The sequence below is a fragment of the Thermobia domestica genome, chromosome 1 (genome assembly GCF_964235325.1).
Source record: "Thermobia domestica chromosome 1, izTheDome1.hap1.1, whole genome shotgun sequence".
NCBI classification, from domain to species: Eukaryota; Metazoa; Arthropoda; class Insecta; order Zygentoma; family Lepismatidae; genus Thermobia; species Thermobia domestica.
In genome coordinates this window covers 23,463,314-24,006,151 of record NC_137454.1, presented here as the reverse complement: position 1 = coordinate 24,006,151, position 542,838 = coordinate 23,463,314, and the positions used below count along the sequence as shown (strand labels likewise).

At 36.1% G+C, this 542,838-nt stretch overlaps 4 protein-coding genes across 7 annotated transcripts; 3 read left to right on the top strand and 1 right to left on the bottom strand.

The window, feature by feature from the left end:
* The first annotated feature begins 2,814 nt into the window (after window positions 1-2,814).
* Window positions 2,815-58,582, top strand: Usp14 (ubiquitin specific protease 14). Its single transcript, XM_081755331.1, has 12 exons — window positions 2,815-2,987; window positions 9,861-10,039; window positions 12,046-12,153; window positions 14,670-14,784; window positions 18,842-19,014; window positions 27,971-28,062; window positions 37,414-37,570; window positions 42,672-42,737; window positions 47,370-47,552; window positions 51,069-51,186; window positions 55,104-55,286; window positions 57,708-58,582. The coding sequence occupies exons 1-12, from the start codon at window positions 2,972-2,974 to the stop codon at window positions 57,806-57,808; spliced, it is 1,491 nt and encodes a 496-aa protein (XP_081611457.1). The 5' UTR covers window positions 2,815-2,971; the 3' UTR covers window positions 57,809-58,582.
* A 969-nt stretch (window positions 58,583-59,551) lies between these two features.
* LOC145665973 (acid sphingomyelinase-like phosphodiesterase 3b) lies at window positions 59,552-122,296 on the bottom strand. The gene is made up of 9 exons (XM_081733081.1): window positions 122,232-122,296; window positions 118,661-118,778; window positions 114,206-114,274; window positions 108,398-108,557; window positions 97,564-97,826; window positions 82,141-82,304; window positions 68,961-69,147; window positions 61,628-61,755; window positions 59,552-60,250 (listed from the first exon to the last, which is right to left on the bottom strand). The coding sequence occupies exons 2-9, from the start codon at window positions 118,755-118,757 to the stop codon at window positions 59,855-59,857; spliced, it is 1,464 nt and encodes a 487-aa protein (XP_081589207.1). The 5' UTR covers window positions 118,758-118,778; window positions 122,232-122,296; the 3' UTR covers window positions 59,552-59,854.
* Window positions 122,297-137,401: 15,105 nt separating this feature from the next.
* On the top strand, window positions 137,402-502,066 carry Rab23 (RAS oncogene family member Rab23). 4 transcript variants are annotated; one of them, XM_081755290.1, is made up of 7 exons: window positions 137,402-137,708; window positions 293,753-293,904; window positions 369,141-369,262; window positions 435,599-435,761; window positions 451,794-451,873; window positions 493,923-494,098; window positions 499,977-502,066. In XM_081755290.1, the coding sequence occupies exons 2-7, from the start codon at window positions 293,872-293,874 to the stop codon at window positions 500,105-500,107; spliced, it is 705 nt and encodes a 234-aa protein (XP_081611416.1). In that variant the 5' UTR covers window positions 137,402-137,708; window positions 293,753-293,871; the 3' UTR covers window positions 500,108-502,066. The 4 variants fall into 4 exon arrangements, with proteins under 4 accessions (XP_081611416.1, XP_081611436.1, XP_081611426.1 ...); XM_081755310.1 differs by lacking the exon at window positions 137,402-137,708 and adding an exon at window positions 198,439-198,462; XM_081755300.1 differs by lacking the exon at window positions 137,402-137,708 and adding an exon at window positions 273,680-273,996.
* Window positions 477,322-478,288, top strand: LOC145683743 (10 kDa heat shock protein, mitochondrial). The gene has a single exon (XM_081755277.1). It carries the CDS (start codon window positions 477,494-477,496, stop codon window positions 477,839-477,841), a length of 348 nt encoding a protein of 115 aa, XP_081611403.1. The 5' UTR covers window positions 477,322-477,493; the 3' UTR covers window positions 477,842-478,288.
* Window positions 502,067-542,838: the final 40,772 nt, after the last annotated feature.

The window sequence follows — 542,838 nt, the reverse complement described above, 5'->3', positions numbered from 1 at the left end:
CATTAAGTATAGGCATGGGCGGCGATTAGGGGGGGCAAGAGGGGGCAGTTGCCCCCACTTTTTTGAAGTAACTACTTAACTCTTAAATTATATCATCTGTTTTTCCGTGATAGGCTAGAATTTTCATTATTCGATTTTTAAAAAGTACCAAAAAAGCTTTTTACTTGTTTTGTTTTTCTCAAGCCTGGAGGCATTGTAGAACATGTTACATATGCTTTCACGCCTTTCTGCGTCGAGACGTAGTGTGATGACGTCATCACTAAAAAAATATGACTTTTTTTATTACTTTTTGGAGGGTTTACTTTTGCACTTAGAAGATTGAAATTTTGCACACACATTCAGTGCACCCCTTAATATTTTCCAGATTATTTTCAGATTTCTGCGATAAAACAGTGGGGTCCAGATGGGCAAAAAGGTAAAAAAAGGATATATTTTTAACTAATCCCTTTTTTCGCGATTTTCCCTCCTCAGATACATGATGGAGACATGTGAATAGTACCGTTTGGAAGGCTGTTCTCTTCTAGAAAGGATGATGTACGAACTATGATCCTAGTATAAATAGGGATGTCTCAGGGAATTTTTACCTGAGATCCTTTTTTATACGGGAATCTGGATTATTGTAGAAATATTATTTTTGCCGGGCTTACTTTTGCACCTAGGAGATTTAAATTTTGCACACACATTTAGTACACCCGTTAGTATTTTTCAGATCTCTGCGTTAAAACAGGGGAGTACAGAGGGGCAAAAAAGTACAAAGAATATTTTTTAAACAAATAATCCATTTTTTCATGATTTTCCCACCTCAGGTACATAATGGAAACACGGAGTAGTACCGTTTGAAAGTATGTTCTGTTCTGAAGGGAATGAGGTACGAACAATGATCATAGTATAAGTAGGAATGTCTCAGGAAAATTTTATATTACATACGGGTCATCTGGGGCATTGTGGGAATGTTTTTAGCTCATTGGTAAACATTTTCCTGCACTTAGTTTTCAAGATAGAAGCTTGAATTTTTTATACACATTTAGTACACCTCTTCGTATTTTTCAGTTGATTTTGAGACCTGTGCCTTAACAAAGGGGGTCCAGAGGGAATCAAAGTATGAAAAAATCAGAAAAAAATCCAGATTTCCCTCAAAATTTCCCGCCTTAGCGACATGATACGAAAACGTAAATGGAACCGTTTGAAAGGTTGTTCTATTCTGAAGAGAATGAGGTACTAACCATGATCCTAGGATAGATGCTGTAGCTGATTGACTGAAATTCAATAATTTACCTTTAAAAAGCCATAATTTAAAATGGTTAATGTATATAGTTGCAATTGGAAATGTAAGGTTTTTGCATATTACTGGTTCATAGAAAAAACGGTACCATATAATATTTGTCGTTGCGTAAGATTGTATTGGTTATTTGTCTTCCCGTGGAGTTAAGACAGCTACAGGAATTGCGTTTTAATTGCAATTCAAAGGAATTAATATTACAATTGCGTCGTAGCATATGCTTGTAGTATTTACTGTCTTTCATTTTCTAAGAGTAATAACATATATTTAATAACATATATTTAGTGGAATTAAAAATGTAAGTTGTTCGTTAATCCCCAGTTTCAATACAACTTCTACAAAACAAGACTCATTATTTATAAGTATGATTAATAATATCTTTTCTATTTATTTGTTTCACAAATATGTTATTAAATAATCTGATTCACACAACTTTCCAGACAGAATTTTAAGATGTTCATGAGCAAGGAATCATGAGCAATTAAGTAAATTACTCTTGTCAATTTACTTAATTAAATATGAAACACGATATACGGTATTTTAACTGAAAAATATAGTATCCTATTAGTTATACAACCTTTCGTCAAACAAAGTGTTAGAAAGAACCAGGAACACTAACATTGATATACACATATTCAGATCATATCTTGCCCCCCCACTTTTACCGTCCAATCGCCGCCACTGAGTATAGAATTAATATATTTCTCATGCTGATAAGAAAAACAAATAAAGCTACTGTAGTAGTATATTTCACTATCATTTCCTTGCAAGAACAGTATGAAAAACCTAGGAGAAATCAATTGCCCCAAGGTGACCAGACGTCCCGTTTTAGCCGGGACAGTCCCTTTTTTCCAACCGTTGTCCCGTCTTTTCTGATTCTCGAACGGGACGCCTAAATGTCCCGTTTTTAAGTAAAAATGACCTAGGTGTCCCGTAAAATATAAATCGTCAATGCAAATTCTACTCTCTTCCGTACCAACACTCGTTGCCAAGCTTCAGCCGTGTCTACAACTTCTGAATTTTCAAATGGGAATTGAGTGTTTGTAGCTCAAGTGAGAATTCTGAGTGTTCAACTAGTTAAAAGAATTGTTGGGTAAAATTTGCAATCGGGAACTATTATTTGTTGTTTGGTATACGTAAAGTTTGAAACGATGTGCTATCACTCTTACTTGTGAATTTTGCAAATTGAGAACACTGATGAGTCCCAAAATGCAATCTGGAAGTCAGATATCCCCCCTCCCCGTAGCTGATTTGTATGCGTCCCGTTTTCGCAAGTGAAAATTCTGGTCACCTTGAATTACCCGAAAAACAAAAAAAAATCCTTTTCGCCTTCTTTTTTCATATCCTATTTTCTAGCTTGTTTACCAGTCCTAATCGTTCTAATATTTATACTTTGATCCCCTTCTGTAGCAAGCATAGGTCGACTATCGCAAATTGAAATGCTAATTTTGCGTTGTTAGAAGAAACCGTTGCAGAATGAAGCCAACGATACACATTGCAATTATGGCTGAATTGGTAGTACCGTGGTAGTACCATGTTAATTCAGGAACGTCTCGCACATAGAAGGTGAAGGTGTGAAGAAAGAGTGCGTGTTGCGTGGAATAGTTGTTTTCTTGTGTATTTGTGCGGAAAATAAGCTGTTTCTTAAGTTCTAAGTTTTTTCATTTTTGGAAAAGGTGCACGTAGTTAGGAATGCCAACATATAAAGGTATTAATTCATTTAGTAAGCTAAATTTTCGTTGTAGGTGTGTTTTGTTTACAAATTTGAAATCACTAGGTACCGGTTGTCAATTTTAACAAGTCATTTCGGGATATGTTTATGTTCGCATTGAAATAAATGAATTTTTAAAAAAATATAGTTGACGACTATACTCCTTTTATACACTTTTAGTATTTTATGTTGTAAAAATCTTATACTACGGAAATTTATAGCCCCAAGTAATTCGAGGAAATTCGCGTAGGGTTTGCTTTCTCCAGTTGTGAACTCAGCTGCCCCTTCTTCCGGAATACACAAACAAATTTTAAAAGTATGTAGCGGAAGATTATCTAGTACATCATACCAAATATTACATTAATAGCCCTATGTTTAGCAGAAGGGCTCTTTTCTCTAAAAAATGTTACAATTTTGGTAATTTCTGTTCACAGTCGGTTAGTTTAGGGTATGGTTGGTTAGTATAAGTTAGGTTACGTTCGGATAGTTTAGTTTATGTTATATTGGTGTAGGAGTCCCGCATAATTTTCCAAAGAATGATAGAATTTCGCTTATTTCTACTAATATTACGTTATATTAGGTTAGTTCAGGTTAGCTTACCTTAGTTTATGTTAGGTTAGGTTAGATTACGTTATGTTACGTCTAAGTACTTGCATCACTTGTTCCTTCTGTAAATTTTGTGTTTTTTACGTGCTTCTGGACCCCTTGTACTAAACATACCGCCATTAATATAGTGTCATCAGTGCTGTACATAGAAACGACAGTATTACTCGAGCAGACGATTCTACCTAATTTGCACACATTTATTTTATTTTAAAGTTTATTTTTGTAGAACATACACTAAATGAGTAGCTATTGCTAAACCACGAACCAATTTGTGCTAGGTGGCCACTAAAAAGCATGAATGTATATAACCGATTAAGGGCAGGAGCAGAGCGAGGGGTGCGTCCGTAGAGAGCAGACGCGTCAGCGACAAGGGCATACGCATAAACGAGGATAGTGGAAAAATACATAAAATATCCGCAATAATTTTCACCTTCAAAAATACTACATAATCGTAATAATTTTTACCTTTAAAATGGCTTCACTGGTTTCGCGGGTACAAGTGGCCTGCTGCGAGGAGAAATTCGTCTGTTTTGAATTTTTACTTTTCCACACTTCGCACAGTTGATTTTAGGTTTCAACATACCATGACGCTACTAAAGTTTTATAATATGACGCTCTTTATCACACAACTCTTTGTAATCAAATCGTATGTTTGCATTATATCCATCGCTAACGTCCATTGCTAACACGAACAGAACATTCCCACCGTTTATTTCCACTTTCGCATTCTTGTATCCGCCTTCCGCTTCCGTAGTTACAGTTAGAATACTTTCATACCATTTAAAATGTATTTCAATTTGGTATCTAATGACAGAAATTACTTAAATCACGTGATTTTTTAAATAAAAATCGTTGATTTAAATCGAATTCCGAAATAAATTAATTTAAAGGGAAAATAAGTAAAATCCCGTTTCTGTTCTGTTATTTCGATTATGGAAGTTAATAATCACAATACAATGAGACTCAAATGTACAGTATAGTATGAAAACAAGTGTCATACAGAGGATGATTAGGGAAAATCCCGTTTTGAACAGGTAACGGAGCAATCCTACTTTCTTCTAACATTGGGTTTGGGTTTTAAAATCGTTAACTATTCCAACGGGGAAATCACCATCGACATTTAAGACGATTTTTTTTTTTGCCTGTTTTTTTGTTCCCAGATAATAGGGCGTATTTAGAGGGGTCTTATCCTTTTTTTTTTTTTTTTTTTTTGGTATAACTTTAGGCGAAATTTATGTATTTCATGCCGCAAGCTAGTTCTGAGAAAAGTGTCATTTTGATAAATTTTTTCCTTAATACTTAATCTTTTAAATGATATCACCTATTTTTAGGTGATAGGGTAGAATCTTCATAATTCAATTAAAAAAGTACCAATAAGGCTTTTTAGTTCGTTTTCTTCAAAACCGGAGGCATTTTAGAGCATGTTACATATGCTTTCACGCCTTTCTGTGTTGAGGCATAGTGTGTGATGACATCATAAATTTAAAAAGAGATATTTTTTGTTATGCGTATTATTATTATTTTTTGGCGGGTTACGTTTTGCATTCAGAAGACTGAAATTTTGCACACTCGTTCAGTGCACCCCTTAATAATTTTCAGATGTTTTCAGATTTCTGCGTGGAAACAGCGGGCTCCAAAGGGACAAAAATGTTTTTAAAAAGGATATTTTTAACAAAAGATAGCTTTTTTCGTGATTTTCCGCCTCAGATGGAGACATATGAATGGTACCGTTTGGAAGGCTGTTCTATTCTGAAGAAAATTATGTACGTACTATGCTCTTAGGATAAATAGGGATGTATCAGGAAACTGTTACCTGAGATCCTGTTTTATACGGGAATCTGGGGTATTTGGGGTATATTATTTTTCGCTGGCTTACTTTTGCACCTACAAGATTGAAATTTTGCACATTTACTCAGTGCACCCCTCAGCATTTTTCATATCTCTATGTAATTCTGTATAATGGTTTCACTTGTGCAACTGATTAATTATCTTTTTTTCTTCTGAAATGACTCTTGACAATTATATTAACAAGTATGTAAAAATTAATACAACGTATTTTTTTATCAGGAGTCCTTCGTGAGGGAGTCGGCCGACGTATCGCATTTGTGGCCAATTAGTCCCGGTTCCGAGTTCAAATGAAGGACAATATCACTCGAATGTAAGCTGAGAAGCGGTTTGGATTCCACTTTGGGCTTATGTGACCCCTTCTAGCATAACCCAGTTGTTGCATAATAATACCAAGGCGAAAAAAACTTGTTTCTGTCCATATGTGATATAAGTACGTAGAGCAAATTATTTAAACCAAAAACCGGGTTTAAACAAAAAAAAAAAAAAAAAAAAAAACGGTTTTTTGTTTTTTTCAATAAAAATCATGATTTTTGCCAACCCTCATTCTAGGATAAATAGGGATTTCTGAGGAAATTGTTATATTACATCCGGGTCATCTGGGGCATTGTGGGAATGGTCTTAGCTCATTGTTAAATAGTTTCCTCACCCTTACTACTCAAGATAGAAGCTTGAAATTTTGTACACCCATTTAGTACTCCCCTTAGTATTTCCCAGTGGATTTTGAGATCTGTGCGTTAACACAGGGGAATCCAGATGGGATCAAAATTTAAAAAAAAAAAAGTTAAAAAATGCCGTTTACTCTCAAAATTTCCCGCTTCAGGGATATGATAGGGAAATGTGAATGTTACCGTTTCAAAAGCTGTTCTGTTCTAAAGAGAGTGATGCATGTACCATGATTCTAGGATAAATAGGGATGATGCTGTAGCTGCTTGACTGAAAGTCTATAATTTACCTTTAAAAAGAGCCATAGTTTTAAAATGTTAAGAAACATTCTTTAGGATTGATATAGGTTAACGATTGGGGATAATTCAAAATTCAACCCCAATACTTTCACTTAAATGGCATAATTAGCATTTAATACTAATTCCTAATGCTTTTTCTTCAGTTCGCGACTTGTATTATACGAGGAGAAAGATTTGATTTAAATCAAAAAGATTGATTTAAATAAAAAAAAATCAACAAATATGATTTTTTTCCACCCTGGAAACTACTTATATTCACTCTCTACTTCTTTTACGAAAAGTGTTTCACATCGTATTTAACCCATACATTTTGTTTTTGGTAGAACCGTCTGCTCGAGTGAACTCAAAACGATAATATGTACTTGTAATGACGCGCACTAGGTACCATGGTGGTTAGTGAATGTGTATGCCTACCGTAGATCCAATTTTGATTGTTTATGTATTGTTCCTGGGTTTTCTGTAAATTCTGTCCCTCTCCCCCCCTTCCAAGTCCATTAATTCCTTTGGCTTATATTTAGTATGTCCCTCAGTCTTGCACATATAAGATGTCCAGTGTTGCTTACGTCACAAAATATAATTTAGCGTGCAAAAGGGATTAGAAAACCCACAGAGCCCTTTCTTTTCTATCTTTATCACAATTTAGACAAAACAAGGTACTTGGTCCTGGAGCCATGAAACTATTGGAGGGGATACTAAATGCCATCTATTCGTTTCACAATCAAGAACTTTTCATTAATCGCCTGTCTACATAATCGCGGGAGCTGAAACGTATTACTATTACTTGTGGATGAATTCTGCGGCTTAAGTTTAGAGTTACCTTTCCAGTTCCAAACGTACAAAAGGAGGACTTAAATCATTAAAAATTGTTAGCGTAGCTTAGGTTGGGTTCGGTTAGATTAGTTTTGGTTAGGTTTCGTTCGGTTCGGCTTTACAATAGCTCAATACTTAATTCATACAGTATTGCCGAGCGAGCGATAGCGAGTGAAGGCGGTTTAGAAGCCCCGTACGGCACGTTGTTTTTTTTTTTTTTATCCTTATTACAACTCAATTTAGGGGGGGGACCAGTGTTCTAGAACCCTGCCTGTCACTTACCTTCAGAATTTCGGCTTGTACAGTTGCGCTACTTCTGTCATTGAATTTCTTACGCCCAGTCAACACACACTTCCCTACAATAATTACTCGAATCCACCACTGTTGCTGAGGACAACTTCAATTCGTGCATTATAAATGCCTGTTTATCTCTTTTTAAAGATACCACGAAACTACGAACAACAACACTTTCTCCATTGACCTTTCGAAAAATGTACCCTTCGTTGCCGCCTTTTCCCACATACATTTCTCACCCCGTACTCTTGCATTACATCGTAAATGATAAGTTCCTCCACGTTTTTTTTAATTCTCACTTCTTTCCGCACTGTGGACGTTGTGTTCGTAACTTCAGTGCTCAGTGGGACTCAGAACTTTAATGGATTTTTTCATTATTTTTGTATGTTTCTATAACTCTAGCCGAAGTGTTGCATCCATTGCATTATTCGTTTTTTTTTTTTTTTTTTGTTTTTTTTTTTTTTTTTTTTACGACTATCATGCTGCTCAAAACTCTCCGCATCCTGCAAATAGTACCAATTTCTACATATCTTTTCTCATATTAAACATAACTTTCCTGCCAAACACACACACCTAAAGATCACATGAGAACTCGTGGAGGGGTAACTCTAAACTTAAGCCAGTTCTGCTTTTGGTAGGAGGGCAGTTTTTTCTTTCCTAAAAAAATGAGGTGGCTAGAAATATTGTTACATAACAAATACCTGATTCTGTATTATGATCTTTATACCAGAATGTATGGTGTGGCTACTAAAAAATGTGTTCTTTATCTAAGACAATAGTGTGCTTTTATTGTGGGAAAACGGTGGACAGTTGGAGTCAGGGTTGGCAAAATCCATGGTTTTTATTGAAAAAACCAAAAAACCTGTTTTTTTTTTTTTTTTTTTTTTTGTTTAAACCAGGTTTTTTTGGTTTAAATCATCTGCTCTATGTATTTACATCACATATGGACAGGAATAAGTTTGTTTCACCTTGGTGTTAGTATGCAGCAGCCGGATTATGCTGGAAAGGTCACATAAGCTTAAGGCGGAATCCAAATCGTTTCTCGACTTACATCCGAAACAAATTGCCCTCCATTTGAACTCGGAACCGGGAATAATTGGTCACAAATGCGATACGTCTGCCGACTCACTCACAAAGAACTCATGATACGTTGTACTGATCTTTACATACTTTTTAATATAATTCTCAAGTGTCATTTCAAAAGGACAAAAAGATAATCAGTTGCACAAATGAAATCATTATACAGAATTACATATGAACAATTTCAAAATACTGCAGAGTACGGAAGAACTAATTAAGTCCAAGTAAGTTCACCATGACTTTTATTAGTCCAAGTTAAAGAAATACAAAGACTTAATTTGCATATCAGTAAGAAAAGTGAATAAAGATAAGAATTGAGTCCACTTTTGCTCTGACCCATTTATACATAAATAGATACCAAAGATACTTCTGGTTTCAGTAAATGCCTCTCGTGGGGTTTGTATGACTCCCCCCCCCTAAAAAAAGTACAGTATTTCGATGTATTTTATCAATAGTAAACATTATTAAAAGAAAACAATATTTAAAATTTTTCTTTGGTTGCAATAATAGCAAACTATAAAAAAATCACAAAAGAAATATTCATAAACTTATATAAAAAAGTTACTTTTGTAGTATGATCTCTTTGAGTAATGAATGGGGAATTTAGGTCTGAATATAATACGAATAATATGCGGGAGTGACATGTGATAATCCACAAATGTGTGTTCATCAAGATGTTTTTGGGTTTAAACTTTTTTTTTTTTTTTTTTTTTTTTTTTTTTTTTAATCAGTTGGTTTAAACCAGCCAACCCTGGTTGGGATAGTGGTGTTTGGGGGAGGGCTTGAGAATTCGGGCCGAACACAGTATGTTAGCCTCCGGGGCCAGCTATTGGTAGTCCGGCCCTGATCACATTATTGTATTTATCCTTATTAGGTGTAACAATGCTGTTTTTAGTAATGATAATATTTATGGCATATTGACATCATAATAATAATATTTATGGCATATTGACAGGTGCATTGAAAGCAAAATACGAATTCATGGAGGTCAAGTCATACTAACGATTGAAATTTTAATGTGATTGTATCGATAATATATTTTGCTTGTTTTGATCCGAATCGTGAAGGCATAGAATAATAATTCTTGAGTTTTATGTTTGAATTTCTTGTCATGAACTAAATACAGTATGTTGGAAACTTTATTTATATGTAAAGGCCTATTAGTTCTATTAACTTGCTTAATTATTTTATTATTCTCTTTATATCGCCACGTAAAGTACGTTATTATTATTTTTAACATTCATTTCTTTTTTTTCAAATGCGCTTCCAGTTAAAGTAAAATGGGGGAAGGAGAACTATCCCGATGTGGAAGTGAACACGGATGAAGACCCAATTGTCTTCAAGGCTCAACTGTTTGCTCTCACAGGAGTTCAACCAGAGAGACAAAAAGTCATGCTCAAAGGTACTACGTTACGAGATGATGATTGGAGTAATATGAAACTCAAAAATGTAAGTATGTTTTATTAGTTAGAGTATTGATTATATTATTATTATTATTTTAATACTACTAGTAGTAGAACATGTTAATCCTAAAACATGTGGACACTATCACATTCAACGCAAATCTACCATACACCATCCGACAATGAAGTAAAAGACTGATTTTATTTTAACGAAACAATGAAACCAGTATGTGCATTCGAAAAAGTAATCTCTCCTCTACACTCAGGCAACACGGCATTGTCGCACGCGAGCCATGACGGGAAATACATCACATTACCAGCAGTCACTGAGATACCCTCATCACGGTAATAGGGAGCGAACAACAAATTCTGTGCTAAACTAGATAAAGTGCCACAGAGACTCTTGATTTGATGCGGAGAGTGTATGGAGATATGTGTATATGTCTCGTGCACAGCGTTTTAGATGATATGAACGTTTTAAACGTGTTGTGGAATCGATCGAAGATGAACCTCGGCCTCGTCGTCCAATGTATGTTCGTAACAAAGAACTAATTGTCAAAGAAGATTGTTGCGTGAGTGTGAGAATGTTGGTAGATGAACTTAGTGTTAACAAGAAGACAATTCGTAAGATCTTAATGGAAGATTTGGGGAAGAAGATCGCATCGTGGTTTGTGCCACAGCCATTTTCTGAGAAACAAAAACAAGAGTGCGTTGCTTACGCCCTGGCAACGGCCGGTAAGAATACTACTTTCCATTGTTGCGGAGGACTAATGGTGATGTTATCGTTATGATCCAACTACGAAACGTCAGAGTGGCGAATGGAAGTCCCCAGGATCTCCACATGGCAAGAGACTTCGCCTTCAGAAGTAAAGTGAAGACAATGCTCCTGTGTTTCTGTGACAGTAAGGATATAATTTGTCAGGAATTTGTACTACAAGGTCACACAGTGAATGCTCAGTTTCATTTTAAGTGTTTTGGAGCGTTTCATGAAAAGCATTCGTCGTGCTCGGCCTGAATACTCAGCTCCACGTAGTTGGTTCCTTATCCATGACAGTGCACCCGCTCACCAGGCACTGCTTGTTCAGGATATTTGTCCAGAAAACACCCCCTATTCTCCAGATATATCCCCCTGCGATATTTTCTGTTCTAAACTGAAGTTACCATTAAAAGGGCGACTTTTTGACAATGTTACAGATCCAAGCAGCTGTGACAACAGCAAACTGAATTGCAGAGGTCGTTGTAGTTCTTGCGTGATCGTGCCACTCGCTATATTGACACAGGAGGGATGTACTTTAAATAATAAATACGTATTATTACATTATCTTTGTTTGGCCACAATAAAATGAGTCCCATTACTTAATTGTCGGATAGTGTATTTGTGTTCACAGTGATAGCTACATGTCGAACGTATGGAATACGTAATACCTCAAAGTAATCACCTAGTAATGACCTTGTCAGTCTTTTCTCCAATATTTCAAGTGGAACAGTTGACCACTTGTCTTCAGTTCGTAAGTTCTTTTTTTCACAACACAATTTTCACATTGTCTTTTGTGCCTCAGCAATGATAATTTATGAGTGTTGCGTTAAAATTTTATCGATACAAATGATATCCTATCTTTCCCAGTAGTTTTAATTTTTTTATCTATATAAACAATATGTGTGTAACCCTAACGTGAGTGAAATCGGCAGTTCTAGTGACCTATAATTGAATTATTAGGAGTTTTACACATTATTTATAGTTTCTTGAATATGTGATATATATATATATAGCAAGAATTTAGTGTAATAATTTGTTTAATAATGTAATATACAACAGTTTCAAATCTAAGACTAATCATTACATCTAGAAAATTCACTTAAACGTAATAAGTTCCAGCTCTTCTTTCCGTTTTCATAACTCTCGACTTTCATCATCAGTAACTTACTGTTATCATCAGCATGCATTAGCTTATAAGATCGTTAGTTAAGCTAAAGATTTCGATCATTTTGAATTACCAAAACAGCCAAAGAGAGAGTGTAATACATAAATATGTCTTGTTCCTTTTCTTCTAGGGTGTGACCATATTAATGATGGGTAGCAAAGAAGAAGATGTTCCGAAGGAACCTGTAGAGAAAACTCTGTTTGTTGAAGATATGAATGAGACGGAGTTAGCATCTGCTGTAAGTATTGCGGTATTTATGAGAAAAATGTAACTTAGACTAAAAATAAGCACTAACCTTGTAACCAGGAAGATTATTTTTTCTTGTATGATTTCAACCCTCTGTGGAGCCTTCCTAAGTAACTCCTCTTTGCTGCTGTTCCTTTTCTTAATTATTCATTCACGTGGAGGACATTCTTTAAACTCAGAAAATGAAATGAAATCTTTCAGCTTCGTGTGTCCCCGAATGGCGTAGTCGCTAACGGTCTCGCTAGTGGTGCGAGCGGTCCCGGGTTCGATTCCCGGTGGAGACACTCGGTCGAAAAAGTATAACAGCCTTTTTAGGCCAGCCATGTTGAGTGAGGTTTTTCCTGTGTTTTCCTCATTCACACCAGGCAAATGCCGGCATGGTCCCAAGCCGCTTCCTTCCTTCCCCAATCCTTTCTTCACTCCTCGAATAGCGTGTTCGCCGAGGGACGTCATCCCTCATATACGTAAGGGACTAAATGGCTATAGATGCCGAGAGGCCAGAAATCTAATTCCTAATCCTTCTAAGTTCCACGATTATGCCCTGTAGGCTAAGGGAGACGAATCAGAACTCAGAATATGCCGAAAACTTTTTATTTATTTATTTTGCGTGATCCTCACATATCTTCATCTATAGATATCTATCTATTCTTGACATTTCAATTTTAGCCACTCATCTGGTATTAACTGAAGAACTTGCTTCCAATAAATTCAAACGAATTGACTTTGTAAACTTCAAAATTCTTAGTGTTGAAAAATTTACACTAAACGTCGAAGTGAATGAAATCTGTAAGTTTTACGTTCCACGGTATGCCGGCTAGGCTAAAGGAGGCGGTGATGATGAAAAATGAATGAAATGGTGGAATGAAGAGAGTGGGAGGAAAGGGAAGAAGCCCGAGAAACCCTCCCACACGGTGTTTGTCCGTTATAAAATTCACTTGGCGCGAGTTGGGATCGAACTAGGACCCTATGCACCCCTATGAACGCTCTACCACTGAGCTACCGCGAGTAATCGTCGAGTTTTCGCTGTCAGTTGTGAGCATTACCAAGACTTAAATAAGGAAAGGTACTTCGTAGTGCTTGTTTAAGTGTTCACTCAGGAAAACTGATTCAATTAAAATCAAATTATTAAAAAACTGTGTACTCATGCGTTCATAGACATTATCTGCATGGTTACCAGGTACCGTGCAAATTTCATGTCCAAAATAATTGTCGCATATCTAGAACTGTCTTGTAAGAATATAATTTGAAAAAGATGTTGCACGACACTTTTAATACCGATGCTATGTGTATAATCGTGAAATGTATATTTATGGTAAATTTCATAGAAAAAGAATTATAAATACGAAAATTAGAATGAGTAAAACAAAATCGTGCTGAATGGAGAAGAAAGTTTTATTTTCATTTTATTGTTCTTATTTACTTCTCTTTTGACATGAAATTTGCCACATACATGTCTTTGCCGATTATACACATACTAACATTATAAGAAATACCGGGCGAATTCATTATCAAATTATATTCCTAGAACAACATATTTATAGACATGCGACAATAATTTTGAACATGAGTGTACCTGATAAACCCCTGACGAAGTAAAATAATTTAGTTGTTAATAGTACAAAAAAATCAGTAACATTATTTTTACTTCTCTGCTTTTGAGCATGCAAAACGTTCTGAATATACTTTTTTCTTTTATGACTAAACTCCCTAGCAGGAAGAACTTGAAGAACTTAAAGCGACCATGTGAACTTGGTTATACCAGTCTTATTTTTTGAGAACTTAGTGATAAAATTAATGCTAATCCCCTATTCTGTACGTACTCTCAATCTCTACATGATTTTGTGAGTGAAGAAGGGGAAGATTAGATAGGTAATAGAAGAGCAACGTATGTCAAAAGAAGTTGAAAAAGCTTTTTTTTCTCTCAGATTTCATGTTTGATGCTTGCCGACTTAAATTTTAGAACTTTTTGGTAGTATTAAAAAAAAATGCATTTTAGAAACCAAAGTTATCAAAAGAAGCTGATCTTGGAAACAGAAGCTATAAATATAGAAACTGCCATCTTGAGAAAATATTTTCCGTAAGGCAATGAAAATTTTTCTCAGTACTTTTTTTTTAAATATATAAAGAATATATAAAAAGTACACAGAAAGACAGTGGGTGGGTGTTGTGGTGGGTCCTTATATATATATATATATGTTAGCAAACAAAGATTTCCTAACCCTAGAAGCTAAAATATACACTAGAAATTCAAGAAATTCAGTATGGAAAATGTGGAGAAGTCAGGGAAAATGAAAAATCCCTAGTAACCCTGTAGTGTTTATTTATATTAGGAGTGTTGTGGTGTAATTTTTGTTTATTAAAAATGGATATTTGAACTTATATATTTCCTATAAAAATTTACCTTTTATACCTTGTGACTATCTGTAGCATAACGCTAGTTTTTTAATTTGGAACATTATTATTATTATTATTTTGGGATTGATTGTAACTTTGTTTCTTTCTCTTAAGCTTGATTTGCCGGCTGGTTTAGTAAATTTGGGAAATACGTGTTACATGAATGCTACGGTTCAGTGCCTCAGGACGGTTCCGGAACTCAGAGATGCACTAAGGAAATACGATGGAGGTAAGTGTTATATAATCCAGACATTTTCTTTTGTATATAAAGCTGAGCACTTAATCAGAACAAAGGCATGCAAAATAAATGGATAACTAGAAAATAGTGGGAGATAAAATCTTGGTCTTTCGCTAAAGCTTTCATCAAATAGGGAGGGAAAGATGCAGGAAATAAAATGGATCTTTAATTCAACTTCTTATGGTTATGGACGTACTGTAATCTCTAAAGGAGACGGGTGATTAACGAAAGTGAATAATTATGGAAGAATTTGTGAAATGAGGATGTGGGAGGAAACGGGAGAAGCTTTGGACACGATGATGTACTCCCATGCGCAAAAAAAAATTGCGCGTATACTGTAACTCAAGATTTTTCGCATTTATTCCATTTTCCTTACATTTATGGGTAAAATTCAGTTATTAGTATGTGGAGATAATAGAATGCAATCTATCTAAGGAGATATTTCCAAAATATATAATAAAAATATAAGCAAAAAACAAAATTATGCTCGATTTTGTGTATACTGGCAACGATGATTTCCAGGGATTTTTTCAGTAGCAGATCACAATTGCGGAGGGAATTCAGTAGGGGAATCGAGAAGTTGGATCAAGGAATGGATAGTGGATTAATATGTTGCATTTATTGGTTAAAACCTAGTGTGTAGATTGCCTGCCAAATATAAATTAGCTTCTGTAACTAAGATGTCGTACGAAAATATAGAATTAAACAGAAAAACTCTTATCTTAAGGTTCGAAGCGATACGCACCATGGTTATGAAGATTATTTCTTTAAAAAAAAAGAGCGAACACAACGTAGCCTCCGTGGTTAGGTGGATAGAGTGGCGGAGTCGTAGATATTTTATGATTTTGACACCACATCGAATCCCATCCCTTTTTTTTTTTTTTTTTTTTTTTTTTTTTTTTTTTTTACAAAACATTATAATTTTCATGTTAATAAGAACCGAAGCAATATAATAAGGACAACTTACTGATATTTTGCTGTAATGACGTATTTATCCAGGATTTAGAGAACTATTGTTAATAGCTATTGTTTTCTGTTCATGTTGTTGTATAATTTCTCTCATCCTGTTTTCTTGGGGAAAAAAACAATTTTGTCTCCAACGAAGTGTGAAGGATATATACGGACAGAAAAAGACATCTTAGTACCAAACGTGATTTATCGTGATGAAGTGGACTAGTTTGCCATTAATAAAAAGAAAAAAAATTGAAGTTGGCTTTTCTTTAGGTTTTAGCTAAAAAGAAAAAGATTTTTTTTCTTTATAAGACTATACTTTATGAGGCAAGGTGTGTGATCATACAAACAAATTTAGCTAGGGAGTGAAAGATAATTGTTTATGCAAACATTTTACAGGTTTAGGTGAGTGAAACACCAATACACCATGGTCTCGCTTATCCGACCATCCTTTGTTCCACATACCATATGATCCGATATATCATTGCAAATAGCACCAATCGGCAACAAGATCTGCAAGTTGTGGTCTTAATATATTTTTCATGCTGTCTAGTCTATCGCCTAGCGCGCCCGTCTACACCTTGACTCATACGTCTATCATTCAGTGCAGACACGTATCCAGGTTTTCTATTCGGAGGGGGCCCAACACGAATCCTCGTAAGCACGTAATTCTAATGTTTTAAATATCAATAATAATAATAATAATAATAATAATAATAATAATAATAATAATAATAATAATAATAATAATAGTAATAATGCAACAGTTCTGTACCTCTCTTAAACTTTTTCCTACTTTTCATTTATAAACCGGTTTATTTTGGAAACTGCATTATAGCACAAACAAAATGAAACATATTTTCGAGAGAAATGTAACTAAAGAAAACTGTCTGCTACGTATATCACATAACAAAAATAGCAAGAAGACATGGAGTGTATCGTTCTAATATATTAAAGTTAAAAACAGAACTGAAACGAAATGTTAATCCTATTTAAAACTGTTCTTTAACTGTTCTTTAGCATACGCGCCTTTGGCGTGGGAGACCCGGGTTCGAGCTCATGTGGTTCGGATTCCACGTTAATCACCAGGTCCACGTCTCATGTATCCTCGCTGCTGCAGGGGACGTTAAACTCAAAACCAACTGAACTCAAGCTCGATTTTAACTATTTATTATTAAAATCTTCCTGATTTTTAAATTCTAAAAATTTCGCGACACATCGGTTCAGAACTACTACACTAGAAACTCACATGGTCTAGATTCGAATCAGACACCTTTCGCACCAGAGGTGACCACTCCAGCTTGGAGCCATCGTGTTCCCGGGAAGAGGTAACTAAAGTCCTGTTCAGTTGAATTTGATGGAACCGGTGATTGCTTCGGTTGAACGAGAATTTGGTTAACCCGGAATAAAGATTTTATGATAGACAGTACTGTATATTTGATACATTTGCAGTGAGAAAAGACGTTGTTGGCAACATGTGATGCGTTCAAAATTGAGAATTTACTGAACTAAACCCGTAGAACTAAAACATTGAAGTTTAATTCAGCTTGTAAAAGAAAGTCGATACTTTCTTTTGTTTCAGAATAGATAAACGTTTATTTAGCGATTTGTGTAATAAGAATTCGGTTCAACGAAACTGTAAAAATGAAATATTTCAGTTGAACGTCTCACGAGTATACCTTTTAGGCTAAGCGAGATTATGATTAAGTAAATGATGATGAAAGAATTGGTGGAATGATAATATGGGAGGAAACAGGAGTAACCCCGAGAAAACCCACAGACACAATGTTGTCTATCACAAACTTACATGGCCGGGGTCGAACCAGGGACCCCACACATCAGGCGTAATCCAGGATGTCTACCAGTCAAAGAATTTGCAGGGTGATAAATTACAGGTAAATGAATTCGTTCGTTTGTAGAATATTGTATAAGCATATAAACAATGATGAAAACTTGCAGTTCACTCCAAGAAAAAAAGGATGACTGAGTCAGGGAAAATTATAATTTTGTCAGGGAATTTGATTATGTCTGCTTGGTAGACACCGCGGTAATCGCTCCACTACTGAGTCACCGTGCCACCTCGAAACGAGTCTGTAGTTTAGTTAAAGAACGAAAAGAACGTTTAGGTGGGGGCTGTTCATTGGAGTGTAGGAGTTTGGGTCTCTTGAACCAAAGATCCGCGTTTCATAGTCTCAGTGCATTAAAATAAAATAAAATAAATAGAAACAATTCGTACTTCAAACAAAGAGCACTAGTGAGTACATAATAATGCAAAACTATTCTTCATTTTTGTAATGGATACAGCGAGGGTCCGAAACTTTTAGTGAAACAAATCAGTAATAAGGAACTTGTCCAAGTACATGGAAACATTAGAGATAAAGAATATTGGATTGAAGAGTAATATTAGAACACAAAGTTTAGTACAGTGCTACCTTGACATAGTGTTATTTATCTTGTCCTTCAAGGAAGAAAGAAAGAAAGAAAGGAAAAAAAAAAAAAACAGAAAGAAGGTCTTGTAATAAAACACATTACTTGCTGTATTGACCCTTTATTGCACGAATTAATTTTGGTCGTGTTGAAAATTATCTTTCTCCTTTTCTTTTTTTATATTTTTATTTCTGGGGTGTCAAGTTACAGGATAGATGTCATGGTTGTATTACACTAGTGAAAACAGAGTTTAGTGTCAATATCAGCAGAAACCATGTGTATAACTTGAGTGTTGCGTCGTGATATTTGAAACAAGCTGCAAGTAAATATTACGTTGATTTTAATGAGCATGTTACTGCTTTGCGATTATTAAATATGGAATAATTCATTCAGTCTTTATTTATTTTATTTTATTTTTTTCTGGTATGTAGGAAAAAGATACCTGCATCACTTAAAGGAAAAAAAGAAAGAAAAAAAGCAATAGCTTTGTGAGATTGTCGGCTTCTGAATTAGGATAAATTAATTACAAAACATTATACACTGAATATAAGGCCACACCCATCTTTGTTTATCCTGTTTCAAATATCACGATGCACCACTCAGTTAAACGAACTTTTGACTTTTAATAGAAAATAGTGCGTTGAAATGCATTACTTCGATTTATTTTCAGGTGTAACAATGGCAGGAGCAGTTGTTCCATCTCAATCTATCACGGCAGCTCTGAGAGATTTGTATGAATCCATGGACAAGGGGACGACCATTCCACCTATTATTCTATTACAGGTCTTGCACATGGCATTTCCACGTTTTGCGGAAAAGAGCGACCATGGTTTTATGCAGCAGGTGATAATCCAAGAGTAGTTACACGTAAATACAGGCTGTTAGCTGTTGTAATGCAAAAAGAAACTTTCTTCTGGTCTTTTTCTTTTTCGCGTAGGATGTGTTCATGTGACGATAATACTGAATTTCTCATACGATGTCCGATAAAACGTCAAGTGCTTATAAAGTATAAACAGCTGAAGTTAGAAACATGAAACAAAATATGAGATAGGGAAATGTCGTAGGGTACATTAAACTGTTTTTCCCACAGGGATCTCTACCATGGGGCACTGGGGGGTCACTCGAAAGATGTATTATTTGATACAACATGAAAAGAAAACCTTTGTATTCTTAATTATTTTCGTGTGAAATGTCCTCTATTCAGATGTGAGCTTAATACAAGATAGTATAGGTGAAAGACTGCAAAATCAAAGCAGTCATCGTTACAAAATTTAGACAACATTACACACAGGTATTCAGTGTAGAAGTTGAATTTTGCAAAGTGAAATAATAATTCAATGCGTGGTATTAACTAAATAACTAACTCTATGGCCTATAGAATCCGGAGGTTCAACGCTGCTTTCACAAAAGCTCCCCATTGATTTCTGTCCTTAGCCAACTGGACCCAGTGTTTACTTGTTATTCCTATTTCTGCGAGATCCATCTTAGTATTGTCCTCCCATTTGCGCCTAAGTCTTCCTAATGGACGTTTTCCAATTGGATTTGCAATCAAAACTTTCAAAGCGTTCCTAATTTCTTCCATTCTGCCTACATAGCTGCCCACCTGAGCCTCCTAGACTTGATGACCCAACACTGTTCGGTAAACGGTGTAAGTTACGCAGTTTCTCGTTAGGAAGTTTCCTCCATTTTATACTCCTGTGCCTCTTGATGTGAAACATCCTTCTGTTCCCCATATAGACGTAGGCTGAAAGGTGTAACTAGCTTAGTTATTTTGTCCTGATCTACTGTTTGGACAACAAACTGTCTTTAAATTTTAAAACTTTATCGAGATTGCAAGTTCGGAAACACGACGGTGTGGCTCTCGGAAGAAGGTGAATATAATCGGATGTATACTGTACAATTAGATAAGTTGTAGCAGTATTAAAATGTTCAACGTGACCTGGAAATTATTGCAATTAATGATATGTCACTAATACATATTTTATTTCGAGAGTTGCAAACCATATTATGTCAGCTCTGCAATTATTAGCATTTACTCGCACATTGGGCATTTGACAAAACTTCATACATGCACAGTGAAATAACTACTTCCATTAATTGTTGCAGTAGTAACTCAATATACCATCAATATCTTAAAAGCATTTATAGTACATATCGAAGAATATACACGTGCATCTATGTTTGTAAGTCAAATTCCAGTTCCATTTTACTAACAAAATTGCAGGCTAGATGCTCTATTATGATCAATAAACTAAATATCATAAGATCACGTTATCTTCAGGACTCATTTTGTGCAATAAATATTATGAACTTACTTGGTTTAATGACATCAAAAGAAAAATACATCCGATCTGTTTTGTACAGCTAATGTCAAGTTTAGGATTCCGAGATAAATATATTTTACAGATTCATCATTTTCATGAAAATTCTTAAACCAAAATATTAAACAGGATTAATTTGAGAATAATTTGTCGTTATCTTTTTTTAACGACGACTACACAATGCACATCACGCTACATTTTGTTTCAATCTTGGTTACAAAACTTTCAAAGGTAATTTATATCTGCTAGAAAGTCCATTGTGCAGTATCCTAGGTGCAGATAAAGATAATCATATCCTATTACCAGAGACATTAATAAAAATGGAATATGAATTTCACTCCACATAATATAAGTTAATTAACAAATAATAAATGAAAATAAACAAGTACAGATTGAGATAATGTCGGCAAATAACAAATAATAAAATAAACATAAATCAGTCGACATTTGAAAGTTGAAATAAAAATGCACATTACAAAAATATTCTGAAACATTATGCTGTAAACGGATCGGTTGAAACGGTTCGTTACACTCTTGGGTCCGAATATTCGTCTCAGGACTTAGATTTCTGGGTTTTCAGCATTTATATTTAGATTTCTGGGCTTTCGGCATTTATAGCCATTTAGCCCGTCACGCATGAGGGTTGACGCCCCTCGGCGAGCATACTGTCCGGGGAAAGGGAAGGAAGGAAGCGGCCGGGGATCTGTAAGTTAGGTACCATCCCGACATTTCCTGGTGTGAATAAAGAAAAGCCAGGAAAACCTCGTTCAGGATGGCTGTCCTAAAAAGCTTTTTTTTTCTTTTTTTTTTCACTTTTTCGATCGAGTATCCCCACCGCAAATCGTGCCCGGGACCGCTCACACCGAAGGCGAGAGCGTTATCGACTACGTTACACGGGGCCACTCAGGATTTTATTCTCAAGTACTTTCAGTCTGCGTTCTTCCCTCAGAGTAAGAGACCATGTTTCACAACCATATAGCACAACAGACATGATTATAGTTCCATACAGCACAACAGGTATGATTATAGTTTTATATATTTTAAAATTCAAATCGCATGGTATTACGTACAGTAAGTGGAAAGTGTATGAATGCATATATTGAAGTGAAATATGAGTGAAGAAGAGGAAGATAATAGTATTCACATGGACGGCACGTAAATACCTGTACTAACCATTTACCTCATACATGAGACCATATGTACTCCGTTGAAATCGGAATATTTGCTCTAAATTAAGCATATTTTGTCCTTTCTCTCAGTTGCTCATTGTGTTTAAGGAAACAAATCATGAAGTTTGGAAGTAGCACTTTGACTTCGAAACATTACTTATAAAACTAACGAGAAATACACAAAGAAACGAATGTACTTATTAAAGTTCAAAAGTATCTTACTTTGCCCAAGTGTTAACTTCAATCACTGGATCTCCCCAGTCTTCGTGAACGGTGCCCTCATAGTAACAACTGTTATCAAGAAATGTTGGTTGTTTGATCATAATCTTTGTATTGTATGTATGTATCGGATACTACACCTTTCTATTTAAAACTATCGAGTGACCCACCAAGTGCCCTATATTAGGGGACAATATGGGAGAAACAACTCGCTCCATTCAGTGTACCTGATGACATTTCCCTATCTCACTTTTTGTTTAATCTTTTTATTTTCAGCCGTTTATAATTTATAAGCACTGAACGTTTTATCTGACTGCAATAATTCACGTTAAAATGGCGGCCATTTCAGAAACGATACCTCAAAACAAAAGGAAGTTTTTCCTAGAAAAGTTATTTCTTTCTTCATGATATTTTGAATGACACATTAAATAATATACCTTTTCATTTAAAATTTTTAACTGCACTCCCCCCTCCTCTTCCTCCAGCCTTCTCAATATGTAAATCTAGGGTTTTTAAAAGAAAATATGATTTATTTATTTATTTATTTATCTGATCTTATCTAGATTCCTCAAGTGGTAACCGAAGCTTGTAGTGCTAACCTCCAAACAACGGAACCGAATTATTCAATATAATGTGACCCAATGTTGTATCTGGAGCCCCCTCGTGGCTAAGCGGTTAGCGTACGCGCCTTTGGTGTGGGAGACCCGAGGTCGATTCCCGGCGGGAGCTCATGTGGTTCGGATTCTACGTCAATCAGTAGGTTTACGTCTCATATAGCCTCGCTGCTGAATGGGACCCTAAACTAAAATCAACTCAACTCAACGAATGTTGTGTCTGGTAATCTCACATAAAATCGTAGCTGAACAGGTCAAATTCCAACCCAAAGCTAAATCTGATTTAGCTGGCAACGTGGCTATTTCGGATCGGAAGTTACAAATATAGCCGTTATAAATATTATCACCTTTAAACCTTTATTGGGCAGTGTTGCTCTCAAGCAATATCGCACTCTATTGCGTTATCTCCACGAATTATAACTTCAGTGATCATTTGATTGGCATTATTGCTTTCATACAATATTCATATACATGATTCGTGCGTCGCTTCTTTAGATACTTCTAATCTTCGTCAACAGGGGACAGTCAAATTTAGTGTTGTAGATGCTTTATCTCCTACGTTCCGCGAAAGTTCTTTTTTATTTTTTTGTTTGTGGTTTCTTGCTCTGTAGGAAAATATTTCAACGAAACTGTTGGTAATTACTGAGAGTATTCTTATAATATTTTACCATAATAGGGTACTGATGCTCAGTAGCTACACATAAGACCTATTTTATGGCAATGTTGCTTTGAAATAAACACCCAGTATTTTGTAACCAGCGTACAAAAATACTTTAAAAATTACGAAATTATGATCAGGAAGACATGTTTCAACCATAAAAGCATACTAAATATTTTAATGCTAATGTTATCCATGCTTGCCAGTTAAAGGGTTAAACCTTGTTTCTTACCTTAGTAAATTTAATGCGAAGTCGGGATAAGCATTATTCGCCTCTGGGATAAGATTGTGTGGTGCAGCGCGTAAACACTACTATCATGGTTTCGGAAACGACTGGTGTACGCAAAATCATGAAACTCTTCTTATTTAGGACAAATTGTGAGATTAACAGAAGAAAAATATTGTATACTTTAATAGTATTACCAAATATACGAAGACTCGTTGAAATTTGAATTGGTGATTATCATAGCGTGAACACTATTTGCTGTGTCACACAGTGATTGACAAATATTGGTCCGTGGTTTAATTGGATATTTTTATTACCGTTCACTTCAACAAAAGTACCACCAATTATAACACCATAATACGTGCATTTATGAAACAATTCTGTTATCGTAGGATGCATAATATTTGGACGTTAAACTCAAATTTCCATTTCAGTTCCGTTGTTCAAACAATCTAGAATTATGTTTCTATACAGTATATACAGGGTGTTTCAAAACCACCGACAACGTTTGGGAGGTACTTCTTGACACCAAGATACGTTAAAAAGTATAGACCAACCTAGGGGCACAAATGTTTTGTTTTGATGTTATAGGCTGCCGAAAACATGAAAAATATGAACTTTAAAGGTCCATAACTTCAAAACTTTGGGGCGTACCGTAGTCGGATCAAGACTTCACTGAGGAACTAATATGTGCGCTATCCAAAAATACATGTTTCAGAATCCTAAGGGACTCACGCAACAATTTTTATAGAGGGAGCTTGCCTACGGGTATATAATTTGAAGTATTCACCAACTACCTCTATAAAAGTTGTTGCGGAAATATCGCAGAATTCTGAAACATGGATATTTAGGTAGGGCACATACTAGTTCCTAAGATAAGTCTTGACTCGACTATGGTAGGTCCCATAGTTTTGGAGCTATGGACCTTTAAAGTTCATTTTTACATGTTCTCGGCAGTCTGTAACTCCGAAAGGAAGCATTTGTGCACCCAGGTTCGTCTATACTTTTTGTGTTATCTTGGTGTTAGGAATCACCTCCCAAACGTTGTCGGTGTTGTTTTGAAATGTAACGTTAGTTTAATTTTCGTTACCTTCCTTGATTCAAATATACTTAGAGTACTTAATAAAGTCCACAATATTATAAATGAATTGCACCACAGTTATGCACTTTTAGATTATATATATATATTTTTTTCACATATACCTTATTTGTCACCTTAAAATAACATACATCCAAGTATAACAATATGATTCTTCGTTCTATATTTTACTACATTACCATAGCCACCAAATAAATAAATTGTCATAGTAACGACAAGAAAAATCTCAATATAATACAAAATATTTAAATTATTTCTTTATGTAATTTCTTCTTCTTCTTCTTCTTGATAGCTTGTTCCTTTTAAATAGCTCCTTTTGCCCGTAAATAGAAATGATACTTAAAAGTACATAAGAAATATACATTATCGTTGTATAATGGCTTCCGAACTACGGGACTCCTTTAAATTGATCACAATTAAAAGAAGAATCCTGGATCGTTAGACATTTCATATAAAAGTTGCTTTACTTTTTGAATAGCCTTCGTATATATAAAAATTACAATTCATAAAATATAATTTTCATTTTATCTCAATATCATTTTTATATTTATTCAATAATCAATTCTATTTTAATTCTATAAAATTACAGACGATAAGGAGATATTCAAAATGTGGTACGTTTGTTGGTTATTTTTAGGTCCTAATTAGATTCTTTAACTCAATGCCCTTTATACATATTAACAATAAAATTGGTATAAGCTGAAATATAACATAACCTATTTCATTTATTCGGGCATAGCTAGCATAAATTTGATTAAATGTAATTGCATAGACTTCAGAAGAAGTACGAATTACAAAGAAATTATAACTTAAATATATTCTAATAGATTCATATATAGATTGAAAATTATGCTGAATTATGCATTCCTCGTAATCAGTTCCGCAAATCGAGGTATGGATTTTCTAAACCAAATACATCCAATTCTGACAAATTAATATAACTGTATAGAATTCAAACAAAGTAGGAATTACAAACGAAATCATAATATTCAAAGCGGAAAAAAAAAAAAAAAAAAAAACTAATTGAATATATTTTGTCGGACGCCATAACTTTACCAAAAGATTCGATTAGGTTACATTGAATAGCACAATCTTGAGCACAGTCCTGTATGTTATTTACCTCATCAGATCTTCGGTTCCTATTTTGAAAATTTCTGCCAGCTATGTAATTACTACGAAATTTAGAAGTACGTGGAAAATTAGATCGATTGTTTACATTGTTCCTAAAATGGTACGATTATTATTTCTGTTTTTTCTAAAATTAGGTTCGGCCGTATTGCCATTACGAAAAAAATCTAACATTACCTCTCATATCTTCTCTAACATTGATATTTCGAACAGGAACATAGCTTGATTTTTGTTATTATTACGTTGCAGTCTAGTCTGACTTCCATAATTTTGAACTATCATTATTAAGTGATTAAAATTAATATATTGTGAAGAGATCAATATTTGCTGCAACCTAAACGGTAATAATATTCTTATTGATGCGATAATACGTGATTCCTTCTGATATGGATTGATTTGCTTTAAGTCATTATATGCAGAGATTAGAAAATCTGTAAGGCTTTTGTCTACTTTAGGATCAAAACGTCGATTTCTAATTTAAGCATCCCGGTCTGCTAACATAAAATCATTTTCGAAATTTGCCAGCAGCGCATTTTTAAAATCTGAATAACTACGCAGACTAACTCTTATCGCTTTATACCATACCGAACAAGGTGGTAACAATATATGTGGCAATGTTTTAAGGAAATTAGCCTTATCTATTAGATCACATTCTTCTTTTTTTTTTTTTTTTTTTTTTTTTTTTTTTTTTTTTTTTTTTTATATATATAAAGTACTCGCTGGGATGTCCTCAGTTCTACCGCTGACTTTAGTCAAGGATCTGATTTCACTAAATTTTACGCGATTACCTTTAGTACTAAAATACCTTGGATGTATTGGCTTTACGTGCGTATGATTCCTTCGTCGTGGTCTTGTTTCCTCATCTTCAGAGATGGTGTCGTCCCTTTCAGAATAACCTTCCCATGGATTGCTGTTTTCTCCACAAGCTCTTCATCCAGTTCCCCTAGGTTCCTCATACACCACGTTGATTGCAGGATCAGGATTACACTTTGCAGGACTGATTTTCTCTTTAATGGTCGGTACCTCTTTTTGCAATCTCCGAATTGATTTGTATGTTCGTTGACTTGCATTTCTACTCAACGGTACCTCTCATCACTGCAAAGCTATGGATAACTTGCTCGATCCTATTGTCGGTTATTTCCAGTTTGGTATTTATCTCTTGCGTTATTTGCTCCAATTTAGAATCCATCTGCTATCCTATTTGTAATTTCGCTTGTTCCAATCTAGAGTCCTTCTGTTGTCCTATTTGTTGAGTCACTTGTTCTAATGTGGAATCCATCTGCTGTGTCATGGAATCCATCAGTTGTGTCGTGGAATTCATCTGCTATCCGAGCTGTTGTAAAAGATCAACCACATTCGTTGAAGTTTCTATTGCTGGGATATTGACATCTCCAACTTCTATATTGGTACTCATTTTAGTTCTTCCATAAATCTTTCTTTTATTACGCAGTAAAAAGTACTCCATGTTGTTGAGATTATTTACTAAACTTCTGACTAATCTCAAGGTCCCACGGTTTCGGCACCATCTATAAAATATGTAACGTTAGTTTAATTTTCGTTACCTTCCTTGATTCAAATATATTTGGAGTACTTATAAAGTCCACGATATTATAAATGAATTGCACCACAGTTATGCACTTTTAGATTATACATACATATATATATATATATATATATATATATATATATATATATATATATATATATATATATATATTCACATATACCTTATTTGTCATATGGTTCTTTGTTCTATATTTTTCTCCATTACCATAGCCACCAAATAAATAAGTTCTCATAGCAACGACAAGAAAAATCTCAATATAATACAAAATATTTAAATTATTTCTTTATGTAATTTTTTCTTCTTCTTCTTCTTGATAGCTTGTGCCTTTTAAATAGCTCCTTTTGCCCGTAAATAAAAATGATACTTAAAAATACATAATAAATATACATTATCGTTGTTAAAAGACTCTGTATATATATATATATATACGAAAATATTTTTTTTTGTGTTGGGTAAAGTTTTGCATTATGGCGAATATTTTAACGTAACTGAAAGTAAGGATAATTAAGTGGATATTTGAGTGGATTGGATTTGGTAAGTGGTCTATTTGTATTTCACAAAGAACATCCCTCATTATCATTGTTACAACGAATTTTCTTGTTAAAGTCATGCAAAATAAACAGTAATAACCTAGGTACACGAATGTTCATTTCGTGGTTTATTATTATTATTATTATTATTATTATTATTATTATTATTATTATTATTATTATCGTTATTATTATTATTATTATTATTATTATTATTATTATTATTATTATTATTATTAATTTTTCTTTTTTCTTTTTTTTTCTGTAGGATGCTAATGAATGTTGGACGGAATTAGTAAGAATGCTTCAGCAGAAATTACCGTCGATAAAAATTGATGAAGAGCAAACTTCTAGGTTCAAGTAAGTATTGTAAAGAATACAATCTGTGCTCGGTATTGTAAAGAATACAACCATTGCTATCTAAAACCTATGCAATAAGTTAAGATTTTTTTAAAAGTAATATTTGCTTTCAGATTATACGAATGAGCTCCTGCATTTTATATTAAGTGTTTAATATGCTGCTTGGTAGAAAAGATTTAATATCGTTTTATTATTATTATTATTATTATTATTATTATTATTATTATTATTATTATTATTATTATTATTATTATTATTATTATTATTACAGTGGAGTCCCGCTAATTCGAACTAATTGGGATTGAATCCTGTTCGGGTTAGCCGGAATAACAGTAAAATTGCAGTTTGAAGCGGGGGAACGGGTTTATTATGTTATGATACATAGCGTATGGTATTTCAAAATATGTTTTCTGACTACAGTATATGTAGGACAGACTACAGTATATGCAACAGCGTACTGCTAAACCTGCCGATATAATGTTTATTAGACGATGGCGATACTACGTGTCGTCCAATAGACTCTCTTCACTGCCACAAAATGCAATAACTGAGTTCATGTCTTGTAACAAGCAATACTAGTACGGTACTATGGTAGATATTAGTACTGTACATTACTAGTATTGTACGTTGAGTTTTATATTACAGTATAGTACTTACTCTACTACATTAATTCAGTCTTGTTAAACTTATAAGTTTCAATATTGTACAGTACGGCGGCGGCGAATTGCCGTGCAGGGTAGAAAGACATTGCAAGCAATGAAGCTTTTCATATATGCGCGTCGGTCGCCGCAAATTTTCGCAGCGAGGAAAAACAGCCGCCTCTCCCTGCTAGAAAGCGGCGCGGCAGATTGCCGCCTATAGCCAAGCGAGACATTGCAAGTAATGGATCTCTTTACTTATAGGCGGCTATTTGCCGCTTGGGTGTTGGAGGAGGGAGCAAGTGTTACCAGGAAAGAGTAGAGAGTGGTTGCGATAATTTGTATGTGTGTGTGCTTTACGTATATATATGCGTGTATGTTTTTATGTTCTAGCCTAGGACACCTCGAGTGCTTTTAACCAAACTTGTTACATACAATATGTGGGAAAAAATGACATGTAAAAATAATCGAAAGCGACCGATACTACCGAAGTGTCGAATCCAAAGATCGTTGATAAACAAGAGTCCAAATCAATACAAATTATTTTTTTTTCTATGTAATAGAAGATTGGGATAAATGTGCGGGCAACGCTGGGCAAACGAGCTTCTAATTTTATAAATTTCTGGTACCCCAAAATTGAAATATGTACTATCAAATATTTCAACAATATTACATATTTTACAGTCTTTTGCTATATATTTATGTACTATGTTGCTATATATATATATATAGTTACATAAAAATTCGTAATCCGGATTTTAGTAATAATACAGTAATGTACCTTAGCAAAGCAAGAGAGAATTCATTATGTGACATTTTGTATATTTTATAACTATCTTAACACTTCTATGGTTGTAATTTCTTGAATAGTCCTTTGAATTCAGGGACTAGAGCAGTGCTTTAAAGAGACTTGAGTCAATAGTTGGAACGCTTAAAACAAACGAATAAACTTGAAATACTATAATAATAATAATAAAATAATACCAACAGACCAGCCTTGGGTTCAGAGGTTGAGTGTTGACTTGGGATTCTGGGTTAGATCTCAACCACCGACTATCCCGAAAGGACTTTATCCTGGTTTTCCCAGTCACAACAGGTAAATATCGGGATGGTATTTGAAATATCCAGAACCATGCCGCTATTTTGCTCAAGTCTATCAATTGTAAAAACAGTATAGAAAAATCTCTTTCAAGGTACCACTTCTCTAAATATATATATATATAAAATAAAAAATGAACCCATATGTTTCTCTTACTGTTTATTTATTTATTTTTTTTTAAATTTATTTATTTCTCTCTGTCTTAACAAGGCGAGTAGAAGACACTTTTTGCATTTGGCCATTGTTACCACCACAACACGATAAGAGTTACAAGGTTTTGTTTCTTCAGTTGCACAGCAACCCCGCTCGCATATTTTTCATTCGCGGCAAAAAGCCGCGTTAATATGAAAGGGTACACTTCTCACGCGGCAAACTGCTGCGAGCGGCGACGATAAATCGCCGCCTCAATGTGAAAGGCGTAAGATACGTACAAGGTGTGTCAAAAAAGTCATGACTTTATTATTATTATTATTATTATTATTATTATTATTATTATTATTATTATTATTATTATTATTATTATTATTATTATTATTATTATTATTATTATTGCTTTTAGCTCTCCTCTGTTTTGAGATCACGTCATGGCTGATACTTTCGAACTATGTTGGGCGATCAACATCTGCACAAAACTCGACAAAAACGATAAAGGGTCATCCACATGCGAAAAGATATCGCCGCTACCTGGCTGCTGTATCACGACAATTCGTCCAGCCACCCTACAGTCCCGTCCTCGCTCTAGCCGTCTTCATTATATTCCCCAAGATCAAGAAAGACCTCAAAGGGCACCATTTTGACAGGGTTGAAACTATCCAAGCGTCTGTGACAACAGCTTTAAAGGAGATTCTCGTTGAGTTCCCGGGTTAGAGGGGGATGGGGGGCTACCAGGTATGGGTGAGTTGGTGGAAAAAATGTGTAGATGCTTATGGACAACATTTATTAACCTTTTGTACAGATCTTGTTAATATTTTTTTTTTAAATCTATTTCAAGATTTTTTGGGACACATTCTGTATTTATGCATTACGGTACTGCTTATTTTTAATCATAGGTTATTTCTTCTTAGATTCTAATACCTAAACGATATTTCACAAAGTTTCATCTTTCCAATGCAAATTCATAAGTTAATAATTTCATTGAGATTAAGAACGCAGAAGTACTTCTAATTAAAATTGCATAACACAATAGAGCATATCGAAGATCTTACAAGAGTCACCTTAAGGATCTGTTAAATGAAATAGTTGCATATTATTACAATGACCCTCTGCCATCATTCTCAGTGCGATGTGGAAAAACTGATGTGAATTATAAGCTGAAGTATCTTCATTCTTGCAGAAACAAGATTAACTTGTAGAAAGGAAGAACTTCCTGAGCTGTAAACGTTTAATTCTTTGAAGCCTTAAATCAACGGAAAAATTAATCTCTAGTGCACTTAACACTAAAAATGAATAAACGTACATAGTTCCCAATGACACTTTTAGATAGACTGTTCACTAAAATCGAACACGTAGAACAAGTGTGCTGGTAACTATTTGTTTTCTTTCACTGAATTAATACCTCAGTTTTAGTATTAGCGTACACTAGTTTTTAATTACGTTCCATTGATAGGTAATTTTTTTTGGGGGGGGGGAAGCACGGTGGCTCAGTGGAGAACGCTTATCTTTGGTGCGTGAGGTCCCGGGTTCAATTCCCAGCCAAGTAAGTTTGTGGTGGACATCATAATGTCTATGGATTTTCTCGGGGTACTCCCGTTTCCTCCCATATTCTCATTCCACCGATTCTTCAGTCATCGTTCACTTGCCTTAATTATCCGTCTCCCTTAATCTAAAGAGCGTAATTGTGGGACGTTAAACTGGAAGATTTGATCTCATTTTAAAGAATTTAATATTACAACACTTTACGAAGTTAGTTTAACATTAATATATAATTATACATCAGTTCATCTCTATATAAGCATAATAGAGCCTTTGTATTGCAAGTGTGCCCTCGGAAAATATGTGAAACATACTTCGGCCCGATTGACAATTTAAGATTCAGTCGTTTGATCTTGGGGAGTGAAGATCATAGGCTACCTAGGATGGCTAACAAGACAGCACACAACAAAGCCCGTAAAATAATTCAGTGTGGCAACCTTGTCCGCATCCAACTACTGAAAGTTCTCGGTCAAAGCAACTTGTCCCTCCTCTTTCGAGGGAAGTACGGGAAAACACACATTGACAGCAGCGCCAGCAGGGCCATACTTGAAATAGAAAGGTATTTAGGGTCACACTTGAAATAGAAAGGTATCTAGGGGCACACTTGAAATAGAAAGGTATCTAGGGGCATACTTGAAATAGAAAGGTATCTAGGGCACACTTGAAATAGAAATAGCCCAGTCAATGAAGGTCGAAAAACATCAAAGTTCGGAAAAAATTTGGGTAAAGCTGATTTTCTCTCAAGTGATAGACCACTATGAGAGGAACATTTTCCCAAAAGTCCCCGCCCCTCCCCCTAGAGCTTCTCCCCCCACGCCCCCTCAAAGTTAAAAAATGGGCGTTTTAGAAAAAGGGCCATATCTTCAAAACTAATGGACATATTGGCATGCTTCTTTTTTTCTCGTAATCTGTGAAATATGCTCTACAATTTTGTATTCCTTAAAGTTTTTCATAAACCTAATGGTTTCTTGGCAATTTTAACCTAAAGAGTAAAAAAATGAAAAAATCGCCAGCGCCATTTTGTTTTTCCTCTTATATTTCCTTAGTGACTTGTGATATGGAAAAATGTTTCAAATAAATCTTAAAGAGCATAAAATTATCTTTCCAACGCTGTATATATTGTGGGGGTTACTCTTAAAATTAGCCATGTAGCGAGGTAAGTTTGAAGACGAGCGGGCTCAAATTTTCGCCTCAAATATCATGGAGGGATAAAATGCATAACACTAAGGAAATGTGTTAAAACAGAAGTGGAGGTGAAGCGAACTCCGTTGGGAACATTTAATCCTGAAACTATTCGTATTCTTTCGTATGCCAAAAAAGTCACCGTAGTGGGGTCTCAAATATTTTTGTGGAAGATTTTAATGACTTGAAAGTTACCAGAGAAATTGAATGTCGAACGGTACACCCCATATTTCCAATGAATGTTTTGTGGATTGCAGGCGCAGATAATGCAGCCTGGGTGGAATGGATTCATGACCTCCGTAATGAGTAGAAGAGAAGATTGAGGATACATATATATTAGGAATTCCCTTTATAAACATGGATCCTAGCAATCCATCAACAATTTTCTCTGCTCTCAGTTATGCTGCAGAACAATGTCAGAAGCAATGCCGTGCCTGTATTGTTACGTTCGATCAACCATTGTTTTTAAGGCGGCTGAAATTGTAGAGTCAGCAAATCCCAACAGTGAAGTGTCAAAAATTATTCTGAGGCTAGGAGTATTCCATCTATTAATGTCTTTTATGGGTGCTATTGGAAAGATAATGGATGGGAGTGGTTTGGAAGACCTATGGGCTACAGTTTTCGGTAAACTGTGAACCACATTTGAATGGTCACGCATACGCAAGAGCCGTCCGAGCATATAGCCTTACTGCTTGTGCGATTGTTAAAGTGATGAAGAGCAGTTTTCCTGAAATAAATGTCTCTCTTGCATATTTGGAAAATATTTCTAAAGATCTTCTTGAAAAGAGTTTTAATGAACAAGATGTTCTAGAAGAACCAGCTGTTAAAGAAGCTTTGAGCAAATTTAACGATTTCTTGCAGGAAATTAGAACTTTAAGCAGAACAATTAAGCTGTGGGTTAATCTCCTTAGATGCATTGACCTTATAATGCTGTTTATCTTTGCAGAAAGATCAGGAAACTGGGATTTACATCTGAATACAACAATTCAAATGCTCCCATATTTTCATGCTGCCGGACATCTCCCCTATGCTAAATCCGCCCACTTGTATGCACAAGAGATGTGCAAACTTAAATCAAAACTCACAAATCAAGAACTAGTTCTTTTTAAGGAGAAAGGATTCTTCACTATTAGGCGGAAAGGCAAGTGCTGGTCAGGAACGTGGTCTGATATGTGCATAGAACAAGATTTGATGAGACCCATGAAATCTGTTGGAGGACTGACACATGGCCGTGGCATTACTGACAATACTCTTTCAAAATGGGTACTTGGAACACCATTCTTTCTCAAAATCCATGAGGCTGTAGAAGATTTTTTCGGAACAGCAATGCTGTTTAGCGAACAGCACGTGTAACTACTAGAATCCAGAAAGAAGAAAGACTTGCCAGACTTACAGAAGTTTACAGCTTGGTTACAAGAACACAATCCTTTTAAAAAGTTGTCTGGTGAATTGGTCTCTTTGGCCACTGGGTTTGTTTGTGATGATTCAATAAACTGTGATCAAGCATACGATGTCGGTTTTTCTACCATGAACAAAATTAAAGGTAAAAATTTCCAAGAACTCAAACTGCACAGAAAAGGTGAAGACACAGGCAGCACAGAAGTCAGCAAGAGTAAGATCAAAAGAGATCAATATCAATTCTCAACAGCTTTTTAATCGGATATTATGTGCCTGTGATAGCGCCAGCAAATTAAAGACATATTTCGAATATGAATTGGCAGTACGCCCAGCAGCTCTGTTTGACGAAGTTTCTCTTCGAAAAGGTACAAAATCATCCTTGATGAAAGTTTTTGAAGAAGGAATCATCGAAGAACTAGATGTAAAGAATGCAACATATATTGTAGACGGAGGGTTTCTTCTTCACCATCTGCCATGGCCATAAAATTGTATCTTTGGAGCTGTCTTAGAGAACTATTGTACACATGTTCTTAATAAATATGGTCAAAAATCTATCGCTGTTTTTGATGGTTACCCTAGTGAGCCTACCACGAAAAATGAAGAATAAAACAGGAGAGCGGCGAAAAAATCTTCACAAGACATAATTTTTTGTCAAAACAGTCTTGCCACGGGAAAAGACAAGTTCTTACGTAATAGAAACAATAAGAAGAGATTATCGTTGGCTCTGGGGTCTGAACTCGTGAAACGGGGATTGACTGTAATTACAGCAGACGAAGACGCAGATGTTGACATTGTAATGACGGCCATTCAACAGTTGAAAACTGCTTCAAAAGTTATTGTTGTAGGATCTGATACTGACCGGGTAGTCTTACTTACTGCTTTGTGTCCTGAGAAAGAAAGTGCTTCTGTTTACTTCTGTACAGAGAAAGGTGGCGCGACTCCGAACACACGGTACTTCAGGATCGAAACATTGATTGAAAAGTTTGGAGATTGCCGGCAACTATTTTTGTTCTGTCATGCGTTTACAGGATGTGACACGACATCGTGTTTTTATGGTATGGGCAAATTAAAAGTAATAGATATGCTCAAATCACCGGAATTTCAAAACTGGGCCAGAGTGTTTTTGGATATTTCAAAATCTAAAGGAGAAATATTATCTACAGGTGAAAAATTAGTTTTGGCTTTGTATGATTTGGGAAAATACTCAAATTTGAATGAAGCCCGATACCACAGATTTTTGTCTTTCACAAAGAAAAGTTCACTAAGATCTAACTTCGACCTGGCTAAACTACCTCCAACTTCTGAAGCGTGTAATGAACATTCGCTCAGAGTAGTTTTGCAAGTACAGAAATGGTTAGGAAATAAACTTCCTGACGCAGAATGGGGTTGGAGGATAAAATTAATTAAAGAAAACGGACGCTCCAAAAAGACATTGAAAAATATTCCCACATCCAAGCCATTTGCACCAGACGAGCTTCTGTACATAATATCATGTTCGTGTAAGCAAGGATGTAGGCAATACTGTAAATGTAAAATAACTAAAATAGATTGCTCTGCCATGTGAGCACTGTATGGTCTGTCTTGCCTAAATTCACATTTCTATTCCGAGGAAGAACTTGTAGAATCATCATCCGAAAATTAAATAGTATAGTGTATAGCTACGGAAGATTAAGTTGAAAATACTATAGTAAGCATAGGGGACATGTTCAAAATTAAGATGTAAACATAATAAAAAATGTTATAGATATAATTTCATACGCTAATTGACTGAGGAGATCCAAGGCAAAAAATAGGGAAAGGAAGAGCAAACAAAATATTTCAAATTTTTATAGTTTATTTGTTTATCTAGAAATTATTAGATTTATAAAAAAATTGAAAATAAAATAAAATAATTTTATCACTTTTTAAGAATAAAACAGAATGTGAAAATTATCAGTGTGTTGAATAGTTTTGGAAATAATATCTTTTATCAGAAACGCTTATTTTTAAATTTGGAATGGTAATGGGGATAGAGTAAGGGTTAAAGCTTCACAGGGGAGGCAGGACTAAACAAAAATGCTTTTCTAACAATGCAGTGGTTTATTATTTGAAAAAAAAAAAAAAAGCTTTGTTATTATTATCTTTTTTTCTTTCGAAATGAAACATAGTGACTTGATATTTGAGGCGAAATTTTGAGCCCGCTCGTCTTCAAACTTACCTCGCTACATGGCCAATTTTAAGAGTAACCCCCACAATATATACACCGTTGGAAAGATAATTTTATGCTCTTTAAGATTTATTTGAAACATTTTTCCATATCACAAGTCACTAAGGAAATATAAGAGGAAAAACAAAATGGCGCTGGCGATTTTTTTCATTTTTTACTCTTTAGGTTAAAGTTGCCAAGAAACCATTAGGTTTATGAAAAACTTTAAGGAATACAAAATTGTAGAGCATATTTCACAGATTACGAGAAAAAAAGAAGCATGCAAATATGTCCATTAGTTTTGAAGATATGGCCCTTTTTCTAAAACGCACATTTTTTAACTTTGAGGGGGCGTGGGGGGAGAAGCTCCAGGGGGAGGGGCGGGGACTTTTGGGAAAATGTTCCTCTCATAGTGGTCTATCACTTGAGAGAAAATCAGCTTTACCCAAATTTTTTCCTTGCAAAAACCTTTATTGACTGGGCTAAAAGCTATCTAGGGGCACACTTGAAATAGAAAGGTATCTAGGGGCACACTTGAAATAGAAATGTATCCAGGGGCGCACTTGAAATAGAAAGGTATCCAGGGGCACATTTGAAATAGAAAGATATCTAGGGGCACACTTGAAATAGAAAGGTATCTAGGGTACACTTGAAATAGAAAGGTATCTAGGACACACTTGAAATAGAAAGGTATCTAGGGCACACTTGAAATATAAAGGTATCTAGGACACACTTGAAATAGAAAGGTATCTAGGGGCACACTTGAAATAGAAAGGTATCTAGGGGCACACTTGAAATAGAAAGGTATCTAGGGGCACACTTGAAATAGGTATCTAGGGGCACACTTGAAGTGGAAAGGTATCTAGGGGCACACTTGAAATACAAAGGTATCTAGGGCACACTTGAAATAGAAAGGTATCTAGGGCACACTTGAAATAGAAAGGTATCTAGGGGCACACTTGAAATAGAAAGGTATCTAGGGGTCACACTTGAAATAGAAAGGTATCTAGGGCACACTTGAAATAGAAAGGTATCTAGGGCACACTTGAAATAGAAAGGTATCTAGGGGCATACTTGAAATAGAAAGGCTCTATTATTAAGTACGTTCTGTAATGACAATGGTACTTATTTCTGCATTATTTTTGTTTACTTTGCAGTTCTTTCATTGACCAATATTTTGGCGGAACTTTTAATGTTGAATTAAAATGCACGGAAGCAGAAGATGAAGCGCCTACTTATAGCACAGAAAACTTTTTGCAGCTTAGTTGTTTTATATCACAAGATGTTAGGTACATGCAATCAGGATTAAGATCTGTAAGTAACAGTTCTTATGTCGTTTTGAAATTGTGTTGAATTTGTCTTGCCTTAGCGGCATATTGAGCCATTAAATAAAAGTAACATATCAATTTTAACTTCGAAGGTATGCAATCAGTTAATATCAACCATCGAGTATTATATTAGAAGACCAGGGACGTGATGGTAAAACACTTGAATATACAGTAGACTCTTGATTATTCGGCCTAATTCCAAAACAGAAAGAAAGTTTACGTTTTTTTAACTCTATTTGTAACGCCTTCATAAAAACGGATTTTGTCAGGGAAGAGCAGTCCTGTATCAATGATATTTTCAAAAAACTAATAATTCTTTATGCTTACCTTTCCACGTTTGCATAATTATTTATCAACGAATAGTAAAACAATTCTAAATCATTTATTTGAGAGTTAAGCCTACTATCTGCGTTTTACGTTAGTGTTTTGTTTCTTTTTAAATTGTATTGTAAGATTTGGTAAACTGACGGTACACGGATTTTCCCCCTCACCTTTTATATATATATCCTTTTTAGGATCTTGGGTTTTTGGGGTATTTTTTAGACTTTCCGTCAAGCAGCTACTGCATCGTCGCTATTTATCCTAGGATCATGGTTCATACCTCATTCTCTTCAGAATGGAGCTGGCTTTCAAATGCGTGCATACCACTTATATGCCCATACCATATACCAGGAGAGGAAAAAGGTGATGTCAAAGGGAAAACTTAGGGGGGAAAAATTTTTTTTCATATTTTGGGCCCCTCTGGAACGGCCCTGTTTGAACGTAGAGATCTCAAAAAAAATCTAATAAATACTACTCGGTAGACTGAATGTGTGTAGCAAATTTCAAGTTTCTATCTTGAATAGTAAGGGCGGGAGAAATTTTATCAAGAATCTCCACAATGCCCCAAATTACCGCAAAAGACCCTGATCTCAGGTAAAAAATTTCCTGAGACATCTCTATTTACCGTAGGATTATAATCCGCCAATCATTCTCTTCAGAATAGAACTGCCTTTCAGGCGGCAGCATTCGCATGTCTCCATCGTGTATCTAAGGCGGCAAAATCTCGAAGAAAGGGATTTTTTGGTAAAAATACCCCTTTTTTAAAACTTTTTACCCCTCTGGACCTCTCCCCCCCTGTTTTAACGCAGAAATCATGAAAAATGTCTGTTAAATACTACTCGGTGGACTGAATGTTTGTGCACAATTTCAATCTTCTAGGTGCAAAAGTAAGCCCACCCCCCAAAAAATATACCGACAATGTCTCATATTCCCGTATACAGAAGGATATTTTGTAAAAATTCCCTGAGACATCCCTAATTACCCTAGGATCATGGTTTGCACATCATTCTCTTCAGAATAGAACTGCCTTTCAGACGGTACCATTTACGTGTTTCTATCATGTATCTGAGGCGTAAAAATAGTGAAAAACTGATTTTTTGGTAAAAGAAATATCCCTTTTTTTTAACCTTTTTCCCCTTGGACTCATCTTCTGCTAACGCAGAAATCTGAAAAAATCTGGTAAATACTACTCGGTGGATTGAATGTTTGTGCAAAATTTTAATCTTCTACGTGCAAAAATAAGCCCGCCAATAAATAATGAACATAGGCTTAATAAAAGAAAACATATTGTTTAAAGTTATGACGCCATCACCTCCTATGTCTCGACGCATGAAGGTGTGAAACCATACGTAACGTCTTCTACAATGCCTCTGGACTTTAAAAAAAAAAATAAATAAATAAAAAAAAAAAATAAACGGACGAAAAAGCTCAAATAGGAGAGTTATAACGCAATGTACCATAAAACACCCGTATGGTACAAATTGTACCATAAGATCCCAAACGGGATGAATATATATATATATATATATAAAAGATGTGTATACAGTTTGCACACAAGATTACAATTAAGTAAATTTCTAAAAGTTCTTTTCTCTAAGTTAAATGCAAGTTCTTTCCTCCTGCTTGTTGCAGCTCTGAGATAGGTAAGGATACCTCTTGCCCGTTGTAGGTCAGAAGTAGGGTTAGTATTTCTGCCCGTTGCAGCTCAGAGGTTTGAGGTTTCTGGGTACGAATTACCCTTCATGTTGCAGATATGTCTAAAGAAACCCTTTACTCGTTGTAGCCCAGAAGTAGGGCTAGTATCTTTCCCCGTTGCAACTTGGAGGTTTTGGGGTTTACTGGGTAAGAATAACCCTACCCGGTGCAGATGTGTCTAAAGAAACCCCTTACCCGTTGTAGCCCAGAGGTAGGGCTAGTATCTCTGCCTGTGCAGCTCGGAGGTTTGTTGGGTAACAATTACCCTGCACATAGGAGATAGGTCTAAAGAAACCTCTTGCCCGTTGCAGCTCAGAGGTAGGATTGGTGTCTCTACCCGTTGCAACACTGTGATACGTGAAAATACTTCTTGTCCGTTGTAGCTGAAGAGATGGGTAGGATATGACTAGTTAACAACTGATGTTGTTGATCATTTTTAAAAAATAAAGGTTACTTTCTAAGAGGATTTGGATAGTGATAGTTAGCTTTCAATATTACTTACCGTAAACTTATTGCACCCTAAATCAAATTCATCCATACACTCTTATATAACCTGAACTCTTTATTCTTATCTGTAATCTTCTTATTCTTATCGTCATCTTCTTAACAAAATTCACCTTCTGAATCTTTCCAATTCGTATAATTATGTCATTTCTATCTTAGTTCTTACGATATATATTCTATCTTTATCTTGTTTATCATAACAACCACAGACTATCTAATATTAACCTTAGGCTACATCAGCAAGTGCATTCTTTTGAGACACTTCCTGCTAGCCTGCCAACAGATGTCTACTACGTCGAGATTCCGTTTATATAGCCAGTCTTTGAAGGCGGCACCTGTGGACGGGTTGAAGGAGTCCTTTTCACGTTCCATCGATGTGAGAGCGTCCGTCGGCTTCATGCTGGTGCTTGTGCCGAAGCATGTAGGTTTATTTACTAATACATGTTACTTCCAATATGAGAGGATATTGCAGTACCGGTATATGGATATACAGTGTACTTCATTTTATGTTTCCAGCAGTTAAGTTAAACATTATAAAATGTATCTTAATATTTTTATTCATGGGACTTCCCTTTTGTGTAGTATTTTTTTAAAGTACAATATAGTACATACCAAACATTTATAATCTACTGACCTGCACCAAGAGGTAAGAAAATATTAATAATAGTGGGTTTAGGTACAAAAAATGTGTTGTTAATAGTACAAATGGAACAAGAACTGACTTCGTCCGCTACATTAGGCCATATAATCAGGAGTCTGCTATATTATAAAGTGGTAGTATCTACATGGGTCTGTGAAGAGATGTTTTGATAGTTAATAAACATAATTTTTTTTATATACTTTTTAAAATATACTTTTGAGATCTAGGAGGGTTTGTTGGTTAAAATATCATGATTTACGTTTTATTTAATATCAGTTACGGACTAATAAGTACGTAGTTCTGTGCATTCATTGATGTTAGTATTTGGAGCGTCCGAGAATGAGAGCAGGAATTGCTCTCGAAATCATTCACTGTAAATACAGGGCAAGTTAAAATGATATACCCGATTTTAGACATTTATTCTGTGAAATGTAATAAAATATGTTATTGTGAGACATGCGCTTCGAAAGGTTAACGTTCAGTGCAGTGTTTCTCATATAGCCTCGCTGCTAAAAGGGACGTTAAACTCAATCACTCAATCAATGCAGTGTTTCCACTTTCTGCCGCTGATCGAACCGTTAAGGAAAATGGCGTTGACTAGAGAACAGAGGTCTTTCTGTGTGCTTGATTATCATGTATAGAAGTTTGTGATTATTGTGTAAGGGCCTTTCCGTACCATGGAGAGACCCGATTATTGTCTAACGGCCTCTCCGTATCATGGAGAGACCCGATTATTGTGTAACGGCCTTTCCGTACCATGGAGAGACCCGATTATTATGTAACGGACTTTCCGTACCATGGAGAGACCCGATTATTGTGTAACGGCCTTTCCGTACCATGGAGAGACCCGATTATTATGTAACGGCCTTTCCGTACCATGGAGAGACCCGATTATTATGTAACGGCCTCTCCGTACCATGGAGAGACCCGATTATTGTGTAACGGCCTTTCCGTACCATGGAGAGACTCACCTACGGGGAAGGCTATTCGTAAATGGTATGAATATTTCAGAGATTTTGGCCGCCCATATGACAGTAGCCATTACTGGTGTTGACAGCAACATGTTACAACAGGTTTGGCAGGAGATAGCCTATCAGCGTTTTGTGTGCCGTGTTACGCAAGGTGATCACACGCTTGTGATACGTTTGAAGACAACTTTGACAGTTTATCTTTCGTAGCACGTCTCACAATAACATATGTTCATTAGATTTCACCGAATAAATTTCTGAAATCGGGTCCATCATTTTGGACATGAGTGTACATTGACACTGTATGGTTAGTCTTATCGCTTAGTTAAGAGGCCTCATGCCGGCAAAATTAAAATACCGCTAATATTACAGTAATTATGAGATATCTTCAAACAGATAAAAGATAATTGAAATGTGGAACAAGAGCGCCCTAGACAATATTATTTTGCGTGAGGTACCGTTATCACAAGTCACCTAGTGGCTTTCCGTTTTCAGCTGTTTAGAAACGCGAAAATAAATGCCGATTTTCAAAATGGCTCGAAATCGAAAGCAGATAAGTGAGTCATGATAACGGTATCTCATGTAAAATGATGTTGCCTAGGTTGCTCTTGTTCCACATTTCGATTATTTTTTATCTATTTGAAGATATCACATGATTACTGTAAAATTAGCGGTATTTTAATTTCGCCGGGATGAGGCCTCTTAAGAAAAATGTCCCAGGCAGTTTCTGTATAAGTCAACAAGTAATTTCCAATTAGGGTTTGTTCACACGAAAATATCTAGATGCTACCACTGAAGGAGTAATAAACATTTGACTGATAATGATTGTTTAGTAAATGCGGGAAGTATAAAGTTGAGAAGAGCTGAGGAAGTAGTTTAGAGTTTATTTATGATTTAGCTTGTTCGTGGGGACCTTATTCTTTATTGTCTTAATAAATCTTTGTTTTATTATATTTCAGAAAATGCAAGAACAAATTACAAAACATTCGCCTACGTTGGACCGAGATGCTGTTTATACTAAAACGGTTAGTATTATTTCAAGTAAGACATTATATACGTGCAGATACGCTCGACCTCCTCTCAAATTCAAATTAATCAATCTTCACAGCGCATCAAGCATTGTATTTATGAATACTTGTAATTATTAGGGTCAAAAAAAGAAAAAAAAAATGTGAAGTTAAAAATGAAAAAGCATAGTAAGGAAAGTGAAAATAAGGGAAGGTAAAATGTTTGTTTCAGTATGCTTAATGTCTTCATGGTGAGTCTTCTTTCCTTAGCAGTCCGCTAGTGTTTCCACTCAAATTCTTGGATAGTGGTCTCAATTTACAAAGATCTGTTTCAGTGATCCAGGGATGAGTGACTCCCCACCAAAACTTTCTTTCTGCTAGCTTTTAAATGGAATTAAAATTCTGTGTTCCCATATTTATTGCTGACTTTCGGTCAGGTTTCCATTTTACACATTCTGAGACAGGACATCATTTCATGACATCTGAACCATAGATTTTACATAAGAGCTATGTAAGATGTTATAGTAAGAAAAGAGAAGTCATTTCAGTATTATAGATTTCCTTGTTTTTTGTAATTAAGGAGGATGGATATGTTTAAAGCCATGCGATGAAGAAATCAATGTCTTTCTAGTGCTCCTAAGTGGTTTGTGATCCTACATCCTATCCGTAAACGTTTTCACAAGCATATATTATTTTCTTGTCTGGTGTAATTTTGTTCGGTTGCTTAACACACATTTGCCGAGTAGATAGAGAATGGTACACTTATAGTTTGCCTCGAAAATGATCTCCGAAATAAAATAAGATGATCCGAAAACGTCTCACAGTTAATGCACCGAGGCTAAAGAAGACTGTGATGATAGTGAACGAAATGATGGAGTGAAGAAAATTGGAGGAAACTGGAAAAACCTCTCGAGAAAACCGCGTACACAGTGTTTGTTCACCACAAAGTCTATTTGGCGAGAGCTGAGATGGAACCAGACCCCCCACGCACCAAAGTACCCCTCTGCCACTAAACTTCTGCAAATCTGGGTTTTTGTTTAGTAGCTGCGGCTTTCAAAAAATTGATTTCACCTGATTTTTAATGAAAACCTATCTTTCTGATACTATTGCATGATCGATGTTGGTTCAACGGCAGATCTGGTAAAACGCCATAGTAAGAAAGAGCAGAGTCACTCGCAATGTCACACAATTTTGTTGATGTATAAATTTTGTAGTATGTCCATCAGTTTCAAATATTTGTCATAAATTAGGTTTCTGAATATGTTTTTCATTTAAATTATAAAACATACTTACCATAGTGAACCAACGAGCAAGCCCCGCTATTCGCCGCTTTCCGTAAGATGATGTAAGTGAAGGATTTCGGGTCACATGTCTTAGATGAGTAACCAGTGGGAAAAACTAGATGGTGTTGGTAGCGGCTTTCACTAGCGTTGTGAGGACAACTGGGTTCTCAAGGAAACCAACACTTGGCAAGTCAAATTCTGCGACAAGACTCACTTAATCACAGAATCTCTAATCTTCCTGCAATTAAACTATAGGGCTATACACTGTTGACTATGGGCTTCGCAAAATATTATGGGCTATTAACAGGACTTTTTTGTCGTACGTTTCCCTTAATTTTGATTCTGAAAGTCTTTCTAGATTTCTCACAGTGTGTAGTATTTTCTTCCGTAATATGAAGATCGTAAGAATTCCGAATTTTAACGCTTAAAAGGCGTTAAACATCATATTATTCTGTGGATACATATAAAAGCTAAGACTATATATGAAGGGTAAGGGGTAAAACAAGGAATGTCCATGTGTGTGCTTTAACGGGTGATTTGTCCTATCTGTTGGTGACTCTTGGTACTATTTGACTATATATGCCATACATGATTAGACGTAGAAATGTCCATGTAAAAGGGGCAAAAGATTTGGCTAACCCTGTTCATTTTATACGCGGTTTCAATATTAAAACTCCGTTTTCTCGAAAATCAAGTTTTGGGACATTTCTTCTTTTTTTCCCCCTTACCCTTTATATACATATACACAGCATGTACACTCAGTGACAAAAGTTCTTTCTGTTTGATGAAATTAACTTCGAAAATAACTACAGAAGGAAAGGACAATTTGAGTGCAGTTGTCAGTAAATTAAAAAGAACGTAATTTTCTGTACATTTCAGCCTTGAAACTCGGTGAACACTGTGTACGTTCCACCGTTATTCCCAAAATAAATTTTACCAAATGGAAAGAAAAGTTTTGTCGCTGACTGTACCATTTATATTAAAATGTTTGCGAAACTTTAAAACTAACAGATAAAAAAAAAAAAATATATTGAAATTTTGTACGATGCATATATTGATAGGGGTACATCGTTTTATATATTCCGTAATACCACCAGATTAATACTGTTGCCAAAGTTGAATTTTTTGAAACACGCTACGTCAAATTATTACATAAGTCAGGTCTGCATAGGAAACATAAACGTACAATACCGTACTTAGGATTCACTGTTGCAGACTAAGGACGTTATAATATCATAAACATCCAAATTTTTGGAGATTTCTACAGCAGTAATAACGGAAATGAGTAATAACGTATTTCGAATGAAAGAAACAAATTTATAAGAAATTGAAAATTCGACTTTATTTCGAAAAAGTGCGTTGATAAGTATTACATCTACACGTACCAGTAAATGGTTTTGGAAAGATATAAAGGTGACAAATGCCGTTTGCAGCAATTTTATATCTCGGACCGTTCCGAGTTATGAAAAACATAATTAGAGATTATTGCTGAACTTAAATTGACGTATTTGTGGACATTTTTGTATAATAAATATTGCTTTCTCTTGTTTCTGTAACATTACAGCAACACTTTTTGAAAATTGTTATTACAACAAATTATCGCAATTAAATGATCTTAAGCATTTGTTACAAACTTTGCGAATGTCTATCATAACTCCAGAACAGTTTGAGATACCAAATTGGTGTAAATGGCATTTCGATTTTCACGCCTATTGGATATCATCTACTTGATAACACTGTATATAGTCTTTAAGTTTGAAGCATGATTCATTCACTAATTTTGTAAGTTTATAGAATCTATGAAAGTCGTGCTGCTGTATCAGGGTGTCTATCGGTCACGAAAGTCACGAAATCAGAAAACGGTCATGAAAGTCACGAAAAAGTCATGAAATTTAGCTTTTGGGTCACGATTTTTTTTAACTGTGCAAATGTAAGTACAGATTGGAAAATTTTGTTCTATAAAACATCAAAATTCAACACCAAAAATGTCTATGGTCGGTTTTAGACGCCACCAAATCGCAAGCAAAGTACGTTGGTATCGCATGGAAGAAAATTCGGTCTAATTCGCACCCAAATTCGCTCTTGAAAATGTTAGGAAATTTTATGATTTGGTAAAGAAAAGGTCACGAAAAAGTCACGAAATTTCATTGTGGAATTTTAGTAGACACCCTGCGTATGAACCTTTCTCCTATTACTTTGTACTAATGTGTAAAGGAAAAGACACCGCGCCTGTAGTTGGTTCATAATGACTTCACGTCTTTACTCAACTGTTGCCATATCTAGTCAACAAACACATAGGCACAATATTCTCCAGTTATCTGTTTGGGGTAATTCAGTGATGAGTTGTTAACTGATTGGGATAATTCAATGGTTTACGCTCAGTTGTTAACTGATTGGGATAATTGAATGGTTTGCGCTCAGTTGTTAACTGATTGGGGTACGTCATTGATGTGCGCTTAGATATTAACTGATCGTGGTAGTTCAGTATTATGTGCAAAATTTGAAACACAGCATTAACTCCACGTATTTCTAAGTCAGCGCATGTAAACAAGTGGGTGAGACCAGGTCGGGAGTAACAGCCTGGACTTCAATTATTTTATTAGATTCCGTAAATTTTTGGAGAGTATGAATTTTCGCATCAGCTCCTTTCACTATCGATATCTCCTTATCATCTTCGATACTTTCCAAATATTAGCAGTGATCGAAATTCTGATTTGATTTGATTTTTAATTAGCGTCCCTTTCAGCAGCGAGGCTATATGAGGCGCGCACCTACAGCTTAACGTGCAATCCGAACCATATGAGTTCCCACCGGAATTGAACCTGGATTTTTCACGCCAAAGGTGCGTAGGCTAATACTTAGCCATGAAAAAGCTTTGATCGAAATTTTAAATGAAGAGCTGACACGTATTAAGGTACGTTGTATGATTTCATTGTTACTGCCATAAAGTATGCTCAAATGAAATGCGTGTACACATCACTTCTACACTGCTTAAAACAGCAAGACGTAATTATGATCTTGGGGGAGTCGAATTCATTCCTTTTGTTGATAGAATGCGTATGTTCCCTTATTGAAAGTCTCAGATTCAAAGCATGCAACTTCTACTTTTACATAGATGTAAGTAGTGAACTATATGTAGTGTAAGTTAATGGTCAATATTTAAAATTAAATACATTCATATATATCGGTATCAGGTGGTAAAAAATTGTGTATCATCGGTATTAATTGTATCTTGGTGAGTTCATTGAAATAATAGTGTGCAAAAGTAAATAAATACTAATAAAAAGTAATTGTAATATTTGTGCATGTTTACTGATGTCATCATGTATTTTAAGTTCATTTTATTCTTTCTTTCTTCTTTTTTCAGTGTAAAATAAACCGATTGCCGGCCTATTTGACAGTTCAGTTTGTGAGATTTTATTTTAAAGAACGGGAATCGATTAATGCTAAAATTTTGAAAGACGTGAAATTCCCTCTAGATTTTGATGCATTCGAACTTTGTAGCCCAGAACTACAACAAAAACTAACGCCAATGCGATCAAGATTTAAGGTAAGGATTTTCCTTTTATTATTTTTATTATATATTATTATTATTACTAACAACAGCATTTCCTACTCTTCCACCACCACCACCGCGTTTATGTATAATCTATAATCCGCGTCACCCGAATTGGCGTGTGGCATCAGCCAATAAGCTCGCAGTGTCCTGTTACTAATCCTTCAGGGGAGAATCTAATCATTCATAATTGTCCACAAATACGAACAAAATCAATTCTGAATGATTAGATTCCTCCCTGAAGGTTTAGTAACAGGACACAGCGAACTTATTGGCTGATGCCACACGCCAATTCGGTGACGCGGGCTATTGTGTGTTTCACTTAATATGCAGTATTTCTTTCAGCTTAGTATCACTGGAGCAGCTTGTGGTCGACATTTTTTATGTTGGAAACTTAAATCTATTGAATTATAACACACCACGCCCTTTTTTAACTACTATAGAGATTCTGTACAATTTAGGGGCTGTGAAATGATAATTTCATTTTAAAGTTTTTTAATCCAACCAGGGCCCGGTCCCGTGGTCATCGGTTAACAGGGAGTCTACTGTATTATTATTATGTTCATTTAACAACTATTTAAATGTAAATGGGACTTTACTTCACGTTTTCAATGACCGAACCAGATGAAACATGGTCTCTAAAGGCTATAATTTAAGTTAATTGCAGCTGGAAAATTCATGGATCAAAAAGAAATGGAGTGTAGAGGGCTGAAACAGAAGTAGAACAGGAGTGTTTAACACAATTTACCTTTGCATGTCTTTTTTTGGTACATCATGAGTATTGTACAGTGTTCAGTATAGCTGCCATTGATTATTATGTAAAGCTGAAGACAGTCTCCAGTCTCGAATACTACGATGAAAAGTTTCGGGAGTGACCTGATACTAAGATAAGCTACACTTTAGCAGTTCTCAGTATTTACCATGACCTTAAAGTGGCTCCACAGATATAAATGAGTGGGTGTCAACTTAGAAGCCTTGTATCCCGATATATTAAAAAATGATTTCGACCCATTCTCTCGACTTAGGTGATTACTCTTGCTCCTATTCGTTTTCTTAAATGTTCATCCACGGGGAAGACGAGGAGGAAAAGAACATTCTTAAAACACCAAAACTACGATAGCAAGTTTAGATGATATTTACACATATTTTGTGGAATTTAAACAGGGTGCCCACCTAATCGTGAACACCATGAATAAGCCGTGAGTTTTGTTAACAAACTTGAAAATCTAGATAATTTTCAAATTAATAAAGAAAAATTTATAAATTTATCATCAAAAAGTCGTTTTGAGTCGCAGAACTCTGCTTTGGAACTATTTGAAACGTAAAAGGGAAAAAGGGGCGGGACATGCCTTGGGTTCCCCACCCACCCACACACGCATTGGTTTTACACCGAGCAGGTTTTAATGTCATTGTGCGGTCAGTAAACTTTCCGACCGTGAAGTTGAAACACTTTGGACCATGGAAAAGACGTAATTCGATTATTCTGTTAAAACATTTGACTTCACTTTATTTAATATCTTCTGTTTCTTTAACCTTGTAGACTTGGAAGACGTTGTCGTTTTGAGATAAGTTTTTGTTACTCTGTATTGTAATCTGTACGTAATAAAATAAAACAGTATATCGTAGCAATATTTATGTCACACTGAATGATCTATGTGGCACATTAAACTGTTTAATTGTCGAATATTAAAACAGAAGGAATTTTGGAGCTTTTTTAGAAAGAACGGACAACCATAAGGAAATTAATATTTTCAAATTTTACAGAATGAAAATGGCAAATAAGAGTGAATTTTCACATATTGTTCCCATTACCTCTGGAGTTTATTTTTCAGTCTCTATACCAGTCTTTTTATAGTCTTTTAATAATAATAATAAATATTTGATATTACGTAAACTTATGCAGCATTTTCATTTTTGTATACAACGAAACCTTTACTTTCGAATTGCAGAATTGATGGCATTGACACATCATAGAGTAAGCAGAATTCCAGCGAATAAAGAAAGTTTAATTGGGTAAAAGAAAAGAAAACATGCTTGCGGACTCAAATGTTCTAAAACAAATAAAAAAAAGTCGCCGATCATCCGGGCATTCCATGTGAAATCATCGTCTCAATATAATGGTTGCTCGACCATCAGGATTTTCTTTTTTCTTTTTTTCACCTAAGGTTACTTTACTAATGATGTGCCGAAAGATTATCATAATTTTTCATCTGCCGCCATCTTGAATTTAGATAATATTTTTCTTCACTGGTGCGCTTGAAAATTAGGCTTACAGTGGTATAGAAAAGAGGCTTCTGCGCGTCTACTACAAAAGGTAGAAAGTTGCTGTTTGTACTACCGTAAAGCAGAGATATTGGTCTTTCATAAAACATATATAAAGTCAGGGTAATGTTTTGGTAAAAGAAATTTTCAAGATCTTGAATGTAGCCATCTGAAATCCAAAATTAGCCAATATCGAAAGCTTGCAAAATCAACAGTATTTGAAACCACAGAATGGGTTATTCTGCACAAGAACTGTGACTGGAAGGGTTTTCAGAAACTGTGAAATAGATATACCTGGAGTTCAGAGCTCTCTATTTCCAATTTTTGGCTCCGAAAATTTAAAAAAATTCAAATTTCTCAAAAGAAGAGCAGGAAGAAATTTGAATTTTTAGCCCTAAATACTTCTTCCTAGTTCTGAATAGAAATTGTGTCATTTTGTAGTTTACAATGATAAACGATTTACAGTCTTTTAGAATCCTTATATATAGGGTGAATATTTTAAAACTTAAGACTGCAAATTATCTGGAGAGAGAAATTAACTGCAAATTATTATTATTTATTGATAATAGATGACGCTGTAATCAGAGAAAACTAATTTCACTAAAAATTTCTTCAATCGGGAGGTTCCACGTTTCCTTCCTGAATAAATCTGCGATACAGTATGTCTTTTATATTAAACGTAAAGTGACATGAAAGATGGCTCTGCATTCGGCATGAATTGATAATTCAAATATGGCAGATAATTCCTTTGGTTTATATACTTTTGATTTTAGAGGCTTTCGAAATTGGAAATTTTGCAGTTTTGATGGCTGCATTCGAGATCTTGAAAATTCCTTGTACAGAAATATTATCCTGCCTTTATATGTGCTTTATGAAAGACCAATATCTCTGCTTTACCGTAGTACAAATCGTAACTTTTTATCTTCCGTAGTAACTGTGTAGCAGGCCAATTTCTACACCACTGCAGCCCGTATTTTCACACGCATCAGTGAAGAAAAATATTATCTAAATCCAAGATGGCGGCAGATGAAAAATTCTGATACTCTTTCTCATATGTCATTAGTAAAGTAATTTTTGGTGAAAGTATCTGATGGTCGAGCAAACCCTTCCTTGATGATTTGACTTGGAATGATCTTTTTCTCACTGCGAAATCAGTTGGATCTATATTTCTATAAATATGAATTCCAGACACTGATATATATATATATATATATATATATATATATATATTCATATTCTTTCTTGTAGGAATATGAAGATAAGAAAGTAGAGGAAGCACAAAAAGAGAAAATAGTTGAGAAATCAGAAAAAGGTGATGGAGACGAGAAACCAAAGACTAAGTCGGTGCCATATTGGTTTGAAGATGGTGAGTTTTATCTTTTCTTTTCTTTCTTCCTTTTAATTATGTTCTCAATAAGAAACGTACTATATTCTTCCATTGTAAGATAAAAAGTAAATTTTACTACTTCCACTGAGTACAAGTTAACAAATAAGATGAGAATCATGCGCTGCTTCGACACTACGATGGCTTCATTAAACAGTACTTCCTTCCCTCCGACTGGCTGGCCAAAGGAAGTGAGAACAGTCAAGGAAATCAGTATTATAGCCTGGAATGTAACTCAGGTTCTTTACCTCATAAATAGCATTTTTAACCATTCAAATTGTTACTTTCCGCATCTTCCCGCGATCCCGCAGTGTATATTTAAACTTTACGCTGCCTCCCCCAGTCAGGGGTAAAAGTGGAGGTCCCATGTTCACTTTGTCCTTACGCAAGTTTATGGTGTAACTGAACTGCCACAACCAGGTAGTATGTTGGATATACCCAGGGGTAAAAGTGGATCTGAAAAGGTAGGGGGACGCTTGACGTCACGTCGTCCTCCGTGCCTATCTTTGCCCATTGTATTTTTTTTATAAAGTAGGGAGGCGCCACAGATATTTTCGTGGGGGGAGGGGACGACGTTCCCCCTCACTTATACCCCTGTCCCCAGTCCATTTCAATTTTAAAAAGTGTACAAAATCATGCTAGTAGAAACTGAAAACACAAGAAATGACCAAATATCGTGATGTTCGCATACGTCAAATGCACTATGGTTCATATCACATCGTCGCATGAAAACCAGAGGAACGTAACTCCATTTTCGTAGGTTTACAGGCGAGAGGACAAAAATATTATTAGAAAGATGTGGTATTAATAAGATGGTAATTGAGCTGCATTACAACAGACGATTGACAAGGAGAACAGATGGCGTTACGTCCCATTTACACCAAGTGAGGCTTTCAAAATTATGTCCAAACATGAAGAAAACGAAAAACGCATTTTTGGAGTTACATTTCTCTGGTTCTCATGCAACGACATGACGTATCAACTTATCACAACCGCTTGAGTTATTATAAAAGGCATGCACTATATGTTTCGGCTCGTATTTTTTAATCTTACTCCTAGCCTTGATTCTCTTGAGGATCCGCGGTGGCTCAGTGGTTGAGCGTTCACCTCTGGTGCTTGGGGTCCCAGGTTCGATCCCAGCTCGCACCGTGTGGACTTTTGTGGTGGACAAACATCGTGCTCGTGGGTTTTCTCGGGGCTCTCCCGTTTCCTCCCACTTTCTTCATTCCATCATTTCACTCATTTCTCATAATCACCGTCTCCTTTAGCCTAACCGGCATAACTGTGGAACGTAAAACTCAAAGATTTCATTTTCTTTTCTTGAGGGTTAAAAGTGATTGTATTTTTCAGAAATGGTCAAGACTGTTTTATGAAGAGATACATACATTAGTTAGAGATGGACCAATTAGCAATTCGTTTTGCAGTTGTTACTCTTAATAAACATGGCCTACATGAAGTTATAATAAGTTATGATTAACGAGATAATCTTGTGTGTCTATAGCCAGAGAGCTCGGAGATATGATAAATATCTATGGAGAAGTGACACTCTTTGTTCTAAATAAGGGTGGTGATTAAGTATCGTCTTAAGTAATAATACTTTTGACAAAGTGGGGTACTTTTCAAATGTCTAGGGTCAACATTAACAAACCAAAATTATATTCACGAGGAAATCAAATGTCGACTGAAAGCAGGGAATCGCGGTATTATTCGATCCAAACACTTCCGTCTCCGCGAAACCTGTCGAAGAATTTGAAGCTTAAAATGTATATAAAACGATAATTATGTTGCTCTATGGTTGCGAAAAATGGTCGCTTGAGGGAAGAACGCAGACTGAAAGTGTTTGAAACTAAAATCCTGAGGCGAATATTCCGATTCAAGAGGGACAGGAATGGGGACTTCATAATGAGGAACTGCGTAATTTATACCGTTTACCTGAGATTATCTAAGATGCTCAGGTGAGCAGATCATGTAACCGAACGGGAATAGGAAAATTTTCAACACTTTAATTGGAAACTTAATCGGAAGAAGACCATTAGGAAGACCTGAGTCCAGATATGGATCTCGCGGAAATAGGAACAGGAAGTAGATACTGGATCCATTTGGCTAAGGACAGAAGTTAATAATCCGGGGCGTTATAACAAGACCGTAACTTGAGATACTCTTTGCCTTTCGTGTACATCAAATATTCGAATTATTCTTTTATTTATTTACCGGGTTAATAAGGGGAAGTTAAGATAGATTTTATTATTATTATTATTATTATTATTATTATTATTATTATTATTATTATTATTATTATTATTATTATTATTATTATTACAGGCTTTCCAATGCTCGTATATTTTAACGAAACCTCCTATATTTTTGTGGCATTACTACTTCCACTTATGAAAATAACATAAGGAAATAAGGTGTGGGTGTTTGGAGGGCTTTTCGTCTCCGAAGTAGGGTGGTTGAATGGAGACTCTTCTGTGTTTCATCCTTTCCTACTTATTGTCTAAAGATAATTACACCAAACAATATACAGTTAGCGCAAAAAGTATTCATACACCTACAAAATGGAACAAAAAATAAACTAGTTTCGTCAATGGAGTAGTGATTGTAAAGAATTATAAATAATTTATTTAGGCGTATCAATACTTTTGCACTAATTGTACGCAAATAATTGTAGAATATGTTACACGTGGTTAAATCTTCCTTAAAAATGTCAGCTGTAGAATGTTTATATTTTTAGATTTAATGTACATTTCATTTAGATGTACACTGATTTTCTGATGCAATCCTTTTTACACTTTCCTTATGGTCGTTGCTTAGTACTGGTGAGTTACATACGAAAACTTACTAAGAAACTCGTATAAACATTTTGCGACGAGATAATTACCCATTTAGTTATATTTAGAATAGAACGTATGTTCATATAACAATTGATGTAATTTCTATGTATTTTTTTTATTTATTTATTTCTACCTATTGGATAATTGAAGTGTTCCTTTTTCACAACTTCACGAAACCTCCTATATTTTTTCGTCGTGATTTCCTATACCTTTTTTCATTAGCATTGGAAAGCCTCCTATTATTATTATTATTATTATTATTATTATTATTATTATTATTATTATTATTATTATTATTATTATTATTATTATTATTATTATTATTATTATTATTATAATAATAGTAGAGTAATACAGAAATACATGTAAATAATTGGATCCTTTTCTGCGCAGCAAATCAAAATAATGGTGAATAATTGTCGTGTTGGAGTTGTCAGGTCAATAATTATCAGAAGCACGGTTAGTACGGATTAATATTATTATTATGACTTTTTTTTTTTTAATTCTGTAGTGTTATCCTTCGATTTGTCTGGGTTTTCCTAATATGTGGTTATATGCATTTCTTCCGTTTTGCGTTATACGCAAGAAATACGATCTGATAGCCATACGTAAACTCAAACTTTTTATATGGTATTCTGTAAATAATAGTAATAACAGAAAACTATACGGAACTCTGCCTGTATATCCTGTGTGACGTAATGGTTAACACTGTTGGATTTTGGTTAATCGATTTATAGTAAATATGTAAAGTGATAAGTGTTCGTGCAGTCATGAGACAACGGAGATAGCTAACTGATTGAGTTGATTCAACTTATAGATTGGAGCCGCTGTATTAACTACATGCTACGCCACTAGTAAGCTGTTCGGTTTTAGTAGACTGTAGATCCGTATAATTTTCTTTTATCCCTTGTTTTATGTCAAGCGTTTGAAAAGGAATTTCGTTATTGCGGCTGTGATTAATTTTTGATAATTCCAGTGTAAGTTGACAGTCTGTATCCGTAAGTGGATTAATAAACTTTGCTTCTGTATCGTCTATTGATTGTTCATACATGTTTTCTTTTTCAGATCTAGGGTCTAACAATTCAGGTTATTATACGCTCCAGGCGGTGTTGACGCATCGTGGTCGTTCTAGCTCGAGTGGACATTATGTTGCATGGGTGCGACAGAAGGGTGATGCATGGATCAAATGTGATGATGATAAAGTATCACCCGTCCCCTCGGAAGACATTCTTAAATTATCGGGTGGAGGTATGTATATATTTATTGTTCGAAATTTTTAAAACGCTTTCACTTACAAAGTGGTTGTAATTTATTTGAATAATCATGTCCATGAAAAGAACACTCTTCTAGCTCTTTCGTAGCAAAATGATTACAAGTCTAGGGATCTAGACTGAGATGCAATGTATCTGTACAACCGGTAATGACATTCACTTCGCGGTAGGTGGCGCTATCGCTTGTGAAAGACACCACTATACTTTGGAAACAATCTATAGCATCGAAATTAAGATGTGGATATGCGACAACGAAATTGTCATTAACAACTGATTCTTTTTTTTTTTTTTTTTTCATAATCGTCGTCGTATTTTTAAATATCTATAGAAAAAAAGATATTAGTTATTCTACGGTGTAATATTCTTTAGCGTAATTTGTGGTAGGAGATTGTTCTTGTTTTTGTGTCTTGTATGTGAATAAATTTAAGCAAGGTTGTACAGTCTCATTCAGAGAAAATCTTGGAAACCACCCACCTCTCCTTTAAAAGTCATTTTCTCGCTGCAATAAATAAGAAATTGTAATACTTCGGCAGGAATAAATTGGTCGAAGATTATCTAAATTGTTTTAATTTAACTCCGTCTAAGAATACAGGGCTTTAGAAAAAGAGATAGGTAACCATTTTAAAACAAAAGTGCATATGCGAGGTCTAGTCATAAAGTTTTAATTATCATCTTGAAAAAATGAAGATGCAACCATGAAATGATTGATGTTGTTAGTCCACCTTCAATGATACATTTTCCCAACGATAAATGAATTGGCGGAGATCTTGAATGTAGAAGCATGCATTTCGGCTGTTCAGGAAACGTTCCACCTCGTCATCGTTTCGGAAATGCCTGCCACGCAATAATTTCTTCATCTGCGGAAAGATGAAAAAGTCATTGGGTGCCATGTCTAGAGAATGCGGAGGGTGAGACAAAATTTTATAGCCCAAAGAAGCAACGTATGAAACAAGTGTACTGTGCAGAATGAGCTGAGGTGTTATTGTGGAGCAAAAGGACTCCTTTGTACAGTCTGCAGCAAAAAACCTGCAACATGAGAATGTAAGTTTATTGTGAAACTACGTCTAACAGCGCAGGGAATCAACATAACGTCTAAGTGGCACGAATCACGCCAGGAAAAACCTCGGCGTCCTCCCTTGTACACTTATTTTGGAGCAAAAGACATCGTCGTTTCTCAATAAATTTACATGCTCATGTTGCAGGTTTTTTGCTGCGGACTGTACAGCTTTTCTCGACGCTTCGTCTTGATAGTCTCCTTAACCTCGTCAGATTTCGGTGGTATGCTTCTGTTATGGTTTGCCCCTTATAAGCATAATCTGTTAGCTCCACACTATGACACTCTCAGAAAGCTGTCCGCTTCGCTTTTCCCGACATTGGTTGGTCTTCTCCTTTTTCGGCGGTGGTGTATGTTTTCAGTGTTTGCTTTGCTCCTTTGTCTCGAGGTCATAGTGGTACACCAAGCACTCTTCTATGGTGATTAGGCGTTTAAAGAAGTTATCTGGATTGGCCTGACACAACTGCAACATTTCCGTTGCTTCTCGACTCGGCGGGCTTTTTGAATGGATGTGAGCAGTCGCGGAATCCAGCGGGCCTCAATCTTTGTCATGTGCAAAGTGTTGAAAACTGATCTGTAACTGATTTTCACTTTTTCTATCATCGCCTCGATTGTGATACGTTGATCTGTGAGCTCAATGGCCTCCACTTCTTTTTACAATTCCCGGTTCTTCACACAGAGATGGTCTAGCACTTCGTTTTTCGTCACATAGATTTGTCTGACGACACTGGAAGCGTCTGCGCCATCTAACCGCTTTATCATATGATGGTGCATTATTGCCATACACTTCACCAATTCAGTATGAACTGTTGCAGTGTTCTTTCATTTCAAATGCTGAAAACGAATAACCACACGATGCTCCACTTTATCAGTGGGCTGCGCCATTTTACTTTGGCTGCGCAAGCGGCGTGCGACGGTACTGTGGGGCGGGATTCCCATGTGTACCGGACTACAGACATATACCTGAAAGAAACAAGAAATTTGTTAAGTAACTATTTTTTCCAGGTGATAATTAAAACTTTGGCTACCCCTCATATTATATATGTTGTAATTTTCATAGCTTATTGTAAATATTTACTATATATTATTTATGTAAACCAACTGATTACGCCATTGGTTATTAGAATTCTACTATCAAGGTTCTCTTTTAAAATGCATCCACCATATACTTACTTTCTGTATGTCGGCCACATTTCTAAGTTAGCCGGATTTCTGTGGTGCCATCAGAGACCACAGATTTTACAGCACAAATGAATTTTATGATAGTTACAAATGTATGCTGTAGAATTAAATACAAGATAGATAAATTACTCATCAGCCTCATCTTGTGTGTGTGTGTTTCAGGCGACTGGCATTGTGCGTATGTTCTCTTGTACGGGCCTAGAATATTAGAAGTACCATTGGATGATAGCGCAGCGACAGAAACTGAAAGTGGTTCTTCGTAAGAACTAATTAGAAGAAATGTGGATAAATTATGTATGTTCTGTTGGTGTGGATGATCTCGACAGTCAGCGAATTTCCACTAATAGATTTGGTAATCAAAGAATTTTTCTAAGTCTGATTGTAATAGATCCTCTCTTTGTCTTTTTTTTATTATTATTATTATTTCGACACGCAGAATGTGCTTCACGGAACAGACTTTGAGGGGAACTAAGGTGATAAAAAAAAGAAAAAAGAATACGTAGCAATATAATGTAATAGTTTTTCTTTCATGTATTATAAAGCTTACAACTGTTAATGAAACAGAAACGGCATTTTTTAAAGTGATTGTTATGACTTTTTTCTTCCTAACTTGTTTATTATGTACGTAAGGTTCTTTGATATAGTGTTATCATATTTATTGTTGCGCTATTTCGATGTAAAAAAAAAAAAAAAATGTGATTGGATATTAACTTTTCTTTGACGAGGAAGAAAAAAGAATTGTTTAAAAGCAGTTGTTTATAAATACCGCTGTGGTCAATGTTTCTCTCATGTTTCTCTTCTCATTGTAACCCTTCTTTCTTTCCTTACCAAACATTTTTTGAAGCTACTGACTAAATTAACGGCTGAAAGAAATATATGTGGTGTCTTTTTTTTCTTTTCTTGTAAAGTGACCCAGATGGACTACCAGTAATGAAATTGATTAATTGTAAGGACTGTTCTAGATAATTTCTTTTTACAAGTTCATATTTGTTAAATACTCCAAATTTTGTTACTAAACATTTTTTGTGGCAATTCTGTTTTGTTGTTTTATTTTATGTACTACCTTGTTAAAAATACTGCTCCAGTAGGTGAATGATTATAAATTATTCATTGCAGTTTTGGAAAATTCAAGTATGCTAATAAAACTCCAACTGACCAAAGCAATATATATATTTTAATAGTATATGTATCTTTGTTACAGTTTCGGCCATGTAACATAGCCTTCCTCAGACACATTATGAAAAAAATTTATACCTCAGACACATTATGAGAGAAATTTATTCCTCAGACACATTATGAGTGAAATTAATTCCTCAGACACATTATGAAAGAAATTTGTACCTCAGACACATTATGAAAGAAATTTATACCTCAGACACATTATGAAATTTATTCCTCAGACACATTATAAAATTTCTTCCTCATTATAAAATAAGGAATAAATTTTTCTCATAATGTGCCTGAGGAATTAAATTTCTTCCATAATGTGTCTGAGGAAGGCTATGTTACATGGCCGAAATTGTAGCATAGATATATATACTATTAATATATATACATATTGCTTTGGTCAGGTGGAGTTTTATTAGCAATGAATGATTAGTGTACATGGTTGCATATTCGAGTCCTGAAACAGGTAAAAAGGAATTGGTTTGGGATATCATTTGCGAAGACCGAAAAGAAGCATAAGTTAAGCGGCCCACAGAAACGCTACCATTTCTAACATGGTCCGTCTAATGATATTCCGGACATTCAGTGACGTACTGTGTAAGCGATCCGGAAAAATGAGTTCCAAAAATGCTGCCAGCAGTTATCTTAAAATGAGAGCAGACGGTGCTTATGTAGTTCAGATCCCACGCTAAGCTATAGGTTCAAGTTTCATGTAGCCTTGGTGCTGACATGGACGCTAAACGCCAATCCATCAAGCCCTACCAGTAATTAAATACTAACATGGGTACTCTGGAGCACAACATTTAGATAATGCATGATAAAATACTGCCATATGACGAACTGCAGTTTCTTTAATTTGTGTGACATCCAACGAAATAAACAACAGTTCAAGTTTATTAAATAAAAATAGTATATAATACAAACCTTGAATGCATATTGCAGAATTTGCAATACAGGTTATTATTTGTGAAGTTAACATATGTGAATTCATTATACAGTAGTGCTGCACTACAAAGAGCAAGTGCGTTCAAATTGTACATTAAGTTTATATTCAACAGTTTCAAGAACATAGTACATAAAACGATTATCACAGCCACAAGAAATAGATAAACTTATGATTGCTTTTAATTACATTTTATCTCCTACCTAAGTATAAAAGTCCATGTAACACATGCATATAACATATGTATTATAATGTTGATTCGTGAAGTCAGAGATCTGTTTGATGATATACACTCAAAAAATTTGATGTACTCCAAGTGTTTTGCTGCACACAAGTGAAAAGTTTGGCATGTTCTTGTGCATGCAGCCGCTGAGTCGTTCACATTCCCCACTAAACTGGCTGCGTAGTATCGTTCAAACATCCTGGGATCGTTTTGTAGTCTGAACTGCATCAGCTCCAAATGAGAGGGAGAGATTTGTGGTAAAGCGTAAAAATACCTGAAAGTATATTCCTTTTGCCACACGGGCTCTTCATCATCAGAAGCACTTGTATTGAACATTGAAAGATTCAGGTAGTATTGTTCGTAATCAATGATCTGAAATAGATCAAAATAAATAAGTAGATAGTTCAGAATCTTTTGTCGTCGCGAATTCTGCTGGGGAGTGTACAAATATATAAAAACGATAATCATGCCTGTTGGGCTGTATGGTCGCGGAACATAGCCACTTACTCTAAGGGAAGAGCGCAGACGGGAAGTATTTGAGAATAAAATCCTAAGACGAATATTCGGACCCCAAGAAGAAGGGGAATGATCGAAACTTCATAACAAGAAACTACAAAAAATTCTGGGCCGCGCCCACTTCATTCTATATCAGTGTTCGAACTCGAAGAAAAGCAGAGGTGGTGTGTTTTATTACGATTTTGAATCAACATATCGGCTATCTAAATGCTGAAATACAGTGAGAGTATGTTGCCTAAAATATTGCATTTCTATTTACATAATAACTGAAAACCACAGGCTAGCTTCTCTTTACTTACGGGGAGAGGCATGGAAAGACTGATTCTTCGCCAACAACTTTCTGGGGGGAAAGAAAACAATAAAATATCCCTTTAAATTATGCTGTATTAGAGAATTATATACAAAAATGCTCAAAACCCGACTTTTTGTCTTCATTTCCTGCAGGAAAGCTCCTGGACTCCGCTCGACTGAGAGGTATTCCAAACCCCGGAAGATCCGTTCTCTACAGCAGACACTTACTAAACCCTCCCATGCTCAAAACACGACATTTATACGCATTAAAGCAAGAAGACACACACATACATACAATATGGCACATCAAAATATAAACTAGCTAAAACTTCTTTGAAATCACTTCATTTTAAAACCAAAAGGTAGGAAAAAGATAACATAAATGCGGGTGTTGTCAACTTAGAAATTATTTCTACAATCTTTTTTACGTAAAAAGCTATTCGTCAACTAGTGTATAAAAATGGATTTATTAAAGGTATTTAGCATCTACTTTCCAGTGACGGTATGTCCTGAACCACTGAAAAACCAGAGAGGCTGTATTTCGTACCACTGCACACCGTATCACTTCGACCAATGTGGGTATAGTTGCGTCTCATAGTCTTGCTGAAAATAAATGCTAAACTTCCAACAATTTTTCCTCTCGTATTTCAAATCATGCTATTTAGTACTGTAAACTCTTAAGCCAAACTAATAGCGTTACAGCCCATAAAGAGCTGTAGAAGAAAAATAGTAAGCTAGATTCTGTCGGAAAACACTTATTTCTATTGAAATTTCTTTTAGGAGATTCAAAACATTTTGGAATATTCTGCTTCTGAAAGTTCTTCGTATATGATTATTGTCTCTGGTCTTCGACGAGATCCAATTGAATCGGAAGTAAGATCTGTTTCTAACACTTAGGTTAACTTGAAACTATACATATAAATGAACCATTGGTAACATTACCTGCAAAGAATCCCTTGTGAAGGCAAATCTTCTAATGGCTGGGTTTGTTGGTATACTTTTATTTGGAATTTCCTTAAATCTTGGTGATAAAGAAGGTGCAAGTAGAATCCAGGAGATTGGATTGTTAGCTAGTGAAAATGAAAGAGAAACCAAAGCTACAATCAGGAAGAAATCACAGAAATGGAATTACTTGAACGACGAAAGAACTTAACATTAATGCTAGGTTATTAATAAAGCTTTCTCATTTATTTGCTTACACAGTAATAAATGACTTCCCAAGAAAATCTTATTCCTTGAATTGTGTTCTTTCTAACTTCTGAAGTTAATTCTTTGAGGAGTGGACAAAATAGTCCAGTAAAGATAGGATTGAGAAAGGAACAAATTAGTAACAAGCTGAAAATTGGTATGGAAGTAGGGGGATGTGTCAGGAATAACATACTAAAAGTCCCCTGAAATCCCACTGTAGCTTTTCCCGCAATTTTGAAAAATGTCCGCCATCTTTAGACGACGACAAGGAATTTATGGAAATCGTCACCCTTTATGTTTATTCCTCTAGCCACCGTTCTAATTATCACAAAGCCATGAATCCTATATGGTTGGAAAGCTTGAAAGACAGAAAATCTAAGTAAATAACATATATCCCCATCGTGCTAAATTTCTAGAAGAAGAGGAAGAAGAAAACAGCTTTTTTATTTAAAAAAGATATATTTTCAGAAATCATGAGAAGTTTGCAACACTGACAGTTATTGCACACCAACAGATGTCCTTGATATTTATCTCAATCATAGCCAACAATGACACAAATCGGTGCAATACAAGCCGAGAAAAAAAATATAACTTATGTTACTTTCTGACCTCTTTGTACTAAAGTGCATAAGGTGACATACATTTTCACGGTTCTAGTCACCTTCTTTCATCACATAGGACCAAGAGTTATATATCATTGGAAATCTTAAGAAACGTAAGGTAAATTCGAACGAGGTAACACTTATACTAATCAAGCCCAATTTGTGGAAGAAGCGCAAAACTCAAAATTTCGGGACAAAAAGTGATTTTCGGAATAAATTCTTTAAAACTTGCAACACTGACAATTATCGTATGTTAACAAAACTCAGTTACCGTTTTCACTATCATCATTATTAATTTACTCTTAAAATGGCCAACGTTTTTCCCAATGGAGTAAGCTTTTATGATACATAGTTTTACCAGTGGTGCCCACCCCCCCTTATGTCCATGACGCACCCCCCCCAATTGTCTATCCGTAGGTGTTCTTCCATGAAAAAATCTTCTTTTCGATTAATTTTACCCCCCCCCCATCAAACATATTTATATATATTTTTAACCCCCCCTAATATTTCAATGACGCAGTTTGCGTCATAGCCCCCCCTTGTGGGCACCCCTGGTTTTACATCACTTAAATATAGCACAAAAATCATTTATTGATAGCATTAGAAAGTAGCAGAAATTGGTAGTCTCCTATTCATAGGAAAATCGTAATTCACACACTAAAAATAACTCTCAACTACAATAGTCATTTGAATGTAATTTTTTTAAAAATGTCTTGTTTATAACTAGAATGCAATTTTCCTCCTTGTATTCTTCAAACCAACTTAATATTTACATTACGCGTTAGTATGCACTTTAAGAACATTCGAACTTATTTTATTAGAAATCCATGAGGTTATCATTATCTCGTTCATCTCTATGGTCTTCATTTGGTTTTGCATTCATGCATCCAATTCCTCGACACTGAAATAAATTAGAGCACACAATTCCTGCTTTCCGACAACCGTACATACTTTCACAGCCCTTTTTACAGTTACAGGATATTACACGGAGCGGGTTCCTTGGTCATTCTTGCTGGTACGAGGATACCTCCTAATGTTGTCCATTCATATTCAGTCGCTCGGATATCATTGAGCAATACCTGGGCTCAAAAAACGTACACTGTCAAAGAATGAATGGAATATACCACTTTTAACGTACACACGCAAAGGTAATGGTCTTTCGGATTTAATCATTGAAGATATAAGATACCTTCGTGTTCTGAATATCCAAATTGAAATCCACCTTCTGTACGATGTAACATGGATGATTCTCAAGTGGTTGAAGACACCAACTTGCCCAAATTGGAATGGATTTATGCAGCTGGTGACAAGCAACAACCATAAGTACTAAGCATATTAAGTAGTAATTCAACCTTTCATCAATCTTCCGCCATAAGCATAGATGCTGTATACTCGGCGCTTATGTTTGCCAGCAAAGAATGTGCAGAAAAGAAGCAAAAAAGCGTGCTTAGTCACGTTGGATCAACCTTTGTACTCTAAAGCATGTGACATTGTAGCAGCATGTAGAAATTCTGGTGAATTACCGTCAGTGATTGTTAGACTTGGTTTTTTTTTTTTTTTTTTTTTTTTTTTTTTTTTTTTTTTTACTCTATAATGTCATTTATGGAAACAGTTGCATATATAATGAAAGGTAGTGGCATTGAAGAACTTTGGTCTTGTGTGTATGCTAGTAACTCCATGCCACAGATAAAGCCATGCCATTCTTATTGTTCGTGCTTTGCGAGCTATTTTTTTTTTTTTTTTTTAACAGAGTTAGCAATTGCAATATATACTGTTTATTTAATGAATCAGATGCCACTGAGGAGTTTGAGCGTCAATTGCGAGATGTTTGTATTCCTCTGATGACTGAAGAAGATATCGATACTGATGTAGTGGTTCAACATTCAAACATAGTCAATCAAGATTGTAAATGACCTGAAGTTATTCATTGATGCTGCTGCAGAAACAAGCCGTATCTCTAAGTTATTCGCTCTGTACTTTCAGCTTGTAGAAATTATGCGTCTTTTAGTTCGAAAGAACTGGAGACTTGAATCTCCATCTTCACTGCATGTGAGAAATGTTACCATACTTCTATGCAGCTGAGCATCTTTTGTATGCCAAGTACGCACATCTGTACTTACAAGAAATGTTGCGGTTGGAGGATGAAATGGATCTTCATGAGTTCCAGCTATTTACAGGAGACGGTTACTTCACTATTCGTAGAAAAGATATATTTTGGAGTGGTACATGGTCTGATATGACGATTGAGCAGGTTTTAGCGAGAGCAATGAAGAGCAGTGGTGGACTGACCCATGGGAGAGGCATGACTGAAAAGATGATATCTAGGTGTGTGTCAAGTATGTCAGCAGCGTGCCACTTACGAGAATGTCTTGAAAAATTATGAAACAAAGATAGGCAAGAACTTCACACTGGTCGGCATGTGGACTTGTACTAAAGTAGACAATCGCGTGATATATTACATCTAAAGAAATCCTTGCTTTGGTTTTGCCAGCATTCTCCATTCCCTTCATATCCGGAGCTCGCGCCCCTAAGCACTGGCATGGTAGGTAATGAAATGGTCAACTGATAAATCTAAGGAAATCGGATTGGCTGCTATGGAAGGAATGTTTGGACGGACCTTTGGAAATGTGAAACTTAAACAAAAAAAAATGCGTATCCGTGATGAGCCACTGGCTGTAAACACCATACTTCAACTGAATCATATGAGTAGAAGTCCGAAAAAGAACTCCAGCAGTGTTTTGCTTACGAGCTTGCACCCTATTCACTTTCTCTTTTCACAGAAATGTCCATGAGAAAAACGAAAATGTCCGCTTTGTACGACATGTTTGAATATCGGATAAATTTTAAAACTCAATTTGAAAACACTGTGTACGTTATAGATGGAGGCTGGCTTCTACATCATGTTGTTTGGCCACAATATGGAACATACCTTGACGTTCACAACTCGTATGTGTCCTATGTACTCACAAACTCAGGAATGAAAGCAACAATTATTTTTTATGGGTATTGCACTGAAAACTCTACAAAAGCCGCAGAGTGGGAGCAACGTGAGTCAAAGGCTCAATCAGCTTTAGTGTTATTCACAAATGAAACCACATTATTAACAAAAAAAGATAAATTCTTAGGTAATTACAAAAATAAAGATTGTTTCGCCCGTGAGTTGATGATTCATTTGACAAGCTGGAATTCAAACCCAGCAAGCAAGAAGTGATGCTGACGCACTTATAGCTAAAACTGCTGTAGCCAAGTCTTTAAATCCTTCTAAGCACGTCGTGATAATGTTGACATGATGTTGACAAGAGGATGTTGATATTTTAATCATTTTGCTTGAACAAGGTAATAATCAGTACGACATCACATTTCGAAAGCTTGAACGTCTACAAGACGTGAGTAAGGAATTTAGTACTAAGAAGTTGTAAGATACACAGGCAAATATACTAACTGGTTTGCTCAGCTACCATGCTTTAACTAGATGCGACACATCATGTGGATTGTATCAACAGGGAAAGAAAAATCCCTTCTGATTACTTCAAAAACGGGAAGATTTATGCCGATCACTTGAAGTTTTGAACCATGATAATGATAGTGTACAATCTATGAAGCTGGCACATTATTTCTAGTGACACACTACGATTCTACAGCAATAGTAACCTTACTGGATGAATTCCAGTATCATTCATACATCCTTGCAGTAAGTCGCTCCCCATTCAGAACGAAATACAATTGGCAAAATTGCCACCCACCAGTGATGCTGCGAAACACCATATCATCAGGTTCAATTTTATCGTGGAAATGATTTGCGAGCGACTGAATATGGATGGACAACATTAGAAGGTATCCTCGTACCAGCAAGAATGACCAAGGAACCCGCTCCGTGTAATATCCTGTAACTGTAAAAAGGGCTGTGAAAGCATATATGGTTGTCGAAAAGCAGGAATTGTGTGCTCTAATTTATTTCAGTGTCGAGGAATTGGATGCATGAATGCAAAACCAAATGATGAAGACCATAGAGATGAACGAGATAATGATAACCTCATGGATTTCTAATAAAATAAGTTCGAATGTTCTTAAAGTGCATACTAACGTGTAATGTAAATATTAAGTTGATTTGAAGAATACAAGGAGGAAAATTGCATTCTAGTTATAAACAAGACATTTTTAAAAAAATTACATTCAAATGACTATTGTAGTTGAGAGTTATTTTTAGTGTGTGAATTACGATTTTCCTATGAATAGGAGACTACCAATTTCTGCTACTTTCTAATGCTGTCAATAAATGATTTTTGTGCTATATTTAAGTGATGTAAAACTATGTATCATAAAAGCTTACTCCATTGGGAAAAACGTTGGCCATTTTAAGAGTAAATTAATAATGATGATAGTGAAAACGGTAATTGAGTTTTGTTAACATACGATAATTGTCAGTGTTGCAAGTTTTAAAGAATTTATTCCGAAAATCACTTTTTGTCCCGAAATTTTGAGTTTTGCGCTTCTTCCACAAATTGGGCTTGATTAGTATAAGTGTTACCTCGTTCGAATTTACGTTTCTTAAGATTTCCAATGATATATAACTCTTGGTCCTATGTGATGAAAGAAGGTGACTAGAACCGTGAAAATGTATGTCACCTTATGCACTTTTGTACAAAGAGGTCAGAAAGTAACATAAGTTATATTTTTTTTCTCGGCTTGTATTGCACCGATTTGTGTCATTGTTGGCTATGATTGAGATAAATATCAAGGACATCTGTTGGTGTTGTTTCGTTGGTGTGCAATAACTGTCAGTGTTGCAAACTTCTCATGATTTCTGAAAATATATCTTTTTTAAATAAAAAAGCTGTTTTCTTCTTCCTCTTCTTCTAGAAATTTAGCACGATGGGGATATATGTTATTTACTTAGATTTTCTGTCTTTCAAGCTTTCCAACCATATATGATTCATGGCTTTGTGATAATTAGAACGGTGGCTAGAGGAATAAACATAAAGGGTGACGATTTCCATAAATTCCTTGTCGTCGTCTAAAGATGGCGGACATTTTTCAAAATTGCGGGAAAAGCTACAGTGGGATTTCAGGGGACTTTTAGTATGTTATTCCTGACACATTCCCCTACTTCCATACCAATTTTCAGCTTGTTACTAATTTGTTCCTTTCTTGGCAGAAAAATGGGCTATCTTTACTGGACTAAAAGAACGAATTAAAAGATTAATGTCAGTATATATTTACTTACATTTTGCCCTTTGTACAGCCGTGACATATATTGATTTGGCTGCTTGGGCTACTACTGACGTACGTTATTATTATTATTATTATTATTATTATTATTATTATTATTATTATTATTATTATTATTATTATTATTATTATTATTATTATTATTGGACCTTTTTCCCACTTTATTATACAATCTTCAAAATAAGTTTTAAAAAAAATTACACCATCTTTTTATCAAGTAGATAAATATCATTTTCTCTTCACTAGCAAGACTTATATTATCTTATTAGTATTACGGAAAAACGATCGTACATTTCTACCTTTATTTGTTGCACGAAGTATCACTATATTTCGCATTGGATAGATGGTAACCCTACTCACCAGAGCAAATGGAAGCTGTCCGAGTAATAATGAACGCTGAAATAGGCGATTAGGAAAGAAGAAGCCTCAGTCTGTGAGAGCTACGCAAACTACTGTAACACACAAAATTTTCGTTGCGCTAACGCATATCGTTACGGAACGAGGCTCGTGATGTAAAAAACAATTCACAGAGGCCCCCAAATCCCCTGTCATTACTCGTCTAATTTCCTTTTACTCTTCACACACCCAAGAAACCGATTTCTCTAGAGGCAACTGTTTTTACCTGGCGGCCCGTTCGTACGCTGTGGGCGGAGGTGGAGCGAAGGGGAATGCTCTGATACGATTCTTACTGTAGTAGCTAGAGAGTGATTTCTGCTGCGTTGTCATATTGAAGACTCTTAAGTTCGCGAGACAGGCTGCGTGCAAAGAATTCAGTGGATCTTTCTAAATACATTCTCAGAAACTTTTATCATTGAAAGAAGATACTGAAGTATAAAATTATTAATATAATTTAGTTCGTATTATAACTTTATTTTGTAATATTCTAGGGCTGCTGTCGGTAGGGCCGGTAGTCCACAAAATACGCCACTGTCTAGCAGACGTATTATTAGGATATCATTAGTAGGGTATTACTATTATTAGGATATTATGCCATTATTGGGATATTATATTATTATTAGGATATTATGCTGAGTTTGAGGATAATTGCAAGATAAAAGTCAGTAAATTTCGTGCCAATATAAAGTCAAACAAAAAGTGCTATAAAAATTCAAAAGATGGGGTCAAATTTGATCCCGCATGGTTTTGCTGAGATGGTGTCATTTGAACGTGTGCCATATAACCAGTAGAACTCTTTATAATCTGAAAAATGTAACAAATTGATTATAATGTAACTCTATTACAAAAACAATACTTACCCTGATCGTAGATAACACGAAAGACATCCTCATGGTGATGGCCTCCGAACTGACCCATGATAACTGAATGATGTTTCCGAATAATTTCCAAATAACGCTCATTGTGCGCCGGGTGAAAGAGAAAATGTCCAGGTGCTTTGTAGTATTTGTCATAAATTCCAGGGGGAACATGGAACATGATGATTGCCTACAATAACGTAAAATAAGTTTCAGAGTTAATACATAATCAGAAAATTCGTAGGAAATGATATTAACCCTTTGGGGATCCTATGGTACAATTTTGTACCATACGCGTTTTTCATGGTACATTGCGTTATTTCTCTTCTATTTGAGCTTTTTCGTCCGTTTTTTTTTTCCCAAGTCCAGAGGCCTTGTAGAAGACATTACGTATGGTTTCAGACCTTCCCGCGTCCAGACATAGGAGGTGATGACGTCATAAGAAAAATTTATTTTCTCATTTTCTAAGCCTATGTTCAATATTTTTTGGCGGGCTTATTTTTCCACGTAGAAGATTGAAATTTTGCACAAACATTCAGTCCACCGAGTAGTATTTACCAGATTTTTTGTTTCGATGTCAGTGCTAAAACAGGGGGAGAACCAGAGGGGCAAAGGGATATTTTTACCCCCAAAATCCCGTTTCTCGTCATTTTCCCGCCTCACATACATGATGAGAACACGTGAGTCATACCGTCTGAAAGGCAGTTCCATTCTGAAGAGAATGGCGGTCGAATCATTGTCCTAGGGTAATTAGGGACGTCTCAGGGATTTTTTGAATAATATACTTCTATATAGGGAAAAATGGGACATGGTGGGCATTTTTTTTTTTTTTTTTTTTTTTTTTTTTTTGACGGGCTTACTTTTGGACCTAGAAGATTGAAATTGTGCACAAACATTCAGCCGACCTAGTAGTATTTATCATATTTTTTCTAGTGATGAGCAAATGCAAGACCAAGACCAAGACCGGAGTGGTCTTGGTCTTGGTCTTGGTCTTGCATATCCAGTCTTGGTCTTGGTCTTGCACTGGAACCCTTGGTCTTGGTCTTGGTCTTGGTCTTGCACACCCGGTCTTGGTCTTGCTTGCAAGAGTCTTGCAAGTTTTGCATTTAAGAAAACTTATGCTTTTCATAGGTAAATATTACTTTGGATATAAAGGATAATAAACTCTACAATGCGCCAATAGTAACGGAAATACAATGTATGTTTCTAAATGTAATATAGTTTTACCTTCGTGTAAGTATGATGATAGTATACAACATAGGTGATGTCCTTTATTTTTTTTAAATGTACCCACGCTTCAATACTTATAAGATGAATCACAACGCTTCGGAATCTGTTTATATTTTTTAACAGATCCAACACTCCACTGGTTCCCAAACTGGTGAGGCTACCCCTGAGACGCAAGAAAGAAAATCAAGATGACATAGATTATTCAAAAACCATGAATTGTAAAATCATTTTTACAGTCTAAAGGCGTCAGATTTTGCTTTTCAACCACGATTAGCTAATCTTTGTATTAAACGAACGAGACTTTATTTTATTGACTCAACTATGTACTCTATGAGGCAGAAACATTGACATTACGCAAAAGCGGTGAAAAAATTGCAGGCTCTCGAAGCATGGGCACGTAGAAAAAAGGACAATATTAGCTGTGTTGAACGGAAAACGAATGAGGTGTTAGAAATATTAGCAGTAGGGGGAAAAGAAGAATTTTAGATATTGTTAAGAGGAGAAAGACGAACTGTTTGGGATATTGGCTGAGGAGGAACTGTATTATGAGGGACGTGCTAGATAGTATTGTGGAAGAAAAGAGAGGGAGAGAGCAAAGGAGACTAGTTGAAGGAAGATATTAAAACAGAAAATTGCTACGTCAAGACGAAGAGACTAGCTGAGGACCAACATACGTCGAAGCTTCTCAGTTGCAGTAAGTAACCTGCCAGTAATAGCAGAATAGCTATGATGATGATGATGATGATGATGATATATTCAGACCAAACCAAAAAAAGACAGAGAGAAAATTAAAATAATAATGATTATAATCAAACCTCTTAATATTTTAGAATAATTTGAATGAAAACTGAAAACGACTCAACTGTCTATGTCTTTGATGTAAACTCAATTTAGATAAATACTTTTAATCTGTATTAGAAACACAAAATAATGGCATCAAACTCCAAGTTATTTGAAGTCTTACTTGTGAATATGGATTACTAGCATCAATCACCCACTTCGGGGGTTAATATACTTCTTGGGGGGAGGGGGGTACATATACACCAGGTTGTAACATCAAAGTGAAACTCTAAAAAACTTTCCAGTCCCGAACCTCATACGTTTTAAAAATTTGATTGAGATCGGTTGAGTGGTTCAAGAGTTATTAAGTCACAAACTTAGTCACTTTTGTTTGTATTTATATTGATTTTTGTCAATCTCCCTCTCCTCCTCCTCTCCTACGTAGTTCCGTGAAAGTGAACTGACAAATAACATTCTAGGCATGAACCTCATCTATGTTAAAATTTTGATCGAGATTAGTAGTTTGGTTCAAGAGTTATTAAGATTTATTTATTATTTTGTAACTCCCCCTTCTCCCTACCCTAAGTTTTACTGTCAAGGTGATATGATTAAAACACTCCCAGGCCCAAACGTCATCTATGTTGAAAATTTGATCGAGATCGGTCGGGGGGGTTCAAGAGATTAGGAGTCACAAATATAGTCACTTTCAATTTTATAATACAGATTTATTGTTGTAATATAATGTTATATCACTCAATTCTCGATGTGCCGTATACCTAAGGAGCAGGCCGGTAGCCAGCCCAAAATGTAGGGGGAACCGGCTGAAGTTAGGGGGGCCCGAGCCAACCATATTATTATTCATTTGCAAGCCTACCGTGAAATTTTAGGGGGGCCGGCCCCCTAGACCCACCTGGATAGGGGCCTGCTAAGGAGGCTAAAGTTATATTCATAAAAAAAAAATATATTCAACTTATAAGCATCCGCTCATGAAATCAAACTTGCGGTCACATGCACGAAGTTTTTGTCAATGTCGTGAAAACGTTATTTCGATATTAATTTTTTGAGCACGGCTTAAAAAGCTAGGGAGACGGTGATTATGAGAAATGACTGAAATGGTGGTGGAATGAAGAAATTAGGAGGAAACGAAAAAAGCCGAGAAAATCCATGCACATGGTGTTTGTCCACCAAAAAGCTCACATGGCGCAAGATAATACCTGTGTGGCTTGAAAATGAGCAATATCTACAGAAAATGCGAACAACCAATTCAGAAAATTACATACTGTAGCTATATGCCACAGGGGCAGATTGACTCACACGGATTGCATGAACTACTGGGAACACATTCACTTCAGTAGCATTTTTACTGAAACCAAGAAATCCATCCACTTCTTTTTTACATTCTATAAAATCATTCAAGTAGTGCCGGTACTTTTGCAAGACTCTTGCGCAAGAGTCTTGGTCTTGGTATTGGTCTTGCAGGTATGGTCTTGGTCTTGGTCTTGGTCTTGCACCCCTTGGTCTTGGTCTTGCATCGGGTATCTTGGTCTTGGTCTTGGTCTTGGTCTTGCATGCAAGACTCTTGCAAAAACTGCAAGACCAAGACTCTTGCGCTCATCACTAATTTTTTCAGATCTCTGCATTAAAACAGGGGGGTCCAGAGGGGGGAAAAACTGAAAAAAGGGATTTTTAGACCAAAAAATCCCATTTTTCAGGATTTTCCCGCCTCACATACATGATGGAGACACGTGAGTCATACCATCTGAAAGGCAGTTCCATTCTGAAGAGAATGACGGTCGAATTATTATTCTAGGGTAATTAATGACGTCTCAGTGATTTTTTCAAAATATACTTCTGTATACGGGTAACATGGGGAAATTTCTGATTTTTTTTTTCTGGCGGGCTTATTTTTGCACCTAGAAGATTGAAATTGTGCACAAACATTCAATCCACCAAGTAGTATTTAACAGATTTTCTTTCAGATTTCTGCGTTAAAACAGGGGGGGTCCAGAGGGGCTAAAAGTTGAAAAAAGGGAAATTTAGACCAAAAAATCCCTTTTTTCTGCAATTTCCCGCCTTAGATACATGATGGAGACTTGTGAATGGTACCGCCTGAAAGGCAGTTCTATTCAGAAGAGAATATGGGCGACACATGACTCTAGGGTAATTAGGGATGTCTCAGGATTTTTTTTCCCTGAGATTATAGTGTTTTGTGGTAATTTGAGGCATGGTGGGAAATTTTGATAAAATTTCTCCCTCCCTTACTATTCAAGATAGAAACTTGAAATCTGGCACACTCATTCAGTATACCAAGTACTATTTCTCAGATTTTTTTTAGATGGCTATGTTGACACAGGGGCGGTCCAGGGGGGGGCAAAGTTCGAGAAAAAAATTCCCTCCGAAACTTTCACTTTGACTTTTTTTCCCGCTTCTGGTATGAGCATGCAAGTGGTACCATTTGAAAGCCAGCTCTATTCTGAAGAGAATGAGGTATGAACCATGATCCTAGGATAAATAGTGTCGGTACAGTAGCTGCTTGACTGAAAGTCTAAAAAATAGCCCAAAAAGCCAGGATCCGGAAAGGGTTAAAGACGAAATTTTAGGCAGTTCGTATCTCATATCCACTAAAATATTACATAAAATGAAAGTACTATAAGTTAAAAAAAATAGCGTAAAATGAAATTAAGGGTACGTATAATAATTTAAAACTTTTTAAAAAAAGTACTGCAGCCAGTATATACAGATAGTCCCCAAGTTGCGAAAATTCGGCATACATAAATTTATACTTACATAAAAAAATCTAATATAAGGAAAATTTACTAACGATACTTGCATCTGTAGTAAGTAGTACTCTTCTTCTTTCTCCGTCTTTCCCCATTCATGCGAGGTCGAAGTTTCTGATGAGCCTTTTCCATAGAGCCATGTCCCCGTGTTCTTCTCCTGTTAGCCTTTTTCTTTGCAGCCATTCCTAACCATGTTAATCCATTTTTTTCTTGGTCTCCCTCTTCTTCTCTTCCCATTCAGCTATACTGTCATCTAACCACATAGTCGTTGATTCTTCTCAATGGCCATACCACTGCAGTCTTCTTTCTTGGATCTTCTTAAATATTTCCACAAACTTGGTTGTTTCTCTTACTCTCTCATTTCTCATTTTGACTGTTCTTATTATCCCACACATCCAGCGTACTATTCTCATTTCGGTAAAAATTCAAGCTTTCTTCATTTGTTCCGTAAATCATCGCTTGCCTAACCATTATCTTGTAAATGATACCTTTATTCTTTTCTATAATTCTGAGATCAAACAGAACGCTACATAACTTATACTTTCTATCTTCACTCTATGTACTATTCTCACTTCCAAATCATCAGTACTAGCAATAGATAAGCCTAAATATTTAAAAAAAAATCACTTTATTCAATATTTCTTCTTGCAGCCTTACTTCTCCTTTCCTTCTACGTTAAACTTGAGATACCCAGTTTTCTTTCTAGAAAATTTGAGGTCTGTATCTTCCAAAGACTTTCTCCAATTCTCAACTTTTTTCCTGTAGATATTACATCGTGCAATATCATCGGCAAACATCATACACTTGAGTTGCAACATTTATGATAATGTTGAAGAGGTACTGCTGAGGCCTGGTGTAATTCAAACCTAGCAGGGGTTTAGCATCCTACACTACTTCTTGCTTGGGTCGTAGCTTTTGTATGTATCTTGAAATAACCTTACGAATTTCTCTGGCACTCTTTTCTTCCTCAGATAACTCCATACTTCCTCACATGCTACTTTGTCATAGGTGTTTTCCATATCAATTAAGATCATATGCAATCCTTCTTGTTTTTCTTGATGCTTTTCTATACTTTATCTTAGTGTCTAAGTCCGTTGCACTCTTTCCTGGCATAAATCCAAATTCTTCTTCTATTGATATATCTTCCTGTAATTGCCCTTCTCCAATTTATCGTCAAATCTTCATTGTGTGAGACGTTAGTTTGATTTATCTATAGTTTCCACAGTCCTGTACGTCTCCCTTCTTAAAAATTTATAGAATAGCACAATTCCTTTGGGATTTTTTTTTAACTGTTCATAGATTTTCTGCATCAGATCCCATATGATATCTATACCTTTTGTCTCAGAACTGTCTCCATGCTTACTGGTATGCCATCTGGGACTATCACAGTTGTCCTCTTCGTTTTTTCTTTTAATGCTTTTTCTAATTTTTCGGCTTATTCTTGATGTTATTCCAAGATTTTGAGTTTCATCGCCGAAAATTTACCTCGGATTTTCATCATTTAAATACTTTTCGCTATAATAACGGGCACATCTCTCTTTCACTCTGTCTTCATTGGTAAGCACCAATCCTTGGTCATATTTATCACCAGTCAAAAAGGCGATAATAACATTAACGTTGGAAACATTGATAATTGGGAGTGATGGCGTTTCAACCCTTACAAGAAAGAAGGGTAAGAGTAAGTACCCGGCTATTTGAGGCGATCGCAAAGCGTATTTATTACTCATGCGTATGCTTGGAATACGCTGACCTGACCATGTATTTAAATGTAGATGGCTAATCACAAATGCGAAAGCAATAAAAACGCGGAGAAAACGTCGGCTCGAGCGTATTTGGTGCATTTCGGAACAATAGACCGCCTGCTGTTTAAAAGATTTCAAAAGGAAGGAAAAAAAGGAAAGACGTGTTGCCAGGCAAAGGGATTGTAGCAAGAAACAGCTGCTTAGAAAGTGGTTTGTGCAGAGTATTGGAACTCTGCTATTACACACCTGGACCTGGCAAAAAGACCTGGAAACCCTGACTGGCTCACAGTATAATTTACAAATCCGGTGAAAGTAAAATTACTGAATAGCCACTTTGGCCGCGTTCGCTACAGGGGGTAACGCTTTCTCAAATAGCCCAAATCTAAAGCGAAAAATTCCATCACTTCTTTGAGATAGTTTTTGATGCTCTATCAAGTGGAGACTCAACATTGAAAAAAATCCCAAATAACAGATAAACACATACACAGAATTAGAGAATTCAGTAATGGACTTTTTAAGTTCGTCGGAAAGGTGAATGCTTTCATCATTATCTTCATCATCATTTTTCGTACAAAAGAAATATTTTTTGTACTGGTGCTTCTTTGTGTCGAGTGCTTTCTGTGCAAAAGACCCCAGGCTCGATTCCTGGTGATGATATCTTCCCCACGAACCCTTCAGTAGTGGTTTGAATTTCATTGTAAATAGTAGATCTTGCCTTCCTTCTTCTTCTGCGTTTGGTACTTGCCTTAGCGAAGGTCGCTCTCCCAGCAATTATAGACGGTGTTTTCAAAAGAAACAGATGATGAATTGAGATGAATCTTTAAAGATGCTTATAAGATGCGAAATAACGTAGATTTTTGTAAATAAAGATAATAGGCATTAAGAACAGGTGGAGATAGGTGAAAATCAACGAATCTATATTAAAGGGCCCAAAACCGTGATATTTATGAAGAATAGAGAGAAATGGCTGGCGATATTGTTGGTAGAGAGGACAAGAGAAAATGAGATGATTGATGGAGCATGTATCGAGACCACAGTTACAAAGGGGAATAGTGCGTTTTCGGAGCAGATATAAGCGTTGGGGAGTATACAGAATGTGAAGTCTGTTACGGAGTAGAAAATGGAGGTGAGAGGGAGAGAAAGTATGTTGAATGAACCAAGATGGAGAACGGAGAGAACAAGGATGGTGCCAGTACCAACGTGCCTTTGTACGTGCGGCATTATAAGCAGTCCAGCGTTGATAATGAAGTGTAATAAGTCGTGGAAAAAGGTCAATAGGCGAAACTGAAAGATCTATGGGAGTGCCGTGCAGGGCGCCGAAACGGGCTGCGGCATCAGCTATAGAATTCCCAAGGATGTCGACATGACCTTTGGACCAAATTGAGCAAGCAGTATAGCTGAGGAAAGTCTGACGGTACAGAAGAAGAAGAGGATTTCGAAGTCCAGGGGGAAGATTGAAGAGATTGGAGGAGAGATTTAGAATCAGTGGCGATACAGATAGATGTATACTGATGCTGAAGAGAATGAAGAAGAGTCGCATGAACATAATGGGGCAGTTCAAAGCTGAAACATTGCTGAAGAGAGGAATCGTAAAAGGCTGATCCCAAATGCAAGCCCTGGCCAGAACCGTCGCAGTACAAATGCACAGTGTGCTGAAGGAGAGGAGGAATGGATGAGGAGAAACAATGTTGATAAGGTACGGGAGGAAAGAGGTGGGCTGGAGGGTATTGGGGGAAAATGATAGAAAAAGATCGGGAAAAAACTGGATAGTCATGCAAGTAGCAAGGGAGTGTATACGTGCGCTGGATGTGTAACAGATGTTGTGCAAGATCTAGGTAGCTGGTGTATTTGAAAGGGAGAGATTCGAGATATGGAGAACGTTTGCGGCCTGTATGAAGGTGTCGGAGCAGAGTGAGTTTAGGGAGGAGAGCGGATCGGGTAAATTGGAAACGTTGAAGACAGAATTTGTCAGAGAGGTGTTTCAACTGAATTGCTAACGGTGGAACTCGGGTCTCGGTATAAAGCGCTGTAGCAGCAGTAGTGGAAGGAAGGCTAAGAGTACGGCAGAGAGTAGTATATTGAAGGGATTGGAATTTTTGAAAGATTCGAAAAGGAAATGGAGATAGAAAAAAACACCATACGTTAAAATAGGTAAGTAAACCTGTTTATATAACTGGAGAACACGGAAATTTGTAGACCAAGTACAAGTGGAAATAGAACGAATTAAACGTAAGAAGGATGATGTTTTTTGATGTAGAAGATGATAATGGGGGGGTCCAACGTAAAGTAGAGTCTAAGACAATTCCGAAATATTTAACAGAAGGACGGCGAGGAAGAGTAATACCGGTAAAAGTAAGGGAGGGTAGGGTCGGAGAGCGTTTGCGAGTAAAGACTAGAAAGGAAGTTTTGTTCCAGTTTATTCTTAAGCCTCGATTCCCGGTGGGGGCACTCGGTCGAGAAAGTGTAAAACGCTTTTTCAGGCCAGCCACCCTGAATGAGGTTTTCCTGGGTTTTCCTCATTCACACCAGGCAAATGCCGGGGCGGTACCTAACTTATAGGTCCCAGGCCGCTTCCTTCCTTCCCTAATCCTTTCTTCCTTCCCTTTCCCCGGATTGTGTGCTCGCCGAGGGACGTCATCCCTCAAGACGTGAAGGGCTAAATGGCCTTAGATGCCGAAAGCCCAGAAAATCTAATTCCTAAATCCTAAATCCTATTCTTAAGCCATGTTTGGAACACCAGGTGGAGAAAGTGGTGAGAGCTGAGATGAGTTGGGGTATAGCTAGTTGAGGGGAGGGAGAAGTAATATAGAAGGCTAAATCATCACAATATGAAAGAACCTGTACAATGTTACTGGTTTGGCGAAGAATCGGGACCAGAAAGAGATTGAACAAAATAGGAGATAATACAGAACCTTGAGGAAGACCTTGGGAAGTGGTGCGACCTTTAGAGAGTTGGGAACCGAGGAGAAGATACAAGGTACGTTGGACCAGAAGGTTGTAAATGATACGGAGATATTTCGAAGGGATGCCTTGTTGCCAAAGTATATCTATGAGATCATAAAGGGGAACAGAATCATAAGCCTGAGAAAGGTCAATGAATACGGCAAAAACAAACTGGGTACAGGAAAAAGCAAGCCAAATATCAGAGATAAAAACAGACAGACAGTTAGAAACACCGGAACCAAGTCGACAACCGGTAAAATAAAAGGTGGGGTTCACAGAACCACTGGAGGCGTTGTTTCAGGAGATGTTCGAAGACCTTTAAAAGTCATGAGGAGAGGGCAATAGGGCGGTAATGTTCAGCGATACCTGGTTGTTTTGTGGGTTTGAGGATGGGAATAATAACATAATCTTTCCACGGAGGGGAAATTTGTGTTAAATACAGTGTTAAATAAGGTGAGTAGGAAGTTCTGGTACAGTGGAGGAAGATGTTGTAGGTGTCGGTAATGTATGCCGTCTTTGCCAGATGAAGAGTTGGGTAGACGGGATAAGATGGGATAAAGTTCAAACATAGTGAAAGGAAGATGGGTAGGAGTAGATGATTCTGGAGAATATAGAGGAGAGAGCCAGAGAGGAGGGAAAAGACACGTGGATGGTTGTAACTGGGAATGGAATTGATGGAGCCAGGGAGAGGAAATAGATTCACCTGAGGGAGGATGACACGTCTTGTTACGAAGGGACCGGAAAAATTTCCAAATGGAGGATAAAGAGGAACCATAACGTAGGTTGGAACAAAATTGTCGCCTGGTATTACGACAGGTTTGTTGAAGAATACGGGTCGTAGTGGCTTGGGTTTGTTGATATACCAGGAAATTGGAATAGGAGCGAGTGGCGAGGTATGTTTTAAGGGCTTGACGCCGTCAGAAAATCCATTGCTGACATTCCCTAGTCCACCATTTAGGATAAGGAGAATGGACAATAGAGGAACGAATGGAGGGAGAGGGATCAGAGTGGGATTGTGATACTGCTTGTGAAAGGCGAGAACAGAAAGCAGTGTGAAAATGGAGAGGATCACTAGACGAGGGAGGGGGAGAGAAATGATCAAAGCAGGAAGAAAAAAGGGACTAATCGAGGTTAGTAGAATATGGGCGACCTGTAGGGAAGGAAGATGGAAAGGGAGAAGTAGAGTTATGTAAAATGATGGGGAAGTGATCACTGCCGTGGGGGTCGGAAGAAACAGTCCATGTAAGGTGGCTAGAGTAAGCAGGAGAACAAAAGGTGAGATCAGGAGCGGTAGGAAGTTGGCGGGGACGGGGAAGACGTGTAGGAGTGCCAGTATTCAGAAGAGTACAGGGTAAGGTGGGAAGTAGGCGATACAGGGCAGAGCCAGCGGGGTTGGAAAAAGGAGCCCCCCAGAACGGGTGGTTACAATTTACGTCACCGCCTACAATCCAGGGAGGGGAAAGAAAATTAAAAAGATAGAGCCAGAGATGATCAGGAAGGTGAACGAGAGGCGGAATATAAAGGTTAACCAGGGTGAGAGAGTGAACGGTGATCATTTGACATTGAACTTCTGGGTATTGGTGGGAGGAGGGTGTAGAACGTAAGGTAAAGAATTATGGATGACGAGAGAGAGTCCCCCTCGACTCGACCATCTGGGCGAACGTCATGAAGCCAATGATAGGAAGGGGTGTTAAAACGGTAGGAATCTGTAAGCCAGGTTTCTTGGAGTAAGAGAAAAGACGGATGGAATAGAGATATGAGGTGATGTAAGGCATACATTTTACTGCGAGAACTCCTCATGTTCCATTGTAAGAGATTAGAAAAGCATGAACCAGATGATGTTATAGTGAATGTGATTGTAATAGCTTGAGTATGGTGATCCAAGATTTGTAGTCGGGAGGAGAAAATTTATGTTGCGATTTTTCTAAAATAGAAAGGATAGAAGAAACAGCGGAGGAAAAAGAAGATATAGGATCTGCCGCATTTGACGGTTTCTGAAAAGCTGTGACAGTGCTGGGAAGGGGAGAAAATGCTAAAGGGGATCGGTCAGTTGGAAGAGGTGGGAGACGGGCAGAGAAAGAAGGCGAAGAGTGAGGACTGAGAGAGCGCTTTTTTCTAACACCGGAAGGAGAGGAAGGAGAATGAGAAGTGGAAGGCCGAGAAGTAACAGCTGAATATGAAAAGGAAGCGGAGGTAGGGATAGAGGACGGAGTAAAGCTAGAATTGGCAAGAGAGGACGAAGTAGAATGGGGAAGTGGATCTCCCTTTAAGGAGCGCTGTGCAGGGGTCGTGGTTAAATAGCGTCGTTTGGCATCGGTACAGGATAGATGTTCTGTAGCCCTCAGAGTATTAATTTGAATTTGTATGAGGCGTTCAGGACACTGAGGGAAGGTAGGCACGTGGTCGCCAGCACAATGCTTGCATTTGGGAGGTGCAGAGCAGGAGGAAGAGGAGTGGCCAGGTAGCCGCACGTAACACAAGATTGTTTACCACGGCAGGCCTGCTTAAAATCGCCGTAAAATAGGCAGTTAGTATATTGCTTTAGTCTCGGAATATATGTTTCAACGGGAAGGTGAAAATAGAAAAGGTTGCAATGGGAGGGGAGAGTGTTGGCATCGAAAGTAACTACGATTGTTCCGGTGGGGATGGAAGAGGATGTAGAATCCGTAACAGAAGGGTGAGAATGGGAGGTTGGAGGTAAAGAAGAGTCAGATATGGGGGGAACTGAGGAAGCATCAGACGAAGAACGTTTACGAAACATGCGGCGAACATGTAAGATTGGAGCGCTACTGCGTAACGCAGTGATGAGTTCATCGTGCGTTAAGAACGGATCAATTCCTCGTAATATACCCTGACAAGAAACGGCGTAATTCGGAATGTAAGCACGCCAATTATGTGCCACCAATAAAGGATGTTGAAGGAAATCGTTGGCTGCTTTGCCAGTACGAAAAAAGACCTTTATACCCTGAGGGCCAAGAGTGCGAATATCAGTTACATCTGTTATTATTATTATTGTATAAGAGTCAACCTAGTTTCATAGGATGCTGTTTGCTCAAAGCAGACGTGGAGGACACGTGGACAACATAAGCTCCTAGATGGTGAGTTTTATAGCTGTTATTGTTAGTATGTGCATAGGGCACATTTGATACATGAGAATTGGAAGAATTAGTAGACGATGAAGTATCCATATTAGTGGATTGAAGCACGTGTCCGTCTGAGGAGGCTGCTATAATTGGCAGCGACGAAAGAGAAAAAATAAAAAAAATAAAAAAACTTGCATTAATGCACAACACACGTAGTAAATAAAAGGTGAAGAACACTTCACAAGTCACGTACACTATAACTCGAGAACAACGTCAATAGATATCACTCGAAATCTGCTGTAGTCCTATGACAGGTGTACACTTATTCGAAGCGAAATCAAAACTCCTAGATCTTGCCTCATACAGCTTTGAGACTGAAAATGGTCATTGACCCGATGAACCAACCAGGGCCGTGCTACGGAAAATCAGCGCCCGGGGCGAGAGTATACGACGACGCTCCCATACGTATATTCCAAGCAATTTTTCCTATCTTTATTCCTTTTTTCTCCCGAATTTTTTGCCCCGCTCGACCCCCCCCCCCCACGGCACGGCCCTGGAACCAACCAATCTTCATTATATTATAGTTCAGTAGTAAGCATAATAATAGAATGGATCGTTTTCTTACCTTTTGCCCACTGTTCTTGCAATCTGTAAGAACCGAATCCAGCCAAGACCATTGTCCTGCTGGGTCTTCCAGAGTAGATGCTATGTGATCATTCAAAAAGAAATTAGTGTTCAGTGATATAACTTGCAGCTCTAAATGAGGAACATTCAGTGCGTAAAATCCACCTAAAAGTAGTAATAATAATGGCTTTATTGAGTTCGTCATATAAGATCTAACTAATCATATCATAAATTTTGAGACAATGTTCGTTTCAATGGCAGAGTTGCGATGTTGAGTTACCAACTGCAGCTGTGGGTGGTGCTGGGTGAATGAAATAACAAACAAAGCTATGCAATGTAATGTAAAAATACATTAACGCCCACAACTATATAATGTAATGATAATTAAAAAACGTAATGATAATTAATGAAAAATGAAATAAAATCTTTAGGTTTAACGTCCCACGGTTATGTCGGTTAGGTTAAAGGAGACGGTGATAATGAGAAATGAGTGAAATGGTGGAATGAAGAAAGTGGGGAGGAAACGGGAGAACCTCGAGAAAACCCACGAGCACGGTGTTTGTCCACCACAAAGTCCACACGGCGCGAGCTGGGATCGAACCAGGGACCCCAAGCACCGGAGGTGAACGTTCTACCACTGAGCAACCGCGGATAATTAATGATATGCTATGTAATAATAATTAAATAAAACAACTTAGACCCCTACATATAACGTTAAGACTAGTAGCGCCAAGTGTAGCGATAATGCGAACTAGATTTTCAACTGCAACGAGAGGGAATGACCAGTTCCACTTTTAGACTGATTATCAAACCGGCTTAATCGAAATTCTGAATTTATACTAAGTAAACGAATTGTATATTGTGTTAAAGAAAAGTTATTGTGTTTCATACACGAATATTATTTAAAGTTTAGTGAGATACGGTTGTATTCTGACTTTATGGTTATTGAGCAAAGAATATTTGGAAGTCTGCCATAACAGGTTAACTGTGATATGTTGGAAGTTACCTATTATCTGATAAGCTGGATTTTGTAACTTATTTGCTATTCAATTTCGACATTCATGTATTCTGTCCAATATTGAGTGTAATATTGTATAATTATCTTTGTGAATTAAATCCACCCTTTGCTCTCTCTCCCTCTCTCATAACCACACACACACACACACACACATACACATAGACAGAAAACAAAAGAAAATAAACAGGAATAGCAAGAGCAAGTTGAATTTAAAACTCTACATGTCAGCATATAATTTGGTCAATAAGAGTGCAATTGAGCCATGTATAGGATGAAACTCTTGGGATCGGCTAAAATGCGCCTAGGGCAGATAGTCCACGAAATTCGTCGAAATCTTTTTAAGCATCAATCACGTAGCGACATGAGGCTGTCGATTATGCGATATCTGAAATGAAATCATTAGTTTAACCACGTTTATGCCGGTTAGGCTAAACGAGAATGTGATAATGAGAAATGAATGAAATGGTGGAATGAAGAAAGTGGGAGGAAACGGGAGAACCACGAGAAAACTCACGAGCATAGTATTTGTCCAAGACAAGGTCCACACGGCGCGAGCTGGGATCGAACCAGGGACCCCAAGCACCGGAGGTGAACGCTCTACCACTCAGCCACCGCGCCCCCTATACGACATTTCTTTATTCCTTAATTAAAATGGAAGCGCCGCAAAAATACAAGCGTCTCCTACAGCATTAATCTTAAAAAAAAAAAAAAAAATGCCCCAGACGAATCACGAATAAGAAAATTTTCACGATAGGCCAATATTTCAATCGCGAAAACAAATACAATGTATACATGAAAAAGTTTCGAGCATTCAGCGTCTAGCATCCTACCTCAACTACAATTTAATGGGATTGTATTAGATTTGAATTTAACATCCCGTTCAGCAGCGAGGTTGTATGAGATGTGGATCTATAGCTTAACCTATGATTCTAACCACATGAGCTCCCGCCGGGAATCGAACCCTGGTTTCCATGCCAAATAGTTTAGTGTTCAGTTCAAAATCTTTTGTCTTCGCTAATTCTGACGGAGAATTTCAAGCTTAAAATATATAAAATGATAAACTGTATGCCTGTTGAACTGTATGGATGCGAAAAGTTGTCACTTACTTTAAGGAAAAGTCACAGACTGAAAGTATTTGAAAATCAAATCCTAAGGCGAATATTCAGGTTTGAGACGGAATGGAATGGGGAATGGAGGAAACTACTTCATAAGGAGGAACTCCATAATTTATACTGTTTACCTAACATTGTTAGAGACATCAAAATCTGGGAGGCTTAGGTGGGCAGGTCATGTAGCCAGAAAGGAAGAAAGTAGAAACGATTTCAAAATTTTAACTGAAAACTCATTCGGGAAAAAAGTATTAGGAAGATCTAGGCTCAAATGGGAGTACAATATTAAGAAGAATCTAGCAGAAATAAGAATACAAAGTAGTAACTGGATCCAGTTAGCTAAGGACAGAAATCAGTGGAGAGCTTTTGTGAAAGCAGTATTTAATCTGCAGGTTCCATAGGCCATAGAGTTAATTAGTTGCAGAGCCGTAGCTAGAGATTTCTGCGCCCGGGGCGAAGTAGAATTCAGCGCCCCTACACGCACTTTAGCAATCATTATATATATATATATATATATATATATATATATGTAAAAGAAAAGCAGCTTTTGTTGTTACGCTGAATTTTTATTAATCTTCTTGGAAAGACCATTGCAACAACCAAAAACGATCATTATGTATCCTTTTCCAAATAAGAGCTGTTTTCGAGAGTCTTATTTTGGACCTTTTGTTAAACTTGACAAAACTACCTTTGGTTGTATACAAATTCGCTAGGAGGAAAGTTACTACTATTTACAACATTTCATACTATTGATAAGAAATGAAATTTTAATACATTAAAAACTATGTGCTTTTAAATTGTTCCAAATGGGTGACAGTATTAATTTCCAGTAATAATTGTAAACTTTTTAATTTTATTCTGTATGTGACCACATCAATAGTATGTTAATTTCGATCTCTTAACGGTAAAAAATATTTTGTGAAATGTAATCGAAATTCAGAAGGATCCTTCTTTGTGAATTTCTAAATATTGATCGATGGAGGTGAAGAATATGTTCAATGTTTGTACTTAAAATCCAAAATATACTTTGGCTACTACATATGTCTGAAATTATAGTAATTACTTAATTTCTTAATGAATGAAAGTTCCGAATTTAAGGTACTTATTATTAATTAACATATTAAAAATACACTAACACGTACCAAATTTCACAAAATTAAATCCCCACGTTAAGCGGGTTTGCATATCCAGGCTCCTAACTATGAAAACATTTGCGCTCACTCCAACCTCAATCATTTCACGAATTCAACCTGTTTTACGTATGTTATTAGGACATAATATCGATTGTGATTTATTCTAAAAACACTTTTATACATTGCAGGAGCTGTAACGTCCAAATATTTACTGAGAACTCATAGTCGTATGGGAATAAACAAAAGCGAGTATGGAACAGTAAACTGCTTTCACAAGAGGCAAAAGAAGATGTGCAAAGGCATACAAAACGGTCGAGTGGTTTGGGTCGATACACTATCAATCACATCCGGTAGCAAGTTGTTTCTTTTTTAAGTGTCTTCCTATTTTTATCCGGAGGCTGAAAATATTTCTTTGAGTAACTCATTGAAAACTTCTTTTGTTTCAAATTCGATTAGAACGGAACATTATTGCAAATCTTAAATCCATAGCTAAAAACAAAAAATAAAAAAAAAAAAAACATGAAATATACTCACTACTACATTATCCTCTGACTTGTAACGAAAAACTATTTATAAACAGTGGTGACTTCAGACAATTATCCTCGGGGGGAATTTCAATATGCGGGTGGAGGGCAAACATTGGTAGTCCACATTGAGCACGATCGAATATATGGTCCTGAAAGCGGACATTTCTTAGCTCGAGAGGGGTCTCAAATTCTCCCTTAAATCACGTCCTGAAAGCATCATTGCTTAAAAGCTTTTCGTAGCAAATATAATATTACACTTGTTTCTCGTTCTACATTTAGAATTGGTAAGATCATAACTTATAGAGGATTATAATAAAAGCATAAAAATTACAATACCAATCATGTATAAATTATCCTGTAAGTTACCAACTTTGGGTCAGATTAAAACTCAAATATTTGTTTTCGGATTGCACTTAGAAGTAAGTCCTCTCTATATAATCCTGATTGGAAAGCCATGTATAACTCTAATTAATTAATCAATATTTATACAAATATTTTTTTTTATTTTACTATTTTTACTATTCAATATTATATACACTTCATTTCCAAAATCAAAATCTCGAAAATGTATATTGTACGATTGCAGATTCGCAAATAAATGATTACTTATCATATATATTGGTCTCTATTCGAAATTCTATTTAAGCGAATCCGACAAGAACACAGACAGAAACATCGAGAACAGGTGAAAAAAAGGTGCTGTACCCGGCGAAGACTCGAACTTAGATCGAATGGTGCTTTATAAGCCGAACGCCTTAGACCACTCGGCTATGGTAACAACTAGTAATTGTGGCAAAGGCTTCGAGTAGTAGTTCTTATTACAAAATAACATTTTCTATTGCTTAAAATTTAAACCTAATTTACTTTGATATAATATATCTATTAATTTGTTTCATGAACACGTTTTCGTTACTTTGATGAATGATGTATGTTGTTGATATAGATTCTATTACACGTTGTTTCGTAAATATTATAGAAAGTATCAGGGTTATTTATGGTCTTTCATGGAAATTGACTGGCGCATGCGCAGTACACAGACAGTTCAATCAGAAGGCGAGGAAGGAAATGCTAACACACTGTTAGAATGTTTCATCGCTGTAAAGTATAAAGAACAGCTAAAATGTATTTTACGCTTGTCATTGCGTAAAGAATCACCAGGTTAATGTTTGTCCAAGTTCTCACTAATCAGCTGGACTCATGAAAAATAATTAATATTGTCATTACTGCACAATATGAAGAATAAAGAACGTAAATTACACCACATTCTTCTCGAATTCGAACCTAGCTAAGGAAGGGACAATAAACAAAATGTGATTTATTCATTTGAATTGAGATAATTCAATGCAACTAGAAATTACACAATCAAAAGGAAAAACATCGTTAAAAAGACAATAATACCTTTATCCGAGATGTGAAATAAAGTTATTAATTAACTGAAATGAAAGTCATATTGGGCATGATATAGAGTAAGAAAGAAAAGTAAATGTATTCTTAGAAACGTTCAAAGTAAATTCACAAATACTTTTTGAAGATATACTACTTTTCCTTAACGTTTTAACGAACTAATAAGTAAACAAGAAAAGGAAAAGAATGAAGAACGAAAGTATTGCTCTTGAAAAAATATAATAAATAAATGAAACTTAAATAAATGTTTACACAAAAAATAACACACTAGTACTTCGTGTAATCACCTCCAGAGTCAATAACTTCTTGAAGTCTGGAGGGGATACTAGATACAAGTCTCGAGCAATACGACTGTGTCACGAAAATGTTGCCACAGTTCCATAACATGATTTTGAAGAAACGTTTGGTCTCTGTCTTCACGTCTCTCTTCCCATTCTTGAACCATGTAGGTCCAGAGATGTTGAATTGGGTTCAAATCTGGGGATAGAGGGGGCCACTCAATACAAATTAACTCTGGATGTTTACTTAGCCACTCTCGTGTTTGCCGGGAAGTGTGAACAGCACTGTTGTCATGCATAAATATATATTCTTCCTGTTCGGGGAAGTTTCTTTCTTCCTGTTCATTCTCTCAGGCACCGCAAGCAAATCTCCAGGACCAGCAGCCGTCATGTATCCCCAAAAGTGTGCTGATATTGGTCCTGAACAAGAAGGTCTGATAATATTTTGTTCAGCATATCTGGTTCCGCGGGGTCTATACAATATAACTCTGCCTTGTTGGTTAGACTTGAAAACCTTCTCGTCGGTCCAGATGACTAAGTCCCAATATGACTGAGGTTGGGTTATGTTATTCTGTGCCCATTCCATTCGTCTGGCCTTGTGATTTTCAGTCAGGAGAGTCTTCCTAGCGGGTCTTGAACAGTGTAAACCAGCCCTCAATAATTTTCTTCTTATTGTTTCGTGAGAACAATTATATTCTTTGGCTTTGTCCAAGAGGATTGACGTGTGGCGTAGAGGTCTGTTGATTACTTCTGTAACTAAAGCTTGATCTTGAGCTGCAGTTGTCACTTTTGGCTTTCCACTTCTTGACCGAGACCTGAACCATTCACCACCTTCTTCATGTCGCTGAACCCATTTCTTGACCGTTTTCTTGTCACATCCCAGATCTCTAGCAATCTGAGGCACAGTTTGTCCCATTTTTGTTCGGCCTATGATTTCTCCTTTCAGAGCAACAGACAGTTCTCCACAACCTTTAGAGCGAGGCATTTTCAGAACCTGTTAGAAATTTGCGTTCTGGCGTGTATGACAAATGTCGGTAAAGTGCATCTTTCTGTTTCTACTGCGCATGCACCAGTCAGGTTTCATGAAAGATCATAAATAATCCTGACAATTGTTGTAATATTTCTGAACGAATACGTAATAGAACCTATATTAACAACATCATTCGTCAAAGTAAAGAATACCGTAAACATAAAACAATTTCAACAGACTATTACATCAGGCCAAAATAGGCTTAAACTTCAGAGAATACAAATTAAATTTCATACTGTAACAAAAGATTGAACACAAAACACGCTTACTATATTTTCAACTTGTTACATTAGCCGAGTGGAGTAAGGGATTCTGAGGCACCATTAAAGAGTAGTTCGAATCCCACCACAGTACAATTTGGTTTTACCTCTTCTTGACGTTTCTGTTTGTGATCCTACCGGATTTTATTAAATATAATTTCGTAATACGCTAAAATATACGTAATATTTGAAATTCTTAACCTCCCATTTTTACATTTTCAAGCTCAGTTGAGAAGAAGGAGGGAAAATGAAAGTACAAAGATTTACAATAATTACTTAACATTTACTGTCATTGTAATTGTGGATATTTTATTTATGAAAATGTATAATGAACTAAAAATATATTTAGTAGGTCACATGTCTCCATTTTTCGATTCTAACTTGAAAGTTACAGTTTAGGCGGTGACATATCAAAGACCCAGGGGGTTGAGGGGGTTGTAACCCCTCCCATTGAAACTTTTATATTCTATTGAAATATAATGTTCCAGTTTATAATCTTGGAAAAGCAACAATCACTGTGTGTGGAGGACGATTTATTTATACTACGATTTATCACTTCCAAATGTGTAGAAGATGTGACTGGATATTGTGCATAATCATTCAAGAAATATAACACAACGAAGGGACTTCGTAAACCCTTCACGCCACCCCAGGAGGAGGAAGTGCGTCCCGCCGTCCCTCGGTTGGGAACTACTGCTTGCGAGGGAAACATTCTAACAGTGTGTTAGCGTTTCCTTCCTCGCCTTCTAATTGAACTGTCTGTGTACTGCGCATGCGCCAGTCAATTTCCATGAAAGATCATAAATAACCCTGATACTTTCTATAATATTTACGAAACAACGTGTAATAGAATCTATATCAACAACATACATCATTCATCAAAGTAACGAAAACGTGTTCATGAAACAAATTAATAGATATATTATATCAAAGTAAATTAGGTTTAAATTTTAAGCAATAGAAAATGTTATTTTGTAATAAGAACTACTACTCGAAGCCTTTGCCACAATCACTAGTTGTTACCATAGCCGAGTGGTCTAAGGCGTTCGGCTTATAAAGCACCATTCAATCTAAGTTCGAGTCTCCGCCGGGTACAGCACCTTTTTTTCACCTGTTCTCGATGTTTCTGTCTGTGTTCTTGTCGGATTCGCTTAAATAGAATTTCGAATAGAGACCAATATATATGATAAGTAATCATTTACTTGCGAATCTGCAATCGTACAATATACATTTTCGAGATTTTGATTTTGGAAATGAAGTGTATAGAATATTGAATAGTAAAAATAGTAAAATAAAAAAAATATTTGTATAAATATTGATTAATTAATTAGAGTTATACATGGCTTTCCAATCAGGATTATATAGAGAGGACTTACTTCTAAGTGCAATCCGAAAACAAATATTTGAGTTTTAATCTGACTCAAAGTTGGTAACTTACAGGATAATTTATACATGATTGGTATTGTAATTTTTATGCTTTTATTATAATCCTCTATAAGTTATGATCTTACCAATTCTAAATGTAGAATGAGAAACAAGTGTAATATTATATTTGCTACGAAAAGCTTTTAAGCAATGATGCTTTCAGGACGTGATTTAAGGGAGAATTTGAGACCCCTCTCGAGCTAAGAAATGTCCGCCTTCAGGACCATATATTCGATCGTGCTCAATGTGGACTACCAATGTTTGCCCTCCACCCGCATATTGAAATTCCCCCCGAGGATAATTGTCTGAAGTCACCACTGTTTATAAATAGTTTTTCGTTACAAGTCAGAGGATAATGTAGTAGTGAGTATATTTCATGTTTTTTTTTTATTTTTTGTTTTTAGCTATGGATTTAAGATTTGCAGTAATGTTCCGTTCTAATCGAATTTGAAACAAAAGAAGTTTTCAATGAGTTACTCAAAGAAATATTTTCAGCCTCCGGATAAAAATAGGAAGACACTTAAAAAAGAAACAACTTGCTACCGGGTTTGAACACACAAACATGTGATTGATAGTGTATCGACCCAAACCACTCGACCGTTTTGTATGCCTTTGCACATCTTCTTTTGCCTCTTGTGAAAGCAGTTTACTGTTCCATACTCGCTTTTGTTTATTCCCATACGACTATGAGTTCTCAGTAAATATTTGGACGTTACAGCTGCTGCAATGTATAAAAGTGTTTTTAGAATAAATCACAATCGATATTATGTCCTAATAACATACGTAAAACAAGTTGAATTCGTGAAATGATTGAGGTTGGAGTGAGCGTAAATGTTTTCATAGTTGGGAGCCTGGATACGCAAACCCGCTTAACGTGGGGATTTAATTTTGTGAAATTTGGTACATATATGAAGAATGTGTGTACTTATGTTTTGTATGTATGTAGATAGATAAAAACATCACACAACTAGACACGCATACACAAAATAATATGGTGCCGATATAAAAAGTTGATGAAAAATGACCTCAATAAATTCCTCCAAATTGGAAGCATTTGATATGTCAATGGAATTTTAAAATAAATCATTGGTAGTGATTAGTGTGTGTAAAAAAGTCGAACTTCGTCGGGCTAAGTTCTGATCCCTTAAGCCCTTATTCTACAACTGCTTGAAGTTCGAAAATGTTATTGTTTCCCTCGTTTACTTTTATTTTTAATAGCTTGAATTTATTAGCAGCTTGAATATGTCTCTTCACTCTTCTCACTTTCATACCGTCATTCTCAACGTCGCACAGTGGGGCCAAACCAGGCAATTCTTAGCAAAAACTCGAAGAATGAAGTAAAAGATTGACTTGATATAATTTGCTATAATGAAACCTTAATAGTGTACACATAAGATAGTGTGCAGGAAAAGAAGGGATAGCTATTTACAATGAATTCATGGGACGTGTAAATTTGGTTATCACCGAAGCAGGAAAGGTGCTGCTTAGTGACAGAAGATAGGAAATTGACTTTGAATGTGACTATTCCTACATTGCGTGTAGATATTCCGTGACTGGTAAACATGGTGACACGACCGACATGTATGTATCGTTTTGTATATTTAGAATGTTGAGGTAATGTGTAATCAATAATCATATTTGGAATGATGTTAATATCAGTATCATATCCCTATGGTAATCCCCTACTTAATATCATATTTGGAAAATGCTGTGGTACTGAAAGCATATAAACTGTAGTCAAACGATAGAATGGCATTTTAGTAGAAAATATGGCATAATAATGTTATGTCTGTGATTTTTTAATATATCGTAGCGGAAACATTGTTCTTACTGTATACAAAGTGAAAACCTGCACATATTTGCACTTTTGGAAAATATAGCGCATGAAAATGTTTGAGGAAAACCGCATTTTGGATGCAATGCTGCTTTTTAATTGAGATGGGATGAATGTGAGAGCAAGTGTTAGATTATTAGACGTGTGATCCCCATGCACGCAGTGACAAAGTTGAATATAGATCGATTCTGGGAATTTTGCCGCCAAACCTACTTGGTGCTTCGCCCCCTAGGACCCATCTTGTTACCAACATCAAATCATACTTCTCTGGCATTCGCCAACAGAACTAAACTCTAGTCAAACATGTGTGATTAATGGTGGCGATATTTTGAAACGTCAATGTTTGCCAAACAATCTATGGACCATAAGGTAGAACCATATTTAAAATGGAGTTGATCAATTCAGTATTGCGTTTTTTTGTGATGCGATGCGTGCACAGAAGTGACATTGGAATCAACTGTAATGAGCCTCCGCTCGCTCCAGCTCAGAGTGTTCTAATCAAGCCCTGAAATCAGCCCACATAATACACGATGCAATATATGAAACAAGCTGAACAGGTTACTGATGCTTGTAAATCATAATATGTTTAATACATCTGATTTGTCGATACATAATATGTTTATATATTTATCGAGAACTTGTGATGAGATAATTTTTATGTATTGAAGCGTCCTTGCATCTTCATTGTCATAACGAATGCTCCACAACTTGGAAATAATTTTGAGAAGCAAGAACTTTTCTTCAATTTTATTACTCTTCAGTTGTAAAAAGAATAAGTACACTTTTTCCTTTCATGCGTAAGAATGTAAGTCAATCGTAAGTTGCCAAATCAAAGCATATTGCCCACGCGTTTGTTTATGCCAATCATATAATCTGCTATATTATTTAGGCGCGAATATAAGGAATATTTCCTTTTATGATGTAACACTCTATGTTTTTGATAAAATAATGTCGAAATAACGTTATTGTAGCCACTGCACACACCAAACTAATTGGTTTTCTTTCAATTTTCTGCTTCATATTGCCAATTCTTATTTTTGCCAAGAATTCAGTCCCTTGGCTCCACTGTGCGTCGTGATTAATCGGATTGGATAGGGGGGAAAAAATGAAATGAAATCTTTGATTTTTACGTCCCACGGTTATGCTGGTTAGGCTAAAGGAGACGGTGATGATGAGTAACGAATGAAATGGTGGAATGAAGAAAGCGGGAGGAAACGAGAGAACCCCGAGAAAACACACGCAAGCAGTGTTTATCCACCACAAAGTTCACTTGGCGGGGCTGGGATCGAATCCGGGACCCCAAGTACCAGAGGTGAACGCTCTACCACTGAGCCCCCAGGGGTAGAAAAACGTTTTGAACTAAGCAAACTCATCACTGTCAAAACGCCGAACACGACTTTGCTCGTTTCTGAGTTTGAAAATGCCCCTGCGTACACTATAAGTCATTACTCGGCACCTTGTATACCACATGTCATTAAGAAATCATCTATAACTCTTTAAGTAATAAGTAAAAACTTGTTGTGACTTATTTAAACTTTTGGATTGCGAGCGAAGCGAGCAAGAAAATGTTTAAGAAATCTACGTATTTCATTGATAACCGACAGCAATATTGATCTAATAGGGCGCCAATACTTTCTGGGGGCGACTCGTCTTTTATTCATGTCCAACACACTTTTTCTTTCTCCTTGCTCGTTCGGCGCCCCCTTGTTGTCAGCACCCGGGGCGGGCGCCCCGCTGGCCCCCACTTAGCTACGGCTCTGTTAGTTAGTCCATCAACAGAAATCCGAAGCTTAGGGTCCTTGAAGTAAGCTACGAAAATATGTTATAAGCTTATCATAATATCTTTCGCTTAGGACAGTCACCCTAAGTGGAATGAAATGAAATGGAGGGGCTACAAGTAAGATCGTTTGGTTATTTCATTGTTAGGTTTGTATTGTCCGGGATGAAGGAGTTGGAAGTCAGTCAAAGAGTTACCTCAAAGGATGAGTCAAGAAATTCTGCAGCTTCCGTTGAGATCGAAAATGCGAAGTTTCAAAAGTTACATTTTCTGTTCCAAACAGTAGGCCCAAAGACGGATCCAGGATTCTCTGAGTGGGTGCACCAATTACTACCAATACATTTGAATTAAATTTGAGTTTTTAAATGCCTTTAGGCTTTATGATGTAAATGAAGAATTCCTTTGAAAATGCTAAGTGTCTGCTCTAGATGAATTCTTTTCCTTCAACCTTCAGAAAATTTGCTTAAACTGTTGATTTTGCAAAACTCACTCTTAGCTTCTCACTTTAGGTAGTGTATATTTACAACGAAGAAGGGGGGTACACGTGCACCTTTGCACACACACCCCTAAATCCCGCCCGGAGTAGCCCTGTAGATGCTGTGTGAAGGATAAAATGTGTCGGAGTATAACTGATATTCATTTCTGTGCAGTGCGTGTCCTTACTTTGATCTAAGCCTAAGGTTAGAATTGATACCATGACACAAACTCACATCAGCAATTCCGGGCGGGAACTCCGGCAATTCCTTGCTCATGAACATCTTAAAATTCTATCTGGAAAATTGTGGGATCAGATTATTTAATAATAAATTTGCAAAACAAATAAATAGGAAGGATAATATTAATCATAGCAATGAATAATGATGTTTGCTTTGCAAGTTACACTGAAACTAGGGATTAATGAACAACTTAATTTTTAATTCCACACATGCCATTAACATGTGGTTCGGATTCCACGTTACTCAGTAGGTCCACGTCTCATATAGCCTCGCTGCTGAACGGGACGCTAAACTAAAATCACCTCAACTCACATCAGCAAAATAAAACGAACATGAAATTTGAACGCAGTTGGGCAAGGACAGAAGTCAAACGAGAGCTTTTGTGAATGTGGCATTGAATGTCCGGGTTCCAGAGGCCATAGAGTTAGTTAATATTTAAAGTTTCTGCTTTCGGAAGTTGAGACAAAAATCACAATTCTTTCTTTCGTTATAATGTTCGTACGTAAACACAAAGGATTACCATTTTAAGTTCCATATGTACAGTGGCGGCAGTTGGACGTTAAAAGTAAGGGGGGGGGGGCAAGACATGATCTGAATATTTGTATTTAAATGTTAGTTTTCCTGGTTGTTCCTAACATTTTGTTTGACGAAAGATTGTATAACTAATAGGATACTATCTTTTTCAGTTAAAATACAGTATATCGTATTTCATATTTTGACATATATTTGACATATATTTCATAAATTAACAAGAGCACCGCAAGTAGATACTAGCCCTTTGTATTCTTAACGAAAGTCTAAGAAGAAATTTGATTCCTTCCTCATGAACATCTTAAAATTCTATCTGGAAAATTGTGGGATCAGATTATTTAATAATAAATTTGCAAAACAAATAAATATTAATCATAGCAATGAATAATGATGTTTGCTTTGCAAGTTACACTGAAACTAGGGATTAATGAACAACTTAATTTTTAATTCCACACATGCCATTAAATATATGTTATTACTCTTAGAAAATGAAAGACAGTAAATACTACAAGCATATGCTACAACATTTAAAGAAATATTTGCTTTTGGAACATTCCGAAACATGTTCGTTGTTATTAGGTGCAGTTTTCACTTTATTTTAACGCATCAACATACAACAATACTTAGAATCACTCCACACTCCAGTTATATACAAAATAATCCTAAAACCTAGAACTATATTGAATTCACTAAATTTAATTGTATATACACTCGGACACCCCTAAACACAACACTTCGCTCGTATATTACATTGCAAAACAATGGAAAAAGTAGAAGTTGTTTCTTATTACTCTCTTTTTAATTAATATGCCTTACTTTAGAAAGAAGAAAACATATTTTAGGAACTGTCAATTTTTGTGCCATTAAAGAATAACTTGTGAAATACTTCTTTTTCTGCGAAATGTTCTCTCAATTAGATCCAAACCGGTTGACTAACATATCGAGTCCTTGTAAGAAGAAGGGAAAATATGCTGGAATTGTTGTGCTCCAATAGGTTAATTTCTGTAGCAATTAAAACGCAATTCCTGCAGTTTCCTTTACCCCACGGATAGACAACCAATACGTACTCAAGCAACGGCAAATATTATATGGCATTATTTTTTTCTATTAACCAGTAATACATACAAAAACTTTACATTTCCAAATGAAACTATATACATTAATGGGTTACTTCAAAAAAGTGGGGGGAGCAACTGCCCCCCTTTGCCCCCCCTAATCGCCGCCCATGCATATGTAGCACATGTCCTTGGAATTAATCGGAAACAAATTATTCCGGCAGTACGTTATGCTTGACCTGTCAAAATTTATACTGCATTTTGGAGGGGGAGAGGGACATGACACAAAGAGAACTTTATGTGTTATGGAGCATAGGCTTCGGATATGCCTGACAAACCAGGAAGAGTAAAAAATAAAATAAAATAAAATAAAATAAAATAAAATAAAGGATCCTGTACATACTGAATCCAAACATATGGGAAATATTTCGAGGAAAGTCGCGTACTTCACTAGGTCGAGAATTGCCATAGTTAAAGAATAATTCAACATGAAAAGGTCGCTGTTAACTAGCAGCCTTGACATTGGACTTTATGGTTTAGAGACTTGGACATTACATAAGTTAAAGAAGAAATATTTAGAGAGCTTCGAAGCTTCGAAATGTGGTGTTGTAGGAAGATGGAGAAGATAAAATGGACAGAGAAAATAACAAATACGAAGATGTTTTAAAATGGATAGGAGAAAAGAGGAAGCTTCTAGCCAGCATTCTTCGTAGAAAGGCCAATTGGATTGGACACATCTTCCGAAGAAATTGTCTTCTTCATATCGCCATAGAAGGGAAAATGGAAGGAAAGCAAGGAATAGGAAAAAGAACACATGTAATCGATTATTTGAAAAATAGAAGAAAATATTGGTTTGAGGAAGCTGAAAATCGGGAACCATGGAAGAAACATTTCCAGGCCTAAACTGAAAATTAAGAAGAAAAAAAATAATTAGTCCCAGGACCTGCCAAAGGCAAAATACTTAATAATAATAATAATAATAATAATAATAATAATAATAATAATAATAATAATAATAATAATAATAATAATAATAATAATAATAATAATAATAATAATAAAAATAATAATAATAAACGTAAAACATACGGATAAACATTTGTACTATTAAGTTATTTTGGAAAGTCATATTTTTTTTTATTTAATACTTTTGACCAAAGACTAATCTTAAAACGTAGGCCTCTAATACTTAGATCATGGTGATTGGTTCGAAAAATTGTCTTCTGGACCCAAATCAAGTACAACTGTGTTGCTCTGCTATGGAGGAAAGCTAGCATGCAGTTAAGAATGTAATACTTTGAATTATTGAAATAAAAACTCAATTTACCTGAAGGAAACTTGGAAATGGTTTCCGTCCGTAATTGGAACCAAAATTTCATGACTTGGACAAGAGCTCTGTAAGAGCCGTCGGTGTCGTTAATAGTATGCTTTCCTGCAGGATAGAAGTCCCCTCGGCCAAGGGAGACGAATACAGGAACTTCATCGGGATGGAAAACGCTCACAAATAGGTCTCTCATTTTGCGGATGATTTTAAACGTTTTCCTGTTGCTCATTCCTGGTTGATTGTCATTATCAGAAGGTGCAGTTCCTCTGCAAACAGAGTAATTGCGTTATATATAGTATCAACAATAGTCAGACATTAAGGTTAGTGTAAAGGGACAAGTTTTGTGGATAGATGTCACTACACTCTTCGTATCTCTCTCATGTATTTTTTACCTTTCACGAAAATTTACGATTTCTCCTACAAATTTCAACCGAGAGACTTCGAACTTTTAGAGAAGGAACTTCATAACCTATTAAAGGGAACCATCCGTGCCGATTTTTTATTTAGGATTTTCTTCATTGTTGAAACAGTTCCATTGTTAAAGGTTTGGATATCTATTTCAACAATCATGCTATTTCAACAATGAAGAATCGGCATGGATTATTACCTTCGATAGATTATGAAGTTCCTTCTCTAAAACTTTGAAGTCTGAAGGTTGAAATTTGTAAGAGAAATCGTGAATTTTCATGAATGGTAAAAAATACACGGGAGAGATACGAAGACTGTAGTGCCATCTATCGGCAAAACTTGTCCCTTTACACCAACCTTAAATCAACTTAATTACAGTAGTATTTAAAACTGTGATGGATTATTAGCTGAACATTTCTTAAGGCTATTTAACAAATGTGAATATTTGTTAATGAAAAGGTGCCACAACGCGTTGTCTGATAATACATCGCAGAAATGAGTAATTTGGTTTTAAAATAATTAAAATTTCAAAGCTAGGAATTGCACTAGCTTATGCTTATCACGTAGCTAATGTATATCCTTTTTTGTCGCATATGCAGATTTCCTTGTCACTGACAAAATTGCAGAAGGGACCACATTTTGGAAGATGGCGACTTTCCAGCAGCATTCTTTTTTTTTTTTTTTTTTTTAAGTGTAGTTTCATTTCCATCTGGAGATGGGTCGACCACAGAAGATATCGCGTTCTCTTGGGCCATGAGTATTTATTTATTTATAATTTACATTGGTAGATAGGTTAATGTGTTGAAGTGTTGAAAAGGCTTCTTGTCTCTACAGTAATAGTTCAGAGCGCTGAAGTGCTGAAAACGGCAAGAGCTGGTGAGCAGATCTGGCGCGGCTTTCAGCTTTGGTAAATAGGTGCGTATCGTGTGTATTATGTCGGCCAGGTTTAAATCCTTCTGAAGTTGAAGTTCTTTAATAGTTTGGATGCAGGGGCGGCTTTAGGATTTTAATTTTTGGGTAGGCTCGCTCCCTCGCTTGTGGATACATATACACATTTTATTGATTAATGATAGTAGGAAATTACTTTTATAGTAGTGATTAATGCTATTTGTTAAATAATTATCTACCATTAAGTTAATATATATATTATATATATATTTACTCTTTATTGTATCTTTTAGCTTTATATATTTTTTTTTTCAAAATTTTGGGGTACACTATAAAAAATGAGGTGTTGAAACAACACAAAATGACTACCACTTTAGCGTGTTACTTGTGTGTTAATTCAGCACCAAGTTTTTTTTTTTTGTCGTCTACCCGGTTAAAGGGTTGCGCCCTTTCTTCGGGGAAGTGTTGTATTAGGAATGTTGAGGCTACAGAAATTGTGGTTGGTCTAAGGGGTTTTTCCTTTATTCATTCATTATTTTAAGTAATTAACATATATACAATAGAGATTAGTTGAAACAGGTGACACAAAAATCTAATAATAATAACAAAGGTAATATGTGCATGGAGGCTATTAGAAATATGAAACAAGAAAATAACAAACTGTCAGTGCATGAAGGCTAAGTGCATGAATATAATAACAAATAAGAAAAATAGTAACAGAAATTACAACTCAACAAAATAATATTTAGAAATGATGATGAAAATGAGGATGAATTGTACTGGACGCCACAACACTAGGTTCTATTAGTGAACGGATGCTGTTATCTTCTGTTCCTGGGGCTATTCAGGAACTGATGGAGACAGAGGAGGCCCATGTTAGTTGGTTATTACTGTGCATATGATGGATAGATGGAAGATGACAAATGGCGTGGATGATATATAGCAAAGACTTCTGGGTCTCGATTGACAGGATCCATTTGCAAGTGATACAGTGTAAGATAGTGTTGGAGCGGAGTGTCGACGTATCGTGGCGGCAGCACCAAGCACATCGCCTTCCGAGCATATCAGAAATAACTAGTTACTACCTGAGAGAAGTTGCATTGGTATTTATCGTTTAATATGAGCAAAGCTTTGCGAAATATATTTGGCACTTATGCCAAACAACGAATAATGTTGTATGTTTTCTGTAGTCGGTCACAATAATATTGCTGTAAAGCTGTGAATCCTCTGACAACCGTTACACAGGCAACAGTTCTGCCATCTTATGTTCATATATGCTAAGACACAAGAATAACAGATAAAGAAAACAGATGGAAGCACAGCTATCTGTGTAACTGTTGTCAGGTGATTCACAGGTTTACAACAATATTATTGTGACCGATTACAGAAAACATAGAATATTATTAGTTACTTGCCATAAATGCGAAATTCGTTTCGCAAAGCTTTGCTAATACCAAACAATAAAAAAACAATGCAAATACTTAATTCAGTAACGAGGTATTTCTGATATGCTCTAAGGCGATGGGTTTGGTGTTGAAATCATTCTTTCCTGGTATAGAGGAGCCTAACCTCTCTTGTGTCAGTTAGTGTGCTAGCTAAGACCAAGTGTTGCAATACGCATTTGTGAGCTAAAGTACACATACAGCACTTAGAGGGTGGACGGAAGTTTTCACTTTCGAAGGGCAAACTTGCTTTTTGAACCTCATCATCTTTTCCTTCATTTTCATCTTCCTTTGGGCTTCGGCCCCAGGCTATTCCATAGTGATGGCGGACTCTGGCAATGCTAACGGACAATCGGTTCTCGGTCGACATACAGGACTACCAGTTTCTCTTCCGACAAATATCGGCACTTCGCGTGCCCAAGCTGCACCCACTGGTACTACTAGTCGCACTCGACATTTTTCATGGGGTAGTCAACCTGTAGCGAGTACGTCTAAAGAAAGACATCCATCCACTTACTCAACCCGATCTGCAAAGAGATTTCGCGGTGGATCTCAATCTTCTAACGTCCAACCAATGGACATTGGATCGATACCTTCAGAATCATCCTCTGTAATTCCAGAACCTGTTTACAATTTTCTCCTCACCGATTTTGACACGAAATACACCCATCCTAAGATGATCTTTCTCCAAATCATTAAATACGTTCCTCGCGCTAATGTTGAACAAATAGTCCAGACTAGAAACGGATACATTATAAAATCAAAAGATCCTAATTTCGGAATCTATTTACGTAATAAAGCATCTTACGAAATCTTTGGGAAAAACGCAAAACTAACAAAAAAAAAGTCAGATTCTAGGCCGAAACAACCAGCACCTCCTAAGAAATCGCCAATGTTATATATCGTTATTCGTGGTGTTCTCCCAGAGTTCACGGACGACGAAGTGCGCGAAGAGCTTGTTCAAGAGGGCATCAACATTGACAAATGCATACACATAAAAAACAATAACGGACCGACATATATGGTTCGCGTTTTATCACAAAACCAACAGGCTATTGATTACCTTCTGGCGCATGGTGCCCCTATTTATAAGAAAATCCATAGAGTTGAGCCTTCTAAAACTCCTGGGCCAGTACCTCTTAGGTGCGAGAGATGTCAATCCTACAACTCTCACTTTACCAACAACTGTCCTAATCAACCGCGATGCGGATATTGTGGCAACCAACATTAAACTAGGTTGTGTCAAAATCAACAACAACCTCCCAAGTGTTCCACTTGCGGAGAGGCGCACCCCACTTACAGCTACCGTTGCAAGGCTAAGCCCTCAGCAGAACCTACTCGCCCAGAGTTTACTGCACCTATTCGAAGTAGCGATAAAACAACACCTCCAGCCCAATCTATCCTACATTCGCTCAGTATCGAAGATTTTCTTCGTTATCTCACCATAGTGCTCCAGAACGTGATACCATTTCAACGCGATCATATACTTCGCACCATTACTGCCACTGCAAAGTCGTTCTTTAACATCAATATGCATGGTACATATTCAAGACAATATGCTCATTTTCAAATCGCGCCTCTTGAAACTATTGTTTAAATCTATGTCGTTATTGCTTGTAGTCATGAATTTCTTACTTATTAATATACGATCTTTCCAGCAACACAAACTCCTCTTAGAGCATCTTTTACTCGAGGAACAAATTGATATTTTTGCTCTTAATGAAACTTCGCTCAAACCTGATATCACAGCACGCCTAACAGGTTATATCCTTCACCGACATGACTACAGAGAACCTGCTGCCAGAGCTCAAGGTGGAGTTGCAATTGGTTTCTCACCAAAATTACCATTCAGACAATATCACTTACAGGCTTGTATGAATCATCCAGAACATCTTCTTTTCTCAGTTTTCTTTCCCTCCATCGTCATAAACGTTGCTACAATTTATATTCGGCCGAGACATCCAATCCCATTCGATTTTTTCAATTATATTGCCCAAAACTTTCGAAATGTCGTCATTATGGCTGATATCAATATCCATAGTCGAAGCGACCGGGAAAAACAACATTTTATGAACTACGTAACTCAACAGTTACATTTGCATATCCATGAATTACCTAGTCATACCCGGCCAAGTAGTCAAACAACACCTGATGTTGTAATTACATCACTTAATCTAGTCGGTGACTGTACAATACAGGTTCTTGACACAATCGGTAGTGATCACTGCCCAGTAAAACTAACACTCAACAAGGGGCATCTTTGTCACACTACTCCAGTGTTTCGGACTGTTAAACGTTATGATAAAGCTGATTGGAATACATATAGAACAACCATTGAAAAAGACATCAGACCTCTCACAGCACCAACTACCGAACCTGAATTGTATCACAATATTTCACGGCTTACAGATACCTTAACTACAAATGCTCAAATATCTATTCGTGAGGAAAAAATCTACCCACACAGACCAAAGTTACCGCCTCAATATCTGGCCATTGTAAAACGTGCAAGGCAGCACATTCGAGAGTATCATCGTACTGGAAATGAGGTACATCTTCATTGTCACAGACAATGGCAATGGGCAGTTAAAAACTATCTCATTGCATATACACGAAGGCACTGGATAAGTGCGTGCAATAAACTGAGAGACGAGGCTCATCCTACCCGCTACTGGAAGAAATTTCATCAATTAACGGGAAAAAACACTGTTACAACATATCCACTCCATATCAATAATATTCCACTTCTTTCAGATGCAGATAAAGTGAATGCTTTCGCAGACCAACTGCAAACAGTGTTCACTCCAACCGAGGCTCCATGCCAGAGCGAACGCATTGATATTTCAAGAATACATTCTTTACAACCTTCTAAATCACATCAAACAGACATTAATCATCCTCTTACCAGACCAATAACTGCTCTCGAAATACATTCCGCTCTCCGACGAAAACGTAACACAGCACCAGGAATTGATAGTGTCTCGTACAGGATGCTGAAAGAATCTACACCTATTTTTATTTCTTTGCTAGTATCTATTTATAATTTCATACTCAACACTGGTTATTATCCAGTACATTGGAAAGTCTGGTGTGCATGTTTCATAAACCAAACAAGCCTATTCATGATGTTTCTTCCTACAGGCCCATTCATTAACTTCTGTCTTCAGTAAATTATTTGAAAAGATTCTCGTCAACAGACTACATGTTTATCTTAAAAAACACGATATGTTACCAATACATCAAGCAGGTTTCAGACCTACCTTTTCTATTAACGACCAATTGCTACGCCTAACTACTGTCCTTACTAATCAGTACAATAAAGCTCTTCCATCATGTCTAGTCCTTATGGTTTTAGAAAAAGCTTTTGATAAGGTATGGCACTATGGCTTGCTGCGCAAACTACAGTCACTCCAACTACCCACTTGTTACATCCGTCTCATTTACTCTTTTCTAAGTAATCGAATAGCGTATGTTTCAATAGGAAGTGCCCTCTCTAGACCTGTTTTTCCTCATACAGGCGTACCTCAGGGCTCCGCACTTAGTCCATTATTATATATCTTATATGCCTCAGATATGCCTAGACCACCGCCTAATGTCTATATTTTCCAATATGCTGACGACACAGCATTTTTATCACTTGGGAAAACTATGCTTCAGATCAGCAGAAGCTTACAATTGACACTCGACAATTTTCTTATCTGGTGCAGGAAGTGGAAATTAACTGTAAATTCGGAGAAAACACAAGCCCTTGTTTTCCTTGCACCTAAACGTAGAACTAAAGTACGTCGAAATCCTACTAATCTTTGTGTATCCGTTGACGGACATTTTCTTCGACCAACGGCCTATGCGACATATCTTGGTGTGGTATTCGATACCAAACTCACCTGGAAACCTCACTTTAAAAAACTGGCGCAAAAAGCATCAACTCGATTAAATCTTCTACGCCGCCTTACGGGCACGACCTGGGGACTAAGTGCGGATGTCTTACTAAAGACATACAAAATTTTTCTTCGACCTCTTCTCACATTTGGTCACATTGCCTGGTGTCATGCTTCACCTAAACTCTACGAGAAGTTAGCAATTATGGAACGCCATGTTATTCGCCTGGCATATCGTATTCGACTACCATATCCAAATTACATGACCTACGAACATATAGACTTTCCAACTATTTTCGAGCATCTTGCTACACTCCGGACAAGATACATTCAATCCCGCGTTACAAATGCTCATCCGCTCTATCTTGATACGTTAAGAGTTGATGCCCGTACAGATGCTCCATTTCGATATCAGCACTCACCGTTCAACATCCTCACCACACTTTATGTTCAGACAACAAATTTGGACGCTGCAGAGAGAGCAATATTTGGTATTTACATCGTCAGAGATCATCTACCTCATATTTTTCCATCTTAGCACATGTTCTTCACTCATCACTAACATTGGGCTATCATTACGTCTTACATCAGTCTCGAGTCGCCCCGAGACAGAAGATCTAACCAACATGTGTCTCAACTAATGTTCCCAATGTGATTGTGACGTCAATGCACTTCATATCATTATCATACTTGTTTAAATACGATATATCCAATTACGTTTATTCTTTAATTATATATATATATTTGTATATTTGCACCATTAATATGATACCTTGCACTGTATTATATATTGTTCTTTTCTCCAGACTAATTTTACGTGTTTTTTCAATTTCTTGTTGTTTTTGCACTGCACTTAGACCACCTATTGTATATGTATTAGCACCACAACATGTTTTGAAAACCTCTGCCAACGAGAGGGCGTAACCCTCTAATGGCTGGGGTTAGTTTGTTTTAATATGAAACCAAATATGATGGAATAAACAGAATAGATGATTAAAGAAATTTCACAAACTTAATCCCTTACCTTAAAAAAAAATGGTGTTGAATTGGCACACAAGTAACACGCTAAAGTGGTAGTCATTTTGTGTTGATTCAACACCTCATTTTTTGCTGTGTAGGCTCGTGCCTACCCGGTCTACCCGCTAAAGCCGCCACTGTTTTGGATGATGTTTTCAGAGGATGATTTTTCATCAGGAGACGTCTTCGGTGTTGAAGCTGCGATAGTGCGTGATATTGTGGGCTCAGGTCTTGAAGTGAATGGCAGTGGGTTTTGAATAGGTGCTGAATGTGAGATTGTGCTTGCTGGTGTTGTTTTCCTTTTTGCTTGTAGAATTTGTTGTATTCGTGGACATCCGGAATAATTAGCACAATGAGCGCCTTTACAATTGACACAACTTCTTTTCGCATTGGTACGTCCATTGAGAGCCGGCGCACTTAACGTACCGAGGCAGACCTTGGCAAATTGCAAACATTGTGCGTTTTAAATATAGGAAGTGTTCATTCGCTGTTTCAGTGCAAAGTGTATTACGAAGACAGTGCTAAAGAGAACCGACTATCAGATCACCGAAGCATTTTGCAGTTTATTTCTTTAATGAATGTTAAAGAATTTACTTTCATGCCATTGCCAGCAATATCGCATTTGCTGAGGAATCGCATGAGCACGATAATCAACGGAACACGACTATCATCTTGATATCCGCCAAGTGACGAAAGGGGAGGCATATCCAAGGGCGCCCATGTTGTGGTTTCCAAGGGGGGCAAGTATAAGCGACATTTCAAATATAGTTTCAAATTTTGCGGTAACTATTCGAAAAATTCTACTGGGTTTTCGATCTTCCGAAGTACAATTTCCTCTAGAGGGCAAGCGCCCCACCTTGCCCCTCCCCCTGATGGGCACCCTTGGGCATATCCAATTTTTATACTGCTACAAGTAAAATTTGAGTAGGTTTCGATTCTTGTTTTATATCCTTCATAATCTCATGTGAAATACTTTCTGAAATACAGTTTTAAAAGAGTTACTTGTAATAGCTCTATAAATAAAATATTTTTCTATTTGAATGATCTCGCTCTGTATGAGTAACGGATCAAAATGTGTTTGTTGTGTAAACGCAGCTAAAACATCTAGCAGTGATTTAGTCAGTGTATTTTGATTCACACTTTGCGCACAAATGAACGGTTTGTAAATGATGGTGAACTTCACTATTCTGTGTTCCATCTTACTTCTAAAGAACTATAAACACAGCCAAGCACGGCGATTTGTTGCTGAGTTAGTGATGCTTATACTGTTGCACAAAGTAGTTCATCACTAGAAGTATAATTTTACTATAAAACAAATATAATAATAAAACTAACACACTATGATGGGAGACAATACCTAACAAGATATGAATTACCAAGTAATAAGTATTGTTCCTTCTTACTTCTGAACGGAACTAAAACTGTTTATATCCTTCCGCCATATCAGAATGCAAACTGTACGTTCCGTTTTTTCTATGATCACACAATGATTGGCTAAAGTTATTTGGATATGTTACGTAACTGTTTGATAAGGTAGATGACTAATTCTTTTACAAGATGAGAAACCACTCCATTGGCATTACGGTGTCCAAACTTTTCTCAATGATAACCTTCCGAACAGATGGATTGGTTCATCAAATGACCTCGCTATAGTCATACATTATTGTTTCGTTTGTTGATTTTTTTTTCAGAGTATGTCGAAGAGAGTGTACACGTCTTCACTACCCCAAAATATGGCTTATCTGCAATAATGTATCACTGAAGCTCTCAATACGATCATATTGAAAATACTTCGGAGAATGTGGTTCGAGCTTTATAGTCGAATCAATATTTGGCGGGTACCACATCGGCAACGTTCTGTGGGTTGATTTCAGGCCTGAATTGGCCCAGGTAGTTAGGCGGCAATCGTCGCCTAGTCAGGGGCCACATAAAAATTTTAATAAACAGATTAGATCAGGAGGAAGAAAACATGTGCGACAACTAAAGCCTGTGACAAACATCTTGGCATTTCAGCTAAACGAATAAAACGCAACGCGACGTTGCCGAGTAGTAAAGGGGTATGGTTATGGCTAAGCCGATGAAGTACAGCTCAATCAGGTGACAGGGGACAGACGTGGATGTGTACAAAATAAACGTGGCATTACCGCTGGCCTCTCATTTGCTAGCAGCATTTAAAGGGAACTTGCAGCGCCGCCTTCAAATGCCAAGATGTTTGTCACGTCGTTTAGTATTTTTGTGAACAGTCATAGCGGCAATCTGCATACATCAAGCTCTTTGAGCGTTTCATTAAATCCTGTTACGACCCACGTCCCGTATAAAGTAAGAAGGGACCATGCCAATTTCAGAGTCATGTCGGTGCAAGCAAAAACAATAGTGAAACCCACACACTTCTTATCGCGGAATATAAAAGGGAGCTGAAAGTATAGTGCTCTGACAATACAATTGTTGAGAGTTTAGTTTCTTGGCCCAGGAAAAATAATTTGAAACCCAAGAGAAAGAGATTTGATAGGTGAGATCACTTTTGTGATTTATGATATCACAGTGATTTAATAGATTTTCATTTTGATTATGACAAGGCAATAGATGATGGGCCTATTGCGGCTAGTTCCACCGAACTGTCTAGAATGCTGAAATTATAATATTGTGTTATTCTCATGAATATTGTTACATAATATGTACCCAGATTTTATATTACGATCTTTATGGCATAATGTGTGGGGTGGCTACTAAAGAATAGTGTGCTTTATCCAAGATAATGTGCTTTCATTGTAGGCAAACAGGGCATTTGGGGTACTGGTGGTTAGGGGGATTGAGAATTCGAGATCAAAACAATATGCCACCCGCCAGGGCCAATTGGTAGCCAGTCCGAGCCTGGTTGATTTGTTTTCATCACAGGAGATTTTGCACTTCTTTCAATACCACACGTACAAATCATTATTCTTTTTGAATCGTAAGTTAAATACTAACCCCTAGGCAGGGCCGGCGCTAGAATTTTTGCCGCCCTGTGCGGAAATTTCACACGCTGTCCCTTTATTATTTTCTTTCTCAAAATTTCCGGCCCTGTATTCTTTTCTTTTTCAAATTTTGCCGCCCATCAGACTTGCCGCCCTGGGCGATGGCACGGCTCGAACCCCCCCCCCTCGCGCCGGCCTTGCCCCTAGGGTCCAAACTAAAAGTTATGGTGAAAGTTTGTTGCATACTTACCCTGACCACAGAATGAATGCTGGAAGTCCATCAACTTTCTTGATGTGTTCCAACGCAGAAACCACCAACTCAATGGGAGAATCACATTGATAATTTCCATATTTTCCCATCGGTTGAGGCTTTGAAGCGAGCTGACCTATATCTTTTAGGGGTCTGCAATCTACAGATAGGTAAAAATTATCGAGTTAGTAAGTTTTATACATCACTACCAGGTTTTTGTTCCGTATTTCAAGTATTCGAGCTTTTATGCACACAACTGATTTCGTAATGGTCTACTTAACAAAAATGAAATTAAAACTTTCCTTCAAAAATGTAATTTTTCCCCTTATCTTTGAGAAAGAAAAATTTCGTTATTGATATTTTCTTCTTTTCATGCACGAGATTTTTTTAAAAATTCTTAATTTCAAGAAAATACTTTCGGTGCATACGTAAACATGGTCGCCCGCAGCGGAAGGCAAAGGGGCCCATTGGCACCTGGATTTTCGAAGGCAGTTCATTTTCTGGAAATCAAATCATGCTAAATTTCTCTCACATATTACAGTACCTAATGTAAATTTTATTTACGGGGTATGATTGAAAAGTTTTAATACTGGACTTGTAATTTAAAAATGGCAGTACTTACAGGCTATTGCGATAGGTCTCCTTCAAAGTAGTCCCCTGCTGCCTAAACACACTGATTTCATGGGTGTTTCCACTTCTAAAAGCATTCCTGAAAAGTAACTTTCCGAACGATGTGAACTACTCTCTTCGTATTTGCCTGGATGTCTTCAATTGAGTCAAATCTCTTTTCTTTTAGTGACAATTTTAATTTAGAAAATAGGTAGAAATCGACGATCTTATTATTACCCTATTTAATAATTTTGGGTTCGTTTCAGCCTGATTAAGCAAGTCTTGGGACGTTTTGTTCCAGTTTTTCATCCATTGTTCGCAATTAATAATGCGCCACGACACACACACACCTCGTATGTCAAATACTATAGTAATATAATAGTTTATTAATTGTAGCTAATAGGTATATGTGCGTCAATACACGTTGTTGTATTCGATGTATTATGTGGACGCGTGGATAAAAATGTATGTGTGTAGTATTCGAGACTGTGGTTGTGTTTTAATCTTTTGCTCTCCATGAAATCGGTCCCTTGTTCTCCCTTGAACAAAAATTCTGCGGGCGTCCCTGCATGTACTAGGAAGGTGTTTCTCAAATTTAAGAATGTATTTAATTGTGTTGTTGATTGATTAAGATGTTTGAGATTTTGTTCGCATTGTCCATCGTTCGAAGTCGGTAAGGGCTTTGCTTTTATGACCCTTTAGCAGTCATAGGTATGAGAATAGTTGTTGATTATGTCTTTTCTCTTGACATGGCTTTGAAGTATAGTAATCAACGTTTCATACCTGTGCACTGATGTTGTTTCTAACAAAAATTCGAATTCCTCTTAAAAATGTGTTTACTTAATTATTCAATGTTTTGTACAATATTGTAACGTTATCCCTGTAGGTAGAGCTTTGGTAGAGAAAATTATAGTCCTGAATCGTCTTCCACTACTGGTTTTATTATAAAAAATCTTGTATAAACTGTATTCTACAAGAATAGTATAACAATGTAATTTCTCTAATACGAGGTGGCGAAAGGTGACTCAAGGCCCGAGTAGCCTAAGGCAGGATCTTCGCATAGCTCTGCATCAAGCTAGGTGGAGTGGATTAGGAATCTCCAATCCTCCGAATCAAGCAGAGATGAGGTTGGAAAAGTTACAGAACTCTGAAGCAAGTCAAGTGGCTGAGGTTAGGAATCCCGACAGAGCTCCGAAGCAAGCTAGGTGGAGTGGATTAGGAATCCCCAATGCTCCGAAGCAAGCAGAGAAGAGGTTTGAAAAGCTACAGAACTCTGAACCAAGTTAAATGGATGAGGTTAGGAATCCCGACAGAGCTCCGAAGCAAGCTAGGTGGAGTGGATTAGGAATCCCCAATGCTCCGAAGCAAGCAGAGAAGAGGTTTGAAAAGCTACAGAACTCTGAAGCAAGTTAAGTGGTTGAGGTTAGGAATCCCGACAGAGCTCCGAAGCAAGCTAGGTGGAGTGGATTAGGAATCCTTAATGCTCCGAAGCAGGCAGAGAGAAGGTTTGAAAAGCTACAGAACTCTGAAGCAAGTTAAGTGGTTGAGGTTAGGAATCCCGACAGAGCTTCGAAGCAAGCTAGGTGGAGTGGATTAGGAATCCCCAATGCTCCGAAACAAGCAGAGAGGAGGTTTGAAAAGCTACAGAACTCTGAAGCAAGTTAAGTGGCTGAAGTTGGGAATTCCGACAGAGCTTCGAAGCAAGCTAGGTGGAGTGGATTAGGAATCCCCAATGCTCCGAAGCAAGCAGAGAGGAGGTTTGAAAAGCTACAGAACTCTGAAGCAAGTTAAGTTGCTGAGGTTGGAAATTCCGACAGAGCTTCGAAGCAAGCTAGGTGAAGTAGATTAGGAATCCCCAATGCTCCGAAGCAAGCAGAGAGGAGGTTTGAAAAGCTACAGAACTCTGAAGCAAGTTAAGTTGCTGAGGTTGGAAATTCCGACAGAGCTTCGAAGCAAGCTAGATGGAGTGGATTAGGAATCCCCAATGCTCCGAAGCAAGCAGAGAGGAGGTTTGAAAAGCTACAGAACTCCGAAGCAAGTTAAGTGGCTGAAGTTGGGAATTCCGACAGAGCTTCGAAGCAAGCTAGGTGGAGTAGATTAAGAATCCCCAATGCTCCGAAGCAAGCAGAGAAGAGGTTTGAAAAGCTACAGAACTCCGAAGCAAGTTAAATGTTTGAGGTTAGGAATCCCGACAGAGCTCCGAAGCAAGCTAGGTGGAGTAGATTAAGAATCCCCAATGCTCCGAAGCAAGCAGAGAAGAGGTTTGAAAATCTACAGAACCCTGAAGCAAATTAAGTGGTTGAGGTTAGGAATCCCAACAGAGCTCCGAAGCAAGATAAGCAGGAGGAAAAGAAAACCCTAGAGCTCCGAAGCAAACTAGAGGCTTTGGGTTGGGTATCTCCTAGAGCTCCGAGCAAGCTAAAGGGAAGATTGACCAATCGCAGACTGGTAGCTGTCCATGGTATCCTCTTGGTTATATCGGGGTTCCAGGTGAGGCGGTCGCTCTGCTGTTACCTCATCGTCATGTGATTGGTGGTGTTGCTACAGTCTCCATCGTCTGCAATCGTAGTATTCCATAATAAAGTGCAGGTGTTTGTTGTTTATAAAGAGGAGTACATGTAGAACGTTTGCAAACACGAGTACGTGCTACTTCACATGTTTTATCATTGAATAATAAAGTAAACACGCAATACCAGACACAATTTGGTGCCATTAGTGCATGCAAAGATATGCTAATGACAGTCATTCTCCAGTTCTGAGTTTTTTTTTCCTATTGTGCTCTAAACAACTATTGTATTTTATCGACTTGTGTAATGAATTATATATAATTGATTACCTGTAAACTAAAGCGTAATTCCATATTTATTTATCATTCATTAACTCTAGTGAATCATTGGAACAATAGGTATTCCAAGAAAGACTCTTTTAGTATTTCTCTTTAAATAAATCCAGCACTTGAGAATGTCTATATATTGTTTCTATTCTATTCACAAAAATTCTGGAACCATCTTTGAAATATTGGAGATAATCCTATAGCAGATAATGTAAATAAAATAAAATGAAATACAAAATCAAAAGCTTTCGTTAAATCTATGTACATTACATTAATTATGATCTTGATGATATAACTTTTGGATATTCTTTGGCTATGTGGAGAAAATTATGATTCTAGGTATTATTATTATTATTATTATTATTATTATTATTATTATTAATAATTTCTATTGTTCTTTATTTTAACTAATCATCTTTTAAAAAGCACCAAGAACTAAGAGAATATTCTAGATATTGAAACTTAACTTTTTGACCTTTTATAGCCTATACAGTACATGTAAAGATTGTTCTTTCAATTTTAAGAGTAGATTACGCTAGTACGCGAGGGACATTCAGAGAGTAATGCCTCCAAGCCCACTACTTGGCCAATAGTATTACAAACATTCTGAACTTTTTATTATTAATGCACTGATGTTTAAGCTATAGAGTGTCACTTGTTTTCTTTCCTATCTCTTCTCGTTATAGAGTAACGGAGCAATCGATGACATCCAGTGGTAACGTCTGGTTGAAACAACGGGCTGTCAATTTCTGACTGCGGAAGGTTTTGCGCCCGTCACCGTATGACAGTTTACGGGATGCCTGTGTTGACGTCAGCACTATCAGTCGATGGAGTACCGCCACACGTCCTCTCCTCCGCCAAAATATTCAAAGTTGTCCCATCTGCTGGCAAAGTGTTGTTGACTCTCTTCTGGGACTGAGATGGTGTCGTGCATAAACTGCATACTCAGTTTATTGTCTGAAACGGTCAGACAATAAACTCAAATCGCTGGTTGTGTAACATGGAGCTGCCCTTAATAAGATTACCCCCTCTGTTACCGGCAAGGAATGCATAACATTCCCCACATTTAAATTCAGTTCAGTAAAATACGGATAGTTGAATCCATCTAGAAATAATGGGAAATAATTGAATATGCAAATGTTTACTAACAAAATAAAGGCAATCTGGAATAAAGGAAAATCTAAGTTTCAAAAATATCCTTTATAAAAATATCCAAACTTGATAATAACAATTCTGACAATATCTGAATTGACTGAAATCAATATCTAAATAGAATCGAATATATATATATATATATATATATATATATATATATATATATATATATATATATATATATATATATATATATATATATATATATATTAGCCCCATAAATGACTCGACAACGATAGAATACATTCAATTAATCTTGTTATCATTTGACCGAAAATTTAAGCTCGCCTCACATTTCAATTTCAACCTCATATATAAGGAACCTTAATCTCTTTGATATAATAAATATAGTAATTCTTAACTCATCAGATATTACACAACAATTTTGACTACAACTTCTAGGCATTCAATAATTATATAAGACATATAGAAACCTTAAACTGTTTTTCTTGACCGGTTGTATACTAGTTAGCAACTAACGCCTTTTCCAACTTCAAAATCACGATCGCAATAGTTTCCAAACTCGCCACCAATGGCGCTACACGCTTTAACAACTCTAGCGGCTAAGATTTATACTAATACAAGATCACTAATGAGAATATATTCTACCAAATTGAAGCATAATTACAAAAAATAAATATTTCAGAACAGTTTACACCCTAAAGCGACTGCGGGCCAGATTGCAACGCACTCGCAAAGATAAGCAGGTAATTTTGCACCAATGGTCATCCGCACACAAGCCACAAAACTAAGGAAGAAATGTAGTGCCTGAGGTTCACGGACATTCTGCCTCATTCTGCTTATAGTCCGGATCTTGCGTCCTGCGACTTTTCACTCTTCCTCAAACTTAAGGATCACCTTAAGAGCCGACGTTACAGTTGTGACGTGGAAGTGAAAGCAGCAGTTCGGGAATGGTGTCTCCAGCAGCCACCACAATTATTCGTCGACGACATGAAAAATCTTGTTTCGTGTTGGCGCAAGTGTGTTGTCCGTAATGGGGATTATGTTGGAAAATGATGCCACCATTTGTAGCTGACAGTGCAAGCTTTCTACTGACATCTGTATCGGTGCTGTCTGTCAAATACAAATAAAGGCATTATCACCTTGGAGGCATTACTTTCCGAATCACCCTCGTGATTGCCATTTTTTTTTTCACGCAGTTACGCTTAGGAAAGTTATAGAGATATAGTAATCATAAAATCTACTCTTACTGTCATTAACATTGCCATAGGTGTCGTACATCTCGTGAAGATGAACGTCTGTTATGTGCCAAAAGTAATCTATAAAAGAAAAAAATATATTAGATACATTAAAAAAAATCAAAAGACTACTTGATTAGGCATCTAGAATATATTTGCAGGCAGCAAGTTTGCGAATTAGCTTCCTTGCTGCAAAATGATGTTAATCACATCACAACGACAAAAACACAGAATTACTGACATTGCCAAAGACACTGTTTTGACGTAAGATTTCTTTTTGCGCGTGCAATAAAACAAAAGGCCCAATCAATTTAATTGAATGTCGCAATTATACCGCAAACATTATTAATGTAAGGACAATGTAACTTAGAAGGGCCCACGCATATACAGTATAGGTGCAGTCTTATACAACGCACCTGACAAAATGAGCTATAATATAAAATATACCTCACAGATACTAACGTAATTTACACAAAACTGATTGGATAATGTCGCGTTCAGGGGTAAAAGTGAGGGGGGAACGCGGGAGGACGTCATCCCCCTACTTCCAAAAAATATCAATGGCATCCCTCCACTTTCTAAAAAATTACAATGGGCAAATACAGGCACGGGGGACATCGTGATGTCGTGTGTTTCCCTACCCTTTCAAATCCGTCTCTGGTTACGTTTATTGGAATCTGGATGTTGAGCATTTTGTATTAGGTCAGATTAGGTTAGGTTAAAACTGACATTTTATTTGTTGTGAATCTCTTGTCTCTATATTTGTTTTATAAATGTCTCCGACTCATTTGCTCTGTTCTTATATTGTTTACAGCTAAACAAATACAGTGGTGCTATTCAACCGGTTCGCACCTGTTTGCTAGAACTGGTTGTTAAAAATATTTCGAGTTCGCAGAACCGTTTGTTAAATCCAGACATAAATACAAACATGCATATATACGATGACTTAACCAAAAGTGAGAGAAAGAAGCCAAACAAATTTGTGAAAACATCTCTGAATTTTCCCCCTCCCCTCTTGCATTGTTGTAAAAATAAGCAACTTTGACTTGTCAACGGGTAGAAAGAAATTTGAATGAGTGGACGCCAAGAAATTTATCTGATGCGACCGATAAAGTTTTCCAGTCATGTAGCTTCGAATCAAGCCATAGACACTTTTCGACTAATGGATCCTGGAAAATAATTAAACAAGCAATAGTTTCCTAGACTTTTTTCTCGAACATGGTATAGGGCTGCAATTCCTCAAAATGGTATTTCAGAGTTTAGGGCAAAAGGAATCAGTCACTATGATTTAGTTTGGAACGTGTTCCCAGAAACTGTCTTTGGTCCTAGCTTAATCTCCGAAACATCGGATGTCCCCAAGCCTGTATCTAATAATGAACTTACTGATTTCACTTCAGAGAAAAATAAACTCCAACTCCGACAGATTCCCCAACACAGAATCCAATACATGATAAACATCAGGAATCACTCCAAACTCCCGAAAGTAACATCTCATCCCAAAAGAACGTGACTAAAATTTTGTAACACCAAAAATTGAGGGTCCAAAGGTTTTCAGAAAATCAGTTATCAGGAAAGCAGTTGTTCTGAGACGGAAATTGTTTATAGAATTTGAGGGAACTTACAAATTTCGAAGAAAATTGGGAAGATGGGATTAAATATACCTGGACCATTCAGACAACTTGAAAATGATTATTATCGACAGAAGTCGTGTGTTAGCCAAAATCAGCCTATTAGAAAGAAGCATCATCAGAAAGACCATTTTGGAAGGGATTGTAGGAAATTTTATTATCAACAAAAAGCAAAAGATCCTGGATTTAATGCTTGGAATACAAATTTTGGTTTCATGAAAACTGTGAGCCATGGAAGTATATGTCAGTAGCTGAGCTCTATCAGGAGTGTGAAGACGGTTGTGCATTGTTGGACGATTAATAATTAAAAAAAAAAAAGAAAGATTACATCTGTGTTATGTGAATCCGCAGAGTAAGCCTATTGTTTTAGTACTTACTGTGCATATTTTTGTTTTTAAGTTAATGATTTATTGTGTATTATTATTTGATGCACACTTGTTTACTGAGTTTCTAATTTTGTTTTTCTAGTATTGGTTTCAAAACCTACCCTGGAAATCCTTTGACTTGTAAGTGGTGATATTATGTTCAGATGCTTACAATATCGCCGTTTTGCCTATTGTAATAAAAGCATTAATAAACTGTAGTTGGTTTCTCATATTGAAAATTCAGCTGGTGGTCATTTTACTGTAAGGTTCCAGGTAGTTTATGTAGAATTTATTATTTCTTCGTGTTGAAGGTGAATGAATTATTTTCAATATTCCGAATTGGTGGCAATATATCTAACTATCTACTTATCCATCTACTCTCTCTCTCTCTCTCTGTCAAAAGACATGGATGTGGTTGAAGATGTCAAAACAGTGAGATCTATGGGTGATTGTAACAGCAGTGATAATGAAATGGGTTCGGAAATAACGACGATGTGGAAGTGGTTTCCGTTTCAGTTTTACAACCATTACAACCTGCTTCATCCGGATCTGTCCGGATCCCAAAGAGAAAAACAGTTCCGGACGACCAGTAGAAAGAGAGAGAGTTCCTTTTAAAATATTTTTTTTTTTTTTTTTAGAAATACAAGTTACTCATTAGAATGTAATAGGTAAAATGTATTAGTGCAACACAACAAAAAGATCAGTTAGTCGGTAGTATAGTGGAATTATAATGAGGGGACACAATAGTCTAGTCCACGTGGTCCGGGGTTCAATTCCCGGCCGGTGCTTCCCCAATTTCCGGCGTCCACAAGCGTCGTGAGGCAAACTGGGGAGACACGCGAATAAAAGACGTGACGGGCACTAAGTCTAGAAAGCTCCCGATACGCTGGTTAGCGATAGGGCGCGTTCGTCGCTAGGCTGGACGCAGTTCCACCAATCGCTAACAGATGGCGTGGAGCGGCTGAGGCCCACAAATCGGGCCGTTATGCCAAGTTTTTTTTTTTTTTTTTTTTTTTTTTTTTTTTTTTTTTTGAATAGTGGGATCATAATGCATTGCCTGTCACTTGGAGACCAATACCCAAATGATCATGACATTTCATTCAGATATGACACAGGTTACTGCCACTTCTGGCTGTTCACAATGCAACAATGAAAAAACTTTTTTCGCAAAAGTAGGTGTTCTTTATGTATTTCAACCCCCTGAATTCGAAAATCACACTCAAAACATTCTATCACCCACTGTTTTAGCACAAATCGTATACTTTGCCAATATTGATAACACATATTGAAGTATTACATATATATAAATATAGGGTGTTAATGAACTATACCGACAAACTGTAAGAGGTGATTCCTCACATTAAAATAAGAGAAAAAGTTCATATGGACCTTTGGCGAAAAGTACATAGTTTCAGAGCTAGTGCTGCCCAAAATCTCGAAAAAGCTAAATTTCAACAGGCCCTATTTCGAATTCCAGAAACTGTGGATGGTGATTCTTATCAGCGTAAAGAAAGCCACGCATACACAATCCAAATGTGCATATTTCGTAAATTTTCAATAGGTGTACGGGGTATTTCCTAAAGGGTGTAATTCTCAGATATGCTCTCAATAGAGTTTACAGATATATCCTGATTTCAAGAAGGCCAACAAAATATTAAAATATGCACACAGTGAACAGATGCATGGAGAGAATGTGGTACAACACATGCATTAAGCTCATTCGTTCCGTGCTTTCTTAGTAGTTATGACGTGGCCCCTGCTTTTCCTCTTATGCGGCATTTCCGGATGCTCACGTTGAAGCATCCAGACGTAGTCATCCATCCGAACATCTCAAGTGCCGTTCCATGTCCCTGATATCTTGATGAAATCCTTCACCCTGTTCCTTACTTACAGCACCCAGATTTAAAGGGAAAAATTCAAGATGCGAATGTAACAAAGGTAACTTCAAATTCATTGAGTATCCCAGCATTTTTTAATTTCGTCAGCATATTCTCGACTATGTCGATAAAATCTGGGCTACGATTGTTTCCTGGGAAGTTTTGAACCACACACTTAAAGGCAGTCCAGGCTTCTCGCTCCATGGCATTCATTGCATGAAGGAAACCTTCATCTAGCGTTAGTTTGCGAATATCAGGAACAATAAACACACCTTCTTTCAACTTAGCATCTGATAGGTTGGGGAACTTATTACATACATATTTGAAGCAGTTGCCACACTTAGGTAATGCCTTTACAAACTGCTTCATTATGCCTAATTTGATATGCAGAGGTTTTTCCCCGTTGCACAACACATTGTACCTTGAGTACATTGTATCAGTATATAAGATTTGTAATAATAAATGTACAATATTACAATAAAGTAACTCTCAACCAAGACTACTAAAAGTTATCAGGGTAATAAGTGTTGTTTGTTTGTTTTCGTTAAGCAATTAGCACGAACATACAATAATACAATGTTAATTTAGTACACTTACCTAGCTTTTGCATCTTTGTTTGACAGTATATCTCGCAGGAGAATAATATTGCCAGCAGCAACATTAAGCAAATCCCGGTTTCCTTATGACAATCCATAGCTACATATATAGCTTAAGGCTGGAACAGAAAAAAATAAATAAATAAAATTCAATCTAATCTAGTACAATTTCGCCTCTATGAAGAAGACGAATTACTAGTGCAAAATGAATGATTAAAATAGTTAATCGTAAAGTAACAAATAAGGTGCGAGAAAGTGGATTCAGACAAGTGGCGTAGCACACTTTTGCAGGCCCCCCCGGCAAAGTATGGAGAAGGGGCCCTAGTTCTAAAGCCTATAGAAGTAAGGTTTAGGTTCTACTTCTTTAAATCTTTATTTATTGCAAGACTTCGGGGCCCCCTATACCTCGGGGCCCCCCCGCACTGCGGGGGTTGCGAGGGCAGCTGCGGAAACTAGATTCGTACACAAAAACTTGAGGTCCGGAGGGAGCGTTTTAATGGTCATCTAATTGTTTATATATATATATATATATATATATATATATATATATATATATATATATATATATATATATATATATATATATATATATATTGAAAAATTATCTTTGGTACTTTTTTTACTCTGTTTCTGTTAATTTTATTATCTTTACTGTTCACCCAGAAAAGAGAGGTGTCCCTGTTCAATATCATTTACGGTTGTGTTAGTAGTTAGTTGATTAGTTCTGGGTATAATAGAAGTCTTCTTTATACGATTTCATTAGGTTTTGACAGATTCTTTAAGAAATATGTTATAATACCGTAACCGTATCGTACTATAAAAGTGGTCCTATTCCAAGTTAAATTGCCGGAACCAGTGGCGTGATCATGTCTCTTGGAGGTAAAATAGTAGGGTGAGGAACTACTTGTACTAACAAGGAACGGACATGAACGTGTCATCCGGACATCCGAATCAAACCCAGTCCATTCGATAAACATAACAAAGATATGTTTGTGCACAAAAAATTAGGAGCCATGGAGCTCAAGAGCTCAGCTAACAATGCTTTATCTTCAGCTACATCTTCCAGCTAAATAATGCATCCAGATCCGGTAAAAGTGTATAGTCATTATGAGACATTACCAGCCGCAGCAGAGCTGATAAAACTGATTTTTCAAGTATATATTATGCATGCCATACTAATATTTTCCAATTATATTTGCTTTTCTGCTTGAAATACGATGCATTATTGATGGTAGTCTGCAAAAATTACATGTACCAGACTCAACCAAAACTGAAATAACTAAGTTTAATAGATGCTTCAAAAGTAAGTAAAGTTGGCTTGTGTATAGCCCGCTCCCCCCAGTGATTTTTAACGAATCATAGTGATTCTAACGATTCATATTAGTTCATAATGAATCGGAATCGCATGTTGTAAAGATTTAAGATGTAAATCTTGTGGTAAGGAAGCTTTAGTATAAGTAGTAGTAGTAGTAGTAGTAGTAGTAGCGATAGTAGTAGTAGTAGTAGTAGTAGTAGTAGTAGTGACTCTTCCAGTTCCCGTGACAAAGTTATATATATATCGAATAATATAAGTTATTATTCGATATAAGAGAAAAATACTCCTCCTCCTACTACTACTACTTAAATCGACAACAGAACCCAACCAACCCCTGCGGGGCTTCTAACTAGGGCTGTTCCGATAATCGAGTAATCGATAACAATTCGATAAAATTTCAAAACCGTTTCGTCGATAAAGAATTTTAATTTTATCGAATTATCGAACTTTCGAGACTCCCGAAATGTTTGAGACTCTCGAAATGTTCGAAACTCTCGAAATGATCGAGACTCTTGAAATGATCGAGACTCCCGAAATGTTCGAGACTCCAGAAATGTTCGGGACTCTCGAAGTGTTTGAGGCACTCGAAATGTAAGAAACATTAGACAACTTCGAGACACTCGAACTGTTCGAGAGTCTCGAATTGTTTGAAAGCAGGAAATACAGAAATATATCAATATGATCGCATTTGTCGAGTCGCTTGAATATTTTGAAAAGTTCAGGATTATTGGAGTGTTCGGAAGAATCAATGCATTCGAGGTTATCATAGTTGTATATAATATGTGTTACATATATGCAGGATGTTCATATTAAAACTTCTTTCCTTAACAATGAAGTGAACATCTGTAAAAGGTTTCCTCACAGATCTGTACAAGGTTTAAGCAGTCTGTCAGAAGAGAGAAAGAGGAAGAGAAAACATGCATCACCCTAATGGAATTGGAACCCAAGATGCCATTAGTCTACTAATAGTCACTTTGCCGATTGCGCCAATAACAGGACAGGCAGAAAAATAATTTTACATATGATTTCGACAAATAAAACTTTGCAATAACTTATCAGATGAAAAAAGTTGTTTGAATAGTTTGGCTGCAAGAAGGAATCATTGGAGAGGTGAAGGAACCGAACTGTCCATCAGTACTTTTGATAATACCCGAAACTTCGATAATACTCGAAATGTCGACAATACCCGAAACTTCTTTAATACTCGAAATGTCGATAATACCCGAAACTTCGATAATACTCGAACTTTCGATAATATCCGAAACTTCGATAATACTTGAAATGTCGATAATACCCAAAACTTGGATAATACTCGAAATTTCGATAATACCCGAAACTTCGATAATTTCAAATACTCGAATGTTTTCGAGTAACCGATGACAAATCGATAAATTTTCACTCCCGAAGTTCGATAGGTCCTCAGCCTTATCGAACACCCCTACTTCTAACCCGTTCCTACTACTACTACTACTATTGCTACTAACTACCACTACTACTACTACTACTTATACTAAAGCTTCCTTACCACAAGATTTACATCTTAAATCTTTACAACATGCGATTCCGATTCATTATGAACTAATATGAATCGTTAGAATCACTACGATTCGTTAAAAATCACTGGGGGGAACGGGCTATACTCAAGCCGTAAAGTTATTAAATTCGAACTCCGAATCGCTCAATTTTGTGTGAAGTAACCACGTTCAGGATGTTCACGTTTTTGACGAGCGATGATGCACCACAATCTTAAGAGTATATGTACTCAAGGTGGTTGTAAGGTATTTCCATTTTCACAAGTTGACAACCCTAATTTTGTATCAGATTCAAACCAAGATCGTGGTTCTGAGCCTATGTGAATACTATGTTTCGTCCTTTATAACCTCGGTGCTGCATAAAGACCAAAAACTCAAGTCAACTTGAATTCAAATCTTTGCTTCGTGTTTATGTTTCAGTTTAAGAAGCCATTTTACATGACTTTTTGCTTGTCTATCGCCGATTAACAATACTATTACTTACAAATCATTAACTTTCAAAATTATACAAAATTTAAAACTCTGGCATTTTTTTTTCGTTAACCCTGCCAGCTTTTCAACATGACAATAATTACTTATGAATAGGTTAAGTTGGGTTTGGCTTTTCTCACTTACTTAATACATAAGTTTGACCCAGCACGGCTTATGGGAACTTAACGCAAAAATTTTAGAAAAATCTATTTAAAGTTTAGAAAAGTCTATACGAACTGAATTAGTTAAATTACCTAATACTTATTTTAAATTGTAACAAATTAATCTTATTCGATCAACTCATTAAACAGAATTGTTGCTTCTTTCTTTTATCTTCTGAGAGTCTTCCCTTACGTGCTCCGGAATTTCTCCTCTGAACATTACCATTCATCTTCTCTGAAAGTCATTGTATAATTAGTAGAGCAATCAGTGGCGGATCCAGCCTGGGGCCGGGAGCTTAGGCCCCCCAATCTTTGAGGGACGAAAATAATTTAAGGTATTATTTACATATTTTTGAAAGTTTTTAGTAGACTCAAGATATACCTATCATACTCTTGGTTCTGACTGACCCAACCAGTTATTACCTTCCAGATCCGCCTCTGAGAGCAATGACTCACATCAAATGAGCTTTGTGGTGGATAAACACTGTGTATATCAAGGATGTGTATGGATTTTATCGGAGTTCTCGTGTCTCCTAACACTTCCTTCATTTCACTATTTTTTTTCGCTCATTATTATCATCATCATCATCGTGTCACTCATCTTCGAAGCATAATCATGGACGTTAAACTTAAAATAAACAGTAGAGATATTTACATTATGTTTTCTTAAAATTATGTATTTTTTTTTTTATCTTCTTGCAAATTATGCTTTACTTTAAATTTTGTTTGTAACATAAATAAGGGAACGCAAAGGTGCAGATTATGAATAATTCGTCAAATTATAAAAGCATGTTTCTTTCAGTTCTCTTACTTTAAATGATTTTCTAAGGCGTTCTGGATTGCACTGGCGTCTCTGGCATGTAAAATTTGGGGGACATTAAAGAAAGTGATTTAAATGGTAGGTCTACTACCTACCCCAACCTGTTTATTATCTTCGATTCCATTTGTTACCTTTCTGCTTACCTTCACTGACCCCCTGAGGTATATCAAGAACTCTGTTATAATCCTTTCACAGCCTAAATATTATATTGCAGATAAATGTAATTATTATTATTTATCTTATTCTGTCGTTAGTAAATAAAGTAGTCTTCAAAATATTGGGGGGACGCGTCCCCCTCATCCCCTCGCCAGAAACGCCCATTCTGGATTGTTGCCCTGGTGCATATACAAATGAACTAGAAATGACTATGTGCTATCCTAGTGTGCAATATGATGTTACATACAATACCTTCACACTAGTACCTGCTATCCTACGAGTATTATATGCCGTTATTTCATCGCAAAATTCACTCACAGTGTCCTAGAAGATTTCTTAGAGTACGAGTTGCACAAGAACTTATCTTTACGGGTATAAATTAGTGGTGGGCACAAAAACCGGATTTTCGGTTTTCGGCCTTTAGGAAAACCGAAACAGGTTTTTGAAAAGATTCAAAAAACAGGTTTCGGTTTTCTCAAAAAAGGTTCGTTTTTTTCCAAAATTGGTTTCGGTTTTTCTTCAAAACCGGTTCGGTTTTCACCGAAATCGGTTATCAGTTTTCTCCAAAATCGGTTCGGTGTTTTACCTGATCCGTTTTCGGTTTTCTTCAAAACTGGTTCCGTTTTTTTTTTTTTCCAAAAGTTTTTCTATTTCTGACCAGAATAGAGTTTCGTTGTTCTCCGGAAACCGAGTCCGTTCCCACAGAAATAGTTTTAAGTGTTTTCCAAATGTTTTCACCGAACCGGTTTTGGAGAAAACCGAAATGTTTTGGGGGATTTCGGTTTTCCTAGAAACCGGTTTCCGGTTTTTATAAAAAAAAACGGTTTCGCCCTTCCTTAGTATAAATACGCGCCCGATTTATACCATAAAAAAGTGCAAAAAAGACTACAAAAATAGGTAACCCTTACACTCTGCTTGTTGTTTACTGTTTCTTTTAAGCCTTTGCGTTTCTAATCCCATCCTTTACATATATTGATAGGTGTTTTAATATATGGTATAACCTAAGGAAACAACCTATGTGAAGAGAGTACTGCACATTTAGTCATGCAATGGAGAACATTCCCAGGTGTTTCCTTCCAGTGATATGTGTTAATCTTCTTTACAATAAGCTTAAGCACCGTTTTAAGCTCACCAACCAATACCAAGATTGATACAGTATTTGGTTAGTAGATTGGAGTTTAATATCCCTTTCAGCATCGAGATTGTATGAGAAGTGGATCTAGAGGTTGACATAGAATCCGAATCACATGAGTTCCAAAACGGAAATGGAACCCGGGACTCCAGTGCCGAAGGAAAGCATTCTAACTATAGCCACGAGGGAGCTCAGATGCATTATATTTATTAAATTTATTCTTATACATACACAGCAAAAAAAGAGGTGTTGAAACAACACAAAATGACTACCACTTCAGTGTGTTACTTGTGTGTCAATTCAGCAGCAGTTTTTTTTTTCTTTCTTTCCCATGCAAAACCCGTAGAAGGGAATACCTTCTCTTGCGAGTGAAGTTAATTGTATAGGGAAACCAAGGATAAAGTGGAAGGACAAAGAGGTTTTATTTTATTTATTTGATATCGTTATTTATTCATTATATGAGGAATCGTCATTTAACGTATGTTCATTATTTGTCATTGTGTATGTATGATGGGATGAAAGATGCAGTGCAAATCAGACGCCACAACACAGTGATATTGGTTAGTTAGACAGATGAAGGGTTATCTTCTTGTGCCGGGGCGACTCGACACATAATGAGAGACAGTATGATGTCCTTGTTATTGCGAATTAAGGCGCCTTAGAGCATATCAGAAATACCCCGTCACTGAATGTAAGTATTTACTTTTTTTTTTTTTTGTTTGTTTGTTTGGTATGAGCAAAGCTTTGCGAAACGTATTTCGCATTTATGGCAAGTAACAAACAATGTTCTATGTTTTCTGTAATCGGTCACAATAATATTGTTGTAAACCTATGAATCATCTGACAACAGTTATACAGATAGCTGTGCTTCCGTCTGTTTTCTTTATTTGTTATTCTTGTGTCTTAGCATATATGAACGTAAGATGACAGAACTGTTGCCTATGTAACTGTTGTCAGACGATTCACAGGTTTACAACAATATCATTGTGAACGATTACAGAAAACATAGAACATTATTCGTTACTTGGCAGAAGTGCCAAAGATATTTCGCAAAGCTTTGCTCATATTAAACGATAAATACCAATGCAAATTCTCTCAGGTAGTTATTAGTTTTTCCTTATATGCTCGGAAGGCGATGTCCTTGTACTGATTTAACGCACAAGTAACACGCTAAAGTGGTAGTCATTTTGTGTTGTTTCAACACCTCATTTTTTACAGTGTATAGAATAGACATATTAACTTTTATTTGTAATTATGAGCGATAGTCAGAAAAACAAGTCTTTCGGCTTTTAGAAAAACTAAAATGGATCGCTGTGGCTCAGTGGCAGAGCGTTTATCTCCGGTGCTTGGGGTCCCGGGTTCGATCCAGCCCTGGCCAAGTGAACTTTGTGGTGGACAAGCACCGTGTGCGAGGGTTTCCTCGGGGTTCTCCCGTTTCCTCCCACTTTCTTCATTTCATTTATCTCTCATCATCACCGTCTCCTTTAGCCTAACCGGCATAACCGTGGGACGTAAAACTGACAGATTTAGTTTCGTTTTCATTTTTAGAAAAACTAAAATTGGTTTTTGGAACTTTTTTTTTAAAAAAAGTTCAGTTTTCTATCAGACAGTTTGTTTGAAATGAGTGCTGCAGGAACAAGAAAGGAACTGGCTTCAGTGAAAATCATACTGGTTTCAGTAAAAAAAAAAAAAAAAAAAAGGAAAATATTAAGGAAAACTGAAAAAGATTTTTGTGGAAAACCAAACGTTTTACTATTTATTTATTTTTTAATTATGCAAGAAACCAATTTTGGGCGAAAAACTAAACCGTTTTTTGAAAAAAAAAAAAACAGTTTCGGTGAAAAACTTAATCGCTTTTTGAAGAAAACCCAAGGTAGTTAGGTAGGAAAACCGAATCGCTTTCTGGAAGGAAACCAAAGCCGGTTTCGGTGAAAAATTGAATCGTTTTTTGAAACAAATTGAAAAACGGTGAAAAACGGTTACGGTAAAAATCTGAAGCACTTTGTGCAGAAAACCGAATCGCTTTTTGTAGAAAATCGAAAACTGGTTTCGGTGAGAAACTAAATTGCTTTTTGAAGAAAACCCAAACCGGTTTTGGTGAAAAACCAAACCGCTTTTTGAAGAAACCGGAACCGGTTTTTGTGAAAAACTGAACTGGTTTCAGAGTAGATATTGAAATGTCGGTTTTCAGTTTTCGCTTTTTCAAGAAATCTCCTTTCTGTTTCTTAAAATCAACCGGTTTTATCCCATTCCTAGCAATTTATGCAAGTTGTCAATATTGTACGAATAAAAATAACTCAGATTTATAGCAGAACTGAGTGAGAAAGCGGAGTCTAATGAAGTGGTCCTGTAATCTTGGAGGCGAGACAGTGCAGTAATCTTGTGGTGAGGAACGGCCTAAATTAATGTACAGCTCACAGATGACGAGAAGAACACTAGCAGAAGTAGTGTGACGTAGGTATGGGCTCGCCCACTTTTCGCACGGGGGTTTCAAATTATACCACGGAACTTTACCCGGAGTGGCAGGCGACATCTAAGTATACCGAAAATGGACTTGACCGTGTCGTTGACCTTTCCCTGCTTCCTCTGTTTTAGAGTTCTTCTCGTCATCTGTGAGCTATAGGTGATCTGTGCACGTGTCAACTACACCTGATTCGAAATTCAGTCAGTTAGTTGGGATCTCACGTTAATGGTAGGTCATGTCTTTCATAACCACTGTGTTGCATATGTTTTGTCTTCAGAACCAAAACTAATAATGGAGAAGTGGGTTTATTACACTCTTAATGTGGATAGGAGGAAAATAATCATACGCGTAATAAAGCCCTCAAGCTGAATTCTTAGCGACACTACGATGTTTTCTTCTTCCCAATGGTCGTGACCGACGGTGCCCACTCTTGACTAACCTTACTGAAACTCATTTTGACCTCACGCTGACATCATAATTTAAAATTCACGCTCATTCAACCGCATGCTTACTTCGCGAGGGTAAGTTCGAGTGAGTGTGAGTTCCGAACTCATGAGCGTCGGCCTCATGAGTTCGGGTACTTCTGGCCATGATCATGATATTCCCCTCCAAAGTTCAGTCTACAAAAAGTCTTATTTGAAAGTTTGAAGGAAAACCTGGTTCCACTACAGTTATTTTTTTTTTTCCTTTTGTTGCTGGTACTTATGGCAACTGAAAATGTCAAATTATCGGTGAAGGGGTGAGGTGCGTTTACTTGAAAACGTGATTTTGAGTTACGATCACCATCCATCCTTACTTAACTTGCGCTATCAACAATAATTAATTTTATACTAGAATTCCTTATATTAACGGAGATATAAGTGTTCTGAAAATGACGTATCTTGAAATGTGTAGCACTGTAGAGCGTTGAACGAGTCATTTTAAATCACTCTCTAGTAAAATTATATAAAAATCAAGATACGCTATCTCGCCCCTTCACCGAAGAAATATCTGCTTATGGTTTTAAGTTTCCTCATAGTTTCAATTGACCTAAGAAAACCATCGAATCGTGTTTATTGCTCCAGGAATTCTCAAGGAAGTTTTAAGCAGGTGTCAAGTACATAACACGAACATATGGGTTATGTTATATTAGATGTTAACAATTTTACAAACAAGATATTTCCGTCCATGCTCAATGTGAACAGGACACAGTTAGGAAAAAACTCTCACCAAGTGTCTCACAAGTTTTAAGAAAAGAAAAAAAATGTTCCTTTTTTTCTCTACAGAGGAAAAGAAAATTGAATTGATTCAGTTTGCGGTAAATTTTCCGCTATAAATACTCGCATTCTCTTTTCATATAGAACATTTGAATACAGTAATAAAATACAAATTTCATCACCTCTTTTACCAATTAAAGATAATGAAGAACTTAATAAATTTAGACGTCGGTAAGATAATGCCTACAAAATTCTGTTAAATCAACTAGATAGGGATTGTTTTCAAGATCTTTCATATAATGGCTGAAATTTAAATGTACAAGAGCCCGAAACTAGGGATGGCCACATTTTTTCGAAAAATACTTTTTCGAAAAATGGCTTTTCGAAAACGAAAAACAAAATTTTTTTCGAAAAACGAAGAACGAAAAATATCTGGAAAAACGAAAAACGAAGTTTTTTTTTTGAAAAAGCGAAAAACGAAAAACGTAACCAAGAAAGTTCTGTCGCTTTTTGTAGAAGTCTATAAAAGGGACTACAATACAGTGTGAGTGGAGAAATCATTCGGCAGCACATCCATCAACTTGGGAAGCACTACGCCAGCATATTAATGGCTCTTTCTACTCGAAATGGGGGGCAACGCGAGGAGACACCTGTGTTTCTTTGTTGTCTCATCGGAGGAAGAAGTCATTTCTGGACAGGGTGTTAACATGTGATGAGAAGCTCCACGGCGTCGTCATCATTGGTTAGCATTCCATGAACCGGTTACAAAACAGCCGAAACTAGCACTGCACCAGAAGAAGGTCTTCCTATGCGTTTGGTGGACTAAGTGCGGTATCGTGCATCAGGAACTACTACCAGCTGGTCAGCAGTTGAGCCATGTTCAAGAAAAACTCAGAACTCTGGAGCCACAAAGGCGTCCTCCTGTTACAGGACAATGCGAAGCTCCACGTGACTAGGATGACCCGGGACACCATTCTATGCATTGGATGGGAAACTATTGCATCCGTCATACTTCCCAGACATTGCACCGTCCGATTATAATCGGTTTCACTCCTTGGACAATCACCTTAGAGAACGCCAGTTCAAATCCCTAGTAAAGGTGTAAAGTGCACTTGATATTTTCTTCGCTTCATGGCCCACCAAGTTCTACGCGATGGAAAACATGGCCTTCCAGAACGTTGGCAAAAGGTCGTCGAAGTTGATGGAAACTATTTTTGATCTTCCATGTGCGTTTTAGGTGACATACCGTTGTTCGAAGGTGATGGGTGGAAAACCGACAGAACTTTCTTGATTACTTTTATATAAATATATGTAAATAGTCTTCATTGTGTTCGTATAATCCCTTCATCAATTTATGATTTTTATACTATGAATCGTGTAACACTAGAGCAGTATTTGAGATCTAGAACTTGGGTGAACTAATGTTGCTCATGCATGAGACTCCAAAAATTTCTCGTCTCGTCTCGTCTCGAAAACAAGGCAAGAATTGTCATGATTCTGGTATCGTCTCATTTTTTTTAAAGTACTTCTCATCTCGTCGGCAACACTACAGGGTGTTTCAAAATGATTTTGAGGCTTTGTAGTGTTTATTACATTTAACGTACACTGAATGTAAGGTACTGTACAGTACAGTACATAATACATCAGGTGAAAGAACAACTCAGTTTTTGCTACAAGTGTTCATTCGTGACACGGCATACATCGACACGGTAGATGAGAAAAGCACATGAACTTTCACAAGACACATTCAATTTAGGGGAGTCTGGTTGTAACTGTACCATCCCGTGATAATTTGCTTGACCCCCAGATTCGAAGGGTGAAATGTTGATTCATCACTTAAGACGACAAGATCTACAAAATCTTGGTCGTCATGCAGTAATATTCCATTTGCAACGTTGGCACGTGAACCGTATTCTGTAAGTTTTAGACCTTGTAGCAATTACAAACGATAAGGACGTAGTTGTAAGCGTCTCCATAAAATTCTCCACATAGACGGTTGCACTGTAAGTACAGATTCAGTCTCTGCAAAATGTAGAACACAAAAAGCTTTTTTCCCACTAGTCGCCATATTTGCTACTAGCGCTATCTAACGTTAGACAGAGGAAACAGTGGATGCGCATGCGTGCGTACAAAACTCTTTGTAATTGCTCTTTCATTTGATGTATTATGTATAATTGTAAATTAATTATAAAATATAGTACAAAGTCTTAAAACGCCGCTATTCTTTTTGAGACACCCTGTATTTCTCATTGTCTCCTACAGGCTGAAGGGTATAATCGTGGGACATACAATGCAATATAGCCACATCAAAAACAAGAATACTAATAATATAACCAGTAATTTGTGTAGAGGAAGTTAAGATTCTGGACAGTTGGTCGTAGAAATGTATCCTGATGATTATCTTTTTCTGTAAGAAATTTTTAATGCCCAAGTGAAATACATGCAGAAGTAGAACTAGTATTTGGAAACAGATATTTTAATACATTAATCCACATCTTTATGATGTACGTGCTGTGAATAGTAGATTGTCTATTGATTTTTTTTGGTAAATACCTGACTGTTTATTGTAGCTAATAAATTTTTATGTATGGCCTGGAAAGAAAAGAGAGTAGGTAGAAGAGGTACAGTGAAAGCTTCTGTAGCGCCAAGAGGGAAACCTCATAGTACTGCTAATTCTTAAAATATTGGCTTGGTATTAAGTCAAAAGAATTTTAGTATTAGCATGTTCTGTTCACATTTTACGAATCATTCTGGAGATAAAAGTAGAGCAAAAGTTGTCTCCAACGAGACATTGTAACATCAATTATAGAAAACCAAGAATTTAAATTTGAGGGTCAAGTTCAAGATCATAAGAATATACAGTATATTATCATCTGTTTTTCTTATCTCATGCAACAATCTACAACACAGAAGTAAAGGCGAAGGAATCTGAGAGCCAAGACACTTAACAACTAAATGTTACAATCAAGGCCATTCTCTTCGTTACTCTGCGCAAAATGATTTAAAGTGTTGTTGTTGTTGCTGAGTTCAGTTTAACGTCCCGTTCAGCAGCGAGGCTATATGAGACGTGGACCTGCTGATTAACGTGGAATCCGAACCACATGAGCTCCTGTCGGAAATCGAACCCGGGTCTCCCACGCTATAGGGGCGTACGCTAACCGCTTAGCCTCGGAGAAGCTCTTTAAAATGTTGGAATACTCATTAATGAACATACACTTTACGGACACAAGATTACACAACTCTAGTTGTGAAGATATTTAGATACCCATATCTTCTTCTTTTTCTTTTTCTTCTTTCTTCTTCTTCTTCTTCTTCTATTACTACTACTACTACTACAATAAGACCTGTCTTCAACGAACCCTTTATTAAACGGAAACTGTGTTACACGGACAACGGAAATCAAAATAAGTCTCTTAACGGAATATTTCAAGTTTCGGAGTACAGCATTTGGAAAGTTTTTTAGACATCCTAGAGGTTAAATATATTTTTTTCAGCAAAACAGACAGTGTTGTGCAAACCGAAGCAGGCACGACGGATACACATGCTTTAGGTTAGAATTATTCGGAAAAATCTGAAAGGAGAAGAGGAGGTGGGGGAAGAAGATAAATAAGGCATTGAGTTGGAAGAAAAGTGTAGGCTAAACACTTATCAAGATTCTGATAAAACTTTAAAAGGAACTGCAACATTTGCCTTACGTCAAGATGACACTGTTATGCATAGGTGCTTTCTTGAGGGTAAAATCTGTATGGAAAGTTGAGCAAAGATGTGTAAGCCTTCCTTGTCTATTGGAAAAATTAAGTTAATGTGTGTACAGGTTTTTTTTTTTTTTTTTTTTTTAGTTCATTGTAAGTTCAGTGTAGTAATGCGTAGTAGAAATAAAATCTGTAAATTTACTAAGGTACGTGCAGCATCTTATCTTATCTCAGTATGTTCATTATATGAATTCACTTTTTTTTTTTTTTTTTTTGCATAGGTCTACCTTCGTTAACCGGAAATATATCATTAACGGAAAGTTTTGCGAGTTTCCTCTAAAGACAGGTTTTACTGTACAACAACAACAACAACAACTATTACTACTACTACTACTACTACTAAATGAAAATGAAATGAAATCGTTGAGTTTTACGTCCCACAGTTATGCCGGTTAGGCTAAAGGAGACAGTGATGATGAGTAATGAATGAAATGATGGAATGAAGAGTGGGAGGAAACGGGAGAACCCCGAGGAAACCCACGCACACGATGTTTGTCCACCACAAAGTTCACTTGGCGGCGGCTGGGATCGAACCCGGGACCCCAAGCACCAGAGGTGAACGCTCTACCACTGAGCCTCCGCGGCCCCACTACAACAACAACAACAACAACAACTACTACTACTACTACTACTACTACTACAACTACAACAACAACAACAACAACTACTACTACTACTACTACTACTACTACTACTACTACTACTACTAATAATAATAATAATAATAATAATAATAATAATAATAATAATAATAATAATTATTATTATTATTATTATTATTATTATTATAACTGGGGTGGGTGAAAGTTAAACACAAAGAAAAATTGACGCTACTACCAGGCAAATGTGTTTGTTCATTGAAAACACTAACGCAATGATGGAGACATTCTTGACAAATCGTTTTACTTGCTGCAATGCTGCATGAGGTCCACGGTCTTCAATTTGTCGCAATTGGTGGCTTATCGTCTCAGCATACTTTAGAAGGACTTTACAGTCCATCCGTCACGGTAAGTCAGATCCACCGGTATTGTAACAGAGCTGTGCTTGAGCGATTGATCATAGAAATTCAAACGCCGATTAGTGATAATTTCACAGCCTCGTTTTATTACAAGTCTAAACTCTTTAATCAGTGGAGAAGAGGGCGTGGATCATAGGTCATAGTTGGGTTTTGGTGGGTGGTGGGTCAGAGTGGATTACGGTGGGTGGTGAGTCAGAGTGGGTAGTAGGTTTTCAAGATTTCATTGACCCACGCCATCTCTAGTGCAAAGTATTTGGTTAATTTATATAATTAACGACTTAGCATTATAATTATGTTATGAACTCTGTGTGACATTCTCTTAACGCTTATTTGTAGTTATTTGATTTGAGCTTATGATTCCCTTCACAAGCGAAGCTATATGAGACGTGGACTTACAGCTTCACATGAGTTCCGAACCAAATGTGTTTGAGTGTTCTCGATGAAGAAACAATAAATATTAGGTTAAATAAAAGTATTATGGACTGTCATGTCGTTTTCCTTAACGAATATAGTTTTACTATGGGCTTTTAGTCAGAGAACACCTACTTTTATTTTTCTGTGAGAAGTTGCTTCATTACTTAATAATTAAAACATACTATAAATGAAGGAACAAAACTGTTTCTGAATTACTTAATGAAGTAAGGAAGTTACTGTCCAAGATATGTAATCCTCTATGTATTTAAAGTATCCTATATACATTTATCAAATAATAAGTATTTTAATATGTATTTGAAATCTACCTTTAATTACATTGTAAATACTGTAGTATACATGAGATTATTATGATTGAATTTCAGATTCCTAAGGATTAACCTAGTGAATGGCAAACTACGACCCACAGGCCACACGGGGCCCCTGAAAGTTTCTAGGAGTTAGGACTTAGATTTCTGGGCTTTCGGCATCTAAGGCCATTTAGCCCGCCATGTATGAGGGATGACGTCACTCGGCGAGCACACAATCCAAGGAAAGGGAAGGAAAGAAGGAGGCGGCCTGGGACCTATAAGTGAAGTACCATCCCGGCATTTGCCTGGTGTGAATGAGGAAAACCCAATTCAGGATGGCTGCCCTGAAAAAGCTTTTTACACTTTTTCGACCGAGTACCTCTACCAGGAATCGAACCCGGGACCGCACCGAAGGCGAGAGTATTAGCGACTACGCTACGTGAGGCCACCCCTGAAAATTTCTATGCGGCTCGTGACATGATTCCTAATCCGAAAAGAAGAATAGGGTTGCTTCGAAAGAGATGTATTCGATCGACAGAGTGACAGATCCGATTAATTAATGTAAATCGATCGAAACAGACTGACAGACTCAACCATTTCACTTCACTTCTGAAAATCAGTGCATCCCAGTTCGAACCAGTTCGATAAGAAATTTGAACCACTAATAGTGCTTAGTATTTCAAGAATTTTGTTATAGTTGTTTCTAATTGATTATATTGATCCGCCTAAAGATTTTTTTTTGTTTGTTTGTTTGTTTTCTTTGACCTCTCCTTGAAAAAAGTTTGCCCATCACTGGTTTAATCTATTATAAAGTACTACGATGATTAGCATGATGATTTATTTATCTCTGGGAGACGCTCTTCTCAAAGTTTTTCAACTGTGAAAACCCTTTTCAGAAGAAGATGAAAGGCAGAATCCAGGAATGTGTTGTAAGTACAACGTTTTGATCTAAAAAAAAAAAAAAAGAAAAAAATGAAATTCAAATCAAATTAGGCTTAACAATTGTAAAGAGGTTTATAATGAAGAACTGTAAGTTGTTTTCAAAACACTTAAGTGTTCGGATGATTCATTTCAGTATGAACAAGTAACAGTAATCATAGTATATATCACGTGAAAGAGTTTGGTTTGGGTTTTCGTAAACCAAGGTCTTTAACAAACTTACCTTTATCAGGCCTAGTTTTATATATAGAATTTTACCTGAAAATAAACGAAATGTAGGGGGCGCGGTGGCTCAGTGGTAGATCGTTCACCTCAGGTGCTTGGGGTCCCTGGTTCGATCCCAGCTCGCGCCATGTGGACTTTGTGGTGGACAACCATCGTGCTCGTGAGTTTTCTCGAGGTTCTACCCTTTCCTCCCACTTTCTTCATCCCAACATTTCACTCATTTCTCATTATCACCGTCTTCTTTAGCCTAACCGGCATAATCGTGGGACGTTAAACTTAAAGATTTCATTTTTTAAAACGAAATATACTTCAAAATGAAAAGCTATTTGAAAACAGATTGGTCGAATAGAAAGCCATTTAATATCATTTTAGCGTTGTATTTTACTGAAGGATTAGTATTTTGTATCCTGAACATTATACTAACCCGTTAACTTAAACAGTTGTGAGGGTAGTCTATGAAGCAAGGATAGCATGGGCAATTATTCTCATAGGAATAAATGGGGAACCGGTTTTTATTTGTCTATATCTTTGGATTAACTGGGTAGATCATCTCCATCAAGGAGCTTGGTTCCTATCGTTTGACCATCTACATCCTGGCTAAAATTGATAGTGGTCTGTCAGTATCAGGCCCGTAACCAGAGTGGGGCTAGGGAGGCCTGGCCCTCCTAAACTTTTCGTGGCTACTCCAGACCTTAACACAAAATGCTATTATTAATACAAAAAAACACAATTTAGCTATTTGTAAGAGAATTTTTAATGACTTGCCACCCCTAACATATTCATGACCCCCCCCCCGCAAACTTCTGTGGCTGGTTGCGGACCTGGTCAGTAGTACCGTTGTCTTTCAGATAGTGTACTGTATCTCCCAGAGCAGGCTTTCCAACCATGTGATAATTTAAGCCTTAATGCTATATACAATAATGTTATTACGATAATAGGTGAATATTCGATAATTTTAGAACGCATACTTTTTTTTTTTTTTTTTTTTTTGCAGTTTTTGAATGTGAAAATAAACTGTGAGTGTGCATTAAATAATTATAAAACACACATACTGAAATTTTTAACAGTCATTCCCGTTAAAATAAATCAATAACGATTTTTAAAATTGACAAATGACAGCCTTGCATCCATTCTTTAAATTCAATTACGTTTACGAAGAGGTGGAAATGTTATTGTTCAGTAGGCCCGTATCCAGGGGGGTCTAGGGGAAGGGCGGCCCCTCTAATTTTTTTCTGGTCTCTCCTGAAATTTTCACAGTAGGCTTACAAGTAAACTATAATATGGTGATGAACTATATTGTGGTTGGATCGGGCCCTCCAAACTTCGACGCCACCCCTAAATTTTTGGGCTCGCTACGGGACTGTTGTTCAGACTAGTGTTAATAAAGATTTTACAAAACTGTTGAGGACAGTGGCGCCGATTTGGAGTTCGAAACTGAAGATTACTAGATAAATTTATTATATATTATTACTATTATTACTATTATTACTATTATTAGTATTATTAGTATTATTACACTTGTTCCAACAATTAACACGTGCATAACGAATATACAATAAGTTTTGTAGTATACGATAATTTTAAAGGCGAAAATCGATAATTTTGTTCTCTGAAGTTGGCAACTCTGCTCTCGGACGGACATACGGACAGAGTAAATGTGTTTTTTTTTTTAAAAAAAACTTTTTTCATAAGTCAACTTTGTTTAAAATGAGTTTGCCTTTTTCGCGTGCCGGCTACTCTTTGGTTCAGTGACATATTTAATTGAAGACAAACCATTTCATGAGAGCGGGAAATATGCACAAAATAATAATAATATGTTTGTGAAACTTGTATAAGAAGTGTTACTGAAACCGTTGGCTTCCGGAGAACACAACGTTGGAAAATCTTAATATTATGTATTAAGTCGAACTAAAGTTTTCAACGGAAAACTTTTCAATAAATAAATAAAACTAGTTGAGAATACTCGAAGAATTTCAGAATGAACTTAGAAACGAATTATTTTTTAAACTTAAATGAAATTGAATATTAAATTTATTTGATTACATTCCATAGCTAACAAACTTACATATTTGGAACCTGCGTATTAGGAGATCTATTAAATTAGCTATATTGCGCTGTCACTTTTTATCACCGTATATAGCCTATTTTAAAAATGCAGATATAACCAGTGGCCACCAGCTACTATTTGATACCAAAATGTTCACCATCTTCTTAGGTATTGATCAACATCAATATCATCTGTCTATGACTTACTGTTCCCGAGGTATGGCTCCTTAAATTTACCGAAATCGGGATATTTTGGTCAATATATCGGGAACGGTAAGTGACGCGAAAAATTTCATCACTTCTGTTAGATAGTTTTTGATGTTCTATTGCATGGAGGGCTCAGAATTGAAAAATTCACAAATTACAGTCAAAACACGGACAGAAAATTCAGCAACGAACTTTTTAAGCACTTCAGAGTTTAAGTTCGGTTTAATTTTACTTCAGAGTTTAAGATATTGATGTTGCAAGAAGACGGAACGTGTTTTCATTTCATTTTAGCATCAAGTTATGTGTATAAATTGAAAATGCAAATAACAGTCCATAAATGACTTACTTCAAGAAATCAGATAAGTAAAGAATAAAATTTACTGGAAGAAGCAAAATATACACAAAAATTTAATAAATAATTCATTGCATACATTTTGTTCCTTCCTTCCTTCTTATCGTATTTTCGTTTATTGACATGCATAAATCGCAACCGAAGAAGACAAGCACTCAACTTCTTCAGGAGGTTGTTGTTCTGTTGCAGACAGTGCTGCTCTCTTGTGACCGACGTTAGAAACAACATAATTCTGTTTTATTCCACAGGTAAACGACCAGGTGTTCCGAGTGTCTGCACACAACACAGAACTTCGCCTGCGACAGAAATATGTATCCGCTGGGAATAGTGCGGTGTGTTAAGTGTGTTATGTTCAAAAATTAATTGTATTCTATTCGCTCGTGTTTTGTTGTTACAGAAAATTCGGTTTGTGTTTTTGTGTGTGTATAACATAAGGAACTTTTTGAAGCTTGGTTTCTGTGTGTGAATAACGAGTGCAACAAAACATTTCTTCTGTCAAAATACGAGCGGGAAACAATGGAGAATCGTCGCGAGTTGTAAGGTAAGCTTTGGGAAAATTGTGAACTTGAACCCAAACAGTGAGTGACCGTCTGCTGTTTAGAGTCGCCGCCTGTGCCGGCTATGATAGCAGGTGCTTCTAAACAGGATATATACTTGAAGGAAGTTCTAATACTGTTGCAAAACTGTCTTGTTACATTTTAAAAATATGAAAAGTTATTGACAACAATATACCAATTTATATACTCCACATAATTTTCATGGTGATATTTGTAATTAAGAAAAAGTAAATGAAGCGAATTTAATAAAATGGAAATGGTTAATACGAATTTGAATTAAACTAAAAATTGTAGCAATATTCTGAGAAATTGAAATATAAAATTATGGCACAATAATAAAAGTTGTTTTACAACGATTGTATGTGCAACAATATTCAACTTCTGTAAATTAGTGCAACTTCTTGATCAGTGTATCTTCTAGACATGTTTTTATTGGGGGGTCACTGGCCCCCCGGGACTATGAGAGTGCCCCCCGGCGGAGACCAAAATAACACGTCTATAATATAATAATATATAGAATAGTACCTTGTGTATAATACTCCTCCGAATAGCTATTGTGCCACCCCCCGGAACATTTTTTCTGAAAGATATATTCTTGATTTTAAAGGTATCGAGTCGTTTTTAAAACGAGAGCGTCTTTTAGAAAGGGAAGGAACAATTGCCCCTGAATTTGACATACAGTGGTGTACACAAGGGTGGTGTCGGGGTTTAACCCCCCCCCCCTTGAGCGAGATATGTGAAATGAACATTTACTACATTCAGATATACAAGAATCACGCTTATACTGAAAGGATATGAAATGAAAAATTAAATATTTCAGTTTTTTAACGTCGCACGGTTATGTCCAAGGGCGCCAATCAGGGGGGACAAGGTGGTGCGCTCGCCCCCCCCCTAAGAGGAAATTGTACTTGGGAATATCGAAAACCCAACAGAATTTTTACATTAGGTACAGGAAAATTTGAAACGTTGCTTATATTTGCCCCCCCCCCCCTTTGGAAACCACATGGTCGCCCTTGGTTATGCTCTTAGGCTAAGGAAGAATTTGTGGAATGAGAAAGTGGGAAGAAACGGGAGCACTCCAAGAAAAACCGACGGACACGATGTTAACCACCACAAACTAACTTTGCCGGGGATTGAACCAGGACCCCCACGCACTAGAGATAAGCACTCTATTACTGAGCCATCGTGCCACTCTGAAAGAATATTAAATTAAATGCTTGAATTCTCGTTGGAATTTTGCATACGCTACTAACGTAAAACTAATCTTGGTCCCCCTCCTCCCTAAACAAACACTGAAATTACACTGCTCTTCTTACTGATTTAGTAGCTACTGCGTGCGCCTTTGGTGGTACACATAGTCCCGGATTCGATTCTCGGTGGGAGAGCACTAAATTTTTTTACAATTAGTCAATTTCATTAATCAACCGTCTCCTTTGGCCTAAAGAGCATGACAATGGGACGTTAAGATTTAAAAAAATCAATTCGTTTTCTGAAATGATGCTACTACTTTGATATATCAATCAAATTAAATAAAAATATATACAACAGCAAAAGATTATTCAATGTAGACAACCAACTTACTTTCAAACGGCATACATGGGTTATATGTATGTGTAGGTCAAGAATTTGGTCATTTTGTCCATTGTAAAGGACGACCAAGGCTTAATAAATGTCCATTTACCCAGCGTAAATTTGCAACTTTAGGGGGAGACTTTATCCCCACATGTACAGTAAACTATCGATTATTCGCACCCGCGGTCTTTCTTTCTTTCTTTCTTTTCTTTTCTTTCTTTTTTTTTTTTTTGTAAAATGTCCTTAAATAAAACTTTAATCACAAATAAAGAAGAGGTATTTTAAAGTGAGAAAATAAAAACAAACGACCGGTTTTTTTTGTAACAAACAGAAAACTATTGTTTAGTAAGTTCTAATTGCAGGTGTAGGCCCCTTACTGTAGTAAATAGAAGCTATTCAGAAGCACTTTCTTGTTGATTTGTCTTTTTTTTTTTTCCTTTTACGGGTTATTCGCGATTGCTGATCCACCCAATTCCATTGCTAATCGGGGGCTTACTGTATGTATATAATTGCAGGATTTCAAGCTTATTTTTTAACACAAAATTTGTTGTTTTGAAATATTTTGATAGCTATATTGTTGTAAATAATTTTTCATTATGAGAAGTTCATATATATTTAAAACGAACCAAATGTTTATGTAGTTTTAGTCTAAGTGTATTGCTGCTGATATACAGACTCATATTTAGATATTTTACACCCCTGGACTCAAGAAACTTTTGCGTCTTTCTTATTTGTTTGTGTTTAGTTATGTAAGGGAAAAGCAGCACCAAAATCTGACAAAAGATTAGGATACAAAATAGAAGCTACTAAATGCTATGTTAGTCTATAGAAAATATCAACATTGTTTTCAGTATTTATATACCTCTCTTAAATTTCTTTCTGTGATTTTTTTTTTCGCACATCATAATTCAATTGGTTTCTTATAATGTCTCTCCTGTGCCACCCTGTGTCCAAATCCTTTGACTGTGTAAATACCGACCTTTGTCTAATCTCTATTAAGTGTGGTTCAGAAATAAAGAGGCAAGGGAAATGTGATAAGTTAAAAAGCTTCATATACTGCGAATAGGTAGACAACTTAGACGCGTGTTATGATCCAAAGTGCATTATTAAAATTGTTAAAATATGAAAATACTTTAAAAGAATAATTAATAACTTAAAGTGTCTACTCTGGAACAGCAGTTTTAGTGAAGGTCATACTCAAGGGGAGGGGAAGTATTGAAAGTGGAAAAGCAGGAATGACTTTTATTATTATTATTATTATTATTATTATTATTATTATTATTATTATTATTATTATTATTATTATTATTATTATTATTATTATTATTTGGTCGGACATATCTACAAAATTTAGGGGGAACGTCATGAACCATAGAAGGTGGACTTCTTTGAACAGAGAATATTAAAGTTAGGAGAATCTCAACAGGGTTTCGAAAAGAGCATGCGAATGGATTTTTGAGAGTTGTGATTCCCTGTCTCTGAGAATGAAAAAGTCCAAAATATATAGTATGTCTCATCATAATTTTGTTTCCCCCATATCATTTGCCATTTGTTATCGGTTGCGGGCCTGTTTCAAACAGATTCTTTTTAAATCCGTGTTACGTACAGGACATAGTTTTAGGTTTAAATGCATGTAGATTAATCCTGATATTTACAGATTGGATTGGAGTTCGTTTCAGTATCGAGGCTATATGAGATGTAAACCTATAGCTTAACGTGAGATCTGAAACTCCTGAGTTTCCACCAGCAATCAAACTTCTTTCTCACGCGTCCTGAAAGTATATGAGATTTGAATGTTTGAATTTCCGGTGATAAAATTCTACGTACTTCGCTGTATATTTGGGGCCTCTGGTTTGATCTCACCTCCCACCAAGTCGAGTTTATGGTGGACGAACAGTGTGTGCGTGACAGTGGCGTAACTAAAGGCTTGGGGACCCCCCGTAGAAAGCGTGGAGTGGGGCCCCTTCTCTAAGCCCCACTTTATGATTTGGGGGCCCCTTCTCTAAGTCCCACTTTATGATTAGGGCCCCTTATGGCTTGAGGCCCCCCGCAATGCGGGGTTTGCGGGGCCCTTATTTACGCCCCTGGTGCGTGGGTTTTCTTCGGTCTCTGCAGTTTCTTCCCAGTTTAGTCATTCCACCATTATCATCATCTCCCTTATTCTTAGTGCATAATCGTGGGACGTTCAACTTTAGAAAAACAATCTTTTCAGTGTGTTTTATAAACGCATTAACTTTAGAAGTGTTATTATTATTACTATCATTTTACTTTTTAGTCTTTATTCATTACTTTAATTGCATTGTGGATAGGAACAGTCTCTCTTTCTTCTTATACGTAGTATTATGTAAAGAAGTTCTCAAGTTGTTGATATGAAATCATCAGAACACCTAATTATCTGCAACCAGCCAAACCGTGATGATTTGGTTGTATATGCATCAGGCGCTTAACAATTATTAATTTTTCGAAAAGACTGAACACTAGGATTCACATTGCCAGATCAAAACCATTTCCAAGAAGAAATTAAATGTCGACTGAAAGCAGGAAATTCATGTTATTATTCAGTCTAAAATATTTTATCTTCGCGAATTCTCACGAAAAATTTAAAGTTTAAAATATATTTAAAACGATAATTATGTGTGTTGTTATGTATGATTGCGAAATATGGTCGCTAACTTTGAGAGAAGAACGCAGACTGAAAGTATTTGAAAATAAAATCTAAAGTGAATATTCGGACTGGAGACGGACGGGAATGGAGACTGGCAGAAACTTTTTTTTAACGAGGAGCTGCATAATCTGTACCATTTACCTAACTTTATTAGCATCATTAAATCTAAAGATGTTCAGGTCGGTAGGTCATGTAACCAGAATGGAAGAAAATGGGAAATCCAATCGCAGGGCTCATAGCGAGTCACTTTTTAAACTAAAAGTTACTTTTTTCCAAATTTGTCACTAAAAGTCACTTTTTGAGGAGGTAAAATGATTTTTCGTGTGATTTATGTTTTGCATTGGCAGTTTTCTAAGAAAAATATTATAAAAATAAAAGGCAGAAACTTGTTACTCATTACTCTTCTGAAAGCTTCAGTACTTGCTGCCACATGCGAAACAGTCAGCTCACATATAAAAGCTCACTGTAGCTTTTTATTCTTTCTAAAGCACAGTGGATGGTTGGTGGATGCTTAAGCTCTCAAGGTAGAGACCTGCACGGGCTGGGCTCAGACCGAAGCCCGGCCCGGTCCTCGGGCCGGGCTTGGAGGGGCCGGCTCGGTTATTTCTTTGGGCCGGGCCGACACTGATTTCTCTTCAAGTCGGGCCGGGCTAGGGCCGATTAATTGCAATTCTTCAGTAATTATTGACTTGCGTTAAACAATAATTAGAATAAAGGGAAACGTTGAAGAAGTGTGCAAGTGGAAAATGTTACAAGATGAGACTCTTAAAATTTTTCGGGCCCGGTCCGGGCTTGGGCCAAGAATTTTAAAAAACTTATCGAGCCGGGCTGGGCTTGGGCCGAAAATCTCCAAAACTTTTCGGGCCCGCGCTGGGCCGGGCCTAGGTACATTCGGGCTGGATTGGGCTCGGGCCGAAAAATTTGGCCCGTGCAGGTCTCTATCTCAAGGTGGGTTTGAGAACCCTTCTGTGTCTATTCTTTCTTCTATCATAATAGTCTTAGTTTTCTCTCATAATAGTTAACGCTCCGCGCAACGTTGTGTGTGGGTGTTTGTGTGGTTCATCATGCTCGTCTTGTGTTACGCTTTTTGTATGTTCTTCTTAAGAGTAAGTGATGAATTTTAATATTTCATGGCTTTGAGAACTCTCAATGCTAAGTTAAATACAGGGTGGCTCAAAAGTAGGTATACAGTCCTGTAGTGATCAACTTATTGTTTTTTATATAATTTCTTATTGTTATCCATCAGGTAGACCTAGCTTCTTTATTATTTGTTCTTAATGTGTTTTTACTTACATCTTAAGCTCGGAACAGCCGAAGCAAATAATCCCATCAACTAGAATGTTATACTTGATCAATGCAGGGGTGCTACTTTTGGGCCACCCTGAATGTCTGGGATGAAGACATTCGGAAATAGGCCAGTACTGGTTCCATTTACTCAGAAGCTTCTTACATCAGCTAAGTCTGCTTACCATAACTACAAAGCATACTTAGATAACCTAAGAAAGGAGGAAGCTCAAAAAGAAAAAGCAAAGAAGATGAAACAAAACAACAAAGAGAGAGGTGATGGAGAAATTGACAAAGGAAAAAAAGGGGCATGGTGAGATTTTGGTCACTTTTTTGTGTGCTTTTGGTACTTTTTGGTCACTTTTCAACTATTTACAAGAGACCAGACCACTATGAGCCCCACAATCAAAAAAATTGACATTAGGAAGACCTAGGCGCAGATAAGAGGACAATATTAAGATAGGCATTCCAGACATAGGAATATAAAGTAGAAACTAGATCCAATTAGCTAGTGACAGAAGTCAGTGGAGAGCTTTTGTGACTGCGTAAAAGCTGCGTGTTCCTTAGGCCATGGAGTTAGTTACTTAATATTACCGTAAGAGCTATCAGTTAGAGCAAAAATTCTGAAGGTATTGTATTGTCGTCGGGTTTATTATATGTGCAATATATATATATATATATATATATATATATATATATATATATATATATATATATATATATATATATATATATATATATATATAGTGAATTAATTGTAACAAAATAAAACAATCAAATGAGAAAGTGTTGCGGATTTGAAAGCGACAAAAACAACTATATTGGCTGATAAATAAAAGGACGAAACGGAACCGGGTACGACTGCTTCAGAAAAATTATGTTCTTAGGGTGAAAAGTATGGAGGAAGGAAAAGGAGGGAGATAAAGAAAGAATGGTGGAATGATGAATACCTCCTACGTCAAGCTATAAGCATTGTCTCAGGATGATGATGTATGAAAACACACCCAATCAGTAGCGTAGTCAGGATGTGTGTTTGGGGGGGGGCAAGTGCTGTTATAGGTATATATAGAAAAATTACAAACAAAAAAATATATAAACATAAAAATATATAAAAAATTACAAACATCAAAGTACCAAAGTATATTGTCGGACCTCTTTGGGGGGCCCGGCCCCTCCGGGTTCCCCCCCTTCGCTACGCCACTGCACCCAATCCATATGTGTAACGGCTAGTTGGACATTAATGTGCAAGCTACAAGTGTTTAACAGAATTATTATACAGATGGCACTAGTATCAAACTATTTTTTAGCAAATAGTATATTATTCTGAGAAACTGTTACAATTTTTTGATTTTGTTAGCATGCTTTTCAAAATATTAAAACAATTAAATTTTGAGGAATGAATAAAATTTTCAGTTCCTACCTAAGCCCAAGTAATAGCCGTTATTTATTTCCTCACTAAACTAGCCTATCTGTACAACATTTTTTAAAAAAATATTTTAAGAATATGCCTCGTTGTTCGAACAGTCTTTGATTGTCTGGTTTATCTGTGCTGGAAACTTAAGAAGCCAGCTTAAGCGAACTCAGAATCTCCCTGAGTGCAAAGCTGTGGAACATAGCCTCTGTTGGTAGCCGAGCTCGGCTACCAATTATAGCGATCTTTATTCCTTAGACAATGAGTCACTTGCCTACCAAGTTTCGTAGAAATCTGGCCAGTAGTTACCGAGAAATAAAGTATCATACACATACGAACAAACATACACTTGGAGTAAAAGTATAAGCTAGGGTTGCCAACTCTGAAAAAAAAACTGGCATCCCCTCAAAACTCCCTATGATATAGGTCAAAGTGTGAAGTATCTCTTCGGACCTATCCATGGTAAAGAAATGTACTATCGTGAACAAAAGTGCATTAGCACCTGCATTCTGCACATCCTTAGTACACTCACTAATAAGCTTAATAGATACATTATGCTATAAATGAGAAACTGAAATCGGCATTGATCATTTTATTGTATTTACCAGTAACTGCCACTTCTTTAAAATTATCGAAACAGATGAGCAAAAGTACCGGTATGTCAATTTTTACGTGACAATTTTGAATTTTGAAAATGAAATTTTATTCTTTAAACTCATACTTCAACTACAGGAAATTGCTTCAAGAAGTCCTTTTTCATTTTCAATAAATGTATAAAATTCCTTTTAAGTAAATTTTAAATTTTCCCTGATACAGTCCTTTCGTTATCATCTTTTTACAGCCATCTCTTTAAAATTATCTAAACAGATGGACTATATATATATATATATATATATATATATATATATATATATATATATATATATATATATATATATATATATAAATCGTTGAAACGGTTAAAGGTGACATTGGATTTACATAACGAAAGTTACTTTTTAAATCTATATTTCGAACTAGATACAAATTTGAAAAAAAAAACGGTCATAAAGGGGCTGGTAAGAAGTTTGTACCGGTCACAGGATTTAATCAAAATAACAGCGATATTTCCAGCCAGGCCGGTGAAAACCGACCAGTTGGCAACTCTAGTATAAGCTCTTGTATGCTTACGTCGGAAGCTAATAACCATCGAAACAAGAGTTTAGTCTGTCCTGTCTCGGAAAAGGTAATGAAAGTGATGTATCAGCTAGGAAAATGTCTCTCTTTCTATTGGAGGAGTTTTGTCTGGTCTCTTGTACCTTCATGAAAAGTACATCTCGTCTCGTCTCGTATGCAACCCTTAATTATAATGTCTTTAGCTGAAAGAGTGTAATTGTGAAATGTTAAACTAATTTTTAAATTTAATTCTGCATAAAGAGCGCACCCACGGTGTTTTCACCGGGTCCGAACGTCCTCCCGAAAAATAAAATCCGTAACGCGACATACATTTGTACGCTTTATTAATAACCGTCTCATATAGCCTCCTTGCTGAAAAGGAAGTTAACTCAAAATCAAAAATCACTTTCTTAATAAGATTATACTTGTTTAGCAAATAAACACTTGATATAGACTAAAGATTTGACTTTACTCATCATCTATACCAGTGCTATTCAACCAGGGGTACGCGTACCCCTGGGGGTACGTAATCCTAAAATAAGCATATTTTTAGTATTTATTCAATGATCATAGTTGGAGAAAATCCTTCTCGGTAGAACTGGATGTTTCCCATATGTTTTTAAATTTCGCATGTTAATTGTTTGGGATGTGTAATTTATCTCCCTGCAAATACTCTTTTGATTGGCACACTGATTGTCCTTATGTTGGGTCTCTATTTGTTCCCATTTTAATGAACGGAACATATGTATTAAGTTTAATAAGTTAATTTCGATGTAATTTCTTTTAGACAGCTTCAGAGGTACACAATAACTAAACTAACTAACTCTATGGCCTATGGAACCCGGAGGTTCAGTGCCGCGTTCACAAAAGCTCTCCACTGACTTCTATCCTTAGCTAATTGCATCCAGTTTCTACTTTGTATTCCTATCTCTGCGAGATCCATCTTAATATTGTCCTCCCATCTGCGCCTAGGTCTTCCTAATGGTCGTTTTCCTATGGGTCTACCAGTCAAGACTTTGAAAGCGTTTCTACTTTCTTCCATTCTAGCTACGTGACCTGCCCACCTAAGCCTCCTAGACTTGACGACCCTAACAATATTGGGTAAACCGTATAAACTATGTAGTTCCTCGTTATGGAGCTTCCGCCATTCCCCATTCTCGTTCCTCTTGGGTCCGAATATTCTTCTCAGGATCCTGTTCTCAAATACTTTCAGTCTATGTTCTTCCCTCAGAGTAAGCGACCATGTTTCGCAACCATACAGAACAACAGGCATGATTATCGTTTTATATATTTTAAGCTTCAAATTCCTCGACAGAATTCGCGACGACAAGAGATTTTGAACCGAATAGTAACACGAATTCCCTGCTTTTAGTCGACATTTAATTTCTTCGTGAATATGATTTTCGTCTGTTAATATTGATCCTAAATATTTGAAAGTATCCACTTTATCAAAAGTATTATTTAATATTTTAACGCCTCCACAATTTGCCGTATTACGGTCCCGACACACTTTCATGTATTTAGTTTTCTCTGTATTTACTTCTAAACCCATGTCCCTGCAAGCGTTTAATAAGATATCTGCATTTATTTCTACTGTTCTCCTATCATCTCCTATTAAATTTACATCATCAGCATATGCCATAACCCGGTGAATGCCGTTCAACTCTAGGCCCTGGTTGCTATCTTTGATTTTCCTTATGGCGTATTCCAGCACAAAGTTAAATAATAATGGCGACAACGCATCTCCTTGTTTCAGGCCATTTTCGACGTGGAAGCTCGTGGACAAAAATTTTCCTACCCGGACTTTACTTTGGGATTCACTTAAACATATCTTAATTAATCTAATTAGCTTTCTCGGTATTCCAAGCTCTGTAAGAACGTTGTATAATGTTTCTCTCCTAACCGAGTCGTAAGCCTTTCTAAAATCAATAAATAGTTGATGTACCGGGGTATTGTATTCCCACTTCTTTTCGAGTATTTGGCGAATGGTAAATATTTGGTCGATAGTTGATCGATTTCGTCTAAATCCACACTGATAATCTCCAATAATTTCATCTGCGTATGGGGTCAATCTTGCTAACAGAATATTTGAAAGGATTTTATAGGATGTTGACAGAAGAGAAATGCCTCGATAATTATTACAGTCAGTTTTGTCGCCTTTCTTGTGAATTGGAACAATGATTGACTCTTTCCACTCTTGTGGCAATTCTTCCTTGTTCCAGATAAGGAGAATTTTTCGCCTCCAGCTAAAATTAACTCAGCCGGAATTTCATCTACACCCGGAGATTTGTGTTTCTTTAATTTCTTTATAGCGGTTTCTACTTCTATTCGATTGGGTTCTGGAATATACGGTTCTGCGGTGTGTATCTCCTTTTCTCCACGCACATTAGTTTTTGGCTGCGTGTTCAGCAAATCGTCAAAGAAATCTTTCCATCTATTTAAGAGGCTATCCGTATCAGTGAGAACTGTTTCGTCAGATTTCTTTAATATATAAGCACGAGGTTGATAGCCTTTCTTAAATTCGCTGATCCCCTTATACATGTCCCGAATATTTTTATTTTTACTATTATCTTCAAGTTCCTTAATTTTAGCTTTCAAAAAATCCCGTTTCTTTGTTCTAAAAGTTTTGGAAGTTTCCCGCCTGATATCTGCGAAATTTTGTGTAGTTATTTCATTCGGATTTTGTAGCCACCGTAATTTTGCCTGTTTTCTCTTCTCTACTAGTTTAATGCATTCTTGGTCGAACCATGGTTTGTTCCTACGTATTTCCGCGTGTCCCAATTTTTCTATTGCTGAACTTTTAATGCTATCTCTAATTTCAATCCAAGTATCCTCAACACTAGTGCACTCCGAGTCTTCTAAAACCGAGAATCTATTCGAAACTTCAATCTGGTATTCCTCTCTTACCTGGCTCTCTTCTAATTTCTTTAAATTAAATCTCTCCGTTTTCGGACATTGAGTATTACATTTATTCAACGATAATCTCTCCCGTATTATCGCTGCTACCAGGTAGTGATCAGTGTCACAATCAGCCCCTCTAAACGACCGGACGTCAATTATGCTAGATTGTCTTCTTCTATCTACTAAAACGTGATCAATTTGATTATGTGTTTTTCCGTCTGGTGATGTCCAAGTGTATTTATGAACGTCGCGATGTGGGAATTTTGTACTCTTCACGATTAGGTTTTTGGATGTTGCAAAGTTCACGAGTCTAACACCGTTGTCATTACTTTCCTTATGCAAACTTTCGTTCCCTATAATCGGTTTGAAAATATCCTCTCGTCCTACCTTCGCATTGAAATCCCCTAATAGAATCTTCATATGGTATCGCGGGAGTTGGTCAAATATCCGTCCCACTTCTTCGTAAAAACTATCTTTTATATCGTTACCCTTATCTTCAGTTGGAGCATGTACATTTAAAACAATAATATCACACCACCGTCCCTTAAGAGTAATAAAAGAAAGTCTGTCAGTAACAAATTCAACCCGTTTAATTGCTGGTAATATTCGTTTGTGAACGAAAAACCCTGTTCCTAACTGGTGATTTTTATTTCCTTCCCCGTAAAAGAACGTAAAATTTCCGGAATTCTCAGATCCATTTCCTTCCCACCTAACTTCCTGAACTCCTACTAAGTCCATCCTGTATTTCTCTAACTCACTCGTTACAGATTTCAACGCGCCTGCCCTATAAAGACTTCTAATATTCCATGTTCCAAATCTCATGTCCATTTTCTTTTGCTGATGTCGTGCCAAATTATCAGTCCTTGTCCGAGGCTTTTGTGAATGTTTCTGAACAAGTACCTTTTTTTACAGGATGAGGGTGTTAGCCTTACCCAAACCCCCAAGCTGGAGGACCACTCCTAGTCGTCTGTCCGCGACTGCTTATTCAGTATATTCGCAGCTAACCTCTATATCTAGAGGCCTTCTCCTCGATCCGCAACCTGAGGACGCGCCATGCCGTGGTGACAGGAACCCACGTTATCAGAGGTACACAATTGGATGGCAAACTGTGTCTAGGGGTACCCGAGGAAAAAAGTTTCAATAGCACTGATCTATACTATTTCTTTTCTGATATAGGGACCGCGGTGGCTCAGTGTTAGAGCGTTCACCTCTGATGAATGAGGTCCTTGGTTCGATTCCAGCTCGCGCCAAGTGAGCTTTGTGATGAGCAACCACCGTGTTCGTGGGTTTCCTGGAGGTTCTTCCGTTTCCTCCCACTTCCTTCATGTCATTTCTCATCATTACCATCCCCTTTAGCCTAGCCTGCATAATCGTGGAACGTAGAACTTACAGATTTCATTTCATTTTTCTTTTTTGATAGAAAAAAGAATCTAATTTTATCATTTTTCGTGAGAATGTAGGTGTCAGTACTTAAAAAAAAATAATTATCGTTTCTTTTTTTCTTTTTTCGACTGTGGAATAACATCCGTTCGATACCACATAAACATAGTCTTGTATAATTGGGCCCCGCACTAAATCTTGGACTTCTCCCAACAAAAATTTCTGTGTGTCCCCCTGTTCTGAATACATGTTTAGGTACGTTATAGTCGAAAGCTGAGTCTACAACAAAATAGTTTTACTTGAGAGGCATGATGATACCAGTTGAAACACTTTCACTGTCTCCTTGTAAGGAAGTCATTTAGCATTTTTGTTTTCGTTTTTTTTTTTTTTTTTTTTTTTTGTAGTTGTTTTTGTTTTATGACATTACGTTTCTTGTGCTCATACACAACAGCTATATTGTTCAAGCTGCTTCTATTGCCTCCAACCATTTCTTACTTGTGCTTGGCGTTCAGACTAACATGTACCGTCATTCATCTTACTTCTCATAAAGCTATAGACAGAACTAAGAAAGAAGGTCAAAAAGTACTTCCGAAAGTAAGAAATACACAGTTTTCCTTTTTTGTAATTATAAAGATATGTAAAAGCTCACACTTTGTTCAAAGGGGGAATGGTGGCTCAGTGGTTGAGCGCTTACCTCTGGTACGGGGTGTCCCTGGTTCAATTCCCGACCAAGTAAGTTTGTGGTGGACAACCTCGTGTCCGTGGGTTTTCTTATTCAAATTGGAAATGATACATCTTCAATAGAGGAATAAGAACTGGAAGAAAGATTTCTCTCATTTCCAAAAAAGATGAACTGCGTGTGCCATCGGGTTTAGTAATCAGAGATGCAATGCAACATATATATATATATATATATATATATATATATATATCACACAATATTGTTATAATCCTCGCGTATACAAAATTTTAGCATAATATCACTGCTGATAATGCACTTGGTAATCTGTCGTATAAGATAAAGTAGGCAAGCCGAGGCTCAAGCCCTTTCCTGCTACGACCTGGAATGTCCGCAGCAAGCTAATAGCGCTGTGGGATACTTATTTCTTTGTGCCTTTCAATTTGGCGTTCCAAAGAAATTTGGACAACATTGACTGAGTTAGTAACGGAGTATACCGGAGGGAGCGGGGCAAGATGTTCCACCCATATAAGTTTTACATTTTTATTAGTATAATACTATGCAATTGATTAAAATATATGTATTTTCAAACTGAAGAAGACAAGTGGTCCTCCCCTCCTCAGATGACGCAGCTGATTTGAATCGGGCTTGTTTTGAGACCTCATTTTATGGCGTTTGTGCGTCAACACAACGAAAAATTTGCGTTAAGGTTTGCGATATTCGATCGCATGCTGATTTTGTGATATGACGTCAGTGTTCGAAGTTTTATGGTTTGAAATAATCTATCCTCTGCAATTCTTTTTTCCTCTATAGATTCACCAACAAAAGTTTTTAACGCAGATTTTACGTTGTGTTGCATTCTGGAAATGTTACGAAGACTGGAGGCCCGTTGACACCATTTCCATATCATGAAGTAATGACAGTCCTTTCTATAATATTTGGTCTAGGAATTAATTCGTGCGGGTGGACAAGAGATGGCGCAACGAACGGAGCGTCCCACAGTTCCGTGTATCCACACATGTGTTGCAAACCCCTGTCATCGCGTATCGTTCGTAGTATAGGGCAGTGGATTAAAGCGTCAACAACGCCAGTTTGTAGTTAAGTGAACATGGCGCAATTTGTGCCTGATAAAGTGTTTTTGCGGGGTGTCCTGCTGCATTACTTTAACATGCAGAAAAGTGCGACTGAAAGTCATCGTATTTTGGTGGAAGTGTATGGTGACCATGCTCTAGCTGAGCGAACGTGTCAGAAGTGGTTTGCACGGTTTAGAAGTGGTGATTTCGGCTTGGCAGACCAAGAGCGAGCTGGACAGCCAAAAAAATTTCAAGACGAAGAATTGACAGCATTGCTCGAGCAGGATTCGTGTCAAACGCAGGAACAACTTGCAGCAGCATTAGGCGTTGATCAAACAACAGTCTCCAAACGCTTGAAAGCCATGGAAATGATTCAAAAGATGTCACATTGGGTTCCACATGAATTGAAAGACAGAGACGTTGAAAGACGAAAAACCATTTGCGAATTGCTGCTTCAACGACAGAGCAGAAAGGGGTTTCTGCATCGAATTATTACGGGTGATGAGAAGTGGATCCATTACGAGAACCCTAAACGAAAAAAGGCCTGGGTGAAACCAGGTGAACCAGGTCCATCACAACCAAAACGAGATATTCACTGTGCAAAGGTTATGCTGTGCATATGGTGGGATATGAAAGGTGTGGTGTACTATGAGCTGCTGCAACCGGGTGAAACTATGAATGGAGAACGTTATCGACGACAATTAATGCGTTTGAAGCAAGCTCTGGCCAGAACACGACCAGAATGGGAGAACAGACATGATAAACTTATTGTTCAACATGATAACGCTCGCCCACATGTCGCAAAACCGGTCAAAACCTATTTAGAAAATGTCGGATGGGAAGTTTTACTCCACCCGCCGTATTCACCAGACGTTGCTCCTTCGGACTACTACTTGTTCGATTGCATGAACAACGATTTGATTGGACAGCGGTTTACTTCTTCAGAAGATATCGAAACATGGGTCGCTGACTGGATCGCTTCCAAGGATGAGGACTTCTTTCGCCACGGAATCCGTACATTGCCTGACAGATGGGCGAAAGTGGTGGCTAGCGATGGACAATATTTTTCTTAAGGTATTTATGTATTTTGTGTTTGTACTACAGCTTCAATGTGTGCGTACCAACCGCACGAATTAATTCCTAGACCAAATAGTAGCAAGTTGTTGATATATTAAATACGCAATGGCGCATCCCCAGAGAGGGTTCAATTGGGTCCGGACCCTGCCCCATAACTTCGTAACTCTTTTTAATATTTATTTTACCTGCACCAAGGACGCATTCACGGGCGTCCACGTGATCCGGAACTTGTCCAGTCTCATTAACTTGACAAGCATTTGTAGACTTTCTTGATATTAAATAAAACAGTACAGACGTGTTCAAATTATTAGACTCAACATTCAGTTTCTGAATATTTTACTGTTCTTACAATATTTATGTATGAAAACACGTTCGAAATTAGTCCAAATTGTTTTGCTCTAATTTCTAGTGGGAATGGCACATGCTTTTCAATATCAATAAAACAAATGCGAACGTGAATTCAAATATAATTACTGTACAGTGTGTATATCCAAATTGGAAACAAAAAATGAAATGGAATAGTTACAAGAAAATGATCTCTCACACAAAGATTAATACTTCGTATCAAATGCCTTATTCTTTATTAAGTCTTTTATTCTTTGTGGCATGCTATGTACGAGTTTAGCATATTTTGTCTTCAATTCAACATCATGATACCACAAATTGTTGATCTCGATCAATTAATGTTTGATTGTAACGTACTTCTTTAGATTTTCTTTCATAAGGCTCCAAAGGTTTTCAATCGGGTTCATATCAGGACTCTTGCCCGGTCACTGAACACAAATTTAATTGCCCTCAGAAGAATTTTGTCACAGCTTTGGCCCGGTGGCATGGGGCTCCATCACTCATAAAGATGAAGTGTGCGTCATCAAACCAGACTGCAGTCTGGGGAAGCAGTTCTTCTTCAATAATTTGTAAGTATTGGTCGTGCCTCATTGTTCCCTCCACTATATACAGTCTCCCAGGCCCGAAGACAGACATCACACCCCAGACCATGACTGAAGTAAGATGCTTCACGATTTGCTGCAGACACTCCAACTTGAATTCCTCCCCAGGTCGACGTCGCAATATTGTGAGTATTCATCTGACACGGAGACGCATGATTCATTACTGAAACACACTATTTTTCAATCATCAGCAGTCCAATTCTAGACTTCGTGCCTATTCAAGGCGCGTCTTTGCCGAGAATGGAGTAATTATTTTCTTTCTTGGACTGCATGCTTTTATTCCTTCAGCACAAAGGACCCTTCAAACACTTACGTGTGCACTATACACAGCCATTTTTACGCTTGTCTCTAGAAGTTGCGTTTCTGTTTCCCACAGCCAATCTTTTTAGTTTTCTGATACCTCTTAGGGATAGTTTTGGTTTTCGCCCCACTTCCCAACCCTATTTTGCTGATACATTTGCTTCTTGTTTATTGCAACAGAGGTTCTACTCACAGATTTTGCTCTACCCCAACTCTATTAGCAATTTGTCGTTGTGTATATCTTTCCTTCCGCCAAAAGTGTTTTGATAATTTCCACTATACGCGGAGAAATGTCTCTGGCTTTTCCCATTATGCTGCGATGACAGGACTTCACAGAATTAAAAAAAAAATGCACAAAACACGTCACGATCACTTTAAACTTGCCTATAATTCGAGCTGTTGAACGTTTTGAATGTCGTAAGTGCTTACGACTGCAACCACAACACTTTAGAGTGTAACTTGTTGATAAGTTTCTTATAAACCACAATAACTGTCTACTACTAAAACACCACTTTTAGATCTCCTCCCGCCTCACTAATGCCAACTGCTGTTCAACGGTGATATCACCACTTCAAGTGTACAGTAACAAAATGAAGGGTCCTCTATTGGTAGTTTAACCATTAAATTTCATGTTCTAAAACTCCGAAATTAGGACTGCAACATCAACTTTTCATTTTTTTGAGCGTGAGTCTAATAATTTGAACATGTCTGTACTTGCTTTAGCGTGAAATGATTGATGAGGCCTATAGATTTTATCTTACATTACATCTGTACTCTGCTTATAAAAACAATTTCCTTCCATCGCTTTTCTTCTGAGAATATACGCGGAAGTACTTGAGAAATATTTACCATTTTTTCGGGTGTAGAATAACAGCAGTTCAGTACTTCATAGCGTAGTGACTTATAATATTGGACAACTCCCCCAAACCTTGGATTCCCTCTAACAAAATTTTCTGGGTATACGCCTGCAAGTACGACATTCAGTTTTTGGAATCTTTAAATGGAATCTGTTTCTCGTTTTTTTTTTTTTTTTCTATTATTATTTTATCTACACTTTAGCATCAGGTGTGGGTAGCTACTTAAGAATTCCTTTATACTTTTAAAACCGTGATCTTCAAAACAATTCTTTATTGTCGAAAGATAAGAGTTGTGTAGAGAGATATGAACTTGTAAATTATTTTCGTGGCACATGCCGAACAGGAAATATGAAATGCGAACCAAGTGCTGAAGCATTTTATTGATCCAATCAGTAACTGTTTAATATCCGTGAAGAAGTAACTGAGGGAGAAGGCAGCTTGTAGCCCAAATATCCGTGCATTTTCAGTTATATCTTGAAAAACTGGTTTCTTCTACAGATTTCTAAAACTGTCGTGCGTTCACTGTTGCCAGAGGATGTTATGTATATAATAGCATCATCACTCATCGCCAAGTTGTTGTTATTGGATACTCAAAATAAATAAAAATAAAACAAAAAATAGTATCCAGCAAAATGTACTCCTCCGAGGGATTTGTTTACCATTGTTATGACATGAAGTGGCCACCGGACAAGGAACTGGACAATTAACATTTTTTCTCTCGCAAACTTGAGAATTTTTGTCACAAAACCTTATAATTGAGATAACTACTGCGTTGTGTATTCATTTGAAAAAAAGAATTTAATATAGATTCTTGGTTGCGGTAAATAACTTCCTTACACTGTCTCAAAAAGACTGTGGCGTCGCTAGATAATTTTTAGATAGCGGGTGTAACTAGCAAGCTTGCGTTAAGGGTACAATCATACAGTGTCACAAAACTTCGTATTTAATACTGGTTTCCGTTATACGTTCACGCTAGCAGAACTTATAAGATATAAAGTTAGTACACGTGTATTCGTTACTCGACACAATTAACATGATTGGTAACGGTGACTTTAATAGACTGTATCGTTCGATAACCATAACAGTTCCTAACTTCTACGTAACCTGTACAACAGCAAAGTCTTGTTGGTTGCATATGTTAATGGATTGCAGCTTTTTCTTGCTACATCAATCCGGTATTATCTTTATGAATAACATTGATTTTAACATAGTGTATCATTAAAAAACCATGGGTTCTCTAACATCTATGCAACCTGTGCATCACCAAAACATTGTGGGTTGCCTATGATAAAGGATATGTAGCTTTTCGTACTACATCAATCGGTAGTATCTTCATGAGTAACATTGATTTTAACATACTGTATCGTTAAAAAGATAGATTCCTTAGCTTCTATGCAACCAGTACAACAACAAAGTTTAGTTGGTTGTCTATGTTAAAAAGATATGCATTTTTTCCTACAACCAGAAGTGCATTAGCCTTTGGTTTCGCGAGAACTTATTTCTCTACCATCTTTACCAGAGAGTTTATTTAATTTGGGCCCAGATGTGAAGCTTGAATAAATGGGAAACTTAACTGCTGTGGCCGATGGGAATTCTCTTTAATTTCTTATAAACACTATTCTTTCTTAACGATTACCAGTTCACATTCAGCACGAAATACAGATATATAGTAAATACTCTGTAATAAAGATAAAAGGTCCCTCCATTTAGGACAAGCCGAAGGATTAAGTGGAGGTTAACTTCCACACTTACTAGACTTTTATAGAGAAGTGATATTACCACGCTCTGGCCACATTTATCCCCCGATTTTTCCAGATACTCACTGAACACAAGCTGACTGTACGCCTAACAGCATTAAAGGATGGTGGAACGGAAAAATTTTTCGAACGCGACCCGGGCCGCCTACTTGGTAGTTAGACCCTTAACGCTCATACATATTGAATACGTTGTAACATATTCAATACTCCACATTAATTTCTTGCAAGGATCTAAACGAAAGCTGTGCTGCTTTTCTAAAATATAATCAACGTGTATATGTTACAACGTAATTTGTTACAAGAATCTTAACTTAATTAGGTCTGCATTATTAAGGATTTTAGTCTGAGTACTTCGGGGAAAACGCGTTTATTTGGGAAGGTTTGGTTTCCAAATTTCTTTCCTGCTCATTCCATACCCTTGATTTTAGAAGAGTTGACTAGAAACTTCGACTCACAGCAAGGAAAAATTTAATATTTAAAAAAAAAAAAATAAATAAAAACCCATGTAGCAAATAAACCAAAGTTTTTGTAGTATTATTATTTTGGCTTTTGGCAGATCCTGGGACTAGTGAGTTTTTCTTTATTTTATTTTATTTTATTCATTTGTTTATTTATTTATTTTTCTTTTTTACTTGGAAATGTTTCTTCCACATTTCTCGATCTTCAGCTTCCTCTTTTAACTCTTAATATTTTCTTGTATTTTTTTTTTTAAATAATCGATCAGTTGTGTTCTTCTTCTTCCTATTCCAACCTTTCCTTCTTTCCTTCTATGGTGGTATGAAAATAATTTCTTCGCATATTGTGTCCAATCCAATTGGCCTTCTTACGAAGGATGCTGGCTAAAAACACCCTCTTCTCTCCTATCCGTTTTAAAACATTTTCATTTGTTTTTCTCTCTGTCCATTTTATGTTCTCCATCTTCCTCTAACACCACACTTCGAAGCCCTCTAAATATAACCGTACAGTCCAATGCTCCATATATAGCACGTGACCAACTTCTTCTTAAGTCTAATATTGAGCCTCTATAGTAATGCCACATTGACTTGATCCCTAGTCTTCCGTTACAAGCGCTGCTATCGTCTGAAGCAATTCCACTCGCTTTCTCTCGCTTAGCAACAGCTGAACCGTTATTGGCTCAACGCGTGGGTGTGTGAGGTTTAGTTCGCATATTTGCCACGGCTCAAGACATTTTGGCAGCAGAATAGTTAAAGAGTGATCTTTTTTTTTTTTTTTGTTTTGTTTTTTGTTGAACGCTTCTTTGGTTATGGCATCTCTTGACCTGATCTGACCTCTTTGGCGCGGTAAGCGTCACTTTTTGTTGTATTGTTATTTATTTGAAATTTTGAAGGACAGTTTTTCAAATACCATTGGTACGTGGGTTGGGGACACAGTAGATGAGTGATAAAGCGCCTACTTCTGGTGTGACTATCGTAGGCCATACGTGATTTAGTGAATATCATGCCTGTGAGTTCGTTCTATTTTTTTTTTTTTTGTTTCCTTGCACTTTTTCATTCGAGCTATTTTTTTCATTATCATTACTTTCATCAATCATCCGCCTCATTTACCTGCAGGGCATAAACGAGGGACGTTAAGATAAAGATTTCATTTTATTTACCTTTGAATGACATTGGCGTACATATCATGTCACTTCAGATATTTAATACACATAGAAATTTTGTAAAATAGACAACACATTTCTACTAACTTAGCGCTACTGTTTTATTATAGGAGTATGTTTTAGAAAGTGTTCGTAGTTTCTAACTAGGATTATAAGGGTCACGGTGGATCAGTGGTAGAGCGTTTAGCTGTGGTGCGTGGGGTCCTTGGTTCAATTGCAGGCCAAGTAAGTTTGTTGTGGAGAACATTGTATTCCTGGGTTTTCTCGGGGTACTCCCGTTTCCTTCCACATTATCATTCCACCTATTCTTCAATTTTCATTCACTTGCCTAGATCATCCATCTTGCTTAGAATAAAGGACATAATAGTGGGGCGTTAAACTGAAAAATTTCATTTCAAGGATTTTCTATCCAGGACTACACGACGAATATTACTAGCATATATAAAATTCCAACTTTGCGCAATTGTTTTATAGTCAGATGTTTTAGAAAAGGAAACCTTCGTAGTTTCTAACCAGGAATATGCGAGGAATATTCTTGAGATATATATAATATTCCAACTTAGCACAATTGTTTTATAGTCATATGTTTCAAAAAAGGAAGCTTTCATGGTTTATAACCAGGAATATACGAGGAAGATCCATGGAATATGTGAGTTATCAACTTAATGCCGATGTTTTACAGTCATGTATTTAAGATGAACTATTCGTAGTCTCTTACAATTTCCTTGGGATGCATGAAGTATCACGGTTAACTAGCAAACAGATTGCAGATCCTCCGAACGAGGTTGTTTGTCATCTGTTTCATAAACAATACTTACGAGCATGAATATTAGTTATGCATGTTTTCCAGTCTTCACTCCCTGGCATAACATAAAGAAGTATTTTTGTCGGTCACAAAGTCACTCAACATGACATCAAAGCATCTTTTTATTTAATGTTCTCCACGTATAAAGTTGAGCTACTAAAGACAGTTCGAAATGAAACTAGGATACACGTATTATGTTGTCTTGGCTAAACCGTTGTTGCAATTAAACACCAACTGAAACGCTTGTAAAACCATTGTCGATTGATTAACAGAAACGTTCCCTTTCCACTGTTTATAGTTGTTTGCAACTTGTGACATTCAAAACATCTTTTAACTAAGCAACCAAACCAATTGAGGTCTCGTATACTAAATTAAACCCACGTTGTTATGATAAAGAGAAAAGTGTGTCGTTATTTTTTTTCTCTATCAAACCTGGCTACATTGCTGGAGTCCATTATTGTAATAAAGTGATGGCGAACATGCACTAAGATTGTCAGTCAAGCGGCCCGGAAAAAGAAAGAAAGAAAAAAAAAGAAACTAAGAAACCAGTCCCACAGAAGGAGAAGAAGAAAAAGCAAATAGAGAAGAAAGTGTAAAAGGTCGTGGAATTTTAAAATTAATCAGCTGCAGGCTGTTGAAGACGAGCCGCCATGTTTTTTTTTTTAATTTTATTTTTTATACTGAAAAATAAGATAAATTAACACATACGTATCGTAGCATGTTTTCTTTCTGCGGGACAGGTTATCAACATTTTTATCAAACTGAATTGTGATTGTTGTCAGGCCCGTATCCACGGGGGGCAAGGGGGCTGGCCCCCTCTAAACTTTGTCTGCCCCCCCTAAAATTGCACGGTAGGCTTGCAAATGAACTATATGATGATGAAGTATAATATGATTGGGTCGCCCCCCCTAACTTCTACCGGGCCCCCCTAAATTTTTGGGCTGGCTACGGGCCTGGTTGTTGTTTTCTTGGGTTCGATTTTTATTATATATACATCTAGGACCTCATTCCATATCAGTCCACGAAAAATTTGGGGATCACAACGTAGGCCTATTAGAAGTATGAATAATTTAACTATTACAAAGAGTTACGGTCTAAATGTTTTATGATAGTGCCCTTCAAGCTTTCTTATTGGCTGATTCAAGTGCCCTTCAAGCTTTCTTATTGGCTGATTCAATTAAGACTGATCTGATTGCTTTTGAGAGTTAAGTGTCATGGTTCAATACCAGATCATGTAATTTTCTGGTAGATAACATTTTCTCTCACTGTCTTCAATCCACCATATTGTTTAGGGGCCGCGGTGGCTCAGTGGTAGAGCGTTCACCTCTGGTGCATGGGGTCCCGGGTTCAAACCCTGCTCCGGCCAAGTGAACTTTGTGGTGGACAAACACCGTGTGTGTGGGTTTTCTCGGGCTTCTCCCGTTTCCTCCCACTTTCTTCATTCCACCATTTCATTCATTTCTCATAATCACCGTCTCCTTTAGCCTAACCGGCATATCCGTGGGACGTAAAACTCACAGATTTCATTTCATTTTTCACCATATTCTTTCCATAATCATTAAGTACTCTTTTTTTTTTCATTCGTCTTCTTTTAATTTTCCATAATACTGAACTTTCTGGTGGACAAACACCATGTAAATGGGCTCTCTCGCAGTTCTCTCATTTCTTTCCACTTTCTTCATTCCACATTTTTTTTTTTTTTTATCATCTCCGTCTTCTTGAGCTTCAAAGCAGAACCATGGGACGCGAATCTGAAAAGGAATAAAAGAAAATAAAGATTTCATTTCATTGCACAACTAAATACGAATTTGGCCTCATTTCATGCTTACCTGATACAATCTGGTTTATCCGTATCCATGTTCTTAGTTAATGTTGTACCCAAGGGCGTCATTCGGAGTTGGCAGGGGACAATTATATAAGAAACTCACATTTAAAAAAATGTATACTAGTAAAAAAATGAAACTTATATCGGTGGAGGATCTTGCTTCCTCTTGACAAAATCGGAGATGACACTATCGGTTGTACCGCGCCATCTTGTATTTTGCAGTATACCGAAAATTCAACAATTTCCTTCGAAAATATGATATTGGGGAAATAAGATAAGCAGCAGACATTTGTTTTTATTAAACAAGTTTATTTATTTAGTAAGTTTGCTCACATATTACCTCAAACTCCACACTATATATTTTATGCAATTATTTTAGGACTTTGACTAAACACAAAAATCCTGCAGATAGCATCGTCTATAAGCGTCAGACAGGTAAGTAATAGTTAGAAATATCGTGACTAGTGATGTGAGGCGGAAAATTTTCCGCTATATTTTTCCGGAAAATTTTCCGTTCTAAAAAAATATCAGTAATGAAGAAACAATTCCTCAGCAATCATGAAATTGATTGCATTCATGTATAGAAATGTTAAAAACTGAAAGATCGTTTAAAGAATCTGAAAATTTTCATAGCTCAGACAATTTTCAGTACTATGTAGAAACAAGTTAAACAATTTTTCATGAATCGAAATATTTTCTGCCTTATATGGAAAAATTGAAGAATTTTTTATGAGTCGGAAAGTTTTCATTATTTCGAAGCAAGAAGTAAAACAACTGTTTTCTGAATCGGAAAGTTTTATTGCTCTGTAGAAACAAGTGAGAGGAATTTTCATAGATCGGAAAATTTTCATCACGATGTAGAAACAAGTGGAAAACACTTTTCATAGGCCTGACAATTTTGGATATTATGTATAGTGATGTTAGGTGGAAAATTTTCCACTATATTTAACTGCACATAGAGCTACAAAATTGAATTTCAGTAGAGGAAAGTTAGTCAGCAACAAATTATAATTTTCCAATTAGATTTCGGGAACCAGAAAATTTTGTATTTCAAGTTGGGAAATAAAATTTTACACAGTGTTTCTCTCTATATATAGAAGAAAATTTTTCACCTCACATCACGGTTAAACAACGATGTAGGAATAAGTGGACTATTCTTTTACGAATCGGAAAATTTTCCGTTTCAAAATTTTCCGGAAAATTTTAATCACTGTACAGGACAGACAATTGTTCGATTCATGGAAAATTGTTCCACTTGTTCCTACATAGTACTGAGAATTATCTAAACCATGAAAATTTTCAGATTCTTTAAACGATCTTTCACTTTTTTAACATTTCTATATATGAATTCAATCAATTTTATGAATACTGACGAATTGTTACTTAATCACTGATATTTGTTAAGAACGGAAAATTTTCCGGAAAAATAGAGAAAAAAAATTTCCATCTCACATCTCAACTAGACAACGATGTAGGAATGTGGTAATGTTTTTTATGTATCGGAAAATTTTCCGGAAAATTTTCATTGTACAGGACAGACAATTTTTCGATTCATGGAAAATTGTTCCACTAGTTCTTACATCGTACTGAAAATTGTCTGAGCCATGAAAATTTTTAGATTCTTTCTACGATCTTTCACTTTTTAACGTTTCTATATATGAATTCAATCAATTTTATGAATACTGACGAATTGTTACTTAATCACTGATATTTGTTAAGAACGGAAAATTTTCCGAAGAAATATAGAAGAAAATTTTCCACCTCACATCTCGACTAAACAACGATGTAGGAATAAGTGGAGTATGTTTTTATGAATCGGAAAATTTTCCGGGAAAATTTTCATCACTGATCGTGACGCACTGATACGTTTGCCATTTATTATAAGGGTCTCATTGAACCCCTTGTCTTTATACAACCATCTTTACATATCTCTTAGACAAGGTGGTATAACGTTTTAGGATAGCTTGAAAACACGTTTGCCGTTTTGTTATAAATTCTCATTGAATCCCCTTGTCTTTATACGACCAACTTTGCACATCTCTTAGACAAAATGGTATAACATTCCAGGATAGCGCAAAAACACGTTTGCCGTTTATTATAAAGAATTCTCATTTGGAACCCCCTGTGTTTATACAACCAACTTTACATATCTCTTAAACAAGATCGTATATCATTTCAAGATAGCGTGAAAACTGACAGGTTTGCCTTTTATAATAAGTTACATATAAACTATTGATAGGGATGAATGGTAGGGAGTCTATTCCTATTTATTTATATGGAGGAATAATTTTCTTTTAGATTTAACAATTTTATTTTATTGTTTTCTTCTACATATTTATTATGTCTTAGTAAAAATAAAATTCTATACCATATTTACGTATTTTAAAATATTTAAAAATTAAATTAACATTAACTTAAATTAACTAAAATTCATATTTAGAATCAAGTGACACTTCTGTTTATGATACAAAAACGTGTCATTCTGTTAATAACACTAATGTGCAAGCTCAAAATATTTTAGTGTTACGGATTGCATATACATCTAATTGAAAATATTTCTTATATTCCTAATATTCCTAATGCTTATCAGATATCTCAGTCTTTCAATCACACTAATTGCCAATACTTCATCACTACCATTTGGCGTAACAGCCCTTTTGTGCGCTTGAGACACTACAACGCCATCTATTAGCGACCGACTCAACTACGTCCACCCTAGCAACGAACACGTGGTTATCGCGTTGTGTTGCTCTATCTTTTAACAGGCGTATCAAGAGCTTTTTGGAACTAATGGCCTTTCACGTCTTTTATTCATATGACTCCCCAGTTACCTCACGACGCTCAAAACTGGAAAGGACCGGCTGAAAATCGAACCCGAGACCACTTGGACGTGAGCCCAATGCTCTAACCACTAGATTACTATGTCCCCATCCCAATACTTCACAGTCAGGCTAATAGATGTCGCTAGTTGATCCTGCTTCCTACCTAACACCAAGAGATGTCGCTAGCATACAGGGAATTTAAGAGACAGGTCGAAGGCTTGTGAGAACAACTAGTAGATTCACGAGCAAGGGTAAAAGTGAGGGAGGAACGCGGGGGGACGTCGTCCCCCGCTTCTAGAATATATCCGTGGTGTCCCCCTACTTTATAAAAAAAATTACAATGGGCAAAGATAGGCACGGGGGACGTCGTGACGTCATGCGTCCCCCTACCTTTTCTAATCAACTTTTACCCCTGCTTACGAGAATAAATTAGTAGAATTAAAATATTAAAATCCACGTTCATTTCGAAAAAAAAAAACGATAAAAGTACTTTCACATATAGAACAATGGACTGAAAAAAAAACAAAGATGGTGCAGGTAGTGGTCACTCTTAAGAGAACATTAAGGTGAAACTATTTGTTTCTGAATAGGGTACTGAAAACGGCGCCAGGAAGTTTCAAGTTGTTGTTATAACTGTACGGAACCAAATTGAAGGTTTCTCTGAAAACGTGAAAGAACTTATTAATTCAGTAAATTTCGTGTCATGCTTGTTTTTGCCTATATTTAAGTATAATCTGTTATTAAAATGAAAGAAAATGTTGGACAAATGACTATTCTTTCGTTGTGGATACTAGTAAATGTTTAAATGTAATTAAAAAGAAAAAATAAAAGAAAACGAAACGTGGTATGCTACAAGTGGAGTAACTAAAAGTGTGAAGTATGTACTTCACTGCGTGTTATTTGAATTTCTAAGAAGAAAGAGTCATTAGAAAAAGAAAAACTAAGGTGAATTGGTAACTCACCTAATAATTAAGTCTATATGTCAAGGAACCCGTAAGCTTATTACCACAGAAACAAAAGTTCTCCATTGAATTATATTTTGTATCAAGCTGTCTACTCTGGATTGTTAGAAATAGTATGTGCGTAAAGGAATGTGTATCAACATTAGAAAAATACAGAGTGACCAGAAAGTCCCTTTATACCTACACTTATTTCATCCCTACATTAATAATACTTACAGTAATGTGTCCACAACGTCCTATGTACTCCTCCATTATCCGTGCACGGCTTGATAGTCTCCATGTCTTTTTACTTATTCGCTTTAGTAGGTGTAGTGCAGGTCCGTAGCCAGCCCCAAAATGTAGAGGGGGCCGGTAGAAGTTAGGGGGACCCGATTCTACCATATTATAGTGCATTTGCAAGGCTACCGTAAAAATTTTCGGGGGTCTGTAAAAATTTAGGGGAGTCCGGACCCCTATTCCCCCGTGGATAAGGCCTAGTGCGGTGTCAAAAGCTGAAAGACTTCAAGCACACTTACCCACAGAGTATTATTGTCCAGGTACTACTTCTTCTTGACATGTAATTTGATGATACTTCACAAGGCATTGTGTAGTGTCGTAAGGTCCGGAGTTCGAGTCGACCAAGGGTAACGGTCTGGTGTGAATTTGGGAACCCATGTCCTATCCACCAGGAAGGGAACAGTGTGTTCAGGTGTTCACGAATAGCAAGTGCGAAGTGGGTGGGAGCTCCATCGTGTTGGTGAACAACCGTATTGTTGATGACCAAATTCTTCAGCTGTGGAAGAAACCAGGCATTCAACATCTCCAGATAAGTAACCTGGGTCACGGAACCCTCAAAGAAGTATGGACCGAAGATGTATTGTTTAATCATCCCCGCTTAAAGCATGACATGCAGAAGATTGTTCTCAATTTCTTGATAAAAATATCTATTTTCTTTTGACTATATGAAGACAGCAAACTCCTATAGATAGCACATTTATCAGAGAAAAGGACGCCCTTCCGGAATGGTGGGAAAGGCCTCCAACAAAATCCTTCATGCTTCCTGCGTGCGGTTTAAGTAATTGTAAGTTATTTTATTCCACACCACATATTACAAACTTGTCATCTCTTGAAGGGATGAGAGATCTTACCCCACCCGCCCTATTCAGCAGATGTCACTCCTTCAAATCATTATTCGTTTCGGATCATGCAGTACAGCCGCTGTGAACAATATTACAGATTTTTTTGAAAATATAAAAAAATGATTCTATGGGTGAATCTCTTAAAAAAAATAGATTTTTTTTTAAATCGTGAAATCCGAAAAATGAGAAAAGGCTGTAGCTTCCGAAGGACAATACTTTTAATAAAATATAATATACTAAACTTTTAAAATAAATACGAATTTAAAAAACATCGAGAATTAATTCAAACACGTAATAATAAGTATTTGCTTTGATAAGAGTGTACCGTTTAAGTTAAATGCAATTCCCAGAGTAAGAAAGACCAATATTCTTACAGTTTATATGTATCACAAGTGTATTTATTTATTTAGAGAGATGAATACTACAGGTAAAGATGCCCATTTACAATATTCACAAAAACAGATAAACATATATCAGTAGAATAAACAGACAAATGATACTTTTAATGATTGGTTAATCATCAATTCTGGCACTTAAAGAACTTACTACTTTTTTTAAAAAAAAAATAGCGAAGGTCATTCTGAATATATCAATATTTGGGTCAAAAACACAAAATTTGTAGTAGAGGTCGCACATGCTCCAAATAGGTGAGCTTTTCATCATATTTGTTCTTAATGTTCTATAGTAGTGAAATAAACCAGCTTTTGGACGTCTTCTAACGTTGGGAACTTTAAATTTCAGAAGTTCAAGTAATTGCAACACTTGGATTTTGTTGTTTAAAACTTTGTATAGAAGGCAGAATAACTGAACTTTTCTTCTATTGTCGAGGAATGCAATGTTCAGTTATTTAATTAAACATTGATATGTTTCAAATTTATGATATATGCCTGTTTCCTTGAGAGCTAAGTACCTTGCGAATTTTGATTGTATCATTTCTATTTTGCGGCTATATTTTTTACTTGCAGGGTTCCAGATTTCGGCAGCGTATTCTAGTTTCGATTTAACGATTGCGTTATACAATCGTTTTTAATGTATCTTGTTTCTTGAAGTTTCTCCCAGGTCTTATCGTATACCCCAGGTTTCTGTAAGTTTCGTTCACAATTTTTAACGTGCTTGGAAAATATTAGTTTTGTGTCAAAGGTGACCCCGAGGTCTTTAAATTCTTCGATCCTTATTAATAATATTTGTACAAACAAATTGCCACAATTTAAAAATAAAATCCTCGCACGCTTTGTTCTGTTCGTTAAGATAAGAGAATTTAAGATCAGAGTAACTCTAAGTGGATAGAACAAAATTCTTCTATTCGTTTTCAGGCAGGGAATTCGTGTTACTACTCGGTTCAAAATCTCTTGTCGTCGCGAATTCTGTCGAGGAATTTGAAGCTTAAAATATACAAAACGATAATTATGCCTGTTGTTCTGTATGGCTGCGAAACATGGTCACTTACTCTTAAGGAAGAACATAGGCTGAAAGTATTTGAGAACAAGATCCTGAGACGAATATTCGGACCCAAGAGGAACGGGAATGGGGAATGGCGGAAACTTCATAACGAGGAACTACATAATTAATATGGTTTACCCAACATTGTTAGGGTCGTCAATTCTAGGAGGCTTAGGTGGGCGGGTCATGTAGCTAGAATGGAAGAAAGTAGAAACGCTTTCAAAGTCTTGACTGGAAGACCAATCGGAAAACGACCATTAGGAGGACCTAGGCGCAGATGGGGGAACAATGTTAAGATGGATCTCGCAGAGATAGGAATACAAAGTAGGAACTGGATCCAATTAGCTAAGGATAGAAGTCAGTGGAGAGCTTTTGTGAACGCGGCATTGAACCTCTTGGTTCCATAGGCCATAGAGTTAGTTAGTTAGTTATAACAAAATTCTTAACTCAAAGTTATAGTATATGTTGAGAGCAGGGTCGGATCCAGGATGGACTTCTGGGGGGGGGGGAGATGGGTTGTACTACTGCTACTTAGAGCTACTTTTAAGAGCTCCAAACGCTGTGATGGGTTTTATTTATATATAAAATAAAAAAAAACTTTCCTGTTCTGGGGGGGGGGGCGATCGCCCCCTGGATCCGCCACTGGTTGAGAGATGTATATTATCGAAAATCAAGGGTTATTTTCCTTCCAAGCAGCCTCCTCTTCTTTTCCTGCTTCACTTGCGAAAATGTATTCAATTTTTTCTAATGGTTCTCCAGTTATGTTTGTTCAAGAATAATGAAGACTAACTTTTTCCACGCCTCTCAACCCGAAATCAATGTTATTCGATCAATAACTATTGAGTAGTGAAGATGGTTGTTACATAATGTAATGAGAAATATTTCTCTTGAAACATTTTGACTTCTTGCTGTATCAATACCATGGTGAACGAAAAAAAAAATATCTGAATGTAATATTCTCTTACCTTCGTGAAGCACTTCAATGTTAATTTTTTTTTTTTTTTTTTTTTAAGCTAATACACGATTTGGACTTGGCAGACAACACGATAAATTGTGAATGAACGCTTGCGTGAAAGAGCTATACCTGGTAGTTTGCATAATCAGGCGTTCCTTAGCCGGTAGTTTTCGAGTTGAAAGTACGTCACGCGGGAGTTGTCGCCCAACGTATGAGAGTACATAAGCTTAGCTTCTTATCGCAAAATTCCTTCCGCAGAGTTTTTCCATGATTTTTTAAAGACTTACTTTATCTTTTTCTTTCTTTCTTTCTTTCTCTCCTTATTCTTCTCAGCCACCGTGACATAAATCTTTCGTGGGAAGATGATTTTGATTTACATGTTACTTCGCAAATTCATGCATCATAAAACCAGAAAAGTACAGATCAACTTGATTTTTTTTTTTTTTTTTTTTTTTGGAAGAGGATGCTCTAATGTACATAATGAGGTCGTTATAAAGTCTAGGTTCATTTTGTGCTAGAATCAGAGCAAACTAATATATTCAATGATACATCTGGTAAATATTAACACAATTTTATTATGATTTGCAAATACACTACGAGGTGATTTTACACTAGAATGAAACAGTAACAATGGGAAAAGGTTGGTTTGGATTTTAAAGCCCCTTTAACCACCAAGGCTATATGAGACGTGGATCTATCCGAATCCCATTAGTTCCTTCCGGAAACCGAACACAAATCTCCCGCGCCAATGGGAAAAGACATAAGTGAAACTCGACCATGATGCCATACTGACATTCAACTGATACAAATGAGGAAATATCCTGAGAAAAACTTCCGTCAGGATAATCTGTTACTGGATTGGAACTCAGGACGTAGTATTTGCGAAAATTGATAGTGTTGCATAGCCTTTGATAACTAAGTCGTTAACGCATACTGAGAAGAATCTGTTATCCGGACAGCGGTATAGTGTAAAATATACGGAATCCATATGTTTACTGCGGAAATCTGTACGGAGCATACATTACCCATATGCTACCTACGTACTACTTTTTTCTCGTTTAGATGTTATATCATGTTGCTGCCGGATGTCTGACATTCAACATTCTTCCGTATATTACCTATGTATACGTATGTTACACACGTAACCTATAGATCGTATGTTACATACGTTCTTCTGTATGTGAGATCCTTACAACCTATATACAGTCATACGGAAAATATGTATAGATAGAATACTTATACGGAAAGTATGTATGGATAGAATATTTATACGGAAAGTATGTATGGATAGAATACTTATACGGAAAGTATGTATGGATAGAATACTTATACGGAAAGTATGTATAGATAGAATACTTATACGGAAAGTATGTATAGATAGAATACTTATACGGACAGTATTAAAAAATATACATATTCAGTTATGCATTTACTGCAGGGCGTTATAAGATAGCCATACTTTAAGTTCAAAACCTACAGGATTTACACATATAACCTACGTTTTTACGTACGCCACGTACGTTTTCTTCCTCTGTGTATATGTTTTGTGTCCCAGGTTCGATATCCCATGGGAGTGCTTGTATCAGACGCAAATCTAAGTTGGAATGCTCAGAGACAAAAAAATTGGCGATGTCTTCTCTCAAAAATGAGTCTCAAAAGTGTTGTTTCGTCTCAAAAAATGTTTGTGGTGCCTCGTCTCAAAAACTCTGTCCCTTGCACAAAATTTGAATAGAGGTCCGGATCCCATTTTAGTAAGTAAATCTCGTCTCATTAAGCCTCAGAGTCACGAAAGACAGCAAACCCTAACGAATTATTCAAATCATTTCACGGATATCTTTGATAACGTTGCAGAGATGAGGGGCGGTAGCTACTGGCCAGTTGACTGATTAATTGACTTCATGTATCCGAAACGCCTACACTGAGAAAAAAATGTAGGTGACGTACTTAAAAAGATAGGTTACATGCGTACACAGAGAAAAAAACGTTTTTCGGACAGCGGTATATTGTACAAATATACGGTATCCTCTTGTTTATTGTAGAAATCAGTACGGAGCATATGTTATCCGTATGCTACATAGGCACTGCCCGTAGATGTTACATCATGACGTTGCAGGATGTCTGTCATCTAACAGTTTTCCGTATATCACATGCATATACTTATGTTACCTTCTTCAGCTATATGTTATATAAGTCCATTTGTATGTGAGATCCTGACCGCCTACATTATTTCATACAGAAAGTACGTATAGATGGAACACTTATACAGAAAGTATTATAAAACATGCGTTTTCAGTTATACGTCTGCTGTACGTTAAGTCCAAAAACTACAGGAATTATACTGAGAAAAAAATTGTAGGTGGCGTACTTAAAAAGATAGGTTACATGCGTAATTCCTGGAACAAATGGCCTTCCATGGTTTTCATACTACGGGTACTGGAGTTTCCGAACCATATCATGGCGGCCATTTTGAAACTGGTGCACAATATGAAACATCTTTTGGTACAGCGTTACTTAGTTTTCCAAAACCTTTCGAACGAGGTATTACTCGACCCATGTTCCCATTTGACATTTCCAAGTTACCCCCCGTTATCCCCATTTACGGGGGGCGGAGAGGGGTACTTTTGGCGGAATTGGTTTTCCCCCTTAGAAATATACAACGTGTACTTCAAAAATTTCTTCTATGTTTTATCATTTTTCAGATATTTCCGTGGATTAATTAAAATGGCCCACCCTGTATATATATATATATATATATATATATATATATATATATATATATATATATATATATATGTGTGTGTGTGTGTGTGTGTGTGTGTTATTTGCAATTTTTTTCATTTCGAACTCTCCATAGAGCATCAACAACTATCTGAAAGAGGTGGTGAAATTTTTCACCTCACTCTTACCGTTCCCGAGATATTGACCAAAAAAAGTTCCGATTTCGGAAGATTTAAGGAGCCATATCTCGGGAACCATAAGTCATAGAGAGACGATATTGATGTTGGTTCAATTTTGAGCTATTCATTCGATAAAGCATCAAACGACATTATGAACATAATTTAAATATAAAATTTCCACATAATTTAAACTTTTAAGTAATTTGAATAACATTACATATTTTTTTTATTTAATTAATTGCCTACGATTTGTATTATAATTTTCTAATTATTTTATTACAAATATAATTTATATTAATATAATTATCTATATTGTATTATCTATTGGATTTAATCAAATAAATTTAATATACAGTTTTATATAAATTTCGAAAAACTTATTCTTCGAATTATTTTTGTTTGTTCTGGCAATGCTATTCGAGTATTCTCAACTGGTTTTATTTATTTATTTATTTTACCATCAACAGTGTACAATCTCCAATTACATGAGCTTTATTTCAGATATTATATTCAGGGCCGGATTTCCCAATAGGCCCGGTAGACCCGGGCCTATGGGCGCAAGCTCCAAGGGGGCGCATGGCCGAGATAAAAAAAAATAAAATAACTATCTAGAAATAAAAATAAATAGCCATAACAACATATTTTTTGAATTGATTTTAAAAAATCAAGCTAATAAAGCATTCTGATTTTGAAGTCCATTGGAACAAATAATTGTTGGTAAAGTTAAACTATTTTTCAACATTATGCATCAACTTCGTTACAACATTGATCTCAAACATAGGAGAACTGGCTGTAATTTTTTTAATAAAGGTTTTTTTAGGAAAGTAACTTTAATTAGACTAGGGGGCGGAAAAAATTATTGGGCCTAGGGGCGCCAAAATGCTAAATCCAGCCCTGATTATATTTTTACTGTATTACGCAATATCGCAAAAAAAGAGAACGTTAATAAAGAAGAAAAGTAAAAGAAAACATAATATAAAAATTTTAAAAAAGTAAAATATCATTTACAAGAGTGTACCTTCTCAATTTCACTTCTCATTTTAACACTGTATATTTTAAAAGGTTAGTTAATATTAGGAAAAAATGTATTTATTTACTATTGTCAAGTATAATAATAAACATTTCACATTTTATTAGCTTTTTAAAATTTCTTATATTTTACAATTAAAACCGGGCTTTCAAGAAAAAAATGACCTGATAAAAAAATTTAAGAAAGAATATTATACCAATTCCGGAATTGTATTACACACAACGTAATATAATAGAATCCGCACAATACCTTGGCATAATTGTCACAACATACTTACGTTTATTTCCTGTGTCCTTTTCCTGTTGTATAAATCCAGTATCTGTGTCGAGGATATACTAATTGCACCTTGGCACTGTGTTGTGTCTTTAACATTACTTTCTACAAATGGTTTACTTACTTGTTAGAGAATACTATATGAGGATGCTACAGCAAATAATGGAAGGTACACATAATAAGGCACTCATTATGATGTACTGTTGAGTTTCTGTCATCACTTGCCGTACACACATATAGCATATGATTTCTGTAACACTTCCGTTAATTTAGTTCCTTTTATCAGACGAAGAAAGTTATCCATACGGTTTCCTGTCACATGTTGAATAACCAATTATTATTATTATTATTATTATTATTATTATTATTATTATTATTATTATTATTATTATTATTATTATTATTATTATTACGTATTCTGCCTTTTGGCAGGTCCTGAGAGTAATGAGTTTGTTTGTTTGGACCTGGAAATGTTTCTTCCACTGTTTTGGATCTTCAGCTTCCTCTTTTAACTCCTAATATTTTCTTCTGTTTGTCAACAGATTCCTCGCTTTCTTTCCATCTTTCCTTCTATATCAATATGAAGAAGTCAATTTCTTCGCAAGATGTATCCAATCCAATTGACCTTCCTACGAAGGATGCTGGCTAGAAGTATCCTCTTCTTTCCTATCCGTTTTAAAACATCTTCGTTTGTTATTCTCTCTATCCATTTTATCTTCTCCATCTTCCTCCAACACCGCATTTCAAAATATTTCTTCTCTAAATATTTCTTCTCTAATTTGCGTAATGTCCAAGTCTCTGAACCATACAGACCGATGTTCCATATATAGTACTTGACCAACTTCTTCCGAAGTCCAACATTAACTTTGAATGCTTCTTTGGCTATGGCAATTCTTGACCTGATCTCTTTGGTGCAGTAAGCGTCTATCGTCAAAATACTTCCCAGGTACTTAAATTATCAACCTCTTCAAGTTCTCTTTTCTTCTACTCTGACCCGTAAGTTCGCGTTTTCACTTGATATTTTCTTGACTTTCGATTTTGCAATGTTGATTTCCATTCCATATAGTTTCCCAGTGTCAACTATTTTGTCCATCGTCTCCTGTAGAACTTCTTTGGTTCCAGCTATAGTAACCGTATCATGTAATATCTGTGCAAATTTATTGACGCTTTCCTCATTGGATACAGGTTCGATTACTTCATTGTTATTCGTTAGTTTGAAAATCCGTGTGAAAGAGACCTCTGGACAGACCTGGAAGAAAATAGGGAAATCGTATGAAACAAGACCTTCGGAAAGTAAGAGGTACCAATCACGACTGGATTGAAAGCACTTCCTGCTTGTTTAATGGCTAGCGCGTACGCCTTTAGTACACGGGTTCCTGCTTTCGATTCCTGGTGGTGATATTTGAATGAATTATGATGGTTCTTATTCCATTTTAAACTGTGGGTCAATCTCTCATATAGCCTAACTCTATGGCCTATTAGACCTAGAGGTTCAATGCCGTGTTCACAAAAGCTTTCCATTGACTTCTGTCATTAGCCAAACTGGGTTCAGTTTCTACTCTGTATTCCTATTTCTGCGAGATTGTTCTTAATATTGTCTTCCCATCTGCGCATAGGTCTTCCTAATAGTCGTTTTCCGAATTATCAGAATTCTTCCGTGTCACGAGAGACTCACGAAGGGTGTGTACCAACATTTAAACCATATTTATTATTTTGATACATCACCTAGTGACTTGCATTTCTGTAAACGTTGATAATTGCTCTTCGTTATGTCCCCCACTTTATTAATTATAGTCTTTAAACTATGAATCGTGTAACATTAAAGCAGAGTTTAAGATCTAAAACTTGAGTGAGCTAGTGTTGCCCCACCAGACTCGAAAAATTTCTCGTCTTTTGGGGGAACACTAGCCTGTACATATGAAACTAGAAGCAAGATTCACAAAATGGAACAAACACTCAGAAAGTTATGACTTACGTACATTTAGCTACCCGTCGCTTTAGGGGGTGAGCTGGAGGAAAATGGAATATACCCCGAGTATCGTACTTATTATACTAAACCCTGTTCACCCTAAGCTTTAAACTGCGATAAACAAAGCCATGTGAAACCCAATCTCACTGATTTGCTGTTGGCCTAGCGACGCTTGTGCTCCTTCGCAAAATAGTTCATATGATTTGATTATTACTTTTACTATGAAACTCCATATAAAACTGCTACATTATTATAAATGATAAAAATATAACACGGATCATCTAATAATGCTGCAATCGAGTGTGGCTAATGAAACAATAGAAATAAACATTAAACATACGCAGTAGTTATGGCGCCAATTCAACTGTGAACTGTGGCATGTTCTGCTTTTAAGTCTGAAAGATGGCTGACATGAATCCCGGTTCAGCGAGTGTTCTGCTGAAACATCAACAAGGTAAACCTTTACTCACTAAGGAACAATTGTTTACCAGCGAATTTCAATTTAAAAAAAAAAAAAAATCTTTCGTTTTTTTCTCTTTCTGTTCTGCTGCTGCTGTATCTGGACAACACGACAGTGTTGAAAAAAACACGTTTTTTTTTAAAAAAAAACAAAAGGAACGTTTTTTATGTTTAAAACATGATTTTTTTGTTTAAAACGTTTTTAACGTTTAAAACAAAGTACTTTGTTTTAAACAAAAAAAAAAACATGTTTAAAATGTTTATTTTGTTTAAAACAGTAATCTAAATAGGCATATATATTACATTTGTACACTCTTAGGTATTGCTTGCCATCTATATTTAACCGCTAGATCAAATTTCGGGGACTTCCCTAATTTCGATCCGCCCAAATGTTCAATTCCGGAGAAAGAAATCGGGATTTTCCCGATCTCCCTTCACAGAATATGTATGTTTTTAATTTAGTTTCTTTGTGTTACAACAATAGAAAGAAATGCAGATATCTTATTAAACGCTTGCAGGGACATGGGTTTAGAAGTAAATGCAGAGAAAACTAAATACATGGAAGTACGTCGGGACCGTAATACAGCAAATTATGAATGCGTTAAAATATTAAATAATACTTTTGATAAAGTGGATAGTTTCAAATAGCTAGGATCAATATTAACAGAGAAAATCATAAAGAAGAAATTAAATGTCGACTAAAAGCAGGGAATTCTTGTTACTATTCGGTTCAATAGTTACTATTCGGTGACGTCGCGAATTCTGTCGAGGAATCTGAAGCTTAAAATATACAAAAAAAAAAAAAAAAAAAAAGATAATCATGCCTGTTGTTCTGTATGGTTGCGAAACATGGTCGCTTACTTTGAGGGAAGAACATAGACTGAAAAAAGTTGAGAACAAAATCCTGAGACGAATATTCGGACCCAAGAGGAACGGGAATGGGGAATGGCGGAAACTTCATAACGAGGAACTATATAATTTATATGGTTTACCCAACATTGTTAGGGTCGTGAAGTCTAGGAGGCTTAGGGCGGGTCATGTAGCTAGAATGGAAGAAAGTAGAAACGCTTTCATTCTTGACTGGAAGACCAATCGAAAAACGACCATTAGGAAGACCTAGGCGCAGATAGGAGGACAATATTAAGATGGATCTCGCAGAGATTGGAATACAAAGTAGAAACTGGATGCAGTTAACTAAGGATAGAAGTCAGTGGAGAGCTTTTGTGAACGCGGCATTGGACCTCCGAGTTCCATAGGCCATAGAGTTAATTAGTTAGTTAGTTCTTTGTGTTACGTTCTACTGGTCGTCTGCATTCTTAATCTTTAAACGCCCATTGACGCAACTGCGTGTCAGGGCAATGAAGTAGGCCACTACATGGTAATATCGTGTATTTGTACTTCGTATATGGGGGAGCAGGGAGGGGACAAAGTTAGACAATTTTTGGAGTTTCAGTTTTTTGACGTAAATTACATTTATTTTTACAACAAACATCAATAACTCAGTCCTTAATTAAGCTAGAAAGATGATTTGGTACCAAAGTATTTTTGAGGGATAAAGCTTTCTGTCAGTTGTATTTTATGTATATAGGGGGTACCGTACGTGTGTACGGCCGAGAGAGGGAGGGTGGTTTTTTTTTTTTAATTTTTCATAAAATTTTTTCATCGGGTTTTGGAGGGTATTCCTCCCCGCTTTGTGGTACATCCATAAAAATTGGTGTGTGAAGCAATGAAGTAGTCCCCTACTTGATAGTAACCTGTATGTGTACTTGTTGTTTATGGGAAAGAGGGGGTCAAATTTGGTTAATTTACATTTACTTTCGGGACGGTCCCATATAACACAAGATATATTTCACTGAAGTGGTCTAGAAGCATAATTCTTGTTCGTATACATCATGTGTGCAGCAAAAATGATTTGCATATGGACGTGGTACTATAGTGGGGGAGGGGAGAGAAGTCTAATTCAATGTTTTTCTGCGCATATTTTTTAAAAATATTTCCCACATAAAACGAATTCATTACCCAATGGCAGAAATGGGTACCATTTCTTATGTTATTGTCACAAGTATGTGGCCTACACATTAGCATCATTTTGTGAGCGTAGGGTGACTGCAAGGGTTGCCAGGGCCCCGTAAAGTCAATATTTTCATATTTTTAATGATTTTTTATGTCTGTTCTTTTTCTACGAATACGGCGGGAATTTCACGAATGTTACCTCGTTGAAATTTGTGGTCTATAAGCTTTCCCAAAGTGTATAACTCATGACTGTGATAATTAGGGGGGTCACCAGAGCCCCGAACGTGAGAGTCTACCATTTTGTTAAAATTCCTGGTGGGTGTCTAGAGTTAATTGTGTTGTTATGACGTAGAAACTAATCATTATTAGCTACCCATGTTGCAGATAGAGATGTATCTTGAAAACTGTTTAGTTAAAATGTCATTTGCTCCTTGTAGGCTATCACTGCTCTTTTCTATGAGTTGTACTGTATTTGTCAGAGCATTTCTTCTAGCTTATGATGTGAGAACTGTTCATTATTATGGAAATGATAGTGATCAAAAAAATACCCAAGTTTTGAATTTGTGAATTTGGATCTTAGAAAAGTGTATAATGTGTTTAACCTCCGTTATTCTTGGAAATTAATAAATGTTCAAATACTTCACTTGAATTTCTGTTGGTTTAGTTATACGCACACTGATGTGCAGAATTTCGTTCAATTAATTATTGTTATAATAAGAATAAAACTCTGCTTGTAATTTACTCCATGCACAAATCCTGCGAAGGATGGGTTGTTTGTTAGAAAATTAAATTAGCTTCTTCAATCTGATATTTTAGTTGTTTTAAACATGTTCAAGCAGCATCGAAAAAAAAAACACGTTTAAAACAATTTGTTTAAAACAAACTGAATAAAACAACAGCCCTCGTTTTAAACATGTTTTAAACACTTGTTTTAAACATATCAACCCTGCAACACGAGACAGTAGTGTCAAAATGCAAGGGTATAATTTGATCCTCCCCGTTGGGTGTAGGAGTGATACATCACTAGCCAATCGTATTTGTGACAAGCGGAAGGATACAAATATTTTGTTTATCGGAGTTTAGAGCTTACGCTGAACAGGGAATAGGTATGTTGGCCCGTAGTGCGTTATAAATAGGCTATCTCTGGTATCAGGCGCCCACTCAGAAATTTTTATTGCGAGGGATCCAAGCTTTGGGGAAATGGACCAATGCTACAAGCCACTACGTCCATGTAGTATTGAAAGGGTATTTTTCTGCACCCGAAAAGATGATAGATTAAGTAATTGTAAAATACTCCCAACTATATATATATATATATATATATATATATATATATATATATATATATATATATATATATATATATATATATATATATATATATAATATAAATGACAGAACTAGATTATTTTTACAATTGAAAGATTACAGATAAAGCGTAAGGTGAAATTTTCATGCTATATTAAAACCCATTATCAGCCATTGTCCCTTTTTTGGGACGGTTTATTTTACTATTTTTTGAAAGTGTTTGGAAAGATATTCTTCCAATATTTCATTTCCTTTTATTTGTTTACAGTCTCTTCTGCATGATACAGAAGTTACTTGCAAACTTTTAATAATACGATGGCCAAGATACGGCGCCACGTTATGTCAAATTTGCATTTTTCAGCTGTGCAAACTTTTCTCCATTTTAGCGTAATATTTGTACCGCATATTCAATAAAATAACGTTTGTTCTATGACAACATGTATCTCAAAGTAATATGATCGTCTGCTATGCAACATAAGTGCATTTAGTTAAATTTCTCATATATTTATTTCAAGCGTCCCAAAATTGGGACATTGGCTGGTTACGTCAGTATTTATTTCCTATGTGTTATTGTTCAGCCAGTCTTATCCAATATTGGTAATTCTAAAGATATAATTAGATGCTGCTGGTAAGTAACGAAGGTTGCATTTCGTAGAACACTATGACATTGTATAAGCCTGCCCTCACAGTGGGTGAAATTGTGAATTTATTAGAAAAGTAAGATAGTGATGAGATCGACCCTTGCCCTTTGATGAACAGCAATCAGATGGCGAAACAAAACGTGGTTTCATGAACCATAGATTTGATAAAGAAAATGAAATTCTCATTGTGAAACGGAATCATAACGGAGATGAACTAACAAATGCATAAAGATAAGTGCAATATAAGTGCAAAAACTCCTTTAGAATAACAATAAAATAATTTTGAATTACATGTATGTAAAACAAATAAGTGTGCAAATGTGTATTCATTTGGAAAAATTTCCCAATTTCAAGGACGTTTGTGAAATGCAAATATAAAATGCTTACGTATTCTGCCATTGTCCCAAAAATGGGACGGATTGTATTTCCTGAACTATATCGGCTATTTCTATTTTAACACTAATTTTGCGTCTTTATATCTCAAACAGTTATGAATAAACATTTTATGACATTAACAACGATACAAGGGTTTTGGCGGGTAATGGGTTAATCATTTCCTTCTTAAGAGTCTTCATCCCGGCGAAATTAAAATACCGTTAATTTTACAGTAATTATGTGATATATTCAAATAGATAAAAGATAACTGAAATATGGAACAAGAGCGCCCTAGACAATATTATTTTGCGTGAGGTACCGATATCACAAGTTACCTAGTGGCTTTCCGTTTTCAGATGTTTAGAAACGCGAAAATAAATGCCGATTTTCAAAATGGCTCGAAATCGAAAGCAGATAAGTGAGTCGTGATAATGGTTTCTCATGTAAAATAATATTGTCTACGGCGCTCTTACTCCACATTTCGATTATCTTTTATCTATTTGAAGATATCACATAATTACTGTAAAATTAGCGGTATTTTAATTTCGCCGGGATGAAGACTCTTAAGCAAGTACAGTTTTATTAAGAAAATGTACAAATGTATATTGAGTTATGAAGTTTTGAGGAGATCCAGACTACGGGTGCGCCACTGACTGGTACACACAAATATTTATACTTTTATTTCCCCCATACTATTTGCTTCCTTTATATTGTCTGATATATTTACACTATATGTATCATACTTTACAGTGACTTAAAAAGTTACAAATTTTCATTTCGTTGCCAGACAATGCGATTCTACCTAACTTACCCAAGGCCATAAGGGTTAATGAAAAGTGTGTGTTTTTCGTAAACAAATCTGCCTACTCATACTGCCCCTAGTGGCCATTTGCATAAGGCGCACACAATGGCACGACTCTTGTTCAGTTTGTGCATACTTATTATCTTTGCGTTAATAGCATAAAGAATTTTTGTTTGAGAACAATTGTTTAAGAAACACAGATGAGTTCAAACAGATGTCTAGCTTAACATTACAAAGCATTTTTTTTGAGCCAGTAGTCAAAATTATCTGTCATTATATTTCTTTGTATAATTATAAAGCTTTTTTTTTCAATAGAAATCTTAACCGAATTCAACATAAGATTTGTTGACCTTTTGTTTTTTGGTCTTGCTCCAAAGATTACCATCAGATCCTAATATAAAGAAATTTATATGGGACCACCAGGAAAGTATATTCTTTCAAAAATAAAGAAAGAGTAATCAAAATCAATCCTCTTATGTCGATGTTATACGCAACATACCACAACATATATACAGGGTGTTTCAAAACAACACCGACAACGTTTGGGAGGTGATTCCTAACACCAAGGTAAGACAAAAAGTATAGACCAACCTGGGTGCACAAATGCATCCTTTCGGAATTATAGGTTGCCGAAAACATGAAAAAAAAATGAAATTTCAATTTCCGTAGTCCCAAACTATGGAACCTACCACAGTCGGGTCAAGACTTCACTTAGGAACTAATATGTCCCCTATGCAAATATCCATGTTTCAGAATCCTGTGGCACTTCCGCAACAATTTTTATAGAGGTAGTTGGTGAGTGCTTCAAAGTATACTCCCGTAGCCAAACTCCCTCTATAAAAAATGTTGCGTGAGGAGCTTACGATTCTGAAACATGGATTTTTGGACAGCTCACATATTAGTTCGTAAGTGAAGTCTTGACCCGACTACGGTAGGACCCATAGATTTGGAGTTATAGACCTTTAAAGTTCATTTTTTTTTATGTTTTTGGCAGCCTATAACTCCGAAAGGAAGCGTTTGTCACCCAAGCTGGTCTATACTTTTTGTCTTATCTTGGTGTCAGGAATCACCTTCCAAAGGTTGTCGATGTTGTTTTGAAACACCCTGTATACAGTGGTACATCGATAACTCGGAGCTGAAGGGAATAGGCAAAAATTCGCGTTATCGAGTTTTTCGAGTAATTGTTCGAGATATACTCTTTCAAATATGAAAAGAGAAATCAAAATCAATGCACTTATATGTTGAAGTTACACGTGAACATACTATAACATACTACAATATGTAAAAATAATTTAAGGTACAATACGGATCGAGAAGGTAAAAACTGGAGGGGGAGGGGTGGCCAGAACCCAGACTATGATAGGTATATCATGAGTTTACTATAAACTTTCAAAAATACACTGAGAAAAATCCGTTATCTGGATAGCAGTATATTGTACAAATGTACGGGATCCTTATATTTACTACGGAAATCTGTACGGAGCATACGTTATTCATTTGGTACACTTGTATTGCCCTTTACCCGCTTAGATGTTACATCATGTCGTTGCAAGATGTCTGACATCTAACAGTCTTCTGTATATTACATACGTATACATATGTTACATACGTCAGCTATATGTTACATACGTCCATCTGTATGTGAGATCCTGACCTCCTATAAGCAGTTCTTTCTTTCGTGCGGAGAGTAGTATGTTTTCAATTGTACGTTTGGTGCAGGATGTTACAGAGGATTGTATGTTAAGTCCACAAACTACAAGATTTGCGTATGGAATCTACGTTTATACGTAGGCCACGTTTTTTCCCAGTGTATATAAATAATAGCTTAAATTATTTTTGCCGAGGGAATTCACATGCAAAGAATATCCTTTGAATAGCGCTGCCATCTTTTGATTTATTATGTCAATACAATTCATAGAAGAACGTTAATAAAAGCCATATTCTTTGAATTTATCAAAGGAGGTGTTGGTTTCCCCGCGGAGTGAATGTGTCATGAGGTTAGTGTACTTTGTCAATAGGCGTAACCGAAGAGGTTCAAGGGCGACGAAGAGTGGAACAAGAAGAGGGAGCGACAAACTCTTGACAGAGAAAATGGACGTGCACGAAAAACTAACAAGGAACGTGTCACACCCTCTGCATTGCGTCTCCCTCTCTCTCTCTCTTCCTTGGAGTTAGAAAGAAGTAAGGAATCGCTGAAGTAAACGAACTGTGATTCAAATACTAAACGCGCTCATCACTAGAATTGGAGACAATGCACTTACTCTTCTTAATATTCGCAGATTTTAATCTGTGCCGTTGATATGGGAGTAAATATTGCGATAAGTTTGGGGTGGGTTCCGCCCGTGAACGTATATAGAAGACATTTGTTTACATATACAATAAATAAGTAAATAAACTATCTGTTTTAGGAGAATAAAAACTATTAATTATTATTGGCAACACGAACAACACAGTTTTTGGAGCCATAAAATGTTTTTCTCTAAAACTAAGCACGAGAATTAAATCTCAAGCATGCCACTGTGTTCAGCTCTATCTCATCCATTAACTCATGCATGTCTCATCTTTCACAACATTATAGTCAAACAAAGTTAAAGATTTGGAGCTAATCATTATTTTGGGTTATATCTGATGACCCATACTATATTCTATCATCTTTTGGGTTATATCTCATGAACCATACTATATTCTATCATCTTTTGGGTTATATCTCATGAACCATACTATATTCTATCATCTTTTGGGTTATATCTCATGAACCATATTATATTCTGTCATCTTTTGGGTTATATCTCATGAACCATACTATATTCTATCATCTTTTGTGTTATATCTCATGAACCATATTATATTCTATCATCGTTTGTGTTATATCTCATGAACCATACTATATTCTATCATCTTTTGTGTTATACCTCATAAACCATACTATATTCTATCATCTTTTGTGTTATACCTCATAAACCATACTATATTCTATCATCTTTTGTGTTATACCTCATAAACCATACTATATTCTATCATCTTTTGTGTTATACCTCATAAACCATACTATATTCTATCATCTTTTGTGTTATACCTCATGAACCATACTATATTCTATCATCTTTTGTGTTATACTTCATGAACCATACTATATTCTATCATCTTTTGGGTTATATCTCATGAACCATACTATATTCTATCATCTTTTGGGTTATATCTCATGAACCATACTATATTCTATCATCTTTTGGGTTATATCTCATGAACCATACTATATTCTATCATCTTTTGTGTTATATCTCATGAACCATATTATATTCTATCATCGTTTGTGTTATATCTCATGAACCATACTATATTCTATCATCGTTTGTGTTATATCTCATGAACCATACTATATTCTATCATCTTTTGTGTTATACCTCATAAACCATACTATATTCTATCATCTTTTGTGTTATACCTCATAAACCATACTATATTCTATCATCTTTTGTGTTATACCTCATAAACCATACTATATTCTATCATCTTTTGGGTTATATCTCATGAACCATACTATATTCTATCATCTTTTGGGTTATATCTCATGAACCATACTATATTCTATCATCTTTTGGGTTATATCTCATGAACCATACTATATTCTATCATCTTTTGGGTTATATCTCATGAACCATACTATATTCTATCATCTTTTGGATTATATCTCATGAACCATACTATATTCTATCATCTTTTGTGTTATACCTCATAAACCATACTATATTCTATCATCTTTTGGGTTATATCTCATGAACCATACTATATTCTATCATCTTTTGTGTTATACCTCATAAACCATACTATATTCTATCATCTTTTGTGTTATACTTCATAAACCATACTATATTCTATCATCTTTTGTGTTATACCTCATAAACCATACTATATTCTATCATCTTTTGGGTTATATCTCATGAACCATACTATATTCTATCATCTTTTGGGTTATATCTCATGAACCATACTATATTCTATCATCTTTTGGGTTATATCTCATGAACCATACTATATTCTATCATCTTTTGGGTTATATCTCATGAACCATACTATATTCTATCATCTTTTGGGTTATATCTCATGAACCATACTATATTCTATCATCTTTTGGGTTATATCTCATGAACCATACTATATTCTATCATCTTTTGGGTTATATCTCATGAACCATACTATATTCTATCATCTTTTGTGTTATACCTCATAAACCATACTATATTCTATCATCTTTTGTGTTATACCTCATAAACCATACTATATTCTATCATCTTTTGTGTTATACCTCATAAACCATACTATATTCTATCATCTTTTGTGTTATACCTCATGAACCATACTATATTCTATCATCTTTTGGGTTATATCTCATGAACCATACTATATTCTATCATCTTTTGGGTTATATCTCATGAACCATACTATATTCTATCATCTTTTGGGTTATATCTCATGAACCATACTATATTCTATCATCTTTTGGGTTATATCTCATGAACCATACTATATTCTATCATCTTTTGTGTTATACCTCATAAACCATACTATATTCTATCATCGTTTGTGTTATATCTCATGAACCATACTATATTCTATCATCTTTTGGGTTATATCTCATGAACCATACTATATTCTATCATCTTTTGTGTTATACCTCATAAACCATACTATATTCTATCATCTTTTGTGTTATACCTCATAAACCATACTATATTCTATCATCTTTTGGGTTATATCTCATGAACCATACTATATTCTATCATCTTTTGGGTTATATCTCATGAACCATACTATATTCTATCATCTTTTGGGTTATATCTCATGAACCATACTATATTCTATCATCTTTTGGGTTATATCTCATGAACCATACTATATTCTATCATCTTTTGGGTTATATCTCATGAACCATACTATATTCTATCATCTTTTGTGTTATACCTCATAAACCATACTATATTCTATCATCGTTTGTGTTATATCTCATGAACCATACTATATTCTATCATCTTTTGTGTTATACCTCATAAACCATACTATATTCTATCATCTTTTGGGTTATATCTCATGAACCATACTATATTCTATCATCTTTTGGGTTATATCTCATGAACCATACTATATTCTATCATCTTTTGGGTTATATCTCATGAACCATACTATATTCTATCATCTTTTGGGTTATATCTCATGAACCATACTATATTCTATCATTTTGTTAATGTCATAATGAAAAGGTATCATGAGGCTATACTTGAGTATCAATTTTTAGGTTTACAAAACGAAAAGTTTTTGTCAGGTTTTCTCAAAAACTACGGATGAGTAGGATTTACACTAACTTTATCATTTTGTTCAGCTCAACGAGATCCATCGATTGGTATACGTCTCATCTTGGGGACACTTTTGCCCTCTACACGTGACTAATATTGAAGAATTTCAGATAGCATATATTATTAATTTGTATTGAAGTACTTACTGTACGTGCACTTAGGTCATTACGTACCTTGTATGCTTGTCATCACCGGACGTGACATTTGAAACATATTGATCATGATCACGTATTTCTTCTCATAAAGAACGGATATGATTTAAATAAGCATGCTTAAGTTCAATAAATATCTATGACTAGATGTTCTCTGTTTGTTGTACAAAGTTTAAACATTGGAAGCATGTATTAACATCACAAATTTTAACACGGATTTACTCGAATATTCTCTTTCTATTAATCATTCTAATACTAGTTGTTCGCAAATAAATTTGAGTGGGTTCTGGATGGCTGTTTTCTCTGATGCCTGAGATATCCATAGCCTTCCTTCCTTATGGGGCGTTTACACTTAGTCGATTTGCGTTCGATTCAGTTGAATTGACGTCACTTTCAACTTAATCGACCGTGTATATGGGACTTCAACTTGATCGCTTGTTGATCGAAGGCGACTAATCGACTGGCAGCTGAATTAAAAGACGTTCTATTTTCTGTGGTTGAAATAATTTAACACATCCATCAATCTGATTCGGCCTAGTTGCTTCGATTTAGTGGCAAATGCAGCGAGTCGATTTAGTCGTGCGACTAAATCGACTAAGTGTAAACGCCCCATTATGGGGCGTTTACACTTAGTCGATTTGCGTTCGATTCAGTTGAATTGACGTCACTTTCAACTTAATCGACCGTGTAAACGGGACTTCAATTTAATCGCTTGTTGATCGAAGGCGACTAATCGACTGGCAACTGAATTGAAAGACGTTCTATTTTCTTCTGCTATAACACCGCAAATTGTACCAATTACTGCTTGCTTGGACATCTTTAAAGTTGCCAGTCGATTTCGAATCGACCAGAGGAGAGCGAGTCGACAAGCAGCATTCAATTTCGGTTGAAACAATTGAACACATCCATCGATCTGATTCGGCCTAGTTGCTTCGATTTAGTCGCAAATGCAACGAGTCGATTTAGCCGTGCGACTAAATCGACCAAGTGTAAACGCCCCATTATGGAGGCAGACTACTAAATTTTTTTCAAAAGCTAACAATTTTTCTTTTGGCAGTTTCTCATAAATGAAAAGAGATAATGAAATGTAACTTACCTCAATAATAGATAGTGTTATTCTACGCCCAAAAATATGAATCAGTGTTGCCATCCATAGAAATTAAAGTGTGACCAGAATTTGAATTACCCAAAAATCTAGGTTAATCAACGACTAGAAAGATGAACGCAAGGGTAATTGATGACTTATCATGCTGTCTGTGTTCTTTGTTAACTACTTTTTTTTAAAAAATAATATTTGCATTTATTCTGTAATAACTTACATACGTTATTACAAAATAAATATGTTATTACAAAGTTCGAAGTCACTTGGATTCAGTTCCAAGGTCATCATGTGGTATGGTAAAAAGTGTGGCGGAGTCAAATTCAGAAAAATACCAATTACGACAGACGAGTATGTAATATAAAGAAATATAGCTTAAAATTACTTAAGAATAGCATTTAATCATATACAGTATTTGATATCTTAAAATTTATCCACACTAACATAGTATATAGAGTATTGATACATACAATTTGCTTCATTGACACGATCAAAGTCCGAAAATTGCACGGATTATGCAGTTAAAGCTCGAAACTAAAATATTTCTCCATATTCTAATTACCTAGCTCAGATTTTCACTAATTAAACTATCAATTCTTGCTATTTTAAATATAGTTTAAATCACTATTCAACGAAAGAAAATCATTTTGTGGTCGTGCAACGTTAACGTATATGTATATTTAGTTTTAGGGCAACAAAGATAATAGTCCGGTACCTTATGATAATAAATGTTATGGGCAGACTTGTTTAAACTTGTCTTCTTGTGGTCGTGCAACGTTAACGTTTATGTATATTTAGTTTTAGGACAACAAGGATAATAGTCCGGTACCTTATGATAATAAATGTTATGGGCAAACTTTTTTAAATTTGTCTTCTTGTGGTCGTGCAACGTTAATGTTTATGTATATTTAGTTTTAGGACAACAAGGATAATAGTCCGGTACCTTATGATAACAAATGTTATGGCGAAACTTGTTTAAACTTGTCTTCTTGTGGTCGTGCAACGTTAACGTTTATGTATATTTAGTTTTAGGGCAACAAGGATAATAGTCCGGTACCTTATGATAATAAATATTATGGGCAGAGTTTTTAAAATTTGTCTTCTTGTGGTCGTGCAACGTTAATGTTTATGTATATTTAGTTTTAGGACAACAAGGATAATAGTCCGGTACCTTATGATAACAAATGTTATGGCCAGACTTGTTTAAACTTGCCATAGTTGATAGAAGTGTCTTTTTAACTTCTGCGAAATGAATGATAAGTATTAAGTAAATACAAAGTTTAAAAGAAACAAAAATAGTTTATTGAAATAATTGTCGTAGTAAGTTTTAGTGGTTATTAAAGTAATTTTAAAAACGAACTGGAACCGCAATATTTAATTGTGTATATGTATGTTACAGTAGCCTAAAATAGAATTTTGTTCAGTATGGATTTGAACCTTAGGCTAAAGAAAACAATCGACTTCCTCTTGCCGTAAGGGTTTAATTAAATTAAGCTTCCTCTTGCGTAGTAACAATCTGTTGTTCTAGGTACCTTCATACATCGTTTTGTCCATGTAAAAATATATTCATGATTTTACCTAGTATAAATTTAGGCCAGTCCCCATTAATTATGCACCTATATGTACACTCATGTCTAAAATTATTATCGCATGTCTATAAATATGTTGCTGAGGAATATAATTTGATAACGAATTCGCCCGGTATTTCTTATAATGTTAGTATGTGTTTAATCGGTAAAGACATGCATGTGGCAAATCTCATGTCAAAAGAGCAGTAAATAAGAACAATAAAACGAAAATAAAACTTTCTTGTCCATTTAGCAACATTTTGTTTTACTCATTCTAATTTTCGTATTTATAATTCTTTTTCTTTGAAATTTACCACAGATATACAATTACCGATTATACACATAGTAGCAGTATTAAAAGTACTTTGCAAAATCATTATCAAATTATATTCTTACAAGAAGACAGTTATAGATATGCGACAATCATTTTGGACATGAGTGTACATTAAAGTTATTAAATTTGCAATTGATGTGAGATTTGATATACAAGATGAATCCACTAACAGCTGTTCATTGATTTTTTTATATATATATTCTGTATGTATGTGTTTAGCGGTTCTGAGACCTAACACCTATGTACACTCAGTAGGCGCCCACCCCGAAATTTTTGTTGGGTGGGGTCTAAGCTGTTGGGGGAGGGGTCTGGACTTCCAATACTACAAGACACTACGTCTGTGTATTATTGAATAGGTATTATTCAGCACCTGAGAAGACGATAGGTAATTGTAAAATAGTTCCACCTGTGTTTTCAGAAAATAAAAATATAGAACTAATGCACAAATGTATGTCGACTTAGGACATTTCTTTTAGGGAGTCCAGACCCGGTGGACCCCCTTCGTTGGTATGTTCCCTATACCAGGGCCGGTTTAAGGGAGGGGCTTGGGGGGGATGTATCCCCGGGCCTCCAGGTGAACGGGGGTCTCCACTCTGATCAAAATCTCAGCTGGCTGTCTAAAAAGAATCATATAAGATACAATCATAATCATACGATAATATATAGTACCAAAAATATGAAACATAGTCCCTTAACGTTTCTACTGTACTTTCACAGAAATATATTAGGCGAAGTCAGCAGGGGCCACATAGCTTTTCTAGCCTTGGGCCTCCAGGTGGTTTAATTTGGCCCTGCCCTATGCCCAGGCATCCTGTGTGACATATGCAGCAGGTTTGGTCCTGGCAATCAGTAAGTTTTATTAGTGTTGTACTGATCAGAACATTTTGTCTGCATGCACTTCCAGTTCCAAATCTAGTAATTACTGAGAATTAACTTGATTCAACGTTTCGATTTATCAACGATCGTTAAAATCAATGCATCCTTAAATATTGTTATAACAATTCGTTAAAACCATTCACTAACGTCTATTTATCACCGGTCATAATCAAGGGCGCCGATTTTTCTGTAAATTTGGGGGGCCCATTCAGATGTAGAAGGTATATATATATATATATATATATATATATATATATATATATATATATATATATATATATATATATATATATATATATATATATATATATATATATATGAAGATTTTAAGACAAATTGCACTCAAATTATGCCAAATATTGTATATTCACAAATACAGTAGAGGGCCACATGAACTTTCAAGGGGCTCGGGCCCCCTCGGCCCCCCAGTATCGACGCCCTTGGCCATAATGGAATTACGTATTTAACTGAATTAGCATTCAAAATTTTATGTATAGTTGATTCGTTAACACCAACACGAGAGCCTTTGATATATACGATCCTATGTTCGAATCCCGGTAAGAGAACAGTATTGTTGATATTTACCCAGCATCGTGAGACAACTTGAAAAGCTACTTAAGTTAATTAAGAAGGTGGTTAACTAATGTCTACAAAAAAACAGTCTAGCAGATTAGCAGAATGAGTCAATGTATTAAACTAAGTTTAAGCTATATGCTGAGCTGTAAGCCTTAAGGGGATTGTAATGCCAAGAAACGTTAGTTTAAACAATCGTTAAGTGTATTTAGCGAATTAAAAGCGCTTATTCTTATTACAGAACCGAACTAAGAACTAAGACAACGAAACTAACTTGCATCTGTTTATCAAATAGGAATTTTGTAGGTATTTCACAGTTCTCTTGTCATGTATAACACTTGTTATATTTTGAGAACTCTCTTATTCCTGTTGATATTTAAGCTCGTAGTTTAATGACAAGAAATTCCAACACGCATTCAAAATAACATACTAAGATTCTTACTTCCATTGGTGTTAGTTCAGAGTTAAGCTGTAAGAGTGGCTACTTTTTTTTCTTTTCAAGAGAGAAAAATCGTGGTTTCTTTTGTTTTTATAAAGTTGTGTTAAGTGTTTTAACCTAAGAGTAGTTGAAACAAAACTGAAGCAAGACCTGGCACTCTTGATTCTTTCCAGGCGATGAAGTACACGCTGTAATTAAGGGTCTCATCCATTATAAGTTCTGCAGCCGTCTTTGTCTGGACACACCTACTGTTTTTTTTTAAAGACTGTGCTAAAGCTTATAATGGACGGAAGTAGAATACAGTAACACAACAGCAGGGGGAGCAAAAATACTTAAAATCAGTTTATAGAGGATAAATATTTCATTATAAAGCTGGTTTCAGTTGCTTTTTAAAAGCAAATTTATTTCTCCCTGTTGTAGAGTTTGGGCTTAATTATATATAATGATCTTAATTTATGTTCCAGATATAATTAATAACATTTAATTGAATGAATAGTTTTTGTTGCTCTTAGTATCTTAAGACTTTTTTGTTGTTGTTGTTGAAATTTCAAATTACGCTGAATATATCAACGATTCTTTTGGGTGAAAATTCTATCATTTTAAAAACAAAATGTTATAGTACTGATAACTCAAATATCACGTAAATTAAAAGGCTGCATTGCTTAAGAAAAGATTATTGCAAAAAAGAGTTATTCATAGAACCTAACCTAACCTAAGGTACAGGTCATACCATTTAAGAAGTCCAGAAAAATTTCTTTTTGTAAGATTCTCCAAGAGTTTGTTTACTGAAGCTGATTTTTAAAAATGGTGTTTTCCCAAGAAATAGCTCTAACGTCTTTATTTTTCATACCTATAATATGGTACAGACATTAGACAATTTTCCTTGAAAAAAATCTAGCAGGGGTAGTTTACTTTCGGGATGGGTTATGTTCGGACGATTTTCTCAAAAAAAAAAAAAAAAAAAAAAAAAAAAGAAAAAAGAAAAAAGCACAACTCAGGCAATATAATTGTATAATTGTATTAATAGTCTTACAATATGGCATCACGTAGATCTGTAAACACATTTATTCTTGAAAATTACTTGAGTTTAAAATTGAATTTCAAATTTCACTTTTAAAAAATAAGAGTAACTTTAGGAGAAGTTGCTTATCCCGGAAATAGGTGTACCAGGGGAAATGACACCTAGAACCCTCCTGAATTTTCCAGGCACTTCCTTCCATCCGGTGAAGTTAATTCTCCAAGTGTGATTTGAGTACAAGAAGATAATTGCATAAGGGAAGAAAACACGTTAGCGAGACGGCCATTTATGTTTTTCGTGTATTTTCGTGTATAAACATGTATTTTTTTCCTCGACATTTGGAACTATTATCTTGCTATGTATAAATGTAGGTTACAAGTAATCACTGTAGTATATATACTACATGTACGTAATTTTAATTTATTGTGCACTTCTTTTCTAGAATTGACTTTTGCTTATGACTTGGGCAATGATCGTATTATATCAAGAGACATGCGTTTTGATGTACCAAAGGTCAATACCTTGTATATAATGAGAACTACTTGTTGTAATGATCTTAAGAATATATATATCCAGTGGCGGATCCAGGATATAACCAAGGAAGGCGCTGAATAAAGTTTTCCGCGTTATCCAGTGTAAAGCAGGATTGAAGCCCATTTTATCCAGTGTATACCTCAGTGTCAAGGGGGCTATAGCCCCTATAGCCCCCCTTGGATCCGCGCCTGTATATATATATCTATATAACTATCTCCCTCTCTCTCTCTCTCATATTTGAAACCAAGTTGTCTGATTCCATATTCATCCCATGTTCAGTCAATAAATGATCTGGTAAAACTGCAATACATTTGTATTTAAAAGCATATTGTGTCCCATGCTATTAAATTTACTTTAAGGAGCAAAAAATTACAAATTAATGAGACACAAGAACTAGGATATAATTTGTGTATATTTTCTATCATTTATTTGGTTATAAATAAATTTGTTTCTTAAAACAATCGATCATTATTAGAATTAATAATGTCCATAGGCACGTACCACTCTGTCACCAATCACTGTCATTTGGTATGTACTGGGTATGTACAACGAAACAAAACGACTTCCGGACCCGCCACCACCACCACCACCAAATGATAGTTTTTTCATTGGTGCAGTCTCATTGTATCTTTTACAGTACGTTACGCTGAAATATGTAATATCACGAACACATTTTTCTTTAGCCTTGCAGAAATATACTCATTTCTGTAAAGTAAAATATATATATAAAAAAAAAAAAATGTCCCTGGATGAACAACTGCCCCGCATCTAATATATATATATATATATATATATATATATATATATATATATATATATATATATATATATATATATATATATATATATATATATATCTGTACAAAAGTAGAAATAATTTACCTACGTAGCTTTCGTAACAAATGGTCGTATGTAGAAAGAAATTACATGCAGGCATATATATCGTTAACTTTGTTGAGTTTTAATCTAAAATCAACATAATAATATTGACCAGGAAAAAGTTTACTTGGTGCATGATTTCTTTGTGGAAAACAACTTACATCAGGTGGTATGTCTTCCTGACAGCTGTATTGGAAGGAAACTAGTATAAAAATGCATCCTAATTGCAATATATATATCCGTTCACCTGTTGTATGTATATTACTGACCTAGATATTCGTACGGAAGGGAGCAGTCGAAATTCACTTCATATATATATATATATATATATATATATATATATACTAGAAACAGAGAGAGAGAGAGAGAAAGAAACAAACTTTAGGCTATGATTGTTCTCAAGAAAATGAAGAAGAAACCAACATGGGTGCACAAATGCATCATGTCAGAGTTAAATCTACCGAAAATTGAGAGAGACCAGAAAATAAAGCGTCATAATTCGAGAACAAAATGTCGGATCAAGGTCGTGTAAAAGGACATAATGATTATTTTGAGCGTATGTTGCATTAATGTAACCAGTAGAATACAATCTGTATCAGTTTTCAGTTTCTGATTTATCACTTTTTGTTTGTAGAAGACCTCATTAATTTGTCTACTATATTTCGTAGCTAATTCTATTTCATTCCCTGTTCCGCTTCACTAATATGTGAATGGAAAAAAATGAAATGAAATCTTTGAGTTTTACGTCCCACGATTATGCCGGTAAGGCTAAAGAAGACGGTGATGATGAATAATGAATGAAATGGTGGAATGAAGAAAGTGGGAGGAAACGGGAGAACCCCGAGAAAACCCACGCACACGGTGTTTGTCCACCACAAAATTCACTTGGCGGGAGCTGGGATCGAACCCGGGACCCCAAGCACCAGAGGTGAACGCTCTACCACTGAGCCACCGCGGCCCCAATATGTGAATGGAATCTAGGCTCAGAATAATTATTATCTTTCACCCGACGTTAATCCGACGTTTCGTTTTCGAGTTACGATCCTTCTTTTTATCGACCCCTGACCCCTTTGAAACATCACATTTTCGGACCCTTGTTGGTTTCTGATTGTTTTCATTTTTTTTTTTTTTTTTGAGGAGTCATTTCCTAAAGTTTGTAGACGTTGTCTCCGAACACCCTGTATATATAACGGTAATGTATTTTGAAAATCTTTATATCAACATGAATATGTGAAGCACTAAAAAGATATGTGAAATAGGGGACATGCCAATACATTAAATTCATTTATGAATACAGTATAGTATTACATTTTAGTAGTAATAGTAATACTGAATTGAAGCTTTCTTGGTGACGAGTGTTCAAAAGCTCATTTCAGCTAATCAACTACGTAAGATGCGGTCAAGTCAGTGACTAACAACATTTCTGAAACTTAGGTAAGTTCGATTATCACGGTGGGTATAACATTTCATCTTGCTGATTGCGCGAGGAAAGGAATGATAATACTGAAATGTTCTTTTGGTAGAGTCAATAATAGTCCGGGATTAGCCCTTCATCAATTTTATTATACAAATAATTCTGTACAAAACATTTTACAAAATTTCTTTGTAAAATATAAGATAAAATGCTTCCAAGTAAGTCCTTAGCATACGTAAAGTGGCTTCGGATGATGGTTTAAATTAGATATGTACAGAGAACCCCTTTGCTCAAAGCAATCTCCAGGGTGTTATTAAGGAATCTCCTTAGTCCATAATGATTAAGAGAAAGACAGTTTATAAGGAACCTTCTTTGTTCAACTCGAATCCCAGAGGTGAGTTGTAATTAGGAATCAACACCCAATGCGGCTGTCAGAAATAAGGTAGGATCAAGAAACACCCCTGTCCAATGCGACCCCAGGAGCAGGTGCTGTAGATTACTTGATCAGTTGTGAACTAATAGTCTAGTCATCTCCTGGTCCTTTTTTATGGATGACTTCTGGGCGGTTCGTCCATCTTCGGTCTTCTCCAGGCCGGCTTCGTGTCTTCCCGGTTCTTCCTTATATTGTCTGCTTGTAATCGTGTTTATAAACAATAGCACCTGTTTATAGTTATGCTCGAAGAAGTAAGACACGCTCAAAAGAGGAGATCTTTACAATGCTTTAGGTTGTTTTTAGGTTTGTTGGTTGTTTGTTCCCCCTTCCTAAAAATATGGCTAAGAAGACCTCCCAACTATTCAGAGTATCGAACACATCTCCCACTCATTTAAAGTGATAACGCTGATCATTATTACACGATACAGGCAAGATAATCTTTAGAAACAACAGAAATGTCTAAGTTTTGACCCCCGCTAATCTACTTGAGACGAAAATCGAAAATCTTGATACGCATTTAGATATGGTGAGGATTTATGTAGGGAACTCTGTTCTATATGAAAAGCTAATGACAGACACACACACACACCTTGTTTTTATTATTATTAAAGAAGCGTCAATCTGTTAGCAAGTAAGTGAGATGTGGCAGATTTTTTGTATTATTTCACGGAATTACACTTATGAAAAAAGAAAAAAAGGAGGACACCCCACTTAAACAAAAAAAAACTTTCTTTCTTCTCGGAGTTCGTCACTGCACCTTTTGTGATGTTTAGCGTCAGATGGCTTGTTATCTGTCGAGGAAGAAAGTTCCGGAAAGAAAGAGGAGAAAACTGTCACGTTCCAAATATTCAACATCATGTGATGTAGTGTAATTATACAATTTATTACATTGCATTTTTTATTTCTTTGTTTAGCGTTTCTTCTGGACCTACTTAGTCTGTTGCTAAAAAGAATCACAGTGTTGGAGATCCAATTTTATTCTTAGAATTTTCATACCTCATGTAACTACTATATAATCGCGAAGAAATAGTATTACATAATTAATAACAATTTATCATTGAGAAAGATTAGAAGTTTCGAAATTGTTTAATTAGGCTGTAGAAATTTATCTGCATCAACCTTCAAATTAAACTTTTTCCCCCTTTCTTTATGAACTAATATTTCTTTACTGAAAAATATTATGTTCAACTTTATTAAGAGTACTTGTTTTGTAGATTACAGAAGAAAATTTAGACATAAGGCTTTATTTTGCTTCACTCGCATTATTTTAGCTGTTTATCCATTAATAGGGCAAATATCCTTTTTTTTTTCTTTAAAATGAACCCGGAATTTTAATAGTGTGATTTGCAAATTTTTTCTTGAAGTTTACTTAAGTGCTTCTTGCGTTCCAAACATTTTGTCTTATCTAGCTGTAGATTTGAGACTACTTAAATTAGATTTTAAAATAATAATAATAATAATAATAATAATAATAATAATAATAATAATAATAATAATAATAATAATAATAATAATAATAATAATAATTATTATTATTATTATTATTATTATTATTATTATTATTATTATTATTATTATTATTATTATTATTATTATTATTATTATTATTATTATATTTTAGAGAATTTCGTTCTCAAAAAGTAATAAATTAGGGTAAATACACTTGAAAAAAAAAACAGATAAATCAAGCCATTAAAATATCTATTTATTTTAAAGAAAGAAAAAATACTTTGTCCTACAAATCAATGTACAAAGGAAATAAAATGGCAATGAGGACTATCAGTTATATATTCGTTCAAACGAAGGACACGTAACATATGTTATCTAATCACTTAAAATAGTCCAACAAAATTGAAACTAATTCCTCAACGCCAATTTGAACTCCCCAGGTTACTGAGGAGTTGAACTTGAAGAGCAAGAAAATGTTTAACCCAATTTCCTTTCCCCTTTGGAGTCAAATTTTATCTTATTCAGTGCAGGATCTAAGAACTAAAGAGAGCATGTTCAGATCAGAATGTACTGTACATTATCAGAACCCGAAGTCTTTAGACGTGCACCAAGACACACATGTTATTTATCTCAAATAAATTTTCATTTAGTTAAAGTGGATAACAAAAGTTTTATGCTTTGAAACTTTTTTTCGATTACTCTCGTACATATTTTTGGGCAATACCGGCATCTATGACTTTGAGCCCGTCACGTACGGGGAATGGTGTTCCTTTGGGAGCACACTTTTCCAGTGAAGGGGAAGGAAGGAAGCGGCATGGGATTTGTATGTTAGTTGTTATCCTGACATTTCCCTGATGTGAATGAGGAAAACAGGAAAACCCTCGCTCAGGACGGCTCGCCTGTTACACCTGTTCAGTGAAACAGTTATTACATCTTTTCGACTGAGCGTTCCCACTGTTCGGTTGAACTATACAATATGCAAAGGAAAAAAATCGACTAAAGGACGAGGATCTTACGATTAAAATCTGTTTATGCTCCCGTTCAATGGTTTCTCGTTTAGCCCTTGTATATAAAGATATATAATCTTTATATACTAGCTGAACCTGCGCTCTCTACACAGAGCATCAATCCCATATGAGCATAAATCTCCTCATTCCTCACAACATATGTACATGTCCCTTTACAGACACAAGTGAAAGACGTCTTGATTTTAAAAAATCGGCAAGGGGTATCATAAAGAAGAGATTTTTTCGATTATTTTTTCTCAATATTTAGCACCGTTTGCAAGATTTGAGCCTACTTCCCGTTGGAGTTTCTAATTCATGTATGACCAGTGTTTTCTTTCTTCTTGCATGCAGTATGTAATAAGCAAATACATTACATATACAATTAATTATAATGTCAGTTATATATGGTGTTCATTGGGCAAAACACTCAAAAAATAAAGATTCATCTTAGACTCGAGAAATGGTTATCCTTCCATTTTCATTGGAACAAACGCCTGAGACATATACAACCCCAATATACAACATTGTGGTGTTGGAAGGTATAACGCTTAGGATATCACGCTTCCAGTGTACCCTAAAAAATGTAATAAAGAAATAATGGTCATGTTTTTTTTTTAATATTTAATTAGAACTGGACAATCTACGCAAAATTTCCAATCGATCAGTGAAAACGTCATCTTTTTAGAGCCTGTAGTTTCCGAGATCTCATTGTCGAATGGATTGCCCACAAACATAAACGTCCTCAAAAGTAGTTCAAAAGAACTCGGAAGATGGAAGCACAATTTACATGCATTGATTTTAGAGAAGACTTATTAAAATACAGGTTTGTGTCTGTTGAACGTGAAATCTCACACAACCGTAAATGAAACATTTGAAAGCTAAAGTTATAGGTTGGAACTCAGGCGCTTTTAGTTGCTGTTGTAGCATTTTAATATATATATAAGAAGGACCACCCAACTTCTTAAAGTGTTATTATGCAGCGCTATAAACTAAACTTCTAGAAAGTTATTTAAAGGATGACTTAAGGGTTTTACATATGCGGATAAATACTTATCATGTAAAATTATAATTTCACACAGCTTATCATAAAATGAAATTTGTTTTTGTTCTTTTCATTTTAACACTGCAAATTAACAGACGAATTAAGTAAACAAATCTTATATATGTTTTATTTTATCTTTCAGGTGAGCCAGAATGAAATCAAAACAAATGTACTGGGATTGGAGATTACCTACCATTGGCGTAAGTTAACAAAAAAAAAAAAAAAAAAAAAACTTCTAAAGGTGCTGATTGACTAGTATTAATAAAGCTGCATTTTCGAGATTTGCGAAATGTTGGTAAATTTCTAAAATTATATGCAACTTGAAGATTTTTCAGTATCATAAAACACAAAATCTTTTCCGAAATTATTTATTTACTGACTGCGGCAGTTTTTTTTTTTTTTTTGCACGTTAAAAAAATCACTTGGTGTGAGAGCTCTTTTTGGGCCTGCGCCGCTCCAACGCTATCTGTTAGCGACCAGCTGAACTACTTCGAGCCTAGTGATTAACATCTTGTCAACCCGTTGCGTCGCCCTGTTTCTAAGAAACATATCAGGAGCTTTCTAGACCTATTTTTTTTTCACGTTGTATACACATAACAACAAATTCTTCAAAGTACCGAAAGCTATGACGTGGTTCTCTAATTAAGCTTTTGGGAGGCTAGATGGCTTGGTGGGGAACAGTCTGTATGGTAAGGCTTGTTCTTACATGGTTTGTGAATTAAAGTTCTGGTCGTGGGTTGGAGCCTACGTTAATAGTAGGTCGCCTCCTTCATAACCTTGGCGTTACATAAAGGGCATAAAACACAAAAGACTCTAACAGCTTCAGGTACAGCACCTTTAACACAAAACCAGTATCAACAAAATATAGGCTTCCCGTGATAAACCCTATGATTATACCATTATGTTACTACTTTGAAAACAACGTTCGCTTCAAACCACGCTGTAATTTTAATATCAACATTATGATAACAACAATTGATTTGGTGTAGGATTGAATTCAATGGATACATTTTATTATTATTATTATTATTATTATTATTATTATTATTATTATTATTATTATTATTATTATTATTATTATTATTATTATTATTATACTTCCAAACTATGGTATGCATAAGTGTCGGAAGTCTTATAGAACGGCTTTGTCCGTCCGTCTGTCGGTAGATATTAGAGAAAAAGCGAGAAGAGATATCAAGATTATTATTATTATTATTATTATTATTATTATTATTATTATTATTATTATTATTATTATTATTATTATTATTATTTTTTGCAATGGATTCAGCTTGTCGAAAGTGGGTTCTATCTCCTCCTTTAACCCTCTATTGAATCCGGAAGTGGCTCAAGTTAACGATTTCCGTTTCAGCCTTTATCGCCATAGAACCAAAACATGTCCGATGAATATGTTCTATCTTTGTTCTTATTCATCCTATTAATCTAGTAGTTATAGATGTCTACTTCAAGTTGGAGCATTGAATTCGTATAGTTTGTATGTCTACTGTAGTCTCACACTATGAAGCGAAACTCACTTGTTATCAGTGGCGTATTTAGGAGGCTATCGGGTCCAAGCTCCCCTCCACAAAATAAATTTGTTAGTTTTTCGCATTCCACGTACAGCAATAATTCTTTTTACCATTTCTAAGAATTTCATTGACTTTCCATTTTCTTATAGGGTTACTCTTTGTTCAGAAATAACATTATATTTGCCAAATTTCATTCCATTCAGTTATTACTGCCCTCTCCCCACTCTCAGTCAATGTTTTCATTCCTCATACAGGGAAATGTCATTATACAAACATTAAAGGAAAGAAAATGAACTTCATTAAAATTTGTCGGCAGGCAAAAGTAAATGTGTTTATTCACGTGTTGTGCATAGCTCCCCCCCCCCCCCGAAATACAATCCTAAATACGCCACTGCTTGTTATTATTATTATTATTTTAAAGTTAAATGAAACTGATACAGCCTCATGTTTTAAGTGCAATTTTCGATGTTCCAATTACATTAACGTGTTGACGTAGTAGATATTCTTAATATCCGATTAGTATTAAACATAATACTAATCGAACTCCATTAAGGGGGGGAGCCCCAGTTTTCCTCTCAACCCCCAGGGTTACATCCCTGCTTAGACCAAAACAAAAAAATAATTAATATGACTACCTTGGTGATCAGTATAATAGAAAAAAGCCAGAAACATAGTAAGTAGTGTTTGAAAACATAGGACAAAAACCTAGCATCATTGTTTGCTTTCAGTTGTGAAACATTGATCTTCTGTAATAACGTTTGTTAGGAGCATGCGTTTTATTTCCGCTTTCTCCACCCTCTAACTTGTCAAGCAAAGAAAGCTTCCATTCGGGGGGGGGGGGGGGGAAGCAGGCAGGTAAGAGGGTAAAACTCAATTCAATATCAACAACCCCTTCTGTTTCTTTGGAAAAACTTTTGCTACTTACTAAACATGCTATATATATCCCAATGTAATTTATGCGTCATTTCCGGCCGGATTGTCTGATCAGAGAGCGTTCCTTTTCGTTGGTCATTGCCTTTCATGATGCTTATCACAATGTTGGAAACCAATAAGATATAAACAGAATCTAAACTCCACGCATCTGTTGTTCTAACGTAGATGCCATTTTTTCTTCTTCGGGTTGGGTTGTTTTATTTCTGTCCTGAATAATAATTCACTTCCGTGAACTGTTTTTTCGAGATTTTGTTTCATGATTTTATGTTTTTTTTTTCTTTCTTTTTAAATAAATTTATCGGGATTGAAGAAATAAATGGGAAGAGATTTTGATTGTGATTATGTATGCATAAACGGCTGTTGAACTTTCTTTCCTTGATGAAGTTTCACTTTGACATATGTAAGTGCTTGGGCTCGTGTCAAGCGAATAAATTGGCCGCCCACTACGTTCACTAGAAGGAATGCTCATGCTGCCTTTTCTACGTTTAACAGAAAGACCGAGAAAAATGGATCGAACTCAGAAGATCTCGGCGTGTGTGGATCTCAATTTCTGTGGTCCTTTTTTACTCATTTAAACATTAATTCTCATAGAAAGTACAAATAAAGTACCATATACAATGCGGGTTGAGCCTTTCTCTGGCCCAGCTCGGTGACAGTGGTCGTAGGTTTCTTTAAGAAAATTTCCCTCGACTGACAAATTTTCACTCTTTTTTAAAAAAATCCCCATTTTGTTGAGTGTCCAGAACTTGTGACAGAAGTTATATGATAAGATTAATTTAGCTATATTAACGGAAGTGTCAATGGCATTTGTTTCATTCGTTTGCTTTTTTTTTTCTTTTTTTTTAACTTTTCCCCTAACTTTATAAAACAAAGAAATACAAAACAATATATCCAGCCAACAATGGGTTCGAATTATGCTACTTTGAACACACACACACACACCAACTATTCCTATTATATTAGTTTATTTCTGAAGAACAAAGAAAAATTAAATATTTTTATTAGTCAATCAGTCAGCGCGAGAATTTCCCTGGATTTTCGTTTTATCGAAAAAATTCCCTTTTTGCCAAATTTACCTACGAAATTTCCCTAGATTAGGGAAATTTCCCTCACACTGCTCGGTCACCAAATATAGCGGTCTTTATTCGTTAGACAATCTACAGTACCTTCCCATTAAATTTAATTTAGATCCAGCCAATAGCCATCGAGAAATGAAGAACCACGTACGCACTGGTGTAGTGTGTGTGTGCGTGTGTATGTAATCCATTTCTCGGCTTACGCAGGGAACTAGAAATTAAATCGTTAGTTTAAATCTAACAGTTGTATCCATTAAGCTCAGGAGACGGTTGATTAATGGAAGTTAATGGCTTTAGAAAATTTAGAGGAATGAGAATATGGTAAAAACCCGAGAAACCTTAAGGGTCTTCACTACAGCGAAATTAAACTACCGCTAATTTTAGAGTTTTTCTGCAATATCTTCAAAATAAATAAAAATGTTGGAAAACGGCCATTCCATTCTTACGGACGGGATATTTTAGCTCACGATTGTAACAAAAAAACAAAATTCTATAAAATATACAGGATTGTTTATATATCTGAAGATTGGTAGCTGGGCTCTTTTTATCTAACCTTATTTTTTAATAACAGAAATCGATTTTACCGTCTTTATGATGATCAGTAACTAAACTTACGGACGGGACATTTTTTGGACACATGTTGTTGTAGACGTCAACTTGAGCGTCGTTTTCTGCGAATTGGAAAATTTTAGCAAGCTTATTATTTTTTTTCTGTTGGGTTTAAACTATTTACCTACACGTTGCCTCAGTTTCGTCTGAGAAAATTTATATTTCACTCAATAAAAAAAGAGTTAGTAATCTTACGGACGGGACCAAGAATTATCTTACGGACGGGACAAAAAAATAATTGCTAAAAAGGACTTCTTGGAACACTCTTTACTGTCTGAACTTAGTTATTACCCACAAAAGAACTAAAACTAGACATAATGTTTACAGAAAGGAATAATGCACTTGAACTCTTTTTAAAAATTAAACAACTACATGTAACAAGTACATAGCATATTACTCTTTTAAATTTGCAATATTACTAGAAAACTACAAATATTCCGTCTGGCCTACGATATTAAGACAAGGAGATTGGATGAGACTTGTAACTTCACAGATTTTTTCACTTGGATGTAAACAGTTGAATTCACATTTTAAAATATTTAGCAAACTCGGAATTACGTACAAAAATTCAATAACATCATTCTTCTCAACACCACTTTAAGTGACAACAATTGTTTGTGTGTGTGTTTAATTTCTCCGAACACTTTAACCAATTTGGCTACTTTTAATGTCACTCTGCTTGACTTATTGGGAGTTATCACATTATTATCTGGAATCCGAGTAAATATCACTGAATTTCACTCGCGCTTCTTTCGGACGGTCTTCAATCTCTTCACTTGGATCTAAATCTGAAGATTCTACCTCAGCGTGCTTCCACACTTCGTAACAACTTGTCTCAGATTCAATAGTTCTTCCGGTTTCAATCTGACGCTCATCAACAGGGCGAAATAATGTCGAGACTGAACTTGCGGCATAGAACAAACACGGGTCCACCTTTTCTCGAGAATATCCCTGTGTTCACTCACACTTTCTTCACCAACGAAGAATAACTGAATTCCGTCGGGCTTACAAAGCTCAGTGCAGCATTTGAAAAATTCCCTTGCTGTAGAAACCTCCTTCTGTCGAGACTTAACCCTTTCCCACACCATTCTCTTGAGTATGCCTCCTACACCGTCCACGGCTCCTTTCCCGTGAGAAGTTGCAAAAAAAGTTCCATCTGAGAAAACATTCATATGCTCAATTTTGTGTTTTGTCTTTAAGTCCGTAATTAAAGTTTTCAAGAAGACCCACACACAGGACTTGCCGTGGCTCGTATTGTTACTAATAATCGCATTGCACTGCTTTGAATTCTTCATCCAGCCCACACCAGGAAAAATAGTGACTTGAGTTTGGTTCCAGTGTGCACTCTGTATTTCGTCTTGTGCCACACAGGAATAATTTTCTGCAAAATGTACTTGCAGAACAACTTCACCACACTTCAAGTTCTCTTTTTTCATTTGAAAGTAAGATTCTTGGGTCATCTTAACAAAGCAGTGACTCTTAAAATTTAACAAGCTTTCTCGTATCACATTTAATGCATTTGGAACAGTCCCATGGACAGTACAACGAGTTGGGTGTCCGTTCACATCAACCCACTGCTTCCAAAAAATTTCTTCACTTAAATCACAATCACTACCAATGAAAGCTGAAAGATCTGTTGTACAAAGCTGGCAGTTTCGAGTCATGCAATTTTCGTTGGTCACATCACAGCAAAGGCCTTTAAGATCTTTGGCGGTTTTAAGAAAACCATGTATTGTCTTGAACAGTTCACTCGCAATGAAATTGAAGTTCGCGTGAAGCTTACAGACACAAACATTATGTGGCATTTTAGAACTAAGCATAATGTGTGTTGGTCTCAATTCGTAGAACTTACTTTTCTTTACTTTAATTTCAGGATACTCTGTACGAAACAAAGCAAATGTTTCTTTTACTGTCATTAAAAGGTATCGCTTTTGTTTTTTAATTTTTCCATTATCAGTTTTAAAGCTCTTGAAATCGCGCTTTCCAGGAGCTTGCCTACTTATGTTGTCACGGCTGTAGAAATCTTGAACCTTTGTATAGTTTCATTGCTGAGGATTTTTGCCCCCCTTTCAGTGATGGCCACAAATAGTAACTGTATCAAGTACTTCTTACGGACGGGACACATTTTCTTAATTCGTGTATTTGTTAAATATGAATCACTGGTTGATCACACTTTGAAATTAAATTGAAATTACATTTCTTCCTTTACATATGCGTTTTCAGAACGTTATTATTTTTCTACAGAACATAAAAAGAACTTCTTTACCTTTTTTCTTACGGACGGGACATCCGAAACACTTTTAAGTGCTGAGCTATTTCTAGGAGAATCAGAAGTGATAACTCACTGCCGACACTGCATCATACACACAACAGACAATGACTTTTTCCCTCCAAGCGTTGCTTTCTCAAAGTCAGTAACATGGATAAATAAGTGTTGCCAACAAACGCCTGAAATATTTCCCGGCAATGCACAGGCAGTTCAGTAAACTCAAATTGCCAAAATTGGACAAAACAAAATTTAATTGTGTTTATTTTTTTTTCAGTCAATGATACACATTCTTCGCTAACTTAAGGCATATTTTCAGTTAAATACCAACAACATGAAAATTTCACTACAAGGTTTACTTTTGCATGGAATGGCCGAAAAGCAGAAACGTAGTGAAGTAGACAATACGATTTTGCATGTGATACCGTTATCACAATTCACTTATCTGTTTTTGGTATACCGCTATTTACAGAACCCGCAAAAAATGCTAAATCTATCTTCAGTTTCAAATCGAAAACAAATAGGTGAGTTGTGATAACGGTATCACTTGCAAAATCGTATTGTCTAGTTCAGTAAGTTTCTGATTTTTGAATATTTTTATTTGTTTTGAAGATATTGCAGATAAACTCTAAAATTAGCGGTAGTTTAATTTCGCTGTAGTGAAGACCCTTAAGAAAATCATATTTTCCATCGCAATCTCAATCAGGTACTCCTCCCGCAATAAGTAAAGTAGTCACATATGTTCATATGTTGATCATGAGGCCTGGTGCCAATACTTGAATCTAAGACCGTTCTCTATCCATCTGTCGAGCTCATTTGTAGTGATGTATGTACTAGTGTACTCTCCGTTGGCATCGGAGATATGGGTTCAATTCCCGGATCGAGCTCATGTGGTTTGGTTTCCGCATAAAACTGTAAATCCACGCTCCGGATAAGTTCCGTGCTGAGAGGGACACTAAACTTTGAAAAACAAATCGTGTGTGTGTGTGTGTGTGTGTATCACATGTGAGGATGTGTCTTTGATTTGATTTTTATTTTTTTAGTTTAGCGTCTCTTTCAGCAGCAAGGCTATATATGACGTAGACCTACAGCTTAACGTCAAATCCGATCCACATCAGGTCCAGCCAAGAATCAAACCCGGGTCTTCCAAGGCGCTTACACTAACCGCTTAACCACGAGGAAACTCTGTTCTGGAGTACACTATAAGGAAAAATCAAAAATAGCAACCAGAGCCTAGAGCTGAATGGTATTCACCAGGTCATGGCGTATGCTGATGATGTAAATTTAATAGGGGATGATAAGAAAACAATACAAAGAAATGCAGAGGTCATATTAAACGCTTGCAGGGACATGGGTTTAAAGGTAAATGCAGGGAAAACTTAATATATGGAAGTTCGTCCGGATCGTAAAACGGCAAATCATAGATGTGTTAAAATATCAAATAATACATTTCATAAAGTGGATACTTTCAAGTATCTAGGATCAAGCAGATGAAAACTGTATTCAGAAAGAAATTAAATGTCGACTAAATGCAGGAGATTCGTGTTATTATTTAGTTCAAAATCTTTCATCGTCGCGAATTCTGTCGAGGAATTTGAAGCTCAAAATATATAAAACGATAATCATGCGTGTTGTTCTGTATGGTTGCGAAACATGGTCGCTTACTCTGAGGGAAGAACATAGACTGAAAGTATTTGAGAACAAGATCCTGAGACGAATATTTGGACCCAAGAGGAACGGGAATGGGGAATGGCGGAAACTTCATAACGAGGAACTGCATAATTTATACGGCTTACCAAACATTGTCAGGGTCATCAAGTGTAGGAGGCTTAGGTGGGCAGGTCATGTAGCGAGAATGGAAGAAAGTGGGAACGCTTTCAAAGTTTTAACTGGAAATCCAATCGGAAAACGACCATCAGGAAGACCTAGGCGCAGATGGGAAGACAATATTAAGATGGATCTCGGAAATAGGAATACAAAAGAGAAACTGGATTCAGTTTCTCTTTTGTATTCCTGGAGGGTTTTTGTGAAGAATTTCACATGAATGCTTATTAATCCACTTGTGCAAAATGTAATGGTATTCTATAATTCGTATACTCTATTATTATTATTATTATTATTATTATTATTATTATTATTATTATTATTATTATTATTATTATTATTATTATTATTATTATTATTATTATTGAATATAACTAATTTGCAATGTATCAAATTAAGCTCCTTGTCTTTGCAAAGGAAGTATCTCAACAATTGCCCGAAAGGAAGATGATGAATTGTTTAAACTCCTAACATCCCATATACACAAAGTACTTCCGTGACTTGACTATCTGGCCACTGCCCTTCTCAGAAATGTTGTTGTTTAACTCCTTTTTTTCTTTCATTTTTCATATTTCTTCGTCTTCTTCTGTTTGCGTAGCGTCTTCTTCTCCCAAACATATAGCGTAGTCCGAAGTTAATTGCGTAGAAACCAAACTGGAAATCGATCTTTTCTGGACTAATCATATTTGAGAAAACATGCTCGACAGCCAGGCCGGCAGGAGCTCCTTCTGGTCTTCAGGAAAAGGAGAAGCAAGAATGTGGGTTAACAGATGACCAACGGAGAGAAATTGGTAATTTCAGGCCTTGCGGCTGACGGATGCTTCTGGTAGTCACATGACTCAGGCAGAAGAGAAGTTGGTGCAGCGGAATAATAACGAGTCACGGTTTATGTGTTTGAGAAATTATGTTTGGAGAAACTTAAGTACGAAAGAAGAGCATAATAAGATCTCCATCATCATCATTGGGATTGCAGTGAAAGATAACAATCGTTACTGAGCACACAAACAACTAAAAATCATACTTCAACTCTAACTATATTAATTCTTTGATTTGTGAGATTTGTACGTTCCAAAAAGTTGTCCGTATCTTGAAAGACTATCCAGCATCAAATTATATGGAAGGCACAGTGGCTTGGTGTTAGAGCTCTAATCTCTGGTGCATGGGGAAAAAAATGAAATCTTTGAGTTTTACGTCCCACGATTATGCCCGTTAGGCTAAAGGAGACGGTGATGATGAGTAATGAATGAAATGGTGGAATGAGGAAAGTGGGAGGAAACGGGAGAACCCCGAGAAAACCCACGCACACGGTGTTTGTCCACCACAAAGTTCACTTGGCGGGGACTGGGATCGAACCTGGGACCCCAAGCACCAGAGGTGAACCCTCTACCACTGAGCCCGTTTCGGGGGTTTTCGCCGCTCAGTAGTCATTTTTCCGCCAGCCTATTTTTTCCCCACCCAGTAGCCGATTTTTTTCGCCAGCCTAGTTTTTCGCCGCCGAGAAACCGATAATTTCGCCAGCCCAGTTTTTATCCGCCCAGTAGCTGATTTTTTCGCCAGCCCAGTTTGTTCTCTGCCCAGTAGCCGATTTTTTCTCTGCCCAGTATGGTAGCTGATTTTTTTCGCCAGGCCAGTTTGTTTCCACCTAGTAGGCGATTTTTTTGCCCCCCAAGTATTTCGCTCACTGAAAAACCCCATGCCCATTAGGAGAATATCGAATATACTATAGTAGTTCGGACGTCTTTTGAACTGTGTGCCTCATTCTATATAACTTCGCTGGTGACATTGGACGGAAATACAAAACAATGAATCAACCATTGCAGCGTATATGAATCAATAACATGTTTAAAATATAAAGATAAGAAGCAATTAAAATTAATTTTTAAAAAATCAATAAAAGTATCTTGCATCAATACACCAATTATCCCATCGTGAGCCAACTGGAGAATATTTGAGTATGGTTGCGTACATTTCTCAAATTTTGCAGATTTATCTACTACTAAACAGAAGAACCGGTTCTTCACATGAACTGAATAGCATGCACCCTGCAACTCAATAAAGTAATATATGTTGCCTAACTTTCAGGATCATCTGAAATGTCTTATAATTTTTGAACTTCGAGAACATATTATCCTCCCCCAAGCTATTGTCTATAAAACGAGATGAAAGGGATTTTTTTTTAATTTTACGTCCCACGGTTATGCTGTGTAGGCCAAAGGAGACGATGACGATGAGAATGAATGAGATGGTAGAATGAAAATAGTGGGAGGAAAACGGGTCCACCATAAAGCCATCTTAATGCAAGCTGGGATGGAACTGGTGATCCCCACGCACCAGAAGTGAACGCTATACCACTAAGCCACTGCATGAGACGAGATGAGAATGAATTTTCGTGTTGAGATACGAGACAACACTTACCAGAACGTCTCTTTTGAAACAAGAAAGACTCGAATATTGTCTCCTGGGCAACACTGGATCCCAATACTCCGTCGTAAAAACGGCTTCGTACACGATTAAATCTGGTGTCAATCTATTTGTATACAAGAGTTGGTGGCTCTACGTATGTGAAAATCTAATGACAAACTCACAGACAGACAAATAGGCACATACAGTGGCGGATCTAGGATATGATCAAGGGGGGGCCTAAACCATAGTTTGCTGCTTTATCCAGTGTAAAGCAGGATTGAAGCCCATTTTATCCAGTGTATACCTGAACGTCAAGGGAGGGGGGGCTATAGCTCCTATAGGCTCCCTTGGATCCGTCCCTGGGCACATACATGCGTTCCTTAATATATTAGTAAGGATAACGTGTAGATAAGTCATGATTATGTGAAAATGTGAGTTTTTCAGGTCAGTATGCAGCACAGAGGTTATAAAGGACAGGTCCTAGTACTAACATGGACTCCGAACTACTACCTGGGCTTAAACCCGGCTCAATGTCTAGTTTACAGACAGGCCGGTAGCCAGCCCAAAAATGTAGGGGGAGGGCGGCTGAAGTTAGGGGGGCCCGATCCAATCTTATCATAATTCATCACCATATTATAATTCATTTGCAAGCCTACCGTGAAAATTTTAGGAAGGGGGGAGCAAAAATTTTGGGGGAGGCCCCCTAGACCCCCCTTGGATACGAGCCTGTGTACAGACCATCATGTAAAACCAATCCTCACAGTATAGTCCATTTCCCTCAACACTATTTAACCTTCAGATCATGCCACCGGTTCCAACGTATGAAATTGTACTGTACAGTGTTGGAAGGGAAAAAGAAGAAAAACACAATACTAATGACGTAAGCATGCATGTATTGTTAATATTTGGGCCAAGATGACTTGTATATACTTTTTAGTTGCAGATTAAGCGAAGGAGGTTGTTTCATTTTGCTTGTTTTCCTGTTCTTAGAAACAGCGTATAACATAAACAAACAAAATGGTGTCTTCCGTATGAGAGAAGAAACCTGATGATGTGAGCTCTCATTTTTATATTTTCTTTTTGGTCTAATGTTTTCTCGTCTTGTATTAATTACTCTTTAAAACTTCTTTTGTTCTTTTGCAAAGCGTGGATTTGCCGACAATGCTCAAACATTTTACACGCAAAAAGATCTTATTCCGAAAGTAATTATCTGCTTTTAAAGACCTTGATGATGGCTATTTGTTTGTTTCTTTGTTTTTTCTATTGTTTTTTGTTTGTTTCCTCCCCTTTTTCCTAGCTTGATGTGTAGAGCAATTTGTGTTCATTTCTGTGTGTTTTATTGTTTAGTGGAGAGTGATGATTTCGATTTTGCGTTCATGTTTCATAAAATAGGAAATGGCGTACGAGTTAACACTATAATGATTCGTTTACACCAAAATATAACCCATGCCAACGATAGTTACAGTTAAGTATGAGTACGATTATGTTCTACGTAACGGGTGGCCCACGAAAAATCGGCCTACCTGCAATGTCTAGAAAGCAAAAACTGGGAGGAGTGGCATCCAGAACGCTGAATACTGATAGGAGCATTATGAGTTTGCTACAAAACTTTCAGAAGTATACACGAGTATAAATAATAGCTTCAATTATCTTTGTCACTTTAAAAACTGGGGGTCTAGCCCAGAGTAAGCGACCACGTTTCGCAAACATACAAAACAACAGGCATGATTATCGTTTTATATATTTTAAGCTTCAAATTTCTCGACAAATTTCGTGACAACAAAAATAAATTGAACTGAATAATAACACAAATTCCCTGCTTTCAGTCGGCTGGTATTTCTTCGTTAATTATTTTAAATTAAAAAAAAAAAAATACAAAATTTAATTTCTGTAGATCTAAAGTATTCCGTGGTATGGATATTTTGGTGAACCTACCTTAACCCCTGCCTCTTCCATTGTTGGTAAAATACGAAATAAATAATAAATAAAAACAAATATCCCAAGTTTCATGTTTCTTATCTTAAGGGTTCCGAGGTGTGCAATATTGTGATAATTACAGTTCCAACAACGGTATTAGGGCTAGATTAAGGTGAAAAGGAATAAAAGAAAGTGGGGGGGGGGAATATGATGGAAAATTATTTCTGTTCCCATTTGGAGGCAATTTTTAGTACAGTTGGTACTTTGTGGGAAATCTTTCTTGCTCTAAAAGAAAGATGTGTGCACCTACAAATCTTATTCCAGTAATTATTGATTATTCTCTTGTTGAAGTTCGCTACTGGACCTTCTAAATAAAGAAGGCCTACAGTCCATCAGATATAACTTGTCCTTTCTGACAATTGCTTTCTTCTGCTTTCTTCCTTCCTACACGTGGTCATAACAACCAGGCAAAAAGAACTGTTTCTTTGGCAACAGCACGTTCAGCCAATTATAGTGGCTCATTTCTCTCGCTCTGCAATGGTAAACATCCTACCTTTTCCGCACTTTGCCAATGTTAATATAAACAAATTCACATTATTTTAGTCGAATATCAACTTGAGTAGTGGACCTGCTGGTTATTGAGAACATTCTTTTTAGCTCTCCTTTGTGTCATTTAATTTTATAAAACTGAGATTTACTTGCAGTGAATAATTTCGTGTTTCAATACCCGATGCACAAGCTGGCAACACAGCTTTGAACACCACGTGCGCGCAGCGAGCTGTCAGGAAGGACAAGTAGTATCAATTTCAATTTTCTGCGATGCAATATCTATGTCTAAAATCTTCCTATGCCTTGTCTATGTCTATGTCTTGTGCCTGGAATTGAACCTGGATTACGCATATGAAAGAGACAACTACATAAGCTGTTCAGCTTTACTGAAACATCCGACCTTTCGATAAAAATTTCGTTAAGTTACCATTATTAGAGACAAATATTTGGAACTTTTTTTTTAAAAAAAAAAAGTGAAATAAGTCGGTGACTAAAGAAAAAAAATCTATAACTTATGTTGGAATTTCGATTCGCCTTTCTATACAGGCCTTCAAATCTTATAACATGACTGAAAAATTACATGTCCATGAGAAATAGTTCTGCCCGTGAGACGAGATGAGACAATGTTCTCGTAAATTTTGTAGAAGACCCGTTTCGATTCTCAAGTGATCCTTTCTAGTCTTGTTTCGATTCTAGGAAAGCTTTTTTCGTCTCGCCCTGTTTTTGTAAATTTATGCCCTGATTATTTTTACTTAATTTCATTTAAAAGCTACAAGAATCCTACCACGTCACGGGAGGTCCACAAATTGTGTGGTATAACAACATTTAAACGATATTTATTATTGGAGTATATTATATAATAACATATGTACCTTTAAACATTGATAAATGCTCTTACTTGTGTTCGTAAATTACTTTGTCAAATTATAGTTTTTTATACTATAAATGATGTAACACTAAAATAGTGTTTGAGGTCTAAGGCTTGGATGAATTAGTGTCGACCACGAGACTCGCGATTTTTTCGTCTCGTCTCCTCTCGAATTTAAAAAGGCACTTGTCATCTTATGGGTAACACCGGAACAGTGAACGCCAAACCGTCGATCGCGAGCTACTAGTAGCTCACGAGGACATTTTTGATAGATCGCGTTAGCCCTCCGGTTAGCTAATCTTGATTCCTCCACTGAGCTGACGTTAACGATAGGGGGCGATGACAGCAACTGCTTGTTTCTCCCGTGTAACTGCCATTGTCAGCCTCATCTCGCAGTTGATTGTATACGCATGGAGTTGTGCACGTTATGTTTTTCGTGTGTATATTAGACATTTGCTATGTTTTTCGTGTGTATATTAGACATTTGCTATGTTTTTCGTGTGTATATTAGACATTTGCTATGTTTTTCGTGTGTATATTAGACATTTGCTATGTTTTTTCGTGTGTATATTAGACATTTGCTATTTTTTTCGTGTGTATATTAGACATTTGCTATGTTTTTCGTGTGTATATTAGACATTTGCTATGTTTTTCGTGTGTATATTAGACATGTGCTATGTTTTTCGTGGGTATATTAGACATTTGCTATGTTTTTCGTGTGTATATTAGACATTTGCTATGTTTTTCGTGTGTATATTAGACATTTGCTAACTTCGATAGTTTGATTTCATGTTTGCTAGAAAGGTAAGTTTATAGGCAATAAACAAATGTAAGATTAGAAAAAAAGTTAGTAGTTCTTTTGGTCGCTGGCTCACAGTAAGATTTGAAAACGGTACGGTAGCTTGGAAGCTTTATAAGTTTGGCGACAACTACACTAGAAGATCAGTAGCTGACCAGAGTAAGGTGTTGGAAAACATATATAATATTATAGTTTGAACAAAGCACTCCATAAAAGAACATTGGATAACAGAAAGTGTTAAGAATCGGTGCGTGTTTTTTCTTCTTCTTCTCCTTAATGTTCCGTTATATTGATCGAAGAGATATAGTTCTTGACTTCTTGTGGTTGTACTTTTCAAGAATCTAAGCTACTGTCTTTAAGTATTAACAGAGACCATCACGTCTTCCAAAAGACAACTAAGCACATGTGAAATGAAGTTGTTAATTAGGAGGACGTGTTAAGGAAAAGTAGCTTCTTCTTTATAAGAGACCGGAATAAAGAGAGAGGAAAAAAAAAAAACAATGTTGAATAATACGATTTAAAATGACGAACAAGCTCCGAGCATTTCCTTGTAATTAATGAACCATGGAGCTGTTTCTATCTTCTTAGATAACACGTACTGATTTAAGAACAAAAAAATAAACCCTTAAAACCTTTCATGATACTAAAAGCTCATTATGATACAAAGACCTTTCTCTGTTCTTTCACATTTTTCCCCCAACCCTATGTCAATAGACTTACGTCAGTCAATTTATCTTTTGAGATTAGTTTCAGAGAAGATACTAGTCTTGTAATACTCGTTTACAACTTATAAAATATTAAACTTTTTTTGTTCATGATCGTATAAATTTGACTAATAAATTAAAGCCAATAACAGCACTAGTGCGTATAAATTACTTTTGTATTGTTCTACTCAGTATTTCTATTTCATAATTCTATCAAACTCTGTAGTATTCAATTCAATAGACATTTGTTTGTGCATGTGGATATCATTCCACGATAACTTTGCAAAATTTACCTTAATTCTATGAAACAAAATATATTCCTTCCTCCGACCTTATAGGAAGGAAGTCTATTGTTTGGGATTGAAATCCCTTAGAAAGGACGGCATATAAGGATTACATGAACCCCGTTTTGCACGTCTGAACATTATTTTATATTAGATGGTAATATAATAATTTCCCACGATAAGGTCCGTAAAACTTATTCGATTGTCTTACATTATGGCAGAAGTTTTCTTCGTGATTTGCTGATTTTCGGCACTGCTTCGAGTTGAAATTTGCTAAGAACAAAGCTTTAATTTAGCCCTCAATTTCATCCATATATATATATATATATATATATATATATATATATATATATATATATATATATATATATATATATATATATATATATTCTTGAAATTATTACTAAATTTTGCGAAGTATGGATTATGTTCTGATCGAGATTTCGCAATGGGAAACGCTGCTTAGTGTTGACCTTACTCAGGGGCGAGGGACTAAATTCATCCCATTAATATATGATATTTATTAAGGCTTAACACTAGTTTTGAGTTTGAAATTAATCAGAAACAAGGGAATGTATTCACTTTATCTTGAATTTGCCATAAATTATGATATAGCTCTATTCGTCTCCCGTAGCCTGTCGGACAAAACTTTAAAAGGTAAAACCCCAAAACAATAAAACCTTATATTTCACATCTCTCTTCCACTCATACTTTGTTGATTATGGGTGCACGCGTGGCTCAATGGTAGAGCGCTTATCTGTAGTATGTGGTGTCCCTGGTTCGATCCCCGGACAAGTAATTTTGTGATGAACAACATTCTGTCCGTGGGTTTTCTCGGGAATACTCCCGTTTCCTGCAACATGCTCATTCTACCAATTATTTAATCATAATTCACCTATCTTAATCATCCGTCTTCCTTAGCCGAAAGCGTTAAACGTTAAACGTGGGACATTAAACTGAGAGATTTCATTATTTTCATTTTGTTTTATTTAGTATATTTGAGAAAGCATACAGAAATAATTTATGTTAGGTCAAAAAGTAATACAATTAGGTCACTAGATTTCTCAGTAAGTCACCAACTGATAGGTGAGCAAAAGTTGGCAGGTCACCATCTGAGAAGATCCGTTCACTTACTTATTTTTTTCAAAATTCGTAAAATTGAAAAAAAAATTAGGTTATTAGTATTATAAGGGAGTCGGGTGCTGAACCAAAGTCAGAAGCTCCCTTCCTGCAGATTTGTTCCTTGCCTGAGCTTGGTCACTAAATATGGCGATCTTTATTCCTTTGACGATGGTCTACGTGCCCGCCAAATTTCGTTCAGATCTGGCCAGTAGTTACCGAGAAATAAAGTAACACACTCAAAACCACACATCTGGAACGAAATTATAAGTTCCCGTATGCGTATCCAGGCAGCTAAAAATACTACTATCCTAGCGATATACACTGAGAAAAATCCGTTATCTGGACAGCAATGGAACAAATATACGGAGTCCTTATATTTACTACGGAAATCTGTACGGAGCATACGTTATCCATATGCTAATGCGTACTACCTTTTTCCTGCTTAGATGTTACATCATACCGCTGCAGGATCTCTGACATCTAACAGTCTTTCGTCCATTACATATGTATACGTATGTTACGTACGTCAGCTATATGTTAAATACGTCCATCTGTATGTGAGGCCCTTACCGCCTATACATAGTTCTTTCTCTCATACGGAAAGTATGTATAGATAGAATACTTATACGGAAAGTATGTATAGATAGAATACTTATATGGAAAGTATGTATAGATAGAATACTTGTACGGAAAGTATGTATGGATAGAATACTTATACGGAAAGTATGTATAGATAGAATACTTATACGGAAAGTATGTATGGATAGAATACTTATACGGAAAGTATGTATGGATAGAATACTTATACGGGAAGTATGTACGGATAGAATACTTATACGGAAAGTATGTATGGACAGAATACTTATACGGAAAGTATGTATATATAGAATACTTATACGGAAAGTATGTATTGATAGAATACTTATACGGAATGTATGTATAGATAGAATACTTATACGGAAAGTATGTATAGATAGAATACCTATACGGAAAGTATGTATGGATAGAATACTTATACGGAAAGTATGTATGGATAGAATACTTATACGGAAAGTATGTATAGATAGAATACTTATACGAAAAGTATGTATGGATAGAATACTTATACGGAAAGTATGTATAGATAGAATACTTATACGGAAAGTATGTATAGATAGAATACTTATACGGAAAGTATGTATAGATAGAATACTTATTCGGAAAGTATGTATGGATAGAATACTTATACGGAAAGTATGTATAGATAGAATACTTATACAGAAAGTATGTATAGATAGAATACTTATACAGAAAGTATGTATAGATAGAATACTTATACGGAAAGTATGTATGGATAGAATACTTATACGGAAAGTATGTATAGATAGAATACTTATACGGAAAGTATTATAAAACATATATTTTCAGTTATACATTTGCTGCAGGATGTTACGTATAGGCTAGTCGTACTTTAAATAAAAAAACTACAGGATTTACGCATGTAACCTACGTTTTTACGTACGCCAGATACGTTTTCTTTCTCTCTCTGTGTGTAATTAGTAGACTCGTGGTTAACATGGTTGATAGTTGGTAATTGTAATAACAGAACCCGAAAAATACGTTGGCCAGTCATGATTTAATGTGCACATGTAGGCCAACCAACAATTTGTAGTGAATCATTTGTCCAACAGTGTCGACTTTACATCCCCAATCACAATTATACTTCTTTCGCACAAGGTACGTTGGCAGTTACGTGTGATTGGCGAATGTTCGGAAAAGCGGCCAATCACAATGTAGAGCCAGTGTTGCCAGTTAGCTTAGCCTACCGTTTCCGATCGTTGGTCCTGTCTGTGCTGATAGGCTAAGTATACATGGAAATTCCAAAATTATACTTCGAATTTTGTATGATGTAAATATATGTGTTAAATACTTGCTGATGAAAAAAATAGTTCAGAAAATTTGTTTCCCTTTAAATTTTTCCTCGAAATAAAGATATAGCTTTACTTATCTTGTGTATTTATCAACAAAATGTACAGTACAGTAGCTGTGTCCTTTCTTTTATTATGATAGAACATAATGCCCCATTCTTTATACGGTCTTACAACTTTATTGTTTATTTCGAGTTTATTTGCCCGCTATGTAATGTTTCATTTTAACCTATACTATGTTGCACTATTTTTTTTTAAAGTGTAAAATAAAATCGCAGTATTATTTTGAGCTTACAAAACAACTGTACAAGACAACAACAACCATAGACTTATGATTTATAAGCGTAGAGGTCATTATAACCGTGTAGTCACAAAGAATATGCATGTTCGCCATTTGTGGGTGTCTGCATTTTGAATTCCTACCATAATTCATCTCTCATGAAATATACAGTTGGTTCTTCCTTAAATTACACCTATTATCAAAATTTCGTAGACTTTTGTTTCTTTTACTTCAAAGGAAGACGACACTAATGTTATCTTAAGTGTTTAAGTATCCGTTTGTAACACAATACTGTTCTCCAACAGTAATTAAGGAAACATTAAAAACAATGTGAACATTAATGTTGCATCGAATGACAAATTGAGAATTTTTAAAGGTAGGTTAATTCTGTTTTGTTTAATGTTGTATTTTAGAAAAGCAAGGTTATGTAATTTTGTTATTTTTTTCTGAACTTAATTCGCAGTTATTGAATAGCAGATGTGCATGTCGTATTTCGCATTTCCCAGTACTGTAAATGCTTCGTTAATTATCCTTTTGTGGTGACAACTATCGTTATTTTGATTGTAGATAAGAAGTTTGTATACAAACAAATGCCTTTATGTTGTCAACGTGGAGATTTATAATACATTGTCATCGTTTACCGCTTTTTGATAAGGAGTTAGTTTGAAATTCTCTCACTGGTCAGTCGTTATACATAATCATTTCATTTCATGATCTCAGTTAAGTTTTTATATCTTCAGGTGCAGATATGAGCCCTGGTCGCCCGTCACTTATAATTGTTTTATTAATTACTAGCTGCACTTGAAACTCTAGGCCTGTGGAAGTACCACCATTCATCTCAGCGACTGCAAACACTATGGATTTGACACTAACATAGGTTATTTTGGATTATTTTTATATGTCTCGCCTCCCCCCCTCCGCAGGTGACCCCGGCCCGCATACAATGGTAGCTGAATTTGAAAGTAATCGCTATTGGAAGTGTCACATTGACCCGCGAAAACTATGGATTTGACACTAATATCGGTCATTTTGGATTATTTTTTACATGTCTTGGTATCCTCCCTCCCCCCGGTGACCACCGGCCCCTCTGCCGAATGGGGTGAATTTGGAAGTTAATGCGATAGGAGTTTCACTATTGATCTCAGCGACCACGAAAACTATGGATTTTACACTAATATCGATCATTTTCTACTACTTTTACATGTCCCAGTAAACGGTCTCCCTAAGACCCCCTGGTTAAAATTTTGAAAAAAGAAGCTTTGTTTTGGTCTGGGGCCTGGACCAAGGTACCTGTGACCAAAATTTGGTAACTCTCGGTCCACTCGTCTGGTTCCCAGGCCACACATAGACAGACACACACACACACACACAAACTCTTTATATTATTTAAATACTGTATTAGATTATTTTGTAATATTATAAGTTGAGAATTAATAGAAGTCTCTTATTGGAATTGTTTCAAAAAAATTCCTTTGTCATAAGTAACTATAAATTGATAAAGTAGTTCTACAAACATAATGCAGAGCAATTGTGAGCATTTAAAGATATATAAGTCATTACACAATATATATCCCAATAGTAAATACGGTTTCAGTACTGTTATAACACCCTTCATGGATCTCTCGTGACGCAGAAGTATTTGGATAACTTCGTGATGAAATTAAGAAAAAAGATGGAATACTTTTTTTTCCATATAAATTTACATGGGAAACGAGACGAAAGAGAATTCTTCAAGAATCGAAACGACTTCTACAAAATTTAAAATATGAGAAAACCTTGTTGATGTTGATGGTTTTATTAGTGGTGGGCACAAAAACAGGGTGTTCGGTTTTTAGGAAAACCGAAACCGGATTTTGAAAATTTTCTTTAAAAACCGGTTTTCACTGAAACCGGTTTCGGTTTTCTCCAAAACCGCTTCGGTTTTTACCGGGTTCGGTTTCAGTTTTCTTCAAAACCGGTATCTTTTTTTTTAATTGGTTCTATTTCAGACCAGAATAATGTTTCGTTGTTCTCCGGAAACCGATTCCGTTTCCACATAAATAGTTTTCTGTGTTTACCAAAAGTTGACACCAAAACCAGTTTGGTTTTTCTAGAAATTGGTTTCGAGTTTTTATAAAAACCGGTTTTGCCCATCCCTAGTTTTTATATGATCTGTAGGCAACACCACGGCACATGAGAGCTAGAATAGAACTAGAGGTCTCGCGTATAGGAAGATTTCTTGTCTGTAATATAAATATTGAACAATGCTAAAATTGTTTGAACTCCTTACACGTGGATAGCCAAAGCTGATTAGGTAATACATAGTACATATTCCGTGTCAATAGGAATAACTTTAATTCTTCACTCCTTTAATTATAATTAAATAATTATTAGAATTATAACAAATTTCCAATTTGTCCAGGAGGCACGGTGGCTTTGTGGTAGAGCGTTCACTATGCATCAGGTACCTGGTTCAATTCTAGCTCGCGATAAGTAGGCTTTGTGGTGGACAAACACCGTGTTCGTGGATTTTCTCGGGTTCTCCCGTTTCCTCCCACTTTATTCATTCCACCATTGCATTAATTTTTCATCCCACCGTCTCCTTTAGCCTAGCCAGAATAAACGTGGGACGTAAAACTGAAAAATTTCATTTCATTTCTGAGTTGTTCAGGCTATAGGCTTAAGACAATTTGTATCCTCTCTCTTAATTCAAATCAAAGTTTAACTTTCAAAACTGCGAATTAAAATTAGATATAAACACATTTTGAATGTTACGTATGTTATGAATGTTTTATTTTTATTTTACTAATATTTAGCTTTTAAAGAGTATACTTTGTTTTTTATTTTTATTTTTTTTTAAAGAAAAAGAATCCAAGAAAATAAGTACAAATCTCATTACTAAAGCATTTTATAATTACGCATTAATGATCATACTTAACAATCAACTCAATTTCTTACAGCGAATATTACATCTTAAAAACTAAAGTTTTTGCGTTACATTTTGGATTCTTCTTATTCAAGATGTGTTTGATTTTTTTTTTTCAAAGCTCTGTTTCTTTCTTAAGTGTAAGTGTTTGCATTTAGAATGGAGCTTATAATTTGTTTTTTTGTTTTTAGTTCGGGGACGGTTCAGTGCCCAAGACAGATTATGAACACACACAGTGTAAGCGATATAGATCTATCTGCACGTGCAAGAATGACTTGCATTTTTCATGTGACAAAAAAAAAAAAAAAAAAAAAAAAAGGAAAAGAGTGTGAGAGAGGACGACAAAGAGTGGAAACTAATTTGTATGGAATGGAACACTTTTTGTTCAGAAAAAAATAAATAAAATTGTTTTATTTATTATTTTAATTATAAAGTTCTTGATGAAGCCAATGTATCATTTACATGCGGTACATGCACAACTGGAGAAAGCGACTTAACCAGTCAGCAGTGGCGCATCGCATCTAGAAGGTAAAACCTGCGGAACGCGGAACGGGGGGGGGGGGGGGAGCCAGAACGTAGACTATGATAGTTACAAATGAGTTTACTATAAATCAGTGGCGGTGATTGGACGTTAAAAGTGGTGGGAAGCAAGACATGATCTGAATATTTGTATATCAATGTTAGTTTTCCTGATTGTTTCTAACACTTTGTTTGACGAAGGGTTGTATACCTAATAGGATACTTTCTTTTTCAGTTAAAAAACCGTATACCGTATTTCATATTTTATTAAGTATATTGATAAGAGGGACACAAGTAGATACTAGCCCTTTCAGTAGCGTAGCCAGGATGTGTGTTTGGGGGAGGCAAGTGCTGTTATAAGTACACATAGAAAAATTACAAAGAAAAAAATATATAAACATAAAAATATATAAAAATTACAAACATAAAGTACCAAAGTACATTGTCGGACATCTTTGGGGGGAGGCCCCTCTGGTCCCCCCTTCCCTACGCCACTGAGCCCTTTGTATTCTTAAACGACGAAGGTGTAAGAAGAGATTTGATTCCGTGCTCATAAACTTCTTAAAATTCTGTGTGGAAAATTGTGTTAGATTATTTAATAATAAATTTTTAAAACAAATAAATAGAAAGGATAATATTACTCATAGTAATGAATAATGAGGCTTGTTTTGTAGAAGTTATATTGAAACTGGAGATTAATGAACAACTTATATTTCTAATTCCACACATGCCATTACTCTTAGAAAATGAAAAACAGTAAATACTACAAGCATATGCTACGATATTTAAAGAAATACACAAATGCATATTAATTATTTTGAATTACAATCATTAGCACGGGGAATGAGGGGGACATGTCCCCTCCAATCTTGGAACTGAGGGGGACTGTCCCTCAAATAATCCGATTTGAAATGTGTTTTGGGGGTTTTGGGGAGTAATTTGATTATTTTTGTCCGATTGCCACAAAGGAAAGTGAGATGAAATTAATGTCGCCACAGATTAAGCCTCAAATTTGCCCGCCTTCCAGCGTTGAAGACAACTCTGCTCCTCTGATCCTCCACAACATTCTTTTTCAATTACTTAAATACTTTGGACATCGATATATATATATATATGGGAAGGCCTTACCCGTCCCCCTCAATGTTGGAGACAGATTTGCACCGCTGCGCTGATTGCAATTAAAACGCAATTCCTGTAGCTTTCTTAACTCCATGGGAAGACAAATAAGCAAAACCTACTCACCGGACGGCAAATACTACTATATGGCACATTTTTTTTTTATATAAACCAGTAATTCATACAAAAACTTTACATTCCGAAATGAAACTATTGAACATTGAGGAGTCACTTCAAACATCTCCTCCCCCTAATCGCCGCCCCTGCTTAAACTTTCAACTTTCCCATCGACAGTTTGGAATGGGACCTTATGCCAGTCCTCTTTCGCTTGGAAGCATGCAGTTTGTGAATAACGACGCGGTGTTCAGGAGTGAATTTGCAATCAACCGAAAAACTTATTTAAAAGTTCATGAAAAAGCTTCTAGAATGTTGACAAAAATGTATCGACTCTGGGGGGAGTCCTTTAAAGGGTATCATGGTGAACTGTTTCGTGCCTAGCGAAGTTTTTTTTTTTCTGAATCAATCCGTCACATTTGAACCACTTCGTATTTGCCTTTCTATTATTGGGAGCCGTGGTGGCTCAGTGGTGTAGCGTTCACTTCTGGTGCATGGGGTTCCGGGTTCAAACCCTGTTCCCGCCAAGTGAGTTTTGTGGTGGACAAACATCGTGTGCGTGGGTTTTCTCGGGTTTCCCGCGTTTCCTCCCACTTTCTTCATTCCACTATTTCCTTCATTTCTCATCATCATCGTCTCCTTAAGCCTAACCGGCATAAGCGTGGGACGTAAAATTCAAAAATTTCATTTCATTTCATTTCCGTTCTATTCTTATTTTAAAACTGCTCAGGGTTCACCCAAAATCTGTAAATGGGTTTCTGGACAAACTGTGGGATAAAGTTTTGCTACGCATTGGTCCTGACTACATCACCTTCTACTGTGTGACGAAATCTAGCAAGTGGTGGGTATTTTACCCAGTTCTTGGGCTTCGTATGGTTTGCCTCCAATGAGAGGCGTCTATTACCCATAATGTTAGTGTATCAGAACCGTAACTCTTATTAAGAATGCTCACATGAACTGCACCGAGAAGAAAGTAGTAATCTATTGAGGTCAATCTCCGAGCTTATGTCTTCCTATTTCCTGAAGATTGCGTGATTTTGCTTATAAACACTTCATTTTTAATCATATTTACTGCAACAATCTTGTTTATGCATTGCTTGTCACCGCGGAGAACAATAAACAGACAATAAAAAGTGTTGGGAAGCGAACACATATCCTGTTTTAATTCGTGTCTGGTACGTAATCTGAAACTTCTTAATATGGTGGAACATTTTTCCTTGATTATATTAAAATGATATTTTCCGAAGGTTTTGTATGGAATTGCTTGCCATTACGTAAGCCACCGCTGTGCAATAATGGGTTTTTATTGTTGTGTTTTCGTCCATAAATATGATGCTTCATGCATATTCATGAGTGTTTTCTTTCCGTTATTCCATTGAAATTACAATGTTGTTAATTGTTGTTCCAGTTGTTGCAAACATCGATGAAGTGAAAAAAGCTATTAAAATGTAACACACACGTGTTTACTAACAAGGAATATCTTATTGTTTTCCTTGGTCTTCCCACATTCTTTGTTATAGAAATATTCCGCAGGTGGAATATGGAACGAAAAGTTTTAAACGATTAATATCTAAACGCTTTCTTTCTGTCTTTCTTGAGAATTTTAAGAAAAGAACATATGAAAGTTTTGAAACTGTATTTATGTACGGTTGCTACGTGTCCCGAAGTTCACGAAAAATGTTAACACATGTTGCCTTGCTTATGTAAAGCTTGCTTCTTTTGGTAATAACTATGCGTTGTGTTAATTCGACTAAAATGTCTGCTCTAGTTTGTTCTATTTATTTTACAAAGGTGCGCAGAAAACTGGACATTACTGAAATTACAAGACTCTTCATAATTGGAAAGAACCTCATAAAAACGGCTCCAAAGCGGATATGATAGAACTATTATTTTTAATAATAAAATAATAGAAAAGAAAAAAATACTAAGCTTATATCCCAAATTATATGCTATTCGCGACTGGAATAATCATAGGGTTGCCAACCATCCGGTATTTTACCGGACAATTCGGCTTTTGATCTTGTCCGGTGTCCGGTACGACCTCCAAACCGAACGTTAAATGTCCGGTAATTTTCCTCTTACTAGGCATATTCAGATTATTTTGGAGTGAGAAAGGAATCGTTTGTAGATGAGCATAGTTAAATCAGAGCTTATAATTCGCTTTGATAACGACCTGTCATGCGCGGAATTTCCTGGAGTTGAAGGCAGGGAAATTTCCTGAACTTATCAAAACTGCTAAAGGTCAACAAAAGAACATTTTCAAAAATGTAGCTAGCACTAGTTCACCTTTAGATACATCTTCTAATTAAATAATGCATCCAGATCCGGTAAAAGTAAGGAAGCATTATGAGATATTGTCACCCCCAGCATAGCAGGTAAAACTGATTTTTTAAGTATATTATGTGCATGCCATAATTATATTGCCAATTATATTTGCTTTTCTGTTTTAAATACGATGTATTATTGATGGTAGACTACAAAAATTGCATGTGCCAATGAATCAATTAAAACTGAAATAAATAAGTTTAATAAATTCTTCAAAAATAACTAAAGTTATTAAATTCGAACTCCGAATCGCTCAATTTTATGTGAAGTAAACACTTTCAGGATGTTCCCATTTATGACAAGCGATGATGTCACAATCTTACGAGTATACGTACTCTATGAGAGTGTCCGGTATTTCCATTTTTAAAGTTGGTGACCCTACATATTCAAGGGAGTTGGCATTAACATAATTACAAGGGAGACTTACTATAGTACATAAAAGGTGGTCTACAAGTATTATTTGAACATAAAATGTACCGTAGAGAATAAAATCAAATAATAAAAAATAAACTACTACAACAATCATATTGACATTTAATTCTAAAATCTTACCGAAGCTCTCCCCGTTGGTCTAGTGGTTATCACAAGTACTATTGGTATAAGGAGTCCCAGATTCAATTTCCAGTATAAGATGTTAGAAATTCGAATGCATTACGGTGGTTCCATTCCACTTAAAACTATACGTCCATGTCTCATATAGCCATGGTGCTGAAAAGGGACGGTAAACTTCAACCGACCAACCAGATGAAATCAAATTAGCCTACATTATCTATTTCACCAGTAGGAATTTACGTACTGGTCATCCACAAATGTATAGGTGGGTGTTGGAAGTATGGACATTGCAACGAAACATGCAAAATAAAATTAAAAAATGTGGCAATATACATAATATTGAACGTTGTAATAAGGAGAGTAAATGTATACACTGTGGCTTACATCATGAGGCTGATTTTATCAACTATCCGGAAATAATTCGACAAATCAGGGAAATTATGGCGATGAGGCTAATTCTTCGATAGTCAAAATACAGAAAAAACCTAACTTCAATATATCCATTGTTATAAATAACCAAGACACAACATTATAATGGACAATTCAAAATGCTTACAACAGTATTCGTACATAGTAACTCAAGATAAAATGTTAATTGGAGTTTTCAACCTAGGTAAACTACACCTAATAAAGAAATAAGGTCACCTCTGAAAGAAAACACAGAGGATATGATGCAGATACTAACAAACTCATCTTTTGAATTTACTAAAGTACAATTTTCGATAGGCAAACAATTGCAAAATGTAATAAACAAAACACCGAATAAAATTTAACATTATCATCTTTTGGAAAATCTTGAAACTTTAAAAGGAAAGAAGTGGTGAAAACTTTGCAACATTACAAAGATGGAACTATTTTAAGAAAATAATACTGAGATTTTGTCAACTTATGTTCAATACAAATATTCAATAACAAAAATAAATTAATTAATAAATAAAGGTGAGATAATATTCATGTCAAAAGGAAATTAAGCAGTAAAAATCATTTTGAGAGTAAGGAGAGCTAATGGCTCTAAAATATGTTACATCAACAATTTCAGAATACAATTCATAATCGAAATTTATTAGAATAGCGAAAGCGTTTATATTGCATCTTGGGAAAATAGAAAAAATAACCTAATATAAGTTGGACTATGAAACATAACGTTTCCAAAACAAAAGTAGGTGAACAAGTAAAATCATGATGAATTTTTCTTTGTAAGAAAAATACTTGTATTTATATTTGACATGCGGAACGAAATTCATCAACCGTAATTGTTATATGGCGTGCCAAGGTGTTTACAAACTTCGCCTCGCTTTCTATCTAGATTTTTTTTTTTTTTGAAATGCAAGGAATTTTCCACAAGTTTTCTGTCAAATGACTTGTTTGTTGCAAAAACTGTCGGACAGTGTAAGTGATAACAAAAATACTTTAAAAGGAAAAGGTATCTTTTTTTATGTCACCAGTCGCACACGCACACTAAACGTACTTACATAGCATTGAATTTCCTGTTCCGGATCTTACCCATGCATGAAAATACGAGCTCAACTAGCGGTCATCGGTGTTAACTTGTTAAGGTCACTTTCGGTACAAATAGGAGTTGATTGATTTAGTTCTCATGCAAATGGAAAACACACGAATATGTGACATATGTTGTATTTTTAATCCTCGGTTTGGTATATAAAACCCGCAAATAAAATGTACTTGCCCAAACTTTCATTTTAATAACTGAGGAGTGAATGCAGTGTTAGATTTCTCAACTATGCTGTACGTAAGTAAACTACACTAAACTAAACTAAAATCTGACGTAACAGCCCTTAGGAGACCAGAGTCTACCTGCTGGTTGTGGTACTCATGCCTTTGGGGATGATGTGTGATTAGCTAGCACAAGGTCTTCTCTGACCTTTAATACTGGCCTCCTTTCAAGTAGCTCCTCAATTGTCCTCACATTTGATGGATGCCGCCATACCATCTGATGAGTACGAACGATCAGTTATTTTTTTCTGACTAGACCCAGCACTGCTTCACTTCGCAGTATACCAGTGTGGCCAGGTCATTGGTTATGTAAAAGTATGGTAAGACTGTTTGTAGATAGATTTTTAAAACACCTATCGAGGGAGAGCTATTGCTGCCCTACAAGTGGGAATATCTGCCTGGTGCAGATGGACTAATCCCCATTGGTATCGGCAATGTACGATATACCTCTTCCGTACAATGAGGTAACCAGGGTTGGGGACCGTCGGAGAATAAAGCCTTAGAGATACTTCCCAAATGGGCGATTAAGACGTGCCCTTGATGCCAGGAGATGGTTAGTTGTACGCCTGTGTGGTGCACTCTACATGAAAGTAGGTAGAACCAGGATCCAAGCTCATTTTTTTTCATCCTGGAGATCCTGGTTTGGGTTGAACTCTGCCAGGCTCTGATCGCACCGTGGAATTCGGTAATTTAGGGCTACATTGGCCAAAGAGGAATTGGCCTTGCCTTGAACCGCTCGGACGTCATCATTGCGTATGGTGATACGTCCCCACTCGTTAGAAAAGCAGATTGATGATTGATCCAAGGGCTGAGACTTCTTTTAAAAGATCTTGTAAACACTCCATACACAGACAAAGGACAAGAACGGCCATAAGTGTAAGGCTGGTCTTACGAGGCCACCCAAGATGGCGACCATTAAGAATGCAGGTAAAGACTTCATTACTCTACCTGTAGATAGGTATCACATCAGAAGCTGTAAGAGGTAACGTGAAATGCTTTTTGATATGGATTCAGAGTATCTGCCTCTATCCCTCTGTTGGAAATCTTCTTCGGTTTAAATATTAGATTCCTGTAGTTAGATATCGTAGCTCTTTGTTTCATTAAGACGTTCGTTTGGTTTCGTAGTGTTCTTCGCTTTTTTTAAAAAAAATTTGGAAAGAAAAAAGAAAACAAGGCACAGTATCAAAATTCTAGCTGTGTAGGGTTTAGAATTTACAAACATGGAAATGTTTAGTTTTAACGTTCTACAGTTATGTCCTATAGACTGAAGGAGGCGAATGGTAAATGGAAATACGTGATAATGGAAGAATTGGTGGAATGAAAATTTGGGAGGAAACGGGAGAACTAACTTCAAATAAGGAATCATGAGAATCAGATATTGGTTCTAAGGAATCTATTTTACAAATATCGATTGGAGTAGAAAATCTCGACAATGCAGCAGTTTTTTCTGAGAGAGTTTATTTTCGGTAGGTAATCGAGGAAAACTATGGGTGCAATACCTTATCTGCAAAATGTAGGCGAACAACGCCTGCGCTAGATGCGAGAAAGATGTTTATCTTTGGACGTTTTATAATTAGGCAATACACAGCAAATCTCATAAAACTTTTTAAATGCTTTTTTTTTACTGATTCTTTCAATTTATTATTATTGCTCTTTCCCTACTAAATTTGTAATTACATTTGCAATAGTTTTGTAATGAATGAATAGTTTCTGATAGTTTTTCACCTCGTAATATATTTTTCTAAGTTTGGTAATGATAAAATGTCATTTTCATGAATAAATTTGTCATACATTTGCCTAATGCAGTTACTTTATTTACTTTTCCTAGATGCTCATAATACCAGTACAATACTTTATATATATATATATATATATATATATAATGACTTTCTTTTATTTTAGTTTTTTTTTCATATCCTTAAAGTTGCTCAAAATGGTTTATATATTAACAGTAATTTTATAAAATATCATAATTAAAGTTTTTATAATAATTCTAACTAAAAAAAACAAAACTTAATTTTTAAAATTGTAAAAACCAAATGAGGAATCATAATACCACATTTACCTGTAATAATAGTTTCCAGTTTACTAACTAATTATTGCATGCATTGTAATCATATATGGAATGTTGTTTATTCAACTGTAACTTAATTTAATTAGTTGACTGTACATGTAATTCCTTGCAATTTACTGTACAAAACATATGGTATTCTATAAATATTTTATAGTATATACATACACAATATTTAACTTACTAACTTGAAACGTTACATGTAAGTACAAGTTATGAACTAAATACATTATCACGTATTTTAGAAAACGCGCGCGCTCGCTAGAGAGAGATAGAACCTCGTGAATAATTGCTTAATGTTTTGTTGAAAATGCTATTGAGAAAAATAGTTTTTGTGGCAAATCTCTTGCACACGATTCAGACACTTGAAAGAAAAAGAACAAACGTCACTTTTCTGGTGCTAAAAAAACGTTTCTTGCAAAGTCTCAACTCAGTCACGCAATTTTCGACCTAGTTTTCTGGAATCTTCTGTGGCGCTGCTTGCTTAGAGCTAACAAGAGTGCTACAAAAAAACGGGCTGAACAGAACAGTTAAGCTACTTTATAAAAGTTTTACAATGAAATTGTCGGCTGTTCTTAGTGAAGCAACACGTTTCAATTTTATCTGGGCCCGTTTCTTCTATTTGAACTTTTATAAGTGGAAAGTTTCTCTCTTACAAGCAACGTAGTAGTCCCTGGAGCTCTGCAGGAATGGACAGTGGTTTCTTATTTCCTTGTACTAGCACCCGTCCCAACATGTGTTGTGGTGTTATATTAAAATAAATGAATAAATAAAAGTGATTATCAGTTCCAACACCACTTTTCCTGTTTCAACTAAAATCATATTCTAAATGTTCTGCGTAATTTTCTAGGACATACAAAATACTACTTAATAACCTACATAACACACGTCCACAGATGCCTTACATTTAGGCTCGCAGTAGGAACTTTAACGATATAAGAAATATCCACGGGATTTCACTTGCATTTCAATGGAATGCCTATCACAGTAGAAGCTGTAAGGATAATGGTGATATCCATGAGATTTCCTTCGAATTTGAATGGGATATACCCGTCATACTAGAAAATTTAAGGATAATGGTAATATCCATAAAATTTCTCTTGAATTTCATTTGGATATATCTGTCATAGTAGAAAGTTTAAGGATACGGTAATGTAATATATATGAGATTTCCCTTTCATTTCAATGGGATGTACTTGTCACAGTAAAAAATGTAAGGATAATGGTGATATCCATGAGATTTCCCTTGGATTTTAATGGGATATACCTGTCATACTAGAAACTTTAAGGATAATGTAATATACATGAGATTTCTCTTTCATTTCAATGGGATGTACTTGTCACAGTAAAAAATGTAAGGATAATGGTGATATCCATGACATTTCCCTTGGATTTGAATGGGATATACCCGTCATGGTAGAAAGTTTAAGGATAATGGTAATATCCATGAAATTTCTCTTGGATTTCATTTGAATATATCTGTCACAGTAGAAACTGTAAGAATAATGTAATATCTATGAGATTTCTCTTGGATTTCAATGGGATATATCTATCACAGTAGAAACTGTAAGGATAATGGTGATACTTATGAGATTTCCCTTTCATTTCAATGGGATGTACTTGTCACAGTAAAAAATGTAAGGATAATGGTGATATCCATGAGATTTCCCTTGGATTTTAATGGGATATACCTGTCATACTAGAAACTTTAAGGATAATGTAATATACATGAGATTTCTCTTTCATTTCAATGGGATGTACTTGTCACAGTAAAAAATGTAAGGATAATGGTGATATCCATGACATTTCCCTTGGATTTGAATGGGATATACCCGTCATGGTAGAAAGTTTAAGGATAATGGTAATATCCATGAAATTTCTCTTGGATTTCATTTGAATATATCTGTCACAGTAGAAACTGTAAGAATAATGTAATATCTATGAGATTTCTCTTGGATTTCAATGGGATATATCTATCACAGTAGAAACTGTAAGGATAATGGTGATACTTATGAGATTTCCCTTTCATTTCAATGGGATGTACTTGTCACAGTAAAAAATGTAAGGATAATGGTGATATCCATGAGATTTCCCTTGGATTTTAATGGGATATACCTGTCATACTAGAAACTTTAAGGATAATGTAATATACATGAGATTTCTCTTTCATTTCAATGGGATGTACTTGTCACAGTAAAAAATGTAAGGATAATGGTGATATCCATGACATTTCCCTTGGATTTGAATGGGATATACCCGTCATGGTAGAAAGTTTAAGGATAATGGTAATATCCATGAAATTTCTCTTGGATTTCATTTGAATATATCTGTCACAGTAGAAACTGTAAGAATAATGTAATATCTATGAGATTTCTCTTGGATTTCAATGGGATATATCTATCACAGTAGAAACTGTAAGGATAATGGTGATACTTATGAGATTTCCCTTTCATTTCAATGGGATGTACTTGTCACAGTAAAAAATGTAAGGATAATGGTGATATCCATGACATTTCCCTTGGATTTGAATGGGATATACCCGTCATGGTAGAAAGTTTAAGGATAATGGTAATATCCATGAAATTTCTCTTGGATTTCATTTGAATATATCTGTCACAGTAGAAACTGTAAGAATAATGTAATATCTATGAGATTTCTCTTGGATTTCAATGGGATATATCTATCACAGTAGAAACTGTAAGGATAATGGTGATACTTATGAGATTTCCCTTTCATTTCAATGGGATGTACTTGTCACAGTAAAAAATGTAAGGATAATGGTGATATCCATGAGATTTCCCTTGGATTTTAATGGGATATACCTGTCATACTAGAAACTTTAAGGATAATGGTAATATACATGAGATTTCTCTTTCATTTCAGTGGGATGTACTTGTCACAGTAAAAAATGTAAGGATAATGGTGATATCCATGAGATTTCCTTTGGATTTGAATGGGATATACCCGTCATAGTAGAAAGTTTAAGGATAATGGTAATATCCATGAAATTTCTCTTGGATTTCATTTGGATAAATCTGTCGCAGTAGAAACTGTAAGGATAATGTAATATCTATGAAATTTCTCTTGGATTTCAATGGGATATGTCTATCACAGTGAAACTGTACGGATAATGGTGATATTTATAATATTTCTCTTGGAGTTTAATGGGCTGTATCTGTCACAATTGAAATATTGGATAATGCTAATATCAATGAGATTTCCGTTTGATTTCATTGGTATGTACACTCATGTCCAAAATTATTGTCGCATATCTATAACTGTCTTCTTGTAAGAATATAATTTGACAATGATTTTGCAGGGTACTTTTAATACTGATATTATGTGTATAATCGGGAAATGTATATTTGTGGTAAATTTCATAGGAAAAGAATTATAAATATGAAAATTAGAGTGAGTAAAACAAAATGTTGTTAAATGGACAAGAAAGTTTTATTTTCGTTCTATTGTTCTTATTTGCTGGTCTTTTGACATGAAATTTGCCACATACATATCTTTGCCGATTATACACATACTAACATTATAAGAAATACCGGGAGAATTCGTTATCAAATTATATTCCTACAACAACATATTTATAGACATGCGACAATAATTTTGGACATGAGTGTACCTGGCACAATAGAAACTTTAAGGATAATGGAAATACAGTCATTTCAATCGCACAACCCAATAGTTAGAAAATAAGTAATTTTTTTTTTTTTTTTTTTTTATAAAATAGGTGACCAAGTGTTGGTTCACGCCGTGCAAGAATCTTCCAGCTCATCATTTAATAATTTCTTCTTCTTCTTTATTTTCTAATACCTTATATAATTTGAACCATTTTTTATAATATTTAGTAACATTTTTTATAACGTGTTGCTCAACCAGAATGTATCCAGTCCTTCTATTGACATTTATTATGAACAATTAAGATAATTTAATGTACTATAGCTTAGCTCACGAATCTCTGCCGCGATTGACGCCAACGAAGATTATCCTCCAAGACAGATACTATTGAAGTAACCTAAGTATAATACTTACGTTACTTCAATAGTATCGTCTTAGAGGAAATTCTTCGTTGGCGTCTTAATCACGGCAAAGATTCATGAGCTAAGCTTTAACTCCTTTTTAACAGATCTTATTCAAACTTACAGTATGTCTGTGCTATCTTGGTTACAACATATACTGTGACTATTATTTTTGTCTGACTCAGTTGTATTTTATAACAAAAACAAACTTAGTCATGCAGAGTATTTGGCTTAAGTTGCTGCCTCAATACAATTAGAAGCTATAAAAGTTTAGAAGAAAAGTGTTCAAGTTTAATTGAGTAGAGAGTAGGCCTATGTAAGTTCATAAAACAGCAAAACAAACATAAAAGGCACAAAATTAAAAAAAGTGTTGATGACATAATTTAATCAATACCAAACTTTACATATTTGCATATGTAATGGCATGACTAGTATTTAAATCTCGTATTTTTCTAACAAATAAATATTGTATTTGTAATCTAAACCAACCAAATTATGAATATTTATTGTGGATTGAAGTTTAGATATTTTTCTTTTTACTACGTGTCTAATTAAATTCAGTTTTAACAACATTTCGTTGTGTTTTTTTAACTTTCTTTAAAAATAAATTGGACTTATATATATATATATATATATATATATATATATATATATATATATATATATGTGTTACAGAGTGTAGATAATGACCGACCTTGTAAAATGGCACTGTTAATAAATGACCTTTACACTTTATTTATTATGCAAATTTGTCACAAAAAATATTTTTTTATGTAGATGAATTGCATTTCTAAGTAATGTCTTTCCTTATCCATTTTACAGTTAATAAATGTTTTATAAATAGCTTAAAAAGATAATATCGAAAGTATCCGGAAATGTCATGAGTTCCACAAATTATTATATTAATGAAAATATTTCATAAAGTGGAGCAGAAATATGATAATTGTATTTATTTTAAAAAGTTATGTAGTATTCGCAATAAATACAGAACATAACATATTGGATTTTACTTCCCAATATGAAACTACACTATATTTCCAATTTATTGGGATTTAATATTAAAACAGAGCTTCTATAAGTATATTTCTGGCAATTCTGGTTTGCTAGAGAGAGACAGAGAACAGCACAGATGAAGACCACTGAATCCGCATATATATATATATATAACAATTAAAAAACACACTTTCATTCAGACCCATGGATAAAAAGAGCTGCAGAAAGTAATGCCTTCTATTTGGCTAGAATAGTAACCAACTAACTCTATGTCATATGGAACCCTGAGGTTTCATGCCGCGACCAAAAAGCTCTCCATTGACTTCTATCCTTAACCAACTGAATCCAGTTCCTACTTTGTATTCCCATTTCTGCGAGATCTATCTTAATATTCTCCTCCCATCTGTGACTAGGTCTTCCTAATGGTCGTTTTTCGATTGGATTTTCAGTTAAAAACTTTAAAAACGTTCCTATTTTCTTCCATTCTGGCTACATGACCTGCTCACCTGAGCCTCCTAGACTTTATCCGCCTTATGCAGAGTCGTTTTGACTTATGATTAGCGTCATACTAAAGGGTTGACTACTGCAGGAAACATATGTCAGTCGAGCTCTTTAGTATTGCACTAATCACTCGTCAGAACGACTCTGCATAAGGCCCGATAACTCTAACAATGTTTGATGCAGTTCCTCGCGGTATAAATTGTGCAGTTCCTCGTTATGAAGTTTCCGCCATAGCCCATTCCCGTTCGTCTTGGGGCCAAATATTCGTCTTAAAATTTGTTCTCAAATACTTTCAATCTACCTTCTTCCCTCAGAGTAAGCGACCATGTTTCGCAGCTATACAGAACAAAAGTTATGATTATCGTTTTATATATTTTAAGCTTCAAGTTTTTTCACAAAATTCGCAACGATAAGAGATTTTGAACTGAATAATAACACGAATTCCCTGCTTTTCCTCGACATTTAATTTTTCCGTGAATATGGTTTTCCTCTGTTAATATTGACCCTAGATATTTGAAAGTATGCACTTTGTCGAAAGTATTATTTGATACTTTAACGCATCCATAATTTGCAGTTTACGATCTCTACAAACTTCCATGTATTTAGTTTTTTCTGTATTTACTTTTGAGGCCACAGCTTATTGGTAAAGCGTTCATCTCTGGTGCGTGGGGTCCCTGGTTCGATCCCAACTCGCGCCAAGTAGGCTTTTGGTGGGCAACCATCTGGTCGTGGGTTTTCTCGGGATTCTCCCGTTTCCTTTCATTTTATTCATTCCACCATGGCATTCATTATTCATCATCACCGTCTCCTTTAGCCTACCCGGCATAACCAAGGGACGTAAAACTGAAATATTTCGTTTCATTTTATTTTTGCATTTACTTCTAAGCCCATGGTCCTGCAAGCGTTTAATAAGGTTCTGTATTTCTTTCTATTATTCTCCTATCATCCTCGATTAAATTTACATCATCAGCAAACGCCATAACCTGGTGAATACCATTCAGCTCTAGGTCCTGGTTGCTGCCTTTGATTTTCCTTATAGCGTTCTCCAGTATAAAGTTGAATAGTAACGTTTTAAAAAAAGGAAAGTCAGAGAAGAAAATTATACGATTAAATTGCGAATTACACCAACATTATCATAGTTCCGAAACCAATTATGTAACGTCTTGAATATTTTGTTTTCAGGGCATTTAACCTTAAATGCTATTGTCTTATCAATGGACATCTCCTGGGTGCCTTCCTTTCTGATCTTCTTCCGTTTTGTAAGTAATGTCACTTCCCCGCTTTCGAAAATGTCCTTGCAGAGTAGTAACTTTAATAAAGAAAGTACGAAAATGGCATTCTCTCTGTTGTTAATGATAAAGAAAAGAAAAGCAAATGAACTTTTATATTGCTACATGCAAAACACACATACACGGTATACATTAACATTCTTTACTCCAAAGATATACACCTTTTGTGTCATTTAAGACTGGAAAAAGGGTTAATATCATTCGCTGACAGTTTGTTCATGTCATTAGAGGCGAAAGATGCATCAGAAGAGGAAAGCATTTTGTCAATTAACAACAAAACTTTCCCTGACAGCAATTAGAATTGTTTCACACTCTCTAGTTTACGTTAACAAAAAACAAAAATGGTGTTTTTGTTTCTGTTTTTCACAAATATTATCAAAAAAAAAGGTAAAAGTTTGTGTTCACTGATGATAGTTACTGTTCTTCACAATCCTTTTGCGCGTAGGAACAATTCTTCCCTCCAACTTCTGTATTCTGCCGCAATTTCGTCAAATGAGCTAGTTTGTCCGCCATCTTTAGTTGTAAATTTAATGGGAACCACCTTTTTTTAATCGGTTAAAAGAAAAGTCTGAATGAAGATAAGACAATAGGAAAAACGGAAACGTGATTAAGTTACAATGTGTAATTAAGATGTTACGTAAAGTATATGCAACTTTTTATGTTAAGACATCCATTAAGATGCTTAATGAGCAGTTGCTAATGATTATAACAGTAAAAGTTTACTTTCACTGGCCATGTTCGGGCCTCAAATTTGACTTAAGTTTGCCTTTTCCCCGAATGAAATATACTTTTATTAAATATATATCCGAATTATTTTAAAAAGTTAACATCCGGCGTCCAATCTACAAAATTGGTATCCCTATGTGGAACTTATACGCAGAATCGGATTTAGGTTTCGTGGGGCCCTAAACTATTGTAGGCAATGGGGGCCCTTTAAGTATCAAGATGAACGTAAGCACACTATACAGAAATGAAAAAAAAAAACCTTAGGAAACAGGCTAGTAGAAAGGGCCCCATCACTGACGTCATATTAATCTACACAACACGAAACACTCTTGCTATATGTAGATTTTGTTTTATTTATTATTTTTCTTATATTTTGAACATGTATAACCAGTTGTTTTCTTTAACTTTTGGGGCCCCCAAGAGAGTGGGACCCTAAGCTATAGCTTGTTTAGCATATATGTAAATCCGGCACTGATTATACGTGATCACACAACAATAATGTATTTCGCTCTGCATCCGGTGATGTGTTTCATGATCTAGCACCAAGGGTTATAATTGTACATCGAAGAAATTGATATGGGACCACCAAGAAAGTATACTTTTTCAAACAAAAGAATGGTAATTAAAATCGGTGCATTTATATCCAAGTTATGTATGATCATACACACAACATCCATCCACACACACACACACATAATATATATATATATATATATATATATATATATATATATATAACCTCCCTATTTGAAGTAGGTTATAAGTGTCTTGAATTTCGATTCTCTTTCCACTGTATACCATGGTCCTAGAGGATCGCGGTAGAGTAGTTGCTAAGGCCTCTACTTACCAATTTGGCTAGCTGGGTTCGATCCCCGGTAAGGACAAGATTTATCCACTGTTGGTACTTTCGTCCAAATACGTCTCAAGAGCTCACTCACCTTCTGTAAAATGGTACCTGGGAGAAATCTGGGAACTAGAGGCATCCGTAGATTGGCTCTGACTACATCATTTTTTTGCTTTATGTATCGAGATCATAAAGGTTGGTAACTTACTTGAATGTACTTGATACCTATATTCAGTGGTGTCATTCATCCGATTCACCCGAACCGACTGTTATAATTTCTCAGATTCCCAGAACCAGTTGTTAAAATTATTTGTCCACCTCTAGATCCAGGATTTACGAAAGAATAATTATTATTTAGTACTATTTTTGGAGAATCAAGTGTAGACGTATTTTACCCTTTCCAGATTAAAAAAAATTAAAAAAAAGGAAATGAGAGATGCTGTAGTTGGAGAATAACATTGTTTCTAAAGCATCTCATCAATGGAAATGTAATTCTGCCGATGCTGATGTACAAAGGCAGTTCGTTTTGTGTAACATGTGTTTAGTTTTCAAAATCAGAAACGCAAATTTTAGCATTGCGCTCAGGCAAACCTATTCGAAATAGGGGTTCTTGATGTCTTATGTTTTGACATTCACATAGACATCGCTTGCTAGGTTTGCATCTGATCAGAAAGTTACTCTTATGAAACTGACAACACTATGTTGCAATAGAGAGGCACGGTGGCTCGGTGGTAGAGACCTTACCTCTGGTGCGTGAAATTCCTGGTTCGATCCCCGGCCAGGTAAGTTTGTGATTAACAACGTCTTGTCCGTTAGTTTTCTCGGGGTACTCCCGTTTCCTCATATCCCACTAATTATTTCATCATCATTCACTTGACTAAATCATAAACCAAAATCATCTGCAAACCGTACGCATCTAATCATTCTACCTCCTACTGAAATGCCGTCTTCATTTTATAGGCTCTTTTTCACTATCTCTTCTAGATAGATATTAAATAATGTAGGCGAGAGACAGCATCCCTGTTGAACCTCCAGAAACATTTAAATACGTTAAGCTTGTGTTGTATGTCTATCAGAGCAAACTATGATTTATTTTATTTATTTATTTATTTATTTATTTGCTTGTTTGGAATTCATTTCTCTAAGTCATCCACCATAATTCTTTTTCATTTACGAGTCTCATTGAACTTCCTTAGCTTAAAGGAGCTTTAATCACAAGGAGCCTTAATCATGACACTTCCAAAATAAATATGTCATTTTCAATTTCACATATATAGCTATTAGGTATCGAACCCATATGAAGCACAAAGTACATGAGTTAAACTTACTTATCTCGGGCTTCGTATACAAATAATTAGTAATAGAATTCGCTAATATACTGTACAAATAATGGTAAGAGAATTTGCTTATATTAGTATACAAATAATGGTAATAGAATTTGCTAAAATACAAATAACATTAATAGAATTTCCTAGTGTACAAATAATGGTAATAGAATAATAATAGTGAAAAATGTCTTTGTCCTTTTAATGTATAATTTGCTAGATCAATTGGTTATCGAAATTTGAAACAGATTTCTCATGGCAAAACATTCCAGTATCAAATTCATACTTAAGTGACAAAGTTGACTTGAAACACTTGAAATTCTATTGTATAACTAAATATTATCTTTCATCAATGTTGTTGAAAAGGAACAAATTGTCAATTGTTGTTTTGCCTCTGAAGTAGCAACTCTTTGGGAAAATTATTATACTGTCATAAGAGATCAGACTTTTTGATCAATGATCATTTCCAGATAAATTTTTAGCTGCAGCGTATGGAAAATGTGAAAGGTATAACTATCCTTAAAAGAAGCAGATAGTTGAAGATAACAAGAAAAAGAAATAGGACTTTTTCACGGGAAAGTGCAATACGAAACGATTCTTATCTGAAATCAGATATTATAATTCAGGTACAGAAATGATTGCGTGTTAAGTTACTTATCTAGGTATCAGCTTTAATATTCAAATGAACAGAAAAAAACTTTTTATGTAAACAGTCATTATTTCGAACTGCTTATATTTCCCATGAACTTACCGTATTATCATCCATTGAACTAAAAAAACATTTATTGTTTTATATTGCTCTTCAATTGTTTCTGTTGTGTGTTTGTCACGTTGTGTGACAACTGTAATAAAGCAATTTGAATAATATGTAAATCACATGTTTTGCAGCAAAACAAATACATAAAGTATTGTGTACGAAGCATTAGTTTTTTTTTAATGATTTTAAAAATTCACGATGACATAACATATTGTGTTCGTCAATTTGTAGCGTGAACAGTAGCTACATCTCCAGCAGGGTGGAAGTTATATTTGTTAATTCCAAAGTTAAAAAAACAGTTATTGTTTCTCGGAGTAATTAGCAGTGTTAATGGCTTACAACTGACAAAGGAAATTATAGTTCTATTGGATGTCATGAGAACTGCAACAGCAAGTGTTCTGACGCAATCACTAAGTAATGGAGAAGTCAAAAGACGCATAAAGAATGTTTCGGAACAATTTATACGTGGTCTTGCTGTTCGTTAAAATGTTCATTAGTTCTTTTGTACTTTTTTCTCCTTTTTAAATTTCAATATGAAATGTGAACGTGAAATAAAAGCAAGGATAGGAAAGGCGAAAGAAGCCTTTAGGAGGAAGAAAAGTATATCTTTTTGTGGGACTTTGAATGAAAAATTGAGTAAAAGTCATAAAATGCTTCGTGTGAAGTATTGTACTATATCGGGCAGAAACATAGACATTACGCAAAAATGATGAAAAATCAATGACTGGAAGCTTTAGAAATGTGGGTGTGGAAAAGAAAGGAGAAAATTAGATGTATTCAACGGAAAACGAATGAAGTATTAGAAATGGTGGTGAAGAAAAGAACTATTTTAGAAGAGAAGAGAAAGAAGAGAAAGAGAAACAGATTGATACATTTGCTAAGAAAGAACTGTATCATGAGGGACATTTTAGAGGGTATGGTGGCAAGAAAGAAAGAAAGGAAGTGAAAGAAGCTACAATTGATGAACGATATCAAAACAGAGAAATCGTACATGAAAACAAAGAGGTTAGCGGAAGGCCGTGGAGCATGGAAGCTTCTCAGTCGCAGCAAAGTGACCTGCCAATAATGGCAGAATACCTATGACAGAATAACTTCGTTTTCCAGCCACTCGTGTACAATATAGTCTCAGAATTCTTCTAACCTTCCCATTAGCAGCAGCATCATTGTGGATGAACAACCAGCCTTCATCCTGGAAATATATTCATTTCATCCTTAGTGCTCCCTCGAGATCAATATGAATGGTATAGATCAATATGAATGGTATAAACTTGTGTAAATTGCTTATTTCAGCTCAAAATTTCAGTTACAAACCGTTTGACGATCCTATTAACTAATTAACGTCTTCTTCAAGATGCCGTCGTTCAATTTTGTAAGCAAAAGACACGACAAATATTATGCTGCCATAATCTTCTTAGCTATGTATCAGTATGTCATATACCCTTATGTGAATAATTGTCTCACTCCACAGTTTCGAGCTAATTTGCTAGCCTCGATATCAAATATTAATCCTAAATTTGATTAACACTTGTAACAAGTCATATTTTGGAAATGACTCTAGAAACAAAGTGATTGCAATTGTCTCAGGTTTTTTTTTTTTTTTTTTTACACAAATCGCAAATGTCGCAGATCGCAATTGTTACTGTACCGGAAATACTTGACTCAGAAAGGAAGAAAAAGGCATGGACTACGATGTCCCTACGATAGAGGTCTCTACACGGGCCGGAATTTTAAACCCGAGCCTGGCCCGTCCCGTGAATTTATAATGTGGGGCCCGGCCCGAGCCCGAAATATGTTTTAGCATTTAGGCCCGAGCTCGCGTGATAATCAAATGAGCCCGAAATAAGCCCGAATTACAGAAACTTAATAATTAACGCAAAATTATATTTTTATTGACAGGTTTAATAGAGGTTTAATTTTGTAGTTCTGCTTTAAAAGTTCTCCAGAAAGAACAGTCCAATAAATATCGTTGTACAATATATTTACAAAGTGAGGCCCGAAAAGGCCCGAGAAATATTGTTGTATATTTAAAAATTTACAGCCCGGGCCCGAAGTTTATATATTTTGTAGGCCCGAGCCCGTGCAGACCTCTACCATACGAAGTGTTCGAATTTCGTGCGAGACTTTGAGCTCAAACGAATTTTATATGAAAAGTGCAGGAGGAGAAGCAATAACGTATTGATCGCTGTAACACGAAGGGGCATTTGCTAGTATACAAATAACAGTAATAAAACTTGGTAATATACTGTACAAATAACGGTAATAGAATTTGCTAATATAAAATAGCGGTAATAGAATTTGCTAGTGTACAAATAATGGTGATAGAATTTGCTAGTATACAATTAATGGTGATGAATTTGCTAGTATTCAAATAATGGTAATAGAGTTCACCAGTATATAAATAGTTGTAATAGAATTTGCTAGTATACAAATAATGGTAATAGAACTTGCTAATATATAAATAACGTTAATAGTAGTTGCTACTATATAAATAATGCCAATAGAATTTGCTAGTACACGAATAATGGTCATATAATTTGCTGATATACAAATAACGGTAATAGAATATGTTAATGTGCAAATAATTGTACTAGAATTGGACATGGTGGCCCCGCAGTACACAGCAAATAAAGAAAAAAAGCTATATGTCAGATTTCGACGTTTGTTAAAAAGAAAATATGGGATGCGTTAAATATGTGTATCTTATTTTGATGTCTTGCATTAGCGTAAAATACACCTTAAAGAGTGTTAAAGAAAAGTAATTGTAAATTTAAGTTAATTATTGCTCATTCAGAGAAAAGAAATTAAGAGATGTTTGTTGGTTTTCCTAAAGGTTAATACAATCCCTAGAAATCTTTCTCAAGGGATACCCACATATGTGAGTATGTTCATATATGTGTATATATATATATGTGTGTGTGTATTTGTATGTTAAGAGATTTGATACAGTTAGAGGTCATGTGAGATGATTCGATGGTTCATCAGATAAACTCGTTTTTGCTCCAGATTTCTCTCGAAACAAATGAACGAGTTAGATGCGATAGTTTAATCTCACACACTCCGGGAGTGTTCCCCAGAGAACAGTGTTAAAGCTCACACGTCCATTTAGTTTTTTTCTTTTTTTCTTTTTTCTTTTTAAATCTTGTTCAACTCTTAATGCGATCTCTGCTCTTTCATACTTTTCTCCCCACCTTTAATGTACCTTAAACATCTTGATGCTTTCCTCTCTTCATTATTTTTATCACTCGCTACGAAAATTTCATGGCAGAAGATAAAAATGAAAGTGTTTCCACGTGTAATTGCTTTTTGATAATCTCTTCCGCTATTTGGCGGTTTCGTGGGTCAATGGAGTTTAATTACTATGAGATTGTGACGTCAGGATATAATAATCATTCGTAATCTTAATTGTACAGTTATCATTTCCTTCTGTTTGCTTTAAACGTCTTAACGTTGTCAATTACATCAGTATTTTGACTTTTGAATACAACGAAGGGTTGAAAGTTAGGATGGAATTTAGATAACTATCTGGCTGTTATCTTATTATTTATTAAATTGATATTCTACAATGAATAATAATAATAATTATTATTATTATTATTGTCATTAAAAATTTGTAATCTTAACAGCATTTATATAAGATAGCAAGATTCACCATATCCTTTTCCTTCTCACCTCAACTATAGGTTGGTGGGCAACATGCTCCCTTAGGAGAGCTGTTTTATACTTTGATAAGATCTCTTCTTCGTGATTGCATCTAGTTATTCTATCCTTTGCCTTCCTCTTCCTGGTTTTCCTTCTGCCTTTCCCTCTATCAACACGGTGATCTAGTCGGAGTGCCGAAGAAGATGGCCAAACATGCTGTTTCTTCTTTTTCCTATTATCTTCATGATTTGTCATCCTTCATTAGTTTCCTTTAGTACGTCTTCATTCCTTTTCCCTTCAGTGCATAATATGCGCAGCGTTCTGCGCCAACACCACATTTCAAATGTTTCCAGCTTGGCTATTTCAGCTTTTCTCAGTGTCCACGTCTTTGAACCGTAAAGCGCCACGCTCCATACCAGAGTCTTAATAAATCGTTTCCGAACGTCCAACGACACATTTCTTGATGTTAGCAGTTCTCTTTTGCTATTGAATGCTTGTTTAGCCTGCGCTACTCTGGAACTTGTATAAGAAAATGGCAAAAATATAAATAATTAAATAAAATATATAATGAATTAGTTCCGCCATTCAATGATTTTCACTGTTTGGACTCCAGAACATCCAAAGTCTGATCTAAGTTTAGCTTACAGCAGTGGTTATGAATATATATGATCATACACTGTAGCAGGGGTGGCGATTAGGGGTCAAGAGGGAGCAGTTGCCCTCCGATTTTTTGAAGTGACCCCTTAATGTATATAGTTTCATTTGGAAATGTAAAATTTTTGTATGTATTACTGGTTCATAGAAAAAAAAATGATGCCATATAATATTTGCCGTTGCGTGAGTACGTATTGGTTATTTGTCTTCCCGTGAAGTTAAGGAAGCTACAGAAATTGCGTTTTAATTGTAATTGCGTATTTCTTTAAATGTCGTATTATTATTTACTGTCTTTCATTTTCTAAGAGTAATAACATACATTTAATGGTATCTGTGGAATTAGAAATATAAGTTGTTCATTAATCTCCAGTTTCAATATAACTTCTACAAAACAAGCCTCATTTTTCATTACTATGATTAATATTAACCTTTCTATTTATTTGTTTTGCAGATTTGTTATTAAATAATCTGGTTACTCAATTTTCCAGACATAATTTTAAGATGTTCCTGAGCAAGGAACCAAATCTCTTCTTATACTTTCGTTATTTAAGAGTACAAAGCGCTAGTACCTACTTGCGTTGCTCTGTCAATTTATTTAATAAAATATGAAATACGATATACAGTATTTTAACTGAAAAAGATAGTACCCTATTAGTTATACAACCTTTCGTCTAACAAAGTGTTAGAAACAATCAGGAAAACTAACATTGATATACTAATATTCAGATGTCTTGCCCCCTACTTTCAATGTTCAATCGCCGCTACTGTGCTGTAGTGTTGTAGAGTGGTAAAATCCCTGACATTTCATGGATGGTATGTCTTGGAAATGCACCCTCGGTGCGAAGCAACATCTTCCAGCCAAACACTTATTATTGTATTAGTTTATACATACATATATATATATATATATATATATATATATATATATATATATATATATATATATATATATATATATATATATATATATATATATATATATAGAGAGAGAGAGAGAGAGAGAGAGAGAGAGAGCATATATAGAAAGACATGCAAACGTTGTTATTTGTAACAATCAATTTATGTAGGTTAGTTACATACCTGATTTTTGTCCATTTTCCCTAATTGATACTACGTTCATTCAGTTCATTAGTCTTAAAGTGACAACATGATTTTTTCGCCCATTCCTTATCTTAGAAGACTAGCAACGCTCCTGATTACTTGTAATATTTATAATTTGCATTTATTTGTAAAGCATTAGTCGGAACGCAAAAGTGACAAAGCTGAAAATATGAATCTTAAACCTCATAAAGTAAATGAAAATGCATTTAAAAAAAAAAAAAAACTTGAAAAATATCTTTCTACGCTTCATTCTTCGTTTACGTTGAATTTCCTTCGATGCGCATCTTCAAATTTCTTCTTGATGTAGTCCAAGTGAGTGCGACGTCAACTGACCATGTGCAACCACACAAAATCGAATGTTTCTAGGAATTTCAAAAGACAAAGTATTTATTTATTTCGGAAAAACAACAGGCAAATGCCTAATTACAGTTTTCCCTTATTGTATGGTAATACACTTTAAAATACATATATAATAACATAATAACATGACCTCAATTCTATCGTAATACACTCTAAAATACATATATAATAAAACAAAAATATGAAAGCAAAATAGGAGTTTCAGAGAACTTTTGAAACGAACAGTGATTTTTAATATTTTTATTTTATTGATTTCTTCAAGTCTAGTTAAATATTCCTTGCTTTGTGAAAAATGTTTTGATTTTACTGATTTCTTCAAGTCTAGTTAAATATTCCTTGCTTTGTGAAAAATGTTTTGATTTTACTGATTTCTTCAAGTCCAGCTAAATGTGCTTTGCTTTGTGAAAAGTGTTTTGATTTTACTGATTTCTTCAAGTCCAGCTAAATATGCTTTGCTTTGTGAAAAATGTTTTGATTTTACTGATTTCAAGTCCAGCTAAATATGCTTTGCTTTGTAAAAATGTTTTGATTTTACTGATTTCTTCAAGTCCTGCTAAATATGCTTTACTTTGTGAAAAATGTTTTGATTTTACTGATTTCTTCAAGTCCAGCTAAATGTGCTTTGCTTTGTAAAAATGTTTTTATTTTACTGATTTCTTTAAGTCCAGCTAAATATGCTTTGCTTTGTAAAAAATTTTTTATTTTACTGATTTCTTTAAGTCCAGCTAAATATGCTTTGCTTTGTAAAAATGTTTTGATTTTACTGATTTCTTTAAGTCCAGCTAAATATGCTTTGCTTTGTAAAAATGTTTTGATTTTACTGATTTCTTCAAGTCCAGCTAAATGTGCTGTGCTTTGTAAAAATGTTTTTATTTTACTGATTTCTTCAAGTCCAGCTAAATATGCTTTGCTTTGTAAAAATGTTTTGATTTTACTGATTTCTTCAACTTTCCGTTATAGGTAAAGTTAATATTACTGGCATTAGACTGAATTAATAAATATTAAAAGTGTACAAAAGTTTTTCAGAAAGCATGGGGTATTTAAATAGATTTTTTTTAAAGAATCAGTTAAACCAAAACATTAAAATTGCAGAGAAAATAAAAATAAAGGTGGCGCAGGAACTCAACACCGTTAAGTATTAGTATAAATTTGTAAGAGTATTGACTAAATGATTTAATAATGTGAATACTGCTCTCGTAGACTGATAATTTACGAAGGATTATGTGAGTATCTGATTTCCTTGTTATATACATGGCATGAAAATACAAGTTTTACACTGTTAATCAAAAAGACCGCGATTATAACAGGGATTACCGGCAAAACGTGTTGGACAATTCTATCATCAGCATATAGGTTACATAAACTGGAATCTTTCCAACTCGGTCTGCATCCATCGATGCTATCCTTGGTGCGATACGAGCCCTTTGACCCAGCGGGTGACAGCAAACAACTTAGCCAGTCTCCAACGCGGAATAACAATATTTAGCTAAACAAGTAAAGTGCTGGACTAGTTAGATGGGTAGGCTTCGTAAAGGAATTTGACTAATTTGAATTCTTTCAACCATGTCGACCTTCTGTTGTACATAACATAGAGTCCAGTTCTCTGTGTATTTCATTCTTTATTTACATCTTAATTGGTTAAGCATTACAATAGTTTAAATGGAAACATGGGGAAAAGTTACGATAGTGAAAACTCGAGTATTAGACAAATTCTAATATTACTAATAATTTAAATTTCAACCTAGAGGACCCTATGGAAAAGTTAATTTTGCTATTCTTATTCCTTTCTTGTTATTGTTTCCAGAAACTTAAATTTGTCTGTTACATTAACCATTAACCCTTTTATGCATGAATTTATCATTTTTAAGGAAGTTTCTTTTATCATGGATGTCCGTGTTCCGTCCGTCCGTCCGCGAGACAAAACCATGTTTGTTCAACTGTCAGAGATTAAAAAAAAATGATCTGAAGAACTACTTGATGAATTAGTATTAATTTTGGCCAGGATGTATGAGGATAGGAATTAAGTTTGATGATGGGGGTGATCAATCCAGCTCATCCGTAGATATGCCCCCACCATATATTACCATAGCAAATTATTATAGATAAATTATTCCTTTGTTTATATGCAACACAACTGTATGTACATGTCATGTTGGTTGTGTATTATTCAGTTACTTTCAATAGTCTAACCAAACTCTTTCATGTGATGTACGCGTAACATACTACTACTTTTTTTCTTTTAATATTAACTAGAAAGCGTTTAGCAATCGCACTTTCCAATTGCAGACCTTTATTTTCGAATTCTACTTTGAGATTGTTCAAGAGTTTTCACCACTTCCACTAGACAAATTCCATTTCCATCAACTTGTGACTTTCTAACTCTAGACCATGGCTATATTATACCTTCTAAAATGTCTTCCCTTATTTTCCCTTAGAGGGGGCATGGTAGTTCAGTGGTAGAGCGTTTATCTCTGGTGCGTGAGGTCCCTGGTTCGATCTCCATCCAAGTAAGTTTGTGGTGGACAACATAATATCCGTGGGTTTTCTCGTGTTACTCCCGTTTCCTCTCACTTTATCATTCCACGAATTATTCTATCATTATTCATTTGCTTTAATCATCGTCTCCCTTAGCCTAAAGGGGCATAATTATGTGTAGTTAAACTGAAGTATTTCATTTTATTTACGTATACTCCCGATACAACTACAATACAGAATGAAGAAAAGAATAATTTGATATTTTTAAAGTAAGGTAAACAGTTATATAACAATGGATTTTAAAAAATGATGCAAGCTACTCGTAACCAAAAGTCATAGGTATTCTAATAACCAGAGCTGAATCCCTAAGCTATTGAAGGTAATCGGAGATCTTTGTATGCTAAACTCTTCTTTGTCTATGGCAAATTGACCGCACTGCAGCCTTCAGCTCTATGGCATATGTTGCCTTGCAACCAATCTATGCAGAACGTAAGCATCCTATATATACAGAGATGAGGAAACTAATGATGAACAATATTTTAAGAAGAAGGGTAGCAAGAGAGTTCCCAATTACTTACATCATAGTAGCTTACAGAACACAAAACACTGTTTTTGTAAGGCGAGTAGTTTTATTGTAAGTGCTTTCATCTTATATTTTCGAAATATACATCCAGTTTTCTTTCCTTTAAATTTTTTGAGGGCCTCCGATAGTGAGAGGGGCCCTAAGCTATAGCTTGTTTAGCTTATGCGTAAATCCGCCACTACTAATAACTAAAGACTAAAACAAAGAACTATTTAATTGGAATCTCCATTTATCTTAAAGTACGTAAATAGAGAAATTATTTTGTTTGCATTCATATTGAAGTGTTTGCAATATTTTCTGAAGTAATTCCAATTATTTAGATATAAAGAACACTTGTCATAGTTTATTCGTAATATAATAAGTAAGAAATATTGGTTATGGGAAAAACCGGAAGCTGTAACCTTGGACTGTTATTATTATTCATAGCAGCTGCACATAAGAGAGAATGTGAGTGTATGTATCTCGTCCCATCTGCTTAGCAGAACTAACTATCCAAAGCTCAGTCGTCCATGAACTAAAATCTGTTCCCGTCTCTACGTGAATATTGTTGTCAGCCATGCGAGGGATATCAGTTTTTTTTTCAATAATTATTTCTGGATGAACGCCTTATGTGCTTCTGTTAGCAAAGGAAAGATTAATAAAGTCGATATTACAGAAATAACAATATCAAAATTGTAATGATTATTTACTTATAAGATACATGCTTTTTATGACTGAAATTATGTGGGAATAAGAACTCTTTAAGGTGGATCACTAGGTGTTCTTGATGCTATGCTAAACGCTGCTTGAATTGTGCGGCATTGCCAGATAGTGTCGTGTGTTTACTGATGCCAGATAATAAAGGGAGTAATCATGGAATTCTGCTTAGATACTTACTGGAGAAATTAGTTTCCGACCCTTACCGCGATTCCTCTGCTCGAACTGCAACGCTAGAATCCAGGAATTTTCTTACTGTGACTACTACAGTAAACGTACAAATTTGGCAACAACGCATTATGGCGTTCTGCGCAAGTTTCGTCTCAAAATCTATTTCCTTAAATGTAAATTAATATTTAAATAAAATATGAAACATAACACGAAAAACGGTCAAACAATATATCTATTTCGTGATAACATTGTTACTTTAAAATACTTTACATATACAAATAAACATTTCATAAAACGGAGCACTTCTAGTAAGATCTACCAGCAAGTGCCATCTTGTGTGCTCATTGTAAAACGAATCAAATATTTTCTTTTATTTGTTACATTTTTCGATATCAGGAGACACAACCAAACGAATCAATGTCTTGTGCTGTAGCTGAAACATTACTCTATCTTATAGTACAATATTTATAATATATAACGTTTCATTGCGCAGTAGTTAAGGCAATGAGCTAAAATATTTACTGACTTCCGGGTGGTGATCTACCTTAAAAAAAATTAGTCGTATTTTACACAGAAGAAGTGAATATTTATAAATGTACTTAATTCAAGATCGATTGATTGAACTATCCAGCAGCGCAAACAGAATTACATCAAATGGGTAAAAGCACCCAAGTTCAGAGCCCTAACATTTCAACTAGGGATGGCCACATTTTCCGGAAACCGGAAAATTGAAAACGGAAGACGGAAAGTTTTCCGGAAAAACGGAAACGGAAAATTTTCCGGAAAATCGGAAACGGAAAATTTTCCGGAAAATCGGAAGACGGAAAATTTTCCGGAAAAACGGAAAATGTGATTTCCGGAAACCGAAAAACTTTTTCCGGAAATGGCCATCCCTAATTTCAACAATACCGGCTCAGTCAAAATGATGTACCCTATTTCGTTAATTTATTATTCGAACAATAATGACCTTTTCTTCCCAATATTTTTTTTTCTAGAATATAATCTCATTTTCTTTCTATTTCTATTGCAGAGGCGTAGTTACGTAGACGTCCACCAGGAGGTAGTTTAGTCGAAGTGACCAATATGGCTTCTACGGGCCAGCAGAAAGCGTTCTGTGTCCCTGATTTTCATGTGACTTGAATCCGTTGAGCAAGTTCAACGGCATTTTGTGTGTGTGTGTCTGTGTGGAAAATTTTAGGGTATTTGTGCCGTCACTTGCTACTACTGTGGTTGGATTGCGTGAACGCATCACTGCAGCTGTGGCCGATATCGACCCTGACATGCTAGGAAGAATTTGGCAGGAACTTGATTATAGGCTATAGATATACCACATTCAGTTCACACCTAGTCTTCCGTTCCGAGCGCTAATGTCAACTGAAAGAATTCCACGTCCCTTTCGCTAAGGCTCTTTCGCTTTGCAACAGCTGAATCCTTATTGGCTCAACGCGTGGGTGTGTCGAGGGTGAGCTTTAGTTCGCATTTTTACCACGGCTCAAGACATTTTAGCAGCACTATAGATATGTGTCGTGTAACTCATGGATTACATATTGGACATTTATAATATGTTAGAAAAAAAACTTTTTGAGTTGATCAATTTGTATGTGTAATCTCTGTTTACATACGTGTTATTTAAACCAATAATAATAATAATAATAATAATAATAATAATAATAATAATAATCATTGAACATCGTTTTGACTCACCCTGTATTAAATGCATCACTGGATTGCAGCTGGTAGATATAGAAAAAATAACTCAGGTAGAATGCTAGTGTATTACTCACTTATGAAGCAAAGTCATACAAGTTCTTTTATTGTATATATTTTTCCCCAACTACTCAAGGGAAAAAAATGTAATATTATATGTTATCTTGGGGAACATGGATCTGACAACACAGTGGAATGCGTACATAAATTTACCTTAACATTTGACATCCTAATTAAAGTCAGAAGTTCTATTGTGGCGGCATCTTTGATGTACTTGGGTTGCACATGTTCTCAGGAGCAAAATACAGCATTTTCAAACCATTTTGAACATTGTCAAGACAAGACGCAACTTGATTAAGACATATGCTCACAGTATATCACTTCTTTCTTCCTGTTAAGGCGTAATTAGTGTACCAAGTATTGCCAACATTGAAAATTTCTAATTAAATCCGCATAAATTTCAGTTCTATGATAAGTGCACTGGTGTTTTTTTTTTTTTTTTAATTTGTTTTTAAGGAATTTGGCTTACCAAAATCTCCTTTATATCTTCACTCTGTCAGTTCGTGTGTCCGATTGAGAAACAAAATCTCAAAACTAGTTGATGGATCACTAATAATTTTGACCAGGATGTACACGGTCCGAAGTTAAAAATCGAGTTCGTTTTTGGAGGTGATCCGTCCAGTTGATCCGAAGGTATGACCACTTGTATTTTCATATGATTATTATAGATGAATTGTCCCTTGGTAGTATGCAACCCAAATGTACCTAAAGTTAGGTTGGTTGCATACCATTCAGTTCTTTTTCAATATCCTAACCAAACTCCTTCACGTGGTGTACACGTAGAATTGGTACGTGTTTTAAAAATTAAGATTGATTTTTTTAAAAAAATATTTTTGTCAATATACGAGTATTAACAGCTTGAAATTTTGCATATATTTTGCTTAAAATTCTAGCTGATCATTTGTTAAATATGGGAGATCAATACGAGAATTGGTGAATTGTAAAATCACATGTTTCAAATCTATGCAGTTCGTTCCAGTTCATCCTTTGCTTTATATATTTATGAAATCTTCTGATCAATATTTCTTTTTTTCATTTGTTTCACAAAACGTATTATCAAACATGTATTACGTCTGTTGCGTACATCTTCTTATTTTAGACCAGTTTTACTTTTATCTTCGGAAAGGTCCAAAGTTTTGAATCTAGAATGAAAACAGTTTATGTGGTACTGTTTTATTATTGCTATCTTCCTTTCTAGTGCTGTCTACGGAGAAACTTGCAGTGAAAAAGAATTGGTAATTGCTTATTCCAATAAGTTTTGTCATATTCAGTCACGATGACGGGATACTTTTGTGTGTGTGTGTGTGTGGATTCATCCTGTCATGCACTCGATAAATAAATAGTAGGGCTAATGTTCTTTGACTGTGATTGCGTGTGTTGGGTCAGTGTATTCTTCTTGTTTAGGAATTTGTGCGTTTTGAATCCTTTGCGTGTTTTTATTTTATCTTTTTTTCCCCTCTTTGCTTCATATGAAGTAATGTTTTAGAACATAATGAAGTTATTATGTGTGTCGTTTTCGTGCAAACACCGTAAATTCCATTAAATATTATTTTTTTTAAATTATTATTGTCATTCAGAGTTTTAAGTATTTCCTTATGATATTTGATGGAGATAATATGTAATTAATGGTTGAAAAGATAGCAGTGACGAATACTATCATTAAGAGGCATTAAAATAGTAGTTGGGTGGACATACTGGAAGGGAAATTGGAGGGCGCGGTAGCTCACTGGTAGAGCGCTTACATCTGGTGCATGAGGTCCCTGGTTCGATTCTCGGCTAAGTAAGTATGTGGTGGACAACATTATGTCCGTGGGTTTCATTTGGGAGATTTTCGTTCCCTCCCACTTTCCCATTCCATCATTCATTCATTTACTTTAATAATCGTCTCGCTTAGCTTAAAAAAGGACATAATGGTGCGCCATGAAACTGAAAGATTTCTTTTTTTTCGAAGAGAAATGATGATTGGTGGACGTAAGCAATCCTTGACTGGATATCAAGCAATCTTAAAAGTCTTCATCCCGGCGAAATTAAAATACCGCTAATTTTACAGTAATTATGTGATATCTTCAAATAGATAAAAGATAATCGAAATGTGGAACAAAAGCGCCCTAGACAATATTATTTTACATGAGAAATCGTTATCACAACTCACTTATCTGCTTTCGATTTCGAGCCATTTTGAAAATCGGCATTATTTTCGCGTTTCTAAATAGCTGAAAACGGAACGCCACTAGGTAACTTGTGATAACGGTACCTCACGCAAAATAATATTGTCTAGGGCGCTCTTGTTCCATATTTCAATTATCTTTTATCTATTTGAAAATATCACATAATTACTGTAAAATAAGCGGTATTTTAATTTCGCCGGGATGAAGACTCTTAACAAATATTTCTGGTCAAGATGGTGTGACAAAAGCAAGGGGCAACGGAGTGATGTACAAACAATGCTCAAAATAGACGGCTATAAACAGTGGCGTACACACTATTTCATCAAGGGAGCTCAAGCACCCATATTCGTATAGCTGATAGTTTTTCAATAGTTTCGTACATGTAATATGTAATAATGAGTATGTATATCACCGTTAAGGAAAAGGAAATAGTAAGGTATATCTCGCTACATATACATTTGAGAGCAAATAAATAAATAATTTCTTCCAGCGAAATAAGTTTATTTTATTTTATTGTATTTATCTTACTATTTGAAATCAGTTTTTTTTTTTTTTTTTTAAATATGCACTAAACTGGAAGCCAGAATTGGAATAGCCACATAACCGTAGGAGTAAAAGTGTTAGTTAGAAATAATCAGGGTTAGGACTTCTAGGGGCACTTTTCATACAAAAAAAAGGAAAAAATGAGGGAGAATGTACTAAAAGTAAGGCGAAAAGGGGGCATAAAAGATACTATTTCCAACTACTTTGACCACTTTGACCACTAGGGACCGGCAGAAAAGACCTCCTGTATTTAGAGAGAGCGCTGCGAGAGTTGTGGCGGGAATACGGTGGCAGAGGGAGTTATCAATCGGAGTGTGCGAGCTTCCATCCAGCAATCTCCAACAACGCGCCACGTTTTCCGGTGTTGTTACGGGTCCGAGGTGGGCCAGGAGTTTTTTCTCAGTGCAAAACCTGTTCCTCTAAAGTTTGATATCCATAGACTTAAATATTTTTTCTATCCGGAACAGAATCATGTCGGTCAAGTCTGAAGCGAATGCGAGATGCCCGCTTAGTGGTAATCAAAGAACCACCATTACAATATACCCCTCCAAACAAACGCTTGTTGCTCACCGCGCCACGCCATTGCGACTACTGAAAATGGCACGTATTATGTTATCGATCGATACCCCTTCCGTCGCTGTATTCCTACCACAATTCACACAGCGCTCTCTCCAAATACTAGAGGTCTTTTTGTCCGACCCTATATATATATGGCATAAATTTCACAAATAACAATATGGTAAATCTCCTGTACAGATCTGAAATTGACGAAAAAGAAATAGGAGAGAAAAGGGAATTAGAGGAATATTAAAGAGAAAAGGGTTCAAACAGGGGAAGAAGATGCAGAAAAATTTTGTCAGTTCCTATTCGGAGACAACATTTAGAACAATGGGTATTTAAAGAGAACTCTTCCTTGCTTTGAAAGAAAAAGGTGCGCACCTAAGAGTCCTAGCCCTATAAATAACTATCGAGCGCCTGTTGCTTATACAACCCGAATTCTGACATGTGTGGCTGGTTGCACACGATTAGGGGTTCTGTTGACTATATCTACAAGTTGTGTCAGAATTCTTGGAAGTTTTTCTTCATCCAGCCACAGTGAAGAGTCTCACTACACTCTCCTTCCATAACTCTGATACGAAAAGTCGGCAGAGGAAAGTATTCCTCTTGGCAAGTCCATGCCAACTTCCATCAAGATCGGGTGAATTCTGTAGATCTCATGCGATATATAATTATACTCTAGGTCCAAACGTTACCTTTGGTGAATTGTAACTTGGGAACCAACGATCTATAGAGCAAAATACTTCACATGCTCATTATGCAAGACAGGCTGTACGTACCTCCTTGCCATTTGGTCAAGATCGCATAAGCTGTACAGATCTCGCATGATCTGTAGAGCTAGATCCAAACCCTAGCCTTGATGCACCATAGTTCGAGAACCAAAGTCCTGTAGAGGACATTATTTCACATGCGTACTACGGTAGTCAAGGTCTACTACCTTCATACCATATTTGGTCATGAACGATTGAAATCTGTAAATCGCATCATATACGATATATATATACACTACCGACACTGAGGAAAATCCGTTATCCTGACAGCGGAATATTGTAAAATATGCGGAATTCATATGTTTATTACTACGGAAATCTACACGAAGCGATGTTGTTTCTCTGTGGATCTTGTGATCGATTTTCTCTTTTAAGAAAAATCAAATAAAGGGCAAAAATATTGTAACAATTAAGATTTCCCGAATACATAAATTTTTCACCCCATCGTCTCAAGTATTAATGTAACCTGTGGGGAAATTCTACAAACTATTTGAAGCCTGTGCCTTGCTGTCCAAACAGGTTTTGTTCAACTGTGTTGTGTGTCCCAAGAAAATGAGGAAGAATTTTAAAAAGAAATAAGAAATTCAAATGAACAATTTTTGCTTAATAAAAGTTGAAAGACAAAAGATTGAAATTAAGAAGAATAATGTACAGTAAGTACTGTCTTCGTGTTTGAGGTTATGCTCTTTGGTGTTTAAGATAGTGTAATACATAATATATTTCCCCCGTCAGGCATTCGTATAGCTTCTGTTTTTTCAGAGATTTCTTTGAGAAACAACTGTCGTGTTCCATCATGCAAATTACTTGCTATTTGAATACCAACGGCCTGAAGTAGGTCGACGGGTGATTTTTCGGAAGATGTAATTGTGCATGTAGATGCTGTTTATCGAAAGAAAAAGAAGAAAAAGAGGAAAACAAGAGGCTCGTTTCTTGAACAGTAGGTGACTTCAGTTCCCATGTTTTCTCTTGCTTTTTTTCTTCTTTCTGTCTTTTCTCGTTTTGTGTTGTTCGTACAATCTGAGGAAGTGCTTTTCTCTGTTCTTCCGCGTGGGCTCTGAGAATAGATTTGCTTTAAAAATCATTCTTCGTCAAAGACACACTGACAATTAGAGTAAATGAATGAAAATCTGTGTGCAACTCTGTCATAATGATCTACTTTTAGGTAGGGTTAGTCTACAAATATACTGTCTTGTTAAAATAGAGTGTGGGGCAAAAAAAGGTAACCGAAACATAGTACCTTTGTTTATGCTTATCGCGCAATGACATGTTCTACATGCCGTTCGTCATGGATAATTATATATTCCATGTATTCTGTGATTGCTGTTAACATACGGGAGCACTGCTTAACAGTTGTATACTGATTGAATGCAGGGGCGGATCCAGGGGGCGATCGTTCTCCCCAGAAGGAGAAACTTTCTTATTTTATATACAAATAAAACCCATCCCAGAGTTTGGAGCTCTTAAATGTAGCTCTAAGTAGCAGTATTACAACTCACCGCTCACCCCCCCCCCCCGCGACCCCGCAGAAGTCCGTCCTGTATCTGGTCCTGATTGAATGTTCTCACGAAGATCTTCCAGTTCTTGGGATTGGCGTGAAGTATTATTTCTCTTCTAACATTCTGGACAGGAAAGCATCACATATCGTTAGGTCTGGACTTCTAGGAGAAAAAGAAAAGTCAGTTCCGCTGGAGATAAGTCGTCTGGAAACAGTTCCTGTAACATTGCTTTATTTCTCTGGTCTGTGTCAGCGGCGGCTTCGTTTTGTTGAAAAACTTGCTGATTGAAATCACGATTACGCAGGTCAATAAGATATCTGTACATTTGCATAAGAGACTATAATATGTTCTTTGAATCGCTTAGCTATTACTATTTTTGTGTTACCAAATTCGTCTTCGATCATATATGGTCCGATGAAACCCTGATTTGAAATCGCCGCCCACACAGTTAATTTTACTGAATGGAGTAGTCTTTGTACACACTAATCAGACCTCTTCCAGACTTTAAAAAAAAGTTTACGTGACCTCTGGAAGAACATGACACTAATCAGGAAACCACTAACTGTCCATGTAATGTGGATTCTCATACAAATTTGCTAAAAGACGCCCACTGCACCCGAGCACTTTTGAAAAGCGCCTGCATTCGATAAGAATAAGTACCATTAAAAATAATAACATTAACGTAAGAATATAACATTAAACATGCAAAGAGCACCTAAGTATTCCAGAAAATAATAATAAATACATTATTCATATCATTTCATGGTACTAATTTTAGTTAGTATTTTTTTTTAAATGCCCCATCCTGTATATTCATACTACTCACTTCTGTTAAGAGCTCAGAGCGAAGACCTTGCAAGGCAGTCCAGAATCATCGTTGGACGTGCCAATGCGACTTTGCATGATTCATTTGAAACTTTAGCTGCTGCCTGGAGATCTGGGAACTCAACAAACTTACTCTAACTCGTTCATTGATTATATAACGTCAGATGCGAAATAACTGTATGATTGGTTCTGATTTGATGAGGCGTAGTTTTCCCTTGACAGATAGATCAATTCCCATAATTCTCGAAAATTTGGTCCCGCCATGTCGGTCGAGGAAAAAGGTAACAAGAATTTTAGGAAAACTAAAAACGGATCAAAAGATTGCGATCATGGCCAATAAAATTAGTTTTCGAATCAGGGGCCACAAAGTTTTCGAACGGCCCTTAAATCGAATTTTCGTACTTTCTACGGAATAAGCATACCATACTAAGTTAACTGATAGTTTTGGTTTGGCTACACTATATGTAGTTCTTCAGATATAAGGCCTACAAGAAGATATTTGATTGAAATATGTTGGATCTTTTGATTCAAAAAATGATTATTCCGAACCAGTACACAGTCTTTACGGCGCTAGAAATTAAAACAAAAGGGACAACTCTCTCGTGATAAGTGGTGTGATTCTTGACTATGTCACGGAAGATCTGCGTATAATCCACGACTTAAATACGCGGTTTGGATCACAGGTAAACTTAAAAAGAAAAAAAAAATATATCCTTGTGGTCTAGAATAAATCGGTAGATCTGCTACTGTATGGTACTGAAAATATGTCACTTCAGAAACACATGTGAACACCTAAGCACGCATTAACAATTTAAAAGGTAAAATACAGTCCATTAAGAGTTAAAATCTTGAGAAAGAATTCATTCTCGCTGTTACATCTTTTCTTTCTTTGTTCAGTGTCAAAAAAAAGAGCATATATTAACTTAAGATAATGTAATGTGTGCAAAGCGAAATACAGAAAATGCTATAACATTCACACGATAACGCTAATGCAGTTCAATGCACCAATGTCGACTTAAGAGATAAAAAAAAAAAAAAAATATTCCAACTTCATTATTTTCTATGGCCCTTTTTATTCTTCAAACAAAACACGACCGAAACGCGATAAGCAATAACATCAATTATGATATTTTACCACTTATTGTATTTCCGTTTATTATCACTTTACTTAGTTAAGCATAGACAATATTGTGTTGTTAAACTGCACCTAAAAAGCATGAAGAACAATACAGAAGAAATGTAGCGCCATCTTACGGGTACAAAAACGCAATCAATTCTGGCAATAATAATATTTTCCTTAAATCTTCCTGTAATTTCGTAGCGGAATAACAAAGTAAAGGCGTTGATAATCAGAAAAAAAACTGCTTCCGAATGCACAGAACAATTAGATTTTTCTTCTTCTTCTTCGATAAATGTAAAGATCGTGATGTGAGATCAAAGCGTGTGAAATTAGGTCTAAATTGTTCTTGCAAAAGGGCGGAAGAGCGCGCTGACTAGTCTGAGTATGTGTGAGTTTTATTATTAATGATCAAGAAAAGATGACGAAAACGACTTTTCTGACTTCCGCCCTTTTTTATTCTTATTATTACTATTATTATTCTTTTATTTTGTGTTGATGTGAGAAAATTATATGTACATATTCAGAATGCTACAGTTATTGTAAAAGATTGTCATGTTTATGATTTACGGTGTATATAAGTTATAAGCTGTCAGTACTGGTTTTTCTTTTTAAGTACATCTGCGTGTTGTATATGTATTTCAGGATGTTTTTTAAGTATAAGGAAGGAAAATCATTGAATTACGCATTGTTTATTGATATTTTCGAGAGATACGCTGGTTTTACACCAATTCGTTTACTCGGAAGCTATAGGAAGTTTTTAATTGTTATAAAACACAGACATTTTATGATGGTATGAACAGAGATCTTATTCTGAAATCTAAGTCATAAAGTAATATGACTGTCCCTATTACGTTTGATGTAACTATCGTTAACAAAGTATTAGCCGATGGAGTAACACATACAAATAACCAGGCCCACAACCAGACACAGAAGTTTGGGGAGGGGGCCAAGTCATTAAAAATTCTCTTACGAATATCTAAATTGTGATTTTTGTATTAATAATAGCATTTTGTATTGAGGTCTGGAGGGACCATGCCCCCCTGGCCACCCTCTAGTTGCGGGCCTGCAAATAACCCATATAACATGAGAACGTCCAAGGAGCGTTAGCACCGGAAATATCTAGATGCTCAAAGGCATCCAGTTTTTGCTACTGTAAAAATCTATATTTTCGATTCGGCAGCAGGACTTTCTGTGGGATTTCTTGCGGCACTTTTTTTCGGATTAATCACAAAATGACTTTTGAATATTCAAATATTGTTCCTGGCAGGCATATTCCATTCAAATCCAAGATATTTCCATTGTCTTTAAAGTTTTTTACTGTGGTACACATCGAAATCCAAGAAAATGTCGTATTTCCACTTCCATTAAAATTTCAACTGCGGCAGACATTTCCCATTAAAATCCAAGGGAAATCCTAGATATTCCTATTAACCTTAAAGTTTTTAATGTAACAGACACATCTCGTTGAAATTCCATGTATATTTCCATTATCTTTAAAGTTTCTACTGTGACAAACACATCCCATTGAAATCTAAAGGAAATCCCTAGATATTTCCATTATCCTAGAAGCTTCTACTGTGACAGGCACATCCCATTGAATTCCAAGGGATGTCCCATTGAAATCCAAGGGAAATCTCTAGATATTTCCATTATCCTAGAAGCTTCTACTGTGACAGACACATCCCATTGAATTTCAAGAGAATCCCATTGATACTGTATTTCCATTATCCTAGAAGTTTCTACTCTGACAGACATGTCCCATTGAAATCCAAGGAAAATCCCTAGATATTTCTATTAACGTTCAAGTTGCTTCCGTAACGGGCACATTCCATTCAAATCCCAAGGAAACTCCGTGGATATTTCCATTATTCTTCAAGATTTTACTGTGATGGGCACATCCCGTTTAAATTCAAGTAAATCCGTGAACATTTCCTTTTCCGTTTCTACTGTGACTGGCACATCCCATTGAAATCCAAGGGAAATTCCCTGTACACGGTATTTCCATTCCTTAATGTTTCTACTGAGACAGGCACATCCCATTGAAATCCAAGGGAAATTCCCTGGACACGGTATTTCCATTATCCTTAATGTTTCTACTGAGACAGGCACATCCCATTGAAATCCAAGGTAAATTCCCTGGACACGGTATTTCCATTATCCTTAAAGCTTCTATGCTGACAGGCACATCCCGTTGAAATTGAAGGCATATACTGGGGATATTTCTATTTTCCTTCAAGTTTCTACTGGGACCTGAATGCCCTGGAGCTAGTATGTCTTTTGCCGTAAGTGTATTGTTCATGTTCCTCGGATCTTCAGCTTCCTCTTTTAACTCCAAAGATTTTCTTTCATTTTTCCATTTACAAAAGGTACGGAAAATACCACATTTCCACTAATACCTAAAAATTACAACATAGTCCATTAACACCTAATTACAAAATTGAATATAGAGATATTAAAAGTTTAATTTCTCAATATTTCTTAAATATACTGAAGTATAATAAGGGCGCAAGGTACGATATGCAATTTTGCCATTAACTTTGGAACACAATACCTAGCAATATAGTATCTGTGACTTTACAGACATACGGTTGCTTTCTTGGCGAAATGCTCAACTATATTTGTGCCTAATTGCCGTTCATTTTCTGCAATGCAGGATTCAGTTATTTTTTAAACCGAGAATTGTTGAATCCTATTTTTTTAAGTGAAATTTGTTCCTTTTTTGAGTAGCTGAGAGAGAGATTTGCTATTAAAACGTTCCTTAAAAAAACTTTTGATGTCACTTCTCATGATTTCGATGACCTATCGTCCACATAATAGATCAACCAAGTCCGCAAAACTTTCCCTATATTTGTAATAAGTCCTCACACAACGCTAGTGCAGCCCTTCCCGCTGGTCTATTGGCTACCAGATGCATCTCTGGTGCATACGGTCCTGAGTTCGATTCCTGGTGGCACAACATTAAAATTTGAATGTATTATGGTCCCACGTAAACTGTAGGTCCACGTCTCATACTTCTTGTCAAGCCTTCGTGTTGAAAAGGAACGCTAAACTCCAATCTTAAGAATACGAATAAATTCAAATCTCTATCCATAAGGATAAGAATAAGGATCAACTCAAAACCAACCTTAAGGATAAGGATAAACTCAAATCTCCAACCTTAAAAATAAGGATAAGGGTAAACTCAAAACTCCAACCTTAAGGATAAGAATCAGGAGTAAAAGTGAGAGGGAACTCGGGAAACGTCGTTACCCCACTTCCGCAAAATATCTATGGTTTCCCTCCACTTCCTAAAAAAATATAATGGGCAAAGATAGGCATGGGCAACGATGTGGCGTTATGCGTCTCTCTACCTTTTCAGACCGACTTTTACCCCTGATAAGAATAAACTCAAAATTTCAACCTTAGGGACAAGAATAAGGATAAACTCAAAGCTTCAAACTTAAGGATAAAAATAAACCCAAAACTCCAACCTTAAGGATAAGAATGAGGATAAACTCAACACTCCAATCTTAAGGATAAACTCAAAATCTAACCTTAAGGATAAGGATAAGAATAAGCTCAAAACTCCAACCTTAATGATAAGGATAAACTCAAATATCCAACCTTAAAGATAAGAATAAGGATAAACTCAAAACTCCAACCTTAAAGATACACTCGAACTCCAACTTTAAGGAGAGCTCCTCCGTGGCTAAGCGGTTAGCGTACGCGCCTTTGGCGTGGGAGACCCGGGTTCGATTCCCGGCGGGAGCTCATGTGGTTCGGATTCCACGTTAATCAGTAGGTCCACGTCTCATATAGCCTCGCTGCTGAAAGGGACGCTAAACTAAAAGTCAACTCAACTCAACTCCAACTTTAAGGATAAGAATAAGGATAAACTGAAAAGTCCAATATTAAGAATGAGGATAAGAATAAGGATACACTAAAACTCCAACCTTAAAGATAAACTCGAACTCCAACTTTAAGGATAAGGATAAGAATAAGGATAAACTGAGAAGTCCAATCTTAAGGATGAGGATAAGAATAAGAATAAACTCAAAACTCCAACTTTAAGGATAAGAATAAGGATAAGCTCAAAACTTCAACTTTAATGATAAGTATAAACTCAACACTTCAATCTTAAGGATAAACCCAACCAACTTACCAACCACAATATTAATGTGTTGGTGTTCGTGTAGCGATCCGTAACCGCTAATCGCAATGAGTCTACTATATCGCAACGATGAATGTCCGGCAACGCCTAAATGACAAGAAAGATAATGGCAACCAATTAAAATCTTGTTCTATTATTAAGACTACCTCTTAGTTTTTACAATCAAATATTTAACATGAGTATGAATATCTTTTTGATTAAGTAAAAATACCAACTGCGCTGAAATTCTGATAGAAAAAGAGGAACAAACCCATTGCACATATAACTTGAATTCAACAGGCTATTATTAATCTTTTTGCTATTTCTGCTGTAACCAATTACGATACTTCATAATCTATTACGGACGAACAAAAAATATAGTACATTAAGATAATGAAAAATAAACTGCGTGTTTTATTTCCAATAATGTATTCATTAAGGATGCTGAAAATGTGAAAAGCTGTAAGTGATGTAGTTACCTTAATGCTTGTTTAAGTTGATCGTTATCTGTTGCTAGGATCTAACGGGTAAAAACACTTGTCAATCCATTTGCTGCAGTGTGTTTGGCTAGTGGTCTTTACCCTAAGTGACGCCTTTAAAAAAAGAGAGAGAGAGGGAGAAACACTCTGCTAATATTGATTTTGCGATGGCTGTAGAATTTGTTGGTGATGGCCAGTTGTTAATTTGCTTCTTGTAAAGGTGACAAGTTCTGTGAAACATTTCAAAGATTAATGGTAGAGTCAGGTACATATTTTTTTTTTCCTCTTTAAAGTATACATCCAGATCGTCAGTTGTTTTTCTTTCGTTTTTTAAAATTATTCTTGCCACACTTGTTTTAGAATCTCTTTTATTTTCTCCTGGTTTTAGCAAATCTTTTCTTGATGTGTATGTATGTGTAAATTCTTTAAACATACTACTTCGATGTTTTGTAGAACTTCTGCATTCCGAGATCCATGGAGGTAATTAGCAGCTGGTACTTAATGACGTCATAAATCGTATTCTTGTCTTTTTTAAAAAATTAATTTTTAAGTAGAGTTTGTCATGAGTTAATCATAATGGTTTTCATTGTTTCAGTTTTGTTTACTTGAAAGTAAGTTACAAATCTAAATTTGATTATTAAAAAGTAACAAATCATTCACACAAATAAACGTTTGGACTTTAATATGTGAGGCATTAAGCAAACAATAGAAAATTAAATTAGTTTATTCAGTTAACTTTGGATAGTGGTTACCGCCATTGGTTCACAGTCAAGAGGACCTGGATTCGAATTCATTGCTTATGGATTGGATTGAGTGTTCCTTTCAGCACCAAAGCTGTATGAGTCATATACCTACAGCTTAACATAGGATCCGAGCAATATGAACTTCCACCTTGGATCGAGCCCGAAGTGGTGGCAATTCATCGTGATTGAGGATTTTTTTTACGGTTTTCCCAAATTCCACCAGCAGAATCCTTTAATGGTATCTCTAATTATAGGCCCTGACCGACATCAATTTCCTGTCCAATTGTTGTAATCATTGTTGTTAATTGTTCAATTGTTGTTAATCGCTAAACTTCTAATATAAACGCTGTACAGATTGTACTTATTTATGTAAATAAATTATTAGAAACATTTTCATAAACGAAATAGCGGGGCACGGTGGCTCAGTGGTAGAGCGCTTACCTCTGGTGCGTGGGGTCCTTGGTTCGATCCCTGGTCAAATAAGTTTGTGGTGGACATCATACTCGTCGGTTTACTCAGGGTACTCCTGCTTCCCCCAACTTTCGCATTCCACTAATTCTTTCATCATCATTCACTTGCTTTAATCATCGTCAACCTTAGCCTAATGGGCATAATCGTGGGACGTTAAACTCAAAGATTTTACTTTTCACAAATTAACTAATCACAATATGATTATTAAATTGCCCGGCTACATTGACGAGTCAGTTGCGTTCACAGAATATAATCAAAAAGGAAACACGATCATGTCTTCAGAACATGTGCGATTTTTATTTACGTTTTAATGTAGTAAATCTATATTTTCCATAATATCTTGTAGAAAGAGGGGGAGGTTAAAACCCAGTCACTACTCCTTTCCTTTGCATACGCCACTGGTCATAATCCATAGTTGAATGGTTGAAACCAGGTGCACATCTATAAATTTTTAATTTTTGTTGGGGAGGGGTCACTACATCTATGTAGTATTGAATGAACTATTGTTTTGCAGCCGCAAAGACAATAAGTAATTGTAAAATACTTCCAGCTATATCTTCAGAAAATATAATAAAAGTAGTCTTTACAAGAGTTATTAAGTTGAGTTTAACATCCCGTGCAGCAGCGAGGCTATGTGAGACGTGAACCTATTGATTGATGTGGAACCCGAATTACATGAGTTCCCGCCGGGAATCGAACCCGGGTCTCCCACGCCACAGACACGTATGCTAACCGCTTAGCTGCGAATAGGTTTTATAAAAGAAAGAGTACAGATAAGTGTAAGACCTAATTTTCATGCTACATCAATCACTTCTTTGTTTAATAATTATAGTTTTATTGAGAAAGTGTACAATTGTATGTTGAATTAGAAAGTTTTTTTTTTGGGGGGGGGTACGGACCCAGTGTACCTCTCCGTCCTGTGGGTGCGCGCCCCTGGTTGAGACGAATATTTAGCACAAGTCTAAATTAAAATCATATGAAGGTAAACATTATCGGTGGATGTAAAGTGTTACGTAGTACACTGAAGCTAAGACGAATGCATGTAATATTGACCACTTCTATATATTAATAGACTTACCGATGCAACCATTGAAAATCCAATAGACTGTGCAAAGACATGCAATAAGCTTATAGCCCCCCGGGATCTAACTGCAAACTCGTTGTACATATATAAAGTAAAGTTCATTTTATTTCACGCATTCTTGGTTCAATGACGATTCGATGACTTATGAGTAAACTATTATTATTAATAGCCATATATACATATAAAATATGTTTCAGAGATTGAAGAAAAAAGAAACATAAAGACACTCAATAAACAACCATTGTTATAGCACTTACGTCTATGATAGCTGAAGCCTGTTTACGTTTATGCACCAACAACAACCGTATGAGGAGAAAACATTTTCTCTTCTGGCGTCATAAAAAAGGGATTCCATTCTTTTAAATGTGCATAATCAATTAGCACCTCATATATTTATTCCGGTAAAGATAACGGTTCTTTGACAAATGACTGGGAGATGATTTTTTTTCCTCGGAGGTGAGCTGTAAACCATGTATTCTTTAGTTACCAACTACTACCGTGAGTTGGATAACATATAAGGGAATCAATCATAGAATCAGCAGAATAAAAGAAAAGTGTGTGTTTAGTGGCGTACATAGAATTTCAAGGAGAGAGATTTGAGCACTCAAATTCATATTATTATTATTTAAAATATCAGCTATAATAATAATAATAATAATAATAATAATAATAATAATAATAATAATAATAATAATAATAATAATAATAATAATAATAATAATAATAATAATAATAATAATCATCATCATCAATCACGGAAAAATTGTATGATATTCTGGTCGGAATACCGGCGTGTAAACAGTCATGACATCGCCAGTGACCTAAAATATCCATCACCAGTTTTAAATCATTCGGAGAAAGGTGGCTGGAAGAAAAAGGATTCTTACCCCTATGTTGTATACAACCCACCTTACTGTTTTGAACTTCTGGTTGCAGCATATTTTAGGATATATTTTTCTAATTGGATGTTACCAAAATTATTTAATTTAAAAAAATAATTAATTTTGCGAAATATTTTTAGGCATAAATCTTCCTTGGAAATAGCTTATTCGAATAGTGTAAACCGTATCGAAATATGTCCAATAGTTCTCGAAATAATCGCGTACAACCCTACATACATACATACAGGTCAAAGTAAGAACCTCTTTGTTTTTAAGTCCAGTTAAGAGAATTTCTTCTCGATTGTCTCTAAAACTACGCATGAGGATTTAGATTCACACATAACGTTTTGTTCAGTTTAGTGATGAAATGTAAGATTTATATATGCTTCATTTTTATACATATTTTTTTTCAATAATATTAGTGAATTTATGAAATAGGAGCATATTCGTTAAATTGGTTTTCGAGAGCATCGCTTTTTTTTTAATTTTTCACTATCTTCTAAATGTTTGGAGGAGTATGATACCACAAATTTCTGGGAAGTTTCATAAAATTTGAAATTTGGGTTGATATCTTGAACGCTATGATCCTTCAGATTTTTCCACATACCGCTGACATACATTTTTTTAAAGTATATTTTTTGAGAATTGTAAAACGTACAAATCCGTTCAAATATCATGATTCAAATTAAAAAAAAAAAAAACTTTTCTTTATCCTTTTTTTTGACAAAAAGTAAAACGTATATGAAGGATCAACATAACGAAAACGTCAACGCTTCAAGTAACATCAGTAATAAAGCAATATTCTTTTCGTATTTCATTTAATTTCTATTAAAGATGTCTCTACATCTTGCATCTCATCATTAGGAGTAAATCAAGCTGTAATAGTTTCAGAAAATGAATTTGAGAAATTTACACGCTACATGAATTGCAATACATATAAAAAAAAATACTTAGGTTAGGCATAAAAAATGACAACTCTGTATCCGAATTGTCAAACCCAACTCTTCTTTAAGATCTGAAACCTGGAGGTGGTGGCTCTGGATATCAACTGCATTTTTTCAGATAAAGTATCTCCAAATATTTTGTATAGTTTTTTTTAAATGCTATAAATTATCGATTTGGTTATTTTCTATTACAAATTTAATTTTTAAATTTTTATATTTACGAAAATTTCCAAAGATGTACTTATTTCTCAATTGAATGAAAGGATTACAAAGATCTTGGATAGCGAGACTATCCATGGCTTTAGATTGATTATTTTAACAAAAGAAACACTGACCAATATAGTGGATTTGAAGTTTTGGTCAGTGTTTTTCTTCTTCTTCTTCTTCTTCTTTTTTTTTTTTTTTTGTTAAAATAATACAAAGATCTGTCAATTACCTCTAATGACACAATGACAGTAAGCAAGTACACTTAAAAGTTAAAAAAAAACAGAAGAAACTACAAACTTAAAACGTACAAAGTAAAAATTTACAACAAAAATCTTATAAACTAAATAAAAATACATGCACAAATCAATTTTGAAAAAGAAAAAGTTTCATAAATTTAAATTCTGTCATTTTTTTTTTTTTATCAGTGAGTATCTTTTCTATGGTACTGTTTAATGTGACGACTGCTGAAGTTGAGATTTCTTTTTTTTAAGTTTTGCAAGAAATTTTGCAGGTTCTTGTCATTCGTCGTAAATTGATAATAGTGGATTTTAAAAAGAAACTGAAAATAATTATAAAAATTTTGCAAGTTCTTTTGATTTCATTGCTAGTTGAATCAACAGACTATTTTTATTTTTTAAAAAAAAACTCAAATTCAATAGTCGTTACACTAAACGATATTATAAAAAAAAATAATCTAAAAAAAACTGAAGACAGTCCTCAAACAAGTTTCAACGAAAACAAACAATGAAGTTTAGAACAAAAGAAACATTGATAAATTTCTTTTAAAATGTAAAAAGTTTATATCATTTCAACCAGTTTTCTGCAGATACAATGTTTTTGCTTTTTTTTTTAACTTCTCATGTCAACAACTTATCAAATGCGTATAAAGTTCTTATATTATTTCTTTTACTACAAGTGCTGTAAATACCACATTAATTGCTATTAAATACGATAAATACTTTTGTAAACATTGATCATACTGGAAAGACCTACAAGAAAATTGTAATATATATTGTAGCAGATATATTCAAAACTGGAATAAAAAGAGTTGTTAAAGCAGAATCTTCATCTCAAACGCTTGAAGGAAAAGAAGAAAAATATAGTTTGAATCTGAGTTATTTTCTCTCTTTAGAGGTGTTTCGTTGGCTCCATAGGGAGTGCGTTTAATAGTACAGAATAGATCTACCCAAAGATCTCTTAACATTTTCTGACACCTACATATCCACTACTTCCCCCCCCCCAAAAAAAAAAAACATACAGAAACTACTTGTAGAGATAGTAGAGCACTGTACGGTACACATTACCGACATTCTTTGAACACCTCCAGATGTTACATATTCACCATATTCATCCCTTGTAGATACTGTGTTCTCCAAGCATGCATGTACAAAATGTGAAACTGTATGTCATCACTTCGTTTTCGAACTGTTTGCCGAGAACAAGTGTTTTAAATATGTCATACTAAGTACTGTTTTTAGAAAAGTAATGCTTTTGGGCACGCGAAGCACACTTTATAAACACTGTTTCATCAAGTTTCCCCTCAACTATCTGTACTAAAAGTGTTTCAATGGTATTTTATTTATTTATTTATTTTTTTTTTTTTTTGCAGTGTACGTAAGAGAAGGCGTAACCTTTTGAGCCTCTCACATTTTCTCTCGTATGTGAAATTCTCTGAAACAGACTTTCTTAGCGCACTTTTCCTCATACTAGGGAAGGCCACAATTTTTCGAAAAATACCTTTCCGAAAATGAAAAACAAAAAAATTTTCGAAAAAAGTTTTTTTTAAAAAAACAATTTTTTCGGAAAATGAAAAAAGTTTTTTTTTCGAAAAACGGTAAATCGAAAAATGAAATATCCGAAAATCGAAAAAAGAAAAGATTTTTCGTAAAAAGACCATCTCTAGCGCACACTAGAGTATGTAGGACTCCGACACTGAATCTCTATGAGAAAGGATCCAATGCTTAAAATGGATCCAGCCTAATACTATTTGAATTATTTGAATATTGAATATTCGACCAATTATTCAAATCACGATTAGTCGAAGAATCCATTGGTCCGAATCACTACTCACGTATTGTCCGAAGTCCTACCCTTACTGGGAATCGGAGCAAAAAAAAAAAAAAATGCACGTTAAGCATGAAGGAACGCTCATAATGTTGGCCACGAAATGAGACGAGAAATGCCTTTTCAAATTCGAGACGAGACGAATAATTTCTCGAATATCGTGGGCGACACTAGTTCACCCAAGTCTTAGATCTCAAGCACTGTTTTTAGTGTTACATAACTCATAATATAAAAACTATAAATATACAATTGTACGAACGTCATGAAAAGCATTTATCAATATTTAAAGATAGGCAATTCATTAAACAATATAATCTGATAATAAATATGGTTTTAATATTCTTGTATCATACCCTCCGTAGACCTCTTGTGACGTGGAAGGATCCTGATAACTTTTAGATGAAATTAAGAAAAACGTGGGCATAAATATTTTGTGCATAAATTTACATAATTAAACGAGAGAAAATTCGTGACGAAACGAGAAGACTTTTTCTGAGAGTAGGAAAAGGATTTTCCGAGATTCGAGAAGAGACGAGATTTCTACAAAAGTTTACGAGACGAGACGAGACGATAAAATCTCATTTTTTGTCTCGTCTCGTTTCGCGGACAAGACTAGGCACTGCTTCTTCTGAGCCTCTTTTCACACTTAGCTGGAGTCGTCGTTTTGGATCGCTGTTTTCAACTTGTTTCTATCTTGTATCACATCCGCTGTGACCAAAGGTGCCCGAACTCATCAGGTCGGCGCTCATGAGATCGGAACTCACGCTCACTCGACCTCACCTTCACGAAATGAACGTGAGGTTGAGTGAGCGCGAGTTCCAAATCATGATGTAAGCGTGAGGTTGAAAGGATGTTGTGAGTGTGAGGTCGAGTGAACGTGATGTCGAAAAGATGTGAGTGTGATTTCGAGATGATGCTATGAACGTGAGGTTGAGTGAGCATGAGGTCAAAATGATGTTGTGAGCATGAGTTTGAGTGAGGTTAGTTAAAAGTGGGCACCTTTGGTCGAGATGATGCTATGAACGTGAGGTTGAGTGAGCATGATGTGAGTGTGAGGTTGAGTGAGCGTGAGTTCGAAATGATGTGAGCGTGAGTTTGAATGAGGTTAGTCAAAAGTGGGCACCTTTGGTCGAGATGATGCTATAAACGTGAGGTTGAGTGAGCATGATGTGAGTGTGAGGTTGAGTAAGCGTGAGTTCGAAATGATGTTGTGAGCGTGAGTTTGAGTGAGGTTAGTCAAAAGTGGGCACCTTTGGTCGAGATGATGCTATGAACGTGAGGTTGTGTGAACATGATGTCCGGTTGACGATGTGAGTGTGAGGTCGAGTGAGCGTGAGTTTGAAATGATGATGTGAGCGTGAGTTTGAGTGAGGTTAGTCAAAAGTGGGCACCTTTGGCTGTGACACCACACTGCACCATATTGTTCTTAAAACAATCGCCCCATTTCTTCTTTGGTCGGTCTCGGGCTCGTTTCCCATTCAACACTAGGCACTGAAGAGCAAACTAGAGAAAAATCATAAAAGCTCATCGTAATACATTAAATCAACCAATCGCAAATAGTATATCAATTAAATACATTTTAGTCACAATTCTTCCAAGTTGACATCGTCCTTATTGAAATCTTGCAAGCGAGATTAAATATTGATCTGCGTTACAAAAGGTATTTCCAAGGATGTTATAAATAGAGGATCTGCCCATACGTATCTTCATCCTATTAAATCGATGAAGCCAAAAAAAACAACCGAGCATCGGCACGTCTGATTGGCTACTCTCGTTTCTGCCATCGTCTGATTGGCTACTTTCGTTTCCGCCATGATTGTTGGCTCAAAACATTGCGATCCTATTGGGCGGAGTGGGCAGAGTAGGGGTGGCGAAACTGTGACGTATGGCTTCAAGATTTTGTTGTAAGGGCAGATCCTCTATTTTATAAGATCCTTGTGTATTTCAGTGTTTTAACTCCAAGTTAAATTGACTTCCGATAACCAAGATGGCGAAATGTGCACTCACGTTTTACTACTTCATTTGTACCAGCACTCCAGAAATAAAGGTATCTTTATCTAAACTTCAGCTTTACGGTTTCCAAACCTGTCACCAATCGCGTGTGTCTAATTGAAATCATAAGTAAAGTATACCGTCAAATGGGGTGAATAGAAACATGGGGGTGAATAGAAACAAAACTCCCAGATTAGTTTTGGATTTATCTGGACGATAAATTAATCAAGAAAACTGAAATTTCTTAACATAGTCTTATACGGCTAAAGTGGCCAGGGCAGAGTCAAAATGTTTTACTGAGTTGGGAACACTGAGGTAGACGGCAGTAGCATTAATGTGTTACTGAAATCTTACACGGTATTTTAGCGCTCCTTAAACTTTCTTGGTAAGTATGACATTTTCATATTTGTTGCATTTGAACATATGCCTATTTTGTAGTTTGTTGTTTCATTTACTGACGTTCATAGTAAAAGTTTTCCTTTTGTAAATTATTTTTAATCAAAATTTAACTTTACTGGGTTATTGTTATGATTTTTAATTAGTGGGGTGAATAGAAACACTTCTTGGGAAATTCTTGAAATTCCTTAAGGAGTGGAAATTTCTTGAGGAGCAGAAAAAAGGACCTGATAGGAATGTATCAACCATCTCTAAGAACAAATTTCCAAGTCTTCTAAAAAAAAAAAAAAAAAAAAAAAAATGAAACTGAAGAAGGAAAATATCAGGGCTGTATTTGAAAAGTGTGGAATTTTTCCCCTTTGTCGAGACCAAATACTGAGGATGCTGCCAAAAAAAGACAATGAACGAGAAGAAACAGAATAGCAAAAGTCATCTCAGACTGTAAACCGTTCCCTTATGGATCTTCTCAGGAGCATGAGAGAAGATGAAAAAATTAAAGAAGGGAAGAAGAGAGTACGAATAGATGTTTCTGGTAAGAGTTTTGGTTTGTTTTCTGAAAACGATACATTTTCATCAAATCACAACTCAACCTACCTTTGTATTGTCGGAAGAGGAGAAAGACAACACTCCAGAAGACAACATTCCAGACGATCACGAACTAGATGATGGTTTTCTAAAGCTGGTGATTTTGCTGTGGTAAAATGAGAAGCTAAAACTCGATGAGACTATTCAGCACCCAAGTGCGAAAATGGGAACATGATGCATATGTGGGAGTGTTTTATAAGAGAGCACATAAACAATGAAATTTTCAGAACGAAACTGTTGGGTTTTATTAGGAGCTCGTCAGCACGCTTTAAGTATATGATAACTTTCGGGCCCCTTCGTGGTTAAGCGGTTAGCATACGCGCCTTTGGCGTGGGAGACCCGGGTTCGATTCCCGGCGGGAGCTCATGTAGTTCTGATTCTACGTTAATCAGTAGGTCCACGTCTCGTATAGCCTCGCTGCTGAACGGGACGTAAACCTCAAAATCAACTCAACTCATGATAAGTTTCCCTGATGATTTCAGTGGTTTAAATCTTATTCAAATATCATCAAAACTATATGGTCGTTTATGTTGTACATTGTATTGTTTTATAAGTTTGTAACTTATGTAATACTGGTCTTATTGAACTAATATCTTGCAGGTATCAAATAAATAGTTCGTTTCAACAAATACGCTATTTCTTTTTTACCTTTCCAATAGTATAAAAGAAACAATAGTGAAAATAAAGTAATTGTTTCTATTCACCCCATGGGTGGGGGTGAATAGAAACATTAAGAAAAATCAAGGTGAAGAAAAGTGGAGTTGATAAATTAATATGACGTTTACTGAAATTCATTAGCATATTAAGACCTTTCTTTTGGAATAATCTGATACGCGAAATCTTTAACATTACCAGACTTATATTCTCATACAGCCAAAAATGTGTTTCTATTCACCCCATTTGACGGTATTATAAATTACTCCTTTTTCTCTGGGTATTAACTGCAAATTAATACCTAACTATTGTGAATTTGTTTCCGATATGAGTGGAAGTGAAAGTTTAATAAAGTTACACATTTTACGAGTAATTGCGGAATTAAATGGCAGTTTCATATTGCATATTGATGATTTTTTAATAAAAAATACTTCCTCTTCCTAACATTTTATTGTATGATACTTTGAAATACGTAATGTGATACCCTTCTGGTTTCCTTTTTGTAACTTATAGCCATACTCATTTCCTGTTAAGAAGATTTGACATTTTTGCGTTTTCCCCCTTACTTTTGTTATATTACTTAAAATACAGTTATGGTCATATAGTTTTTGTTTTGGGACACGCCTTTTTTTAAAAAAGAAGAAGAAGAAGAAGATAACGACCATTTCAATGAACAGAAAGAATTGTTCTTTTTCCGAATCGTCAAAAGAAGACAAAAGAGTACGCAAAATGTTTTTAAGCGGACAAGAAATTTCGTTAGTGTTTTGTTTTTCAATGATGCCAGAACTGGGCGGGAATTAACAGAATCATGGGTAAAAGGGTTTTATACACAATCTCTTGTGAGCATTTTCTTCTCTCTCTCCTTTTTTTCTCTTCCTCCTGATTCATCTGATGTGAAAAGTGAGAGAAAATGGTGGGAACGTTCTTCCGTTGTGCACCCACAGAGAATCTTAAGAGCGCCAGTTATGACTCGGTGGTCGTTATATGCGTACAGAAGAGCTTCTAGCGAACAGATTACCAACGAAGCAACCTGGCTGGAATAGATAACTCACTCACTGTGTTGATTTCATGTTTACCATTCAGTGTAGTCGATGTCATAAGTAGCTTTGGCTACGACAGTTTTCAACCGTTGCACTCACGTTTGTGCAAGTATTTGTGTATTCTAGTCTCTTCTGAAGTGATTTCGTGTATTACAACCCGCTATTTTGATCAGTTTTTGTTAGTTCTTTTTTTAAGTGAAGTTTTTTTTTTAGTGATTGTGTGTGTGCATATGTCCTTGCAGTGTCACATTAGCAAGGACCTCTTAAACGGTGAGTACTGTGTAACAAGTTGATAGGAATAACGTAAACTTTCCAAAGTGCATAAAGTTTTTTTTTTCTATACTTAAAGAGAATATTATATTACTCACTGCAAATTTAGTTCAGCTACCCGTTAAACTAAATGATGGAGCATTTTTATATTTTTTTAAAAAAATCTGGGTTTGATTTTATAGCTTGAAGTGTTCAATTTTCTTTCGATTTTTAGGAACGATATATGAGTGCAGGAGCGGTCGAAAACGATTAGTGCAATCGGGATGACCCGGCTTCGAATCTTGTAATCGATCATTCTGACCGAAATTTCCCTGTTTTCCTTTAGTTCCATTTCCTCCGAATGCAGGAATGACGTCTTTAAATACAGATCTTTGATAGCTTCTTTCCAGACTCCGTCCTAAGTTTCGTTGCTAATTGTTTCTAAGGAAAGTGACTCCATTTATGTGTCTGGAAATTTGTTAATAATCTTTAAAAAATAAAATGGCGTTGTTCGTTGGTGAGATTAAAGTTTAACGTCCCTGTTAGCAGCGATGCTATATGAGATGTAGACCTATTGCTTAATGTGGAATCCGAACCACATGAGCTCTCGCCGGGAATCGAACTCGAAATCGACGTTGTCTGTTACATCATCTCGAGGAAACGTGTTAACCATTGGAAATGAATTTTCCAACATAGCTTGAGTTTTCTTTTTATTTAAATCATGTCATTTTGGTTAAAATGCGTATCTTAAGGGAGGGGAGCAAATGATTTAAATTGTACAAGTAAAGTATCTCAGCAACTTTTCAAGTTAGGGAGGTGAAACTTGATACACAAACTCTGTATTAAAAATAAGTGGATGATGTTCCTGCACTTTTGAAAATTCTGCTTGTAAAGAGGAAAGGAGAGTCTCTGGTTCTATCCCCGTCCACGTAAGTCTGTGGTGGACAACATCGTGTCCATGGGTTTTCTCGGGGTACTCCCCGTTTCCTTCAGTATTCTCATTCCACGGATTCTTCCATCGTCACTCACTTGCCTTAATCATTCATATCCCTTATCCTAACGGGCATAATCATCCATCTCCCTTATCCTAACGGGCATAATCATTCATCTCCCTTATCCTAACGGGCATAATCATCCATATCCCTTATTCTAATGGGCATAATCATCCATCTCCCTTATCCTAACGGGCATAATCATCCATATCCCTTATTCTAATGGGCATAATCATCCATATCCCTTATCCTAACGGGCATAATCATCCATCTCCCTTATCCTAACGGGCATAATCATCCATCTCCCTTATCCTAACGGGCATAATCATCCATATCTCTTATCCTAACGGCCATAATCATCCATCTCCCTTATCCTAACGGGCATAATCATCCATATCCCTTATCCTAACGGGCATAATCATTCATCTCCCTTATCCTAATGGGCATAATCATCCATCTCCCTTATCCTAACGGGCATAATCATCCATATCCCTTATTCTAACGGGCATAATCATCCATATCCCTTATCCTAACGGGCATAATCATCCATATCCCTTATCCTAACGGGCATAATCATCCATATCCCTTATTCTAATGGTCATAATCATCCATATCCCTTATCCTAACGGGCATAATCATCCATATCCCTTATTCTAATGGGCATAATCATCCATATCCCTTATCCTAACGGGCATAATCATCCATATCCCTTATTCTAATGGGCATAATCACCCATATCCCTTATCCTAACGGGCATAATCTTTCATCTCCCTTATCCTAATGGGCATAATCATCCATATTCCTTATCCTAATGGACATAATCATCCATATCCCTTATCCTAACGGGCATAATCGTGGGACGTTAAGCTGAATGATTTATAATATCACTGACAGAGTTTAAGCAGCGTTTACCAACATTTATCATATATTGGGAACAGTTTGAGATATCAAATTGCTGTAAACGGCATTATAGGTCTATATGTTAATCTGATGATAAATCATAATGAGCCCCTTGTGAAGGTTTGTGTGTTCGAAAGTTTCGTCGATTCTTTATCTACTAGTTTAGAAGTTACAGGGCATTTTCAAGTTAATTAGTCCATTCTATAGAGTCTGTATTAAATCATGTACTGTTATAGGGACAAGTAAGACAATTTCAATGGTTCTATTTTTTCTCTTTCAAAAGTACACCTTTTTTCGTGACTACAATAAATGATTACTTTACGTTTGGAAAGTAGACTTCTGAAATATGACTGTCTATTCCTTCCAACTCGGAGTCATTCTTGCTTCAACAGCTCAAGATGGAGTTTCACATTTTATATGGTATTGATTGATACTCAACCCGTCTTGGCAAATGCATATATGCATATAATACATAAAATAAGTAAAAGAAGCACCTACATACTGTTCTATGGGTCGATCACAATCCATTCCACCTAATAACTCAATTTTACGGGAAGTGATGCTTACCATTATGTTCACGCGAGTCACTTATATACCTTATAGAAATAAATCCACTGACTGACTCACTGATATACTCACCAACAGATCTCCGAAACTACTACGCGTAGAACCTTGAAATTTTGGGAAAATGCTCCCCTTGCGACCTATGCTGTAGATAAAATGAGATTTTGTGAAATATATATATCCTAAGGGGTAATGGTCGGGGTTTGAACGATTTTTTTTTTTTTTTTTTTTTAGTTTGCTAGATATCCGAAACTATTAGACGTAGAACACTTGAATTTTGACTAAATGTTGTTTCTGCAGCCTAGATTGCAAACACGAAAATAAGAGGAGGCTTTGGCCATTGCGCATCCTTATGCGGGGGATTTGGGTACTAATATATATGACATGAAGAGACTAAAAATATTGTACGCGGTAATATGTGGGGTATATGCTAGTTTGAGATTTTTTTTTTAAATAATAGCTGATTAGCTATGTTGTAATTGCATGTTTACTTATAATTGAGATTTGCTATTTTTTTCCCTTATAGGAAAACTTATTAGTTGTTAAAGATGAGTGCAAACAGTCCAAATTAAGGAACAATATCTTTTCGAAGCTTGTTCCAGTGTTATTTTACAATACGCTACAAATCCGAATGATTTATTTCTTTGATTTGATGTGTAACATCTCTTTCTGCAGCGAGGCTATATGAGACGTAGACCTACAGCTTTATATGTGATTCTAACCACATGAGCTCCCTCCGGGAATTGAATCCGGGTCTCCCACCAAAGGCACGTACGCTAACCGCTTAGCCACGAAGGACCTCACAAAACCAAATGAATAAAAGTCTGTATATTAAATGCAATACTGTTTTTGTATAAAAATATTTGTGCATATCAGGTACACAAAACATTGTCCTAATTCTGTGTGCCAAAAGCTAGAAGAGGCATTATGGAATACCTCATGACTATGCTTTCTCTTCAAACTTTATTTTCTTATGAAAACATATCAATACTTCATACGCCAATTTAGTACTTATACAAGCGTATTCCACACGTACAAGTTATTACGCACGCAAGAAGACAAGCATAAGAGATCCATCCAACTTTACAAAGGATCCGACACTTATGTCTCAACTTGGTGATTCACTGTCTTCCTAAACTGTAGTTCCAATCTAATGTTTCGCAGATTTTTCATTGATCTTATAAATATGTGGTGTCTTAATTCCAAACGACATTTTCTTGTTTTTCTCATTCTTTATAACCCACATATACTGGGTTTGTTTTTAGCGTCCTTTGCAACAGCGAGGATATATGAGACCTGAAATTGCATCTTAAAGTGCGTTCCGAACCATATGAGCTCCGCCGGGAATCGAACTAGGTCTTTCACGCCAAAGGCGCGTACGCTAACCGCTGAGCAGCTAGGAAACTCCCTACACATATTGTATTATATAGATAATGTATAGTATGAATCATAAGGACCTGATTCCTGTATATCGCTCTTGGAATTAGACGCGTAATACAACACAAAGATGACCGTTATTGAAATATAATGTTGAAAATTGCTCTAAAGGCTAGAAGAGGTGTCTGTACAATTTTCGCAGGTGAAGGTCCATGTTGTCATCTTAGTTTCTTTTCCCTTTTAGAGAGCAGTTGTTGTCACTTGTCCTCAGTAGCGGACCCACAAGGGTAATTGCATGGAGCGAATCGCCTTCTGGACGATGAATGTAGGCTCAAAAAAAAAAAATAAATAAATAAAAAAAATACTGAATTGTAATATGTTGCTAAATAGCTGAACTTAGAAGAAAAATGTAGCCTTTGATGGGGAGGAAAAGGGGGGGGGGACGCTGACTCAGTGGTAGAGCGCTTACCTTTGGTGCGTGGGTCTCTGGTTCAATCCCCGGCCAAGTAAGTTTGTGGTGGACAACATCTTGTCCGTGAGTTTTTTCGGGGTACTTCCGTTTTCTACCACATTTTCATTCCACCGATTCTCCCATCATCATTCACTTGCCATAATCATCCGTCCCCCTTAGCCTAAAGGGTATAAGCGTAGGACGTTAAACTAAAGATTTCGTTTCATTTCATTTTTGATGGGGAAGAGCGTTTCCTCCACTACTCTTGCTCTGGATCCGCCACTGTTTTCCCTTCCTGTCAACTGCAGCAATGCAAATATTCAATCCGCTATCCTGAAAAGTTGTGTTATTATTATTATTATTATTATTATTATTATTATTATTATTATTATTATTATTATTATTATTATTATTAAAGGAGCGATATAAGTTCTCATTTTGCATTTTATTCAGGAGAGAAATGTTTGGTTATCAATTGGGTACAAGTATTATTCTTTATTCTGTCCTTTCCTGTACGAATGATATCTGCAGACAAGAGCCTACTTTCTTCCTTATGCAGTTTCTTATAATCTTGTGTGTGTCTGTCTGTCATCTTTTATGCATTTCTATCATGTTCATTTCTTGATATTGTTATTACCTTGAATGAACTGATAAGTATGTATTGTGTAAAGCTCTAAACCAAAGTCTTAAGTACAGCTAATGATCATCTTAGTAAACTGTCGTAAGTTTTCCTGTTGATGTCTCTCTCTGGCTTTGTAAACAATATTCCTAAACCAAGTGCAGATTAACGTCTAGGCTGAGCAGCATGAAACCCAGGATGATCTGCATCTTAGAGAGATGGCATTTTTCTCTCTCTCCATATGTATTACTTAATAAATTAATTTCAATTTATTGTATTAGAAATTTTCCGTGTGGACGTTTCTGCGTTACAGAGTGTATGATATGCTTTTCCCTTTTTGGGTGATCCTGTCCTATAAACATGTATTGAACAATAAAACTTCGTAAAACCCGTGATTGATCCATTATCGACGACAATTTGGCCAGTCTAACTTGCAACAAAGCCTAAAACGCTCGATGAAAAATAAAAGGGTCTTCATGTATTAAAACAGAATGGGTATCTAAAAACTATCTAACTCTATGGCGTATGGAACCCAGAGGTTCAATGCTGCATTCACGAAAGCTCTCCATTGACTTCTATTCATAGTCAACTGAATCTAGTTTCTACTTCATATTCCTATTTCTGCGAGATCTATTTTAATATTGTCCTCCGTTCTGTGCCTAGGTCTTCCTAATGGCGGTTTTTCGATTGGACTTCCAGCTAAAACTGAAAGCCTTAATACTTTCTTTTATTCTGGATACATGACCTGCCTACCTGAGCCTCCTAGATTTGATGATTCTAATAGTGTTTGGTAAATGGTATAAATTATCCAGTTTCTCGTTATGAAGTTTCCGCCATTCCCCATTCCCGTTCCTCTTGGGTCCGAATATTCGTCTCAGGATCTTGCTCTCAAATACTTTCAGTCTACATTCTTCCCTCAGAGTAAGCGACCATGTTTCTCAACCATAAAAGACAACAGACATGATTATTTTTTTTAAATAGATTTTAAGCTTCAAATTGTAATAAGTATCCTGCAGCTTCAAATTCAATAAGTTGAAATACTTATGCTCGTCCTAGCTATGAGGAAGTATAACCTAAATTGCAGGAGGGTGTTAATTTGGCCCTGCTGTTAGGCCGACCACATATTGACTAGAGGCAGCATAGGTCATCCGAGGCTGAGGGAGGATAGAGGGGATATAGAGAGAAAACTCTGAGTCCATTGAACGCGTGTCTCGATCATACCCCTTGTCTAGTACCTGCCAGAGTGAATATGCACTATGAGCTTTGTTTTTCATTGACCTCAAAATGCTGTCCCTCGATTTGGTATTCCTGTCCTCTGGTCAATGCACTGCCGGCCTAAGGCTTGAAGTCCCCTGTCTGATGACGCTCTTGGCGAAAGATTGGTTAGCTGTAACGATCACGTAAAGAACTGATCAGAATAATTTTGTTCAATTATATTTGGCTCGTGTCATTCATCTTTTAACATTTTATTCAAGTGTTGACCAGAGATCACTACTTTTACTTTAAATGAGGATACACTTTTCCCTTTGGTGTTGAAAGTGAATTTTTTTTCTTGTTAATCAAAAATTCCTTATTATATACAGACAAGGTCGTGGCAGTGACGGATACAGCCGCGACAGGAAATGTGGCGGATCAAAGAAGAGGGAAAACAAATGTATTTCGTGATCAACACTGCGTGATAACAAGGTCAGCAATAACGAAGAAAGGATGCATGTATTTTGGTATTGAACGGAAATACTTTTATAATACAAACGTGTGGCTGAGACAGAGACAACTAGTGTTGTCAGCGAGACGGGAAAATTTTTTGTCTCGTCTCGAGGAAGGAAGAAGGTAGAAGAAATACGTTTTTAAATTCGAGGCGAGAAATTTGTCGAATCTTGTCGGCAACACTAGTTCATCCAACTCTTAGATCCCATAGTTTGTCTTAATGTTACATGCTCCATATATAACTAAACAACTCTATGGCCTATGGAACCCAGAGGTTCAATCCCGTGTTCACAAAAGCTCTCTATTGGCTTCTGTCCTAAGCCAACTGGATAGTTTCTACATTGTACTCCTATTTCTGCAAGATCTATCTTAGTATTATCCTCCCATTTGCGCCTAGGTCTTCCTAACGGCCGTTTTCCGATTGGATGTCCAGTTAAAAATTTTGAAAGCGTTCCTATTTTCTTCCATTCTTGCTGCCCCCTTGAACCCCCTAGACTTAATGACCCTAACAATGTTTGGTAAACGGTATAAGTTATGCAGTTCCTCGTTCTGAAGTTTCTGCCGTTCCCCATTCCCGTTCGGGTGCCGTGATGGCTCAGTGGTAGAGTGTTCATCCTTTGTGCGTAAGATCCTTGTTTCGATCCTAGATCGCGCCAAGTGGACTTTATGGTGGACGAACCCCGTGTGCGTGGGTTTTCTCGGGATGTTCTCCCGTTTTCCCCCACTTTCTTCATTACACCATTCCATTCATTTGTAATCATCACCGTCTCGTTTAGCCTAGCCGGCATAACCGTGGGACATAAAACTGAAAGATTGCATTTTCCCATTTCCGTTACTCTTGGATCCGAATATTCGTCTCAGAATTTTATTCTCAAATACTTTCAGGACTGCGTTGTTTCATAAATAGAAACTGTAAATTGATAAAGTGGTTGTACAAACACAGTGAAGAGAATTTATCAATACATATGCAAGTTGCTCAACAATTTACGCGAATAATAAATATAATTCAAATGTTGTTACTCTATATATATATTTCGTGGCGTGGAAGAAATTTGATAACTTCTAGTTCACATTTAGAAAATATATTTAGAAAATACACAAGTTTACAAAATATATTTAGAAAATACACATTTAGAAAATACACAATATAAATTTAGAAAATACACAATATATTTAGAAAATACACAAGATAAATTTAGAAAATACAGAAGTTTACAAATTATATTTAGACAATACACAATATATTTAGAAAATACACAAGATAAATTTAGAAAATACTCAAGTTTACAAAATATATTTTAAAATACACAATATATTTAGAAAATACACAAGATAAATTTAGAAAATACACAAGTTTACGAAAATGAAACGAAAAAATGATTAATAACATGTTTGTTAGATACTTATTCTTAAGGAAAAAATACTTTTTAAAAAATTAAATACTTTAGACAGCAGACCCTGACATTGTGTTGAATCAAACATTTAAAGAATAATTACAACTTGTCAGTTGCACACTGTATAAACTTCGTGTTAAGTTACTAACAGCGACGCAGCACCATAGGAGATTCTGAAATTGCAATGTTTAAGCTGCAATACCTGACAAGATTCCTTCACGTCGTATATACACAAATGTTAACCACCAGCTTAGCTATTCTTATCCTCATAAGAAGATAAAGTGTGACATGGGCGGTAGGAAAAACCTACTATTTTTGCTGTTTCTCAAACGGATAAAAAGACATGTTTTTGATGATAGCTTCATTCAGACGTGTGGTTATCTTTTCATAATGAATATGCATTAGTGTCAATATAGCTTTTTAAAATATTACTTTTTTTTCTGATCCACGTGTTTCTCTAATATTTTTATGCCGCGTTTCTTTTTATTGGCTCCCTCCCGTATATCCCTATCTTCCTTGTTCTTAGAAGCTTGTTAAGGTCGTGAATGAAAATATGTTATTAATATTAATATGTTTACCTTGTTAGTTAGTTTGTCGCTTGTACAGTCACCGAAAGATACTTAATACCTGACACGGGTCCGATGAATTTATTTGCGTGTATACAGAATATAAATCCCAGTTTTCGCGACGCGTTGACCTGAATAATTCATAGGTTCTCTGGTGCTATATTCAATGACTAAAAATTTCAGACTCCTAGAGCAAGCAGTGAAGAATCAGTTGTGATCAACTGTAGAGGCAGTTGCTTCCGTACAATGTTTCGCCGTTTTTTCTTGTTTGTTTTTTCTAGTAGATTTAGTTTACCGAGTGGTTCCGAAATTTTTTCCTGAGAGGTGCGAAAGCCTATCAAGACCTGCTGAAATAAAATGAACCGTGAAATTATTTTTAAAGGCTAAAAAAATATTTTTAATTTTATTTTAACTTATTTTCGCACGATTTCCTAAACTTCATATCGAACAAAATTCTCAAACATTAAGATTTTGTTTATGTGAATTTCAAAGTTGTTTAGCAATATTGACTAAAATAAAAAGACAGAAAATTATTAAAATAATAATGATTACAATCAAATCTTTACAACGTTTGAGGATAATTTGATTGAAAATGGAAAATCATTCAACTTTCTTGTAAATTATGTAAACTTATTTTACATTTAAAAATATATAAAATAACATCAAACACCAAGTAATTTAAAGAAATAATTGTATATAATTACACTCGCTTTTGAATACGGATTATAATTATCATTGTAATGTCATGTCGTTCGATTCTCGATAAACCTGAAGAATCTAAATTAAGTATTGATAAATTATTATTCAACACATATGCATGCCTATCTAAAATTTAATCTGGGTCACGTGCACTAAGTATTATTATTATTATTATTATTATTATTATTATTATTATTATTATTATTATTATTATTATTATTATTTACCACATGAAAGTATAATTTCGAAGCTAATTCTAACGCAAAAATTCAGTGCGCCCTGAACATCCACTAAATACCTCCAAAAGATGTTTAAGACCTGGAGCATCGATGTAATCGGCACCTATGAACACCGGTACCTTACATACTTTTACGAGATATACTGATCGCTCTTTCTTCTGTTTGACTCGATATCTCAGCAGTGAAGCCTCTGTCGCCTACCATTCTTACAGAATCTTACAGCGATAGGTAGATTTTCGTAAAATCATGTAGTGATTCTGATAACACCGGTACCTTATATGATTTTTACGAGATCTACCGATCGCTGGAAGAATTTGTAAGAATCGTAGGTGACGGAGGCTTCGTTCCTGAGATATCGAATTGATCAGAAGGTGAAGCGATCGGTACATCTGCATCTCGTAAAATCATATAACGTATCAATGTTAGGGAATTGACATGTGGAATTGACCATCTGTGTGACAAAGCCACAATTACATAGTTTCACAGTACGTATTTGGTATTCCTAATTCTAATCCTAAATTATTTCCTCTACTCTAACTCTTAACTTCTAGTTTGTCAAATCATTCTTGTAGCACAGGGAAAAGAAACTGGCAACCCTACCCGTATTCCACTGGCTTAGTACCGCACCTAGGGTAAGTAGACTATAGCAGATTTCAGATGAGAAACGACATGGCCTTGAGTTGGCTTCACTCGGCGTCCAATTGGCATTGAGCGGTGTTGACAGTTCGCGACAAGCAGTTCTGCACGCTGTCTTCTCGCGCTACTGCGAATCTTGACAATATCACAAGCGCTACTTAGAAATATTGTACTAGCACATTAACTGCTCACTTTACCAAGTAGAGAAAAGAATTACGAACAAATACGTGAAAACTACATCTTTCTATGTCAACTGGTTGTCATGATAGACGCTCTGAAAGGTTTCCATATAAAACAATTAGTAAAACGAACGTTGAGTCCCGCGTCTAATTTCCAGTGGATTTTGTTTCTATTTGCAAATAGAACTCACAACTTTTATTACAGGATAATCAGGGGTGTAGCCAGCAGGTTGTTCTAGGAGAACATTACTTTCGGGGGGAGGCAAGCTTTTCACATATTAAAAGCAGAACAAATTACCTCTTTCACAACATGAAAGCATTTTAACTCACCATACATACATACATACTATGCGCATATTATATTTTCACAATGCTTCCTTATCAAAAGACGGATCTTGACAGTATTGAAGTTAAAAACCGGAGTGTAAAAGATGAATCAATAAGCTATTCATAAGAAAATAAATGCTGTTTATAGCAGTCTGTTTATCTGACTTTGTGTTTATGTAGGTTAAAATACTAAAGGGAAAAAAACTCGAAAAAATATTAACTCCGATATTATTATGCAATAATATAGTAGTGAGTTCACAGTGCACCCAGTTAGGGAAATGAGAATATAAAGCATATGATTAATTTTAGTTGTTTCAATTAGGTATAGAAACCGTATTGATGATGATTGATTTTTTTAAAAAAATCATATTTTATTATAAAGTCCTTCGTTTGCATTAACTGTTAACTAAGTTTATTAAACATATACCAGTCGAACCTCATTTTGGAGCTGGAAATAGTTCGGAAAGACAGAGCCCCCCTTTTCCCCCGTGGCTACATACCTTTGCAATCTGATTCATATACTGTATATACGCCTAACATCGTAAGAATAAAGCATGGGAAGTTGTAATTTGTTTTGAAATTTACTTCAAGATAGACCCTTTCTTATTCGACAGAAGGAACGCAGTATGTTTTCTGTTTCTTTTTTTCTTTCACGTTCCTCTGCCTTATTATGTGCGACTTTTAACACCCTCTTTTCTCCTCTATAAGGGAATCAAAAGCATCAGGCGTCTGAATGGTGTCATAAATTATCGTAACCCAAAACAAACTCGAGCATATCGAGTTGCTTAGGAATCAGATGGATTACTTTCGTGGCAACTATACCAAGCCCAAGCCTGCTACTTGTTATGAAAACGGAGAAGGAAACAAAGGGGCTAGTTGTGTAGAATTCATCAGTGTCTCGTTGCTTTCTTTCGTGGTAGTTCGTTTATTCTCCAAAATTATAGTTGACAATGTCTTTAAGCAAACCGAGTACAGCAGAAGTTTTATTTTCTGTCTTCCTTTTTTTTTTCTTTTTCTTTCAAGTGCTACCAAGTCAAGCTCGAAGAATTATTTATTTTTTGTGTTTACAGTTTTTGAAACCCATAAAAATAAATTTACAAAATTCAGATTCAGACAAAGACGAAATATTAACTGACATAGATGATAGTGAAAGTAGTGTTGAAGACAAGTGTTTAGCATTTCCACTGGAAAAGTTAACATGTAAGTAATTATTCGCTATATATACTTCTAGGATGCACAGTCAAAATTCTTGAGTTTGCTGGAATAGTACATTTACATTGTGAATAATGTTGCCAATGTATGTGTCATAATCTCAACTGGAGGAAGAGCGAGAAGGGAAAGGGGAGTCCGAAATCTGGCAACACCGCGCGGAATATCGTGCTCCATTGGCCACTGCCCGTGATGCTTTACATCTGAAACACACTATAGAATTTATCATCAGGCAGAACACTCATACAGACAAGCCTATTAAACGTTAAGTAATTGCGGTGTACGTTTATAATTTAAAAAAAATCATACAAGCAATGAAAGACGAATTGTTTCCGCAATCATGAAAGTCATTGCTAGTATTACTTTATACGCATAAAATCATGTTTATATGTTTTTAATAGGATGGGCTTGTTATGAGGATAATTTGTTATCGTGTTGAAAGAGCACGTCAGTGAAGTCGCATCTCTGATGAACTCCTTCTAGTGTTCTTCTTCCGCATAATTGTTGCTATTTTTTTCTTCTTTTATCCGTTGGAGAGTGAAGAAACATCATGGTTATCTTAGAACAAATGTTTACTTGGCTTTTCCTTGACAATATCGCAACTATTTTTATGCTTCATTTCTGCCCTTGTATGTACTGTAAGGCATCCACATTTTACTGACACCGAAAAATGTTGAATTATAGTGTCTGTTGACAGTGGGAGCAAGATGCACCATGCTCGACAAGTTCTACAGAGCCAACATGTTCCTATGTTGTTTTCTTTTTTCTTTTCTTTTTCTTTTTCTTTTCTTTTTTTAAATTTTCTTTCGTTCCGCTTATGAAGGCTGTTGCCAATGTCTTCTTCCAACGCCAATGAGCGATGTTGGAAGCTGCAAACGGCATCCATTCTTCAAGGTTATGAGGCCACTGTTCGTTCAATCAAGAATTTATTTTTGAAAGAGGTTTAAGGGTTACATATAGAAATATGTAGACGGTAGTTTCAAAGCAGAAGGTTGAAGAAGCAACCATACAATAACATTAGCACTCAAATTTATACATGTCCTCACATTTGACAGAGTAATGATTAATTGAAAGTCCAATATTTTGCATATTCTACAATTGTATAATTTATCAAGGTTTTGAGACAAATTCTTTTTTCTGTTCCAATTGGATTTGCTATCCACCCTTCTAATTAGTATCCTTCCTTGATAAAAACAGCATTAAAAAAAAAACTACTACGGTAAGAATACTTCATTGCCCTTTACTCCGAACTGAAAAGTAAAAAAAAAAAAAAAAAGTTTTCACTTATAAATATAAATTAGATGTTAAACTAACTGTAATTCAGAGGCCTTCAGATTTACATAATGGGTGATACTAATAATAAGGCTAAAACTTCTGACTTACGTTTATTTTTAAATTGACTGAAAAGTTAATAATAAGTTAATTACAAGTAATTATAAGTAATTATAATTAATAAGTTAATTATAAATTTGTATTAATAACTGAAAAGTTGTTTGAGTTCGGAACAAAGTGTGATGAAGTAGTTTCGCCGTGGTCGGTTTGTTTCTTTATTAATCAAGTTTATTTATTTATTTATTTTCGATTGTTAAACCCTACTTATAAAACGTGTAAGTTCTGTAAACTGACTAACCAGGAACTTCATAATACTGTTTCATGCCCTTAGAATCAAACAAGGAAGTTGTAAGCGTTCCATTTCACTGTTAGCAAAACCATTTTGCAAATTTCACAGCTGACTGTCTTCTCAAACCTCTTTTACAATATGTTTTCTTCTCTTTGTGTCAGTAACATTTTTATAACTATTTTTTGTATTTAGTGTATATACTTTCACTCGAAGATTTTAGCAACATTTTTTTCTTCCCTTTTTCTGTTCTGTTTCTTGGAATGTAGCGGTAGGTTCAATGAGCAGCTATTGTCTGTATATTAGAATTGTTGCTCATCTTAGGATGTGAATTACGGTTTTCTGCGTCTTTTACATACCCAAACGTTACTGTGATTGAAACATAGAGGGTCTTTTATGTACCAAAACAGAAATGTACTGTGGCACATCATACTAAAAAAATAAGAAAAAGGATATATCATATACGAGAAGCATCTAGAAAGTAAATTCCGAAAATGCCCCAAAGATGTACCCCAAAAAATGCCCCAAAGACTGGCCAGAGTAAGATGTGCTTGCGCAGGAACGGAGAAGAAACATGTGTCATCTGGCAAAGATCCACCGAGATTTGTATGTAATATATGAACCAGGTGTCATGATTGACTGGTCATCTTTGACCATCTCCTCTGCAGCCCCGACCTCACGCTCAGTGACTTCTTTCTGTGTTCCTTCACCTGAAGCAGTTCCTGGCTAGACAATGTTTCGACGGGTGAGATAGTTGTGACACCTTGGTTCCAGTTCTTGGTAGCAGGATTCCTTGACAAAGGCACCCAAAAGCTGGTGCCACGATACCACAAATACCTCAACAAGGATGGTGCATATATTGAAAAGTAGGGTATGTACACTAAATCCCCAATAATAAAAAAAATTACTTCTGATGTTTGTCCTCCATTTTACATTTCATTAGAGCTTACTTTCCGGATGTGCTTCGTATACTATAGTAATGAGTTCTGTGCGGAAAAATTAGTTCTTCATTCATTTTTATCTTAACGCTTACTTAATTATTAACGGATTAACGTTTAACAGTTTTCCAATTATTGTTCTAAAAAGGATTTTGAGTTTTCTCCCCGAAAATTTGATTCAAAATGGAAATTTTATTACCCATAAGACGGGAACCAAAGGACGCACAGGAAAATATTTCCAATTGTGTGTACTTTGAGAAGGATTGGCACCTGTCCCGAATTAGGCAGAACATCCCAATTAAAAAAAAAAGTTCCGAATTATGCCTGCGAGGGACGTATTATATGGCGCGACTGTATCCAAAACTTTTACCAAATATGTGTCAGGAATTCTTAGTGTCATTTATAAATTTCGACCCTCGATGTGTTCTTATGACCATCGATATATCGATATGGTTCTATCGCTAAAGTTTTACGTATTGGTAGTAGTGACATTACCGCCAATAATATTATTCTTGAACGATTCAATGGTTCATAACTTTTGTTCAACTAGCCACCAACAAGCTGACACTGCGACTTTTCTAATTCGGGCGTTTTCGGTTTAATGTTGAGTTGATTTTGAGTTTTACGTCCCGTTCAACAGCGAGGCTATATGAGACGTGGACCTACTGATTAACGTGGAATCCGAACCACATGAGCTCCCGCCGGGAATCGAACCCGGGTCTCCCACGCCAAAGGCGCGTAGCTAACCGCTTAGCCACGGAGGAGCTCTGTTTTCGGTTTAAATTTTCATTCATGAATATACTATGTATTTCTTTCTATTATTCTCCATTTTTTTTTTTTCATGTAAAAGTTTGATTATGAGGAACTGGAGATTTGCACATGTTCGATAAGTGTGTCCCGTTTGAGGCTCACGAAAGGATGGCCACGCTATTTTTTGAGTCGTACGTAACTTTTGAGTAACCTCATTCAAAATGTTTTCACTTTATGTTGGTCGCCACAGAATCCCGCCATGTTCAGGGAGCTCTTTGAAATTCTACCCATCCTGTTTTGGTTTTTCCTTTCTCCCAAAATTAATCGGCTTGTTCCTAATATTTGATAAAGAATTAAATTATACCTAGTGAACTAATCCTTGCCGCCATTTCGTTAATCTATTATTACCAAACCTCGGTGGCTTTGGAAACGTTATATGTGAAGCTTGCTATAAATATCGGGAGAGACATTGCGTATCACGATTTCAATTACACGCTTAGATGGTCTACTGCGGTATCTATTCCCTCACATGTAAAATCGCTTTTTACACTTGTGTCTACTCCACACCAGTGCGTCGGTAAGGAAAATAAAGTGGGAATATCCTAACATAAAGTTAACATGTTTTAATGGCTATAATTTGTATTTTAGATAAGGGATTCTCAATCTTTGAGTTGAAAAATTCCTCTATCACATTTAACCCTAATTAGCCTTATCACCAACGAGACGAGAGAGATGAGGCAGAGTTTTCATGACAAGATCGAGATGAGACGAGATGAGATCTAATAGAATATACTATTTTAGAGATCAGGTAGATACATATCACGTCTCATGTGTAATATTAAGTGCATTAACAGTTTTCATTAGATGTGATTAACAAATGAATGTGCTAATATTGCGGATGAAGGACTAAATAGCTCATATCTTGTTTTCACTAAATAATTGAGTAAGAAGGTAAATCATCATCTTTGAAGAAAGTGTATTTTATTGCGTATGATATTCAAGCGAAAACCAAGTACATACCCAGAGAAGCCTCTATTTTCAGAATGACTCACAATTGCAACTTCCCTTGCTTATGAAAAATAATGAATATATATATAAAGCCTTCGGGTAGGTGAGAACACGCCCCCAGACCCTGAAATTTCCTTCGGTTTGTCATATGTTGAATTTTAAGGAATTTCGAGATATGGACAATTGTAACACCCAACCCTTTTTCTTCCCTTTCAAGAGAAACATCGAAAAACACTGAAACCCGTCTTTAATTAGTTTAAATGATTAGTTTAAATTAGTTTAATGGTTTAGTGTAAATACCAAATTTCATAAATCTAACATTAACAGATTTTGAGATATGGCCGTCTAATTTCAACAATTGTAACAATCTTTTTTCATCCCTTTTTTTCTGGAGGCAATATCAGAAAGCACTGAAAAGGCCTGTAATTATTTTAAATGAAAAATCTAACAAGGAAGGGTCACGCAGTGTCTCCTCTGAGATCCGAACGAGACAATTGTGTTTGCATTTGATATGTCATAACTAGATGAATCCCAGTTATACGTGCCACCGGGAGGAATATCGTGAGTTACAACATATTTTGTAATGTAAGAACTACAAAAAATTACCTAGCAGAATAGTTTGAACCGAGTCATATGTTCGAAAATGGTTGGGTAAGTGGGAAACTCGGCCAACACGTATCCCATCATTTTCAACTACAAACTTTTTGGGGTAAAACACTTTGCCCCAGGGTCTCCCGCAGGGTCCCAGACGGGGTCCAACTCAAAATTTTAAATGGCAAGGGGGGTTAAATGGCACATTATTTGAAAGCTGTTCTAAAATGAAAGAAAATGCAGTAAGTTTCGACTCTCTACAACAACCCTGTGCAAAATGGCAACGGGTCAAAGCGTAAACAAAAACTTAATTGAAAAGTCCATGGTCATTCATATAAATCGGAAACGGTGAGACAAATGTGAAAACAGGAAAGGAAGTGTGGCATTATTTTCAAAGTACAACGATTTAAGTGAAAACGTCTTGTCCCAGGGTCCCACATAGTGCCGGGTGGGGTCCAACTAAAAAGTTTCAAATGGCAAGAGAGGTAGGACATCGTTTGAAAGTTCTTGTTAAGTGAAAGACGATGGAGCACGTCTCGACTTTCTACGACAACCCTGTTCAAAATTGCAGTTGGTCAAAATGTAAACAAAAACTTAATTGAAAATATATGGCCACCGCGATGGCCGCTTAAAACCTATATCGAAAGGATAAGCATACCAAACTGCTGAAGCTAGGAAAACAAATTTGGCATTATTGTTGATTAGTAAGTGACTAAAATAATGAAAATGTTCAAAGACGCGACATCTTGAGTTCAAAATGCCGCACTATTTATCGAACGTATATCCAGCTCACACCACTGGTGTTGGAGAACGAACGTTTATGGTTAATAGTAGATATCCACAAAATATCAGAGTATAGTCTGTAATCCAATTTGGCTGCCAGCGTGAAAAATGAGTTTGTATATAAATATGTTATTTCTTGGAATACTGTGACCAAATCAACAAAGTTTGACGCAGCTCGATGTAATGAAATGACTTACACATGGTTGGTACTACTCGTCAATCTTGCAATTTTATTTTATTTTATTTATTATTATTATTATTATTATTATTATTATTATTATTATTATTATTATTATTATTATTATTATTATTTGTATATTTGGTATTGCTTGAAGTATTGCGATCAAACCAACGAATGGCATACAAATGTAACCATCACGAATACGTTACAATAGAGCCCCCAACCTACTGGTGCAGCAAGTTCTTTCTGTATGAACTACGTATGACAAAATTAGAAAAATACCCGAAGGTATACAACTTCCATTTAGCAATATGAGTAGGAAGTCAGAGTTGTGTGTTCATCGCATATTCGTTATATTCAAGTAAATAATGTCGAGAGAACCGTGACGAATATGCATTAAGAAGAAAACATATATGTGTTGTTACCGAATGAAATAATAGTTGAAGTGAATCGAAATTCAATTGTTCTTTAGTCTTCCTATTATTTCTAGATACGTAATAGAGAAAAAATAGAGATTTAGATTTGTACTGTTATGAATGACATAGATTTTAAGCGGCCATCTTGGGTTCAAGATGGCCATAGTTTTTCAATTAAGCTTTTGTTTACATTTTGACCCGCCGCAATTTTGGACAGGATTGTCGTAGAAAGTCAAGTTTTGCTCAATCTACTTTCATTAAACAAGATCTTGCAAACGATGAGCTGCCATTTGAAACTTTTTAGTTGAAGTCCACGTGAGACCATGTGGGCACCCTGGGACAAGACGCTTTAACTTAAATTGTTGTACTTTGAAAATAATGCCACACTCCCTTTCCTATTTTCATACTTGTCTCACCGTCTCCGATTTATAGGAGTGACCATGGACTTTTCAATTAAGTTTTTGTTTACATTTTGACCCTCCGCCATTTCGCACAGGGTTATCGTAGAGAGTCAAAACTTGCTGCATTTTCTTTCATTTTACAACAGCTTTCAAACGATGTGCTACTTAACCCCCCTTGCAATTTAAAAATTTTGAGTTGGACCCCGTCTGGGACCCTGCGAGGACCCTGGAGAAAACTTTCTTTTTATCCGAAAAAGTGTGTCCTTGAAAATGATGGAATACGTATTGTCCGAGTTTTCCATTTACCCAACCGTTTCCGAACAAATGACTCGGTTCAAACTATTCTGCCAGCTTTGCAGCTTTTATATTACAAAATATGTAACTCATGACATTCCGCCCGGTGGCACGTATAACTTTGGGATTCGTCTAGTTATAACATATCAAATGCAAACACAATTGTCTCGTTCGGATCTCAGCGGAGCCCCTGCGTGGCCCTTCCTTGTAAGTACCAACTCACATGTCTGTAACTTTAAGGAATTTCGAGATATTTAGATTTTTCCAATGTTAACAATTGTAACCCTATTGTTTTTCTACCCGCCTTTTTCTTCCCTTCTAGGTGATATATATATATATATATATATATATATATATATATATATATATATATATATATATATATATATATATATATATATAAAATCTAAAAGATCTGTATAATTATTGTAAATGAAAAATGCATATACTGAATTTCAGGTCTCTAACATTTAGAGATTCCGACATTGGGCTGTTTTAAGATAATAAATGCCACTTCTCTTACCCCTTTTCCCTGTCGAATTAAAAAAAAAAAATCCTTCCCTAGTGGTACCATACATCACAAAACCTATGTTATGTTCAAATTTTAAGTTTATGGCTTTAAACGGTTTGGTCTGAGCATTGCTCAGTCATTCATGACTTCTTCTTTTATACAGTATAGACTGTCTAAATACGAGTATTTTAAGGAAAACCCATAATGCATGCTCATTCCCTGACTATAAACATGAATGATGATTTAGTTTCTGGAATAACATTGGGTCTTTCTTTATAAGGGGTCGGTGAACTTGAATACTATTCAAGATGAGTCCCAGATTGGAAAAGGTTAACAAACAGTGTTCTAGTTCAACATATTTGATATATTTTTTTTTTTTAAAATGTATAATTTTAATTCCTATTCGTTTTCTTTTGTTTCTTTTCAGTGTGAAAACTGCAAAGACAAAGAGAGATATTTACTTTGTGAGACGTGTGCGTCATGAGCGCGTCGTTGTTGTCTCTAGTGTTTTTCTGTGGCGCAGTGTAATTGGATGAGCAGGCAAAGATGAGGGAAGAAGAATTGGAAGTGGCAATTAAGGTAAGTGGATTGCATTCTATTTGATTTTTTTGTTGTTGTTGTTGCAGCTCCCCCTGCCTGCTCTTTATATCTTTCTTTCTTGTCTCTGCTCTGTATCCGTTCACTAACGACTTCGAAATGGTTTCGTGTTCCTGTTGCACCAGATGCCTAAATGAAGAAGAAAGTGCATTGTATTTGCCGCCGTATAGAACGCATCACATTTTCTGTATTCATCTTTGAAAAAAAAAAAAGTTATTACAAGCAGTAGGCTATGTGTGTCACTATTAAGAGTAGGTATACAGAGTGTTTCAAAACAACACCAACAACGTTTGGGAGGTGATTCTGACACCAAAATAAGACAAAATGTATAGATCAACCTGGGTGCACAAATGCTTTGTTTCGGAGTTATAGGCTGCCGAAAACATGAAAAAAATGAAGTTTAAAGGTCTATAGCTCCAAAACTATGAGATCTACCATAGTCGGATCCAGACTTCACTTACGAATTAATATGTGCTCTATCCAAAAATCCATGTTTCAGAATCCTAAGGTACTCACGCAACAATTTTTATAGAGGGAGTTTGGCTACGGGGCATATAATTTGAAGTACTCATCAACTACCTCTATAAAAATTGTAGCGGAATACCGCATGATTCTAAAACATGGAAATTTGGATAAGGCACATACTAGTTCCTAAGTGAAGTCTTGACCCGACAACGGCAATTCCCATAGTATTGGAGCTATGGATCTTTAAAGTTAATCTTTTTTCATGTTTTCGGAAGCCTATAGCTCCGAAAGGAAGCATTTGTGCACCCAGGTTGGTCTGTTTTTTTTTTTTTTTGTCGTATCTTGGTGTCAGGAATCACCTCCCAAACGTTGTCGGTGTTGTTTTGAAACACCCTTGTATGTAAGTCCCATTTAATGTGTTTGGTCAAGATACGTTATCAAAAACAACAGCCAAAACATGGTTCAGTCCTTTTCGTCCTGTAAATGTTGATGTCCAAGACGCTTCTCGCAGTAGGCGATTAATCGCAGCAAAACTGGATGATAGTCTAGAAAAATTTAAGCAAGACGATATGGAGTCGCCAATTACTCCGAAAGGTAGCATTTGTACATCCAGGTTGGTCTATACTTTTTGTCTTATCTTGGTGTCAGGAATCACTCCCCAAACGTTGTCGGTGTTTTAAAACACCCAGTACATACTAGCTGAAATACCCATTCTTCGCATGGGTCATAAAATATCTATTAAATAAACTGAACAACGAAAGGAAAAAAAATATCGGCCATTTTCTACTACTTTTACATATCCCGCTAAACGCCTCCTGAGACGCCATGGTTCGAAATTTAAAGAAAAAGGCCTCTGGCCCCTAGCCGATGGATGCTGTATTTGGAAGTCAACGCCGGTGAGACTATCACCATTCATCTAAGCGACCGAGAAAACTATGGATTTGAAACTAATATCGGTCATTTTGGATTATTTTTACATGTCTCGGTAATCTCCCCTCACAGGTGACACCGGCCTGCATACAATGGTAGCGGCATATGAAAGTCATCGCTAATGGAAGTGTCACCATTGATCTCAGCGACCGCGAAAACTATGGATTTGACACTAATATCGATCAGTTTGGATTATTTGCACATGTCTCGGTAGAATCCTCGATGACCCCGGTCCGCAGCCGAATGGGGTGAATTTGGAAGTTAATGCGATCGGAATTTCACTATTGATCTCAGCGACTGCGAAAACTATGAATTCGATACTAATATCGGCCATTTTCTACTACTTTTACATGTCCCGGTAAACGCTCCCACCTGAGACCCCTCTGATTCGAATTAAAAAAAAAACGCTTCGTCTTGGTGTGGGGCCTGAATCAAGGTACCCATGACCAAAATTTGGTAACTCTTGGTTCAGTCGTCAGATCGGTACATATATATAGGTCAGTACATATTGGTTTGTTTTTATAGGCCTATAAAGGAAATTGCTGAGCATCGTTATTATGTGGCGAAAGAAATACGTTGTAATTGAAGATCATATTATGGTTTGTAAACTATAGAGGATTGTTAACTTTCTTCTTTTAGTAATTAGCTTTTAATTTAGCTTCAACCACTTCTAAAGGTGGTTCGTATCGTTTTTGTAGCAATTCATTTATTGCTCCAAGCTATTAACTACAGGGTCAATTTTATCAGAATTAAAACAGATTATTTTTCGTCTTTCTAAATTTGTCTTTGCTTCCTGAGAAGAAGAAAAAAAATCTAACAGCATTGGTTTATTTATTTTTGTTTATTTTTATTTATTTATTTTTTTAATAAGCAAGATAGAAAAGAAAATATGGAGGAATATCATAATCGTTGCATGGTTCCAGCCTTCGTCGGTCAAAATCAACTGAAGGATGACCGATAGTGTTTGTAAACAATAAAAAAGAAAAACTTGTAAAAGGAAACAGTAGTTCGTGTTATTGTTTGTATAAAATGAGGCGATATTCACGCACTGTTGCCAAGTAGGTCTTGCTCATCTTACGTACTACGTAAATCAAGTGTTACGTGTTATTGAGATTTTTTTTTTTTTGCCATAATGATAGACAGTGCAGTAACGTTAGTAGCGACTAAACTTTATTATTACGAAATTTAATTATAGACCACTTTCTGAAGAATTGAGAGGCAGAGTAAAGTTACGTTTTAAAATTTTATGAAATGGGAAAGATCGAAGGATAATATTCCCTCCTCAGTATGGCGAATAACCCTATAAAATGGTGCCTGAAACGTTTATATCTTATTCTATCTCTAGCAGTCTGTAGATGACAGACATGACAGAAATCTAGAGCGATTTTGGTTGTACTGTTAGCCCCTATAAAGGAAAAAAAAATATATTATATGAGTTAGCGGGAAATGAAATTAGTGCACCAAGGTATATTCCATCTTTGATGTTGTCCCTGTACTGAAAACATAAGTATCTAACTAGTAAGTAGTACATTTTTTCGGATTCTAATGGAAAATAGATTTGAGAAGTGTAAACCACGTTAAGTCTGCTTTTCTCTGACTTTTTTTTCCCCGTTGAAATCAACTCTGAGGTACACTTATGTCCAAAATTATTGTCGCATGTCTATAAATATGTTGCTGTAGGAATATAATTTGATAACGAATTCGCCCGGTATTTCTTATCATGTTAGTATGTGTATAATCTGCAAAGACATGTATGGGGAAAATATCATGTCAAAAGAGCAGTAAATAAGAACAATATAACGAAAATAAAACTTTCTTCTCCATTTAGCAACATTTTGTTTTACTCATTCTAATTTTCGTTTTTATATTTTTTTTTCCCTATGAAATTTACTACAAATATACATTTCCCGATTACACACATAGTATCAGCATTAAAATTGCCCTACATCATCATTATCAAATTATATTATTACTAGAATATAGTTATAGATAAGCGACAATCATTTTGGGCATGAGTGTACCTGCTATCTGTGATTAAAATGACACCGCCTAACACACATAAGATACAAGTGGAAAATGGGTTAAAGTTGGCCTGTTATGCTAGACTCTGTTAAGTCCTTAATTGCTTCTCTTCTTAAGAAGCATATTGGACCTAAACATGGGCCTCCGACCAATAATTTTTTTTGAGTATTATAAGTCAGTTATTTTTAACGAAGATGATTCAAGATCCATTGCCTCTTAAGCTCGACGCTCTGACAACGAGTATCCTGGGGGGGGATGAAATGAAATGAAATCTTGCAGTTTGGCGTCCCATAATTATGCCTTTAAGGCCAAAGGAGACGATGATTGAGTCAAGTGAGTGATTATGAAAAAATTAGTGGAATGAGAATGTGGAAGGAAACGGGAGTATTCCGAGAAAACCCCACGGACAGATGTCCATTAGAAACTTATTTGGCCTCCCGCACAAGACATAAACGTTGTAGCACTGGGTCACCACCTTCTGAAAGTGGACCGTAGTTTCACAACATAAGGGGAAACTCCATTTGCATAGTGGGGGCGCGGTGGCTCAGTGGTAGAGCGTTCACCTCCGGTGCTTGGGGTCCCTGGTTCGATCCCAGCTCGCGCCGTGTGGACTTTGTGGTGGACAAACACCATGCTCGTGGGTTTTCTAAGGGTTATCCCGTTTCCTCCCACTTTCTTCATTCCAGCATTTCATTCATTTCGCATCATCACCGTCTCCTTTAGTCTAACCGGCATAACCGTGGGACGTTAAACTTAAAAGATTTCATTTCATTTTTCCATTTACATAATTCTAATATTATTGTGCAGGACCCAAGCTTGAGAAAACTAAAACATAGAAATGCTATAAATCTTAATAGGTGGTATATTGACAATTTTGCTTGTATCGTGAGAATTCTTTGGGATGGAAAAAAGTTCCAACGATAAATTATCCGTCATACGTAAATTATTAGGGAAGGTGAAAATAACAAGTTCATTAGCGGTCCATAATAAGTCTGGTGACCTTTTAATTATGTGATCCTTTTAGCATGCCTGGCGAAACACGTCGACTTCAACATAACCTTATTCATTTTGTTCTTGCATCGGTGGTTAAATAAGATTATATGTATTCAGAGTGGCATCTGAGCAAAATAATAAACAAAAATTCCTGTTCTCACCATTTCAAATTTATATACAGCGTTCCACATTTGTCTTAATACCAAGTACAAAAAAAAAGTTTATTATTATTTTATTATGATTTTTGTGTTTCCGGTGTAAGTAACAAACAGAACAACATTGCAAAATGTTATTCTCAGTATTGAAAATAAGAAACAAAACATAAACAATAGTATTCGCAAACTTAAATGAAAGAAAGAATAAAAGACATTAAAATATATCTGTTTTAAAGGTTGTACGCTAAGTGAAATAATGCCAAAATAACTGTTGATTTTTCCTAAGCGCCATTAAAAGAAATATTCTCCCGTGATATAAAATTGTCGGCGTGGTTTTTGATCTTGACAATTAAAATTTTATTCAGCACTTTGTCCACATGTGCGCAAATGAGTGAAAGAGGAAAACAGAGAATTAACATATACTGTACATTAGAAATTCAATTTATATATAGTGTGTTTCTTTGAAGTTGTCTTAACATTCAGTATAATACTCGTATTATTTACGTTTGAAAAGTGTGTCAGAACAAGGTAATGGTAATAAGTGAAAAAATGATAATGACAGCAAATATAACAATCTTTAGGGAGCACAGTGACTCACAAGTAAACCTTACGTTTGGGTGAATCGAGTTGCTGACTGAGACACATATGAGAAAGTAGTACTAAATGTGGTCAGTATTTCAGTAAAGTTGTAGGTGCGAAGCTCCAGGGGTTTAGGAGATACAGCTACCAGAACATCACATGGAAGTACAGAATAGTCTTCATACAGTTGGAGGTAAAAGCTCTGTAAGACCTCTTGTAACGACAAAAGGTGAATAACAAATATATGGGTACATATTAGGACTAGGGGGAAGTCATATAGTAAGGGTATACCTGACGGTGGCCATCTTGAAATCCGCCATTTTGAATTAAGGTTAAGTTTTAAAAATAGGAATAGGGTCATGTGATACATGGTTTAAGGCGCAAATTTAATCAGAAGAACAATGGTGACGTTAATTTTGATTTACGCGCAATTGGTAAAAAGTTACAGGGAAATAAAATATTGTTGCAGCATATGTATTAGTCCTTTACCCCACCTTGTAAATTTTGTGTTAATGATAATAATTAAATAAAAATCAGGTGGATAAATATTAGGTCTATGGAAAGAGTTGTCTTGATGGCGGCCATGTTTAAACCCGCCATTTTGAATCAGACAAAAGTTTTAAACAAAACGCATAACAGTGACACCTTGTTAGTAGCAAATTTTACCATAAACCCAACGGTATAACCATTTTTGCCTTATCATTAACCAGCACAAAATTAAATGGGAATAGATAATGCGATAGATGACTTCGGGCTAGAAGTTAATCAGAAATGCAATGGTGGCGTTACAGTGTTAGTTTTTTGATGCTGTATTTGCACGCCATTTCGTTGTTTTTCTTGTATCCTGTTCACATCTATTTCTCGCTCGCTATTTAAAACTTTTGTCTGATTCAAATGGCGGATTTGAACAGGGCCGCCATCAAGGCAACTCTTACCATAGACCTAATATTTATCCACCTGATTTTTATTTAATTATTATCATTAACACAAAATTTACAAGGTGGGGTAAAGGACTAATACATATGCTGCAACAATATTTTATTTCCCTGTAACTTTTTACCAATTGCGCGTAAATCAAAATTAACGTCACCATTGTTCTTCTGATTAAATTTGCGCCTTAAATCATGTATCACATGACCCTATTCCTATTTTAAAAACTTAACCTTAATTCAAAATGGCGGATTTCAAGATGGCCGCCGTCAGGTATACCCTTACTATATGACTTCCCCCTAGTCCTAATATGTACCCATATATTTGTTATTCACCTTTTGTCGTTACAAGAGGTCTTACAGAGCTTTTACCTCCAACTGTATGAAGACTATTCTGTACTTCCATGTGATGTTCTGGTAGCTGTATCTCCTAAACCCCTGGAGCTTCGCACCTACAACTTTACTGAAATACTGACCACATTTAGTACTACTTTCTCATATGTGTCTCAGTCAGCAACTCGATTCACCCAAACGTAAGGTTTACTTGTCAGTAGTAGAGCGTTTACCTCTGGTGTGTGAGGTTCCTGGTTCGATCTACGGCTCCGGTTTCTGGTAAACAACATCGTGCCCATGAGTTTTCTCGGAGTACTCCAGTTGCCTCCCACATCCTCATCCCGCCAATTCTTTCATCATTATTCACTTGCTTTATCATTGTTTCCCATAGCCTAACGGGCATAATCGTGGGACGTTAAGCTGAAACATTTTATTTCATTTCAATAACTATCTTTACAGATATATCAAGAGCTTTTGATCGTGTCTGGCGGCCACGACTTTTTGAAAATTGAAGAGAACTTGGGTTTCCCATATATCTATATATCTATATGAAATATTTAAAAAAAAATACTGCAAAAATAGAAAAGCTGAATATACTGGCCAAGGAGAACATATATGAATAAATGGTATAACGATGTTATGAACAACTATTGTAAATCTTACAGAACATATTTGGTTGTCCCTTTGTAATCAGGTATCAGACCAAACACAGTAAAGGATGACGAGAAAGATTTTTCTTAATTGTCCCCATTTCTTCCTTGAAGGATCGAAGTGTTCGGGAATATTGTAACACATCTTCACTTATTTTTAAATGGAGAGTTTATATACCAAATTTGATGCCTCCAATTTAATTCTCACAGTCTGTATTTTATGAATATAACATTGAAAATAGAATATAATAGAAATTGCTCCGTTTCCCTTTTAAATGCGGAATTTTTTGAAAACGCTCAAACATTTGTTCAGTTGTCGAGCTGTAAGATCTGTAAAAATATATATATAGGTGTTTGTGTGTGTGTTTGTTCCATCATAACTCTGGAACGCCTGAAGCAATTTTAACCAAACTTGGTTGTACACATATTACTTGTAATCTGAAAAGGAATGCTGTTGGAGTAAGACCTTCAAGCTGTTGGGGGGAAGGCAAGAGAGGAGACATGTAAAAATGATTGAAAACGAGCGATATTACTGTCAAATACAGTTTTTAGGATCCACGAGTTCAGTTTCGATGACCCTTAAGTCGAAGTTTAGCCCTATACTGAAGGTAAGACCCCGTTGCACACCTAGGGGAAGGGGAAGGAGAATGCCTATAAGAATGATCGAAAGCGGTTAATATTAGTGTCGAATCCAGTTTTCGTGGTCACTAAGTTAACTGGTGACAATTTTAGTGCCTTTTAAGTAAAAGGTCAGCTCCCAGCTAGGATAAGACCCCCCTAGTACTCCTAGGGGAGGAAAAGGAAAAACATAAAAATGATCAAAAATGACGCCATTATTATCAAATCCAAAGTTCCGGGGTCATTTAGATAAACAGTGTAACACTCCTGCTGTCATTTAAGTTTACGTTCAGCCCTCATTAGCACACGGTGGGGTGAAATGGTGACGTAAAAATATAGAAAAAAAAAGATATCAATGTCGAATCATTAGTTTTAAGTGTCATTAAGTTAATTGGTGGCAGTTCTGATGCCATTTAAATCCAATTTTAGCCCCCAGTGAGTGCAAAGCCCTCTTACCACTCTTAGGGGGGCGTTCGATAGTAGTATTGGCAGACATAAAAATGATAAAAAGGACGACCGATATTAGTTTTGAATTCATAGCTTTCGGGGTCCCTAAGTTGATTGGTGGCAGTCCGATGACCTTTAAGTTCAAGTTTAGCCTCCCGTAGGGTAAGATCCGGTAGCAGACCTAGGGAGGGTGGAAGGGGGTAACATATAAAATGATAGAAAACGATAGACATTAGTATAGAATCCGTAGTTTTCAGTGTCGTTGAGATGAATAGCGATACTCCTGATCAGTGTTTCTTCCAGACATGTTTTTGGGGAGCACTAACACCCGATCTCTGACAGTGCCCCCGGAGGAGACCAAAATAATATGTCTATAATATAATAATAAATAGAAAAGTACTATCAGTGCCCCCCGGAATACCGTTTCCTCCCGGAACATTTTTTCTGAAAGAACGACTGCTCCTGAAGCCATTTAAATCCCTCTTATTAGTACGCATGTGCTGAATGGTAACATGAAAAAATAATCAAAAGCGATCGATATTAGTATCCAATCCATAGTTTTTGGAGTCCTTAAGTTGCGTGCTGATACTCCCTATAGTATTTAAGTCGAAGCTTAACCCCCATTAGCACCACTAGGGTGGTGAAAATGGGTTGACACGTAAAAATAATCGAAAGTGACCGATAGTAATGTCGAATCCATAGTTCTCGATGTCGCTGAGATTAGTACCCTCGATAGTGTTAATGTCGAAATTTAGCCCGCATCGCTATGGGGGATAAGAGGTGAAATATAAAAGTCTCAAATGACTGAGATTACTGTCGAATCCATGGTATAAGTTCGTCAAGCTATTAGGCTACAATCGTGATGAAATTTAATCCCAAGTTTAGGCATGAAACTAGCATGTTAGCTGGATTAGTAGTATACAGGGGTAACGTGAAAGATGTTGTTCGCACATCTATGTGTATTTGGATATATGTGTATGAATGTATAACTCCAAAACGCTGGAGCAATTTTAACCAAACATGGTATTATTCGTTTATACAAGTAGATACCGTCCATCACTAACTACCTAACTCTATGGCCTAGGTCTTCCTAATGGTCGTTTCCGATTGCATTTCTCGTTAAAACTTTGAAAGCGTTCCTATTTCTTCGATTCTTGTTACATGACCTGTCCACCTAAGCCTCCTAGACTTGATGACCCTAACAATGTTTGGTAAACCGTATAAATTATGCAATTCCTCGTTATGAAGTTTCTGCCATTCTCCATTCCCGTTACTCTTGAGTCCGAATATTCGTTTCAGGATCCTGTTCTCAAATACTTTCAGTCTACGCTCTTTCCTCAGGGCAATCGACAGTGTTTCGCAACAATACAGAACAACAGCCAAGATTATTGTTTTATATACAGTAAAACCTGCCTTCAACGGACCCTTTATTAAACGGAAAACTGTCTTAAAGGGAAATATTTCATGGTCCCATGGATTTTGGAGTAAAAGACATGTAAAAGTCCCTTCATTAAGCGGAAACTGTGTTATGCGGACAACGGAAAGCAAAATAAACCTTTAACGGAAAATTCTGAGTTTCAGAATACATCGTTTAGAAAATTTTTAAACATCCTGTGAGAGGGTAAACATATACTGTCTGCGATAAATACTTCGTTCTTTTGTTAAATCTTTATGGACAGTGTTGACCTTCGTCAATCACTACTCATATTCAGCTCCCACAATTTTTCGCTAGTCCTACGTAGCATGTCAGCTGTCAGTCTTCTTTGTAGGCGTACTTCTGTTCCGCTTGTGTAGCAACTAGCGACAGCCAACAAAAATGAGAAGAAAACTGACAAAACAAAGTTCTGAAAAAAAGGAATTGAGGTAAAGCAGAAGTTATATATCTCCATCACGTGTCGTGAAAACAAGGGGGAAATAGTTGAGAGGACTTTCAAAATTCCAAAGAAAGCTTTTCTGTGTCCTGAAGTATACCGCAGCCAAGTAGTAGCAATGTATGCAAAAAATCCTGCTTGACTATTGGGAAAAATAAAGGAAAGTGTGCACAGCATATTTTGTGTTTATTTTAAGTTTTTTTGGGTATTAATCTGTAGAAGGAAAAAGTACTGTAATTGAACAAGTTGCGTACATCAATATATTTTCTCATTATGTCCGTTATAAGCGTATATATTTTTTTTTAACGGAAAGGTATATTTCCATTAAGCGGAAACCTGTCATTAACGGAAATTTTTGCGAGTCCCGCTCGATTCCGCTGAAGACAGGTTTCACTGTATTTTAAGTTTCATATTCCTCGACACTCACTCCATCCATCCGTCTACTTTCAATATTTGATAATAAGCCATAATTTGATATTCTAACAAAAAATTTTGACAATGTGAAACAAGACTCTTAAGTGTTCTTTGAATTCTCGAAACTATACACTTTGTTATTAAGCCGACTCCTTATATAATTATAATTAAAATCGATTTATTTGATTTTAATCAATCTAGCACAAGGTTGCATGATAGAAGACTTTAAGTTACGTTAGCTGTTGAATGAGTCAGCCTGTGTAACTAGTCCACTAGCCCATACACTAAGGGAATTATGTCAAACCTATTTATAGCAAATCAATAGGTGTGCGTGTACTGGGGGAAACTATTTGTCTTCGTTTTCCTCCCTTTAGTTACACAAAACTACAATAGTAATAATAAAAAGGTTTTTCATTTATACTTACTTCTGCATTTGATTTTCAACAATTGTTGTTTTAGAAAATCATGTATCTCCTGTGTCTATTATCACAGGCGCCGACTTTGGGGAGGGGGGAGGGGTAGGACACTTTTGGCTCCCCAATATTTAAGGGTGGGGTCCTCACCCCGCATTATAAATCATCCGAGGAAAAATTAACAAAGAGGAGCAAGAATATATGTTGTAAACTTCATCGTACCTTTAATTCAATATTAGGAACAGTCGTATTCGAAAGAAAACGCCGTTTACAAAATGGTGTTGAATAGAGCACTGAAGCTTCAACCAAACACTGGCAGCACTCATATGACAAGTGAAGATCAATGCAGCGTGAATTTTGCAGCAGAGTATCGAACCGAGATCTTGGGGGGCGGGGAAGGGGGCCTTCATCAAGCAGTTGATAAAAAAGGGCTGAATATGAAGATGATATATTTATTCATTGTTTGGACCCCCCCCCCAATATTTTCGTCAAGTTGGCGCCTATGTCTATTATCACTCATTAAGCTTTATTGTTAGTTAATATAATATTGTTCCCTGCAAATTACATCCTACTCAGAGCCGTAGCTACGAGAGGCGAGCAGGGCCTTTGCCCCGGGTGCTGATAGCAAGACGACGCCGAACGAACAAGCAGAAAGAAAAAGGTATCGGAAAAGAGTAAACGAGACGGCGGCCCGTAAAAGTATTGGCACTCCATTAAATCAATATTGTTGGTTTGCAAAGAAATAGATTAGGTAAGAATTTTTTTGGTAGCTTCGCTCGCTATGCAAATGTTTCAATAAGAATCACAAGTTTTTGCTTATTACTTTAAAAAAAAAAGTTATTATAAGCACCTATATTATTTGTTAATGACAATGTGATATACAAGATGCCAAGTAATAATTTAGGCCTTATAGTTTACACAGGAGCGTTTTCAAAATCACAAAAGGTCGAAGTCTGAAATATATGTTTAGCATTTTGATGGTGATTAGTTTAGTTTTTTTCAATCTCGCTTTTCTACCGAATTGGATTAATCACGACGGTAAGAATGAAGGTATGAACATGAGAGAGATAAATAGACATACAAAAGTTGCTGTTTGCGCCGGGAACATTAAAAATGAAGGTAAACAAGGGGAATAACATTTTCGAACCTGAAACAGTTGTAGAATAGGGGCTTAAGGGGTCAGAACTTAACACAACGAACTTCGTCTTTTTCAAAGACTTCGTATCTAGTAGTGTGATTTTTTTTTATCTGTCTACGTTACATACAAAACATATAGGGCTACACACATTATATATAATGTGTGTGTGTACGTATGTTAGTTTATTTTTAATATGTTAATTAATAATAAGTAACCTTAAATTCTAAATTTTCATTCATCAAGAAATTAACTAATTACTGTAATTTCAAAATGTGTAGTAAATTTAGTCACATTATATTTTGAATTTTAAATACAAATATTAAACATACTCCTTAGCTCCATCGATCAATATTCAGAAATTCTTAAAGAGGGCTCCTTGTGAATTTCCGTTAATTTCACAAAATATTTTGTACCGTAAAAGACTCGAGATTAAAACGTAAGATTAATAACGTTTCATGAAAATCTTTTTTGTCCATTTTGAAGACTATATTTTTCGCGTAGCATTTTAAAAGATTTTTAAAGCAGAATTACTACCAAATGTTCTGATGTGATTTCGTTATTAAATTAAATCAAAGCAATATATGTCTACTGTGAGTTCGAGTCTCGCTCAGTTCGAGTTTACCATTTTAATTTCTTTATCCCTTTTCTTATCGTCTTCCTTGCCCTCTTTCATTGGACAAGATTTCAGGATCGAATCCCGGTGGGGGGAATGGTGTTTTAGATCCCATTTTTAAATTTTAGGACTCGTCTTATTTAACCTTGCTGCTGAGAAAGGACGTGAATACAAATCATATCAATTCTTTAGCCTAAATGGCAGAAACATCGGAGGTAAAAGTCAAAAATAAATAAATACAATGTGCAAATGCGTAGTATTGTTGATATTATAATAAACAAATTTTAGCCATTATTTTAGTGTTTGTAAATAATTTTTATTTTTATATCTACATACTTTTTTCATGCCATTATTTTATTTATGAAAAATGGAATCTTTCAGTTTAACATCCCACTCATTTAAGGAAGACGGATGATTAAGAGTCTTCATCCCGGCGAAATTAAAATACCGCTGATTTTACAGTAATTATGTGATATCTTCAAATAGATAAAAGACAATTGAAATATGGAACAAGAGCGCCCTAGACAATATTATTTTGCGTGAAGTACCGTTATCACAAGTCACCTACTGGCTTTCCATTTGCAGCTGTTTAGAAAGGCGAAAATAAATGCCGATTTTCAAAATGGCTCGAAATCCAAAGCAGATAAGTGAGTCGTGATAACGGTTTCTCATGTAAAATGATATTGCCTAGGGTGCTCTTGTTCCACATTTCGATGATCTTTTATCTATTTGAAGATATCACATAATTACTGTAAAATTAGCGGTATTTTAATTTCGCCGGGATGAAGACTCTTAAGGCAAGTGTATGATGATAAACGAATTGGTGGAATGAGCTTGTGGGAGGAGTACTCCGATAAAACTCATGGACACGATTTTGTCCACCACAAACTTAACTTTGGCGGGGATTGGACCACTGAGCCACCGTGCCCCTTCCCCCAGTTTGTTTATAATCATTTGCTTTCAATCAGTGGCGGCGATTGGACGTTAAAAGTGGGGGGCAAGGCATGATTTGAATATTTGTATATCAATGTTAGTTTACCTGGTTGATGCTAACACTTTGTTTGTCGAAAGGTTGTATAACTAATAGGATACTATATTTTTCAGCTAAAATACTGTATATTCTATTTCATATTTTATTAAGGAAATTGACAAGAGCAACGGAAGTAGGTACTAGCTCTTTGTATTCTTAAACAACGAAATTGTAACAAGAGATTTGATTTCTTGCTCATGAACATCTTAAAATGCTGTCTGGAAAATTGTGTGATCAGATTATGTAATAACAAACTTGCAAAACAAATAAATAGAAAGGATAATACAGGGTTAACCTAAAAGAAATAGTCAAGTTATGCTATGTATAAAATTGTTTTAAGCAAAAAGATTTTACCTGTGGTACACGCATACATACTTGAAGTTTTGCGGCTGACAGTTTTTCTTTTGTTTCAATGACGGGTGTGTGACGTAAGCGGCCCTGCCCTCAAACTTGACATTGACGTGGCTTGGAGGAATATGGCGAGTCAAGTTGAGAAGGCTGTGTTCCGGAATATGCCAAGACAAATTCAGTTACGTCATTTTTGGACAAAGTATGGGAAAGAACCAACCACACGACAGTCTATTTATGACTCGGTGCATAGATTTGAAGAAACAGGTTGTCTGTGTAAGAAGAAATCCATGGGAAGACCTCCAATGTCAAATGAAACAGTTGAGCACGTTCGTGCGAGCTACGCTCGTAGCCCCAGGAAATCAAAGACACGTGCAGAAAAAGAACTTGATATCGCTCAAAAGACTGTCTGGAACATTCTATGCAAACGTCTCAAGTTCTATCCATATCGAGTGCAATTACTGCAAAGTCTCAATGAAAGTAACAAACAGCAACGTTCAGTTTTGCGTGTTCATACAAAATCTTTGTGAAGAAAAAGATGACCTCATTCAGCTGCTTACATTTGGGGACGAATCAACCTTTCACACTAGTGATGTCGTAAACAGAGCATATTAGGGACTCAGAAAGATTAACGTGTTTTGTGCTGTATCGCCCAAAAAGGTGTATGGACCGTTCTTTTTCAAGAAGAAACTGTTACTGCAAGAACGTACCTGCACATGTTGCAACTTTGGTTGATGCCACAACTTGAAGAAGATAGTGACAATTTCATATTTGTGCAGGATGGAACCCCACCTCACTGGCATTCGGATGTAAGGGGTTATCTTGACGAAGTTCTTCCTAGGCGGTGGATTGGCCGTTCAACTAATGAGAACATGGCTATGACTCAATGGCCACCATGAAGTCCAGACCTCATACCGTGTGATTACTTTCTGTGGGGTTTCAGAAAAGATAATGTGTATGTTTCCTCCCTTCCCTCAATCTGACGAACTGAAAGAACGAATCAGAGATGCTATTGCATTGGTGGACAGTCAGACTTTGATGCCTGTTTGGGAAGAATTGGACTACAGATTAGATGTTTCCCGTATAACCAAAGAGTCACACATAGAACATCTGTAGTTGTATCACAACCACTTCCAGATGTACCCTACAACTCACGTAAGTTACGTTACCATGTAATTTAAACTCTTCATTTAGGGGACCACTAAAGTTGTCTATTTCTTTTAGGCTAACCCTGTATTACTCAGTAATGAATAATGGGGCTTGTTTTGCAAAACTTACATAGAAACTTTAATGAATTAGGGATTAATGAACAACTTATATTTTTAATTCCACACAAGGTATTAAATGTATGATATTACTCTAGAAAGACAGTAAGCTTCCGGAAACATTTTCGTTGCCATTAGGTGCAGTTTTCACTTTCTTGGAATACATCTAAACTCAACAATACTTAGAATCAATCCACACTCCAGTTATACAAAATAATCCTGAAACCTAGGATTATGTTGAATTCAGTAAATTTAATTGTATATACCCTCGTACACCCCTAAACACACCACTTCAATCGTATATTACACTGTAAAACAATGAAAAAGGTAGTAATTCTTTCTTATTGCTCTGTTTTTAATCAATATTCCTTGCTATTAGAAAAAAGAAAATACATTTTAGTCAATTTTTATGCAATTAAAGAATAACTTGTGAAAGTTTTTTTTTTTTCAAAGTGTTATCTCAATTAGTTTCAAAGAGGCTGACTAACATTGTAAGAAGAAATGAAGTACGCTGGAATCATTGTCTGCAATACGTTAAATTTTGGACCATTTTCAGTGGCAATTAAAACCCAATTCCTGTAGCTTTCTTAACAAAACGGGAAGAGAACTAATCAATACGTACTCACGCAGCGGCAAATATATGGCATCATTCTTTTCTATGAACCAGTAATATATATACAATAACTTTACATTTCCAAATGAAACTATATACATCAATGGGTCACTTCAAAAAAGTGGGGGGGCAACTGCCCCCCTTTGCCCCCCCTAATCGTTGCCCATGCTTTCAATAATAGTAATCAGTTTCCTTTTGCCTAAAAGCTAACAGGGATCTAAGACAAAATTTACATAATTTCCTTTCAATTTCCTGGTGTTACACTTGATTGATTGTAATTTCATATATATTGGAGATTGATTCGTGGTTATGGAAGGGAATAACAAAGAGGCCAATGGCATAAGAAAAAAAAAAAACGTTCCGCAACCACCAACTGTGTTCTGTCTGTAAGCCTTATTTCTGGTCAATAACTTTCCATTGCAGTCTCAATTGGAAAACAAACCTTTTTAAAACTGCAAAATCTATTATTTCCTTCCCACCACTCGTGGTAAATTTTCCGAAAACCCTCAACGCATTGCGGTTGTTTATTTCCGAGAGCCTGTTTAAGCAATCGGAAAAATAAAATGAAATCTTTGAGTTTTACGTCCCATGCTTATGCCGGTTAGGCTAAAGGAGACGGTGATGATGAGAGATGAATGAAATGGTGGAATGAAGAAAGTAGGAGGAAACGGGAGAACCCAGAGAAAACCCACGCACACAGTGTTTGTCCACCACAAAGTTCACTTGGCAGGAGCAGGGTTTGAACCCAGGACCCTTAGCACCAGAGGTGAACGCTCTACCACTGAGCCATCGCGGCCCATTAAGCAATCGGAACCAGTATAAATCTCATTGGCGATGCATTGGGTGATTTTTTCGAGATGTCGAAATATGGCATAAACCCAATAATACGGAAACGGGAGAACCCAGAGAAAACCCACGCACACAGTGTTTGTCCACCACAAAGTTCACTTGGCAGGAGCAGGGTTTGAACCCAGGACCCTTAGCACCAGAGGTGAACGCTCTACCACTGAGCCATCGCGGCCCATTAAGCAATCGGAACCAGTATAAATCTCATTGGCGATGCATTGGGTGATTTTTTCGAGATGTCGAAATATGGCATAAACCCAATAATACGCACAGGCCGTACACTTCACATACTATGCATCATGTCATTTGATAGCGTGGGTCAATGAAAATTTGATCAATGGCCCATTGATCCCAGCACCAACCATGACACACTCTGACCCACTTTGACCCACCGTAACGCAGTCGAATCCACCACCCTCTAAAATCCATCGTACTCAACTCTGATCCATGATCCATGCTTTACTCTCCATTGACTAAAGAGTTTACACTTGTAATAAAACAAGGCTGTGAAATTATCAGTAATCGGAGTTTGAATTTCTACGTTAATCGCTCAAGCACTGCTCTGTTACAATACTGATGGATCAGACCTTTACGATGAGGTGATTGTCAGGGGCCATATTACAATGGAGTTCAATTTAACTATCATGTATAATAATTTTCTTGTTCAATTATAGATAGTTTTCAGTGGAAGGTAGGGTGACATTTAAAAGTTTCAAATCAAGCTAAAGTCGGCCAACGTAAAGAAAAAACTGTAAAATTCGACTGCGTCTCAAAAGCCAAGTGTAAGTCCTATTGCTATTATTACAATTACAAATATAAATACCCAAAAGTGCCTGAAGTTCTTTTTAAACTTAGATATACTCATCTCAGGTAAGTAAAATAGAAACAAATGAAAAGGAAGAAAAATGGAAACCTCGAAAGTAAAACGTAGACAAATTCGTCAGTATTTAGAAGATGCTGTCTACAAAGCACTGAACTGGTGAGACAGAGTGGGGTCACGGTGAGTAATGGGTCGCAGTGGGTTACATCTTGTTGACTCGCGTTCCACTGACTCACTCACAAATCTTGACGTATTTGAACCACTCCATTGTTGGCAGGTCGTATACTGCGAAACTGGGAAGCTTCCATTCACAATTTTCTCAGTTAACCTCTTCGTTTTCCAATAGCAATTTTGTGATTTAATACAATCCATTAATCAGTAGCGTACGCAGGAATTTATTTCGGGAGGGGTCCAAACTCAATATGAGGATATTTTATATTGAAGTTCCTAAAAATTGCCCCTAAAATTAGGCTAAATTTACACAAAAGTCGAAATTTCGAGGAGACCCACCCCCTGCGTACGTCCCTGCCAATCAATTGTAGCCTGTTTCCACCTTTCCTCTGTTTCTTTCCACTGTACTTTGTATCACGTCCCTCATGATAAAGTTCCTTCTCAAACAGTTACCCAACCAATTCCTCTTTCTGTTTCCTAATTACACCTAAAATTGTTCTTTTCTCTCCTACTATTCTAAACACTTCTTCATTGATTTCCCGTTCAATCCAGCTTACGTCTTCATTCTTCTTCACATCTACATTTCGGAAGCCTATAGTCGTTTTCTGTCGCTTTTGTGTAATGTCAGTATTTTTGTTCCATTAAGAAGAGACATGGAGGACAATACAGAAAAGTGACTATGAAAGATTAGAAGCTCTGTGCTGTCGATACTAAAACTTATAACCTTGTCCTGATGGATCATATTGGCGTCTTAGAAACCATATCGTAGAAGAATGGAATATCAATCCTGTATTTTTTTCAGCCTCTACTTCCCCCTGCCTTGGTCAGGTTTTCTTTGGTCGTATTTAGGGCATATGAAACTGCTTCTTCCAAATTTTCTCTCTCTCTACTTCTCCTGTTTCCTTTCTTCCTCTTCTCTTCTCTTTTCTTTATGGTTTAAACTCAACAGGAGGAGGAGAGGCTATTTCTTTTTGGAATGATACCTTATTATTGTAAGTCATGCCATCCTTATCTTGTCTCTAGTGCGTGGGGTCCTTTATTCAATCCCCAGCCAAATAACTTAGTGGTGGATAGCATCATGTTCGTGGGTTTTCTCGGGATATTCCCATTTCCTTCTACTTTCTCATTCCACCAATTCTTCCCATCATCATTTGCTTGCTTTAATCATCCGTCCTCCTTTGCCTAAAAGCCTCGTGGGACGTTAAACTGAAATATTTTTTTTTTTTGTATTCTTTATTTTTCTTTCTTTCTTTATTTATTTTATATTAAAGTATCAGTTCTATGTATGGTCTAAAATTTAGTCCCATAGTTAGCTTGGAATTACGTACTACGCTGTGAGTGGGAAGTTTCCTTTGTAGCTATGATTGTCCACTACCCTCCGAACCTTATTGGAAAATTTCCTTTGCATTTTCGTAGTCAATTATTTCTGCCTGGGATTTATCAGAGTTGGAAATACATTAATACGTCCTGGCTTCATCAAATTCCCTTCCAATAATGTATGTTTCCTTGTTCGTAATTTCGGTGCATAAGAACGAAAACTCTTTCTTATTTAAGTGTATTGACCGTAAAAGACTAATTGGGCACTTGGTCTTTTAAGGGTCAAACTTTAGAGAGCCTCATGTTGTTATCCTCGACGCTAGAAAAAGGGGCCACGGTGGCTCAGTGGTAGAGCGCTTACCTCTGGTGCGTGGGGTCCCTGTTCGGTTCCCGACCAAGTAAGTTTGTGGTGGACAACATCGTGTCCGTGGCTTTTCTCAGGGTACTCCCGTTTCCTCCGACATTCTCATTCTACAAAATTTTCATCATCATTCACTTGCCTTAAGGTTGGTGTAAAGGAACAAGTATTGCCGCTAGATGTCACTACAGTCTTCGTATCTCACATGTATTTTTCACCTTTCACGAAAATTAACAATTTCTCTTACAAATTTCAACCTAGAGACTTCAAATTTTTAGAGGAGGAACTTCATAATCTATACAAGGGAACAATCCGTGCCGTTTTTTTTTTTATTTAGAATTTTCTTCATTGTTGAAACAGTTACATTGTTAAAGGTTTGGATATCCATTTCAACATTCAAGCCATTTCAACACTAAAGAAAATGCTAAATAAAAAATCGGCATGGATTGTTCCCTTGGATAGATTACGAAGTTTCCTCTCTAAAAAATTTGAAGTCTCTAGGTTGAAATTTGTAAGAGAAATCATGAATTTTCGTGAAAGGTAAAAAATACATGAGAGAAATAGGAAGACTGTAGTGACATCTAGCGGCGAAACCTGTCCCTTTAAACTAACCTTAATCATCCGTTTCGTTTAGCCTAAAGGACATAATCGCGGGATGTTAAACTGAAAGATATTATTTTCATTTTCGACGCTAGAAAAGGGATTTAAGTTCTTCAGAAGCACTTTTCTTGTTTGTTAATGAATATGTTTCTTCTTGTCTGTGTACAATGGAAAGCAAAAATCCTCATTGTAGAGCGGAGCAATGAACTTTCTTTTTCGTTTGAGAATTCTGATGAAAAGATGAATCTTTGGAATATTTTAAGTCTTGCTTCCTTTCTACCTGAGATAATACACTTTACTCCCTTTTTTTTTCCTTCTGAAATCATCCTGTTGTGATGCAGCTGTTGGGTACGAGAATCAAATAAATTGTGATAAATATGTGCTCACTTGCAACTAAATGTACACTATACACAAGTATTTACATATTAAATTGCATTAAGACTCAGAATCACATCTCTGCTACTGCAATGTATACTATGTAAATGGTAGTTTGCTTATATATATATAGGCCAGTTCTTTCCCAGACAAACAACTTTTATCTAAATAGTTTGCATCTTACGTATGCAAATTCAACGTTTCTCCTTTTGGTTGTTAACTCATCGAGGATGTGAAAATGTTTCTTACCTTTCCTTTCTACGTTTTCCCTGTGTATAATCTACATAAAATATAAAATGCCAAAAAATTCGAGATTAATAACTTGCAGCTCCTCTCTGAGCTGAATAATGGAAAATGCTCAACATAGCAGAATCTACAATAGTGGCATTCAACTTGAGGTATGCATACCACCAGGGGTACGCGATGTCTTGTTAAGGGTACGACACCCGAAGACTAAAAGATTGGAACAGCCTATGGGCGCCGTGCTGGCTCAGTGGTAGAGCGTTCACCTCTGGTGCTTGGAAATCCTGGTTCGATCCCAGATCACGCCAAGTGAACTTTGTGCTGGACAAACAAACACCATGTGCGTGACTTTCCTCGGGGTTCTCCTGTTTCCTTCCACTTTTTTCATTCCACCATTTCACTCATTTCTCATCATCACCGTCTCCTTTAGCCTAACCAGCATAACCGTGGGACGTAAAACTCAAAGATTTCATTTCATTTCATTTCACTGGGAGAGCCTGTGAAAATTTGCAGTTTAATCAGTTATGCACTTGCTTTTTAGTGATATATCAGAATTACGAGTTGGTATTACATTATCAAGAGGATATCTGGACAAGTGGCTGAGAACGCGAAGAAATAGTATCTCCAGCTCACAGTGAAGAATTTAAAGAACACTTGAATGAATTCATAGCCAATGACAGAGATTGTATTGGACTTGATGAGTTTTTTACTTAGTCGTAGGAAATGAGAAGTTCTTCATTGACTTATGGTCAGTTATGAAATTGTCTTGGTCAGTTATGAAATTGTGTTTTATCTTCTTTCACGGAAACGCATTTTCTGAAAGTGATTTCACAATAAATAAAATTCTCATTGTTGGGAACTTACAAGAAGAATCTCTGGTAGCTCAACGGATCATATATGATTCTGTGATGAGAATAGGTGGACCATCAAGATTAATAATTAGAAGAGGTATGACAAATTCAGTGAGAAGTTCAATGAGACAATATCAGGTGTATTTGGAAAAGAAAAGAGAAATAAATGCTAGAGACGAGAAGAGGAAGGAGAAACGGAAGATTCAACAACAACTAAAGGTACTAAAGGTGTTGGAGGAAGAAGAAAAGAAAATTAAACTGAGGAGACAACAAGAAGGATATTCAGATCAATGAGAAGAAAACTATGCGAGAAAGGATAAAACGAATTTCTAAATGGGTTGCATTTAACAACTGCACTAGCAAAAGTATGTGTTATATAATGTGTGTGTATGTTTTTTTAATAATCAGTAAAATCATGTATGAACTGTTTATTACTATAGGCAATATTATAATATTGTAATTGGTATTATAACGTGTATTTTTTCCATATCTTAAGTACTCTGTATACTGCACACTTTCGTTTGTAACTTTACAATTTGTGTAATATGTAGGCCTAATCAATATCGGTCTAATGCACATGTTTGTAAATTTACATTCGTTCGGAAAGAAAATTGAAAAAAGAAACAAAAGCGGAAGAGAACAAGGTCAAATATTGGGAGTGTAGAGGCTGGGATTTTCTTTCTTTTTTCTATATTTTTAAGTTATTCAGGAGTCAGGGAAATCTGGAACTTTCGTCATGGAAAGTCAGGGAAAAGTCAGTTTTTTTCTCCAAATTGTGTGAACACCCTGTTTACATTTCCAAATAAAACTATATAAATTAGTGCGTCACTTCCAAAAAGTGGGGGGCAACTGCCCCCTCTTGCCCCCCCCCTAATCGCCGCCCATGATCTTAGGGGTAAGTTTCTTTCAAAGTTTTATGAAAACGCCTATTACAGTTTTGTTAATATTTCATAAATGAATGTTTTAGTAAGTAACTGCAAAATAACTTGATTTAATTTAATAACAAGAAAGGAGAAAGTTTAGTGCTGTGGTCCATATCCTTTATTTAATTTCTTTTTTAATACATTTTAAATATTCGGATTTCTGGGATATCATTAGTTAAATAGTTTTAAATAGTAAAGAGTATTACGTTTACTTAATCTAAACTGATCTATCTACATTTTTAGTTACTAAAATAGTAAGAGTATTGTTAAGAGCCCCCAACATTTCCTTTCCCCCACTGTTGCAAATCCTGAGGGGGAAGAGTGGGACATGTCCCTCCAGTCTTCGAATTGGGGAGATTGTCCCCCCAATAATCAGATTTGAAATGTGTTTCTTGGTCACAAATGTAATGACTTATGTCCAATCGCCACAAGGGAAAGTGAGATGAAATTCACGTCCCCCCAGAATAACGCCTAAAATCTGTCCGCTTCCTAATGTTGAAGACAATTCTGTCCCCCTGATCCTCCACAACATTGTTTTTCAAATTTTATATATATATTGAACATTACTTTAAAAAATATGGGAACGGTCTTACCCCTTCCGCCCGTCCCCAATGTTGAAGACAGATTTGCGCCGCTGCTTTTCCCAGATTAAGGATAAAGCAGTTTATTGATATTTGAGATGAAAGAAATTGTGGCCAAGTAAAACCTAAAAAGTTGATGACGAAAATTATAATATTTCCATTACATTACTAAAATCCTATTTGCTTCCAACATAATACTTCAATAAATAAAACTTCAGTATAGGAAGTCCCTCAGGAATCTACGCGTGTTAGTTTTTGTATGGGTTAATAAATCCAATATTACTATTTGTATTATTATTATTATTATTATTATTATTATTATTATTATTATTATTATTATTATTATTATTATTATTATTATTATTATTATTATTATTATAGTAGGTAGTTTGAGTGGTGGTATGTAGTTTATTGATGTGGAGCAGTTAAACATTTTTAATGACTTGTCCCCTAAACATATTTATGACCCCCCCCCCCCGCAAAAAAACTTATGTGGCTCGTTGCGGTCCTGCTCTTCAGTATGACTTTGGTCTTAAGGGTCTTCACCACAGCGAAATTAAACTTCCGCTAATTTTAGAATTTTTCTGTAATATCTTCAAATCAAATAAAAAAATCCAAAAGCGAAGACATAGTGCACTAGACAATATTATTTTGCATGTGATACTGTTATCACAACTCATCTCTCTGCTTTCGATTTGCAACTGTCGATAGAGTAAGCATTTTTTGTGGGTTCTGTAAATAGCGGCACATCAAAAGTAGATATGTAAGTTGTGGTAAAGGTATCACATGCAAAATAATATTGTCTAGTGCACTACGTGTTTGCTTTTCGATTATTTTTATTTGTTTTTAAGATAGTGTGGAAAATGTCTAAAATTTGCTGTACTTTAATCTTGCTGTGGTGAACACCCTTAAAGTCCACCAATGTCATTCGTAGAGAGAAAATACTAACTTCTTTCTAACGCCAAAAGCTTATCTTTCTTTACTTAATATTTCTGCAATTCCCATATAGCTAACTGGGCTACCAATTTATGGCTGAAGGGAAAGTCAACAAGAGCATTTGTAATATTTTGTTTTTCCCATAGTCACCTTCATTTATTACAGCTCGTAGCGTCTGTTATTTGTTCTAGCAGGGTCATTTATCTTTCTGTACCACGTCTTTTGAAATGAGAGTGTACTGTACGGGATGAGTAAGTGAACTGCATAAAATGCATCAAGTGTCTTGCGTTGCATGTAAGCTGTCAAGAACCATCTTTCAAGTGGACGAGTAAGAATATGTATTCCGTAAGGAAGGAGGAGAAGTAGCCACTGGACTTTAACCAATTTCCCGTCAGACAACAAAAAGTAGTGCTCTTCCGCGTTGCATTGTAATTATATGACGTAGCAGTTCGGTCACAGTGTTGGCAAGTCCAGCTGGTCCTTAAAAAAATTCGTTGCAGTATCATCCAATATTATTGTATGACAGGTTACAGTTTAGAAAAAAGCACTGCCTTTTGTTTTTGATTTTGCTTCTTCTTCTTCTTCTTCTTCTTCTTTGTTTTTCTAAAACAGCAATAAACACGTGAACAAATCTCTTAGTTCTTGGCTAGCAATGCGTAAGATTGTTATTCAAAGAACAGGAACAAAAATATTTCCTAAAATACCACAAATATATTCTGTTATTTCATATATTTCGGATTTACGTACCACGATTATGCCCTGGACATTCAATAGGGTTGCCAACTGGCCGGTTTTTCACCGGCTTGGCCGGAAATATTGCTGTTATTTTGATTAAAGCTGATGGCCGGTACAAATTTCTTACCAGCCCCTTTATGACCTTTTTTTTTTTTTTTCAAATTTGTATCTAGTTCGAAGTATAGATTTAAAAAGTAACTTTCATTCTGTAAATCCAAAACTATCATCTTTCACTATCTATCAACGATCAATATATTTGTTCATCTGTTGTAGATAATTTTAACAGATAATAATGACTATATCAGGGAAAATTTGAAATTTACTTGTAAGGAATTTTATACATTTATTGAGAGTATCAAAGGACGTCTTTTAAGCAATTTCCTGTAGTTGAAGTATAAGTTGAAAGAATAAATTTCATTTTCCAAATCCAAAATTGTCACGTAAAGATTAGTTCATCTGTTTCGATAATTTTAAAGTGGCAGTTACTGGTAAATACAATAAAATGATCAATACCGACTTCAGTTTCTCATTTATAGCACAATGTATTTGGTAAGCTTATTAGTGAATGTACTAAGGATATTCAAAATACAGTTCTAATGCACTTTTGTTCACGATAGTACATTTCCTTCCCATGGGTAGGGCCGAATAGAGATACTTCACACTTAGACTTATATCATAGGGCATTTTTATAGGGTATAGTTATTATTATTATTATTATTATTATTATTATTATTATTATTATTATTATTATTATTATTATTAGTGAAAACATGAAATGCAAATATGAAATAAAAGCAACGATAGAAATGGCGAAAGAATTTAGGATGAAAAAAGTTTGATTTCGTGCGTTCTTAAATAAAGACTTGTAAAATGTTTCGTGTGGACCATTTGTACTCTATGGGACAGAAATATGAACATTACGCAATAGCGATTAAAAAAAGACAAAGAGGCTTTCGAAATGTGGGTGTGGAGAAGAAAGGAGACAACTAGTTGGATGGAACGGAAACGCATCAGGAAGGGTTAGAAATAGTAATGAAGAAAACTGTAATTAAATATGTAATTGATATTTTTAAAAAAACGCTGGTTGAGACATTGCCTCAGAAGGAACTGTATCATGAAGAACGTTCTGGAAGTTACGGTGGCAGGAACAAGAGGGAGGAGAGAAATAAACTACATTCATAGACGGTATTGAAACAAAACTCCTACGTGAAGACAAAAAAACAATGTTAACTGAAGACCTGATGCCAAGGGCGCCGATCCTAGGGGGGGAGAGGGGCTAGCCCCCGAAAACTCATGTGGACCCCATATTATATTTATGAATATACGATATTTGGCATAATTTGAATGCAATTTGTCTTAAAAATCCTTATATATGCCTTCTGCTTCTGAATGGGCCCCCCAAATTTACAGAGAAATCGGCGCCCTTGCCTGATGCATAGAACCTTCCGATATGACAAATACCTGTGATGAAGTTTATGACATGTTCCTTTTTCTCTCGAGAAAAAATACAAGCAAAATAGTTTACTGTTGGAAGTGACTTCAGTGTAGGAGATATGTGTACATTTTTTTTTTAAAGTAACGGTGTGTAAAATGTATATCTAAGCTAACATATTTTCTCGTAAGCTTGTAGGTAGGCAAAGATCAGTTATTATTATTATTATTATTATTATTATTATTATTATTATTATTATTATTATTATTATTATTATTATTATTATTATTATTATTATTACGATGGCATTGAGCGCGCGAACATATGTCTATTTCACACTCAACTTATCGTAACTGAGAAGAGTACGATCCTGCTGGATACCAGGTAATAATATGGTGTTTCCACCAATCATTATTTTAGACGCGGAATTTAGTGAAGCTTGTGAAGAACTTGTAACAGAGGACGTATACCGTAATTCAGAGGGAGGAGACCTCGTAAAAATTACTACAGCAACAAAGCGAAAGGAAAATCTCTTGACCTTGAAGTGAACGTGGTACAGAAGCAGTCGAGAGATTATCGTATGATGATACTCAGCTTCATAGTCACTTTTTTTTTTTTTTTTTTTTTTTTGTAGGTACTTGATAGTATCATAAGTGTTTTCTGTCACATACTTCTGAATGCTGAGAGGTAACAATCAGAAAGAATATAAAGAAAGGGCGACAAAGCAAAGATTTATCATCTTAACCCTTAACGCACCAAGCCTAAATCGTCAACGTTGTTTACCAAGCTGGGGTCTTCTAGGGACCCCAAGTATTATTCTAATTTCTCAACTTATTTTTCTGCACTTTTTTAACGAACGTATCATTGATCTAATTATGTAGCAGATATCCCAAAAAGATGCAGGCACATATAGAAATCGAGAATAAATTGGTTCTTATAGTTGCAGCAGTATCACCAAATATCACCCTCTGGGGTCCCTAGAGGACCCCGCTTAGTGTGTTAAGGGTCTTCACTACAGCGAAATTAAACTACCGCTAATTTTGAAGTTTTTCTGCAATATCTTCAAAACAAATAAAAATATTGGAAAAGCAGAAACGTAGTGAACTAGACAATACGATTTTGCATGTGATACCTTTACCACAATACACTTATCTGTTTTTGACATACCGCTATTTACAGAACCCGCAAAAAAATGCTAAATCCATCTTCAGTTCCAAGTCGAAAACAGATAGGTGAGTTGTGATAAAGATATCACATGCACAATCTTATTGTCTAGTTCACTACGTTTCTGCTTTTCCAATATTTTTTATTTGTTTTGAAGATATTGCAGAAAAACTCTAAAATTAGCGGTAGTTTAATTTCACTGTAGTGAAGGCCCTTAAGGGCTAAACCAAATAAGCCAGTGGCGTATTTAGGATTTTGATTCGGAGGGGCTATGCACAACACGAAAAAGCAGGGCAATTGCCCACCTGAGTTTGAGAATTAAATATATTTTAATCGATTACCTACTACAGGTAATATACTAGGAAAAAAACGTGAAACTCGTATGTCGATGGAGGACCCCCCCCCCCGGGCAAATCTGTAATGACGTTCGTGCAAATACACGTTGAGTATTTGTCATCTCATTTCAACTTTCATGATTTACTGATTTCATTTTAGGAAAAAAAAATGGAAATATTCAGTTTTATCTGTGTACGTTTTTACCTGAAAGAAAATGTTGAGACAAGTTCAAGCTGAAATATTCTGATTGCAGGTTTAGTTGGTATGGAACACCAGTTTCGCTTCTCAGCTCCTCTTAGTTTAGATGTTACTAACGACGACCGACTTGAATCACAACTAACAACGGCCCGAAAGTATGATAAGAGAAACGAAAGAAAGTAACAACTAAGAAAAACGAACAGAAGAGTAGAATGGACGAAAGAAAGAAAAAGAACGCAGTTCTTACATGGAATGAAATTTGATAAATACAGTATTATTTAACGAAGAGCATAAGAAAATGCAAAGTCGATTAAATTCTTAGAAATGGTAAGAAGGATTATTGCTGTACGTGGAATGCAAAAAAGTAACAAATTTATTTAGCCCCCCCTAAATACGCCACTGCAATAACCTATAGTTATAGGTCAGCGTGAATACAAAATATTTCATCCGAATTGCAAACATCCACACACAACCGCATCCGCAGATAATGAGATAACTGATATGTGCAGCTTGTTTCTTTTATAATAATTAGGCCTATGATGTCAAAAAATAGTTTTTTAAACATAATAATCGTAAATACATAAGTTGTAGTTTTGTAAATCCTGTGATATGATATCAACCAAATTCAAATTAACGTTGAACACAATCCTTTACGATTACGAGTAATTACACTGACCAACAATGCATTAAAACCCATTTAAACATAAATTACGAAATTTGATTTTCATTTAATTTTGAGCTTAGCACCCCTTTCAGCAGCAAAGGTATATTAGATGAGGATCTACAGCTTAGCGTGGGATCCGAACCACATGAGCTTCCGCCGAGAACCGAACCTGGGTCTTTCACGCCAAAGACGCTTACGTTAACCGTTCAGCCACGGATGAGCTCTAAGAATTACGAAATTAATTCTAAAATTACATAAGCTACTAAAGGACCTCTAAAACAGGGCGCAAAATTTCAAAGTCAGACGCACTCGCCAGTTCAAAAATGATGGTCGCCAGGTATCTCTTACGTACAAATTGTGACTCCCCGCACACACAGCCTTTGGTTTTATAAAGAGAGAGATTACATCAGGGCATAAAATTTCAAAGCCAGGCAATCAATAGATTCAGGATAATCAATTTTGAATTGGACAATTGATATACATATTAAAAAATATATCTTGCCTTAAAACTTCACGTTTGTGTATAACACTTTTTGTCTGCACTGAAGTACCAATTGTCGATTCCAGTTTTCTGATCAAAGTCCTTAAGGGAAGGGCCATTGATAGAAATTGTCAGAAAATCATCCAGTGTGTCAGCCTTCAGTGAATTCCTGTAGACAGTCTTAATTCTGTTGAGACTGCCGAAGCCTCTCTCACATGAAGCAGTACTCACAGGTAAAGCTGCACAAAATATGACAATTGGAAGCAAATTTGGGAATTCCGTAATTAAGTTTTGACTGTAAGTCTTTTTCAATGTCAGTGAAGAAAACAAAAGTTTATATTCTGGAAAGACAAGGTCCACTTTTTCACTTTATAGATCTGGTTGCAGGTATTTAAAAAACAGTTTTATTTCTTTCACACCTCAGTGACAATTATTTTCATGCGAAACAGAAACTGCGCAATTCCGTCAGTTTAGGCAGAAACTATTTCTACCGAACACTGGTCGCCAGCTCTAAATTTCTAGTCGCCAGTGGCGACCGGAAATTTTTGCGCCATGGTCTAAAATATAGGTTTCTTACAAGAAAATTGCAAAGTTGATAACACTGTATTTGTCCAATAATTTTAGATCACATCGCTTTTAATTAATCTCGCTACTTATAATTATGTGGCTTGCGATATGAGAAATTTCTTTCGTCTCGTCTTCCGTTCCCGAAAAACGAGTCTAGAAGCACATTTACAAATTAGAGACAAGAGGAGATTTTTTTTTTCGAGTCTCGAGGCAACACTAGTTACGCAAGTGTTACATCTAAAGCACTGTTTTATAATGTTATATGATTTGTCGTTCTAGAACAATAAATTGATAATGTAATTGTACGAACACAATGAAGAGTATTTATCAACGTTTATAGACATACAAGTTATTACACAATATGTTTGAATAGTAAATATGGCTTAAATGTTGTTATATCACACCCTTCGTGAACTTCTCGTGGCACAGAAGGATTCTGATAAACTCTAGATGAGACGAGACTTAAAAAATTTACAAGACGAGATTTAAGACACCTGTTTCATAGTCGTCAACGCTAATCTCGCTGTGACTTTTGCTAGCACCCACTGTGCGACAAAAAAAAAAAAAAAAAAAATCTTTGACATTCATGGCAGCTATTTTGAATCACTCTTTACGTTGTCCACGATACTGCTACCGATTGTTATTTCTAGCTGCTTAGTTAACTGCAGTATTGTCAACCTACCATCTTGAAGGCTAATTGTGTTATATGGAGGGATAGTATTTTCTCCCAACTAGATTGTACGCGTATTGAACACCCCTTTGTTTTCTTCTTAGAAATGCACTTTTTGAATTACTCAGTACCAATTAATATTCTAACATGATAATTTTTACTAGTGGTACTAACAAATTCAAGCAATTGATTTTAAACGATCCACCATAGAGAAAAAAAAATATTTGAAAACGCTACTATAGGATTTTGATCCATTGAGACCAATGTTGTTTATAATAACATACTGTACTTCTAAAAATAATAGTAAGCTGTACAGCAATCATTGAAATGTACTTATAATAATTTTATGTTTTAAAACCACCTAATTAAATGACACCTACTTCAGAAAGTCAATCGGAAATTATAATTATATATAATGTATTTCTTTTGCTGAAGGGAATATGTAACGTAATTTCTTATGCTGTGGTTTAAGTTAGCAATAATTAACCCTGGTTTCCGCTGGCAATTAACAATTTCCTTTGTCAAATTAAGTTTTTTATTTTTATTTTTATTTTTATTTTTTTTTTTAATTTTTAAAGAAAAGTATGAGAAGAAACAATATTCCAAACGCAAGAAAAAGAAATATTGACCTTCAGTTTCCGCTACTGTTGGTCCCTTGTATTTCTTAAGCTGCATGTTACATATATGTGTAAATTAAAGCAAAATACTTAGCCGTACATTAGCAGATAGAACAATGTTTTCCTTAAAATACATTTTTAAACCAAAGAAAAGTGAAATAAATATATTTTACTAATTAATCTGTAATTCTGCTTCTCCTTCAGCCAATATGAGTTCGAGTACTTTCCCAAAACTCTCTTAACATCTTTGAACGAGTGTCAGTTCGTATCTTTAGCAGATGTTTAATAGCACTTATTTCCGTTTTTGTGTGTGTACATATATTATATTGAGATTTTTCCCAGAAGACTTTTTCGTTCAGAACTAATGAATACTTTGAACCCTTTCATAAAAGCTATTTCTTCATCTAAATGTTTTATCATCATCTTCATTTTCAACTTGGCAATGTGTGCTTCTCTCTTTCTTTCTTTTTATTACCTGACAGTCTCACTGAGTTTATAGTCTGTGGTTTAAATGGCGCGGTTTTATAGTCTGTGGCGCAGAAATGTTGGTTTGCCAAACATGTGTTTGAAACCGGTTTTAATTTTACATCAGACCAATTTCGAGTAAGTGAGAAGGAACTTATGTACAAAGAAAACAAAAAGGTAAAAAAATGAAACGAGTTCGTGTTTGCTTGTTTCGCTAACTGAGTGCTTTTTGCACATTAAACTGTGGAGGCGGCCATGTTGTCAAGAATGAAGATTTAATTTTATACTTTATGATTCAAGTGACTCTTGAATTGATAGGTGCTCAAATATAATTTTCTTTTTCTTTTTCTTGTAAGTAATAATTTTAAGTTTCATTTTAAGTGATCAAGAGCAAAATAGCTCAACTAAAACATTTAATTTGCGAACTTCAGCCTAAGCTATAAGTTTCAATTCTCACATTTTAATTACTACGATTAATTTAATACATATTTCATATTTAAAAAAAAAAAGACATTGGGAATGTATAAGTACAAGAATAAATGAATAATAATTACTTTGTATATTTAAATGCAGTATTCGTTCTAATATTTTCTACATTTAAAGTAGATTTTCACCATAGCATTTCCTTAATAAGACTGATAATACAGTTGAAAATATTTCTTATAAAAAGGGAAATTAATATATACGAGGGTGATTCAGCAAGTTATGCCTTCAAGGTGATACCTTTATATGTGTTTGACAGATAGTACAGATAGAGGTATCAATGGGAATTTTTCATTCTCAGCTACAAATGACTGCATCATTTTTCAACATAGTCCCCATTACGGGCGACACACTTTCGCCAACGCAAAACAAGGTTGTTCATGCCGTCGGCGAAGAATTGTGATGACTGCTGTCGACACCATTGCCGAACTTCGCGTCACAACTGTAGCGTTGGCACTATTAGACCCCGACGTTTGTCCAAATGAGTTACCTCTCAAATGGCAATGCCCCTGACCCGAGGTCAATGATCGAGGGTTACCTAGGACCCTCCCTCTTATTTTTGGCAGGGGTGCCTTGGCCTACCTCCTAAATTTTGGCAGAGGTACATAGGGCCACCTCTCTTAAATTTGAAAATTGCCAAATCTAAAAATTTGGTATGGTAACCTAGGACCCATGTATGTACCACCATAAAATTTGGACGTCCATCTCATTCCCTTTCATGGGCAAAAAATTGCCAAAATTTCAAATTTTGGAGCTTTTTGACTCAATTTATCTCCTATGATGAGGTCTTATGGTCATATGAGCGTATACCTGGGTCCATTCTCTTTCATAAGACATGGGTACGTTGATGCACCTCTTTAAAATTTTGAAAGGGTACCTTGGCCACCCCTTAAATTTTGAAAACTGCCAAATTTCAAAATTTGGTATAATAGTATAGGACCCTACTACGTATCACTATTAATTTGGGTGGTCCATCTCGTTCCCTTTCATGAGTAAAAAATTGCCAAAATATAAACGTAAGCAATACGTTGTACCACGTGTTTGGTTTTTGACCTAATTTATCCCATGTGATGAGATCCTATGGTTATATGGGTGTGTACAGGGGTTCGTTCTCTTTCATAAGACATGGATACAGTGGTGGACCCTCCTTAAAATTTGGCAGGGGTACATTGGCGCACCCCTTAAATTTTGGAAATTGCCGAATTTAAAAATTTAGTATGATAGTATATGATGATCTTAATATATGTCACTATCAATTTCAGTGTTTCATCTCATTCTCTTTTACGGTTAAAAAATTGCCAAAAATTAGTACGACCACGTGTTCGGTTATTGACTCATTTTATTCCCTTTGATGAAGTCTTATTACCTTCTATGGTTATACGAGCGTGTACAGATGTTTATTCTCGTTCTTAAGATATAGATACATTAGTACCCTTTGAAAATTTAGGAAGGGTACATTGGCCCACCTCTTAAATTTTAGAAATCGCCCAATTTAAAAATTTAGTATAATAGTATAGGGCCCTAACAAATACCATTACAAATTTTGGTGGTTTATCTCGGCCCCTTTCATGGTTAAAAAAATTGTCAAAATGTAAAGTTCAGAAGTGATTAACCCAATTTATTCCCTTTGATAGGGACTTAACACGTTGTATGGGTATGTACAGGGCTTCATTTCCTTTATACATGTATACTTTGATGTTCCCTTTTATAAAATTTGTTTGGTGTACATAGAACCATTTCTTAAATTTGGGAATTACGAAATAACAAAATTCGGTAAACGTTCTCTAGGACCCATTGTAAATCTTGGTGGTCTATTTTGTTCTCTTTTATAGGTATAAAAATGGCCAAATATTCAAATTTCGAATGTTATTGACCTATCTTCTTTGATACGGCTTTGTAACTGAATGAGTACAGAGTTTATTACTTTCATAAGACATAGGTATATTTGTGCACCAATCTTAAATTTTGGAAGGGGTACATTCCTTGTTGTTAATCAATAATTGGTAATTGTTCTTAGAATATGAATATGTACATTGTAAAAAATTGGGTGGTTCGGCTTATCCCATTCTTTGGGTAAATCATTATCAAGTATTAATATGGTAACGTGATCAGTTGATCTATGATGGGATTATGGGTCCATGACATTGGTACATTGATACGTTCCTCTTAAACTTTGGAGGATCACCCTGCTTAAATTTGAGAATATTCAAAATGAAATTACTTGATTATTTCCGCCTATGGGTAAACGAAATACCAAAATATAAACGTAAGCAATACGTTGTACCACGTGGAAGGTGTTATTGACCTCGATGAGGTTTAACACGTTATATGAATATATGGTAGTGAACAGGGATTAATTTACTTTAATGTTCCTATCAAAATTTGTTGCGGTACTCTTTAAATTTAGGAGTTACCAAATAACACGTTTCTACACACCAGGTAATTCTGCTTATTTCCTTCTAAGGTAAACAATTGCCGGAGGTTACTGACCTAATTGAGACCTAACTACAACATATAATTATATGATTAAGTATATGGATAATTCTAAGACTTAGGTATATTGATGCACTTTGGGAGAGGTACGTAGAACTATTCTTTAAATTTGAGAATTGTGATAAACAAAATTTTAGGATGAGGCGCTTAACATTCATTACTCGATTGATATGAAACAGTACTTTGAACTTTAGTCACAACTAGTAGTCTAAGGACATTAGTGGAAAGTTATCTTTACTGAAATCTGATTGGTTGATTTTTACCTCAAGCTTTAAATTATGGACTTGAAATTTGATAGGTAACCTTTTTGAATCTTTAGAGTTGTACTTACGACTCATAGTCTAAAGGAAATACGTTAACACATGATACCTGATATGCAACAACACTTTGAATTTTAGTCACAACTTACTGTCTAAAGTGATGCAATGTGATTGGTTAATCACTGACAAAGTTATTGTTGACGCAATCTTATTGGCTGATCACTATCTTTCATGCAGTCTGATTGGTTGAGGACTTTCACATCTTTGCGATTGGCTGATTAGTATCTTTCATGCAATCTGATTGGTTGAGGACTTTCACATCTTTGCGATTGGCTGATTACTATCTTTCATGCAGTCTGATTGGTTGATGACTTTCAAACCTTTGCTGCATACAGTTTTAAAAGTTTTGCTTAACATTTTATCGATTACTGTTTAAACATATATTTGAAAATCTTGAATTGAAAAGTTTTAGCTCTTTTTTTTTTTTTTTTTAGTTTAAACATTTACGTTCAGTGTTTTTGCACTCACAAATAAATATCATCAAAACCGTTTATTTGTTAATCGAATAGTTGAAAACTGGATAAAGTTTGACGGTTAACCGTATAACATGGTTATTTTTGGTGCATTTTAGTGGAAAATTTTTTGAAAAATTTAGTTTCGAAATTTTTGTTTGAAATTATTAGTTTGAAAAAGATTGTTTCAAAATTTAGTTTGAAAAAATTGTTTTAAAAATTTTTTAAGTTTTTAAATTTTTTAGTTTGAAAATTTTTAAAGTTCTTTCACTATTTGGTAAAGAACCATTTTGAAAAGAACCGGAACTGTTTAGAACAAAAAGACGTCATTGGAAAGGAATTTGCTGGTGTAAAAATACGCAGGTCGCAAGATCGGGCTATAGCCAGGATGAAGCAGAATGCCAACACTTTGCCAGCAGATGGGACAACTTTGATTTTTTTGACAGAGAAGAGGACGTGTGGCGTAGTCAATCGACAGATGCTTCATTTCTGAATCGTAATGGTGTATCCACTACTCGTCGCCGGCGATGAATATTCTTGGGCGCAAAATTCAATGACAACCCGCTGTTTCAACCGGTCGTTATCACCGGATGCCATGGATCGCTTCATTACTCTGGAACGACAAGAGATAGGAAGATGAAACAAGTGACATTCTATAGCTTAAACATCAGTGCATTAATGATAACCAGTTCAGAATGTTTACAATATTATTGGTCAAGTATTGGGCATGAACACATCATTTTTTGAATCACATTCGTACAAAAATGTAGTTATAGAAATACATCTTTAATTATTAGCATCAAATGAATTAAGTGTGGTACTTGAAAAAATTATGAAAATTTGCAATTTTGTGAAATAACAGGCTTGTGCATGTACAATAGGCTATATTTCATTCCTAATTATTTTAAAACTTGTGGCAGAATTAAATCAATACACACACGGTGTTAAATATTCAAGTTAGATATTTATGATGTAAGACGTGAGATTTCGTGCATTTCTGTCACCACGGCATGGCGCGTCCTCAGGTTGCGGATCGAGGAGAAGGCCTCTAGATATAGAGGTTAGCTGTGAATATACTGAATAAGCAGTCTCGGACAGACAACAAGGGGTGGTCCTTTAGCTTGGGAGGTTGGCAAGAGACTAACAACCTCATCCGATAAAATAATAATAATAAATAATTTTAAAAAAAAAAACTTGTTTAGAAACATTCAAAGAAGCCTTGGACCAGACCTAATAACTTCGCACGACATCAGCATACTAAAATGGACATGACATTTGGAACATGAAATATTAGAAGTCTTTATAGGGCAGGCGCGTTAAAATCCCTAACGAGTGAGTTAAGAGAAATATAGGATGACCTAGTAGGTGTTCAGGAAGTTAGGTGTGAAGGAAAGGTAGCACTAAAACCCAAAAATTTTTATAATCTTTTACGGTTAAGGTAATTAAAAATCGACTAGGAACAGGGTTTCTCGTTCACAAACAAATAATATCAACAATTAAACGGGTTGAATTTGTTAATGATAGACTTTCTTTCATTACTCTTAAGAATCAATGGTATGATATTATTTGTTCTAAATGTATATGCCGAGCGGGAAAATAAGGATGAGAAGATAAAAGACAGTTTTACGAAGACGCTTTTTAAATACCTTTTAAATAACATTATTATTTAATTTTAATAACTGTACAGTATGTCAGTGTTGCCACAGTCCTAGCTCTAAAGTGGGCTGAGGAGCTGAATTCATTATTTTATACCATCGAGGGTAAAAGTGTCGTGAAACGCGGGGGAACACCGTCTCCCCACTTTCAGAAAATATCTGTGGCGTCCTCCACTTCTAAAAAATTACAATGGGCAAAGATAGGCACGTGGGACGGCGTGACGTCACGCATCCCCCTACTTTTTCAGATCCACTTTTACCCCTTAGTGTCAATACATGGCTTTATAACATGAAAGTAACAGAGGTAAAGTTCTATAACAATGCCCCCTTTTCCAAGAGTTTAAATCAAGAAAGTTTTTTTTTTTAATTAATTTTTAAAAACATCCAAATAGAACGACTAAAATTTCTAACACACTGCTTCTTTCTCGTCTCCTTTATGCGCGGCGCGGATGCGCTCATCTAGCGTCATTTGTTTTCCGGTATAGTTCAAATTACGAATTTTCTACACAAAGTTCGTAGCGTTATGCGGTATAACGTCACAGAAATGAAGGTTCAACAGCATTTTTTAAGATTCCAACTCATAGTATGAGTAACGTGAGATGCAGGAAAAGTTTTACTGACACTTTTGAAAATGTGACAAGTATTTGTTAAATGGTGCTGAATTGGGTAGAATTGTACCAAGTGTGGCAACACTGCAGTATGTTAAAACTATTTTGTTTATTACAAACTAAATACAACTAGTATTTAAAAGGTAGTTCACAGGATTCCAAGACAACATGATATGCAATCAAATACAGTTGAGGTCGTTTCTCCAGTCGCTTCCTTAACTTAAGTTTTTTTTTTTTTTGGGGGGGGGGATGTTTTCTGGCAACACTGTAATTTCTATGGATGGCAGCACTGAAAATTCTTTAGGTTCATATTTTCTGTTGTAGAATAACATTATCTATGTAGTAAGTTGCATTTCATTATCTCCTTTCACTTATGAAGAAAAAGCGAAAGAAAAATGGTAAATTTTGTATTATTTTTTTATTATGTCAGGCTCTTAAAACTAGAGACACGTCAGCGATTTGAAACATGGTATATAAATTTCTTATTCAAAACAAGTGGGCATATGCCATGACGTTTCCTGAAATTCCGTTTTTAACGAGAAAAGGGAGGAAACGTATAAAAATCACTTCGCGGTTGTCAGTCTTATCATGAGGATGAAATGAGTGAGGCATTTGAAATGAATTTTTGATCATAGTTAGTACTTGGGCCACTGTGGGCTTCTATCATTTTACTGTGATCGAATTGCGTATCGGGGGATTTAAATTTATCGCAAAGATCAATGGAATGAAGTTATTGTTGCCGTATAAAGCGGTGCAACGACATTGCGCAAACTTCTCTAAGGATTAGATCGTTGATAACCTCTGTAATCTATGACTTATTAAAGAGGAGCAGAAAGTGCTGAAATTGCGCAAATTTCCACCGCGACGTTGCCAACAACAGGATTCAGGAAATTGTGTGAAATTTTGCACCGAAATAAAATGTATAAACGCCTTTCTTTTGTGAGGTATTCTTGTATTGCATTCAAATATATGCAAAGCAAAATATATATTTACAGAACATTTTTACGTTAACAGCTTGAATCCTTGGTATTTAAATCCTACAGCTTTTAAAATTGTCGTATGTGCCTTCTCATGGTTTATCCATGAATTCCTAAACTCACCGTATTTCCTCATGACGAACTTGCTCTTTTTTTTCTTTTTTTTTTTTTACTTCTGCTGATTCTTTAACTAACAATAAGATGCAAATGCAAATATAAGGATCGGTATCAGCAAATATAAAGAACGGTAACTAAAATGCAAATGCAAATATAAGGATTATTTATAGAATGGTGAAAGGGCAGTCACGTGTTAGACACACCTGAAATATGTGAACAAATGGTTGTTTGTGATTGGTCAAAACTCGAAAATGTAAACAAATTCTTATCTATGATTGGTCGAAAGCCCGTCGACGATATTTAAAAGGAACTTCTAGAAATATTGATTTTTTCTTTATTTTATATGTTTGTTTCCTTTACAGTTTTCCATTAACCATTTGCTTCCAATAAATATTTTCTTAGTTTTAATCTTACAGACAATCTTACAGTTAGATATGATACAGAAAATTATTGATTAGGATATGTTCCTCCGTCCCCCTCTCTAACGCCGCCCGTGCATACATATAATAGTGATAACTGAAAATGCTATTGTCACCCATTAGTTTGTATTTTTTTTTTCCTTAAACGACTTGCGTAGTTGTGACTGTTCCTATTAGTTGAAATGTTTATGGGAGTGGTGGCAACGCTGCACATCATTTTTTTGCGCAATTTCCAAGTTTGTTGCCTGCTCATTAAGGCTTTATCTTTGTCAACAGATAAGGGAGTGAAAGTTTGCGCAATTTCAGTGCGCCCGTGCAAAGATCGTAAGCGAGGGCTGAAATATTAGGTGCGAGACCATAGGCAGTGTAGCCTAGAGGTCTTTGGACGAAATTCCGACCTAGCCGAAGACTAGTAATAAAATATTCGTATTAAATACGTAGATACGTAATATAAACGAATTATTTATTTCTTCCTCTGGACAACAAGAATATAAGAATAAACTTAAGCAAATATGACAAGAAACGTTTGCTTATATAAAAACTAATTTTAAATGTTTAGGCGTTTTCTACTTTGAAGAAATACCAATTTCTTCTCAGAGTTCATATTGTAGTTCATTGAAATAAAATGAACTCTTTCAGTTTAACGTACCACGATTATGCTCTTTAGGCTAAGGGAGACGATCATTAAAGGAGGTGAATGATGATCGAAGAAATGGTGAAATGATAAAGTAGGAGGATACGGGAGTAAACCGAGAAAACCCATGGGCATGATGTTGTCCACCACAAACATACTTGACCTGGAATCGAACCAAGAACTCCATGAAGTAGATGTGAGCGATCTATCACTGAGTCAGCATGGCTCCCACTCAACGTAAAACAATCATGATTTTTTTTTCAAAGTCGGAGACGCCATTTTGAGCTGTAATAAGAAAATGCAATTTGATGCAGGGATTCCAGTTTCTTTGGCCCCTTTAGCAATGGAAATTTCGTTGCAACACAGAGGGATAATAATATACAAATGAATGAAACTACTTCAGTGTGCTCCTGTCCTTGATTTTGTTAATAAACTTGAATTTTATGCTGTGTTGAAAGAAAGAAAAGGAAAAAAAACTTAATGATAGTGACGTTGTGTTGGACATGTGGAATTACTGTTGTGTGAAAGAGAGAGAATATCCGCCATGAAATATAGGCCTATTTTGTTTGTGTTAAGCCTTCCTTCCTTTAGGCTGCAGTCAAATTATCTAGAAATCCTGTGATCTCCCTGCGGTTGTTACGGTGACGTGGGAATTCTCTCACCGTGCGAGAATACTGGAACACAATGGTACCCCCTTGTTTAGTACTTGAAATATCCGACAGATGGAGTCAACTAGAAATTGCTTTGTTTACGGGAGACGGACAACGAGCATCTCGAAGAGCTCGATTATTTCTGGCATTAGTTTTTCAATTAAACTGGGACACTAGCTAGATATGGACTGAAATCAGACCCGTTGTCGGAGGGAGGATTCTTTCTCACTAATTTTTTCTTGTTTTACCGAAATTTCGGTAGATAAAAAAAAAAAAACTATAATGAAATATGCAGATACTGAAAACAAGATAATATGTAAATATTTTCATTTCGATGAGCTATTTTCTCATGATATGCGCAACATTTATACCTTCTTAAACATTTTTTAGTACTTGCGTGAATCACTCGCTTTGATGGGGTAAATTAAGAAAAATTAGTTATATATTCTGTTAATCACTTTTTTTTTTTTTTTTAATATTACTGAAGCGCGCTCTGACATCGGCCATTTCCGATTATTTTTATATATCCCCCTCACTCTACCGCAAGTTGCGGGGCTGAATTTGGATTTAAATGACATTGGAGGTGTCACTGTTCATCTCAACGAGCCCGAAAACTATGAATTCGATATATATTCCTTCTCCCCCTCCCCTGAATGAAATTGCGCACACTTTTCCGGTTTTATCAGTTCTATCTGATAAGCCTTTGACAAGCTGTCATTATGTACAGGATTGCGCACAGAAAAATTAAGCAATGTTGTCAGACGGAAAATATTTTCTCTTCTGTTATGTAAATCTGTAACAAAAGAGCAGCGGAATACCCGAACCAAGGGCCGAATAAAATTACTAGGACTGAGCTAATTTAGAAAATACAGAGGAATTAACAGATAAGGATAGAGAAGCTATATACTGTATTCGAAAAAAAAAAAACAGACCAGTTCTTCCGAGAAATATTACAGAGGCTTCTTCAGTAAGTGATTGAAAAAGAAGCTGAGTTCATTTATGATGGAGAAAAGCTTCTATTTATAAGTGAAGAAGCTAAGATTATCGTCCTAACTTGTGCGAGTAACATTAGGTACGAACAATGATAGCATTTACTGTACATAATCATAGTGTATGTAATACAACTATGTACAAAATTTCCAGCATCTATCTTGAATAGTAGGGACGGGAAAAATATCAATAATCCTCACAATGCCCCAGATTACCGTAAAAGACTCTGATCTCAGGTAGAAAATTTCGTGAGACATCCCTATTTTTCCTAGGATCCTAGTTCGTCCATCATTCTCTTCAGAATAGAACTGCCTTTCAAACGGTACCATACACATGTCTCCATCATGTATCTGACTGAATGTTTGTGCAAAATTTCAATCTTCTAGGTGCAAAAGTAAGCCCGCCAAAAAATAATGAAAATAGGCCTAACAAAAAATATGTTTTAAAAAAGTTATGAGGTCATCACCTCCTATGTCTCAATGCAGGAAGGCGTGAAACCATACTAACGTGTTCTACAAAGCCTCTAGACTTGGGGAAAAAAAAGAAGTGAAAAGCTTTATTGTTTTTTTTTTTTTAATCAAATAATGAAGACGCTACTTTAGTACCTAAAAATAGGTACTAGAACTCCAAAGCGTTAAAGGTAATACATGTTCAGGGTATGAGAAGAAAATTTTAACATTTGGATTATAAATTATGAGGTATCACGACTTCTTGTATCTGCTGATCAAATTATATTTAGTTAATCCTCAATATAATATGAATTTTATTTCTAATTTCTGTTTCTATCCTAGTCAGAAGGAAAACCTTGTTTGCACACAGATTTTAAATCTACCATTGTGGCAACGTTGGTCAGAAATCTGTGTTCAGAAAGGTCAACAGAGATTTGTGCGCAATTCGGGATCTATAGTGTGCGCAATCCAGTTGCTCCCAGATTTCCGGTTAAGGAAGATAGGCGTATGCCAAAAAAATAGAGTGAAAGAGAGAAAGAAAAACGAAAAAGAAAGAAAGAAAAAAGAAAAAAATGCATGCATAGAATGGACATAACTGAGATAAAATGAGATGCTGTACGTACCTTAGTCAATGCACAGTATTTATTTTTAGTACGAATTAATACGCTAAATTTACAATGACTTAAAAAAAAATGTGCACACATTGACTTATATTTTCTCAATAGAGTTATTTGTACACGTTACTGCTGTTTTTCAGTTGTCAAGGAGGGTTAACTGTACAGAAATGATTTTGTATTATGCATAGATTATTATTATTATTATTATTATTATTATTATTATTATTATTATTATTATTATTATTATTATTATTATTATTATTATTATTATTATTATTATTACTGTCGCGCCTTCGGCTCGCTATACACTGTAGGCTAAAATCGTACTTAATTAAACTTCTAATTATAATGTTTAACGCATCTTTTTTTAAAGTTTGATTTGTGGGCGAAGTTCCTCAGACTCCACACTATAATTTGAGGGCGTAGTGTCAAAGGAATGTATCTACTTTATTTATTTATTTTTGAGATACGAACATGTCTGACATTATCAGAGCTGGAATGTTTGTTTATGTGAAATGATTATAAGTCAAACTTCCTTGTAAAATATTGTTGATCAAATAAAAACCATTTGGGGTTACCAAAAACTAAAATCAAATACGAAAAACTAATTTCTTTTCGCGATTCTGAAAAACTAACTTTTTGTAGATACGTTTCTATGATGCTAAGCCATCGAATTATGTAATTATCCAAGGACTCCGTTGTACAGGCTAGCGACATCTATTAGCCCAACTGTTCATTATTAGAATTTACGGGACACACAAACTGAGACGTTTACCGTTTATTATTAGGGAATTTTATATTCTCTTTTTATTCCATTGTTGGAGCGGTGATAGGATATCGTAACACCAATCTATCACGCATCACACTGGCGACCGACCGAGCTGGATTATTATTATTATTATTATTATTATTATTATTATTATTATTATTATTATTATTATTATTATTATTATTATTATTATTATTATTATTATTATTAAGCCTTTCTCACATTAAAAGCCAAGTAACGCAGGTAAAAAAAAAAAATGACGCTACAACCACAATTAGTGGCTGGGTTCAGCGAACAATAAATAATAATATCACCTTTTCTCCCACAGCAGCTAATGAGTCAGGAGACATCCATTTACCTGAGCATTTTGTGTGTAAAGCTCGGGAAGAATTGAAACCAGAAGTAATTACTGCATCTTTTCAAGCGACGGAACAGTTAGGCCGACAGGAAGAATTCGTTAATAGTTGCATATAAGAAGACATTGCCAACCTCGCGCCAAGAGAAAGAACAAAAATGCTTTGCTTGTAACGGGATACGAGGCGCTACACAATAGCGCATTTAAAAGTCGTTATCGAATACCTAGAAGCAGAAATATGAATAATATTTTTCAGCTAAAGAATGGGCCGAATGACTCCTACTGTCTGTTTGTACTTTTACATATATATATATATATATATATATATATATATATATATATATATATATATATATATATATATATATATATATATATATATATATATATATATATACTGTATATATATATATATATATACTGTATATGTAACTTTAGAGTGAGTGTTAGTCAAACAGTTAGCGAATGGAGCAATTTAACTCTGGCATGTGAATAAAAGCATATCTGAAGCCGCATTTGCGATTTTTTTTTTTCATGCTCTTTTTCCTGAAGTGGTCTGTGAACAATTATTCTTCGAAATACTTTTTCTTCTTTTTCTTTAAGGAATTCCATTACTTAAAGTTGTAGCATGTTCTCAATGACACATAGAATATCCGTTTCGATTTGCATATTCTTATGAGAAGATATTTAGAAGTTATTTTTTTTTTCCTTTTTCTTTCCGTTGAATTGAATTATTTGCCTCAATAACTTTGTGGCCACAACTGTAATTCGATGACTCATGAATACACATTTATATCACATTATGTGGTTGTTTTATTTATGAGGATCGGTCGAGAACTTGTGCATTTCAGTATCAAGGAACACAGTCGTACTGAATTAATTTGCTCATTTCCCACGATAAATGCAAAAATTCCACAAAAAATTCTCTTAAATTTCCTCTGGGTGCATCTGCTAGAGTGAGACATTAAATATTTAGGCTAAATTGAAAATAAAATGAAATGAAATCTTTCTGTTTAACATCCCGTGATTATACCCTTTAGGCTAAAGAAGACAATGTTAAGAGTGTTCATCCCGGCGAAATTAAAATACCGCTAATTTTACAGTAATTATGTGATATCTGCAAATAGATAAAATATAATTGAAATATGGAACAAGAGCGCCCTAGACAATATTATTTTGCGTGAGATACCGTTATCACAAGTCACCTAGTGGCTTTATGTTTTCAGCTGTTTAGAAACGCGAAAATAAATGCCGATTTTCAAAATGGCTCGAAATCGAAAGCAGAGAAGTGAGTCGTGATAACGGTTTCTCATGTAAAATGATATTGTCTAGGGTGCTCTTGTTCCACATTTCGATTATCTTTTATCTATTTGAACCTATCACATAATAACTGTAAAATTAGCGGTATTTTAATTTCGCCGGGATGAAGACTCTTAAGGCAAATGAATGATGATGGAAGAAATGGTGGGAAGAGAATGTAGAAGGAAACAGGAGTACCCCGAGAAAACTCACGGACATGATCTTGTCAACCCAAAACTTACTTGGCCGGGGCTCGAACCAGTGACCTCACACACCAGAAGTAAGCCCTCTACCACTGAACCATCGTGCCCTCCATTAGGATAAATTGAAAATTAAATTAAGGATAAATTTATTACAATTAAAAGAAACAAAGCTAATAATTGAATACAACTTACTAATTATTCTAGGTTTTATTAAATACTAGTTGAATATACCCATGCTTCGCACGGGGGCTGTATTTGGAAGTTAACGCCTGTGAGAGTATCACCATTGATCTCAGCGACCGCGAAAACTATGGATTTGATACTAATATCGATATTTTGGGCTTTTTTTTTTTTTTTTTTTTTTACATGTCTCGGTATCCCCCCGCGCTGACTCCTGGCCCGCATACAATTGTAACTAAATTTGCAAGTCATCGCTAATAGAAGTGTCACCATTGATTTCAGCGACCGTGAAAACTATGGATTTGACACTAATATCGGTCATTTTGGATTACTTGTATATGTATCGGTAACTCACCCCACCTCCACCCCCGGTGACCCCCCGACCAGGTGCCGAATAGCATGAATTTGGAAGTTAATGCGATCGGAGTTTCACCATTGATTTCAGCGACCGCGAAAACTATGAATTCGACACTAATATCTGTCATTTTCTACTACTTTTACATGTCCCGGTAAACGCGCCCCTGGTTCGAATTTTGATAAAAACGTTTAACTCTGGTCTGAGCCTGGACCAAGATATTCGTGACTAAAATTTGGTAACTCTCGGTCAATTTGTCTGGTTCCCAAGCCGATTCCGGTAAACGCCCCCCTGAGATCCCCCTGGTTCGATTTTTTTTAAAAAGGCTTCATCTTGATCTAGGGCCTGGGCCAAGGTACCCCTGACCAAAATTTGGTAACTCTTGGTCCACTCGTCTGGTCCCCAGGCCGCACATAAACAGACAGACAGACAAACACACAAACAAACTCTATATTTTATTTAAAAGATTAGATTATTGTTAATTATTTTTGTAGGCTATATGAATTAGGTTTATTCTTCTTTCAAAAGATGCTTCACGATTAAGTTAAAGGTATTTTGCATCTCCTTAATAAAGTTATTCAAGTTAAGACTAATTAGAATTATACTTACTATACATACATGATGGAGCGGAGTAACGCAAGATTTGTTACAGTATAAAATACTAGCGTAAATTACCCGCTTCGCTGGGTTAAAACAAAGAAAAATTAGTAATATGTTCCGTTAGTCAGTCATTTATATATATATATATATCCTCCTCAGGGCCGTGCCGTGGAGGGGGCTAGAGGGGCGACGGCCCCGGGCGCCGAAGTAAGGGGGCGAAAAATTCGAGAGAAAAAGGGGAAAAAAGATAGGAAAATTGCTTAGAATATATGTATGGGGGCGCCATCGTGTACTCTTGCCCGGGACGCTGATTTTCCACGGCACGGCCCTGCTCCTCCTTCTCTTCCCCAAAGTTGCGGGGCTGAATTTGGATTTAAACGGCATTGGAAGTGTCTCAGTGGCCCCGGAAATTATGGATTCAACACTAATATAGGTCTCTTCGATCATTTTTATATATTTCCCCTCCCCTTCTCCTACGTTGTACCGTCAAAGTGAAATGATAAAAACAATCGCAGCCCGAATCGCAGCATGTTGAAAATTTGTTCGAGATCGGTCGAGTGGTTCAAGAGTTATTAAGTTACAAACATAATCACTTTAATTTTTATTTATATAGACAGATAGATAAATAGATTAGGAAGACTGTACAGCTCACAGATGACGAGAAGATTCCTAAAATAGGGGTAGCGGGGAAAGGTCAACGACACGGTCAAGTCCATTTTCGGTTTTTGAGGTGTGGTCTATATACTTAGATGTTGTCTGCTACTCCGGGTAGTTATGTGTGTGTTATTCCGTGGTGCCATTTGAAACCCCCGTTCGAAAAGTGGGCGAGCCCATACCTACGTCACACTACTTCTGCTAGGGTTCTTCTCGTCATCTGCGACCTGTATGTAATGTTGCCATCAAATCGCCCAGACGCAAATGAGGCAAGGCTACGTTATTTCATTTGATTTGGATTTGGAACACCGCTGTTGACAGGGAAGGTGAGATTAAGAATTCGTAACATTGCTTTCTAAAATTCGATTTGTAAGGTCAAATGGAACAAAGTTATTTTTGTTTGCATAAAGTCGTGTTGATATGTGCTGCATACTTCCTGAAACAGGGGAGAAGTGCTTCATGGATATATGCCAATTGTAAAGTTTATATCCGATTCACCGAACGAGTAGCGATAGTGTTTATGTTAAACTTTTCATATTAACGAACATTACATAAAAAAATCATGCTTTAAGATATAATTTGATCGAAACACGTTAATTTAACAGACAAATAAAAATATTTATCCATACTGTTTCTAGAGTGTATTTCTGGTCTTCACTACCCAGGGTCAGTTTGATAAGGATTAGGAATTAGATTTCTGGGTTTTGGGCATCTATGTCCATGTTAACCCGTCACGTATGTGGGTGACGTCACTCGGTGATTACACTATTCGAGGAAAGGGAATGAAGGAAGTGGCCTGGGACCTGTATGGTAAATACCATCCCGGCTTTTGCCTTGTGTGAATCAGGAAAACCTTACTCATGATTGCTGGCCTGAAAAAGCATTCACACGTTTTCGACCGAGTGTTCCCACAAACCCGGGAATCGAACCCAAGACCGCTCGCACCAAAGACGAGGGCATTAGTGACTACGCTACGCTGGGCCACCAGAGGTCAGTGTGAGTATTCAAAATTTAGCCCGTGCAGATTACATAAGCTTATATTAATCTGATGCCGCCAATATGTGTGAATAGTTTACAGATATTACCTGCTAATGTACTTTCGCGTTTTACTTTTCAGAAAAAACAAAAGAAAAATAAATGTTTTTGCTACGCGCGTGTGGTCTGCTAATACGAAACAAAGTCATCGACATTGAAAGTGTTAGGGGGAAAAAAATAAGAAAGAGTGCGACAAAAGAAATAAAAGCTTATAGTAAATTATTTTTGGGTTGGATGGTGGATGAGATGGTTTCAGAGACGTGACCACGTGGAACGAAAAAGGAACGACAGTCACGTGACTCCCACGTGCAAGGCATCACTGGACTGCCACCAAGAATAACAATGGAAAATATCTGCTTTAAGGAAAGAAAAAGGATTTTTCTTTAAAAAGATAACTATTTAAAAAATAATGGAATGTTTTTCTAGATTAAAAAGTGAGATGTAGGTTTCCTTTCTGAAAAATGTCCATTCTCATAATCTCGCATTGTTCTGCTTACGCAGCAATCACTGTATTTTTACTACTAGTACTACTATATTTTCTTCTACTACTACTACTAGTTATAATAATAATAATAATAATAATAATAATAATAATAATAATAATAATAATAATAATAGTTCTACAAGGATGATCAGAAGAGGCTACAAAGCATAAAACTTTTGTTATTTACTATAAATTAAGGGGGGCGCGGTGGCTCAGTGGTAGAACGTTCACCTCCGGTGCTTGGGTCCCTGGTTCGATCCCAGCTCGCGCCGTATGGGCTTTGTGGTGGACAAACACCGTGCCCCCGTTTCTCCCGTTTCCTCCCACTTTCTTCATTCCACCATTTCACTTATTTCTCTTATCACCGTCTCCTTTAGCCTAAGCGGCATAATCGTGGAACGTTAAACTTAAGGATTTCATTTCATTTTCATTATAACTTAACGAAAATTTATTTGTAGATTAATAACATGTCTGTCTTGATGCAGGTTTGAAGACTTCGGATTCTGAATATTAAAAATGATGACTCGTCTGCAAAATTGGTCAAGAATAGAAGTGAGGTCAATGGCAAGGTTCCTGTGGGCTAAAAACACTACACCTGCTGGCATTCATAGGCAGATTGTACACAGGTGTATGGTACAATCTACCTGTATAGGTGTATGGGGAGGGCTCAATTTCAAAGCAACATGTAGGAAAGTGGCGTCGTGCCTTCAAAGAAAGGTGGACCAATATTGTTAATGACAACTCTGGACACAGCGGTAGACCCAGTACTTCACCATTGACGTTAGCCTTGGAACGACTAGAGCACCCCTGCTACAGCACTGACCTAGCCCCAGTGGCTTTCACCTTTTCCCTGTTCGAAAGCAAAAAATGCTGGCCACCAATATCTGGCATGCTATTATGTCAAAACTGCTACCTCACAGTGATTATGAAAACTTGACGCAATTTCTGTGCAAATAGTACAGGGTGGCTCAAAAGTAGGTATACAGTACCATACTGATCAGCTCATTGCATTTTATATCATCTCTTATTGTTATCCATTAGGTAGACCTAGTTTTTTATTATTTGTTCTTAATGTGTTTTTACTTATATCTTAAGCTCGGAACAGCCGAAGCAAATAAACCCATAAATTAAAATGTTTTACTTGATCAATGCAAGGGGCTACTTTTGGGCTACCCTATATAGAAAACTTTATCTGCCATTATGATAAGCGGTTGAACAAAAACTGTGATTACATCGTGGACTATTGTTGTGTGCTCTCTATTATCAAATGTGTTGATCTTCCAGGTACGTCTCACATATAAGCCATAATAGGCTTTGTAAAATTTTTTCCGATCATCTCTCGTACGTTCTTGCAAGAAATATATTCAACTCTGGAAAGATTAACTGCAAGATATTTATTTTCATTAGACTTCGAAACTATGCTCTGCATAAGTGACTTTATTTAACAGTCTTATAGAACTTGTACGCCCGGCCGGCCGTCTGTTTGTCTCTCGGTCTTTGTCGACAGGTATCAAAACAAAAACGGTAAGAGGCATCGAGAAACTTTTGTTTTGCAGTCGATTTAGCGTCCCAAGAATAGGTTCTACTTCTTCCGTTAACCCTCTAATGAAACCGGAAATGGTAGAAATACGGTTTCAACGTTGATCAACAAACAAGTTTTTGCAGTGGATTCAGCATCTTTAGAGAAGGATTCTATCTTCTCCGACAGCTTTTTTGCAGTGGATTTAGTATCTTTAGGGAAGGATGCCGTCTTCTCCAACAGTTTTTTCAGTGGATTCAGCGTATTTAGGGAAAGGGATTCCATCTTCTTCGACAAACAGTTTTCTTTCATTGGATTCAGCATTTTTAGGGAAGGGTTCTATGTTCTACTGTATCTCTCTACTAAGATCGGAAGTCGTAGAAAAAAAAATATTACTTAAAAAATTTCATATCTGTGCCCCTCTATAACAGCCCGAAGTTATAGATTGTTTCAATATTAAATTCCCATGGTTTGGAAGAGTACTTGTAGTTTCTCAACTGTGAAAGGGAACTCATTTGTTAACCGCACTATTATGCCTTGTAGCAGGCACGTAGCCAGGATTTCGTAAAGGGGAGGTCCGTGACATGAAATACTGTGGTCATCAGACCAGGGGCTCGATCATTCTAAACTATTTTACTAGCAACATATATTGGTTCGTTCAGCCAGGATTTCATATAAGGGCGGGGGGAAGCGTCAAGAACATTTTTTACACAACGACTGTGGTAACCATGATGCAACTCGTAATATCAATATATTTACGAAATAGATTACATTTCGTAGCTAGTTAACATGGAACATTGAAAGATTTTACAACTGATTGGAATATTTCCATTGTTTCAATTCATTATAAACATATGGTGAATTAAGATTTTACTTGTAGCTACAAGGGGCTACTTTATTGATTGAAGCGAAGAAAAAAATGACTCCAGCGGGAATCGAATCCGGCAGAGATGGAGTGGGTCAGTGGGTCAAAATTTCTGAGTATGTCATTGACATGCTGTTGACCCACTGTGACCACCACCCACCGTGATCCACTGCGACCCACCACCCACCATGACCCACTGCGACCCACCGACTCAGTCTGATCTACCGACCCACTCAGCTTACTGCATTGTAGACAGTATCTTCTGAAGACTGGTAAATTTGTCTCTGTTTTACTTTCAAGACCTTCATTTCCCTTCCTTTTCCACTTGTTTCTGTCTACTTACCTGAGGTGAGTATATCTAACCAAGTGAAAAAAGAACTCCAGGTACTTTTGGATATTGATATTTTTAATTGTAATAATAGCAATAGGACTTATACTACTACTTAGCTTTCAAGACCTGTGAGTTTTTAGAGGAGCTAACTACTGAAAAAAAATACATTTTTGAATCACTGTAATATATAAATTATTATATAAAAAATTGAATGTAACTGTGTGTGCCTGATCATCACGGTCAAATTACCAATTCAAATGAAATTTCTTTTGGTATATAGCTAGGTCTTAATCCAAACTGGAATGTTATATTGCTTTCACTATAATACATAATATTCTAAGGAGATAGTGAGGGTCCGAATTTTTGCGAAAAAAAATGAGTATCTTGCAAGCCGTTAAACTTACGGAGCTGAAATTCAGTGTATTAACTCTTTATTGAAAATAAGCAGAATGTGTTCTAGCATTTTTTTTAAAGTCTCCTTTATGAAGGGGGGCACTTTCTATATATAGAAAATTGGTAGTGAGTTGGTTTGTAAAAATGATCCAAAACGATCGATATTAGTTAAGAAAAAATCAGAAACAAAAAGTACACTGCTTCGCTTCATATGTCTATTGTTTCCTATTATAATAACTGAGGAAGCTTTTGTTTATTATATGGAGCGCTTACAGCAGAGGGTAATCAACCCAAAGTTGTGAGAAAAATAGACAAAATTTGTACTGTAAGCTTAATTACACGGAAATTTTAAGTTTGGATTGTACGCATAATTATATGGTAAATTTTACTATTTTCTTCCTTTACGTTGGTCTACTTACCTTGATTTGGGACTTTCAAATTTGATCCTTTTTTTCCACTGAAAACTATTGATAATTTATCAAGGAAATAATTATACAATGATAATTTAATTGAAATTCAACGTAATTTGGCCCATGACAAACAGCAGTGTGATAATTGAAGGGGAAGAAGGAGGGAAATTCCCACCTCTGAACACTTTCCAGGAACCTCGATCCCTTTCGCTTTCTAGATGGGAGAGGAAACTTGGTAATGGCATCAAACCTTCATGTGTAATTACAAAGATTAAATTTATAAACAAATAAGAAATCATCAATCTATCAGGCTTTAATTGATATGCACAAGATTTCCTATCGAGGGTGTGGTAGATGAAGTTTCTGTTCTCCATGAGTCGACATTGCCCACTGACATGGTCGATATGGAAAATGTGTTTTATGGTAATAGACAGATCATACTTCTTGCTGAGTATTTCAAAACTGAGCGAGAAAAATCGTTATCAGATTTAAGTCTAACAAGCAGATTGTCGATGAGGAGTTGCAGAAATCGGGTAGAAGTATTACCAATTTCCACGACAGAGTGCGAAATGGGATTTCCCCTTATGAATTTACAGATGACTGATATTAGAAATAGACTAAGTGTTCAAACATTGTCTAACTTGTTGTTCATCAGTGTTAATGGCCTACCGCTAGACAATCTCAAAGTAGACGAGCTAGTTATTTCTTGGCTGAAGGATGGACATCATTCCGCTGCGGATGTTTTACCACGAAAAATTTCTGGAGGCCAACAGGAAATAAACCCGATTTCAGTTTTGTTTTAGGGTGGCAAATTACGAGTTATGGAAATTGTATACTTGTATTACTAATGGCTTATTTGTGTTATTCAACTTTGTACCTAACTTTTAATAAGTCCCTTCTTTGCTTTAGGTAAACTCCTTTGAATAAATATTCATAATAATTGCAATTATGCATATTTGTAACTTAAATTTAACGTGGTGTTTTAGTGATTACACAAATTACAATTATGAGCATACTTTATGGAGATGCTCTCACAGAGGGTACCCGAGCACCTTTATAGACTATGAAAAACTTATTTTTCAAGTCTTTTGTGAGAAAAATACTGTGAACTGAGATACCATAACCTTTTCCAAATTGTAAACGGGTATTTTCCTGTGAATAGAAGCTTCTTTCGGAATGCGTTGAAAAATTAACACTTGCAAGAATACTCTCTTAGTACAAGTATATTTTAGGCACACACTAATTTCTCCCCACCTCAAAGTGCTTCAATTTCCTCACTGATAAACACTTTACAATTTGATATTGTAAAGGCCAGATCCACCGTTATTGTAACAGAGTGGTGCTTGAGCGATTGATTAGAAATTCAAACTCCGATTAGTGACAATTTCAGTCTTGTTTTATTACAAGTGTAAACTCTTTAGTCAGTATAAAAGAGGCCGTGGATGGTGTTAAGAGTTGATGGATTTTGGTGAGTCAGAGTAGGCCACAGTGGATGAGAGTGATTCATTGTGGGTGGTGGGTCAGAGTGGGTCATGGATCGTGGTGGATCGTGGGTCAGAGTGGGTTATAGTGGGTGGTGGGTCAGTAGGTCGTGGGTCAAGTTTTCATTGACCCACGCCAACTCTGGAATCCGGGACCCTTGGCACATGAGTCACAGATGCTACTGATTCTGCCACGCCGTCACTTGATAAATTTGCGCAACGTGCGACATATGTGGCGAGTCAAAAACTTTAAGATGCTTTTTCTCTGTTATGTTAGGCCATTGCGCTCTCCCAGTTTGTAATATGAACACTTTAAATGTGCACTATCACCTTGCAAAAAGTGGCTCCGATTTCTCCTTGTAAGACTATCTTTCATATCTAGTCTATTCTCTATACTAAAAACGGAAGATGTGGAAATTCACGACCACTTCCGGTTTCAATATAAATTGAGAAAATATCAACCTTGCCAAACCAAACCTCTTCCTGCCGTGTACATGTGACACTGTTACTTGTTTATAATGCATGGATATATATATATATATATATATCAGGAAGTAAGTTGAAATGTATGTGTACATTCAAAATATTTAATGCACGTGACCAAGGTGTTTTGTCTTTTTGAAAAATGTAAGAGTCACATCGAATTGCTTTGTGAGAAAATATCTTCTTTGATGAAAAGTGCTATGGAAAGTGGAAAGAGCACAAATGTCATGAGAACTCTGGACGAAGACACAGAGAGGATGATGAATGCTCCAACTGGCGATTAAGGAAATTTTGCCTTTCACAGTCGAATGCACAAAATCCTCGTGAATCACGTCCAAACACAGAGAGAAAAAGAAATTGCCCTTTGGAAGAAATCGCTGGTTCTTCTATTCTTTTTAGATACATTTTGTTCTAAGCCATGATTAAAACAAAAGAAAGCATTGTTTATTTGTTGTTTGGCCCGGTTTGGTTTCTAGTTAACTTTCTGCTTTTGGCGTAATATATGACTATATTCTTTCTTTCTGTAAATTTTAGTGCTTTCCATAATTAGTGTGATGAAGTAGATATTTATTCAAACGTACGTATTTTTCTTGTTTACACTGTAACCTAAATACCAGTGTACGATTTTTTTTTTTTTTAATTATTATATGAAAAGAGTTGTATCGCAATTATTATGTTAGCACATGTCTTTCGGCGTCACAAGCCCGAGTTCGATTCGAATCGGGAGCTCATATGATTTGTGACTTACCGTTAAGCTATAGACCCACTTCTAACATGTGCTAAAAGGAACGTCAAAGATGAAAAGAACCAATGTTTCTTAAATTTCAGTTAATAAGACGTAAAATGTAAATAAATAAAATAAAATAAAATAAAATAAAATAAAATAAAATAAAATAAATTCATACAGGGTATTTCGAAACAACACCGACAACGTTTCGGAGGTGATTCCTGGCATGAAGATAAAAGAAAAAGTACAGACCAACTTGGGTGTACAAATGCTTCCTTTTGACGCTATGGCAAGCCGAAAATTTGTCGGAAAAACGCAGAAACTGCCATTGCTCGAGAACAAAATGCCGAGTCAAAGTAAAAGGGAGTGACCAGTATTTTTTAACCGTAGATTTCATTAACCCATAATTGGACGAAGTACAGGAGCGGCGCAATGGTTACTCCCGAAGAAACTGAAATATTTCTGAGGTATTTTATCAACGTTGAATGAAAAAAATGAAGAACAATCAAATACAACACACACACACACAAAAAAATATAGTACGTCGTTCAAAGTTAGACCACTGTTAGAATTTGAAAGAAGCAGAGATGTTTGATTCATCTACTTTCTATCAGTACAGATTAAACTTTTGGTGGAGGAGCTGTTCCTCCGATGGACATATCCTTTGAGTGTGACTTATCATTTACGAAAAATATTGAAATATGTATGATGAGTGCAAGTTTGCAGCGTTTGGAAATGTAATTATTAAAAATGTATTGTACCATTACGAACAATCCACCACTATCAGAATCATAATTCTTCCTCAAAAGTGGGGGTACGGTGGCTCAGACATACAATGCTCATTTCTAGGACCAGATGTCCCTTGTTTGATCCCAGTCCATGGAAGTTTGTGGTGAACATAATCGTGTCCGTGAGTTATCTCTTACTCTCTCTCATTCTGTGAACTTTTAGAATAATTAGCTTTCATTTATCGTTCCTTTCTAATTAGCCTAAAAGACATAACCATGTGGTGGGCAAAAAACAGTATTTCGGTTTCCGGTTGTCAGGAGAACCGAAACCAGTTTTTGAAAATTTTCAAAAAACGGTTCTTCACCGAAACCAGTTTCGGTTTTCTCCAATAACAGTTCGATTTTCACCGAAACCGGTTATCACTTTTCTCCAAAACCGGTTTCGGTTTTTCACCGAATCCTGTTTCGATTTTCTTCAAAACCGGTTCCGGTTTTCTCCAAACACCGGTTCGTTTTGTTTACCGAAACCGGTTTCGGTTTTCTCTGGTTTCGGCATATTGATTTTACTGCATTGTAACATGCCGCGTCGAGAATACATATGAGAGAAGCTCAAAAACATGTGTAAATTCTCATAAAAAGGAAGTGCAAACCGAAATAGATATGCTTAGAAACCAATATGTTTAAAAACAAAACTATTTTTCTTGTAAACGGGTCCTGTTTTCGGTGAACTGCGAATCTATACTCTGGTGAGAAAACGAAACCAGCTTCAGTGAAAACCGAAACCAGCTTCGATGAAAAACAGAACCGGATTTTTAGACAACCGAAACCGGTTTCAGTGGAAAACGGAACCGGTTTTGGAGAAAACTGAAATGCCGGTTTTTTGGATCTTGGTTTTTCTTGAAACCGTTTTCCGATGTTTATAAATCCTGTAGATATGGCGCTTGAAGAGTCTAGTGAACTCTTCCCTTTTTCTTTGTCTGCTTGAACCTCCCATTTTCTATGTGATGCATGGAGTCTGTTGGAAAGAATCAGTTGCCCTGGATAACCTGGAAAAAATGATATAAAAGAATGCTAATGTGCCTATAGGTAGCAGTACGATAAAAAAATCTTCTGTGAAAGATTTTACCTCTAGAGCATTTTATATTTCTTTCATATTTGAGTTCAGGAAATAGAAACCACCCAAATATGGATTTGCTGCCGATAATGGGAGTCAGTTACCTTACGAGGGTGACTGACAGTGTCATTCTATAGGACCATATAATTAATCAAGGTCTATTAGACATCAGCTTTCTCTTTAATGAACTTCGACACTCGCTCCGACTAATCTGGGCTTTACAAGGATTTGAACCCAGAGAAAAAGAAATTACCTATGGTGGAACGAATCCATGATTATTTGACTTGCTATACAGTTAGTTCGATACACAATCACATTAAAACTCCTCTTTCAAATATAGCATTCGTTTCTTTTCAGTTTTACCTGATGACATTTACCTTCTGCGTATATTTCTTCCATTTGCCCGTCCTTTCCGCCTTTACAGCATAGAAGTAACTGAAAATAAACGATTCATTGTTTTAGCGATTTTTCTTCTATTTGACTATCAAACTGTGTTGAACTCGACCAACATTTGAAGTGTACTGAGCCGCAAACGATATGTAATATCCCATTGACTATAGTAAAATAAATTAACATGTGTAGAAACACTACTTACAAATAAACTACAGGCACAGTTTTCATGCTAACGTATTAATATTTGGATTTTGCAAAGATAGAACGAGTCACTGTTCAAAAGGCCACTTCTAGCCTTCACACAGGTCCAAAGTCTCTATAGTTAGTCACTGATCGCAGCACGCACGGTCTCGAGGGGAAATTCCGCCACTGTCTCCACGAGAAAACGCTTCAAACTTGGAAGGTTTGGATGTCTCTTTCTACAGACCATACCCTCAAAAACTGACCACAAACTGTAGTCCAATGGGCTAAGATTAGGGCTGCTGGGGAGTCAATCAGCCGGAGCAATGAAATCAGGCACATTCATCTCAAGCCTCTCTTGTGTGGTCTTGGCTCTGTGGGTCGGTGCTGAGTCTTGCTGTAAGTTCCACACTGTGTTGAACATGGTGAGGATCAACAGTTTTACAACTGGCACCAACATTGTCGCTTGGTACACTTTTGGAGATGTTTTCACATCATGTTCATAGAAGTGTAGAGGTCAGTTGTGCCATCGTAGGACACCCCTATCAAACCATCGCTGAGGCAGGAATTATGACCTCAGAATCCGTGGCGTGTTTCCACGAGCTTACGGATATTGAGGTATAATCATTGTCGTTTTGATGATTGTAAAAAATATTTAATCGTGAAGACTTTTTCGTCCTTGAATATGATCCTCCTGTGACCGCTATTTACATAATCTGAAGGACTCGTTTTGCTTTTTGCTTCCGCTGGACCTTTAGCTGTGGAGTGAGGAAGTGATTAGTACTTCGTCGATGACTCTGAGTCCTATGTAACTTAGAGTACACGCGACATCGACGTTTTCGGCATATTCAGTTCGCGAGTTACAGCTTTCACGAGCTTCTGTCTCCTCACGCTACTAGGTCTACTTTTCGTGAGTTCTTCCTTAATTGTTCCTGTTTCATTGTATCGGTCTATGGTCCGATGCACAAACATTTTGCTGATCTTCACCTTTTTCAGGGTTTTGAAAATGTTCGATGTTTTTATATATATATTTTTTTTATTTCAGTTAGCGTCTCTTTCAGCAGCAAGGTTATATAAGACGTGGACTTACAGCTGAACGTATTAGCTGAACCACATATGCTTCCGCCAGGTATTCAACCCGGGTTTCCTACGCCAAGGGCGCGTATGCTAACTGCTTAGGCACGTGGAGCTCTAAAATATCCGATGGTGATTTGCCAACTCTGTGCAGTGTAATTACTGCAACACGGACGGTTATCGTATATTCTAAACTCCAATCCATTGTAATATTCTATTGTAATGTATTCTACTTGTAGTGCAATTCACCTTCCCACTACCACAACCACATGCACAATGGTACTCTCTAACATTGCGGGCTTACCTTGACAACCAACACTGCCATCTCTATCTAAACTTTTTAACAGAATTTGTGATATGACTAGATTTTCTTTTTAATTTTTGCATACTTCGTTACATATTTTTTTATTGTGATTAAAACTGAATTAAGCTTCGTTAGGATTATTTCTATCTCTAAGTGAGCGAACTTGAGTGAGAATTTGTCTATATTTCCACGTAGAATAACTTATTACTCTAAAGTATTGCCTTTTAGTAAATAGGTTTAAAAAAAAACGAATTAAGTGCTAGCGTCTCTTTAGGGCTCTTACTGCACTCAATTCCATTTTCTTTTGTTTTTGTTTTTGTGTTCTTTAAATTAAATGAACGAGTCGAGCTAGTAGTTATCGCTCTCACTTCGTAATAGCGAGGTGCCGGGTTCTAATCTTCTGGGTGGCTATTCTGTCTTGAGATTTCTCCAGAGAATTTTCTAAGCTCTAAGAGGCAAATGCCAGGAATCTATAGACGTTGACCGACTTCTTTCCATTTCAGTTTACCGTATTATTATTATTATTATTATTATTATTATTATTATTATTATTATTATTATTATTATTATTATTATTATTATTATTATTATTATTATATTGGTTCAGCATAAAATAAACTTCATACTTCATCTGGATGTTTCGGGCCGCGGTGGCTCAGTGGTAGAGCGTTCACCTCTGGTGCTTGGGGTCTCGGTTTCAAACCCTGCTCCCGCCAAGTGAATTTTGTGGTGGACAAACGCCGCGTACGTGGGTTTTCTCGGGGTTCTCCCGTTTCCTCCCACTTTCTTCAATCCACCATTTCATTCATTTCTCATCATCACCGTCTCCTTTAGCCTAACCGGCATAACCGTGGGACGTAAAACTCAAAAATTTCATTTCATTTATTTCATTTTTTCATCTGGATGTTTGTTAAATATTTAAAACAAAAAATGAAGAAATAAAGAAAACGAATAAATAATTTTTTAAATGTATTTTTTGCAATGCTTTCATTAGCTTCGTACTTCTTTGTTTGTTAGTGTGAAGTCTTGGAACTGAAGATTTCCCACTTTTCATACTAACTAGAATTCTGAATTTTTTGTACAGACATCTGAACTCGATCGATGACAATACAATATTTTAACATAATTTTCACGATAACTTCTAGTTTTACTGTAGTCAGGTTAGAATTGCAGTTCGCCTGGTACGTATGCAACCCAACAATCACAGAAGTATTGCTGGTTGCAGACAACCAGGTGTTCTGCTGCCTTGATTAGGACAACCATTCGGCGCTTCTCTAATTTCCATTACGATTGGACGCTCTCCTTCAACGTTAGAAAGAACGCCCAATGTCATCATTTCGTTTCACAAGAAATTCATTTTCCTAAACCTTGGTTAATAATGCAAAAACATTCAATAACCCTACCAGAGCATCTTTTTCTTCTATTCGATGGATTTTATAAAAACGTTCATTTTTTGTTATAATTCTCCTTTTGTCTGCACCGATAAAATTTTATTGCTTCTTTTATAACAATGAGGTTATTTTGAAATCACTATCATACAATCAATAGAATTAATCTTTTCAGCTAAGCTTTGGAAGTCAGTTTATATGTATTCTAAAACTCAGGGATCATATAATAAGATATGCATACTTTTAAAGACATGTTTGATGAAAAAGATACACTTTTATAAATTTATATAACACAATAATAAAATACCTAGTATCGTTAAGTTGGGAGCAATATTTTAAATTGCAGACGATAATTTCGCGTATAACTCATTTTAAGTGGTGTTGATATGTATGCCTAGTCATAAATTTATGTATTCTTTCTTTTAACTACTAAGAAAGAACTCTTAACGTATATAAATTACATTTTTTTTTTTTCGTATTTAGTGTGAGCAGAACGCCAACTTTCGCTCACTATACATGAGTGTGTTGATTTACAGCAAGAAATTTCCAGCTGCATCTGAAAAAAATACAATAAATTCCTGGAAAAAAAAAAAGAGAGAGAGAGAATTACCGGTACTTGTTGGAAGACGAGTAACAAGTCTTTGGACGAATAAATCAGTTCGCGCCAGCTGTTAAACGAATAATATGCATAGCTTTATCTGCTTAAATGCCATTTTGTTGCTTATGTATTAGAAGCAAGTCTATGCAAAACATGCCGTATGTATTTAACATAAGCGACAGGAAAATGTGACTATTATCAACAAATTCTACAGTTGATGTTTTAAACAGAAAATAAGTTAAATTTCCTCGAAAGTACATGTTCTTTTTATCTTTTCTTTAAAGGAGACCTAAGAAGGGATTTTCTTTTCTTTTCTTTTCTTGGGTATATTTTTATGTTAAGATAAGTTTAACTAGGTTCCTGTTGCGTGAACATTTATCTTAGTGAAATCATAAGAAAATATGTTTAGAAACTCTAATTACGTTATGCCAAAGCGAAAGTACACTAAAAAAAAAAAAAAAGATAGAGCGTAAACATATTTAAAACATTGTATAATGTAAAGATGATTAGTGAAGAAACCGCAATACCCCAGCAAATGTGTACTTTGTAACCTTCTTAAGACGCTACTGTAAAGGACAATGCCTGCAATTAGCGTCTGCGTGTTTCGATGGTCCAGTGCTGGAGCGCTCACTTCTAGTGCGTAGGATCCATGGTTCTATTCCAGCTCCCACCAAGTGGGTTTCATGGTGGACAAACATCGTGCACGTAGATATTCTCGGGGCTCTTCCGTTCCCTCCCGCTTTCGTCATTCCGCCATTATCATCCATCTCATCATCACTGTCTACCTAAAGCTAGGTTTACATGCTACAAGAATCTTGTAGCTGTCATTTTAAAAAAAAATCTTGCGACCCTTCATTATTTCTCCATGTAAATATAATCTTGAAAGGGACGTACAACAATTTTTTTTTCATCTTGGAAGGAGTCAAACCATGTGCAATTTTCTGTCGTCGTCTTTCTTGCTACCTGCTATCGCCCTCCCGCCCACAATTTCGCCGCTTCTGAAGCGACGGATTCTTTTGGACGGGGAGGGAAAGCGCGCCAAAATACACGTTTTTAATGAGGAGGTTCACTATTTGTCCACTAGAGAGCAGTGCTGCGTGGGTGGAGATATCCTTCTTGCTTTCAGAAATTTGTATTGTGTAAACAGTAGATAGATGAGGTTACAAGATTTTTAATGACAGCTACAACATTCTTGCAGCTTGGCAACCTAGCTTTATCTTTGGTGCATGATCATGGGATGTTAAACTAAAGAAGAGAACTGGCGTCAGCTAATGTATTTTCGACACCCTAATCTGTGCTACTCACCTGTTCCCGCTCTCTATCACTGTCCCTGCACTGATAATTACCAATGAGACACGAAATCATTCTTATAAAGCTAGTATATGTAATTAAAGTGTAAAGTCACTAATGCAACATCTGTTTTCAAAATATTAGGGTACGAATTTTGAAGATAGAAAAAGAAACTTTATAACTGTAATGTGTATCCCGACCTCTTGCCACTATCTACAGTAATATAATGGCAAAAATGTAAAAGCACTGTCAAAATAAGAATTTTGGAGGCTTTTTTTTTAATTAGACTATACAGGGAGGCCCAAAAGTAAGGATACAGTCCTACAAAGTATGACAATTTTAATTTATTAAGATAATTAGTTTATTTGCTTCTGTCTGTTAAGGTGTGCGTGAAGAGAGATTAAGAACAAATAATAAAGAAACTAAGTCACTACCTGAATGGATAACAATAAGAAAAGTACATAAAATGTCAAGAGCCTGTCAGTACGGGACTGTATACCTACTTTTGAGTCACCCTGTATTTTGTCATAATATCTTGACCAGTATGTTCACATTACAGTCACAACATCTACAGCTAATTACTATCAATGTGTAGGTGCGAAAACTGTAAAGACGTTAACAAAATATGACCATCTCGGGCATTATGAACAAGAAAACACTATGTTTGTGTCTTATGATGGCTTGAACAATATTAATATTCATTCATTTTCAATATTCCTGTAGTAAATAACCTATTTTAGGAACAGACTACCTATCCTTAATTCTTCATGGCTTGATGATTAGTCTTTTTGTCGTTGGTACTGAAGACCCACTTTGATTCTCAATGGGGGCTCATTTAGAACTCTACATTACAGTGTAGGTAAGTGGCTATCAACCTGGGATCCGCGGTGGACAATTCAGGGGAACGAGGTAAATAATTAGTAATGGCAGATAAGAGACTTTAACTTTCTTTAACTGTAATTATGTAATTAGAATTAACCTAAATACTTTCAGACTAACGAAGGAGTTCGGTACAAATATAGTGGAAACAGGCCATAAAGGACATCGGGAGTTTTCATATATCAACTACGCTAAAAATTTAAATACTTTTGCTAAGTGCTTTTTAAAGTTAATATTAAGAGTTAATAATAATAATAATAATAATAATAATAATAATAATAATAATAATAATAATAATAATAATAATAATAAAATATATTCTACCATTTCTGCTGCATTCGCCGGTGTTTAGTTAAACTCCTTGTCTTTGATTAAACGTCGCAATTTTATGCTTTAATAAAGTTCATCAATTGTACCTCTTTTTCCTTCCACCGTACCTTCTGCTACATCTTTCGTGACTTATTTCCTTCTTAACCAATGTCTCAACCACTTACTCTTCTTTCTTTTAATTATATCTAACATTGTTTATTTTCTCCTAACTTCTCTTTTTTTCTTTACTTTTTGTTCATCCCAGCTAATTTTTCTTAATTATTCTCCACACTTACCTTGGGGGAGGGAGGCACGGTGACTCAGTGACGGAACGCTTACCGTTGGGCGTGGAGTCCTTGGTTCGATCCGCGACCAAGTAACTTTGTAAGGGACAACATCATATTCGTGAGATTTCTCGGGATACTTCCATTTCCTCCCACATCCTCATTCCACCATCTCCCTTAACCTAAATAGCATAATGGTGGGACGTTAAACTGAAAGATTTTTCTACTTTTACATTTCCCGATCGTAGATCATGTAGTTCGGATCCACGTTAAAACTGTAGTTCCACATGCATATAGCCTCGGCGGTGTTGAACGGGACGCTAAACGTCTAATCAACCAATCCGCACTAACTTTCAAAAGCTTTCAGTTTCTTTTCCTTGATTTTGCTTAGTCTTCATATTCCTACCTCATAGAGTAAGGATCTACATTCAATTTGATTTGGACCGCAGTGGCTCAGTGGTAGAGTGTTCACCTCTGGTACCTTGGATCCTGCGTTCAAACCTGCTCTCGCCGAGTGAACTTTGTGGTGGACAAACACCGTGTGCGTGGGTTTCCTCGGGGTTCACTTATTTCCTCCTACTTTCTTCATTCCACCGTTTTATTTATTGTTCATCATCACCGTCTTCTTTAGCCTAGTCGGCATAATCATGGGACGTAAAACTCAAAAATTTCATTTCATTTCATTCTTTGATTTGATTTAATTTTGAGATTAGCATTCCTTGCAGCATTGAATCCATTTGAGATGTGGACCTACAGCTTAACGTGAGATCCAAACCACATGAGTTGTTGCCGGAAATCAAACCTGCGTTTCCATCCACGCCAAAGGCGCGTACGCTAACCGCTTAGTCATGGGGGAGCTCCCCATAAAGTGCAATATCTACATGAAGCAGTTTGTCTTTTTTTTTTCTTTTTGTGCTTCTTTCAAGGACCAACAAAATAGACTCTTCTTCATAAATACTTCTTTCGTCATTCCCATCCTATCTTTTATTTCATTTCCGCACTTTGTGTCTTCACTATAAATATGCCACATTGACTTGACACCCGGTCTTCCGTTTCAGGCGCTGCTATCGGCTGAAGGAATTCCACTCTCTTTCGCTAAGACTCTCTCGCTTAGCAGCTGCTGAACCCTTATTGGCTCAACGCGTGGGTGTGTCGGGGTGTGAGCTTTAGTTCGCATTTTTGCCACGGCTCAAGTTATTTTGGCAGCACAATAGTAATACTATTAAGGTACCGGAAACTAGTTACCTACTTTACCTTCTCTCTTCATTGCTTTCATCGTTCCATGTTTAACACCGACTTATATTGACTTTCCGCCGTTTCTTTTTATCCCCTTTAAATGTATGTAAAGGCGGCTATTAAAGAAACATGTTTTATCTAAATAGTATTCAACGTAACTAGGGGTGCAAATCTAGAAAAAAAAACTTGAAAATCGCTGGTGTAAGTCAATGTCTCATATAGCAGAGGTGCTGAGAAAAATGTATCAACAGGTTGACTGCCAGGGTGATTTGAGGGTACTGGTCCCAGGAGGCTATAAATTTCTTCTTACCTTTGGCTCAATTATGGATAGTCATGTCGCATTTTTGTCGCGATATTTTGCTTCTCCCGAAAATGTACCAATGGGAGCCGAGCACCATTTGTCATGCTCATTATCTCACAGTAATTTGTGACAATGAGCATCATATATAATGCTCAAGAACCTGAATAGGTTAGTAATTTGTGATATCAAGCTTCAGCACCACATATGATGCTTATGGCAGTCAACCTGTAAACTCGAACCAATCCAACATTGTAAGGGAAGTAGTTGATCTGTCTACGTGAGCTCTCTCGATAATGAAACCAATCCAACACTTTAATGGAAGTAGTTGATCTGTAGTCTACGTGAGCTCTGTCCGTAATGAAACCAATCCAACACTTTTAGGGCAGGTGTTGATCTGTCTACGTGAGCTCTATCGATAATCGAACGGAAGACTTGCCGATTCCATAACACTTTAACAAATCGGAATTTACGTTGAGTCCTCAGTAATAATAATAATAATAATAATAATAATAATAATAATAATAATAATAATAATAATAATAATAATAATAATAATAATAATAATAATAATAATAATAATAATGCTTATGTGCTTCAAGGTGTATTACTTGTAATGAACATACCAACAGTGATACAATATTGCAAAAATATATTTATTTGGTAACCAAAGGAAAATTTTGGAACACAATAAATATTGCTGCTGTTGAAGAAATTAAGAACAATATCATGACATTACACCTGAAGTTAATGACAGTAATAGTTGTGTGAAAGTTTCTCTCAAGATTTTCACCTTTTAAGCATTAAGCAACTGCACGCTTGTTTTCTTTAACTTTAAATTTCTCACCTAGAAGAGATTTCTTTTACAACAAATAGCACAAGCAAAAAAATAAAAATAAAAATAAAATAAAATAAAGAAAATACTCCTGTGAGGTATTTGTTTGTGTTTCTTGTATATACGATAATCCACTCTTTACTGTGGAATGTAGCAAGTCATATTTTAAAGAATAATTTATATCTAAAACAGAGAAAGGGTTAAAACATTATCCATTAACAGCAAGAGTGACATCTGTTCTTTTATTTCAGATATATTATCTTCAAACATAATATTTTTTTAAAGGAGAAAGTACCGTACATTTGACTGTTTAACTTCAGACTATGGTATAAAATTAAAACGTTCATTATGTTTGTAGAAAAACTCTTGACTTGTAGTCATTTGAATTATGACATAATATAAGGGATTGTATTGTTATAGTATTTTGTTTTGACATAAAATCTCAGTATTATGTTGACATTTTTCTGAGGCGAGATATACAAAATGGATCAGAATATGTTCATACCTAACGCACTTCACTGTCATACTCCTTATATAGTACTTGGGAAACTACTTGTAAGTACAAAAGGCATGTACAGAGAAGCAAAAGTGCACTCATGGGGGGTCTACAGGGTCCGGGTTCCCCAAACTTCTTAACCCAACATGCATTTGTACATTTTGTTAATAAAACTATACTTGTTTAACAGAGAAATGATGGATGTAGCATGAAAATTTGATTTTACACTTCGTCTGTGCTCTTTCTCTTATAAAAAAACAATCTAGTTCTATCATTTTTTCTGAATCTATCATATCTATCATCTATCTATCATATGTTTATTGCCTTTGCTACGGAAACCATGGGAGCCTTTAGCAAGGAACCTAGGGAATTCCTAAAGGAAATCGGATTGAAATTAAATCTGAAGACAGAAGATCCAAGAAGTGCACAATTTTTATTTCAACGCATTAGTCTAGCAATTCAGCGAGGTAATGCAGTTAGCATTTTAAGTTCCTTCCCTTCTTCTAAAATGGAAGAAATTTTTTATTTGAAATGAACCAGAAATTATGAACATTTTGGACTGAAAATTTTGTAAACTATTTAAGTTTTGTTAGCTGCATGATATTTCTTATGCTACTTCCAAAGATGAGGAAGATGTACTTATTCGCTCTTCTCAATTATGAATAGCCTAGTTTCTAGATTTTACATTTCAAACAAAAGAATTAGTGTAATGTATCTTCTGTCCATAATTGTCTATGACAACCATTTTTTTCTGTGGCAATGAATTTTCAATATTCTTAAGTTTATTATTTTACATTGATGTTCATTATTCAGATGTTTCACTGTATTATTTTCAATGAAAAATTATGTACCTCTTATTACATTTCTGAAAATATAAGTGGAAGTATTTTACAATTATTTATCGTCTTTTCGGGTACATAATAATACCCGTTTAATACTACATGGACATAGGAGTACATGCTGTACATGCAAGCGTAAAATAGTTTACTTCCGTTTTGTAAGTTTTACTGAAGTTTGTCATATGTTTCATCGTCTCACCTCGAGTTCAAGGATGTACTTCTCGTCTCTTTTCGAGAAGATATTTGAGACTGCACGAGAAATTTCTTGTGTCGTGAGCAACTTACTTATCTCACATTGTTTCTCTGTGTCGCTTCTCCGATAGTAAAGTTCTGTTCTGGACGTCATAATTTCGACCTGGTGAAATTGAGTGCACTATACTTTTACACTATATACTTTTAGAATGGTCATCCTGAACAAAACGTCAGGCATTTCGAGTACCTGATTGCTTAACGTATCCAAAAACTTCATTTATTTTTACCCAGCGGGATTATATATAGTCGATTTCTTATCGTACGTGTTCAGCTTCACCTAAATCATGTCAATATTGATTGATTAAAGTTTATAACGTGTTTTTAGCACCAATCCTACATGAAATTTTGGGTGTTATCTTCACGTGAGATCCTAACTACCGCGTAAACTGCCATCCAGCAACAAACCTACGTCTCCTATCTAGAGATGGAAATGTTTATTAGTCAGTCAGAAGGCAACACTCAAACTGTGTTTGTGGGAGACACTGGCTCAGTGGTAAAGTGCTTATCTCTGGTGCGTGTGGTCCTTGATTCGATCCCCGTCCAAGTAAGTTTGTGCTGGACAACATCGTGTCCGTGGGTTTTCTCGGGGCACTCCCATTTCCTCCCACATCCACCAATTCTCCCATCACCATTCACTTGGGTTATTCATGGTCTCTCTTAGCCTAAAAGTCATAATAGTGGGACGTTAAACTGAAAGATTTTACTTTCATTTTCAAATTGTCGTTTATGGTTGCAGATGTAATCTGTACGTGAAACTGTAATAGAGCGTTACCAGAGCTGATCATTTTACCAGTAAATCGATCATGCCACTTATTTCTTACTAGAGGTACTGTACTGTACGTAATACATTCGCAAATTGAATTGAACCATGCTGTAACTGTACATTGCACGTGGTAATGGTGTTTTGCGGGTCACTTAATTGTGTTTTCTTTACAATATTAAAAAAAAAAGTAAGTTGTCACCTGTAAAAAAAAAAAAAAACTTTTTCGGAGGAAGTACAAAACCCCAGAAGGGATAAAGTCATATGTATGATGAACGCGTACAGAAGAAGTGGCTTGGTTTTGGAATTCTTCAAGTGGTTTTCTTAAGCATTCCTCAAGACATCTCCTGCGTGATTCCTGTCTCGTGACGTCTCCCCCATCCCCCTCCAAACCATTCGTCTTTTATTTTCTCATTCTTCGTTTGTCACGAAGCAAGGCCACTGAATGAAAAGATTCAAATCCTGTTTGCAAGGAACACCTACGTCGCAAAAAATGAAATTTTCATCTCTTTCGATTAATGAAGATGCATTATTTTATTTTAAAAATTTATTTAATACTAAGAAAAATATTCTCTCTCTCTCTCTCTCTCTTGTGATATAATATTTAAAAGAACTAGGTTAATGTACTATCATAGATGAATGGTAAGTGTGGTCTTGACTTCAATTCCCGTTGTGGTACATATACAGGATGTTTCAAAATAACACCGACAACGTTTGGGAGGTGATTCCTGACACCAAAATAAGACAACAAGTATAGATCAATCCGGATGCCCAAATGCTCCCTTTCTGAATTATAGGCTGCCGAGAATATATTTTAAAAAATGAATTTTAAATGTCCATAGCTCCCAAAACTATGTGACCTACCGTAATCGGGTCAAGACTTCATTTAGGAACTAATATGTGCGTTATCCAAAAATACATGTTTCAAAATCCTAAGGTACTCAAGCAACAATTTTTATAGAAGGAGTTTGGCTACGGACATATAATTTGAAGTATTCATCTACTACTTCTATAAAAATTGTTGCGTGAATACCGCAGAATCCTAAAACATGGATATTTGGATAGGGTACATACTAGTTCCTAGGAGCTATTGACCTTTAAAGTTTTTTTTTTTTTTCATGTTTTCGGCAACTTACAATTTCGAAATGGCAGATTTCTGCACTCACGTTGGTCTATACTTTTTCTTATCTTGGTGTCAGGAATCACCTCCTAAACGTTGTCGGTGTTGTTTTGAAACACCCTGTACTTTTTCTTACCGAGCATTATAAGTAAATTCTTGAAGTATCTAAGTAGGGTCCAGCAGGTAACAGAGTCAAGTACATTGTTTGTTTATTGATGTTTCGCATCCTGTTTCAGCAGCGAGGCTATACGGGACTAAATTTAGAACCTACAGTTTGAGGTAAGGTCCGTCGACCCTGGAACAGTAGGGTCTACGGACCTTTAGTTTGAGGTGGAATCCGAATCACCATAATGCGTTCAATGCTCACCGACCAGAGATCCAAAACAGGAAATTATTTCTCTAAAATCTAAAACCGTCCTCTTTTTTTTTTTTTTTTTTTCTTTCTGAAGTTTGTTGAATTGCAATCCTGATTCATATAGATACAAAATTCGTATTACCCATGTATAGTGCATACCTTTTATAGTTTTATCTTTAAAAGTTCGGATAAAAAGGTGTCCATTATTCGCTGCAAGATACGAATATATTTGTAAACACGTTAGTGGTAAATCGCATAAATTATTTAAGACAATTGGATATTTTAGTACTTTTTAATGTCAGCTACTGCTGCAGGTTTGTGATGACGTCATTGGCTGCGGTAGGTTTCAAGTATTTGTGCTGGTCCTTTATCACGATTTCAGAAGTTGAGGGTCAAAAAGGTTTTCTCTCTGTTGACAGCCATAGTGGAGAGGCGAGAATTAATAGAAATGCCACCGCGTAATTTTCAACAATTTACTATATGTATATTTTTATTATCTTAATTAAAAGATTAATCTATCTATTTATGCTAGGAAATAACTTTATGAAGGGATATTTTGCGAATATTGTTTTCCTGAACTTATGTAAGCAGTATTTTATGCTACTTCAGTAATGATATCTTTGATCTGTGCATTTTTCTCAAATGAATCTCAAAGTCAAGGCCGAATAGGAAAGTTCTTGTCGACGAGCTTACACGTTCAGAATGGCCTGAAACAAGGAGATAAGTTGTCATTATTATTCAGTTTGTTCTGCAGTACGCTATAAAGAAAATCAAAGATACCAACCAGGGTCTAGAGCTGACTCGTATTCACCAGGTTATGGCGTATGCTGATAATGTAAATTTAATAGGGGATGATAGGAGAACAATAGAAAGAAATGCTGAGGACTTATTAAACGCTTGCAGGGACATGGGTTTAAAAGTAAATGCAGAGAAAACTAAATACATGGAAGTTCGTCGAAATTGTAATATTGCAAATTATGGATGCTGTCAAAATGTCAAATAATACTTTCGATAAAGTGAATATTTTCAAAAAATATAGGATCAGTGTTAACAGACCAAAATCATATTCACGAAGAAATTAAATGTCGACCAAATGCAGGGAATTCCTGATATTATTCAGTTCAAATTCTCTTGTCGTCGTGCATTCTGTTGAGGAATTTGAAACTTAAACTATATATAACGATAATCATGCCTGTTGTTCTGTATGGTTGCGAAACATGGTCGCTTACTCTGAGTGAAGAATGTAGACTGAAAGTATTTGAAAATAAAATCCTAAGACGAATATTCGGACCCAAGAGAAACGGGAATGCGGAATGGCGGAAACTTTATAACAAAGAACTGCATAATTTATACAGTTTATCACGCTTTGTTGGGGTCATCAAGTCTAGGGGGTTAAGGTGGGCAGATCACTTAGCCAGAATGGAAGAAAATAGAAACGCTTTCAAAGTTTTAATTGGAAGTCCAATCAACCATTAGGAAGAAATAGGTGCAGATGAGAGGATGGCGAATTTCGCAGAAATAGGAATATAAAGTAGAAACTAGTGGTGGGCACAAAAACCGGTTTCTCGGTTTTCAGTTTTTAGGAAAACCAAAAGTTTCTTTTTGAAAATTCAAGAAACCGGTTTTTCACCAAAAACGGTTTCGGTTTTGTCCAAAACCGGTTCGGTTTTTCACCGTATTCTGTTTCGATATTCTTCAAAATCGGTTTCGTTTTTTTTATTTTCAAAATTGGTTCTATTTTTGACCAGAATAGTGTTTCGTTCTTCTTCAGAAACCGATTCCGTTTTTACAGAAATAGTTTTGTGTGTTTTCCAAAAATTTTCACTGAAACAAGTTTGCGTGAAAACTGAAACCAGTTTCCGGGAAAACCGAAACAGTTTTTTTTATATATAAAAACCGGTTTTGTCCATCCCTAGTAGAAACTGAATCCAGTTGGCTAAAGACAAAAGTCAATAGAGAGCCTTTGTGAACGGGCATTGAACCTGTAGGTTCTATAGACCATAGAGTGAGTTAGTTTTAATTTTCATGTGAGGAATCCACGGCAAGTAACACATATAAACATCTGTATTAATAATAATAATAATAATAATAATAATAATAATAATAAAAATACGTTTGTTTTTATTTTATTGGTTTATTTATAATAATTTTTACTCTTACATTGGAAATATTTTTGTTAACACTTTTTGGGAAAGAAAAAAAAATGGTACATTGTTTCAGAACTTGTACAATATTGACAATAAATGATACCAAAAAAATCCAAGCAGAATATCTTAAAAATTGAATATGTCTTCACTGTATAAGAAAACTATCACCGGAATCTTCGTGAAGAAGTTCGAAACTCGGACCATAATCGCAATCCCTCGATTCTATCCTCACAACAGCATAAATGTGAACGCGAGATACATGTTTAGGTAAGCTTCCCTTCGGGTAAAAGAATGTATACTTGCTATTTCACGGCTAAAATTTGAGCAAAGTAGTGCCAATAAATGTGCACATGAGACACGCTGCGTATATATAGCCCATAATTCATTCGCAAGAAAATTGTAGATCAAAGTATGGGTTATGCCCGTAGTTAGCCCCTACTGGACGTTAGCTCCACGTCGTTCGTCCGGAAAGTGTAAACATCTTTTTATAGTATCGAAGCTAATGAGACGTGAATCTACCATTTAAAGTATGATCTGAACTATACGAACTGCCTCGGAGGATCACATTTTCGCCTTGTGCACCGCAATGCATTTAATCCAGTTTTCTTCCTCAATTAATAAAAAAAAAAGTGACTTTTTGGCTTCACCGATTATCCATTTAGTGCACTAAGTAAAAATGAAAAATGAAATCTTTGAGTTTTACGTCCCGTGGTTATGCCGGTTAGGCTAAAGGAGAAAGTGATTATGAGTAATGAGTGAAATGGAGAAAGTGGGAGGAAACGGGAGAACATCGAGAAAACCCATGTACACGGTGTTTGTCCACCACAAAGTTCACTTGGCGGGGCTGGGATTGAACCCGGGACCCCAAGCACCAGAGGTGAACGCTCTACCACTGAGCCTCTACCACGTCTTGAAGGGCACCGTGTTTGGGTAATCTGAAAAGCCTTATATATACTAATGGTAATCAAATAATCATGGCGCCGTGGCGGACGCCGTATAATCTGAAACAGGCCTAAGAAATGCAGTGAAATGTTAGAATTTTCCCTCTTTTTTTGTTTTTTTTTCTTTTTTTTATTTACTTCTGTCTGTTTTGTGTGGGTGATGAGTACCCCCACAAATATTGTGGAGAATAGTTGAGCAGCAGAGAATTGCCAGAGTCGGCGTCCCCTGTAGTGTTGCCAGGTGAAGTAAAATAAATAGTGTGGAAATTAAAGTTTGTTGTTCCAGTTCCCATGTTGGACTGAGTAATGCTGACCCTAAATCTATGATGTTCAAATTCATAAATACAATAGCGCATTGATTTCACATAAAATCTAAGATGAACAACAACAAAAAAAGTAAAACTATTCGCATTAAACCTTTCTTTAATATAAAAAAGTTGTACATTTTCTCTAATAATAAAAAGTAAAAAATACCGAATCCTCTTGTTGTAAGCTTTCATTAAACGCAGGGCGGAGATTCACTTTCTGTTTTCTATCGTTGTTTTCTGTTTTAAGTTCACCACCTTTTGACTGTTTTATTGTTTCCTGCAGGAACTATTTAATGCAGAAGGATGGAAAAGGAAAAAGCTAAAAAAGTGTGAAGCCTTTATTTAGCATACAAATGGTGCGAAGAAGATGAAATCCACCTCCAAACACTTTTTATTATAGAAAAGGATATGTGCATCCTACTTCACTCTGACACACACACACGTTTATTTTCCATGTTCTGATGTCAAGCCATCATGATCTAAAACTTTGCCCAATACTTTCTTTCCCATGATTATGGTTCTCCTTCTGCGATTTGTTTTGTTCACTTTGGCCCATATATTTTTTTTTCTAAATTCTCTCTCTATTGTTTTTAAAACGAATACAGTGGGAAATAAATTGTTGAATTTTGTTGTAATCTATGTTTTGTTCAAATCAAAATGAGAACGAAAAAGTTGTTAGATTTTCTTTGAATTTATAGCTGTAACCTCTACACATATTAACTAGGAACATTTCCTTCCATATGAAATCTGTATTTAGAATTACAAATTCACACTTAGAGCAGCTCCTACTGAAGGTATGAAGTTAGCATCGGCGCGAAAGACTGGTTCGATTCTCGGTGGGAGTTCATGTGTTTTGAATCCCTCACTGTAGGTCTACGTCTCATAAACCTCGTTACTGAAATGAAGTGAAGTGAAATGTTTAACGTCCCACGATTATGCTCAGTGGCGTATTTACGATTTTGTTTCGGGGGGGGGTTGCTAACTTCCGGGGGGAGCTTTGCCTAAATATGTGAATATTCTGTAAGATATTTCATATACTTTACTATAGTAAGTAAGACTTTGGGGGAGCTTAAACCCGGAAGCCCCCTCCTAAATACGCCACTGATTATGCCTATTAGGCTAAGGAAGACGATGATTAAAAGCAAGTGAATGATGATGGAAGAATTTGTGGAATGAGAATGTGGGGGAAACTGGAGTACCCCGAGAAGACCGCACATACACAATGTTGTCCACCAGAAAACTAACTTGGCTGGAAATCGAACCAGGGACCCCCTGAGGTATGCGCTTTACCACTGAGCCACCATGGCCCCCGCTCTTCATTGTGATATTAACAAAGAGGACAGTATACAAGAGAAGGTAAATGAGACATAGTATAAATTGTGATTGTTCTTAAATTTCAGTTGCTGTTTAACTAAAATATTGTCCAATAATAAGGGATTAGCCAATAGACCACGTCGAGCTGAACAAAATTGCATCCAAGAGGATATACAGGGTGGCCCAAAAGTAGGTATGCACCGATGCATTGATCAAGTATAACGTACTAGTTTATGGGTTTATTTGTTTCTGTTGTTCCGAGCTTAAAGTATAAATAGAAAGGAATTAAGAACAAATAATAAAGAAATTAGGTCTACAATAAGAAATAATATGAAATACACTGAGCTGAACAGTACGGGACTGTATATCTACTTTTGGGCCACCCTGTATTCTCATGTGTAGTTGTCGAGAAAATCGAAAAAAAAAAAAAAAAAAAAAGAGAACTGTCTCAGCGGTAAAAAGTAGATCATTCGTTGGCAAATATGAGTAATATTTGACAGTTTTTTGTTTTGCTGGAAAATCGTGGTATATATGCATTGAATACTTGAATACTGTGGACTCGATTACCGGCGGGAGTTTATATGGTTCGGATTCCACGTTAATCAGTAGGTCCACGTCTCATATAGCCTCGCTGCTGAACCGGACGTTAAACTCAAAGTCACCTTACCTTGAATACTGTGTGCAGGCGCGCACCCAAAAATTGAAATTGTTAAGGGTTCAAGACAAGCCAGTCCGTCTATGTAGTATTGAATGGATATTATTCTGCATCCGAAAAGGCAATAAATAATTGTAAAATACTTCCACCTACATTTCCTGGGGAAAAAATGATAGAACTAGATTATTTTCATAAGAGCAAGAATACAAATCAAGTTTTCGGGCTACATCAACCATTTCCCTGTTAAACAAGTAGAATTTTATTGAAATGAAATGGAATTTTTGACTTTTACGTCGCACGATTATGCCGGTTAGGCTAAAGGAGACGGTGATGATGAGACATGAATGAAATGGTTGAATGAAGAACGTGGGAGGAAACGGGATAACCCCGAGAAAACCCACGAACACGGTGTTCGTTTGGCGGGAGCAGGGTTTGAACCCGGGACCCCAAGCACCAGAGGTAAACGCCCTACCATTAAGCCACCGCGGCGTCAGGAAGTTATGTTGGGATGTCTGGACCCCTGTGGGTGTGCCCCTGACTATCTGTATGTAGCAAAATGCATTGTTAACTAGAAGATTTTTTTATGTCTTTTGCTAACGGTAACACATTATCTTTACGCAAATACTACTTCTAAACATTTAAAGTCTGTCAACATGACGCAGTGGACTTTTTGTTAGTGTATATCGTGAAGAGAGATTTGTTTTTAATTCCTTCCTACAAAATTAGCCGGTATCACGCTCTCCAAAAGTTTCAGCGTAACGTAGGTTAAATTAAATTTTTCAGAGTTCGATCACGTCCTGGCCACAATTCAACGTGTCAGCTAATTTTCATATATATAAAAAAGAAAATGTGACTTTTAATTAATTCATGAAAGCTCATGTTGATATTTAGAAGTTAATTTCTGTGGTCTAATTTTTCACTCTTTAATTTTTTTGCAGGTGGTGATAGTGGGAAATGGTGCTGTAGGAAAATCTAGTATGATTCAACGATATTGTAAAGGAACATTTACCAAAGATTACAAAAAGACAATCGGCGTCGACTTCTTGGAAAGGCAGATAGAGTAAGTACACTATTTTAATTTTATCCAAGTGTTAGAAGTGAGTCAAAAAAAAAAAAAAAATTATGCAATTCAGAGAAGAGAATTGTTTAATACTTTTTTTTTAATGATACAGTGGCGAAGCGTGATTATAAAAATAGGGACAAGTAAAGCAATAATATAAAACTAAAGGTGAACTCTCCATTCGGGATAGAGTGCGAGATAAGGTCGCACGTAGAGATGTTGACCTTTCTAAAGTTCCTCAATTATGCACCGAGGCTAAGGGAGGTGGAAGAGCTACGTGTGTGTGCTGTAGAATAAAAATCCAGTAAAGGGTTGTCATCGAAAGTTGGATAAAAGAAGACTGAAAATAATTAACAAGAGAAAAGTAAACTACTTAGGCATTAATAAAGATGTCGTATTAGGGCTGCGATAGGAGAAAGATGGAATGAAACATTTAAGTTTTACGTCCTACGATTATGCTCTCTAGGCTATACGAGACGGAAGAATAACGAAGGTAAATGAGTATAATACTTTCGGTGAAATAATAATATTGGAGAAAACTGGAGAACCCACGAACACGATGTTGTACATATGCTCTATAATGGAACCTAGGATCCGTCGCACTAAAAGTAATCGATTCACCACTGAACCACTGTTTCGCGGATGTGATAGGAGATATTTTAGTAGGTAAGAGAGGAAGGAGAAGAAGAATAAAACTACAAATAATGGGCGCTTTTTGTTTTACTTTAAAATTAATGCATTAGTAGAGAACTGTATTGAAGCTCCTAATATCAAAAAGTGCATGCCTGTGATTGCATTATGATTATTATTACTAGCTGAAATGCCCGTACTTCGCACGGAGCAAATAAGTATATGGGAAATATTTGAATCCTCTTCCTCCTTAAAACATTTATTTCAATGAAAATGCAATGATAAAAATACAGATCTTACTGTAGTTTTGGCATAAATATTAAAACGCCCTACCCTTGCAGAATACGTCTTTAATCAAATTGATATCATCTTTGAAAAACAGGTGAAAGTGGGTACTAATCATCTTCCAAAAGCCTTTCAAACGGATCAGACGTTTTTCCGACCCGGAAAACTATGAATTCAACACAAATCTGTTATTTTTGATATTTTATTTTTCACATCACCAACCTCACTCTCTGCAAATGGGCATGAACTAAGACTTAAACAGCATTGAGTGCGTTACTATTCATTTCAGCAACCCCCGAAAACTATAAGTTTGGGATTTGGCACTAATATCGCTCACTTTCGATTATTTTTACATGTCACAATCCCCCCCCCCCCAGGCTGCTAACGGGGCCTGAACTTCAACTTAAATGGAATCAGAACTGCCACCAATTAACTTAGCGACGCTGAAAACAAATGATTCTACACTAATATCGGTTATTTCGATATTTTTACGCATCACCATTTCAGCCCCTCCCTTGGTGCCAATGAGGGCTTTAATCGGATTTAAATGGCATCGGGGGTGTATCACTATTTATCTGAGCTACCCCGAAAACTATGGATTCGACACTAATATCCGTCGTTTTTGATTATTTTATATATTTCCCCTCCCTTCTCCCTAGGAGTGCTAGGGGGGTCTTAATCCAACTGGGAGCTGACTTTGGAGTTAAAGGGCACAAAGCTGTCACAAATCAACTTGAGGACCATGAAAACTATGGATTCGACACTCATATCGATCGTTTTCGATCATTTTTATATGTCACCCCTTCTATTCCCCTTAAGTGTGCTAAGGGATCTTACCCTCAATGAGAAGCTGAAATTGAACTGAAAGGATATTGGAATTGTCACTAATCAGCTCATAGACCCCAAAAACTATGGCCTCGATACGAATATGGGTTAGTTTCGATCATTTTTATGTCTCTGCCTCCTCCTTCCCCTAGATCTTACCCCTAACAGTATTCTTTTCTAAACTGTAAGTAATGTGTCTACTAAGTTTGTTTAAACTTACTCCAGGCATTCCAAAGTTATGCTGGAACATACACACATACATCCAGTTTTTGTATATAAAGATTATTATTATTATACAATTTTTGCCACTTATTTCTCAACAGTTCAGAACAGTCTTTTAAAACTGATGGTCTGTGACGTCATAGTTGGCTGCTTCCTTTCTTAGTAACAGCATGGAGAGAAGGAGGAGGAAGCCTGTCGTTGAGAAAGAGGAGTGGTGCCAACCAAACAAGTACATCGTTAGCGTAGTCAATGATTTTTTTTAGACATATTCCTAACAATGACATACATACTCCAAACGGTGACACACACACTTCTAACAATCATAGATTCTTAACAGTGACACACACACACTTCTGTCAGTGACAGACATGCTTCTAACAGTGACAAACAGGTTCTTAACAGTGACACACACACACTTCTAACAGTGACACACATGCTTCTAGTAACAGTGACAGACATGCTCTCAACAGTGAGAGACTCCTAACAGTGACACACTTCTAGCAGTGACAAACAAACTCCTAATGTGACACTATGCACTTCTAGCAGTGAAAGATAGATTCCTAACAGTGACGCACACTTCTAATAGTGACACACATACTTCTAACAGTGACAGACATGCTCCTAACAGTGACAAACAGGTTTTTAACAGTGATACACACACTTCTAGCAGTGACAGACATACTTCTAACAGTGACGGACATGCCCTCAACAGTGACAGACTCCTAACAGTGACACACTTCTAACAGTGACAAACATGCTCCTAACAATGAGACATACTACTAGCAGTAACAGACACATTTGTAACAGTGACAAATGCACTTCTAACAGTGACACAAATACTCCTAACAGTAAATCCGTGAGTACACTGCCAACACTTGGATACTCCATCCTCCTCTTTCATCCTTTCCCTCCTCCCTTTCTCCAGTGTTTCTCTCTGCTATTTCCCTTATTTAAAAACCATCCTCCTACGCCATACATTAGGAGTTACAAATGACTGGTATAGAGATCCTAAAATTACTCTTGTTAGACATAAAATTAATAAAAGACCTTTTCTCCTTGTTGAAATTATCCGTCGCCACAATCATCGCTAAGTGTAATAATATATACTTCGTGGAAGAAAGAGATGAAAAAAAAATAGAGGTCATATTGTGCGCACATAAAATGGAGTCTTTAATAAATGGAAACCACAACGCAGCCATTTTTATGAGAACACTTTTCAACGGAAAATTGGTCCCGGCTCGTTTGACCACTTCATGATTTTTTTTTTAAACTGATACATAATGTTGTCTTAAGAAATCATCAAGGAAAGTTTAGAACAGGATTTTTTGTTGTTGTTGTTGTTTATTATTATTTAAGAAGAAAGAAAAGAGCCAAGTTGGAAACAAAGAGACGAAATGAAAACGTTTCGTTACGTTGCGAAGTTTTTCTTGGGAAATAATTTCTTAGAAGAAATAGTCAGGTGTAATACTTTCATTCTATGGTTAAAAGGATATAAATCAATCTTTATTTTATTACAACAAGGAAAGAAGACAAAGAAACAATGCAAATCATTAGTTGGCATTATTAGATGACTTCTCGCATCTCTTCGCTTTCCACAGGTTAGTCAGATATAAAATACAGTTTGCTTGTTATTTATTGAGTTGAGTTGATTTTGAGTCCCTTTCGCAGAGAGACTATATGAGACGGGACTTACTGATTAACATGGAATCCGAACCACATAAACTCCCGCCGGGAATCGAACCCAGGTCTCCTACACCAAAGGCGCATATTGTTATTTATTGTTTCGTATGAAATTAGATGGTGTAAGATAGCTAAACTTCGTTAGTTTTGTATCTCTTGCTAATCTTAAGGGCTTTAATTCGATTTAAACGGGGACCGCGGTGGCTCAGTTGTAGAGCGTTCATCTGTGGTACTTGCTGTCCCTGGTTCGATCCCAGATCGCGCCAAGTGAACTTCGTGGTAGACAAACACCATGTGCTTGGGTTTTCTCGGGTTCTCCCGTTTCCTCCCACTTCCTTCATTCCACCATTTCATTCATTTCTCATCATCACCGTCTCTTTTAGCCTAACCGCATAACCGTGGGACGTAACACTCAAAGATTTCGATTTAAACGATATCTGGAGTGTCACTAGTGATGCGACACTAATATCGGTCGTTTTAAATCATTTTATATGTTTTCCCTCCCTCTCCCCTTAGAAGTGCTAGGGGGTGTCAATCTCACTGGGAGCTTACCTTGGCATTAAAGGACGACAAAACTATCTGCAGTCACCTTAGGGATCCCAAAAACTATGTATTTGACACTAATATCGGCCATTTTCAATTATTTTTACATGACACCGTCTCCCCCCTCAAGAGTACTAAGGGAGGCTGAATTTGGATTTAGAATGGATTAGAAGTGTTAGTGTTAATCTCAGCTACCCCGAAAACTACGGTTTCGACACTCATATCGACCGTTTTCGATCATTTTTATGTCACCCCTCCTACCTGTGCTAAGGGGTCTTACCCAGTGTTTCTTCCAGACGTTTTTTGGGGGGCACTGCCCCCCGGACACTAAGAGTGCTCCCCGGTGGAGACCAAAATAATACGTCTATAATATAATAATAAGTAGAATAGTACCAGCAGGTCCCGCCAGAATAGTAAGAGTGCCTCCCGAACATTTTTCTGGAAGAACGACTGGTCTTGTCCTCTCTGGGAGACCGAAATTGGATTTAAAAAGACATTGGAACTGTCACCAATCGGCTTATGGACTTAGTAAACTATGGACTCGATACTAATATTGGTCATTTTAGATATTACAAATTGTATCCATATTGAAAAAAAAAGTGCTACGTTCGAGCAAGATAGGAGAGAAGAACAAATCGAATTCGAGGTTTCTCAACGGATTTACATGTGTCACAGTGCCCTATTACTGAAAATGTTACTTTTGGATGTTTGTTGTCTGTTCGTTCCGATTTCTGTACACTGACCTGGAGGTCATACCGCTCAACATATCCGGAGCAGTGTGTTCGCGATAGCTCAGTGGTTGGGCGTTCACCTCTGGTGCGTATGGTTCCTTTTCCGATCTCAGTTTATGTTACGTATTCATTGTAGTGGACAAATACAGTGTGCGTAAGTTTGCTCGGAGTTCCCCCCATTTCCTTCCACTTACTTCATATACAGAGTGTTTTAAAATAACACCGACAACGTTTGTGAAGTGATTCCTAACACCAAGATAAGACAAAGAAAAAAATATATAGATCAACCTGGGTACATTAATACTTCCTTTCGGAGTTATAGGCTGCTGAAAACATGAAAAAAAAAAAAAAAAAAGAATTTTAAGGTGTATTGCTCCAAAACTATGGTATCTACCATAGTCGGGTCAAGACTTCATTTAGAAACAGTATGTGTCCTGTCTAAATATCCATGTTTCAGAATCCTAAAGTACTCATGCAACAATTTTTATAGAGGGAGTTTGACTACAAGCGTGTAGTTTGAAGTACTCATTAACTACCTCTATAAACATTGTTGCTGAAGTACCTTATGATTCTGGAACATGGATATTTAGATAGGGCGCATACTAGTTTCTAAATGAAGTCTTGACGCGACTACGGTAGGTCACATAATTTTGGAGCTATAGACCTTTAAATTTTAGTTTTTCATGTTTTCAGTAGCCTATAATTCCGAAACGAAGCATGAGTGCACCCAGGTTGATATATATATATATATATATATATATATATATATATATATATATATATATATATATATATATATATATATATATATATAGTCTTATCTTGGTGTTAGGAATCACCTCCCAAACGTTGTCGATGTTGTTTTGAAACACCTTGTATATATCTGGGCCTATGGCGCGGACTTCTTATTTTTTCAGTAAGTGTTCATGATTTGGTACTTATAGCGTATGGTATTTTTTTCTTTGTTTTTTTTAATAGATGCAATTCACCAATGGTTTCCAAACTGAGGACTTCCCTGAGAGGTATAAAAGACTATTAAGGGAAGACAAGCTACCTAAATAAAATAAACCATGAAATTACTTTTTTTTTTTAATCCGCGATAACCTAAACTACATGTTGAGATCTTGTTTTTCCATTTCAATTATTTTTAGAAGTATTGGCACTTTCTTAAGATTGCATTGTGTAATTAAATAGATCATATTCATTGGTAAAGCTCGTATTGTATGATCTCATTTCTTTCATGGTATGAGTGAAACTTCAAAATCGATTCCAATGCAAAAATTCAGTAGGTGCTGAGCACTCATTAAAAGTGCTAAGGAGTATTTGACCCCCGGAGCACCCATGTACTCGACGCTATGACCGGAACAGTCTTTAAACTTAAGGTATTTATAAGATTCTCCAGGACTTTTGTCATATGAATACCTAAGAAGTAAAGCTAATCAGAGATTGGCATTGACCGACGTCTTCTTCATATAATGCTGAAGTCAAGAAAGTGTCGACCCTGGCCTCTAAACCAGCCATAGGCCACATCACCTTGTTCAAAATGGGAGACATGCATCCTTTACTTTTGTATTAATTCTTATTTAAGATTTTGTTCCAGAATTTTTCTGCTTTACCTTTGCCACGTCACCTTGAAATTCGATTTTAGCGCCAATAAACTTACTTAGGAGCCAAAACTTGAGTCTGTTTCGTTTCGAAAAGACGTGATAGCTCTGTCGCGCTTCGAAAAATGTATCTGTTCCTATTTGGAAGAGCTCTGTCGCGCCTTGGAAAATGTATTTGTTCCTATTTGAAAGAGCTCTGTCTTGTCCCGGAAAATATATACCTCTCCCTATTGTAAAACTTTTCGTCTCGGAAAATGTGTCTATTCTTATTTGGAAGAGCTCTGTCTAGCCTCTGAAAATGTATCTTTTCCTATTGGAGGAGTTCTTCTCCTCTCGGAAAATGTAAATGTTCCTATTGGAAGAGCTCTTCTCCTCGGAAAATGTAGATGTTACTATTCGAAGAACTTTTTCTTGTCTCGTATCTGTTCCTATTAAAAGACCTCTTCTCGTATCGGAAAATTATCCGTTCCTATCGGAAGGGCTCTGTTTCGTTTCGGAATATGTATCTGTTCGTTTGGGAGAGCTCTTCTCGACTCGGAAAATATATGTGTTCCTATTAGAAGAGCTCTTCTCGTCTCGAAAATATATCTGTTCGTATTTGGAAGAGCTCTGTCACGTCTTGTATGTAGTCAAGAAAACTATCTCATTTATAACTTCAAGTACCGCCATTGAGTTTGAGCCATACTAGTAAATGCACCGATATGTTATTTGCAGTAATTTTTTGCGTTCCTTCTTCAGGCTCTTTCATATAGAGGTCGTCTGAACTCGAAGTATCGAAAGAAATTCGAACACCTTGTGTATGGGAATGTTAGTGAATCACCCATACCCCTTTTTCGTTCATTCTTAGTGAATCACCCATATACCCCTTTTTCGTTCCATTCATAGTGAATCACCCATATACCCCTTTTTCGTTCCATTCATAGTGAATCATTCTTATCTCTTTTTCGTTCCATTCTTAGTGAATCACCCATATACCCCTTTTTCGTTCCATTCATAGTGAATCATTCTTATCTCTTTTTCGTTCCATTCTTAGTGAATCACCCATATACCCCTTTTTCGTTCCATTCATAGTGAATCATTCTTATCTCTTTTCGTTCCATTCTTAGTGAATCACCCATATACCCCTTTTTCGTTCCATTCATAGTGAATCATTCTTATCTCTTTTTCGTTCCATTCTTAGTGAATCACCCATATATACCTCTTTTTCGTTCCATTCATAGTGAATCATTCTTATATCTTTTTCGTTCCGTGCTTAGCGAATCACCCTATCCCTTTTTCATTCCATACTTGGGAAAAGCCAAGCACACGGTGTTGTCCATCACAAACTTAACTTAGCCGCGGATCGAACCAGACCAACCCGCACCAGATATAAGCTCTCTACGCTGAACCATCGTGTTCCCCTGGAAGATTAGTTTATATAAGTGTTAGTAAAATATTTCTGATTATTTACTTTTTTCTTTAAAAAAAAAACTTCAAATTTCATAAATTAAATAAAACTTCTACCTATTTACCTCTATTTTTGGTGGTATGTCGCTATTAGTTTTACAGTAAGTGCAGTAGCGTACCCAGGAATTTATTTCGGGGGGGGGTCCAAACTAAATATGAAGCTATTTTATATTAAAATTGCTAAAATTGCCCCTAAAATTAGGCTAAATTTTTAAAAAGTCGAAATTTCGGGGGGGGTCCGGACCCCCGTGTCCCCCCCCTCCGTACGTCCCTGAGTAAGTGGATCAGTTCTGGAGAAAAGGATCTTAAACAAAAGTGCAAGAACAACTTTTATTATGTCATGTATAAAATTTGTTGGAAGTTTTATGTTTACATTCAAAAGATTGTGTATCCAATGTCAACGTTCTTTCAGTACAATACAAAAATATAATTTTAAAGCGAAGACATCAGAATGTCACAACGTATTTTCAACGTGGGATTTTGGAACATACGTATATATATATATTTAATCGTAACCGTAAGAACAATGCAGTAAGGACATTTGCGGATGTAATAGTTGAAAACACGCCGGAAATAATAATGTCATGCTTAGTTTTTTTTTTTTTTTTTTTTTCGCTTTTTCGTCATGTACTGAACATGTAATTTTTGCTGTCATGACTTCACTTAAAGACTGACAAGTCTTCTACCTTGGGAAGGGCAACGGACGTTGAAAAAAATATCCATCATGTTCTTATGTTGCGGAACAAATGGTTTTAAATTCTCACCATTTTCTTGCTTACTGCTTCCACTTTTCATTTGTTATTTTTTAAAAACCTATATTTCTTCTTAAAAGAAGTTTTCTGCCTCCCTTTAATGAAAGAAGAATATAATTGTATTTGACTTCAGCGTTCCATTGAGCTGTGAGGCTATATGAGACATAGACCTACAGCTTAACGTAGGGTCCGAACCACATGGGCTTGCCCCAGAAATCCAACCGGGATCTTCTATACGAAAGGGGCGCACTGAAAGAAGAAGATGATATAATTGTCTAAAAAGTTTAACTTACTTGTAAAATAGATTGTAATGAGTTTCTAATTTCTGAGCAAAGGTTCAGTACTAAATATTCACAAATAGTACGTGTGTTGCTCTTAGGTGTGTGTGTCACTGTTAGGAGTATGTCTGTCACTGTTGCGAGTGTCTGTCACTGTTAGGAGTATTTGTGTGTTACTGTTAGGAGTGTATCTGTCACTGTTAGGAGTATGTATGACACTGTTAGGAGTATTTGTGTTACTGTTAGGAGTGTATCTGTCACTGTTAGGATTATGTCTGTCACTGTTAGGAGTATTTGTGTTACTGTTAGGACTGTATCTGTCACTGTTAGGAGTATTTGTGTTACTGTTAGGTAGTGTTGCCACGAGACGAGACATTTCTCGTGTCTAGTCTAGTCTCGTAAACGAGACGAGACGGAACAGAACCCTTTTAGACGAGACACGAGACGAGACAGACTACTTGTCCCGTCTCGAAAACGAGACGAGACGGGACGTCTCGTGAAATGTCTCGTCTCGTCTCGTGTCTCGAAAATCAAAACGCGGCGGCCAAGATTGAAATTGCCAGTAGTCATATAGAGTGGAAAAGGAAAATCCCCTTTGTGAGAAAACATGCTGAAAACCCTTCATAGAAAAGTGTTCCCTGTCTATTGAATGAAACAATCGTGATACATGAGCTTATCCTTATATCATCCTTATATAAGGAGGAATATCATCCTTAATGTCTTGTCCCCAATTCCCCATACTGTAAACTGAGGAATTCTCTTTTTTTTTTATTTCTGGCTGGAATGATGACAAACAAAATCAAAGACAGGGAAGATTTTTACAAGGTCAAGAATCCGAACTACCACCACCATCTATTCAATTTGAAAACTGGGTAAGGTCTACACTCATTACCGGCTGTAGTTGAAACTTCTGGCTGAGATGGTGGAAGATAACAGAACAGACCACACTTGTCTTTATTCTCTGGTGGCGGTATTCTTTTTGCTATATGAACCGAAAACGGCAATTGAAGTATGTCATCTTGCAACTAAAATTTTGTCTTTTCTCTCTCTCTCTCTCTCTCTCTCTCTCTCTCTCTCTCTCTCTCTCTCTCACACACACATACACATAAAACATACTTTTACCATTTTATCAATCGCTCGCTTATTATACAGCAGTCATGTTGTAAAATTCACCTCTTCGTTTGGAGGCGAAGGACAAAGAAAGCAAAGATATGACCTTCGTTTTGTTACGCGGAAATGTTTGATCTGACCAGAGTGCGAAATTGTCCTCTGCTTCCATGTTGAGGGGAGGGGAATAATTCCCTTTCCTAGTGAATAATAATCATTAGGACCTGAATTATCTTCAGAAATTGTTTCTTACAGGCATATAAAACCTTTCGAACTTGATAAGTTTAAAGAACATTTGGTATAATATTCATGGAACTCCGTTGAAAGCAGAAAATATCATGAGAATGATCAAAATTCGAACATTGGAGAACATAATTAACAGAAAAGAAATAGGATACCCAAACCATATTTTTAAACCTGCTATAAAATGTATATCCTATATTTTTACTAATTCCTTACTCCCATGAAAGTATCCTGGGGAGGATATTCTCTCCAATTTTTTCAGACTGAAATCCCTTTATCCCGTAGGATTTCGCCCCCTGACACAATACGAAAAAACAAATGCTGTTAAAATCCATACACATGACCCTTCCAGGACTCAACCCGGGGCCTTCAAGCCATGGTCTATCGCCGCAGACCGCTCGGCTTGGTATGAAGAGGTACGTTGTATAATTGCGAATAGATCACGACAATATAAGGAACTTTAATCCAAAATGGCGAACCAAAAATCAACTTTTTTTTTTAGCCACTACCTAATCTGAGTGTACTGTCATGAGTTTGTTACATAAACGGGGAAACCACCACATAGTAGCACACACCCCGCGGTTATGGGAACAGATTTGAACCATGGAGGTGAAGACTGGCTCCAAGCATTATTTCGTCCGATGTGTCGTTCAGCTCCCATTACTATGACACTTTTAGTAGAGGTTACTGTGCAGTAACATATAAAATTTCAATCAAATACTTTCCATTACTCAATAAAATTATTTGGTTCCGAGCTTTTCTTTAAAAAAAAAATAATTGCAACAAATCTAAACATGCTAAAATGGAAACTAGTTTTTGGATTGTTATGGGTTAACACTGTGAAACCTAAAGGCTGGAATATATGAAATCAAAGTGTACACACATATTTCCATCTCTCTCTCTCTCTCTCTCTCTCTCTCTCTCTCTCTATATATATATATATATATATATATATATATATATATATATATATATATATATATATATATATACACGCAAGTGGGCTGATAGTATACGATAGTGTCGGGGATAGTGACACCTTTACATCGAACTTTCCTTGTCGTGTAAACATTATTTGACATTAGTGTCTTCATCTTCGACGTACTTATGAGCAATTTGCTGTATATTCGTGCATTGAAACTGGTGAAACAAATTTAAATGTTTCAGAATGGTAAAAAAAAAGAAAAAAAAAAGAAAAAAAAGCCGGGGTCGAGAAGCCTCAGACAACTAACAGTAGAGATATATTATCTTGTAAACTATTTGTCCTTGCCTTGTGAGCTTATTTGAATTTATTTTTAAGACCTTTAGGCAACTTTGGCCGAATGGATGATGATGGGGAAATTAGTGGAATGAAGAAAGTGGTAGGATACTAGGCAACTTCGAGAAAACACACACATTCGAATAATGAAATGAAATCTTTGAGTTTTACGTCCCACGATTATGCCAATTAGGCTAAAGGAGACAGTGATGATGAGTAATGAATGAAATGGTGGAATGAAGAAAGTAGGAGGAAACGGGAGAACCCCAAGAAAACCCACGCACACGGTGTTTGTCCACCACAAAGGTGACTTAGCGGGGCTGGGATCCAACCCGAGACCCCAAGCACCAGAGGTGAACGCTCTACCACTGAGCCCCCGCGGTCCCCACACACATTCAATGTTTGTCCATTACAAATGACATGGCACTAACCGAAATCGAACCGACTACCACATACACTAGAGGTGAAGGCTTCACGGTGTAGCTACCGTGACATTTCTTGTCTTGTGTGGTCTGGGTAATACTTGTAACTTAGTTGTATCTTGATTAGCATAGTGCAGTCTGCTACATTTTACTTTCGTTCCCATGGTATGCTGCTATATTTTTTACGAGACAAGACGAGACAAAACGAGACGAGACGGGACGGTACAGAGCATCTCGAGACGAGACATGAGACGGGACGAGCACATTTTTTCGAGACGAGACACGAGACGGGACATGCTTTTCACGAGACGAGACGAGACAGCCTGAAGTCTCGTCTCGTCTCGTCTCGTGGCAACACTACTGTTAGGAGTGTCTTTGTCACTGTTAGGAGCATTTATGTTAGTGTTAGGAGTATGTCTGTCACTGTTAAGTGTGTATGTCATTGTTAGGAGTCTGTCACTGGTAGAATTCTGTGTGCCACTGTTAGGAGTGTGAATGTGTTACTGTTAGGAATATCACTTAGGAGTGTTCTGTCAGTATTAGAAGTATGTGTCACTATTAGGAATATGTGTATTACTGTTAGATGAATGTCACTGTTAGGAGTATGTCTGTCACTATTAAAAGAAATGAAACAACAGTAGATAGAATTTGCTATTTAACAGTGTATATGTTTTGCATAGAGGACATGAATAAACGAATGAACGAATAATATTGCAGCAGATGAAAAAAAGCTATGAACTAGATCAGAGTGAAAACAAACAAAAATATTTTTAACGTCAATCGTTTTCCTCAAAAACTACGCATAAGAATGTACTCATTTTGTTCAGCTTGATGATGTAATTTTATCGATTGATACTTAAAATTAATCTTTGGAAACTTACGTAGTTTAACGAAATATTAAAGTTTAAAGAGTTTATCAAAACTGTTGGTTCTCTCGTCAGCCACACTGTTTACTGTAGTCTTTCAAAGCATGAGAATAATTGTTTCGTGAGGGTGTACTTCTGAATCACTTTCACTTTACAAGGGTAGTCGTGTGCGGGCACAGTGGCTCAGTGGTAGAGCTCTTGCCTCTGGTGCGTGGGGGTCCCTGGTTCAATCCCCGCCAAAGTTAAATATGTGGTAGGCAACTTCGTGTCCATGGGTTGTTTTTTTTCGGGGTCCTCCCGTTTCTTTCTGCACTCTCATTACAACTGATTCTTCCATCATGATTCACTTGCCCTATTCATTCTTCTCCCTTAGCCTAAAACGCGTAATTGTGGGACGTTTTAAACTGAAAGATTTCATTTTCAATAAAAGGGGGCGTTGTAATTGTGCAATATTAATTTTTAGGTTTACAAGAAATTGTTCTTTTCAATTTCCGGGGACGCGGTGGTTCAATGGTAGAGCGTTCGCCTCCGATGCTTGGGGTCCCTGGTTCGATCCCAGCTCGCGCCGTGTGGACTTTTGTGCTGGACATGGGTTTTCTCGAGGTTCTCCCGTTTCCTCCCACTGTCTTCATTCCACCATTTCACTCATCTCGCATCATCACCGTCTCCTTTTAGCCTAGCCGGTATAACTATGAGACGTAAAACTTAAAGATTTCATTTCATTTCTCTTTAATTTCCGTTTTGTCGAAAACTACGCATGCAGATTTATATTCACCCATATATTTTTTGTTAAGCTTAGTTAGACCTATGGCTTGTTCTGGTAAAGTAGATTAAAATTGTAAAATTTATTTGATTTGGAGATTTCAGAGTCAAATTATGAAGTTCTACGATGGAGATACTTTCTATCCCCCCCCCCCCAAAAAAAAGTGTCTAACACATTTTACCACATTAATACAACGTTAGACCATTTTTACCCTTAGTATAATTTGTATTCGTCACGGAATTGAAGGGTTAGTAGACCATTCTTTTTCGTTTTTAAAAATGTTAACGTTCCAATATTATGCACCGAGGCTAAGGGAGACGATGATGATAAAACGACGATAATGGTAGAAGGAAAAAAAGTGAGAGGAAATGAAAAAAAAAACCTACGCACACGATGTTTGTCCACCACAAAGTCAGCTTGGCCAGGATCTGGTACCGAACCAGGGACGTTACTCGCCAGAGTTGAGCGCTCCACCACTGAACCAAGTAAGTTCGTGGTGGACAACATCGTGTTCGTGGGTTTTGTCGGATTACTGCCGTTTTGTCCCACATGATCATTCCACCAATTCTTCCATAGTTTTTCACTTACTTTAATCATCGCCTCTCTTAGCCTATATGGCCTAATCGTGAGATATTAAACTGAAGTGGAACTCTTATCTCATTTCATTTGTGTTTTCTACATGGCTCAATTCGAAAACTTTTGATATTTTTATTTTCTTGAAATTATTCACAATTTTTTAAATAAATGACAGTGAGCCTTAAATATTAGTGTTCCTAATTCTGCCTTCGATCGTGTAATCATAGTTTTAATATAAATTTCCTGTTGTTTGTGAAATGAAATCTTTTGAGTTTTACGTCCCACGATTCCAAGGTTAAAGGTAATGATGAGAAATGAGTGCAATGGTGGGAATGAAACGGGAGAACTCCGAGAAAACCCACGCACACGGTATTTGTCCAGCAGAAAGTTCCCTTGACACGATCTGCGATCGAACCAGGGACCTCATTCACCAGAAGTGAACGCTCTACCACTGAGTCACTGCGGCCCCTTTCTTGTCGTTTGTATCTGAGAGAAAACTTTTTCCCTCGTTTTTCTTCCATCATGAGAAAAGCATAGTCTATGGATTAATAACAGGCTGCTCTAATATAAAATGAAATTAAAGAAAGAAGATTTTTTCTTGTATTGCCATGTACCCAGTTGCCATTATAAGAAACTGTTTGATCATTACGTAAGAGGAATGGGTAAAAAAAATTACTGTCTTGCTTCTTGCATTTGGGACACTCTGTATTAACCTTTTGCGGCTTCGGGTCTAATGAGAACCAATCTATCTGGTGTCGAGCAAGAGAAAAGGTTTTGCTCGTGTGAGAGAGTTAATAGAGCGGACGCCTTTGGACACCGTTAGAAGTTAACAATCTAATAAGTTGGTGTCATTAGGTGCTGAGGATAAGGGGAAAAAATGAGAGCAGAGTCACTTGGACACGTAGAGGGAGGATGTTGTTGGTAATTGATACTCAGTTTTGTTCAACCGGTTTACTGTCAGGATACAAAGGTGATGTGTCGTCCACTTTGTTTTTGTTTTTTTTTTTTTCAGTGAAAGAACTTTTCTCGTTGACAGATGACTGTTCTCAGTGTACAGTGAGTTATGGACGCCAAAGAGATAGTTGATCGAATACATATTTTCCTTGTCCCCCTTTTTTTTACTTTCATGTATGGAGTTGAACTTATCTCTCTGTTAGTGAGCTATTCTCTGCATTAACTTTCAAAACGAGTTTTTAATGAGATCTTATTTATTTCATTCATTTTTCAGCTTGTTAACATTATTTTTAAAATTCCTTTTAAAGTTCGGAACGAATACACCTTTAGATTCCTTGTTTCGTTCGAAGACTTGAACACTTGAACAGAATGCATATTTACACTTTTTTTTTAAATACTTTTTTTGTTTTATTTTTGGTTACTTAAAGTACCTACTTTTTCCTATTGGAACGTAGAGTTTTCAATACTTTCAAAAAAAATATTATTAATTATTATGTATATGTATATATATATACAGGATGGGCACACAGTAGATTTACCCAATATTTGTTTCCTTATTTGTTACTACACTAACTTTATGGCCTATGGAACCCAGAGTTCAATGGCGCGTTCACAAAAGCTCTTCACTGAATTCTATCTTTAGTCAACTGGGTCAGTTTCTTATTTTTACTCTTATTTCTGCGAGATCCATCTTAATATTGTCCTCCCACATGCTCCTAGGTGGTCTTTCAGTTAAGAATTTGAAATCGTTTCTACTTTCTTCCATTCTAGCTATATGACTCGCCTATCTGAGCCTCCTAGACTTGATGACAATAACAATGTTTGGTAAACGGTATAAATTACGCAGTTCCTTGTTTTAAATAGACATGTGCACGAGTTGAGATATGTCTCGAAACTCGACTCGAGTCGAGACACACTTTGTAAAATTCTAGACGAGTCGAGACAAACGTATTTCTCGACTCGAAAATTCGAGGCGAGACACGAGTCGAGTCTAGACTGCTCGTAAAAATCTCGACTCGACTCGAATGTCTCGAAAATCTTTCTATAAACTTTAACATTATTTCGAAGAAAGTATTCACTCAGAAACAGCCTTGAAACCATTTCCAGCATTTATTACCGTAGAAAGGTGCAGAACGCGTAAACTTAATACTTAATCTTTTGAAATCAAGATTTAATTTTCTACTTAATTCAGTTAATTAGCGAAGTTCTGACCTTGTGTAGAATGAAGAAGGCGCGCGGTCTGTTTTTTGACCGAGGGCAGGCTGTAATGGCCCAGAGACTGGGCACGAGAACTTCGGAAATTGCAAGACTTGTCGGCTGTTCGAGGAGTGCTGTGGTGAGTGTCTTCAACAAGTGGCGAAACCAAGGGGAAACGACGTCCAAACGTCGAGAGATTGGGCGCCTCCACCTCATTACAGATGTCGGACGTCGTAGCCTGGCCAGTGTGGTAAAATAGGACAGGCAGCGAACTGTGTCGAAACTAATATCAGATAATGCTGGGAAAAGTACAAGGGTGTCTGAACACGCAGTGCACCGAACACTACTAACGATGGGTCTCCGCAGCCGACGACCCATCCATGTGCGAATGTTAACACCACTACATCGGCAACTACGACTGAAATGAACACGTGACCATCGCCACTGGGTCTTAGCACAGTGTCTGAATCCCGATGTTTTCTTCATCATGACGATGGGAAGGTACGAATCCGTCGTGTTCCAAGGGAACAGCACCTTGACACCTGTACTGCGGGACGGAGACAAGCTGGCGGTGGCTTAATTATTATCAGGGGAACATTCACGTGAGCATCCATGTGTCTAGTGAAGCTCGAGCTAGGCACCATGACGGCCGAGGCATATCTCACACTGCTTGCAGACTACATACACCCCTTCATGACGACCATGTTTCCCAACGGTAGTGGCAGTTTTCGACAAGATAATGCACCATGTCACAAGGCCAGGAGTGTGATGAAGTGGTTCGGAGAACACAGGGGTGAGTTCCAAGTGACGTGGTGACCCCAACTCGCCGGATCTGAACCCAATCGAACACATCTGGGATGTAATTGAACGTGACCTCAGAACGCATCGCCCCCGGAATTTAATGGAATTAGGTGGCATGTGTATGCACATGTGGTGCCAACTCTCTCCAGCAACCTGCCAAGGATCATTGCGTCCATGCCAAGACGCGTCGCCGTTGTTATCCGTGCCAAAGGTGGAAATACTGACAATTAGACAGATAGTTATAATGTTCTGGCTAATGTGTGCCTATATTTTAACTCGTATATTTTGTCTCGACTTGAATTACGAGACGTCTCGTCTCGAATTCGAGTCGAGTCAAGACAGAAACATATTTTTGAGTCGAGACACGAGTCGACATTTTCTCAAGACGAGTCGAGACAGACTTAAATTTCGACTCGACTCCACTCGTGCCATCTCTAGTTTTAAAGTTTCCGCAATTTCTTATTCCTGTTCCTCGTAGGTCCGAATATTCGTCTTAGAATTTTATTCTCAAATACTTTCAATCTGCTTTCTTTCCTCAGATTAAGCGACCATGTTTCGAAACCATGTACCACAAAAGGCATGATTATCATTTTATATATTTTAAGGTTCAAATTCCTCGACAGAATTTATGACAAGAGATTTTGAACTGAAGAGTAACACGAATTTTCTGCATTCAGTTGACATTTAATTTCTTCGTGAATATGGTTTTCGTCTTAATATTGATCCTAGATATTTGAAAGAATCTACTTTGTCGAAAGTATTGTTTGATATTTTGACGTATCTATAATTTGCAGTATTGCGTTCCCGGCGAACTTCCATATATTTACCTATGTAGTTTTCTCTATATTTACTTCTAAAGCAAGCGTCTAACAAGACATCTGCATTTCTTTCTATTGTTCTCCTATCACCCTACCGGGAGGAAGATGTAGGTACTGCCCTCAAAGAGAGTGTAATGCGTTCTCTTGGGTCCGGATGGGATACCTAGTATCCTAACGCATACTCGTACCTCAGGAGCGCTGAGGAAGTGGGTCACTCCTTCGTCCCAGTAGTGTGAGCTGGGTGCAGGAGCCACGACCCTACCAGGGGAGCCGCCGCTCCCAAATGGCCATTGTCTTTAAAGGTAGACAGTCTACATCAGCCATTGGGTCTGGTAATGTACGGTGTACCTCTACCGTAATTAGAGGTAGTTCCGTATTGATTGAACGCCCCTACCAAGGAAGGGTGTGGGTGTCCCTTCTAATGGTGTTTTACACGTACCATTGGGTTTCGGACAAGTAGCTTAGCTACAACGTGTACGTGGTACCTAAACACGTAAAAGATAGATAGCCCCGTATTGTTTCGGCGGGCCTACCAGGGGAGACACGGCTCCCTAGGGGTTGGGGAGACACGGCTCCCAAATGACAATGTCTGCCTTGACCAGACGGTCTACATCAGTCATTGGCTCTGGTAATGTACGGTGTACCTCTACCGTAACTAAAGGAAGTCCCGTATTGCTTGGACGACCCTACCGGGAGGGGAGTGTCGGATTCCTGCCTGTGGGGGGACCAAACGGAGGTGGGGGAGGGGCCAATCCCAGGAATCTGGGTAACGGTTCTGATCCTGCTAAAGGGAGGAAACTCTGTGGGATATGGGCCGGCACCAAACTCAAATAGTGACTTAACACGTACCATTGGGTCCGGGATGAGATAGGGAGTATCTCGACGTGTGCGTGGTACCTCTACACGACAAGGCGGTTGCCAGTTGAACGATAGAGGTAGGCAGGGCCGGGATTAAACAAACCCCCTCGGGCATTGCCTGGGGCCCCGGATTTGGGTTGGACTCTGCCGGGCTGTGGTCATACCGTGGGATTCGGTACCATGCGGGAGCTAATCCTAGGAATCTGGGTAACGGTGAGCGTATGGGGGAGGTGAGCTTGCCTTGGAACGCTCGGGCGCCATGCCTGCAGAGCTTGGTAGGACTGACTCGCTAGCAGTCTGCCTCAACCAGTAGGTTAACTGGTAAGCACTCAGGACTTCGGTCTGGCCGCGCAGTGCGCGTATCCCACTCCCTCAGAGAATGGGGGTTACATCGCTTCGGCGAGTCAGAATTAGGGGACAAATTCTGACGAGCGTATTGAGGAATTACGGGCGGGATGCATTACATTCTTGCGGAAGCCGTCTATTAAATAGACCGAATGGTCGTGGGCATGCTCTCCATGCATCCAACGAAAACGGTCCCAAGTGTAAACAACCGATTTGGCTCGAGTCCGGATATGTGTTACGGGAGACCAAAGTAGGAGACACGTATTTTGGCGTTTGGGCCCATACGCAGAAATTTCCGAAATACGGGGCCCCAAAGTAGCCCTACATGCTATAACTAGGAAGCGAATGATGTTACTTGTACACAACCGATTTGGCTGGGGTCCGAATATGTGTTACGGGAGACCAAAGTAGGAGACATGTATTTTGGCGTTTGGGGCCATACGCAGAAATTTCCGAAATACGTGGCCGCAAAGTGGCCCTACATGCTATAACTAGGAAGCGAATGACGTTACTTGTACACAACCGATTTGGCTGGGGTCCATATATGTGTTACGGGAGACCAAAGTAGAAGACACATATTTTGGCGTTTGGGCCCATACGCAGAAATTTCCAAAATACCGGCCCCCAAAGTGGCCCTACATGCTATCCCAGCCAAATCGGTTGTGTACAAGTAACGTCATTCGCTTCCTAGTTATAGCATGTAGGGCCACTTTGGGGGCCGGTATTTCGGAAATTTCTGCGTATGGGCCCAAATGCCAAAATACGTGTCTTCTACTTTGGTCTCCCGCAACATATATCCGGATCCGAGCCAAATCGGTTGTTTACACTTGGGACCGTTTCCTCGTAAGCGTGGCATAGTAGACCACTAGCGAACAATGTTCTCCTATCATTCCCTATCAGATTTGCATCATCAGCATACGCCATAGCGTAATGAACCCATGGTTGGTGTCTTTTATTTTCCTTCCAGCATACTCCAGAACAAAGTTTAATAATAATAATGACGAAAACGCATCTAATTATTTTAGGACATTCTCTACGTGAAAGCTCGTGGACAAATATTTTCCTACTCGATCTTTTGCTTTGGAATTTATTTAATCTAACTAGCTTTTTCGGTATTTCAAATTTGTAAGAATGTTGTACAATCTTTCTTAACCAATCGTAGGCCTTTTTGAAATCAATACCGGGGTGTTGTATTCCCATTTCTTTTCGAGTATTTGCCGAATGGTAAATATCTGGTCGATAGTTGATCGATTTCGCCTGAATCTACACTAATAATCTCCAATAATTTCATATGCGTGTGAGGTCAGTTTTGTTAATGGAATGTTTGAGAGGATTTTATAGGTTGTTGACAGAAGAGAAATGCTTCAATAATTATTACAGTCAGTTTCATCACCTATCTTGTGAATTGGATCAATGATTGATTCTTTCTACTCTTGTGGCAATTTGTCGTTGTTCCAGATAAGGAGAATGTGTTTGTGTACCTTGTTCCACAATCCCCCCTCTCCCCAGATAAAATTAACTGAGCCGGAATTTCGTCTACATACGGAGATTTGCGTTTCTTTAATTTCTTTATAGCGATTTCTGCTTCTGTTCGGTTAGACTTTGGAATATACGGTTATGCTGTGTTCCTGTGACTTTCTCCACAAACGTTAGTTTTGGCTTCGTGTTAAGCAGATCGTCAAAGAAATATTTCCATCTATTTAAGATGCTATGTATGTATCAGTGAGAATTGTTCCGTCGGCTTTCTTTAATACATACATTAGAAGTTCTGACTGACTGATTAATCCTCAGGCCAAACTACGTAAGCTAGAAACTTGAAATTTTGACAAGGTACAGGACTTGTCATGTACCTAGGTATGATCTCACTAAAAAAAGATTTTTGGAAAGTTAACGGAGAAAGGAGCAGATTGGGGTGGTAATTATTATGGTAAAATATCCGTATCTCTGGAATTTAGAAATATGTTTTTGGTATATGATCTTTTGATTTAAAATAATTCGACACGTGTTTCACAGTTCTTCAAGATTTTCCTTAGAGGGAAGAAAAAGACAGGAAGAGAAAATGATGGGGTTACGATTATTATAATAGGATGACCATGTCTGAAAATCCTTTCAGATTAGTTTTAAATTTAGTATTTAGACTTCATTTGAAAAATTAAAAGTGTGTTTCAGCGCTTAAAAAAAAAAAAAAAAAAGAAGAAGAAGAAGAAGAAATATCCTCAAATTCACCTTTCATTATAAAAGCATCATTTGAATATAAATGATGATCACTAATCATACAAGTATTTCAACATCTTGATTAAAAAAAAAAAAAACATTTCTCAGGGATTTCTTTTCTTGGAAATTTCCTTAAAGTCACCATATTTTTTGAAATAAGATAAACGTTGAGGAGAAGAAAATTAAAAACTTTATTTGATAGGAAATTGCATGCTTTTTCAAATTGTTCACTTTGTTTTTCTTCCTAAAGTTAGCTGTTTCTGTGAAAGTAGCCAAAAAAAAAATAAATAAATAAAATAAAATAAAAATAAACGTACCTCTTCGTCCGCCATTTTTCCAAGATGGCGGTCTTAGCACAAGTTGAGTCAGTGGGAGACTTTCAGTATGCTGTTGAGGAAGGAAATCACAACAATCCTATAAGAAAATAAAAATAATATTACTAATTATGTCTACGATCGACACCTAATTCGACTGTCCTATAAACAGTTTAATTGTCATTGCGGAAGCTATTTTCCTGGAATAATCTAGGAAGAGAAGTCGCCATAATTACAGCTGATACCAAATCCACTACAAGTTACGACTTGAATATATTATTCCTGAATCATCTTGCGTGGTAAAACATGTACCTACAATAGAGAGAGAAAAAAAGCAATTAATTGTGCATGTGTCCATAAATAAATATAGAATCAAACCGTTTATGAAGATTGTATGAACTCCGCCTCAAATATAAACTAGTTTATTCTTGCATATTTTTTTGATGATCCAGATATTATGACGTGAATAATATTCAGCGATGCTTGTCGCTCATTGCATCGCATACTAATGCATCTTTGAAAAAAAAAAGAAAAAAAATAATGTAAATAAATAAGTAAAGAGTATGTAAGTGGATCTAATATGAGGGCATATCTCGCGGCCATTGCAATAAGGAAGAACTTAATTATAAGTCTATTAATGTCGTGTTATGCATTCAACATATATAGAAGGATGTGCTGAGGTAAGGTAAGGAACGTGTATGAATATGATATAGATTAACCACATGGTTTCATCCTGTTTGTGTGTGTGTGTGCGTCTGCTTTTGTTTATTTGTTAGCTTCGTTAAGCACCGTTGACCGTGACCGAAATTATAGCAAAAATACCATTTGTCACGCGTGCGAATCTTAAGTGTTGCTGTCACGAATCAATTTTGTAATTGATAAGACACTTTCAATACCGTTTGTGTGACAGCAATGCACTTATTATTGTGTTCATGAAGTGAAACAAACCACTTATAAATTAAAGACGAATTGCATGTGTAGTCCACATAATAATTTAATAATTAGTTAGTTCGATTTTAATTTAGCGTCTCTTTCAGCTGGAAGGCTATTTGAAACATGGGATCCGAACATGGGATGAGGTCCCACCAGAAATCGAACCTTCGTCCTGCTAAACGCCAAAAGCGCTTACGTTTACCATATATATAATTTATTTATAAGGACAACATTGACAGTAATTAAAAAAAAAGAAAATACAGATGCTTGGAACAACCTTTCCTAATCGGCGTGTTGCGCAATCACTTGTGGCGTCACGAAAGTTTACGGGGTGTATTCAAGTTATAACATCTCCTTTTTTTTCTCACTAACTATCACACGAAAACTATGAAACTTGTGTCACGTCTCGGCATAAGCTCCCCTGCAGCTGCACATATTTTTCACAACGTCGACGCCGTGATTTCATGGCCGTAGCGAACGCTTCTTTAGGAGTCTTTTTTGAGACCACTGGAAAACCGCTGATGCAATAGCGTAACGGCTAGTGAGTCTGCGACCACGGAGAGTGTCTTTCATTGTTGAAAACAGCCAAAAGTCACAAGGAGCCAGGTCAGATGAGCATGAGAAATCACTTCAAAGTTGTTGCTACGAAGAAAACTACTGCGTCACGTTCGCCTAATGTGCTGGTGCCTTGTCTTGATGGAGACACGTGCAGCCTTTTCCGGGCGTTTTTCACGCAATACTGGAAGGAGCTTCTTCTGTGAAACATCATCCTAAGATGCATCTGTCATCGAAGTATATTTTGTAATGCAATGAGTAAGGATAACTGTATCGCTGTCCCAGAATATGGCCACTATAATTTTTTCATCACTGGCGCTTACCCGAAATTTGTTTGGTGGCGGTAAAACTGTGTGGTTCCGTTTCAGGATTAGAGCTCCTCCGTGGCTAAGCGGTTAGCGTACGCGCCTTTAGCGTGGAAGGCCCGGGTTCGATTCCCAGCGGGAGCTCATGTGGTTCGGATTCCACGTTAATCAGTAGGTCCACGTCTCATATAGCCTCGCTGCTGAACGGGACGTTAAACTCAAAATCAACTCAACTCAACCCGTTTCAGGATTGAAAAACGGCATCCATGTCTCATTCATTGTCACAATCGATGAAAATAAAGTCCATTTATGCCGTCATCACGCGTCAACATTGCCTGTAAACATGCCACGCGCACAGCCTTGTCGTCCATCAGTATGGAGGAACTTTTCGCATTTCCAGGTCTTTATGCAGGATTATGTGCATCGACCCCACGGAAATGCCAAATTTGGATGCGGTGTGTTCCACACTTATTCGGCGATTCTCCAAAAACAACTTCCTGCACTCGTTCGATCTTGTCGTCAGACCGGCTTGTGCGAGGCAGACAGTGTCTTGGTTTGTTGTTACACGACTTCTGCCTTCTTTGAACCGTCGCACATTAGGCATATCCATGACACCATCATCACTCAACTGGCGATGACTTTCAAGCAGTGTTATACCTCGCAAATGGAGAAAACGAATGATTACACGCTGTTCTTGTAATGAAAACATCGCCATTTTACGATTATCGTATCTAAAACATCCATCACTTTCACAGCTGCCGCTAGAGTTCTATATACCCTATGTTGTTTCCATCTCTGTCACGCATTGACAACGAGCTCATGTATTTTATAACAAACAGCACGTTTCTATGTTACCAGTCGTGGGAAAAGAATGGAGGTGTTATAACTTGAATTTAAAGATAAATTATATATCATTTAATATATTTTTTTTTAATAAAATGGCTGTATCTAAATCTATTCTTCATACGACACAAATTAGCACAATTATTAGGTTACTTTGTGAACGTAAATTTCATACATTTCAATCTAACAAGAGCTCAGAGATTTTGTACAGATACTTACGTAAATCCGATGATAATTCAATGTTTTCACATAATTTTTCGCTTTAGTTTATGTTTTACTATAAAATGTAATTTCTTGCAAATGTATTTAGATTGAGTTTATCTAGAGAGACAATGTCGGTTAATTAAACAATTATTAAATAGATGGCAGAATGGTTCAGTATTGATTTGAGATCCTTATGTGACATCTTTAGCGGAGTGATTAGAAAATACTGCTTTTTAAATTTATTTATTTATTTATTTATTTATTTATTTATTTATTTGCAAAGTTTGGAATGAACTGTTGTAACATATAAAATGTTCTCAGAAAATAAAATATGTGAGCTCATTTGTTCAATTCATATAGTAGGGGAGACTTGCCCAAGATGGGACAGGTCATAAGACGGGACAGTGGCAACACTGCTTCAAAGAAAGCATGGGCTCACGTGATTGTGGCGTCAGTTTGATGAGTACTCAAGAAGGGATTACACACTGTGACAAAGGGCCAGCAGCTGGACAAAACGAAAGAAAGAGAAGCAACATGTAAGAATATACCATATTTTCTAAAATATATCTGAAACATTCAAAACCTGTTTTCTACTACTCTGGCACATTTTTTAAAAATGTTTGTCTGCACAGACATGTGTCATTTTTCAAAGAAAATGGACAAAGCATTGTAGTGCCACGTTGGCCAAGGTGATTTGTAAAAGGTGATGAAAACTGGAACGGAAGTGTATTTCCTAAGACGGGACAAGCGCGAAATCCTAAGATGGGACAATGTCCCGACTTAGGAGAAAAGAGAAACTGAATGGGATCTCAAGTTGTATCCCTACCCGTGCATAAACTTTCAAAGGTACTTACTAAGAAAGGTAAGAAGCAGGTTGGTGCCCTAACGTCCGCTGAACGGGGTAGAAATTTTACAATTGTGTGTGCTGTGAACGCCTGTGGAAACTATGTCCCTCCAGCTTTCATATTTGCACGAAAGAAGGAAAATCCTGAGTTGACAGACAAAGATCCAGAATGTTGTGTTCAATTTGTTAGTTCCAATGGATGGATCAGAGGTGAAGTATTTCTCGCGTATCTCAAGCATTTTGCCTCTTACGTTAGACCAAGCAAACAAAACCCGATACTATTGATTGTTGACGGCCACACCTCACACACAAAGAACCTTTCCACTTTGGATTATGCGTCAGAAAACGGTATAGTGCTTTTGAGCTTACCACCACACTGCACCCACAAACTCCAACCACTAGATGTGAGCGTGTTTGGTTCTTTAGAACTTTATTATGATCAAGCGGTGGAACATTGACTTCGGCATCATCTGGAAGGTCTTTTACTGAGTATCACGTTGCGGAAGTGTTCACAATAGCTTATGGTAAAGCAGCTACTGTGGCAAATGCTTCAAGTGTTTTTCGTAAAACAGGAATCTGGCCTGTCAACCGCCATACTTTTTAAGACCATGAATTTGTAGTTCAACCTGTGGTTAGAAGGCTTGATACGTCTGATGTTCGAGATATCAGCGACGGTGCAGAACCTCCCGTTCCTACAAATACCCAGCCTACGCATTCTGTTGACCTGGTACCTAGGGCTATAACCCTTTCCCCACTTGTTAATCAGTCAGTAGTCAACCAAGATAATGCCCTTCCATCTACATCCAAAACACCATCTTCTAGCACGCCTGTACCTCAGACATCGCATGTAAACCCAGAAGACATCAACCCAGTTCCTACATTAGGCCTATATTCTCAAGAAAGCAGTCCAGGAAAGAAACTTACAGCATCAATAGGAGCGACTATACTAATCTCTACTCCATATAAAACATCTCCTCCATATAAAACTCTTCTTCGATCAAAAGTGTCATATGTTCGCCCTACCCAGGCTGCAAAAGCGTCTCACAGTGTTGCAAAACGGAAACTCCAGCTGGGACCTACTCAAACTTTAACTTTTGGAGTAACCAAGAAGGGAAAGGTAGTCAAGAACAAAAAGGAATGGTATTGTTTGGTGTGCGGAAATCCATATTCCACTTCAACTGTAGGCTGGATTCAGTGTATGGGTTGTAAGAGGTGGGCTCATGAATCATGTTCAGCTGCAACCAATGATGTGTATTATTGTGCGGAGTGCAATGATTAGGATTGAACAGTGTTGACGATTGTGATCATAATTCATGGATTAAGGCGTATCTAAGGTACATTAGTGAAATATACCGGTTAATGTAGTGCCTAACTATGAATCGTTCCTTGCTAATAATAATCACAATAAACTAGTTATGACGAAGTGTGTCGCACAGTAGCTACACTGTTGTGTTCTGTAATTGTATCTTCATGTCTAGCCTAATTTTCTTTGTGTGTTTCTCCTTGCGTCATTTTCTTTGTATTCCAGATATTGATATTACTATCATAATTATCTAATTGCTCAAAATATTGTGTATTTGCATCTGAATTTGAGTTGATATCAAATTTACAGTAATCTATGGTAGTGACTTGTGCTTGTGATAAACAGTTTATAAGTTCATAACAAAACTTACGTTGTAACTTTTATAACCTACAGGATGTCCCATCTTTGGAATTGCCTTGTCCCAACTTATGCGCACTATTTCTTAAGACGGGACAATCACAAGTCTTTTTCTTTCTTTACAAAAATAATGTTTACTATTGTAGCATGCCACTTGGACTTTGCATTTGTGGAGCAGAAGGACCATACATTTGAATGTATGTGTTACCTTTCTTATTATTACATTTGTGTCTTTTAAATAAATTCTTATTTGAAAAGTGTCCCATCTTGGGCAAGTCTCCCCTATAATATTTTCAAGAAAATTAGGAGTAAAAAAAAAAAATAGAATAGAGTATTGGATAAAAGCCAATAATAACCATTTTTTTAAAATAATACTTTTATAAACTGCGTTAAAAAGGAGGAAATAATTTTTAGTGGGATAAAATGAGGAAGTGGAACTAAGATTAAAAGCATTGGAAACTAAGACTAAAAACATTGGAACGAAGACTAAAAGCAGTGAAACAAAGATTTAAAGCATTGGAAGTAAAACTAAAAGCATTGGGTGGGTTTTAATGTATAAGTGACTCTATAAAAATTTCCAGAATTATTTCTTTTATTTATCGCAAAAAAAAAAAAAAAAAGAAAGAAATCATTTTACAGGAAAAATAAAAACTTATAATGTAAAACGTGCCAGAAAAAATGTAAAACTTACGGGCAAAAGCGTAAAACCTGGCAACCCTAGAAGTTCTCAAAGTATGATAAAAAGACTACATATTAAGGGTTGATATAATGTTTATGAATTACAGTGTAATCTAATGTGAATGTGAACATAACGTAGAAGTTCTTCATAATTGTGCTTATGTCAAATTTCCTTATAACTTTAATACACAAAATTCTATTAATATTTCTAGACGTGCTTTGTATTATAATTATTTCGTCAACATTGTTTAAATTTTTAAAACGAAAATCGAGAAAATAACTATAGCATTCGTTTCTTTACTATACTGAGAAAAAAAAACACTATGTGGTGTGCGAAAAACGTATATTACATGCGTAAGTCCTATAGTTTATGCTCTTAACGTAAACTCTATGTAACATCCGGCCGCATAGTACTTTCCGTATGAAAGAAAGAACTGTATATAGGCAGTCAATATCACACATACAGATGTGCGTATATAGCATACAGCTGACGTATGTAACATACGTATACGTGTGTAATATACGGAAGACTGTTAGATGTCAGATATCCTGCAGCAGCATGATGTAACATCTAAGCGGGAAAAAGGCTGTTTCTATGTATAATATGGATAACGTATGCTTCGTACAGATTTCCGTAGTAAACTTACAGATCCTGTATATTTGTATAATATAGTGCTGTTCAGATAACGGATTTTTTTCATTGTACGTTACCATATATACTAAGGAAATAAGGAGTGTTTCTTCTATGACCGTAAATTGGCGCACCGTGCCCGTAGAAGGGGAACTAGGCCCGAACACTTTGCTATATGGGGAAAATAAATTAAAAATTTTCAGTTTATCGTCTCATGGTTATGGTGTTTAGGCTAAAGGAGACGGATGATCAAGGCAAGTGAATGATTATGGAAGAATTTGTTGAAATGAGAATGTGGAAGGAAACGAGAGTACCTCGAGAAAACCCATAGATATGATCAGTGGCGGATCCAAGGGGAGGGCTATAGCCCCCCCCCCTTTAACGCTCAGGTATACACTGGATAAAATGGGCTTCAATCCTGCTTTACACTGGATAAAACGGCAAAATATTGTGCAGCCCCTCCCTTGAACATATCCTGGATCCGCCACTGGATATGATGTTATCCAGCACAAACTTACTTGGCCGGAGATCGAACCACGCGCCCCATACAATAGAGGTAAATGCTCTGTCACTGAGCCACCGTGCCACCACAGTCTAGATCGAACGACCTCTGTACTTGGGGATATCTACTTCCTTCTCGTCCTATAGACACCTATGACCATATTTCGTGGATAATCTATATAAGACTTCTGAAACTATCTTTCACCGCCGTGTCCGGATCGTCGTTAATTAATAAATAAGTACTGTCACAAGTTTTATAATGTTGTTATGAACTAACTAGGATTTTTATTTTATGAACAAGTCTATATGTAGAAAAAAGAAAATTTAATATAAATTCTTATATGGACCACCCTGTGTATTTAATGAAGTGTGAATCCTTGCGCAGTATAAATCGATAAACAAAGAAGGAATGTTCACAAAGTTACAACCTGCCAACCGTAATCTCTGGTAGCAGCGGCTATTCTAGATTTCCTGTGGCGAGGCCCTGCTGGATGTGAGTGCCCTCATTCCCACTCAGGTGATACATATCTCTTCATGTAATCGGAGTCGCCCCAACTCTAGAGGAGTGGGAGAAAAGGACGAGGCGTCCAACACCTCCACCTGTTGCTGTTAACAGAGGCATCTCTTGAGATGGAGAGAGAGGGCGTGGACTCCCTGGGCCCCCCGCGGGGGAAGGAAGAAAGCAGAGGAAACTATAGTGTTTTCCTCTTTTGGCTTCGGGCACCGCGGAAAGTGACGTAAAAAAGATGCCAAGAATGAAGGTCGTTGCCCAGCGAAGTGATCATGCAGAATTCCATATGACTCTACCTCCGGCCCTCATCATATTTGCGAATTCTACATCCATTTTTCAGCATCCATTATCATATTATAGGATATTTTATTATTATTATTTATATTATTATCTTAAAACGGGATCTGTATAAGACCACACCTTACGGAAATAATGTTTCTGAAAATGTTAGGATATTTCAGTGCCAAAGTAAAATCAAATGTATCGGTTGATTAGATCGTATGTGTTAATTATAATCTATCCGTGTAAAAAATACACTTATAGTCGCTCGCTCACCAGTTAACGCAATATCGGCGTTATATTTAATTAAAATCTATTAACTTATGTTGGGGTACATTTTTCCTAATTCTGTTCCGTTGAAATGAATGAACAGTTACTTTCCTGATTTGATATTATTTGGAAGTTTTTTTTTAATAAATTTAAAAATGAAATTTTTAAATTTTACGTCCCATGGTTATGTCGATTAGGCTAGGTGAAGATGAGAAATGAATGAAATGGTGGAATGAAGAAAGTGGGAGGAAACGGGAGAACTCCGAGAAAACCCACAAGCACGGTGTTTGCCCACCACAAAGTCCACACGGCGCGAGCTGGGATCGAACCAGGGACCCCAAGCACTGGAAGTGAACGCTCTACCACTGAGCCACCGCGCCCCCAAAATAAATTTAATATTTATATGCACATCACATAATATTTTATATAGTACTAGCTGAACCGCGCTCTTTACATAGCGTATCACTCGCATATGAGCTTGAATCTCCTTGTCATTCCTCACAATATCTGTACATGTCTCTTTACAGACACAAGAGAAAGACGTCTTGATAAAAATCGGCAAGAAGTACCATAAAGGGGAGATTTTTTTCTATTATTTTTTTCAATATCCGCACCGTTTGCAAGATTTGAGCCTACTTCCGGTTGGAGTTTCTAATTCATGTGTGATCGATGTTTTCTTTCTTCTTGCATGTAGCATGTAATATGTAAATACATTGCACACATAATTAATTACAATGCCGGTGTTAGAATATATGGTGCTTATTGGGCAAAACACTCCAAACAATAAAGATTATCTTAGACTGGAAAAATGGCTATTCTCCGTTTTTCATTATCATTTCACCATGAAACAAACCCCTGAGAGATATACTAACCCTGTATACCAGTGTGTGATGTAAGAATGTATAACTTGTAGGATATGATGCATTACTTTTAATATTTTTAATACTTCCAGTGTAGTTCTAAAAATTGTTATAAAAAATAACAGCCTTTCTTAAATATTCAATTCGAACTGAACAATATGCACAAAATTTGCAATATACCAGTGAAAACTGTATCTTTCTAGAACTTGTGGTTTCCGAGATATCATTTTGGCAAAAGAATTGACCACCAACATATAAACGTTCACAAACATGTAAACTTTTCTTGACCACAAACATATAAACGTATGGCATTTTAATATATAGATTAATTTTATGCATAAACCATGAGCGTCACTTCAGGTTTTACTGAGGAAGTACTTTTTTTTTACCGATATAAGTAGAATTCTACGTTTTTTCTTAGTATATGTAAGACTAGGGGAGCAATTTCCACCTGCACTTCTAAATTATGCTCCTGATACAAAGTAATTCTAATTTGTAAAACAAGGAACATATCCAAAGCCACCATGTAAGTTAGAAGAAAGTAAGCATAATCGTAACATTATGATCTCTATTCAGTTTAGGGGCACGGTGACCCAGCGGCAGAACGCTCCTCTCCGATACGAGGGGTCCTTGGGTAGATTCTAGGCGATATTTAAACCACTAGCATGACAGCCCTTATGGGCCAGAGCCGCTCCAACGCCATCTCTTAGCGAACAGCTGAACTACGTCTAGCCTGACGACTAACACATGGTTAGACTCTGACAGTTGTATCAGGAGCTCTCGTGACTTAGCAGCCGTCACGTCTTTTATTCACGTGAATCCTCAGTTTGCCTCACGACGCTGAGTGGATGCAGAAAATTGGGAAGCACCAGCTGCAAATCGAACCCAGGACCACGCGGACGTGAGGTGTCAAACGTTCTAGTCACCAGATTACGGTGTTCCACATTCCTAGGGCATATGAGTTTATGGTATACGGTGTCCCACATTCCTAGGCAATATGAGTTTTTGGTATACGGTGTCCCACATTCCTAGGCCATATGAGTTTGTGGTATACAGTGTCCCACATTTCTAAGCCATATGAGTTTGTGGTATACAGCGTCCCACATTCCTAGACTATATGAGTTTGTTGTATACGATGTTCCACATTCCTAGGCCATACGAGTTTGTGGTAAACATCTTATCCGGGTGTTTTCTCGTATCCTCCCACATATTCATTGCATCAATTCTTTCATAATTATTCACATTCATTAATCATGCGTCTCTCTTAGCCTAAAGGGCATAAGCGTGGAGCGTAAAACTAAAATGTTTCATTTTTTCATTGAGTTAAATTAAAAATAGTAAATCTTCATATCTGATGTAGACTAAATTCTGTATGTCACCTGTATAATAACTTTTAACATAGTGCTCTTGACTTTCATTATAAATCACCAACACCTACTACAAAAATTATTGCATGTGCAAAACTTTGTTATTTTTCCAGGCTACTGATATCTTGACATCGAAATGGAAAATAAATTCGCTGTGGTGTGACGTCAACGTAAATGTTAGATTTTTATCAATTGTCGAAACTTTTACTTTTCCCTTCTTTTTAACTAGAGCTTGTGCATGCAAGTACTGCACTTGATCCGTATTGAAACGAAAGCATAACACTTTTCTCTTTTTAAACAGGTCATCCTGAAAGGTTATGCAGGCCACATACCACAAGCGACGTACTGATAAGAATCTAATATGTAAATTTTATAAATAATAATAATAATTTTTATTCAATGTAAATTTGGATATAGTAAGACTAGAAGAGCCATGGTGTCTCTATGCAGATATTATACAGTGTATTCGAAAAGTAATTGTTCATTAGTACAACATTGCGTAACATCGACACCGTTTGATTTGACTTGCGTTTATTATCCATCGAGTACTAGTGGTTTATCGTTTCGCTCTTTGCGATCATTTATCGGTTCAGTCTTCGGTAAATTTCTTGATTAGCGTTCTTACTATCTCGATTAGGAACCAGTACATCTGGAAATCTAAGGGTAAACTGGTCTTTTGGGGTCTGTGTTTACTCTTTTGAAAAAATTCTGATTTTCAATTCCTTGTAACTTCGTTTCTAGTTGTTGGAAATGCATCGTATAATGGTTGCAGTATTCAACATTAAAATGCTTTGGATGTATATCTTCCCGTCCGTCTCATTTCGGTCATTACTGTTGTAGAAACCTCTAAAATCTGGTTGTTTTTCAATGTTTGTGATACTAGAGCGTCCATAGTTTGCAACACTGCATGACAAGTGTGCTATTGGAAGTTTTCATTTTATACAGATTTGAAATATGTAATAATCTGACATAGTGTTACTTGAAAAGTACTGACAACTTCATGGGGATTGGCAACACTGTTAACTATGCGGTATTACAGACTATGCCAAACATTGTCCCCCTGCATTGTCCCGATACTTGCAGGGTACAAAATTTTAACGTTTTTTTTTTTTTTTAATGTCTACTAGTTTATGTGAAGTGTAGACGTGAAATAAAAACAAGGATAGGAATCTGTAGGAGAAAGAAAAGGACTCTTTTGTGGGACCTTGAATAAAGAGTTGAGAAAAAGACTCATAAAATGCTTTGGAGGAGTATTGTATTGTATGGGTCAGAAACATGGACATTACGCAAAAGTGATGACAAGTGACTGGAAGCTTTCAAAATGTAGGTGTGGAGAAGAATGGAAAGAATTAGTTGGTTCGAGCGGAAAACGAATGAGAGGGTATTACAAATAGTAGGGGAAAAGAATAAATTTAGACATTAAGAAGAGGAAGAAAAACTGGCTGGGACATTGGCTAAGAAGGAACTGTATCATGAGAGATGTGCTAGAGGGTATGGTGGCTGGAAAGAGAGGGTGAGTGAGAAGGAGACTACAATTAATGGATGATATCAAAACAGAAATCGTACGTGAGGAGAAAGAGGTTAGCGGAAAACCGTGGCGCATGGAAGCTTCTCAGTTGCAGCAAGTGACCTGCGAACAATGGCAGAATGCCTATGATGATAATGACTAGTTTAAAAGTTATAAGGGTGTATCAAAATAAATGGTTCATCCTGTATAGGTATATAGTTATTTTTGGAATGGGCTGTACAGTGTAGTGTATGCTAAGTCAGAAATGAAAGCCGAGGAAAAGTTGCACTGAGAAAAAATGTATGACGTACTTAAAAAGATAGGTTACATGGATAATTCCTGTAGTTTTTGGACTTAACGTGCAGCAGACGTATAACTGAAAACGCATATTTTATAATACTTTCTCTATAAGTGTTCCATCTATACGTACTTTCTGTATGAAACAATGTAGGCGGTCAGGATCTCACATACAAATGGACGTATATAACATATAGCTGACGAATGTAACATAAGTGTATCTATGTGATATACGGAAAACTGTTAGATGTCAGACATCCTGCAACGGCATGATGTAACATCTAAGGGCAATGCCTATGTAGCATAAGGATAACGTATGCTTCGTACTGATTTCTATAGTAAGCAAGAGGATACCGTATATTTGTACAATATACTGCTGTCCGGAGAACGGATTTTTTTCTGTGTGCAACAATGGACTAGAACTAGAGGAAAGAAGATTTAAAATAAGCAGAGGAAATACAGAGTATATTTTATTGGAATAAGGGGAAAATGATACACCTGCCTGGTTCTAGAGTGAGAGAACATTGAGAAAGTAGCTGACTTCATATATTTAGTGTCGATCGTAAATGGAGAAGAAAATATTGATAAGGGAGTCCGTAATCAAAGGTAAAAAGCATGAAACAATTGGAAACAAATGACAAGAGTTCTTTGTCATAAGAACACAACAGTTAATTTGAAGGGAGGAAAGTATTGTGTTGAAAACCAATTTAATAAAAAAAAGAGAAACCATTAATATTTTTTTGATTATAACGACTTGTCCTAAGGGATAATGGATATGGAAGGTAATGAGACCTTTTAATTGCAAAAAAAAATCATTAAATCTTTAATGTTAAGTTAAAAGACTGATAAAATTGGGCAATATAATGGGATTCAGGCTGACAGAGACGGAGAAAAGGAAAACATCACGGAGGCAGCCGAGACGTCAAGAGTGATTTTGAGTTAGCCATGTGGAAAGGAAAAAACCATGGACCTCCTCTAGTAAAAAACAGCTAAAAAAAAACAATCTGAGCCATCGTAGTTGGTTTCCTAGCGAAAATCATATTAGTAACTTGTGGCGTAGATATTGTGCAAATAATCGCTTTATGTGCATGGTGTAAATAAAATTGTAACTAAGCATCTTGAGGTAAATTAGGGTTCTTTTACTTTACTTCTATAAAAAAGAAAATCAAAACCTGCCTCTCATGATCTAATACGTCAGCATAAAATACGGTTTCTAAAATCATCTGCCAAACCTAATCATTTTTATTGATCAGTATAAAATTATAGTTAGGCTAGAAATAAAACATCGCATAGAAACATATGAGACTGCTGCCTTTGACTGCATCTGGATTAGCCGGGTTTGAATGTGAACCTGGATCCGGATCATGGATCTCGACAAATTGGACCTGAAATTCAGGTCTGGATCATAAATCCGAATCTTGGATCTAGATCGAGATCCTAGGTTTGTGTTCATAATTTGAATCTTGGATCTAAATTTTAAACCGTGATCCGGATTCTATTATTAAAGTATAGGTTTGAAATTTCATACCCAAATTAGAGGTACCAATGTTTATGCTTTTTACGCTGTTAATTACACAGGTACCACAAAAAATAAAAGTTCTGTGTACCATAATCCAGGGTATGGAATCAATGTATTTTGTTACACAGAATCCAAATTTCCAACCTCAGGATGATCGATCGTGATTTTTTTTTTTTTTTTTTTTAACGGGCGACACGAGGGATTTTGGATACGGAAGATACACGTAATACAGCTATGAAAAAACTCTGTTTAGCGGTCCCCAAGAAATAGATTCAATGTATTTTGTTACACAGAATCCAAATTTCAAAACCCCAGGACGAATGAACGTGTCAATTTTGTTTTATGGGGGAGGGGGGAGACGTGAGTCCTCCCTATCCAAAATCGCTCAAGTTTTTCGCACATAAAAATAAAATTAACACGAGCGATTTTCCTGGGGTTTCGAAATTTGGATTCTTTGTAACAAAATACATTGATTCTATACCTTGGGCTCCGGTGCACAAAACTTCTTCATTTTTGTGTGTTTGTGTGGGTGAGGTTGCGGGTGGGGGGTGGCTGTGTTATTTATTATCAGTGTCATGAAAATGTTTTCTTTTTCGTAAGGTAAAAGGTATCCATTTTATGTTTTGAGTAGGTTGTGGGAAATAAATCAACTTATAAGATTGGCCAATGTATATATTCATTTCCGTTTTTTTTTTCTTTTTTATTAAAGTAATTATCTTTGACGAATTATAAATATACGATTTTGATATACTCTGTATGATTTTCACCTATCAATATGGCTGAAGTGCCAGAAGAAATTACTAGTAAAATACTAACGTGAAGATTTAATAGATCCAGATCTTGGACCCGATTTCAGATCCAACATCCGAATACTGGATCCAGGTTCGGTATATTTTATTCAAGGACGTTTCATGTGTTCAGCGTATCTTCAGATAACGATATAATTAAGTTAGCGTTTTCCATTCTTTTTCTAGTTTTTTTCTGCCTCCATTTAACAGCATAGACTATGTGAATCTGGTTCTACAGTTTACTATGGAATCCGGCAAGGTCAGGCCAAGGCAAAATATTCACCCGGACAGAGTGACTTTTTGACGCCCCGTAGTCGTAGCCTATATTTTACATTTTATTACAGTAATTTTAATATTTTAAACCCATTTAAAAAAAAATGAAAAGAAATAAAGAAAAGAAAGAAAAAAAATAATACTTAAATACATGATATAGCTCCATTCTTTCTTCTACATGCCATGTCTCCATTTTTGTCGATACAGTCCCCCTAGTACTATGAAACTCTTCTTCCGTAGTGGAATGGAAGAAGATAATGTAATTGACGCTATTTTACAAGAATATATATATATATAAACATTTGTTTTGTCCATTTCAACCATAGGTTGGTGGGCAACATGGAAATTTTAAAACTTTTCTCTCCCTAGGGAGAGCTGTTTTATACTTGATACAGTAGAAAACACGTTATAAAATTTTGAGGTTCGTTTTGGCGCTACTCTCCTGGCCTTTGGTCCGCCCCTGGATTCCGGAACACATGAAATCACCCTGGAAATCGAACCCAAGCTTTTCATGTCGAAGGCAAAAACGTTAAACATTTAACCAATTACAAAGCTAGTGTCTGATTAAAATATTAACATCTGATCAAAATGAACAGAAGAAATGTCAGGGTCGGAGAAGTAATGATACGTTGTCACCTGCTGAAATTGATACGAATGAATAGCGAAAGATATAGTTGGCCATCAAATGATGCAGTCATCCCAACCCCCTTATTTGTGGCGAGTGAACCACTTCAAATCGATTGTCGCCTCCTCCCTTCTCTTGTCAAGAGTCTTATTTCAACCCCTCCTCCTCCTCCATAGGTCACTCACTCACGTTCCTCTCATCAAGAGTTCCGGGTTCAAACGCATATCGATCCCTCTTTTGCATTTTCAATGGAAGAAAGGTCATTGTCTCCATGTACAATGCTGAGGCGTTTTTGATCTTATTACGGGTCTTTTCAGAGCAGCGACGCCTTACCTGTATTCAACGCATGCGCATTCGATGATTATTTTTTTTCTTTTCTTTTACTTTCTTACATATGTTTATCACTGTAATGGGTTCATTTATTATGCATCTAACAGTACGTTATGGAAGCCAAACGATAAATACAATTATTATTATTATTATTATTATTATTATTATTATTATTATTATTATTATTATTATTATTATTATTATTATTATTATTAGCAGTAGTAGTACTACTACTATTTCCACTAACTATCATAACACAGACACACACACAAAACAACAGTTCTGTGTACTGGACCCCAGAGTATGGATTCGCAGTATTTTGTTACACAGAATCCAAATTTAGAAACCCCAGGGTATGGATTCGATGTATTTTGTTACACAGAATCCAAATTTAGAAACCCTAGGGTATGGATTCGATGTATTTTGTTACACAGAATCCAAATTTAGAAACCCCAGGGTATGGATTCGATGTATTTTGTTACACAGAATCCAAATTTAGAAACCCTAGGGTATGGATTCGATGTATTTTGTTACACAGAATCCAAATTTAGAAACCCTAGGGTATGGATTCGATGTATTTTGTTACACAGAATCCAAATTTAGAAACCCTAGGGTATGGATTCGATGTATTTTGTTACACAGAATCCAAATTTAGAAACCCTAGGGTATGGATTCGATGTATTTTGTTACACAGAATCCAAATTTAGAAACCCTAGTGTATGGATTCGATGTATTTTGTTACTCAGAATCCAAATTTAGAAACCCCAGAGTATGGATTCGATGTATTTTGTTACACAGAATCCAAATTTAGAAACCCCAGAGTATGGATTCGATGTATTTTGTTACACACAATCCAAAATTCGAACCTCAGGAAGATCGACATTTTTTTTTTTTTAACGGGCGAAAAACTTGAGCGATTTTGGATAGGGAAGATACACGTCATACAGCTATAAAGAAAGAAAAACTCTGTTCAGCGGTTCCCAAGATGTAGATTCAATGGATTTTGTCACACAGAATCCAAATTTCGAAATCCCAGGACGACTGACCGTGTCAGTTTTGTTTTATGGGGGGGGGGGGGAATGTACGCCCTCTCTATCCAAAATCGCTCAAGTTTTTCGCACATAAGAATAAAATTAACACGATCGATCTTCCTGGGGTTTCGAAATTTGGATTCTGTATAACAAAATACTTCAAATCCATACACTGCACAGAGAAAACTCCGTTCTCCGGACAGCGGTATATTGTACAAATATACGGTATCCTCTTGCTTACTATAGAAATCAGTACGGAGCGTACGTTATCCGTATGCTACATAGGCACTGCCCTTAGATGTTACATCATGCCGTTGAAGGATGTCTGACGTCTTAACAGTTTTCCGTATATCACATGCATATACTTATGTTACCTTCGTCAGCTATATGTTATATACGTCCATTTGTACGTGAGATCCTGACCGCCTATATTGTTTCATACGGAAAGTACGTATAGATGGAACACATACAGAAAGTATTATAAAATATGCGTTTTCAGTTATACGTCTGCTGTACGTTAAGTCTAAAAAGTACAGGAATTACGCACTAACATATCTTTTTAAGTAAGTCACCTACAATTATTTTTCTCAGTGTGGGGTCCGTTGAACAGAACTTTTACTTGTATATATATATATATATATATATATATATATATATATATATATATATATATATATATATATATATATATATATATATATATATATATATATATATTGCTGTGTTGTTACTACCACTATTATTAATATTAGTATTGCTGTGTTGTTACTACCACTATTTGTATTTGCTTGTGGCTTAGGGTTCTCGTCACTATATTCTCGATTTTCGTGAGTTAAGGATGGACGATTAGCAATCAGTAGTGTAATGTTAGGATTTTGCTTGGGAGGAGGAAGGGCACAAGATCCTTATAATTTCACTTTTTCCGTTATGTATTATTACATTCTTGGTGAAAATGTATAGTCTAGAACTCAGATGGATGTGCAAGTGCCACTCCTACAGGTCTAAATAACGCCCTGTTAATAATATCTAAAATTTAGAAAATAAGCACGTGATAGTATTGTAAGTGAGATCATTTTTTTTTTTTAATTCAAGAAACACAGAATCATTATTAGCTTGTTTAAAAATATCTATTCTGCATCACATAATTTGGAGGGCTCGTAGTGACCCAGTGGTAGTACAAGGAGTCTCTAATTCGATCTCAATTTATGTGAGTTCGTGATGAACAACATCATGGCTATTTTGTTTGCGGGGGGGGGGGAAGAGGTCTCGTCTTTCCATCCGTACTTTTAATCAACCGATTCTTCAATAAACAGTCATCTTAATTAATCATTCCGAGCCTTGGTGGGTCAGAGGTACAGCGATCACTTGTAGTGTGTGGAGCCCGTGGCACAACTTCCAGTTCTCGCTAAGTGGACTTTATGGTGGCCAAACACTATTTACTCATATGTTCCTCCATTTCTTCACCCCACCGTTTCATACTCGTTTAGCTTACAAGGGAAACCACGTAGGTCGTAGCAAACCAGCAGGACATTTTTTTTTTTAATTCTTAATTCGCAATTAAAATATTTACATTACACTTCGCTATATCATTGGCGAAAGATGCTTAATAATTTCTTCAATTCTTCTCCTCGCTTCCAATCCTGTTTGAAATTTTTAATTAAGCACATTAGAAATGCACAGTGCAACGTGAAAATAAATTCGAAACTTTCATATACAAATTAATTACGCGCTGAAATTGTGTATAAATTGTGATAGCATCGTTATGTATTGAATGGCATATGTAAAGGAAAAAAAACCCACAATATCGGACTTGTTTTTTAACTGGGCAACTTAAAGGAATTCAAAAATTCTGCACACATCAATGGTAATTATTGGGTTTATTTTTTTGTTTCTAGATTTAGCCCATTAAACTACAATGTGGAATATGGTTCTGTTGAGTGCTGACCAACTGACTTGCGGCTATGGTGGAGCGCTCATCATGCCATCCTTTTAATAATTATTAACCTCAGTCGTTTTCCCTGAAGGAGAAACATTGTAGACAGCGTTGGAACTGGAGTGGGTGATCTACATCTCCTTTACTCAGAAACAAGAAAAGTTCAGGTTCAGAGCAGGTCAAGGCGAGCGAAAATTATGTCCATCGGAAGAAGTAATCATCCACGCGTGCGATTTGGACCTGAGATTAACATATATCTGTGTGTATGTGTGTGTGGCGTTTATTACAATTCAATCAGTGGCGGACATTGACCTTCCTGTTCCGTATCCCTCAGCTGCATGATGCAACAGATTATAATTCTTTTAGTTCTTTCTTCCTCCACGTAAATATGCTGTCCATTATTTTCTGTATCATAAAGACAGTGTTGATAACTCGGTGAGAATAAATGCGCTTTTGCGCAGAAAACAATATATGACGTACGAAAACCCAGAGCCGTAACTTGTAGGGGGAATGGGGGGAAACTGCCTACCGATTTAACCTTTAAACGCTCATTGACGCAAGTGCTACGTTAAGGCTTTAAACAGCAATAGCTCAGCCCCTAATTACACTAGAAAGAAAATTTTGGTATCAATGTGTTCCTGAAGGATGAAACTCTCCACCGATATGCATATGGGGGGATACCACGGCGGGTTGAGGGAGGATAAAATTCGTGTTTTTCTTTTGTATCAGGGTTTTTGGCGGCCATTTTCCCCTTTGGGGTACATTCATAAAAATTGGTATGTGAAGAAACGAATTAGTCCGCTACGTGGTAATATCCTATATGTGTACTTGTTGCTTATATGGAGGAGAAGGGGGGCAAAGTTGATCAATTTTTTTTGAGTCTCAGTTTTTTGATGTAAATTAAATATATTTTCAAGACGATTCCATATAAGACCAGATTTATTTTCACTGAATCGGTCTAGAAGCATAGTTCTTTATTGCTGTACACGATATGTGTAGCAAAAATGATGTGCATATAACATGGTACTATGGGAGGGGGCGAATGTCAAATTAAATGAATTCTTCTTCTACGCATAACATTTTTTTAGAATGTTTTCTACATAAAAGGAATTCATTACGTTTTTCTTTTATTTTGTTTTCTTTAACACACACTCACAATAATTCCTTCTAGGAAGGAAAGAGTAACTAACATCATTTTCAGCCCTACATTCTTGTCTACAAGTCAGGGTCCATCCAAAATTCTATTTTTTTCTATTTTTAGGACTTTTTCTTTCTTCTTCTTTCTCTTCTACGAATAGGGTAGGAATTGCACAAATGTTACCTTGTTGGAATTTGTGTTCCGTAAGCTTTCTAACAATATATCAATCATGACTCTGTGGTAATTAAGGGGAGGTCACCAGGGCCCCCAACATGAGAGTCTAAGATTTCGTTCAAATCCTTTGCGAGCGTTGAAAGGTTAAGCTCCCCGGCGTTCAAGGGAAGTCCACTTCAAGATAAAACGTTCTTATTCCATATGATACGAACACGAATGTACAGCGTGTCCGTAAAGTTACTGCAATATATGTCTTTTAGGTTAATTAAAGATAAGTAGTGAGAATTTGCACATAATTGACAACATAAACTTTTATTCAAAATTTTGCGATAAATTTGCGATACCGCAAATTTTTGAATAAAATTCATGTTGTCAATTATGTGCAAATTCTCATTACTTATCTTTAATTAACCTAAAACACACATGTTGCAGTAATTGTACGACAGCAGTGTTGCCAGGGGCCGCGTTTTTGTCAAAAACACCCATTTTACGGACTTGTATTAAATAGCCTTTTTATATGGCAACATTGTATCAATCTTGTCACATTTTCGCACCAATGGATAAATGTTGATGTATACTGTATAGGTACGCAGGAATTCACCCGCAGGAAATCAGTTTTCTGCAAATGAAATTGATTTTCTTCATTTTGCACATTTTTTTTTAATTTTACACTTACGGTAGTTTCTTTCTTACTACACAAAAACATTACAAGTTCCCGCATTGGTCATCATCTCGAAAATATCTACATAGAACATGCTTACATTTATTTCAAGTCTCAGGTCTTTATCATTCTTAGATCAAAAGATGTACCCAATCAAACTTTCGGTTGCGCAGCTTTACGGACACAGTATAAATGAAGCATGGAATAGGTTCACCATATTAACCCTAAAATGCATGATTTTTTTTTTTAATTTTCTGTGAAAAAGAATAGTTTTGGAAGAGAAAGCAAAAATGAGTAACGGAAGTGCCGGTACGCAATAGTGCCATCTATGCAGACATTATGGAATTACAACTAGCTTCGATCGTTCCCAATCTAGTTCAACATGCATTAGCAACTACATACCGTTATGTAGGAAAGCAGAGATTATTTACCACTATGACCTATATCTGTCCAACTATGCATTGTAGTGTTTTAAAAAAATCTGAATTCTGAAAAGGATGAAGTGTCTAACCTCTGTTCTGAAAATTCCTAGTGTGAGGAGCATGTCTCCAGACATCCGAAACCGGGTTCCAAGAAAAGATGTTGGGAAAGAAATAACAGTTGTCTACCTACTTTCTGAATTTTCTTATTTTTCTTGTTTTGTTTATTTATTTTTACTAAAAGAACTACACTTTAAGTTAGTTTAGATAAGATTTTGTGTATTTATTTATTTTTCTGGTACAGTTATAACTATAAAAATGGCTTTTATTTCTTGTGACCCGAGCTGCTCAACACTGATAATTAAATAATGGGTTTACGTGAGATACTGAGTTTGATGGTGTCTGTTGTAGAGACTTTGACAACAACGCTTCCAATGAACCACATATTCTGTGCAACTGATAGATGCTAGCTTTCCGTAACCACACAATAGTTATTTCTTATCTTAGGTTGACGCCAAGCACAATAATGTGCTTGAACACATTTCAGATTGTTGATTATACTTTGACTCATTGTAATGTGTTTTTAACAACCATTTTCTGTTCAGAAATATTTCACTTTGTTCACTCCATGATTACTTGTACACTGGCAACTCTTCTCTACATCTGAGTTTCCTTGTAAGGAAGCGGTTAGCGTGCGCATCTTTGACGTGGAAGACCCGGTTTCGCTTCCCGGCGGGAGCTCCTGTCTTTCGGATCCCATGCAAAGCTGTGGGTCCATGTCTCGTATAACCTCGCTGCTGAAAAGGACGCTACATTCAAAATCAAATCAGATCAAAAGAACTCACATGTCACTAAAAGCAAAACTGTAGGCCGAGTCAGGGTGTAACCTGTTGTAAAATATTTATTAAAATATTCCGTACATATTATCAGTGATATTTGCATAAAATATGGTTTTGTACAACCCAGTGGTTACCATGGGTATATTTCATGTGCGTGATCCTGGATTCAGATCTCGACGAGGTCACAGAATATTATATATGAAACTATATTAAGTAGCGACCTATTGTATAGAAAGTCAGAGATAACAATATTGGGAATCGATGCGCTGTTCATTTGTCACCCAGGTTATAACCTTCGCGTTATTTAGTGACATTGAGTCACTGGCGGATAAAGAAGGAGTCGTTGGAGGAAACTAGAGAAAAGGCGAACTCCAGATAAGGAAAATATGTTTTACATCAAAACAGAATAAATTAGTGCATTATATGCAGTATATCAAGATTAACACAAGTTGTTAACGAATAATTAACAAATTTTATACACCATCTATTATATCTTTATTAGCTGCTTTTATATATGATGTAGCTCAGTGATAGAACGCATACTTAGGAGTCCTTGGTTTGATTTCCGGCCAAGTAAGCTTGTGGTGGACAACATCGTGTTCGTGGGGTTTTCGGGTTCTCCCACTTTCCCATTCCACCAATTATTCCATCATCATTCACTTGGCTTAATCAGTCGTCTCCCTTAGCCTAATGGACATAATCGTGGGACGTTAAACTGAAAGGTTTTACATTTTTATATATGATAATACTATAATAATTAACTGTAATGTCATACTCGATAGTGTGTTACTCAGTGTTGGAGATGGGCCGAGAAAAGTAGGGAAACTTCTTACCTGTATCTTTCTTTTTGTGTTTATATCAGGGTATAATTCTGCACAATTAGAAAAAAGTGGTAGCAAATTTATTTTTTTAATGTAGCAGTGTCAAGTGTACATCACGGGAAGAAGTTTGTTTTTTGTGGCGTGATTGTTTTCTGAATATTCAAACCGGAAACTGTGGTTAGATTTCTACCACTTCCGGTTTTAGTAGAGAGAGATTTGAGTGAAAATGCAATTTATTCTTAGGACGCTCAACTGGTTACTAAAAACAGCTTCTTCTCCGCATGTATTACCATTTTTTACTCTTTAGCAGTCATTAGAAACCGGAAGTGGTTGATTTTTGTCAGTTATAGTTTGAATAGAGGGTTAATAGAGAAGATGGTATCTATTATTAAACGCTGAATCGATTCCGAAAGAAACAGCTTCTCGTTATATTGAAACCGGAATGTGGCGGGCCGGCGGTATGCGTTTGCGTAGACCGGCACCCACACAAGAGAGTTTTGTAATTTACCAAAATACTTCTAATTAGTCAACCAAAGTTTCTGCAAAACACCAACTATAACTCGAGCGGCAAAGTTATACTGGAAACAGGAACTCAGCTAACAAAACAGTCTGAAGAATCTTAGTATTACACGGTAGCGTTGGCCGTGGCCAAGACTTATCTTCTAATGGAAACAATGGAATCGTTATCCTGATTAAGGTTTGATAACCAACAATCCTTTGGGATATCTCTTGAAACAAAACTCGACAAATATGTTCCTTGCAGTAAGCCTGCAGTTTATTGGCTCTAAGCAAATTACAAGAACCAGAGCCGGGGCGATAGTGTAAGTACTGTGTCTATATATAAAAGAGTTTAACTTACGTGGCGACGTTCCAATAGGTAGTAAAAATAACTCACTAAATGTCACTGAATAAAACAAACTTGACTGTAGCACTTTTCACAAATAAAACAAAACTGCACTAGACTGGGAGGGCACGAATCAGTCCTAGTGGGTAGGTAGGTAAGAGGTATACTATTTGATCTACCGGTCTGCGAACAGACATCAAATAGGGTAGGCTACCAGAGGTTAGGAACAGGTTACCGTTTGATCTACCGGTCTGCGAACAGACATCAAACAGGGTAGGTGTAAAGGTTACCGTTTGATCTACCGGTCTGCTAAGCAGACATCAAACAAAGTTGGTTACCAGAAGGAATTAAGGTTACCGCTTGATCTACCGGTCTGCGAACAGACATCAAACAAGGAAGGTGTAAGGGTTTACCGTTTGATCTACCGGTCTGCGAACAGACATCAAACAGGGAGTAACTATTTGTTTACCCGTGCGTTTTAGGCCAGCTAAGCAATAAACTTAGAGTCTGTCAAAACACACATCAAATAGGGGTGCGACAGAACTTTAGCCGTCAACTTCCTAAGCTTGCCAGCAGTTTCTGGAGCGAGTCCGGGCTGAAGCGAAACTTGCGGAAGTAGATTGCCAAGTTCGGAAGGAGGTAACTTTAGCCGTCAGTTTCCTAAGCAGACCAGCAATTATGGGAGAACCCTGGCTGAACCGTCTTGCTTTCAGAAACAGATTGCCAAGTTACCGTGAGGATTAGGTAGGGTAGTACTTTGACCGTCAGTTTCTTAAGCCGACCAGCAATTATGGGAGAACCCTGGCTGAGCCATCGAGCTTTCAGAAACAGATTGCCAAGTACTGGGTAAACCAAGGTAGTGAGGTAGGTAACCAATAGAGTGAGTAGGCAGGCCTCCGTAGAGGCAGAGAGGTTGGAAGGCAGAAGGATGGACAACTAGAGACTTCTTCGTGATAAGTTCCTGAACTGAGACGTACCTAACGAATTGCGTACTCCTCGTAGTCTGCACGTCTCTGAAGGGTTCAGGAGAGGGACGTTGTCCGACGAGAGAGCCCAAAACATGCGTTTTTAAGGGCCTCGGTCGAGGGTGCAACCGGCACCAATTTACGGTCTGTGTGCAAAATAGTAACGTGGGCAAACGTTGCACTAGGACCGTAAGGTCAGAGGTTGAGCATGCGTGGAGATCTAAAAAGTACCTAGGGCGGAGCCCGAGGGGGACCAGTATCCTGAAAAGAAAGATTATTGGCTTTGCACACGACTCCGAGTGCATAAGAGCTTGGAAGGGTTCCACTCTGAGGGGTGGAGCGACTAGCTATTGGAACGAGCCATGCCATTAACATCTAGATTGGCTAGAACAAGGTGCCTTGGGCGGAGCCAGGCAAAAGATAAGATTTTGTGTGTGCGCATGCGTGTGCGTGTGATGTGTAGTCCTTGAGTTTAGGTGTGTGAGCCCCTTTCTCTGGAAGAATGATATTACATCGAGATATTACAGAGAATGGTACAAATAGTATCTTAAACTATAAACATATACTAAACATAAAAGATTTCAAGTAATAAACTTGAAAGGTTTTATACATAATGAACTCAAGACCCTTCAACAGTTTATCTTACTTGTTTTCGACCAAAGACACACATATATATTTAATGTTCTGAAGAACGAAAAAGAATCTTCTTTCAGAAGCAAAAATGACATTTTAAAGATACACAAACTATATGGGTTTTCTTAACAGTATTCTACCACTAATAATAATAATCTAACTTGTTAAAAGACTACATCAATATAGAAAAAAAAACTAAGCTTCTGTATCGAACCAGAAGGGGAGAATGTTTATCTTAACTGCTGTTGACCTACAGGTCAGAAAGGGGGAACTCGGTGAAGGCAGACAGGATGTCTGGTTTCCAGCTAGGAAAAAAAAGAACACTCAACACGAATTTGTATTTTAAAAGAAGTAAATGAAATACGAATTCTGTTGCAGTTTTAAAAATGTAAAAAAAAGAAATAATTATTCGCAAAAATAGTTTGCGAATTTGCGGCCCCACTACAGTCCTTCCTCCTAGGGAAAGAAAAATTTTAACTGTAAGGCAAAAATTTTTCGTACTAACTACAATCAAAATTTGAAAAAAAAATTCCAAAATTAAATTTTAACGATAGTTCCTAGACCTAGTAACTCTCTGATTGAGATGAGGTGAATCATCATCTTGTGGTTCCTCGTTAAAAGTTATTTCACCAGAAGCAGCTCGATAAGTAGCATTAAGAGCTGGACTATTTGATTGTACACCTGCAATGATTGTTGGCTTAAAACATATGGTTCTGATACAGTCTGAATTACACCATTTATTTCTATGTCTACAACAATTAAACTTAAAACTACAATACACACAAAGAAATATCAAAATAGTAAACATGATTATATAAGTCAAAATAGAATAAGAAAATACATGATTACTTGGTCTTATCTGCCATTCTTGTTCATTAATTAATTTTTCAACATCCTCAACACGATGGCTGGCATATTGTAAATCTGTAACTTTGTGTATGATATGATTTAATGGCAAGGTAAATTCCATATTCTTAATATTGATCTTTGAGTTTGAGAATATACAACAATCAATGCTATCATTTAGTAGTGGAAGCAAATCTTTACTTGTACTGTTACTTACATATATTTCCTGAGAACTGATTAAGGAATTTGGACCATAAGCTTTACAGTTTCTATCTAAAGTTAATTTTCCAGTTTTATGAATCAAAACAGTTTTCGACACATCATTTCCACAAACTGTTGTTAATTTTTCTGGGAATGGCGAAGCAAATAGCCATTCATTATTATCTAATGAAATCCATAAAATATTTCTTAATTCTACTATACGTTTGTTACAATCTGCTGGAATTAATTTATACATATTAAATCTTAAACCATCAGTCAAAGGTAAACTAATAACATAACCAAGAATTTTCTGATTGATGAAAACAATGGATCTAGATGTTTTTATTAATGTATGACATGCAAATTCATATATGTCTGACTACGAGTATTGACTACGTTTAATAGACAACACAGTGTCTTGAATAGTTTTCAAAAGACTATTTGATAATAACTAACATATGGAATGACATCTGATTTAATTATCTTAAATAATTAAATAAGAGTCATTGGTAATTAACATCTGAAATACCAAAATTAGAATTTTTAGATTTCAAACAACCAAATTAAATTTATGAAGTTAATTAAATATTCCTCTTTGGTTTTTCACCATGTATATATTTTAAATTTGCTCAACCTTGTGGAGTTTTCGGGTGATTACACTTAATTAAAGTTCTCGATGAGAATACCCAGAACATATAACCAAAAGTTTTTTTATATATATATAATCAAGCAAGCAGGCAAGGAGAGAGGATGTCTCATGATGGCTGCGAACAAAAATGGAAACTACACTACCTACTAATAAAGTCTACTAATAATATAACTTTAACCTATTAGCATGAACTACAAATGTTTTTCTTCGATTAGCAATAGTACAATTAACACCTTTAACTTTAACTACTTTGTATGGACCGATCCACTGTGAACCCAATTTCTTGGATCGTCCTCTTCTAACAGATTCATCTTTAAGTAACACTTGATCGCCTTCTTTAAACAATTGTTCTTTATGAGAGGCGGTCTTATCGTATTGTTCTTTGTTTTTAACCTTAGCTTGTTTCAGTTTTGATCTAGCTAACTCATAACTGTTCTGAAGCTTCTGCTTTAGGGTTTTGATATAATCATCATACGCGTAATTAATGTCGGTAGTTTGTTTCTGTAATATACCAGGGATGTTAGCCATCCGGCCAAACATCAACTCGTGTGGAGTATAGTTAGTTACTGAATGCGGAGTTGTATTGTAAGCAAAAGCAGCGTATGGCAACCAGACGTCCCAGTCCAGTTGGTTTTCAGACACATAATGCCTCAGATACTCAGCAAGAGATCTATGAACTCTTTCAACGAAGTTAGCTTGAGGGTGGAATGCACTAGTATGTAGTTTCCTAATCTGGAACAGGCGACATATTTTCTTAAAGGTATCGCTCATAAAATTAGTTCCTTGATCGGTTAAAATGGTTTGAGGTATACCGAAAACACAAACAAATTTCGTCACAAATGCTTCAGCTACGGTTTCTGCATCTTGTTGCTGTAGGGGAATGGTCACTAAATATTTCGATAATTCATCTTGGCATGTTAAGATGTATTTGTTTCCGAGAGAACTCTCAGGAAACGGCCCTACAAGATCTAAAGCACATTTCTCAATTACTACTTCGGGAGTGGTGGTCAAAACCATGGGAAGTTTGACATTAGGTTGGGTGAGTTCGTTCTTTTGACACGACTCACATTTCTTTATGTATTCTTCGACATCGGTGTTTAGTCTTTTCCAAGATTTCGGATCGATATTGTTCAATTCTAAGTACGCTTTGATTTTAGCTATAGTTCTATGAATACCTTGGTGTCCACCGGTAGGAAGGTTGTGAAACTCTTTCAGAATCCTACTCTTTGTTTCTTCGTCAAGGGTAGAAGGTTGACCTTCTGGATCGGGGTCTAAATATGCAATACGACTCAATGCATCAGCATTGGTATTACGGACACCTGCTTTATAAACAATCTTATAATTGTACTCTTCCAACTTAATTCTCCATCTTAAAAGTCTACTACTAGGATCTTTTACACTAAACACCCAAAGCAAAGGTTTATGATCAGTCACAAAGGTGGTTTCCTTTCCAAAGATGTATGGGCGGAATAGTTTGGCAGCCCAAACTATCGCAAGTAATTCACGTTCGGTTGTGGAGTAATTTCTTTCAGCATTATTAAGTGTACGACTAGCGTAAGCGATTGGTTTGTCTTGGCCAATTTGGCCCTGAGACAAGATAGCTCCAATTGCGACTTCTGAGGCGTCACAGGTAATAATAAAGGGACGGCTCATGTCAGGATATTGAAGGAGAGGTGGTGATGTCAATTTTTCCTTCAAAGCTTGGAACGATAGTTCTTGTTTAGTTTCCCACTTGAATGGAACATCTTTCTTTAACAAAAGAGTGAGAGGTTTGGCTATGTTGCTATAACCTTCAATAAATCTACGGTAATAAGAACTTAATCCTAAAAATCCACGCAATTGCTTGACATTTTTCGGATGCGGAAAATGTAACACTTTCTCAATTAAGCGAGGGTCTGGCTTCAGACCTTGATCTGTTATTTGATGTCCTAAATATGTCACTTCCTTTCTAAGAAATTCACATTTATCAGGCTGAAGTTTGAGGTTGTAGGTTCGAAACCTATCAAATACAAGTTTCAATCTTGACATATGTTCCTTTAAGTCTCTACTATAGATACAACAATCGTCTAAATACGAAAAACACTTTAATCCTTGCAATCCGGATAGAACAATATTCATCATTCTCTGAAATGTTGCGGGGGCACCGCATAATCCAAAGCTCATGCGATTATACTCGTAATGACCATATGGTGTACTGAAGGCGGTCTTACTACGGTCTTCAGGTTTAATTCTAATCTGTTGGTACGAACTGGCTAAATCCAAGGTCGTAAAGTATTTCGATTGCCCTAACTGATCCAGTATTTCTGTAATATTCGGTAAAGGAAAGCTATCTCCAATAGTAATCTGATTAAGCCTACGAAAATCTAAACATATACGAATCTTAGGTTTGCCTGATGCATCCATCTTTTTCGGCACTATTAATATCGGAAAATTCCAAGGACTCTTGCTTGGGGAAATTATACCTTCATCTAACATCTTGTCGATTTGATTTTGTACTTCTGCCTTATGTACCTCGGGAATACGGTACGGTTTCTGAGTCACGACTGTACCTCGTTTGTCGGGATGAATGGGGATGCTATGTTCAATCACATCAGTATAGGAGAGTTTGTCTCCCTCTAAATAAAATAAATCATGATATTCTTCACAATGCGACAGTATTAACGCTTTCTCTTCTGGATTCAAATGGTCTAATCGCAAGTTCTGCCTAAGTAATTCTAAACGCGATTTTAACCCTTTAGTTTGACTTGCATTGTCAGATTTGCTCAATGCATAAACACTATGAGATTTTGTCATATCAAGAAGTGGTTCAAAATCTAAAGAGATTGGAGGAATTTGTACGTCTACCTCATTTTCAGTCAAATTCAAAATGCTAGTAACACATTTGTTATCGGATGCTTTAACTATAGCGTCTGGCAGGAATACACCGTGTGCCAAAGTACGTTTGGACAAAAATCCTATCCCATTATTTTCAGTCTTAACTTCAATTAGCTTTTCGGTACGTGCTGGGATCTTTACTTTAGTTCCTACATCAATTTTCAATTCAGCTTGTCCGTCATACGAAATTACACAATGATGTTCAAGAAGAAAATCTCTGCCTATTATACCGGCTACATTAGGAGGTAATAAATCACTACGCATTACATGAAAAGTATGAGTCACTCTATTCTTGCCTATTTCTAATCTAAGATCTAATGTACCTAAAGTATGGGCATGAAAATTATTGAATCCATGCACTGGAGTGGAGTCACATCTATGTATCTTTCTCAACATTGACTCACGTAAATGGCTATACTTAATAAGCGATAGATCTGAGCCTGAATCTAATAACATTTCGTAATTCTTATTTAAATCCATCATTCGTACTTTAATTTTACCCTTTTCATCGATTATACTCTTAGTGGAACATTCGCATAATTGTGCGTAACGTCCAATTGTATCAGACTTAACAGAATTTCGATCAGGTTTCTGAGGTGGGGACACCTTCGTACAATTATCACTCGTTTGTTCAGTGGAACAAAGGAAAATCTTAACATTATCATTCTGATTTCTATTACTATCAAAACGTTTCTCTAATTTAACTCTGGAGGAGTTGTGTCTCGATAAACAACATAAAGACTTATTCTTGCTACAAGATTTTGGCTTGGTGCTGTGGTCAGCACGGCATTTCTCTTTCAATTCACAATCATGCGTGTCAACGACGGGATGACGACGCGGTGACACATTATTCGGTTTTGGTTGCGGAGAAAGTTTGCGCGGTGTACGGCGCTGGGGACACACATACACTGGGCGACGCGGAGAAGGGCTACGCGCTGGGCGATGTTGAGTGCGACGCGGAGAATGACTATGCGATCGGCGACGCTGAGTGCGACGCGGAGAATGAGTACACGCTGGGCGATGACACTGAGGATGGCGCGGAGAAGGATCTCGCGCTGGGCGACGCTGAATGCGACGCGGGGAACGGCTTCGCGTTTTGCGGCAACGAGAACTACGCGGAGAAGGACTGCGCGTTTGGCGGTGATGAGAACAACGCGGAGAACTCGTGTTCTTTCGGGTACAAACATGGATACGCTTCTTCGCACAAGTATGGGTACGCTTTTCACGACAATGATAGGAGTGTGTACAACGTAAAGCACAACAAGAATTGGAATCCTCAAATTTGTCACTATTTTCACTACAATGTTTATCATGCGGTTCTTCATGCGAGTCTACTGAATGATCACAATCTTCTAAACAATGAACCTTTTTCTTAAAATTTCTACTATCCTTACGGGAATGAGAAGAGTTATGAGAATCTCTAGATTTACTTTCAGAATGCTTTTTCTGGGAAAATTTCCTATTTCCTTTCTTCTCTGACTTATGGTTATGATTTGAAGAATTTGCCCTATCTTCATTCTTAGAATCTAATGGCTTTCGTCTCTGAGACAATATGTGCGATTCTTCAACTAGAGCGAAATCTACTAATTGAGCGAAACTATCATCTTCTGTACTTTTACCACGAATTACTGTTTGAATGCGGGGATCGCTAATTCCCTGGACAAAAGATGCTTTTGTCAAATGATCAATAAGTGAATGAGCACCAGCTCTTTCAGTTTCACTACATATTTTCGAAGCAGCAGCTTTCAGATCAGCTCGAATTGTATCTAACTTGCTAGCCCATGAGCTAATACCCTCATTTTTGCCTTGCCTGGCAGAAAACAATAAACAAGCATAATAATCAATAGATCTATGTGTAGCATAATTCTCTTCTAAAATTGTCTTAACTGCTTCCCAAGTATCTACGTTCAATCTAACTAAAATACGATTTCTAGGTTCTCCTAAAATTTTCGACTTAATAAACTTCAATAATACAGGCTTATCACGGGGGTTAACTAACCCTTGAGCAATTTCACAACTATCAATAAATTGCCTCAACTTAGAACGATCTCCTGTAAATGGTTCTGCAATAACCTGAATTGCCTGAGAAACTTTAACATATTCTGGCTGTACGTTACTTCCGTCAGCTTCTGCCATGATTAAAAATTCAAATTACGTTTCTACGTGGAAACAACAAATTAAATAAATGAATGAACCTCTTAGATTTGCGAAAACTCGAAGGTTTGAGCAATAATGATTTCTGAGAGGAATTTCTCACTTAACCTAACTAAATCTAAATTCACGATGAGTTTATTCACCTGTATGGGGCTTTAAAATGCCTAATTTCAACACTAAAATGCACTGCACTTATTTAAACACTAATGAACTGAAATCACTAATGTGCGTTTGGCGTCACGATACAGTGAGCAGGATGTTTTGCTGATTGATGGCCAGTCAAACAACAAAAGCGTCCTTTTCCCTTTTTCGCTTCCGCCAAGGAGGATGGAATGAAAGTTAAACAGATGGAAAAACTTTCAGCACACAATAAATATCACACATGCAAAATGCACATGCACAAAACACAGTTCACTTAAATAACTTAAACTGGTATCAAAGTTTACGATGTCACGATTATTCCTGATATCCAAAGGCTGTGCAAAAAGTTCACGATATCCTAGGTTGTTCAAGATATCCTAGGTTGTTCAAGATATCCCACAAAGCTGACACCAAATTATGTGGCGGGCCGGCGGTATGCGTTTGCGTAGACCGGCACCCACACAAGAGAGTTTTGTAATTTACCAAAATACTTCTAATTAGTCAACCAAAGTTTCTGCAAAACACCAACTATAACTCGAGCGGCAAAGTTATACTGGAAACAGGAACTCAGCTAACAAAACAGTCTGAAGAATCTTAGTATTACACGGTAGCGTTGGCCGTGGCCAAGACTTATCTTCTAATGGAAACAATGGAATCGTTATCCTGATTAAGGTTTGATAACCAACAATCCTTTGGGATATCTCTTGAAACAAAACTCGACAAATATGTTCCTTGCAGTAAGCCTGCAGTTTATTGGCTCTAAGCAAATTACAAGAACCAGAGCCGGGGCGATAGTGTAAGTACTGTGTCTATATATAAAAGAGTTTAACTTACGTGGCGACGTTCCAATAGGTAGTAAAAATAACTCACTAAATGTCACTGAATAAAACAAACTTGACTGTAGCACTTTTCACAAATAAAACAAAACTGCACTAGACTGGGAGGGCACGAATCAGTCCTAGTGGGTAGGTAGGTAAGAGGTATACTATTTGATCTACCGGTCTGCGAACAGACATCAAATAGGGTAGGCTACCAGAGGTTAGGAACAGGTTACCGTTTGATCTACCGGTCTGCGAACAGACATCAAACAGGGTAGGTGTAAAGGTTACCGTTTGATCTACCGGTCTGCTAAGCAGACATCAAACAAAGTTGGTTACCAGAAGGAATTAAGGTTACCGCTTGATCTACCGGTCTGCGAACAGACATCAAACAAGGAAGGTGTAAGGGTTTACCGTTTGATCTACCGGTCTGCGAACAGACATCAAACAGGGAGTAACTATTTGATTACCCGTGCGTTTTAGGCCAGCTAAGCAATAAACTTAGAGTCTGTCAAAACACACATCAAATAGGGGTGCGACAGAACTTTAGCCGTCAACTTCCTAAGCTTGCCAGCAGTTTCTGGAGCGAGTCCGGGCTGAAGCGAAACTTGCGGAAGTAGATTGCCAAGTTCGGAAGGAGGTAACTTTAGCCGTCAGTTTCCTAAGCAGACCAGCAATTATGGGAGAACCCTGGCTGAACCGTCTTGCTTTCAGAAACAGATTGCCAAGTTACCGTGAGGATTAGGTAGGGTAGTACTTTGACCGTCAGTTTCTTAAGCCGACCAGCAATTATGGGAGAACCCTGGCTGAGCCATCGAGCTTTCAGAAACAGATTGCCAAGTACTGGGTAAACCAAGGTAGTGAGGTAGGTAACCAATAGAGTGAGTAGGCAGGCCTCCGTAGAGGCAGAGAGGTTGGAAGGCAGAAGGATGGACAACTAGAGACTTCTTCGTGATAAGTTCCTGAACTGAGACGTACCTAACGAATTGCGTACTCCTCGTAGTCTGCACGTCTCTGAAGGGTTCAGGAGAGGGACGTTGTCCGACGAGAGAGCCCAAAACATGCGTTTTTAAGGGCCTCGGTCGAGGGTGCAACCGGCACCAATTTACGGTCTGTGTGCAAAATAGTAACGTGGGCAAACGTTGCACTAGGACCGTAAGGTCAGAGGTTGAGCATGCGTGGAGATCTAAAAAGTACCTAGGGCGGAGCCCGAGGGGGACCAGTATCCTGAAAAGAAAGATTATTGGCTTTGCACACGACTCCGAGTGCATAAGAGCTTGGAAGGGTTCCACTCTGAGGGGTGGAGCGACTAGCTATTGGAACGAGCCATGCCATTAACATCTAGATTGGCTAGAACAAGGTGCCTTGGGCGGAGCCAGGCAAAAGATAAGATTTTGTGTGTGCGCATGCGTGTGCGTGTGATGTGTAGTCCTTGAGTTTAGGTGTGTGAGCCCCTTTCTCTGGAAGAATGATATTACATCGAGATATTACAGAGAATGGTACAAATAGTATCTTAAACTATAAACATATACTAAACATAAAAGATTTCAAGTAATAAACTTGAAAGGTTTTATACATAATGAACTCAAGACCCTTCAACAGTTTATCTTACTTGTTTTCGACCAAAGACACACATATATATTTAATGTTCTGAAGAACGAAAAAGAATCTTCTTTCAGAAGCAAAAATGACATTTTAAAGATACACAAACTATATGGGTTTTCTTAACAGTATTCTACCACTAATAATAATAATCTAACTTGTTAAAAGACTACATCAATATAGAAAAAAAAACTAAGCTTCTGTATCGAACCAGAAGGGGAGAATGTTTATCTTAACTGCTGTTGACCTACAGGTCAGAAAGGGGGAACTCGGTGAAGGCAGACAGGATGTCTGGTTTCCAGCTAGGAAAAAAAAGAACACTCAACACGAATTTGTATTTTAAAAGAAGTAAATGAAATACGAATTCTGTTGCAGTTTTAAAAATGTAAAAAAAAGAAATAATTATTCGCAAAAATAGTTTGCGAATTTGCGGCCCCACTACAGGAAGTTAGAATATTTCTATCACTTCCGGTTTTAGTAAAAGGATAAGAATGGATGATAACACGTATTCTTAGGACGCTTAATCGATTGCAGGAAACCGTTTCTCGCTATCTATTGCCGTTTTTGCTCTATAGTAATCAACGTTAAAACCGGAAATGGTGGATTTCAACCACTTGATTTGAATTGATCACCTTCATTAATGAACTTGGTTTCTACCGTTTGATCCTCTACGTCAGTGGTCGCCAAACTTATGAAGTTTCTGAGCTACCGTACCGTTTTAATCCTACTGTGAGCTACAAACTTTTTAAAAAAGATCCTCCATTTGTTTATTGCCTATAAACTTACCTTTCTAGAAAACATGAAATCAAACTATCGAAGTTAGCAAATGTCTAATATACACACGAAAAACATAGCAAATGTCTAATATACACACGAAAAACATAGAAAATGTATAATATATACACGAAAAACATAGCAAATGTCTAATATACACACGAAAAACATAACAAATGTCTAATATACACACAAAAACATAGCAAATGTCTAATATACACACGAAAAACATAGCAAATATCTAATTTACACATGAAAAACATAGAAAATGTCGAATATACACACGAGAAACATAGCAAATGTCTAATATACACACAAAAAACATAGCAAATGTCTAATATACACACGAAAAACATAGCAAATGTCTAATATACACACGAAAAACATAGCAAATGTCTAATATACACACGAAAAACATAGAAAATGTCTAATATGCACACGAAAAACATAGCAAATATCTAATTTACACATGAAAAACATAGCAAATGTCTAATATACACAAGAAAAACATAGAAAATGTCTAATATACACACGAAAAACCTAGCAAATATCTAATTTACACATGAAAAACATAGCAAATGTCTAATATACACACGAAAAACATAGCAAATATCTAATTTACATATGAAAAACATAGCAAATGTCTAATATACACACGAAAAACATAGAAAATGTCTAATATACACACGAAAAACATAGCAAATGTCTAATACACACACACGAAAAACATAGAAAATGTCTAATATACACACGAAAAACATAACGTGCACAACCCCACGCGTATACAATCAACTGTGAGATGAGGCAGACAATGGTCGTTACCCGGGAGAAACAAGCAGTTGTTGTCGTTAGAGTCAGCTCAGTGGAGGAATCAAGGTTAGCCAACCGGAGCGTTAACCGGAGGTTAGTCTACCGAAAATGTCCCCGCGAGCTACCAGTAGTTTGTGGTCGATGGTTTGGCGATCACTGCTCTACATCCTGGTCAAAATTGATGGTGATCCATCAATCAGTTCTTGAGATTTGTTTCTCGAACACACACAAACAAACAAACAAAGAGGGTAAATGTGTGAAGGAGTTACGGTAGAACAAACACCTTAAAATGTAATATAGCACCGTTAGGAAGTGAGGCTTTCTGTATTGCAAAGTCAATTGATTTAGAAGATTTGTCTTGGAGTTTTGATTAGAAATGAAATCTTTAAGTTCTACGTCCCACGATTATGTCGGCTAGGCTAAAAGAGAGAAATGAATAAAATGGTGGAATGAAGAAAGTGGTAGGAAATGAAAGAACCTCGGGAAAACCCACACACCCAATGTTTGTCTATCACAAAGCTTACTTGGATTTTTCATTAAAGTTTATAGTTATCCATTCAGCAACGAGGCTATATGAGACGTAGATCTACAGCTTACCATGGGGTCCGAACTAGTGCTGTCGAATTTTTGTGACATTTGCGGTTTTCGGGTTTTAAGAAAACCTGTTTCTTGAAAACCGAAACCGCAAATACGGTTTTCAAAACCGACATTTCGGTTTTATGAAATTTCATTTTTTCAAAAACGGGTTTTCGTTTTTTTCAAAAACCGATTTCGACAGCACAAGTCCGAACCGTATGAGGTTAGTTTAGGAGGAAAGAGTAATGGGCAGAATGGACGGAAGGGGGGTTCTCGACTCCTCCGTACCCTATGTGGAAACGCCACTGCATGAAGTGACGATTCGTCCAGTTTATATAATGTATTTTTTTTATCAATACTTGCTGAACACACTATAAAATACCATACAAAGTGTGCGCAAACCATTTTACCATTTCACATTCTTTATAATACTAGATACATAATATGTATATAATAATTTTGTATTTTTTTTACTTCCTAATTTTTCTTAGTATAAAATATTGTTTTAGAATTTTGCATCATGTTTAAGTGGTAGATAAGACTTCTTATTATAGCCTTAACCACGACATGTAAAACAAGTTGAAATTAATAAATGCTGTAGCTAAAAATATCAGTCTTGTCGTAAATGTGAATTTGGTAACATGTAATGGAGGTTGCAACACTTAACGCATGCTTAAAGCAGTCAGTTATTTAGTAAAGCATGTCGTCTGAGCTACTGTTTCCTCTCCTCTTTCTCCAGCATTATTAAAAGAAGATGAGGGAGGAAGGCTATGGTAGCCGTAGTAAAGCTATTCACAGCTACTGTATTATTATCTTAGCTTGGTCAGTCGTGCATTATTAAGTTTATTTCACCCGCAGGAGATAACAAAGTGGATAATTCCATGAGAAAAACTCGATCGAAGTACATACAATATAGAAATGATTCTTTTCTTCTATATAATGAAATTTGGTGTCGAACCAAAAAAATGAACTGGAGCTCCCATTTGGTTACATGATTAACTCCTTCGAAGTGAGAGGCCTAGTTTCAATTTCTGTCCGTAGCGCATGGAGTTCGGGCCCAATGTGAAGCTCTAGGCCGACATCTCATGTAGTCAAGGTGTGATTATGTTATTTTATTTAACAGTCACCAGACGTAGCTCAGAGGCCATTTTATACTGGATATCTAACCTCAATAACAGTGGAAAGGATTTGGGAACGTATCAGCCAGGGCCTGTTTAGTGGATACCATCCTGGTATTTGCCTGGTAGGATTGAGGAAAACCCTTGAAAACTCCAACCATGATGATCGGCAGCGGGAATCAAACTCACGACCTCCCGAATACGGAGCTATTACTCTACCACGTGAGCTACTTCGCTCGGTAAAAAAAATGAGAGACATTAAATATGAAATCGACCAAGAATGAACTGGTCAGAAAATAGAATGCATATTTTACAAGGTTATCAAAATAGCTTCCAGCAATGTTTTGTATGGGCTAGTTATTTTACTCCTGATTTATTGGTTATATAGTGTGAAACAACAGAATAATCACGATGTATCCTGTTAGTTCACACAATATAGAACTGAACTTTGTTGTATTGAATGATCAGTGGTTAACGTTCCTTTCCAGTACCGAGACTATGTGAGACAGGACCTCCTTAAAATGAAAACCAATGAGTTTGTAGCGGAGGCTAGTATTTATTAGGGTTGAAACCAGGACCACGAATATAGAAAGCACGGGAGGTAGACTGATGAAGAGTGCGCTCATTCACAAGTTCCGTCTCCTTTAGTCAAAAGGGCATAACATTAAACTATTTTTTTAATAAAAAAATCCGTTTGCAACTCTTTAACGGTAACAAATTTGAAAACCCTACTGGCCATGCAACCTGTCACATATAATTGATATTTGGGTCACCTAACATTTCAGGCGTAACGCTACATTTGCCTATATTATTTTAATTTGACTTGACTTTTTACCTATTTTTGCAATTAGGTTAAATAGACATTCTAAAGTGTTCTCTGCATAAAACCATCACTAAACTATATGAATAAAACCTTGTTCTATGTGATGGGCACGGTGGCGCAGTGGTTGAGCGCTTACCTATGGTTCTTGGGGTCCCTGATTCGATCCCCGGCCAAGTAAGCTTGTGGTGGAGAACATCGTGTCCGTGGGTTTTCTCCGGGTTTCCCATTTCCCACACTTTCTCATTCCACAAATTCTTCCATCATCATTCACTTGCCTTAATCATCGTCTCTCTCTTAGCCAAAAAAGGCATAATCGTGGGATCTTAAACTGAAATATTAAACTGAAAACCTCATCATATCTCCAACGTAAAGATATCTTTTCCCATCCATGAATATATGCATCCAGAACAGAAATTCGATGATTTGGTTTTTATTTTACTATTAATGTAGCTAATACATCAATGCATTTTTACTATGTATAACGGGTTGCATACAGTTCGGACATCTAAGCTGTAAAATTAGTTTTCTAAATGTTTCCTAATATGTCTTCTAAATGTTTTCCAATATTTCTTAGAAACAAGTAAGCATCCTCATTTCAAAAACTTGGCAACTCCATTTGTTTTCTTCTAGATCTAGTACTTAAGCTCCATTCGATGCATGCGAACCCGTTTTCGATTTCAAATGTGATGTATAGAATAATTATTTCTCGTTCCCTCTTGCCGTACACAATACATCTTCCAGTAGTCTAGTTTTCTTGCTAGTTTCTCGTACCTCCAATTGATTTTATTTGATTTTCATTTTAACATTCCTTTCAGCAGCGAGGATATATGAGACGTGAACCAATATCTTTCCGTGGGATCCGAACCATATGAGCTCCTGCTGGAAATCGAACCCGGGCATCTTTGGCGTGGGAAATCCGGAATTGATTCCCGGCGGGAGCTCATGTAGTTCGGATTCCACGTTAAGCAGTAGGTCCACATCTCATATAGCCTCGCTGCTGAAAGGGACGTTAAACTCAAAAATCAACTCAACGCAAACCTGGGTCTCCTACGCCAACCTCCATGTTTGAACATCCCTGCTTTAATGTTATATTGTAAGAAGGAGCAGGATACTATTATTATTTTAATATTGTGCTTCGTGTATATTATTTTAATTCCTTTTCATATCGTTGTATTTGTAAGCACAAGATTTTTAGAGCAAGCGTTGAGACTTTCTTAGAATGGACCTACAAATGTGAAGTTCTAAATTCAACCACTTGTTTGTGCATTTTTACACAAAATACTATCTAAAAAATTGTGTTTTCGAAGACCCAGAGCTTTTTAGGATCAACTTGCGAATCTATATTACAATATGTAGGGGAGTTCGCGGTGACTCAGTGGTAATATGCTTACTTCTGGTGGGTGAGGTTCCTGGTTCTATCCCCAGCCAATTAAGTTTGTGCGGATAACATCGTGTCCGAGGGTTTTCTCGGGGCATTCCCGTTTCCTCCCACTTGTTCATTCCACCAATATTCCCGTGATCATTTACTTGCCTTAATCATCATCGTCTCCGTTAGCCTAAAAGACATCGTGGGGCGTTAAAATGAAAGATTTTATTTTATATCATTTTTTTCAATTCTAATATTGAATCCCCATAGTTCATGAGTCTACTGTAATTCTACAGCGTAAAACGAAACACAGTTGACAAAGAAAGAAAAAAACGTGAAGAATCAACTAGTAACAAAAATTTAAAAAGCCATGTAAGTAATGCAAAAACAAAATACAAACCGAAAACTGTAAAAGCGACAGAAAGTGTAAACATTTGAATAAACAAAAGGCGTTCTTTGTTTGCGGTGATGATACGTGTACTCATGCGAATTGGTCTTCCGTGGCTGATGAACCATGGAGCTGCAACCAGTCAGCGTGACTTACTCGAATCCAGCTGTTTTACTTTTTTCTATTTCTTGTAGTCTACTAGTGTACGCTAGTATTCCTCACCAAGTCAAATTGAGCAGAACGAAATATTTTTCTCTTCTGGCTCGTTTACAGTTTACTTTAAAAGAGTTACTTTTTATAAATATATAATTTGCTTTCATCGATTAGTTTTTATAGTTTTCTCTCTACTAGAAAAACGGGGAACATACCGTAAATGTTTTCAGTTATAACTAATTACTGTCTATGTACATAGAACGGCATCATCATAAGTATCCTGCCATTATTGGAAGATCATTGGTCGTAAATTTGAGAGTTTTCTTGGACCACAGTCCCTCCACTAACCTCTTCGTTTTCACATAAGTACAGGGTGTTCTGGATAAATTTGACCCTTTTACGAGATAGGAAAAAACAGGGAATATCGTCCGCAAAACAAATTGTATTGAACTTATGAAAATCGTACAGTAGGAGGAGAACAAGAGAAAGCAAAATCACTAAAAATAAATAAATAAATAAATAAAAACCTTTGCGGCCACAACTGTCTCAAAACGGTTTCTGAATCTGGAGCATGCAGCCTTCACGGTATCCCTAAGGAGAGCTGCAAATGACACCTGAATCCTGTCGATGAGCTAGATCTTTGTGTTGTAAGCAGTGTGGCTGGTGTGTTGCTTGACTACGCCCCACATACCTAGGTATAATAATTCATAGAATTGCAATCAGGGGAGTTAGAGGCCCAGATGTCGGAACTGGTGAAGTTGTACAAATTGTCTTGTACCTTTTCAGTCAAGAGTTGGCCTTTACGCCTCTTGTAGATGTGATAACGAAGTTCCTTGTTCAAAGAATGCTTCGTGGTTAACGGGGCGGCACCTATTTCCCACACTATAGGTATTGCACCAAACTTTACAACTCAATTAGATTGTTTTTAGTGCAAAATTTATGTTACAGTGAACAGTTTAGAAGGTGATTTTCCATGGGAGATTTACGCTAAATATAGAGCTTATAGAAAGTATCTTTTTAAATAACTGTATGGCTTCTTCTTCTTTTTTTCAATGAATTACAGCATTTATATTTCGATTTCAGATAATTTAATTTAAAGGGTTCTGGAATGATATTTGAAAATCAAGAGAAAATAGGTACTAATAAATTTCCCTCAAATTAAAATATTCCCTTTTGCGAAATTTAGGCAGAAGAATAATTCCTGCTCTGCCGAAAGATAAGATTAGATAAAAATTGCTTTACAAAGTGCTAGAAGGTCATTAGGCAGAACAGGAAGGAACCTATTTTTCTTCTTAAAAGTACCGTTTTATTTCTGCTTTCCCCCAACACTTTTGCATCCATTATTCCAATCATTATTCTAATTTTCTTGCATATACAGTTCCTGTTATTTGTTAAATTAAGTTGTTCTTGGCGGTCATCTCACTCTCCAGCACCGAGGCTATATGCCACGGAATCATCGGAACCAATACTCTGGTTTGTATACAAGGTAAATACCTCCACTGGGAATCGAACTATGGGATTCATTCCTCCTCTCTTATTTCGTTCCACTATATCTTCTATCACGTCATTCATGATACGATTCCTTCGCAGCTAATGTTCCAACATGTTTTTCTTCCTCTTTTCATCACATCTAAGAATTATTCTTTTCGTCCCTACTGTTCATTACACTTCTTCGTTCGTTTCTATTAGATCCAGCTAATTTATTCTATTCTTCTTCACACTCACATTTTAAAAGGCTCCAGTCTTCTTTCGTCATTTTCGCATAATATTCCTGTTTCTGTTTCATAGACTACAATATAACACAAAACACTAATATATATTTTAAAAAAAAAGCATTTTTGCTCTTTATTCAAAGACCTACTTTTTTCTTTCCTCCCTTGGTGGGGCCGCGGTGGCTCAGTGGTAGAGCGTTCACCTCTGAGCGTCCCTGGTTCGATCCCAGCCCCCGCCAAGTGAACTTTGTGGTGGACAAACACCGTGTGCTTGGGTTTCCTCGGGGTTCTCCCGTTTCCCCCCACTTTCTTCATTCCGCCATTTCATTCATTACTCATCATCACCGTCTCCTTTAGCCTAACCGGCATAACCGTGGGATGTAAAACTCAAAGATTTCATTTTTTCCCTATCCTTGGCTTTTAGTTTAAGTTCTCTATTTTGCATTCCTAATCGGAGTGAGAACTTAACACGTTCCATTACAAACTTCATTCTGAATTTACTAATCCCGGTCTGTTGTGAAAGTTAAAGATATCACCATTCAATTTGATATCTAATATTTTCTTTCAAAATGTTATGTGCAATACGCAGGGACGTACTCACAGGGTGTTCACCGCGTCCGACTCCCCCCCCCCCTCAAATAAAACTTCCTAACTCAACATATATTTGTACACTTTTTCAATAAAACTATATTTTTTTTAACAGGGAAATGATTGATGTAGCGTAAAAATTTGATCTTACACTGCATCTGTACTCTTTCTTTTATAAAAACAATTTACAGAGAAAAAGAAAACGTGTGTGCCGTACGTAAAAGCGTAGGTTACATGTGTAAATCCTGTAGTTTTTTTTGACTTAACGTACAGCAAACGTATTACTGAAAAAGTATATTTTATACCTACTTTCCGTATAAGAGTTCCGAATAAATGCACTTTCTGTATGGCCGAAAGAACTGTATATAAGTGGTCAGAATCACATACAGATGGACGTATGTAACATATAGCTAACGTATGTAACATGCATATATGTGTCATATACAGAAGACTTAGATATCAGACATCCTGCAACGGCATGATGTAACATCAAAGGGCAGTGCATATGTAGCATATGGATAGCGCATGACCCCTACTGATTTCTGTAGTAAACATGAGAATTCCGTATATTTGTACAACATACCGCTCTCCGGATAACGGATTTTTCTCAGGGTAGTTCCATAACTTTTTCTGAAAATATAGATGGAAGTATTTTACAATTACTTGTCGTTTTTCGGGTGCAGAATAATACCCATTCACTACTACATAGACGTTAGTGGCTTGTTGTATTGGAGCCCCCCTCCCAACAAAAATTTCTGGATGCGCGCTTGACAGCATAGGCGGCGCCAAAATTTTGGTAATGTGGGTGCAGGCTAGGATGGGACAATACATCCTAACATTGTTGCCAGAACGCTCTGTTCTATTGAGCCTTAAGATCTCAAAAATAATCCCTAAGTTTTACTCAAAAAATAAATAAATAAATAAATAAATAAATCACAGTATGATAGCGAGTAACTTATGAGAGACTTAAGAACTCACTCAAATATATTGAAACATAGAAGACAAGAAATATACAAAAGAGAAAGGATTATTGTAGAAAATCTGAAAATCAATGTTAAGAGTCTTCATCCCGGCGAAATTAAAATACCGCTAATTTTACATTAATTATGTGATATCTTCAAATAGATAAAATATAATCGAAATATGGAACAAGAGTGCTCTAGACAATATCATTTTACATGAGAAACCGCTATCACGACTCATTTTCTGCTTTCGATTTCGAGCCATTTTGAAAATCGGCATTTATTTTCGCGTTTCTAAACAGCTGAAAACATAAAGCCACTCAGGTGACTTGTGATAACGGTACCTCACGCAAAATAATATTGTCTAGGGCGCTCTTGTTCCACATTTCAATTATATCTTATCTATTTGAAGATATCACATAATTACTGTAAAATTAGCGGTATTTTAATTTCGCCGGGATGAAGACTCTTAATGTGGGTGCAGCTGCAACCCATTGTACCCGCTGTGGCGCCGCCCATGCTTGACAGTAAGAAATTCGTTAACATTCTAAGGTACACTAATTAACAACTTCTTCCTTACATACACATAGAACAGAACCTGCCTGTAAAACAGGCCGGAACTTTAGCTTAGCTGCGTAGTATGTTATCATCCAGATACATAAAAACTTATAGAAATGCTAGTATTTGTTATATGATTGTCACTTCTATAAATTGAAATGTGTGTATACTTTTATATATTTTTTAAATTTTTGTGTATGTAATAAATGTAATGCAATTGTTTTTCTATATGTTGTGGGTTTGCCTTTCATAGGGTTGACGGCGAAGAAGTCCGCCTAATGCTATGGGATACGGCTGGCCAAGAGGAGTTCGATGCCATCACCAAAGCTTACTACCGAGGAGCTCAAGCCTGTGTCCTCGCGTTCTCCACGACGGACAGAGATTCCTTTGAAGCAGCCAGGTCATGGAAAAAGAAGGTCAGCTCACAGTTCTTTCTTTTTATAAAATTTCAATATGATCATGTTTTCGGCAATTCTGCTCCTTGCATGCCGATGTCTGCGAGGATGAAATTACATGAGTAATTGTTTTGCATATTTCTTATGCTTCACACATTTTCTAAAAAAAAAAAAAAATCAGTGAATATCTTGAATATCATAAACAATATAAAAAAAAATACATACTGAAGCAACTAGCGTCTACAAAATGCTAGATGTATACAGGTATTTTCTTATAGGTCACAAATCTATGTATGCAGTTTATAACATCACAATTATCAGTCCCTTCAAATATATATTTGTTTTATGCAATGACTTGAAAATAAGTATTAAATAGTTTAGTAATAGGGGCCGCGGTGGCTCATTGGTAGATACACTAACGCTGGTGTATGGCTTTGATTCCAGCTCGTGCCAAGTCGTTGGTGGGCAAACAGTGTGTGGGTATTTTTTCCGGGTTCCCCGTTTTGTCCCACTTTCTTCATTCCATTACTTCTTTCATTATCATCATCATCACCGTCTTCCTTAGCCGCGGAACATAATCGTAATATATAGCAGCACTGGGTAAATGTAATGGCCTACTTTTCAAAATTGACATATTAAATTACTTGTTGTTTCTCGGTCGACAAAATTAAATATGAGTATTGGGGAACGTAGAGAAGATCCGTTGCTGAAATAGATTATTTATGCGCGACTATTTAGAAGTAATGACAAAATGGCTTACTTAAACACTAGCAATAACTAGTGGTATGTTCAAGAAGGTGATATAAATCAAAAGCTATTCGCGCGCACGTGGACGCGCTCCTTCCACCAGCCTCATATAGTGCACCACTTTCACAGGATGTTTTTTAAATGTCACGTGAGTCTGATACCCATTCCGGAACATTCAGGGGATGTGTCTGTCACAGTAGAAACTTTAAAGATAATGGAAATATCCACATGATTTCCCTTGGATTTCAATAAAATGTGCCTGTCACAGTAGAAACATTAAGGATAATGGAAATATCCACAGAATTTCCCTTGGATTTCAGTAAAATGTGCCTGTCACAGTAGAAACTTTAAGGATAATGGAAATATCCACAGAATTTCCCTTGGATTTCAGTAAAATGTGCCTGTCACAGTAGAAACTTTAAGGATAATGAAAATATCCACAGGATTTCCCTTGGATTTCAGTAAAATGTGCCTGTCACAGTAGAAACTTTAAGGATAATGGAATATCCACAGGATTTTCCTTGGATTTCAATAGAATGTGCCTGTCACAGTAGAAACTTTAAGGATAATGGAATATCCACAGGATTTTCCTTGGATTTCAATAGAATGTGCCTGTCACAGTAGAAACTTTAAGGATAATGGAAATATCCACAGGATTTTCCTTGGATTTCAATAGAATGTGCCTGTCACAGTAGAAACTTTAAGGATAATGAAAATATCCACAGGATTTTCCTTGGATTTCAATAGAATGTGCATGTCACAGTAGAAACTTTAAGGATAATGGAAATATCCACAGGATTTTCCTTGGATTTCAATAGAATGTGCCTGTCACAGTAGAAACTTTAAAGATAATGGAAATATCCACAGGATTTTTTTTGGGGGGGAGGATTTCAATGGAATGTGTCTGTAACGATACAATATTCGAAATTATCTCGTAAAGAGATCAGGAGAGTCCTATAAGAATATCGCAAGAAGTCCAGTTTCTGGGCATTCCATAAACTGAGACTCGATTTTCACAAGATGTTCATTTGAAAGAAATGGAACTCTCCTGGACAATCCGGGACGAATATCTCTTGAACGTCCGAGAGAGGTCTCTCTGCTATACAATGTCCCCTAAACGATAGGTATTGGAACTCTTATCTCGAAAAGTTGTCTTGAAAGTGATGCCTCGTCTCGTATCTGTTTCTATTAAAAGAGCTGTCTCATCTCGTGCACAATCGTAATATTTAGTATTGGTTCAATATCGGTTTATTCTCAGGATTTCTAGTTATCCGGCAAATATGATTATTCGTAAGTTGCAACACTAGTTTTTATATTTACTTTTACGTTATATCGTTTATTTGTATTGTTCAAAATATTTAAGTTGCTTTTCTTTTTTTAAAAAAAAAAAAATTAAAGTGTAAGCTAAAGACTTGTCACCTAAGTAGATAAAATTTCGTAAAATTGTGGAATTATTTTCAGTATAAACTTAATCAAACATAACATGGAACTCAATGGGCAACATAGCATTAAACAACAGAATACATAATTAAATCAAGTATGCACTGTACTACAATTCTTAGGAAAGAGTGTGAAATAAGGGGCGCTTTATCCAAACTTGCTATTTCTATGTAAAATTTCAATAGCGATACTATTAAACAGCGCATAAATAAAATACAGGGTGCAGCACGTAAAACCGGCCCGTCGTAATATTCTGGTATATTGTGTTTTTGGCAACACTTAAATAATCTACCTTCCTACCAAGAGATGGCGTGTCGAGGTCGGGTCGACTTACGTGACTTGCAGCAGTCACGTGCAGCCGCAGCCAGTGAAACTTGTCGAAACCAGTTGAGAAAAAGGCCTCGTTGTGTTAAGCCGGGTGAGTGTCAGTGTGTGATAATGCCGTATTCGATACCCGAGCGTGTTGCCATTGTTGAAGGGTTCATTCTCGCTGGATTTTTTGTGAAAACAAAGAATTTGTTTCGGGAGAAATTTCCAGGACGTTCTGTGCCAGCAAAAAGCACCATTCAGGAATTGATTGAAAACTGGCGGCGTACAGGATCGGTTCAAAATGCTCCCAGGAACAGACGACCATCTGTCTGCACACCTGGATTAAAGATGCAGGTGGAGGAGATAATGACAAGAAGTCCTCGAAAGTCAACCAGGAGATTGAGTCAACAGGTTCATGCGAGTGAGAGAAGTTGCAGACGTGTTTTAAGGGGACTGAAGTTAAAACCGTACCAGATAAGTGTTGTGCAAGAACTGAAGGAGCCTGACCTGCAGAAGAGGGTGCATTTCTGTTCATGGCTGTTGAGCAATGTTGCCAGTGGTTACTTGGATCCACTAATGCTCATCATGAGTGACGAGGCGTGGTTCCACCTGTCTGGGTACGTAAATTCCCAAAACAACCGGTATTGGTCGACAGAAAATCCACACGCAATCCACCAGGTACCCTTGCATGATGAGAAGATTGGTGTTTGGTGTGCCATTTCCGTCACACGCGTTATTGGGCCCATATTCTTTGAGACGACAGTGAACAGTGACGTGTATATGGGAATCCTGGAGGAGTTTTAAACACACTTGACCGAAGAGGAGCGTCAGTTATGTTACTTTCAGCAGGACGGTGCAACATGCCACACATCAGCTGCATCATTGTCCCTTGTGCTTGAGATGTTTACACCAGAGAGGACAATCAGCAAAGGTTTGTGGCCTCCTCGGTCACCAGACTGGTCCACGTGTGACTTTTACTTATGGGGACTGTTAAAGGGAAGATTATACGAAACAAATCCACACACTATTGAAGAACTCAAGACCAGGATCCAGGATGTCACCAATAGCATTACAACACAAGAACTGACAAGGGTATATATGAATCTCCTCAATCGTGCTCACATGTGTGTTGAAGTGGGCGGAGGACACTTTCAGCACCTGCTGTGAAGGAGAGTAGTCATATTCAATACATTACATTTCATTTATGTGTTGTAGTTAATCATATTCAATACATTACATTTCATTTTATGTGTTCACTTTACGGGCCGGTTTTACGTGCCGCACCCTGTATAACGTCTAACATAAAATATGAACTATAATTTAATAACTCATTTCATTTATTGGATTAAAAGCTAAATACCATATGTTCTCTATGCACCGATGTGCATACAATAAAATAGCTGTGTATGGTACTTCACTTTTTAAATAGAATTAAGAGCAAACATCGCGCGTATTCCATACAACATTCCTTCTGTTCTCATGAAAACAGATTGAATTCGAATTCAGTTCTATGCACCTCGTCACGCGCTGTATACCTTCTTCTTAAAAGCTTGTTTGTATTTTGGCAGCACTTTACTCATTCTTCCAAGTTATTGGGACTCAGGCCCGTATCCAGGGGGTCTAGAGGGCCCTAAATTTTTGGGCCCCCCTAAAGTTTTCACGATAGGCTTGCAAATGAACTATAATATGGTTGAATCATTCCCCTAACTTCAGCCGGTCCCCCCTACATTTTTTGTCTGGCTACCGGCCTGTGGAACTACCAACTCCGCCACTAGAGATAAAAGACTCAAGTGCCGCTATGTAGAGGAATTCGTAACTATTACGAGAGTAGACTCATGGTTATCAAGTGGCTGCAACCACTTGTTTACAATGCGAGCAGATAGTTATGATGTAGATATAAACAAAAGCTCCCTGTCGTATGCCCATTATTAATCGGTGCTGTTTTATCACTCATGCAACCATACATGTAAACCTCCGTCTTTCTTTCCGTTTTTCACATAGAAATTCTTGAAAAAAATGTGTTAGCAACAGGAGCAAAGATATTTTTCATCATCAAATACTACTTTGATACTTCAAAAACTTTTTATGAAGTGGGGCCCAGTGGTAGAGCGTTCACCTCTTGTGCTTAGGGTCCCGGGTTCGAACCCAGTCACGCCAAGTGAAATTTGTGGTGGACAAACACCGTGTGCGTGGGTTTAACCTAACACCTTTAGCCTAACCGGCATAATTGTGGGATGTAAAACTCAAAAAATTTCATTTATTTTTTTATGAAGTGTAGAAATAGACGGTTGCGCGACCATACACAACCTGAAGCAACATTCTTTGACATTATCCAACAAATTGAATCGTTGAGTTCGAAAACCGGTCATCTCTATCGAAGCTAATTTGAGAGGAGTGACAAATAAAACTAAATTAATCAATATGTACCTAACATATACAGTTATTTCCATTTTTAGAAACTACAAAAATGTCGGTTCTACTGTCCCGAAATGAAACCAGCCCTATACGCCAGATGCATATTGACTAATTTAATTTTGTTTGTCACTCCTCTCAAATTAGCTTCGATGGAGATGACCGGTTTTCGAACTCAACGATTCGATTGTTTTTCCTTCTTCTTGTCCCTGTCATATTTTATCCTTCGACATTTTCTATTGCATCTATAATAAGATAATTTATTATCATATCTTAACCAATTCTTCTGTTCTTTTTAATTAGTTCCAGTATCGTTCTTGTTTCTCCAGTTTTGTTGACATTTTCTTATTTGTTTTATGTTCCTTCCAGATAATTTTGTTAACTGTTATCCATACCTTTATTCCTCGTAATATTCATCTTACTTTTTACTTTGTTGTTGTTCCTTTCTATACATTCCAATCAATATCTCCACAAGAAATAACTAAAAGATTTAATTCTTCGTTCAGGAGTCTACAAAATAGCTTTTAGTCCTTGTTAAAAGTCTCTCCTGTCGTCATTATCTTCACTTGTACTTTTCGTGCACGCTTAACGTATTATCTAGGAGCTGAAGCTGAAGTAGGTAGCTAGGAGCTGTGGTGATAGAAATTGAGCGCGTTCATTCATTAATAAAAATGAAATGAAATCTTTTGAGTTTAACGTCCATAGTTATGCCGGTTAGGCTAAAGGAGACGGTGATGATGAGTAATGAATGAAATAGTGGAATGAAGAAAGTGGGAGAAAACGGGGGAACCCCAAGGAAACCCACGCACACGGTGTTTGTCCACCACAAATTTCACTTGGCGGGGGCTGGGGACGAACCCGGGACCCTAAGCACCAGAGGTAAATACTCTACCACTGAGCCACCGCGGCCCCAGAATCATTTATTAATAGTTTTAGATACAACTCTGAAGCCATCTTATCAGATCAATAATCGGCAGTTGTTCTGAGATATCGCTTAGAAGCATCGCATTGGGAACTTCATACTTATATTCTGCATGCATCTTCCACACAAAAATCCAATAAGGATATCAAATATTTTGTGACTCCCTTGACTTCACCTATCTTTCCTATGAACTCAGGTTAAAAACGGTACTTAGCTACTGTTTATTAACACTACAAGTAATTCACCTAACGAAGCACATGTTTGTAATAGCCTTTAAAGAAGCTAAAAGTATTTTCGAAAAAAAAAATCGGTGGTCGCTTGTTAGGAGGAAAAGTGATTTCCGTAAAGGTTTTCAAATACATTGCTCTTATGATATTTTCATTCCATTCTAGTATAAAGCTGTCGTGATGACGGGTGATCAGCGTAAAGAGGTGCTCGCCTAAGGGGATTTCACAGTACCATTTAAAAATCTGTATTTGTTTGTCTGTTGTCAAGAGGTTATGAAATCCGCAAGGAATCTGTGAATAGCGGATTGTATAAACTCTAAGGAGTATATTGAAGTATTAATATCAAGATGCATTTTTTAATTTTTGTTTTAATTTGAACCTTGATTTCTAAGAAATTAAAAGCTTGACTATTTAAAACAAATCGGCATTCCGTGTCTGGCTGTCAAACCAAACGAAGTCTTTCACCCCAGACCTGTAACCCGTGGGGCTCTTGGAATACATGCAAAGTGTTGTTCAGGCTATTATGGAATAAAGTTGTTACCTTACGCGATTCCTTCACCATATTTGTGTGTGTCACACAGTAGAGGATAAAAATACGAATGAGAGAAATGGCTGCAAGTGAAAGCAGTCATTGGCTAAGAGGAAGTGATATCGTAACATGCTCATCAATCAAAACACGAGGAACTTGACAGGACCATGCAATAGCTCATATAATAAAAGATTGGGCATAGCGTGCGAGAACCTTTTCAAGGTTCACACAAAATTCATACAAAAAAAAGAAAAAAAGTTTCATCTTAGAAAGTGATGAAATATGCATGTCTTTCGTGAATATGATTTCCTTTTCTTTCGGAACTAAGAAACTTTTTCATGGCTGAAATAAATTTATAATCCAATACGGTTTCCTGCTTGGTTCAAACATTTTTCTAGTATCTCTCTGTTTCTCTTTTTCGCGAGTGGGAGGGGAGTAAAAATGGAGTAAGGGCTTGGCAACACAAACTACTAACTGTTGTAAAACTTGATGCATTTAGGATTCGAGCATCAAGTGTTTAAGTTTCAAGATACATGCACGAAAATTCCACAGGTATCCGTGTTTTATTATTTTTTTAATACTATTAAATTGTTAGAAATTCAGAGGGTTTGTCTTAACACTATTTTCGTTTTGTTTTTCAATTTCACTTACATTTATTGATTGAAATTAAAATTTGGGACCGTGGTAGCTTAGTGATAGGGCATTTATATTTAGTATGTAGAATCTCTGGCTCGCACCAAGTAGGCTTTGTGGTGAACAAACATCGCGTGCGCGGGATTTCTCGTGATTCTCCGTTTCCACTTCCTTCATTCCACCATTTGATTCATTCTTACAATCATTGCCTCATTTAGCCTAAGCAGCATAACTGTGCGACGTAAAACTGAAGGACCATTTAATTTTTATGATACTGGTCTAAGTAGGAGCACTTTTTCAATTATAAACAAATAAATAAAGCTTTTCCTCCTTTCTACTGTGAGACCATACATAATCACTATGTATATTTTTCTAAGCTGTAAAGTTCACTTAGGAACCAAGCCCTAATATTCATTTCTATGAGGAAGTTCTCTCCTCTAACCTCTGAGGTGGAAGAAGGGTGATTAAGTACCTGAAGGATTTACCATCTTTATTGGAATCATGATGCAGAAGGAAATTATCGAAATGTGATCAATCTTTCCCAACGTAAGTATTGAACACTTGCAGCTCCTCGAAAAAGAAGGTATAACTGGCCGTTAGCCTGTAACAGGCAGACAGCGCGATTGCAGAACGAGTTGATCAAAATTTCCGACGTTCTTGGTTACGACGTATAATGGGACGTTAAAATAATAATAATAATAATAATAATAATAATAATAATAATAATAATAATAATAATAATAATAATAATAATAATAATACAGTAAAACCTGTCTTCAATGGACCTTTTATTAAACGGAAACTGTATTACACGTACAACGGAAATGAAAATAAGCCTCTTAACTGAAAATGTCAAGTTTTGGAGTGCAGCATATAGAAAGTTTTTAGACTCCTGATGTGAGATTAGACATACTTTTAGCAAAACGGACAGTGATATGCAAACCGAAGCAGGCACGACGGACATACATGCTTTAGTTGAGAATTACACGGGAAGTCTGAAAGAGAAGAGGAAGAGGAGGAAGAAAAGAAATCAGTTCCTGAAGGCATTGTGTTGGAAGAAGAGTGTAGGCTAAAGACATATCAAAAGTTTAAAGGAACTGCCTTAGGTCGAAATGACACTGATATGCTTAGGTGATTTCTGAGGCTAAAGTTTCTGTGGAAAGTTGAACAGACAAGCAGCGATGTGTACAAAAGATCCTCCTTAAGTATTAGAAAAATCAAGTTAACGTGTCCACAGTACCTTTTCTGTTCATTGTATGTTTTGCGTGTATTTAATGCGTAGTAGAAATAAATACTGTAAATTGACTAAGGTACGTACGTACAGCATCTTATTTTATCTCGCAACGTCCATTATATGCGTACACTTATTTTGAATAGGTCTACCTTCGTCAAACGAAAACCCATCTTTAATGGAAATTTTTTGCGAGTCCCGTTTGACTCCGCTAAAGACATGTTTTACTGTAATTTCATTTTAAATACATAAGAAAAAAATATTCTCAATTTGAAAATTAACAACAGGCAACTAGCTGGCAGATTTTATTATGATTTATTGAAACTGAAAAGGAAAAAACTCGAGAATCAAACTTTAATAACGGTCAAAAGCAAAAATAAATTTCATTCTACACAATACTATTCAATACGGAAAAACATTAATAAAAATCATATCAAATCAAAAAGAACGACACTTGGAATTGTTGGTGCGACGAAGGCTTAGGTGCTGCTGATCATCTTACATTTAATTGCAAGCAAATGTGCCATCAAAAGTTATCAAAACTACATCAACATCTGAACTACGGACAATTTTCCAAGTCCAAACCTATAATAATAATAATAATAATAATAATAATAATAATAATAATAATAATAATAATAATAATAATAATAATAATAATAATAATAATAATAATAATTTAAAAAGCCAGAAAAGAGGCGGCTTATGAGAGAACTGTAAAAATATTTATCGCGTGTCTCATATCTCACACTAATTCTTATATACAACAGGGGTAAAAGTGAGGGGGAACGCACGGGACGTCGTTCCCGCACTTCGAAAATTTCTATGGCTTCTCTCCACTTTCTGAAAAAAAAAATACAATGAGCAGTAGGGATGCGCACGAGACGAGTCGAGACAGAATTTTCCTGACAAAATTCGAGTCGAGATACGGCTCTTCCAATAGTAAAATATACATTTTTCGAGTCGAGACATCACTTTTACAGCACATTTTCGAGACGAGACAGCCACAAATCTTGTCTCGTGCGGATCCCTAATGAGCAGAGACAGGTATGGAGGACGGCCTGACATCATGCTTTCCCCTACCTTTTCAGATCCACTTTTATCCCTGATACACAACAATTAACATTAGCTTCTCTTAGGAAAGAAACTTTATTATTATTATTATTATTATTATTATTATTATTATTATTATTATTATTATTATTATTATTATTATTATTATTATTATTATTATTATTATACTTATTGTGACTTCCATCACAACCCGTCTTTGGACCCAAGACTTTCCAATCGTTACCACAACTACAAATCCAATTTTTAGTGTAAATTAATTATTTTGTGTTCTTCGCGCTTACGTACACATCCTACGTATAAATATTATCTTGTCCTTCGCTGGGTATTGACCTCCAATGATTGATTCATTATGCTTCAAGTGGGAAATTGTCCGTAAATAAATAAATAAATAGGTGTTTTATTCAAATGTAACATCGACTTCCGGGGACAAGATGACAAAATAGTGCTGCATTTTGAACTGAAGGCGCCCATACGTGGAGAAAAGAAAGAAAGAAAAAGAGCTAAATAAACGTGATTTTCTTACGAAATGTTTGAATATACTCAGCAAATAATAAATCAGTTTTTTTTTTCTTTAAAAAGGCTCTTTTTCTTCCTCCTCTTTAGTCAAACTTAACCCTGAATTCTAGTTGCATACGTCATGACATAAAAGAAAATGAAGATGTAGTCGAACTAGTCTGTGGAAGCAGTTTTTCACTGTCTTCAGTGTTACCAAGTATTTTATAGATTGAACCACTGCTTGCTCATTCAAATAAATATTTAAAAAGTAAAAAAAATAGTATTCTTTTTTTTTTTAAATACTAAGCAGGTTTTTTCAACCAGTTTTTTTTTTGTTGTTTTATATCTTGTTTTGACTCGTTTTTCTTTTCTTTTTTTAATTTAAGGTGTTCTCGTTTTATTTTATTTTTTTTAAAAAAAAGACAAGAAAAGTAATAAAACATCCGTAAGAAATAATTCGTGCTTATTGGCTAAGATTTGTAATACGCTACTTGTATTCGGAACTGTAACAAAATGACCAATCAATGCAGATCTTATCTTCATTTTTTTTTTTTAAAAAAAAAGAACTTTGTTTTTATGCTTAAAAAGAAGAAAAAAGCACCTGCAGAAGGCGGTGCCATCTTGTTATTGCTAAACGTGTACCATTACTTCTTAGTGGGGAATCCCAACTGAACAACTGTCCGAATCGCACCTAGTTTTTTTTGTACTAACTTACTACATGTTTTCTCCTGTATGAACGATTTCTTTACTTTGATAAACGCTTCAAGAAAATCGTTGGCACATGCACAGGAACACTGGCCAATTTGTTTTACTTAACGGCCCTTCCACTGCATTTCTTGTTTAGTCACAGAATATATATTTATGTCCATTGTATAGTTCTTTCTCTTCTACGTAGCTCTCATCAATCAGCGGGCAGCAGAAGAAATGGGTCTTGGAAAGCAAATGTCCTAGAATTTTTATGTACAGTTTATTTTATTTAGACTACAAAAGTTAGTGTTCGATATAAATTGCAAATAAGAGGACAATAGTAAACCGGAAGTGTTATAAGATATTATAGTTTAACTTGGATAAGTTCCTCAGTTAGTGAAGGTAAAAATTATTCTGTAAGAATGAGAACTATGTATCAGTATAAGAACAAAAATTTCTTGGTGAGTACCAGGTTCGATTCCCAATTTTCGGCGTCTAGCCAGCGTCATGAAGCAAACTGGGGAGTCACGTGAATAAGGGTACAAACATACCGAAGAGACCTCGCGGTCGAGGTCGAGGTTTAAGTTGCGGTCGCACCCTCGATACTGGTACAAACCCATGGATTCAAATGGGTAAGCGCATGCCGAAGATGTACGCAACATCGCGACTTAGAGGTCAACTGCGAGGATGAATTAGTGGTCACGATGATAAACAACCGAGTTTGTTTTTACATCGATGTTCAGCGGAAGCATCGTTGTGGATCGTGTTCTCATTGGTTCTCCCTGAAGCGCTGCACGAAATAAAGTCTTCAGTGTTTAGAATTTCGTTTGCAGAGAATTGTGTGTGTCTATGCTCGAGAGGTTTTGCTGCACTATTACATTTGATTATGAAAGGCATATTAATAAAACTAGTGAGAAATGTTCCAGCAATATGGGATAAGAAACACAAACATCATAATAGGCATGTTTTAGATAGAGAATGGAAGAAAATAGCAACTGAAATGGGAATGTCAGATAAGTTATCCATGTTTATTTGAGAATTATACTCTAGCTTATTATTATATAAGGCAGTGGCGGTTCCAGAGAGGGGATTTCGGGCTGAAGTCCGTAAGTTGTGGAATTTCTAAAGAAAAAAGAAGCTACTGTTAATCATATCTGTGCTTAAAAAGTTCACGCCTCCTCCAAATTCCGAGATTAATAAAAAAAAAAGTTTTTTTTTTTAAATTCGTTACTGATATAAGCTAAAGAAATACCTGTAAAGATGAATGTATCTATAGGAAGGAAACGTCGAATAATGGAATTACAGTGACAAAACTTCATTTGGTGAAGTTAATACTCCCTTCACCTCAAAAACTGAAAACGTGCCTGTTCTTTTTCTTTTTCCTTTTTTTTTTTTTTTTATTTTACTGGGAAATGATTTCTCGCCTGAGTGCTGAAAGAGTTCATTTCTTCACAGAAAACTGAAAAAAATGTAAAAATCTTTGATTTATTGATAGAGATGGACAAGAGATGAGACCCAAAAATATTTCTACGAAACAAGAGACGAGACTTTAATATTTCTCATGTCTCGTCTCGCTTCCATCCTTATTTATAAACTGTTTGGTCCTTTCAATTTCAAAATGTGGTTTCGCAGTGATTTTTATGCACTGACAGAATGAAGCAATAATGTTACAACAATGTTTCTCTTCAAACTGAGAACTTACAGCGAAGGTGCGACCTCTTCGATATGTACGGTCTTCATCCATCGCGACCTAGACATCGAGTTAGCGTCCCAGCAACCGCTAAGACGCCAACGGCCGCCCCGAAATTTCCCAATCGGTTGCAAAATTTCCCGTCAAGAAAGAATATCACTCATTAATTAATTAATTAATTAATTAATCATTAATGATTAATTAATCATTATATTAATAACTTCAAATTAAAATCAAATAACTGTGAACAATCAATCAGCAGTATATATTTTCCTGCGGGAGGTGAAATCTATTAAAAGGATAATCCTTCTATTTTCTATCTGTATTTATTTGGTATAGAGATAAATACACATATTTTAGTGCTTTTGTGTGTATGCTACTTCCAAATATTATATTCTCCTCTTCACTTCACCCTAAGATTCCGTGAATGATTGACTATAAAAAAATATAGTAAGCAAACGCCATAAACCTTCCCTCCCTTCTTTCTTCTCGCAGGAAATGGATATTGGCGCGATTAACATTCAGTTCCGGTTTGTAAACCTCACTTGCTGTTCTAGTTCTTTTGATCTTCAAAAACGTTTTTAATCCTTGTATTGTTCCATGTACAAAGAGATGAAGACAAGGAGTCAAAAAGAGACGACATGGAAAGAAATAAAAGTTGGCAAAATTTAACATTTTCAACTACAATTTCCCGCATTCCCACCAATGCTAAGAATTTCCCGTTTTGCGGGAAATTTCCTGCCATCTGACAACACTGACTTTATCTAGAAAACTCCTGCTAGAGACAACGCGACGCAGCGCACTGACCACGTGTTATTTGCTAGGTTTGACGTAGTTGGCCGGTTCAGGGCTGTCATGCCAGTGGTTGGTTAATTAGTTGGTTTGAATTCTGTATATGTAGAATAATGCACCTGCCTTGGCTGCTACATGAATAGGGCTTCCCTATTTCTAAAGCCTGCTACAAACATCTTGGCATTTCAGCTAAAGGAATAAAACGCAAGCTCTGACGCGACGTTGCCAAGTGGTAAAGGGGTGTGACTAGGGCGCGATCAGGTGAGAGGGAATAGACGTGGATGTGTGCAAAATAAACGTGGCAATACCGCTGGCCTCTCATTTGCTAGCAGCATTTAAAGGGAACTTGGAGCGCCGCCTTCAAATACCAAGATGTTTGTCACGTCGTTTAGTTTAAAACACTGGGGCATCCTGAAAACTTTATTCATAGTTATACACTTGTTCCTTTTTGAAATATTAAAGTTAATTAAATAACAGGCCAACATTCAACAAAAGTTGCATGTAATTACGGGTGCGGTTAGGTACCGATAACTAATAAAATCTGGATTTCTTTTCTAAAATATCACACGAACGATTTTAATTTGTATTTTGAAAGGAATCCGGGATATTTGGAGTTCCGAACAATTCTTTCTGCTCAAGGGGACAAATGATGTCCACTCGGCTAAATCCTATGAACCCTATAAATAAGGCGAAATTCTGCACTAGGCAAAAAAAAAAAAAAAGGAAGGGTGGCAATACAAATTGGTAGAAGAATAAGAATATTAAAAAATAAATACGATCAGACTGCCCGCAGACATAGAAAAAGAACATTAGGTTGAAGATCGCAAGACCTGTCTGTTACGGGTTCGACTCTCATTCAGGGCATTGGTATACTATATTGTCTTTACACTATTCAATTCTTTATTGGCATTCACTTCTCATAGTCTACTTTAGCTTAAGAGAAACAACCGTTGCACGTCGAACTAAAAAATGAAATTATATATATTAAAAATTTCAATTTCCAGTTACTACATGCTGGGCTGTATTCATATCATATTAGGCTCCTTAATACAAATAATAATAAAAATATTATACTGAACAAGTACGCTGTGATTTTGGCTTATTCTTTAAGATGTATCTACTGCATATACAGTCATGGTCATAAGTATTCGTACAGTGCAAACGTTGAAGAAAATACACATATTTCTGCCATTAGGTAAATAATTAGACGCATGTGTTGTGCGAGATATATGCTTCATTCAGCAAAGAATATGCACAAAATAAACGGAAAACAAAACATAGATTGATTTGCTACAACAATGAAAAGAAACAAACAATATGCACTGTGTGCTGGACATAAGTATTCGTACAGCAAACGAAAAGTTCTCTGGTTATGAATGACAAACCATAATATCTTGCCTTAATACTTCGTATGCATGCCTCGCTTTCGAATAACCTCCCTCAATTTGTTGGGCATTGAATGAACAAGAGACGTAGTGGTTTCACGTGTAATATTCTGCCACTCTTGCAAAAGTATCTCTTTCAGTCTAGTTTTATTAGTTATTTCATGTTTTCGTATGCGCGTTTCCAATTCACTCCACAAATGCTCAATGGGGTTCAGGTCTGGGGACTGCGCTGGGGGTTTTCAGGGTATGAGGCGTGTGGTATAGTAACCACATACGCACAAGCTCGGCGGTATGTTTTGGGTCGTTGTCCTGTTGGAAGTAATAATCTTGTCCAAGACCCAATTTATCCACACTCTTCTGCAAATTTCGTTTCAGGATGTCTAAATATACATATTTATCCATCGTTCCGTCAATAAATACAAGCTCTCCAACGCCCGCGGTAGACATACAGCCCCAGACCATCACCCCTCCACCACCATGCTTAACGGTCGCTTGTATATTCTGAACCTCAAGCTCAGTATTGGGCCTTCTCCACACTAAAATTCTGCCATCATTGTGGAAAATATTAAATTTGCTTTCATCTGTAAACAATACCTTATCCCAAAAGCCTGTACGTTTACTTACACGCTCCTGTGCAAACGTTAAGCGCCATTTCCTGTTTTTCTTATTGATGAATGGTTTTCGTCTCGGTACCCGCGCTCAGTACCCAGCTCGATTGAAGAGTCGCCGAATAGTTCGTGAGGACACTTGTTTCCCGAAGTGTTCATGTACATATGCCGCTATCGCTGACGATGACACTTTCGGCGTTTTCTTCATAATTCTCAACACTACCCGTGTTTCCCTCGTAGTGAGCTTTTGTGGACGACCCACCCTTTCACTGTTTATGTATATTGTTTTCCCTTTATATCGTTCTACTATACACTGTACAGTCGAACGACTTCTGTCCACTATTTCTGCAATTTGTGAATAAGATTTGTTCTTCTGAAATAGTGATAGAATCAGTTTCCTTTCCTCGGGTGTGGTTTCTTTCCTTTTCCGCCCCATTATCTCTTTCTAGGTTACAGCGAACACCACCCAACATTTCACCTGACACGTTGAGCGTCTCAGTAATGACTATCTAGTCTCTGCCTGCTGGCACTAGTGATTTGATAGTACTTGTCTAGTATTATTCTGCGGTGTACGAATACATATGTCCAGGCAAATATCGCTCTGCCCACGCATTTCCTTTATTTGTACATTCCATAGTAAGGATATTTCTACGAATTCGTGTTGCGTCTACTCTTCCAACTGCAGGGACATGTCTGTGTTGGAGACATAACTCTCTCATTCACCATTTGCCTGTCAATGCATTGTTAATTCTGGCACAGGTGCTGTATGAATACTTATGTCCAGTACTGTATATATATATATATATATAATTTTAAAAAAAAGTTTATTGATTCATTGTTAAGTTGTATTTAATTTGTTTTCTTTTCTACAGGTGGAGGATGAATGCGGTGAAATTCCGACGGTACTTGTTCAAAATAAGATTGATTTGATGGACCAAAGCGTTGTTGATCCGTAAGTACTCATTTCTTGATTACCTGTACACAATACACAGTAGTTACTATGTAGGGAATTAAGTTAATCAATTTTCCATTGATTTGGATCAAAATAAACATAGAAAAGCAGTATGATGGAACACTGGAGCTCAATCTCCCATTGGATTCTTGCGTTGGAACTAATTTTGATATTACACTTTCGGAGGTCATGGCAGCTCAGTGGTAGAAAGGTTGTCTTTCGTGCGTAAGGTCCCTGGTTCAATCCCAGACAAGTAAGTTTTTAGTGCACAACATCGTGTCCATTTCACCGATACCTCCCTCCTTATTCACTTGCCTCAATCACCCGTCTCCTTTAGCCTAAAGGGCATAATCGTGGAACGTTAAACTAAAAGAATTGAAAGATATTACACTTCCATTAAGTGAAAATAATTAGGTAATCTAATATGCGCTAACATTATACAAGGTGTTTCAAAACAACTCCGACAACGATTGGAAGGTGATTCCTGACACCAAGATAAGACGAAAAGTATAGACCAACCTGGGTGCACAAATGCTTCCTTGCGGAGTTATAGGCTGCCGAAAAAAAAAAAAACCTTTAAAGGTCCATAGCTTAAATAATATGCGACTTACCGTAATCGAGTCAAGACTTTATTTAGGAACTAATATGTGCTCTATCCAAATATCCATGTTTCAAAACCCTGCGGTACTTCCATAACCATTTTTGTAGAGGTACTTGGTGAGTGCTTCAAATTATATGCCTGTAGCCAAACTGCCTCTATAAAAACTGTTGCGCGAGTGCCTTATAATTCTGAAATATGGATATTTGGATAGGGCACATACTAATTTCTAAATGAAGTCTCGACCTGACTACGGTAGGTCCCATAGCTTTGGAGCTATGGATCTTTAAAGTTCATTTATTCATGTTTTCGGCAGCCGCAAGAAAGCATTTGTGCACCCAAGTTGGTCTATACTTTTCGTCTTATCTTGCTGTCAGAAATCAACTTCCAAACGTTGTCGGTGTTGCTTTGAAACACCCTGTATAGTAATAGCAATAATAGACAAGTGAATATAATTCTGTAGAATTATTGCTTTAAATATCTTTGAAGTTATTTTGTGGTTTAACAATTGTAAAAAGCGCTGACTGAGGTACAAAATTTATATATATATATATATATACCATCACATAGTAAATTGCAGAAGGCAATAGTTAGAAACGATTTATTCTCGATCAATACTGAAAGTAGGTGTCAGTAGGATATACTGTTGTGTCAATTCATAATTTCCAGTAATTTCAGCGCCTCAGACATGAAACACACAACAGACAATTACAACAAATGTTATAGTTACTCATATATGGTCATTAAAGTGAAATTATGTGTATTCTATAGACGCCAAGTAGGAATGCAAAAGTACAGCAAGTGCTAATTTTCAGTCCCCACAGGTAGTATTATTAATAAAGATATGAAATAAAACCAAACATAAATAAAGAACTTTGACATTGTCTGAGAAGCACCTTTATCCTAAGAGCCGTACTAAAAGGTACTATGGAAGGAAAAAGAGGGAGGGGCGGAAGAAGTTAAAGCTGATGCAACATAATAAAACAGATAAATCGCTACGTGCATATGAGAAGGTCCGCTAAACGCCGTAGTACACGAAACTTTTGTCAGCATGCGCGCGCCCAGATTTTTTTTTTTTTTTTTTTTTTTTTTTTGGGAGGAATCTAATAATACAAGGCATTATGTTTATGTAATATCGAACGGTAGTTATTCTAGCCGAAAGAAAACAGTAAATAATTTTTAAGTACTGGACCTATATTCTCACAAAAAATGATAAAAAATTAGATTGTTTTTATCAGAAAAGAAACAGTACAGATGATAAGTAAGGTCAATTCGTTAATCTATAGAAATATTTCTGCTAAAGAAGTACAGTTTTATTACGGAAGTGTTCAAATGTATTCCAAATTACGAAGTTTTGGGGGGTCCGGAGCCGGTGGATACCCTCCCTCATAGATGCGCCCGTGCTTCTCAGTTTGTAGCCAATGTTGGAATATCACCATTCGAGCAATCTTTATGCTTGAACTCATCGTCTTCTAACCCACAGTTTTTTTTTTTTTTTTTTTGGTCAAGTCTCTAGGTTTCTGTCCATTTAAACATAAGAAGGTGTTCATTTAGGAATCAACTCTAATTATTGGTGGAGTACATTTCTCTTGGTGCTCCCGTTATAAATCCTGTTAGTTGGGTTTCCATTTTTGACTGTCACCGTGAAAGTTATAAATGATGGTCGTCTCTTCCAATGACTCTTATGATTGTCAATTAATATTTAGAGCGCGTTCTCAAGAAGCAGATAACACCATCAATTAGGTGACCTTCAAATGTTCTTATCCTATTCTGTGAATGAGACACAAATTAAATATTAAATACATATAAATAATAACTCTTTACACTTTTTTTCTTCCTTTCTTCTACTTTCCAAGTGCTATAAAGGAAACCAATATAGAAAAGTAAGTAAGTAATAAGTTTGACCAAAAGAGGTTAATTCTCTTAATCAGTGGCGGATCTACCCCGGGGACGGGGGATCTAGCTCCCTCCCCCAATTTTTTGAGTGACAAAAATAAGTGAAGCTATTGTTTATATTAGTAAGTGTTGCTTCTCATTTTATTTTGGAAAATTTTTGAAACATTATATATAGTTTCAGTTTCAGTTTTTTTTTTTTTTTTTCTGTTATGCAATGTGTAAAAACAATACTGGAGGTTCACAGTGTCGACATCCAACTTAGCCATAATAAATATCCTTCGGGAGAGATTTAAGTTAGAAACTCTTTCAGGACTCATAAAAAATTGTAAACTCGTGATATTATAGTCTGAGTTCTGGCTCCCCTTAAGTGGTCGTTAGCTTCTAAATCTGCCACTGCTCTTAATACACTCAATTGGGTTTTAAGCTTTGGTGTTTTACGACCTTATCAGGGACTCACCAACGGGTGGTCCCCCCGGACACGGACCCCCCCCCCTAAAGCTTCCTAAGTCAACATACCTTTGTATACTTTCTCAATAAAACTGTACTCGTTTAACAGAGAAATAATTGATATAGCATGAAAATTTGATCTTACATTTCATTTGTACTTTTCCTCTTATAAAAACAATCTAGTTCTATCATTTCTTTCTCAGCATATAGATAGACGTATTTTACAATTACTTATCGTCTTTTCAGCTGCAGAATAATACCTGTTTGATACTACATAGACGTAGTGACTTATAGTATTGGAGTCCGTACAAAACTTGTACCCACCTAACAAAAATTTCTGGATGTGCGCCTGGTCCTTATGCAATACAAAGTTACAGAAACTCTCGCAGGATTCTTTCTATTTCTAAGCCAAGGAAGGGGAAGGGACAGTGACACACAAGCCAAGTCACGAATATACAAACCTTGATGTACAGTCAGCAACAACAGTTTCTTGGTAAAATTTATGTTTGGGGATAACGGCGGTATGGCTGGATCGTACAAAAAATTACATTCTTTTTTAATTTACTGAAAACTGTATTCAAATTGTCTTTCCATTCTGAAGTTATGTACGAAAATAATTTTATCAAACGGAAAGAACTTTTGTTGCTGACTATACATATACTTCACATAAAACAATTATTTTTTACGCACATTGTATAAATACACTATAGTAACTAACTAACTAACTAACTCTATGGCTTATGGAACCCGAAGATTCAATGCTCCGTTCACAAAAGCTCTCCACTGACTTCTATCCTTAGCCAATTGGATCCAGTTTCTACTTTGTATTGATATCTCTGCGAGATCCATCTTAATATTGTCCTCCCATCTGCGCCTAAGTCTTCTAATGGTCGTTTTCCGATTGGTCTTCCAGTCAAGACTTTGAAAGCGTTTCTACTTTCTTCCATTCTAGCTACATGACCTGCCCACCTAAGCCTCCTAGACTTGACGACCCTAACAATGTTGGGTAAACCATATAAATTATGTAGTTCCTCGTTATGAAGTTTCCGCCATTCCCCATTCCCGTTCCTCTTGGGACAGAATATTCGTCTCAGAAATTAACTATAGTAAATATATTAAATTTTGTAGTGGGTGAGTAAACAAATCCAATCTGTCTTGACATGTATTTGGAAGAACAGAACCCCCTTTCAAAAATCTGGTGGGGCCAATTGCCTCTTCTTACCCCACGCGAGTGCTTCTATATTAACATGAACCCCGAACCATGACTAGGGCTAGAACACAATTGGTGTGTACACAGATCGTCCGTCATGCAAGACCAACTCTCACAGTAAATGCCGTTTCCCACCCCACTACCTCGCCTCTAAGAGACCTTTTAAATAGGGTGTCTTTTTTTTTAATTCTGTGCGTTTAACCCACGTTCCATTAAACTATGGTTTCCCAATCTGGGGGTCGCGACCCCTAGGGGGATCGTGAGAGGGTTTCATGTAGGTCGCGAAGATAAGCGGAAGTCATAAATATAATTAGAATCTAATACCGGAAAAACTTTTAAGTATTATTTTGAATTTTGTTCTGATAGGCATATTCTTTATTTTTATACATACTGTTAAGAACAACAAAAATAGATCTACTAAACATTTTCAACAGGTAAAGAGTTGTTTAAGAATCAATTTAAATGAAAGAGGTACGATATGAAACTAATAAGAACTGCATATTGAAATACCAGAAAAATACAAATGCAACAAAGCCTGTATATTGAAATATAATTAAAATTGAAACCTAATGAGATACCTGAGCATGGTGTGATTTCACTAGTCCGGCAATGTACGGTTCAATCTTCGTGACGCACATTATCAAGTCATTTAAAATACTCAATAACTTTTTTAAAACAACTGTCCAAGTTTTTTTTTAAATGCAAAATTATAAATCACTTTATTTTTTACCGTGTGATCAAAAATTAAAAGATTTGTGTTTTAAAATTTCAAACAGCCTCCATTTTGAAACAGTATGACTGAGGGCAGATTCAATATTTGTAATATGAATAAACTGACTAAGTTTGGTTTTAATCCATTCTCTTTTAGAGAAGTTACTGTAGCCTCTATACACAAGAAATGGATGGATTCTACTATTATAGAAATAGATGGACATCGTGTGATCTCCGCAATAGGTATATTAGAAATCCCCACACAAGCTTATTACTAGAGACCGGATGTTAGGCAAAATGCCTATTCTTAAATATTAAAGATATGATCAAAAGTAACGTTTTTAAGTTTATATGGAAGGTTATAGTTTTGATGTAAGCCAATTGTATTTTGCCTATTTCGACCTTTACTGCCTAAATAATTGCTTTAATGCCTAATGTTGCCTATTCTATGAATTTTCTTCAAAATAAGCATTCATTGGGAAAATATATAATTTATATAACATAAAGAATACACACATATATAAGCATATTAGGTGTTTGTAAACACAAGTACGTGGCACGTTACAATATATATATACAGGGTGAACTTGAAACATGTGCACATACTTTGGGAGGTGATTAATGATATCAAAAGAAGACAAAAAGTCCTCTTGTATTTTTTCGAATTCCGTGTCGTGTTTGAGTGACAGTGGTGCCAACTTGGAATCGAAAATCGAATCCTGACAATTCGAACGGAACCATGCGCACATAGTTAGAGAGGTGATTCGTGACATGAAAAGAAGACAAAAAGTCCTCCTGATTGTCACGAATCACCTTCCGAAGTATGCGCACACCTTTATGTCTCGTTCCAGTGGTCAGGATTCGATTTTCGATTCCAAGTTGGCCTCCTGTCACTCGTACACGAGGCGGAATTCCATAACATGCAAGAGGACTTTTTGTCTTCTTTTGATGTCAGGAATCACCTTCCGAAGTATGTGCACATCTTTCAGGTTCACCCAGTATATATGGAATGCATAACAAGATCCGTTTTTCTATATACAATAAAAGAAGATATTAACAAACAAATATGTTTCTGTATTCTTTGAACATTATCTATGACTTGAATCTATTTTTTAATGGTATTGAGTATTTATCTTCATTATTTCGAGATACAGTTTAGTGCCTATTTTACTGCCTATTTTTTTAAATTTTAGTGCCTATTTGCCTGCCTATTTTCCAGGTTTTTAGTGCCTAAACATCCGGTCTCTACTTATTACAAACCACAAATTATAAGGGGTCGGTAGCAAGAGGATGTGATAAAAGGGGGCTCGTGATAGGAATTAGGTTGAGAACCACTGTATTAAACTATCAGAAAGGTCAGAAGGAAAAACAAGGTTACAGAACAATTTCATATCAGATTAGTCGTGATAAAAAAAAATGAACTGAAGAAAGGAACGTGATTCTCAAACAATTAATGCTTAATTATTCTTCTCTTCTAGTTTAAAATATAGTTTATGACTTTCCTAAAGGTGAAGAGAACTGGAAAATGAAAATATAAAAATGACGGATAACAAATCTTTCGGGCAGTACAATAAAATAAAAAAAGTACTTTGTTTAATACAATAACATTTCAACATAGACGACTCTCACAATATATATCGTGGATAAGTACTTTTTCAAATATATTTTTTTACATTTCCTGACTTACGTTGATGTAATTGACTGATAATTGAATTTCCCTGAGCAATTAAAAGATGAGTAAGAACCATAATTCTTGCACATCATTTGAGAAAGTAAATGTAACAAGGTGTTTTCATGTTTCCATCCATGCTTGTACGAGTCATGCCACGGGGACATACATTTATATATATTCCTAGTCTGTGAGAATGAGGACTTCTGATGCGAAGGTTCTTTGGTTCGATTCTTGCTTATGTGAGCATGTGGTGGACATTATCGTGTCTGTGGGTATTCTGAGGATCCGTTTCCTCCCGCTGTCTTCAATTCACCAGATATTCCAATCTTCGACCACTTCAAGTTTTCTTTGTCTAAGAGCATGGTTTCTCAACCTGTGGTACGCGAGCCACTGCTGAATGGTACACACGATTTCAATAAACTTAGCGAAAATATTATCTTGCTTGAGACGAAAAAAAAAAAACTTGAAGTACGTCCGGCAACAGTGAATACTAAAGCAACTATTAAACAGAGACTACAATGTCACAACAGAAACAACTATTAGCAGAATGTTCAATCCCCCAACTACCGGCAACAGCACGTTGAGTGACCTTGAGTGCCGTGCCTACAAACAGTCAAAGAGCAGTGCAGTGATTGGCGAACTATTCTCCCTTTCGTTTCGTTTACAACACATGAAGCCCGTTTCGTTTTGTTATCTGTCAGAGACCAGCTTTCGTTAGTTACACTGTAGATTCAAAGAATAGTTATCTTTCAATAGATATTCGGTGTTTCAAAACAACACCGACAACATTTGGGAGGTGCTTTCTGACACCGAGATAAGACAAAATATATAGGCAAACCTGCGTGCACAAATGCTTTCTTTCGGAATTATAGGCTGCCGAAAACATGAAAAAATGAACGTTGAAGGCCCATAGCTCCAATACTATGGGACCAACCATAGTCGGGTCAAGACTTCACTTAGGAACTAGTACAGTATGTGCCCAATTCAAATATCTGAGTTTCAGAATCCTGCTGTACTTCCTCAACAATTTTTATTGTGGTGGTTGGTTACTTCAAATTATAAGCCCGTAGCCAAACTCCCTCTATAAAAATTGTTACGTGGGTACTGTAGGATTCTGAAACATGTATTTTTGGATAGCGCACATATTAGTTCCTAAGTGAAGTCTTGATTCGACTACGGTAGATCTCATAGTTTTGGAGCTATTAACCTATAAAATTCTTCTTTTTTTTATGTTTTTGGCAGCCTGTAACTCCGAAAGGAAGCATTTGTGCACCCAGGTTGGTCTATACTTTTTATCTTGGTATCAGGAATCACCTCCCAAACGTTGTCGGCGTTGTTTTGAAACACCCTGAATATATATGTATAATTGCATTTTCAAAGTTAAAATTTACTTAGTTAAAATAACCCAACTTTTTCCCTAGGACAAAGAAATCATGCTTTTATACAATAATTTTGAGTGCTGGTACATTTATATTTTCTATATTGAATGTGTAGTGTGTCAGTGAAATGGTTGAGAACCAATGTCTTAAAGGGCATAACAGTTTACTGTAACCTAATGATTTTTTTTTTTTTGAACACTATGGCTAAAGAAGCGCGGTGGCTCAGTGGTAGAGCGTTCATCTCCGGTGCTGGGGGTCCCTGGTTCGATCCTAGCTCGCGCCGTATGGATTTTTGTGATGGACAAACATCGTACTCGTGTTTTTTCTCGGGGTTCTCCCGTTTCCTCCCACTTTCTTCATTCCACCATTTCATTCATTTCTCATAATCACCGTCTCCTTTAGCCTAACCGGCATAACTGTGGGACGTAAAACTTCAAGATTTCATTTTTTATAGCTAAAGAAAGACAACGGTTCATTGAAACAGAAACAGCCTATCGGTAGATTCTACCCTATGATCGATCCTCTTCCAGTTATTAGGGTTTTTGTTATACTAACTTTCCTAAGAGCACTTTTTATAACTTAGAAGTAAATCTGAAAAACAAACTGGTGTTGTTTATACTTTTCTTTAGTCCCTTGAGAAAATATTTTCAAAATTCAATTCTTGGGGAAATGTATAATGTGAAACTACTTTGTGGATCGAGGATGATTTTTTGTGTCATGACAGGACATGTTAAAAATATATATTGTAAGAAACTTTTACAAGATTAATCTCTAAAAGGGAACGAAGAATTTCATTATCATATTTGATTGGTGAGAATCTAGCACTCCTTTCTACCACCGAGGATGAGACGGGACTTAACTGTTTAAAGCGGAATCGACGCTGTTTCTCGGATTTGGAACCTATCTCAATTGGAAACCAAACTCAGGAACATGGAAAGTCACATATTGCATATTTAATTTAAACTGAAGGATGATAAGATATAGAATTTGTTGTATGGAGAAGTGCTCTGCTCCGAGATGTATCACTCACTTTCAGGAGTTCAGCATGTGTGACGTACATGCAGAAGAAGAAGAAGAAGAGAAAAAAATGAAATTTTTGAGTTTTACGTCCCGCGGTTATGCCGGTTAGGCTAAAGGAGACGGTGATGATGAGAGATGAATGAAACGGTGGGATGAAGAAAGTGGGAGGAAACGGGAGAACCCCGAGAAAACTCACGCACACGGTGTTTGTCCACCACAAAATTCACTTGGCGGGAGCAGGGTTTGAACCCCCAAACACCAGAGGTGAACGCTCTACCACTGAGCCACCGCGGCCCCAAGAAGAAGAGAGAATGGCTATAGAACGTTGATGACGACATGGTGATACACGAGTGCATCTGCTAGTTATCACTAACATTTGAAAAATTAGCTGAAAAAAAATTACTTTTGATAATAATTTCCCAGTGTCTTTGAAGATGTAGCTGTGAGATATAAAAATGTTCCCTGTAGATAACGAATGTCTTTTCTATAAAGAGTGTTAACTTTTATATCATGTGAAAGTGTAACCAGTAAAAGCAAATAGAGAAAAAAGAACTTTCATGGCGGAAACTGTTGCTGAGAAAGTTGACATTGTGTGTTGTGGAATTCCACAGCATAATCTATAATGTCGCAGTCCATGATCTTTCTCTCTTTGTTTCCGTCTTCTAAATTCTCAGAAAACACCAACCAACGACATGTCATTTAACACCAGTCAAAGCTTTTGTTTTCTCCATGTCACATAAACGTGTGTGGATTTTTTTCTGTGTATGGGAGCGAGATACGTGTAATAGCGACTTCCGTTTCCAAAAGCTTCTTCTTGTCTTCTGTTAATTATCATACACTTTCTTTGCTTCTTTTTAGCTCATACTTTATATTTTCTTATGTTTCAAGAGCAGTGTTTCTTCCAGATATGTTTTTGGGGGAGCACTGCCCCCCTCCCGGAGTTTTGAGAGTGAGCCCCACGGAGGAGACCAAAATAATACGTCTATAATATAATAATAAATAGAAGTTACCAGAATCCTTGTGCGTCAGTGAGGACCACGAAGAGAAGCGGATCTAATGAGAAGCGGATCTAGAAAGTAAAACCTGTTGGACGGGGGGGGGGGGGGGGGAACCAGAACCCAGACTATGATAGGTATATCATAAGTTTACTATAAACTTTCAAAAATATATAAGTAAAAGATTCAGTTATTTTTTTCACTCAAAAAATTGGGGGGCCTGTACCCCCCTGGGCCCTGGGCTAGATCCGCCACTGGATATAACAACATTTAAACTATATTTATTATTGGAGTATATTGAGTAAAGACTTGCGTATCTTTAACTCTCACACTACCTAGGTACTTTTTGTAACGCGGACTAAAATGGGGGGGGGGTCATTTTGTATCCACTTGTTAAGATTAAATATATCTCGCAAAAGAAAGAAAATAGAAACTCTCACAAAGATCTACAGGGACTGAAGCTAAATAGTACAGGATAAGACTAACCGGTATTTGATATACTGCCATCTAGGAGTGACACTTCTAAATATCAGTCACATCTCCTATCAACGGAAGGGGGGGGGGGGATACTGTGTGCCCACCAACTTAAAATAGCGAATTTATGAGACACACTAAATTCAATTCGCACTGCCGTAAGGTATACGCTTTAGCTAAACATGAGCAATAACATATATATATATATTACAATTTTAAAGAAGCGATTAGAAGAGATATTACAAAAAGCATAGTGTGGTGGGCACGATGTACTGCCCCGTTAGTAGCGCAAGGGTTAAACATTTATAAATGCTTTCCATTATGTTCGTGCAAACACTATCAATTTATATATATATATATATATATATATAATATACTATCAGCCATGTAACAGTGTTTGAGATCTAAACTTGGGTGGACTAGTGTTGCACACGAGATTTAAGAGATTTCTTGTATCATCGCAAATATTAAAGAAAAGTGCTTCTCGTCTGGATTTTTGTCTCATTTTTGAGACGAGATATTTCTAATCTCTTCTCGTCTACTGCCAAAGTCGAATAATTTTTATGAAAATCATAGTATAACACTTTAAAAAAAATTGGGGAGGGGGAGGAAGGTAAGTTTACATTTTCATTCTCGGTTGACTTTAGGTGACACAAGTGGGAATAATTGTGAAATCTCTGGAAAAAAATGCTTCAAGTTGCAGTAAAACTTACATTTTTAAAAAACGAAAGTTATCACGGAACATATATATAGGCCTATATATATATATTTTGAATCCAGGGAAGGGGCTAAATTCTGCTGTCATTCTTAACTGATTTTAGTGCCACGCAGTGGGGATTCTGGGAAATCATGAAAGAAAATACACTTGACGTTGAATCACAACTGAATAATTTTTCGAAAATTACCGTGGAATTTTAAAAAAATCAGGGAGGAGGGATAATTCCATATCTTGATTCATCACTCATTTCAAGTGTTTGAAGAATATATGTCTCTCAAAGAAAATATTGTAAGCTTCCTCGTTGTTAAGCGGTTAATGTATATGCCTTTGGCATGGGGGACCCGGGTTCATTCCTGGCGGGAGCTTATGTGTTGCACGTTAACCTGTAGACTAGGGTGACCATCCGTCCCGTAAAAACGGGATTGTCCCGTTTTTTCACTATCATTCCCGGTGTCCCGAAAAATTCTCCCGGGACGCCAAAATGTCCCGTATTTACTTACATTGGGTACAAACAACCTTTCGAATCGCTAACATTTCCTAATTTATATGATTATTTTCTAAGCTATATGATTATATTGGAATGTGTCTAATTACTGAGCAACGTCATTACGACGTTTGCGATATTGGATGTGGTGGCTGCACTGTTTTCCCTCCTAGGCCTCCCCACTCCGCAGACGACAGTGCAAGGGGCTGAAAGTGTTATGAAGAACAAATGTAAGCTGTTTTTACTCTCTACTTCGGGCGATGAAAGATTGAGGCGTTATCATCAGTACGCATTTTTGCCAATCCCAAACGTTTCAGCATTCTTGCCAATTTGATGTCGAGAACATAATCCAAACAACCCCTGCGGGGCTTCTAACCCGTTCCTACTACTACATTTGCTGTGGATCTATATAGTACAAGGGCAAACTTATTTTAATGAAAGAAGTTTAATGAAAATTTTAAAACAATGATCGTTAAATCACTTTTTGAATATTATTTTTAATCTTATTTTAACGAAAGAAGTGTTATAAACATTTTTAAAAGTAGTAAAAAAAAAACTGTCCGTAGGCAGGATTCGAACCCTCGCCAAAAACATTTTTGTTACTAATATGCTACAATAGACCACTCGGCTACCAGAGCCGACAATAATTTTCGTTTATTTTGTGCTATATGTAGATCATGTCTTGTGATATCGCATCTGTATCGACCAATCAGATCAGAGGATATGCTGAAACGTTTGGGATCCGCAAATATGCAATCAGTACAGTACAGTGTTTTCGTGATTTGACTAAGATGTAACACTACGAAAGGGGAACAAAGCTACAGAACTATAAAAGTGAAAGTAAAAAAGAAAACTACAGCAGATTTCAGATGAGAAGCGGCATGGCCTTGAGTTGGCTTTACGCGGCGTCCAATTGGCTTTGAGCGGTGTTGACAATTCGCGACAAGCAGTTCTGCATGCTGACTTCTCGCGCTACTGCGAATCTTGACAATAGCAGAGGCGCTTATTAGAAATATTGATTTAGCACATTAACTGCTCACTTTACGAAGTAGAGGAAAGAATTACGAACACATACGTGAAAACTACATCTTTTTATGACAACTGGTTGTCATGATACACGCTTTGAAAGGTTTCCATATAAAACAATTAGTAAAACGAGCGTTGAGTCCCGTCTAATTTCCAGTGGATTTTTCTTCGATTTGGAAATGGAACTCAACTTTTATTAAAGGATAATCAGGGGTGTAACCAACAGGTTGTTCTAGGGGAACATTGCTTTCAGGGGGAGGAAAGCTTTTCACACATTAAAAACAGAACAAATGAACTATTTCAGAATATGAAAGCATTTTAACTCACCATGTATACTATACACATATTATGTTTTCTCGATGCTACCTTAACAAAAGACGGATCTTGACAGTACTGAAGTTGAAAAGCGGATTGTAAGAGATAAATCAATAAGCTATTCATAAGAAAACAAATGCTGTTTCTAGCAGTATGTTTATCCGACTTTGTGTTTATGTACTAAAGGGAAAAAAAAAAACTCGAAAAAATATCAACTCAGATATTATTATGCAATAATATAGTAGTGAGAGATCCTGGGGGGATTGAGTTAGCCAGGGCCCCTCATTTTATTTGTAAATGTGCAATATTAGGCATAATTTGAATGCAATTTGTCTTAAAATCATCATATATGCTTTCTGCATCTGAATGCACCCCCCCCCAAATTTACAGAGAAATCAGCGTCCTTGTAATTAGGTACAGAAACTGTATTGATGATGTTTTCTTTTTTCTTTTTTTAAAGATCTTATTTTATTATAAACGTTCCTAATTTGCATTAACTATTAAATAAGTTTACTAAACATATACTAGATGAACTTCATTTTGGGCCTGGAAATAGTTTGGAAAGTCAAGGCCCTCTTTTCCCCCGTTTCTACACCCTTGAGAATAGTAAGCGATCGAATTAAATAACAAGCCTCTGCAATTTGATTCATATATATATATAATATTCGATTCCCGGCGGGAGCTCATGTGGAAGAACAGAAGGTATGGGACATTCTTAATATTGTTTTGAAATTGCCTTCATGCAAGATTCTTCCTTATTCGACATAAGAAACGCAGTATGATTTTTTTTTCTTCGTTTCAATACCTTACGTATGTGTGGCCAATTACGTACTCCTTCTTTACTCCTCTAGCAGGGATGCAAAAGCACCAGGCGTCTGAGTGGTGTCATAAATTATTGTAACCCAAAACAAACTCGACCATATCGTGTTGCTTACGAATCAGATGGATTGTTGTTGTGAGACCTACATCAAGTATAAGAGTATGTTATTATAGGAACAGACATGGAAGCAAAGGAGCTGAGTGTGTGTAGGAACGCAACTTCTCTTCTAGCATAAACAGAATTCATCAGTGTCTAGGTTGCTTTCTTTCGTGGTAGTTCATTTGTTCTCCAAAATTATAGTTGACAATGTCTTTAAGGAAACCGAGTACAAGTGCGGAATTTTCTTTAAAAAAAAAAAAAAAAAAAAAAAAAAAGTGCTACGAAGTGAAGCTCGAAGAATTATTTTTTGTGTTTACAATTTTTGGAACTCATAATAAAAAATTTACAAGAGTCAGATTCAGACAATGGCGAAATATTAATTGACCTAGACGATAGTGAAAGTAGTGTTGAAGACGAACGTTTAGCAGTTCCACTGGAATAAGTTAATAGGTAGGTTATTCAGTTGCTATATATACTTCTAGGATACACAGCCAAAATCTTTGAGTTTGCTGGAATAGTATATTTACATTGTGAATAATGTTGCCAATGTATGTGTAATAATCTCAACTAGAGGAAGAGCGAGAAGGGAAAGGGGAGTCCGAAATCCGGCAACACCGCGCGGAATATCGCACAGCATTGGCTACTGCCCGTGATGCTTTACATCTGAAAAACACAATAGTTGTAAGTGAAATAATGTTTAAAAGTAACAAAATGCAAATAAAAGGAGTTGGAATCCGATGCTGCGAGTAATTATAAATCCTATCGGTGACAGGTTTGAGCGTTCATATATTTTTGGTAATGTATTCAAATATTTCATTTTTTGTTAGCTGCTGATAGTTACTTGTTATCTAATTAATTCCACGACCTTTTCAATAGGTTTTAAAAGCGAAAAAGTGTAAATTTGCCCTTTTTTGTGAGAAATACAAAAAAAAAAAAAAGAAAAAGAAAAAAAAAAGAACGGAGAGGCTAAGAGGCTAAAATATATATTTAGGGGAGCAACCTATCCAGAAATAAAAGGTGTCCCGTTTTTTATAGTTGACGATTTGGTCACCCTACTGTAGACCCATGTCTCATATAGCCTCATAGCTGACAGGGACTCAAAACTCAAGAAAATACTAAACGAAAATGGTTGAACAACATACAACACTTACAAATATACAAAAATTTGGGAGAATGAATTAGAGTGGCACAAAATAGAATCCTCTGATAGACTTCTATTTCTGTGGTGATGAACCTTCATTCATTTTGACTACAAGAAAGGTTGTTTTGCCTATTTGATCGAGGTGATTTTTATATTAACTCTATGCTTCCTAATTTCTAGCCCTTGTCTACGTATCATAATTTAGTATAAGCGATTTTCTGTTAGTGACCTTGAATGTAAACTACGTGCACCCCTACCCCTACCGGAATTGATCCCGGAACCACCACAAAGAAATTCGCTTTAGTCGATTTCTTTTTTTCTATACTCCATGCAGTGTTTAATGAGCCTTCAACGAAATCCGCATTAGGGTCATCGAATCATGCAAAGAGTCGACAAGAACAGACAGATCCCAAAAGCCAATATAAATTTCAGAAGAAACAAAAAAGAAGACTGAAGGCGGGAAATCCATTGTCTTGTTCATTGCTAATTTGATTTGAAAGTCATTGTTTAAAGTGTATGGCCAGAAGGAAATAAATAAGCTATCGAGGAAATTAATTCTTTTGAATTACTGGAAGACAGACTAAAAAGAAAAAGAAAGGAAAAAATATATGGTCATAAATGCATATTGTCAAGAGCGTCAACCCCTGAGTTGTTTCCGTCATGTCATGTTAATGCTTTAAGGTATTTTTGTAAGTTTTGTTTTCTGCTTTTCATTCTAATGTCATATGAACGATATGATGACTTGCACTTGAATATTAACAATGTAGAAGAAAGGATAGTTAATATCCCTACCACCAGGTAGCAGCACACTCGGAAGGCTAATGGTCGCCATGGTTGGGTATTAGTAAAACTGCATTACACTGGCCAAACAAAGTTTAAGATTAGTTTAAAGGAGAACTAATCATTATAGATGACAGCACGTTTTCCTCTGTCTTCCCAGTGTATTTTGGTAGGAAGCTACAATATTCACAAACGATTTCCTTAGAATCAAAGAGGTGATTTCGAAACTTTGCCTAGAAACGAACTGAATTAATAATTGAGAATGATCCGTGCAGTTTTAGATATCTGGTTTCATTCATTGTTGAAAGAGTTTCATTGTAGGGAGTATGTTCCAAAATTACGGTTTCAACAGTAAATAAAACAAAATAATTCAAAAAATGCACGAATTGTTCCCTGAATATATCTTCAATTTACGTTTGGATAAAGTCTGAATATTGACTTCTTGAATTTGATAGAATTATTTTGAATAGTGTCTCTCCATACAAACTATTCGTTGTGCCATCGATTGGTTGAATATTAATTTTTCAATTTAATTGAATTATTTTAAATATTGTCTCTTCATACAAAATACGTTGGAAAGATAAGTAGTATGTGGTGTCATCTATTGGGTGAATATTCATTTCATGAATTTGATTGAATTGTTTTGAATGTGGCTTCTCCATACAAAATACATTGAAAAGATAGGAGGTACATGGTTCCATCTATTGGTTGAACATTTATCTCTTGAATTTGATTGAATTATTTTGAAAAGTTGTCACTCCGTTCAAAAAATATTGGAAAGATAGAAGGTATGTGGTGCCATCTATTGGTTGAATATTCATCTCTTGAATTTGATTGAATTATTTTGAATATTATCGCTCCATACAAAATACATTAGAAAAGTAGGGAAAACGTGCTGCCTTTATCGGTGATAACTGGTGGCCTTTAGTGTGTGGCGGTATGAAGACGATTTCTTTGTAAGATGTGTCCAATCCAATTGACCTTCCTACGAAGGATGCTGGCTAAAAGCGCCTTCTTCTGCTTCACGCAGTGTTCGCAAGCTTCCTTAAGAAAATTTCGCTCGACTGACAAAATTTTCCCTTTTCTTATCAAAATTTTCCTAGTTTGTTGAGTGTCCAATTCCTATGACAGAAGTTATGTGATTAATTTAGCTACATAAAAAAAAGTACCAACCGCATTTGTTTTGTGCATTACTTTTTTCTTCCATTTTTAATACTTTTTCTTTCACATGTTTTTCCTACAAAACATACACAAATATAGCCAACCAGCAATAGGTGCAAATTATGCCTCGTACTCTGAACACACACACACATACATACAACATATTGCTATTGTGTTGGTTTATTTCTGAAGAACAAAGAAACATATAAGCAATTATATTGGTCATTCAGTCAGCTCAAAAATTTCCCTGAATTTTCACGTTTTATCGAAAAAAAAAATCATTTTTTTTTCCTTTTTGCCAAATTTACCTCAAACTACGAACACTGGTCTTACGTGATAAAATGCAGTAATATTAGTAGTTTAGTGTGTACATACAAGAAAGGCAAAAAATATCCAAAATTGTGCCTTATAAACAAGAGCGCCGATTTCTCTGTAAATTTTTGGGGGGGGGGGGCATTCAGATGCAGAAAGCATATAAATGAGGATTTTAAAACAAATTGCATTCAAATTATACCAAATATTATAAATTTACAAATACAGTAAGGGGGCCCACATGAGCTTTGGGAGGCCCGGGCCCCCTCGGCCCCCAGGGATCGGCGCCCTTGCTTATAAAGTTTTAAAATATTAGAAAATTATAACCTCTCGTTTTGTTATTTATTATTCACAACTAAATTTCAACAACGCTTTTAGAGTGAGAGAAGTTTCTGGAGAATAATTTCACGTAAAGAAAAAAAAAAAAAAAAACGATAGTATTCAGGAGAATATGAAATGGCAAGTAAGATTAGGATGACCATAATTTCAACAACTTTATTGTATTGTATTTATTGCGTTCCATGTATCAAATATATATGCATATCATACCTTGGTATAGAATATGTCAGAACACTAACATGTGTATTAATACCTACTATATATACACACAGTAGCGTATTCACGATTTTGTTTCGAGGTGTTTGCTAACTTTATTCCTGGAAATGTGAAAATTCTGCAAGATGTTTCATTTGCTTTAAAATAGTAAATAAAATTTTGGCGGCGGGGACTTAAGCCCGGAAACCTCCTCCTAAATACTAAATATCATTAAAGCATAGACAATTTTTCTCAGGATCACGACATCTACAACATTCATTTACACCGAAATAAAAATATCATTATACCTGGCTTTTTTTTTTTTTTGAAAAAAAATCTGGTCATGTAGTGGCCAAACTTTTACAATTCGATGGTTGTGTCCATTAAGATTTTTTTCTCATAATGAGAAGATCTTCAACATATCTCAGTTTTATTCAATCTTACCGAAATCCAAAACATCTTGTACTCGGCTATTTTTAAGAAAGTACCCCTGTAGTGACCCAACGATTTGTGATTTGTAGTTATGTCCATTGAGACTTTCTCTCAGGATGACATTATCTACAACGTATCACGGTTTCTGTCACTGACCGAAATACAGAACATCACTATCTTCGGCTGCTTTCAAAAAAGTGGCCTCGTAGTGACCAAACGGCCAGTGATTAGTGGTTGTGCCCATTAAGACCTTTTCTTCAGGATCACAATATCTACAACATATCACGGTTTCAAGCAATTCGACAGAAATCCAGAATACAGTTACTTTCTGTTTCCAAAAAAGCGACCCTGTAGTAGCCAAACGGTCAATGATTGGTAGTTGTGTCTATTGAGACTTTTTCTCAGGATCACAACCTGTGTTTCTTTCAGAAAAAAAGTCCCGGGGACACACTTAGTATTCGGGGCGAGCACTGTTGGTACTATTCTATTTATTATTATATTATAGACATATTTCGGTCTCCTCCGAGGGGGAAGGGGCACTCTCAGAGCTCCAAGGTGAAGTGTCCCACTCAAAAACGTGTCTGGAAGAAACACTGATCACATCATCTACAACATATCACAGTTTCAGTCATTTTCATCGAAATCCAGAATATCACTATCTTCGGTTGCCTCCAAAAAAGTGTCCGTGTAGTGGCCAAACTATCAGTGATTGATGGTTATGCCCATTGAGACTTTTCTATAATATATATATATATATATCACGATTTCAAGCAATTCTACCGAAATCCAATTTCCGTAAGAATTGTGCGTACTCCTTTGTCATTTCGAAGGGGGATATTTCCCCCTTCAACCCTTTCCTCGCAAAAACGACAAAACCCGTATTTCCTACTTTGAAGTTATCTTTGCATTGGCAGAGTTTCGTTTCTTTAAAGTGGCCCTTTTAATCAAGGGGACCCTTTTTTTGAAAAGGGGCCCTTTACCCCCCTTAACCTATTTTCCGAAAGAAACAAAAAAATAAGTGTTGATTTATTTTCGATCTAGTATATATGTGCCAAGTTTGAAGAAAATCGGATGAAGAGGAACCGTTGTGAAGCTATCTCCTTTACACTTTCACTTTTTGGACTTGACGGGGTTTTGGCCCAAAGTCTTCAATTGCTGTAGATACTTTAGAGTTATTATCATGCTTTTCTGTTAGAAACTCATTGACAGAATAAAATGCAAAATGCGAATGAGACACTTACATGGGTAGGGGAGAGGAGGAAAATTGGTACACGGGGCACGAAGTAGATATTTTTCCACTGTGAGGAGGTAAATGGACAACAGTTTGATGTTGGCAACATTGGTGACAAACGAACATCGTGAGGCACAGTTGATGGATGGACGCAGCGTTCTTTTCTCTGTGCAGAAAAAACTTGATTTCTTAGAGTAAAAGTAAGTTTTTACTTATGTCTTTGTAAGCTTATATTTGTAACAAGCACTGGATTTTTGAAAACTTATGTATGTTGCATGAAAGTGTAATTCTTTACAAATAATTTCATTTATGTTCAATTGTCCTGCGTGGAGTAATTTTTCAGTTCTATTAATTAATGATCCTGGAGTTCGGTGCCCCCACTGCTCTGTACCAATCTACCCCTTCCATTTGTAATAGACTACTCTTTGTGCATTTCCCATGTATCACAGTTTTCATTGTGATTAACATCAAGTAGAAAAAGTTCTAATAATATAGGCTATCTCTTGTGTGATCGCTTGATTTTTGTAATCAAAGCATAAAAATTAACCAAAATATTATTATTATATTTATATTTCCGACTTTCCGAAACTATAGGTATAGTCGATAGGTACACAAACTTTCGAGTGGAAAATTGTTTAACCATTTAGGAGCCACGATAAATAAAATGTAAAGGTTCTTCCCCCCAGGTCATAACATGCGAGTAATTTTAATGGGCACATGTCTAACAAAATCAACCTCAAATATATATTTATACATGGACGCTACAAGCCAACGTCTAGTAAGCGTCATATTTATTCGACTTGCTGCAACCTATGTGAAAGTTACTCGGCGAAAATCTTGAAACTTATAAAGGCAACCAAGAGAGTTCTGTCGCTTTTTGTGGAAGTCTGTGTTCACTTGGCCCTCACACCGTGAGTTAAATGCGAATGGAGATAAGGCGAAGGTCAGTTGTTGGTGTGGATATACCCAACATACTACCTGATTGTGGCAGTTCAGTTACACAGTGAACTTGCGTAAGGTCAGAGTGAATATGGGACCTCCACAGAGTGTCAAAAGGGCGTGTATGCTGTACGTCTTCACATTGGAGTCAAACGCCGCTGCAGCGGGGCGAAAGATATGCCATGCTTTTGGTGAGTCGTGATACGCGGACCGTGCAACGGTGGTTTAATAAGTTTAAAGGCGGTAACGAAACACTGGAAGACGCACCACGTGCCGGAAGACCAACACATGTACAAAATGAAGATCTTCAGGCAGCAATTAAGGCGAACATGTGAGACATGTGAGGAACTGAGACTACAATACAGTGTAAGTGAAGAAACTGTTCGGCAGCACCAGGACCTTCACTAACTTGAGAAGCACTACAAGTTGGGTCGATGGGTTCCACATGATTGGATACGAGCCAGAAGGGAACGCGACCAGATACCTGTGTTTCTTTGCTTTTTTGTCTGAGGAAGGAGCTATTTCTAGACAGGGTGTTGACATATGATGAGAAGTGAGTCATGTACGAAGCTCTACGGCGCCGTCATCATTGGTTAGCATCCCATGAACCGGTTCAAAAACAGCCGAAACCAGAACTGCCCTAAAAGAATGTCCTCCTGTATGTTTGGTGGAATGCTCGTGGCATCGTGCATTGGGAACTGCTACCAGCTTGTCAGATCACCAATGCAACTGTGTACTGTCAGCAGTTGGTTTGCATTCAAGAACAACTCAAAACTATGGAGCCAGCACAGTACTGGCAACAGCAAAGGGGCGCTCCTATTACAGGACAACGCTAAGCCCCATGTGGCTAGGATGACCCTGGACACCATTCTATGCCTTGGATGGGAAACACTATTGCATCCGTCATACTCCCAGGACATTGCACCACCCTATTATCACCTATACTACCGCGATGGAATGCATGGCCTTCCAGAATTGGCAGAATGTCGTCGATGCTGATGGGACTATTTTTGATCTTTTAGCTACGTCTTAGGTGACATATTGATGTTTGAACGTTGGGGATGAAAAAGCGACGGAACTTTCTTGGTTACTTGCTTTATAATAACAAAGCTCCGCCTCCTTTGTAGACAAGAGGACGCTCGAACCAAAATTATAACATCTTTTCCAGTTAGTAGTTGAGGTATGAAAGCTTTCAAAATTTTGTAAATTGTAGGTAGTCCTTGGATTATTTACTTCTATTTTTCCTTATAGAGACAGAACCTCATTTATAGTACGTTTTTATCTTTGTAAATAGCTTGCGTAACTTTTAAAATTTTGATAAGAACACAAGCAAGCATTGGACTTATTTATTTTATTTTTTATTTTTATTTTATTTTATTTTATTTATTTATTTTTTTGGTAACAGGTTGAACTAGATCCGTTGAATTACTAAAGATTCTTACAAAACTTCACATTCTTTTTATGAGACATGCTTTTATTTTTCGTTTTTGCTGCCGTAGGTCATTAAATCTATTGTTAAAATCCTTGAGTTTGTGGAAGTTTAATAGAATATTATATCTCAAAATATTTCATGGAAAAATAAAACAAAATTACGTTATCTCTATTATCAAAAAGTATGTGTGATATTTCACTTTGCTCGTACCAATCTGCCCCAAGCCAGTACCAATCTGCCCTCACATGGGGAAGATTGGTACAGATTGCAGACCTTTCGTAAAATGTAATTTACTCCAGGTAGGACATTAGTAAAAACAATATTGTACATTGTAAATGTGACTAAAGAATCCCAGTTTAAGTAGGGAAAAAAATCAAGTCTCTCAAGGTGACGGTATGTTCTAAAATCTCGGGTAAGTAAAAATCGTACCAATGTTCCCCTCTCCCCTATATAGGGATGCGCACGAGACAAGATTTGTGGCTGTCTCGACTCGACAATGTGCTGTAAAAGTGATGTCTCGACTCGAAAAATATATATTTTTCTATTGGAAGAGCCGTGTCTCGACCCGAATTTTGTCAGGAAAATCCTGTCTCGACTCGTCTCGTGCGCATTCCTACCCCTATAGACCTACATAAATGCAATAAAAGCTTTTTTTCGGAATAAATTAATAGTTATCTAGTAAAACAGTACTATAAAATGAAAATCTGAAGTGCAACCATGTTGAGTTACATAATGAAAATTACAATAAAATTATTTATCATGTTTTGTACTGCCAAAAAAATCTGTGCCAAATTGTCTATTTAAAAATCGGAGCAATATTTTGTATGTATTCTCAAAATGAGACACTCCCAACTAATCGGGATGTATAATAATCCGAAGTAACAGGTTCTATTCTCCTTGATTTTGATAAAGGGATGCAGTATCTAGGCCCGTAGCTCGAGAGGTGGCCAGATGTCACAGTTTCCTCTTGCGATCACCTTCAGTCTCCCTGAAATTTCCAGTTGTATGTTTAGATAAAAGTGCGTTTAAAAGAAATAATAAGCAGGCAAAAAATGTGAGGTGCACTCAGATAAGTCCCTAAAATTACCTCAGCCTCCCTGTTTTCTGGCTACGTCCTTGGCTATACCCCACAACTTAAACATGAAAAAGTGCCTATTTTAAAAAGTACATTGTTTTAAATTTTTAATAATGTTTAAGTACCGGTGCTTTGCCCTAATTGTAAAATAAGTTGAAATAAATAAAAATAAAACAAAAAGCAGTGTGCTGCATGTAATATTGTATATTGTCTGGGATTGTAATCTTTTATTTCATGATTTCATGCTGATGTTTTCTTCTTCTTCTTCTATAAACGTTTTTGAGCTCCTGAATATGGGCTACTCACTATTGTTCACGGTCGTTATTTATAATATGAATCATATTTAGCAAGTGACTCTTACTGTAGTTCAATTTTATAATGTTTTATTATTATTATTATTATTATTATTATTATTATTATTATTATTATTATTATTATTATTATTATTTCTTTCTTTCTTTTCTTTCTTTGTAATCAAATTACAGCTGAATAACGGTAGCTTGGAAAGTTTCACGAAACACCTTTATAGGTTGCCATCTCGTGTCAAGGGTCGATCGTGGGATCCAGTTCTCACTTCATTGTTTTCTGGGGACGCCCGTGTAAGAACACTTTCTGACATCGTAATATTTGTCAATGTAATGTTTTTCACAGCAGGCACGAGAGGGCAGTAAAAGGCAGTCTGATGGAGAAACTTTGTACGTTTACTAGTAGATGGCAGCAAAAGAGTGATGTTTGTTGGCGCTCAATACATGTTGCCAAGCTTACTCGAGAGAACAGAACAGAGCGTGAATGACTTAATAATCGTTTTCCTTTGCGCAATTGGGCTATATTCCAACACCTACTTCTTCCCTTCATTTTAAAGTTAATGAAAAATTGTGTAACTTTTATTTTTCATTTTCTTTTAAAAAGAGTGAATTATTCAGTTTGAAAGCAACATACCTAATATTGTTGTCAAGAAGAAAAACTTTCTATAAGAACAACGTTCTTAAATATATTCCTTGTGACCGCTGTGATAATAGCATTCTTTGTGCAATAATGTTCCTTATTGTTTCATCCTGCACCGTAAAATATGATCAAGACTTTATGTTAATAATGTGATTTTTCCCCTTCATTTTTCAAAAACGTGTTGTAGATTCATCCCAAGTGCTTACTGTTATAAGCCATTCTGAGAAATTATTTTATTTCCTTAATCCAAATGCGCCTACAAAAATTTTTCTTGGGAGTTCAGAATCGAAAGATTGGAGGGTTCTGGACTGACTGGGTCCCCGTAAGCGGGTCCCTAGTCCATACGAAACGTTACTTAAAAAGAATTATGAAGTTTGACTTCCCCATGGGTGTGCGCTTACCTCAATCATATCAAGTGATTGCCGTGATTGTTCATTAACTAAATAACTATAGATGGCTTTAGCCCGTATCGTTTAGGGTCAATTCAGCGCAAAATTGGCGTTATAGTTTGCGATAAATGACATTATATACTGATTTTGCAATAACGGCAGTAACGCAAATCTTACGTTTTGTAATAATTGATCGTCCTATATATATATATATATATATATATATATATATATATATATATATATATATATATATATATATATATATATATATATATATATATATAGGCCTATATATATATACCACCAAAATTTCTTATGTATATTTTTTTGCGATGCGTTGCTGCCTGAAAAATTTTGCAGACTAACATGAAATGAAACTGTTATCTTTTCAAGCTTATATTCTCGTAAAGATCAAATAGCTCTATTATAATCGGATCTTCTGAAAAGTTTAGTGTGATAGTGACCACATACGAAAAACCTGGACTATTACTAGCTATCTGTTTTAAATATAGCAATAAAATTAATTTATTCTTTGGATACCAGTAATATACACAATGATAAAATGAGAAGTATAGTTTAGTTTAAAAAATCATAGTAAATAAGTTAAAATCTCCGCAAAACAATGGATCTTATGCAGAATGTCTTATGATTAGTGTCATACTAAAGGCCTGATTACTGCATGAATCATGTTAGTCGAACTTTTAGTATGGCACTAATCAATCCTCAGAATGACTCAGCATAAGACCCATTGTGAATAGATTGTAGGAAATCCCAAAACCTCACACAAGGTAGTCATTTTGGCAATATAATCCTGCAATTTATTAATCGCCAAGATGATGCACTTGTTTGACTTTTTGGGCCTTATGCAGAGTCATGCTGAAGCATGTTTGGTGCCATACTAAAGGGTTCAACTAACATATCTTTCTTGCAGTAGTCAGGCATTTAGTATGACTCTAATCATACGTCAAAACAACTCTGCATAAGGCGGTTTCAGATTATGATACTAATGTAACTACTAAATATACAAACTCGTGTTTAACAAAATCATTTAAATTTATAAAAGAAAAAGCTTGAACTCTAATTAACATGTTGAGTTTCCAACTTAAAACATTAAAATTCAAATCTGATTCATGACTCAAAGTCCAACTTAGCGTTTATGCTGAGTCATAAGCTGGCAACAGTGTCGTGGTTATCTGATGTAATAGTAGTCTGTGGCAACTCCGCGTTTCTAGAAGGATCCGGCAAAGGCGAAGGGCAAGGTGCAGCACGAAGCACACGTGCGAATCGATAAACTTGTGCACAGTGCATTTTCAGCAGTTTATTTGTTAAGTTTACTTGTGAAAACTTGTCCAGTTACAAGTTCGTGAAATTTCCATCCAGCTATGGCACGAGCAGCTTTTAGAAATCTCCAGCCGTTGTTCGATCGAGTGCTAGTGCGTCGAGCAGAAGCAATTGAAAAAACACGAGGTGGAATTGTTCTTCCAGAGAAGGCCCAAGCCAAAGTAATGCATGGAACAGTTGTTGCAGTTGGCCCTGGAGCACGAAATGATAAAGGAGATCATGTCCCATTGTCAGTGAAAGTTGGGGATACTGTTCTGCTTCCAGAGTTCGGCGGTACCAAAGTTGAGTTAGAAGATGATCACAACTATTCTCTTTTTAGAGAATCTGATATCTTAGCTAAGATAGATAAGGCTGCTGTAGCTGCAGAAGCAGCCGCAGTTGCTCAGTGAACAGTGCGACAGACTATAACAGTGTTTTAAGTTCCAATGAATTAGACCCATTATGTAGCTTTATAAAGTTCATTTTTGGGTTTTTTCGAATGTGAAGGCAGGACATGCTGAAGTGACTTTGAAATACAAGTAGTAAGCGTGTTGACAAGTACAGAGCTAATATGCAAGTTACTTGTGAAACTATTGTAGGGCGTATAATATGTTAAATTCCAAAAATATATTGTTATTTTGACGTGAATAGTTTCTCTTTAAATCTCCTTAATGTCTGAAGTTTGTGTTGATGAAAAGTCTTCTAGGCGAAATGGGGAGCTCTGATTTGTGTTGATTTCATGTAATATTTTTTTTTAACAAATGTCATTATTTCTGTTTGTGAGTTCTGTTAGTTTGCTGAAGATGTGGTAGGTAAATCAGTAGTGAATGGAAAATAAATTGTTACCAAAATACGTACGTGAATTCTATGATTGAAAGTGACGTTCACTGTGCGTTTTTTTTTTCATTCAAATGTCGCAAAGTAGATCCAGTTTTTTTTTTTTTTTGGGGGGGGGGGAAGCTCGAAGTTAATTCCAGCATTTCTTGTAAAATTTTGGGAATTTACGTAGAAGTGGATAATGCTCTTTTGTGTTTGATAATAAAATAGAGCGGAAGTTTTATTTTTTTATAAACGGGTATAAACATGGAACTATTAGCAAGTGGCGGGATCTACTTGGCGCAAGGTTTCCACATGGTTGGATTGTGGGAAAGTAGCAAGCAATTGTATTCTGACACTATGAAGTGAACAAGACAGTGTGCAGAGGGATCATACAAGTGTCGCAAAGCTTGTACAACACAAGTCTTTTTATGCTACATCAAGTGGCTTTCAACTACGCTCACCGTCGCTGAAGCGATTCTTCCTTCGGACGCGCCCCCTCGCTACCTCATAGACCTTCGAGTTTTGCTTCTGCCCGGACCCAGATGGCATTCGTGCTTTTTGGTGACAATTTAGCATCAGATAGTTCGTGTTCTATGCACTATAGTTTTTATGCCATACCTCCACACGGTATTTATGCTCAGCCCGGATTAACTGCCACAGGTCATTGCCCCAAAAGTAAACAAAGTATAAATACATGATTTTTAAATTTTCGTAGCTTTTGTTACGCTTTTGGTCGAAAACCAGATGAACTTCGGAATAATACCGGCTGTGTGTAAGTACTGCGGTTAGGACAGCTAATATAAATACCGTAAACTAATCTGGTACGTGACTACTAAGAGCACGGATGCTATCTAACGGTCAGGGCAGGAGCACAGCAAGGGGGCCAGGGCAGGCGTGTCAGTGATGGTGGGTATGAGCGTATAACGATGTCGCTAAAATCATTGCATTACGCTGTTGTACTTCCTTTCTTACATTCACTGCGATGACTTTTTTTTTTTTTTTTCAATTTCGACACTACCTTCACAGAACTTAGGACAACAGACCCGTTTGTAGTACAGGTGCATGGTTCTGCTACATGACCTTCCGTCTGCATTTATTTATTTATTTAATGATTTATTTATTTATTTATTCACCAACATGATGTTCATATTTGAATACGTGACTTGCTCCATTTCTTTATTTTCGATGGCTTTCAGTCTATACTTAAATCAAGGATTCTCTCTTCTTGCACTTACATGTGCTGTTTTGCTTAAGAATGTATTCCACAATTTCGGTCCGTTCTAGCTTCCGAAGTGAGTTGGTGAGCATGGTTTACAACGAACAGAAATAAAAGAACAGTTTCCTAAACAAATAGCTAGATGCGTGCGCAATGTGAGTGAACTTATATGAATATTTTATGTTATGAAGGAACAACTTTGACAATAATTGTTGGTTTTGTACAGAGGTTAACGGAAGTAATGAGTGTACTATGGTTGCAACAGTTGTTTTTTCAGTTAAAAACACGAGCCGGGTTTGCTGTATAATACAAATTGCAGTAGATACTAGAATTTATGTCGGTAATTTTTTTGTTTTAATACTTGTACTAGAACAAAATATCAGTGTTACTTACGACAAATTTTCTAATTCATTTAGTAATCTTCAGTTCGTATTTTATAATTATTGTTCATTTCGGTTCAGTTGTTAACAATAATTATTGTTCATTTCGGTTCATTGGTAGTGCAGTATTCAAAACAACTAATTTTACATGTAAATCAAAAGCATGTAGGTGCAGTTTTACTATACGGATCCGTAGATTTATGAAGTTTACAGAAGAAATTTCTAATATTTTAATAAAGTAGTGTATAAGTAATGGAAATATAGTGTACACTTACCTCTGAGATGGAGTTACGTGGACGTATAGAAGTCGAACCTGAAATGCACGTAATCTTCCCATAATTGTCATAAAATTTTGCCAAGTCTATGATTTTATTTCGAGTGCAGAACTCAACCAACCCCTGCGGGGCTTCTAACTCGTTCCTACTACGACTACACCTACTTGTACTATGGATCCGCATAGTAAAACTACACGTTACGCTTGGTGTTTTGCAGAAGACTTGATAAAGTGAACCAGCACCGGAGAATGCAAGAGCACACCTCGAAAATGATTGCTGAAGGTACAGAAAAAGAAACCAGAGAGAAAGTAGTATGTTCTTTGGGAATTTGTGTGGATCCGTATAGTAAAACTACACGAGCATGTATTGCCGTGCTAGATTTACGGTCTTGCAAGTAATTACGAAGTCTTAACAAACTAAACTGACTCATTCCTGCGAATAGTTTCCATTGGCGGTTTCGGCATTCCGATCTTCAAGCACCAAACTAAAAGACTAACTGCTACTGGATCTTGCTTGCAGTTTTTTAATACAAATAAACATCATACACATACAGCTAATAAGCAGTGCTCAGTACCTCTCTTTTTCTTCGGGAGGGAGGGACATTGTGTCTCTGTGGGAAAGCACTTGGGATCCCTGGTTTTATTCTCTGCCAAGTAAGTTTGTAGTAGAAATCATGTCCGTAGGTTTTCTCCCACATTCTCATTCTAGCAAGTCATCCATCATTCACTTGCCTTAATCATCGTCTCCCTTAGCCTAAAAGGCATGATCATGGCATATTAAAGTGAAATATATTTCATTTCAAGACTTACTTTTTTTTTTCGATGTCACGTGACTCATTAAATGACTCCAGTTATTATACAATAGAATTAGTTGTACCTAATACTTGAGCGGTAGTGAGCTTTCTGGTGAGGACAGGAGCCAAGACCCATGTTATTCTGTTTCCACATTAAGCTTTGAGTCATGTCTCATTTACTCTATGTTGAAAACGGAAGCTAAGCTCTGACCCAGCCAATCAAAAAGTGCACCGAAACGAAAGTCGTAGTGCACAGGTATTCCACTTTTGGGCATTAATCGAGCAGACTGTTCTACCAAATTTTGGCACATTTCTTGATAGAGCATGCACTAAATGAAGAACTCCATTACTACTTGGGAATTGGCTTTAGGATGGCTCACTATAAATACAGTGTGGACGAATTGCGTAAAAACTAGTGCATGAAACATAAACCAATTTGTGCTAGGTGGCTACCAAGAAGCTGGAATGCTATCCAGGTCAGGGCAGGAGTGCAGCAGGGGGACCAAGCGTTAACCGTAGGGAGCAAGCGCGTCAGCGACGGAGGATGTAAGCATAAACGAGACTAGTGGAGAGCACACATGTACAATATTTTCACTATCACTCAAAATTCATTTCAATATGTTGTGTACAGACAGGGATTACTTACATTCACACACTCATTCATGAAAAATATTTCATTCGTATTTTCCCATAGATTTTGTGTTTGGTAGAACCATCTGCTCGAGTGAACTCTACTTTTGCTCTAGTGCTATACTGCGTGCTACAAACGAACGAAAGTTAACACCGTCTTAGATGATGAATCTTAAACTTGAATGAATATTTGTGCCATTTAAAACTGATTTTTCTGGTAACCCCCCAGGAAACAGGGAAATTGTCTATTTCTTTGTGATAATCTGCAAGTTTCTTTTCCATCTGATGTGTTAATTCAACGGGGATTGTTCTGTTTCCAAATTTAGTAGCTGATAATTTTTGTCACCGTTTTCGATTTGTAATAGATATTCCTTAATAGGAGCAGGAGAGTCTCTTAGCTCTTGTACGTCACTCATTTTATTAAAGAAAAGAAAATGAACATTTAAGTTTTACATCCCACGATTATGCCGAGTACGTTAGAGATTGTCATAAGGTGAAGAAAGTGGGAGAATCCACTTACACGGTGTTCGTCCACCACAATGATAATTCTATTATAGATTTAAATAGTCATTCAGTGCCTTCTGTAATCACTAAATTTTTCAATACGTCCTTTTTGCCGTAAATATGTTCTGACGAAAACTGTAAAAATCACCGAAATTATAATAGGAAACAACGAGTTCTTCCATTTCATAATGTGTCTAATTCTTCATATAACTTTCAGATTCTGGGTTTAACTTTATAACGCTCGCTCTAGCAGGTATACTCACTCAGAAACGAGAAATTACACACTAATAATTTTATGAAAATCTATCAAAACTTACTTAACCTTAAGCTAACCTCTACCCTACTTATGTATATCTTACTCTATAACACTTTTTAAAAGGGCCTTACTTATTGATGATTTATATCTTACTCTACTCTACTCTACCCTACCCTACTCTACTACACTTTTATCGATGCACAGCTGGAGCGTGTCTTGTAAAGTTTACCCTAGATTCGTAAACACAACTAATGTGGTGGACCTTTAGTTGAAGGTAGAGTTGGGTCAAAAATTAATACCCTGGATGCTGTTGCTCTGTTCTGAATGACATTCTCAAGACGCGATCAGGAATTGAAGCGCTTGGAGGATAAAGGTGTTATGTAACAAATTGAATATGACGCGAAAATTGACTTTCACAATGTTGTCCGTTAACATACCGCCTTCATCGTTTCTAAATATCTGCATTCAGACGAGAACTTACTACATCTTGTATTACGTAGCATGACTAACATGTAAGACGTGCATGAATCGCCAGAATGCAACGTTTCAGAAAATGTAACATAACACCTTTATCCTCCAAGCGCTTCAATTCTACTTATTCCACTTACAGGATTATGCAATTCCTGGAAATCACTTGCACTTTTGGCTCTGTTCAGGAGTTATTTTTCTTTGTCCTGTTCTTATGTTCGTGACCAACATTCCAGGGGAGAGTCGAAACCTCGAAAGTGCAGGTAGTTTGCAGTAATTAAATAATCCTGTAAGGTGTGAACTAACTCTGCTTCCAGATACGCTGTAATGAGACATTTGATGTGAGAATCACTGAGTGTCATTTCAGGAGATTATCTTTGAAGTACTCCAATTGGATCTGATCCCATGTACTTTTGAGTCACGTGCAAGAGCAATAATTACTTCTTCCATCTGTATCTGATCATAGATGGTTGGTTTGGATGGTGTACTGTTTAGCATCGAGGTTATATGTGAGATGTAGGTCGAGCTTAACATGGGATCCAAACCAAATGAGCTCCTCGAGAATCGAACCTGGGTGTCCTAAACTGGGCAGAGCAAAGAGTATGCTAGAACAAATGCGGAAAAGGTGCACATCAGTCCCTACAATATATTTCAAAATATTACTAAAATTTCTCTGTAATTATTTATACTCGGCGTGGCAGTTTTTATGGTTAATATATTCCACACTGTCAGGATCAATTATGATGATGTAACCGTCTTACTTCGTATTCCGAAGTAGACTTACTATATTCATACGGTTTCGGTGTGTGCTGACACCTTCGTCTGAGTCAAAGTGGAGTCATGTGTAAAAGTTATTGAGTTCCTGTGGAACCTTGCTAGGGAACAATTAAACATCACTTTCCGAAAATAGTAACCAACTCGGCTTGAAAAAGTGTGATGCACATTTTATAGGTTTATCCATATTTACTTTCTACAACTAGTTGAAAAATGAATTAAAAGTTATCAGGGAATTACTTCCAGTTATTACTCACAAAACAGTATTTTTTTGACAGGCGTGGTCTAATTTTTCTTGCAAAGATTCCACAAGAAGGCAATAACTTACATATGACTCGTTTAACAACACTCAGAAATGACTGACAAAGGTGTCAGCGCACACCGAAACTATATGGATATAACCACGCGGGAGTCCTATTTACAACTGTTCTGTACCTCTTATAAGCTGGAATTCGTATATTTTCTTCGTTAATTGTGAAAACTAATAAGAGAATGATTTTATTGAATACAAATAAACAATTTGTACAAATATTTGAAAATTATTAAATTAAGGAAATGTGAGTAAAAATATACACGAAAACCAATGAAAGGGATCAAGTTAACAAACAAATATCATTAAATAACCTTGGGAGAAGAGCAATTAGAACAGTAACTCATTTTTCTACGATTTGTTATAGTAGAAATATACTATTCAGAATGGAAGTGCTAAAAGTGTAAGAAGTGTTCTGTGAAAGTAATTTGATCCTGGGATTCTTTGAAATCGTTTTCAGTTCAGACAAAATAGTGATGAAAAATTAGAAATTCCCAGCCTGGTAAGAAACTGTTGCAAACATGACTCCCGGTTAATCAAGATATCAACATACGACTAAAAAGAAGAGTATATGGATGCAGAGGCCTGTAGCATCTACAAGTAATTCATATTTAAGTTATTCAGTATCTATCCTATAGCATCGTTTATCAGTTATGATTATATAAACTTAGACGAGGTACTGATTACAAGGGAAGTTCATCTGAAATGAAATGAAATTTTTACGTCCCACAGTTATGCTGGCTAGGCTAAAGGAAACGGTGATGATAAGAAATGAATGAAATGGTAGAATGAAGAAAGTGCGAGGAAACGGGAGGATCCCGAGAAAACCCACGCACATGGTGTTTGTACACCATAAAGTTCATTTGACGCGGAAGACTATCTGAGTATTGGATGGTTTACAGGGGGGTACTTTGTACTTTCTACAAAATTACTCAGAGAAATTATTTGTATATATTAGAAAATGCAGGAAAGAGAGAGAAAAAATTCGAGGCTTTCGTGCGAGAAAACCTGGGTCCGATTCTCGTCGGGAGCTTGTGTGCTTCGGATTCCACGTTAAGCTGTAGGTTCATGTCTCATATAGCCTCGCTGTTGAAAGGATCTAAACTGAAATGCAACTAACCGAGGATTAAAACGTCACATTTTATTTCTCTCTCCTACGTAGGGCCGTGGTGGCTCAGTGGTAGAGCGTTCACCTCTGGTGCTTGGGTTCCCGGGTTCGATGCCAGCCCCCGCCAAGTGAACTTTGTGGTGGACAAACCGAATGCGTGGGTTTTCTCGGGGTTCTCCCGTTTCCTACCACTTTCTTCATTCCACCATTTCATTCATTACTCATAATCACAGTCTCCTTTAGCCTAACCGGCATAACCGTGGGACGTAAAACTCAAAGATTTCATTTCATTTTTTTCTCTCCTACGTAATTTCCGCTGCATCCTGACATTGAAATAATAATGTGTAATGCTTGTTGTGTTTTGACACGATCATAAGAATCTCTTGATTTTTTTCGTTCATAATCATTGCTTCAACTGGCTAGATGTCTTGGTACGTGCCACCTGCAATAAAAGCTTAAAATTAAGAAGTTAAAAAAAAATTAAAATAGTAGCTGTTAAATAGTGTGAATTCAGGAGTTTCAGAACCCAAGAGTAGGAATGACTGGTTCCAATACACTTAACCAGTGGACTACGAAAGTTTACGTTTTGTAAATCTTACTGATTGATAAGACAGAAGAGTGCTTGTAGTTCTTGGATGGTTCGTGGACGATGATTATCAATACATATCCTGTTAGAAGATTTGTTTGGTAGCAATGTCTTAGTAAAAGCCTGTTTTTTAAGCCTTTTCGATGTGCTCACCTTCATCTTTGTGAATAATTTGAATGAAGTCAATGAACGACAGTGAAGAACATCAAAAAATCTTGAAAGTGAGACAGATAGTTACCTACTAAATGTTACTGAATAAACCAATAACTATTTCCAACCCTTTTCTTATAGATCAGATATTCGAGTGAGCAGTTTATAACGTAGTAATTATTGGATGTTTACATCATGCCAAAGAATGATTAGTTCATGTTAAATTAATAGTATTTTGCAGGTACTATTTATTACTTTCTAAATTTTTGATGTTCTTCAACATGACGCCTCCTCTTGCCAAACGCCTCGCTAGTTTCCGATCCTGTGATCAGGAGTTTCATCAGTCGGGACTTCAGTGTATTTCTTCGTGTACAGAGCCTTTAGCGAAGACGGAGTTTGAAATAGATTTTTACTTAATATGCAATGGCGTGTCCGTCGCCTATTTTAACGAACACGATTTCAGAGACAAAGAGAATCTGATTTTAGGGAAGAAATTATTTATTAAGGATTGATAATCTGAATGGATATCCTGTATCCACTTCATTAAATCGGATAATTAAGTAAGAAGCAATTTTGCAGAATTGACAAAACTGAAAACCGCGAATGTTATGAGAAAAATTAATTGGACTATTTAAATTATTTACATCGACAATTGCATTGCGTAGGGTATTTCCACTGTACATCTTACACCTGTTATTAAAACCCCTCAAAACTCAGGACTAAAATATTATCCCGGTGTAAAGTTATTACAAACGTCAGGATGAAAAATAAAAAGTCTATAAATGAATTGGCAGAAGGGTTATATAGATATGTCAAAAGGAAATTTAAAAATGTGTGTTAAAGAACATCTTAGGAACACCAGACACAGAAAACCCAGTTCCAGGTCTTCTGAAGCATTTAAAAGAAACATAGTACAATATTATACTTGCAATGGTAGTGTCAGTTCAAGAAAAGAGTGAAATCTAGAGCCTGGTTTTTGAAAATTTGTTTATTCTTTTAATACATACAAGGCTTATAAAGGTCAATTACATAAGAAAAGAAGACAATGATTAAAAGTTAGATTGATCCCAACATGAGTTATACCCTGGCCGGCGAACGATGATTTCTGACAGCTCAGCTCGCGAGGACGACTGAGGAGTGCGGTGTTGCCATGTGCTTCTCGCGCAAGGGAAGGATCGTCTGCTTCCTCGTTGAGGGTGAGAGGGGGTGAGTGAAAGTTTGGCAATGTGCGATGGTTACCATGGAGACGCGACAGGTTCTGAGCCTAAGATTGGTTGACCTGCTGTCTTCTGCTCGCTCGCCGTGGCCTTGTGCAAAGCTGTCTGAAATCATCGTTCACCGGCCAGGGTATAGCAAGTTCAAGTTTTACCTGTCAAAAAGCAGCCTGATCTCGCCATTCCACAGCAACGTGCACAGTCACCTGACGAATCAATCACAACGGAATACAGGACAGTTTCAACACCTGTTTCTTCTATTTTCATGATGTTTTTGTGTCTATTATTCTTACTCTTTTCCTCCGTGAAGAAGACAGTGGTCAGCATCGAAAGCTTGAAAAGTGCAACGATTATTCAGAAATTAAAATATGGAGTGAGATGACTACAATACCTACTTACTGAGGTTATACAAAGTAGCAGGGTTTATGAATTGAAATACATATACGACAACGTATTACAAAAAGAAACATAAACGTTCTGGTTGAAGTAACATATTAGGGCTAACTATGCTTCTGACCATCCAACCATTCTATAACAATAGTACGCCAAACATGAGTACTTTGAATAAAATACGAGAGGATACCCAAAAGAAACCGGAATTATTGTGTAAAAGCTACATTTTCAGTTTTTACAAAACAACATTATCCCTTCAAAATACTGTCCAACTAATACATTTGTCTCACCGGTGCTTCCACTGTTCGAAACATTGTTTGTAGTCATCTTGAGAAATGGCTGACAGCTCCTCCCTCGTTTTTTTCTTGACCTCTTCAATGTTGTCAAATCGGTGTTCTTTCATGCGTGAAAATAAGAAAGCGTCGGACGGAGCCAGATCAGGTGTTGGGCAGCGGAACCATGTTATTCTTAACCACAAACTGATGAACAGAGATGGCTGTGTGTGCGAGTGCATCGTCGTGGTGGAAGAACCTCTCTGTCACAAATCGAGTCTTTTTGACGAACACTATTGCGCTATATTCTTAACACTTCCAAATAAAAGGTTTGATTGACGATCTGACCTGGTGGAGCAAACTTTCCGCCAGAAAAAACTAAACAAGTACACAGCGCTAGCAAACACACTGCAGATCAACACAAGAAGCCAGGTCGACAATACAGGTGGCCCTGAGTTGCGCTATACACACCTAGCAGCATAAATGCGTACTAAAGAAGTTCCACCCACCACTATGCTATTCCGATTTCTTTTGGGTACCACCACGTAGGTAAAGGTCGCTCCTGCTAATGTTGTCAGTTGGCGAGAAATTTCCCGTTAAATGGGAAATTCTGAACACTAGTGGGAATGTTTCTTTACAATGGGCCGAATACTAAAAATTCTAAATTTTTCAACCACAATTAACTGGTTCATACTACCTTTGCTATCTTAAATAACTAAAACTAGATATATAAATCGCTGAGCAAACCAACGTATATTTAAAATAAATCTGTAACAGTTTCGCCAACTAACTGAACATATTGACTTCATCAGACACTGTAACAAACAAGAAGCATTTTCGTATAAATATAAAAGGATCCTGGAAGCTAGTTTGTTACAGTGTTTAATGAAGCCAAAATGTTCAGTTAGTTGGCGAAACTGTTACCCATTTATTAGTTTTAAATAAACGTTGCTTTGCTCAGCGATTGGCGAAACTGTTACACATTTATTAGTTTTAAATAAACGTTGCTTTGCTCAGTGATTGGCGAAACTGTTACACATTTATTAGTTTTAAATAAACGTTGCTTTGCTCAGCGATTGGCGAAACTGTTACACATTTATTAGTTTTAAATAAACGTTGCTTTGCTCAGTGATTGGCGAAACTGTTACACATTTATTAGTTTTAAATAAACGTTGCTTTGCTCAGTGATTGGCGAAACTGTTACACATTTATTAGTTTTAAATAAACGTTGCTTTGCTCAGTGATTGGCGAAACTCTTACACATTTATTAGTTTTAAATAAACGTTGCTTTGCTCAGTGATTGGCGAAACTGTTACACATTTATTAGTTTTAAATAAACGTTGCTTTACTCAGCGATTTTTATTTTTAGTTTAAGTTTTTCAAGCGTGTTTTTTATTCCTTCTTTCATTCACTCTCTTTCTCATGTACACACACTCATCCATCTGAAGGTTAGACACACAAGGCATCAGTATATAACACGCATTGCCTGCTATTCCATAAAGGACTGGTACCATGAACTCCTTTTGTGGAAAGATATTGGATAAAATGCCAAATCTATTCGATCTGCTACCGTTTGGTATGAAAATTCTAGTGTAATATCAACGATAATGATTTTTAAGCTAAACTAGAGAATGATTATGAAAAAAAGAAAAAATAGTGGAATAAGAATCTGGGAGAAATTTGAAGAACTTGAGAAAACCCATACCGGCTGCGGTGGCTCAGTGGTAGAGCGTTCAAGTTCTGGTGCATGGGGTCCTTGGTTCGATCCTAGCTTGCGCCAAGTGAGCTTTGTGGTGGACACCGTGTGCATGGGTTTCCTCGGGTTCTCGTTTCCTCCAACTTTCTTCATTCCACAGTTTCATCAATTTCTTATCATCACTGTCTTCTTTAGCCTAGCCGGCATAACCGTGGGACATCAAACCTAAAGATTTTATTTCTAGAAAACCCATGGATGCCATATTGTCCACCACAAACTCTCACGGCCTGGAATCGAACCAAGGATCCCTCGCACAAGAGGTGAGCGCATTATCATTGGACCACTGTGCCCCCATTTGATATCTTTTTCTTTGTACACGTAGGACGGATTGTTGTTTCTGAAACAAGTGGTGAAATGATGCTTTTGAGTTTTGGCACGCACACAGGTGGCCAAAAGAAATAGCTAGTTTATTTGGAGGAAAATTTTGTATCTTATCGGAAATTTCACGGCTTCGGACGGGAAATTTCCTATTACGAAATTGACAACATTACGCTCCCCATGCAAGGCAGCCCAATGCTGCTCCACGAGCAGTATGGAGGTAAGAATCTATACTTTAATGGCCTTGGCACATAGTGATAAAATGGTCAGTACCACGACCCGGTCACCTTTTAACGCACAGATTTCCCCAGTACACATTTGATAGGTTGCGCCCCATTTGGAAGGGTGTAGAATGAGAAAATAAATCCCGCTCTTACTGAGAAACAAACCGGGCTGTTCAACTACATCATCGAGGCTCTAGAAAATAATAATAAATAAATAAATAAAAATAATCTATGTAGGCAAGATGGAGGTTAAACCTCGAAACCCCCTTGTGCACGCCACTGATTTTTATTGTTTAGGTTTTGTCACGTACAGGTGTATATATAATATTTATGTATTACCAGAAAATACTAGAACATGATCATACACCTTAAATATGTATACATAGCACTTTCGCTACATGCTTTACCAGATAAGAAGGGTAAGAAATCACAGAAAAATAACTGTAATGCATTCAAGTGCGCGCTATGTTGAAATGTACGCTATTTCTGTCCTCATGTATTTTAAGCCTTTCTCCCTCGAGTACTCTTACCGAGTAACTCCATCACTTACGTAAGTCGTTTCATCACTTTTATTTATGTTCCTTTGAAATTTCTCTACTTCTAACGTTACAACACTTTCACGTGGCTGCATTCTAGAATGGAGCTCATCTGGAGACTTCACAGCCAGTAGCGGCTCGTACCTTGAATTTTAGGTGGTGCACAATAGATTATCTCTCCTTTTTCATTATTATTATTATAAATAATAATAGTTTAATAATAATAATAATAATATAAATAATAATAGCGATTTCTTCATGGCATGCTTCAAGCATGCAATGGAGAAGCTCATTTTGTATCATTTTTGACGTACTCGTGAAAATTGTCGCGCTTTCTAAATGACTCTTGAGAGCGCTGTCAAGTTCTGTACTGAAATTAATTAATCTACGAACGCCTCGATTTGAAGAAGAGTCTGTTTTTCATCATGTCCTCTTAAAGCCAATTCGAAGGTGCCACGAAACCAAATGGAATTGATGATTATATTGAGCACGTACCTGTTTTGCGTCACTTTTTGTTTGTGGTTCTCAATGGACCGCCTATAACCAGCATCTAGTTGAGCAGCAATATTCACATTTCCCAACACATTGAGATTAGAACGTGTCTTATATGAGCTGACGAATTTTCATGTTTTATTTATTTATTTATTTAATTTGTCGTGCAGATGCTGAATATCCACACCTTTTTCTACTCCATGCATCTTCCCCGCCCCGAGCAACAAACAGGGAAAACGAAACAAAGCATTTTTAGTTTCACATTCACATAATCACTTATGCTGTTCGTTCAAGTTGAGATTAAACTTCCTTGTAAATGTTCGTTTCTGACTTCTGATTACTTGCGTTATATTGAGAGTCGGAATCGGTCTTCCGGTGTCTTTCACAAGTAGGTTTGCTTCTGAAGTTCTTTTCGAAAACGACTAATTCAACAAAGACATTACAGAATTCATTGCTAGTTCATGTATATCAGGGACAGACATGTAATTATGCAATTACAGCAACAATATTCCAATGAACAACGAAGTCCGGCACACATACACACACACAAACATACAACACTACAAAGTCCGCTACCCGCTTTAAAATCTCACCCCTTTCCCATTTAACACTCTTTTTCTAAAAACTGCCATCCAACTTTCTCATTCACCCATACACACATGAAAAGGAAAACATTGAATCTATGCTGCCAAATTTCTACTCATTCAGATACGAGTGTATTAAATATCGACACCCTCAATTTGTCTTCACTCTTCACGGGGTCGCCTTTAGTATCTCCTTAGCTGCATTGACCTTACTTGGTTGACAGAACCAATAGTTATGACCACTAGGCAATCTCGCATTTAGGCAAGGCGCAAAGTGTGTTTTTTTTTTTCTTCTTTCTTTCTTTGTAGCGACTTGGTTACGGTACGCAACATTGTCACAAAGGAACAGACTATTCCCCTTCAGGCGAGAACCGTGTCAACCTATACTGCAGGGGGTGGGACGGTGGAGAAAAGTTCCAGTTCCAAAGCGTTATGTTTTGGGAAAACTGTTTTTGTGTGGTAGACTTGTTTACAATAGATCTACAAGCATATTAATCTTTACGAGGCAGTGCACGGCGTGATAACCCCCCCCCCCCTCTCCTTACTGCGCAACCCAGCAGTGGCTGAGAAGCTGTTAAGCTGGGGAGTGCGGCAAACTTTCAAGCAGAAAGCAACTACCCAGGCCCGTTTCAAAACGCACTTGTTTAAGAAAACATCATGTTGACAATAAAACGAAAAGTGATTTAGCACAAATAAAAACTGTTCTTTAGTTTCCTTTCATTTCTCTCTCTCAGCGTCTTTCCTTTTTCATCTGATGAAATATTTAGCGAAAGCATTGTGTACTTTTGGTGTTTTGTTTTGTAATTGTTTTCACTAGTATGTCGTAACAAATTGAATTTTCCATTTTTCGCTTCGGAATTCCTTCCACTAAAAAAAAAAAAAAAAAAAAAAAAAAAAAAATCAGATGTACAATATTTTGCCAAAGTAGTGAGATCTCTTATACAAGAAAAAATTCTATTAAATGGTTCATTTTATTCTGTAGATGAGTTTTTATGTTTCACAAACAAACTTAAAAAAGAACACAAACAATAACTGTAGGACAACTATTATCATTATTACTTGATTTGCTCAATGTTATTTACGTAAATATATTGTATTCAGTCCACTGTCTGAAAACATAATATTTATTAATCAGGTTAATGTTTTCTGATATGTTCTATCAATATCAAGGTGACCTTTGCACATGCATGAGCAATAATAAATACACTGCAATACGTTTTCCATTTTATACATATATATATCTTTCTAATTTATACTGCAGAATAATTGATTTTATTCACTTTAATATGTGTGTATACACAATAGTTTTGTCATACTGTAAATATGTAATAAAAATAGTAAGCATACATTACCCATATATAAAATTCTGAAAAATATAACTAAAATTTTTTACGATAAATTCCTATTGGAATAATCATTTTAAGTCTCCACTTAAAATATTCAGTGCTGTAAAAGATGTGATTCTTACCACTTTCTTTATTAACCTTTAAAAGTTATATTTTTCCTTTTTATATAGATACATATATTAGTTTGTTAGCTTATTATACAGTTTTAGTTCCTCAAATAAAATTGTGTGATTTGATTGTTTCAACCGAAATCGTGAAGAATGTAAGTGTATACATGTTCTGAAGGAGTGAAAAATCACGATTTCTTTCAAAAATATTGCATGATATCATTTAATATATGATCACACACACAAAGTGATTTAAAAATAACTAAATGAGAATGAGTGAAAATATTTTTTTGATTTGATTTATTGAGTGCTTTATCTTAACAAAATAAGTTAGAAGCTTTCCTTGTTTATTCAGCTTTCCTTCATGTTTACGATCTACATAATAACCTGCGGTGCAGGCAATCAAAATTTTTTCGTTATAACACGACTCTGAGGTTCACCAGCCGTTTCTAAAAAGGATGCCTGAAATCACGAGGAAATCAAGTAGGCTGGAGCTTCATGAGTGCTGAAGTCATGGAAGTTCATGGCTTGTCCCACATATTAGTTACTTACTAATGTATACAGAAAGTGATTTTCGAAATTTCAAAATAAAGTGCTTGCCATGGCGTACACAGAACTTCATCAAGGAGAGAGGAGGAGGAGGGTTCAAGCATTCAGTCAATCCCATATCCTTTCATGACACGTTAACTTATTTTTAAATAATATCTTAATCAAAGAAATGAGTTAAAATCCCGAAACCATTTGCGTACGCCATTGGCTACTTGGATATTCATCTACTGTATAGAGTGCATTGTTTAATATTAGTTTGAGCACTAAGCTGAAGAAACAATTCTATCTGATAAGCCTTTATATAGCTAGGTACTGTATTTTGTACAATTTTACCTATATAAATTTATGACTTTGCTATATGTATGTTCGGCGATAGTAGGTAATTTGATGCCATTTGAAAAAATTAATTGTTGGAACTGTTGTTTTTTCAGGGAAGAAGCAGACATCTTGGCGCGTTCGATGGGCTGCAAGCTGTATAGAACATCCGTGAAAGAAGATATCAATGTAAATTCCGTTTTCCGATTTCTCGCCACTAGGTGTCTAGCTGATATTCATGGATATGAAGATGACTGTGCCATAGGAAATGGCAATAGAGCCCTCACAATAAGTAAGAATTATTTAGTGATAACTAAGAGAATTAATTAAAGATTGCTTAATAGAATTAAATAAGTAGCTTTTTCTTCAGTAGCGATTTTTAGGCATATTAATGTGTCCAGAAAGTGTCTTCAGCGTAAGTTATACTGCAGACAAATTACAGAAAACTTAAATCCATGTAACATGATATACACACTACAAACTTGCAGCAAATTAACATTGTGAGCTTTCCATCTACTAGCTATCATGAAAATAATTTGCATCAAACTACATTTAAGTCCACAATGCCAGTTTTTTTGCAACCTTATAGCACAGTGATCAGTAAGACATTTGCTCATAACACACTGGATGTAACCCTATTGACCCAATTTGTACAGTACATACATTATTACATAACCCCTACAGGTGCTAATATTACTAGTTGTTTTATTTTTTCAATGATCAGCCAAACTAATTATTTGTTAAGAACATTTACTTAGCAAAGCTATCAAATCAACTTCAAAATTCAACTGCAATATGTATGTACTAGACAGATACATATTATAATATACTCTAACACGCCATTTGGCAAAGATGTAATAAATATCAAAGTAATCACCATTGAGAATATGTATTAGTTTTTATGTTTAGAAAATAATAAAGCTTCACACTGTGTACGTGACATTTGTACTAAGTAACGCACAACGTACTATATATTTTCTGTAATCTATAATATATATTTTCTATAATCTTTCGTGAAAATACTTGGGTTCGTGGATTTTTTTTTTAACAAAATTTACATTAGCAGAGCTCCTGTTATCTATTTCTGTACTTATTAGTATCCCCGTAAAGACCTCAAAATGGCACTGCAAGTCACAAGTAGTAAGGCGAAACGAATGTTTCATCAACTGGTGTTTGTAAAAATAATTTTAAATTTCCACTGCAACTTTACTACAAGTGTACAGTGGAGTACACAGATTTTGATTATCTTCCAGCTAAAAGTATAAGTTTGTTTTATAGATTTCTTTATGTTAATTTTCTTTCAAGTTGTTGTGAATTCAAAGTCCAATACGTAGTGTGATCATTAATTACTAACGATATGGCAGTGGATTTTGACTTAACAAGTTTATAAGATTAAAGTTACGTAGGCGCATGAGAGGACAATTCAAATTAAAAAAAAAAAAAAAATGTTACTTACCAATATATTCTCCCGTGTGAAAACTAAATATTCTCCGAACGTATCGCAACAAGTTAGTTTCGTCTTCAGTGGGAAAGTAACAAGGATAAAAATGGATGAGAGAAATATGGGATGGAAAAAGGAATATATAGAACCAAATAAATATAATGTGAGAGATGCGTACCAAAAACCACGAGCAGAGCCCATCTTTTAGTATCCATCTCTCCCGTTATATTTATTTGGGTATGTATTCCTTTTTCCATATTAAACTAGTCTGTAATCTCGTTTATGGATGTCCACTCTCTCTCTCTCTCTCCCCTCTCTCTCTCTCTCTCTCTCTCTCTCTATATATATATATATATATATATATATATATATATATCTTTTCATATCATCTTTCATGTCCGATATCCCAATATTTTTTTTTATTGCTACAAACACACCTTTAATGTTATGAGTCACGAAATTTGTCAAATAACAGTCTATTATTAGACCTATCATACATCAAAATGTTAAATATACCAAAAAATATGACACTACAAAGCCTCCAAGTGTTGTATAGAATGTCAAATAACATCATGTCTTATCTTACTGCAATACTTTGACAATGAACTATTTACATACACAACGAAGATGGTAAATTCTGACAATGCATTCTTGTAGTATATTCCAAATAATTAATTCCTAACTCCGCCCATGATCAAAAATTACAAGCTGTCTGGAACAAATTTTAGCTGAAAAAACTTGAATACTTTGTTCAAAAATTCTTAAATACACAGGTAGAATCTGATTAAAACAAACACATTAATAATCTGTGCTGTAGTTTCGGCAATATGACATTGGTTTTAACAGACAGATTATGAAGGTAGAATCTAAGGTTACACAATATAAATCTCAGAAAATGAGAGTAGGCCTTTCTAACAACTAATAAGATTCTTTCTTTCATTTTTACAGTTCGTAATGTTTTAATTAAGTACAGACCTCAACTTTTAATTAAGAGCCTGTCTTACTAAAAATAATACAAAATATATAATTTTTCTTTCGCTTATTTTTCATAAGTGAAATAACACAAACAAACTATTTGCTGAGCAAAACAATATATTCATCACATAAAAAACTACATGCGTGTTACAGTTTCGCCAACTAACATTTTGGCTTCATCAAACACTATCAAACCAAACCAAACACTAGTCAAATCAAACACTTATACCTGTGTACAGTTTCTAGGTATTCTGCATATTTGGAAGGTTACTTGCTGCAACAAAGTAGCTTTCATGTTTTAGGTCTTCAACTAACATTATCGTCTTCACGTACGATTTTTCTGTTTTGATAACATCCATCAATGTTTGCCTCCTTGGCCCCCCACCCTCTTTTTCCTGCCACCGTACCCTTTAACACGTCCCTCATGATACAGTTCCTTTAGTCAATGTTCCAAACAGTTTCTCCTCCTCTTTTCAATAATATCTAAAACTGTTTTTTTTTTTTTTTTTCTCCTCCACCATTTCTGAGATATCTCACTCGCTTTCCGCTCAATCTTATAAAACTCAGAAAATGGGCGGAGGTCACTTCCGGCTACCAATTTGATTCTTCCTGTCATTTGCATACTTGGGTATATACCTCAACTTTTAATTAGATACACACAAGCATTATCTTATTTTCATATCTTATAAAGACTGACACTAGTTACATTTTTTTTCTGTCACTTTTAGGTGAAATCGTGGATAAATGCCATTTATTGTAATCATTGGTCTCCATCTTAATTTGTGTTCGTCTTTGTATCGGAAACTAAGTGACTAGTGTATAAGTGACTAGATAGTGTCTGATGAAACCAAAATGTTAGTTGGCGAAACTGTAACACGCATGTAGTTTTTTATGTGAATATTGTTTTGCTCAGCATATAGTTTGTTTGTGTTTAAGAATATACAAAGCAAAGCTTCTACTTATGGAAAATATTATAAGTGAAAGAAGTTAATGGAATGCAACTTACCATAATCATAGATAATGTTATTCTACAACAAAATATATGAACCTGAAGAATTTTTAGTGTTGCTATACTAGCATTTCTTCCAAAATCAAAGTTAAGGCACTGACTAGAGGAACGAACTCAACTGCATTTGATTACATATCATGTTGTTTTGGTATCCTGTGAACTACTTTTTAAATAACATTATTATTTAATTTTAACAATTGTATGTTAGAACTATTTTGTTTATTACAAACTAAATACAACTATTATTTAAAAAGTAGTTCACAAGATACCAATACAACATGGTACGTAATCAAATGCAGTTGAGTTCGTTCCTCTAGTCGCTGCCTTAACTTAGATATTGCGGAAAATGTTATTCTGGCAACACTGTAATTTGTATGGATGGCAACACTGAAAATTCTTCAGGTTCATATTTTCTGTTGTAGAATAACATTATCTATGATTGTGATAAGTTGCATTTCATTATCCCCTTTCACTTATGAATAAACAAGCAAAAGAAAAATGGTAAATTTTGTATTAGTTTTAGTAGTCTTCAGTTCAAACTTTCACTTTTTAAAATCCCAACTTTCAGTTAGGCATAAATCATTAATAGTTCGCGAATTAAGATATTAGTTGAGATAGAAAAGAGGAAAAAAAATATTTACTTACACATATTTCTGGCCATTATTTGCACCTATGGCCTGAAACACGTCACATCTGAGGGATGACGCCCTTGGGCTGGCACACTATCTCGGGGAAGGAAGCTGCCTGGGATCTGTGTGTTAGGTATCATCCCGACATTTGCCTGGTGTGAGTGAGGAAAACCTCATTCAGGATAACTGGCCTCATAAAGCTGTTATATCTTTTCGACCGAGTATCTGTACCGGAAATCGAACCCGGAACTACTCGCACTAAAGTCGAGAGCGTTAGCGACTACGCTACGCGGAGGAAAGAGGTCAAAAAATAAATTTTAAAAATTTGGAGTACTGTGGCTCAGTGGTAGAGCGCTTATCTCTGGTGCGTGGGTCCAGAGTCCCTGTTCGATCCTCGGCCAAGTAAGTTTGTGGTGGACAACATCGTGTCCGTGGGTTTTCTCGGGGTACTACCATTTCCTTCCATATTCTCATCCCACCAATTTTTTTCACCATCATTCACTTTCCTTAATCATATCTCTCTCCCTCATAGGCGGAGATAGGAATTGTCTGCTGGGGTAGGGAGAAAGATCTTTTAGTCGGTCTCGGAGGTCTTGGTAGATGGCCATCTTATAGGTGGCATTTTCATTTTTTGTCAAAAAGTTTGGGGGCAATGCCCCTCCCCCATGATCTCCCTTAGCCTAAAACGACATAATTGTGCGATTTTAAACTAAAAGAAAGAAAAATGACAATTTATATTGCAAAAATGAATATATTCATTGTGTACTTATGTCACTAATTTATCAAAAGCTCACACTAAATGCATTATCTACATTAAGGATTGTAAACAGAACTAATTAATAAGTTTGACTTTAAAAGTATGTCAATAACAACACATAAAAAGAAAAAAGAGAAAATTACAAATCATAGAAATATTAGGATCATACACATAAAACTATAGAACACACGCTAATGAACACTGCCATCAAAAGCTACGTTAATAAAAAGCATATTAGATAAAACTATCTTCACACTTGGTAAAGCAATCATGCCACACAACACAGAGTTCTCTTCTGATTGTATATCATAAGCTTTTACTTTAGGATATCCAAACATAAGTTACTTCGTCTGTTCGGTTAAGATGTGTTTGAGGCCTGAAAACGATCGTTTAACATCTACCGATGTGACAGGATCACATTTGAAGCCCGTCTTAAACGTTGGAATTCACAGCAACATTTAACTGTGCTTTCCGTGTATTTGTCAACAAAGATTTATCTTCTTCGGGAGCAGCGTTACATTAGACATCTTACAGGTGCTCAGCATTTCACAGTAATGCTGAGCAATGTAACCTCTATGTCCGATACAAAGATGAACACAAATTAAGATGGAGATCAATGATTACAATAAATGGCATTTATCCACGATTTCACGTAAAGGTGACAGAAAAAAATGTAACTAGTGTCAGTCTTTATAAGATATGAAAACAAGATAATGCTTGTGTGTGTGTGTAATTAAAAGTTGAGGTATATACCCAAGTATACAAATGACAGGAAGAATCAAATTGGTAGCCGGAAGTGACCTCCGCCCATTTTCTGAGTTTTATAAGATTGAGCGGAAAGCGAGTGAGACATCTCAGAAATGGTGGGGGAGGAAAAAAAAACAGTTTTAGATATTATTGAAAAGAGGAGGAGAAACTGTTTGGAACATTGACTAAGAAGGAACTGTATCATGAGGGACGTGTTAAAGGGTACGGTGGCAGGAAAGAGAGGGTGGGGGCCAAGGAGGCAAAAATTGATGGATGGTATCAAAACAGAAAAATCGTACGTGAAGACGATAATGTTAGTTGAAGACCTAAAGCATGAAAGCTACTTTGTTGCAGCAAGTAACCTTCCAAATATGCAGAATACCTAAAAATTGTAACACAGGTATAAGTGTTTGATTTGATCGCATTTTATCTTCATTTATACAGAGTTCCGAAGCTAGAAGAGTAGTATTCAGTAATTCTGTCTCTATTTTCAGTCAGTACTTATACTGGAAATGGTGCTTGGTTCTCTCTGCTTTTGACACTAATCAATTTTATTGTGATATTTTGTATAATTAGGAAATATTTATGGCTTCTTTTATATGTATCTTTCAGGTGCCTTTAGTACGGCATCTCAAAATGGGAAAGCTCATAATGGTAACGGAACGATTATATTGCAACCAGGAGGGAAACAGAAAAATCACAAGAAGAAAAACGTTTTGAAGAATGCCTGCAGGATTTTATGATGATGCATAAGTTCCGGTTGCAGTTTCTCTTTCAACTGTTTTTTTCTAGAGAAAAGCAGAAAAAACGACGAAGATGACTTCCAATTCAGAGCTTTTTTTATGAACTCTGGTTCGGAGAGTATTCCATGTGTGTGAATATGTTCAGAAGCTGATTTTTTTTTTTTCTGGTCGTATGTTGTATTATTATTATGTTTTCTCTGTGAATGTGTGTGTGTATATGTGTGTTTATAGGATGAATTTTCAGATTCTACATCTATTTACATACAAGAAATATGAAAGGAACAATGTAATTTCTTGTTACCAGTCTACAACAGGTAGAATAGTTTACAGTAGAAGACAAGACACTGTTTAACCATTGTCTCGATTCGTAGAATTTGTACTGGAATATTTTTACTGGTAGATTTTTTTTTTCTTTCTTTAATTGCAGACGACAAATAAACCTATATATATATATATATATGGTTATATCTATAGTCAAATGTTCGACATTCAAGAAAAGGAAAGGCGTTATGTTGTCCAAAGATTTTTCCCCTTCGCATACTAGTGATCAAAGTGTTGGAAAACAAAGGTAATATCGTTCAGCATTACGGTTATGTAGCATACCGTATATACCAGTGGCGATATTCCATTTTCGGCGCCCTAATGAAACAGTGCCGGTATAAAATAACGACGCGTATGGTCTCACTTCAAATCCTGTCCTGTATTGCGATCATATATATTCTGGTAGGTAGATAAAGGAATTCTTTTATCGTCTCATTATATTAGCGCAGGGATATGCTGACAAAAGTTGTAACGACAGAACTGAGGAAAGACAATGCTTCTCCTAGAGAAGTTGAATATTAACAGTTAGCAATCATGTAATTTCTATCTAGCGTGAATTCTATTTAAGAAGTTAAAAAAACTTTCTAGTTACACTGAAAAATGACAAGAGAACGGCTCGGGGAACAGGAAGAAAAGTATAAGAAATGCTCCAAGTTGGAGAATGGTGGAACGAAAAATGTCGATAAGGTGTACTCATGCATACCCACATCAGGCACGATGTAGAGAGCAAGAAGTCTGGATATTTTTTATTTTTTAAAAAAAGAAATCACTATTGAAACTGCCGCACATTACTACAGACAACAATCCAAGTTATGTACTGTTAAAATTTGTTTAGTAATATTGTTAGGTGAGGAACTGACGCCTCCTCTCAGATAGACAATATTCAGATCTCTTCCACTCATACTTGTAAAACCATTCTGACCGTCCTGTATTTGCATGATAAAGAAGTGGAAACAAGTTTTAATCCTAATGTTTAATAGACATAATTTATTAAAATGTTTTGTGAAAGCTTCACAAAGATCGTTAAGGATTTACGGTTTAATTCGATGATCCCATGATAGAAAAAGCCGTGTCATACAACTTTTGGCTATATCTATATCAAAAAAGCTAAATATATTGTTTTTCGTCACAAAAAAAAAAAAAAAAGGCCAGAATTTTCTTCAAGAATTCGTCAGTTAATTGTGAACTAGACGCTAATAAAAATTTGGGAAAGTTTCCTTTAAAATCTTTTTTTAACGAAATATTATTGCTAATCTAAACAAAATGCTGATTCCAACTAAATAATTCAATTATACTATTACTATCCGGAAAAGAAGCATTACTATTAGGAATTTTTACTTTGGTATAACATCTCTGACTTTTCAACATAGCTTGTTATGTCTTACTTGCACAATATTTATGAATGAAATTGATCATAATAAAAAGAATATGGATATTTCATTACGAATATATGTCCAAAATACATACATAGAAGTCCATCAAAATTGCAACCTTGAATAATTCTCTAGGTAGGCTCAACTGATATATACACATATTTCTCTTTCCCTAGTCTTTGTCAGCTAAACTACTGACATAATCGAGAGTGGGATAATTGTTTGACATTAATGCGCAAAGATAGTGAATATCTTAAAACAACAGTATACGTACAGTCTTGAAACTTAACTATATATACAGGGTGTCCATTTATTATATAGTCAAAACCCACTGGTGAAATCCTTACACCTAAACAATAAATAAAAAAATAAAAAACTCCATATGAACATAGGGCGGAAAACGTACTGTTTCAAAGTTACGAGATGCCGAAATCGAGAAAATTGTAACTTTGAGGCTGCCTAACTCGAAAACTATGAGAGATATCAAATGCGGCTAGATAGCTATTAAAGGAACTAGTACACTCTCTATCTAAATGCCTATGTTGCAGAGTTAGGTTGTACCGGCGCACATGGGTTTAGAGAGAAAGGTGGATGAGCGAAACTTATATCACAGTTCTCTCTATAAAATCCGTTGCGCTGATACGCCCCAACTCTGAAACATGGTTATTTAAATAGACAATGCACTAGTTCCTCTAAGATTTCTTTAATCGCCTTTGATATCTCTCATAGTTTTCGAACTAGGCAGCTTCAAAGTTACAATTTTCTCGATTTCGGCATCTCGTAACTTTGAAACAACGCGTTTTTCGTCCTATGTTTATATGGACTTTTTTTTTTTTTTTTTTGTTTGTTTGTTTAGATGTGAGGATTTCACCAGTGGATATTTGCTACATAATAAATGAACACCCTGTATATCTTACAATCACCATAAAAATGGAACTAATTTAAACACGTAATCAGCTGCGTATGTTAATGTTTTTCCTTTTTCTTTTTTATATTGATTATAATAAATACTTTTCTTAGGTTTTTCATATTAAACGATCATGCCACTCCAACGACGCCACACCTTGGCCGAAAAACATATTTGAGCCAAAAGAAGAATTTTTCAATGCAGCCCACTTACAAGATTCGAACTGAAGTCAATTTGATTCTATTATAATAAAGTAAATGATCCTACTCAATCTTGCTTTATTTAGATCCCAATGGGGTTTCGGTAGGAACTTCAGCCTTCCTCAATCGGTAAAGAACTTGTCGCTAAATACTTTTTCACATTCCATATTCGCATGTTAAAAACATCGTTATTTTAGTTTGTTAATTAAGGACACTAACTTCTAAGTGCATGAATAAATTTTCTTCAAAAGTTGAAGTTATGAATGCTGTTTTCTTCTTTCTAAACCCTATTGAGATCTAAATAAAGCAGATCGTTTTTTTGGGTAAATCCACTTTATTCAATAATCCGCATTAGTTACGCATATACGAGAGAGTCAAAAAGTTCTCGGAATTTCGTTGTAACTATTTATTACTACAATATAGGTACACATTCACTTAATCGACTTCAAAATAAGCTCCTTAAGAACACATTCACTTAATCGCCTTCAAAATAGGCTCCATGAGAATACATTCACTTAATCGCCTTCAAAATAAACTCCTTGAGAACACATTCACTTAATCGCCTTCAAAATAAGCTCCTTGAGAACACATTCACTTAATCGCCTTCAAAATAAGCTCCTTGAGAACACATTCACTTAATCGCCTTCAAAATAAGCTCCTTGAGAACACATTCACTTAATCCCCTTCAAAATAAGCTCCTTGAGAACACATTCACTTAATCGCCTTCAAAATAGACTCCTTGAGAACACATTTACTTAATCGCCTTCAAAATAGGCTCCTTGAGAACACATTCACTTAATCGCCTTCAAAATAGGCTCCTTGAGAATACACATACTTGCTTCACCGCTCCTGCCATTGCTGGAAACAATACTGAAAGTCTTGTTTTGTTATCCGAAGTTCAGCCATCGCATTGGTTTGTATGTCTTCTACGGTGATAAAACGGCCCGCAGAAACGAACACTCTCCTCCTCTACCAGCCTTCCTACTCACTGGATTTAGCACCAGACGAAAAAGGGCCTCAAAGGCAACCGTTTTGCACAGTAGAAGACATCCAAGCTAACGACTGAACTTCGGAACATAATAAAACAGGCCTTTCAGCGTTGTTTCCAGCAATGGCAGGAGCGGAGGAACACGTGTGTGTGTATGTGTTCTCAAGGAGCATATTTTGAAAGCGATTAAGTGAATGTGTACCTATATTGTGGTAATAAATCAGGGTGTCTACTGAAATTCCAAAATGAAATTTCGTGACTTTTCCGTGACCTTTTCTTTCCCAAACCATAAAATGTAATAACATTTTCAAGAGCGAACTTGGGTGCGAATTGAGCCAAATTTTCATGCATGCGATAGAAGCGTGCTTTGTTTGGAATTTGGTAGCGTCTAACGCCGACCATAGACATTTTTGGTGGTAAATTTTGACCTTTTATAGAACAAAATTTTCCAGTCTATACTAATATTTATACAATTCTAAAAAATTGTGACCCAAAAGCCAAATTTCTTGACTTTCATGACCGTTTTGTGATCTCGTTACTTTCTCATGATTTTCGTGGCCGATAGACGCCCTGTAAATAGTTAACAACGAATTGACTGCTCCTCGTATTTATTATATTAATTCTCTTCGCTTCCCAGAAAAACGTTGAAATAAATAAAGTAATATTTTCGTTTTAGGATATATCCATCTCTTTTTATTTTGTTGTGATTAATAATTTTAAAAAATACATGGCAGAAATAATTTACGTATGAATACTACCTGCTTCATAACAATATGAGGTATATCAAAGCTTTGGTACGAGTAATTCCAGTATTGACTGTTATTTAAGGTGTATGTTAAAAAATAATGGTTACATTATGTGATGAATTTTTGTATTACTTCAAAGTCTGTACTTGACTCTTGCCTCTATCAGCCCTGAATAAAGTATCTCTGGGTGTTCTATTTATGCAAGAGTTAATAGTGAATACTTCATAGAAAGGGCATTGCATATAATCCGTCCAAGGCCACAGTGATTTTTTTTTTAATAATCGAACTCAATACATATATATACATATATATATCTAATTTAAAGATTACCGTTTACTATGTAGTGAGAGTTGCAGAACCAAGCAAGTGATAACGTATCGTAGAATATTTTTGTTTTTTCTTTGGGACGTTTCTATTGTGATCGAGATACATTGCGGCACTAGTTTTGAAACGCAACTTTAAGAACTGAAATAATAGAAAACCAAGTTATTGTGTTATTTGTAATATTCGAAGACCTTTACTGGTTAATAATCGTATGAGGTAATAAACTCAATATTTCTTATTAATGTTATTATTACTACTATTATATTGTGTACTGTGACAAGATTTATAGATGAAGAAATAGAAATAAATAACATGTATAAACATTTTTTTTTTTTAATAATTTATTTTATTACCTTCATTTTCGGGGTACAAGGGCAAATTTCAGTTGAAGATTCCATACGAATTCCTTACCTTATCTCAGTCTTAAATTTACTTACAATATTGCCAACACGACAGACTATATGAAGATTGCTATATCGATCCTCGCTGAAATATATGTGTGGCTTGGATCCAATACTGAACTCGAGTTATATAAATATTACTAATAGAACGTAAAAAAAATGAAATGAAATCTTTGAGTTTTACGTCACATGGTAAACCGGTTAGGCTAAATGAGACAGGGATGATGAATAATGAATAAAATGGTGGAATGAAGGAAGTGGGAGGAAACGGAAGAACCCCGAGGAAACCCACGCACACGGTTTTGTCCACCACAAAGTTCACTTGGCGGGTTCTGGGATCGAACCCGGGACCCTAATAGAACGTAAGGTACACATTATAATATATATAGGGTGTACCAGGAGGAAGGGGCAATATTTTGGGAAATGATAGTATGGGTGATTCTAAGCAGAAAAGCTCAGATGAACATAGGTCCTAATCTCAATGGTTTGAGAGTTACAGGTTGTGAACCATTTTTAATTTTATGTTGCGTATTGCTCACCCTGTTTTTATTCTACAGAGGTGAGACATTGCGAATTTGAAAGGTGATGGAATGGCTTTTCGAACTGTATGCAACATGTGGTAGTGGTATCTTTAAAAGGGAAGCTATTGAGGAAAATTTGGAAAAGTTAAGGCTATTTAAAGAAATTGCATAGCAACACTGATCTACAAGTATCCCTCAATAACTTCTCTTCCAAAAATACCACTGCCACATATTACACACCGTTGGAACGGCCATATCATGATCTTCCAAATCCGCTATGTCTTACCTGTGTAGCATAACTACAGGGTGAGCAATATGCAATATAGTCAAAAATGATTCACAACCTGTAGCTCTGAAACCGTAGAGATTAGGGCCCATGTTCATATCAACTTTTTTTTGCTTAGAATTACCCATACTACCATTTTACGAAGTATTGCACCTTCCTCCTGGGACACCCTATATATCATATGAGTAATTCTCACTTAACTCTGGCAGATCATGAAGAAAAAAAGTCACAAATGACTTTCAAAAAATAACAAAGAGAACATTTTTGTTATGATTCTTAGACCTTCTGAGTAAGGATTCCATGTTTCGGCATACACTTTTCATCTCTATGTTATAAAAAAAATAACGTTTTTAGAAAGATGTCATAATTCATGTCACTTACATTGCTGTATGCATGCGCTTCTTCACTAAAGCGAGTTATTTTGTGCTTGTGCAAGTGGTTTGTTTTGCAGAACTAGACAAGATATGGCGTGAAATAAATATTTCTTAACGGCTTTTATTGAAGGAAATTTGCCACAATGTACGAAAGTAACATATGTGAGAACCAAGTACGGTAACGTATGTGACATGTATGTACAATTACTATACTAAAGTGAGATTTTAGTAGAAGAAAGAGAAAATTACCTTCTAAAACACTAATCAGACTTCACTATGAAATTGTACATTTTCTTCCGTCTCAGTACCTACCTAGCTGCAGATAAAAATACCGAGTGCTCACAAAAATTTGTTCTCTTTATTATGTTTTAAATTAACTTGTTATGTTTGCATTCGTTATTTTTTTAAAAAAAATTCTCTTATATTTTAATATAAAAGAATAACAAAATAATAATATATGTTTTAAATAATCTTCCCTGTACTTGACACACATATAAGACAAAGTCGTAGATAACTTCAGGAATAAAGAAATCCAGCAAAACAATTAGAGTTGACACAAAGAGTTAAACAACTGTTATCAAACCCGGAACTTAATAGATATTACGCAAATTACAAGCGCATATATAGAAGTGTAATAGAAATAGCAAAAAGAATGGAATGTAACAAACGAATTGAGAGTTCTAAAAATAAATCAAAAACACTTTGGAAAATAGTAAAGCATCTTCTAGGAAGATAGGAAACATTGAATTGAATCATGGGGACACTAAAATAACTGACCCAGTATCAGTTCCTAATATTATGAACAACTATTTTACTGAAATCGGAAATAAAAATGTAACTGGTACTAACTCGGCAATAAAATCTACTGAAGACAGGATACATAAAACAATGTTCCTCCAGCCAGTAATACCAAACGAAGTTGCTCAAACAATTTCAAAGCAAACAGACAAATGGTCCGTAGGTTTTGATGACATTCCAATAGTAATACTGAAGAAAAGTTCCGCTCTTATAGAGGAACCATTAACATATCTTATAAATCTTTCCTTTTCAATAGGGCAGTTTCCTTAAAAAATTAGTTAGCACGAATTAAGCCAATTCATAAAAAAGATGATAGGTATAAGGTAGAAAACTATAGACCTACAGCCTTACTTCCACCTTTCGCAAAAATCATCGAATTAACTATGCAAAAACGTATAATAAGCTTTCTAGAAAATAGACATTGCTCAAAATGGTTTCCAACGCAAAAAGTCAACTCAGACAGCAATATTTATCTATCTCGATTATATTTGTGACGCATTAGACGACAGGTAAAATGTACTGGCATTTTTCTAGATTTAACTAAGGCTTTCGACCTTGTTTCGCATCAAATACTCCTCAAAAAATTAAACAATATCGGTGTAAGAGGAGTTGTAAATAAATGGTTCCAAAGCTATTTAGAAGGTAGAGAGCAAGCCGTAGTAATTGATCACACGGATCAGCGGGATACAAGTTCCAAATATACCTCTGACTTTAAACCAATAAAATGCGGGGTGCCACAAGGCTCGATTTTAGGGCCTACTCTCTCCATAATTTTCAGCAATGATCTTCCAGTTTACAGAAAAACTGCCAAACCAACCATGTTTGCTGATGATACAAGTCTAGCCATTACTGAATATACCGACAGTAAAATGCAAGTTAGTATCGAACAAACAATAAAAGAATTAAACTCGTGGTTTGAAAATAATAGATTACAATTAAATACCGATAAAACTAAAGTAATAAACTTCCACCACTCTCGAAATACAAATGTAAATAATCCCATCATATCTATTAAATATAAATGTATATATAACGCTAAAGCAACGAAATTTCTAGGACTCTGGGTAAGTGATACACTAACTTGGGATAGGCACGTATCGGTACTTTAAAAGAAACTTTGTAAGGTGTACTATGCCTTAAAAAATGTGAAAACATCTTTTAACCTATCAACATTAAAAGTAATTTATCATAGTCAGTTTGAGAGTCTACTTACATATGGAATAATACACTGGGGAAACGCAGCAGAAAGTAAGACAATTTTTAAAATTCAAAAAAGGGTACTGAGAACAATGAAAGGTACAAAATCAAGAGTATCATGCAAAAAAGAAAAAAAAATATTCCGAGAGCTTAAAATTCTCCCACTACCTTGTCTTTATATACTGCGAACGACAATCTTTATAAGAAAATACTTTAAACCGTCCCTAAAATGCAACAGTGACATTCATACATACACTACTAGAAACGAAAGCAATCTTGCAATTCCCATTCATAATACAGCACTATTCCTGTCGCCACGGCATGGCGCGTCCTCAGGTTGCGAATCGAAAAGAAGGCCTCTAGATATAGAGGTTAGCTGCGAATATACTGAATAAGCAGTCGCGGACAGACGACTAGGAGTGGTCCTCTAGCTTGGGGGTTTGGGTAGGGCTAACAACCTCATCCTATATATATAGCACTTGTTCAGAAATATTCACAAAAGCTACGGACAAGGACTGATAACTTGGTACGACCTCAGCCAAAGAAAATGGACATGAGATTTGGAACATGGAATATTAGAAGTCTTTATAGGGCAGGCGCGTTAAAATCCGTAACGAGTGAGTTAGAGAAATTTAGGATGGATCTAGTAGGAGTTCAGGAAGTTAGGTGGAAAGGAAATGGATCTGTTAATACCGTAAATTTTACATTCTTTTACGGGGAAGGAAATAAAAACTACCAATAAAGAACAGGGTTTTTCGTTCACAAACGAATAATAGATAGCAATTAAGCGGGTTGAATTTGTTATTAATAGACTTTCTTTTATTATTCTTAAGGGTCGGTGGTGTGATATTGTTTTCAATGTACATGCCCCAACAAAAGATTAAGGATGACGATATAAAAGACAGTTTTTACGAAGAAGTGGAACGGATATTTGACCAACTCCCGCGATAACATATGAAAATTCTATTAGGAGATTTTAATGCGAAGGTAGGACGAGAGGATATTTTCAAACCGATTGTAGGGAACGGAAGTCTGCATAAGGAAAGTAATGACAACGGTGTTAGACTCGTGAACTTTGCAACATCCAAAAACCTAATCGTGAAGAGTACAAAATTCCCACATCGCGACGTTCATAAATACACTTGAACATCACCAAACGGAAAAATACATAATCAAATTGATCACGTTTTAGTAGATAGAAGAAGGCAATCTAGAATAATTGATGTCCGGTCGTTTAAAGGGGTTAATTGTAATACTGATCACTACCTGGTAGTAGCGATAATACGAGAGAGATTATCGTTCAAAAGGTAATATGCAATGTCCGAAAACGGAGAGATTTAATTTAAAGAAATTAGAAGAGAGCCAGGTAAGAGAGGAATATCAGATTGAAGTTTCGAATAGATTCTCGATTTTAGAAGACTCGGAGTGCACTAGTGTTGAGGATACTTGGATTGAAATTAGAGATAGCATTAAAAGTTCAGCAAAAGAAAAATTGGGACACGCAGAAATACTTAGGAACAAACCATGGTTCGACCAGGAATGCATAAAACTAGCAGAGAAAAGAAAAACAGGCAAAATTACGCTTGCTACAAAATCCGAATGAAATAACTACACAAAATTTCGCAGATATCAGGCGGGAAACTTCCAAAACTTTTAGAACAAAGAAACGCGATTTCTTGAAAGCTAAAATTAAGGAACTCGAAAATAATAGTAAAAATAAAAATATTCGGGACATGTATAAGGGGATCAACGAATTTAAGAAAGGCAATCAACCTCGTGCTTATACATTAAAGAAAGCTGACGGAACAGTTCTCACTGATACGGATAACCTCTTAAATAGATGGAAAGATTTCTTTGACGATTTGCTTAACACGTAACCAAAAATTAGTGTGCGTGGAGAAAAGGAGATATGCACTGCAGAACCGTAGATTCCAGAACCCACCCAAATAGAAACAGGAACCGCTATAAAGAAATTAAAGAAACACAAATCTCCGGGTGTGGATGAAATTCCGGCTGAGTTAATTTTAGCTGGAGGCGAAAAATTGTGAAACAAAATACACAAACTCATTCTCCTTATCTGGAACAAGGAAAAATTGCCATAAGAGTGGAAAGAATCAATCATTGTTCCAATTCACAAGAAAGGCGACAAAACTGACTGTAATAATTATCGAGGCATCTCTCTTCTGCCAGCATCCTATAAAATCCTTTCAAATATTCTATTAGCAAGATTGACCCCATACGCAGATGAAATTATTGAAGATTATCAGTGCGGATTTAGACGAAATCGATCAACTATCGACCAAATATTTACCATTCGCCACATACTCGAAAAAAAAAAAAGTGGGAATACAACACCCCGGTATATCAATTATTTATTGATTTTAGAAAGGCGTACGACTCGGTTAGGAGAGAAACACTATACAACGTTCTTACAGAACTTGGAATACCGAGAAAGCTAATTATATTAATTAAGATATGTTTAAATGAATCCCAAAGTAAAGTCCGGGTAGGAAAATTTTTGTCCACGAGCTTTCACGTCGAAAATGGCCTGAAACAAGGAGATGCGTTGTTGCCATTATTATTTAACTTTGTGCTGGAATACGCCATAAGGAAAATCAAAGACAGCAACCAGGGCCTAGAGTTGAACGGTATTCACCAGGTTATGGCATATGCTGATGATGTAAATTTAATAGGGGATGATAGAACAATAGAAAAAAAATCAGAGATCTTATTAAACGCTTGCAGGGACATGGGTTTAGAAGTAAATGCAGAGAAAACTAAATACATGGAAGTGCGTCGGGATCGTAATACGGCAAATTGTGGATGCGTTAAAATATTAAATAATACTTTTAATAAAGTGGATACTTTCAAATATTTAGGGTCGATATTAACAGACAAAAATCATATTCACGAAGAAATTAAATGTCGACTAAAAGCAGGGAATTCGTGTTACTATTCGGTTCAAAATCTCTTGTCGTCGCGAATTCTGTCGAAGAATTTGAAGCTGAAAATATATAGAACGATAATCATGCCTATTGTTTTGTATGGTTGCGAAACATGGTCGCTTACACTGAAGGAAAAACATAGACTGAAAGTATTGAGAACAAGATCCTGAGGCGAATATTCGGACCCAAGAGGAACGGGAATGGGGAATGGCGGAAACTTCATAACGAGGAACTACCTAATTTATACGGTTTACCCAACATTGTTAGGGTCATCAAGCCTAGGAGGCTTAGGTGGGCAAGTCATGTAGCTAGAATGGAAGAAAGTAGAAACGCTTTTAAAGTCTTGACTGGAAGACCCATCGGAAAACGACCATTAGGAAGACCTAGGCGCAGATGGGAGGACACTATTAAGATGGACCTCGCAGAAATAGGAATTTAATTTAAAACATTAAAAAAAGACTTATATGAACTTCTGTATCAAATGTGATATTGCATTTAATAATTTCAGCACATAGTAATTCAGCCAAAGAAATCAGAAAACTTAATTTTTATATTTAAAAATAGTTCATAAGCCAATTCAATGAATTTTATTGGAAATGCAAGCCCGTCGATCGGCGTGCGTTTTTCATTGGATTGAAAGAGAAAATTATTCGTAACTTTGGAGATTATTATTTATATCATTGTGTTATAGAATGATACGTTAATTAATGATGAAATAATACCTGTTCTATGTCAGAGGCGTTCTTTGGAAACACGTAAGTTGCTAAGACATTTGGTAACGTATGTGACAGCAACGTATGTGAGATTTTGTGTATTTTAAAGGAAAAATGATCAGATTACTAACTTTGAATGTAATCTCTTTTTACCCTTTTAGGATTTCCACTTTTTGAGGTAAATTTTAGACTTTCACTCAAACAGCTACTGCTTCCTTACTATTTATCGTAGGATCATGGTTCATACCTCGTTTTTTTTTTTTTTTTTTTTTTCAGAATAGATAATACTTTCCAATGGTACCACTCGCTTGTCCGTATTATACAGCAGAAACGGGAAAATAAAAAAAAAAGAAAGATTTTTCGAAATGTTTGTGTCCCTCTGGCCAGGGTTCATGTAGGGATCTGAATTTCTTTTAGAAACTACGTTGTTATGTACATAATGTGTGTGCAAAATTTCGTTTTTGAAAACTAAGGTCGGGAGAAATTTTTGAAAGTTTGAAGGTGACCCATTTTTCATTCATATATATATATACAGATGGTGATCAGAAAAATGGAAACACCTGTAGTTGGCAACACTCCAGATGTTTGGGTTGGCAGTGGTGTCGTGGCGCCCGCAGCGCCGGACCGATGGTGGTGGTATGTTAGGTCGGTCTCCATACTACGTCAGGCGCAGTGGAACAGCAGTGTCCAGTGGCTGCAGCAGACGGAGGTAGTGTAAAATGAGATACCTCTCAGATTTTCAAAGAGGGCAAGTTGTTGATGCGCGGTTATGTGGAGTTAGTGTGACGGCAGTGGGTACTGTGTTAGGTGTGTCGCGTGGGACAATGTCAAAGATGATGACGGCCTACACAACACACGGGAAAACCACATAGGAGAAGCGGAACAGTGGGCGGAAGAAAATCATGAGTGACAGGTCACGCCGGGTATTAAAGCGCATTGTCACGCAGAACCGTCGTGCCACTGCGGAGCAGCACCTCCCCCACCCTGTTTCGACAATCACAGTCCGCCGCGAATTACATGACATGAACTTACGGGGTCGTGTTGCACGGGACAAACCGCTCATCAGGGATCATAACGCTTTCGCACACCGCAAATGGTGCCGCGACCATGCAACTTGGACCGTTGAGGACTGGAAACGTGTGATATGGTCGGATGAGTCATCCTTCACCCTATTCCCAACCACGGGCCGTATTTATGTGTGGAGAACAACTAAAGAAGCTTATGATCTTCAGTGTCTACGCCCAACTGTGAAACATGGCGGCGGCTCGGTGGTGCTGCGGGCCGTTATATCATGGTTTTCATTGGGTCCTGTGGTCACACTTAACGGACGAATCACTGCCAACGATTATGTCGCAATTTTAGGAGACCACTTGCATCCTATGGTCCGGATGTTGTTCCCGGACAATGACGCCATCTACCAGGATGATAATGCACCCATTCACTCAGCTGGCGTTGTTGCAGCGTGGCTTGAGGAACATCGGGATGAAATTCAACACCTCCCTGGCCCGCCCAATCCCCAGATCTCAACATAATTGAACATGTGTGGCCCGTCTTGGAAACACGACTCCAGCGACGATTTCCACCTCCATCCTCTCTCACAGAACTGGCCGACGCCCTGCACGAGGAATGGTGTAAAATTCTACTTCCTACCACTCAGGACCTCTATGCCTCCATCCTACGTCGCATCAAGGCTGTTCCGAAGGCGAAAGGTGGCCCGACACCATATTAATCTGGTAAGTTGCAATTTCGTTCAGGTGTTTCCATTTTTCTGATCACCATCTGTATATATATATATATATATATATATATATATATATATATATATATATATATATATATACTTCAAATATTTGACCTAGTCATGGTTCAAACGCCATTTTTTTTAACATAACAAGCCCTCTCCAAAGGTACCACTTACATATTCATCTCGTACACCTGTACCGGAAAATTAAGGAAGACCCCGGAAGTATTTTTGAAAATCCAACCAAAACACTTTGCCTCTTTGGTCGTATTATGTACATAATATGTGTGCAAATTTTCAGTCTTGTATCTTGAAAACTAAGGGCGTAAAACATTGTTAAAAGTTTGAATTTAGGCTCTCTCCACACACACAGACACACACACACACACACACACACACACATATATATATATTATAAAAATTTACTGTGTCATTACTAGTTGGCCTAGAGTCGTGGTTCAAACGTTATTTCCTTCCTTATAACAAGCCCTTTCCAACGGTACCACTCACATGTACCTCTCATATAACTGGAACTGGAAAAATTGGGAAAAACCGGAATTTTTTCTGAAAGAATCACCCCTTCGGAACACGCGCCCCTTGTGCCCGGACCCGGTTTCACGTAGAGGCCTCAGAAAAATTTGAGAAATACCTGAAAGTACACATAATCAGTATGCAAAATTTCAATCTGATATCCTGAAAACTAAAGGCATGAAATTTTTTTGAAAATTGCCTTAAGAAAAATTACAGTCACGCCCCTCCGCTCTCACTTGGCGCCGCCAAGTTGACCATCCGGTTCTAAAACGTATTTGGATGTTGTTTGGTCCATCCTTGACTTAACTAATAAAAATAATAATACTAAAAAAAAACCGGCTTAAATACCTGTTATAGAACCTAAATAAGTGATCAAAGACGATATTATGCCATGGTAACAAAAGTTACCAAAAATCCTAAAAGAGTTAATACTTGCAAATCGATTTTTTAGTAACATGTACAGTCCTGAAACATTGGTAATCTACGTGCCATATATTAAACCTACTAACGCATTCATCTATATGTTTTCTTCCACAAGTTCAAAAACGTACCACGACCATCGACGCTACCTGCTTACGCTGAAGCATGAAACATTCAGGGAACAAAACCAACCATATCACGTTGTATTTCGAATCATGCCATGTGCTGGAAATTAATAGAATCGGAGAGTGACTTAAATGACAGACAATTACAGGACAGAAATTTCTTTTTCTTAAAATTAACAAAGACACTCACTAAAAAAGAAAGTTTATATCTTTCATTTCTATGTAACCTTCTGATTACGATCGTAATAATTTTATTTTGCATCTCATATTTGTCAATGTACAATAACTACTTCAAACTTCGAAAGTGCTATTGGGTCATGTAACTTATGTGACAAAATTAATAATTTTTATAGAATTTCCTTGCTAATTCTGTTCCATGGATTAGCAACAGCTATCCTGTCTCCCCCTAAAATAGAAACTATATAAGTAAAATTTTGAATATAGAATGCAGTAGGACATAGCGTGCCGTTAAATGAGGATGTCCCATATATATATATAATATAGGGTGTAACACGTATGCACGGCGAAACTTCAGGGGTGAATTCCGTATGAGGGGGACAAGTGAAAAAGTTCATACGACCATACGTCCAGAAACGCATGGTTACAAAGCTGCCCGCCTGACGCTGGGCTGGGAAAGTGATAAAGTCACATTCTTTCCACCATTGTTTCCCCGATAAATGAGCAGGGAGCCATGAGTGATACAGCAGTTAAAAGAATATGGACCATAGATTCCAAAGAAGCCACATCTCTTCCCATTGCGCTGAGCTGTAGAAGAAGCACACAAAAAAGTCAAAAATCATGAACAAAAATTTGTACGTTTATTTCCTTATCGTAAAGTGCCAACATTGTTCTCAATGCTACAGCGACAAAAGCACAACTCTGAATTTCAACTTAGTCTTTAAGCATCTAAGGCTCAGGCTGGGATAAGGGACGGTCAAGGGTGTGGAAAAGCAGCGGCCCTGGCATTACATAAGGTACCATTCCGGCATTCGCCTGTTGGGACTGAGGAAAACGAGTGGAAATCTCAGTCAGGATGGAGTAGGGTTTATGCCCACGCTCGATTATCAATGCCGCTTAGCAGACAGACACGCTACGCATACCACAACCGGCTGGGTCAAGCAGGGAGGAAATCGGAAAATGTTGAACGCAAAGATGTTCTGCTGTTAGTTATGGGAAGCATGACTGTCACACGAGTACTAGTCAAAGATTCACAGCGTACTCTGCTTAAATTAAATAACTATTTAAAACATAGCATCTGTTAACTGGCGTGTGAAGCTGTAGACATGATATCTGGACCAAGAAGCTGAGACAGAAAACTCTTGTAATTATTAGGGACTAAAAATTACCCTAATTATATCTGCTTCGCAGAGAGAGAGATATACTTCCGATCGAATAAATTTGCTTACCGATTCGATCCTTATCGCAGTTTGCCTTGCCCATTGTGCTTTTGTTAATATCTTCCTTTTCTATATCTTGAGCAGTCTTCTCTGCATTATCAGGGGTCGTGAGCGTTAGACTGATCCAGCCAAGAGTACTTATTGCTAGGATTAAGGTAGAGTGAGCTGTCTTGCCTAGGCGACTATCCAAACGGGTCGTCTCACTTAACACATTTCATTCCAGGGTTGGCAAAAACCATGGTGTTTATTGAAAAAACCGAAAACCAGGGTTTTTTGGTTTAAACCCGGTTTTTTGTTTAAATAATTTACTCTATGTATTTATATTAGATATGGACAGAAATTAGTTTGTTTCGCCTTGGTGTTACTATGCAAAAACAAGGTTATGCTGGAAGGGGTCACATAAGCGTAAAGCGGAATCCAAACCGCTTCTCGGCTTCATCCAAGAAAAAACTGTCCATTTCGACACGAAACCGGGACTAATTGCTCACAAATGCGATTGCCGACTCACTCACGAAGGACTCCTGATAAAAATAAGTTGTACTGATCTTTACATAGGCCTAGTTGTTAATATAATTGTCAAGAGTCATTTCAGAAGGACAAAAAGATAAACAGTTACACAGGTAAAAACATTATACAATTATATATAAATCGGGAAACTCCCGCCTTAGAGATTGGGAACATCCTGTTATTCCTTTAAATGTATTTGTATATAAAATTTTAAGATCAACGTATCATAATCACTACGCTAAAACTGAGGTATTAAATTACAAATTTGGTATGTAGATATCATTCAATAAAATTAAAACAAAGTCAAATCCAAGCTGATGTTGGAAGCTGCGTAGGCAGTTGATAAATTTTGCCAATTTCTATCAATATATTTAAGCAACCTTGGCTTCTTTATAAAACAACAGGCATTCAGGCAAGTAGAAATATATAATTTGGTTTCGTTTCGTATGTTTAGGCTTAACATCCTTATGAAATACCAAGGTTATCACGGAGAAGACTTTCGCTTAAAGGGACACCTCGAATCGCTACTTGATTTACACTTGAAATATGGGTTGTGGTTCCACCGAGAATTGAACACGGGACATCTTGATCAAAAGGTGAAAAGTACATAAACGTAATTAGATGGTTTCATATGTGGAAACGTCACCATGAAGTTCACAAGATGTAAAGCATTTTTCGTTCTTTTTTTGTTTGGTTTAAACCAGTTGGTTTTTTTTGAAAAAAAATAAAATAAAATAAAATAAACAGCTGGTTTAAACCAGCCAACCCTGTTTCATTCATTATCATTACTGTCCCCATTGTATCAGAACTTGTTTGTGAGTGCGCTCTTCCCCTCCCCCCCCAAACACACACACACACACACACACATGGTAGGGTCTCTGTCAACCGGACAGTATACAGGATTACCATCTATCGTGCCCGATCCTGCGCAAACAGAAAAGCGTCGCAGTCGTAGACGAACGTTTATCGGGTCTACTTCATCTAATGGAAATACCTATTCACTGCGGTTGCACACCAGTATATAGAGACAAATTTCTTCAATCTGGTTCTCCTCCATACAAACGTCACCACTGATATGAAACTAACATCTTCAGTGAGGTAAACGAGGAGTTTCCAACATTAATACAATCAATGAAAGCAAAGGAATATCTTTTCTAACTAACTACGATGCTAAGTACAAGAATCCAAAATTACTACTTCGCTAAATTACAAAATATTTCTCAAGGTCTACCATAAATCAGATAGTCAGAACGAAGGGGGAGAGGGGTTCGGGTATTGTTGTTCGTGCTACAGACCCCAAATTTTCCTCGACTTTACGCAACAAATTTTTCTACTACGAAATCTTCGGAAAATCAGCGACTTTAAAACCATTACAACTTAGAGGTCTAAAGCAACCCCCACCATTACGAAAGGATTTTTTGCTGTCTGTTGTGATTTGTGGTGTAGGTCCGACCTTCACGCATGATGAAGTCGAAATGGAACTGAAACTCGGAGGACATCATATATCCAAATGCCACAGTATATGCAATGACCCAGGAGGACCAACCTACATGATCAGAGTCTTAACAAATTCGCAGGATATAATCGACGCTTTAATATCTGAAAGGGAGTACATCTATAGAAGACAGTACATAGTTGAACCTTCTCGCACATCCAAACTCTCCCAATCAGGTGCGAAAAATGCCAACAATACAACGATCATACCACAGCAGTACAGTACAAAAAAAAGATCTCAAATGCAGATACTGTTCACAATTACAAGCTATTTGCGCATGCCCGAATCTTCATGCCCCACCTGTGTGTGCTACATGTCAAGAGAATCATCGTACATATAGTTACAAATGCAAATCATGGCCTGAACCAGAACAAACAAAACCAAGACTTGTATTTCCTATCCGCCCTCATGAGCTTCAGCAAACACAATTTCCTACTCCTTCGATCACAGAGGAAGTTACAATTTTCCAGTTGCTTTCTTTCTCACTCTAAAATATACATCCGTTTCTTAGGACTCATATGTTACAAGTTCAGTAGGCTGCACGCAATATCTTCCAGTTAAACTTCACTGTACCGATGGTCTGATTGTATACTTTCATGTTATACCGATCATATTTACTGGCTAAGTTTTCTCTATACATGATGGCCCTCACATTAATTTTTCTTAATATCTGTTCTTTACTTCAACATAAATTTCTTTTTGAAAAACACCTATTTGAAGAGGAAACCGGCGCCTTCTTCCTCAACGAGACTTTTCTCACACCCAAGCATACATGCATATTTCAGAACTTTCAACACGTATAGACCTATAACACAAAACCAGCTCTCAACAAGTAAACGGGGGCGTAGTCATTGGATACCGTTCGCTCAATGACCTTTCGTACTTCTCGGGGGTTTAATGCATCCGAACCTTCAAGCCCCACCTGTGTGTGCGACATGCGAAGAGAATCACCGTACATGAGTTACAAACTTTCTGGTTTCGCTTTCTTGGTTGTAGTGAAAAGACAAGTGAATTTAAGTGCCAGTAAATTTTCCGTGATATCTTTAAATTTCCTCTGTTCACACAAAAATCGTATTGTAAAAAAGATTTTAAGCCATTGTGTGTCCCTGTGGATGAATGTCCAATTGTAACACTCCAAATATTGAAGATAAAAGGAATATTAGTAAGTGAACAACTTGGAATACCGTAATGTGTTCCTACGCTTGGTAAGTAATTAAAATTAGTGGTAATTTTGTTGATAAACTTTCTTATCACTACTGAAGAAGAACAATCGAGTATTTCGCTCGAAATATCTTGAAAATTTGAGGCGTTTTGGTCATCAAAGGAACATTTTACACGTATCTTCTTTACTGAAATTATAATGTGGTTTCATTGAAGCGTCTAAGACGACCAAACGACGTATATGCATGCAATATATACGAGAGTAACACAGAAAATTGGTTAGAAAGATGATAGCAAAAATGTCTTTTTAAGATATGAAGATAACATGAGAACAAGATGGTGTAATTCAACGATCCTCGCTGGATCGAATAGAATACAATGATGAACCTTAACATTTTCAAGACGAACTTCGGATCCTTAAATCGCACGGAGTGCTTTTGACACACACAAACAAACAAACAAACAAAAAAAAAAAAAAAAGAAAAGAAAGAAAGAGAAAGTGTCTAAGTACGAAAGAAAATAGTCTGGCAATATTTGTTGTCAAAATTCTACACTTCCAGTCAGGGGCGGATCCAGGGCAATTGACCCCCCAGAAGAGGAAACTCTTATTTTATATATATAAATAAAACCCATCTCAAAGTTTGGAGCCCTTAAAAGTGGCAGTATGACAACCCACTGCCCCCCCCCCCCAAAGTCGGTCCTGGATCCGCCCCTGCTTCCAGTTCTTGTGCAACATAGTTTGCCAGGCGTAGAAACGACGATGATCCATTTGAAGTGAAAGATTTCTTGGATTGGACCTATAGATTACTCTGCAGGTAATACTTTGGGTTCATTGATTCAAATGCATATGTAATGTATAAAATAATTAATTTGGAATTTTATTATAAAAATGCCGTCAAAATGTGTGAATTGTCCCCCTTAGCCTAAAGGGCACAATCGTGGGACGTTAAGCCGAAAGCTTTTCAAAATATTTCAAATCAGATACTGAATTAATATACCATTACATTTAAAACTTGGGCTACTTAGTTCCAATAAGGTATCTGTTTCTGCAACTACCAGAAGAGGAGACAGGGGTGCAACATTTATTTATTTATCACGAGCGAAATAATAATAATAATAATAAAAAGCAGGAATGTTTGTAATTTAAAATGGTTTTATGAACAAGATTCAATAATATTTGTTTATTTAACCAGTGATACAATATGTGTTTTATCTATTAAAATAGATGTGTGAATTATATTTAAAAAGAAATTAATTTCTAATATTATTAGTTTACAAAGAAGGAATGTGTGAATTGCGTAAGGATAGAAATTAATTACAAATATTATTCATTTACAATGGTAAGTGCTGGTTGTGCTTTTTGTTGTGTACATAAAAAGGTATTTCCGACATATTCTTTCCAATAATTTGCATAATTCTTTTACATAAATCAATTAAGTTACTAATTACACGTGAATGATGTTCCTAGTATAAATTATTATTTCAGTGCTATACACATGTACATACGAACCGATATTTTAAATATGATTACTTCTTACAAAGTTAAAATGTATATTATAAAATTTACGTTACTAAAGCACCTGCTTTTCTAAATAACTATAGAGGGTGAATTTATTATCTAATTATTACATCAGCAATTCACCAATATAGACGTTTCCCAATTGACTGTCTCGCGATGTGAAACCACAGATTATTGAAATCTGTATTCTCCTCGACAAACAACAATTCTTTACTAAATCTTCCCAATAACATTTGAATGGAATTTCAGTAGGTTTTTATTCATAAAATAAAAACTATACTAAAAGGAATTCACCTTCCGCCCGCTGCTTTGCGTTTCATTTAAGAGATCATGATATAGCCCCCCGAGGTCTTCGGTCACAATCAATGGATCCGTAAATCACAAGACACTAGTTAAACATTCTTCGTTTTTTTTTTTTTTTCCAACAGAAAAAAAGACTACAGGAAATGACTGACAAAACAGTTGATACTAGGAAATTATATAAAATGAAAAAAAAAAAAAAAAAAAAAAAAAACATCGAAGAATCGAAATCCCGTGGAAATTCGCCCTTACGGGTCAGAGTAGAACAAAGAGTACTTGAAGAGGTCGATCATTTCAAATATCTGGGCAGCAATTTTGACGAAAGACGCGTCAGATCACCAAAGAGATCAGGACGAGAATTGCCGTAGCCAAAGAAGCATTCAACACGAAAAGGTCACTCTTAAAAAGCAGCCTTCATAACTACGGAAGAAATTAGTCAATTGCTATGTATGTGGAGTACTGGGATATATGATTCAGATATTTGGACATTACGGACGTGAGGAGAAAATATTTAGAGAACTTCGAAACGTGATATTGGAGGAAGATGGAGAAGATAAAATGAACAGACAGTAACAAACGAACATGCTTTAAAACGGATAGGAGAGAAGAGGACGCTTTACCCAAAATCCTTCGTAGGAAGGTCAATTGAATTGGACACATGTTGCGAAGAAATTGTCTTCTTCATATCGCCATAGAAGGAAAGATGGAAGGAAAGCGTGGAATAGGAAGAACACAAGTGATCGATGACTTGAAAAACAGAAAAAAATATTGGAGTTAACGAAGCTTAAAATCGAGAAACATGGAAGAAACATTATATCTTTCCAGGCCCAAACTGAAAATTAAGAAGAAAAGAAAAACAAAACCTTCATTAGTCCCAGGACCTGTCAAAAGGTAGAATACTTAATAATAATAATAATAATAATAATAACAAAAGAGAAAGAAGAACAAGTATTCTGAAAGGTACTAATGTATGTTTTAACACTTAAATGCTTAAATTATATTCATTCACTCTTAAGAAACTGAGGTAATCTCACTAGGGTGGTTTATTCTTGTTTATATCAAAATAACTTCCCACTAAACACTTGTAATTTTGTTACATAAGATTTATTTAATTTTATCTATTCTTATTATGTATGAAAAACTTATTTGTGATTAATTTAAAGCAATATTTTCTGTATTTCTGTACAGAAACTGTCACTAATAGTACTGTACATGTACAATATATCATCATCATCATAGGTATTCTGCCATTATTGGCGGGTCACTTTGCCGCAACTGACAAGCTTCTATGCTCCATAGTCTTTACGTCATTTCTCTCTTTTGATATTGTCATCAACTGTAGTCTCCTTCGCCACCTCCCTCTCTTTCCTGCCAATATGCCCTCTACCAGGTCCTTCATGATACAGTTACTTCTTAGCGAAAGTTCCAACCAATTTCTCTTCCTCTTCTCCATAATATCTACAATCGTTGTTTTCTAACACCTTTTCATTCATTTTCCGCTCGACCCAGCTAATTATCTCCATTCTTCTCCACACCCGCAATTCGAAACCTTCCAGTCGTTTTTCATATATTTTTGTGTAAAATTTTTAAACACATACATTATACACCTACAATTCTGTTAGTTAGTTTCTGTAATGGAAATACAGGAATTATTAATCTCAAATAAGTTTTGCATACATAACAACAGATAAAATTAAATAAATCTTATATTACAAAATTACATGCAGTGTGAAGTGTTTAGTAGGATTTTGTTATAAACGTGAAGAAATCATCCTAATGAGATTACCTCAATGTTTCAAAGAGCGAATGGACGTAACTCCAGCTTTTAAGTGTTAAAACATATATTATACCCTGGCCGGCGAACGATGATTTCTGACAGCTCAGCTCGCGAGGACAACTGAGGAGTGCGGTGTTGCCATGTGCTTCTCGCGCACGGGGAGAATCGTCTGCTTCCTCGTTGAGGGTGAGTGAAAGTTTGGCAATGTGCGGTGGTTACCATGGAGACGCGACAGGTTCTGAGCCTAAGGTTGGTTGACCTGCTGTCTTCTGCTCGCTCACCGTGGCCTTGTGCAAAGCTGTCAGAAATCATCCTTCACCGGCCAGGATATAGTGCCTTTCAAAATATTGTTTTTTTTTCTTCTTTTGTTACAAGGCAAAAAACAATAATAATGTTTAATTGGTGCCTTTTAATTTACGGGTGTATTGATCCTGTCCAAAACCTCCGCGTAGGGTGAAATAACATGATTTCTTAAGTAAAACACAATAGCAGTGAGTGCAAGTTATTATTATTATTATTATTATGTATTAAATATATACCCTAGAACATTTACTAGTAGTTATATAAATATGATACCATTTGTTTTAACAATGGAGATAGCAGGTATTTGTCTAATTGACTCAAAAATTACTTACATGAGGGATTCACTCGAAAGTAAGTTTACGTAAAAGCACAATATTTTTTGAAGCGCAAAAGCTTTGTGTATAATAAATTCTGAATAAATTTTTTAAGTTAGTGTCGACGACGATTTCATGAAAGTTGCTGTGTTCCCTAACCCTATGTTTTACTGCGTTCCCTTAATCTTATATTATCTTTTTGATATATGATTTATTTTTTACTATAACAAACAGATATAGGACTTATTTACTTACATGAAAATCCTTCAGAATACTTTTAAGATTTTTTATAATTTATAAATACTTTCGGACTCTTTGTCTAACAAAACCCTATAATTTTTACTACTTCGCTGCAAAACAAAACTCTGTTGGAATGTATAGTATACCGTACGTATTATCTTATATGAAAAGACTAATATTAACTATTGTAATGCCATTTTGAAGCGAATACAATTTCATTAACAAGTGATTGTTTTAATGTTTAAACATGTTAAATCCCATCAGCGTCTATATATTGTACTGCCTAATACAGCTTATTCTTTTTAATCTTTGTATCACCACATTATTAGAATTTCTATGGCCCTGTAAACATCAGTATAAATATTTAATTTTGTATTAAATTTGTAGTTTTGTATAATTGTATGAAATTAATTTTGTATAAATATTTAATTTAGTATAAAATAAACCGCATCATAAATAACATCATCTAAGTTGTAACATCTAAAATACATTTTTTTATTTATTTTAAGACCGTGATTGATGGATTTTTAAAATAGCTATTAAAGACACAACTGAAATACCGGTACTCGTTTCGTTGATTGCGTTCTGTGCGGCTGCAACCACTTAATCTGACACCTTGCTCAGCAAGTTAAACTCATTCACACGAAGACAGAATCACTTTACATAAACATAGTTTGTACTTTCCGTACAAGCTTTTTTCATATGAACAACCAGTTTATCAGAAAGCCCTTATTTCAATTTTGCATCGCTGCGGTGGACAACATCGTGTACGTGAATCGTCTCGAGATACTACCGTTCCCTCCCACATTCTCATTCCACCAATTTTTCTATTATCATTCATTTGCCTTAAGAGTCTTCATCCCGGCGAAATTAAAATACCGCTAATTTTACAGTAATTACGTGATATCTTCAAATAGATAAAAGATAATCGAAATGTGGAACAAGAGCGCCCTAGACAATATTATTTTACATGAGATACCGTTATCACGACTCACTTATCTGCTTTCGATTTCGAGCCATTATGAAAATCGACATTTATTTTCGCGTTTCTAAACAGCTGAAAACATAAAGCCACTAGGTGACTTGTGATAACGGTACCTCACGCAAAATAATATTGTCTAGGGCGCTCTTGTTCCATATTTCAGTTATATTTTATTTACTTGAAGATATCACATAATTACTGTAAAATTAGCGGTATTTTAATTTCGCCGGTATGAAGACTCTTAACCATCGTCACCCTTAGCCTAAAGGACATAATCGTGGGGCATTAAACTAAAATATTTCATTTCATTTCATATTTCAATTTTGCAAAATGTGTTTATAATAGAATTGGCAAAGAGCATGGATTATCTGTTTAAACCTTTTTATTACAGGGTTCCTACTGATCTAAAGAAATCTATTTCCCTGACTTTCATGACAGGTGTCGGATGACGTTGACATATACATAAGGAATAAATAACGGTGAATATTTATAAATGAGAACATTTAATCTATAGAGACAAATAGTAATCGATTGCTTATACGTACATTAAACTTACCTCCCATAAAAATCTGAGCAACGTCCCATACTGTGATCATTAATATCTACCTACAAACATCCAACAACTAAAGATGCGATACTTCTTATACATTCACTTATAAAGTTTCCCTGACTTTCTCTGATTTCCAGTCTTTTTTTCTGAACTTCCTTGACCTGCACCATTTTCCCTGATTTCTATGACCAGTAGGAACCACGTATTATTATTATTATTATTATATCTGTTTTATTTATTTAGATTACATATCGATAAAAATAAGTTTCTTTGACCTTAACGTCCTTATGCAAGAGCGGGATTATGAAGGACGGAATCTACATCTTAAAGTGGGTTCCAAGCCAGTATTCGGTTTGCACTCGAAAGGAATTGTTCTTTAGTTGGACTTGAACCCGGTAACTCATGATTACAAAAGCGAAATGTTTACCGACTTATTCACGAAGGACACTTGATACAAGTACGTTGCATGCAGATTAAGAATAGCCCGTCAATTTATTTATTTATTTATTTATTTATTTATTTTTTTAGTCACTTTTTGTGCTTCAAATGATTTCCTAAGACATTCTGCATCCTTATTTTCTTGGCACATCCAAATAATAACATATAGAATGACGATATGCGTGCAAACTGATATGATCCCGTACAGTATGATTACGTCTCCAGACGAATGTCATAAAAACTATTGTGAGGGGCACGACACCTCAGTATCAGATCGCCTACCTCTGGTGTGTGGAATCCCTGGTTCGATCCACGGGCCACGGCCAAGTGTTTCTGTTGGACACCAGTGTCCGTGGGTTTTCATGGTGTACTCCCGTTTCCTTCTACAGTCTCATTCCACCGAAGCTTCCATCATCATTTCCTTGTCTTAATCATCCGTCTCCCTTAACCTAAAGAGCATAATCGTTGGATATTAAACTGAAATATTTCATTTTATTCATAAAAACCATCGTGCAAACAATACCCAACCTATGGTACGTGTCACTAAAAAGTATGAATGCTGTCTGATCGAGTCTGGACAGGAGCGCAGCAGGGAATCCCGGACGGAGCGCGTCCGCGACGGAGGGTATGCTCACAGATGAGGCTAGAGAGTAAAACACTATATTGCATTAAAAGAGCACACTTGTATATGTTCACCTGTCATGATTTCACACTTCTAAATATAAAATATACGGTTCCTACATTGTGCAGAAACACTTTGCCGTGGAAATTGCTATGTTACAAAGTCGTTTTTCAAATACTCTCCCTCATTTTAACCGTAATATAGTACTTTCCACGGCTTTGCACTGTTAATCATAAAATACTGGTTTTCCTACATTGTGCAGAAATGCTAAGCCAGTGGAAAATATCTTCGACACTGCTCTTTCATATTACTCACTCATTTTAACCGTGAAATATATATTTTTCATGACAAACTGTTTTCAATCTGCACCATACGTTGTAAATATTTTAAAAGCCACTTCACAACGGCAAAAAGATACAAGACTGCAGAAGTGAAATCGTTGTATAAGACTACGGAGAATAGAATATCTTAATTTAGTCCAAGTTAGCTCACAAAGTCAGAAATACAGGGATTTTATTTAATTTTCATATCAATGGAAAACGTGAATACAGAAACGGGTCATTTGAGTTCACTTTAGCTCTGAACCATTCACACATACACATAGGCAGACAATAATTTTGATTTCAACAAAACATATTCGTGTCTCCTGAGTTTGTAATGTATGAGAAAATATCTAAGAAGTCTGACATACGTGGAATCGTCCTCATGAAATCCACATAATTTGTGTCAATTTTGCTTTTTACATATATTTTTCTCGCTTAAACGTTTTTCTTTTTTTTTTGGGGGGGGGGGTGAGTAACATTACAATGCCCACTCCAGTTAGTATCTTTACGCAGAAATGAGAAATTACACTCTATTAATTTTAACAAAATGGATCCAAGCCACCCTAACTCTAAACTAACCCGACCGTACCCTACTCATCTCTACTTTACTCTACTCTACTCTACCCTACCCCACTCTACGATATCCTTTTAAAGCGACATCGATGCGCAGCTGGAGCGTGTATTGTAAAGTTTATCCTTTTTTTTCTTTTAAGGGAAAAAAAGAACGGTTCAAACCATCCAACCCTGGCTGATAAAATTTACTCGACCTTCATGTGAGTGATTTAAGCTGGTGAACAAGATACCAGTATATAGTTTTAACTTTTTTTTTTTTCTAAGTGGTTGAGCCCATATACGAAAACTCTTACAAAAGCAATCAACGAAATGAGTGTTCCACTTATCATCTGAAGACCGCATATGGTTTCGTTAGTTTCGGTTTCGTTATGATGGGTATTAATGCATTTATTCCATCCCTGCGATTATTTTTCATACTTCTGTATAGTTTTATTTATGTTTCGAATTATTACGTATGGGTCAACGTTCACCATGCTTGCAGAGTACAGTTCTGCGGAACTAACGTCACTTCGAACACTACTGCAATCACCCCTGGACCCAATCCTTATAAAAACGGGAAGACTCCCTGTCTTATTGGAACTAACTGAGGGAAATGCCATTCCTGAACTGTGACAAAAGACGTCCAACTTACTGTAATATGTCTGTAAAACAAAGTACAGCAAAAGAAAAGCATCTGTATTTGGGTTATTGCTTAGAATCATCACTTCATAATCTTTGATTGAAGTTAATGGTGCTAAAACAATTGCCCGTCCAAACCTTATTGCTAAACCCAGAGCATAATGTAATTCTACAAAATCATTCCAATAACTATCACCAAATTTATTCTCATAATTTGAGGCTCCAAAATGTTGAATATTAAGTGCACCAGGATACTGATTTGTGCCTAGAAAACCGTTTAAATTCGGATGGACTTCGTCGTTTCCAGAATGTGGCAAGCTATCCCATGTAATGACTGGAAGTCTGTACGCGTTATCTCGATTGTAAACTTCGCCACACCACATTAAGGCTATATTTAGTACATCCACTATCTCATCTTTGGAAATTCTTAAAGGATGGTGTTTTTTGGTCAAGAACACTCCATGCCACTTATCTAATTTGAACACATTAGAAGCGCTAACTGAAAAAGCACTCTCTATTCTCCCTATTTCATCTGTTGGTGTCATTGTTTCATAATTACAAAAGTTACAAAATTTTTGTGTTGTTTCAGCGAGTTGATCAATATAGAATCTTGCCTCTAAAACATTTTTAGATTTAGATAGCTCTACTAATGGTCTCTTGGAACGAAGAGTATTGTAAATTGTATGTTCAAAGTTAAATGTATTATATATGCTTATTATACTTTGGTTTTTGAAAAGGCTTAATAAATTATCATTGTTATGCATCCACTTCTTAACTTCAGAGGTAAATCGAAATGGTAAATAAGCTTTGGATCCCCTCTTCACTTCCACATCATATATACGATGAAACCTGGATAACAATTCACGACATTTAGTTTCTTTCGATCTAGACCAACTTTGTAAATTGTGTGTCAATTCCACAATTGTTTCATTTAATGTAGCATTAAAACACGTTTCCAGATACCAATTTTTAGGTTTCAAATTATGAAAATCAATCAGAACATATTCCCACTGATGTCTGTGGTACTTTTTCTTTAAAAACTCTGTCTCAAATAAAGTAATGAATATTGAAAGAACTACTACAAAACACACAATTATTTCAAATAATCTGTACGTAAATTTCACTCTAGCTTTATTTGCACACATTTCTTGTAATTGCTTGTTTACTCTCCTTTAGCCCCTTGTTTATAAACTGCGCCCACAACTAGAGGATGCGCGATTGCGAGATGTTACAATCGAAACGTTTCGATTGTTTGAACCTCTCGAGACATTTCGATGGTGATTTCTTTAACGAGATGTTCTTAGCGAGGTGTTCTTACCCAGAGGTTCAGACCGAGATGTTGCGAACGAAATGTTTCGTTTAGATGTGGCATCTATTTACTAGATGTATGAAGGGCGAGCATATAAAAATGAAAGTGTGTCTGTCCTTTCTGGACTCCTAAACCATTCATCCGATCGCCATGAAACTTTGGGAAGTTGTTGAGTACGCTTCCGGGAAGTTTTATGGCATATTAGATGTATCTCAGTGGCGTAGACACGATTTTTTTTGGGGGGGCTCACTTATAACCACCCGATCGCTATGAAACTTTAGTAAGTTGTTCAGTATACTCCCGCGAAGGTTTCTGGTAGGGCATAGTGCATCTCTCCTCAGTGGCGCAGCCAGGATTTTTGGGGGGACCTTATCTATCTGTCTGTTTGTCATTTATGAACCCCTAAACCATTCATTTGATCGCCATTAAACTTTGGGAAGTTGTTCAGTAAGCTCCCGTGAAGGTTTTTAGCATATTAAATCTGTCGTCAGTGGCGTAGCCAGAATTTTTTGGGGGGTCTCATTTATAACCATCCGATCTCCATGAAACTTTAGTAGGTTGTTGAGTACACTGCCGCAAAGGTTCTTGGTAGAGCATAGTACATCTATCCTCAGTGGCGTAGCCGGGATTTTTGTTTGGGAGGACCTTTGGGTTAGGTATCATCTCAGCATTTGCCTGATGTGAGTGAGGAAAACTCAGGAAAAACCTCTAAAAATAGCTGCCCTGAAAAATCTATTACACCTTTTCGACGAAGTGATCCCACCGAGAATCGAACCCGGGATTGCTCGCACCAAAGGCAAGAATGGTAGCGACTACACCATGTGAAGCTGTAGATCTACGCCTCACATAGCCTTGCTGCTGGAAAGGCCGTTAAAAGTAAACCTTCGAAAGGTCAATTATTCGTTATTGATTGATACATTTTTTATGGGCATTACCGGCAGCAACGGCCTTAAGCCCGTAACGTCTAAGGTATGACGTACCTCGGCGAGCACATCACCCGGGGAAACGGAAGGAAGAAAGGAATGGAGAGGGAAGGAAGCGGTATGTTGTGATCTATTTCTTAAGTACTATCCCGGCATTTGCCTGGTGTGAGTGAAGAAAACCCAGGAAAAACCTCAAGCAGGATGCCTGGTCTGAGAAAGCTGTTACATTTTTTTCGACCAAGTGACCCCACCGCTCGCATCGAAGGCGAAATCGATTATTCATGTCGTTCTCTATCTTGAGAATATGTATAGTGTCTATATATATAAGGATGAAGAGCAATTTCCAATAAGAAACAAAACTTTAAATGAGGTTATGTAATTCAACACGAGCTACTTTCAATTCTCTTTGTCGTGCGCGGTTTCATTTTTTTTTTTTTTTTTTTTTTACATTTTTAACAAAATGTTTACTGAGTTGAGTTTAACGTCCCGTTCAGCAGTGAGGCTATATGAGACGTGGACCTACTGATTAACGTGGAATCCGAACCACACGAGATCCCGCCGGGAATCGAACTCGGGTCTCCCACGCCAAAAGCGCGTACGCTAACCGCTTAGCCACGGAGGAGCTTAAAAGTGTTTATTGAAAGAAAGAAACAAATAGCTTTAAGCAGCGTTTATGTACTGCACAGCCCATCTTCCTTTCCTTTTCTTTCCAATTTGATTATACATACTGCGGTTATGCTATGAGTTATCTATGATCTACGTAGAACGGGACGTATGCAACACGTGTCATAGCAATAACCAAAACTTTCTTAATAATCTAGACATCGATAAGTTTGTACACCAATAAATTCGTCATTAATCATTTCAGTTGAAATAAAATAATAGGATCTGTGGTGAATGTTTTTAATGTGTGTAATTTTGATCAGTAGTGTCTATTTAAAACTTCCCAAGCACTGACTCATGACTAGGTATTGACAAATATGAAACAGGTACACACCTTTTCTTATTGATGTCGTCTAGATGAACAATATGATCCACACTAGTAACAAGGTGTTCCTCCTGCTAGGTCTTCGAAGCTAGTACTGCCCTGACTTTGGAAAAGCCCAGTAGTTTTGTTACTCGACTTGAGACGAGGTTATGGAACTTCCTGTACTCGTGGTGAAATACGTAAACCAGTGGTGCCCCCCCCCTTATGTGTATGACGCACCCCCCCCCAATTGTCTATCCGTAGGTGTTCTTCCATGAAAAAAATCTTCTTTTCGATTAATTTTACCCCCCTCATCAAACATATTTATATAGATTTTAACCCCCCAAATATTTCAATGACGCAGTTTGCGTCATAACCCCCCCTTGTGGGCACCCCTGCGTAAACACGTGAACTTCTGAAATTCACTTCTGTCATCATATTTGTCAATGCATGGATCTTACATGTTGAATTGTGAAAGCTAGCTGACATCAGTGCTTGGCAACGATTTCAAAGACGGAATTACATAGCAGTTTTACAGATAAAGAATTCATTCATTCATCACAATTTAGTTTTGAAATATCCATCATTTGATTTCGCTGTTCGTTGAATGTCCTTCGAAGAATACTGAACTAAAAGTACAATCACGGACAAAGTTTAACAATGATATCGATGAGCGACCTTGACAATACCATACATTAAACAAGGACATCTGTTCCACAACACTTACTATAATCTTTATTGGTGTGCCATAAACGGGTATAAATGTCGATAATCGCGAAAACCTTTTTTGTGCAAGAAATGAAAACAAAATCGACCTTAAACTGTATGGAATTGGCGCGAGTCAATAAAAGCGAAGTACGAATATTCAAGTTGAAACCTGCTCCTGCTGATACAGACAATTACAGACGATTTCCCTTAACGAATGCAACAATCGACAGGAACCCTTTCATTGTACAATCCTCTCGCTAACCAATCGAAACAATCTATAAACGGAACCTCTCGATAAGGAACCTTTCGATTGTTAGAACCTGTCGCAATTGCGCATCGCTAGCCACAACCTTACAACCATCAGCACCACAATACAGGTTCAGGTTCAGGTTCAAGGTATTTTCCTTCCTTCTCTTCGGAAGTTTGGATCCTGGAAAAAAAAAGTAAGTACTGTTTTTTTTTGTTTTTTTCATTTAACGTTTTCCATTTTCTTTTTCCACCAAAATTCAAGAAGTTCTTTGGTTTTTTCCATTTCTTTCTCACTTAGTTCCCTTCCATTTACATTAAAGCCTAGCCTCCAAGCTAATTTAACCAAATTTCCTTCCTCTTTCATTTCATCAATCCATTTCCATTTTTCCCTGATTTTTTGGGTTTCTTCACATTTTAACAATATGTGTTCTAATGTTTCATCTTCTTGAAAACATAATTGACATTTTTCATTCACTTCTTTAATTTTTTTCAGTCTTACCCCTGTTTCAAGGCTCCCTGACCTGGCTTTGAAAAGTAAAATGCTTCCTAAATCATTGTTCATGTAATTTATTTTCTCATAACTCTTTTTATGTGTGTATATTCCTTTTAAACTGCTCTTCTTAACAACTTCTTCATACCACTTTCCCTGCGCTTTCTCTTTAAATGTTTTTTCTGTGATTTTTTCCCAATTTTTATAATTTTCTTCTCTATGCCAGCGGGTAGTTTGATCATACTTTCTTTCTAATTTCCTAACTCTCCTAAACCATTTCGTGTTCTCCCCTTTTCTCATATGTTTAGTGGCCTCATGCACCACTTTTACTAATCTTGTTTCTTCCATAAATTTTAATCTTCCAAGATATTTTACTTTACTCACACCTTCTCTTTTTTCAAAATCACTCCATCCCATTTCTCCTGTTATTGTTACATTTGCACTTAATTTATTTGCTCCTAGGGCAAACCTTCCTATTTGATTTTGTGCTTGTTGTAAAATACTCCTGGTTTTTTCCGTTAAAGTTATTACTTCATTTGCATATGTTAGCGCCGGTACTGCTACTTGTTTCCATAATATTCTTGATACCTCATATCTATTGTATGACCACATTGCTTTATTTTTTATAATTGCTGCATATTTTTGTACTTTATTTTTCAGTTTTTTTTCATGTTCAACTAAGTATTGTTCTCCTTCCTCAAGTGTGATTCCTAAAAATTCTATTTTTTCAGTCCTGCTTATTTCTATGTTTCCTGCTTGTATATTTTTATCCTCTATGTCTCCACTAAAAACCATGAACTTGCTTTTTTCTTCATTTATTTTTAGACCAATTTCTTCTCCTTTCCTAACTACTGTTTCTAACATTTCCTTAATATCTTCTATATTATTACTCATCAGAGCCACATCGTCTGCAAATAGAGTGCCAGGGATTTTTCTTACTTTTTCTTTTCCTTGCAATCTTAATTCTAACCCTCTGTTTGTTTTGATCAATGCTTCTTCCACTTCATGTATGTATATCAGGAATAGAACTGGTGATAGAGGACATCCTTGTTTCAAACCTTTATTACTTTCTATCCATTTTGATTTAACGTTTCCCATTTCATATCTGTATTTGTTGTTCTTATATAATTCCTTAAGGAGCATAATATATTTCTTTGATATTCCTATGTTTTCCATTACTTCCCATAATATCTTTCTCTTGACTGTATCATACGCCTTTTCAATATCTATAAATGCTACTATGAAATCTTCTTTTCTTTCTCTGCATATTTCTATCAGTTGTGTTATAATGTAGATGTTATCTGTTGTTCTTCTATCTGTTCTGAATCCATTCTGTAACTCACTTAAAATTTTGTTTTTCTCTAGCCAGTTCATTAATCTATCTCTTAGAATAATTGCAAAAAACTTATATACGCAGCTGGTAATCGCTATTGGTCTATAATTTTTTATATCATGTTTATCTCTACCTTTTCCTTTATATATTAACTTAATCTTCGTTTGCTTCCAACTTGGAGGAATGGTTCTTGACTCAAGTATATTATTCATAATATTCTTTAAACTTTCCAAATATTTATTATCTAAGTTTATTAACATCTCATTTGACACCTCATCTGTTCCTGTTGCTTTTCCTCTTCTTAGCTTTTTCCTAGCCTTCTCTATTTCCATATTTTCAATATCATTAGTTAAGTCCTGTCTTTCTTCTGCACTCTCATTACTCATTTTTGCTAATTTATTTGGTTCATTTTTCGGTTCTTCACAATTTTGTTTCATCGCCCAATCTGTTAAGTACGCCTCAATTTCCGTCCTGTCCTTCATTATTTGTCCCTTTTCATTTCTAAGAATAATTTCTTTTTCTGTTTCGTTTTGCTTTTGTCTAACATATCTCCAGAATCTTTTCCCTGCTTCTCTCCCTCCTGACTTAATTTCCTCTGCTATTTCTTCATTGAAATTTCTAATTTCTTTCATTTTAGCTATGTGTGCATCTTTCTTGCTGTTTATATATTCGTTCCATGCTTGAATTACTGCTTCTTTCCCGATTTCTCCTTTCTTGAATTTCTTTAGTATTAGTCTATGGGTTCGGCTTTTTTCTTTTCTTATATTAATTTTTGTTTCTGTTTCTTTGGTCCAATTGAACTTTCTACTTTCTCTATAACCTTTCTTCCCTTCTTTCGCATTTGTAACTTCAGCTGCAACACTTTTAATTTTTGTTACTAAAGATTCATAGCTTAGTTCATTTGTGTAGTCTTTTTCTAATTTCTCTTTATATTTCTTTATATCTTCTTCTTTTTCCAGTCTTCTAATAGTAGGTTTGTTTTGATCTCTTTTATTTATTTTTTTTTTTTTGGTAATTTCTCTTGCCCTCTTGATCAAATAGCTCCATTTTTATTAATCTATGATCACTTCCTACATTGTAAATTCCCTCTTCATCAACATCAAATTCTTTAACCATTTTCCTGCTTTTTTCACTAACAAGAAAGTAATCAATAGTAATCAATAGAAAGTAATCAATATTATATAAATTTCTTGGTGTCACCATTAGTTCGAAACTAACTTGGAATGAGCATATTTCTCAACTCAACAAAAACTTAAGTAGTATTTGTTTCGGCCTCCGTAGACTAAGAGGTAATGTCACAACACAGGCTTTAGTTTCAGTGTAGGTCTACTGTGCAAAATTCCATTCTTTAATAAGTTATGGTATTATTTGGGGCGGGGGTATTCTACTGAATGTATTAGCACGTTTCGCTTATAAAAAGCACTAAGGATTGTGTTTGGATTGTCACCAAAAACTTCTTGGAATCCCATCTTTCGAGGTCAAAAAATATTACCATTACCTTGTCTGTACCTACATAAAATTATCTTGTTTAACGTAATAAACACTTATTTATTGAAAACAGTAACGTCCATAAATACAATACTCGATTCCTTAATAATTTGCATATCTCCCAAAATTTCTCGTTTTTTCAAAAAAGCATATATATTAACTGTACAAAAATAAGTTAAATGACTTTCTAAAGCAAAACAAATCATATTCTAGATTTAAATATGCTCTTCACAAGTTCTTAATAGATAAGTGTTACTACTCGGTAGATGAGTTTTTCTTCTTTAAAAAGATAATGTATACATGTGTTTTGTTAATTATGTTATGAATGTGTAAGTAGTACTATGCAGTATTCCTGACCTTCATAATCCGCCCCATATACGAGGGGATTAAGCCGGTATTATTACGTTGTATGGTCTTATTTTAATAGGGAGCTATGGCATTAACGTGGGATTAAGCCAGAACTTTAGTTTAAAAGGCGACATTTCATCATATAGTATGATGTACATAGGATAATTACATTTTTTAATTGAACTAATGAGACCGCAATTACACTGGATCGATATTCCTTCCAGTTTATGACGTGTGTAATATGTTTCCGCTGGCGCCATTACTGTCTGGCTTCGTTGCGACTTCTTCTTTTATAGATTTCCGCCTTTGCTTTGTATAACCGCCCGCCAGGCCCGCTACGCCAAGCGCTAATGCCATTTGACGGTTCTTGTATACTTTAGCCCACGTAAGAAGAGAAAGTTAATACATATCTTTTTACTTATTCTTTGCTGCTTTATCCTCTACACCGCTGCCCCCTATTGTACTGGTTGTTTGTTTTGGCCCGCTGGTTCATTGATGTTCGCAATTTTTTATGACGTAGAAGAACTAGTAGCGTGAAACGGAAATTGAAGAAATATTGCGATACTGCAATTGAAAACTTATGATTTTAGAACGGTTGAGTATTTTGATTTAGATTATTATAAAATTTAATAAATAATAATTAATTGCGTGAATATATGAATTTGATATTATAATTTTATAAAAAGTATAATTATTGTGCACTTATGTACTGAAGATTTTTTTTAAAGTACGAAAGTACATTATTGTAATGTGGATATTTGTATGATACGTGTCAGACATGCGAATACTATCCGGAAATAGCTATCTTTACAAGCTGACGTTGCATGCTGGTGTTTGTATATCGCTCTTTTGAAGAAAGCATGGCTTTTTTGACACTGATTGCAGGCACAGCATTTGATTGTAGGATATTTGCTGCTCCTTGCGTGTTTGATTTATGTTGTACACAACATTTTCTATTGTTAATACATTTTGAATTGGAATTTCCGCTTATACCGATTTATTATTATTATTATTATTATTATTATTATTATTATTATTATTCGAATTATGAAAATAAGTATTATCATACGTAAATAGGATTGAAACTAAGGCTCTCTGAATTACTAGTCCGTTATGATATTTACTATCTGTCATGATATATATGGTTGGGAGAGAGAGTTAGTTTTTGTATGTTACAGGAAATTATTATAAATATGTGATTGCGTTTTTAGTATATGAAACTGGATACAGAAGTACCAGTACTTAATATGTAGATGCGATCGTTTTTATTGTTTGTCCTATTATTGAAATATGAAATTATACGTTACAACTAATTGATATGTATAATACAGTTAATAATTTTTATTACTAATTGCGGAGAGCATATGATTTTAGTTTACTTTGGGATTATGTTATTTAGATTTTTTAATGTTTAGTGTGTATACCAACAGTTATATAATCGGTAACGAGGAACAAACAATTTGAAAAGGCGTAGAAAACTTACTTGCCAACCTAATGCCGTGCTGTTTAGATTTTATGTTGCATATGTATAAGAATAGACATTCCATTCATGAAACTGAAATTGTATTTTAGGTATTTTGGAGGGTGGATTTTTTAAAAAGATATACACTTTTTGTTTTGTTAGGTACTTTTCTTTTCTATTTACTATACAAAGAACGCTACGTTTTTAAAAAAATTACCACATTAATGCATATACATTTAAGGTACAAGAACCGAATTTAATATTTTTATAACTAATTTAATAAACTTGTATTCAAAATAATGGCTACATTATGGATTATGTCAAGTTAAGCGTTAATTTTACTAATTAAACTTCGTATTTACTATCGGCACTACCTTATAGGATGTGGGAAAGATATAACAACACACAACTATTTTAATAGAACTTACAATAGTTTTAAGCTGATTTAATTGCGTGATATTTACTTTATTGGATGGAAGAGCAAACCGATGTATGGATTATGCTCTGAAATTAGAGTTTCTTTTCTTTATAGTGGGAAACTTTATATTTGCGATTAGTTGGAAAACTTACGGGATAAAACATTTATTGCATGATAATTATTGCACTAAGAATCCCATACACTAGAGGTTACAGCCGAACAGTTAATAATTTTAAGTTTAACGTCCTACGATTATGCATGCAAGGATAACTTATACCAGAACACTTTGTAGTGTTAATGGAACTATTTCAATTTATCGACAATTTAACTATCTCCAGTTGTCGATACTTAACTAGGTTTTTTATATATTTCACTTCTAATCAACAACAGTATATCTCTTTCCTTCTTTTCTTCGAACAAGTTAGAACATAGTCATAGTCATAACATTATACATAGGTTTACAATCATTAAAGGAAAACTTTAAATTATACCATATGACAATATTCAAATACATGGAAATATTCATAAGTAATAAGGAAAGAGATTTAATAATAAGTATAAAATTTTTAAATGTTAAAAATAATCCGAATTTATATATTTATAGCCTTTCTGCATATAAAACATCTTTGACACAAATAAATAATTCTACAAATTCTTTTTTTGTCATAGAACTATCTATTTTAGGAGATGAAAACTATGTTATTTCTTAAAGTATTAAAAACGTCTGTAACTAACAAAATCTAAAATTTTGGTCCGTTACAGATTTGCCGGCCCATAACAAAGATAAACCTAACAAACCGAATAAAATAACACATTAAATCATAAAATATTCACTTACAAGTATACAGCTCTTTTTTTCGCTTTCTATTATACTTAGCTCCAATTCTTAGAGGGAATTCTTTCCTCCTCTTCCTTTTCCTCATGATTCCTCTTAAGTTCGACTTCTTTCGGAAATGGTATCCTCTATCCTGTGATCTTTTATATGCATTAATTAGGTAACTCCATCGGGCAATTCTTTTCATTCTCTTCCGTTTCTTATTTCTTCTTTTCATCTTGTTTTGGATAATTCTTAGCCGGCGTAATCTCTCAATCTTCTTTCTCTTCTTCATCACATTCTTTTGGAACACTCTCACATTCGGCGATTTTCTTCTTGTTTCTTTACGACGGCTGTTTCCTCTGAATTTCTTTCTCTTCTGACTCATGCATATCATGTATCTTTTTCTTCTTTTTCTTTTCCAACTACATTGAAGTTTGACATCTTTTACACTTTCACTTTTCCACCTTATCCGTTTTCGATTCCTTTCATGTGTTATTCTTGCTGGTGGTGTTATTTTTCTTGAAATTCGCCATTTCATTTTCCGCTTCATCACTTCATGACGACACTCTAGAATTTTCATTTCAATCTCAACTCCATTGTTGATCTCCAAATTTTGTGTCTCAATCTCATCTTCCTTATTTACTTCCTCTGTTTCCTTCCTGAGGTCACTATTCTTCATCATCATAGTATTTTCTAATGGTACTATTCTATTTGTTTGCGATTCCTTCCATTCACTAATTTCTCTCCGACTTTCTTCCTGGCCTCTCTTCATATTCTCCATTAAGATCTTCATGCCAGCGAATTCGGAAAACTTCTCATCCAGCCATTTCATTAGCACTTTCAATTCACCCATCACTTGCGGACTTCCAGCTAATGTTTCAATTCGAGAACCTTCACCATCAATGACCTGTACTGGCAACATTGATTCATCAGACTGTACTACCAGGTGACAATTCTCATATACCCATGGGCATTCATGCTTAGCTAACTGTTTATAATCCTCTGGTTCAGTATCTAGGCAATCTAGATGATAAACTTTCCACATGTATTACATGTTACAATGATATCTTCCACCGATCTCCGTGGGTCACAAACACAACCAAAGTTCACATCACTATTTTGTGACACTGTCCTTTTAGCTTTTGGCCGAGTCATCTTTTCTTCATTGTACGGGTTCCTCAACTTTCTTCTCACCATTGCGTACGAGTTAATAAAACATCCCATCTATTATAATACCAAACACAGCGGTTACTTTCCATCTAAAGAACTGCAGCGCCATCTAGCGACTATCCTGGCTGGGTCGCCATATAACATTATTCTCAACTTCAACATATGTAGAGAACTTGTTACATCAAATAAAGGGTTCAGGACATCGCTTCTCCAGATTCGCCTTAGATTGGAATCCCTAACTGTGAAAGGTATTTTGTATTACTAGGCGTTGTCTTTAAACATGGCAGGATTATTCGACGTAAGCATACAGTAAACTGGCCTGGAAGTGTGCAGTCACATAATAGAACATCTACATGTACAAGGGCGAACATCAAAGTAAGGTCAACAGAGTGATTCATTAAGCACATCGGATTCCACATCAATCATTATTTTATTCAGTTCGGCATAACATCGGCTCGAACTTGAATTATTATTTATACGTGGAATCCACCTGTAATATCACTAGTCGACTCTCATATATATCTCCTTCAGCCATCCAGTACACGTTAGGAAATATATACACATATCTACACTACTTCAGGATTCTATAAATCAAAAGAACAACAGCTTCAACGTCAAAACATAATTTCCTTACTTGCATTTTATTACGCCTGTATATGGATATACCAAAATAATGAGTTGATCACATTTGAAGGTGAGGTAAAGAAGAATAAGTTGAGGGGACCCGTAACTAGATTACTCACACATATTTGTAACGTTATTCATTTTACAATATAACTTAAAACAATTTATAGCGTTACCTATTAGCAGAACACGAACAGAATCTTTATATTTATCTGTTAATGGAACTATTTCAATTTATCGACAACTTAACTATCTCCAGTTGTCGATACTTAACTAGGTTTTTTTATATATTTCACTTCTTCTAATCAACAACAGTATATCTCTTTCCTTCTTTTCTTCGAACAAGTTAGAACATAGTCATAGTCATAACATTATACATAGGTTTACAATCATTAAAGGAAAACTTTAAATTATACCATATGACAATATTCAAATACATGGAAATATTCATAAGTAATAAGGAAAGAGATTTAATAATAAGTATAAAATTTTTAAATGTTAAAAATAATCCGAATTTATATATTTATAGCCTTTCTGCATATAAAACATCTTTGACACAAATAAATAATTCTACAAATTCTTTTTTTTTGTCATAGAACTATCTATTTTAGGAGATGAAAACTATGTTATTTCTTAAAGTATTAAAAACGTCTGTAACTAACAAAATCTAAAATTTTGGTCCGTTACAGAGGTAACGTTCACTTTTAAGATGAATGAAATAGTAGAATGAGAATATGGGAGGAAACGGGAGAACTCTGAGAAAATTGCTTATGCACGATATTTGTCCATTACAAATATACATGGTTCAGAATTGATCCATAAGTATTGGCGCTACCATTTAGGCAGTGTGTTCCTTATAAGTAAGAATAGAAGATATTCTTTTGTTTGAAAAATTGTTGATAATTGCAGGGTAAAAGTTATCCACTTTATGTTATAGAAGGTGTTGCAGAAGTATTTATATATTATGTGGACTTAAGACTTACATTTGATTCTAGTACTAAGACTATTGATTTAGGCGAAGATCTTAGTTGAAGACGAAATTGGAAGTTAGAGGAATTTTTTGTTTAAAGCCACTTTATGACGTTGTAGATTTTTGATTTTGAATAGGTAAGAATGAAATGGATGAGAAATTACCAATAAGGGAATGACTTCCGAAATTTTGCGTATTTTGTGTGCGTGTGTGATTGAATGCATTGAGAATCGAACCAGCACCCGTGTTATTTATGCCGAAGGAAAAAATCAACCAAAAGTTCTATGATGAGAGCCGATAAAATTTATCGATTAATATTAATATTTGCCTTTAATTGACGTAGTCCACAATTCGAATCTGGACGAGTCACTCTTCATTTTACGTTAGTTAAGTTAAATTTGTCAGAAGGAGAAAAACTTGTATATTTGGTTTCGTTTGTCTCGGACTCTTTGAACTCTGAAGTGGAAAATATATTTATAAAATCTCTTGGAGGGAACACAAACTTACTTAACTAAGGATCAAACCAAAAAAAAAGCTAACCTTATGTGTTAATTCAAATTGAAAAAGTCGGAGACTCGGGTTCGATTCCTGGCAGGAGTTCGTGTGGTTTGTATTCCATGTTAATAAGTAGGTCCACGTGTCATATAGTCTCGCTGCTGAAAGAGACGCTAAATTAAAATCAACTTAAACAATCCAAAAAAGAAGTTTCTCATTTCGTTCAATAATTTTATAAGTCTCATCTCGTTTCATTTGCTCAAAATCAATACTTTGAATTCGACCGCTTTGATACAGTCTTATTCTTTACAATTTAATATGTGTGAGGGAGCATAACGCACCGCAAATATGAATGTTAGGTACCATTCAGATATCCGTCTGGTGGATATAGGCAGACACGTAGCCAGGATTTCGTGAAGGGGGGTCCGTGACATGAAATACTGTGGTCATCACACCAGGGGCTCGATCATTCTAAACAATTTTACTGGAACATATATTGGTTCGTTTAGCCAGGATTTCGTAACGGGGGGTGACATGAAATTCTGAAGGCCCAGGAGCTCGATCAATCTAAACTACTTTACTATCAACATATATTGGTTGGTGAGGATATGTTGGTAAATAAATTTTAATAAACTATGAAGAAATCTCGAGTAAAAACGTATTGAAAAAAATATACAATATTTACATTCTTCCTCTGTTTATTCAAATATAACAATTTTCCTTTCATTATGACCCCAACTATTATAAAAAGTACATATTCACTATTATAAAAAGTACATACTCAATAATTTCTTGTAAAATATTTTGCAATATCTGCGTTCCTTTTTCTGTTGAATCAAATGTTAACAGAATTTTCTTTCCACATGTATTTTTGTTTTTATTATTCCGTCAACTATTGTCTGTTTCAAATGACAGGTTAAACGAGCAGTA

What these genes read in the sequence shown, in the direction of transcription:
- Usp14 (XM_081755331.1), top strand. An exon ending in GTAATATGAAACTCAAAAAT is followed by an intron (nt 10,040 to 12,045) that starts GTAAGTATGTTT and finishes CTTTTCTTCTAG; the next exon opens with GGTGTGACCATATTAATGAT. An exon ending in TCTTAAATTATCGGGTGGAG is followed by an intron (nt 55,287 to 57,707) that starts GTATGTATATAT and finishes TGTGTGTTTCAG; the next exon opens with GCGACTGGCATTGTGCGTAT.
- LOC145665973 (XM_081733081.1), bottom strand. Translation starts at nt 118,757, where the DNA reads ATGGATTGTCATAAGGAAACCGGGATTTGCTTAATGTTGCTGCTGGCA. An exon ending in AACAAAGATGCAAAAGCTAG is followed by an intron (nt 114,275 to 118,660) that starts GTAAGTGTACTA and finishes TTTCTTTTATAG; the next exon opens with ATTACTTTTGGCACATAACA. An exon ending in CATTTCCAAGTTTCCTTCAG is followed by an intron (nt 82,305 to 97,563) that starts GTAAATTGAGTT and finishes TACTACTTTTAG; the next exon opens with GTGGATTTTACGCACTGAAT.
- Rab23 (XM_081755290.1), top strand. Translation starts at nt 293,872, where the DNA reads ATGAGGGAAGAAGAATTGGAAGTGGCAATTAAG. An exon ending in AATTGGAAGTGGCAATTAAG is followed by an intron (nt 293,905 to 369,140) that starts GTAAGTGGATTG and finishes ATTTTTTTGCAG; the next exon opens with GTGGTGATAGTGGGAAATGG. An exon ending in TTCTTGGAAAGGCAGATAGA is followed by an intron (nt 369,263 to 435,598) that starts GTAAGTACACTA and finishes TGCCTTTCATAG; the next exon opens with GGTTGACGGCGAAGAAGTCC.
- LOC145683743 (XM_081755277.1), top strand. Translation starts at nt 477,494, where the DNA reads ATGGCACGAGCAGCTTTTAGAAATCTCCAGCCGTTGTTCGATCGAGTG.